Source organism: Schistocerca serialis, chromosome 12 (genome assembly GCF_023864345.2).
Source record: "Schistocerca serialis cubense isolate TAMUIC-IGC-003099 chromosome 12, iqSchSeri2.2, whole genome shotgun sequence".
Classification (NCBI taxonomy): domain Eukaryota; kingdom Metazoa; phylum Arthropoda; class Insecta; order Orthoptera; family Acrididae; genus Schistocerca; species Schistocerca serialis.
In genome coordinates, this window is record NC_064649.1 from 101,691,735 (window position 1) to 102,268,450 (window position 576,716).

Genomic DNA, 576,716 nt, shown 5'->3' on the forward strand with positions numbered 1-576,716 from the left:
TTTTAATCCACCACATAATAGCTTGTTATACAACAAAAGTGCGCCTTTCCCCAGTCTGAAAAAAATTATGCAAAAAATAAATCACACACAATTATTAGTCTGTTTGTGTTCAATCAGTTTATTTTCAGTTTTTTAAGCTGAGTGACACACATCTATAGTGAATTGTAAAATGTATTCAGCTTATCTGCTCTGTCTCGATGGTCCACAAGTGGTTATCTTGGAGGAGAAGGCCGTGAGATGAGTGTGATCTGTGTAAACAGTGAAGTGTTTTCCCCCCATTTGATCTCAGAAACTGTTTTATCACCACATATATAGCTTACAATTCCCTATCAGTGGCATTCCATTTTTATTTTGCTGTCATAGGCAACCGAGAGAAAAATGGTGAAGGCCACCACAGGTCATTGACTAACTGTTGTAGTATGGCTCATAGAGCAACTTGACTTGCCTGTCATTGGGATAGCAGGCGACTTGTGGTGTGAATAAGAGAGTAGTACAGCCCATGGCATGTAGTCTTTGGCAGAGTTGAGTGCCTTCATATGCTTTGGATTCCATTTCACTTTTCTATTCCCAGCTGCAGACTTTCCTTTTAACAACTCTGTGAATGGCACCAGTAGTACCACTGCTTTTGGTAGGTGCCACCTTTAATAATTGCACATACCAAAGAAATACCACAAGTCTCTGTTACGTTTTCAGAAACAGCATATTTCAAACATTATCTACCATTTCTGGCAAAGGGGCAATACCCCTATAGGATGCCTCAAAACCTAGAAATTTGACGCTTCTTTTATCTAATACACAATTCTCCCTATTAATGATTAATCCATGTATGTTTAGGTATTGGAATAGCTGCCAAAGGTGTTTCTCGTGCTGTTCTAGTGACATTGGAAACACCAAAATATCATCCACATAGCAAAAGAAGAAAATCAAGACCCCAGATAACCTGGTGCATAAAATGTTGCCAAGTTTATGCTGCATTTTTGAAAGAATACAGCATGCGATGGTACTCAAACAGGCCGAACAGAGTGATGATGGCAGTCTTTTTTAGTCTTCTGACACAACCGGTATTTGCAAACATGGTGTGGTGCAACTGATGATGTTGAAAACTTATGCCACCATTATGGCATTCTTAAAACCCATCACATGGTAAGGCCTCTGTCAGGTACGATTCTGGCATTCAGTGCTCAGTACTCTCCACTTAAGAGCCAAGTGTTGTTGCTCTTCAACATTGTGTGTAAAGGCAATGCCCATTGGATTCCCAAAGGTGCTACTTCTCCTTCAAGAATTTGTCTATTGATATGTCTTGCCTCAGTGAGTTTTCCAGTTGAAAGTGATGCAAGAAGTCTGCCCACAAAATAGGTTCACTGACACTCATCACAGTGAATATCCGCAGAAACTGTCTGTGCAGTCCCACAGCATCATTTGCCTCGAAATAATGTTCTGGTAGCACACTGAGGTCAGAACCAGTGTCAACCAAAAAATGGGTTCCTAATGTGTTGCCCACCACAAAAAGCCTTTGTGGATTTTTGAATGCTTGCATGAAACCTATTGTCTGTAGCTGTTGACCCAACATGTGTGATTCACCTGAATTCATTTGGAATTCAATGTGCATCTCTTCAAATCTCAGTTCGTCTCAACCTGGCACGAAGTTGATTCAGTGGCATCTTGTTTTTATCAGTTCTGCACCTAGCTTGGGTGCAAACATTGTCAAGTGTTTGTGGGCTATATCTTGCCCAGATAAGAAATTTGATGCTCTTGCTTGTGTTGCATTTAAGTGGGAGACTTCAGGCTGTTGAAGTCAGAGATATGTGTGACCTGAGCTGATTTGCTGCAGTTGTTCCAAAGGAAGGGAGCTTGAGTGATGAGCCAGTCATGGACATTTTCATGAACTGTGCATCCGAGTGCACACTATAGGCATTAATGGTTGCAGGCATCACCTGAAGAACCAGCACCTTAGACACGGCAGGGGAATGAGAGGATGGGCAACAATTATGAGTAGGACAATTGCTGCTAGCACCCATTAGTGATGGTCAAATGCATTTGCTAGGAGCCACGCATTTTTGTGCCTCAACTCCAAAACATTGATGACACCAGCACTCGTAGGATTTATCTGTACTTGCCCTAGCATCCTGTTGCCTGTTAAACATATAACGCTATCTGCTTTGCATTTTGTCATCATAATGTTGCACATTTTGTGGTGTTGCAATCTGCATGCTGAGCACTTTGCTGCTCTCCCCTAGCTAATATGTAGGTCTCAGATGTGTCTATCTGGATGCTTTTCTGGACTGCCAGTTGGCTCCACCTCTAGTGTGTGTGGTTTGGGGCTACCTGCCTTGTTGACCCTAGCTGTGATGCTGCCAGCATTAAATTGAAAGCAACCTGCAATTGCTTCTGTCTTATCTGCTAATGGTGTGAGTGGCAGCTCTTTATCCACAGCCAGAACTAACTTGACATTTGTTGGAAGTGATTTTAGCCACACCATCCATAATAAATTTTCTGGTAATAGATCAGAACCCACCAATGACCAAACCTCTTACAATAATTACTTGGAGGATCTGTTTTCCAATTGATTGTCCATTAGTAATGGCTGCAGCCTTGCCTCAGGTGTAGATGGAAATGTTTGAAGAGGCATGTTCTTAAAGTAACGTGACTGTGCATATGAGAGACTTTCTGCAAACTTCCTCTGAAATGTCTGAGTTGTGTTCATAAGAACATTAACACAGCAAAACTGAAGTGTACTGTTACTCATGCCATGTTAGCTGAAAATGCTTTCAGCTTGAGCAAATCACAAGTCTAGTCACATAATCAAGAACAATGGCAGCTTAACACGATGTGCTGTCCTACCTTTTATTGGATATGCTGACTGTGTGGGACGCTGTACTGTGGAAGTACCTGCTGCTACAAGGGGTAATGGCTATGTTGCCACATAAGGTCCCCTTTGTTGATGCTGTTGCTTGTGTTTAGGTTATCCATACTTCATATTCGTACTCAGGGTCACCACTATAAGAACCTTTTGGTTGGTACAAAATGTAAACAAAACACTAAATGGTTAATCACACACCATTGAGGATATACATTTTTAACCCACTTTCTTTAACATCATGTAATAGCTTGCTACACAACAAAAGTGCACACTTTCCTAATCGAGAAAACACAGTGCAAAAGATATGTCACACACAATTAGTCATTTGTCTGTTCAGGTCCGATCGGTCAATCCTCAGGTTGCTACAATTTCAAACAAGGCACAGTCATTTATTGGTAGCTGTTTTCAATATTGTTGTCAGCACTGGACAATGAACTTCACCAAGAAAGCTGCAATATGCCTTCTTGTGATGTGTATAGGTGTAGCAACAAAAGAAAATATGGAATTATCCTGCTAATTTTTGAAAATTATGCATTGCATCATGAGATCAAACCCACCAAATGCTGATGTAATGTTTTTCAGGGGTAGACTAAGTAGTGTACTTGGTCCTAATGACATTACTATATTTAGTGCCGTTTGTATAGATGTAAATTCAAATAGTATATTAATTATATTAGTTTTATGGGTATTAGGCTGTGGCCCAAGACATAATTCTCCGCGTAAAATTTCATCTTACAATACTGCAGACATCATCAGAAGCTTTAATGACTCAGAAAGCAGTTACTGTCGCTAACAAGCTCAGCAAGCCAAACTGTTCATATCAGGGGTGTCCATCCCATGGGTTGCTAGTGGCTCAAAGCAAGTATAAATGTGACCCAAGAAGTGAGCATCTATAACACGACCAGTGAAAAAAAATTGCATTTATATAAAGTTATGATAAACTGAATATTTCAAATCTGAAACTGCTGCCATATGAGCCTCTCTCTCTCTCTCTCTCTCTCTCTCTCTCTCTCTCTCTCTCTCTCTCTCCCCCCCCCCCTCCCTCCCTCCCTTCCCTCCCCCTTTTTTTTCTTTTTGCTCACCAGTTTTTGATCATTGAATGCAGGCTTTCATTTCTGGTTTTGACGTGTGAAGTGATTTTTGTTTTATGACCATTAGGCCGTGGTCCAAAGCATAATTTTCTGCCTAATATGTTGTCTTCTAACGGTTGAGACATCAACAGGAGCTTTAAGTCTGTTTTCAAATGTTCCTTTACAGGTTATCCCTTCTAACTATAATCTGTTGTAGATCCCTAGAACAGAAAACCACACCCAGTTCTTGGCAAGAGGTTAGGGTCACACTCATCTACAAAAAAAGTAGTAGACTGATCCACAAAACTACCTTCCAATATTCTTAACACTGATTTGTTGTAGAATCTTAGAAAATATTCTGAACTCAAACATAATGAGGTATCTTGAAAAGAATGATCTCCTCAGTGTCAACCAACATGAATTTTGAAAACATCAATCATGAGAAACCCAGCTCACACTTTTCTAACATGACATACTGAAAGCTTTAGATCAAGGCAGTTACCACATGTAGTTTTTCTTGATTTCTGATTTGATTCAATAGCACACCTACACTTATTGTCAAAAGTACAATCATATGGGCTATCAAGTGAAATTTGTGGCTGGACTGAGGACTTTTTGGTCAGGAGGACACAGCATTTTATCTTAGATGGAGAGCCATCAGTAGATGCAGAAGTAACTTTGGGTGTGCACGAGAGAAGTGTGTTGGGACTATTGCTATTCATGTTGTATATTAATGACCTTGCAGACAATATTAATAGTAACCTCAGACTTCTTGCAGATGATGCTGTTATCTAAGTTGAAGTACCATCTGAAAAAAGCTGCATAAATATTTGGTCAGATCTTGCTAAGATTTCAAAGCGGTACAGAGATTGGCAACTTACTTTAGATGTTCATAAATCTAAAGTTGTTTGCTTCAAAAAATGGAGAAACATAATATCCTATGGCTGTAATATGAATGAGCCACTGTTGAAATTGGCCAACTCATACAAATACCTGGGAGTAACACTTTGTCGGGATACGAAATGGAATGCTCACATAGGTTGTCATGGTAAAGCAGGTGGTAGACTTCAGCTTAGTGGTAGAATACATCTGAAGCGCACACAGTCTACAAAGGAGATTGCTTACAAATCAGTCATGCAACCAGTTGAAGAATATTGCTGTACGAAATAGGACTAACAGTGAATACTGAACATGTACAGAGAAGGCAATATGAATGGTCACAGGTTTTTTTTTATCCACCGGAAAGTGTCACAGAGATACTGAAGAAACTGAAATGGAACACTCTATGAGATGAACATTATCACAAGAAAGTCTATTAACAAAGTTTCAAGAACCACCTTTAAATGAGACTCGAGGAATATACTAAACTCTCTACATATTGCTTACATAGGGATCATGAGGATAAAATTAGAATAATTCCAGCGCTAAAAATCCTAATAACTGGTGCAATGGTATGTACCCTCCACCATACACTTGACGAAGGTTTGCGGAGTATAGATGTAGGTGCAGATATGTAGTTTGTTAGTAGTCAGTAGTGTTAAGTATACTATGTGTGGCTCAAAAGTACTTGTCTTCTTCTAGTGTGATCAAGTAAGCTAAAAGGCTGCATACCCATTGTTTATGTCTATCTGTGTCATACACTGACCATTGCATGGATAAATACAAACAGTTCAGCTTGCTAAGCTTTTTTGAGACTAACTGCTTTCTGAGTCATAAACTCTCTGATGATGTCTGCAGTATTGAAAGATAAAATGTCAGGCAGTTAAAACTCCTGATGATGTCTCAAGCCTTGGAAGACAAAATATTGGGCAGAGAATTATGCCTTGGACCATGGCCTAATGCCCATAAAACAAAAATCATTCCACACAGAAATACCGGCAGTGCAAGACTGCATTCAGTTATCAAATAATGTAGTAAACATGAAACTCATGGATGTATCAAACTCGTATGATAATTTAAATATAATAAGTTCTGACATTAGAGTAACGGACACATGCTTCACTAGAGCTGAGTATGCTAAAATTAGTGAAAAATGTTTTAGATAACATAAACTACAGTAGCTTAAATTTTCATTATTCTGAGCACTATTGTCAGTAGTTGAAACTATCTAAATGCAGCTGTGCCAAAAATAGCAAAAATTGTTCTGCTAAAACGAAATGTGAGTGGACAATAATTATGGCACCATCCTATGCCAACCTATTCATGGGCCATCTAGAGGAATCCTTCCTAAAAACCCAGAATCCTAAACCCCTGACCTGGTTCAGATTCATTGATGACATCTTTGCTATCTCGATTGAAGGTGAGGACAATCTATTCACATTCCTCCAGAACCTTAACAACTTCAACCCCATTTGCCTCACCTGGTCCTACTCAACCCAACAAGCCGTCTTCTTAGATGCTGCCCTCCACCTCAGAGATGGCTACAGCAGTACCTCTGTCCATAATAATCCTACTAACCACCAGCAATACCTCCACTTCGGCAGCTGCCACCCATTCCATACCAAGAAGTGGCTTCCGTACAGCCTAGCCACCCATGGTTGTCACATCTGCAGTGACAAGCAGTTGCTCTCAAAATATACCGAGGGTCTCATTGAAGCCTGCAATACATCCTACGTTCCCGTAACCCTCCTGGCCTCAACCTTCATTAGTCACTGTCCTCATCCATCCAGCCCCCTCCCTGTTCCCATTCCAGCACTACACAGCCATCATTTCACCGCCACACCCAGTCTTTTAATTTATTTTTATTTCTCTCCTTTCCGCTACACCCCCTCCGCCCCCCCCCCCCCCCCCCCCGCCGCCGCCACCCTTTCTCTCCTGCCCTTCGTCTAAACTGCAGCACTTCACTGTGCGCCACCCACCCCATACTATCCCTCCCCCTCCCCGCCCAAGCCTCCTCCTTACCCCCACCCAGTCTCCACTCCTATCATGCACTGGTGCTGCTTCTCGCAGTGTGGTTTCAGTTGTCTGAGACTGCAGATGTGTGTGCAAGTTGCGTTTGCGTGAGTGTGTGTGTGTGTGTGTGTGTGTGTGTGTGTGTCTGTGTGTGTGTATGAGTACCAACTTTCCTTCTCTAATATTGTTACTTTCCATCCTGAATGTCTTTAAACACAAATTATCAGGGAGAAAAAATGGGATTCTGTTGCTCTGGTGAGAGCAGCCAGAGGTAGCAACACGTGTGTGTGAGATGTGCTTGCTTGTGTGAATGTATATGTGTTTTCTTTTTTGAAGAAGGCTCTGGCCAAAATCTAGATGTGCAACAGCTATTTGCTTTGTCTCTCTGCAAATCAATGTGTCATTTTTATGGTGAGCAGCATTATATTCTTTTTGTAACTTTCCATTGTTTTAATAAGTAAATAAAGTGTTTCTCTTCATTGCAGGGTTGTCAGTTTAAAACTCACACTCTAGAACTGGAATCAATATGTGATTCAGCTGTTCACAATGTTTTTATAGCACACATAGAGCAAATTGCTGTGGAACCTCCACAGCTAATGTTTCCAGAAAGGATAACATATTTTATCAGCCCAAATGGTAATAAAACTTGCTTTTCTATAACATCTAAGTACAAACAGCCACAATAGAAAACTTTGTCTTATGCGTATTTCTTAAATTTTGCAGAATTTTCCACATGATGCACATATATGTCCTATTTCAGTCATGCTGTTACTCAGAATAATAATTAAACACATTGTTAAAGTGATTAATTGAAATAGTTTGAAGCAATAGAATTTGTTCACTATTATCTATGGAAAGGTATATTGTCTAGTGACTGTAAGGAAGTGCAGAAAGACTTAAGACAAAATTTTCACTTGGTGTAATGAATGACAGCTCTCTTTAAATGTAGATAAATGTAAGATAATGTCTGTAACAAATAGAAAGTATGCGGTAGCACACAATTAGATTAGTGGTGAACATTTGGAGTGTGTCACATCATTTAAGTGAAGTGAAATGGGATGAACACCTAAAATTCAGTATTAGGTAAATGAATGAATTATTTAGGTGTTCTGCAGAAGTGCATTGTATCTGTAAATGAATATGCATACAAGATGCTAGTACAACTTGTGAATGTGTTGTTCTAGTGTTTGGAGTTCTTATCAAGTAGGCATGATGACAGACTAAAAAGAAATCTGAGTTATAGTGCTAGGATTATAAAGGGTCAGTAAAGCCCATATGTAGCTAGAACAGAGATGCTTGGAGAGCTTAATTTGGAATGTTTGGAAGAAAGGCAACTTAATTTTAGCAAAGCCCTGTGTGGCAGATGTAGAGAATCCTTTGTTTGAGAAAGTGTGTGCAACTATTCTGCTTGCATAGGGATCATAAGAAAAACCTCAGAAACTATAAAGCGTGCAGAGGCTTACAAACTGACATTGTTCCTTGCTCAATACACAAATGGAATAGGATGGAAAATCACTGACATTAGAGTGAAGTATTCTCTGACTTGCACTGTGTAGAGGCTTGTGGCATATGCAAATATATTTAGACATAGCTGTATATATAGGATAGCAGCATCTAAATGGTCAAGAGCCAGCAGCAACAAAAGCATAGCATATAGATACAAGGTAAATATGAGAAGTTCTCATCCTGTCAATAAATGTGTTTTTCAGTTAAAAAATGCACTTGCAAGGCTTGTCCAGAAAGCAAGTACTGCTTCAGAGAAAAAACCTCATAAATTTTTTTTTCAAAGCCAGATTTATTTGCATTTCTTGAACTATTTGTCTACATAATTCCCACCATTGTTCAGACATAGCAAGAAAACGACTTTTCTATACCCTTGTCATAGATGCCACCTGTGAAGACAGCCAGTCCTTAACACTATTTTTTTCATTGTCACCACTGTCAAAGCTTCTTTCTCCAAAATCCTGCTTCAAATTCAAGAACAAGTGGTTGTCAGAAGGTTCAAGACTAGAGCTATATGGTGGCTGATCGAACATCTGCCGCCTGAACTGTTGAATAAGGTTTTGAGTGACGTCAGTATAATAGAGACATGCATTGTCATGAAGCAGCACAATACTTTGACTGAACATTACATGCCTTGTGTTTTGAATTGTGTGCCAAAGTCTTCTCACTGTTTCACAGTATTGTACCATATTAATGATTTTACTTCTGGGAAGTAAATTAACAAACGGAAAGCTTTTCTGTTCCAGAACACAGTGCACATTATTTTTTATACTGACAGCATTGTTTTTAATTTTTGTTTATTTGATGGATCATGAGTCCTTCTGTCTGTTGACTGTTGTTTTGATTCTGGAGTGAGACGGCAAACCCAAGTTTCATCCCTGGTCACAATTCACAATTCATCTCCCTCATAACTATATTGGATAAGACATGTCAAAGCACTGCCAAATCACTTCATTTTGTGGACATCTGTAAGTATTTCCAGTGACAAGTCTCATGCAAACCACTTTTTGAAATCTATGGAAACTCATCACGAAGCATTCTTACTGTGAACTGTCTATTGTCATAAGTTTTCTCATTCATTTTCTCAACCAAACCATCGTTGACAACAGAAGGCCGCCCATTCCAAGCTTTGTCATGAATGTTGGTTCATCCACCACTGAACTGTCTCACTCACATTCTCACCAGTCCATCAGTCATTTTCACCATAAATATATACGAGCTGATAATGACTTTCAGTTGGCGTAACACTCTTTGTGTTCAAAAACCATGTTACTGAACGCACTTCACAGTCAATGGGCCCAGATATTGTGTTAAACATTTTGAATGATCACTAACAAATGTAAACACAACACAACTGACTGGAAAGGCAATGAATCAGAGAGACAAGTGAGAATGTGTGAAACTGCAACACTAGCACTGCAGTGGCTGTAGAATGAAATGGTACTTACTCTCCAGACATGCCTTGTATCTTTTAACAAAGTCCCTTTTTCCATGTGATTATATTCCATCCCTCATGTACAATGTTGTGTCTGGAAAATATAAATTTACAGCTCCCACATTCTCTTGTGAAGAGAATTCAAAACGTTTTCTAGGCACAGACTTCCGTCATGACTGGTCTGACACTGTCACTTTTTCCTGTGTTAATTATTTAGTCTTAATTTTGTTAACTTTGTACACAGTTTTGAAATTTTTTCACACTTTATGAATGTATTAGGTTGGTGCATATGTTCGCTGCATTTTTGTTTTGCATGGTGGTATTCCAGTTGCTATGGATTTATTTATTGATTGTCATTTTTTATTCAAAGTTCACTGTTGCTGTTTGAGTTTGCATATTGTCTGTCATCTTGTCATTTGGAGACAGTGAGTGGAGCTGTAGACGCTAGAAAATGGACTGCCAAGTGGAGAAATTGGAACTTTTATGACATTTGCTTCTGTCTGAGTTCAATAGAAGGGTGACAGCAGTGGAGGCAGCCAGAAATATTTGCACCATGTATGAGGATAATGCCACTGGACACAGCAAGGCACGAAAATGGTTTTCTCATTTTAAGCAATATCATTTTGACATTAGAGTCTCTCCACATTCAAGAAGACCTTCAGGATTTGATTCAAGTCGTTCTTACACATTAGTCTGCAATGATGCACATCATTGAACTTGAGAACTGCCAAATATGATGAACTGTGATCATACCACATCTTAACATTTGCATTCATTGGGCAAGGTTAAAAATAGGGTGGATGGGTACCACATGCTCTCAGTCAAAATCACAAAAATCTGTGGGTGATCATATGTGCATCACTGCTTGCTCGTCACCAATCAGCTCATGAACAAAACTGACCATTCCTATCCTGAATAATTACTTGTGATGAGAAATGGTGTCATTATCTTAACATAAGGAAAACATAGGTATGTTTGAGTGCAAGCAAAGCAGCAACTCCCCATACAAAGACCTGCACACATCTACGAAAGATAATGTTACGTATCTGGGGAGCAGTAATGGAGTGGTGTGCTGTGAATTGCTTCCCTGAAACATGACCATCACTACTAACATTTATTGCAACAACTGAAACGTCTTGCAAGTGCAATCCAAGGACAATGACCAGGAAGACTGCGTGAAGTGATGCTACTCCACGATAATGCCCACCCACAATTTTCTAGATTAGCAAAAAACATGATACAAGACTTGAATTGGGAAGTCATTCCATATCACCCTTATTCACCTGACCTTGTGTCCTTACTTTTTCACTTTTTCCACACACTATCAAACAACCTTCAACGAACTTCTTTTCTGGATGAAAAAGTACTCCAGAGAGTTCTTCACCTCAAAACCACATGATTTCTGAAATCAAGGAATCAAATATTTATGACATCATTGGCAGAGTGTTGTAAATAGTGAAGGAAAATATATTATTGACAACTAAAGCCTCTGTTATGGGTATCTGTTGTATTTATTAAACTTATGGAAAAATGCTATGAACTTATGCACCGACCCAATATTTTTCGCATATGTTATTGCATCACATTTATTCTGTATGGGGAAAGAAAGAGTTGTATGCCATTGTTGGCTAGGAGAATCAAAAGGATGGATTCAGTCACCAAATTGAAAATATATTACTTCATCCATGCGCAGTGGCCCCTTTCCTCATAATGTATCAGTTTGTCTCTTAAGTGTATCTGTTGAACTGGAATATTGGGTTTTGATGTCCCATTGACATTGAGTTCATGAAGGATGGAGCACAAGCTCAGATTGTGTGAAGGATGGGGAAGGAAATTGGCCATGCACTTTCAAGGGAACCATCGTGGCATTTGTCTGGAGTGATTTAAGGAAGTTGTGGAAAACCTAAACCTGGATGGCCAGATGCGAGTTGAGTCCGTGGTCCCCCCAAAGGTGAGTTCAGTGTGCTAACCAGTGCGCCACCTCACACAGTGCATCTGATGATTGTAAGTGACTATTATGGATGTGTGTACAGTGTGGTACCATATACACTATGTGATCAAAAGTATCCAGTCACCTGGCTGAAAATGACCTACAAGTTCATGGCGCCCCCCATCAGTAGCTCTGGAATTCAGTTTAGTGTTGGCCTACCCTTAGCCTTGATGACAGCTTCCACTCTCACAGGCATACATTCAGTCAGGTGCTGGAAGGTCCCTTGGGGAATGGTAGCCCATTCTTCATGGAGTGCTGCACTGAGGAGAGGTATCGCTGTCGGTCAGTGAGGCCTGGCATGAAGTCGGCATTCCGAAATATCCCAAAGGTGCTCTAGAGGATTGAGGTCAGGACTTTGTGCAGGCCAGTCCATTACAGGGGTGTAATTGTTGTGTAACCACTCTATCACAGGCCATGCATTATGAACAGGTACTCGATCATGTTGAAAGATACAGTCACCATCCCTGAATTACTCTTCAACAGTGGTAAGCAAGAAGGTGTTTAAAACATCAGTGTAGGCTTATGCTGTGATAGTGCCACACAACACAACAAGGTGTGCAAGCCCCTTCCATGTATGACCACACCATAACACCACCGCCTCCGAATTTTTCTGTTGGCACTACACATGCTAGCAGATGATGTTCACCGGGAATTCGCTGTACCCACGCCCTGCCATCGGATCGCCACATTGTGTACCATGATTTGTCACTCCACACAACGTTTTTCCATTGTTAAATCATCCAATAACGTTTACGCTCCTTACACTAAGCAGTGCATCGTTTGGCATATACTGCCGTGATGTGTGGCGTATGAGCAGCCTCTCGACCAAGTTTTCTCACCTCCACCAAACTGTCATAGTGCTTGCAGTGGATCCTGATGCAGTTTGGAATTCCTGTTTGATGGTCTGGATGGATGTATGCCTATTACACATTATGACCCTCTTCAACTGTGGGTGGTCTCTGTCAGTCAACAGATGAGGTTGGCCTATACGCTTTTGTGCTGTACGTAACCCAGCATATTTCCACTTCACTATCACATAGAAAACAGTGGACCCAGGGATGTTCAGGAGTGCGTAAACCTCGTGTACATATGTAAAATGCAAGTGACACCCAATTTCCTGATCATGTTCGAAGTCCATGAGTTCCGCAGAGTGCCCCATTCTGCTCTCTCACGATGTCCAATAATTACACAGGTTGCTGATATGAGGAACCTGGCACTAGGTGGCAGCACAATGCACCTAATATGAAAAACATATGTTTTTGGGGTGTCCGGATACTTTTGATCACATAGTGTACGTGCTGTATGTTGATCAGAGAGAAGGGAGAGAACGAAACACTGTGCTGTCACATGGTCTACTCCTCTCAAATAGCACCAAAGGAACCACTGAATTTAATGTCCCCATCAACAGTGTCACATGCACTCAGTCCACGAGACTCTGGAATTTAATCCAGGACATTGGGACAGAGTCGGGTGATTACGATGTACTTTATACCACCATCTCTCCTCTCCTTGACAGTCAGAAATGTGGTGAAAATCGGGATTAAACCAGCTACCTCTACATCTAGCACCACCACCGAATCATGCAACACCTACACGAGCAGATTGGATTTGCAAAATTTCTTGCCCTTGACAACCACATTCTGGTCGCACAGATGATGATATTCTAATGTAAAAAACTTGTTACATATTGTCAGAATCAATGCTTCTCTCTTTGGTGGGATGTACATTATTATGAAATTTACTTGCAGATTAAATTGTGTACAACATCAGGACTGAAACCTAAAACCTTGCCTTTAGCGAGCAGTGAGCTCACCAACTGAACAATGCATGAACAACTCACAGTCTTGAATTTTTTTCCTTAAAAATTCATTGATGCCAAACAGACAGAAGATGCCCTCCTATACACCACGATGTGATGGTGACCACTTTAAAAACCCACATCTCCACAGCTACAGCAGCTATGACCAAACAATCACTATCTCCACAGCTGCATCAGCTGCCACAATGTAACCACCATAGTGTAGCATAGGGGAAGGAGAAGACACAAAAGAGGAAGTGAAGCACCCAGAAGAGGAGGAGGAAATTCAGCGATTAAAAAGTCAGATATACAAAGAACTTGGCAGTTATCAGTATTATGTTGCACTCTCTCTGGCCCAGATGCGCATACTGATTTGGTTGAGAAGGATGTGATAAAGCCGTTGTATCCTTTGCTGAGACAAACTGGTCCTCGGTATTCTGGATACTGGCACTTGGATGGAGCTGACATTCGAGCTGGTCCCACATGTGTTCTATCGGGGACAGGTCTGGTGATCTGGCAGACTACAGGCGTATCTCAACATCACACAGGCAGTTCGAGGTAACACACAAGAACACAGAGTGTCCGTGACACACCGTTGTGCTGTCAGAGCTCCCATAATCACTACATGAGCTGAAGTCGTATCTGATGGCTTCCCATGTCATGATTCCAGGAGTAACAATGCTGTGCCTGCCCAGAAAACTGGAAGAATAGGATCTCTCCTCAGAAGTCAGCTGCCATACTTGACAATTTGTTGCACAATGTGATACCATTTGTCAGCAGACCATGCTTTCCGGTCAGAATGCCACTCCAACTCCAGCCATGGTGTTATGGCAGCTTACACATGGAATGGTAATTCCCTAGTCCATCTGCTGCTAGTCTCCAACCAATGCTGCAGGATGAGAAAATCACAGAAGGTTCATTAGTCGCCCTCAGATGCCAGAGGGAGACATGGAGGGATCGCAGTTTGCTTATTCGATAATACGGCAATCTTCCATTGTGGTGGTCGGACGTGGTTGACTGGAACCTTGACAACTAGTGTGACTACTTTCATGTTTCCACGCAGTCCAGCATCCGGCCACTGTCACATTTAAGTATCCCACAAATCTGGACATCTGCATCTACATCTACATCTACGATCTGAAAACTACTTAGAGGTGCATAACAGAGGGTAAGTCCCATTTTGCCAGTTATTAGGATTTCTTCCTGTTCGCATCTACATCTGCAATCTGTAAACTACTTAGAGGTGCATATGTTGTTGTTGTTGTTGTGGTCTTCAGTCCTGAGACTGAGTTGATGCAGTTCTCCATGCTACTCTATCCTGTGCAAACTTCTTCATCTCCCAGAACTTACTGCAACCTACGTCCTTCTGAATCTGCTTAGTGTATTCATCTCTTGGTCTCCCTCTACGATTTTTACCCTCCACACTGCCCTCCAATGCTAAATTTGTGATTTCTTGATGCCTCAGAACATGTCCTACCAACCGGTCCCTTCTTCTTGTCAAGTTGTGCCACAAACTCCTCTTCTCCCCAATTCTGTTCAGTACCTCCCCATTAGTTATGTGATCCACCCATCTAATCTTCAGCATTCTTCTGTAGCACCACATTTCGAAAGCTTCTATTCTCTTGTTGTCCAATCTATTTATCGTCCATGTTTCACTTCCATACATGGCTACACTCCATACAAATACTTTCAGAAACGACTTCCTGACACTTAAATCTATACTCGATGTCAACAAATTTCTCTTCTTCAGAAACGCTTTCCTTGCTATTGCCAGTCTACATTTTATATCCTCTCTACTTCAACCATCATCAGTTATTTTGCTCTACAAATAGCAAAGCTCCTTTACTACTTTAAGTGTCTCATTTCCTAATCTAATTCCCTCAGCATCGCCCGACTTAATTCGACTACATTCCATTATCCTCGTTTTGCTTTTGTTGCTTTTCATCTTATATCCTCCTTTCAAGATACTATCCATTCCGTTCAACTGCTCATCCAAGTCCCTTGCTGTCTCTGACAGAATTACAATGTCATCGGCGAACCTCAAAGTTTTTATTTCTTCTCCATGAATTTTAATACCTACTCTGAATTTTTCTTTTGTTTCCTTTACTGCTTGCTCAATATACAGATTGAATAACATTGGGGATAGGCTACAACCCTGTCTCACTCCCTTCCCAACCGCTGCTTCCCTTTCATGTCCCTCGACTCTTATAACTGCCATCTGGTTTCTGTGCAAATTGTAAATAGCCTTTCGCTCCCTGTATTTTACCCCTGCCACCTTCATAGCAGAGGGTAAATCCCATTGTACCAGTTATTAGGGTTTTTTCCTGTTCCATTCACATATGGATTGCAGGAAGAATGATTGTCTGAATGCCTCTGTGCATACAGTAAGTATTATAATCTTACCCTTACAATATCTATGTGAGCAATACGTAATGTGTTGTAGTATATTCCTAGAGTAATCATATAAAGCCAGTTCTTAATAGGCTTTCACGATAGTTTACATCTACCTTCAAGAGTCTGCAGTTCAGTTCCTTCTATATCTCAGTGACACTCTCCATTGCTTCAAACAAACCTGTGACCGTTTGTGCTGCCGTTCTCTGTATATGTTCAATACACCCTGTTAGTCCTATCTGGTACAGGTCCCACACACTTGAGCAATATTCTAGGATGGATCACATGAGTGATTTGTAAGGAATCTTTTTTAGACTGATTGCACTTCCACAGTATTCTACCAAATAACCGAACTCTACCACCTGCTTTACCCACGACCAGGCGCGGCTCGTAATTAAAGGCTCTGAGGCGGAGCCGCCCCAAAATATATGTTAAAGTAAATTTCGCAAGAACATACACTCCTGGAAATTGAAATAAGAACACCGTGAATTCATTGTCCCAGGAAGGGGAAACTTTATTGACACATTCCTGGGGTCAGATACATCACATGATTACACTGACAGAACCACAGGCACATAGACACAGGCAACAGAGCATGCACAATGTCGGCACTAGTACAGTGTATATCCACCTTTCGCAGCAATGCAGGCTGCTATTCTCCCATGGAGACGATCGTAGAGATGCTGGATGTAGTCCTGTGGAACGGCTTGCCATGCCATTTCCACCTGGCGCCTCAGTTGGACCAGCGTTCGTGCTGGACGTGCAGACCGCGTGAGACGACGCTTCATCCAGTCCCAAACATGCTCAATGGGGGACAGATCCGGAGATCTTGCTGGCCAGGGTAGTTGACTTACACCTTCTAGAGCACGTTTGGTGGCACGGGATACATGCGGACGTGCACTGTCCTGTTGGAACAGCAAGTTCCCTTGCCGGTCTAGGAATGGTAGAACGATGGGTTCGATGACGGTTTGGATGTACCGTGCACTATTCAGTGTCCCCTCGACGATCACCAGTGGTGTACGGCCAGTGAAGGAGATCGCTCCCCACACCATGATGCTGGGTGTTGGCCCTGTGTGCCTCGGTCGTATGCAGTCCTGATTGTGGCGCTCACCTGCACGGCGCCAAACACGCATACGACCATCATTGGCACCAAGGCAGAAGCGACTCTCATCGCTGATGACGACACGTCTCCATTCGTCCCTCCATTCACGCCTGTCGCGACACCACTGGAGGCGGGCTGCACGATGTTGGGGCGTGAGCGGAAGACGGCCTAACGGTGTGCGGGACCGCAGCCCAGCTTCATGCAGACGGTTGCGAATGGTCCTCGTCGATACCCCAGGAGCAACAGTGTCCCTAATTTGCTGGGAAGTGGCGGTGCGGTCCCCTACGGCACTGCGTAGGATCCTACGGTCTTGGCGTGCATCCGTGCGTCGCTGCGGTCCGGTCCCAGGTCTACGGGCACGTGCACCTTCCGCCGACCACTGGCAACAACATCGATGTACTGTGGAGACCTCACGCCCCACGTGTTGAGCAATTCGGCGGTACGTCCACCCGGCCTCCAGCATGCCCACTATACGCCCTCGCTCAAAGTCCGTCAACTGCACATACGGTTCACGTCCACGTTGTCGCGGCATGCTACCAGTGTTAAAGACTGCGATGGAGCTCCGTATGCCACGGCAAACTGGCTGACACTGACGGCGGCGGTGCACAAATGCTGCGCAGCTAGCGCCATTCGACGGCCAACACCGCGGTTCCTGGTGTGTCCGCTGTGCCGTGCGTGTGATCATTGCTTGTACAGCCCTCTCGCAGTGTCCGGAGCAAGTATGGTGGGTCTGACACACCGGTGTCAATGTGTTCTTTTTTCCATTTCCAGGAGTGTATTACAAAATTTAAATTATCAGGAAGAATTTCGCACATTTCCCATTCCGATTAAAATAACGACGGTCAACGTTTTTGGAACTGTTTGTATCGATAGATGTTTTCGGAACGGTTAGTAGTGTTTAGGCTGCGCCTTGGGACTTCCATAAGCTGCATGTAGTAGCGGTTTGGGGGCGTGGCTTCTACATAGTACCGCTCTTTATGGGCGACCCGAAGGCTCAGAGCTTGCAGCCTAAGGGTGTCATACCAACCACCACACGTTTTTCACGTTCCACTATCTATGTAATAAAGGAAATGCAGAGTGGCCGAAACTTCGCTATCCAATCTCTGTCTCTGCACATCCCTACTACGCTTCGATGCGTCATTAATCGACGTTTAGTATTATTGTTTTGATAATGTTTTACATTGTTGTTTTGTTTCTACCATTGGCTATTTTATCCACATTTAGAATAAGTTTGCAAATATCCCGTCAGAGTGCACTAGACTACCGTAACTACAGGCTCTCTAACCGTAACAGCAGTACTGCCATCTAGCGAGAGTTTTATAAGTGATTAGAGGACAAAGCGCGCGAAATTTGTCCCGTGACTTTACTTTCCTTGCTTGCTGATGCTGACTGCTTTTGTTGATATCGTGTGATATTAGCAAGTTTCTTTTTCGGAGTGTATTTTGCAAGATTTTAGTGAGTTTTACTTGCTTGTGAAACCAGCGCAATATGAATTCAGTGTGCAATTCAATAGGTAAAAGCTTGGAACACGGCCATAGGATGCAAGTGAAAGAACTTTGTGCACCCAGACCCGATCTAACGATCAATCAAGAACAGAAACAGTGCAAATCTAGGCAAGGATACAACCGTAGTTTTAATAGAGCAATGTACGATGCAGCCGAGTGGTTGTGTGGTTGTGAAGTGAAAAATGCATTTTTCTGTTTCACCTGTCTTCGTACAAATAGTACTGACAGTGCCTGGACTGAAACTGGTATCACTGACTTAAAGAATTTCCACGCAAAGGTGAAAAAACATAATTCCAGCGAAAAACATTTAACTTCGAGCTTTGGAGGTAAACTACAATAAACGCCTTAAATTTAGAACTGAAAACACCAAAAATATTAAGCAGCCGCAAAGTTAACATTCATCGCATTAAAGATCTCTCCGAAACGCGTCTTTTCATATGATTTGCTGCAAAGTGTCAGAAAATGTAATGATGACGTATAAAAACACTAACCACAGATTTTAACTCGAAGTTAGCCTCTAATGATATTTAATAAATACCTGATTATAGAAGACACAGTACGTAAAATTATGGGTAGAGAGTGATCTGCCCACCCCCCTCCCCCTAAATTCTTAGTTGTTTATGTCAGACTAATCTGTAACGTAACCAGAGGTCTATATTGGCTCCGATTGATAAATGCCGCAGCCTTCCCCAGTATAGAAACCACGAGCCGCGCCTGGGCCACGACTGAACCTATTTGATCATTTCAATTCATATCCCTATAAAGTGTTACACCCAGGTGTTTGTATGAGTTGTGTGATTCCAGCATTGACTTATTTATATGGTCATAGGCTACTACATTTTTTCCTTTTGTGAAGCGCACAATTTCAAATTTCTGAACATTTAGAGCAAGTTGCCAATTGTGCACCATGTCAAAACCTTATTAAAATGTGGCTGGATATTTATGTAGCTTCTCTCAGATAGTACTTATTTATAAATAACTGCATCATTTGCAGAAAGCCTGATTTTACTATTAATATTGTTTGCTAGGTCATTAATATACAACATGAACAGCAAGGGTCCCCACACACTTCCCTGAGGCACACCTGAATTCACTTCTACATCTGATGAAGGCTCTCCATCCAAGATAATATGCTGTGTCCTTCCTACCAAAATGTTCTCAGTCCAGTCATAAATTTCACTTGATACCCTATATGATTGTACTTTTGACAATAAGTGTAGGTGCAGTACTGAGTCAAATGGTTTTCAGAAATCAGGTAGCACTGCATCTACGTGGTTGCATTGATCAATCACTTTCAGTATGTGATTTGAGTGAAATGCAAGTTGGGTTTCACATGACTGATGTTTTCAGAATCCATGCTGACTGGCATTGAGGAGGCCATTCTGTTCAAGATACCTCATTATGTTTCAGATCAGAATATGTTTTAAGATTCTACAACAAATCAATGCCAAAGATATTGTATGGTAGGTAGTTTTGTGGATCACTTCTACAACCCTTCTTGTAGATGGGTGTGACCTGAGTCTACTTCCAAGAACTGGACATGGTTTTTTGTTCGAGGGATCTACAATGGTCCATGATTTGACCAGACAACTGAATGGAAATGTACAGTGAAGCTGCTTTCAAACTCTGTCAGGTAAAGAAAAAGAAAAATTAGAGTTTAATGTCCCATCCACAGCCCAGTCATTATAGACAGAGCACAAGCTCGGATGACAAAAGGATGGAGAAGGAAATCAGCTGTGCACTTTTCAAAAGAGCATTCCAGCATTTGTCTGAATATTGGGAAATCATGGAAAACCTAAATCTTTATGGCCAGGCAGGTATTGGAACCGCTGTCTTTTTGAATGCAAGTCCAGTGTGCTGACCACTGTGACATGTCACTCAAGTGCTGATAATGCTGTCTCACATGAGTATGTTGCATCTCCGTGTCCTTCACAGTGATCACTGAAAATCTGACGCTGTTCACGTTTGTTACATAACCCTACAAGGCCTGGTAACAACACTACTCATAGACAACAATAATATACTCTGGTAGATGTTCTAGTTGTCAGAGAAAATAGCAACCTGTTGAGTTATGTACTTGCCAGTGATGCGTATGTGTATAAAGATACACTGAAATTTGACTATGTGTTCTGTGTGTTTCGTTTTTGTCAGGTAGAATATACTTTGATGTTTTTATATTGGGTCGATTCATGGTTAATAATTTAGGTAATTGTAAATGCTACAGTAATAATTGTGCAATAATTGACTGTGAGACTGTGTTTTCAGATTGCAGTGACCCTAGTCACAGTGGTAACAGGAAAGAATACTGGTGGGAGGGTCTTGAACTGGCCCCTGCACAACCAGCTCCATCCAATTTCCTGTCAAAGTCATGGGTTGCTGAGCTGCTCATAAAGGATGCAGGTAAGTGTGCTAAACAATGTTGTATTGCTTTTTGGTAATATTCTTCATAGATAATTTTGAAGGGGCAAGGGGTGCCTGTCAAAACTAAAAGTGTGTAGGGGGTATTGGCTTGTGGCATCTGAAATTGTTAGCTGCATTATGTTTGGATAAATTTAACATCCACAAAATAAATGCTTTGAGCTTGGGAACAGTTTGGTCAGTCCCAATTGTAATCATGCTGTGTTATTTGCACCTTGTTCTTTGGAACATGTAGCTTTTACAAAGATTTAATTATCATTCAAAACATCAAGATGTGAGTATTATTTATTTATTTTCATATGAACATTACACATTCATTATAAGTGACAGGTAAATAACATATAGAAGAACAGGAAATAGTAAAATATGGATAAAAAGAGAAGTTTAAAATTTAAAAGCTGAATACCAGCATATCACAAGTACAGGCTACAATTCTTCAGCCAGTCCAGTGCTGCTGGTGTAAGGTGATGGATTTCTTGCAGTGAACCTTAAAAGTGAGTATTTGGCCATTCTGAGGCATTCCCATCCCCCACTGAAACAGTGATTTTCTTCATATTCCCTGTGAAGTGCAGATTCTGTTGAGGTTGCATCATAACCTTTTGCTCTGGTCAAAATGAGTAACTTTGATTGTTGTGTCTTTTATGAGGTTACAGTTTTCACTTCTTGTCTCCATTGTGATTCCCCATGGTAGTCTACAGTAAAGTTCCAAAGTTGCAGTGCTGTTCTCACTGGGGGATTTCTTGATTTGGGTGGGATGAGAAGTTCTATGAATGGAGGTGTTGGTCCTTGCAAAGGGCCCGAGGTTTCAAGGAAGGACTGCAGGTCAGTTTGAATCATAGGGATGTGATCTTGATGGCAGAAGCTGCATGTAGAGGTGTCAGACAGCTGGCCTAGACCTTCCCCAACATACTCCTATTGGTCAAGTACCACAGCTTTAGATCCTTTGTCTCCTGGGAGGATAATAAAGGAGTCATCAGCTTTTAGGGGATGAAGAGCCTGGAGTTCTGTAGAGGACAGGTTAGGGACATGTTGTAGGGACCTGAGGAAGGGTTGTGAAGCAGTGCTGGATGTGAGGATTTTTTGGAAGGCTTGTAAGGTATGATTTTGAGGTAGTGAATCAAGTTGGGTTCGTGGTCAGAACTGGTCAAGGCAGGGTTCAATGTCAGGTTTGCTGTTGGGAAGGTTTTGGGATTGGGTTGCGAAGTGATATTTCCAGTTGACACTATGTGTGAAGGAAAGTAGGTCGTTTACCAAAGCAGCACGATAAAATGCGGGTTTAGGGCTGAAAGTGAGACCCTTGGGTAATACAGATAATTCAGGAGAGAAGAGTGCTTTAGACAAGAGGTTGAGAATGCTGTAGTCTTGTGACTGGTTCTTGTGGTTATGAGTTATTATTGGTCTAGGAGGCAATGGTGATGGAAGGAGAATATTAAGGAGGTTGGCCAGGCTCAGTTTGTAGGATAGGAGTGGTGGTTGATGGAGTGGTTGTTTAGGGAGCTGCAGAGGGACAAGAAAGGAAACACCACTGTCAAAGTGGTTTAGGAGAAAGTGGGATAGCCTTTTGAGGTGAAGTCTTGCATGCTGTTGCAGTTTGATGTTGGCTTGGTGGATGATAACATCCAAGGAAACATGAGGGGCAGATAACTGTAGGATTTTGTAGGAGGAGAGAAGTCTGGTGGAGTGGAAATTGGCAGAAGAACATACAGGTCACAGATTAGCCAGGTAAGTGCAAGTGACTGCCATGTTTGAAACTGTAAAAGAGGCTGGTGTAGAGTAGGATTACATTCAGAAACAGGGGCTTTCAATGTTAGACATTTGGGAAGGACTGCAAGGGACAAGCAGGTTTCAATAAATAGAATGTAAGACCTTAGTTTTGATAGTGCAAAAGTATGTTTTCGAAAAGTACAGATGTAATACATGATGGGATTCATGTTAGCAAGAGAGGACGGTTTGGAGTGTTAGAGATCATGGGAGTGGCAAAAAAAGAAAAGCAGATGGTGGAAAAAGGTAGAAAAACCAGAGAAAAGCAAGGAAAAACATTGGAAAAATCAGGAAAAATTTGTACAAAAGTCGTGAGAACAGACAAGGTGAACAAGAGGTAATGAGTGGGCGAGAATTTCTTGCTAGAAAAGTAGTCTGTGTGGCACAAATAAGTTACTGGCAAATGTCAAGATCGATAGGGACAGTCATGAAAAGAACAAAATTTTAAAAACTGGGCAAACAGAAACAGGAAATCACAGGAGAAAATGTAAACTACTGCGGCAATTAAAGTAATGTAGAAGACTGCAGTAAAAGTCAATCAGAGCAGTTTATTGAAAAACATTTTTGAAAAATATAATTTAATTGGATGGATGAAAAACTACTCACCAAGCAGCAGCAGGAGAACACATATATAAAAGGTATTGTTTATGCAAGCTTTTTGAGCCAGTGGCTCCTTCTCATAGAAGAGTTGAAGGGGAAGGAATAAGGGTGAAGGAAAAGGACTGTTGAGATTTAGGAAAAAGGGTAGAGTTTGAAAAAGTCACCCAGAACTCTGGGTCTGCAGAGACTCACCGGACAGGATGAGAAGAAAAGACTAATTGTTGGGGACTGCACCAGGTGAGATTTGAAAACCTGAGAGCTTAAAGGTGGAAGATAAGGTAATACGCTAGATAAAGATTAACATTGCGTGTGAGTTAATATGAGCAAAATGCTAAGTGCATTGTATGTGACAGAGGTTGGAGGGGGATGGCGAAAAATTGACAGGTGCCTGTTTCACCACATGTGCCATATGGATTCTTGCCCCAGACACCAGTTTTTCAGAACTCTTCTGGTGGGAACTGGTACTACAACATGTCCTTGGTTCTCACCATCCACCAGGCCTTAATTTCTTTGGTCTCAACATTTCTTCACAGTAACTGTTCATTTCATCACTCCGTTTTAGTTTACTACATCTTTCATTTTCCGATCTGTCCATTTCTCACTGTCCCCTTCCCACCTCTATCACATACAATGCACTTAGCTTTTTGGAGTAATCTCTGTCTTGTATATTACCCTGTCTTCCACCTTTAAGCTCTCAGGTTTTCAAATCTTTTCTGGTGCAGTTCCCAACAATCAGTCTTTCCTCTCATCCTGTCCAGTAAGTCTCCTGTGACCTGGGGTCCTGGGTGACTTTTCCAAACTCTACCCTTTTTCATAAACCTTAACAGTCCTTTTCCTTCACCCCTCTTCCTTCCACTTCAACCCTTCTCCCAGAAAAGGGAGCCACTGGCTCCAAAAGCTTGCATAAATAATACTTTTTGTATGTGTGTTCCCCTGCTGCCACTGTACATGGTGTGTCATGCTTTGTGCGTATCAATGGAAGGATTTCCACACCCACAGTACAAGGTGGAAGCAGTGTAGTCTGCAATTGACAGAGTTCTCTTTGAGAGATGGCAACACTACTGTTGGACAAGTATGACATGCAGATGGACGTGGCACAGAAGCAGAAAGCGGTTCAACTTTGTGAGCACAATCTGGAGGCTGCTGCTTGAAACTGAGAGGCACCAGGCTAGTGGTTGTGTTCATGCAGTGGTGGCTTTTTGTGGTACTTGTGTACTCTTAAACTTTGTACGCAAGATCTACACTCCAGGGAAATACTTTCAGAAATATTTCCTAACACTTAAATTTATTTTTGATGTTAAAATATTTCTCTTTTTCAGAAAATCTATCCTTGCTACTGTCAGTATATATTTTACATGTGTCCTCTATATATATGTGTTATATGTGTTCAAATATTTTGCCATCCAAATAGCAAAATTCATCTACAACTGATAGTTTCTCTGTCAACTGTGGACTACACTGCTTCCATCTTGTACTGTGGGTATGGAAATCCTTCCATCAACATGCACAAAACATTACACACCATATACATGCACACAGTCCCAAACTTGAAATTAGATGAAACAGTTCAGTGCTTGCAGCCAGCTTAGTACATTACCTGCAATTATGCTACATACACAGTTCTATGAGTTCCATTGGGAAGACGACGTTCTGACTGAGCAGTCACTATTTATGGAGTAATAGGACCATCACAATTATCTCCACAATTACATTCACTTGTAGTGAAAATATCACAGATTGCCAAGAGAATTCCCTCAGCGTGCCCTGATCTAATTGATCACTCTCAATTAATGAACTCCAGAAAAACTCCAATCAGCCAAAATTGGTATTAAAGTATTTATTTAGGTGACTATTTTTGGCAAGACTAATACCATCATTGTGTCACATCACAAATATATGTGTAAGGACCATGGAGCACACTGGATGTTGGCATGCCATAATTAAAATAACTGTATGTACAAAATGTAACATTATTGCACCATCATCCAGTGTACAGTTGTTTTAATTATGACATGCTGACATCCTGTGTGTTCCATGATCCTTACACATACATTTGTGATATGACACGATTCAAAGCACAGATAGTGGAGACTGTATGAATTGTAAAGTTGAAGATCCAAAGATGGTAACACAGTCTTACTGAAATGGTGTCATCTAAATAAATACAGTAGAAGCCTGATAGACCATAGGTTCAGATATACTGCAGTATAAAGTACATCCCCCAAAATAAAATATCATTTATGAATGATTTCTGCACTTGCAGTATATTTTATAAATCTGGAAAAAATCTTATTACAGAATGCATGTAGTTTTTCTGCAATGTAATTTACTGCTGCAACTTACAAGCTCACTAAACAATAACAAAAATAGAGGGATGTAATTAAACACAACCACTGGTTTGTTTTATCAAGCTATCAGGTTGTTGCTGGACAGAAGTCATGAATACACCTCTCACGGTTAACACTGTGGTGTAGTCAGAAAAGTGAATATGCAACAGTGCTTGGCAGTAATTGAAATAAGCACAGCTGTCATGTGGATAATGTGATGGTTACGATGTCACAGAAATGGAAAGTCTATTCATAATGGCGAAATTAAAGCAAATTTATCATGTGAGTGTGGTGTATGTGAAGGAACAATTAGAAGATTGGTGAAGGAAGAGAATAAAGTTAGAAGTTTTGTATACACAGTTGAATGTGATGTGGGAATGGACAGAAAAAGGACTGAACTAGGAAAAGACAGTGAACTCAACCCACCTTTATATATGAAGATAGTACCTGTTCTTTTGGACATATTCGAAAAAACAGATACCATTGGTGATCTTGCAGCTCATAAAGATGGAAATTACAATGAAATCCAGACCATTAGCTGCTTACAGGCATTGATAAATATCAACGGAGACAGTTGAAAATGTGTGCCCCGACCAGGACTCGAACCACGGATCTCCTGCTTACATGGCAGATGTTATATCCAACTGAGCCATCAAGGACACAGAGGATAGTGCGACTACAGGGACTTATTTTTGGCACGTTTCCCGTGAGACCCACACTTCCGACTTACTGTCCACACACTACATTTGTAGTGTCCTTCCCCACTATTCTCATTACCCGCAGCAGTCAATCTACTGATTCCCATAAGAGTTTGAGCAATGTAAGTGCATTTGCACTGAAGAAGATCATTGAGTATAGTGGGCGGGGGCACTACAAATGTAGTGTGTGGACAGTAAGTCGGAAGTGTGGGTCTCACGGGGAGCATGCTAGAGATAAGTCCTTGCAGTCGCACTATCCTCTGTGTCCTGGATGGCTCAGATGGATAGTGTGTGTGCCATGCAAGCAGGAGATCCTGGGTTCGAGTCCCAGTCGGGGCACACATTTTCAATTGTACCCGTTGATATTTATCAACGCCTGTAGACAGCTAATAGTCTGGATTTCGCTGTAATTTCAATACCTTTATGGGTTGTTTTTAAAAAAGTGAAGCGAAGGTGTACCTCTCTTTCTGGACCAGTTATTAAAGCCTAAGCTGAAAAAATTCACTTTGATATGCATAGCAACAAAGATTTTATAGCTTCTGATGGGTGGTTTTCAAGATGGAAATGTCACCATGGAATTTGCCAAACAACCACTGAAGAGAAGCAATGTCTTGGGACAGTGAACCTTCTTCACAGGTTCCTGAAATTCTACACAGAGTAATGGTAGATGGAAATTTAAATGCTCATCAAATATATAATTGTCATGAAAGGCACTTTATTATTGATTGCTTCCAGTCAGAACTCTTGATACAAAAAAAAAAAATAAATAAATAAATAAATAAATAAATACAATTTAAAAAAATAAAAAAATAAAAAAAATTTAAAAAAAATCAAGAAGTAAGAAAGGTTTGAAAATGAATAAAGACAGAATAACCCTTCTCTTTGCCACAAATAAATTGGGCAGCCATGAATTGAAACCTTTTTGTGTAGGTAAAAGTAAAAGCCCAAGATGTTTAAAGCATGTAAACATGTCATCATTACAATTCACTTGCAGGCACTCAAAGAATGCTTGGATGACATGAGGCATTTTCACCAATTGGTTTCAAGAAAATTTTGTTCCATCTGTGAGAAAGCACCTATGACCAGTTAGGCTGAGAGAAGAAGCTCTAATAATCCATGATCACTGTCCAGCTTACCCACCTGCTGAAGTGTTGCAGTAAACAGTAGAATACTGACATACTGTAGCTTGCTGGCAGTGTTGTAAATTGTTGTTGTTGTTGTGGTCTTCAGTCCTGAGACTGGTTTGATGCAGCTCTCCATGCTACTCTATCCTGTGCAAGCTTTTTCATCTCCCAGTACCTACTGCAACCTACATCCTTCTGAATCTGCTTAGTGTATTCATCTCTTGGTCTCCCTCTACGATTTTTACCCTCCACGCTGCCCTCCAATACTAAATTGGTGATCCCTTGATGCCTCAGAACATGTCCTACCAACCGATCCCTTCTTCTGGTCAAGTTGTGCCACAAACTTCTCTTCTCCCCAATCCTATTCAATACTTCCTCATTAGTTATGTGATCTACCCATCTAATCTTCAGCATTCTTCTGTAGCACCACATTTCGAAAGCTTCTATTCTCTTCTTGTCCAAACTATTTATCGTCCATGTTTCACTTCCATACATGGCTACACTCCATACGAATACTTTCAGAAATGACTTCCTGACACTTAAATCTATACTGGATGTTAACAAATTTCTCTTCTTCAGAAACGCTTTCCTTGCCATTGCCAGCCTACATTTTATATCCTCTCTACTTCGACCATCATCAGTTATTTTGCTCCCCAAATAGCAAAACTCCTTTACTACTTTAAGTGCCTCATTTCCTAATCTAACTCCCTCAGCATCACCCGACTTAATTAGACTACATTCCATTATCCTTGTTTTGCTTTTGTTGATGTTCATCTTATATCCTCCTTTCAAGACACTGTCCATTCCATTCAACTGCTCTTCCAAGTCCTTTGCTGTCTCTGACAGAATTACAATGTCATCGGCGAACCTCAAAGTTTTTATTTCTTCTCCATGAATTTTAATACCTACTCCGAATTTTTCTTTTGTTTCCTTTACTGCTTGCTCAATATACAGATTGAACAACATCGGGGAGAGGCTACAACCCTGTCTTACTCCCTTCCCAACCACTGCTTCCCTTTCATGTCCCTCGACTCTTATAACTGCCATCTGGTTTCTGTACAAATTGTAAATAGCCTTTCGCTCCCTGTATTTTACCCCTGCCACCTTTAGAATTTGAAAGAGAGTATTCCAGTCAACATTGTCAAAAGCTTTCTCTAAGTCTACAAATGCTAGAAACGTAGGTTTGCCTTTCCTTAATCTTTCTTCTAAGATAAGTCGTAAGGTCAGTATTGCCTCACGTGTTCCAGTGTTTCTACGGAATCCAAACTGATCTTCCCCGAGGTTGGCTTCTACTAGTTTTTCCATTCGTCTGTAAAGAATTCGTGTTAGTATTTTGCAGCTGTGACTTATTAAGCTGATAGTTCGGTAATTTTCACATCTGTCAACACCTGCTTTCTTTGGGATTGGAATTATTATATTCTTCTTGAAGTCTGAGGGTATTTCGCCTGTTTCATACATCTTGCTCACCAGACGGTGGAGTTTTGTCAGGACTGGCTCTCCCACGGCCGTCAGTAGTTCCAATGGAATATTGTCTACTCCGGGGGCCTTGTTTCGACTCAGGTCTTTCAGTGCTCTGTCAAACTCTTCACGCAGTATCATATCTCCTATTTCATCTTCATCTACATCCTCTTCCATTTCCATAATATTGTCCTCAAGTACATCGCCCTTGTATAGACCCTCTATATACTCCTTCCACCTTTCTGCTTTCCCTCCTTTGCTTAGAACTGGGTTTCCATCTGAGGTCTTGATATTCATACAAGTCGTTCTCTTATCTCCAAAGGTCTCTTTAATTTTCCTGTAGGCGGTATCTATCTTACCCCTAGTGAGATAGGCCTCTACATCCTTACATTTGTCCTCTAGCCATCCCTGCTTAGCCATTTTGCACTTCCTGTCGATCTCATTTTTGAGACGTTTGTATTCCTTTTTGCCTGTTTCACTTACTGCATTTTTATATTTTCTCCTTTCATCAATTAAATTCAATATTTCTTCTGTTACCCAAGGATTTCTACTAGCCCTCGTCTTTTTACCTACTTGATCCTCTGCTGCCTTCACTACTTCATCCCTCAGAGCTACCCATTCTTCTTCTACTGTATTTATTTCCCCCATTCCTGTCAATTGCTCCCTTATGCTCTCCCTGAATCTCTGTACAACCTCTGGTTCTTTTAGTTTATCCAGGTCCCATCTCCTTAAATTCCCACCTTTTTGCAGTTTCTTCAGTTTTAATCTACAGGTCATAACCAATAGATTGTGGTCAGAGTCCACATCTGCCCCTGGAAATGTCTTACAATTTAAAACCTGGTTCCTAAATCTCTGTCTTACCATTATATAATCTATCTGATACCTTTTAGTATCGCCAGGGTTCTTCCATGTATACAACCTTCTTTCATGATTCTTAAACCAAGTGTTAGTTATGATTATGTTGTGCTCTGTGCAAAATTCGACCAGGCGGCTTCCTCTTTCATTTCTGTCCCCCAATCCATATTCACCTACTATGTTTCCTTCTCTCCCTTTTCCTACACTCGAATTCCAGTCACCCATGACTATTAAATTTTCGTCTCCCTTCACAATCTGAATAATTTCTTTTATTTCATCATACATTTCTTCAATTTCTTCGTCATCTGCAGAGCTAGTTGGCATATAAACTTGTACTACTGTAGTAGGCGTGGGCTTCGTATCTATCTTGGCCACAATAATGCGTTCACTATGCTGTTTGTAGTAGCTTACCCGCATTCCTATTTTCCTATTCATTATTAAACCTACTCCTGCATTACCCCTATTTGATTTTGTGTTTATAACCCTGTAGTCACCTGACCAGAAGTCTTGTTCCTCCTGCCACCGAACTTCACTAATTCCCACTATATCTAACTTCAACCTATCCATTTCCCTTTTTAAATTTTCTAACCTACCTGCCCGATTAAGGGATCTGACATTCCACGCTCCGATCCGTAGAACGCCAGTTTTCTTTCTCCTGATAACGACATCCTCTTGAGTAGTCCCCGCCCGGAGATCCGAATGGGGGACTATTTTACCTCCGGAATATTTTACCCAAGAGGACGCCATCATCATGTAATCATACAGTAAAGCTGCATGCCCTCGGGAAGAATTACGGCTGTAGTTTCCCCTTGCTTTCAGCCGTTCGCAGTACCAGCACAGCAAGGCCGTTTTGGTTATTGTTACAAGGCCAGATCAGTCAATCATCCAGACTGTTGCCCTTGCAACTACTGAAAAGGCTGCTGCCCCTCTTCAGGAACCACACGTTTGTCTGGCCTCTCAACAGATACCCCTCCGTTGTGGTTGCACCTACGGTACGGCTATCTGTATCGCTGAGGCACGCAAGCCTCCCCACCAACGGCAAGGTCCATGGTTCATGGGGGGAAGGTTGTAAATTATCGTACTGTATTTGATAGTGTAGTTTATATATACCATATTGAAACTTGTGTGTTGTTTGATTGACATTGGAGTAAAATTTGTCTATTTTCTGTATGCTATTTGTTAAGTTTCTGAAATGCTTTACTTCTAATGTTTTTTAAATTTAAATTCAATATAGTACTGTATGTATAATATTGCATTATGTGTTCTTTGTGACTTTCCGTGAGTAGTTTGTCATTACATGGCTCACTCTTGATATACAGAAGAAATGCTGTAACACAGCAATAAAGCATGTTCCTAGATAACCCCATTGTATTGGGCAGGTACTATATTACTTGTGGTCTTGGCTGTTAGGGGTTTTTCCAGAATTCATTATACTACAGATCGCCCCCATTCTGGCAGTTTCAGGAATATATACTCTCAATTATTCTTGTCTAACATTGCCTGTTAAGTTATTTTTTAAATTTCTTAACAATATCCACATTTCTACATTTCAGTCTCAAATAGTGCCCTAATTAATAAAGCACAGTAGTGTTCACCTGAACTTTGGGATATACAACAGCTTTACCTTACAAGATCATAGAACTGCATTGAATGTGAAACATACAAACACATGGCTGTAACAATTTGTAGGATATGAAATGGAATTAGCACGTAGGCTCAGTCATAGGTAAAGCAGGTTCTAAGGTGCAATACTGCAAAATTGTAACCAGTTTATAAAGGAGATACTTACAAATCATTTATGTGACCCATCTAGAAATACTGCTTAAATGTTTGAGACTCATATCAAATAGGACTAAAAGGAAATATTGAATGTATATGAAGACGGGCAGCAGAAATGGTCACAGGTTTGTTTGACCCACATGATAGTGCCATGGAGATACTTGGAAACCTGAAGAGGGATACCAAATATCCCATGAAAGCCTACTTATAAAGCTTCTAGAGCCAGTGTTAAGTGAGGAATCTAGGAATACACTGTAAACCCATGTGTACTGCTCTCATAAGGACTACAAAAATAACATTAGACCAATTACAGGGTGCAGAGAGATATTTAATATAGTCTTTTTCCCCAGTATCCATATGCAAATGGAATTAGAAGAAATTCTAATACAGGCCTGGCCAAGATTAGCACTCCCAGAATCCGAGATTACCATTCCCAGAGTGCGCTCAGCTCTGCTAGCGCAACCGAGGTTTCTCAGCACTCTGGTTTCCCCCACCATTGCACTACACCGAGCTGGTATATGAGTGAGGAGGCTTTTCACTGAAGGCTGAACACATGGGAAACTTAGGAAGATATGTTTGCAACACAGTGTGATTACTTCTAAGAGATAAATATTGTGTGGTGTTGGGGATGGGTAGCTACTGCTTCACAAGGAGAGGTGTTGGTGCATGAGATAGGCATGTGAGGCACAGATGCTAGGCCGGTGAGATATGGCACATGATGTAGATAACACATAGGAGTGTATTGGGAAGGGATGATAGGGCAGAGGAGGAGGAAGCTCTTAAATGACAGGTGTGGGGACAGTGGGTTAGCTAAGATTGGGGCCAGGAGGGTTACAGGAGTTGAGGATGTGTGCCAAGCATAACACCCACCTACATAGTTCAGAAAATCTGGTAGTGGAGGAAATGATCCAGATGGCGCAATTTGTGAAGCAACCACTGAACTTGAGCATGTTGTGCTCAGTGGCATATTGAGCCATTTTGGTGGTGACCATTTAGTCTGGTGGTAGACAGTTGGTTGGTTGTCATGCTGACCTAAGAGCTGTGCAGTCACTGCAACAGAGTTGGCGTACAATATAGCGCTTTCACAGATGATATTGACTGTTGGGATAGGATAAGCCTCTGACAGGACTGGAGTAGGAAGTGCTGGGTGGGTGAATCAGGCAGGTCTTGCACCTTGGTCTTCCACAGTGATATGATTTCTGTGGCAAGGGGCTGGGAGTGGGTGTGGCATAGGGATGGACCAGTGTGTTGGGTGGGTGACAGAATACCACTTTAGTAGTGTTGGGAAGGTTCTTGAGTAGGATGTCCCTCATTTCTGGACATGATTATCCAGTCTAATGTAATACTGGATGATGAGGAGTTGCTTCTTTGAAACTTATTCTGGGGGGGGGGGGGGGGGGGGGGGGGGAGGAGAGGGGTAGTGGGAAGGTTATGGGTGTGTGAGGATATGGCACAGGAAAACCATTTTCAGACCAGGTTTAGGAATTAGTGCCTGTCAGTGAAGGCCCCCATGAGACAGTACCAGGCAAAGGAATTCTTGCCACTGGAGACACTGTTAGCTGTGAGCCTGACCATCTGTTGGCAGTGTACCTACGGTGATGAGAAATTTCTTGCACAGTATGCTGAAGGTCTCATGAGGGCCTTCACAGACAGGAATTACCCCCAACACCTTGTCTACAAACAGATTTCCCATGTCGTATCCTCCACACACCTAACACTCCCACCAAACCTAAGAATCAGCTACCAAGGGGCACCTGTCACCTTGTCAACCAATATCACCCTGGAAGGGGGCTACTGAGCTGCATCCTTCGCCAGGGTTTTGATTATTTATCATCAAGATCCTTCCCATCCCTCCTAAAGTGGTATTCTGTCAACCAGCTAACCTAGATAACATCCTAATCCATTCCTATGCTACTCCCCCCATGGACCCATTGACACAGGGGTCATATCCCTGTGAAAAGCCCAGATTCAGAACCTGCCAAATTCATCCACCCCACACTCCCTACTCCAGTCCTTCTCAGGCTTATCCTATCCTATCAGAATAGGACCACCCGTGAAAGCTGCTATATCATAACCCACTCTGCTGCAGCCACAGCACAGCTCTTATGTCAGCATGACAACTAACCACCCATCTACCACCAGAATGAATGGCCACCACCAAAATATGGCCAAGAACAAAGTTGACCACTCAATTGCTAAACAAACTGCTGAGTACGACATGCTAGAGTTCTATGGTAGCTTCACAACTCATGCCATCTGGATTGTTTCCTTCAGCAACAGCTTTTCTGAACTATGTAGATGGGAGTTATGCATGTAACACATCCTCCAGTTCCCTAACCCTCCTGGTCTCAATGTCTGCTAACTTACTGTCCTCACACCTCTTATTCAACAGCTTCCTCTTCCTCTGCCATGTCACCCTCTCCCAGTCCACTCCCATGAGTCATCTTCATCATGTGCCTTTCTGATGCACCTGGACCCCTCCTTCTGAAGCACTAGCTACTCATCCCCCACCCTTCTTCCTGGTTCCTGCCTCTTTTTCTCTCTATATACCATACCTGTACCTGACACAACCCCTACTCCATCCTAGTCCACCTGCCAAACTGCAATCCCAACCTTGTGTGTTGAGCTGGCACAGTGTAGTCACACAAGTGTGTGTGTGTGTGTGTGTGTGTGTGTGTGTGTGTGAGAGAGAGAGAGAGAGAGAGAGAGAGAGAGAGAGAGAGAGTAATGAGGGGAAGGAGTGGGGGGGAGGGGGTTACATTCTGCAAGAACTTTCTTTACTGTATTTCTTTAAGTTCTGTACTTTCTGTTTAAATCTTCCATCATCTACATAACAATTTACTTCTGTGTTCCCCCGGCTTTTACTGATATTGCACAGATAATGGTGCTGCGTATTTTAGGCAAGTGAATTCCAGGAAACCATATTTTTCAGGTAATGATCATCTGCGGTTGGGTACAGAGGTTGACAGTGATGAAGATCAGAGCCGCCTGCCAAGGCATTTGCAGCACAGGGTTGTCCCTTCTGGTCAAGTAGTAAACAAGACTCCAACTGGGTAATTACTGTGATTTTCATTGAGGAACTTGATTAATATTTGTACTCAACATAATGCTGAACTGAAGTAATTAGCATGACTTCCCCAGCCCAAGATGCTGGAGTTGGCTGTCATGTGTACATGAAATGTGTTTGCTTGTGTGTGAATGGTGTGTGTCTCTCTTGTACTGTTGAAAGCTGTGGCAAGAAGCTATATTCAACTGTCATTTGATTGTGCCTGTCTGCAACTTGATGTGTCTTCTTTACAGTAAGTAGGACTCTGTCTTTTCCTACGTTGTTTTGGTGAATATAGTCATTCTTTAGTCATAAGTGGTATGTTATGGGTTCGGGACATGTTTGGCAAGCAGGCACCGTACAATTACCATGCATGTATGGTAGGATATCTGATTGAAATTTGTTTCCACAGCCACATTCAGTTATACTTATCTACACACTTTACCAGTTTTGAGGGAAGTGTTTCAATTTCAAGTATAATTTTTTGTAGGGTGTGAAACAAATTACATTAATCACATACACTGCTGGTCATTAAACCTGCAACACCAGAAGGGTTAGCAAGTTTTTAATTCACCCCGTATTTTATCTCTATAGTTTATACCAACATTCCAGACCAATATTTTCATGGCCAATACTTACCTGTTCATTTTTTAGTTATGTTCATGTAGTGCATAATAATGCATATGAGTAACTTGATTCAACACAACCTGTCATGTCTACTGTACCTATAATATCCTATTTCACACACTACATGAGAAAACTCTTCATTTTGAAGTATGTGCCTCATTCACATAACTTCCCTATTATCATATCTAAAATGATAAAATATGTATGACCACATACTAGACACAGTCTGGCATAACTCTTCATTTTGAAGTATGTGCCTCATATTGTGCCACATAACTCCCAATTATCACATCTAAAATCATAAAATATGTATGACCACATACTAGACATGGCCTGGTTTCAGTTGCCACAGACTGTATGTGTATGTATGTGTGTGTGTCACATTTGCATGAGTCTATGTTGCCTATTGTGACTCACACACATACATACATACACATACAGGATGTGGCAACTGAAGCCAGGCCATGCATGAATCTATGTTGCCTATTCTTCCCCCCATTAACCATAGACCTTGCCGTTGGTGGGGAGGCTTGCGTCCCTCAGCGATACAGATAGCCATACCGTAGGTGCAACCACAACGGAGGGGTATCTGTTTAGATGCCAGACAAACGTGAGGTTCCTGAAGAGGGGCAGCAGCCTTTTCAGTAGTTGCAGGTGCAACAGTCTGGATGATTGACTGATCTGGCCTAGTAACACTAACCAAAACGGCCATGCTGTGCTGGTACTGCGAATGGCTGAAAGCAAGGGGAAACTACAGCCGTAATTTTTCCCGAGGGCATGCAGCTTTATTGTATGGATAAATGATGATGGTGTCCTCTTGGGTAAAATATTCCGGAGGTAAAATAGTCCCCCATTCAGATCTCCGGGCAGGGACTACTCAAGAGGATGTCGTTCTCAGGAGAAAGAAAACTGGCGTTCTACGGATCAGAGCGTGGAATGTCAGATCCCTTAATCGGGCAGGTAGGTTAGAAAATTTAAAAAGGGAAATGGATAGGTTAAAGTTAGATACAGTGAGAATTAGCAAAGACTTTTGGTCAGGTGAATACAGGGTCATAAATACAAAATCAAATAGGGGCAATACAGGAGTAGGTTTAATAATGAATAAAAAAATAGGAGGTCAGGTAAACTACTACAAAGAACATAGTGAACGCATTATTGTGGCCAAGATAGACACAAAGCCCACGCCTACGACAGTAGTACAAGTCTATATGCCAACTAACTCTGCAGATGACGAAGAAATTGAAGAAATGTATGATGAGATAAAAGAAATTATTCAGGTAGTGAAGGGAGATGAAAATTTAATAGTCACGGATGACTGGAATTCGATTGTAGGAAAAGGAAGAGAAGGAAACATAGTAGGTGAATATGGATTGGGGGTAAGAAACGAAAGAGGAGGCCACCTGGTAGAATTTTGCACAGAGCACAACTTAATCATAGCTAACACTTGGTTCAAGAATCATAAAAGAAGGTTGTATACATGGAAGAAGCCTGGAGATACTGATAGGTTTCAGATAGATTACATAATGGTAAGACAGAGATTTAGGAACCAGGTTTTAAATTGTAAGACATTTCCAGGGGCAGGTGTGGACTCTGACCACAATCTATTGGTTATGAACTGTAGATTAAAACTGAAGAAACTGCAGAAAGGTGGGAATTTAAGGAGATGGGACCTGGATAAACTGACTAAACCAGATGTACAGAGTTTCAGGGAGAGCATAAGGGAACAATTGTCACAAATGGGGGAAAGAAATACAGTAGAAGAAGAATGGGTAGGTCTGAGGGATGAAGTAGTGAAGGCAGCAGAGGTTCAAGTAAGTAAAAAGACGAGGGCTAGTAGAAATCCTTGGGTGACAGAAGAAATATTGAATTTAATTGATGAAAGGAGAAAATATAAAAATGTAGTTAATGAAGCAGGCAAAAAGGAATACAAATGTCTCAAAAATGAGATCGACAGGAAGTGCAAAATGGCTAAGAAGGCATGGTTAGAGGACAAATGTAAGGATGTAGAGGCTTATCTCACTAGGGGTAAGATAGCTACTGCCTACAGGAAAATTAAAGAGACCTTTGAAGAAAAGAGAACCACTTGTATGAATATCAAGAGCTCAGATGGAAACCCAGTTCTAAGCTAAGAGTTTGATAGAGCACTGAAAGACCTAAGTCGAAACAAGGCCCCGGGAGTAGACAACAGTCCATCAGAACTACTGACAGCCTTGGGAGAGCCAGTCCTGACAAAACTCTACCATCTGGCGAGCAAAATGTATGAAACAGGCGAAATACCCTCAGACTTCAAGAACAATATAATAATTCCAATCCCAAAGAAAGCAGGCGTTGACAGATGTGAAAATTACCAAACTATCAGATTAATAAGTCACAGCTGCAAAATACTAACGTGAATTCTTTACAGACGAATGGAAAAACTGGTAGAAGCCAACCTCAGGGAAGATCAGTTTGGATTCTGTAGAAATATGGGAACACATGAGGCAATACTGATCCTACGACTTATCTTAGAAGCTAGATTAAGAAAAGGCAAACCCACATTTCAAGAATTTGTAGACTTAGAGAAAGCTTTTGACAATGTTGACTGGAATACTCTCTTTCAAATTCTGAAGGTGGCGGGGGTAAAATACAGGGAGCGAAAGGCTATTTACAATTTGTACAGAAACCAGATGGCAGTTATAAGAGTCGAGGAACATGAAAGGGAAGCAGTGGTTGGGAAGGGAGTGGGACAGGGTTTTAGCCTCTCCCCGATGTTATTCAATCTGTATATTGAGCAAGCAGTAAAGGAAACAAAAGAAAAATTCGGAGTAGGTATTAAAATCCATGGAGAAGAAATAAAAACTTTGAGGTTCGCCGATGACATTTTAATTCTGTCAGAGACAGCAAAGGACTTGGAATAGCAGTTGAACGGAATAGACAGTGTCTTGAAAGGAGGATATAAGGTGAACATCAACAGAAGCAAAACGAGGATAATGGAACGTAGTCGAATTAAGTCGGGTGATGGTGAGGGAATCAGATTAGGAAATGAGACACTTAAAGTAGTAAAGGAGTTTTGCTATTTGGGGAGCAAAATAACTGATGATGGTCGAAGTAGAGAGGACATAAAATGTAGACTGGCAATGGCAAGGAAAGCGTTTCTGAAGAAGAGAAATTTGTTAACATCGAGTATAGATTTAAGTGTCAGGAAGTTGTTTCTGAAAGTATTTGTATGGAGTGTAGCCATGTATGGAAGTGAAACATGGACAATAAATAGTTTGGACAAGAAGAGAATAGAAGCTTTCGAAATGTGGTGCTACAGAAGAATGCTGAAGATTAGATGGGTAGATCACATAACTAATGAGGAGGTATTGAATAGGATTGGAGAGAAGAGGAGTTTGTGGCACAACTTGACTAGAAGAAGGGATTGGTTGGTAGAACATGTTCTGAGGCATGATGGGATCACCAATTTAGTATTGGAGGGCAGCGTGGAGGGTAAAAATTGTAGAGGGAGACCAAGAGATGAATACACTAAGCAGATTCAGACGGATGTAGGCTGCAGTACGTACTGGGAGATGAAGAAGCTTGCACGGAATAGAATAGCATGGAGAGCTACATCAAACCAGTCTCAGGACTGAAGACCACAACAACATCAACAACATGTTGTCTATTTTTGAAAAAAGACCTTGTTGGCCAAAAGCTCACTTTTCGACAGTGTTTCTGTTGTGCCTGTCTGCGACAGAATTTCTGCTACATGATGAATAGCAACTATCCTTTTCATAATATTGTTACATTCCAACGTAGATTTTCCATTGTTTGATTTTACTAGACACATTGCCGCATATGAGGCTTTTTTCATGTATTCATTAAAACTCTTTGGTTTTAAATAAGACACAAACTCACCTAGCTGTTGGGTGATGTAAGAGGATATTAACATAAATTTATAGATGTATGTGGATCTACATGCCATAGCATTTTGTTTAAACATATAAATGTATAAATATAATAACATTTACTTTGTGGAGCACAAAAGGATAACTGATAACACTGGTCAACAAAACTGAACCTTTTTCTTTCACAAGAATAAAAATATGAATTCTAGAAGTATTTGTCATGCTGACTAAAAATATCATTTCCGTTTTTTTTTTTCTCATCAGGCAAAAGTTTTTTATGATATTCATTTGAATGTTTAATAATTTGTAATAAAATCAGTAACTAGCTATCTAACTTTGAATAATATACTACTCATTCTGAGTTTCCTAGAAAGTGATGGATAGTGATTTTCAGGCATATTTTGTGTCTAAGACAGCCCTATCCTTGGTCCAGCAGTACTTAGCCAGCATATTAGAACTCCACTTGCCTTTCCATTGAAGAAATTTGCTGATGAAAATGCTCACTATGCTCATTGCTGACAGCCTCAAGATTTTTCAGGAAGAAGTTTAAGTCAGAGTCTAAGAAGTGAATTATTAAGGACATGTTGTATCCCATAGCTTTATAAGAATGCAGAAGATCAGTCACTATGTCACAGTAGTTTTCTGCTTTATGGTTTCCAGGGAAACTGCAACATACATTTTTGAAAGACTGCCGGGCTATTTTATCCAGTGGATTTAACAGTTCTTCAAAATGTTCATCAATCATTAATTGACAATATTTGTGGTCATATAAAAATTTCCTCTTTCAGTTTAGCATCACTGACTTTGGGCGATTTAAATTTCACACACAAGAATCCATTAGAAAGTTTATCCAAAGCTATGACAACATTTTTCATTACTCTCAATTAAATGTGCTGTGGAGGCAAATATATTTTTTCAGTATTTACTAAAGGAACATGACACACTTTTTGTGCCCAGGGATAAGAGATTCATGTTTGGACCATGATTTACCAATGGAGTGAGACTTCTTGTCTCAGCAGTCCCATTCACACAAAAAACAGCAATATGCGGTGATCCCAAGTTGCAAACAATACAATGAAAATGGAAGAGAATGACTGAAGGAAGTTGTACTCAGAAGGTAAAAGATGTGAAAGACAGTGAAAATTTAGTGCAAAAAATCTTCTTTGAAGTGCTTTCTGCAGTGGATTCAGTGAACACGTTGGAAAGGGTTGAAAAGTTGGAAAACAAAGTAGGCAAACCGTTGCTCGTTGTAAGTAGGTCAAACAGTGAAAATACTGCATCAGGAGATATTCTAAAAGCTCTGAAAATAAGTGCGCACACCTACACTACCACAGACTTCAACGCAACAAAGGAAACTACGTTAAAAAACTTATCTCCAGCGAAACTGCAAACTGAAGAACATTTAGAATACGTGCGGCAAAAAAACAACACTGGTCAGGTGAGAAGAAGAATCTTAAATCCTCCGGTTACAAAAAGTGTGAAACACAAAACAATCTGTGTGTTAGGTGATAGTCATGGCCGTGAAATTTCTGCAATGTTGATGAGAACATGTAGTTTCAAGGCATCTGGTTTCATAAAGCCAGGGGCTCCACTGAGTGAAATAACGGACCTAAAAACATCAACTGACGTAGCTAGCTTGAATAAAGACGATTTTGCCATGTTAATAGGAGGATCAAATGACATCTATAGAAACAAGACACACAAGGTGATTACAGAAATGAGAAAATGTTTAAATAATTTAACCCACACAAATGTACTCATTGTGAATATCCCGCATCATCATGATTTACCACCCTGGTCATGTGTGAACCGCGAAATTAATGTTGCAAACGAGTGTATCGCTGAAATATGCACTAACTTTAAGAATGGCGATATTGTAGACATAAACAGATTGTAGCGAAGGTTCCATACAGTCCATGGACTTCATTTAAATACGCCAGGAAAGAAATTACTAGCCAAAAAGATATGTACTCGCATTTCGATGAAGAGTGAAGAAAAAAGTATAAGTGACAAACAAACGGAGATTAAGAAGTGCTTTAGACGAGTTCCAAGCTGTGCCATCGGCCAAACGCAAATTACGAAGTGGTTTAAACCGATTAGGCAAGAAACAATCAATCAAGTCGTCAGCCAAACGAAAATTACGAAATGGTTTAAACCGAAGAGGACAGATGTGGATGAAGCAAAACTTATACAAGCTCCAGAAGTTAACTCACCTGCTGATTGCCACCAGCAAACAGAAGCCACACACAAGAAAGATACAGAAAATTTTTTAGGGTAAGTGCTGTATTGGAAATGCCATTAGATAAAGAATCAGAAACCGTTTCAACTAAAGTTACTAAGTATCCAGATTTTGCTATACTGCACCATAACGTCCAGTCACTCACAAATAAAATTTCCATGTTGGAAGCACTACTCCAGTATGCACTAAACATAGACATTATTTGCATTATTGAACATTGGCTACGAAATGACGAAGTAAAATTAACCTCAATCTCAGGATATAGATTAGCAAGTCATTTTAGCTGAGAGTTTTCCAAACATGGTGGTTATGCTATCTTTGTGAAAGAACAAATAAAGTTCTGTGATGTCAGTAAAAGTTATATTGATACAATTGAAAAAGACTTTGAACTTTCCACTACCAAGCTGCCAGAGCTTAATTTCATAGTTATTAACATATATAGAGTACCAAGTGGAAACCTGTCAGTCTTCATGAATAAACTAGAGGTTCTGCTGAACAAGATCAGTACACTAAATATGAAGATAGTGCTTTGCGGGGATTTCAATATTGATTTTTCAAAAGACAGCAGCAGCAGAGATGCTTTGATAAATATGACCAACACATTCAATATGATCCCCACAATACACTGTCCAACAAGATTAACAGAATGCACAAATTCCATTATTGACCAAATATTCATCTCAGAAACAACTTACAGATTCACAAGCAGAGTACTGAGCATGGGTTATAGTATCATGAGGCACAGCTGCTGTGTATAGAAATGCCAACAAGTAGTAGCAGTTCCGGAAAAGTAGTGGAAAAAAGAACCTTTTCTGAAGATAACATTAGAATTTTTAATCTCTTACTGGCGAAGGAGAACTGGGAAAGCATCGTGACTCAGAACAATGTCGATAGCATGTACACGAGTTTTCAGAGCATCTTTCTTCACTATTTTATTGTAGCATTTCCAAAAGTAGTAAAAACAGTAAAACCTAACAATAATAAGGAATGGGTAACTAAAGGCATAAAAATTTCCAGTGAGAGAAATAGATTTCTGCAGTACTCTTGTAAGAAATATAGAGTAATCCAAGAATTCGCAGATTATTCAAAAGGCTACAAAAGAATATATGGTAGAGTAGTCAAAGAGGCAAAAATTATGTGGAATGACAATTTGATAAGAAACTCATCTAACAAAATGAGATCCACGTGGAGAGTTATAAAGAAAGAAACTTGTAGTTCAGTGCCAAAGAAAAAGAATGTATCATTAACACTAGAAGGCTCAAAAGTCACAGACCCAAGTTCAGTTGTGGAAAAATTCAATGAATACTTCACCTCAGTAGCTGAAGACCTCATTGAAGTACACTGTCAAGGACCAGTCCCAAGTTTCTCCAGCAACCTTCAATGCTTCTATGTATGTGTATGAAACAAACCCCAATGAAATTATAAGTAAAATTAAATCATTAAGCAATAAAATGTCAAGTGGTCTTGATGAAGTACCTGATTTCATATTAAAAGCATGTGCTCACCACATAGCAAACCCCTTGGCAAAAATTTTCAACCTCTCTTTAAAAACTGGTGTATTCCCAGATATTTTTAAAATAGCAAAAGTTTCACCACTGTTAAAAAAAGGTTCTTCTGAAAAAATATCAAATTACCGACCCATGTCACAGTTAAGCTCCTTCTCAAAAATTCTAGAAAAACTCTTCTATAACAGGCTTATAAGTTTCATAAATAAATATGCACCTCTTATAGTACAACAACATGGTTTTAGAAAGTCTAAATCTACACAGACAGCAATTTTCGAATTCTTAGACTGCATTTTAAAATCCCTTGATCAACATAAATTAGCTGCAGGTATTTTTCTAGATCTATCAAAAGCCTTCAACGTCCTGGACCATAACATTCTACTCGAAAAATTAGAAAGACGAGGTGTAGCACATAGCTGGTTGTGTTCCTATCTAAAAAACCGCAGGCAGAAGGTATCACTTTAGTATGAATTCAACAAAATGAATAAAACAAGAAACAACTCCTTTCTTTCTAGGGAATTACCAGTAAAATATGGTGTGCCACAGGGCTCAATCTTAGGTCCACTACTCTTCTTGATTTATGTGGACGACTTAGTTGAATATATGAGTCCTACAAAAACCATCCTGTTTGCCGATGACTCCAGCATATTTTTCACTGGATCCAGTCCAGAAACTTTGCGGTCCACAGCAGAAAGTTCTATGAAAAGACTTTCTGAGTGGTTCACAAAAAACAAACTCGTTATAAATACTGAAAAAAACTGTGTGTGTCGATTTCCATTTAATTCCTCCAACTAATCAAATGTCTATTCAAGCCCAATTAAAAAATGATCCCCTAGAAAATGTATGTGTCACAAAATTCTTGGGTCTTTGGGTTCAGCAACACTTAAAGTGGGACACACATATAAATAACTTGTGTAGAAAACTATCATCTGTGTGCTATGGCCTAAGAATTTTAAAGGCTACAACAAGCAAAACAACAGTACTGCAGGCATACTATGCACAGTTCCACTCACTAATCCAATATGGGATCATTTTCTGGGGATACTCAATTCACAGTGTAAAGGTTTTTAGAATACAAAAAAGAGCTTTAAGAATAATTTGTGGCCCTAAAAAGATGGAGTCCTGTAAATCCCATTTTGCTGAGCTTGGTGTTCTAAATGCTCCAAGTTTATTCATTTTTGAAACTATCTTGTTCACTAGGGACTACCTCCTGAAAACAGGCAAACTGCTACAGAACAAAAGTGTACACAACTATAGTACCAGAAGGGAATCAAATATACATCAAAAATATCACAGAACAACCACCTGTCAGAGGAGCATAATTAACATTGGTGTAATACCACACAATAAGATACCAGAGGAATTAAAAAATACTACTCATCCAATATTTAAAGCTAAACTAAAGGCATTTCTAATAAAGCACTGTTTCTATTCTGTCAGAGAATTTCTGAACAAGTAAGAAAATTAATTGTAGTAGGTACCTAATTTTAATTGCTAATACTATGTATTATTGTAACTTATCTTTGACCTGTCCAATATCAATTGTACAATTTGTGCTATATGATAAAACTGGACCAATAAAAAATCAAATCAAATCAAATATGAATAATTGCCAGTCATCGAGCTGGGGGTTCATGTCCAAGAGTTTCCATAATAGAACAAATATCATTGCAAAGCAATACCTTTTGCTTCAGAGAAGCAGTCTTTGAAATCAGTATGACAGTGGTGATAACTTCGTATTCGTACACCCAGACAATGTTATGAAAACGATAGAGTGCTACTCACAATATAATGGAGATGATGAGTTGCAGACAAGAACAACAAAAAAGACTGTTAAATGAGTAAGCTTTTGGCCAAAAGACCTTCTTTTGAATTAGACAACATTGCACACACATTCACACAAACACACTCAAACACATAACCACTGTCTCCAGCTGCCGAGACCAGATTACTGCACATGATGGGAGAAGTGATCACACTGAAGCTGCTTCTCCCATCATGTGCAGTTGCTTGCAGTCTGGCCTCAGCAGACAAGCAGCCAGAGTCAGTGGTCATGTGTATGTGACTTTCATTTGTGTGAATGTGTGTGTGTGTGTGTGTGTGAGTGTGAGTTTTATCTAATTTGGAAGATGGCCTTTTGGCCAGAAATTACTTGTTTAGCAGTCTGTTTGTTGTGCTTGTCTGCGACTCAACACCTCCGTTAGTTGGTTAGTAGCAATTTAACCCTTTCATAATCCTGTCGTTATGTCCTTTTGACTGGGAAAGTGTAGTTTTGATGAACAGCTACTGCCTTCTTATTTAGGATAATTTTTAATTTCATCTGAATCATTTTCAGTTTGAGGTAGGTCAGAATCAGAATTATAGATTAAGATCGGATCTGCATACAGTGAAATCTTCATTGCGTAAGACAGGCCTTATTGCAGATGGCAAATCAGGATACTTCACTGTATTTTTTTGATTTAGATGTGAATCCTTTAATACCTGTTGAGCAAAAATAATGATCCGTTAGATGATCCATCAGTTCCCTCCAAATCATGCGAATTGCAAATGGCATATGATACATACCATTTTTCCCACCCAATCAACAGTCTAGCACATGAAGTACAGAATATACTTGGGGCCCAGTTCTTATCCAAATCACCCACATGACAGCGAAAGCAAAGTTCATAACACTCATTCACAGGTCATGTGAAATATCACCTTTGGTACTTGAAGGTCAACTCACCACAAATGTAGTAGAAGTTATCTACATGATTCACGCACTTTCTTGGCATGATGAAACAACAAAACACTAAAACACAACATACACAATACACTACACACAAAGGAAGGAATAATATTTCACTAGCAATATTCAAGCCGACATGCTTACTGTCAGCTCAATGCTGACACATCCCAGTGCCAGATTAACAAGTCTGTGCTTGTTTGCACATCTCAAAACATGAATGAATTTGTGCAGCCTTGTCATTTGGTGCCTGAGCATGATATTACAAATCATTTTCTTAAATACAGTGGGAGTAAAATTGCTACGTATGTGGCACAGGTTCCTAAGACAGGTCAAAGAGAATGCTAAAATCAAATTTTAAAAAGTAGCTGTCACAAAAAACTGAGCCTGTTGGAAAAATTCTGACTATGTATCTGTAACAACATGCACTAGAATCACTAATCAGATTTATTGTGATGAAAACCTTCTTGATCAGTGTAATTGTCATTTATTGTCCAAGCTGGCAACACAATCTTCTCTCATAACTTTGATGTAAATTTATTTGTGTAATAAAATGATTGAATCTACTTATAATGATTACACATGGACTTGGTGGAGACTTTTTGCTGATGATCAGTATCAATTATGCATACATCAACCTTATGGTGACTAGTTTTCTTTCATGTGCTATTTTATCTTTGCTATAAAAGAGTGATTTACCATAGTGTGCTGTTTATATCTGCCTTATGCTAAAATGCTTATATGATTGTCTGTGCTAATTGTAATAAAGTATCACAATTTCATTTTCTCATCCACAAGTGTTATTCCGGATAGTGGTACCTGATTGCACTGATTTCCTATGGTGGTGACCCATGACAAACACACTGATTCTTACATCCCAAACACACACCAGAGTTGTCCACAAAGGTTGCTTAAACCATTTTACCAATGATCTCCTTAATGGACCTCAATGTGTAGTGAACGATACATGACAGCCAATGTGCCTAGGGATATCTGAAAGTGACTGTTTCACCTCCTGCACTTGATGATCACATGGAGCAACATTACCACCACAGTGTGGCACAAACTCTTAAGCTCATTGACTTCACAGATGGTACTGAATAGGTTAACGGAATACAAGACAGTGTTTATGTGACCAACTCTGGTTTTTGTTTGATTTCACACCAGCATGACAATGCCTCACATCTAGTACACTGTCCTTCTGTGCCAGGAACAGTACTGTCGAATCCACTTCACCCACAATATGGAACTCACTCAGGTGGGTTACACGAGAACCATTTTGGATTTTCTCCCTCACCATGTATGATCAATGGGATCATGTGTGCTGGCACCCTCTGATCACATAATGTAGCACCATATGAACCCATTTTCCATTATGTCTCAGCATCACAATGACCATCACCAGCATTACTTCCATTTCTAGCAGAACATCTACAGGCTTGGTTTGTTATGAGACTATTCTGGCTAGCCAAAACATCGTAAAGGGTGCATTGAAGTTTTTCACATTATTAAGCAGTGATGATGACTACACATTCCTGATTAGTGACATGAATCAATCACCTCCAGTCTTGGGAAAATTTGATGCAGCAAAGGCTGTCTTACTATTTTGTCCTCATCACCTGAACAACAGAAACAGTGTGTGTTTTATTCTGGGAAAAGCTGTATGGCAGAACATCATCCCAGTTCTGGAGGCATCTCGACAAGTTAACTAATCCAACATTAATGGTGAACAACCCACTGTGGACTATATGGTTTAGTAAACTGCCCAGACACGTACAAGTTTTTACGATTTCTTGTGAAGGCGATATGTGAGAGGACAGATTACTCATGGCTGATCACATTTTTGTGTTTTTGCAACAACACCATTACTACAATGGAGGCAATGACAACTTACTGCAGGGGTAGCCATTAACGTCTCTTGACAAGGAAATGTGGCAGAAGAGAGTTGAGCACATACAGAGGGACACAACATTGTTACAGCAGGTAAACAACGGACTGCTCATGGGAATCCCAGTTATCAGCTGGTCACAGCAGATCAGACCACAGTTGCCAAGCATCATGGTTCTACCTACAGCCAATAGAGGGTATGGTTCCATGCACATTTCAGGAGTAGTACTAGCAAACTTTCTGCACCTTGCTCCCACCAAAACTCTAGAAACAACCTCCATATGTGCCACGGGTCATGGCACATTTCAGGAGCACCTATATTCAAAACGATTGAGGAGCCGAACTAGTTTAGCTTGGAACTCCACATACAGTTGCAGATTATATGTTCCTGACAAAAATATGAATCAGTATTTCCTTATAGAGAGAGGCTTGGAGGTGAGTAAAATCCCCCACACAGTACTTTCAGATATTAGTAGGCACATTGTCTGTTCCGTGTATCAAATTTTGCAATCTTCCTTACAACTATGCGCTGCTATGGTTCTTTGGAATCAAACCTGGCTGATATGAACATGAAATGTGATGACTTGAAGTCGAAGCATACATCTTTGTTTAGAGAAAATGGTGTTCTACACATAACACTGACTAACAAGAGAAAAAAGTTGGAAGCTGCTAAGCAGCAACTGTTACAGTTAAAGACAAATATGACATGCTGTGCAGGATTGTCACCAGTGCTGAACCACCACATCATAGCACTTTTACTGGATGTGGAAAAGCTACAATGTTTGATGAACAATTTTTGTGCTTCCTCGAAGGAGGACAACCATTTTCTTTATTTGGACAAGACACTAACTAGAATTTTGTTGAAGTTAGACATGATGGCAATAAAGGATGTGTAACAAGTGCACATGGATGCTACCCACTGTGTTCAGGATTTTATGCATCAGCTGGAGTCACTAGTAGCCATCATGGGAGAAGAAAAGCTTTCACAAACCTTCTTCTGGCGATGAGAGGCATTAGAGACAGTATCATGCATAAAATCATTACTACATTGCAGCCTGTCTTCCACATGGTCAGGTGGCTGGCACCAGGAAAGTTAATATGCCCTTAAGGCGGCAATCAGTGAATTGTTACCCTTGAAAACAGCACTTGGGCTACCCTGATCCACCAGTTGTTGAAAAACGATGATTCCTACAGATAATGCAGATTAGGCTCTGAACACTCATACAATGCCAGATAGGTACCCCATACCCAGCTTTCATGATTTCCCACACGCATTAGCCAGTGCATCAGTTTCAGTGTCATTGACTAACAGAACACATATCTACAGATTCCTATGGAACTCAAAGACACTCCAAAAACTGTTATTATTACACATTACTGCTCACTTGTTCACACAAAAATTTTGCAAAGTGTTTTTTGATAATTTGCATAACATGTCACACCCCAGCATCAGACCAACCACAAAGCTGACCACAGAACGTTTTGTGTGGCCTAATGTGGAAAACTGCAGGAAGTGGAAATAGTTGTGCGTCATATGCCAGTGCAGCAAGGTCAGATGTTATACATTTCCAAAACATGATAGACATACAAAACCAAAGGGTCAGTTACCAAGCGCACATCTCGATCTAGCAGTATTCCTACCAGAATCCAACTGCTACCATTACATCCTGTTAGCAGTAGACAGTATCACTCACTGGGTAGAGATGGTGCCCTTCATGGGTATGACAACAGAAAGCACAGCTCTGAATTTCCTACAGATGTGGATAGGTGCCCTGCATCAATTACCACAGACTGAGAACACCAATTTGAGCCAAATCTGTACTCTAAACTGTGCAAATTGTGTGGTGTACAACACTTTTGGATAACAGAGCACTGTCTGCAGAGTAACATCCTTGTCGAATGCTGACATTTCCCTAGCAAGGCAGCACTAATGTGCCACACTGACCAGCACTCCCTTGGCTTCTCCCTGGGGTACGTTCGACCTCCAAGGAAGATTTGCAAGCATCCATGGCAAAGATTTTACACAGTGAGTACCTTATTCTTTTGGTCGATTTCATTGCTTCCTGTTTCACCACCAGCTGCACTGAGTTACTGGAACTAGTCAGATGAGTGAAGCAAGATATTGCCTATGTTGGCACATCTCCTCCACAGCGTCACATCGAGCAACAAGTAACAAGTAATTGTTCATAAAACATTGGTGGATTGTGAACATATAATTCATCACAACAACACAACCTGCAACCATGTTATACTGGACCACATAGGGTCTTGCAACACGGTGAACAAACATTCAAAATACTTATAAATGGGAAACTTCCTGTGTTTTCTGTCCACTGTCTGAAACCAGTATGGGTACTAAAAAATCCAGAAGTGTATAATGGACAAATCGCTTCACCTGAAGTGTGACTCTTGCAAGCTGAAACATTCCCTAAAGAGTTTCAAAATCAATTGACATTGAAACGCCTGTGTTCGAACAGGATGATACCAATTACGCCCCTTGGTCTCAATGCAGCTGGGTCTTTAGAGTTCCATTCTATGGAGTGAGTACCTGCAGGAGTAGGTAAATAGGTATACCACCTCGGAGTCAACCACACAGAAATAGTCCGGCCTTACTCTTCTTGGCAGTCTGCTACAGAACAGTTAATTGTGACTCACCTGCTGACTGGAGAGTGCCGCTACTACTGCCAAGCCTGCCCACTGATGCACTGCATTCAAGCAGAAGGCTCTGTGGGGACTTCATACTGATCAATATTGACTGTGCACACATAGACCTTAAAGTGACTAGACTTGTTTGGTGTGATGTTTCATCTTTGCTACACAAAAAGGAACTTAGTTTGTACTTTTCATCTGACTTATACTAACATGTATGTTCAATTGTCTCCACTAATTGCAATACAAGTATCACAGTCACACACTTTCCACCAGACTTAATGCTATTTTATGCTCAGCATACAAAAAAATTTTCAGATTTGAAGTATGTGCCTCTTACGGCAAGATATTCTATCCCTCTTGTAACATGTACAATTAAGAGCATTGCCCCCAGATTTGATCATGGCCCTTTGGTTCTGAGTTTAGTGGAAGGACAGAACCAGAGACTTTGAAGGATCTGTGACAAGCTAGGCTGCAACTTCCTGGACTTGCACCATAAGTTTTAGAACTGTAGTGTCCCCCTACACAACTGAGGCTGCTACCCAGGTAGCTGACTGTGGGTGAGGTGCACACAAGGGATTTTTAGATTAGTTCTCCATCCAATCCAAATAATGACAGCTGTTGGCAACCCAGAAGTATCAGTGTCAGCTCAAAAGAAATGCCTCCCACAGTTGAAAGTATTAAAACCCTAATGGTAAAGTGCTGAAGCATTTGCAACAAAGTGCCAGAGTTTGAAGCACTCATGAAAAGCAGTGAAGCTCACTTAATACTAGGTACAGAAAGCTGGTTGAAACCTGAAATTGATAGCAGTGAGATTTTTGGGGAAAATTTAAGTGTATATCGAAAGGACAGGCAAATGGGAAATGGAGGTGGTATATTTGTAGCAATGGACAAGAAACTCAAATCTACCGAGATAGAAATTAAAGCTGCATGTGAGATTGTTTGAGCAAGGCCCAATATCAAGGGTGGGGATAAAATGATAACTGGATCCTTCTAATGCCCACCAAACTCCTGATGTAACCAGATACTTTAGAGAAAATCTCAGTTCACTTGTACACAAGTTCCCCAATCATACTGTGATGGTCGGGGGAGGCTTTAACCATCCAACAATTAATTAGAAAAATACAGTTTTGTTAGTGGTGGGCTTGATAAGACATCATTTGAAAGATTACTAAATGCCTTCTCTGAAAATTAAATAGAACAAATAGCTAGGAACCCCACTCATTATGGAAATGTATTGGATCCAATAGCAACAAGTAGACACAACCTCTTTGAGGATGTCCACATCAAAACCAAAATCAGCTGCCATGACGTGGTTGTGGCCACAGTGATTACCAAAGTGGAAGTGACAACCAAAACAAGCAGAAAGATATATATGTTCAGTAAATTACATTAAAAAATCAGTAGTGTTGTATCTCAAAGATGAACTTGAAACTTGCAGCACAGGGCACGAGCACATAGAGGAACTATGGCTCAAGTTTAAAAGAATATTTGACCATGGACTGTACAGATATGTACCCAGCAGAACAGTTCATAAGGGGAGGGAACCTCCATTGTATACAGTCACTGTTAAGAAACTTCTAAAGAAACAGAGATTACTGCTTAACAGGTATAAAACAAAGTGTAGGGTTACAGGTAGAGAAATGCTAAATGAAATGTGTTTGGCTGTCAAGATAGCAATGCATGAAGCCTTCTATGACTACAGTTGCAGAATTATGCAAATGATCTTTCACAGAACCAAAAGAAATTCTGGTTGTATGTAAAGGCTGTTAGTGGCACCAAAGTCAGTGTCCAATCCCTAGCAAATGAGAAAGGAACTGGAATTGAGGATAGCAAAGCAAAAGCTGAAATGCTTAACTCTGCTTTAAAATGTTCCTTTGCAAAGGAAAACCCAGGAGAATTGCCCTAATTTAATCCCCATACCACTGAAAAGATGAATGAAATAAGTGTGAGTGTCAGTGATGTTGAGAAACAGCTGAAATCATTAAAATGGAACACAGCTCCAGGGCCCAATGGAATCCCTGTCAGATTCTATAGTGAATTTGCGGCTGAGTTAGCCTATCTCCTAACTATAATCTATAGTAGGTCCCTTAAACAAAAAAATTGTGCCCATGTTTTGGAAAGAAGCACAGGTCACATCTGTCTACAAGAAGGGTAGTAGAAGTGACCCACAAAAGTACCATTCAGTATCCTTAACATTGATTTGTTGTAGAATCTTAGAACATTTTCTGAGCTCAAACATAATGAGGTACCTTGAACAGAGTGACCCCCCAATGCCAAACAGCATGAATTCCGGAAACAGTGATCATGTGAAACCCAACTCGCATTTTTCTCACACAACGCACTGAAAGCTTTGGATCAAACACCAGGTACATGCAGTACCTCTTGATGTCCAAAAAGATTTGACTGAGTACCACACCTATGCTTATTGTCAAAAGTATAATCATATGGGGCATCAAGAGAAATTTGTGACTGGATTGAGGATGCAGCATGTTATCTTAGATGGAGGGTCAACACTCCAACAACAAAGCAATTGTCTATGAGATAATTAGTAATTGAATAAGCAGTTGGCTGGGATCTGATGCAGCTGTGCTGTTTAACTCTTCAAGTGGGTCATTGCTGTGGAGTATCACTTGTACATGATATCTCAGTGAGATAATGAAAGTTTATTTTTTTATTCAGGGTGTGTACGATCCGGGACAACCGGGAGATCCGAGAAAAACTCGAGAATTTTTTAGAATTCTGGGAATTTTTCATTGTTTTGGTTTTTGGTTACACTTTTGTAACTTTGACTACTAAGAACCAATTCTCTAACAAAGAATATTACTGTATCTCGCTACTGCAGAATAATACTCCAGCAATAAAACACGAACGAGAGAAAAAAGAAAATAAATCCTAAGTTGCAAAGAAAATGTGCCATATAGAGGAACAAAACACAGTGGTCATACAAGCGTCTGCCAACAGCAAAATGTGTCAAGGCATTAGGGAGACTGTGCAATGTTTCATAACTACAAATTGCCTCCGATGAGCGTGACTTCACAACTGTTTACATTAGATTCGTTGGGCAGTTGCGGGCGAGTTTATGCGCACGTGCAGTTGAGTCGTGTATGAGTAGTACCTTCTCCTGCTTCTGGCTACAGAAGTGTGGCAGTTAGCTGTATAAGCAATAGCAGCAAGCAGCCAGGGATCGGGGGCAGTACAGGTGGGGGGGGGGAGGGGGGGGGGGAATTTCCGTCGCACCTAGAAAAAAACCTTCCTGCAGGCAAAAGGGGACGGGTCTATATGAGCTGAGCAAATAAAGCCAAAAGCGTGAATGACAATTGCTGTTTTTGTGGTTGACTGGGTTTGCAAATCATCAGCGTTGTTATAATTACTAGCGAATTCCATAGATTCAGGCTACCAGAGTGGAAATAAATGACTAACAGGAATAACAGGCAACTAAGATTACGTGTTGTCTTCTCCATGTATCCAAGAAAATGAAATTTTGGGAGTAGTGCGGAAAACGCGTTTTACGAGCACTTAACAACGCCTAACCGGAGAACAAATGCGGGATACTTAACCGGTGATTGTGGCAGGGTTAGTGAAGTTAACCAGAGAATAAATTTTGAGACTGGCAGGAATAGTTACAGAATTAGTGATGACAAGATCGTTTGTTAGAATGACGAAGGAGAAAAAAGGGACACTGTCACAAATCACGGAAGTATATGACGCTTCCAAATTTATTTAAAAATTACGTACTACTACTTTTCAGTCTCATGCTTCAGAAGCTAGAGAGTATGAATGAAATGTGAAATTATTTCCTAAAATAACTTTTTGCTTGTAGTAGGCCTAATGGGCTTTTGATATTGGTACTTCGTGAATTATATTCTGTCGTGTTATAAAAATGACCATTTGTGCCAAAACAGTCTCGTTTATTTAGTGTGTGTAACAACTGCTGCATTATTAGGCAGGCCTATCTCGTTTTATCTAACAGACAGTGACAAAATACACGTAATCAGATCGAGAAACCACACCAGTCTTATGTAGCTTTGCATTTGCTATGCAAATATTAGCTGGTGCAACAGACATGAATACAAGGAAAATTGCGTACCACAGCTACTTTCAATCAGTTGTAAGGTACGGTATTATTTTTTAGGGAAATTCAAGCAATATATTGCGCATACTAAAGCTACAGAAAAGAATAACAAGGAACATGTGTACTGCCCATCCAAGGACATCATGTCGCCCACTATTTGAAAAACAACAGTTATTAACAGTTTCCTCCTTATACATCTATGACATTATCATCTTTCTACATAGCAATTTAGAGTTATTCGAGAAAAACTGTTTCAGTCACTCATATAACACAAGAAACAAAGACAATTTTATGCTTCCCACTCATCGGTTAAACCTATATGCGCAGTCTCCTCAGTATACGGCAATGAAAATCCATAACAAGCTAAAAGGAAAGAATGTTCTGAGTATGAAGCTAGAGACACTGAAAACAAAGCTATATGATATACTTGTCAAACGCTGCTACTACACTGTTGAGGAGTTCATGAAGGATGAACTGAACATTTGAGCAGGATAAATTTACATATAGTCTTGTGTGTAAATGTAGCTGTCCTTCACAAATAAAAGTTTATATTAATGTTAAAATTCTTTGTATCAATTAGGCCTAAGTTGTGTTATCCATTTTTTGACGTGTCTCCTGTACACTAATCATATGATTAGAAATTGTATGTTATGAGATGAATAAAACACTATTCACTATTCACTACTATTTATATTAACAACTTTTCTGGTATTAGACAACGACATTTCGTTTTTTCATGTAGCAAAACGTTGACGAACTTTGACGGCATAGTAGATTCTTTCCCAGAAAGGAAAGTACGCCATATAAAGCTGTGGCAAGATTAGAGAGAAAAAAAAGCTAGGACTTAAGGATTGAAGAAATGTGTACTATCTTGCTTGTCTCTTGTCTTTACTCGTTTTATGTATCCAATATATAATATTATGTCACACAGAACAGCAAGTTATTAGCAAATAGGCAATAAAGACTGCTAATTTTCTGAAGAGTTCTTGTTCTCCCAGTTACAAATAATCCCATCCACTATTAATAGCGAGATTTTTATTAAGCGGGGCAGGATGTCAGACCGGCCAATTGGGAGCAGGCGCCGGCCGGTGTGGGCGTGCGGTTCTAGGCGCTTCAGTCTGAAACCGCGTGACCGCTACAGTCGCAGGTTCGAATCCTGCCTCGGGCATGGATGTGTGTGATGTCCTTAAGTTAGTTAGGTTTCAGTAGTTCTAAGTTCTAGGGGACTGATGACCACAAATCATAAGTCCCATAGTGCTCAGAGCCATTTGGGAGCAGGAGAGGCACCACAGGACGCTTTAATTTCCACTGGCCTGAATATAGTTTGATAGCACTCATTACAAAATATTACACATTTGAATTCCACAGAGCGAAATACAGAGAAGTGCGATGGAAGAATGCTGTGTGAAGAGGCATGGCACTGCACTTTGGCACACTTAAGACCAAATAACATGTCTTATGTTGCCTCGATAATATATATTTTATGTATCAGACTCTTCAGAAAGATGTGCACTACAAAATGAAGGTATTTTTGAAAAGCCGATTTTTTAAATTTTTGGCGTTCTACCTCTAACGCTTGAAGGGTGGGGAGCGCCACTATCTAATATTGGCCCGGTTCGGAAATATCATAGATCTGGACCTGATGCACAGAGCAGTCTAAGTTGTAGTGGGGAGGTGGTAGCCTCCACGAGACCCGTGTTTACGTTAAGTGATTTTGCTGTTTCCTCTTCGTTTATTACTCTCACGTCAAATAAAAACAAAATGGATTTCTGTGGTCGGGAGCTATCAAGTGAATTAAAATACATACTCATAATTACGGAAGGCTAAAATAAGTTATTAGTTTCAGATTTTATTTTGTTTCTACCTTTCTGACAGTCAAGCGTTAATCGCCTTGCAGAACAATGAAGTTATCTTTGTCGGTTTATTAAAGAAATTTGACTTTTATTAATCTTTTCTGCTGAGGCAGTCAATTTATTTGAAACGAAGTGTTTAATTCCACACTTTTGCCTGGTTTCAACTGTTCGCTACATTTCAAGTTCACATTTTTATTGTCTAGCACGTGTGGCATTATGCCATAATAAAGAACCAAACATGAGATAATGTGGCACTGGTAGCTACTCCAAGAAAATTTACATCTGAATCTGGACATACGAATGTGCACTTTAAGCTGAATTATGCATTTTAGTAGGATTCACAAAATTCCCACACTCTTGGAGTATCCTCTAATGTCTTGGTTCTTTTATGACATAATGTAAGATCTTTTAATGTTTTACACATACGAAAGTATGGGCTTCCTGCGTCATCATAGCTGTGCAAGCACAGTGACGCCTGTCATCTGGTGCAACTGCTGAAACGAATCTATTTCTAACCGGTCGTGGGAAAATATTCTGAATGGCTGTTTGAAAAGCGTTACTTTCAAGTAAAGTAAATTTCCTTTTACAAAAGATGAACTCTGTGCGCGAATGTCCGATGAATTTCTTAAATCACAGAGCATTTGACTCTCATTCAAAATTCAAATATTTAAGAACAACCATTTAGAATATTTTCGAGCCCAGAAGCTCAGACACTTATGTCGTCGTTAAAAAATTTACTAGCACATTTGTGTGATGTATCTTAAAGTGTAACGCGCGCAGAAAAGATCGACATTACGTGTGAAAGCCTAGCTTCTCTTGCAGCTTATTAATCTTAGAGGCCAATATTATAGGGTATATGAAAGCTTTTCTTTTCTTTTAGCAACACTATGTATATTAATTTAAACCATTGCCTTTCCCTATTTGTGTGTTCGCGCTACTTAACAGTGGTGTTACTGTTGGCTGACTACATCACGTGTCCTATGCTCTGAATATCCGCTGTCATCGGCTGGCGAGATTGCTTGACATGAGATACGACCGGCTCAATTTCAATCCTTCGGAAAGTAACATGCGGGGTTTGGTGGAATTCGAATTTATACTTTCGTGGTACGAAATATGCAGTGTACATGTTGCTGTACATCAGGCATCTTTCCAAAATGTATTTTTCCCCATGAGTTTAATCTTCTAAAGTGGCGGGAAATTCTACGCCGGTGTATAAAACCACAACCATTGAAAGGATTGATAAGTTTTACAGTTCTGAGGAAAATTATAGGGTTACTTAACAAGGAAAAAATGTATTTTCATCCAGGAGAAAGCGTATTTTTAACTGGGAAATCCGGGAATTTTATTTTTCCTCGTCTATGTATACACCCTGTTATTGTTTAAGTAAAAAGTGATTTGGCTCATATAATTTAAAATTATTTTATCTTTGCTTAGTTAAACTAAGATTAAACTGTGATTTTGCTCATACATGTTTACATTGGAAACATAAAGACAGCAAATCGTTACATATGTACAAAGTATGCCATGCACCTGATCGAGGGTGTTAATGCTAGTGTGTTGCAGAATTCTTCAGCATATTCTCAAATTTAATATAATAAATTTTCATAGAAATAAAAGCTTCTATCCAGAAAATCAACAAAAAATTTAGAAATCATTTCATGTGCAAACCTCAGTTTACCTTTTTCTCACATGATGCCCTGCTAACCATGGATGACAATAGGAAGATTCCATGTTCCTAGATTTCTGGAAACCATTTGACAGTATTAAGCAGCAGACTGTTAACAAAGATCAGAACACACAGTATAGGTTCTCAGATATCAGTGCCCCTTTAAATAATAAAACTTAGTGTGTGCTGTCCAGGATGGGTAGTGCTCATCACAGACAAGGGTACCGTCATGTTACTGCAAGAAAGTGTTATAGGTTTGCTGTTGATCTCTATATTCATAAATTATTTGAAGGATAGTGTGAGCAGCAATCTGTAACTGTTTGCTGATGTGTAGAGTATGGTATAATATCATCTATATGTGAAAGGAGGATACAGGATGACTTGAACAGAATTTCTATTCAGTATTATGAATAGTGGTTGGCTCTGAATGTCAAAAATGTAAATTAATACAGATGAGTAGAAAAAACAATCCTATAACATTCGAATACAGTGTTAAAGATGTGGAGCAGGATACAGCTGTGATGGTTAAATATCGAGGCATAATGCTGCAAAGCAACATGAAATGGAATGAGCATGTACGATCAATTCTAGGGAAAGCAAACAGTCAATCTCAGTTTATTGGGAGAATTTGAGGAAAGAGTAGGTCACCTATAAAGGTGAATATTTATGGAACACTTGTGCTACTCACTCATGAGTAATACCAGAGTGTTTGGAAGGCCGACCAGATCAGATTGAAGGAAGACATTGAGGCAATTCAGAGGTGTGCTGCTACATTTATTGCCAGTAGGTTTAATCAACACTAAGTATTACTGAGATGCTCCATTAACTGAAATGGGAATTCTTGGAAGTAGAAGAGGTTCTTTTTATGAAACACTTTTGACAGAGTTAGAGAATCACTACTTGTAACAGACTGCAGAAAGATTTTTTTTTATTTTTTTTACTTGCAGTCTTACTTGCTATCGCAATTGTAATGGACAACTGTGTACCAAGAGCTGGCATGGTCATGGGGATATGTGTGAAAAGAAAGGCGATGACTACTGTCATGACAGTGGGAGGAGTCCAGATTTGACTCAATAATTAAAATACAGGGTGTTTCAGAATGTCTTTACTGAGTTTAACAGCTATTATGATTTACTTATGCTGTGTATCCATGATGTCCTGTTTTTAATGTGTTGACGAACTCATTAAGATCAAGTATTCCAACTTCGAATCTGCTACTGAGAGCTCCACTATTGATAGAAGCTCTAGAATATCAGTATCAGCATGTTGTGTGGCTGGGTTTGACAAAATTTCCAGTCATGCTGCAATGAAGGTTCAGATGTGACACCAGATGCCAAGTAACTTCATGCATGGACATATTATTATTATTATTATTATTATTTTAAATACAGGTACACCTGAAAAGAAGAAAAGCAGCAGACAATCTTTCAATACCTGCAAAGACAACTAGACAGTGAGACAAGCACCAAGCCAATTAAAGATACTAAAGACTACAGTGCACAAGATTATTCACAAATGGTTGCTACTGTAAGCTGACAGGAGTCAGAGTTTACAAGAACTGAAACCATGTGATTATGAACAGTGGCAAGAATTTGCTATTTACATGTTATTCCATACTGAAAAGAATGAAAATTTCTTGCAGAAAATAACATCTACAGATGAAGCAACACTTCATCTAAGGGGTGTTGTAAACCGACGTAACATGCGTATTAACTGGCTTAACAAAAACACCAAGGCTTATAACAGAGCACCTAAGGGATGGCTCAAAGATCAATGTGTGGTGTGCATGACAAAGTTGTGAGCTGATTCTTCTTCCACAAAACATTTGATACTAGTACTGTGTACTTGGATGTGTTTCAGAATTGTGCTATATGAACCCCAAGTCCAGGAGGTGCAATTTCATGTAACTTAGATTAGAAGGATTACCGCCTCATTGCGGAATGCGTTAGCAAATCTTTGGATTAAGACTTTCTGAATTGGTGTATTGGAAGGAATTTCCCTACCAAAATAGCTAAACATTACCCAACTTTACAATTGCATGTATGCATGCATCAAATATTGTATCTCTGTCTATGTTAATTATAGAGTTGTGGCCATTTTAAAGTGGGGTAAACATTCTGGCACACTCTTTATACTGTACACGAAAGATTTACGTTTCTATAACCAGAGGAAAAGAGTGCTCTGGTACTGATCATCAGGTTAACAGAGATGTCAGTCTAGAAAAGCATTTATTTTTGATCACACAAAGGAAGAAGGAGCTTTAGAAGTAGATGTAATGAAGTGCACCATTTGCAAGTTGTGAATGAAATTGTAGAACAGAGCAATGATCATTAAATTCAACTTTGTCTGAGATTCATAGATTGAGAGGCAGCTGTTGATTCAGTTGCAACAAACTCTGTACTAAGAGCCATCGCTTTCATCCATAGTTAGGCACATTTACATTGTTGTTTTGGTCATCAGCACTAAGGGTACGCTTATGCTGTGCTGTTGCTGCTCGGTGCTGGTGCGTCATATCTCATTAATCACTGGAGGTCTTATTACATTTACTGTGCAGTCTCCCTGCTCGCTGGTAGTATCTGTTCTGAAGCTAGCAGAGTCAAACACAACACTGACTGAAGTGAAAACAAAGCAGCCACTCATGGTTCAAGTTAAAGTACGTGAAACACAAACAGCTCGATATCGTCACCTGACGAGGATAGTAGTGAGCAGCAGGGTGAGCAGTGATGGTGCAGGTTAAACAGCAGCAGTGATGGTGCAGTTTAAATGGGCCACAAAGACTCATTTCACCATCATCGCCAGCCTGTGCCAGCAAGCAGCAAGGTGTCAGCATAAACGCACCCCACAGCTGGTCTGATGCAGCTCTCCATTCCTCTCACTTGCTCGCTTCGCTCTTCATTTCAGCACAACTGCTGCAATTTATCTACCTTTTACACTCACATTTAGGCCTGCCATTGTGATTCTTTTTCTCTGCCATCCCTTCGACCACTGTTTTTGGTAGTGATTCGTGCCACATATGTGCCAAACCATTTTCTCTGTTTGCTTCATTGTATTCTTTATTAGGCTCATTGACAAAAATTATAATCCCATTATATAAATATAAATGCTAATTAATAAAAGCCTCAAATTAACAGTACAGCATTTAGACAGGGTGAAGGGAAATGGATTATGAAATCAGACACCAAAAATAGTGGACGAGTTTTGCTACTTTATCAGCAAAATAACTTGTTGTGGTGAGGTAATCAGTTTGGAAAATGAGACACTAAAAATAGGAGATAAGTTTTTTTACTTGTGCTCTAAAGTTGGTTGTAGCTGAAGTAAAGGTGATATAACATGCTGCCTGGCAGTAGCTAGAAAATAATTTCTGAAACATGACTTTGTTAACATCAATTATAAATTTAAGTGTTAGGAAATATTTTCTGAGGGTATTTGTCCAGAGGAGTATAACCTTAACAGGGGTGAAATGTGGACAATAAGCAGTTCACGCAAGAAGAGAATAGATGCTTTTGAAAAGTGTTGCTGCAGAAGAATGCTGAAGATTAGGCAGGCAGATTGAGTAAATAATGAGGAGGTGCCAAGTCAAATAAGAGGAAAAGTAAGTTTTGCCAAACCTGACTAAAATAAGGGATCAGTTCAAAGGGCACATCTTAAGGGTATTAAGGAATAGTCCATTTGGTAATGGAAGGAAATTGTTGGGTAAAAATTGTAGAGGGTGACCATGGTTTGATTGAAGTAAGCAGGTTCAAATGGATGTAGGTTGCAATAATTATGCAGAGACAAAGAGGCCTTCACAGCAGACTAGTGTGCAAAGATGTGTCAAAGTAATTTTCAGACTGAGAACTACAACAGAGACACAGAAAAGCGTATAATTCCTACAGATCAGTTTCACAAGATTTTATACATTCCGATTAATGACCTATTACACATACATATACGGAAATGAGTGATCTGATGGTATAAAAACTGTTACATTATTCATCTTCATATCTGTAATGACTAGTAACTGCTCACGCTCACATTCAGCTGGCTTCAGCGCCAGCTTTCCATTACGTTCTTCAGACCTACTCCTCATTATGCTTTGGGGGCGGGGGGGGAGGGGGGGGGGGGACGAGTCTGCACCCATCCAACAGAGTAAGCAGGTAGCAGGAAATTTTGCAATACATTTGAATGCTTGGATCTTTGTTACTAAATGTTTCTTATTTTTTGTAGTAATTTCTTTTGTTAACAGAAAAGTTTTTAATCATCTTATTTAACTGCATACGTATTCTGTACAACCTCATAAAGTAACAGAATTATGAAGGTGGTGCAAAACATACTAATCTAAAGTTCTGACTTGCAGACCACCCCAGTGGATTCCAGGCCTATCGACTCGGCAGAACCAGGACAATCAACGTGAGTATGAAGAGTGTGCCATGCAGCGAATTGCGGCCGTGCTCACACGTCGCATCTGTGGGGAAGCTGGAGCACCTGCTACAATGGTTCGTAGAGGAGGACTGGGACACAGGAAATGGCGCTGGAGTCCCCATGTCACTCCACCAGGTATATGTGACGTGTTTAATATGAGACATTTTTGTGCACTGAAATGATTGAATGTTGAAGAAACTCCTCTCATCTTTTCTGAGGTGTACCTTACATACATGCATGCATGATTAATTTATATATATAATATAGTAATTCAATCCTGGAAAGGAAATGATCTAAGCATCTTCATGTACGAAGTGTGAAAGAGTAGATAGTGCTAAAATGAGGGTTGTTTTTCCAATTAAAAAAAGTGATAGAGTTTAGGGATATTTTTGTTAATGATATACCATATTCAACCATGATATGTTATTTTCCTAGTACAGTTCAACACATTTCAGAGCTGCTACTTAATTTTCAAGGACTATATTGACTTTTTTGGGGTGTTAAGTCTGCTTGAGTTAATCACCTACATATGACCATGAAGTGTTCATCTTCAGCAGGTGATGTAGCAGGTAGAGTGCTAGACTCTGGCCCTATAGGTCACAGGTTCAGTCCCAGATAAGGGTGGGGATTTTTCCTGATTACCTTCAGGATGGCCCCACATCCATTAAGCCTGTCATCACGTGAGTGATGGGGGAAGTAAGGTGTCCCAGGTGATGGGCTCTCCACGTTTCCCTCCTAGTACTGTGGCGAAGAAAGGCTGCTCTCTTGCTGCAGTCAGGCCAATAGCCCGTTCACAGGCTTGTGTAACAAACTTTACCTTTTTTTTTTACAGGTGTTAAGAGGTATTGATAAGAACATTTTTAGGAAATAAATTAAATTTATTTAAATTAAATGAAGTTAATGGGCATGAAATAAATGAAGATGCAATGATGCAAAATGGTGGCAATGAAAACTGTTCCAGTAAAATGAAAACTTTGAAACAGACTGGGCTTGAAACTGGATCTCCTGCTTTTCCCAAGCTGTCACTTTAACTGTGAGGCTATCGGATCACAATTCCAGATCTGACTCAGATTTTCATGGTCACTGACATTTTGTCTAATTTTTTCTGATCGCTATATGCAGAAATTCCCTGAAAGGGATATGTAGGAGCAGCAACACTGGGGAAGGGGGAAGGGGATTGCACTGGTGATCAGGGCTTGCCCTACCATTGGAGTACAAAGCAGTTTAATCAAATTTCAAATTCATTGAAATGAAATGAAATGAATGAAATAACTGTGAGTATAATCAGTGAAACTTAATGACATGGAACGATTCAATGAAATCTCTTCATAGCCAGTATACCTGCAATGTAATGAATACATCTTGTCAGATATTTGTGTTGGTCCTGGAGGCACCCTCCACTGTGCTAAGCTATTAAGGCACCTGCTCATGATAAGTACAATACCTGGGTTCAACTCCAAGTTTGACACAAATTTTTCTTTGTCATGGCAAATTAATAACGTTTTGAAGACTGAGAAATTTACTAGCCTCTGGATAAATTCTTTCTGAGGACTATAGAGTGCACATACACTCATAGAGCTACATTGAACTGGCTGATTACAATGTGCCAGCATGGCATCTCAACTGGGGTGAAGGGTCACGTAAGATGGAGGGAGGGAGAGGAGGAAGAAGGTGGAGAGCCAGAGGGAGTGTTGGGGAAGGGTGGCCAACTTGAGAGGTGAATCAGCAGGAACAGGGAACAGGAATGTGGTGCCAGTGAGCTCATTCCCATTGCAGTCAGAGCACGTTGTGCACAGTGCATGATGATCTGTAGGAGAGGATTGGGACTGGGAGATGAAGAGGGAGACCACAGGGAATAGGATGTGGGATGAGGACAAGTGGACTTAGGGTAGGGTCATCACTTCCTTCATTGACTTTCAACCATCCTCATCTCATTACTAGCTTGATCCCTCCTTGTCTCTGTTGACACCACCTTTCTATGCTCCGACATTCCCCACGCCAATACCCTTGCCACTTGTAAGCACTGCCTCTCATGATGGCATTCCAACTCCAAATCCACCATCTCATTGTGTATATATCTAACAAATTTCATCCTCACACATAGCTACTTCTTCTTTGAGTGGAGGATGTACAAACAAATCTGTGGCAAGGCTATGGGCATGTGCGTGGCATCCTCCTATGCCAATCTGTTTATGGAACTTCTAGAGGAAATCTTCCTAGTCACACAAAACCAGGAAACCCTTGTCTGGTACAGGTTCATGGATGATATCTTCATGATATGAACTCATGACAGAGATTCTGTCCTTATTCCTCCACATCCTCAATGCCTTCTCTCATTTCTGCTTCACGTGGCCCTCCTCTGCCCAATCTGCCACCTTCATGGGTGTTGGCCTCCACCACTGATGAAAGCATACAAACCTCTACCAACATCCAGCACACTAAACATCAACATTACCTTCCACCTCTTAAACTCCAAAATATTACTCTTTTACAGGGTGCTTCAGAAGTGATGGTCAATAACTCACACACGGAAAGTACAGGCTAAAACACACTATAAAGCTGCAATAAACATAGGTCTGCAAATCAACTGCATTAATTCAAGTTGCGAACCACTATAATGCCGCGGGATACCACAGTACTTATGTTGGTATGTCAAGGTTTGGGATTGACTATCTATTTGTGCATGCACAACTACTTCCCTTTCTCCCTCCATGCTCTGTACTGTACCAGCCTCTCAATTAGTTATGAACATGAAGGCACCATGGACAGTGGTTACACCAATGAAGAGTATGGTGACATGCAATTCAGGTATGGCAAAGTAAATGGTAGTGCCCTTGAGGCTGCATGATTGTTTCAAAAAGACTTTCCTCTCTGCAGGCAGCCCAACAGGTGTACATTTAGCTGGTTACATCAGCACCTTAGAGAAACCAGGAGTTTCACAAACTGTGTACGGGAAGCCTGACCCAGATCCATAATACCTGACATTGTGGAAAGGGTGTTACACATTGTACACCAACATCCGAATACTTCAACAAGAAGGATTGCTACCCAAGATTGTGTCCTGAGTCATAGAAGTATGTGGCACATTTTACATCGGCAAGTATTCTATCCATATTTTCTCCAGAGAGTGCAAGCCCTCAATAATGCAGACTTCCCTCCTAGAGAGAATTTCTGCCAATGGGTGTAACAACAGTGTACCCTGAATCCCCTGTTTGTAAACAGTATTCTGTTCACAGACGAGGCTGGATTTACCTGTGATGGTATGTTTAACTACCATAACTGTAACATTTGGGCTAATGTCAATCCTAGTGCAACACATGTATCATGACACCAGCAACATTATTCGTTGAACATCTGGGCAGGACTGCTCGGAGACCACAAAATTTGACCACACTTCCTACTACAGAGATTGACCGGACAGCAATACACGCAGTTTCTGCGGACTGTACTTCCTCATTTATGTGATGATGTCCCACTGGACAAGTACCTGAATATGTGGTTCATGTGTGACAGCGCTCCAGCACATTTTCATTTAAGAGTGTGCTGCCTTCTAACTCAGACGTATGGTCAACATTGGATAGGTAGAGGAGGGTTTGTGCCATGGCCTCCAAGGTCCCTGGATTTAAATCCCATGGATTTCTGTGTGTGGAGTCATGTCAAAAGCCTGGTCTACACTACCCAGATCACCTGTCTTGAGGAATTATGCTTGTGGTTGAAGCAGCCATCCAGCAATTGCATAATTCACCAGGACTGTCTGAGAGGATTCGCAACTCATTTCAGAGATGAGCTTAATCTTGCATTCAGATGCATGGACAACATTTCGAACACCTAGTCTAACGTTTAGAGATGCCATGTGTTCCTAGACACTGATGAACCGCAACAGAAAATGTGTTGTACCTTAACAGTGAGTGATTTGTGGATATATGTTTACTGAAGCTTTTTAACTACTTTTGGCCTGTATTTTCCATGTATGAATTATTGACCACACTTCTAGCAGTAGTGGACACCAAAAGATCCTGGTGAAGATCCCAGCAGAGGCGTCAAACATTTTAGAAGAAACATGACGCAGCCTAATAACCCACTTCTGAACCACTCTGTATAATCAGGCCACCAGTGGATAGTGCATCTGCAGTGACAAGAATTCCCTTGTCCAGTACGCTGAAGGTCTTACTAAGGCTTTCACTGACTGAACATTAGTCCCACAACCTAGTCCACATGCAGATTTCCCGAATCCTCCAATCACTCCCAGAAATGTGCTGCAAAAGCACATCCTCCGTATTAACCCTTACCCAGAAATGAGGAATATTGTATCCAAACTCCTTGCCACCCGTTCCAAAGTGGTATTTTACCATCTACCCAATATCCTAGTCCATTTTCACATCACACATACTCGCAATATTACTGATCTACTGACTGATAAGATGCACACTCATAAGTTGTTTTTTGTAGGGGGGTACCAAGATTAGATATGATGGCCCAGGAAATTTTCTTTTAAACTAGGCTAGTGGGGTAATTACATCCAGTGAAGGCTGCGGCAAGAATGGTGGTGTATTGCTGTGAAGAGTCTGCATTTTAGCAAATATATATGCCTTGGATGCCAAGGCTGTATGGGGGCAATGTTTGGTATGGAAGGAATAACAACTGTCAAAATGTAAGTGCTGTTGTTCGTTAGTATATTTAATGTGAACTGAAATATGTAGCTGACTTCAGTAAGGATGAAGTCAACATCAAGGAAAGTTACATGGAATTCAGAATAGACCATGTGGAATTTAATTGGGAGAAAGTATTTAGAGATTCCAAGAATTCTAACAGGTCAGTCTCACCATGAGTCCATATGGCAAATATGTCATCAGTGTATCTAAACCAAACCAGTTGCTGAAGGCTTATGGATCCCAGGAAAGCTCCCTCCAACTTCATATCACTGTTATTCCATCCTGAACTTTCCATTGTTTGATATTTGACTTCTGCTACACCAAATGTAAAAATTATTTTACACATTGTATCTTTTATATGAATTGTTCTATTACATATCTTTCAAGGTAGGTGATTATTTATGCACTTCTATAAGGACACTATTGTGTTGCTGCAGAAGGAAGTACTCTTTGCTAAATACTGAGAACTCAGGTCTCACATTGTTTACCTCTACGGGGAGGAAATGTATCGGTGTTTACGTGAGTTGGATAAACTTCATAGCTGTCGAGTTAGACTGCAATGTGCTTTGTCATTTTTATTGAGGTGTCGTGATGAAAATCGTGTCCCAACATTTGCTAAGGTTGTGCACCATATTAATTCTCCTGCCACCAATCGTATCAAGCAACATGCTGGCTTGGCTCTTGTTCGTGAAAGGATTCATTTTACTCATCGACGTTTGGATTCAGTTTCCAAAGAATTGTATCGTTTTCATTTAATGGTTGCATCTGAAGTGCCTGATTTCACTTGGGATTGGTTGGACAGTGCCTCATGGACCCAAGCTGACTGGAAATACAACTCCGTCACTGCCCGGCATTTGGCAAAGTTTGAACGTTTTCATCGCGCTGAGTTGGATGTTATATCTCGACGTTCTGTGATAAATCTCACAGAGAAATCTTTTGACGATGCAACCTTATCCGTGCTAGGGAAGGGTTTAAATTTTGCACCCACTCCAAAGAATTTGCCGGTAGTTGATTTTATTAGTTCAATTGAACAGGCAGCTTGCAAACTACCTCCTGACGCTGCAGAGGAGGTTAGGAGGGAGGCATGCCGTGTTTTGACTAGGGCTCGTCCATCCAAGAGTAATGTAACAGCAGCAGAGAGGGCTGCTTTACGCTCTCTCAAAGTTGATCCTAGTATTGTTATTTTACCTGCTGACAAGGGTAATGCCACCGTTGTTTTAAATAAACATGATTATGTACAAAAGAAGCAACGTTTACTATCTGATTCAGCATATCGCAGAATCGATGCTAAACCCCACAAAAACTGTTAAGAGAAAGACCAACAGCCTCCTGAAGAAAAGTGGTTTGTCGCAGGACACTATCAAGAGTCTTAACACCTATAGTGCCGTTCCCCCTAGGTTATATGGCCTTCCGAATGTTCACAAGGAAGGGGTTCCTTTCCATCCTATAGTGAGTAACATTGGCGCTCCGACATATCGCATATCCAAGCATCTTGCTTCTCTGTTGAGTACACAAGTAGGTCAGTGTGAACATCATATCAGGAACTCAGCTGATTTTTTACGTCGTTTGGAGGGACTGAGGTTGAATGACTCTGATATTTTAACGAGTTTCGATGTGGTCTCTCTCTTCACTCGTGTTCCTCTGTCTGATTTGTTGCGGTTAATTGAGGCCAGGTTTGGTGCTGAATTATCTAATCTCTTTCAGCATGTGTTGACATCCACTTACTTTTTATTTAATGGCCAATATTATGAGCAGACAGATGGAGTTGCGATGAGTAGTCCATTGTCTCCTGTGATCGCAAATTTGTTTATGGAAGACTTTGAGAAACGTGCATTGGAGTTGGCGCCTTTGAAACCCACCTGTTTCTTTGGATACATTGACAATACCTTCTTTGTTTGGCCCCATGGTAGGGAGAATTTGAATGTCTTCCTAGAACATCTGAACTCGATCCACCCGAACATTCGTTTTACGATGGAGATGGAAGAGGATGGTTGCCTTCCCTTTCTTGACGTGTTGGTTAGGAGGAAGGATGATGGATCATTGGGACATGCAGTCTACAGGAAACGTACTCACACCGACTTGTACTTACAGGCTAATAGTTGTCACCATCAGGCTCAGTGTGATGGGGTACTTCTTACCTTGGTACACAGGGCACATGTCGTTTCTGACGCTGAGACTTTGCCAGCTGAGCTGTCCCATCTTGAAGTTACTTTTCGTCAAAATGGTTATAGTGATAGACAGATTGAATGTGCATTGCGCTATCGACCAACTGTACATCTGGTGATTGATGATAATTCTGAGTCAACACCTAAGTCTACTGCCTTTTTGCCTTACGTAGGAAACACCTCCAACAATATTGGTTGTGTTTTACAGAAATACAATGTGAAATGTGTTTTCTGACCTCCATCTAAAATTAGAGCACTTTTGAGTTCCGTTTAGGATGATCTTGGACTGCATAAGGCGGGTGTATATCGTATTCCTTGTAGCTGCGGCATGGCATATATTGGTCAAACTATCAGGACCGTGGAGGACAGATGTACTGAGCATAAATGACACACACGATTACAGCAGCCAAATACATCTACTATTGCCGAACATTGCTTGGATACTGGTCACCCTATGTTATATAATAACACCGAGATATTGGCATGCACGTCCAGCTATTGGGACAGTGTTATTAGGGAGGCAGTTGAGATTAAATTAGCAAGCAACCTCATTAACAGGGATGGAGGTTTCTCTTTAAACTCTGGAATCTGGCTCTCTCCTTTGTCAAAAAACAGAGGGACGGAGTCAATGCTACCTCACCTGCGAATTCATAGTCTCACTATCGATAGCTCTGACTTGGTCATCTTTGGTGGCACTAGTGTTCAGTGTGTGTGTGTTATCTTTCCTGCTTCAGTCCGGGAACCGAGGTATTAAATTTGCATGTACGCCGCCTGTCCGTTGCAGTTTGCCTTGAAAATGGCGGGGTGTTCTCCCGCCGAAATATCGGCGGTCACTGAAAGTGCTACCTGGCTGAATTCCCGGAAGTTATTTGAAATATTCATGTTCCATCCGAACATTGAAAATATTTCTGGGGTGTAGGATTTGTCTGTATATCACTACTCCCCTAGGATAGTAAGCTTGCTCTAAAGTTATATTTGCCCACAAAAAGATGAGCTATAACTGCTGACTTGTCTCATACATTTAAAAATTGACATGATGAGTCATTTGTATTGGTTATGAAGTAATGTGGCTGTTCTCCAAATATAAAACTTGCAGCAGCCATGGTGTGTGCCCTTATACAAACTTGATTAACTGTATTTGTCTGATTCGTTATAGCTAGGTGGTAGTATCTGTCCTGTTGCAGTGGTGGTCTGAGAACATATTTCTTCCATACCTTCGACATTTGCTGTATGCAATAACTTTCCTATCAGTTTGTTTTACAGTATAAAATAGAAGACATTTTCATACTGAAAAGAATGTTGTTGCTGCAGAACATACACTGATCAGCCAGAACATTACGACCACCTACCTAATAGCCAGTATGTCCACCTCTGGCAAGAGTAACAGCAGCATTGTGTTATGGCATGGAAGTAATGAGGCCATGGTAGGTCACTGGAAGGAGCTGGCACCACATCTTGACACAAGTCACCTAATTCCCATAAATTCTGTGGAGGGGCCTGAGAAGCCCTCACGCCACATTCCCAGATATGTTCAACACATCAATTGGAATTCACCACTGTGTTCCTCAAACCACTCCATCACATTCCTGGCCTTGTTGAAAACTGCAATTGCTGTCAGGAAACATGATTGTCATGAAGGAGTGTATGTGGTCTGCAAATCGTGAACACTACTCATCTGTTGCCTTACATGAGGTTCACTCGACCTATGGATGCCCATGTGCATGGTCTCCACAGCATAATGGAGCTGCCACCAGCTTGTCTCCATCCCACAGAACAGGTGACCAGGAGACGTTCCCCTGGAAAATGACAGATTCACACCCTCCCATTGGCATGGCGAAGGTATCAGGATTCATCAGGCCATGCAATGCTCTGCCACTGCGCCAATGCCAATGGCCACTTGCCCATTTCAGTCATAGTTGCTGATTTCGTGGTGTTAACATTGGCACATGCACGTGTCTTTGGCTGCAGAGGCCCAGCGTTGAGAGTGTTTGGTGCTCTGTGTGTTCAGACCAACATGTACATTAAAGTCTGATGTTAGTTCCACAACAGTTTGCCGTCTGTCTTGTTTCATCTGTCTGCCCAGCCTGACATCCGAGATCTACAATGGGTGGCGGCCGCCCAACCCCAAGATGCTTGGACATGATTTCACCTCGGTTTCGCCAAGTGTTGAACACGTTCACCACAGCACTCCTCTAACAACTGACAAGTCATGAAATTTCTGAAATGCTCGTGCTGACCCTCTGGCGTCTTCCCCATTATACACATGGACAACACGCTCACTGATACTGCATGCATATATCATGTGTCTGCATAGCAGTCATTTCTCACCAGGTGACACTGCCATCACGTGGATTGGCTTATGTCAATAGTAGGATGGCGGTCATAATGTTCTGGCTGACCAGTGTATCATAGTACAAGAGCAATTTGATGAAGTACAAGTGCTAGAAGTGAAGAAACCATTTATGTCAAAAACAAATTCGTTATTTTTCAACACAGTCACCTTTCAAGGCTATATACTTTTCCCAATATCCTGGCCATTTTAACCCCTCCAAAATACAGGAAATATCAGTCTCTCTGAATACACCTCTGTCTCAATGATGACCACCACATTTGAGAAATCTTTCAACCATGAGCCTTTGCTTTGTTTGGAAAAAACATTAGGGAGCCAGGTCAGCATAATACTGAGGCTGTCACAGTAATTCTAGGAATTTTATGTTGACAGCTACAGATGAATGTACTGTTGCATTACTATTGTGAAACAGCACTTTACTCTTTTTCAGGCAGAACCATGGTTCCTCCAATTACTTGTTGAAGCAATGCAATGTTTCATTTTAGTGTTTTCCAGTGATTAATTTTCCTTTTTCTAAGAAGTCTACTAGTACAAGACATTTGCATCCCAAAAAATCACTGTCACAACTTTTGTATCTGATGGGATTATCTTCACCTTCATCTACATCTACATGATTACTCTGTAATTCACATTTAAGTGCTTGGCAGAGGGTTCATCGAACCACAATCATACTATCTCTCTACCATTCCACTCCCGAACAGAGCGCAGGAAAAACGAACACCTAAACCTTTCTGTTTGAGCTCTGATTTCTCTTATTTTATTTTGATGATCATTCCTACCTATGTAGGTTGGGCTCAACAAAATATTTTCGCATTTGGAAGAGAAAGTTGGTGACTGAAATTTCGTAAATAGATCTCGCCGCGACGAAAAACGTCTTTGCTTGAATGACTTCCATCCCAACTCGCGTATCATACCTGCCACACTCTCTCCCCTATTACGTGATAATACAAAATGAGCTGCCCTTTTTTGCACCCTTTCGATGTCCTCTGTCAATCCCACCTGGTAAGGATCCCACACCGCGCAGCACTATTCTAACAGAGGACAAACGAGTGTAGTGTAAGCTGTCTCTTTAATGGACTTGTTGCATCTTCTAAGTGTCCTGCCAGTGAAACGCAACCTTTGTCTCGCCTTCCCCACAATATTATCTATGTGGTCTTTCCAACTGAAGTAGTTTGTAATTTTAACACCCAGGTACTTAGTTGAATTGACAGCCTTGAGAATTGTACTATTTATCGAGTAATCGAATTCCAAAGGATTTCTTTTGGAACTCATGTGGATCACCTACACTTTTCATTATTTAGTGTCAACTGCTACCTGCCACACCATACAGCAATCTTTTCTAAATCGCTTTGCAACTGATACTGGTCTTCGGATGAGTTTACTAGACGGTAAATTACAGCATCATCTGCGAACAACCTAAGAGAACTGCTCAGATTGTCACCCAGGTCATTTATATAGATCAGGAACAGCAGAGGTCCCAGGACACTTCCCTGGGGAACACCTGATACACTTCAGTTTTACTCGATGATTTGCTGTCTATTACTACGAACTGCGACCTTCCTGACAGGAAATCATGAATCCAGTTGCACAACTGAGATGATACCCCATAGGCCCGCAGCTTGATTAGAAGTCACTTGTGAGGAATGGTGTCAAAAGCTTTCCGGAAATCTAGAAATACGGAATCAACTTGAGATCCTCTGTCGATAGCGGCCATTACTTCGTGCGAATAAAGAGCTAGCTGCATTGCACAACAACTATGTTTTCTAAAACAATTCTGATTATGTATCAATAAATCATTCCCTTCGAGGTGATTCATAAAGTTTGAATACAGTATATGCTCCAAAACCCTACTGCAAACCAGTGTCAATGATATAGGTCTGTAGTTCAATGGATTACTCCTACTACCCTTCTTAAACACTGGTGCGACCTGCGCAATTTTCCAATCTGTAGGTACAGATCTATCGGTGAGCGAGCGGTTGTATATGATTGCTAAGTAGGGAGCTATTGTATCAGCGTAATCTGAAAGGAACCTAATCGGTATACAATCTGGAGCTGAAGACTTGCCCGTATCAAGCGATTTGAGTTGCTTCGCAACCCCTAAGGTATCTACTTCTAAGAAACTCATGCTAGTAGCTGTTCGTGTTTCAAATTCTGGAATATTCCATTCGTCTTCCCTGGTGAAGGAATTTCGGAAAACTGCGTTCAATAACTGCGCTTTAGCGGCACAGTCGTCGGTAACAGTACCATCGGCACTGCGCAGTGAAGGTATTGACTGCGTCTTGCCGCTTGTGTACTTTACATACGACCAGAATTTCTTCAGATTTTCTACCAAATTTCAAGACAATGTTTCATTGTGGAACCTATTAAAGGCATCTCGCATTGAAGTCTGTGCCAAGTTTCGCGCGTCTGTAAATTTTAGCCAATCTTCAGGATTTCGCGTTCTTCTGAACTTCGCATGCTTTTTCCGTTGCCTCTGCAACAGCGTTCGGACCTGTTTTGTGCACCATGGGGGATCAGTTCCATCTCTTGCCAATTTATGAGGTATGAGTCTCTCAATTGCTGTTGCTACTATATCTTTGAATTTGAGCCACATCTTGTCTACATTTGCATAGTCAGTTCGGAAGGAATGGAGATTGTCTCTTAGGAAGGCTTCTAGTGACACTTTATCAGCTTTTTTAAATAAAATTATGTTGCGTTTGTTTCTGGTGGATTTGGAAGAAACGGTATTGAGCCTAGCTACAGTCATGATGCTCTCTATTAGCTCTGGATTGTTTGTGGCTAAGAGGTCAAGTGTGTTTTCGCAACCATTTACAATTCGTGTGGGTTCGTGGACTAACTGCTCGAAATAATTTTCAGAGAAAGCATTTAGGACAATCTCAGAAGATGTTTTCGAACAAGTATTTTTGCCAACATATTGAGGGAAGGTTGAAGTCCCCACCAACTATAACCGTATGAGTGAGGTATTTATTTGTTACGAGACTCAAATTTTCTCTGAACTGTTGAGCAACTATATCATCGGAGTCTGGGGGTCGGTAGAAGGAGCCAATTATTAACTTAGTTCAGCTGTTTTAAGTATAACCTCCACCCATACCAATTCGCACACAGTATCTACTTCGACTTCACTACAAGATAAACCACTACTGACAGACACAAACACTCCACCACCAATTCTGCCTAATCTATCTTTCCTGAACACCGTCTGAGACTTCGTAAAAATTTCTGCAGAACTTATTTCAGGCTTTAGCCAGCTTCCTGTACCTATAACAATTTCAGCTTCTGTGCTCTCTATTAGCGCTTGAAGCTTAGGGACTTTCCCAGCACAACTACAACAATTTACAACTACAATTCCGACTGTTCCTTGATCCAAGCACGTCCTGTATTTGCCATGCACCCTTTGAAATTGCAGCCAATCCCGTGCTTTCCCGAGGTCTTCTAACCTAAAAAACCGCTCAGTCCATGCCAGACAGCCTCTGCTACCCGTGTAGCCGCCAGCTGAGTGTAGTTCTTTGGAGCATGTTAACTATAAGAAACACAATATTTAAACTGTTACTTATTTCTATTCAGATGATGAATCCAGGACTCCTTAAATATGGCAATGCAATGCAAAAAGTCTTTCAGATATCGCTGAAATTGCTCCAAGCATAGCTTTGAAGTTGAAAGCCACAGTTGCTTGTTGTCCATCACAGCAAATGGGGCAGCCACCAGATCAACAAACTTTTTCTCATGAACGTGTCGTGTAAAGCTTAAGTATCGTTTCTTTTGAAGCACCTAAGGCACTATTGCCATACCCACTTTCATTCTCCATCAGCTAGAATCATGCCAAGGACTGTTTCTATAATATCTATCAGCCATCCTAAGCAATCCTTGTTCATATAAAAACAATGAAACACAGAAGAGTGTTTCAGGACAGTACACTAATTTTAAAAATCATTTGAAATGTTATGTAAGATAAAATTAAAATTTCAGTTCTATTCAGATAACCTCACTGCTTCAAGGCCAAATACCAATAAATAAATAAGGCACACAGATGGCAATTCGAAATGAATATAGCAACTTCAAATAGCTATATCTATTTAATGCAGAATGACACACTGATAAGAATTACACAGTATGTTCAGAATTTTGATCTTTGCAAAAATGCAATGAATTGGAAGCCAGCACATGTGTGGTGATACATAAGTGAAAAGTTTCATGTTATAAGTGAAAATGATGGATCCTGTACAGAAGGCATTACATGTGTTAGAATTTAACAACTGTTATTCTGTCATCACTGTCCAGAGACTTCATCAAAAACACAATCAAGCACTTCCAAGTGCCAATATCATTTGCAAATGAGATCAGTTCTTCAAAGAAACAAAGGAAAACATATTGGCCAACTATGTGTATCAGCACAAAACGTTGAAGAAATTCACATTTTGTTTGAAGGTAGTCCTTGGAAATTAACAAACAAAGCAAGCAGGGAGTTACAAATGCCACAAACAAAGGTTGACATGTTCTCAAAACAATGCTGAAAATGGAACCACACATAATTTAATTTTTACAAGAATTTGAAGAGGAAGACTATGTCAAACACACAAATTATGCTACGATAATCCTAGAAGACATGGAGGAAGAAACATTTGCTGAACATCCCATTTTTGGTGGTAAGGCAACCTAACAAATCAAGTGGCATGTTTAAGTAGCACAACATCTAAATATGTGGTACAGAAAAGCCTTTATGTGTAATTGAATACGGGCATAACTGACCAAGAATTGACATGTTTTGTGCAATGACAATACAAAAACTGCACAAACCCTTTTTCATCATTGGGCTGTGTGTTCCAGCAAGCATTTACAGAGTTGAAAAATGGCTGTTGCTACCTTCAATACAGATTATAAGGGTTACATTTTTCAGCAAAATTCTGCATCCCAACATGCTAGGGTATGGAAGTTTTGCACATTTTGAAACCAGTTTCTACTGAACCACTGGATCAGTCGTTCTGGACATGACAATGTCATGTTCTGTTCTTGGACAACTAGATCTCCGGACCTGACATATGGATTTCTTTTTACAGGGTTAAGTGAAAGACCATCTGTGAATGGTTCAAATGTGCATTCCTAAAGCACTTGCATTGGTGACTCCACATGCCATTCAGAACGTATGGTGTGAAATGGATTATTGCTTAGAAATTTTCCATGTGGCCAAAGAGAATCATATAAAAAAACCATAAAAATAAAAAAGTTAACTTACTTTTACGTTGTCTAGCTATGGAAATTCCAGGATGGAATAACAACAGTATGTAAATGGCAGATTACTACTCACCAGATAGAAGCAAGTTAAGGTGCAGATAGCCACAATGAGAAAGAATACTAAAATGTTTATGTTTCCAGGTAAGGTCCTTCCAAAGTAGAAACACACACACACACACACACACACACACACACACACACACACACACACACACACTCTTACAAGCACAACTCTCTCTCTCTCTCTCTCTCTCTCTCTCTCTCTCTGTCTCTCTCTCTCACACACACACACACACACACACGCACGCATGCACGCACAACCTCTGCCATTTTTATTGATGTACCCCTACACATTAAATAGTTATGTCCATTTGTAATCACTATATTCATTTTAAATTTACCCGACAATAATTTTGTGAATGACTGTGTGAGTAAAGTGGTATTCCACAGGCGGTACATACATGCGGCTTGAGCAAGAGTGGAAGGAAGCCCAGATTCTTGAGAAGAGAAGTCAGAACCTCTACTATGGACATCACAGACTAGATGGAAGCCTCACACCCAGCAGCGCAACAGGAATACCTGCGTCGGCTCTCTACCACTCACGTCTGCGCAGCCGTGGGCACCTTTGTACATAGTATCAGCTTTTTGTGCTCTAATCTTGAAGAAATTTGCAGAGACATATTTATTTTATTATCTTCTATGAAAGACATTACAGGGAAAAAAACTGATATTACTGCTAATGTCAGAGGCAGTCATCGCACCTGAAACTGTCTGCAAGAATCTGCTTCTACAAAATATGTCTGGATCCTTTATTTTGCTGTTGTGTTTGGTACATGTCAATAAATGTGTGTTTTGAGGGCATCAAAACTGTTGTCCAAATACAATATCAGAACATGGGTAGTTATAATGGGTGGTGCATATTTTATTTATTTTTACTTTTACTTATATTCTGTCATGCCACTTTTCCTCTGACTAGAAGTGGCAGATGTGTTCTGCTGGTAGAACATCTGAAGAATGACACAAAACCTTTTTCACTCAGTTTATGCAGTGTTAATACACATGGGGAGCCACCATGTATTAATTGCTGTATAATTGCACTAGGATGCATTGTATATCAGAAGTAGTATGCCCATAGCCCTGATTAATGACGGGGGAGACGCAGGGGGAAGACATTGCAACATAGTGTTAGCAACTAATAGCCTAATTTCAAAAATTGCTTTGGATGCTGCCAAGCTTAATATTGCATCTGATGAATGGATGACTAATCAAGAGTGCAGAATTTGCAGTGGTGCCTTCTTCTTCTTCTTCTTCTTCTTCTTCTTCTTCTTCTTTGCCACAGATAGAGACTTTGTTTCCTTCAGTTCTTGCTTGTAGTAAACAAATGATCAGCATTGTCATCTTCACATTCCCCAGTCATTCAAAATAAAATTTCTCTAACACACTTAATCAATCAAAATGTATTTTCCATTATTCTTAATTACGTATCACCAAACGACAACTAGCAGTTTTTCCTCCAGATCCAAACTTCAACTGCCTCTATATCTCCATTCCGTCACCCCTCCTTTGTTTTAAAATTTTTGTTGTTGGCAGATGCCAAGGAATTTGGCACTTTTCTATGCTGGAATGCAGCAATCCACAGAGCTTTTATATACTACTTTTGCAATGTCTGCTAAGAGGCGAAGATGCACTTCGTCCTTAGATGACTTTGGAATACATACAAAAAATACGTGCTTGACAGAATTAATCAGACAACTCATTTCCATCAATAAATCTAAGTTTACTTTACTGTTTCCTTGTCGGGCCAACACCGACTGTCTTTTGGCAGTAAGAAATCATGAGAGATGTGTGGGAGGCATGGATCACTACAAATTTTATCCACAATTTGGGCATACATTATCCATGATCTGAGCATAACCTGTGGTCACTACTAATGAGCAGTCCATCTTCTTCTATCTCTTTACTGACAGAAATGGAAGTTTTCAAAACTTTTATGGGTCCCTGTGATATAAGCTAGTTACCTTGAGGTCAACTATAGCCATCACTAAATTTTTGCTATTCTTGCTGCAGAAGCAAGAATCTGTGGGTTCATTGTATTCTTTACATGCCAGAATTGTGCCATCGGTTTGTCCAAAGGTTGAAAAAATAAGGTGGATACAAACCAATACAGTTTAGTGGCATCCTTGTCATCCAAGCTAATCTTCCTGGGGAACAGTGACTGTATAGTTTGAGGGATAAGCACCACGCTCATGAAAAAACTGTTCCGAGCTGCCAAAGATGGCTATCATTGCGCGTGAGGTGTGTTTACTTGTGTGAATGAATGTTTTTGTGTATATATGTGTATTTTATTTTATGGAGAAGGCTTTGGTCAAAAGCTAAATGTACAACAGTCTTTTTGCTGCACCTGTCTGCAACTCAGCATGTCATCTTTACGGTAAGTAGCACTCTATCTTTTTCTTTATATTGCTGATATTCCAACCTCGAGTTCCCATTGTTTCATGTTGTAAAATGGTGTACTTACATGTTGTGTACTACTAGATGCTATCCAGGCAGCAGTTTACCTTCATAAAAAAGGCATGAGTGTCAACTTAAATACTCAAGTGCCCACCAAAATGAACTGCAGTACAAATTACAGGTTTCCATCATACAGATAGAATGCACTCATGAGGTTGCCCCATCATACGTGACTGTGAATACTTCTGTGGCGGGCACGCAGCACACTTACCCTCCTATCCCCTAATGGACATTGTGGGTGCAACTATCTCCTGATAATATAATAAAACTGCATCTTAAGTTACAGTCAGTAAAGAACACGAGCTCTTTCCCTCTCAACTCCTAAAACACAATAAATCAACAGTTTTTATTTGCTCCCTTTAAGGAAGCAGAGATCTCATTGGCAGTGAATATGGAGATGAAGATCATCAGTAAGGGAGTAATTTCAGACAAGACAGCCCTACTTTTATGGATGATGTAAAAGAAATGTCTAGTGGTAGCAACTGTTCTCCAGGGTAGGGGCGGTTGCCGACAGCATCTGTTCACCACATTAGGGGCAGCTGAGCATTAACTTGTCAACACATCTGGCAAGCATGATGTTTTAAATGTCAATCACCTTCCATAAATCCAAACAATTACTTTGAATTTTCAAATGATACTACCCTACATGAGTAGAGTGAAATTCTCAGAATCTGATGCTGATGATTCATGAGTCTGCCTCAAGGATTCTGGGGGAGGCAAAGAGCAGCCATCTGCAACATATGAACTATGAGACAAGCTGAAGAGCCAGCCAGGGTGGCCGAGCAGTTCTAGGCACTACAGTCTGGAACCACTACGGTCGCAGGTTCGAATCCTGCCTCAGGCATGGATGTGTGTGATATCCTTAGGTTAATTAGGTTTAAGTAGTTCTAAGTTCTAGGGGACTGATGACCTCCAGAAGTTAAGTCCCACAGTGCTCAGAGCCATTTGAACCATTTGAACAAGCCGAAGACCTTGAAAGACTAGAACAACAACTGGAAGACATTGAACAAGATATACTGGATATCTGTGAGACACGTCTATGAGGAGAAAAGGCTGAGACCCTTATATTGATTCACATCATCTTATGACATATTGGGGACGCTTCTGCACATGGAGTTGTTATTCTAGCGAACAGGAATATCAAAGAATTCTTAAGCAAGACAGAATGCATTTCTTCTTATCCTCAAATTGAACAGCAAATTTTCTGTAGAGATTTGTGCTACAACCAGCAATTCTGGTGAAGTCGAGGTTGAGCAACTATACAAAGATCTCATTAAAACATAAATTCCGAGAAGACACAATTGGATACCATCGTGGGACATTCCAGTGCAAAAATAGGGCAAAAGAAAGATAGAGACCCATGGAACATTGGTAATTATGGGTTAGGCTGCAGAAACAATGTAGGTGAATGACTGCTAGAATATCTTAGAGCTGAAAATCTCTATTGTATGAATACCTTCTTTAAGAACACCAACCAACATAAATGGACATGTAAGTGATGGTCAAGTAGACTTTATTCACACTAACAAAAACAGAACTACAAAAATGTGTCTGTATTCAATAGTTTGAGCGATCTTCACATTTGACCTCAAACTTTAATGATCAAAAATGAGAGAAAGCATTTTGTTCCATGAGTGAATGACTTAAGGAAACAGGAAGCATCATTTCAGCAAACTATATCCAGGAAACTTGGCCTAACAGAAGAGCTGAAGTCCTTAGAAGAAAAATGAACTTGAATGAGAAAATTAGAAGCAGCATCCAAATTGCAGCAAATGAGGTCCAATCCAGAAATCTAACAACAACAGCTGTCTTTCAGTTAGTACCCCTCAGCTCACTGAAGAAAGGAAAACAGCAGACAAGGATTCAGTGGGATACACAGCTCTTAATAAGACTATTGGAAAAGAAACAAGAAAAGATCTGAGGAAATTTAACACTACTTTGATCGTGCAGATGAATTTGATCACCCTTGCACTGGAAGATGTATTCAAGTCCCTTGACTGTAGTAACAGAACAACAAAAGTCAATGGTTCATATCTGAACCATCTGTTGTTTGCTGATGATGTTGAACTCATAAGTGAAGACTTGTAAGAATAAGGAGGATGACCGAAGAACTAAAACTTGCCTCTGCAAAGACTGGCTTGGAAATTAATATCAATAAAACAAAAACAAAATTCTTAGTCCACAACCAACTACTTACAGTCAAAACCAGTCTATAGAAGCTGTTGATTAATGCATCTACCTTGCCCACAGAGTTAAACTGGGGAAAAACAAATCAAAATCCTGAAATTCCTTACAGGACTGAGCCGGAAAGCATTTCAGAAACTAAGATTTATCCTGACTAATGAGCATGTCCTGAATATCCTGAAGGCTAATGCTTAGAATGTGTGCATATTACTGGTTACAACCTACAATATGGAAACTATAACCCTGAATAAGACAAGTGCTCATAACCTAAGGCGCACACACAATGAACCAAGGAGCAACAGATGCTCAAAATCAGTTTCAGAGATAGGCTATAAATCTGCTTCAGTGACAGTAGAAGGGAGAACAGGAGTAACAGAGAGAACTACAAGCAGCGGGTTCACTGGAAGCCATGAGACCACAAGAGAGGAAGACCCCATAAGAAGTGGCTTTATGACACGATGCTGGTGGCTGGAACACAATTGTACCAGGTGGCTTGAAATTGAAGACAATGAAAACATATGGAAGAGATCTATATTCAGCAGTGGACTGAGAAGGTTGAAGATGGAAGAGGAGGAGGAGGAATTACAAGGGCAAGGTGTCAGATGTCCACACATCATCACAAAATGTGGAAACTGGAACTGTGGCGGGTCTTATGATAGAGTACATTGGTGGTGCAGACAAGTATTTTGGATCACACAGTTGAACATAGCGCTGCACAGTAAGTGACACCTACACGTTCCCGTGGTGACCCAACAACATTCATCCCTTCATGCTTGATGTCTTCCCTGGCAGCAATGGCATCTTCCATCAGGATAACTATCAATGTCACAACAATACAGTTGTGCACAGTGGTATTAGGAGCAAGATAGTCAACTCACATTGATGTCTTGGCCACCAAATTGACCTGATCCAAATCCGACTGAATACATCTGAGATACTACTGTGCCCCTACACGCACAAACCAATCTGGCCTTTGTCAAAGTCACTTACGTCAGTGTATTTCCCTTTTGTGGCCCATATCTGCACTAGATTGATTCCTCATTGCCTCTGCTCTGCTTATATACCTTCCTTACCATGTCACATGCCCGCAATACCACCATGCAGCATTCAGGCTTGCAGTGGATGGTGGTTATAATGTTTCCTGTGTTTGGGACGTATTGGCAAAATGACTGTCAACCTCTTCAGAGAATCATTGATTAATGTAAGGGTACTGCACATCCATCATAATATGTTGCTTTCATCTTATAGTTGAAACTCACTTCCCAGCCTTATTTTAGGCCTGCAGTGAAATAACTGTGTAGGATTTCTTGGTAAGTGAAGAACACCTGTTCATTTTCACATTGTCCAGGTGGGAAAACTTATTCATCAAGATTTTTGTACTGAGCGAGTTGGCGCAGTGGTTAGCACACTGGAATTGCATTCGGGAGGACGACAATTCAAACCTGCATCCAGCCATCCTGAATTAGGTTTTGCATGATTTCCCTAAATCACTTCAGGCAAATGCTGGGATGTTTCCTTTGAAAAGACATGGCCAATTTCCTTACCCCATCCTTTCCTAATCTGATGGGACTTACGACCTCGCTGTTTGGTCCCCAAAATTAGCCAACCAACCAAACATTGTTGTACATTTGTCTTTCAACTGGAAGAAAAGGAACAGTGTTTGAAAGATAAGCAACATTGTTTCTGGTTACTGAGTCCAAAAACACCTGCACAACATTGTAATTAGTCAAATGTACACATTTTTGTGGAATTTTTTCCTAACAAAAGAGGAAAGTAATCCATATGCTGGTTACTGCCAGGAAAAAATAAGAATTCTCTCAGTTCTAGTAAATGGGAAATGTGTGATTGTTACAGTATCATTTAGTCAGTTTGCCACCTCCATAGCTTCAGATACTGTCAGAAAGCTGGAATTTAAGATCAAAGTATCACCACCACTTTCAGAATGCCCCTACATGCATTGCTGTCAACATTTGACAATATTTCACACCCCCTCTTATAATCCCTACTGGAATGTAACTGTTTGCCATATCTCTTTATCTTGGGTTCCAATGAAACAGGACCAGGTGCTTTCTTCAATTTCTAAGTACCATTATGTCTTAACTAATTGGCACTACGAGGGAACTGCACACATCAGATGGTAAATACAAGGGCGGGATAAAAAGTAATGAGAACTATTATTTCTCTCTGAAATGACTATTGACAGAGGTACTTACAGTTACACACCATCAATATAATTGCCCCCATTATTTACGACCTTTTTCCAAAAGTCCAGAAAGCATCATATACCAACTATGCCTCTATTTTTCTTGATGCCCCATATTGACCGCCCTGTGGCATGGATAATGCCATCTCTGGTGTTGTACTGGATCCCTCACAGTGGTTATTTCACTTTAGCAAAGAGATCGTAATCACGGGGACTCATGTTGGGTGAGTGTGGTGGATATTCCAGACTCTCCCACTGTCAGCAGTGCAAGAGGTCCTCGGCAACAGCAGTGGTGTGACATCGTGCGTTGTCATGCAGAATGGTAGGGTGCTGTTCCGTGAAACATTCTCACTTTCACCTTACGCTGGACGGAGATGGTGTTGCAGGAATTTGCAGTAATAGGCAGTGTCTATTGTCACTCTCGGTGATACAGCGTGACACAGCATTGCCCCATCAGTGCCATATGCCACAACGATTATCATCTTCCCAGCACTTGGTGTGACATACTTTCTGTGGATGGAAGAGAACCAGTCATTGGATTGGAATTTCAAAGTTGGTTTGTGTGAGACTACCCAGGTTTCGTTGACTGTGACGGTGCGTCAAAGAAAGTCGTTATCTTCCCATTGGTATTGGCCCAACAAATCCTGTGCGATAGCATAGCCGTGCCATTGTTGCACCTTGGGCATTTCATGTGGTATCCAACGTTCTGCAATTATGCGTACCCCATAATGTTGTGAAGAATGTGATGTACTCTGCCTTCTGCTGCTTACTTGCACACAGTCCAGCAGTGATCAATGTCCAACAAGGAAGCAAGGAGTTGAACTGTGTTGTCTTCCATGTGGGGTCATCATTCACAGCAACTCTGTCTAGTCTGAACGCTCTAACCCATTGTGTCGCAGTACTGCATCACCATAAGCAGTGTGGAGCCAAGAACGTTACTCTGTCTTTGTAAACATGATGCTGGGGCACTATTGCTATGACGTTCAACAGTCTACACATTGCAGCAGATTTTCACAGTACTGCCCCTGTACAAGCTCATCTCACAGGCCTTCATTGTGTCAACACAAATGCCGACTCACTGGTTTGTTACAGCAGTGTTATCACTACTTTGTATCCAGCCATTGTAAATATCCCTCTGGTGTACTTACAGTGTAGCCACATTTCACACAGAATTGCAGAATGGTACATACTATTGAGAACGCTATTATAAACACACATTCCAAGTATTTGCAATTTCCGTGAAACATTCTCACTTTCACCCTATGCTGGACGGAGATGGTGTTGCAGGAATTTTCAGTTACAGGCATTGTCTATTGTCACCCTCAGTGGTCTTGTTACTTACATTTCCGCTGTCTATGTTTTACTTTCACTAGCAGCAATGTGTACTAAATCATTTTAGATTTCTTTGCACAGCCACTCTTTGGTCATCCTGGTGGTTTGGCTTGTAGTTCATCAGTGTCTTTGGTAGTCTGACATCATTCATTCTTATTATATGTCTCATTTCTTTCTGCATTTTATTATTTTCTCTTTCAGTTAAATATATTTTGTGTAGGCAACACTGTGGGCCACTAAGTCACAATGCAGATAATTCTAAGTATGCACAGGTTTTGGACTGCAATCGCACTTTTGCAAAATTTGGAAGTTTGTATACTGTATTTTTTAATATTGACCAATAATATAATTCCTGTGCAGTAGATTCAGTGACGCACATAAATGGTGCCTGCACCTCTGATTTATTGCCATTGCAAACAAAATGCAATTTAAACAAGAGACAAATGCTCATCTTTGATGGAGAATAAAACTGAAACGTCATCAAATATTTAAAGGTAAAAAATTAAAATAAACTCTAATACAATAAAGGATGCACCATGAAGGGGTTATGCAAATTTATATTCATACAGATATTGATGAAAAAAACGCAAAACTGTGAACTTTGGCAGCCAATAGATGAATGTGTAAACTTTGGCAGTAGATGCAATTTCATCACGCAGCTGGCTAGGATGGTAAACAGGTAACATGTCGATGTCAGAATTTCATTCTGTGTAGACAGCTGGACAGTAATTATACCTCATAGACAGGTGCGTGAAGAGTATTCGCAAATGTCAACATTTTAGAGGGGATGTGTAGTTGAGCTCAAAAAAGCTTGTAGGAGTAAGTGGCGAATGGTTAAACATTTGAAAAGGAGCGATGCCAGTATTCCACGATGTTGGCAAGAATGGGTGAACTTGGTGAATGCACGATCAAGAAGGAAGCGGTTGACCTAGAGAGATGACAGAATGTGGGGACTGAGCAGTTGGCAGAGAGCCAATCATCATTATCCTTGATGTGATGGACAACTGGTGCTTCAGTGAGCACAAGAACCATTAGCAGGCGGACCACAGAAAGGGGGCTGAGCTTATGGCACCCCTTGTGCTGACTACCATTCACCTCTGATACCAACAAGCCCAGTTACAGCAGTGTTGGGCACATTCGGCCTGGGATATCATTGACTGGAGTAGAACTGTCTTCAGCAATGAGTCCTGCTTTGAATCTATCCCCGATGGCCGGCGAAGGTGTGTCTGGAGACACTCTCAGAGAGCGATTGGATACCAACCTGACTGTCGCCCACCACGTGGCCTGACCAACAGGAGTAATGGTCTGGGACATCATTTCATTTCAAGCAGGACCCCTTTGGTTGTCATCCATGGCACCCTTACAGCACATCGACAACAGTCTACGCCCTGTCCACGGCAAGCCATCCTAGCTTACACTTCAGCAACATAATGCCCACCTGCACACAACTAAAGTTTCTACCGCTTCTCTTCAGGCTTGCCAATTCCTACCTTGGCTAGCAAGGTCACTCGATCTCTCTCCAACTAAGAATGTTTGGAGCATTATGGATAGGGCTCTCCAACCAGTTCGGGATTTTGATGATCTAACATGCCAATTGGACAGAATTTGGCACAATATCACTCAGGAGGACACCCAGCAACTCATATCTGTCAGTGTCAAACCAAATAACTGCTTGCATAAGAGCCAGAAGTGGACCAACACTTTACTGACTTCCGCAATTTTTGAAGCTTTTTCTCTTGAGCAAATCACCCATTTTTTTCTGAAATATAATCATTTGTTTGTCTGTACATGTAAATTACATCTACAGATTTCCATCCCATTTGGATAATTCTTTCATCACACATTGTATTTTTTTGACTCGGAATGTATTATATGTTAAAAAGGAACAATTCTTTTTCTATAAAAAGAAAGAATTACTATTATGATATGAAATGTTTGCTTTTCCTCTCAGTTGATACCCACTCCTGCACGTTTTTTGTGAGATATCTTTCTTATATTCCTTGGAATCTCCATTGTCAGAAGCAATCCATTTATTATTTTTATTTTGTGTTCATATAGTACCAAATTATGCCCCAAATATGAGAGTTGAAAAGTAGCAGATCAGTTTTATGAACGAATAGTTTCTTCTATGCCATGAGGTGGTCCTTCATAATAAAATCAGTTCCAATAATACATATATTTGAGAACTGCCACTGATTTTTGATTCTTTGCTAATGTGCTTTTGGCAATCTTAACAATGTATCCCAAAATGTAAGAAACCTTTCTGATGACTCAGCAACTCGTCTGTTCAGTTAGATGTTACCTGTGTTTCTTAAATTATATTCCACCAAGGACTTCCCATGACCATATTCACGAATGTATGATGGACAACATGCAGCTTCTCTTCCAACAAATGAAAAAAATGTCCTTTTCAACAGGACAAGATGTTCCCTGATGCCATATTTATGCTTTTTGAACAGTATATATTTATATATGACAATCTCTCTCCTCCCCCCCCCCCCCCCTCCACAAGTCTCCCTATCTAATACACTTGACACATTCTGTTGTTGAAATAGTTCAGTATCACCTAATTATATGTGCCCCAGCTGAGGTTTTTAGCAAATTTCAGTGGAACTCTGATTTTTTAAGTTCTTCATGACTGTACGCCATAACTTTGTAGCTCCTTTGAAAAATCCATAAGGTCAATGCTAAAAAGTCTCTGATTTTACATTTCTTCCTAGTAAGGTTTACCTTGATTCTAAGTTCTTACTCTACTTTGTCCAGTTTTCTTCCTTTTAACATTGGATGTTGCAAATGGCACAAAAGACAGACGGTTCATACTAAGGGTGGTGGCAGAGTTAAGGGAATATTTTAGGCCATTGCAGAGAGGAGATGCTCACACAATCCATGATTAGCGTTGGAAACACAAATTGCAACATTTAGCTTCACCAGGCAATTATGAAACAACTACTGCTAGGATGCAGGGTTAATGGAAAACCAAGACAGTCGACCCAAAGTTTTCTGGACCAAGCTACTATGTGACGAAGAGTTCCAGCCACCACTTTTTCTTGTGCCACATATAACTCAGTCTCATATTTTTGCATGTAATTCCAATGTACTGTATTCAGCAACATTATCAATCGTTACAGTTTTAAGTTCAAGCACTGAGAGTCTAAGAATATGCTTGGTCATAATTGAGAAAATGCTGCCCATTTTCAGCTAGTGAACTCCTATTGGCTTGGCAAATCACCCAATAGTCAGTGGACATCACACCACACTAACATATGTAAAAAGAGCTCACTTGCTGTGTGGAGAGGGGCAGTGGCCCTTCAATGACAGGAGTGCAGGGAGGGGTGAAAGCATTTTGTGAAGTGCTGAAAATATACTTTTCATGCAGATGATGTGCTACAACACACGGAAGTAGAGCAAGGGTTTTGTGACAGCACATTTTAAAGACTTTCATGTTCAAATATGATACTACAGTTGCAACAACTATGGCATGAAGTGGAGCTCTAGTACCTGAGCTTTCTTTCAAATTTACATTTTAGACAATGTACATAAATTCACTGAGCCTACTTCTGATGAGCTTGTAATGTGAACTGGGAAAGTAAACTCATTTTTTCACATCTCTGTTTCTCTCATCAAGCCTAAAATAACACTTTAACAGTGGTGAGCATATGAAATGCAGCTCTTAAGAAAACCATTAAACAGTGACAGCAGTGGTGCCAAATTTTGTCACTGAGCAGATGTCTGCATTTATGCTTATGGTATAATCACTTAGCTGCTGCAATTTTTTTTTTGTTTAATTCAACATGTTCATCAATTTTCACTTTTTTTTTCTGGATGAGCATACAGAATGATTTCTCAAAAGCATGGGCTTTGATTGTATAATCTGTAGTTGTAGCATGTTGGAAAACACCTTGATTAACTTGTACCCAGATACCAATTTCAATTTTTTGATGAGTTTTAGTTGCTGTTACATGTTTGTGATTTTTTACAAACTGATGAAATTCATTAGCATGAATTATTGCATGAACATTGTATTGCACATTTACTTACTTTCACTTAGACAGATTTTATACAAAGTATTGGAGAGGATTGAGATTTTTAATTGTATATGCCAATCACATGTGTGTTTGCTTGTATTTAAAAATTTTCTTCAATTATGAATTTTTTAAATTTATACCACACGAAAATGTAAAATAAGGGGTCTCACTGTATGAGTCTAAGATGATCATATGTCTGCCTCTGCTCATAATCATAAATATTCCTCGATTTCATATGGTAAATTTTTCTACCAGTAGTCCTCTAAACAGAGGGATTTTACCTTACACATGTTACGAAATTCTCAAACTGACAAGCATTTGTTGCATACGTATGTGCTTCCAGAAACAAATCTTAAATCCATCTTTCATATTTTCACTCAAAAATATATTCACTGTGTTGTACTTTGTTTCAGCATTAAAAATAGGAATGTCATCTGCAATCAGTAGGCTAAAAAAATTGATTGGTGTTTTGCTAGCTGGATGAATATGCAAATATTCTTGATTTGTAGATTATACTGCATGTCACATGGTTCCATACTCTACGCATCTCATGGTTGTTTACTTCAAATATTAGGAATCCTTCCTCATCATCAGTTTCATCACCATCATTCTCTCTCTCTCTCTCTCTCTCTCTCTCTCTCTCTCTCTCTCTCTCTCTCTCTCTCTCTCCCCCTCCTAATTACTGAATGAAACACACATGCAAGTTCTACTTCCATACTTCCATACTATCATCACTATGTCAAGTTTCTGAATTTTCAAGATTCCAGCCATCTTCCTGAGATTCTTTATCTCTGTACTTGGAAACACTGTCTTCTAATACAACCTGTAACTGATTGTCAGTAATTTTATTCTTCCTAATCTTTTTTGCATTAGAACCCTTCCAATGTCAGTTGTTTAGCCACCATATCAAACAATGCACACCACACACAATGAAGGACATTTATTCATGCTCAGATATCTTTTCCTCTATCCTGTATCTTGGTAGTGTCAACAGCAATTAGCCATACAGAAATACTGACACTACAATTATTTCATAAAACTTTAAATTTGTTTCTCACTTGCTGTTTCCAAACCTCCCATTAATTATGCAGCACATACACTGAAATATTTACACTTTTCCAATGTTTTGTTGGATGGACACACACACACAAAACACCACTACCCACTAAGAATTTGTCACCCTATTCAGCTATTTGGCGGTTGTTAACAGAATCACTCTGGACCTGCTCCTTCTCCGAATGTCATAATTTTAGTCTTAAACTGCAACATTTGGTGAATATCACTTCCTCATTTACAGGAAGGATTGTACCCAGATCAAATTTTAAAACATGTTATTTTCATCTAGCATACTGAAACAATTTTACATTTAAAAACATTTTTGTGAATGAAACTGGTTCAGTTAATATTGTACACTACAATAACAACCTGCTGCAGCCTCACACAACACCTAATGGGTCATTTACGTTCCACGAAATAGCAACACAGTAAAATGAAATACACAGATGAGCCAAAAATTCATTACTACCTGCTTAATTGCATCCTAGTCCTCTTTTGGAACACAATACAGTTGCATGGTACAGATTTAAGATGTTCTTGATAGTTGTTGGAGTTATGTGGCGTTATGACTACATGCAGATCACACATTTCCCATTAGTTACAGGCCAGAGTTTTGCTCATTAGCATCCAACATGTGTTCCATTGCATTCAGATCGGACAAATCTGGTGGCCAAGACAACAGTAGTACACTATCATGCTGCTCAAACCAGTCTACCATGATCCTGGCATTGTGACAAACATTTATCCTGCTGGTAGGTGCCCCTGATGTCAGGGAAGACATTTCAGCATGAAGGGATGCAGGTGATCCACAATAATGTTAACAAAGTCCACAGCTATTGTGGTGCCGTTGATTACTACCACAGGCTCCATGGAAGCCTAGGGGAGTGTCCTCCATAGCAAAATACTCCACCCCCTCTAGCCTGTGTCCTTGACACAGTAAACATTTCAAGAAACTGTTTGCCTGGATGGTGGAATTTCCAACCTGGTGTAACAAATGTGATTCATCTGACCAAGTGTCACATTCCTATTGATTTACAGTCTAATCTCCACACTCCCATGTCCATTGCAACCATAACTGACAGTGTCGTTGGAAATGTGGGGCTCATCTGCTGTGGAGTCCTAAATCCAACAATGTGCACTTTTGCATCCATCAGCAATGCACTTTGTAATCATCTGGCATAAATCGCTACCAGTCCTGCTTTACAGGATGAGCAAGCCTCTGACCTCCACATTCTGGAAGAGATATGGACTTCCAACATCTAGTCACCTAATCACAGTTTCTGTTCTTCAACCACTTTCTTTAGATGCTTATGAGTAGCATGTGAACAGCTGACCAGCATTGCTCTTACCAAGATGCTGAGTTCCAGACACTGTGCCATAACAATCTGTCATTTGTCGTTGTCACTTATGTCAGTGGACTTCCCTATTTGCGGCTCTTATTGTCGCTCGAATGGTTCCCCAATCATCTCTGCTCCACTTAAATATTCCTTTCCACACTGTGTGCCCTAAACACCACCAGGTGGCATTAAATATCTTGGTGGGCAGTGGCTGTAATGGTTTGGCTCTTCAATGTACCCTCAGCTGGATCAGAGCTGTGGAATGGCAGTGGTGTAGTAAGGGTAATTTATATGTTGAAGTAAGGGTAGTGTATATATGCTACAGTATTATATGTTTTATTTTACAAGCTGTACCACTATAGTGAGAGTAATACAGATATAAAAGGACATTCTGCTGCACGTCAGTATGGCATTCACCAGCAGATGTCTGCAGATTGCAGCAAGTCATTGCCAAAAAATGTGTGAAGCCAACAATTTAACCTAACAGATCACTTGAGAAACATTTAGTGAAGTAAACTTTTATACGATGGTCTATTCCCTATGTCCACTTCATCAACTGAACATTTTGCATATAATCTCATCTAATACTCACCAGTCACTTTATGATTTACAGGTAAAAGTTTTCCATCTCTGCAGCTGTATTCATGTTATAATCAGCAGTGCCACCTCTTACAGGTTGACACCCAATACATTCCAGAGGAATATGAGTCCTTGTCACAGTTATGGGTCATTGGGAAAAGATGGAGAAGAATTGTCCCTAGCCCATTTAAGAATATATTTCAACATCAGCAATCTGTAGCAGGTTGGTGTCTAAAATTCTGCTGCTCTCAAATACAAGTCACTATCATAAAAACACTGTCTCAGCAATGGAGGGTGAAAGAGAAGCCCAAAACAGTTTTTTAAGACCTTTAATTTGATCTAATATATGGGAAAAACTTTACAAAATACTTACAATAGATAATTTACAAGAAGTCACATAAAAGCAGTTTCTTTACAAACAGCTATTTCATGCAATTACGACTTTGCAATAAGCACTGCATCTAGAAATGCCAAAGAAATAACTACCTCTGTGACACTGGGTCTCGATGGACATACAATGCGAAGAACTATTTTCACATAAAAAAATGTGCGGTGCAAGTAAAAAAATTCTTCACATTATTTTGTTTAAATTGTGCATAGCAAAACATTTCTATGTGAGGCACAGCTGTTTGATGTGAAAATTTTCTATCATTTTATTAAAATGGGAAACATCAGTGCTGATATAATCTACAAAGTTTTCCAATCTATTGCTATAAAAGCCTAACATATATGACACAACGGAAAAATGATAAAGCTATCGGTTTCTTGTAATTCGAGTATGACGTGCATGTCAGAAAATATTATTGTCCCAGCTTCAAAGCTAATTCTCCTCACAACCATTAGTGACTGCTTAAAACATGTTTATGAACAGGAGAAAATGCCAGTTTCTCAAACAATAACAAAGAAATTCTTTTCATTCTTTTTCTGTACGCATTGTATTCAGAAACTTAAAAAATTTACAGGGCTCAAGGCCACCTCAAGCAGCTGAACATTTGCTGTTGCCATATATCATCAAGTGTGAAATTTTATACATACTACAACTATCTGAAGCCTGATAAATTGTGCACATAACATTCACTGTTTAGCACTGAATGGTTCTATGAAGGGTTTTGAAGAAGAAGGAGGGAGTATATCCTAAAATACACAAGAAGGAAATATCGAGTGTTCTGTTTCAAAAAGCAAGGGGGGAAAGAAGAAACAAATAGCTCAACATATCTGTAATTCGTTGACAGGACATTTACAAACTTGGTGCTCCTCTGCACTTTTCACTTTTTCCCTCCCATTTCCAGCTACAAAACTTTCACAGATAGCGAGTAGAGGACAAAAACAGAGCACAGTTTCTATCGTCCACAACAACACCTATGGAGCAGCATAAAGTGACACACTACACACAGAACTTCTGTTGGAGGTAGCCAAATCACTCGTGGATGGACTTCTTGTGGTGTGTGACGAATCCAATGGTGTAGTTGCGCGAAGCTCTGCCTATCCGACGGAGGCGACCTGTTATTTGCGGCCATTAAGTAACCGCGAATGGAGAAAAGAGAAGAACAGAAAGAAAGCAACTATTAAAATGTGTTTTAACAACAACATACAGAATCTCTACAAAAAGTACTATCTTTTCCCTGTTAACAAAATCCACATACAGTAAATTCAGAAATTCTATTAACTTTTTAATTCCCACAGACTCATCACTTTGTAGCACATCAAAACAAATATGACATATGATCATTTTTTCTTATTCAGTAATATATTTAATAATAACAATTTAATACTTTTCAAAAGTTTCAGATCTGGAATGGGGTATTTCACTAAAAGATATACAGCTTCCATCCACGTGATTGTTGCTCTATTTGACACCACTTTCATGACTTGTGTATCAAAACTGTTGGACATTCATTCAAGCAGCTTCTTGTCTGAAGTCCCAAGCATTCACTATAAATAGCCGACACGACTCTGTTCATTTAATTCAGAACCTTCACATAAGTAGCCAGCACAGACAGCCACTAGCCTTTGGAAGTGATCACAGTTTACTTTATTTTTTGGACTGTGACTAGTTTGACACAATTCTCCATCTTTTTTATCCTGGTGATATTTGCCATAGTGTCATGGAGAAACAGAGTGGTCACACTGTAAGCTTAACAGAGCAAACTGGTTGCTTTGGAGTGCTATAGAACTGTAACTACTTGGTGTGTATGTGCCAGCCATTTGTATGAAATTAACACAGTAAGATGGGTTGACTTGAACACATGGCAGAAAGGAACTTTCATGTTTGGACTAATCTATGAATGATGTTACTCGATTTGTGGATGCCCGACATGGCCTTTTGCAACAAGACCACGTAAAAAGACCCTAGGTGACAGGGAACAGGACAAGTGCCAAACTTCTCAATTACAATCACTCTTAAACCTGTGGCCCCCCCATTCAAGTTACTGTGAACATTAAACAAGATGTTTATTTCAATATTCTCAGTGTGCCCTTTCTTCTACACCCTTATGATGAGTATGCTGTGGACACTCAAATCAATCAAGACAGCAGCCCTGTTCATAAAGCTGCACACATACATTCCAGGTTTGATGAACACTCAGTCAGGGACTATCACTGTTGCACCTCGACTGCCAAGCTAATCATTCAAGTAGAAAGTGTGTGGGACTATTTGGAACAAAGGGTGAAATGTAGCAACCAAAATCCCAGCTACTGGGTAACTCTACGGGACATAATCATCAACAAGCTGAATTTGTGGGTAGGGAGATATTGTAGGGTGAAAGGGCACAGGGAAAAGTGGGATGGGCCCAAGTGAACAGGGCCACACAATCTTAACCACTATGCCCAATTCAGTGATGCAGAATTTCACTGTTTAGGTAGGGACAAACACAGATGCTCCAATGAAGGGGTGCCCCTTATTGTTGCAAAATGAATTCTGAAAATCAGCAGTCTGTTGTGAAAACAACCACAACAGCAACATGTCAAGGTAAGAGATACCTGTCACAGTTCTCCCATAAAATAAAAATAGCCCAAACAGCCTTGTTTGTGGAAATGCACAGAAAACATTAACCATGAGCACATCTTTTTCATACGCCACAATTTCGTGGGGATTTTCAGTGCCCCATGCTCTAACATTGTGGTGATTAACCTTTCCAGATAAATAGAAGGTGTTACATATTCCAGTATACAAAAACACTTTTTTTTTGCTTTACAAGACACTGCACTAGCAACATCAACTGGTGGACACAATGAGAACTTTGTGAGTTTACAGCTCTGTTCATGCATCAATCATATTTGTACAGGCAATACTTTGGAAAATATAGAACTTTGAAAATGAATGAATGGTTTATAATAACCATGTATTTCACACTGTCTAATCCCTACATTCCATTTTTTCCAACACCACAAATATTACTAATATTGAAACCATCTGAACACATGGCAAATTGATAAATTATCTGCTAAAAATAGTAATTACAATAATAATAATAATAATAATAATAATAATAATAAAAGAAGCAAGGCTATAGAATGTGTCCTGCCCCCTTACACACAAAAATTTCAAAATCAGTTGAACTGACTCAGTACAGGATCAGATCACCAAACAGTTTGAACACTCCAATTGTCATATGTGATTTAACTCAGTCAGGGAAGAAACAGTACTTCGTGCAAGATCCTGATTCCTTATATTAAATGATCTAGAAGTATTTTACAGTTACTGCTACTCACATAAACCATCAGCTCCTGAATAGATGAATACTTCATTTCGTAAAAATTTTGACTTTTACATGCTGTCCATTCACTGATGTGAAATGAAATGAAATGAAAACCAAACAATGGTAATAAATAGACGCTGAACTGAACACAGCACACTCACAACAGTATTGATACTACTGAGTAATGCAATAGTGACTGTGTGATCCTTAAAAATCTCTAATCATCAAGTGATCCATGTGTGTGTAACATGTCTTAAAACCATCCTTTTTCTAGTTTGAAAAAACTAACAGCTTCACATATCCTTGTTACCCAGCCAGTTGCAATAAGGAATAATGACAAATTTCAGTCCTGAAACCTTCTGTGGCATAGAATTATAATTTTTTGGACAAAGCACAGAAACAAAGGAACATTTAGAGGAAATGAATGTAAATGTGTACATAAAACAAATTATGAAACAAAATATACCTTTTAATGGGCCAGTATGAAATGATCGTATGGCATTTATTGGCCAGGATATCTCCTTCGAGGTTCGGCCGCCGTATTGCAAGTCTCTTTTTAATTGACGCCACTTCGGCAACTTGTGAGTAAATGATGATGAAGGACACACAACACCCAGTCCCCTGCCAGGAATTGAACCCGGGCCCCCTTGCGTGGCAGGCAATAACAGTACCGTTGCACTATGGAGGCGGACATGGGCCAGTATTACACTATGACATTGGCAAGTTTCTGCAAATCTACTGCACTACCATGTACAGTACACCCCGTGACAAAGAGCAACTCGATCTTCGTGGTGTTTCATCTTTCAACTGTGGATACTTTCCTGACCTGTACTAACATTTTAAAATGCTGAGTGCATTGCTTTGCTTAAGAGGCTTCCTTTTTGTGGTTGTGTTGACTAATTAATGCTGTGGTGTCAGTAAATGCTCATTCAACAAATCTGCAAATGGACAACAGTGCCCTAATGAAGAAAAAAGGGGAATAGTAGCACAATGGGTATGAGGAAAATAAAGGAAAGATTATGTGTGTGACTGTACAATGTAAAATCACATTAGGAGATAAAAGTTTTTCTTGTTACATGAGATTAGATCATGCACACACAGTATGAGAAACTTAAACCATGTAAGACACAAGGTGTCATATTTAAATTTAATATCCCACAATAGCAAATTACATCAATCACAGTGGAATCAAATAAAAAAGAAAAAACAGGGGTAAACTCAGTAGAGAGAGGAGGTGCAGTCACGTAAAAAAGTGTGCAGATATTGACTGATGAATGTCCAAAATGAAAAATTTAGAATGTTCACAATGAAAGATTTAAGTAAACAGAATATTTTATGTGCTCTTCTTCTAGTGTACTTTGGTGTCTTGTCACTAGATTGTTTATAATTTGGCCCTCTATTCCATAGTTTCTTGGAAACCAGTATGAACCATTCATTTTCAGCCCTCATGGTCTGCTCTCTACCCTTTTATACGAGTTCTGACCTCAATTACTTTTTATTGTAGCCTTTCTGTGCTGTGTTACAGAAAATATGTAGTCTTTTGTTAAAGACAAAATACTGAGAACAGTTATAGTCTAATTATTTTCCCTGTAGGCCGGGCACAAGGTAGTGACTGATTAAATGATGCACATCAAATTATCAAAAACTACCCAATTTTCTTTTCAGAACTGTTTTACTGTTAGCTCTACATGAAAAACTGAACACTACTTTGTTCAATGAACATTTTATTTACAGCTAAAAGCATACGGTAGAGAGAAAATCACACTGCAACCCTCCCCCTTCCTTTTTTTGAACAGCATCAGTGATTAAATGACATTTGCCTATCAATATACCCAAGGAAGTGATTTTTCTAATTTTTTCTTTCTTTTTACTTTGTTTCCCAAATATCCAGATCTTCTGCTCAAAATTTGTGCATTTTAGTGACTAAGAGCTGTGTAATAGAACACACATTACTATATTATCTGAGTGAAATTGCCTAACTTCTCGCTGAATCATTCTAGTCCTAGATTTAAACTACAGACTGATAACAAGCAGTTTCAAAGGAATATGTTGCGATCAATTTAAATTTTTCCAATAATATTACAACCACTACAAAACAATCAATTCCAGGGTGAAAACCTTCAGCAACAGTATCAGATCATACCCATATTTTCTTGCTATCTTGCTTTTATGCCCAAGTTGGTCTACATGATATATACTGGAGAGAGAGAGAGAGAGAGAGAGAGAGAGAGAGAGAGAGAGAGAGAGGGGGGGGGGGGGTTTAGCACACATCCTTTTTGGTGTAGAATATGCAGTACTCTGCTCTCAGTGACAAGTTAAGACAACATAAAAATTGTTATCATAGGAGACACTTTTGCACAGTATATACCTGTATTTTGAAAACACACACTTGTTCATACACTGCATATCCTCTTGTGAAATCCGTGTACCACTAAGATCTTATGCTGCAACAAGTCTCATGGGTTCAAAACTACACAAAACACATGAAAGAACTCTCTCTCTCTCTCTCTCTCTCTCTCTCTCTCTCTCTCTCTCTCTCTCTCTCTCTCTCTCTCTCCCCCCTCCCCCCCCCCTCCCTCCATCTTTCGCACACACACACACACACACACACACACACACACACACACACACACACACACACACACACACACACACAAAATATAAAGTACAGGAACTGAAATTCTTAATGCCTAAAACATGCCACATTTGAAATTCAGTTGAACGCAATGTTCCATTTGTTAAATACGAATGATATCATTATAGTTTTAAATATTTTTATCACGAACACTTAAGGAATAATAGTCATTAAACACACAGTTACGAATTTTTAAAAATGTTGCAATGTACATGTCAGAGTATATTTCAGATACAATAATAAATATCAGTGATAATTAATTAATTATAAATGAAATATTTTTCTTTACAGGAATTAACAACAAAATAGTGTTCTTTTCTTTTTAAGTCAGAAAGATTTACTTTTAACGTTCCGCAAGTGCATCAGCCTCATCGCTCAAACTGATGATGATTGATAGGTATTATTATGGCCAGAGCTGTGTGAAGTATTTAAATCAGTTTACAAACAATACTTATAACAATACCAAATGTTTAATCATGTTGTTACTGTTTGAGGCTAGAATGTTACAGTTCTATTAGCATTTAAGAAGGAAGTTTGCCAGCTTTCGAAAGATCACTGGTAGTCTTAATTACATTTGTTTAAAAGACAAAAAAGCTGAGATTTCTGTGCACACTGACCCCTAGAATAAACAACAAAATTAAATCGCATATAAATATATATATAATTTAAAAATACAAGTTTTCTGCACATTATTGCTAAAAGAAAAACCACCTATAATTTGGAATATGGTGTTTAAAGTAATTAACAAAACATGTATATGTTTAATTATTTACAAAAGGTTTTTATGCTGTTTGTTTAGTAATGCAAACATATTTGAGATTTTCAGTCTTAAATATATAAAAAGTTATTGGAATTTAGCAACATACTGCAGACTGTTTCACAAAATCATTAGGAAACACAAATGGCAATCACCACACAAAAAAGCAAAACTCAAAATGGGGGAATGCAGTGGTGATGTGCAGACACATACAACACTGGACAGTACAATGCACAAAACACACACACACACACACACACACACACACACACACACACACACACGACATTATTTTTGACAGCCTTGGAATTTTTGTGTGTGTGGGGGGGGGGGGGGGGGGGCGGGGGGGGGGGGGGTGTCGTACGCTTACTGATTCTGTGTGATTAAACAGTTTTGTTAAAATCATTTTAACATATACAAGAGAGACAGAAGGACAAGTGTACTTGTGCTCAACAAACTGGCAGATCCGAACGATTCGAATTCATTTATTTCTCAGATTGACTGTGTCGGGAAGTTTCCTGACAATTTATGACAATTTTAAGGATGCAAATAAGGTGATCCCCTGACCCTAGTGCACACAGCTGAACTCTCAAATTTGTCAACATTTTTCACTAGGTCCAGCCCCCTGATTCTCCACAGCAGTTCAACCTCTAGTAGACACACTTAGATTTCAATGATTTTACATCCATTTTATACAGCACAGCTTCTCATTTTATTAGTACTACTTACTTCCATGTTTACTACCACTTTGTATGGCACATATAAATTATGTGCAACATATCATTTCTTGCAAGCCACGTACTGTCATTTACTGAACCAAAAATGGAAGATATGCCCTGTTTATTCATATTTTACGAAGATACTGACGTAATTATTATAGTGCTCCTTGGAACAGTATCCAAAGTTGTGTACTCTGTGCACACGAAATATAAGTTAAATATGATTCTGTGCCAAGAGGTAATAAATTTCTGCTCTTATGAAGAATATTATATGGTGGCGATTCCTACGTACAGCATTTCTACGAGAAGTAATGAGACTGACTTTGTTTACAACTTTCTTATGTCAAGAAAATTAAGTCACTGAATCTGTCACCTTGAGAATTGCTCCCTTTGAAAGCTACAGTGCCGTAACACGCAATTTCTATCAACCAGCACATGAATTTACGAACTGGAGTAGTCCTGAACTGGTCAGTCCCAAAATAGTGTCCCGTCAAGTGAATTGGAGTTTTAGCAGTATAAGTTTCAGGAGGCAAGGGTTGGAACACAAGGAAGCTGAAATATGGAAACAAAAAAGTAGTATTATTACTCCCAAAAAAATTCATTAACCATCCCTTTCAAAGGCTTGTCAGACACATGCTGGTACAAATGCTGTTTCACCTTGCCACTTTTTCAGTAGATATATGTCCACAATCCTTGTAAGTCTGCTGAGGAAACAGCCACATTAGAGTGTCAACTGCACCAAAGGATCTGTCTGTAGGTATGTGGAAGTGTGCACCAGTAATTGCACATTGTGTGAAGTATTATATAACTGTAGTTCTGGAGAATTACGAGATTCCAAAAATATTCTTTTTCTTTTGTACCAGCAGATGACAATCGTTAGTTTTACTTTTGAAATTACTGGTTTTAGCTGTGATCTGCACAGCCATCTTCAGATCAGTATTCCAACATAAGACCCACCATTACACAGAGAAGCACAGATTGTCATATGAGGCTTCTTACACTGCAATAGTGACCTGTTTATATCTGTAGGCCCTATCTGAAACCAGTAATTGTAAAAGTAGAAACCAGTTATTTTTTGTTATCCAATTCAATGAAGAAAGAAAAAGTTGCAGGTTGGTTCTTGCACTGCTTGAAAATTTCAGATCTGCCCATCATAAACACACATATCAGTTTCATGCAGTTTTATCTACTGAAAATAAAAACTCTCTCTATGCAGTCCTTTTTAATCAAGATTGTATAGACATCAGCTCAAATATCAACTGTCCTTCCTGAAGCGCTGTGTATTATCTTATTCTTCATACATTTTCTGAACAACTTTTACGCTTCCCTACAAACATGGATTTCACTTTTAGTTCATACACACATATGTAAGATGTCCTCCATTTCATAATTTTGGGATTGGAGATTAGTGTTCTATATTTTATGGCCATTGTACTGTTTTTGATGATTGTCAATGGAAGATTACTCTGTCCTGTTGTATTTGACCTACTTTTACAACCTTAAATGTAGTACTTACATAAAAAATGGTTCTATAATTTAACAAAAATCAGTGTGTCAAGTACCATGTTTACCCGATCATAAGAAGTTTTTTCCCCAAATTCATCGTACGAAAAATACAGGGTCGTCTCATATGCACAGATTAAACTACTGTTGCCAAGGTTAAAATGTTTACATTGTTTACGATGATAGTCTTACATTTATAAGGGTCGTCTTACAGTTAGAGATTGAGCTTTTGCTGTTGAGGTCAGATGTAAATTTATTTTGAAGAATTTGGAAAGGCAGGTCTCAGGAAACGACACTTACGTTCCAACAGGCTCAAGATTTCCCGATACACTGAACTGTTTGATGCAGTGTCATCATTGTTTGAACAATCACATGACATTGACTCATTGACTCATGCGGTGCTAGTGCAAGAGAGTGGTAAGAAACTGTGAACTAGCCACAACAACAGTCTATTGCTCTGATTAAAATTTGACAGTTGTGTACTTGAACAGGTTTGCAATAAATGTTTTCATACTTGTATGGATACTGCAAACAAATATTATTTTTAAATAAAGGTAACATTCAAAAACAGAAATGTCTTATTTCAAGAAACATTAGCTGATTCATAACTAAGACCCATATTTTCTTTGGTTACGAGAGATTGTAATGATTCACTGAGCGGGTTGCAAATGAGAAAATCAGTTGCTGTTCACGTATTACATTTACTGGGTAAAAATGTTACCTTAATCACTTTAGAACACAATGGTGACATGCAGTTGAAACAAGACTGAAAATTAATCCAGAATGAAATGTCAACAAATGAAATAAATCATATTAAACTGATGGTGATTGTTATCTTGAGAATAAATTACAGCAGCAACACCCATTGTGGAGATAGCACCAACAGATGTCACCAGATCGTGGGATGAGTGGAAGTTTGAGAATGGGACTGAATCGTAATTATGATCTTTTATTTATGTATTAGTTTATGTTGTTACATGTGACCTGCACACTATAAAATATTGCAGTCAGTTTTTCACAGTTGCTCAAGTTCAGCACTACAGAAGAGTTGGAAGGGGAATAGTGAGAGCTGATTGCAGAGAGGGAAGCGGTAAGTGAGAAGTTACCAACCGCAGGAACCTTTTGGCTTTTTATGGACATCTACTGTGTTTAAGCTGCAGTTTGTTTGAATCCATTTGTGTTCAGAATAGAACTGACTTTAAAATTGGATGATACACACTCAATAATAGTATTGATTTATGCAGGAGATGGTAAAAGTCTAGAGAAGGGCCAGTGGTGTACTTATTTGTTTCTTCTGCAATGTTGTCATTGCTCGTATGATGGGAATGAAAGGAGTGTGTGTCAACTGGTTCAATATGGCCAATGACGGAGCAGCAGTCAGGTAATGTGTTTGAAAGCAAGAGACAGTGTAAACACGTATTCAGGGAGGAGGAAAGGGTGGGGGAAGAAAGAGAGAGAGAGAGAGAGAGAGAGAGAGAGAGAGAGAGAGAGAGAGAAATAAATAGTGATCCCATGGACTACAATGATAGTAAGCTGAAAAGGTAGAAAAGAAAATGGTTTGAAAATTAATGTAAACCATTTCTTTCTGTTTATTTTCTTCCCCTATGTAGTATTAAAATGTAGACAATCAAAAACTGGCTGTTTAAAAGAGGTATAATATTAACTATTTGACACATATTTTATGTCAATAAAACAGTTTGTAATTTTGATTAGTCTGAAAGTGTTAAAAATAAATTTTTATCAAAGAGCCTCTCAAAAAAAAAAAAAAAAAGGGGGGGGGGTCATCTTTTACTCAGGTAAATATGGTACATGTTTAGTAGGTGTAAGCTGAAACTGTTTTTCTTTTTACTCTATGAAGATTTCAGTTACAAGATCAGTACTGTCCACTGTAATGTGGAAAAGCTTTAACATTTTGAGCCCCAGTGGTTTATGCTGCAATCAACCATTTTATTAGCATCTTTCTTTAAAGTACCTCATGGCTTTTGTAGTGTTGATGGTTTCACGCTAAAGCCAATGCAACTTCAAAACAAAATTAATAATTAAGACATAACTTTGCCAGTCTATTTGTATAAGCCACTTCATGATTTGTAAGAAGCGAAAAATAGATAAACAATAATATCCCCTTTCACAGTAATGATTTTTACCTGATTGCTTAAAGTTACACACACAAAAACCACAACATTCTGTGTTAATAATTTCACATCTTGCTACTCTGGTTTTGAAATCAGTAATACAAGTGAGAAACCTACCTTTCCCCAGTGCAGTGGGGTCAGGCTGGGACGTTCATGTGATACGTGTAATGCATGGAAATTCTGAGAATAGTGAAAATTCTGTTACAGGATAATTAACTCGGGATGATAAAGCAGAAACCATTTTGATATCTCACCTGTGTTTTTCTTCTACTACTGAATCTACACTTCAATCATTTAACTATTATTTCTATCCTCAATTTATGACGATTTCAGAAATACCATAAGAAATATCACTCAGTGTGTCAATCATCGTATATCTGTGTTCCAATCAGGTTGATGATGTGAGGAGTATTGAAATTATTGCTCCAGTTATACAAGATTAGCACAGTGCTGACAGCTTGTATCAATGTAACTTCACACTTTTTTTTGTAATTAAATAGCTAATTTTTTAGATAGTATATGTAACAGAAGTTTCAGTATTATGGGCTAATAATCTCTCTAAAAAATTAGTTGTTTATGGATGTCTTTCCCAAATAAAAATTTCTGGAAGTCTCACAGAAGTAACATTAGTTGTACATAATAATCTTACTTTTTATGGCTTCTGATCTTTGGAATTCACACAAAAGCTTGACCTCTATCAGTTCGTAAAGAGTGCGCAGAATTGAAGACAAGTGAGTCATCTGACAGATTAAAACATGTGCAACAGTCAAACAACTCTCTAGCGTACGCACAATGTAAACTTGTGCCCATATATTAAATCTTATGTGGACACCAGTGTTTTGGGAAAGATCATCCAGCTTCTATTAGAGTAAGGTATAGTATTACTACCTATTAGAGACATCATCGCACACTACGAGTTTGTCGCTCCCACACGAGACAGGCGTACTGTAAAACAGAGGAACACACCTTCAGAATTAAACTCCAAAAACAAAAACAAGGAACAACAAAATCTGAGTTTAAAATATACTACTCAAAATGGTGCTACCAACAACCACTATTCAAATCTGGGATGGGAGTGTGTCTGAACAAGAAGCAATAAATATCTTCTTCACAGCCTTCCCAGAGGATAACATACAGATAGCATGATCAAACTGAGAGACAAAAATTTTCAATATTCAGGCTAAAAGGGTCTTTAAGATTTAATGTTAATGAAAATTGTAATTTTTAAAAATTTTAAAATAAAATTAACTAGTTATCAATCCATTATTAGAGAAAAATGCTTCAGATGATTGACCCCTGACAACAGTTTTTGGTAACACCTATGGCAAAAAAAGATTAGTACAGGCATGCAAAATGGTCTCACCACTAGCAGTTGTGTTTCATTATGAAACATTCAACACACAGAGCAGGCAAACAGGTTGGTGGGAAACGGCTTCTTGGATGCTAGTTACAGGGGAAAGCGTGTGGTATGTAACTCCAACCAAACTGCTTTGGGATACAGTAGCAGGGACAGGTAAACGGCAAGGATGGAGACAGGCTTTGTGTCAATCCATTGGGAATTTCATGAAAAAGTCTTTCCATACTGAAAATTAAAAATGGTAAAAAGTCAGAAACTCAAGAAAAGGTGTTTGGATTCCTTCAGATAACTATCATATCCAGAGGGCGGGGGAAAAAAAAAAAAAAAATAAAAATAAAAAAATAAATAAATAAATAAATAAAAATAAATAAATATCAGATGAGACTGTGAAGTTTTTCATAATTTGATGGAAGGCAGGAAACAAAACATGAAGGTCCAAAAAATATATTGGAAAATTTTTCATCATCATCATCATCATTTCAAGGACAAATAAGTGTAGTACTTTAAAAAACTGCTTACAATGACGTCATCACATGCCTCCAAGAGATTGGAATTATGTTAAAGTTTTTATATGTCTATTAAAAGTGTCACAGATATAAATATGGCAAAATATCTAACAATCAACACCAGTTTCAGCTTTATTTTCACTTCTCTCCTGCAATTTCCTCAACCTGTTCATAACTTTCCTGCTCTCTTTACTTCCAATTCCATTTACTTCACTCTACGTAATTTTAAGTCAATTCTTTTGGCCTACTGCGATAATTTATTACGGTCATTCAGTGAAACAAATAATGTACCTAAGTTTCAGGAAGAAAAAGAAAGAGAGAGAGAGAGAGAGAACACGCACGTTCTTTACGCCCAGCCATTTTTTTCTCATTATGTGTATGTTGGTCATAATTGATGGGTAAAAGCCATTTCCCCGCCTGTTTCGCCTGCTTCATGCTCCATGCCTTCAACAGATTTAAAGTTAGTAAACACACCACACAAAAATTACACAACCAAACACACAAAATTACTTGCAAAATACAAATTTAATAGCATTAGCAGAGGTAATTCCCCTACATTAATGCTGTAATATACTTCACATCAAGTGAAGAGATATAAATTGGAACCCTTATCCTCTTTTACTGTGGCTTGATGTTTGCTTTTTTTGTTTGAGTGGTAATACTTCCCACCAGAAACCAAGAGGTGAGACTGTAACTATAAAAAAAGTACTACCAATTATCTCATTAAAAATAGCAAAACCAAAATAAAAATACCAAACAAATGATCACCATGACAAAACAAAACAGACACTATCATCGGGAATATTGGGACAATGTACCCAAGCTGGTCCATAGGAACTGGAATAAGAGTATTGGGACATTGTAATGAGTGAGTCAGTTGTTCAGAGTAATGCAAACAGTAATATGGTAAATTCCATGTTACAGCTCCATCACAAGATATTCTGTAACGTTCTGCGAGCAGCTTTCATGTTTTATGGTTGAAAACATTATTTTACAAAAATCTTTCTAAAAGATGCACTCATTGCCACAAGGATAGGAAACTGAGGAAAACTGATAAAAAGAAATAAAAACTTTAAAAAGTATATCTGTTTCAAAAATTACATGACCTAGTCATCAATTAATGATATAAATGACAAAACTCAAAATTCACATTGGCTGATTCTGTAAAAACCTTAAAACAATGTTGTCACCTTACAAGCAAATGTTAAAAATAGTGAGAAAAAATTGATGAACAAAGACAGTAAGTTACAAATTGTTTGCGTAAAGCCATTTGCAGCAATATCATACACAGCTTTTGTGAAATAGTCTCTAGGTAGTAAACAATCAGTGGCCACTTTTTATGGGTGAAACATTCCTCATTTGCTTGAAGATATTTGTGCTGCTAATCGAAACTTAGAAGTGCCATGAATAAAGTTACTATGAACCACCACCATTCAAAGCACTAAAAATAGTGGAAATATTGTCAGGTGTACCACTCCTTAAATATTTGCCACCAGGGCAAAGTAATAGCTAAAAATGTAATACACTAATTACTCTCACAGTTGTATATGACAACTAAGTGAGGCAGATATGATCATTGGTCAAGAACACAAGATGATAATTTATTGTTTTATAACTAATTTCAACAACTTGAAGGAAATCACTGTCCTGTGTAGTATGATGTTTTATTTTGAAACAAACATTTCACTTCATTATTTAGCAATTATTTAATTTCACCCCCCTCAGATATTATTGAGCTACACACAATAAAAACTGTTATGTTTATAGTGTGATACATATTCCATACATCAGTGAGGAAGCAACGTGTAATGGCATCCCTAATAACAGTTTAGCACAACCATAGTAGTTACATGCACACCTGTCCATACATAAAATGGGAAAAGCGTAACCCTTATAAAAGCTTGTCACTGTGCTGCCATATGTAATACATTAAAATATGTTGGCGTCATTATTAAAGCGAAAACGTACATGCTGTGGTAAGCACCTTAAAATTTCTATCATGTTAGCTAATTGCCAAATAAGGAAATAATTTTTTTTCTTTAAATGAAACAGCAGCCTATGCAAAAAAATGACTTCCTTTGAGAAATTTACAGCAGCTGCGGTACAGATTACTATTAATTACAAGACTATTCCCCTTTACTGGTGGTGGCAGTATCCTTTTCTTTCTTTATTCTTTTTTTAAACCACTGACAATAACACCCTGGAAGATTGCTACAGACCACAAAGATTCAGACTAAATTTCTTGAGATCTAGTAGCTATGTTATTTGAACTGAAACTTGGTAGCTGTTTCATTTGCACTACTCATATTTTAATTGGTTTGAATCTAAGTTAAATCTTTGCCTTTTTTTCCTTGTAACAGAGAGGGGTGGCAGAAATTATGTGAAACTAGTAAGAATGCATATTTTGCAGAACAGGTACAAAAATGAAAAGGAAGGAAAAAATGCTGTGAATGATCTTTCAAATACTGAAATTGAAATAATGAAACGATAAAAAATTAAGGAAAAGGATTTTCGTGACCACTGAATGTTTTCACATGTCACATAACGTAACTGCTCATATCTTCGTGTTCTCTCTTCAACAAAAAACAAAGAATTCTAGGGAATACGAAGGTATAAGCACCAAAAGGGAGAGTATTTATTTTGTATTCTATTACTGATGAAAGAACTCAAATTCCAGCAGCCTGAAATACATTGCTTGCATATTGCATTGCTTTGGCAGTATTTTTGTCATAATAGGTGAGCACCATTCTCCCCTTGCAGTGGTTTGTTTGGAGTGTTGTGTCACATATTTTTCACTTTTATTAACTGTGTCATAACACAATCTACTGATAGTTAATGTAAGCATAAATTTAATGAAACCACCTTTACTCAAAGAAGTGTTATTTCATAACAAGCCAGCTCAGTTAAACAGTGTTAATAATCTGGCTTTGTGATTAATAGTGTGTCACAAATAAAGCCTACAGTAAGAGTAATCAACATAAATGTTGTATTCATCCTGGTATTATCACTGGCAGAGATAAGGAAGACTGCTGATTTCTTAAGTCAGTTTTATGTGTATATTTGGAGTTACTGAGCAGTCCTAGTTCTGTGAAGTATAAATGTCTACCTAACCTGCATAATGGTACATTGATATACGCAGAAGCTGATCAGTCACTATTACTCAGAACCTGGCAGATTTTCCATTGGCTGAAAGCAGGAAGGAATTTAAAGAAACTGGTCTTTTGAAACTTCCTGGCAGATTAAAACTGTGTGCCGGACCGAGACTCGAACTCGGGACCTTTGCCTTTCGCGGGCAAGTGCTCTACCAACTGAGCTACCCAAGCACGACTCATGCCCTGTCCTCACAGCTTTACTTCTGCCAGTACCTCATCTCCTACCTTCCAAACTTTACAGCTGTGAGGACGGGGCGTGAGTCGTGCTCGGGTAGATCAGTTGGTAGAGCACTTGCCCGCAAAAGGCAAAGGTCCCGAGTTCGAGTCTCGGTCTGGCACACAGTTTTAATCTGCCAGGAAGTTTCATATCAGAGCACACACTGCTGTAGAGTGAAAATTTCATTCTATAAACTGGTCTTTTGAAGGACTGGGCAGAAAAGTCACTCAGATTGAGAAAGGCCATTATTATGAGATGTAAAAATCACAATTAAATGACAGCAACAAAATGAACAACAAATTTAGACAACTTGAGCTATGTAAATATGAATGTTTGTATGGTCCCTCACACCTTTAAATGTCTTTACTCATATAAGCATTACTGTAGTTACATGTCATCTTAAATGGGAACTTCAGTGAACACATGAAACATTCACTGAAAAGTTCTTAATCCATGTATATTACATGAGTAACAATGACCATAAATAAGAGAATACTGTTCACTAGCATAATGAATATTTAATGGCAGTAATGGAGCTACAAGACAGAGTAATACTGCTTGTTCGAGAATGTTGAAAGATGGTAAACTATTTTCCTGCTAAAAGATATTTCTTGGTTGATTCAGAGCAGTTATTTGCTATTGTGAGCACTATATAGTAACACAGAATTAAAGTATTCATTACTTTAAAAATCTATAAAGATGTTTTGTTATGCCTAAGAGCCTGCAGTTGTATATTTCATTCTTACATACAGTGACAGATTTCGTTTGAGGACTTACTGTCTTGGTAGTACTGTCCCGATTTTATATTAGTCCACGGCGATAACCAGGACCCTTATATGAGAAAATTTAGGTAAATTTCTTTCTACATCCCAGGCCGAGAACTCTCTATGCATATTTGCAGCAAAACAATTTGCTGTTACAGTAGTTACCATCGACAAGTCTCACCAATATTGCCTATATGATTTGTAATTAAAATAATATAAGAAATATTTCTCCCAGCTCAGTTTTGCTGTGTTGTGGCTCTTACATTTGATAAGACATATTTTATTATTGGCCCAGTTTTCATTCCACCTTATTGCACATCTCCTGCCCCGAGACCATAGAAACACACTTGTGGACTCCTCCAAAAGCCAAGTTTCTTCCATACCTTTGTTTTCTGTCCCTCTTACCTGGGAGGAAGACCAAGTTCCAAACCTTAGTGAATCTGTCAGCTTTTGTGTACATATGTATCAGTCAGCTGCTTTGTTGCAAGCAGACTTTTCCCTTTTTATTTTGGTGTTCTTTTATTATTGAATATTATTTTCTTTTTAATTGTTGTCTTTTTATAATACACCTCAAATGATAAAATTGATTATCTGAACCACTTAAAATTACTCTGACTGGAGAAATAACCAGTTTGCAGAAAATTTACTGTTACCAGTGGATGTGAAATATTTTTGCTTACTGAAGGCTGTGACCTGCAGAAACATTATTTTGTATTTCAAATATATGTGTTACATTGGTTATTGGGCATCTGGCATTACATGCCTGTTAATAAGCTTGACTGTACAGTGTCAAATCTTACTGATCGATTCACTCATGCTCACCTGACCATTACCCACGCAATTTATAAAGCACCCCATTTTACGGGCACACAAGCATACAGCTAGTCGTGTTAAAACAGAAGCCATACTCAGTAGATTGCAAAGTTGCAGCCAAAGAAAATAATATTCCAGGGAGTGAACTGGCATTGCTAAAATGCCTCACCTCCCTTGTGTAGTACCTTTTGAAACCTTTACTTGATCAGACTTTTCCTGCGGATGTTGTTAAAGAACCTGAATTGCAGGCGCAGTGTTAGGTCTTTCCGTACTGTAGGTACAAACAATACACAATGTTGGTGACTTGCTTTCTGTGTTTATAAAAACAATATACTAACACGAACTGCTTCCCTTACACTACATATCCGTAGGTTTCAATTCTTTCTCCCCACAGTTTTCATTACATCTGCACCTACATCAGCTTCTACAGGATAACAGCAGAAGGGGGTGGTGTAGGAGATTTGCTTTTGAAAGTGGTTCTCATTGTAAACACTGTACATGCTCTTAATACAGAGAAGGGAAAATGTTCTTGGATCCCTCCTCATTGACAAGCAATCTTTCCATATATAAAGCCACTCAGAAACCACGAAATCATAAAAAACTATGGTGATTTTTCATGCAGTCCACATGACTAGTCTTTACAGTAGCGACCGACATATGCACAAAACCTTATTGGCTCGCATTTTTTCTGAACCACTTTGCAAAAGTGACAGGAAAGAGAGAGAAAAGGACACAAACAAAGACTAAACAAACACATTCCTGTTCCCCGAGTTGCTTGGGTCCAACTCGTCACGATGCTGGGAACAAAAAGTACAAACAGACAGGGACAAAAACAAATAAAAACACTAAATGCTTAACATTAATGAACCACCACTTATCAATGTAAGTGATGCTGTTACTCACTGTTGCTGAAAAGGGAAGGGACTTTGGCATTGCATCGTCACTTTCTCGAGACGATCTGAAAAGGGGCCTTGCCCGGACCCAGGGATATCTTGAACTGAGCTTTAGCACCCAGCCGACAGACTTCAGTGCCAGAAGAAGTGGGAAGAGGGCCCAGATGGATCAATTGGTGGTGGGAGGGGGCAGAGAGGGACAGATCCCAGAGCGAGCCACGTCACCGGCAAGTTGGCGAAACAGGGTGGATGTCGGGAGAGGGAGAGAAAACAGAGAACATTTGAGTACATTAATTACGCTGAACGGCACGTGAGACAATACAATAAGCTTGAACAAAAGCATAAGCCAGTAACACATGACTAGTCACTGCGGGCACAATCTGTCTTAAAATATGTGCAGAAGATTTCTATTAAACCAAGACTTCCAGTCTCAGACCCTTTACAGTATACTCACATAGTCATTATCATTAATATTAAGTGCTCTACAATTATTCACTATAGAGAAGAGTAACTAATAATGGGACCAATAAGAACTGGCCTTCTTTCATTTCCTTCTTTCTTACAGTAATACAGATGCTTAGTGCCTGGACACAAATTTGCTATAGCAGTGTGAATCCATTGCTCAAAACAGATGAAAAAATTGACTCTGAAGTTTCCTGAACACCTAAGTATGAAAACTGTTGATTTGTAACAGAGCTGCCCTTTAGTTCAGTGCACAGTGTTGTAGTTTTGTTGTCACAAGCTCACTGGTTTGATTCTTGCTGGATGCAACTTGGTTTTAGCATTTCATACCTTAATCAATAAAAATGGAACCCTTATAAATTCACTTTGGCGTCTGTCTGGTTGTCTATTATTGGCCCTTTTTCTCAGAAATGGCTAGAGGTATCAAACTGAAATTTATGTCATATAATAAGATCTACAATCCCTTGGTCTAAGTCAATGCAATCAAAAAATATGGCAAGTTATCACTAATCGCACTTCCCGTTAATGTAGACTCATGAAATTTGGCAAGAGACCAGATTTCACAGTACACGTACCTAAAATACCCAGAAAATTGTTAATTTCTAATTATATAATATAAAAACTATTTCTTGCCATTACAAACAAATTGCATTCATCATCCATCAAGAATCTCAGGAACTACTGCAAGGACTTTGATCCAATTTTCTGTAATAGTTGGAATAATTCCCAGGGAGAGATTTGTGTACATAATTTACAACTGTTTCATGGTAGCTGACTGAGCTACAATGAACTTAACGTCCCTTCCGCTGTGAAAACTGTTGTCTTTACCATCTAGCAGTGACATGCGTAAAGGCCACCCAACTATTGTGCCACGCTGGCACTAGCATTGCAGGTCCTTTAAGAACTGCTCATTCCACTGACAGTCTATGCCTACGACACATACACATATGGGTGCACAGGACCGAAGAAGAGGAAACATCTAAGGACATTTCTAGCAGGAGCAGACTATACATGGAGCACCTGGAACTGACCACAGAGCAGCACGACCATAGGTATAAATAATGGACCCATTCGAATCGACAAGCAGTTTATGGTAGAAAATGAAGGTAATTAGTCACGCTGTCTAAATATCGTGCAAGAATAATCCTGATATCAGGCAGAATACCTGACACCTCAAGACACCTATATACACAATTAAGTTGGTATGGAACCCTCCAAGTGCGAGTCCAGCTCGGGTTTGTCCTGTGTTTTCTACTTTAATTTGAATTCTGTCATCAAACTGACATGTTAATCAACAAATGTTGAATCATAATTTTTAATTAAATTAGTGTCTTTCTTTTTTTAATCACTGATCACACAAGAATTGAGAGTAACAGATTTGTCGACAGATTTCGCACCTCAGATGATAATAATTCTTATTTACTATATTTATAAATAACAATACTTAACTGTACTACAGTTTCACCATTCTGAAAGTAACTGTGAAATGCAAATAGTGAGCAACATCTACTCTCTTTCGACCTACATTTCCGTCCTTTTCCTCATGCAAGACTTCCAATAAAAATAACTTGTAAACTCCAACTAATAGGCTAAAATACAATGTAACATATTAATGATAAAATAACTGAGCAGTATTATTAATAATGTCTGTATTATCAATAAGATATTTCAAGTTTTTGTACCAAATTTTAATGTATTATGAGTATTCGCATTTTCATGTAAACTGCAATTAAAAATAAAAATTATATTGCAATATTTGAATTAAAGTAAAAAAAAAAAAATGCATTTGACGAGAGCCATTGCCCTTCCAACTGGACAGTTACATTAAGCACTCGGGTAAGGATGGATCCGTTACAACTGCAGAAATGTTTTGTATTTAACAGAGCTTGGATATCTTCAAAGTCAATTTTTCAAGATTTCCCGAGAACCACATCTTACTGCTTTGGGAAACTGATGGTTTCCAGACACTGAGCTATGAAGTACACAGGAAATGAAAGAGGACCAGTCTATAAGGTCCGCATGTGCAACGCAGCAGAACACGTTACGCATTTTGCGTACTGAGTAGTGGCACATATAAAGATGCCACAGAAGTGGGATGGCATCTATCAGTTATCACTTACTGTCAAGGAACAGTGCAGGCTGTGTGGACCATAACAGCCACGTCACATATTAATTTCATAAGATAAATTCTGCGACTATGTTTACAAAAATACTTTGCTTGAAAATTGGTTACAAAGTGATTAACCTTCTGAGACTTACATTACCTAAGGGGTTTCAGTAAAGTATTTCAAGTAATCTAAAGGTGCCTCAGCATTGTCTAATCATGTGTCACTGTAAGCTTAAGGAAAGCATTTGAAGCATGAAATCTACGTCTACAATGGATTATTAGCATTTTTTTAAGGAAAATAGTGTTTTTGCTATGTTAAGTTTATTGATACTACTACTTATTTGCTAGTTTCTGAATTCTCCACATAACTGTGACGTCAGGAAGCACCAAAAAGAGTTATACACCAACTTCCTTATAATTAGGAAGTATTCAGAACAAATTAATTCCACACTTTTAGTGTAAAAAAAATAAATAAATAAAATAAGCAATGCAGAAATTAGAGGCCTAGAATTTTTAATAAGCTGTTACTACTAACTAACTTTTGAAAAGATTGATTGCTAAGATGAGCACATCCCTGTTTCAGTTCACACAGTGGTCTCTCCTTATGAAATGAAGTTATCTGGGAATAAAACTCACCTAATTTATTTCAAAATATACAATTTATAGCATACTCAGACGTGGTGTAAAATTTTTGTGGTACTGCTGAAAGTTCGCAATAATCTCGTGTAGCAACTGCTCAACTTCATACATTTGATAAAAATTTCAAGACGGCCCCATTTGACTGTTCTGTGCTGCTTTTCAGCTGATGCCAGTGAGCTCCATTTTTTTTTCATTACATAAACTGTACCATAAAATGTCCTTTTTGTAGCAGCCAACATCATAGAGAATAATGAGCAGATGATTTCAAAATATTGCGTAAGTTCAGCAGTTCCGCTGACAGCTCCCAAGAGCCTCAGTAATACAGATCCGTATTTATAGACGAGTATTCCCATGTATCCATTTTTCTACTAAAACACTGTGGATTTTTCATTTCCCCTCCATGCACAATTAAAGTAATAGTAAAAATAAAAATCTGCATAATTATAATTCCATTACATTTTTGAAATGTTCAGTGTCCAATTTTAACCAAACTTTGCTAAGAATGTAAACTATTTGAGGCATATTAAATAATGTTCAAATTATCACTTCAATAATCTTTGCCAGTGACAAAAAATTTGACCACTGTGTTAACTGTAGAAATGAGAAATGACAATACATGGATGTAATGTTTAAGGCAATGCACAGATAGTTTTACTCAAACATCAGACCACCATAAAATTCAGCACTTGCAGATGTTGACTGCATCAGAAAGGTAAGCCTGCAAAGCAGCGGAAGCATAAATTGACAAAGACATTTACACCCACAGCTCAAAGCTCCTCGATGATCTGAAGTTCCTTTAACATGTTACAAGCGACATCCTTTAATACATTACAAGCGACATTTACACAGAGCTAAAGAGAAGACACAGTCCCTACAGACAGAAAGTATAGATAAAATAATTTTATCTTTTAAATGAAATTGCAACCTTGTACATAACTTAAATATAATGACAGTGAGAAAATTTTCGAGTAAACTAATCTGCACCCAGCACTTTTTCCATGTGGTGTCCATGTTCCTGAAGGAAAGAAAGTAATCTATGTTAATTAAACAGATACTAATTTTTTGCATGACACTGCAATTTCACTGTCCTAAATAAAGAGTGCAAAGGATGTTTGCTGCATAATTATAATGTATACCAAAATGACCAATAATGCTTGGTATAATCAGATACTAAGAATCTATGGAAACACATGTGTTACAAGTGGTCTGAATTGCATATTTCCAAATATTCATGTGCCTGCAAGGGAATAACTACTTGAACTTTAAACTTACTTCACTTAGGCTTTCATCATGTTGTTTTTGAACTTATGGCATAATCTGTGTATTAGCTGTATCAAAAACTCCAATTTATCATTTCTGTCTCAATCCTACAGCTGCTTGTTACCTCATTCCTCTGAGAATCCCATTGCTCACTGCTTGCCATCAATCGCACAGTGTCAAAAGCTTCTATTGGTACAAAAATTCAATTTCAAAAGCACTCTTCTATATGTTTAACACTTGCCTCTAATGATGTTACTGATCTAGACCCATGCCACAAGTCCTCAAAAACAAGACAAACTGTGCTTGGACACTCGTGCACACTGTATAGACCAGTTGTTAGTCAGATGATGTACACAAAACTGTAAAAACTAAACCTGACTAAACTAAACCACAGAAATTTTCAGTTCACCTGCTGCTAGTAGAATAAAATGCTATTCTGAACTATGAGATGACTACGTTGACTTAGAATTCTTGAGAGTGCATTCCTGTACAAAGAAAAGGAGCACAGACAACTTTCTATTAAAAAAATTATGGAAATCTAATCATTTCATGAAATCAGTACAATGAGATACCAGTGACAGGACACTGATAACACAAAGATAATATGAAAACTCTAAACACTGTAAAGCATCTCCTGTAGATGTCTAATAATTCCACTACATTCTTACAAATTTTTGCCATTGCAATGTTTGTGAAATCTGCACATTTCCATATTTGTACACCATGTGTAAACAATTTACAAACTTAACACAACATAAAACCCAAATGCTAAAAAGATAAGCTATAATGTTCTGATCCAGTAAACATCACCTACATATCCAGAATTGCACTGCACAAAAGTCAAGAACGTTTTCTAGAATGCAGGAAGCAGTATTCTGTTTGTGAATGACTGACCACAGCAGGATTCCCTCAAAATATAAAGCATAAAAATTGAGCGGAATTCCAAAAGCAAGAAAACTAGTATTTGTTCTCCTCTCCCCCTCTGTCAATTTGCTTGCAACCAGTTCCTCAAGATGTGCTATAGCAGGAAACATAATGAGACATTTATGGACTTCATTGCACCCTTGCGACGTCAGATGTTGTCATTCTTATCTTGCCAAAACAAATGCTTTTGGGGTTAATAAATTTTGCATCAAAACCACCAGTGGACCACTAGGCTCTTCAGACAGCTAAATTACATCTCATGGAAGAGAACAGTTGCCTTAAATGAAAAGCAATTTAAATACAAGAATTAAATAACAAAATTTTCATTTAAATTATATATTTGTGAAGCATCATGACTGCAGGACGAAAAGTAATTAAAGTCAAAGATTAGTAAGTCACACAATTTTAAGAAAATATTTTCATTTAAATTTGTAGCAACCAGCCAAGCACAAAATGAAGGGGTGGTTATTTAACTTTCAGAATGTACTGAATGGAAGTCTGGTCCCCCAATTCTTATATTCACAGTGTAAAGTACTCAAACTCCATCAACAAAATTTTGGAGGTCATTTTCTGAGTACACTGATATAAGGAACCTGTGCTCTCTGGTGGCTCAATAATGCAATTTCCTTTTCGTTTAATTTCTTACATAGTTTACCTTTGTGTCAGTACTACACGCAAAATATCTATGCAGCACGAAATATGTTGACTGATATGTGCTCAACTTGTTCTGTTCACTTGTGGTACCTGTTTTTGACAATAGCAATGCTCACTTCACTCTTCATCCTCAACTTTGCATTTGGTACTACTCAAGTCTGTCAGCAGCTTTGCTTTTCTGGCAGTGTTAGTTTTACACTAACAGTGATACAGCAGTACAGATAGGTTTACTGATGTATAGCTGGTGAATAGGCACCTTATATATGGGCTCACTGAAACCAACAGGAGAGTAGCACGCCATCACTATGCTCAGTTATCCCCAATCTGATGGTTGTTACATTACTCTACATTTTGTGTCATACATTTTGGTGATTGCATACTACAGGGTTATCCACTGTTGTAAGGACCAGACCATAGACAATAAGGCAGTCAGTTACAGCCAAGGAGTACTTGGCTGAAAACTTGTGGCAGTTTAACCACTTGACGTGCATGTGGCTGTAAGAAGTTGAAGATTTTACTAGGGGAAATAGTGTTCGTCAAATGTTCGCCAGGTCTACACACACCCATACTATTTCCACTTCATAAAATCTTACTTCACTGCCCCTGAGACCAATGACAGCACAGTTCGTATCATCCTAACTGGTAACACACATCAGTTCTTTGGGTGAGTCACCTTTATTGACAGACTACAGGGGGTAGATCAAAAGTTTTAATTATAACCTCAAAAAAATAAAGATACATAATTAATTTACACGCTTCCACAGACCTGGCACACATCAAAATTCCTTGCGCCACAGTACTGCAGCTTGTTGCCAGAGGAGACAAAACAAAATGGAATATCATGCAGTAATCTCTTTGCACCTCAATGGAAATGGAGCTTTGTCAGACTGACCACTACACCAAAAGAAGTCATGTGGGTGGCCTGACACTGCTGGAACCCTCTGCTCCACAAATTACTGCGCAGTATTACATTTTGTTCTGCTCCCCTAGTGGTATGCTACATTTCAATGGTGTGGGGATTTCAAGGTGTACAAGGCCTTTACTTTCAAACAACAAAAACTTAATTATGCGTCTTTATTTTTTATGTGATAATTAAAACTTTATAGTTATCCCTCACAGTTAAAAAATCTTACTTCATTTACCTCTTGATGTATCAGGCTTTTGCTGGCTGCCACACCTCAGCTGTGACTAAAATCTCGTGCAACAGCCAACATGGAAAATTATCTTTTGATTGTTTAGTATAGTATGCTTCTGAGTTTGGATGCCAATAAGTTATTTATTGAGCCAACTGGCACAAGGACCATATCAAGTGTTTCCATGGCATTTCCACTTCACAATCTTATTCCTAACAGTGGACCTGCACAAGAATAATGCCTGACAAATGTGATGCTCTTACTATCATCTCCCATCCAAACTCACTCTATTGACTCAAAGAGAAATAACTTGTCCACCATACTGATAGGTCACGAGAGTAGGTTTACACCATCAACATACTAAGAGCACTCTTGTAGTACGGTGTCCAGAAATCTAACCATAAACTCTGCAGTGTGCGGCAAAACATCCTCGTTAATTTGAGTTGAAATAAAAAACAAATAGATCAAAATAAATAAGCTATATAAACTTGAATGGTATTCACACAATGGGAATTTTGAAGCAATGCACCACACAAGTGATGTCCTCCACTATCAATGCACTGCTGAAAGCACCATGTCAAATTCCACACCATTCTAACAAGCATTTCTTGAGGAATAAGACCAATATCTCCCTGTACTGCATTTCTCAGGCTGGCAAAGTCCTCGGCTGTATTTGAATATCTCAGCCTTAAGGTGGCCGGACACAGGGGAAAGAGTGGGGGCACACAGCTTTTAATGTCTGGTGATCGTACTCACCAAGAGTCATTGTGATGTGAAGAAATTAATCATCAGGGGAACATTTGCCTCTAACCATACTTGGTTACTCTGCAGCGCATTGAGTCTGGATGCAAAAGAAGTACTGATCATGTGAGTGTATCACTGAAACTTTACTGTCACAGTAGCACCATCCGCCCCAAAAAGTAAGGACCAGTTACCCCAAATCTTCTAATTGTACACCATACAGTAACAGTAACACAACCATTACACAGTTGTTTTACATTAAGTTCACGAGGGTTCTGTCCACTCCGAAATCGGCAATTTCGACGAATGGGTACTGCTAAGTACGTGCCAATCATTGTGCTCATCACCACAGCATCTTCACAGATGTTTGCATATGACTTCACACAACTGTGGAAATCACTTAAACAATTGTTGATCAGCACTCTTCTCGTACAGACACATACGCAACTCCTATTGCAAACTTCGATGCACACTCTGATCACATAATTGAAGAGCTCTAGCATCTTTTAGAGCAGATCTCTTTGAACACCGCTAAAATGAATGCCTTACTGCATTAATGTGTTCTGCAATTCAAACACTGCAAGGCCTTCCTCCTCTTTTCTTTTAACCATTTCATCACTTACTTTAAAGTTTGACTATGGCAACACAAGTCAATAAAACTTCCCACTCCATAGGTATAATTCATGTTAATACAGATTCTTTATTCTGATTCATCAATTTTTTATCTGAACCTTAGATTAGGGAGGATGTTGTGCTGCACCACTGATACAGATTTAACAAGACCCTGTAGGAAGAAGTGACAAGAGGAGTACGGTGCAAATACAAATAAAGATGATTGTTTACTATTCATGTTTTGAACAAAGCCAACAAAATGGTAACGATCTTTCGTGATAAGGAAGACAACTACAATTTTGGAGCACTCTGTACTGGCTGGTTGCTGAACGAAGGCCATTTCATATACATAAAAGAAACACTTTCATACCACTGCCGAAGCAGTTGCAATCGGAGCAGTTGCAATCGGAGCAAGGCAGAAAGACGTCTCATTCTAGCATCCTCCTTTTCTGTGTTAAAAGTCAATAAAATTCATTTCTGTCTTTTATATTTATTGTACCAGTGTGTCTGAGAAGTCCCAGTACCATTGCTCGATCAAGTGAGGTGCCAAGAAAATGCCTTCACAAAAAAAGCAGCTAAGCTTCGAATACTGTAGTAAACAATGTAGGACCACATTAGTAAAGATTTTGAAACGGAAACATTTACTCTGATGTTTGTGAATGGGTTATCTCATGATGACACTGAAAAGAGTTGCAGCCTGTTGTGCGCTGTTTTTCCACACACTGTCTCTCTCTCAAAAAAGTTATTTTCTGACATGTGATATATTGCACACAGGAGGGATGTGATTTTATGGTCTAAATCAGATTCCCATTATTTGCATGAATTGGGTAGGTACCTGCCCCACATTATGATATGGGTGGGACGTCATATTATGATATGGGTGGGACGGCATCACGAAAACTGCCTGGACTATCCCCCCTCCCCCTTCCCCCTCTCCCCTCCCTATAATAAAGGGTACATTAATTGTACTTCTTATTTGGACAGAGATTGTGTGTGGTTACAAGAGGATAGAGCTCCAGCATACTTTTGAAGCACAATTCAAATGGTGTCCATACAGATCCATTTATATGTAAGTACTGCAACGTACCCTGTACTGTACTGGGATATGACGACTCCTCAGACACACTGTATATTTATTTCACACAAAATAAAACTAACACTGCAATTCAAACACTCTGGCAGCAAACACTGGATACCAACTCTCTTGTATCTGCTGAAATATGAGTTTCTGCATTGTAGTTGCTGCCACACCTGGAAACTGCATTACAGTACTGAATAAAAACACGTAACAGCTAAAGGAAGTTAACTGCGAGAGCCATACAATTTAACCCGGACACTTACTCCTGTCGATGTTCCTCTGGAGGTGAGCTGCAACGCGGTGGCGTGCGTCATTGTACTCCAGGTGGAGGCCGAGCCGCAGAAGTGTCGGGTTCTGCTCCACCAGGCCCGTTATGTCCATCTCTATCTTGTTGCCCAGCACCTGCGACCTCTGCAAGATAGTAAGTTTGCCTGGCACCACATTACAATATTACGGTCTCTTAAGAAATGCCACAAAAGATACTTATCAATTACAAAACGTTTGTCCAAACACCTGTGATGACCGACCCACGGTTTCAGTTTCAAAATCACGAAAACATTTGCCAGTGTCAGTCCCAATAATAACTGGTTGCGGCGAAGGTTGATGTTTGTAAAGAGAAGGTGACAAACAATGTACTCATTTTTCCTTGTCTCTCCCCTACACAGCTTATGGGGTCATACCTCCAACATCGAGTAGGTTTACTTAAATGTACAGGACATTTTATGTGTGCATTGGTTTCCTGGTGAAATACCACTTGAAAGTGTGTGTAGCATGGAGACAGATGGATCGGTTGTTGAAGGACTTTTTGATAATGTAATGGGCCATTATCTTCAGGGTACCTGTGAAGACTGGCATCTCCAGATAGAGGGCTCGATGTACATACCTGCTGTCTCTCCCTCCCCCACGCTCCCTTCTAAGCAGCAAACAACATGAACAACTCCTGATCATTACACAATGTCAAACTTTAAAATGAGATATGAAGATAGAAAAATTTTGGAACTCTCATCCATTTTTTGGGACTTTGTATACACAGAGGCTATCAGGATTCAGAAAAAAATAACGTAATCTACAAGGAAAATGGGTTTCAGTTCAGCCAGTGGTGGAACCTAGCACAGATGCTGCTCCAAAGGCAGTGAGGTCAGAACACACAGCAGTGCAAATGTGAAGCACAGACTGAGAGCCACCCAGAAACGAGCCACGCTCACCACTGTGGTTCAGTCTGGAGTGGAGGCAGCAGAGACATAATTACATACCACATTCTCAAGCTCAGGACATCGATCAGCAGGAGTAATCTGGTGATTTTGTGTAATGCCATTGAAAATTTGTTCTACAATGACCAATCCAGCCAACCGCATGTCCAAGACACTTTGAAGCAAGTAGTGGTCTCTAGCTGATTTTTCAAACTGTAATTGCATAACACTCACTTTCTATAAGCTGATATGAGCACAAATACGATTCACAAAATCAGCCTGCGACTGCTGAATCTGTTAAAAACTAGCCACAGCGGCTGACAGTTATGCAAAATATGACCCCCCCCCCCACCCCTCCACTCTCTCTCTCTCTCTCTCCCCCCCCCCCTCCCCTCTGTATGCCAACGGGCTTTTAGATACACCTGTCTGGTGCTCAATGGCTCCACTATGTTGTGAGTAACAATCTGTCTTAATACACGTTGTCACAATACATTCTATCACCATAATTGTTGTGTATTATTTATTGTTGAACTTTCTTATAGGATCACTGCATACTTTCCTCAACTTAAGACTCCTATTGATGTGGGTGTGAGTGAGGAGAAACAAAAATATTATAAGTTTCATGTTAATATTACAATGGAGTAGTAAAAGAGTTTACATTATAATTTGTATACTGTACACATACTTTTAAAAATTAAGTCTTATTACATAGCAGGATATAACTTCCCTATCTAATATAAAACTGTGATAAACAATTAACAGAGCAACAGGATAATGGGTTACTTGTGGAGGACACCCACTACGAGATACACAGCTGATGGACTGTCAGTGCAATATCTGTGACTTGACCAGATATTTCAGTTTGACCTTAGTGTCCATGTTGTAAAGTTGTGTGTCATTATCTGTCTATGTATTTGTTCAATAAAGTGCAAGTTCACCTTATCGAGCTGTCCTTCACTTATATCGTACCTGCACTGTACCCGACTTTCACATACCAATTTGATATGATGATGTATCCAAAAGTTCCTGATATATATCAAAATTAACACTCTTTCTCTAGTTCATATACTGCACCACCACCTTCAAAGTAGTAGTCCCGGGAGAAAATACAATCTGAAAACTTCTGCCACTTTTGAATTGCATCCTGGACGTCTTTTATGGTGTTTAGCACCCTCTACCATTCCATTTGCATCTCCTCTGTATCAAAACTTCGCCCCTTTAACTTGATTTGGGGAGGAACTGCTATCTTATTTTTGGTAAAAAATTTCTGATTAATGAAGGCAGTGCGTCGTCCTGCAGTGCCAAGTCGGAATAGGCAGTTATTGCAGTTATTTGAATTCCACTTTTGTGGACATTTTCTTCTCCATTCCTTCCTCAAACGTCTTAAAAGATTATGATAGAACTTTTATTGACCATCTAACTAGGAGGGATAAAATCTTCACGAGCTCTGGCAGTATTTAAAAAAACCTTAGTCTTGAGTTTTATAGATTTTTTTGGCTGACGTGAAGAATGAGAGAGACTAACATTGTGATGAACTGATACTTCGTTTCAGGGTCATGCCATAAATCCAACTTCTGTTGCCATGAGCAGCCTTTGAAAGGAAGTCTGGATCATCTTGAAACAAGTGTTTGTGTTTATGTTCCTGCAGACCTACAAGTGATGCTGCTTCAGATCATATTGAAACTATTGTGTTACAAACCGGCATAATCCTTCTGATGTTCAGTTATTCTGACAGAACGTTCAGGTGTACCAAAACTATTTCCAAAGTTTAACATAGTTCCCGAATGGTCTGTCTACCATCTTGCAGAATCATCACTTTCTGAACATTTTCTGGTCTGATGAAAAATGACAGTTGACCAGAATAGTGGTCATCATCACTCAATTTTTGCCCTTTTTTTTAGAATGCTTATGCCAGTGTTTAAGTCTGTGTTTGACATAAACTGTCGTCTGCAAAAGCTTGGTGCAATTTTTGGTGTCTTTCTGCAACAATTTTCCCAATTTCCAAATGAAATAGACAAATTGCTCTTTCAAGTCAACCCCTGCAAACTTGTGGAAACATTACAATAGAAACATTCTCACCAATAACTAACTAAACCACTCATCATACAGTCACTTGCCACACTGACACAAGAAACAAGTATGACAAGAGCCCTACAGGTATTTCAGTTTGTACTTTAAAAAATTGTGCCGCAAAAAATTCATATATCCGTAACTTTTGGATACCCCAAAATATTTATAATGAAATTCAGCAGCTACATAAACTTACTAATTAAAATTTGTCGTAACACCAACCTGAACAGTGAATTAGAAGTGAAAATGTTTATTGCACATACCTGATTAGAGCATCTGAACTCCTCAATTGTTTTGGTTGCCAAGAGGGATTTAATAAGCTTCACAATAACGGGTGGACTGATGAAGTTTGTTTCCACACTGAAAAATAAAAGTGAGAATTAAAATAAAACTTACTTGGACAATTACTTTCAAAAATTAACAGAAGTAAGAGAAATTAATAGAAAACTAAAGGTAGATGAGAAACTATACTCATGAGAAAAGGTAATAAATACAGCAGGAATAAGAACTCCAACCATTAGCAGGAAATCATTTGTCTTGGTTTCCCCTTTATCCAGCATCAGGCCGCATTGGGACATCTATCGTATTTCTCCCCTTCCTCTCTCCTTCCACTGTTCTTCTTCTGAAACTGTTTTGTTCCAGTCCAGATTCCTTTTTCTTAAAACTCTTCTTTATTGAGTCTATCTTGCTCTAGCTCTCCCTCCTGTCTTCATTTTGGTATTCTTCCATTTCTCTTGACATGTTACAACATATTATTCTCAATTCTCTCATTCTGCTTTTATACTCCAATCCCATTTCTAACATCTTCATTTCTCACACTCTCTCCCCTCATTTACCATGAAAGAATTTAATTTCAGTGGCTTGGATTCTACTACCTACTCGATCACAGCTTCCCTTTCATGCCCTCTGACACTCAGAACTGCAGTCTGGCTTCTGTACACATTTTAAAAAACCATTCACTCCCTGTATTTTGCCCCTACCTACCTTCTGAATTTCGAAGAGAGTATTCTCATCACTTTTTCAAAAGCTTCTACTAAAGATACCAATGCTATAAATACAGGTTTGCCTTTCATCAGTCTGTCTTCTAAGTTAAGTTTTTGGATCAGTATTGGCTTATGTTTGGTTACATTTTGCCATAATCCACACTGATGTTTCCAAGTTCAGTTTCTACTGGTTTTTCCATTCCTCTGCAAGTAAGTCATGCCACTATTTTGCATGCATAACTTTTGAAACTAACTCTTCAGGTATACTCACATCTGATAGCACCTGCCTTCTTTAGAATTGTTGCATTTTTCTTGGAATATAAATATCAGTTGCAAATAAAACTAAGACATGTTTCACTGAGCTAGGGGTATGAAACACTTTTGTTCCAAGATGATAATCAACAACATTGGGTAACAAATAGCTTTTGAGAGTCTGAGATGTTTCAAAATAATTCATTACTCACTTGACGACACGTAAAGTAGTGTTGCGCTCGAGTGCTTCTGCTAACTTGATAGCAGAGTTGTCCGTCATTCCCACATTGCTCAAACTCAGTGTTTCCAAATGGGTGTTCTCAGGCAGGGCATTGAAAAGGTGCTCAAATTTTTCTTCAGAAATATTCTGAAACAAATAAAAACAACAGTACAAATACACAGTCTCATAGGAATTCCATTTAATAGGAACTTACAAGAGTTACTATTATCATATAATGTGACAACCATGGCCAGTTTTTGCAGTAAGTTGGCCACCTTCAGATTGTATACGGCACAGGTGCTGAACAAAGCTTTATTTTATTATAAATGAGATTGTGTCTAAAATAAAAGGAATTTCATAATACATCAGTTAATACACTACATACACAGGCTTTAATTTTTTGGAAAAAAAGTAACTAGTTACACCATCTGAACAATAAAACTGTAAAATTGCTATTCAATCTTATTAATAACAGATACTATCTAATTGGCACAAAAGTTATAAAATTTAATAATGATACTTCTTACACTGCATCTTACACGGAGTTATGTGAGCAGGCAACATAATGTGCTGAAATTGAGGATTGTCTCTGAAACTGAGGATTGTCTGTGGCATGCACTACCTCAGAACCGGGCACTGGAAAGAATATGGGAGAGGGGAGGAAAGGGAGGAAGAGGGAGGGAGAGGGAGAAGGAGAGAGGGAGAGGGAGAGGGGGGGGGGGGAGAGAGAGAGAGAGAGAGAGAGAGAGAGAGAGAGAGAGAGAGAGGGAGAAGGAGAGGGGGGGAGGGAGGGAGACAGAGAGACAGAGAGAGAGAGAGAGAGAGAGAGAGAGAGAGGGGGGGGGGAGGGAGGGAGGGAGACAGAGAGAGAGAGAGAGAGAGAGAGAGAGAGAGAGAGAGAGAGAGAGAGAGGGGGGGGGGGGGGGGGGAGGGCGGGGGGAAGGGATGAATCTGATATGGATATTTGAAAATCCACCAACAGACCTTAATGTTGTTCCAGTTGAGGTCAATAAGAGTGGGGTCATCATCCTTGACTTGCTGAATAGTTGAGTCGGGATCTGTGAGGTTGGGCGGGTCAGCCGGGTACGGCTTCGGCTGCGAAGCCTTCGTGATGCCATCCCAGCCCAGACCGACTGGCTGGTCCTTGTTGAGCAGAGACGCGTGGTACTGCTCCTGATTCATCATCGAGTGGAAGCCCAGGATAGCTGTCAAAGAATTGCTAAAATGTCACCATCTATGTACTTCCAAGCAGTACAGAAAACTTGCAGAACTGCAAGGAAAAGACACTTACACAAAATGTTATGTCTGATAGTAATCTAGAAAATAAAGTTTACAAGCTTCATATTATGATATAACTGTCAATATCGAATAGTATTGTAGAACATGATACACAAAACTAATGTACGGCCAACACATATTTATATTTCATGTTCATAATTTCTCTCTTCAATTTCTGCAGTGGTATTTCTTAATTATGATTATTCTTTAGAGAATTTTTCTTCACTTAAAACTTGTATGAAGATGGCTAAAATAATAATGTCTGATAAAAATACAGATGTAAGATGCAGCTCATTGTTCATGTACAGTGAAAATATAAAAAATCCAAACATTAATTGGAAAAGGCCCAATATTAGCAATATAATCATAACAGCAGAAAAAATGAAGTGATGTAATCAATTTAAAGCTATTTTGTCACGAAAAACAATCGTTAAAATGGGCTGTCAATGATATAGTAAACAATAGAAAATGTGTGTAAAACAGCAGAAGAAATTGCAATTAAGATGAACAACAACAGATTGTAACTATCTGATCATTATATTTTTATAAATAGGCAGGTGGCAGAGTCCATTTGGAAGTAGTAGTTGTGCTCAATATCTTATATTCTGTTTTATGATTGGTATTTACACCATGATACTGATGACATTGATAACTCTGTCTTGCACCTGCAGAAAATAAATGTTGGAATAAAAGTATGTCAGATTATTACAAAATAAGAACTCACCACCTAATAATTCTTCATCCAAAATAAATGTAAGTAACAAATATAAAATGTTTATTACTATTTTAACAACGTCCACTTCATCAGTGGCATGTGGTGATGTGTTTTAATTATCTGGCCAAGAAAATCAGGTTAATTTTTCATGAAAATGTCAAAATTTTATAGCCTTGATGAAGTTGACTGCATTAGGATGTACAATAATTCCCCCTTTCCCCTTTTTCTCCCTCTCTTGATGAATCACCACTACCATTTTGGCTTGTTACACAGTTGTCGGCTCATTGTGGAGCTCAGTCACAACACAGTTTGTACATCTATCCATTTCTTATACATTTATATTATGTTCAACGCAATTACAAATCCTCACAAGTAATATGACTGGAAAAACTCACGCTTCATAAATGTGAAATACAATAGTATCGAATTACGAGATTTAGTAGTTAAAATCTGTAGCTCTTCACATTATGTAAATGAGGTACAAACACATAAAACTTCATTAGGCGAAGTGAATGAAAGACAGATTTGTTTTAGTGCAAATGTAGAAGAAATCACATACAAAATGCTAGTATTCACAGTCCTTACCAAGCAAGTGTGACAGCAGCATAGATCAAATAAATCAGTCATGCGGTCAGGGACCCTACAGCTCAGCAAAACTCACACGTGAGTGTAACAGAGGTGCTAGGGAAATTTAAATGAGAATCTTCAAAGTAAATGTGATTTTGTTCTCTCTAAATCCCATTCAGTAGATTTAGAGAATTCTGTTGTAGCTCATATCTCATGTAGGAACCATGATAGTAAAATGGAAGATACAGAAGGCGGCTGCACATCGAGGTATATAGGCAGTAATTCTTACCTCAATCAGTACGCAAGTGGAATAGGATATAAAGTGGCCAATATATGTACAGAATACCACACGTTGAGCAATGTATACATCTGTATTTGTAGATGAAAAAACCTTTCGGTATTGAAAGTCATGAGCACAGATTGAGAATATTAACAACACAGTGGAAATTTGACGTTACATTCTCCGATTTTAGGTTTTTTGCAATTTTACACCACAAATTCGTAGCCCCTGTGAAAAACCCATAAGATTAATGTTAAAAATTCCCTGATTTTACATTTCTTCCTAGTAAGGTTTACCTCGATTCTAAGTTCTTACTCAACTTCTCGCTTGACTTCCTGTTGACATTTGATGTGACTGAATAAGTTATAAGTGGCTCAAAAGAAAGATGGTTCACATGACGGGTGGTGGTGGAACTAAGGGAATATTTTAGGCCATTGTGGTGAGGGAGATGTGAGAGAGGAAATGCTGACATAATCCATGACCGGTGTTGCCAACACAACTTTTATCATAATTGCATGGTGAAGCTAAATGTTGCAACTACTTATAGGTTGCAGCCATAATGGCAAAAGAAGACAGTCAACGTAAAGTGTTCCGGATCGGGCCAATACGTGACGCAGGAGACCAGCCACCACCTTTCCTTGTGTCACTTATAACTCTGTCTCGTCTTTTTTGCATGTATTTCCGACTTACTGTACTCAGCAACAATATCAACTGTCAACTTTTTAAATTCAAACATTGAATCTCGAAGAACATGCTTGGTCATAATCGAAGAAATGTCACCAATTTCCAGCTGGTGAACTATTATTGGCTGGCGACTTGATAAGTCACCCAAGAGTTAGCGCAGCCACCACACCACACTAACACATGTAAAATGAGCTCACGTACTGGATGTGTGGTAAATGGGAGTGGCCCTTCAGCAGGTAGGGGTGAAAGCATTTTGTGAACTGCTGAAAATATACTTTTCATGCAGCTGATGTGCTATGACAGACATGTCACACAGAAATAGAACAAGGGTTTTGCTATAGCACATTTTAAAGATTTTCGTGTTCAAATCTGACACGATACAGTTGCAACAACCACATAAACTCCTCATGTATATACTTCACACCACACACTGTAGATTGTACAGATTGACAGCAGTGATAGAGTGCATGAAACGAAACTGTAGCACCTGAGCTTTCTTTCAAATATACATTTTACACGATGTACAGATATTCACTGAGTTGACTACTAATAAACTTGTAACATCAATGGGAGAAGTAAAATCATTTTCAATTGGAGAAGTAAACTCATTTTTTCACATCTCTTGTTTCTCTCATCAAGCCTAAAATAACACTTTAATGGTGGTGAGCATATGAAGTGCCTCATAAGAAAAGGATTAATCATAACAGCAATGGTGACAAAGTATGTCATTAAGTAGAAATCCATATTTATGCTTATGGTTTAACCACTCAGCTGCTGTGATGTTTCTGGTTTAATTCAACATGTTCATTAATTTTTGCTTTTTTCTGGGTGAGCACAAAGGATGATCTCTCAAAAACATATTTTGAACATATAATCTGTAGTCACAGCACGTTGGAAAACAGCTCGATTACATTATACCCAGATACAAATTTCAATTTTTTGACGAGTTTTTACTTGCTGTTACACATCTGTGAAAGCATCAATGTTTAGCAGTCTGTTCACTGTGCCTGTCTGCGACTTAATGCTTTCTCTATACAGTGAGTAGTGATCTATCATTTCATGATATTATATAAACCTATCTTGGAGTTTACACTGTTAGAGTGAAAAAATTCATGCAGTCAGTGGAAAGGTTGTGGCCCACTATCCAAAAAGTTGAATTGCAGCGAGAAATATCACTTAGGTATCACCAGCTGTGCAGTTCTTGATGCAGCTAAGAAATTTTTTGCCAAACATATGATTTCAATATGTCATCAACTGGGAAGTATAAGAGCATTTGAACCTATGGTTCCTACAACAATCACTATCTGGCAGACAACAGATGGTAACCGAAGCGTACAGAAAAAATTACAGTTATTTGAAGTAGGACAAACTGTGCTAGAATTTAAGACACACCTGCTTGTAGCAAAACACCACTTTTGCACACACATCCAGACTGATAAACAATTGACAATGTTTCATTTGAAATTGATTTATCACACATGTCTGTTCAGACTGTGTGTATTAGGCATGCACTGCATTATTCTTTACATATCATTCCAAAAGCGCTGTCTCCTGCATGAAGGAAGATCTGATGTTAATAGCAGACCATCCCATAGCCATGGCTTATGCAGCGGAACCGACTAGTTTCTGATAAAGGAGATGGGTGACCAGCAATAAAGTTAGATATCCCACTTCCATGTGCAGATAAAATATATTAACTGAGCAAAGGAAAATCTACTTGAGAAAACAAAGAGACAGAAATGCTGGCCAGTACCTTTGGGAGGTAATATTCTTGTTCTGCCAACACACACATTTAAAAAGTGAAAAACTAATCGTATTAGATCTATCCTCAGAGGAAAGGGGGATAAGTTCCAGAAAGTTAGGAAGGAGCACCAGGACACACTGATCCTACGAGTGAAAGGGACCTGCCTGTCGTTAAAAGGCAAAATTAGTGCTTTCACTCATAAATGTGTGTATCGGCAGTAGTTGAATTTCGCCTCCTGAAGTATGCACTAGCCAGGCATTCTATTTATTTGTATTAATAGGTAAATTAAACAATGGCATATACAGGACAGAATTTAACAATATTACAAAAAGGATAATTGCTACTCACCATACCAGTGAAGGTGGTGAGTCACTGATAGGAACGACAAACAGACTATCAGAAAGTGACCACTCAGCCAACAGGGCCTTCATTGGAAGTAGACAACATAAACTCATGCAGACACAACTCTCACACAAATGACCACAGTCTCTGGCCTCCTGCTGAGGCCAGACTGTAAACAGCAGTGCATGATGGGAGAGGCAACCAGGTGGTGGGGGTAAGGAGGAGGCTGGGGGCGGGGAGGGGTGGCACAGCAGGGATGGAGGATGCTTGTGCGAGCACATAGGGATGAGGTGGAGAGAAGGTAAAGCAGCCAAGTGCAGTCGTGAGGTCAGACGGAGGACGGGCGGGTGGTCGGGCAATTCATCACAGTTTCTGTTCCTCTGCCACATGGTGCCCTGCACATCACTATCGGTGCCACTTCCCTTTGCACTGACATTCCTAATCCCCCTGGCCTTACCGCTATTGGACACTAACTTTCCCAATGCCGAACAGATTCCAAACCTACAACCTCCTTCTTAGTCACCATGGCCAAATATCTCCCCACCCACAAATACTTCTCCTTTGAAACACTACCTACAAACATTTCTGGGAAATGGCAATGGGCACCTACACGGCAGCATCCTGCGCCAACCTATTCGTGGACCGCATATAGGAACCCTTCCTAAACATCCAAAATCCCAAACCTCTCACTTGGTTCAGATTCACTGATGACATCTTTGTGAGGATGAGGATACCCTGTCCACATTCCGTCAGAACCACAATACCTTCTCCCCCATTCGCTTCACCTGGTCCTACTGAACCCAACAAGCCACCTTCCTCAGTGTCGACCACCTCAAAGTGGTTACATCAGTAACTCCGTCCGTATCAAACCTACCAACCATCAGCAATACCTCCACTTTGACAGCTGCCACCCATTCCGTGCCAGGACGTTCCTTCCGTATAGCCCAGCCACCCACGGCCATCGCATCTGTAGTGACGAATGGTTCCTCTCGAAATATACTGAGGGTTTCACTGACACCTTCGTACACCGTAATTACCCTCCCAACCTTGTACAGAAACAGATCTCCTGTGCCTTATCTCTCCAGTCATGCACCACCTCCCAAAGTCCCCCAACTTGCCACAGGAGGTACATTCCCCTCATGACTCAGTACCACTCAGCACCAAACCTACACAATATCCTCCTCCATCCCTACACAACTCCTGCTCCCAATCCCTCACCTCATGACTTACATCCCTGTAACAGACCTAGATGCAACACACATTCTCCCACCAACACCTACTACTACAGTCCGTTCACAAGCGTCACCTAACCCATCAAAAGCAGGGCTACCTGTGAAACGAGCCATCTGATCTACAGGCTAAGTTGCAACCACTGTGCTGCATTCTTTATGGGCACGACAACTGACCAGCCATCTGTCCACACGAATGGCCACCGACGAATGTGGTCAAGAAACAGCTGGAGTAATCTGTTGCTGATCACGCCACCCATCACTACGTTCTTCATTTCAATGACTGATTTGCTGCCAGCGGCATCTGGATCCTTCCCACAAATATCAGCTTTTCTGTACAGGTGGAAACTCCCACTGCAATGTATCCTACATTACCATAACCCTCCTACCCTCAACGATCAATAGTCGTTGTCCTTACCCATCTAGTCCCTTCCCTGTTCCCATTCCAGCACTACACAGCCATTTATTCCACTGATGTTCCCCAAGTCTTTTTTACTTCTCTCCTATTTGTATCATCTCTCCCTCCCCCCCCCCCCCCCCCCCCGCCCTCCGTCTAACCTCCCGACTGCACGTAGCTGCCCTACCCTCTCTCCACTTCATCCCTGTATGCTCCCACAAGCAGCAAGCACTTTACTGTCACCCACCTCCATCCTGCTATCTCCCCCCCTCCCCCCCCCACCACCACCTCCTTCACCCACACCACTCGGTTGCCTTTACCTATTGCCCCTCCCGTCACGCACTGCTGTTTGCAGTCTGGCCACAGCTGCCAGAGACTGTGTGTGTGTGTGTGTGTGTGTGTGTGTGTGTGTGTGTGTGTGTGTGTGTGTGTGTGTTTTGTCTATTTCCGAAGGCCTTGTTGGCCGAAAGCTCTCTTTCTGACAGTCATTTTGTCATCATAACTGTGACTCACCATCTCTGCTGTGTGGTGAGTAGCAACTATCCTTTACATAGTACTAATAAGTCAATTAACTTTAACAAAATAAATGGAAAGCAGTGTGTGTGTGTGTGTGTGTGTGTGTGTGTGGTGGTGGTCGGGGAGGGGGGGGGGGGGGGGGGAGAGGGGAGGTAGGGAAGGGGGTGGCACAGAGTGTTTCTTGAATGAACTGGTATTCATCTGTTAGAAGAGAATACTGTGTGTTTAATAGTCATTCCCTATGGCCAGTAAGACACGCCCACAAAAACAGGCCAAATAACTTTGTTTTACAGCAGACAATGGCCCTGCACATCAGACATTAGTGCTAAAAGTGGCAGTCCTATTACCCAGACTAATGCCTGTTCATTTCTGCTCATTCCTATAGCTCAATATGATAAAGAACATACTATATTTAAAATGATTTGTCACTTTCAGTGAATGAGATGTAAAAGTATCTCAAACAAAGATTGTGCACATTTGTGAATGCGTGGTGATAGTACTTACATTCCAAGTAACTCCTTTATTTTAAAGGATGATTAAAAAACAGTTACCTACAAAACAACCACTGCAATGATCCAAGAGAAGTATCAGACATAATAATTAATATGCGAGGAATAATAATAATAATAATAATAATAATAAAACAATAATAAAACAAACCTTCCACACACACTTTAATGAGACAGCAAATGACATGTTTATACTACCTACTCTCTAAAGTATGTAGTATTAAACTACCAGAAGGTATCACTGAATAAAATACATATTATTATGGAAGTGTCTGGGATACTTTGAAATACCACAGTGGCCATCTTTCAATGACACAATAGCTCACCTGCAAGATCAATGATTTCCTCCTGCGTCGCTTTATCGAGAGCAGTTTCATACTCGTCACCCAGGTCTATGGCAATCTGCTCATCAGCATCTATTTCACGTTGTGGAGGTGGTGGAGGTATCCACTGAGAAAAAAAATAAAAAATCCACCCCATTTGAGAGACAGACACAATCAATCCATTAACCGCAAAATATCAAGTTTCACCATTACCTACTTATATCTTAAAATGCTGGCAGTACCTGCAATCTGTGATTAGAACAATACAGATCTATTAATTTACTTTTCACTGTGATTAAAACAACACACCAAACAATGAAATAAAGAAACAAATTAATACAAACATTAACCAACCTTCTTTTCTGCGCTTATAGACTCTTCTTGTTTCACGGACAAACTGCTCAAAAATGGTGTTTGGTTTGATGATTCAACGGACCGAACTATTATGTCATCAGTCCCTTTTTCCTCAGACAGACAGGTCTACATGACTGTAGATCAGAGAGCCTACCATGCAAAACCAAGGAAGAAAAACCCCAAGGTCTACATAAGGTCAATGAAGGCAAGGTAAGGGACAGCAGAGGAAAGGGAGACAAAGGAAGAAACGCAGCAGGATGCCCCATTTAGGGTGCACAACTGGAGTACAATGAGGGGACATACATCCCTGATTTCCCCCTCCCCCCCTCCGCTAGCTCAAAGTGTCTTGGCAGCATCCACGAAATGAGGAAGAAATTTAAAAACTGTTATTAGAAAGTGATATTGACAAGCTGGATGTAAATCCTAATTTTGTTCCTGAAAGTGACAAACTTTAAAGTGTAATGAGTGAAAAAACAGCTGGACAGTAAAGATAATGTCGTTATTCCTGTCAGAAATATCAAGTGCACTCACTAACATTAACTGAGGTTCTCTATCAACTACTGTGGTTGATTCTGGTCCCTCCTTCACTGAATCACCATCTTACTGCTTGTCGAGAGATGGACAAAGTAATGCATGAAAAGCATTTCCAACCAAATGTCCATACCGTACATACTTCACAATATAATTATGCATTGTAAGATGTAAAAGGGTGCTGTCAAGTACTGCCTGAAGGCCACAGTTGCCTACGTCAGTGGCAACGCTGACGCATCATAATAAAAATGTAAGCAATATAAAATTGCTTTATTTGTTTGGTTGTGGAAGGCATGCAAAGTTGCTGTACTGAGTGTTTTTAACCGTCAGGGATTTTCTTCTGTCCTGTGGACCATAGTGACAACCTTGAACCTCCATTTGCAACTGTTGAGCACACGACACCTCAACTTCCATTATGTGTATTCCAGCCAGGACTCACCTTCTTGCCACGGACGGTGCCAGGTACGTACGGCTTCAGCTCCGGCTTGTCAGGAGTCTCTAGAGCCTGCTTATTGATATGCTCTATCAGCTTCTTGCGGTTCAGTGGGCCTGTTGGACTTTTCTCACAGGAGTAGTTGCAGCGCTGAGAAGGTGGCAGAAACTGATCCTATAGTTGAGGGAAACAAACCGTCAATTATTTCATTCAGAGCAATTAAATTCTGTGCATAAACCATTTTAAGACAAAGAAAAGCATGGATTTCATTCAAGTATGTAGTCACCATATCACTGGACACTGGTACCAGTTTGTAAGGCACACCCAGGAGCAGATATAGACTCTGATCACACTGTAATAATGATGAATGGTAGACTGTACCTCAAGAGAATTGCGAAAAAAATCAGTATGCAAAGGAATGGGATAATGAAGTGCTGAATAATGATGTGAGGTGTCTGAAGTTCTCAGGCTGTAGATACTGTGATAATGAATACTACAGTAGGCAGTTCAGTTTCAGAGGAATATATATCTACAAAAGGGAAAGCACAGAAGTTGCACAGACAAATATAAGTACAAGGAAGAAATACTTTGATGATTGACGGAAGAAGGAAGTACAGATCAAGAAAACAGGAATGTAAGTCACTTAGGAAAGAAAAAGCAAGAAGTGCATCACAGATTTTAGGCTGTTCAGCCCTACAGTTTATTAGGGAGTTTTAGACAGAAGTTTCTCAACGACATTCCTGTATACAATATTCTCGATTTCCTTGTCGCATCAAATCTGGATAATAATAATAATAATAATACACCAACCAGTCACAAGCACGGTGACAACAGCAGCACGACAGTCAGTTGCTCCTGCAGAAGACAACAGAGGATTTTGTTGAATGCCCTTGATATTACTCAGATTTGACACAACAAGTAAACCAAAAATGATTGACACACATTAAGGGATTGGTTCATTCAATTTTGTTCAACTTCATGTGCATTCTATTACACTTTTACGACTGTTAAAGATCACACTGTCTTATGGGAAGCTGAACCTCACTGTCATTTATAGTTGTGAGGAGACAAGGAGATTAAAAATCTAAAAAATAAAACATGAGAGAGAAAGAAATAGAACTTAACCATTACATGTTAAAGAGATTACGCAAGGTGCAGATGGAAATGGCTAGCTTCAGAAAAAGTAATTTTACTACTGAAGTACTTTGAATATTATGTCTAAGTTAATTTTCTGATATGTTAAATGTGACAATAGTCATTTTGAAGAATGCAATGACTGATGCAATGACTTTCTTTTATTTACAGAAGCACACGCCACAATCTTTAGTCATACTGTGATCAAGGTCAAAAGATAACTACAGTAATGAAAAATCAGGGATGGAATAACAACATTGATGTAGTATAGATTGCTACTTGGCACACAGGTGAGGTGTTGAGTGCTGGACAGGCACATTTCAAGTACATTTAAATGTAGACTAAGCTCTCACACAAAATCATTTCTCAGACGTAGAAACACACAGAGACATTCATACAAGTGTAACACATACATACATGCCCGCAGTTATCACTGGGCGATGAGGGCCTCAGTACTCCGAGATCATAGTCAGTCTCTCTCTCTCTCTCTCTCTCTCTCTCTCTCTCTCTCTCTCTCTCTCTCTCTCTCTCTCTCTCTCTCTCTCTCTCTGTGTGTGTGTGTGTGTGTGTGTGTGTGTGTGTGTACACACACACACACACACACACACACACACACACACCTTCTTTCCTACCCTGTCAGAGGAAGAACTTGGCCTGATCTTTATCCCATTTTTAAATGTACTTTACATGCACTTTTCTGCATTCCATCAACTATCTTGTAAAACCTAGCCTGCCTATTGCACAACTACTCTCCCCATTGCCTATGCCAGAAGTGACAAACTTGCCGAAACATATACGTGGTGACCCAAAGGCCCCACCAAGTCTTGTACATAATGTTACACTGATATGGCCATCGGTCGAAACAAACATCCAGATATTTTGATCTACACTAGTATCCTGTTGCTGGGAATGTAATGGGAATATAATGGCAATGACATGGGTATTTATTTCACATCACTCACTTGCATCGTCCTCCTCCTCAAAACGTTTAAATTGTAGAGATGAGAACTAGTTCCTTAACACGTGTCATCACATTCTAGTCCATAGTCAGAGTGTAAAGCTTTTCACTAATATTTTGTCACTGTCTGCAGGGATGCCTTCAGAGATCAAATACTGCGTAGAAAGACTTCTAAAATTCCTTCATCAAAGAAGATGAAGTAAATATCACAGAATTCAAATCAAGAACAACTGCTAACATGAAGTGGCAACATCAAGAGAAGCAACTTATATCACTGAATAAATGCATGTCTTCTGGTTCAGATTGTATACCAATTAGGTTCATTTTAGAATATGACGACGCAATAGCATCATTCTTACAAATCGTATATAACCACTTACTCGACAAAAGGTCTGTATCCAAAGACTGGAAAGTTGCACAGGTCACACCAATATTCAAGAAAAACAACAGGAATAATCCACTAAATTATAGGCCCATACCATTAACGTCAATATGCAGCAAGATTTAGGAGCACATATTGCGTCTGAACTTTATGAATTATCTCGGAGGGAACAGTCTATTGACACACACAGTCAACACAGGTTTAGAAAAAAAAATCGTTCTTGTGAAACACAACTAGATGTTTACTCACATGAAGTGCTGAGTGCTATTGACAAAGGATTTCAAATTGATTCCGTATTTGTGTATTTCCGAAATGCTTGAGAGACCCTGTACTTCACAAGTGGCTTGTAATCAAATCACATGCTTATGGAATATTGTCTCAGTTATGTGACTGGACCCTTGATTTCCTGCCAAAGAGGTCACAGTTCACAGTAAATTACAGAAAAGCGTCGAGCAAAACAGAAGCGATTTCTGGCATTCACAAAGGTAGTGTTATAGACCCTCTGCTGTTTCTTACTTAAATAAATGATTTAGGAGATAATCTGAACACAGCAGCTGTCTTAGGTTTTTTGCAGATAATGTTGTCATTTATTGGCTAGTAAAATCATCAGCAGACGAAAACCAAATGCTACGAGATTTAGATAAAATATCTGTATGGGGCAAAACTTGGCACCTGGCCCTAAATAATGGAATGTCATCCACACGTGTTCTAAAAGGAATCTGTTTAACTTCGGTTACACGGAGGAGATTAATGTGTTAACGTTCCGTCGACGAGGTCATTAAAGATGGAGCACTAGCTCGGATTGGGAAAGGATAGAGAAGGAAATTGGCCATGCCCTTTCAATGCAACCATCCCAGCATTTGCCTTACGCGATTTAGGGGCGTCACGGAAAGCATAAATCAGGATGGCTGGACACTTGTTTGAACCATCGTCCTCCTGAAAGAGAGTCCAATGCTAAATATTGCTCCACCTTGCTTAGTGAGACACTTATCTGATCAGACAATCAAATGGGCAAGCTCCTTTTTTTATGACCACCCTTAAATCTTTCTCTACCTTCTTGTTTACTGTAAGAATGCTGCCATATTCAAATAAGTCGATGGTTGATACACTGATGTAGACATCTGTTTCACACATGCATAAGAATGTTGCAAATAGTGACTGTTAAAAAAAATGTTATGTCAGAAAGTGAATCTTTTGTTTGGGGAATCTTCATGCCTGAGCTGAGTATAGAAATGCATGATAATGAAAACACAAACCACACAGTGTGTTTTGTGCACTCAATCATCATTTTTTATTTATATTTTTTCACTTAACACACTGGCTCTAAGATACTTGGAAATTTTTTGCTCATTCCACTGATTGTACTCCACCCATGAACTTCTATAACTTCTGATCAATTTTACAGAGCTTCTCACAGAGTGGTTTTGCAGAAATGCCATCTTTCAGTACCACCTATCTGTTGCAACTTTTGACCGATGTTTATGTCAAACCAGACTGATTCTACTCAATTAGTATTGGTTACAGCTCAGCTTCTGCCAACTGATTTCCATTTCCCATTGTTTACGTATCATAAGCATTAAAGGCTTCACTGTCACTTATAAAACAGTAGCTTTGTATCTGTTTTGTCAACAATTTATTCATTTCAAAAGCCCAGACGGCTATTTTTTTAGATTTTTTCCCTTACGAATCATTGAAGTTTTGACGACACAGAATTATGGTCACTACCTGACAAACCCGTTTTTCATAACAAAAGACTGCCACAAAGAGTGAGAATATTGTGAGAATCTACTGTGCATTGTTGCAGTTTTAATATTTCTTTGCCCATAAATACAACGGAACTGCCAAGCACAGTACGCAACACTATGACAAACAAAACTCAAAACTACGAAAATGAGACTTGAAAGGTTGTGAGATAGCTTTGTGTCAACAGAGTTGTCATTACCATTATCTTTTCACAGGAAAGAAAACTCTGTTACTACATTCCTCCTTTGCTTATGATTCTTTATTGGGACAAACTGTAAAGACTGGGGTACTATCCAAACAGTTTACACACAAGATTTGTGTGTGCGTGTGGGGGGGGGGGGGGGCGAATAATATGGTTCTGATAGGATCCTAAATCAACTGTAATATCACATAAGTTTCCATTATCTTTATCAGTGCCAACAGATTATATCCCCATTTAAATAATGGAATGGTAACATATTCACGAAAGTATGTATGGTGCAGATAATTTTACTGTAAACTAAATATGCATGGGTTAGAAGGACAATATTACTTTATTTCCAACTTCTGATTGCTTCTCAATATAGAACTTTTACGTGTATACAGAGAACTGCCGTCATTTCCAGGTGCTTAGTTATCTAACTCCATTCCTACGTACTTTGGGCATGTTTGTCTTTCAACACCAACTTTTAACTTTCATGTGTGTTATGGTTTGGTTTCACATGCTGTTTAGTCTCCATTTGCACCGACGGCTTTTTTTTCTAGAACGCTTCCATAATCCATCTTTCTTAAAAAAAAAAAAAAATATATAGGGTACACAACGAGACAATACTTTTATCTATGGTGCTAAATTAGCATTTATGAAGTTCTAACATTACGTCGCGTAACGCATGGGGGCACCGCCTACCTTCGCCGATTCATTGGCGTCGAGTGTTTACTTCAAGAGGTCTTTCATTTAACCACAAAAGAATCTTCTAAAGTTTACAAGATTGCAAGCGATAGCTGTCGCCACTTACATCTGGGTCCACTTCCTTGGCTAGGATGTCTATTTCCTCCGGGGTTAACTGATTGAGCAGCTGATCCACGTCCAGGTGTTCATACTCGCTCACATCCTTCCCGTACAACTTCGCCGCCGTTGTCATGGTAGTCGTCGTAGTAGACGAGGAAGTCTGTAAAAAATTAAGCAAAAAACCACTCGTAAACAAACTAAGCTATAGTAATATTCCACTCACGATAACAACTAATTTCATAAAAACGAACTTAAAGATAAGAGGTTTCAGTATAAAATGCAGCGAAAAATCCTGATGCTTCGGCGGTGTGCTATTAGCGGCAGAAAAAAAATAGTTCTCTGAAACAAGCAGGCCAACACCCTTCGGCTCCGGCAGTAGGTCACGATCAATAGCTCGGTACATTAACCTCCAACGTCTGACTCACGGCTATTGTGACTCAAAGGAGTGTCGAAGATGTTTAGCACTTACAGCCTGTTCCTCCAGGTCCCCCTGAGAGATCTGTCCCTGTTGCAGAATCGTTATCTTCGTGTGGCACACTGAAGCTCGCCTGTTCTCCGGAGCACAACTGAACTCAGCGACACTACGCCCACCCGACCAGCCACCGCACGAGCGTCTAGACGTTTGTTAACAAGTGGAACGCTTTCTCGCAAGCCTCTCGCCATCCGCGAGATCCATTGCGTGGAAAAGGTCAGTGGTGGGGGGCTATCGGTGAAAGGAGCGCCATGTTCAGTCAGCACACAGAGGCAGCGCGAGTTTTTGTCGTAATTGTCGACTGTTAAGGGCGTACCAGAGGTCAGAGTTCACGGCCACTTCTTGACCCGAGAGCTAGAACGCCCGACACACCTTGTAGCAGAAATAAAGCATTTGCTCTTTCAACAGAGCGAGTGGCAGCAAAATTTTGGAAGAATGCTGTGCATCGAACAATGATCAAGTTGCCAGTTCACTCGTACGTGAATAAGCAAGATAAACGTGTGTCATTCATTAATATCAGTACACACTTTGCAGTACGTGTTATCAGTGTAAAATCTCGCAGCTTACAAATATTGACTAGGAAACCGCAGACTTTTTTAACGAAATGCTTTTTGCTTATTTATAATATCTGTAATGGGAAAGGTTTTATTTGCACTTTATGCCTTTCAGAGTGTAAGTTAACATGCAACTACTGATCCGGTAAATTATGTTCACAACAGTAAGGAGAGCTAAAAGTTTCCTATTTTTATCGTTTAAAGGACAATATCTAACTATTCCGCGTTACGCAGTTCTGTGCATACCTATACGTGTAAAAGCAAAACTTTCCGGCTTTGTCACGTAGGTTCGTTTAACGCAGAAATGCAGATATATTTAAAGACGAAACACACAAATAGCGATTGTTTTAGCATTCATTTGTTATGAACTGTTTTTCGTCTTTTGGCGATCATCAGGTAACATGTCAGCTGACTACCTAAAATAGACATGTTACTCTTTGAGTGAAACTCTTGATATTAACAAGTGCTCAGTCTTTGATCATAAAGGTAGGATAGTAATGTGTTATCCAGAGCTTGTGACTATATGTCGCACTGTATTAATAAACTTCAGTTACAATTAGCGGCTGTTCGCTATGGTACATACGTAATAAACATTGAGACTCAAGTAGCCTTATATAAACAACAGTGACTAAGAGTTAACAAGAGAGCAACCTATAATACAGCAAATAAACACGCTTTCGTCACTGTTCCGAAAGAAATTCGAAACACGGTAAGCGTAATGCTTGAAAATGTGTGAAGAACTGAGTGTCTGAAATTCTTTTGAAGGATGAGAAAAACTTTATGAGGCTACACGGAATAGAAGCTAAGGATCTTGGTGCGACAGGTACATTCGAATACACCATACAGGTCAACATGATTTAGCATACCTGCTAGTACTTTTGGACTCAGAAACAGATGAGTCATTACCTTTCTACCAGCCCGTGTAATATAAGAACGCAGACAACACATGTTACACATAGCAGATGATGGAATAAAAAAATTCTACTCCCGACTCTGTCAGCTGCCACAACGCGTGATCATGTATGCTTTAACTTGCAACGCCACGAGTGACGCAAAAAAGTCATCGCGAGTGTGTGTGTGTGTGTGTGTGTGTGTGTGTGTGTGTGTGTGTGATGGGGGAGAGCGGAGGAGGAAGAGAAAGAGAGAGAGAGAGAGAGAGAGAGAGAGAGAGAGAGAGAGAGAGAGATGCTCGTTCCTTACACTGAAGGCCGTAGAAACTTTCTCGTTCACATTGCCCACATTACGAGGAGTGTCGGAGCAATCTGTAGACCATAGAAGACCTTCCCCATGTCGGCTAAACAATGGCAATATGCGGAACCGGCGGAGGTTAGTTGACCGTCATCAAGTGTTGGAGACTTGGCGTGTGTGCAGATTATTATGGACTGTGATTATTATGGACTGGAGACTTCGAAATTTGCGTGTACGTGATACGGTGTGCACGGACAGTCGCATCGCAGTACAGAAATGCACTTTATATCCCCGCAATCGGTTAGTTACAACAAATAAAATTAAATTTTCTCGTAAATTATCAATGGATACCCTGTCCGCCTCGATGGCTAAGTGGTCAAGCGCGACCGGTTCGACTCCCGGCTGGGTCGGAGATTTTCTCCGCTCAGGGACTGGGTGTCGTGTTGTCTTCATCATCATCATCATCATCATCATCATCTCATCCCCATCGATACGCAAGGCGCCGAAGTGGCGTCAACTCAAAAGACTTGCACCAGGCAACCGGTCTACCCGACGGGAGGCCCTAGCCACACGGCATTTCACTTAATTTTTCAATGGATACCTTGAAAAATGGATTGTCACTCAAGTCAGATAAAACACAATACATGCAATAATACGCTGCAACAAGACCTGAACAGACTGTCAGATACAAAACACTGGGAAAAATCAACAAATGAAACAAAGTATTCTAAATTCTTGCATTTTTTTATTAGAGAAGAAACAGATATACAGCGAGAACAGAGCCGAATACCAGATAGTAGCTCGAAGTCCATCAGCTACTGGCTTTTCAATGAATTATAAAATTTTTCCAGAATTTAAAAATACCGCTTCAGTTGTGAGACCGGTTTCGATCTCTCATAAGCCCATCCTCAGATGTCGCACAAGAAAAGCAAGAGGCGGGAGATAATTTTCACACGCCACAACATATTTAAAAAAAAAAAATCATATTAAAGTTTTAAAAAACATTTCGAAACCGCGAGAGCACCTGATATGATTCCTCTGATTTTTTCGTTAATTGTGTCGTATATGTCAGGAAGATTTTTTGGGAAATGTCTGTAGGCCTATAGCTTGGCTTTTTATAGGGAGGTAAAGCTAGTTCTACGAGCCCTGTAAATCCGGTTCTTTCTGCGATAGATAATGGCTCGTTGTCTAATGCAAACAGGTGTGCTAATAATTAATGATTTTTCGGTTTTTGTGTCGTTTATATCCCAAACCAATTTCCTTTCGGACGATTCTGATAAATTGGCTTTCTGTCGATACCGATGACGAACTTGTACTGGGGACAGCTAAAGATAGTGCAGCAACGAGAGTGGCTGTATATTTGTTAATTGATTGAAACTGTCCTGAATGTTACGTTTCAAATTAGCTGAAATATTTGTTACACACGCAATATTTCATTGACTTTAAGGTGGTTCAGTTATGTTCATTAATTTAAATGCTTTTTTGTCACTACGTTTTACAAAAACATGCGTACACCCCAAAGTAGTTTACCTGAATTAAGTATTCGATAAACAATTACCACACAGCTTCTCACTTAACAATATTAGTCATCATATCTATGGGTAGAAAGGGCACATCATTCTCGCGAAAAAACTAAAACAAAATATCTGAACCCATAAGTTCAGGAGATGATACAACTGTGAAAGGCTTGTTGTACAGTGGATCATCGATTAAATTAAACAGCAGCCACTATTTTCACTTATTGTAGACTCAACGCCCCCCCCCCCCCCCCCCCGCCCAACGTATCACGATAAGAGCATTTTAAGGTTGTAAAAATATTCGCACCCAGTTTTAAGCGAATCACGTAGAAAGTAGTTTGAAATAAAAAATCGTTTTTAGTATTCCGTGAGGCACAAGGGCATGATGCGGAGAGATCTGAAAAATAAATAATAACTAATTTACAGAAGATGAACATACAACTGAATAGGCGACCGGATAGGTGCATAGGTCAAGAATACGATGATGCTGACTCTATGAGTGGCAAATACGCACGTCTGTAGTCAAGAATTAAAGCATCGGCCCCAAATCTTGAATTTATACAATGTTCAACACACAATTTAAATTTGGCGCTAAATGATTCCGTCATGAGTACAGTGGAACTACAACAGTTTTATGAGAATTTATGTTTTCTTTAGTGTGTGTGTGTGTGTGTGTGTGTGTGTGTGTGTGTGTGTGTGTGTGTGTGTGTGTGTGTGGTTGGTTCGATGGCAACAAATAAATGAAACTACTGCAACTGGCAAACGTGTTTCAACGACTCTGAAAACTTTGTCTCTAAGAGGACGTTTTCCAAAGTCTGATAATTGTTGGCTATCAAACAGAATTTCATTCAAGTTTTTTAGTGCCTATCCAGCGTCATTTTAAAGACTAAGACGAAATCAGAGGGAGAAGATGCTTCTGATTTGATGAAAAATATGGAAACTTTTGATTTTGCCGTGTCTCTCGTATTTTAAAGTGAGAATTTGGAAAATTTTGGTAAAAATGTAGAACGAATTTGGCAATAAATGATACATGTTGTCAATTAAATATGACGGAAAATTTTTGTTGTTCAAAATATTTTTTCTTGCACGTAGTCTCCTTGATGTAGACACAGCTCTTCAACTGTACTTGACTGTACCAGTTACTTCTGCTACGGCAGAAAGATAATTTTTTAAATTGAAACTAATCAAAATGTTCCATAGAAAATGTCCGAATCCAGATAAAGTGGTTTAGCAATTCTTAGCACTTACCGTGAACCATGTCATTCTCTTAACTTAGATGATGTAGAAAAGTTTCTGAAAGGTATGCTAGGAGAACGGGACAGATTTGTTTGCTTTAGCATATAGCGTCACTTCACAAAACTGAAGATTTGCATCAATAGGTGAATTCATTTCACTTTTAACCTGTATTACGATGTGTGAACGTCTAATAACTTCGTATTTTTTTCTTTGAAGGTTTGTTATTAAACAAGACTCCCAAAATTTACTGGCAACGAGTCTCCCAAGCAGCTGCATTAGAAGTCACTTGTTCTATTTTCTTAAATTTCTAGCATTGAAACTTTTGCATTACAGATAATAGCACATAGGCCTAATTGTGTCTCTAGATGCTGCTAGCCGGCCGAAGTGGCCGTGCGGTTAAAGGCGCTGCAGTCTGGAACCGCAAGACCGCTACGGTCGCAGGTTCGAATCCTGCCTCGGGCATGGATGTTTGTGATGTCCTTAGGTTAGTTAAGTTTAACTAGTTCTAAGTTCTAGGGGACTAATGACCTCAGCAGTTGAGTCCCATAGTGCTCAGAGCCATTTGAACCATTTTTAGATGCTGCTAGCAATGGTAAACACGGCAACTCGCCGTAATACCACAGTACGAGTTCAAAGAAAGACACCTCATTTGTTGTACATTAAAAGCATCTTAAAACTATGGGTTAAACCTTGAACAGTGTTACTTATTATAAAATTGTTTGTGAATGATACGGATTTAAACTTGCTTTTTTATATTCCAGATAAGTTATGTCAAAAAAGACTAGATTTCAGCAGCACTATAACAATGTATCGAGGATCAATATACTCACGGTGCTGTGGACTTCAGTTAACCTTTCGTCTTCACTCATCTGGACGTGTTAATGAGTTGTTGTCTTTAGTCTTTGACAAGATGGCTGAGCCTCAACGATAAACGACTTAAGATACACCCGCTCTTTCTCAGTGACACTCAAGTTATTAATTCCATTGAACTGTGATTTTAAGACAAATAAATTACTCGGTGTAAAGAGAAGTTTTTTGCTCTGAACGGGAGGAACACTTTTTTCTCTGGTGCAGTGGTCGTTAATCAGATGCGACGATTCGATCTAAAAAGCTGTAAGAATTGTTCCAATGAACATCTTTAATAACTAGAGACATTCCTATACTAGATACGATCAATATATCGTACCGGTATCAGACCTGAAATCGAATCGATTCATCGATAAAATCGAAACAGACGCAGCAACATCAAAACTAACTGCGTTCACGGGCTTCCACATAAGATTTTCAGTAAAACTATTTCCCAATACCGCTTCTTGAAATGTGGGATTGGGAAACCGGATTTCCGCTCTTACAATTGGTTTCCGCTTGTACTAAACGTCCTATTACATCTGTGTCCTGATCTGGTTGTCAGGTTGCTTTTTAAAATGTTGGTGAGTGTTTCTTTTTGAATGTTGTTTAATGTGACCGATGTGAATACAAAATTTGTATGTGGTTGTTTTTTCGGAATATTTCGCGATTTACAAGGTGGTGGGACTTACTAGCTCATTTTAAATTGATGCGAGTGGAACACACTACTAGCTAAATCACTTAGGGAGCATAGGAAATTACGAACGAGCGATGTGGTTGGGTACCCGCGTCCGACTCGAGGATCGTCTTGTTTGCTTTCCATCATTCATTACCCGAACTGTCACCAACACCAGCACACAACAGAAAAGCCGCGGACACAGTAATACACATTTACGCCACATTTTACCTTATTAGACAGAAAGAGGCACATAAATGCGGACACAATGTATCCGACGAATTACCAAAATCAAGCCCTGTATCCAGCGTTATTGACTAATTTGTAAACTTGTCCCACGCTACGACGATTGCCCAACAAGAATGGAGCATTGTCAGAAGGGGCTACATGTCCTGGATGTCCTGCAGACTCATTTCTGCTGAGATATAGGAGCATCATAGCGTGCAAGTGAAATGGCAAGGCAACGGGGAACCTACTCCGAAGTTGACGTACCCAGAACAGCAGGCATATTGTGTGCAAATCGTCCAAATTTCACTCAAATTGCCCTTGAAATTCTGGCGGTTTATAGCCCAAATGTAATGGTGCCAAATTAGTGGTGAGGGCTCACATTAATGTCTGGCGGCAAAACATCCGTTACATCAATGCACTGTAATGGCAATGTGCCTTTCCCCGCTAGTGGTCGAGCGGTTCTAGGCGCTACAGTCTGGAGCCGCTGGGGTCGCAGGTTCGAATCCTATCTCGGGCATGGATGTCTGTAATGTCCTTAGGTTAGTTAGGTTTAAGTAGTTCTTAGTTCTAGGGGACTGATGACCTCAGAAGTTAAGTCCCATAGTGCTCAGAGCCATTTTTTTTTTTTTTTTTTTTTTTTTTTTGTGCCTTTCCTCATCAGGACGATTTCTAGTAATTCTAAGGACCGTAATAAAGTTCGACTAATCATCCCACACACTTTTTCCATAACGCCTGTGATCTAAGAGGATGTAATAAGACATTCTGAGCGCATAAATTGGCATGGGTAAGTTATGTAAACACTTTTTCTTGAACGATTTCCTGATCTTCCTTAAGCGTTCTTTGACATCTATAAGGAAATATAGTCTTCCTCTGTCAAAAATATTACGAAGGTTTTGATAACCTCACTTCACCTTGATAAAGAAACCGAAACAGCTGTTTACAGACTCTATACGTATGCAACAATTTGCGCTCGGAAAACCGATACTTGACCATTGTACCAAAACCGATTCAGTCCAAACGCGACTGCGAAGATCTATTTTTCTGTGCACCCCAAGTTTGTAGGATGCATGCAAGCTCAATACCACAAGGGTTGATCGTTGTTTAAATGACTTTTTACGGTTCTGTTTACACCAAAAATACCCATTTTGAGTAAAAGGCATGATTATGTAGTATCTCATGTGTGTACGAGCCAAATATAGTATAAAATCAAATTCCAACTTCAGCAATTAGTAACAAATATTCCAAATACAAATGGTACATGCCGTTAAGATAAGCAATACTATTTTTATAGCGGAAAATAAAGACAACTTCATTGCTTTTATAATACAATGCGTAACATTTTAAATAACTCCGCCGTTGAGTAGCTGTCGTTTTAGCTTTCGAGAAAAGTTGTTACTTCTCTACATGTGGGCAAGCTCCTTACGTACGTATTTTAAAAATCATAGTACCTTCTTCCCCAGATTCACCAGTAATACTTTCTCCAAACGAAAGAGTTTCATAACGCAAGAGGCCCTAATATCGTTCCCGTTTCATTTCATTTCCCCTCCGTCCCCCCGTCGCCCAGGAATTTTCGGTTTCCACAGTTGGTAACAAATGTTTAGTTGCGCGTACATGCAGGACCCCTATTCACTGTATTGTTGAGTGCGTTTGTGTGGAGCACGCGTAGATTCTGTGTACGAAGGAATTCATTTTTTTTATGCTGAGGTAAGCTAGTGTGGTAATCAAATTAACAGCCTGCAATTCCTAGCGTGAGCATTGATTTCTGTTCAAATATTGGGTTGTATTTCAGTCGCGTGTTTTAGTTTCTGGCGTATAATCGTTACAGTCAAGGGTTTCGCGTATGTTGCTCTTGCGGGCAATATAATAAATCTGGGATGTTCGTAATTTCGTCCTCCGTCCCGGGGACGAAATTAGTAACTGTTATTAACCACTGATTTTACTCGATATTTATGTAATGTACTTCATTTTATATGGGAAAAGGCAAGGTGGGATAAACGGATTCGATGCACAAAATGCTAAGTTTGTTAGCATGAAACATGCTGTTCATCTAAATAGACATTCAAATTCATGTGGTACACGTAACTGGAAGGCTGAAAAAACTAGAATAGATTGTTCATTCATGAATTCAAGTGATCCATAGTAGTGAAACTTCCTGGCAATGTTAGAATGGAGAAACGCATTTAAATTAATTGTACCTTAGAAAATTTTTATGAGGGACGAAATTGTGAAAACTTTTTATGTATTTTTGTTTTGGCTGTGTAAACGTTTAACTCAAATACAGGCTTTAATATGTTAACAGTTTAATTGTAACTTGCCTTCAGCGGAGGATAAATTTCGGGAATACATGTAACAATTTGTAGCCTTTTTCGTAACCCACCAAGCCTTATACAGGTGACGAAGTTTCGATCCCTGCCGTAGTCTGCTTCCGGGTATTCTGCCGACCTGTTTTTCTATTTTCCTCACGATATTCCGGTGACCGACACAGCCTGTCTTCTTCTGGTGCTGCCAGTTTTTGCTGTTGTGTGTACTCGTTGCTTGGATTCCAACCAGACTTAACAACTGCTGGTTTCACGCCGCTATTTATAGCCGAGTTCGATTCCCGGACGCCCAATACGCCTGTTGATGCTCTTTCGTTTCTTAGAGCTGGCACTGACATTCCATGAAACGCAAATTGTTTCATCGTCTTACAACTCTGATGGATGCGATAGTCGGAGAGATCCTAATAAATTGAGTGCGAAGAGTTGTTTACTTTATTGGGTACTGGCATCTCTATTTTGATAAACACCCTAATTACGCTGCCCCAGAATCTTTTGCACCACGGTACTGGTCTCATTTCACGATTACATTAGAGGCAGTGCTCGGCGATAGCCGATCTGGTTGATTGTTTTCGTCGAGTGTGTTGCTAATATCCCCTGCGCGTCTTCTGATACTCTGCTCCACAGAAGACATGCCACATTCGCAACGAATGCGATACACAACCGGCTTTCGGAGACTTGGATCGTCTTTAACATCACGAACAATACTCTATCTTACAAGGGGACTGCACGAACTCCACCTATTTCATGCAAACTTATAGTATATGCAGCACTTGGGCAGGAATGAAAGTGACGGGAGCTCCAGATGGCCAGGCTGATCCAGAAAACCAGTACCCTTTGCTAATATATACTGAAGATCCAAAAGAAACTGGTAACCCCCCCCTCCCCCCCCCCTCCCCCCCCCCCTCCCCCCCCCCCCCCCCCCCCCCCCCCCCCCCCCCCCCCCCCCCCCCCCCACGCCGTGAGTATGCAGAAGTGCCGCAAACACGACGTGTGGCATGGACTCGAATAATGTCTGAGGTAGTGCTGGAGGGAACTGACACCATGAATCCTGCAGGGGTGCCCGTAAATCCGTAAGAGTACGAGGGGGTGGAGATCTCTTCTGAACAGCACGTTGCGAGGCATCCCAGATATGTTCAACAGTGTCCATGTCTGGGGAGTTTGGTGGCCAGCGGAAGTGTTTAAACTCGGAAGAATGTTCCTGGAGCCACTCTATAGCAATTCTGGACGTGTGCGGTGTCGCATTGTCCTGCTGAAATTGCCAAGTCCGTTGGAATGCACAATGGACATGAATGGATGCAGGTGATGAGACAGGATGCTGACGTATGTGTCACCTGCCAGAGTCGTATCTAGATGTATCGAAGGTCCCATATCATTCCAACAGCACACGTCTCACAGTGTTATAGAGCCTCCACCAGCTTGAACAGTCTCCTGCCGACGTGCAGGGTCCATGGATTTGTGAGGTTGTCTCCATATCCATACACGTCCATCGGCTCGATACAATTTGAAACGAGATTCATCGGACCAGGCCACATGTTCCAAGTCATCAACAGTCCAATGTCGGTGTTGACGGGCCCAGGCGAGGCGTAAAGCTTTGTGTCGTACAGTAATCAAGGGCACGCGAATGGGCCTTCGGCTCCGAAAGCCCGTATAGATTATGATTCGTGGAATGGTTCGCAGTTCGACACTTGTTGATGGACCTGCGTTGAAATCGGCGGCAATTTGCGGAAGGGTTGCAGCTCTGCCACGTTGAACGATCCTCTTCAGTCGTCGTTGGTCCAGTTCTTGCAGGATCTTTTTCCGGCCGCAGCGATGTCGGAGATTTGATTTTTTACCAGATTCCTGATATTCACGGTACACTCGTGAAATGGTCGTACAGGAAAATCCCCACTTCATCGCTATCTCGGAGATGCTGTGTCCCATCGCTCGTGCGCCCACTGTAACACCACATTCGAACTCAGGTAAATCTAGGTAAATCTTGATAACCTGCCGTTGTAGCAGCAGTAACCGATCTAACAACTGCGCCAGACACTTGTCTTACACAGGGGTTGCCGACCGCAGCACCGTAATCTGCCTGTTTACATATACCTGTATTTGAATACGCATGCCTATACCAGTTTCTTTGGCGCTTCAGTGTATATGGCGCACCTGACAGCACGATGGTCGCCCATCCGCAGTTACATCCTTCAATTCGATAACTACGTGCCTAGCTGGTCTGCCAGATGTGAAATAGAGAGTCGCTATCGAGTATAAATGTGTTACAATGTTTAGCGAAGAGAGGGAAATTTACCACTACGAGTAGCGCAGTGGGTGACCCTCTTTGATCACCGGAGAATTGGTGCGCTGCATCGACATACTTAGTCCAAATAAATGAATAACAGTTACCTTGTCAACGCATTTTCAAAACAATTCACGATCCTTATTATACGTGTCCTGTTCTGTGCCCGATCTCATTCCTCAAGCTCGGTCCACCTTCACCACTCGTCTCTCGCGATTCGGCCCATGCGTATTCTGGCTGCAATAGCGCCGCCGCTCCACGATGGTCGAGCTGACCCAGATGGGAGTGTGACGGTGGCGGCACGGTAATTATTCGCCGTCCTTGGCGTGCGGAAGAAAACCGGGCCTTCCGTTAATGAAAGCACCGCGAGGCGAAAGTCGCCCGCAGCTAGCTCCCCGCAGCATCCGCCGCTTCTTTCACACGGGGCCCCAGAAACTTTCGCTTGTATCTGGCTCGACATTGCGCGCCGCAACAGCATACAGCAGAAGGACCCTCAGTTTCCGGCAATTCTACGCGAAGCACAAACGGCAGCTCCGCGGAGCAGCACCGGGCGTAGTCTATTGCTGGCAGCCGACCGATAAGGAAGCACCTCATTGCCATATAGGACAGCGGTACCCAGCAGAGGGCTGCGGAAAGTAAAAAAAAAATTTAATGTTATCGGAATTGCATTTGCGCGAATGACTTCCATCTACAAATATTCTGAACAAATAATTCATACCATTAACATACATCACGTTACCTTTCTTGTAAAATGTGCGAAGTTATTATTTCAGATGGACATATACTGTGGCCACTCTTTTAGCTCCGCTGCTTAAATGTTCTTATCCGTACATACACTCAGATGACAAAACTCATGGTATAGCATGTATGCAGATGGTGGTAGTATAGCTTACACGAGGTATAAAAGGGCAGTGCGTTAGCGGAGCTGTTATTTCTGCTCAGGTGATTCATGCGAAAAGGTTTCCAACGTGATTATGGCCGCCGCACGACGATAATTAACAAAGCGGAAAGGTAGTACCAGCTAGATTAATGGAAAATGGTTAGGGAATTCAGTACTCCTAGATCCACAGTGTCACGATTGTGCCGAGAATACCAAATTTCAGGCACTACCTCTCGCGTTCTTCGTTTTATCCACTCGACAAACCTGTCTAAGGATATTTGATTATGCTGTTTTCTTTTAATCCCTTGCCTGTTAATATGTCTTCTTAGTGTTGTCCCTTTTAGTTGCTGTTTTAACCTTGTGCCTCGCAGTGCATTCCTAACTTAGTCTGGGCGCTAATGACCATTGTAGTTGTGCACCCTAAAACCGCACACACACAAAAAAGCACAGACAATGTAGTGGCCTATGGCCTTCGCTTAACGACCGAGAGCAGCTGCATTTGCGTAGAGTTGTCAATGTTAACAGACACGCAACACTGCATGAAATATCCGCAGAAATCGATTTGGGACGTATGACGAACACATTCGTTAGGACAGTGGGGCGAAATTTGGCGTTAATGGGCTATGACAGCAGATGACCAACGAGAGTTCCTTTGCTGACAGCATGATACCGCCTGCAGCGCCTCTCCTGGGCTCGTGACCATATCGGTAGAAACCTAGTCTACTGGAAAACCATGACCTGGTCAGATGGGTTCAGCTTTCACTTCGTAAGACCTAATGATAGGGTTTGAGTGCGGCGCAAACCCCATGAAGCCATGGACCCAGGTTGTGAACAAGGCACTGTGGAAGCTTGTGGTGGCTCCATAATGGTGTGGGTTGTGGTTACATGGAGTGGACTGGGTCCTCTGGGCTAACTAAACCCACCATGGACTGGAAAGGATATATTCAGCTACTTGGAGATTTCATGTTCCCAGATAAAGAAGGAATTTTTATGAATGACAGTGCGCCATGTCTGTGGGTCATGATTGATTGACGAACATTCTGGACAGTTAGAGCGAATGATTCGGTCACCCAGATCGCCCGACAGGAACATAAATGTTCCAAGTCCTTTCGATATTTTGTATATTATTTCTAACGCAGTTTCAATTTTCTCCGCTTGTGTGAACATTCTCCAGGAACTGGAAATTAGTATTCATACAAGGAAATATGCGCACGAAATTCTAAATGAACACACAGATTTTAAAACGTTCAAATGTGTGTGAATTCCTAAGGGCCCAAACTGCAACAGACACGCTCATGCCCGAAGGAGAACTCAAAACTCCGGCGGGAGGGGCCGCGCAATCCATGGCATGGCGCGGCCGCAGAGATTTTAAACATAAATAATATCTAAAAAATTTTATTCACATAGCAGAACACGAAAACACATAGTCAAATGGTAAGCCAAATTTACACGGACCACAGATAAAATTCGAAGGAAAATAAGAACAACGATAAGTAACATCATCTCTGATAATCTGTGTATACTTTCTAAACATATTGGATCATAGTAAAGAGCTGTCAAACGTTAAGTGTCAAAATATCTGACAAACTTAATTTTACATTTTGATATTTAGAACAACTATTATACTTACCGAGACATGACATAACTACTTTACTACAGATGCAATATCGTCGTCACTTCCAACTAGACGTAAGCAGTAGCAAAAATGTAAACGAAAACAGTCACAATTTGTGTACAGATAATCTTACTAATGCTATTTCGAAGATCACCTAAAAACGGCAGTAAGCGAAAATAGGAATGTCGTATAAAATATTAAAAAACGTTACCTTATTGCAGCTGGTTTGGAGCATTCATTTCCGTAATGTCTTACGCAGACGTATATTACGCCGTCGGTCCAACAGAACATAAGACGCCCGGATTTTATTCCTCCAGTGTTTCGCAATGACAGATTTAGTGGGTTCCAACAAACTTTCAGCAAAACTTCTAACCTTGTGTAAAATTTCTCTCTCTTATATGCTTAAGGACATATTTAACACGTTAACTCGTTTCCAAGGTACTTTTAAGTCTGAAGCTTTCTTTTTATGCATACGAGTAGGATTCTTTAATGAATGGAGGGGTTTGGTGGTGACTCCCTATTCGTCGCTGCGGGGTTTGATTTCAGGGGTTGGGGGGAGGGGGGGGGGAGGGGGTGGAGGGGTTGGGGAGACAGCTTTGGCAGTACTGCGTGAGGCGCAGTTACTCCTCGGTACGGCTGTGGTTGAGCCAACAACATTTCTGCAGCAGGCAACTTACAAACGAGCTTTGTCCTTTGAATAGTTAACACCAGCTGAACAATTAATTTCCGACCATTGATCACTTATCTCGAAATACTCTGTGAGGTACCTCTACGGACTGCAAAATTTTGACCTTAAGGGTCTGTGTAGTCCAGTACATTCCTCATAAAGAAGATGCTGGTGCCTCCAGCGGAAGATCAGCAACCAGTCGGTTCCAATAAAAGGAAGGAAGGTCATAGTTTAACAGCTCATCAGAGAAGGAACATTAACTCGATTGGCGAAGGCTGGAGAAGGAGGGAGAAGAAAATCGGCCATGGTCTTGTTTTTGAATTAAGCTACATAATTCGAAAGCCCTCATTCCCTTCTTTATTGACAGCTTATCTTTTATGAAAAACTGTGTACTTTAGAGCCGGATTTTTTACATTATCTTTATTCAAAATTATTTATTTCTAGACTGGTCGCCTTTTAGAATGTGATCATTTCAAAATACAAGTGTTATTATCTTACAGCATTTATTTTCCCGTTTCCAAAACAGTATAACTGTCTCAGAATACCTTGTTAGGTTACGAAATATTTCAAATGAGAAATCCGAATTGCTGGATAAACCTTGCCGGCTTTTGGGAGTCCCAGGGCACACTTAAATTTCGGTCTCCATAAAATAGAAGCACCATTTGAAATAATTTAAGGACATGCAGTCAACTGTTAATCAGAACAGTATCTTTGCGTACTATGTTTCTGTTTTCTTTACTTTTCTGTCTTTTACCAGAAAAACATCCGATTTTTAAAGAATCGAACTCCCGTATGTGAAACAGCTTCAGACGGCTGATTAGTTTAGAAATGAGTTAGTGTGTTAAATATTTGGCGTTAAGCATGTATGCAAGAAAAAGTTTGGAAAAGGTTTGAAATTATGTTTAAAGTTTCTTGGATGTCGCAAGTGCTCTAATTATGAACCACTAGTGGAACAGAATCACGGTACTGCGCACTCCATTTTACGGAAAAGCCAGTTCTTCACACATCTCGCTGTTTTACGACGTCATATCTCGTGAACTGTGTGACTTACAAAGACGTAATTTTGCAAATACATTCAGTATCAACTGTCTGCGAAGTGTGTTGCCAATAGGCTTAGAAGTAATAAATTAAATGTCATTCCTGATGCTGAAGTTTTACTTCAAGAACAGCGAAAATTTAGCAAGTGATAAATTTTTCTCGTTTCATTATTTTGCGAAGGATATTAGCAAGCAAAAGTTTATTAAAGGTTTGAAATTACGTTTAAAGTTGGCTGCAAGTCGCTACGTGCTCTCATTCTCAATGATGGATGAATATAGTCTGGCTAACTTGCGCGCTGCAAGTTACGCTGCGTCATCAGTTTCTAACTTCAGTTCTTGACTTACTACTGGGTGGGTGCATACGTTTAATAAACACAGCAGAGACTTTAGTCATCAATAATTTACTGTTCTTCGCTATTTACGACAGTGTGCCTATACTGGAGTAACTTTTCGATTCCGCGACTGTAGAAATAACGTGGTTTTGAGACGAAAAACTCGTCGACAGAGCGCAGTTCACCCGGAAAGGAAGTTCTTTGAAGATTGTTCGATAGCGGAAAAGGTGAAAATCTGAGTGTACAAGATCAGGTGAATAATGTGGGTGTGGAATGACTTCCCAACCCAATCCCTGTATAGTGTTTTCGGTCAGCCTAGTAGAATGCGGGCGGTTGTTAACGCGGAGTATCATCACTTCACGCAGTCATCCTGGCCGTTGTTTTTGGACTATGTCAGTAGTGATGGTTACACCTCGAGAAAGCATTTCGCAGTACGCCACACCGTCACTGTTCCACCAGTGCTTAACATTGGCTTTTTGAATACGCGCATGTCTTTGTACGGTGAATTGCTGCTTTGTTTGGGCTCAACCATCCCTTTCTCTTTCTTACGTTAGCATAAAGACACCATTTCTTGCCGCCAGTAACGATACTGGATAGGAATGGTCGGTGTTGTTCACGCAACTGTGGCCACCCAATGATTTTTGAGACTGTGTGTGACAGCATGCGGTACCCACACACCAGATTTTTAACCTCCCCCATTGCATATAAATGTGACAAGGTGGTGGAATGATCACACTTCATCTCATTTGCAGGTATCGAGTACACTAACGTGGGGCCGGCGGGGGTGGGCTAGCGGTTCTAGGTGCTACAGTCTGGAACCGCGCGACCGCTACGGTCGCAGGTTCGAATCCTGCATCGGGCATGGATGTGTGTGATGTCCTTAGGTTAGTTAGTCTGATGACCTCAGATGTTAAGTCCCATAGTGGTCAGAGCCATTTGAACCATCTGAATACACTAACGTGGATCATTGCGGATTAATGTGTGTAAACGATCTTCAAAACCCGAAGGTCTTCCTGAACTATCTCCTCAAAACGAGAAATCCGTTTTCTTGTCGTGGTCCGTCCAATGGCACTATCCTCATACAAGGAGCAAACGTTTCTGGCTGCGTCTGCTGCTGTCACCTCTCTACTGAACTAAAACAGAAGAATACGTCGGAATGTTCCGATTTCTCAGATTGGCACTCGATTTTCTAGCATCCACAGTTCCACTCACTACATCCAGATGACAAAATGGCACTATGTAAACTCAGAAAGTCACATGTACTACAAATAAAAAATGACTGTCGATAAATAAAGCCATAGGAGTCGGAATACCGGCATGCAAAACGGTACGAATTGACGCACCATCCTAATATATTAAAACTTCACCGTAATAGTACACCTCTTAATGAATAGGTCCAGACAACATTTAAAATTTGTTAAATTTGGTAAATAGCTATATGAAATATTGATATTGTTGTCCCCGGAAACAGATAGCCAACCTGCGACATGGATCCTGAGCCATCAACCGAGAACCAGGTTGTGACAAAAGGAAATACCTACATCCGTTCTTATGATTTTATTTTATTTTGTTGCAACCAGTTTCAGCACTTCAGTGTGCTATCTTGAGGCTGTAGCTGATGCGGAACGGGTTGATATGATCCGTTGCCAGCATAACTGGATACGCGGATAATATGTCAGCACTAACCATCAACTGCCAACTGTTCAGTCAGTTTGCAGTTGAGCTGCGTGTCCAGTTATAGGGGTCATAACAGCCGAACGATCTTAGGCGCTGCAGTCATGGGCTGTTCGTCTGGTCCCGGCGGAGGTTCGAGTCCTCCCGTGTGTGTGTGTGTGTGTGTGTGTGTGTGTGTGTGTGTGTGTGTGTGTGTGTGAGTGTGTGTGCCCTTAGGATAATTTAGGTTAAGTAGTGCGTAAACTTAGTTTCAAATGGCTCTGAGCACTATCGGGCTTAACATCTGTGGTCATCAGTCCCCTAGAACTTAGAACTACTTAAACCTAACTAACCTAAGGACATCACACAACACCCAGCCATCACGAGGTTCCGTGTTCCGTGAAATTTGTTTCAGACCACTTCGACTCCTTTTTCAGTCGGCGAATGAACACTGGTGCGAAGACCAGAGAGCGGCACGAAAGCAGGCCAGCGAGCTGAACGCCGCTAGGAACGCTTCCAGCGCTCTGCCACGGTGGGCTACGTCAGCGGAATATTAGCGATAGGCCGGCGTCCGCGTCTCAGGGGCGAGGGCCGCCATTTCTCTCGTCGGCACTCTCGCCGCGGTCGGTGCGGGCAACGCGCATCTCATCTCGTATTGGGTCAGTCGGTCGCAATTACCATCTCGCTCGGCAAAACCGGATCGGCGCACGGCGGTCCGTGTTGAGCAAGTTCTCCGAGAAAGGCAGATTATTTCGGCTATAAATCTGCTCCCGTATATAGACTTAGTAAGGGCGCTGCTGGATCGTGAAGCTAGCGGCAGTGAGGGAAAACGGGCTGGGAAACATCATTCCTCAATGACTCGGGATAGGAAAATAACCCTGTGGAGCACGCTTAGCGACCCCCGAAAACAGGGAGAACTTACGAAGGTTCAGCTACGTAACAGGAACACAACGGAGTACTCACATCGCTTTCTGAATTGTAGTGGGCTGGTGCGTAAGTTCATAGCGTTTTTCCATAAGTTCAATGAACAGGACAGATACACATAACAGAGACTTTAGTCATAAATAATAAATTCTCCTCCAGTATTTACAACAGTCCCCCAACGCTGGGGTGACTCTTCGATTCCACGACTGTAGAAATCACGTAGAACCTTGTTCGGAGCTCATTTTCATCCGGAAAGGAAGTTCCTCGAAGGTTATTCGACAGAGAGGAGACAAGATGAAAATCTGAGGACGCAAGATCTAGCAAATAAGGTAGGTGCGGAATAACTTCCCAACGCAACTCCTGTATGGTGTCTTACAGTGTATCACAATGCGGGCGGCCGTTATTGTGGAGTAGCACCACTTCACGCAGTCTTCCTGGTCACTGTTCCTGGACTGTTTCTGCAAGACGTCTCACTTCCTGACAATATGTGTCAGCAGTGATGGTTACACGTCGGCAAACGTGTTCCACAACACTTCGTCGCCGTTCCACCAGACGCATAACATTAGCTTTTGTGGATGCGCGCAGTCTTTGTACAGGGAGTCGCAGCTTTGTTTTGGTTCAGCCATGCATTTCTTTTCTTTATGTCAGCATGAAGACAACGTTTCTCGTCACCAGTAACGATGATAGGAATGGGTGGTGGTTTTCGTAAGCCAATGGATGACGAGAAAGCAGAGATGCGCAAAAGACCACAAGCTTGTTTTTGTGATTTTGGTTTAGACCATGCTCTTCCCTATACACCCGATTTTTGAACCTTCTCAACAGCATGTAAATGACGCACACTCTACATCCACACTCCGCAAGCCACCTGACGGTGTGTGGCGGAGGGTATTTTGAGTACCTCTATCGGTTCTCCCTTCTATTCCTGTCTCGTATTGTTCGTGGAAAGAAAGATTGTCGGTATGCCTCTGTGTGCGCTTTAATCTCTCTGATTTTATCCTCATTGCCTCTTCGCGAGATATACGTAGGAGGGAGCAATATACTGCTCGACTCCTCGGTGAAGGTAAGTTGTCGAAACTTCAACAAAAGCCTGTACCGGGCTACTGATCGTCTTTCCTGCAGAGTCTTCCACTGGAGTTTATCTATCATCTGCGTAACGCTTTCGCGATTACTAAATGATGCTGTAACGAAGCGCGGTGCTCTCCGTTGGATCTTCTCTATCTCTTCTATCAACCCTATCTGGTACGGATCCCACACTAGTGAGCAAAAAAATGGTTCAAATGCTCTGAGCACTATGGGACTCAACATCTTAGGTCATAAGTCCCCTAGAACTTAGAACTACTTAAACCTAACCTAACCTAAGGACATCGCACACACCCATGCCCGAGGCAGGATTCGAACCTGCGACCGTAGCAGCCCCGCGGGTCCGGACTGCAGCTCCAGAACCGCACGGCCACCGCGGCCGGCACTAGTGAGCAGTATTCAAGCAGTGGGCGAACAAGTGTACTGTAACCTACTTCCTTTGTTTCCGGACTGCATTTCCTTAGGATTCTTTCAATGAATCTCAGTCTGGCATCTACTTTACCGACGATTAATTTTATATGGTCAATTTAAATCACTCCTAATGCCTACTCCCAGATAATTTATGGTATTAACTGCTTCCAGTTGCTGACCTATTGTAGCTAAATGATAAAGGATATTTCTTTCTGTGTATTCGCAGAACATTACACTTGTCTACATTGGGATTCAATAGCCATTCCCTGCACCATGCGTCAATTCGTCGATGGTGGAATGGTCACGGTTCATGACCTTTGCCAATTCTCCAGTATATTGACATGGACCATTATGGATTAATGCGTTTAAACGATCTTAATGAAACGTCGAAGGTCTTCCTGGACGTCGAGAGTCACCAGTGTCAAAACGATTCTCCTTAACGAGAAAACCATTTACTCGCCGTGCTCCGTCCAATGACATTTATCCCAATACATGGTACAAAGTTTTTAGCTGTTCCCGCTGCTGTCACCTCCCTCATGTACTGAGAGATAGTAACACGCTGAAACTGTTACTATGAGCACTCCATCTTCTAGCGCTGACAGTTCCATTCGCTGTCTTCAAATGACAATGTGTAAACACATATAGCAACAGTGAACTGTAAATAAAAAATGACAATCGATACATAAACCTGTAACAACGCCAATACCAACGTACAAAACTAAAGCTCTGCGATCTTATGCACCAATGTAGTAAGTACAAGGGATGGACAAAATACGGAAACATCGTACCGAAGATTTACAGTATTATCTACCAAGTCACAGACAGACAGACGTGTATGTTGAGTGATCGTGACGGATCGTCAGTGAAGAGGATTGTTATGCAAAATACAAAGGCGACAAATGCAAAAGTCAGTGCAGAACTGAATGTCGCACCCGCGAACTCTGTCAGCAACGATGCAACACGATGGGAGCTGCGTAAGCTGGGAACTGCCGGGCGAGCTAGAATTCCGAAACCAGATGTCAATGACGCAAATCCCCGTAACAGAAAAATATGGTGCCGAAACCATGAGGATCTGGACTATGGAGAAATGGAAGAAAGCCATTTTGTCGGTTTCACGCTGTTTCCAAGTCCTGTTCGGGTTTATGCCCCAAGAGTGAGAAAGGGCGTGGGTCCGGTGACGATTTGGACGGCCAAATCGTGGTGTTCTGTGGGCCCCATGGCCACTCTGCAAGATCGCGTCACTACTGCTGATCATGTCCATCCCATGGTTCAGTGTTTGTTCGCCAGTGCTAATGCTGTGTTTCAAGACGACTCGACCACTGTTGAGGCAGTCGACTGGCTTTGTGAGCACGACCCATCTCCACTGGCCACCACATCACCAGATCCCTTTTTGGCCCTTTGTCGTCTACACTGGAGAGGAAGATCCGTTGCCGTTATCAACTTCCATCGTCGTTACCTGAATTCGCCACTATTTTGCAGGAAGAATGGTATAAGATTACCTTGAAAACTGTACCGGACCTGTTTTTATCCATTAGCAGACAACTGGAAGATGTTTTAAGTGGCAACCATTTTCCTACAGCATGTTAGACATGGTACTGTGTTGTGTTTTTGGTGTGTCCATTTTTTAGTCTTCCGCCTGTAACAAGAAATCTTTTTGGCTCACACTTCTACTGTAACGACTTTGCGAGCTGTTGCTGTTGTTGTGGTTTTCAGTCCGAAGACTTGTTTGATGCAGCTGTCCACGCAACTCTATCCCGTGTGAGCCCCTTCATCTCCGAATAACAACTGCGACCTACACGTATTTTAACCTGTTTGCTGTATCCTCCCTTGGTCTCCCTCTACAATTTTTAGCCTCTACTCCTACCGCCATTACCAAATTGAAGAGTCCTCGATGTCTTAGAATGTGTCCTGTCTCCTGATCCTTTCTTTTAGTCGCGTTGTGCCAAAAATTTCTCTTGTCCACAATTCGACTGAGTACTTTATCAGTCAATCGATCTACCCATCTAATCTTCACCATTTTCTATAGCATCACATTTGAAAAAAAAAAAAAAAACTTTTATTCTGCCCTTGTCTGAACTGTTTACTGTTGGCATTTCACTTCTATACGAGACTAAGCTCCGGGAAGAAAACCTCCAGAAAATATTTCGTAACACATCTGTATTCGATATTAACAAGTTTATCTTCTTCAGAAACTATTTTCTTGCGATTACCAATCTGCTTGACTTTGGCCATCATCAGTTATTTTACTGCCCAAATAGCAAAACTCATCTCCTACATTTAGAGTCTGATCTCCTAATCTAGACTAGTTTCTCAATAACACTTTATTTTAATCGACTGTATTCCAATAACTTTGTTTTACTGTAGTTAATGCTCATTGTTTACTCATTTTTCAAGACACTAACCATTGCACTCAAGTGCTCTTCCGAGTCCTTTGGCGTCTGCGTCGGAATTACAGTGTAATCGCAAACCTTAAAATTTTTATTTTCCTCTCCCTGAACTTTAATTGCCTCCCCAAATTCCTCTTGGTTTACTGCTTACTCATCGTACAGGCTGAATAACATGAGGGCTGTGGTACAACACAGACTCACTCCGTTCTCAACCCCTGCTTACCTTCCATTTAATTCGATTTTAGTGGTTGTAGTCTGGTTTCTGTACAGCTTGTAAACAACCTCTCGCTCTGTATTTTATCTCTGATACCTTGACATCGTCAAAGAATATATTGCGGTCAAAAGTTTTCTCTAAATCAACAAACGCTATAAACGTAGATTTCTCTGGTAGTTTCAAGAGGCGATGAGGAATCTTCCGGAAGTGTAATCCACCCACGAAGCAGGTAGCTTACGAAATCAGCGTTCGACCAATACTTGAATACTCCTCGTCAGTCTGGGATTCGTACCATACAGCACTGATAAAGAAAGCAGATAGCGTTTGCTTAGTAAGCGCGAAATCTTCCTATATGGTTAGCAAACACCAGTGACAGGAGCTACAAGAGAGGCGTTGTGCATAGCAGTGCGGTTTATTGCTAAAATTCCTAGATCCAACGTTCCTAAAACAGTCGACCAATTTATTGCCTTCTCGTACGTATATCTCGCGAAAACATCATTAAGTTGTAATTAGAGATATCCAAGTTCAGACTGAAGCTTGCTAACAATTATTCTCCGCACGGACCACTCACGACTGTCAAATGAAAGGCGGGGAGTGCAGCATTACACAGAGTAGCATTCGCCACGCACCATACGGTGGTTTGCGGAGTGTAAATGCGAATGTAGAACAATTTTGAACACGCAGCGTGCTGTATCGTCTTTTATGGCTAATTACGTGGAACTAGTCGCCTACTTATTTGTCTCAATATTGTATCATACGAGAAAAAAAAAATTTATTTGCACATCAAACTGCCTTTTCCTGCTGCTAGTTATTTTATTTATCCCATACGCGTTTCGCCTTCTCCTGTTCTAAGGCATCACCAGTGCGATCTATAATGATACGGTTTTGTTAGTTATAGATAATCAAACAGTTCACTTAGCGATTTGTTGTAAAAATGTAATTACTTACGATTTGCTGATCTGCGTTTCCTAACATCTGGTCTGGAGGTCGCACTACCACTTTTATCACTGTTCTATATTCACATCATTGTGTTTTCGCCACCCTCACACTGTTCAGCATGTTTCTCACTCTTTTTAGTCTTGGACTGTCGTTCTTCTGTCACTTGATACAACTATTTCGTCGTACACTTCTTTTCACAGCGTAAATATTGCGACTCCATTACGTGTTTCATCGTCTTTGGTATGTTTACCTATTTGTTGCGAACCTATCGAGGTATATGTTCGTTACTAACTTCTGTTTAAGATGTTTATACCGTGTGCGTGCGCGTATGAGAGAGAGAGAGAGAGAGAGAGAGAGAGAGAGAGAGAGAGAGAGAGAGAGGGAGGGAGGGAGGGGGAGGGGATTGAGCCGGTTTTTTTTTTTTGGGGGGGAGGGGGGGGGGGGGGTAGGTGGTGGCGATTGTACTGGCTTTTAGCGAGTGGCTGAAAACTTTGGTGCCAGCTGTTTTGACTTCGTTCCAATATTCTGGGGAGGGGTCATGGATGAGTGAGTGTAAAGATGTTGGGCTCTACTATTATTACATTGGACAGTATTATTGTATTTATCCTTTTTGCGAACATTATTCTATTATTTTATCTATTAGTGTAAATAATGAATTGCTTGGGATGTGTACTTGGTCATTGAACAGGATTTTCCCCTCTGCTTTGGTTTTATGTATGTGGTAATTTTCTTGCATGGTCAGAAGGTGCTTTTTATTGTTGACTCTAATTATTCTCATGTCATCTTCTCTAATGGTTGGTTTGTGGTCATTTTCGGTTAGGTGTTCTGCAAATGTGGAGTGGTTTGTCCAATATTTCCATGCTTTCATGTGTTCCTTCTATCTGACATCAAATGTTCTCCCTGTTTGCCCTATGTATGTGCCTTCACAAGTGTTACACTGTAACTGGCATATACCTGCATTTTCTCTGCCTTGTGATGACTGGGTGTTGTGTGATGTCCTTAGGTTAGTTAGGTTTAAGTAGTTCTAAGTTCTAGGGGACTGATGACCATAGATGTTAAGTCCCATAGTGCTCAGAGCCATTTTAACCACATATACCTGCTTTGTGGTATATGTCTGTTTTTTGTCAGTTTTGGGGTGTATTTTTGTATAGAATTGTCTGTTGTGTATGCTATGTTTATTCCCTGTCTTTTGAAAATGTTGGCGATTTTATGGATGAGTTTGTGTTTGTATGTCATTGTGTACCATCTTGTGTTTTCTTTGATCTTTTTCCGATTATTCTGTGTAGTTGTTATGGGACTGCGTGTTTGTGTTTGGTTATGTTGTTATCTGTGGCTTGGAGCTTTCTGCTTTTATTTTACTTTTAATATTGTTGTTTAGCTTTGTGGCTGTGTTATTATCGTAACCATTATTTTGTGCTATCTGCATTATTATGTCCAGTTTTTTTTTAAAGAAGAAACGGGTATAAATGATTTATATAAAAGGAAGAATGTTAGGTTGGTACGAAAGCTCGTAGCGTATTCCGGTTGCTATGGGTTTATTTATCGATTATTATTTTTAATTTTTGGTTCTGCGTTGCTATTTGAGTTTACACATTCTCATGTTGTCATTTTGAGGCACGGAGTGGAGCTGTGGGCGGTAGAAAATGGAGTTTCACTTCGAGAAACCGGAACGTTTCCGACATGTTCTTCTGTTTGAGACTAATAGAGGGATGGCAGCGCCGGAGGCAGCCAGAAACATTTGCGTTCTCTATGGGGATAATGCCACTGGACAGAGTACAGCAGGAAAATGGTTTTCTCGTTTTAAGAGGATCGCTTTGACATTAGTGACTTTCCACGTTCAGGAAGGCGTTCGGGCTGTGAAGAAGATCTTTTAAACACATTAATCCACAATAATCCACATCAGTGTACTCGAGAACTGGCAAATGTGCTAAACTGGGATCATTGCACCATCCTGCGACAGCTACATGCAGTAAGAAGATTCAAAACTCGGATGTATGGGTACGGCATACTCTAAACCAAAATCACGAAAATCGGCGTCTGAACATATGTGCATCTCTGCTTGCTCGTCATCAAATGACTCGCGAATCTCACCGTCCATTCCTATCCAGAGCCGTTACGTATGACGAGGAATGATGTCTCTATGCCAACACACAGAAAAGACAGGAATCGTTGAGCACAAAGAAAGCAGCAACTTCCCGTGCAAAGACTTGCGCGTATTCACAAAAATAATGTTACACATCTGGTGGAACGGCGGCGGCGTGGTGTACTACACATTGCTTCCGCGAGGTGTAACCTTCACTGCTGAAATTTATTGTCAACAACCGAGCCGTCTTGCAGCAGAGTCCAACGACCAGGAAGGCTGCGTGAAGTGATGCTCCTTCACAAGAACGCCCGCCCGCATTCCGCTAGACTGACAAAAAACACTAGACAGGAGTTGGGTTGGGAAGTCATTCCACACGCGCCTTATTTACTAGATATTGCGCCCTCAGATTTTCAACTTTTCCGCTCTCTATCGAACAACCTTCAAGGAACTTACTTTCCGGATGAAAATGCGCTCCGAACATGTCTCTACGAGTCCTTTGCTTCAAAACCACATAATTTCTACACCTGTGGATCCTAGAAGTTATCCCAGCGTTGGCAGACTATTGTAAGGAGAATATACACTCGTGCTCATAAGTTAAGGATAACTGCAGACTGTGGTGCCACACAACGTGGCACTACACAAAACTGGCGCTAATAGCATAGCCACATAGGGAACACACACGACACAGATCTGTGAGTCTACGGTATTGGTGATAAGTTGAGAAAACCGTCCCGAAACACATGTGCTACAAAACGCCACTGTTCTCTGCGCATGTACCCCGACGTCAGTATGGGATATGATCACCATGCACGCGTACACAGGCCACACAACGGGTTGGCATACTCTGGATCAGGTGGTCGAGCAGCTGCTGGGGTACTGCCTCCCATTCTTGCACCAGTGCCTGTCTGAGCTCCTGAAATGTGGTACGGGTTTGAAGACGTGCAGCGATACGCCGGCCGAGAGCATCCCAGACGTGCTCGATGGGGGTTTAGGTCTGGAGAACAGGCAGGCCACTACATTCGCCTGATATCTTCTGTTTCAAGGTACTCCTCCACGTTGGCAGCTCGGTGGGGCCTTGCGTTATCATCCATCAGGAGGAATGTGAGACCCACTGCACCCCTGAAAAGGCGGACGTCCCGATACACCTGACCTGTTACATTTCCTCTGTCAAAGACATGCAGGGGTCTACGTGCATCAATCATAATCCCACCCCACACCATCAAACCACGACCTCCATACAGGTTCCTTTCAAGGACATAAGGGGTTGGTATCTGGTTCCTGGTTCCTGGTTCACGTCAAATGAAAACGCGGTGAGAATCACTTTTAAGGCTATACCTGGACTCGTTCGTGTACATAACCTGGGACGACTGTTTCAATGCCCATGTACTATGTTCTTGACACCAGACTGTACGGGCTCTCCTGTGACCAGGGGTCAGTGGAATGCACCTCGCAGGTCTCCGGGCGAATAATCCATGTCTGTTCAGTCGTTTGTAGACTGTGCGTCTGGAGACAACTGTTCCAGTGGTTGCGGTAAGGTCCCGAGCAAGGCTACCTGCAGTACTGTGTCGCCGTCTGCGGGCACTGATGGTGAGATATCGGTCTTCTTGTGGTGTTGTACGCTGTGGACGTCCCGTACTGTAGCGCCTGGACACGTTCCCTGTCTGCTGGAATCGTCGCCATAATTTTGAGATCACACTTTGTGGCACACGGAAGGCCCGTGCTACGACCTGCTGTGTTTGACCAGCCTCCAGTCGCCCTAGTATTCTACCCCTCATAACGTCATAAATATGTGTTCTTTGAGCCATTTTCAACACACAGGCAGCATTAGCACGTCTGAAAACGTCTGCACACTCACTCGCTGCACCGTATTCTGACATGGACCAATACACCTCCGCGTATGTGGACTGCTGCCAGCGCCACCGTGCGACGACCGCAGGTCAAATGCAGCGCATGATCATACCCTGAGGTGATTTAAACCCGCAAACCGCCCACCAGAACGTTGTTGCACCATGTATCAGCATTATCCTTAATTCGTGAGCATGAGTGTATTATTGATGACTGTAGTCTCCGTTATATGTACATGGTCTGTTTATTAAACATGGGGAAAAACGCTACGAACTTCTGCACCAACTTGATGAAACAGACTAGAGAAACATTTTAAGCGGCTCTGAATGATGCCGGAAATCTCGCAGAGCAAATGAGACTGCACGAACTACGTAATCCACCAAATATCCTGTAGATGATAAGTTAAACACAGAACTTTAATACTTTTAAGTGGGTTTCCCATTTGCTGGTACAGGTTGACACGACACATTCCGAGGCATCAAGGGATGGTCGCTTTGTTAACGCAGGGAAGCGTAGTGGTTTAAACTGTAGGGGGAGAGCGAGGCATGAGCGCAATAACTGGCTTCCATCGGAACCACGAAGTTGCTGTAGTTATGAAGACACGAACTCGCCTTAGCGTGCTGAACAGCATCAGATTAGTTTTTGTCTAAGAGGGGCGTTCTATAAGTAATGCAACAAATTTTTTCTCCTCCAATTTCGGTTGAAAAATGTGGAATTTGTTGTGGGATACCGTTGAATATTCCAGCATCAGCTCTTGTAGTTTCATGAAGTTCCGACACGTGGCGGCGCTATACGTGGCCCGCGAAACGCCGTTTCTAACAGAGCAGCGTCACAAGCAGAGAGCTGTCATTGAATTTGTTTTGGTGGAAAACCAGAAAAACGCAGATATTCACAGGCGCTTGGTGAATGTCTACGGAGTTCCGCCAGGGAACAAAAGCACGGTGAGTAGTTGGGCGAGGCATCTGTCCTTATGGCAACAAGGCCGCGCAAACCTGTCCGACCTCCCGCGTGGCAGCCGGCCGCACACTGCCGTGACTCCTGCAGTGTTGGAACGTGCGGACACACTCATTCGAGATGATCGAGCGGATCAGAATCAAACACCTCGCTGCTCAGCTGGACGTCCCTGTTGGTAGCGCTCACAAAGCTTCATCGGACTGTTCTTCCTGATCCATTCTACAGTCCAGATCTCACAGCTTCCGACTTCTATCTGTCTCAGTGTTGGATACACTCCGCGGGAGGCAGTACGTGGACGACGGGGAGGTTATTGCTACAGCAAGTCGTTGCTTCCGACGTCGACCAGTAGTGTGGTACCATGCAGGCATACGGGCCTCCCCTGTAAGGTGGCGTAAGGCCTGCGCATTGAACGTAGACCGTGCTCAAAAGTAAGGTTTTGAAGGCAAAAGGGTGGGGAATGATACGGCATATAGGAATTCTGAATGAAACCAACCTGCTTTCAGAAAAAAATATGCTTTATTACTTATTGAAATTCCTTCATACATCTACAAACACGCACCGGAAGCCACCGTACTGTGCGTGGCGAAGGGTACCCCGTCTAACTTCTAATCGCTTCCTTTCCTGTTCCACTCGTAAATGGACTAACAGAAAAGACTGTCTATAAGCCTCCGTACTTGCCCTAATTTCTATTATCTTTATAGCCGTTACGTGAAATATACTTTGGCGGCAGTAGAATCGATCTGCAGTCAGCTTCAAATGACAGTTGTCCAAATTTTCTCAATAGTGCTCCTCTAACGTCGCCTTCCCTTCAGGGATTCCCATGTGAGACCCCGTAGCATCTCCGCAGTACTCTCAAGTTGATCGAACCTGCCTGTTACAAATCTAGCAGCCCGCCTCTGAATTGCTTCGATATCTTTCTTCGATCCGAGCTTGTGCGCGTACCGAACACTCGATCTGTATTCACGAATGCGTCGTACTAGTTTCCTATATGCGGTCTCCTCTACAGATGAACCACACTTTTCTAAAATTCTCCCAATAAACCGGTCGACCATTCGAAGTCCCTAGTGCAATCCTAGTATGTCCGATTTCATATCACTTTGCAGTGTTACGTCTAGATATTTAATCGACGTGACTGCGTCAAAAAAGACAGTATTAACGCTGTATTCGAACATTACGATATTCAGGATGAAGACTACAAGAACAGATACCTACACTGCTCCCAAAAAAAATTACACTCGTTGGTTTAAATACATTGCGATGGAAAGGATGAAGGAAAATTAGGGTTCAATGCACCATCGACAACGAAGTCGTTCGGTAAGGGGCAGAAGCTCGGATTAGGGAAACAAATCAGCCTTAACTTTCCAAAAGAACCATTCCGGCGAGACCCACGAGAAATACAGGCCGTGGCGCGTACGTCACATCACGTGACACTGCAGGTCCTAAAAGTGACAGCAGCCGTCTCCGGCGGGAAGTGAGCAACTGTTTCAGACGAGATTTGATAATTCTCGACCGCGTATTTAAATGCATTGAAGCTCTCGACAGCACACGAAAAAGTTAAGCCTTTTAGTGGATACTACTTCACTGACATTCATTTCCCGTTGTCTCTTCACGCAGCCCTCTAAGTGTGGCGGCCAAGCCGACGAGCGTGTCGTCGCAAATTCGTTGCAGGGCCCGTGTATCTCGCTGCCCCCTATTTTACCGAAATGACGTAAAAGCTACATGAGGATGGGGGAACGCGGATCTGAACCGTCGTCCGCGCGAATGCGAGTTCAATATAGTAGGTATGACGTTTGCTTTAAGCAGTTGTCAAGTAATAGATTACAAGTTGTAGTGCAATACTTAAAGAGAAAGTGATAATTTTTATAGTGAAAGCTTTTGACTGAGAAAATTTTGAATTCTGTCAAATGTGTGGACTGTATCACTAGTTTTCCAATCGTGAAATTACAGTACATTAGCCAGCTGTGGCTATGCCTATGGTATGCATCATAAACGGAAGAAAGAACGTACAATTTCATTAACATATTAAAGTAACAAATACCCATTTCTTTGAGATTTATGTTTTCTACATTATCAGCTTCATGATGTGTTGGCAACCGCACAATATTCTTTTGTCTTTTTTGTGATCTATTCATGTACAGTACGTGACTTCGTCTCCGTCGGGTTGTAGTAAATGAGTTGACAAAACATAACACACTTTGAGTAAACATTAAACTATATTTTTCACTCAGGAAATACACTTAAGACCCCAGCACCATGCTACGCTTTCGGTAAGAAGAAAAGACGAAGACTCCTTACACTGACCTAAGAAATTTATTTTATTTATTTATTGCAAAATTATAGACCTGTTACCTGATGTTTAAAACAGGTCATACATATTATAATTTTATTTTTCATCTTTTTACAGTTTTCTTTTGTTTTATCTACAACATTTATAAAGAATGATACTTTCCAAAATAACAATAATTTAATGTTGAAATATAAATAAAATTTTGTTAAGAAGAATATAAAGATGATAGGATAGAGGAGAGATTTGTTAGTAGCATCACCGAATGTGATTGACGGTGAATACCTCGGAATGGTCTCTTCGAGCCGTTGACCGCCATCGGTTACAGCATTTGGTGATTTCTTGGCTAGATCGCCAGCACCTTATGCTTATTTACTGACCTAATAAATCTGAAAAATGCCTTTTTCCTGTTGTTTTCTCCAAAGAGAGCCTCGTTTGCACTTACAGGCGCGCATACACGTGTGCATTTACCTATGGCACTGTATCTCTAGTGAAATAACTTTATTGTGACGTAGAAAAAGAAATAATAAAAAATACATATGAGGATATACGAGAACATTGTTATCCCTTCTTGCTCTATATTTATTTGTTATAACAAAGTACTGCTCTGGAGTAAGTTTTCGAATCTTAGTCTCGTTAGAGCAGGTTGGTGACTGCATGTCTGCTTCCGATGCTAACTAATAGTACGTCTCGCGCGCAGCGTGGCTACTCGGTGCCTGCCTTACTCTAAAACTGTATGAAATACATGAAATGTACTCAAAGTTACGAATATGAAAAACCATCAGCTGCATATTGGAAAGACGGCAATCAAAATTTGTGCCGCACCGGGACTAGAACCTGCATTTGCAGCTTATCGCGCGCGGTCGCCTTACATTAAGCTATACAACCACACTTCACTGCCAGACCCAAACTTCCATATGTTCTCAACCGTGTGTCTGCAACATGCCCTCTTACATCCGTTATGCATATTCTCGTATAGGGGAGACATTTTTTAATTGACAGTCGCTTGCCCGGTGTCGGGGGTTGAATACGATATTGCAGTGTCTGTATTGTTAAGAGGTGGTTTACTATCTTGGTTCAAAACATGGATTTTTTTAAAATTGCATTTTTGGATCCATAAAAGTGTTTAGAATCCACTCCTGAAACGGTTTTTCCGAATATGGAACGGAAATGTTTGTTACTCGCGGTTGAACAAAAAGATGCACCTGCTTTAAATCGGTCTTTTTCACGCACCAGTTTTTTTCTTTCGGAAGACGAGTTATTGTACTGGTGCTTGCGTGGAATCACACAAAATTCAAATGAAAGTTTGACCGCGTGTGTTTGGAACTTAGCCCCCAAGCATTTGCATTCTGGTGCGACTTTCCTGGCTGTGAGCAGCTTCAGCGAAGGGTATTCAGCAATTCTGCAGACCATGACAACGATGGACGTCACCCTGGGACTCTATTCGACGCAGTTCGCCAACCATCGAGCAGAACGCTCTCTAGGAGGAAGAAGAAGGACCAGTTTATGGAACTGGGACAGCAGATTGAACGTACGGTGCACAATATTGCATTTATATGTAGTCAAAACTTCAAACGCGTTTTTCTCGAAATGACATTTCTTTTATCGCGCGGGATGGTAACTTCAAATCTACTGAACTGATTGGCACGATTCTTTCTTTCCGACGAAGCCAACTAAATTGTCTAGGAGTTGTAACACTTATTCCTATCCATCAACTATAAATATTTTTATTTGGCCGACGAAGTCGAAAAATCCATGAAAAAAGCTCTATTTTTTCAAATGGCCGCCATTTTGTTTCCTATGGTCCAAATAACTTAAGCAAGGTAAAACTCCCAAAGAATCTTATATAATTCGCTAACGTCAACTCAATTTTGATTTCAGACGCGCTGGCTGACCTGTGACATACCGCGCGTGGAGGTCTACATCGAAATTTTCTTTCGTTCCGACGGCACTTCCGCCTTTGCTCTTCGACATTTCCGGTCGAAAATATTCCACTTTGTAGAGGAAATATCAATAAACATTTTGACCAAATTTGACATTGATATGTATAACACATCCCGAGAAAAAAAATCTCAAAGAACTTGCTTTTTCGGGGCAAAGATAGTAAACCTCCCCTTAAGAAGTTTCTTCGGACATACATCCCATATGACAATACACATAACAGATACACGAGTGCAGGTTGTAGAGACATAGCTGACGACGTATCGAGGCTTGGCATTGGCCGTGAAGCATGCTCGGATAGCCTAGTAGGGCAATAATTGGGAAGTCCGGGTTCGAGTCCTGTTGCGCCACAAATTTTGAATGTAATTCCAGTACACAGCTGATGGTTGTCCACATTCGCAACTGCGAATACATTTCGTCTATTTCGTAACGCCTGTAGTCACCGCAGTGCCTGTTCCTTCGGCCCTGCATGCGTTGTACTTCTGAACAAGACACGCACTGCAGTACAATTCCAGAAAGGTCGACGCGCCGTGCGCGAACAGTCCAGGTCTTAACGATTTGTGGGGAGGGCAATTAGGGAGACGCAAGCTGGTGACGTGCGTGCTCGCTCGCGTGCCGATGTGATCTGCCTGTCCGGAGAAGTCCGGCAATTACAGCCGCGGCAGCCTAGCACGGTGAGCCGCGCAGGTTTTCATTCGGCGCCCTTATCTGCAGTGAGACGGCGGCGCGGCACGCTTTCTTTACGCCCGTAACTGCCACGGAGTACTCGCCGAGAGAGTTTCGTACCGAGAGCTGCGTGCGCTTCAGGCACTGAAAGTCTCGGCACCCTACACTGGACACGCCGCGTTGCTGTGGTTCCGAGGGGGTAGCTCAAGTTAGCTCAAGTTAGCTCTGGTTCTGCTCAGGCGTTTGCCCTAGCGACTTTCGTTGGTAGCGTGTCTACGACGTGGCTTCGTCTCTTCCTAGTGCGTTTGTCACGCGTTGGTGCAGGCCTGGAATGTTTGTTAACTAATTCGTCTCAGTTGGTCTAAGGGGTGGGCAGATACACGTTCTGTCACGACCTGTAACGTTCTCTGGCAGCATGCATCCAAAGTGAAAGTTAAAAGAACATTTCGATGTATAATGATCACTGTAACAAATAATTGATATGTATTTCTGTTCATTGAATTTCAAAAGGACACTTAATTTTGTGAGGAAAAAGATAATTATGAATTTTGCTGTTATAAATGGTTATTCAGAGAGTGTGAAATACTATTTGTGGCGGAGGATATGAAAACCGCCACAGAAGAAACGATATGGTAATGACAAAGACTGTGCAAGAATTAGTTAAGATATAAATAGGCAATATATTGTAATAGAATCGCTTGTCTTCTGCACGGACTGAATGGGAGAGGAAGCCGTGACGTTGCATTAGGCTCTTACGTAGTTTTCATTTGTCATAAGTCGATAATTTGTAGCTGGAATTGTAAGAGGTGTGTAAAGATTTTAATTGTTTCTGTCAAAATATATTTATCTAATAAAATCTGTTTGTCACAATTACTGCAAAGTTCGCACCGGAAACTCCAGCATTTTGTTGGGTATCGCTGGCGGTGCGGATCTGCGCCGCGAGCGAGCAGTCTGCAGCAGCGGCAGATTTAAATATACGCTCGCTATAACGACCACATCCAAAAAAGGGTACAGGTAGATGTGAACGAAAATATTAACGTGTTTCTTTTCACAGCATTCCAGACGCTGAATAAAAGGAGACAGTAGATTTTATCTTGTGCATTCACAGGTGGATACAAGCTGCACCTTTTGTAAATTTTCATTCAAAAAGTGATAAATTCTGAACATATCGGGAAGTGTATTTAAAAGTGGATAATTTTACAGGAGAGCTTAGCAATATAAAAAAAACATTTTCATATACTAAAGATAGTCTTATGCTTCGAACTTAGTCGGGGCATATCCAGTTAAAACAAAAATCCACTGCCACGTGAAAATGTTTGCTAAGTTCGATGGACAATAATCTTTTCATTCTGGCACAAACAGCTTTAGTACTTAAATAGAAGTAAAACTTGAATAATTATTTTGGAATATTCAAAGAAATTCATTTTTATTCATCTGCAACAGAATATTTCATACGTAAAGTAATAATAACAGATGAAAAAGTTATTGCAACCTTTCATTTCCATTGTCCATCCATATATATGTTAAGTTCAATCTCAGTGGTTTACCTACCAAATTAAACGCAAAAAGCAAAGAAAGTGTAAAATCAGACGGTCAACTCCCGAATAATTAAAACAGACAGAACCGCATTAAACATCCCGGAATGAATACGTGTACTCCAAGTGCGTGCGTGTAGTTTTAGTCGTATGAAAGAGAGTGAAAGTTTTCTCAATGTTTGCGAATCGTGTAACTGAGACGGGACAGCGAATCTCAAACTGATCCCGTGTTTCTACATTTTCAGTAGGCTTTTGACACCGATCCTCAAAAGACATTTCTAGTTAAATTGTATTCCTGCGGCGTATCGCTTCGGTTGTGCGACTGCATCCATGATTTTCTCTCGGAATGGACCACAGTACGTAGTACACAACGGAAAATCGTTGAGTGCATCAGAAGTGATATGCGACGTTTCCCCAACAATGTGTTATAGGCCCTCTACTCTTCTTGATCTACATGAACGATCTAGGAGATAATCTGATCAGGCCTCTTACACTGAAGCGCCAAAATAACTGGTATAGGCATGCGTTTTCAGAGGTGTGTAAGCGGTCGGCAATGCCCGTATAAAACAAGTTTGTGACGCAGTTGTTAGATCGGTTACTGCCGGTACAATGGCAGTTTATCAAGATGTGAGTGAGTCTGAACGTAGTGTTATGGTCGCCGCACGAGCGATGAGGCACAGCATCTGGTAATTTTCTCGTACAAGCATCTCACGGGTGTACCGTGAATATCAAGAATCCCGTAAAACACCGTATCTCCGACAGCACTGCGGCCAGAAAGAGCGTGCAAGAACGGGACCAACGGACTGAAGCGAATCGTTCAGCATGACGGAAGCTGGTGGAGGCTCTGTAATGGTCATGTTCAGTTGGAGTGATACGGGACTCCTGATACGTTTAGATACGACTGACAGGTGACTTGTACGTAAACATCTTGTCTGATCACCTGCATCCATCCATGTCCATTGTACATTCCGACGGACCTGTGCAATTCCAGCAGGACAATGCGACACTCCACACGTCCAGGCTTGCTACAGAGTGGCTCCAGTTACACTCTCCTGGGTTTACACACTTCCGCATGCCACCAGACTCCTTAGACATGAACATTATTGAGCACATCTGGGATGCCTTGCAACGTAGGATTCAGAAGAGATCTCCATCCCATTGTACGCTTAGGTATTTATGGACAGCCCTGCAGGATACACGGTGTCAATTCCCTACAGTACTACTTCAGACATTAGTCGAGTTCATGCCATGTCGCGGTGCCGCACTTCTGCGTGCTAGCGGGGGCCCTACACGATATCAGGCAGGTGTACGTTTTTTGGCTCCCCAGTGTACATTGTTTGTAGACATTGCTCTCATTCACCGTGTAGTAAAGTCATCAGAAGATTAATTGCCAAATGACTTAGACAGGATATCCGAATGGTCCGAGAAGTGGCTATTGCCTGTCAATAAGGAAAATCTGAGGTCATCTGCATGAGCACAAACAGAATTCCGCTAATACACAATAAAACACACAAAGCTAAAGGCTGTCAATTCGACTTAATGCCTAGGAATTACATTTACGAGTAACTTAAATTGGAACGATTACGTAGAAAATGTTGTGGGGAGACAAACGAAGACTAAGTCCTTCTCGCTAAACACTCAAAACAGGTCTACTAAAGGGACTGCCTACACTGCGCTTGTCAGCTGTGCGGTATGGTGATCCATACCAGATAGCACTGACGGAGAACATCTAAAAAGTTCAAAGACCACAAGCTCCTTTAGTCTTATCACAAAATACGAGAATGTCACAGATATGACAAGCAAACTGGAAAGGCAATCTTTTAAACAATGTCGTTTTCTGTTGCGGCGAGATCGTTTCGAGAAATTTGAATCACGAACTTTCTCCTCTGAATGTGAAAATATTTCACTGTCGCCAACCTATGTAGGGAGAAACGGTCATCGTAATTATACAAGAGAAATCAGAGCTCGTACAGAAAGATTTAAGTGTTCATTTTTCGACTCGCTGTTAGAGAGTGGAATGGCAGAGAGATAATAATCTGAAGATGGTTCGAAGAAGCGTCTGCACTCCGTCTTCAGGCCACAAGTGGCACATCGGGGCCATCCGACCGCCGTGTCATCCTCAGCTGAAGATGCGGACAGGAGGGGCGTGTGGTCAGCACACCGCTCTCCCGGTCGTTATGATGGTCCTCTGTGACCGGAGCCGCTACTATTCGGTCGATTACCTCCTCAATTGGCATCACGAGGCTGAGTGCACCCCGAAAAAACGGCAACAGCGCATCGCGGTCCAGATGGTCACCCATCCAACTGCCGGTCACATCAGATAGCGCTTAACTTGGGTGATCTGACGGGAACCGATGTATCCACTGCCGCAAGGCCGTTGCCTGAAGAAGCATCTGGCAGGCACTTAATTCTGAATCACACAGTAGTCATGTAGATGCAGACTCGGGTACGAGCCCGGTATTCGCCTAGTGGGATGTAGGAAACCGCCTAAAAGCCACATCTAGGCCGTCCAGCAAATTCGGCCTCGTCGTTAATCTGACGGGCGGACTCTTCCTGGGAGCGGCGCTTCAACAAGCCCGTCTATCCGGACGAGTGTGTTTGTTAATACACTAAGGATATTACTATTAAAAATAGCAGTGCTCTTTAACTCACTGACAAAACACACATCTATGACGGCACCGGACTCTCCTTGGGAGTTTCTCGCGTTAGGACGCACCCGGCTGGGGTGAAGTTTAGCGACCGGAAATCGATATCTCGTGACCATACATTATTTTTCTTTTCACCATGCTACGTACTTCGTTTATATGCCTTCGCTGCTGTTTATTTTTGCTGATATCTGATATCGTTGCTATTCAGTTTTATTGGTTTAAAAAACATAAGTCCGAAATTCACGAATGATTCAAACGAAATGCCGTCAAGTGTAAAAATCACAATTCCAAGTTTAAAATTCGAAAAAACCTTTTTGCTGATAGGGGGAAGTTTCATGAAATGAATAAATTTTGAGACTTCGTGCCCTTTTCCAATTTTGTAAATAAATTGTCTGTATTACTGAGTGCCTAACCCAACGCACGGTGCGCGGTCCAATTGTTGGTTGTCTGTCTGTCTAATAGCTTCTAGCAGCAACAAAAATCTGATTTTCAGTATTTGATACGGTTGTTAACTGTTAAAAATTTAAGAGCTGTAATAAACGCTCATTAGGAGCTATAATTTTACGATAGAGGTTAAACATAACAAGTCAAACACTGCAGTTATAAACTTTGCGTATATTTTGAGACAAGATTAAAGCACAGAGAGAATATTACAGGACCTATATTCATCCAACATTTAAGAATGAGAGCACTTAACGACTTTCAACAAACTTTGCACGTAATTTCAAACCTTTTCTCGCTTACATGCTTAACGTTAGCAATACAATAAAGCGCGTTACCAAGCAGGGTAAAAATACTAGGAAAAAAATACTAGGAAAAAAAACCAAAATTCGTTAATTGTTGTTGACTTATGTTAACTCTTTAAAGAGTTTCTGACATGTAAAACGGTTCCAGAACCTTATAGTATCTTTTAGTACGCTTTTAGCAACAGTAAAGCACTTTCGAAAACGTGTACTGTCAGTGGCGGGGTACTTTATGCCGCCACCCCCCCCCTAAAAATTTTTAAAAATTCATATTTCGTTAACTCATGTTGATTTTTACTCACAACGTATTTTTTAAAGAGATACTGATGTCTCAGTAAGGTCCTGAACCTTAAAATATTGAATATATAATTCAATGGAGACCGTAACACGTGCCATAGAGACTTCATTTTTGGACTAAGTTTAAATGAAAAATTCAAAACGTATATGGAATCTATTACAAGAATGTATTAAAGACAATTTTTTAAAATTTTAAGATATAAAATAATTGACAAAATCACAATATTTTCAAAACGTGGGCACAAAGTTAACCCCCCCTGCCCCCACCCTTTGGTATTGCGGTGGTTAACGTCAAATATTTAACTCGTTAACTCTTCTTTCAAGCTCACGAGGAAGGAACGTGTTACATTAACAGATTAGAAGAACACGTCACATGAGTACTAATAAAACGAGATTTTTGTTAATTTTTGTTAAAATTAATTCCATGTCCAAACTGTCATTCCTGCCTCATTTGAGGGGACAATGTACATCTCTGAACAGAATGTGGTAAATATCAGTCATCCACTATCAATTACACTGCATTGTGTTTTAAAAATTACGGAATAATTTAGTCCTCCACTTTCTTATGAGCTGTACCGAGCTGCTACGATCCTAATATCACGTCCGGCATTCGTCCCATGTCTGCTGTCTACTTGGTAAGGACTCCAAACACTGGTACACTGCTCTAGAACCGGTTACACTAGCGTCTTGTATGCTACTTTCTTTACGGACGGACACTAAAACCCTTTCAAGAAATCCAGTCACCTTTCCTGATACCGATTTTACGTGTCCATCACACTTTGTAATACGCTTCTAACTGTTGTTGTTGTTGTGGTCTTCAGTCCTGAGACTGGTTTGATGCAGCTCTCCATGCTACTCTATCCTGTGCAAGCTTCTTCATCTCCCAGTACCTACTGCAGCCTACATCCTTCTGAATCTGCTTAGTGTATTCATCTCTTGGTCTCCCTCTACGATTTTTACCCTTCACGCTGCCCTCCAATACTAAATTGGTGATCCATTGATGCCTCAGAATATGCCCTACCAACCGCTCCCTTCTTCTAGTCAAATTGTGCCTCAAATTTCTCTTCTCTTCAATTCTATTCAATACCCCCTCATTAGTTATGTGATCTACACATCTAATCTTCAGCATTCTTCTGTAGCACCACATTTCGTAAGCTTCTAGTCTCTTCTTGTCCAAACTATTTATCGTCAACGTTTCACTTCGATACATGGCTACACTCCATACAAATACTTTCAGAAACGACTTCCTGACACTTAAATCAATACTCGATGTTAACAAATATCTCTTCTTCAGAAACGCTTTCCTTGCCATTGCCAGTCTACATTTTATATCCTCTCTACTTCGACCATGATGAGTTATTTTGCTCCCCAAATAGCAAAACTCCTTTACTACTTTAAGTGTCTCATTTCCTAATCAACGCTTCTAACTACTACACAAAAATACTTACGCCTTGAGGTGGTCAAAAGTTTTGCCACTAGCTTTTGGGAAATAGCTAACAGTATTTAGTTTGTAGGTGCCGCACCTAGTCAAAGAGAGATAGAGGAGAAGCTATCTGAAATAGTCTACACTTTGTTCTTTAGAGTCTGCCCACACACAGCAGTAAAATTTATGGTGAATCGGCGACTTGAGACACTGAGACACGCGTGCCTGGAGGTCGGCTCTCCCTTGTTTTCGGCGCCTCGCTCCACCTTGACCGCCAGTAGCGTGGGCGGCCGCTCGGACAAGAATAGCGCTGCGGAGTACCGCGGGGGTCAATTCTGGGTCCGGCGCAGCTCGTGCCGAGTAGCCGTGGGCCGCCGGCCTCCTTCAGCACGCCTCTCAACGTCAGCAGCGACAAGCACCTTTCTGCCGGCGCGCTGTGTTTTGTAATTCAGCAAAACTGCGATAAAAAGAGACCAATAAAATTTTATCTTCGTAAAAGAAAGTCTTGTATTAACCTCCCAATGTCTTCTAGTGCAAGCTCTTTGCCACTTCGCGCGACCTACAGAATGCAGTAAAAAAATGAGAACACATTATGAACAGAAGAACTTCCACTTGTGAGCGCCGTCGCTAAAGCAGACGATCCATTTGTAGTAAGCCACGATTCTATCCGACGTCTTAGGGAATCACGCACTCTATGAAACACTCCAGGATGGAAGTGTGCGCTGGCAGGCATTGATGACGCGCTCCTGTAGTGCCTGTATGTCATTAATGGGACGTGTGTACACTATGGATTTCACATGTTCCCACAAACAAAAATACAAGAGATTAAGCTCGGGGGAAGGAGCCAGCCATTGCGTTGACACGATGTAGCATCCCATAGTTTTTTATTTTCGTTTTAAGGACATCCGGTCGTTATATAAGGCATCGTTCTGTGCCTAACATTTCGTCTTCTGATGCTGGGGTTATCTTCAGACGCAAGCTAAGGAAACCGAACCAGAAGAACTCCGACAGGTCATCCAGTCGATTGTGAACAGTAAGGCACCAGGCGAACACATCAATATTCGCTGACGTTTGAAAGCCAATTGCTTAGTTAACCGAAATCATCGGAAATGCTTGTGAAATTTAGAAGCTAAAGAGTAAATAAACATTAGCCCAGTCAACAATTTACGTTTTTTTTTTTTTTCGAAAAGGTTTCAGACTGGTATGCCTAATACGGCGCGGGGTAACAGTTAAAATTCAAAACAGCTTCCATTCGTTTTGGAATGCATAAACCCATGTCGTGTATGGTTGTCAAGGGAATCTTAAACCATACTTCCTGAAAAAATGTGGGACGTTCAGGTAAAGATTACGGAGGTGGGTAGCGATGACGCACCCTTATTTCCAAAGTAAACCACAAAGGCTCCCTAATATTGAGATCTGATGACTGTGGTGGCCAGAAGACATACGCAAATTTATTCTCGTACCCGCAAAACCAGTCCTGGATGATGCGAGCTACTCGAGCCCGTGTGCGTGCGTGTGCGCTGCTGCACTCACACGATCTTAAACAATATTTATAAGAGTTATGTATCTCGAAAACAAGAACGTTTTTAGAATGAATAAATATTTAAATAAATACTGAATTGCACTCGAATCAGGCAATGATGTAGAAAGCAATCTTGCAGTTCTTTGGTCAATATTAGTTCGCAAACTCTAACAAAGTCACTCCAGAGAGAGAGAGAGAGAGAGAGAGAATATTATGAAATAAACTACTATTTTAAATTACTAAGAAAGTCCCAGAACCTTTTAGGAAATGCTAAGGTGAATAAAATTTTTTTTGGGTACAGTGAGATGTGTACAGGACGGGCGTATGGGCAGGCGGTGGGCGTTATGGAATGATTAGGGTTATTTTTAGAGAAAGGCCATTTGTTGGCGAAAGCATGTTGAAAGGGGCTACATAGGCCTAGGGAGGTGAGGGTGAGCCAGAGCTTACAATTTGGCGAACATTGTTCGCGAAGCTACCGAAATTTGTTGTCTGCCAAAACTAAGTCCGCAGTGCCGCAGCACCAGGAGAAGCTGGAGATGTTCAATGCTACATGGCGCGCATCCGACTCGCGGATGAGCAATAATACAAGAGAGCGAGCCCGGCGACGGGCGGCCGGGTATATTCGACGCGCCACGCGGCTTCGTCCGCCCTGATTGGTCAGGACCGAGAAAACCGTGAGGGCAGCATGGAATTTTCTATAGCGTCGCCTGCTAAGCGACGCCTGGGGCGGTGTTACCGCGTAAGCACACGAGAGAGGCGCGTGGCCAAGGTGCCCTTCCTCGGTGCTGACTTCCTGCTACTAGACCGTGGGACGAAAGAATTTACAGGCAGCTAACACTGCCGGCCGTGGTTTGGCCGCAATGGAAAAATGAAGATGCCGTTTGGAAACTCATATAATAAAGTAAAAATCTCCTACTGTCTGGCTCATCCTTCACAAATGTGAAGCAGACACACATTACTTTGTACCTCTGTATGGCTCTGAGCACTATGGGACTCAACTTCTCAGGTCATTAGTCCCCTAGAACTTAGAACTAGTTAAACCTAACTAACCTAAGGACATCACACACATCCATGCCCGAGGCAGGATTCGAACCTGCGACCGTAGCGGTCTCGCGGTTCCAGACTGGAGCGCCTAGAACCGCACGGCCACTTCGACCGGCTACCTCCGTACCTCAGTCCACTACAGTATGATGGATCTCTGTAGCATACGACGTCTTTTACGTTATGTTCTCCCGAAGGCTTTAATCGCTGATGTGTGTTAAATGTATATAATCCGAATGAAAAATGCTGCTATCACAGAACAAAAAAGGCGATATGACTTGAGCAAAGTGGAAAAAGAGAACTAGTTTTTCGACTTATGTGGCAGCTTCAAAGACATTTAAATCAAAACATGTTAACATATTCGCTCTTTTTACTTGTTGGTATTAGTATTGATGTCGTGTAATATAATGAATCGTATCACGTAAAGTAACATGATAGATGATGTCATCTCCCAGCAAACATTCACCCCCAGAAATTTCATCTCTCCAGGAAAACATTTTTAGCTATTACAAGTATGCTCTTCATCCATATGATATTATGTATTGCGTACTATGACTGGAAAATTTTCTAGATATTTGGCATAGGATCAGAGACTTTAGCCTAAAAGTTACAAGATGCATGTTTGCGAACACCTTGAAGCTAACAAAGCACACTGCGTTGGGAAGTAGGGTCGTGTCGTAAAAAAGTGCGAATATAATAACGTGTTTTGATTACAACGTTTTTCGAGCTGCCAGATATGTCGAAAAACTAATTTTCTACTTTCACAGCCCCTTTTTTGTGCTATAATAGGCGCATTTTTCATTCTGGTTTCCAAATGTTACTCAACCAGAATTTTGACTTTGGATCGCCATAGCGTGGCACCCGATGTAGAATTTTTGTTAACTCAGACAACAACAGATTTAGCATACGTTTTTTACTGACCTTTGAATTATATTATTTAGAGCCAACGGATAAAGCTTCCACAAAACATCATGAAGACCATTGATTACAGGTATTGTCTACCTTCTTCCAAAATTTGAACCAGTACGCATACGAAAAAAACTCACAAAAACGTATTTCTTGCACGTAAAATTTGAATGAAGTAAGAATTTTAAAAGCGAGTTTTGAATTTTATAGTCGAAGGAAGGCAATGACAAACCACTTCCACTAGGACCTTGCCTAGTACGGCGGTGCGGGTCTCCCGCATCGTCCCCTACGCTCTGTCGAGAGGTATGGGACTTCATCACAGTAACAATGTATTTTTTAAATGTATTTCAATTCACTTTAATCCCTTTCCGCGCAGTCAGTTCACGCAAGAACGAGTTTTACATGCCACATCTAGCTCCACATTAAACTATCGTATTCTTACAACGGGTCAAGATCAAATGGATAAAAAAAATTTCGTTTTGACTTCACCCATCTATCTATCTTCGTGCAGAGTTTGAACCAATTCGTACCAGTTTGAAGTGTAGCAGTGGCACGCTTCAAAAACATCCCAAAAAAAGTGTTTTTGCGCGCATGTGCACGTAACATCTGTACGGTACACATACAAAACGCGCCATTTGCCGAGCATTATTTCATACCAATTAACATCTTTTGTAAGAGAAATTAATGGATTCGGGCAACGTGCCTGGGCACCAACTCCGGTTCGTCGTTCAAAGTTTGCTTTATGTACTGTAACAGCGCTACAGTAAGATAGCTGTTGGGATAACTGTACAAATGACCGGTGGTCCAGGCCAAACCAAAAACTTTTTACGCCATGTTCCCAACTCAAATAGGAACGATTATAACGAATCGTACAGAGAACAACGCACTTTTGATGAATCTTCACAGTGTCTTTGTTTTGAAGCAGCATATTTCGCCGGCCGCTGTGACCAAGCGGTTCTAGGGGCTTCAGTCCGGAAATGCGCTGCTGCTACGGTCGCAGGTTCGAATCCTCCCTTGGGAATGGATGTGTGTGATGTCCTTAGATTAGTTAGGTTTAAGTAGTTCGAAGTTGTAGGGGACAGATAACCTCAGATGTTAAGTCCCATAGTGCTTAGCGCCATTTGAACCAGAATATTTCGTAACTCGCAATTTACGATGCGTACGAACATAACGAAATACGAAAATTCTTTCACCATCCAGTATGACATTTCCCGTCTTTTTATTACAATATATCGTACCTGTAACGATACGTTTTCTAGAGATCCCCAAACTGCTGGTGCTTTAAAGCGGCATATATTCATAGGACGTAAGATGTAATACAAAACACATCACCTAAAAAAGACGAAATCCAACACGGCTTCTTCCAAGTTCAGGTTCTGACGTAGAGAGAATTCTTACCTCTTAGGAGTTAAATGTTTCATTACACGTTGCCAGAAGGAAGAAGAGACAGCCGGAAGATTGGGTTTAACGCCCCGTCGACACCGGGGTCATTAAAGACCGAGCACAAGCTCGGATTGTGTCAAGGAGGGAACAAAATCGGCTATAGTCTTTGAAATGAACCATCCCGGCATTTGCCTGAAGTGATTTAGGGAAATCACGGAAAACCTAAATCAGGATGGCTGGACACGGGTTTGAACCGCTGTCCTCCCGAGTGCGAGTCCAATGTGCTTACCACTGCACCATCTCGCTCGGTATACGTCAACGAAATATCGCAGAACTTATTTCGTGTTTCACGTGCGGAATTGCTTCCTCGATGCGGAATAACAGTAACTGTAGTCAGAAAACTACACTACTGGCCATTAAAATTGTTACACCACGAAGGTGACGTGCTACAGACGCGAATTAACCGACAGGAAGAAGATGCTGTGACATGCAAAAGATTAACTTTTCAGAGCATTCACATAAATTTGGCGCCGGTGGCGACACCTACAACGTGCTGACATGAGGAAAGTTTAAAGCTGATTTCTCATACACAAACAGCAGTTGACCGGCGTTGCCTGGTGAAACGTTGTTGTGATGCCTCGTGTAAGGAGGAGAAATGCGTACCATCACGTTTCCGACTTTGATAAAGGTCGGATTGTAGCCTATCGCGATTGCGGGTTATCGTATCGCGACATTGCTGCTCGCGTTGGTCGAGATCCAATGACTGTTAGCAGAATGTGGAATCGGTGGGTTCAGGAGGGTAATACGGAACGCCGTGCTGGATCCCAACGGCCTCGTATCACTAACAGTCGAGATGACAGGCACCTTATCCGCATAGCTGTAGCGGATCGTGCAGCCACGTCTCGATCCTTCAGTCAACAGATGGGGACGTTTGCAAGACGACAACCATCTGCACGAACAGTTCGACGACGTCTGCAGCAGCACGGACTATCAGCTCGGAGACCGTGGCTGCGGTTACCCTTGACGCTGCATCATAGACAGGAGCGCCTGCGACGGTGTACTCGACGACGAACCTGGGTGCACGAATGGCAAAACGTCATTTTTTTGGATGAATCCAGGTTGTGTTTACAGCATCACGGTTGTCGCATCCGTGTTTGGCAACATCGCGGTGAACGCACGTTGGAAGCGTGTATTCGTCATCGCCATACTGGCGTATCACCCAGCGTGATGGTATGGGGTGCCACTGGTTACACGTCTCTGTCAGCTCTATTTCGCATTGACGGCACTTTGAACAGTGAACGTTACATTTCAGATGTATTACGGCCCGTGGCTCTACCGTTCATTCGATCCGTGCGAAACCCTACATGTCAGCAGGATAATACACGACCGCATGTTGCAGGTCCTGTACGGGCCTTTCTGGATACAGAAAATGTTCGACTGCTGCCCTGGCCAGCACATTCTCCAGATCTCTCACCAATTGAAAAAGTCTGTTCAATGGTGGTCGAGCAACTGGCTCGTCACAATACGCCAGTTACTACTCTCGATGAACTGTGGTATCGTGTTGAAGCTGCATGGGCAGCTGTACCTGTACACGCCATCCAAGCTCTGTTTGAATCAATGTCCAGGCGTATCAAGGCCGTCATTACTGCCAGAGGTGGTTGTTCTGGGTACTGATTTCGCAGCATCTATGCACCCAAATTGCATGAAAATGTAATCACATGTCAGTTCTAGTATAATACATTTTTCCAATGAATATCCGTTGATCATCTGCATTTATTCTTGGTGTAGCAATTTTAATGGCCAGTAGTGTAGTATCGTTCCACTTCCACCTCAGCTTTTATGTCCTGTGCGAGGACGACATGAAAGTGTACACGTGTTGTGGACGCGACGGCGAGTGGGACTCGGGACTCGGCGCGACGCCGCCACGCCAGCTCAGGGCACGGGGCACGGGGCGGGAGTCGCAGCGCATCATCAGCAGTGCTTCCGTGACTCCAGCAGCGCGCTTCACCTTGAAACCCAGCCACGGGATGCACGGCGCTGCAGCGCGGAGAAAGCGGGCTGTCTGCTGTAAGGGGACCGCGCCAGTACCGGCCGCCCCACTTCCTCCGTAAGAAGGCGACGTCTGTCATTTCCTGTTCGCTTCTCAGCCAAGCTACCAGCGTCGTCGTCGTCGTCCTTGTCGTCTTGCCTCCAAAGTACGCTTCAACCCAACTCTGCACTCTGTATTTGCAGTGGTTGGACAAAAATACGGAAACGCCGCGATAATTGCATGCTCGGACATAAATGCAGATACTAGCCAAGGGCCCGCATCTCGTGGTCGTGCGGTAGCGTTCTCGCTTCCTACGCCCGGGTTCCCGGGTTCGATTCCCGGCGGGGTCAGGGATTTTCTCTGCCTCGTGATGGCTGGGTGTTGTGTGATGTCCTTAGGTTAGTTAGGTTTAAGTAGTTCTAAGTTCTAGGGGACTGATGACCACAGATGTTAAGTCCCATAGTGCTCAGAGCCATTTGAACCATTTTTTACTAGCCAAGGCTGCAGCTCGCGCTGTTGTACAGAACTGGCCATTAAAATTGCTACACCAAGAAGAAATGCAGATGATAAACGGGTATTCATTGGACAAATATATTATACTAGAAATGACACGTGATTACATTATCACGCAATTTGGGTGCATAGGTCCTGAGAAATCAGTACTCAGAACAACCACCTTTGGCCGTAATAACGGCCTTGATACGCCTGGGCATTGAGTCAGAGCTTGGATGGCGTGTACAGGTACATCTGCCCATGCAGCCTCAGCACGATACCACAGTTCATCAAGAGAAGTAACTGGCGTATTGTGACGAGCCAGTTGCTCGGCCACCATTGACCAGACGTTTTCAATTGGTGGGAGATCTGGAGAATGTGCTGGCCAGGGCAGCAGTCCAACATTTTCTGTATCCAGAAAGGCCCGTACAGGACCTGCAACATGCGGTCGTGCATTATCCTGCTGACATGTAGGGTTTCGCAGGGATCGAATGAAGGGTAGAGCCACGGGTCGTGACGGATCTCAAATGTAGCGTCCACTGTTCAAAGTGCCGTCAATGCGAACAAGAGGTGACCGAGACGTGCAGCCAGTTGCACCCCATACGTCACGCCGGGTGATACGCCAGTATGGCGATGACGAATACACGCTTCGAATGTGCGTTCACCGCAATGTTGACAAACAAGGTTGCGACCATCGTGATGCTGTAAACAGAACCTGGATTCATCCAAAAAAATGACGTTTTGCCATTCGTGCACCCAGGTTCCTCGTTGGGTACACTATCGCAGGCGCTCCAGTCTGTGATGCAGTGTGGAGGGTAACCGCAGCCATGGTCTCCGAGCTCATAGTCCATGCTGCTGCAAACATCGCCGAACTGTTCGTGCAGATGGTAGTTGTCTTGCAATCGTCACCATCTGTCTACTCAGGGATCGAGACGTGGCTGCACGATCTGTTACAGCCATGCGGATAAGATGCCTGTCATCTCGACTGCTAGTTATACGTGGCTGTTGGGATCCAGCACGGCGTTCCGTATTACCTTTCTGAAGCCACCGACTCCATATTCTACTAACTGTCATTGGATCTCGATCAATGCGAGCAGCAATGTCGCGATACGATAAACCGTAATCGCCATAGGCTACAATCTGACCTTTATCAAAGTCGGAGACGTGATGGTACGCATTTCTCCTCCTTACACGAGGCATCACAACAACGTTTCACCAGGGAACGCCGGTCAACTGCTGTTTGCGTATAAGAAATCGGTTAGAAACTTTGCTCATGTCAGAAGGTTGCAGGTGTCGCCACCGGCGCCAACCTTGTGTGAATGCTCTGAAAAGCTAATCATTTGCATATCACAGCATCTTCTTCCTGTCGGTTAAATTTCGCGTCTGTAGCACGTCATCTTCGTGGTGTAGCAATTTTAATGGCCAGTAGTGTATTTGATGACGAACGTCAGCTGAACAATGCCCTCAATACGCTGCAAGTTGTAGTCGTGTCAGAACAGTGTTCTGTGTAGCTGTGCGTGCTTTATGTCGGAGCTAAGTCACTTCGAACGTGGGCAAAATGGTGGTCCTCATATGGAGTGTGCTTCCGTAACCAAGTAGCAGAAGTGATTAGTGTTTCAGCAGGCACCGTATCGATGATTTATACCGCATGCAGGGAAAGCCGAAGATCATCATCCACTAAGTCACAACACGGACGAAAGTGTGTGAGGAATGATCGTGACATGTTGTATGCTCAAGGATTATCGAGTATCGGAGTAGAATAGCGACTGGATTCGATACTTCCTTGCAGACAGCACTCAACACATCGCTCTTAAAGGAACAAAATCGTCAGATGTAAAGGTTATTGCCGGTGTGCCCCAACGAAGTATGATAGGACAGTTGCTGTTTACAATATAGCAGAAAGCGTTGGATGCTCTGTAAGGCTGTTCGCAGATGATGCGGTTTTCTATAAGAAAGTAGCAACGCCAGAAGATGTAACGATTTGCAGAGTGACCTCCGGAGAATTGATGAATGGTGCAGGATCTGGCAGTTGACCCTCAACGTAAATAAATGTAACATATTGTGCGCAAATAGGAAAAGAAATCCACTACGGTACAACTATACTGTTGATAACAAACTGCTGAAAACAGCGTCCACCTTAAAATATAACTATCCAAAGCGACATTAAGCGGAATGACCATATAAAACAAATATTAGGAGAAGCAGATACCAGGCTGCGATTCATTGACCCACGAGGGGAGTGGCCTATAACGCGCTTGTTCGACCATTCTTGAGTACTGTTGATCTATCTGGGATCCGTACGAGATAGAACATATAGAGAAGGTCCAACGAAGAGCGGCGCGCTTCGTCACGGGATGTTGAGTCGGCACGAGAGAGTTACGGAGATGCTAAACAAACTCCACTGGCAGACGTTACAAGAGAGGCGTTGTGCATCACGGAGGATTTACTATCGAAACTTCGAGAGAGCACTTTCCGGGTGAATCGGAGAAGATATTATTTCCCCCCTACATATGAGTCGCGTAATGACCAGGAGGAAAAGAATCGATATATTAGAGCCAATACGGAGGATTACCAACAATCACTCTTTCTAAGAGCTATTTGCGAGTGGAACAGGGTTGGAGGGCTCTGTTAGTGGTACAAAAAGTAGCCTCCGGCACACACCATTAGGTGGCTCCGGCGTATGATGTAGATGTAGACAGACGATCATTGAACGGGACTGTGATGTAAAATAAAAGGACAACAGCTGAATGTCTCACCCGCGGACCCTGCCAGCACCAAAACACCACAAAGGGAGCGCGTTAAAAGCGTAATTGCGGAGCGAGCTGGAATTACGAAACCACTAATCTGTGATGCAGATGCCCGTAACAGGAAACCGTGGCTCCTAAGCCACGAAACGTGGACTCTGGAGCAATGCAAGAATGTCATTTAGTCTTCTTTCATGCTGTTTCCAACTTCTGATCGATTTTACGTCCTAAGAGTGAAACATAGCGACGTTTAGGTGATGATTTGCGCAGCCATATCACGGTATTCCAATGCCCCCGTGGGTACTTTGCAAGTTCCCATCACTGACAAGGACCATGTGGCCATTTTGGTTTATCAGAGTACGACCCATGGTGCAATCTTTGTTCCCCACTGGTGATGCTGTGTTCCCAGACGGTGGTACCCCTGCTCACACAACTCGCACCGTTCAGGACTGGTTTTGTAAGCACGACGATCAATTGTCCCATCATCGCTGGCATCATCAAAATGGTTCAAATCGCTCTAAGCACTATGGGACTTAACATCTGAGGTCATCAGTCGCCTAGAACTTAGAACTACTTAAACCTAACTAACCTAAGGACATCACACACATCCATGGCCGAGGCAGGATTCGCATCTGCGACCGTAGCGGTCGCTCGGCTCCAGACTGCAGCGCCTAGAATCGCACGGCCACTCCGACCGGCTGGCATCATCAACTGTTACCGAGACTTTGCCGTCTACTTTGAAGAGAAGGACCTGTATTTATCCACTCCGAGACGACTGGAAGCTGTTTTGAATCCCAGCGGTTTCCCTGCACCGTATTAGGCACGGTAATGCGTTGTGCTCGTCCATCCGCTGCATTCCACAAGCCACCTTACGGCGTGTGGCGGAGGGTAGGTCTGGTATCACTACTTTCCCCCTCTTCTCTGTTCCATTCGCGACTGGTGCGTGAGAACAGATTGTCGGTTAAGCTTTCTTTCTGAGCTCTAACTTGTCTGGGTTTGTGGTCGTGGTCATTTCACGAGATATACGTGGCAGGACGTAGTATGTTGCCTGGCTCTTTCGAACGTATGCTCTCGGATTTTTCAGCCCTAGTCCTCTCCGTTATACGCAACGCCTTTCTTGTAGTATCTGCCACTGGAGTTTGAGTATATCTCTAATTTCTGTGGGCCCTCATCGAATCACTTTGGCACCCACCGCAGGACAGCTGTTCGCCGTTCCGGAATGTCTGCAAAATGATGTCCGCGCAGACGTTTCTTCACAGCTCGGAACAGGTGGTGATTAGGGGAGGCCAAGTCCGAAGACTACAGTGGGTGTGGCAGTACCTGGAACCCCATTTCCACGAGGGCAGCCGTTGTCTTCCTACTCGTTTGGCCACCAGCATTTTCGTGTTGCAAGAGCACTTTTCGTGACGGTGCGGATTGTACACACACTGTCGCCAATCGCCTGCGAATATCTGCTGTGTTTACACCCTCCTTCCACGGAACCCACGTCGTGTAGTGACAGGGTTGCCCTGAGTGAAATTCCCTGACATTTTCCTGATTTCCAGACAAGTTTAAGCATTTTTTCCCTGACAAATTTTGAGATCTCAAAGGTGAGTAAAGACCCAAGTTGACTTCTGCATTTCCAAATGTGTGAGCAAAGAATCTTAAATACTTACATCAACACATTTCGTGATTAACTGTTTCTCGATGGAGATGATGATTGGTTTGCGGAGCGCTCAACTGCGCGGTTATCAGCGCCCGTACAAATTCCCACCCTTTGCTCAGTCCAACCTAACCACTTTCATGAATGATGAGGAAATGATGAGGACAACACAAACACCGAGTGTTACATACTTGTAGCTGTAACGATGACACATATGGCGCATCATGAATGATGGAAAAATTAAAGTTTAAATCGGTGTGGAACTCCTCTCGTGTGTACATCAATTCGCGATCCTTTTTGAAAATGGGAATGACGTGATGATGGTGGTGGTGGTGATGGTGGTGGTGGTGGTGATGGTGGAGGTGGAGGTGATGGTGGAGGTGATGGTGGAGGTGATGATTTTGGTTTGTGTGCACTGAACGGCATGATTATAAGCGCCCTTCCAAATTCCCAATCTTTTCATTATCCAGTCTCGCCATTTTCCCGAATGATGATGAAATGTGATGAGGACAACACAAACATCCAGTCCCCGTGAGGAGAAAATCCCCGACCCGGCCGGGAATTGAACCCAGGAGCCAGTGATCCAGGAATGACGTGAGCTTTTTTCCAATAGCCTGGTTCCCTTTAATAAACTACTGCTAGAAAGTGAGAACAAGTTCGTTCCCATAATATTTGCAAAGTCTCAAACCTATGTCATTCAGTCCAGATCAGTGGGGCGGAGTGGCCGAGCGGTTCTAGGCGCTACAGTCTGGAACCGCGCGACCGCTACGGTCACAGGTTCGAATCCTGCCTTGGACATGGATGTGTGTGATGTCCTTAGAGGTTTAAGTAGTTCTAAGTTCTAGGGGACTGATGACCTCAGTAGTTAAGTCCCAAAGTGCTCAGAGCCATTTGAACCATCAGTCCATATCCCTTCCCGCAGCTGAGCAGTTTTAGCTGTTTAGTATTCCGCGATCGCGTATCTCAATATATATATACGATATTTTTACGTATTTTTACTACTTCAGAGGTCGGGCAACAGCAGCCAATATCCCACAGGGTGAATAAAATCTTCCGCAACGGCTGTTAAAACACATTTATTTAAAAAGTCGCTACGGGTTTCTCATCAGCAGAGTAGCATCTTCAGGTGACATGTTTTATCTTGACATACTATCGGTTTTATCTTGATGAACGATGGGATTTTACCCTTGAACAATCACTTTGCCGCGCCACGAGTGTTTAAAAACCTATCACTTGAAGATGCATCTCTACTAATGCGAAACCGGTAGTGACTTTTTAATGGACGTATTTTAACAGCCAGTGCCGAAGATTGTATTCGCCTTATGGAACGTCGGCGTGCTAGGGCTGAAAGGAGGAACCATGTTATCATGTTCTGCAGAGAAACAATTTCGGAATACTGAATTCAGTACTCAGGTCTCCTTGTTGCCCTCTTCCGTTTCAGTGTCAGTTGGTCGATAAGGGAGCAGATACACGATTTCGATCCGCTTACCGATTTTACGTAAGACCAAAACATACTGGGATGTTTAGTTATTCGTTCGTCAAAATTTAACTTTCTCATTTAATAAACGCTGCTCGCGTTGCTCTGCTTGCGCTCGTTTTTGCTTCGTCAACGTTTTGTATGTCAATTAGACTCTGACTTCGTTTAAAATGGTGATGAAGCTCTGTGCTTTCGAAGTAAGATTCTAATATGGCTGTTGTACCACGTTGGACCTTTACTGTCAGTCACTACTTATTGACGCGACCTCTTCGGAGTAATCTACGTTAATTAATATTTAAATTTAATATGTACGTATTTATTTATTTGCTCTGTGTCACTATAAATAATGACGAGGATATTTGATTAATATTAGAACTCTCCTGAACTTACAAAGACTCGACCGGTTCTGAAACACTTAGGAGGTGGCGCAGTACTGAACATGTTGGATATGGCGTAGTTAGGTTAAGATGGGCAGCAAGCGAGCGGCGGGCCTCAGATCCTTTCTGAAACAACCACGTAACCTGGGAAGTGCGTAGGGTAGAAGCAAAACGGTGACGCATGCATGGGGTTTAGTTACCTTCGTTTGGTTGGTGGTGGGATTATACATCATTCATTTCATCTCATTTTATCGTAGTCGTTATTTTAAACGTTTATTTATTCCCTTCCAATCCTCTTTGCACACACTGAAATTAAAGAGCACAGGCGGCCTTTTCTAGAGGTGATTTTTCCATATGTGATATTATTGGATTTCAGACATTTTGCATATGAGAAAAGGATAGCCACCGAGCTGTAGTTTGTAATAATACTAAGCATGACAACGCGAGAGTAAAGAAACGAAATCTGTTTATAATGTGCGCCTATACCAAGACGCGCGGCCAGCGTTTAAAAGGTACTTTTAAACACTATGACTCGCTGGGCGCGGATATTTAAAATCATTGCCGAAGCGCTTGATAGCAAGAAGCTGCGAAACAGAAGAAAGAACAGTTCATCATTTGTTAGGAAAATTCTAGAGTCTTTATAGTTAGTTGTACTTCTGGTCGCCGATATGTTAACATGTACTTCATTACCTTTGATGCTTGGTCGCTGACTTGTTAAGACGTGTTGTGTAGCACCGCTACAAGTTATATTTCGTTTAGTGTGAAAAACCACGTTATCACCAAGAAAAACAAAAACGCTTTTGTAAACTTTGTGACGATAAAAAATACTTACCCGCACGCCAGGACATTTAATTTTTTACAAAATATCACACATACAAAAGCAGCGATTGTTGGACTGTTCCACGTATGAGAAAAACATAAAAGTTTAAGTTTTGTATTCATTGTAAATTTGTTAACGTTTATAGTTTAACGCCTTTGTTCTTTGAGAATATATTGATGCTTCACTGTACAGAAAATCTACGCTTGTTCTTTTCTTTAAATTAACCACAAATAATGTTTATGTTTAAATGAACTTTGTTACAGGTTCGCTCTTTATTGCGGTGTCTCGATTGTATTTGGGAGACCATTAATGTGTTCAATTTCCGATCTGACAACTTTTTTTACAAAATTTCACTCTTTTGCATTCATTTCCAATTTTTTTTATTATTCAAATAGGTCCCTTAGGTAATTTCATTGAAGAGTCCGATTGCGTGAAAGCAATCCGGGTTAAGAGGTCATTTGAGAAACTATTTTCGCGCAATCAATCTGTACGTCTCCTGAACACAATCGAGAACCGACGCATCGGCGATCATTCATTAATTTTTCTCTCTTTCCAAGTCGTACCAAAAAACGGCCAAGGAGAACTGCCGTGAGTACGCAATCTAGTATTAAAAGGTTGCATTCTCCATCTTGTCGGCAAACATTGCCATAAATTATCATCATCAATGTTATATTTGGTTAAATGTGAAAAGCCAAAAAACCTTTTAACGCTCGACATACCATGGTTATTAATCGTTTTCGTTGTCTTTCGTCCCCCCCCCCTCTCTCTCTCTCTCTCTCTCTCTCTCTCTCTCTCCCTCTCTCTCTCCCTGACACTGGAAGAGCGTGTGTGTGTGTGTGTGTGTGTGTGTGTGTGTGTGTGTGTGTGTGTGTGTGTGTGTGTGTGTGTGTGCGCGCGCGCGCGCGCGTGTTCCTGTGTTAGGTGCTTATCGTCCACTCTTCAGTTCCGTACAAGGCTACACTCCATGCAAATACTGTCAGAAAAGACTTAAATCTTCCCTCAGCAGCTCTTAGGAATGGACCACTTCACTAGCGAATGCTAACAAATATCATCAAGATTTACAAAACCTTGCAACAGTGTTATCTTTATCGTTCTGCCAACGAGCAAGATAAAAATAATGTATGCTATCTCTCCACAAGAAGCAGCGATGAAGCAGTGGGTTAGTTGATCATGAGCTAAAGTTCGGTGAAATAGTTAAACGGAGCCAGGAAGTAACAGAAAAAGGGTAAAGTGTGGCGACACACAATATTTAGAGAGTGTGAAACAGGTTTTCAAACATGGTGGAATGTGGCACATCATGTGGAAATAAAACGATGAGTGCGATACAGGAAGAAACGGAGAACAACACAAAAATCAATCAAAGGATAATTACTAGAGTAAAGATGGCCAAACTGTCGAGAAGATAGCTGACACTATCGCAAATACCGTGAATTGTAAGTGTGGAGATATTACGGAAAAACTTGTACTGCAATACGAGACGGAGGGTCGCTAATAAACTGGATTGTGTTGAAGGGATGGGGAGCTGAAATCATTTCCCCGACGTTCTACATCTACATGTACAATCTGCAAACCACTGTGAAGTGCATGGCGGAGGGTGCGTTCCATTGCATTAGTTATTAGGACTGCTGCTCGTTCCGTTCACGTACGGGAAGATTAATTGTTTAAATGTCTGTGATTGCTGTAATTAATTTAGTCTTGTCCTCACGATCCATATGTGAGTGGTATGTAGGGGTTGTAGTACGTTCCTACCGTCATCATTTGAACTCGGTCCTGAAACTTTGTAAGTAGACTCTCTCGGAATAGTTTCCCTCTATCCTGAAGAGTCTGCCAGTTCAATTCTTTCACCATCTCTGTGACACTCTCCCGCGGGTCAAACAAACGTGCCTTTCACAGTATACCTTCAGTATCCCCCGTTACTCCTATTTGGTTGAGCAAAATTCTGGAACCGGTCGCAGGAGTGTTTGAGAGCAGTCTTCTTTGTAGACTGATTGCACTTCTCCAGTATTCTACCGATAAACCGAAGTCTACCGTCGGCTTTACCCATTTTGACTGATTCTGTGACTCACTGATGATGTAGTCACTGGATTATATGCATTTTTCATTTTGTGAAGTGCACAGTTTCACAGTTTTGAACATTTAAGCCAAGTTGCCAATCTTATCACCAATCTGAAAAAGCTACACATATGTTCAACCGGATCTTGAGAAGATTTCAGACTGCATCACATTATAGATAAGACTATCATCTCCGAGAAGTCCGAGGGTACTGTAATGATTGTGTGCAATATGATTAATACATAACACGAACAGCAAGATTTCCAACATACTTTCATAGAGCACATCCGAACTTACTTCTACATCTTCCGATAACTCTCCGCCGCGCGGGATTAGCCGAGCGGTCTTGTGCGCTGCAGTCATGGACTGTGCGGCTGGTCCCGGCGGAGGTTGACTCCTCGCTCGGGGATGGGTGTTTGTGTTTGTCCTTAGGATAATTTACGTTAAGTAGTGTGTAAGCTTGGGGACTGATGACCTTAGCAGTTAAGTCCCATAAGATTTCACACACATTTGAACGTTTTTTGACGACTCGCCGTCCAAGACAACATGCTGTGTCCTCCCTACCAAAACCTCCTCATTCCAATCACAAATTTAACTCGATACCCTACATGATCGTATTTTGGGCAGTAGGCCTTAGATGTGGCACCTAGCCAATGCTTTCCGACAATCGACAGATATTAGATCTACCTGATTGCCTGGTTCCATGGCTTTTAGGGTGCCATGCGAGAAAAGGGTGAGCTGAGTTTCACAGGACCCATGTGTTCGGAATATATGTTGCGTGGCGCCGAGGTGGTCATTCTAATCGAGATGCCTCAGAATATGTTCTACGGTTCTACAACCGAGTGATGCCAAGGATAATGGACGGTGGTTTTGTGGGTCGCTTGTGCTACCCTTCTTGTATTCGTTTGTAGCCTGTACTTTCTTTTAACGTCTGACCACAGTTACATGTTTGACATACCTCCAACACATTCCAATTAAAATAGGGGCTAAGTCAGTTGTAAATTCGGTGTACAATGTGACTGAGATCACTCCCAATCGCAGTGGTGTGATTTCTACACTGAAGCACCAAAGAAACTGGTATAGGCATGCGTATTCCAATACAGTTGTGTAAACAGGTAGAATACGGCGCTGCGTTCGGCAACTCCAATATAAGACAACACGTGTCTGGCGTAGTTGTTACATCGATTACTGATGCTACAATGGCAGATTATTAATATTTACGTGAGTTTCAACGTGGTGTTATAGTCGGCTCACGAGCGATGGGGCACAGCATCTCCGAGGTAGCGGTGAAGTGAGGATTTTCCCGTTCGACCATTTCACGAGTGTACCGTGAATATCAGGAATCCTGTAAAATATCAAATCTGTGACATCGCTGCGGCCGGAAAAAGATCCTGCAATAACGGGACCAATGACGACAGAAGAGAATTTTTCAACGTGACAGAAGTGCAACCCTTCCGTAAATTGCTGCAGATTTCAAAGCTGAGCCATCTACAAGTGTCAGCGTGCGAACCGGTCAATGAAGCATCATCGATATAGGCTTTCGGAGCCACTTGTGTACCCTTTATGACTGGAGGACACAGAGTTTTACGCCTCACCTGGGCGTCTCGTTTCAAATTGTATCGAGCGGATGGACGTGTAAGGGTATGGACACAACCTCATGAATCCACGGACCCTGCATGTTAGTAGGGGACTGTTAAGCTGGTGGAGGCTCTGTAATGGTGTGGGAGTGCAGTTGGAGCGATATGGGACCCCTGATACGTCTAGATGTGACGCTGGCGGATGAAACGTGCGTAAGCACGTTGTCCGATCACCTATATCCATTCCGAAGGTCCTGGGCAATTCCAGCAAGACAATGGGATGCTCCACACGTCCAGAATTGCTACAGAGTGGCTCTAGGAACTCTCTCTCGAGTTCAAACCTTTCGGAACCGATTTCGTAAAAGACTCGCCCTCGTTCAACATGTTCTTCAGTCACTGTTAGTCGTTCTACATTCTTCCCTTTGCGGGCAGGTACAGAAGCAAAGCTTTTTGAGTTGCTCTTTCATCTGATGTATTATTTATAATCATAAGTTGAATGTAATAAATGCTGCATACCCTTAAAACAATCATATTCAGTTAGAACTGCCCACACGCTCGAATAAGAGCACCCCTTACCTATCTTCTCTCTGGCACTCTGCAGCGGAATGTGCGCTGATTTGAAACTCCCTGACTAACTAAAACTCTGTGGCGGATGGGACTCCAATACGGGGCCTCTGCCTCTGTCGGCTGAGTGCTCTCACGACCCGCAACCGAGCAAGGTGAGAATTGGTTGGCACACTGGATTCGTATTCGGGAGGACCACGGTTCGAACCCGTGGCCGGCCATCCAGATTTAGGTTTTCCGTGATTTCTCTCAATCTTTCCAGGCAAAGGCCGGGAGGGTTCCTTTGAAATGGCACGATCGACTTCCTTCTCCATCCGATGGGCCGATGACCTCGCTGTTTGCTCCCCTTCCTCAAATCGACCAACCAACTCACAGCTACTTCTACCAGTATCTCATTTTCTACCTTCAAATCCCCAGAGAAGGCCTCCTCCGTACCTTCCGGAACTAGTACTCCTCGAAGGAAGCATATTGGGAAGACATGGCTAAGCCACAGCCTGGAGGATTGTTTTCAGAATGAAGCAGAAGCTGCGAATACGACTCTTGAGTAGCGCTTGATGAATTAAATTGGTACATCACTTCCCCGCGAAAGGCAGAGGTCCCAGGTTCGAGTGCCAGTCCGTTACACAATTTTAATCTGCCAGGAAGTTTCAAATCTTTGGCAGCACGCACCAGGAACCAGGCGGCGTCAGTAGCCAGAGAAGTGCAGCACGTCACGAGCAGAGCCTCGTCACGCTACTGCCAAAAAGCTCGCTTCCACCAGAATTTGGTTTGTATCGGAGGAAGTTTCTCAAAGCACTTTACTAGAGGGGAATACTGTTAGCTGCCCCGTTAGGAGCGCTTGTGTGACGAGTGCGCCACGCGGGGTCGCGCTCTGTTCAGAACACGCGGGGGCGACCCTGGCAGCGAACTAAGAGCGGGTTGTGTTCCGTTCTTAAAGCAGCAGATGAGCGCGAGCAATAACTCCGCACAAGACTTTTAAAAAGGCGACAGTAATGGCCGTCCTTGGCTCATAATAAACTGCGGAAACACTCACAGGCGGGAAAAACAGCACGCACGCGCTGGCCGCTATAAGTTCGGGCTCCAATGAGCCCCGAAGCATGGCAGCGTAACGTAAACAAATAACGAGACAAGACGTAAGCACCCTTCTCTCTTTCTCTCTCTCTCTCTCTGTGTGTGTGTGTGTGTGTGTGTGTGTGTGTGTGTGAGAGAGAGAGAGAGAGAGAGAGAGAGAGAGAGAGAGAGAGAGAGAGACAGAGAGAGAGAGAGAGAGAGAGAGAGAGAGGTAGTTCTCGCCGCATGCTGCCTAGGCAGAAGTTACTTGAAAAATGCGGTAGGGAGGGGCGAACGTAGGTTCTGCAAACAGAGAATGTGTGGCACTCATCTTACTCTGGTCATCCACGAGACGCGGAAGGAACCAGATAACGGGGTGTAGGTTGATGTTTCCAAAAGACGTTCGGTACAGTTCCGCATTACCGCCTGGTCAACATAAAACAAGCGTGCACAATATTCTGCTAGAAGTGTCACTCTACTGAAGAGTTTCTAGCGAACAGTACACAGCATTCCATTCTTAAAGGAAAGAATTATTCAGACGTAAAAGTAATATCCCAAGGTAGTTGCTATAGAATGTCCAGCTGGCGTTACCCCGGCTTTTTTTTATTCTCTTAGTCCTTCTCCTCCTCCCCTCCCTCCCCCCCCCCCGCCTCTCTCTCTCTCTCTCTCTCTCTCTCTCTCTCTCTCTCTCTCTCTCCCCCCCCCTCCCCCTCTCTTTACCCATCTCATCATCACCCCTCTCTCTGTCCACCAGGTCCTCTCCTGTTCTCTGTCCATCACCCCGTTATCACTCCCACACCAATGCAACTTTGGTGATTTCTTTACCCTCATAGTGCCTCTTTCCAGATAGTAAGTAATGTATGTACCAATGGTTGAAATCGATCTATGAACTTAGGAGAAGTTGAACATATACATATGTGACGTATATTGCACACGTGTATCTGCTGTTTTCAACAATATGACTCCAGGAAAGATGCTAAATTTATTTATGGTATTCACTCGTGTAGCTGTATCTTAGATCCTCAAGCACCTTGACAAAATGAATGAGTCACTGGAGTGCTCATTCGTGCAACATGGATGACACACGAGACAGCACAAATAAGACACAAATTGCACTTCATACTTTCAAAAATATTCAAAGTCAAGTAAATACAGAAAATAAATACCAACAGGTCGTTTTGGAACATTTTTACTCTGTTTTCTCATCGACGTCCCCACCCCTAAAGGTTGTGGAGAATCTTACTCCCACAATATGTTTATAAAAATAATAAGCCATGAACATAACACATGTGGTTGAAACTGCTCCAAGTATCCCTGGTTTATGCGTCACTCCCTTTACTTCCCATCTCTGTGGGATGTACCCGGCGGGGTCAGGAATTTTCACCTGCCTCGAGATGACTGGGTGTTTGTGTTGTCCTCGTCATTTCATTATTATTCATGAGAGTGGCGAGATCGGACTGAGCAAAGGTTGGGAATTTGTACAGGCGCCGATAACTGTGCAGTTGAGCGCCCCACAAACCAAACATCATCACCATCATCTGTGGAATTTAGGTGATTCTTAACGCTACAGTGCATTTTTCCAGATACTAAGTAACCAGTAACCCTAACCCTCCCCCCCCCCCCCCGATGACTATAGTCTAAGTAATTCGTTCTTACTTTTAAGAGAACGGAGTTTTTCGCACACCTCAGTGTTTGTGACGTCTTATACGTGTCTCATACAGTGATATAATTTGGCAAGAGCATTCAGAAGTATATGTGAATACTGTATGCTAAATGTGTTGGGAATGGGGTCAGTAGCAAAGAAGTAATAAATTAAAAAGTCTGTGGCAGTTTTATTGGATGACAAGCAGAAATTTAGTAAGTGATAAAAAAATTTCCGTCATTTTATGAGAGATTTGAAACTGTCTGTTTTCTGAAAGCCGCATCGTGCTCTCATTCTGAAATACTGAGATTTGGGCGCGGTGCGTTACATGCTTATTTTTCACCCCTACCCCCCACCCTCCATCCTTTTGAGAGGATGGTGTTTTCACCTCGCAGTGCTTCTTTAGAGGTAGCAATTGCTATGTGCACCAAATTCGGTTGAACTCTATCCGGTAGTTTAGGAACAGATGTTGAATGTACACCCATGCATTTTTATATTATTTAGAGATGCAGAGATTACTTTTCACAATATTTGTAAATGACCTAGCGGGTAACATTAGAAGGTCCATGAGACATTTCGCAGAATTCAATGTTTTTTAAGAAAACTGTATGATGAAACGAAGGCAAAGTGGAAGTGCGCCTCAGTAGGCTGTTTCCTGGATCACCTGTTCTAGCCTTCATCCCTCTGTCCCTGTCATGTTCCATTTGTGATTTTACTATTTAACTGAAACAATAATAAAATGATATGAGAACATATAGCTCTCTAGTTGCCTCCATTTACAATGACTGTTGGCATTAACTTTTTGCATTTTTCTGCTTGTTATAATTAAGTTCTCAAGACTAATGTGCTATGAGATCTTCATGAAGTCAGCTAATCGGCTATTTAGTATCCCAGACGCTATTCCATTATATCATTAGCTTTCTATTTACTCAAAATATCGGTTCTGAAATATTGTTCAGTGTGACATGTGTAACACAGGTAAATTATATTACTTTCAATAGAGTCGCGAATTTGCCAACAGTCTTTCTCAACTTTTAAAATTTAGTTATGTATATATTATCAACAAGAAATGTTTATTTGTTAATTAGCAAATACTGAATCATGTTTTTAAATAAAATTATGTCTTCCATTTTTAATTACCAGTCGAACGATACAGAAACGCGAAATGACTCATTATTAAATAAAAAGCTATGAGGGGGCGATCAGTGAGTATTGCAACATTTTTTTCTCTGTCATTCTGGGTTGAAAAAAATGTATAATTTACTGTGGGACATCGTAGGATATTCCTGCTTCAGCCCGTATATTTTCATGAAGTTCTGATAGGTGGTGGCTGTGTACGTAGCCATCAAAATGGCGTCTGTAACGGAAGTGCGTTCCAAGCAGGGAGCTGTCACTGAGTTCCTTTTGGCGGAAAACCAGAGCATCGCAGATATTCACAGGCGATTGAGAGCATCTACAGACACCTGGCAGTGAACAAAAGCACGCCGAGTCGTTGGGCGAGGAATCTGTCATCATTGCTACAATGTCGTGCAAACCTGTTCGATCTCTCGCGAGCCGGCAGGTCGCACAAAGTTGTGACTCCTGCAACGTTAGAACGTGCGGACACACTCATTCGAGGTGATCGACAGATCACGTCAAACACCTCGCTGCACAACTGGACGTCTCTGTTGGTAGTGCTAACACACTCGTCCAACAGTTGGTTAACTCAGAGTGTGCTGTGCTATCTTCTGGAAACTGAAGAAACGATTTCAGCGTGTTCGTCGCCACAAAAATGCAAACGAACTTCTCCTCCTCCGTGACAACGCAAGGCCTCGCCCAAGTCTGCGCGCCATTTTGCAAAATGAATAAATCGCACAACTGCTTAGTACACGACCGGTTTCGGAACACTTAAAGCTATGTCATATGCTGTAAACTGTAAAAATGAAAATATTGTGTGAATGGGAAAGGATCCTCAAGTCCCAAAATATCAGATTATGAACTATGTATCCAATATTTCTAAATTAAAATAAATTGAAAGGAAGAACGGGACGCTACTTATAATTAAAATCGGTTAATCATCTGAGGTCATCCTCATCCCAACGTTGTCATGGAACAAAAGGTTCCGTGTCCAAAGGATGAAAAGGGACCTAAAACAAAAAAAAAAACCGACATAATGACCGGACACCAGAAGTTACCACAATGTTGATGTTATGACGGTTTCTTCTCCCCTCTGCTGTTACTTCCCTTTTTTCCAGTTCAAACAGTTCACGAATCTCATGTCTGTTTCATACCGCGCCTGCGCTATGGGTGGTGTGCGACGTGAGTACTCACGACTGTTATTTAATAGTACAAAGTTTCCCTGTTTGCGTTCCCAAACGCACAGCAGGGGAGGGGAGAACGGTTTCTACCCCCCCTCCCCCTTCTCACATTTTTATTGCATTTTGAAGTTTTGGTATCCGGTCGTGACGTCTATTTTTTCGGGTTGTGTTAGGTCCGTTTTTATCCCTTGGACTTGGAACCTTTGGTTCCATGAAAACATTGGGGGTGAGGATGACCTCAGATAAGTGATTTTAATTGTAAGTAACGCCCTGTTCTCTTTTACATGCGGAAATTTTAGCCGCATAGTTCCTTATCTAATATTTCAGACTTGAGGATCAAATCAAAATGGTTCAAATGGCTCTGAGCACTATGGGACTTAACTTCTGAGGTCATCAATCCCCTAGAACTTAGAATTACTTGAACCTAACTAACGTAAGGACATCACATACAGCCATGCCCGAGGCAGGATTCGAACCTGCGTCCGTAGCGGTCGCGCGGTTCCAGACTGTAGCGCCTGGAACCGCTCGGCCACCCCGGCCGGCGACTTGAGGATCACCACCCATTCTCGTGTACCAGAATATTTTCATTATTACAGTTTACACCAAATGATGGAACTTTAGGTGTGTCGAAACCGGTTGTGTGCACAATAAAAGATTGTGGATTAAGTAACCGTTGTGCGCTTTCTTCATTTTAGAAAATGGACGTATACAGTTGCTGTTGCCCCATAAGATGATCCCTTTGTCACCAAACTTCACTGGACCGTTGTTCCTCATCCCCGCTACAGCGCAGATCAACCACATTCCAACTTCCATCTGTTTGGCCCAAAGAAGGATGCCCTGCGCGGAAAGCAGCACGTGGACGATGGGGAGTTTATTGAAGCAGCAGGACCTTGGCTCCGACGTCAACCAGGGGAGTGGTACCACACACGGATATAGGCCCTCCCAGTAGGGTGGTGTAAGGCCATAGCATTGAACGGAGATTATAATGAAAAATATGGTTTTGTAGCCAAAAGAGTAAGGAACAATATGGTGTACTGGAATCCTGAATAAAACCAACCTACTTTCAGGAAAAAAATGTTTTATTACTCACTGAATGCCCATCGGATTTAAACCATATCAATAACACTGTTCAGTTTGTAGAAGTAACCAAGTATGTTACTTTGTAAGTAATGTTTCGCATATGGCCTGACTATTACGCTGACTGCCACCTTCCGTTCGCCGCTGCACTATGAGTGGGTGGGTGGCGTGCCCACACCGGTGCTCATTATGACAGCAGGCCGACTGGACCTGAGACCTTCCTGTAGGGACTGGAGTGAGGAAAAATTTCCGTCCCTATGCCGGATTCAGGAGCGAGGAAAACTTCCCGTCCCTATCCCAGGTTCACTTGCGGATCTGCAGGCCTAGAGTTTAGGGTTCCACCTACTGGGCCCCTGCAGCCTCATGTGATTACTAATGGAAGTAAAAATATGTTACTTTTATTTAAAAAGTGATGTTTAGTATTTGGTAACCAACATCCTGATTTGGTAATAAACACAGCATCCAAAAAAAAAAATTTTAAAAGTTTCTGCAAGCGAGAATCGAGGCGCAGACTTCACTTGAAATCGTGACAAAAAATAAAAACACGTACAGCCGTCCTTATGATTTTATTTTATTTTGTCGCTACCAGTTTCGACGCTTCATTGCGTCATCTTCAGGCGGTTTTGATGCGGTACAGGTTGATACGATCCTCATGCATAACCCATCAGTTGCCAGCATTACTGGATTCGCAGGTAATGCGTCAGCACTCCAACCATCAACTGGTAGCGACAAAATAAAGTAAAATCATAAGGACGGCTGTAGGTGTTTTTATTTTTTGTCACGATAGTAAACGGCCGTCGTCCCAGAGACAACCTGCTAAAAGGATGGACATACAAAAGCTTCAGCTGAAATGGATTGTACAAAGCTGCCCTTGGAAATGTTTAAATAGTCAAAGTTGATTTCCACGAGTTTTATTGAGAACAGCATCGTGCTGTTTTACCAAAATGATGTTCAGGCACTGTCCGTCAGATCCTGTACCGAACAGAAGAAGGACACTTGTTAGACAGATTCTTGTATTCGTGCGCGTGTTCAAAGGTCCGGATTCTGTCTGTAGATACTTTGTCTTACTTGTCATCTCGTCGAGCTGCCGACGGGAGTTGGCGAGACTCATCTGGAGACTCGTGACCTCTGCGCTGAGCAGAAAGTAGATCAGCAGGTGCAGGAGGGTACTTACCTAGAACAGAAAGAAACAATGGATTAGCATTTGGCGTTAGCTGTCAGTCGCAGCGAACGTAAATTGTAAACTACATTGTGTATCAGGAGGCTAAGATATGGAAGAACAACAGCAGTCCAGTATTCCTTTGTAGTACTCTAGGTTCACATAGCCATCTCGGACACAGACTGGTACATAAATAGCATCTCTAACTGAACAAAGTTTACAGAGAATAGGTACACTCACCGCCTTAACGGATCACAGTGAACTAAAAGCAATCGGTATGCATGCAAAACGCTGCGCATAAAAATGGGCTTTCCAGGTGCTCATACCTCGGGTTCTATTGGCGATAAAAAGGTAGTGTCAAGTGTTTTGGATAGCCCTGGAGCTAGAGACCGTCTATATACCCAACAATAGTGTCACTATATTACAGTACAGGGCCAAAGTATGAATTTTACATACTTCCTCCTGCTCATGTAAATGGAACAAATCAGGTGGTTCTCCTTGAATTTAATGTGGTCTACGGTGCGCTTGATGGCTCATAGGCTCATAGGCGCTTCCTCAGAAACCCCCTCCTCCCCCGCCCCCAAAAAAGGTTTTTTACCATATTTTCGCCTTTACAAGCCGCAAGCGGACCGAAATCACACCGAGGATTCCAAGATGGCTATGCACAACGTATACCTAAAACTTTTATGAAATATTCCTAACATCCCGAATTTTCTTGGTATCTTTATCTGTTTCCAAGACACACAGCTTCGAAGTTACTACTTGTACACGCAAAATACGCACAGATAAATATGCTATCAAGCATCTCTATTATGATCTCTGAACCCCATGTTGTAGTACTCAAACACATGCAAAAATGTTTTGCATATAAAATCCGTTCTGAGGTTATATGCCTTGCTGCAGCAGAGAAAAGAAGGGAACGAGCAGAAAAATGATTCTGTCGGAGAAAAAAAAGACAATGTTCCTGTTTATTTAAAAGACTGTGATTGAAAAGCTTACCAGCTGCCTCATTTTATCTTTCTCAGCAACTTTAAAAATTTTCGCTTTTTGTACTGAGAGAGAAGAAGGCAATAGCAGAAGGGAAACCAACAAATACTGGAAGATAGTGCGTGTGTTACAGAAAGGGCGAAGGAGACAATGGCAGTGTGTGTGTGTGTGTGTGTGTGTGTGTGTGTGTGTGTGTGTGTGTGTGTGTGTGTGAGAGAGAGAGAGAGAGAGAGAGAGAGAGAGAGAAGGAGATTGTGGCAGTGGAACATAGTTGAGAGTGACAGAACAGTGCCAGAAAAAGAGTGAAGGAGACAGTGCCGGGGGAGGGGGAAGGAATAAAGAGCAGCAGAAAGAAAAAGTGGAACTGGATGAGTGTTATAATGAGAGAATAAATGACAATGAGGAAGAGAGATAGATAGTGACAGTGAGAAGAGACAGCAGGAGTAGGAATGAATGAATGAATGATGAATGAGATATTTGCAGAGAGAGAGTGGCAGGGAGAGGGGGGATGGATGGGGACAGTGACAGTTCAAATGGCTCTGAGCACTATGGGACTTAACATCTGAGGTCATCAGTCCCCTAGAACTTAGAACTACTTAAACCTACCTAACCTAAGGACATCACACACATCCATGCCCGAGGCAGGATTCGAACCTGCGACCGTAGCAGTCCCGCAGTTCCGGACTGCAGCGCCTAGAACCGCACGGCCACCGCGGCCGGCCTGTGACAGTTGGATGAGACAGTAGTAGTAGTAGTAGTAGTACAGAACGAAGGGGACTTGGCTATAAGACAAAAGGCTGTGACATGAGGAAAGCCATAAAGAGATAATGACAATCAATTGGGGCTGAATGAGTGAGTGAGAAAGGGCAGCTGTGACTTACAGCAGTGGACTAGTGAGTTTGAGTTACAGTAAGGGAGTTGTCGGAGTTTGAGAAGAAGTGCATGTTCGGATGCTAAAAGTTTTGTGCGAAAATTTTAAAGGTGCTGGGGAAGGTAGAATGAGGCAGCTGGTGCCCGTGTTCTCAGTCGGCGTCTTTTAAGTAAACAGAAATATATCAGCATTTTTTGCGCTCCGGTAGGAGCGATTTCCCGCATGCCTCATAGGGTGCTGTTACTGGACGAACAGGGGGAAGGTAGCAAGCAATAAACATCTTTTATTTCATTTTGTGTGGACTGTCAGCGAGAAAACATTTCGTAAAGGTTTGAATCTTTGTGTAATGTTTGTTGCAAGTATTAAGTGCTCTCATTCTCAAATACAGGATGAAAGATGTCCGTGAGGTCACGCGTCGCAGGCTACTCTTCTCTTTCACGCCCACCCCTTTGACGGGCAAGTGGTTATTAACCCCATAGCGAGTGTGACATGACAGTAAGGTATATGTGTACCAAGTCTGGTTGAATTCTCTCCACTGGTTGGTTGGTTGGTTGGTTGGTTTGGGGAAGACCAGACAGCTTGGTCATCGGTCTCATCGGATTAGGGAAGGATGGGGAAGGAAGTCGGCCGTGCCCTTTCAGAGGAACCATCCCGGCATTTGCCTGGAGTGATTTAGGGAAATCACTCTCTCCTCTGGTTTAGAAGATATGTGGAACATACAAGCACAAGCATACGCAGTCTTCCGCTAAAAACCATGTGATATTTATTGTTTCATATTGGCAACGTCCGCAGTACGCCTTCCTTAGTCTACCGATATCCCTAATCTGTGCCGTCCGCAGCTCGTGGTCGTGTGGTAGCGTTCTCGCTTCCCGCGCCCGGGTTCCCGGGTTCGATTCCCGGCGGGGTCAGGGATTTTCTCTGCCTCGTAATGACTGGGTGTTGTGTGATGTCCTTAGATTAGTTAGGTTTAAGTAGTTCTAAGTTCCAGGGGACTGATGACCATAGCTGTTAAGTCCCATAGTGCTCAGAGCCAGCCTAATCTGTGACAAAAACATACGATAATACTGACATTGGTTGAAAATTCATGATGGCTGCAATCATACAATCCGTCATTGAGTTTGTCTTTGACAATATTGGCTCATCCACAATAAACTGCAACATTCTTTTAGTGAAAGCCAAACGGAAAAAAAACTATTTCAACTTGGATAACACTTCATTAACAATTGTACAGAAAGGTGTGCACTATCCAGCAGATTTCATTTTTAATGGGCTTGCAGCAGAACTGGTAGAAAACTGTGCGATAAACTACAAGTAATAAATCTTCCGTTTGGCAGTGTCCTATTCTGTACATAATTTCCTCGCAGTAGTTCACAACTATCCTCTGTGTCATTTACTGCTATTCCCTTCCAAAATTTTCCTTTCGTTTTTTATTAATTCTTGTAATTATAAATTTTCTCGTCAGTATTCTGTAAACTATGTACCGATTCATTCCACAACAAATTAGCTCTGGTTCGCACGGTCCCACGGAACCTGATAAATACATGATCCACTGTTGTATTGTTTTTGATAACATTTACAGATATGGCTATAAAAACGTTACGTCATTGTGAGTATACTGAATTTACAGTACCCCTTGAGTCTGCCTGGCTGGTGTTGCAACAAAACAGTAAACAGCAACAATGAGACTGCTATAATAGGTTAAGTTAGCATATGTTTTATGTTAGACTCAACCAAATAGGGCGTCGAATATTGGAGAAACGAAACGCCTAGTGCTGTCTCCACGTAAGCGACGAAATTAGTGACATCACACAACACCCAGTCATCACGAGGCAGAGAAAATCCCTGACCCCGCCGGGAATCGAATTAGTGGCTGGCTGAGTTCATAAACAACTGGCTACACACCAAATGTCACGGAATTGTTCAGAAAATAGACCATCCTATCATGCAAACCGATTGTCTTTATGTTTCGGAAGAATGCTACGGCCCAGCTACGCGACAGATTTCCACAGCGAAGAGAGTAGCAGAATATCTGGAAGTCGGCCCAGTAAGCTGAACTGAGGCGGACCGCTGCGATATGGTCGTGCGATCGTGATGCGGGGGCGTGTCCGAGGCCGCAGTAGGTAGAAAGCGGTGGAGCCCGGGGGCATTCGTACCGGCTCCACTGTCACGACCCCGTTCCCGATAAACACAGTCTCTCTCTCTCTCTCTCTCTCTCTCTCTCTCTCTCTCTCTCTCTCTCTCTCTCTCCCCTCTCCCTCCCCCCCTTACCTACCTATCCATCGATCCATCTGTATGTATGTATCCATGCATGTACATTGACGGGAAAAAAAATATCACAATAGCAAGATGGAGTTGCGCGACATAAACGAAAGTTGGTAGGCGTGCTTCTACATCTGAAAGATGATGTCTATTCAGATTTCGCGCCAGTCGTATAAGAGTGGTGCTAGCAGCGCCTCTATGAGGATGGAAATGAAGTTTGCTTTAAATACACGCTGTAGCGGCCGTGAGCGTTACTTATCACCGAGACTGGATGTGGTTAGTTGATGCTGGTCAAGAATGCCTGCAGTGCGATAAAGACGTCATTATCAACAACTCACTGAGTTTGAAAGAGATCGTGTAATATGGCTACAGTAAGCTGGATGTTCCTTCTGCAATATTACAGAAAGGCTTTGCAGTGAGTGTAGCCATTGTACGTGACTGCTGGCAGCTTTGGTCACGATAATGTACGATCGCAAGAAGAGATTGGGCACGTGGGACTATCGAGAGCAAAGACCATCGTGTTCGGCACATGGCTATGGTCTCCCGAACTGCATCTGCAGCAGTTGCCACCACAGTGATACAACGAACTGTTACTTGAAGGACAGCTGCGGGCCAGATGCCCCGTAGCAAGCATTCCACTGGCCACACAATGAAGGCTTTCACGACCGGGTGTGCCAGCTGCCGAGAGTTCTTCCGGGTTGTATGGCAGCACCTCCGAAGATGTCCAACGTAGCCGTGGACAAAACGTCAGGGATAGAAGAGTTCCATGGAGTCTTGCCGACCCAGCACAACCAGGAGCACCTCGGAAGATGTCCAACGTAGCCTTGGACGAAACGTCAGGGATAGAAGAGTTCGATGGATCAAGGCATTGCACTGACCCCAAACCACCGTCATTTGCGACTTCTGTGGTGTCGAGCTGAGAGCTCATTGGAGGGCGGAGCGGAGATCTGTTCGGAGAAAGCCGGTCCTATCTCGGTGCCATTAACGACCCAGTATTAGTTAAGGAGGAGGCTAGTCAAGACCCTGCAACCAACCTGTCTGCAGACCGGACACACTGGACCTGCACCTGCGGGATGCGGTTTCGTATGACAGCGGGAGCACACTCTTTGTTATCTCACACACCCTGACTGTAGATTTGTACTTCACTCTGGTGATTCGACATTTTGTGCTGCCATTCGTGAACAGCATTCCAGCGGGTGTTTTCCAAAAGGGTAACTCTTGGCAACATACCGCTGTTGTAATCGACATGCTCTTCAGAGTGTCAAAATGTTGCCTCGGCCTGCTCGATCACCAGATCTATCTCAGATCGAGTACATATGGGACATCCTCGGATGAAAACTCCAGCGTAATCCCCGAATAGCATTAACCGTGTTTGTATTGACCGACCAACAGACATGGAACTCCATCCCACAAACTTACATCCGGCACCTATACAACACAATTCATCCAAGTTTCTATCCTTGCATTCAATAATCTGGCGGTTACACCGGTTTTTAATGTACCAGCATTCCACATTTGCAATGGCTTATCGCTCGCTTACATTAACCTATGATCTAGCGACGTTAATAACTAAAATATTTTACCTAGACAAATGTATTCACGAAATGAACAAAACTTCAGCCTGGTAAGGGAGTTTAAGCGGATCGGAACGCAGTACGTCCACAGATGATACGTATCTATGAAACATGTTTCCTCCCACAGTTTGCTACAACAGACAATTGAAGACAGTTGGTTCCCTTCCAGAGGGCTAATCTCGACTCTCACGAAATTTGTAATATCTCTGGTGTTGCTTTATGAATATCGTTCTTAGTTCAGTGGAAATATGGGACGACTCACGACTCGAATTTTTATAATGGTGATCAGGAATCTAGTTTTTACAATGAAGAATTCTCCAGGACGCCACATTATTAGCAGAACAATGACAGTTTATTGCCATAGTGCGGGCAGTGGTATTAAAAGACGTGGGGTCGTGTGTGTGAAGAGACCGACTCAGACAGCCAGAGCACAGAACTTTCATGGATCTGAGGACCATGTCCTATTGGCGGTCTCTTTGGGCACAAACTACAAGACACTGGAGGTATGAATCAAAAAACGCCTTCAATCACATTTCCAGTGTATTGAATACAGTCACGTTTGAAGCTGCGAAATATTGGTAAAATTAAAAAGAAACTACAATTATGTTGATACTAGTTCCAGAACGGTCAACGGCATGATTATCGGCGTCGTTGCAGAATATGAACCACATGCTTAAGCAAGAATCAATTTTTTCCTCGCAAGCTTTTTTTATGAGAACAATGGCTCAAGCATGCATATTAGACATTTGAAAGATTGTACAGACAACATTTGCTAAACAATATATTAAAATGGATCGTAAAATATAATGATTGGCAGCGTGCATGTCTACATGCATGCGCTTTCACTTCCATCACGCTTCAATAATACTTTAATATACGCATTATATAAAATACCAGATGAAAAGAAAATTAGCTGAAGAAAATGCTAAAGCTACGTTTGTCCGGGAATTTTGGGAATTTGTGGTAAGGACGAAGGGACCAAACTGCTCAGGTCATCGGTTCCTAGGCTTACACACTAATTAATCTAACTTACGCTACGGACAATACACACACCCACGCCCGAGGGAGGACGCGAACGTCCGACGGGGGGGAACCGAGCAAACCCTGACAAGACGCCTCAAACAGCGCGGCTATCCCGCGCGGCACATTTTTCCTGCCGACCACTTATAAAAATACGGAGCTAGCCATTCACATTCGGAACAAGTAAAAGCTTGTCAATAGTTCTCTATAAGGATCTTAAAATTTCTTTTCTAAAAAAAGAAAACGTGAGTCTCAGAATATTACAAGAGAAAATGATACAGACAGAATTGTAGATGTACAAGTCAGATACTGTGATTGGTTTTCCCACTGACTAAAAATGTATGAGTCAGTAAATCGGACACATTAGATTAACGAACCCAGTAATTGGCGCAGGACTCTGGACAAAAATATAAAATCTTACAACCTTTTCTACATCACTGTTGTTTCAAACAGGGGACAACTAGTTATCAAGGAAAGCTGCTGCCTTATCGTTAGCATATAAGGCGCAATCCATCAGCTACCTACGTGTCTGTCCAGTAGAGATTATGTGCAAAAAGTAGTGAATTAATACCTCTTACTCATTCTTCACGGCACACTACCCGTAACTGAAATGGTGTGACATCTCATACACGCCAGGAATCGCATGGTTTTTATTTTTATTGTCATTTTCATTTTTAGTAGAATTTATTTCGCTATCGTTCAGAGTTATGATGGTAGTGTTTGTGTGTGGAGCCATGAAGCCATGGGCCGAAGTTGTCAACAAGGCACCGTGCAAGCTGGTGGGTGGCCCCATAATGGTGTGGGCTGTGTTTACATTGAATCCTCTGGTTCAACTGAACCGATCGTTGTCTGGAAATGGTTATGTTCGGCTATTTGGAGACCATTTGCAGCCATACATGATGTTCCCAAACAACGCTGTCATGTCACCGGCCACAATTGTTCGCGATTGTTTTGAACAACATTCTGCACAATTCGAGAGAGCGATTTGGCCGCCCAGATCGCCCGACACGAAATCCGTCGAACATTCATAGGACACAATCGAGAGGCAACTTCCTGCACAAGATCCTGCACTGGCAAAGCTTTTGCAACTACCGTCGGCTGTACAGGCTGCATGGGTCAGTGCTTATGCAGGGCCTTCCAACGATCTCGTTGAGTTCATCGACGCAATAATTTACCAACAGCCGTATTTATTGTAGAAATTTATTTTATGAACTTCTATGTGCTACCAGTTTCGGCGTTACATTGATGCCACCTTCAGGCCCCACACGTCATAGTCGTAAAATCGCTATACACGGAAGGAGCCATATAACTGGATCCGTGAATCAAATCGGCATGCCACAGCTATTAGTGGCCAGGCCACGAAGAGCCACGACTACGACGTGTGGGGCCTGAAGATGGCATCAATGTAACGCCGAAACTGGTAGCATATAAGAAGTTCATGAAATAAATTTCTACAGTACATACGGCTGTTGGTAAATTATTACATCAAGAAATACATGCCAGCTGTTGTCCCACAGTGCATAATTTTGTTTGATCATTTTCTGGCAGGTGTCATGGAGAATAAGTTTCATAAAGGCTTGAAATTACGTGTAAAGTTTGTTGGTAGCCGCTAAGTGCTCTCATTGTCAAATACTGGATGAATGTAGTGTGGGTAACTTACGCGCTGAGTACACTTTTTGAAACTGTAATACTTGTCTTTGTGTTAGAAGACTTAGCGTAAGATCATACCTCTTAATCAGTAGGACATCGCAGCATTTTAAACTTTTTAATTCGATCAATATTTATATGAAATATTGAAAATGAAATCTTGTCGCCTCTGGTAGGCGTTAGACATGCATTAGGCAACGGAGCCAGTGCACCGTTAACCGCGTTAAGCGTTTATTACGACAGATGGATGTTCTATGTGTAGAAGTGAGCCACCCCACGCGCCGTGCATCGGTTATGTAAGACGTGTTCCGATGAAAGTGTTATAAAGGGAATAAACTTCGACATGTGCCGTCTGGCCAACATTTTACAGCAATTCGCAAAGTACGGATTTAGGTGGTTTTTACAACGGGTCCGGCTACCAGATTTACTTTATCGTAAGTCGTTGAAGGCGAATTTTCGCATGGTTTCCATTTCCTTACCCGTCCTCCTTCAGTGCGAGCTTGTGCTCCGTCCCTAATGACCGCTTCGTCGACGGGAAACGCTAATCATCCTGACTTCCTTCCTCAGTAACTTTCGAAGGTCTGTGGAGCAGTGACTATTAGAACCAGAGTTATCGTGGCGATAAGCACGTCTGCGCTCTTTCGGCTGTTATCAGCGATGAGAAGGCTTTGGATTACGTGTAGGAGATAAGACGACCTGGGACCATGTGGAGGTACTCTCTTCCGCGCAGAAGACGCTATCGCAAGCAGCAGCTGCCTTGCCTGCTCATGTATACGCGAGGGATGGCGACTATCGCTGAAGCAGACACTTTTCGGTCACATCTTTTTTCCCATGCCAGTTCAACGCGGCTGTTAAAACCGCTCCAAATAACCGGTTTCTGAAATAACCGATTTTCGGTTCTTTATTCCTATTATTTCATGTAAGAGACGTAGCTTCAAAAAGTTTGACTCTCTCAAGTTTAGAGAGACTTAGAATCAAAATGTTATATTAAATAAGCAAATAAAAAGGAATCTCAGTCAGTCTACCGTTCGCTGCTTTTCTCGAAAAGTGATAATTGATTGAATACTACAAAAAAAAAAAAAAAAAAAAAAAAAAAAAAAAAAAAAAAACCAGTGTTCTCCCATTGATTCTAATTTTTTGAAACTCTGCTCAAAGATAATGTTGTAATCGGGGAGCATATCACTACTCGGGCTTTACGAATAGTGATTGCTAAAGGATGACAACTGAGGTCGAAGAACTGTGATTTTAGTGTTGTCAGTCTTCATGGGCTACAAGCAGATAAAAGTATACTATATAGAGACACTTCCCCCCATGAACCATGGACCTTGCCGTTGGTGGGGAGGCTTGCGTGCCTCAGCGATACAGATAGCCGTACCGTAGGTGCAACCACAACGGAGGGGTATCTGTTGAGAGGCCAGGCAAACGTGTGGTTCCTGAAGAGGGGCAGCAGCCTTTTCAGTAGTTGCAAGGGCAACAGTCTGGATGATTGACTGATCTGGCCTTGTAACAATAACCAAAACGGCCTTGCTGTGCTGGTACTGCGAACGGCTGAAAGCAAGGGGAAACTACAGCCGTAATTTTTCCCGAGGGCATGCAGCTTTACTGTACGATTACATGATGATGGCGTCCTCTTGGGTAAAATATTCCGGAGGTAAAATAGTCCCCATTCGGATCTCCGGGCGGGGACTACAGGAGGATGTCGTTATCAGGAGAAAGAAAACTGGCGTTCTACGGATCGGAGCGTGGAATGTCGGATCCCTTAATCGGGCAGGTAGGTTAGAAAATTTAAAAAGGGAAATGGATAGGTTGAAGTTAGATATAGTGGGAATTAAAGAAGTTCGGTGGCAGGAGGAACAAGACTTCTGGTCAGGTGACTACAGGGTTATAAACACAAAATCAAATAGGGGTAATGCAGGAGTAGGTTTAATAATGAATAGGAAAATTGGAATGCGGGTAAGCTACTACAAACAGCATAGTGAACGCATTATTGTGGCCGAGATAGATACGAAGCCCACACCTACTACAGTAGTACAAGTCTATATGCCAACTAGCTCTGCAGATGACGAAGAAATTGAAGAAATGTATGATGAAATAAAAGAAATTATTCAGATTGTGAAGGGAGACAAAAATTTAATAGTCAAGGGTGACTGGAATTCGAGTGTAGGAAAAGGGAGAGAAGAATACATAGTCGGTGAATATGGATTGGGGCTAAGAAATGAAAGACGAAGCCGCCTGGTACAATTTTGCACAGAGCACAACGTAATCATAGCTAACACTTGGTTTAAGAATCATGAAAGAAGGTTGTATACATGGAAGAACCCTGGAGATACTAAAAGGTATCAGATGGATTATATAATGGTAAGACAGAGATTTAGGAACCAGGTTTTAAATTGTAAGACATTTCCAGGGGCAGATGTGGACTCTGACCACAATCTATTGGTTATGACCTGTAGATTAAAACTGAAGAAACTGCAAAAAGGTGGGAATTTAAGGAGATGGGACCTGGATAAACTGAAAGAACCAGAGGTTGTACAGAGTTTCAGGGAGAGCATAAGGGAGCAATTGACAGGAATGGGGGAAAGAAATACAGTAGAAGAAGAATGGGTAGCTTTGAGGGATGAAGTAGTGAAGGCAGCAGAGGATCAAGTAGGTGAAAAGACGAGAGCTGGTAGAAATCCTTGGGTAACAGAAGAAATATTGAATTTTATTGATGAAAGGAGAAAATATAAAAATGCAGTAAATGAAGCAGGCAAAAAGGAATACAAACGTCTCAAAAATAAGATCGACAGGAAGTGCAAAATGGCTAAGCAGGGATGGCTAGAGGACAAATGTAAGGATGTAGAGGCTTATCTCACTAGGGGTAAGATAGATACTGCCTACAGGAAAATTAAAGAGACCTTTGGAGATAAGAGAACGACTTGTATGAAGATCAAGAGCTCAGATGGAAACCCAGTTCTAAGCAAAGAAGGGAAAGCAGAAAGGTGGAAGGAGTATATAGAGGGTCTATACAAGGGCGATGTGCTTGAGGACAATATTATGGAAATGGAAGAGGATGTAGATGAAGGTGAAATGGGAGATACGATACTGCGTGAAGAGTTTGACAGAGCACTGAAAGACCTGAGTCGAAACAAGGCCCCTGGAGTAGACAACATTCCATTAGAACTACTGATGGACTTGGGAGAGCCAGTCCTGACAAAACTCTAACATCTGGTAAGCAAGATGTATGAAACAGGCGAAATACCCTCAGACTTCAAGAAGAATATAATAATTCCAATCCCAAAGAAAGCAGGTGTTGACAGATGTGAAAATTACCGAACTATCAGTTTAGTAAGTCACAGCTGCAAAATACTAACACGAATTCTTTACAGACGAATGGAAAAACTAGTAGAAGCCAACCTCGGGGAAGATCAGTTTGGATTCCGTCGAAACACTGGAACACGTGAGGCAATACTGACCTTACGACTTATCTTAGAAGAAAGATTAAGGAAAGGCAAACCTACGTTTCTAGCATTTGTAGACTTAGAGAAAGCTTTTGACAATGTTGACTGGAATATTCTCTCTCTCTTTCAAATTCTAAAGGTGGCAGGGGTAAAATACAGGGAGCGAAAGGCTATTTACAATTTGTACGGAAACCAGATGGCAGTTATAAGAGTCGAGGGACATGAAAGGGAAGCAGTGGTTGGGAAGGGAGTGGGACAGGGTTGTAGCCTCTCCCCGATGTTGTTCAATCTGTATATTGAGCAAGCAGTAAAGGAAACAAAAGAAAAATTCGGAGTAGGTATTAAAATCCATGGAGAAGAAATAAAAACTTTGAGGTTCGCCGATGACATTGTAATTCTGTCAGAGACAGCAAAGGACTTGGAAGAGCAGTTGAATGGAATGGACAGTGTCTTGAAAGGAGGATATAAGATGAACATCAACAAAAGCAAAACGAGGATAATGGAATGTAGTCGAATTAAGTCGGGTGATGCTGAGGGAATTAGATTAGGAAACGAGACACTTAAAGTAGTAAAGGAGTTTTGCTATTTGGGGAGCAAAATAACTGATGATGGTCGGAGTAGAGAGGATATAAAATGTAGACTGGCAATGGCAAGGGAAGCTTTTCTGAAGAAGAGAAATTTGTTAACATCGTGTATAGATTTAAGTGTCAGGAAGTCATTTCTGAAAGTATTTGTATGGAGTGTAACCATGTATGGAAGTGAAACATGGACGATAAATAGTTTGGACAAGAAGAGAATAGAAGCATTCGAAATGTGGTGCTACAGAAGAATGCTGAAGATTAGATGGGTAGATCACATAACTAATGAGGAAGTATTGAATAGGATTGGGGAGAAGAGAAGTTTGTGGCACAACTTGACCAGAAGACGGGATCGGTTGGTAGGACATGTTCTGAAGCATCAAGGGATCACCAATTTAGTATTGGGGGGCAGCGTCGAGGGTAAAAATCGTAGAGGGAGACCAAGAGATGAATACACTAAGCAGATTCAGAAGGATGTAGATTGCAGTAGGTACTGGGAGATGAAGAAGCTTGCACAGGATAGAGTAGCATGGAGAGCTGCATCAAACCAGTCTCAGGACTGAAGACCACAACAACAACAATATAGACACAGGCAGCATATCACCTACTTTCTATTTTTATTGGATACTGTGAATGAATTGTTGTCTGATTTTCAGTTTATTACTGTTACCATAATTTCCTTCAGAGAAATGGCAGACAAATCTCTTATCTTTTAAAGCGAGTGCAGCAGTGTACTTCATTGCTACGTCACTTCGTAAAAATATTTCCAGACTTCTATTGATGCCATTCGGCAACACAATGGATGTTCGCCGACGTTAGCGAGAAACTACCGTACACATCAGGTGAGGGGGGGGGGGGGGGGTCTTGCACACTGCACGTACACGTATACCGTAAAATACGACACACGGCAACAGGGATAATATTGTCTCGGCGATGCTGTGCTAATTCTGATCACTTTTACCATTCGCCATAACAACACAATATTTCAAACAATTTTACGAATAAAAATTATTCCCTTTTCAAAAATGTCAACGGAAAACGAAAAATTTTAGCACTGCTGCTGTGGCTAATTTATATTTAACTTTATTTACTCGGTTGACAGTAAAAAAAGAAAAATACCTGTTATAACCGAGACAAAAATACCGAATAATGCCAGTTGTTCAGGACTGGAATATCCATATAGGTTTTAACCGTTCGATTTTACCCCTCTTTAGCATCCAGGTCGCGCAGGGGGAGAAAGAAATCGGTACTGGCACGTAACTTCCCACTAGAGGTTAAGGTATGAGAAGCATTTTAACACCTAATATAAATTTAAATGCTAGCAAGTCTTTTCTGAAGTCGTTTGCCGGGAATGTAGCATTACATGGGCGAGTTGAGACAAGAGGAGAACAGCTTTTCAAGTGTCGTGTTAAAGAATAACTCCGTAGATTAGACGAGTAGACAGGATATCATATGAAGAGGTACTTAATGGAATTGGGGAGGAAAGAAATTTAGGGCAAAATTCGACAGAGAGAAGGGACTGTATTACAGGACATACCCTGAGGCATCAAACAATCGTCAATTTGGTAGTGAAGGAAATATGAAACACTGGATACGGGCTGGAGGGTGGAAAGGGGGGGGGGGGGAGAATTGTGAAGTGAGATCAAGGCTTGACAACAGAGTAAGCAGGCTCAAGTGGATAACGTCATCTTGTTCTCTTTACTGCTTGAAGTATGTTTCTTCTAGGTGATTAATAAAAATGTTTCTTAAAATCCTGTGTGCCATTGACGAAAGAGTTATTGGTCAGCAGTTGCTCACATCTTCCGTGCTCCCTTTCTGTATCACTGACTCATTATTTCTTGACTTAATAAAGAGTTCTGTATAAAAACCCGGGAATTTTCTTTGTTCGAACGTTAACGAACCATTATTTATCGTAACAAAAATAGATTTACTGAATGAGGCTGCAATCATTGTGCATATTTTGCGAATAAAACAATCCAAATTGTTAAATATGTTTCTCTGTTTATAACTTCCTTTCGATTGCTCTCGTGATCAGATCAAAACAGAGGACCTGAAGTCTCACACGTAAACACAGCTACCACTGAAACTGATAATGAACGTTCATTTTACAGGTTTTAAGCTTCGCTCTTGATACGCAGTAGCCGAAACCACGTAATAAACAAACACATATATTAACCAATCAAGACGGCTTTATTCACAAACTATGGTTTATCTTTTAACATTTTAATAATAGATTTAATTCTTTATATGAGGTTAAGCTAGGTGCGGTTAACCGTCCAACCACAAGAGGATGTCGGATTGTTCGTTTTTGTTTGCACAGGAAACAGCGCTAGTATGTGTTATGTGCGTAAACAAAATGAACCCGATTTATAACGGAAAACAATTTTTTTTAAGCTAAGTGTCATATACATCAAGGTTATGTGACATGTGTAGTGATATTCCAGTGGCAGGAAGGTTATGTTACATCCAGTAATCTATAATGGAGTAATATCTGAGGAAAATCTGCACAAATATCCGGTCAAGTCTTGATAAGGCATCTAAAATGGTGCAAAGATCGGCAACTTTCTTTCCGTGTACGGGAATGTAAAACTGTGCATGACACAAAATGCAATAAAGTAGCATCCTAGGGTCACAATATGAGTGAGTCGAAGTTAGGGTCAGTCGACTCTCTCAAGTATCTACGTGTCACAGTATGTGGCTATATGATGTGGAAAGATCGCATGAGCTCAGTCTGAAGTACAGCTCTGGACAGACTTGGGATCCTTGGTGTAATATCAGGGAAACGCAGTCAGCCCACAAATCAGTCTCCTTACAAATAATACGCGTGTCTCATCTTACAATATCGCCCAACGGTGTGGAACCCATACCAAGTAAGATTCTGCACGTATACAAGGAAAAGTAGCACAAAGATTTATTTTGAGTCAGGTAAAGGCGTCACGGAAATGCTGAGTGGTATGAAATAGTTAGAGGTTTGGACAGAAGCGCTCATGGGCCCTTGAAAGACTACTTTCGAAGTTTCAAGATCCAGTGTTAACCTCCTCGGTCCTTATGCAGCATATACGCTACATTCATTTTTTTAATTCTGTCTCAGGGCTAAACACACTGTGCCTGAATGCAGCATATAATTCTCACCGCGTGCTTTCTCTCCATCATCTGTTGTCGTTCCTCATGTTACCACTGTGTGGCAGCAACGACTTGAAGAAAACTGTTTATCGCAGTGTGAGAATGACTTCCAGAAATAAAGGCAATTTCTGTTAGTTTTTATTAATTTGGAGTTAGAATGTGTTAATAATATGCTATAAAATTTCAATATACCCTACACTGTCGAGTAACTGATCGTTTATTTCATCACAGGAGTACAGTACTGGGTCTACATTCAGCGAAGACCTAGATTTTTGCATTCGAAAGAGAGAATGCAGGAGGAGGAGGAGGAGGAGGAGGAGGAGGAGGAGGAGGAGGACGTGAAGGAGGAATGTGATGACATGGGTTGGGTTGGGTCGTTTGGGAGAGGAGACCAGACAGCGAGGTCATCGGTCTCAGCGGAGTAGGGAAGGACGAGGAAGGAAGTCGGCCGTGCCCTTTCACAGGAACCATCCCGGCATTTGCCTGGAGCGATTTAGGGAAATCACGGAAAACCTAAATCAGGATGGCCGGACGCGGGATTGAACCGTCGTCCGCCCGAATGCTAGTCCAGTGTGCTAACCACTGCGCCACCTTGCTCGGTCTGTGATGACATGATGCAGTTCCAAAGATGAAGCGCACAGGAACACCAAATCTTGTGGCACCACCAGCAAGTACGCTCCATACCCTGCACATACGGGAGATGATAAGTAAAAATTGTAAAAGTCCTTTAAATTGTAGATTGTCTGGATACAAGTGCCTCACATTTGCGCGGTGCACTAAATGCAATTTTTTTTTTTTTTTTTTTTTTTTTTTTGCAATACCACGAACAGTACTAGAATCATGAAAAACTTCCTGACTGTATATTCACACAAATTGTTCACACACTGATATTCCCACAGGTATCGACGGAAAATGCAAACCTTCAAAACTTTTTCGGCCGATGGATGAATGTGTGACGCTGTAGCGCAGTTTCGCTGTGCAGCTAGCAAGAATAGTAAACAGGTGATAGCAGGGCATAAAGGATTTCGGAATTTGTCAGTTAGACAGTAACCGCCGACTGGCGTGTGGACATCATACGCAGACGCCAGCATTTGAGAGGGGACGCGTAGTTGGGGGTCAAAGTAGCCGGTTGGAATAGTCGTGGAATCGCTCGACATTTGAACAGGAGCGATGCCGCTATTCGACGATGTTGGCGGAAGTAAGTGAATAGTGGCCGCACACAGCATCAAAGATGGAAGCAGTTGACAGAGAGCGACGAGAAAACGTTACGACCCAGCAATCGTCGGAGAGGCACTCGGAACCTCGGATTCATCATTATCATCGATCCGACGTGCAACTGGTGGTTCATTGATCACAAGGACCATTAACAGGCGGCTTACAGAAAGTGGATAAGCTCACGGCACCTCTTGCCCCGAATACCATTGACCTCTGTACACCAGTGTTATCGGGCATATTCGACCTGGAATCTCACTGAATGGAGTTTAATTGTCTTCAGTGATGCGTCCCGCTCCGATATGACCTCCAATGACTAATAGAGAAACGCCCCGGACAGAGGTGGGATATCAACCGGACTACCGCCGCCATTTTGCCTGACAACGAGGAGTGAAGGTCTAGGGCGCTACTTAATTTCATAACAGAACCTCTTTGCTTGTTACCCGCGACACACAAAACAGCGATACGTCGACAATATTATAAAATGTGTGTGAAATCTTATGGGACTTAACTGCTAAGGTCATCAGTCCCTAAGCTTACACCCCACTTAACCTAAATTATCCTAATGACAAACACACACCCACGCGCGAGGGAGGACTCGAACCTCCCCCGGGACCAGCCGCACAGTCCATGACTACAGCGCCTTAGACCGCTCGGACAATATTATACGCCTAGTTTTGCAGCCCCTTATGGGAATCCATCTCGGGCTTACCTTTCATCACTATAATGCCTGACCGGACACTCCGAGAGTTTCTACTGGTTGTCTTCGTGCTTGACAAACCCTACCTTGCCCAAGGTTCCGAATAATCTCCCCAGCTCGGGGTTTTGACGATCTAACGTGTCACTGGGACAGAATTTGGCACCATATCCATGAGGTGAACATTCAGCAACTCTGTCAGTCAATGCCAAGCCGAATAATTGCTTGCAGACGGCCACAGGCGGAGCAACACGTTATTGACTTGCTCAATTTGTGATGCTCCTTCTCTTGAAAGAATGATCCCATTTTTCTGAAATTGCAATTGTTTGTTTGTCTGTATTGTACATCACATCTACTGATTTTCGTCCCATTTGGATAATTCATTCGTGGTGCGCCCTTTTTTTTTTAAGAGTGTATGTTTAAGCATTTCAGTTACAAGCATATCTTGAAAATATTTTATTGCTAAGATTAAAAACGAACTTTAGTCGTCATGTAGCATAAAACGGCCGTCCAGAAAGTTCTGAGACTCGTTTTGTTCCTTCCATATAGAAGGCGCCACTGTAATAACTGCGGAGGTACCTTGAACTAACAGCTGTAAACAACAGGTGTGCGGTCGACCAGTCACTTGTGAGCGGGCAGCATAAAGCGGTGGACGTGTGGGCGTAGCGATTTCATATTGTTGCGTCACAAATCGCAATGCAGGAACTTCTCCAAACCTAGTGTTCAGATTGTTTTGAAGAACAGGAAAGTGTGTATAAAGTTTGTTCCGTACACTGTGATTCCCCAGCAAAGCCAATGACTCGTGGACGATTCCCGCAACTTGACTGAAAAACGCGGACGTTTCATTCCTCGAAAAATATAGTCATCTGTGACGAGATTGTGTAATCAATAGGAACCTACCACAAAACGGCTAAAGTGCAGGAAGTCACATGAAGGACCATTGTCTTGTCAACATAACCTGTTTTCAAGCCAACATGCCACGTGAGTGGAAAGAACAGCCCAAAGACGAATTTTTCTGACAGTTTCACATTGTTTTACGAACGTTCTATGCGTTTTATTCAAGTGTGTATGCGCGTTGCGGGGGAGCTATTTACGAAACCTGAAGCATTAAAACAACCTCCTTAATTATTCTCTAATTTTTATTAACCGTTTCGCAACTTTTTGGTCTGACGGAGTAGGGCATATGCTACACGTCCTACAATTTTAACGTGTCACGCTATTTTTTAATTTAGTATTTCAGTCTTATTTAGCCCCAGAACAACGCATTGGCCACCAATATAAGCTTTCCATTCATAAAATCTAGGGTCAGGACTGAGGAGCTTAAGTGAGGGCTGTCGAAACGTGTTTTAGTACTGCAAACACGAGATTAGTTACAGCATGGTATTTAACAGTCATCCTCGCGCCCACACTTGATTCGAACGAGATGAAACGCTAACACGTGCTAGCCTATCAAGTACCCTACGCCTCTGCCGGCCGAAGTGGCCGTGCGGTTAAAGGCGCTGCAGTCTGGAACCGCAAGACCGCTACGGTCGCAGGTTCGAACCCTGCCTCGGGCGTGGATGTTTGTGATGTCCTTAGGTTAGTTAGGTTTAAGTAGTTCTAAGTTCTAGGGGACTGATGACCTCAGAAGTTGAGTCTCATAGTGCTCAGAGCCATTTGAACCCTACGCCTCTCACTTCAGTCTTCTGCAGAGGTATTAGTTGGTAACTGATACGTTCTCACAAACAGAGCTCTGATGCCGCGGAGTCGCTTTGGGAGATGACTGGTCGCGATACGGAATGCGTGTCGCCGGCAGTAAAGCGATCCGCCCACGGAGCAAACGATCCTGAGCTGCAAACGAAACGTGACATAAGCGCTGGTGGGTCGATGGAGCGCCGCCAGCTTCAGCAGCAGTGGTGGCTGCACTGCGGAGACAAAACACTGCCGCCTGAGTCAGCGGCCGCGTTTAACAGCTGCCGATCGCTCGCCGAGTACCGGTGATTCATGGCCGCCGAAAGAGGACGTGACGTAGCGTGACGTCAGCGCACAGCGAGGGCCATCAGGGATCAGAGAGCACTTGCTATATCGTAGCTCAGTTCCGGGCTTCCAACTGAGAGACTTGCACCAGGGCGGTGAGCCGTACATCTGCATGTACCTCTGTACTCCGCAAGCCAACTGACGGTGTGTGGCAGAGGGTACTTCTAGTACCACTGACCGACCCATCCCCATCACTTTTCCGTGTTCCATTCGCGAACGGCGCGTGGGAGGAATGATCGACGGTAAACCCCTACATTAGCCCTGATTTCTAGAATTTTCTTGTTGTGTTCCTTTCCCAAGAAGAATGTGGGAGGAAGTAATATGTTGTCCGAGTCTTCTCGGAACTCACTCGCTGAGAATTTCAATTGTAAACCTAAACATGATGCACAACCGCTGTCTCGTACCGCCTGCGACTGGTGTTTGTTTGGCATCTTCGTAACTGCCTCCTAGTTAACAACCGCGTGACGAAATACGCCGCTCTTCGGTTGGATCTTCTGTATCTCTTTTATTAGTCCTAACCCGTAAGGATACCGAAAGAATCTATGAGTAGATCGGGATTCACTAGGCATGGCCTGCACCTCAGTAAGTGTGGGAAAGGGAGGCTGGCAAAGCTTGTAGGCGGCAGTGTAGAGGGTCGTCGTGGTGGTGGGATCACTTATCGAAAAATTCCTGTAATAGCTGATACTTATACGTGCTTAAAGCAAGTCCCTCTAACTAAGGGCTCACCTTCTGAGGATGTAATTGTTTCCAAGCAGAGAAGGAATCAGCATATTTCATCAAAAAGAAGCGGTATTACAGATAAAGTTAGTGAACTGCTTATAGATGTTCACTCTGAAATTATTGGTATATCAGAGCACCACTTAAATAGGAATGAGATTTTCACTCTGCAGCGGAGTGTGCGCTCATATGAAACTTCCTGGCAGATTGTGTGCCGGACCGAGACTCGAACTCGTGACCTTTGCCTTCCGCGGGCAAGTGCTCTACCATCTGAGCTACCCAAGCACGACTCGCGCCCCCTCCTCACAGGTTAGCAGGAGAGCTTCTGTAAAGTTTGGAAGGTAGGAGACGAGGTACTGGCAGAAGTAAAGCTGTGAGGACGGGGCGTGAGTCGTGCTTGGGTAGCTCTGATGGTAGAGCACTTGCCCGAGAAAGGCAACGGTCCCGAGTTCGAGTGTCGGTCTAACACACAGTTTTAATTTGCCAGGAAGTTTCACCACTTAAATAATTTGTCAATTCAGAAGCTTCCTTTACCAGGATACAGATTAGCTCGTTCAGATATTTCCTATGAATATCAGGCTCGCATGAACTTCTCGTACAATTTCTTTTGTGTGGTTATTCCGCCTTACGTCGCTCCAGATGGTTACTCGCAGGTCTTTTACGGTAGTTACTGTTTTCAGTAATGTGCAGTACTGCATACCTTCTCCTGTGTATGCGCATTATGCTACGTTTATTTAGTCCCAGGTGAAGCCACCAGTCCCTACAGAAACCGTAGATCCTTTTGAACGTCTTCCTGAAAATCGGTGCGGTCTTCTGCCGTTGCTACCGTCTTACAGACAACCGCATCATCTGCGAACAACGTTATGGAGCTTCCGACGTTATGTATTAGAGCATTTATACTCATTATAAACAGTGTTGGCCCTATCACACTTCAGTGACGTACGGTATTCCTGAAACTACCTTCACTTTATTAATATTATTAACGAACGCAATTGCTAAGTATGTAGGGGAATCGTTTATACGCCCTAATCTCCACCCCCCCCCCTCCCTGTCGATCCCTTCCTGCCTCTCTTTCTGACTTTGCCTTCTTTATTGTCGTTGCGAACGAAACCTCGACTGGGAAGTGAAAACACAGCCATTTAAAGTGAATGGGCAAATCGTTTGGGATCATTAACGTAACAGGTACAGGAGAGACGTCTGCAGCTGCTAGATCTGTGAGGATAGCAACTTTAATGACAGAATTTCTCGGTGATTTAACCTGCTAACGGGCAGAATTGCAACGTTCCGGATGATTATGATTCCATAGTAGTATCCTACTTATAAGTTGATAAGCCATAAAAAAACAACTTTCCTCTTAGCTGATTGTGAGGAAGAACACAATAAACACGCTGTTGTGTAAACAATTTTTTGTTTAAATTCAAATGGTTCAAATGGCTCTAAGAACTATGGGACTTAACATCTGAGGTCATCAGTCCCATAGACTTAGAACTACTTAAACCTAACGATATCACACATATCCATGCCCGAGGTAGGATTCGAACCTGCGACCGTAGCACCAGCGCCGTTCCGGACTGAAGCGCCTAGAACCGCTCTTCCACCGCGGCCGACTTTTTGTTTAAAATTATATACAAGAAAAAAGACTATATGTGATAGTAATAACATCTCTAACGGTAAATGCCCTGATACCCAAGTTAAAACTGACTGCGAGGGAGAAACTGAAACCGCACATTGTACAAGCACTACATTTTCTTAATGGCAGTCTGGTTTAACAGCAAATCTATACATTGTTGTTTTGAAAAATATATAGCCTATGTCCGCCCGAATGTTAGAAGAGTATCGTGTAACAATTTGACATAAAACCGTCAAGGACTTTTCGAGAATTTTCCTAATAAGGTTTCCCGTTTATAAATTGAATATGTAGTTATATACAGGGTGATTCAAATAGAATACCACAACTTTAGGAATTTAAAACTCTGCAACGACAAAAGGCAGAGCTAAGCACTATCTGTCGGCGAATTAAGGGAGCTATAAAGTTTCATTTAGTTGTACATTTGTTCGCCATTTCAGCCAATAAAGTTTTTGGTCCCTTTTTCTTCGAAGGTGCTACTGTAACTGGACTACAGTATCTGGAGATGTTAGAGAATTGGCTGTTCCCTCAGCTCGAACAAGAAGCACAACAATTCATATTTCAGCAGGATGGAGCGTCACCACAATGGCACTTATCTGTCTGTAACTACCTGAACGTCAACTACCCGAGGCGATGGATCGGCCGCCAGGCAGCCCGTGACAGAGCACTTCATCACTGGCCTCCAAGAAGCCCTGATCTTACCCCCTGCGATTTTTTCTTATGGGGGTATGTTAAGGATATGGTGTTTCGGCCACCTCTCCCAGCCACCATTGATGATTTGAAACGAGAAATAACAGCAGCTATCCAAACTGTTACGCCTGATATGCTACAGAGAGTGTGGAACGAGTTGGAGTATCGGGTTGATATTGCTCGTGTGTCTGGAGGGGGCCATATTGAACATCTCTGAACTTGTTTTTGAGTGAAAAAAAACCTTTTTAAATACTCTTTGTAATGATGTATAACAGAAGGTTATATTATGTTTCTTTCATTAAATACACATTTTTAAAGTCGTGGTATTCTTTTTGAATCACCCTGTATTACATATTTTGAAACAGGCAATGTCGGTCCAAATGTTTATTAAAGCATTGTGTAAAAATTTGAAATAAATTAGTCAAGAATTTTCGGGATATTTGCTAACAACAAACAAAAGGTTCAAATGGCTCTGAGCAGTATGGGACTTAACAGCTATGGTCATCAGTCCCCTAGAACTTAGAACTACTTAAACCTAACTAACCTAAGGACAGCACACAACACCCAGCCATTACGAGGCAGAGAAAATCCCTGACCCCGCCGGGAAACGAACCCGGGAACCCGGGCGTGGGAAGCGAGAACGCTACCGCACGACCACGAGATGCGGGCTGCTAACAACATTTCCCCTTTATGTATTAGATATATATTTATATATCTTCGGGAAGTATGTAGCCTATGTCCGTCCGAATGTTTATGGGAGTAAGGTGTAAAAATAGGAAACACATCGCTCAAGGACTTTTCGAGATCTTTAGTAACAACGTTTCCCCTTCATGCGTTACATGTGTGTTTATGTACCATATACATTACGAATTATGCAGCCTATATCTATCCGAACGTTTATTAGAGTACCGTGTAAAAATCTGAAGCAAATCGGTCACGAACTTTCCGAGATTTTTTTATAACAACGTTAAACTACAACTCGTGTTTATGCGGTAGTATAGATTATCATCTCGCAATACACTAAACATCTCTTCCACACATAGTCGACCCACCGCGGAGCGTCGCTACTGTCAAAATTGACCCTTATGCAGAATGCTTTGTGGTCGGAGGCTGTATATCGATGTGGGAGCGGATCCAACGGGGTGGGTGTGGTGGTAGTGGATTGTGGCACGAACGTCACATATTGGGTTGGGTTGTTTGAGGGAAGGGACCAAACAGCGAGGTCATCGGCCTCATCGGATTAGGGAAGGAAGTCGGCCTTACCAAGGAACCATCCCGGCATTTGCTTGGAGCGATTGAGGGAAATCACGGAAAACCTAAATCAGGATGGCCAGACGCGGGACTGAACCGTCGTCCTCCCGAATGCGAGTCCAGTGAGCTAGCCACTGCGCCATATTGCTATGCGACATTGATTCATGTCAGGGTCAGCATATTTTCCATTTTTGCTCTGATGGTCTGTTGGGCTGTATATGTGGAAGGAGAAAGCTTCGCATCGAGCAGAGGGTGGTTTCGCAGCGCTTGAGGAGCCCACTGGTAGTTCTTGCTGTGCTAACAGCGCCTCCATGGTGGGTGCCAGAGCCTCTGGCGTCCATTTGAACGCCCCATTGTCCCCCCCCCCCCCCCCCCCTTGTGTGTTTTGGTGACTGGCGCCATGAGGGGGCGGTTGGCGTATGCCCGCCCCCCCCCCATCTCCTGCTGTTATGTAAATATGGTAAATGGTAATAAGGCTGCTCCGTGCTGCCGTCTTCAGGATCGACGCCGTGGCCACAGAGAATGTTGGAGCAGCGCCTCTGTTTCGCTCCAAGATTATGATTCATCCAATGAGATTGTGCCGGTTTGGATAGAGTACAGCGCGGATGAGCCGGGTAATCGAAGGTAACTTTGTTTCAGTCCAGTATGAACTTCGTACAGGAAACTTTGCATGGTGAACACAGAAAGAAGAAAACATTCTGTGGTACAGGAAATTTTGTACTATTTCTCGGCCGTCATGTTGAGAGTAGTATATGGGATTAGCCCCTCCACCTCTGATTCTTGAGAGGTACGAAGGCATTTTATCGTCGTGTCGATGACAGAGGTTCGAGTGGCGCAGACGCGGGGAGAGAGAGAGAGAGAGAGAGAGAGAGAGAGAGAGAGAGAGAGAGAGAGAGAGAAGGTGCTGACCATTTGTGGCGGGTTGCGGCATTCTGCTGTCTTGTAGCAGAGATGTGTTATTTAGGAGCAAAATCAGATTATGCGAAAATAACATTAAATGTAACTTTCATTGTCAACGTTGGTTAAATATTTGCTCAATTTCAGAGAAAAACAAATTATGCCGGGAGTAAAGTTACGGTAACCAAAGTAAAACTAAAAAGTGCTGTTAAACATAAATAACTTTGTGGCTCTTCTTGTCCAGTTGTAGAATAAATAGCGATTTTGTTACAAGCAGATCCGACTTCCTTTACAAGACCCTCAAATTGTTCCATAGCTTCCCGGGTAGATCGGATAAAGACAGCATGGTGTACAAGAAAGTAGTGCTTTGTTGTGTACGAGCTAGGTGTCGTTCCGTGTATACAGTGGCCAGATTTAACGTTAGGACATAGTTATTTGACTAGCTGTAGCAGAAGCAAATTCGGTTAGGTGCTCTACGGAAAATTTAGATGTGTAAATTAAAGACGTTCCTTTTTAGGGTAATGGGAGCTACAACACCTCTTCTCTCAAAGAAAACGTTTTAGTAAATGCGTTCATATTTCTACATACAAAAATTTGGAAATTTCTCAGCTAACTTTTGTAGAATCGAGTTGAATGAAAAGTATGACTTTCAAAAATCCAAGGAATTGTACAAATTGCAAGCTATGTTACACACACGGGATCCTTTTCATCTGGATGTTCGAGGACAACCCCGCGTGGGTGGGCTCGGAGGAAATATTGCAGCCGCCTGTTCATAGGCTGTCAAGTTCGACAAGACCCGCGAATCCACAGATAAGAGTGCAAAATGACAGGGTGAGGGCGAAAGGTCGCATTACTTATTCAAAAAATGATTCAAATGGCTCTGAGCACTATGGGACTTAACATCTGACGTCATCAGTCCCCTAGAACTTAGAACTACTTAGACCTAACTAACCTAAGGACATCACACACATCCATGCCCGAGGCAGGATTCGAACATGCGACCGTAGCAGCGGCACGGTTCCGGACTGAAGCGCCTAGAACCGCATGGCCACCGCGGCCGGCATTTCATATTCAAGAGAAAGCTTTACAAACTGACCAAGTCAATAACACGTTGCTTCATATTTGGCCCTTTTGCAAGCAGTTATTCGGCTTGGCATTGGTTGACAGTGCTGTTGGATGTCTTCCTGAGGGATATGGTGCCAAATTCTATCGAATTGGTGCATTAGGTTGTCCCGAGCCGTTTGGAGGGCGCCACCCGTAATACTGCCAACGCTCTCAATTTGGGGAGAGATTCGACGACCTCGCTTGGCAAGGTAATGCTTGGCAAGCACTAAGACAACCAGTAGAACTCTCGCCGTGTACGGGCGGTCATAAGATAATGTAAGCGCACGAAGGGCAACAAAACGGGTTGTGGAATATCGTCGACGTACCGCTGTGCCGTAAAAGGCTGCCGCGGATGACAACCAAAGGGGTCCTGCTATGAGATGAAATGGCATCCACACCACCACTCCTGGTTGTCGGGCTGTATGGTGGGCGACAGTGACGTTGGTATACCACCACCGTCCGGGGCTTCTCCAGACACGTCTTCGGTCCGGAATCTCATTGAGTAGAATTTTATTCAGTGACGAGTCTCGTTTCGGATTCAACCACCATGACTGCTTGTCTTCGTATTTGCTAGACCCTGCGTTGTCCAGCCAAGGTAGAAACTAGCATTCCACCCATTTACATGCTAGCACAGGTATCACCTGCATTCGCAGTCTTAGTGCTAAGTGAAAAACTGATAGTGGTGAGTGGCAAGCACTAAGACAACCAGTACAACTCTCGCCGTGTACGAGCGGGCATTATCTTGCTGAAATGTAAGCGCACGATGGGTTGCCATGAATGTTTTATACTGTGTAAATTACGACTTCGTCTAATATTGGAGTTTGTTGCTATTATAGTTATTATATCGGTTGCGTGACAAATACTTCTCAAATTTTCATCCAGACTGTTACTGTTTTCAGGTGGTTATTACTGTTTGTAGTTAGTGACCAGCAGTCGTGCAGTTGGTCGGTAACAGGTCTTTCCGTTTTTTTAAGGGCAACATTTATGTATGATCAAGATGAGGTGGCTGTCCGAGCGCGAAACGCCGATACTCGGCAGAACTTCCAGTATTTCGCTCATTTTTTGCCTTTGCCAATTTGCTGCAAAAAAAAAAAAAAAAAAAGAAAAAAATCATTCACAAACAGCCGAGTGGAACTTCCGACGTAAGCAACTAGAGTGAAAATGAAATGATCGTATGGAACTGATGGCCGGGAGTCCCCACGAGGGAGGTCGGCTACCGAGTCTCAAGTCTCTTCAATTGACGCCACACTGGATGACTTGCATGTTGATGATGATGAACTGATGACGAGGACAAAGCAACACGCAGTCCGGGAGTGCAGAAAATCTCCGAGGGGCAGGGAAAGGAACCCCGGCCTCCTGTATGTGAGTCAGACGTGCCATCACTCAACAGAGGGGACGAACTTCAGCTAGAGTGTTAGGTCATTTATAAATATCGTAGGCAATACCGGCGGTATAACAGTTATTGAGTACACTCTCAAAGTTGCTTTTACAAAGGACAGCTCCGCTCAGTGAAGAATGACCTGCTGACTTGTATCTGGTGACGAAGAGAAGGCCATGATACTAAACTATTTCTTCCAAAGCTGTTTTCACTAAGGAAGATCGTAATGGAGTTCCTCCTTTACATCGCAGTGCGCACGTCAAAATGACCCGTGCCGAAATAAATGACCACGGGACAGAAGTTTAACTGCAACAGGTCAACGGAGCAAAGAGGACTGGATATTATTCGAGACAGCGTATGCGAAAGAACTGGCTCCTCCTCTGACAGCAGTGTATCGTAGGTCGTTGGAGGACCGAAGCGTTCCTAACGATTGGAAAAATTCCCGTTTTTATGAACCGTCGTCGAACAGACGCATAAAACTATACGGATGTTGGTGTGTTGTAGAATTTTAGAACACGTTTTACGCTCACATATTATGATGTTTCTGGAGGCAGAAAGTCTCCTCTGTAGGCACTTGACCCTCGACAGATTTATATGTTACGTGTTGTTGTTGTTAATTTGAGGACAGAACCATTATCGTATGACTACAATCCCTGCTCGCAGTGATATCCATTACGTACATGAGAGTATGAATACGCAGTAATTTAAAGTGGAATGACCACGATAGTAATCCTAAGGTAGACAGATACTGAAGAGATTCATTAACACAATTCCCAGGAAGTATAAACCATAGACAAGGGAGGTAGCTTACGTAAGCCTCGTTCGGCCGATACTTAATAATGCTCATCAGTGTGGGATCCGTATCAGTAAGGAGCGATACAGAAAATACGGAAGATCCAAAGAAGAGCAGCATGTTTCGTTACAGGTTCATTTAGTAATCACGGAAGCGTGATGGAGACGCTCATCTGAATCGTAGTGCCAGTCGCAACAACAGAGGCGTTACGCAGCATTATGTGGTTTACTGTTAACTCCGAGAGCGTAGATTCCTAGAATAGTCGAATAACGAAGGGTTTTGCGGTCAAGAAATGGAATCCACGGTGACAATCGAAAATGTTTTATTTGCAACACTTGCTACGCCTTCCAGCTAGTTCTCTATGTAGTCGCCGCTCCAACTTCAGTATTTGTCGTAGTCTTGTACGAACCTCCCAACAAGCCGGCCGGAGTGGTCGTGCGGTTCTCGGCGCTACAGTCTGGAACCGAGCGACCGCTACGGTCGCAGGTTCGAATCCTGCCTCGGGCATGGATGTGTGTGATGTCCTTAGGTTAGTTAGGTTTAATTAGTTCTAAGTTCTAGGCGACTGATGACCTCAGAAGTTGTCGCATAGTGCTCAGAGCCATTTGAAACATTTTGAACCTCCCAACACACTCGTCATAGAAGACCCGCCACTTCCAAGTTGGTTTGCAGCTCGTTGTTTGTGCCAAAATGTTGTTTTCATGGACAGCAGTTCATGTGGGCAGAGATGAACATCAGAGGGAGAGAAGTCCAAATTGTAAGGTGGGTATCAAACTCTTCAATCGAAAACGCTGCAGCGGATCCTCATTGCCCTTGCAGTGTGCGGCCGAGAATATTCTCACGAAGAAGGAAGAGCATAAGAGTTTACGTAGTGTGGGCTGCACGAAATAAGGCGAAATCTTTCACAGGCACTCATACATGGCGGGAGACACTATTATTCCAGGCATCTTTACGCGCTCACTATGTGCTCAGAACTGAAAAGAGTGACATGACCCTATCAACAGGCATACTAGAGGCACTGCCCAACACATTTGTGCAGAGCTTAATCGGACTTTAAATGTGGCTTCCATTTCGCCACAGATCGGACCTTACTTTCCGAATAGCCCCTCATATGCTGTTTCCTGATACGCATATCTCGCGGATAGACCCTGAAGATAAAAGCAGAAAGATGTGAGGTCACACGGAGACTTACAGATATTTATTCTGGCGGACCATTCGTGACTAGAACAGAAAACTCCGAAAGTGGCAATAGTACAGAAAGTACCCTCCGCCACACACACCATTAAGGAGGCTTGCAGAATATAGATGTGTCCGATAGGAAGTCCTGAGTGTAGTCATAATTTGGCCGGGTAGTCCGTAAGTTGGTACTGCATTTACTAAGCGACACTGCAGACCTGCATCGCACGTGCGTAGTAGGAATAGCTCGACAACAGCGGCGCCGTCTCCCGTTTTGCTGCTCACACTCTTTTTAACTCGCGCGCCAGTGACAGCTAGACAGTCAGCGGGTGGCGCGGTACGGAGGTAGAGCCGGCGCTTTGCTGGGTCCTGCGCGGAAGGAACGGCAGCGGCGGCCTCAATGAAGTGTTGGGCAAGCCGCGGTTACGTAAGCGCGGCCCGGCCTTGGGCACCACAGACTCCCGCGGTCCCGAAACGGCGCTTCGTCACACATTCCTCTGCTACTCGCAGCGCCTCGCGACTCCTGCATCTGTATTCTGCGAACAGCAGGACTTCATGGCACGGCGCAATTCCCATTGAACCACGTATTAGGGTCTCCTCCTGTTTCATTCACGCGTGGAGCGCGGGAAGAAGAAGTGCTTGTACCCTCTGTGCGCGATATAGTTAGCCTAGTCTTCTCAGTCGCTACGCGAAACATACGTACGGGCCTATAGCATGACCCTAGATAGTGGTTGTAGAAACTTTGGAAGCAATACTTCGCAGAATAGTTTGTGTCTGTCTTCTAGTGTGTGGCAGTGTCATGTTTTTCAGCATCTAAGTGACGGTCTGCCACTTCGATTATATATATATATATATATATATATATATATATATATATATATATATATAAAGCATTTGTGACAATTCGTACCCGCTCAGTATCCACTGCCGGCCGAAGTGGCCGAGCGGTTCTAGGCGCTACAGTCTGCTACCGCGCGACCGCTACGGACGCAGGTTCGAATCCTGCCTCGGGCATGGATGTGTGTGATGTCCTTAGGTTAGCTAGGTTGAAGTAGTTCTAGGTTCTAGGGGACTAATGACCTCAGCAGTTAAGTCCCATAGTGCTCAGAGCCATTTGAATCAGTATCCACTGTTAGTCCTATTTGGTACGAGTCCCACAAATTCGAGCACTGTTGAACTATGGGTCGACGGCCGCTTCAAATGGTTCAAATGGTTCTGAGCACTATGCGACTTAACTTCTGAGGTCATCAGTCGCCTAGAACTTAGAACTAATTAAACCTAACTAACCTAAGGACATCACACACATCCATGCCCGAGGCAGGATTCGAACCTGCGAGCGTAGCGGTCGCTCGGCTCCAAACTGCAGCGCCCAGAACCGCACGGCCACTCCGGCCGGCGACGGCCGCTTCGAGAACGTTTCTCCACACAAGCAACCTTATCCCCCCCCCCCTTTTCCCCTTTTCATTATTTCCCACAAGCGACGTATCACTTCCCGTCCCCCTTCCACTGCGCCCTCACACATTAGTTTCCGTTACTTTTAAAAATAAAACCAAATGTAACGACTGTAGAAACTGTTTGCCTTCGCTGTAGCGCCCCTCTCTACTCGGGGCTCCAAGCGGCCACTTGTGCCTTTAACCGAACTAACATGTGTCACACAAGTGTTCTTTCTCCGTATGTGGTGTCTGCCACCTGTCTTCTGTATACGACTGAGCCTACGTAATCGTTCTACTTTATACCCCTACAAATGCTTTCATTCTGGTTCTTATATGGTTCAAATGGCTCTGAGCACTATGGGACTTAACGTGTGAGGTCATCAGTCCCTTAGAACTTAGAAAAACCTAACTAACCTAAGAACATCACACACATCCATGCCTGAGGCAGGATTCGAACCTGCGTCCGTAGCGGTCGCGCGGTTCCAGACTGTAGCGCCTAGAACCGCTAGACCACAACGGCCGGCTTATATGAATGAAGTGATTCAGTTTCTCATTTATATTTTAGTCATTTTCTGCTTTTTATAAAATGCATAATTTTTCCATTTCTGTACATTTACATCTCCATTTACATTGACTTGGCTACTCTGCAATTCACAATAAAGTGCATCGAAGAGGTTTCATCGAGCCACCTTCACGCTTTTTCTCTACCTTCCCGCTCTGCAGCAGTGTACGGAAAAAATGAACACTTTGAACTTCCTATCTGATTTCTCTTACTTTATTTCACTATCATTTCTCCTTTGTACGTGGGCGGCAACAACATATTTTCACCCTCCCGAGGAGAAAGTTTGCGACTGAAATTTTTAACGAGAATATCCTGCCGCAGCAAAAAACGCTTTGTTTTAATGATTATCACCCGAATTGACTTATCATGTCCATGACACTCACTCTCCTTGTAAGGTGTCAGCCAAATCCAACACCTTCAATGAAAGCCCTGACATGATAAGCAAATCCAGTAGTATGTCACATAGCTCCGAATAAATTGTGACATTAAATTAACCAAAGTAATACGAGTGAGCAAATGGAATACCACAGACTAACACAAGAATGCCTAAATGCATGTCATACCTTCCCACCGTGAGACAGACGCAGTTCCGAGGGGAGAAACGAGAACAGAAGCCGAGAGCAGAACCGTGTTAAGCTAGGAGGCCCTACGATAAGGGACGGACACCCACGTCACCAGCTAACCGACAGGACCACCCCCCAGCCCATGTTAAAAGATAGAGCCCTCCAGAAGAACAGTATAGATCTTACGATAACACTGAAAGGGCCACACCAGCTGCAAGTTTAAGCGTGAGACTTTTTCGCGTCTCTGTTACGTTGCAAACTTTAAAAACATTGCCCTACCACGAAAAGTATAACGTTTCTCATTGGATAGACAGAATTTTTGTAGGTGGAGCTTAAGGTTAACGTTGAGACCCTGATTGGTCAGATGAAAACACAGCCAGATAGTTTTTTTTTAAAACAAACTTCGGTTAATTGTAGTAAGGAGAAGTTAGGAGAGAGCTGCTTCCGAGACGGCGAGGTGAGCGGAGCTATGCTGTCCGCCGCCCCCTGACGAACACCGACAAGGTAATGAACGGACGCGATGCCGCATAACGGCGCATAAAGCTTCACTCAGAACTGCAGAAGTCTCATCTGTCACATCCCCTTCTTGCGTAATACTAGTGTCGATCGTCAATTAAAGCTCATGGTGTTCACATTTGCCACTTGAAGTAAAAATCTGAAACGCGATGATTTTTCTGTTATATAATTATTGAGAAGCCACATCAGCCACTGTAATTTACGACAAGTTAGGTAAGTAATTAAAGATAATTGAGGGTCACTGTAGTCCATTTTGATAGTTTTCTCTTTTGTGAAACTTAATTTAAACCTAGATTATAGATGTGATATGGCATAGGTCATCCTTCGATCCATTGTAGAACTTGGAAACCCACTCAGGGAATATTCGTTCACATTTTTGTTGAACGCAGATGGTTTTTACCATCCTGTATTAAAACATTTCCTTTTATCAATAGTGCAATTTATAAACAGTGTTTTGTGAGTAGAATAAAATTTTTAATGGTAAACTTAACTGCTGCTTCGACGTTATTTTACCAGCTAACTAAAAATAGGAAAGCCTTGAACCCCTTCCATTAAATTTAGTTAGTATTAAGATTCTTTTACAGGGAGTGCAGTGGAGCTGACGCTGAAATAATTAAGTATTTGGTTATATCATCGCTAGTCTCACTGAACTCTTCTGAACTCTGCATGTCATGTGTGGTCTGGCGTCTCCTTACCAGCAACAGGTCCCAGGTTCAAATTAGTCAATTCCCTAAAAAACACGCTCAGAGCGTCGTTGCGCGAAAGTGGTAGGGAGACATGACTTAGAACAAACAGACACCACGCAGAATATTAGATCCTATTTCGTGATAACACAAAACGAGCTGCCGTTCTTAGAAAAACTTCAGTGTCCTCCATCAATCATATCTGACATGGATCCTCCACCGCACAACTGTATTCCAGAAGAGGGCACACAAGCGTATGGTACACAGTCTCTCCAGTAGACTTCTCGCATTTTCTGTGTGTTCTGGCAATAAATCCCAGTCTTTGGTTTGCTGTCGTCACAACATTATCTATGTTACTCGTAATCGAAATCACTAGGTATTGACTTCGATTTATAGCTTTTAGATTTGTGTAACTTATTGTGTAACCAAAATTTAGCTGATTTCTTTTAGTAGTCATGTGGAAACTTCACACTTTTCATTATGTTGAGGCAACTGTCACTTCGCTACACGGAGGATACTTAAATCTAAGTTACTCATATTAGCAGTTGTTTCTGATTTCAATTCTGCAATATTAACTTCGTCATTCTTTGGGATTTTGAGTTCTTTTAAATTTGGCCTGCATTTTTTTTTTTTTTTTTTTGTTTCGCTTGTACAACAACAGTTTTGCGTAGCATGGGAGGGGGGGGGGGGGGGAGAGGATCAGTGCCATCTCATGTTAATTTATTTGGTATATATCTCCCAATTGCCGACGATACTATCGTTTTGAATTTACACTACATCTGGTCTATGCTTACATGGTCAGATTGGAAGGACTGGGGACTGTCTCTTAGGAATGCGTCAAGCGAATTTTTATCTGATTTTTTAAATAAATGTGTTTTGCATTTATTTTTAATGGGTTTCGATCTTACAATAGACAGTCTATAGCTACAACCACCTTGGGGTCAATACCTCTATCTCCCATGATCCTCCCTGTTTCCTCAGGATTAATTGTTGTAAAGAGGTCAAGTATGTTGTCACAACCATTAACCCTTCGAGTATACTCTTGAACTAACTGTTCAAAATAATTTTCGGAGGAAGCATTCAATAAGAAATCGGTTGACGCCTACCACCGAGTTTAAACATGTATTGTAGCCAACATATCGCGTCTAGATTGAAGTCACCACCAACTATAACTGTATGAGTGGGGGTAGCTATTTGAAATGAGACTCACATCTTCTTTGAACTGTTCAGTACCTATATCATCTAAGTGGGGGGGGGGGGGGGAGGGGGGGGGGAGTCGGTAAAAGAAGCCAGTTGTTAATTTATTCCGGTTGTCAAGTATAACCTCTACCCATACGAACACACACAACTTCAAGCAAACTACTACTGACTGCAATAAACACTCCAGCACAGTCTTTATTTAATCTGTTCTTTCTGACAAAGGTAAACTCCTTTGCAAAAATTTCGGTTGAACTTATTTGTGGCTTTAGCCAGCTTTTCATACATATAACAGTTTGAGAGTTAGTGCTTTGAAATAGTGCTTCGATGTCTGGTTCTTTACCAACATAGCTGCGGCAGTTTATAACTACAGTACCGATTGCTGTGTTTGCTCTTTCTGTAAATTCCCGAGACCCTGTAACCTAAAAAAACCTCCCAGTACTACGGAGACTGTCTCTGCTCCCGTGTAACCGCTTTAAAAATGTTGGCAGATTGTGCCTCACTTCGAAATGCTATCAAGAACTGAATTAGGGTTTACAGGTCTTTATTCCAGATCCTACATTATTGTAGATTACAGCGTTACTGTATCATAAGCAGGAAGTCTGACATTAATAGTAATGTCCTCTCTCAGGTCAACGACATAACAACGGGAGTCTAACACACTTCCCTGTGGCAAATATTACATTAGAATGAAATCCCCGCAGCAAATAAATACACACACTGAGCTCAGACATAAGGAGATACCTCAAGCGGAATGGTCTCTTTCATGACAAGCCCGTACGGATTCCGAAAACAGTTGACGTCCTGAAAGCCATGGAACGAGGGAATCAGGTACATTCAGTGTTTACTGGCTTGTGCAAAGCATTGGACTATGTGGCACAACAACCCTTATTTACGGAAGTTCTATCATATGGGGAATTGAAGAAAATTTAGACTGGACTGAGGATATGTTGCTAGGAAGGACTCAGAATATTATCTTGCATGGGGACCCATTTGTTGTGACCCTTCCTGTCCTTGTTGTGTATCAGTGGTCTGGTAGACAATATTAACAGTAACGTAGAGAATAGTGCACAAACATCGAGTGAGGCACTGCTATGATTTCAAAGTGCTGGAAGACTGCAACCTCGCTTTAGCGCTTTATTTACTGGCGGGACTTTAGAGTCTCGGCAGATTCTGTGTAGAATTACATAATTCAGCCGCCTGTTACACCTGTAGGGATCCAATGGTCCCATTCCACTCAGGCTGTGCTTCCTACGCTGGATACAGCCTGGACGCCATTCCGAAGCCTATATATCAGCCTGAAATGTGAACAGCTGTGATGCAAATGGCGCTTGTTGTGTGTGATACAACACTGCGAGGATACACAAAAAAGTAATAAGGTTCATATGTGAAATGAGGTGAGTAATAATTTCAATGTTTTTATCTTTATATATTCTAATGTCAATTTGGATAAAATTTGCAGTATTCAATTACAACGTAAAATGTGATTGGGACTTAGCAAAGTCATCGATCCAGGGCTGTGATTTCAGAAGTTGAGGTTACATTGATTTTTGGCTGCTTTTCTTTTATGTTTACACTTTTTTCTGCTCTCAGGACATTTTGTAAAAAGTATACCCTTCCTAAGGGCCACATGGCATTTCATTTTATAAACAATACTACAAATACCGCGTGACTTGTAAAACTTAAGTGTCTCGTTTCAGGTTGTGGCTACCTATTACAGAAGAGGCCTTACAGACGAAAAAATTCGTTCTGAACTAGAAAATTTTTCAAGATACTATTGATACACCACCTGATGTAGTGTGACAGGGTAGATGAAATTATGCGTAGTATTCGAGCTAGTAATTCACAAAATATTACAAAACGTGAGGTAAGTACCAATAAGGAAGAGGCAGACGATGAAGAAAATGTTCAAACTTTATCTCTTCAGGTATGTGGCACTACGTCTCAATTGTGCAGTTCATTTTCCTTCAAATCATCATGGAAATAAAGCACGCAGTGTATCGAGAAACCAAAAATATGGAAAAAAGATTGAAGTGGAGCACTGACAGTCGTACAAGATTATAATGAGTACGTGGATGGAGCAGATAAAGGTGATGTGGCAACTTCTCGTTATGAAATAGAGAGGAAGTCAAAAAATTATTCATACAGATTTTTTTATGCAATGGTGGAAATGAACCTTCCTGTATTTCATACTGTAAAGTAAAAGGGACTCTTACTTCCAGCTATTGATTCTAAACATAAAGCTACACTTGGTTTACTGGCCAACATTTGTCAGTTAAACAGGCAGATGTGAACTTTTCTCATCTACGAAGTTGGAATCTACACGACATTCAAAGTAGTCGCAGCATAATCTTTTTGTGTGTATTAATGAAATGAAGAACTGTCTTTATTAGTATCACCAAAAGCAGTAATACTAGCTGTATGATTCTTTTGGGACTTCTCAGTCCCTTATTGCACTTCGCCTACATAATTCTGTCGGCACTTGCAAGTCCTCTGAACATTTCATGCATTTCAATGACTTTATGATTTTTTGGAATAAAATAATTTCATATTAATTCAGTAAGAATTCATCAAGTGTTAAAGTAAAAAATTTTGAATTCTGATTTTACACTTTTTGCTCTTACAGTAAATACGGGGTTAAATGTTCAGATATGTAAAATAACACACTTTGGAAAATTCAGGAGAGTAATATCCTTTCACTACAATGTCAGTAAATCACAAATCAGTCATCGCATATAAACAGGGTGTAACAGTTTGTAGAAACATGTACTGGAAATATGTACAGACTCAGTCGTAGGTACAGTAGGTGGCAGACATCTGTTCACTGGGAGGATACAGGAAGAACGCAGTTGGCGTACAAAGGAGACTGCTTTTTAGCTGCTTGCGTGACCCATCCTAGAACATAGATAAATTTGGGACCAGTACCAAATGGGATGAACATGGGATATTGAATGTATACGTAGAAGGGCAGTACGAATGGTCACATGTCTGTGTGGTTCACGGGACAGCACAACCGAACACATGGAAAGCCTGAATTGGCACGCTCTTGGAGACAGACGGCAACTATCCCGCTAAAGCGTGCCTATAAAAAGCTACCTGTAAACATTGAGCGAAGAATACAGAGATATTCTTCAGCCCCCCCCCCCCCCCCTACTAAGGTTGCCAGGTTTTCTAATTGAAAATGAGGCAGATTCTGAAAATTACTAATACCTTACACAACATAGCACTGTCGATGTTTCCTATAGTACTTCAAGTTTTAGCTTCGATGAGTGGAATGGAGTTTTTACTCTCATAAGTATACTTAAAACACTTGAATGCACAAACATGAATACAAATATTTACAATCTGATGCGCATCTATTTGATTTGCAAACTTAACATCTTCTTTCGCATATTTCAAAAGTTCGTTACAGGTTAAAATGAATTTTGTTACAATTTGCAGTTAAACTTTATTAAGTTCAGCAGAACTTCTATTTTTCACATCTGTCCAGTTACTGTTCGTAATTGAAAACACACTTTCCGTGTGTCCATTAGATCCTGGGATACTCATAACAAAACACAGGATTTTATTTTTCAAATTCTGTACACTAATTCCTTTGTATTTAGAATCACAAAATAGAGATACCAGTATCTCTCAAGCATTACCAGCAACATGGACTTTATCATTGAAAATTTCCCCAGCACTACACAACTCATCGTACAATTTACATCACTCGCATCAAATTCAGAATATTTTAAAAATCCTGTAGCTCACTGAAACTAATTTCTTTGTTAGGAAAAGAGGAAGAAGATCATTAACCTGTATATTCTATGAAATATTAGTAATGCTTGGGGAAGTAGGAATGTCACGTGTAATAGAAACCACTGAAATTACGCTTGTTGGTTTTTTAGACATTTGTGTCTAACAAATTCAACGCTTTGTGTGTCGTAATTAAAAAAGTTATCACGCTCTCTCTGTTATATTCTCTAAAGAAGTCCCTTTACGGCAGTGTAAGTTCCCGTGACGGATTTGCATTTTTCATTTACGCTGAACTCTTGATAAGAATATTGCCAAAGTGAGAAAAAACATTACCATTTCCGTATTTTTCATCTTCAAATGTCAAGCTTATGCGGCTCAATAAGCTTGTTCCCCGTAGCAGTTCTAGAACCAAATACCAACACGAACTTACATACATGCGCATTCGAGTATATGGTTCTAAAACTAATGTGTTGTTGGCAGTGACACCGATGCACTGCATAGTAGGTTTATTACTGCTTCAGAAGAAACCTAGCTGGCCAATGTACAGCTCGATATATCGCTCCGAATACTTCGATAATCGAAGCTGAATCGTTAAAAACAAGAAAAACATTGCACTTGAACCACACAATATTATAAGAGTATTAGAATGAAATACGTGAGTAATGTTCTTAAGTACGTGGGATTGAAGAAAAAGGTCAAAGTGTGTGATAATCCAGTAAACACGAGAGACCTGGCAACCCTGCGCCGTATTTATTACTCCCGCAGGTATCGCGAAGACAAGAGTAAGCTAACAGCAGCAGGCACGAAGTGATTTAAGCAGTCATTCTTCCGGTGCCAGTAGATGCGCGATGGAACGGGAAGACGCCCTGCCATGTTGAGCAGTGTTAAGTACCCTCTGTTACCCTCAGACCAGAGTGTCTCGCCGTGCAGCCCGTGGACTCCCCGCGGCGCTGTCTCCGCCAGTATATCGTACCTCGCCGTGCAGCCCGGGGATTCCCCGCGCCGCTGTCTCCGCGAGTAGCGGCGTGGTGCGCGGAGACTCACTTCCTTCCCTGCGGCATTCTGTCGCGCCCGCCGGGCCGTGCCGTAGCGTGGTGTGGCGCCATTGTGTTCAGCCACGCACGGAAACCTCGCGCAGCCGAACAATCGGGAGACACCCGATTGTCTGGCGTGACGACATCCCTCTCCAGTCTAAGGCGACCCGTTATACTGTGTGTCCCGAGGTAAAAGCTCTCCGCATCAACAACGCAGTGTAATTTTCGAAGAGAAATTTCGTGTAATACGAGACACAGTTTGCCGAGTTTTGCTTTGCGCATAAATATTGGGTTGGTGTAAAAGTTCATAGGGTTTTACATGAGCTTTAGGCCTATAAGCACAACAGTTACAAGTAACAGAGACTTTAGTCATCAATAAAATATACCTCATCACTATTTACAACATGTCTCCGCAGTATCCTTTCTTCCAGGAGTGCTAGTTCTGCAAGGTACGCAGGAAAGCTTCTGCGAAGTTTGGATAGCAGGAGACAAGGTACTGGCGGAATTTAAAGCTGTGAGGACGGGGCGTGAATCGTGCTTGGGTAGTTCAGTTGGTAGAGCACTTGCCCGCGAAAGGCAAAGGTCCCGAGTTCGAGTCTCGGTCCGGCACACAGTTTTAATCTGCCAGGAAGTTTCATATCAGCACACACTCCTGTGCAGAGTAAAAATTTCCTTCTGGCGACTATTTACAACAGTTTACGAACGCTGGAGTAACTTTTTGATTCCAGCCCATAATCAGAGTTCATTTTCATCCGGGAAGTGGAGCAGCATCACTTCCCCGCAGGCTTCCTTGTTGTTGTTCTTATATTCCGTCTGTAAGAGTCTAAGTTGTTGACAATAAATGTCAGCTGTGATGGTTACACTTCGGAGAAGCACCAAATGCATAATACTATTTCTGGATGTGTGCAGGTCTTTGTATGGGGAGTTGTTGCTTTGTTTGACTGCAACCGTTCCTTTCTTTTCCTTGTGTTAGCATAAAGACACCATTTCTCCTCACCAGTAATGATACAGATTAAGAATGGTCGGTGTTGCTCAGGAGCCAGTTGACAAGAGCAAGGAGAGATGCACGTATGTCCAACCGCTGATTTTTGTGATTTTGGGTTAGAGCTTGCAGCACCCATACTGAACTTCTCCCATTGCATGAAAATGCTGCACGATGTTGGAATGATCACTGTTAATCCCGTGTGCCAGTTCACGAGTACACTGACGTGGATTATTACGCATTTAAACGACTTTCATCAAACCCTGAAGATCATCCTGAACCTGCAGAGTTACTAATGTCAAAAAGATCCTTCTCAAAACAAGGAAAGTATTTTCTCGCCCTGGTCTGTCCAGTGGCATTATTGCCATATCCAGCGCAAATGGTTCCCGCTGCCTTCACTTCTGTCTCCCTGTACTGAACTCGCACAGGAGAATACGTCGAAAATGTTCCAATTACTCCACTTAGCATTCCATTTTCTTGCGTCCATAGCTCCACCCATTACTCCAAATGACAAAAAGACAGCATGTAAAGTCAAATAGTAACAGTGAACTATGAATAAAAATGACAATCGATAAATAAATAAAATAAAAAGAACGCCGTGAACTTACGCACTAACCAACTATACGGGAATCCCGATTAATGTGTGATTACAAGCAGTGGTTCGCCATTTGTGTACCCAGACATAACCATTAAATATTTGCGAGTATGGGATTTAAAGTGGAAGGATAAAATGAAATTAATGGTAATAACGCAGGTCCCACACACAGAGTCATTGCAAGAATCCTCAGGAAGTGTAATACACCCACATAGGAGGTAGCGTACAGAACTGTCATTCGACCAATGCTTGAATATTACTCGTCAATCGGTGATCCGTACCAGATAGGATTGATGGAGGACATAACGAATATCCAAAGAAGAGCAGCACTTTTCGTTACACGTTCATTTAGTAACAGCGAAAGTGGGGTTGCTCGGTCAACAACAGTGGTACACGCAACAAGAGCGGCTTCCTCCATCACTACACGGTTTACTATTAAAAATCCGAGAGCGTATGTTCCCAGGAGAGCTTATTCCTCTGTATATGCCGCGAAAAAAACATGAGGGTAAAATTAGAGCGATACCAGCTGACACGAAGGCTTATAAACAATAATTCTGGACTGGAACAGGAAAGGCGAAGTGGCATTGTTACACACTGTAAATTCGCTCGCTGAGTGTAGATGTGGATGTATGAGGGCTATTCGGAAAGTAAGGTCCTATGTGTCGCGAAATGGAATGAAAATCAAAGAGGTTTGATTTACAACAGTTGGCTACACTCTCCAGCTCCTTTTCTACATAGGCGCCGGCCTGACGTAGGAATCTGTCGTGGCGTTTTACCAACTTCCGAATACGCTCATGATAGAAGGTAGCGTCCGGTGCTTTCCGCCACTTTCCTAGGCTGGTGTGCAGTTTGCTGTGTGCCAGAATGTTGTCTTCATGGCCAACGATTCATGTGGGCAGAGGTGGAAATCAGAGGGAGCCAAGTTTGGGTTGTATGATGGGTGATCAAGCACTTCTCACTGCAGGGGCGCTACCATTGCCCCTCCAGTGTGGTGCCGAGAACTAATGTGACGTAGGAGACTCATGACAGCTATGTTGTGTTGGCTGCATGCCATCAGGCGAAACGTCTCGGCGGGCACCCATACTGGGCGGGAGACATATTGCAGACATCTGTACGCGCTCAGTGCAACGTGATGAGTTCGATGGGCACACTAGAAAATTCTGGAAATTTCTGGTAAGATCTATGGTACCGAACTGCTGATGTCATCAGTCCCTAGGCTTACACACTAATTAATGTAACTTAAAGTAACATATGCTAAGGACAACATACACATGCATGATCGAGGGAGGACTTGAACCTCCGACGGGGAGAGCTGCGCAAACCGTGACAAGGCGCCCTAGACCGAACGGTAGGGTATACTGGAGACACTGCCGAACACATCGATGCAAGACGTCATCGAATTTTCGGTTTGGCTTCCATTTCGCAACCAGTCAGGCCTTAACTTTCCGAACAGCCCTCGCAGAAGCAGTTCGTTTACTGTAATCTCAAACATGTTCCTGCACTTTCCGTGCTACATTCAATAGTTTCTTTTATTATTGTGGCTCTCATCATGTTGGCAATTATTTTTGCTGCTAGTTTTGTGTGTACCATACATTATACAGCCTGCCATGCATTCATGGTTTCTTGTCTCGTGATATTCTAGTCTCTCCGCTGCTCTTTCGACGATGTAAGCCGGCCGCAGTGACCGAGCGGTTCTAGGCGCTTCAGTCTGGAACCGCACGACCGCTACGGTCGCAGGTTCGAATCCTGCCTCGGGCGTGGATGTGTGTGATGTCCTTAGGTTACTTAGGTTTAACTAGTTCTAGGGGACTGATGACCTCAGATGTTAAGTCCCATAGTGCTCAGAGCCATTTGAACCACTTGACGATGTAAAAGTACGTATTTCCTTTACTGTTGCTGTTTTTAACCGAAACAAAACTGATATTGCAGCCAGAACAACATGTGAATTGACGACAAAAACGCTGTTTTCTGATTAAAAGAATAGAATGCGTGTATATCGGTTAAAAAAGCGACAGTGAAGTGTTTTGACACATCTAAAAACATCGGGAAACAGAACTACAATATGCCGCGCGGTATTAGCCGACAGGCCTAGGGCGCTGCAGTCATGGACTGTGCGGCTGGTTCCGGCGGAGGTTCGAGTCCTCCCTCTGGCATGGGTGTGTGCGCTTGTCCTTAGGATAATTTAGGTTAAGTAGTATGTAAGCTTAGGGACTGATGACCTTACCAGTTAAGTCCCGTAAGATTTCACACACACACACACACACACACACACACACACACACACACACACACACACACACAGAACTACAATAACAGAAATCATGGAATAATGACAGGTTTTATATTGCAAAGTACATTTAAAGCTAGCAGCACAGAATAACATACCATCATGTGAGACACAGTAAGAATAATAAAACTGACCATATGCGAGAAGAACTCGCATACTGAGGATTCTTTATAAACTTAACTGTGTGTATTGTTCGATGCCTGTTATTGACAATGATGCTGGCAAGATAACGGTCCTGGCAATTCCAACATTTTCAAGAACGCTTTAATTTGAGTGATACAAATGTGACAAACTCATTCAGGAGGCAGGCGATCATTATTAAAATAATCAGTACATTCAGGTTGACAGCGTCGCAATGGTAAAAGTCGAACAGGACTTTATTGCTCATACGACACATTTCGAAATTTATCCATCATAAGGATATCCAAGAGCGATTACTGCACATATATATGGCGTATCAAGTTGGACGTGAAACAAAAATTTGCAGAATAGTCCCCTGTTAGTACTGTGAAACCTTGCTTCTTGCCAAATTGCTTGATTTTAGACCAGGTGGAACAGCCTATAGATTTGGACAATTGAGTTTGCGAGCATTACAATTTGTCACATAAAACGCCGTTCCTTCTGATTTCATTGATTTAGAAGCTTACAATTTTTACGCCGCCAAGGGACCGTAGACCTCAGTATGCGACGTAAATTTCAGCGTGACACGTCTACCCGTTCCTGAGAAAAAGGAATTTCAATAGTCGGACAGACATATGGAGGAACAACAAAGCGACGCTATAAAGGTTCCGTTTTTACCGATTGAGGCACGGAACTGTAAGAAACTGAATTTGCAGACGCTTGAAGCAGACGTTGTCCTGTGAAAGTGTACTTAAAATGTTTCGAAAATCAGCTTTAAGTCAAGAACCTGGGAATTCACTACAACCACCTTACGCATCGTTACCGTACGGATCGGGAAGACATTACACGCGCTCCAAATGTGGATGCAACGAGAGCTAGCGAGCCAGTGGGTGTGTTGGACCTTCCATCGAGCTACAGACCCCCTTGAAGATGTCCTCCGCAGACGGGGGCGAAACGTTGGGAATTGACAGAGAATTCATAAACCGACCACGGCATAACAGCCCGGATAATTATAATGGACATGGCACTTCCGGCCGTGAAAGTCTACATTTTAGTATCAGTAACGGGATAGAGTGGCCTGCAGTGCTGGATCGGAAGTGTCTTCAGACTGAAGACAACGCCAACAACAACAACAACAACAACAACAACAACAAAGGGAGTGATGCGAGGAGTGTGAGAAGCGGGTAAGCGGTGGAGCTGGAGACTCCGGGACTCAGAGAGGGCAGTGGGACGGCCAGTGCGGCAGGAGCGCGCTCACGCCAGCTGGTCTGGGCGCGGAGTTTTCCCGTTAGCGACGTCTGGCGTCTGGAGGAACCGGTCCCGCAGAAGGCTCATCCTTTTTGTCCGCCTCGGAGCGTGCCCCTGCCCCTGCCTGGCCGACGTGACTCAGCCGGCGGCACTCCGGAATTCGGGGACCGGCCGAGCTGGCGTCTACACGGGCACAGCAACAGCAACAGCACGTGGTACTCTACACTAGCTGACCCACTTCGATGTCAGGGACAACGTTCGAGACCAGAACCAGCACCTGGTACTATAAGGCAGCTGGCCCAACGCAAAGACAACTCCTACGTCTACAAACGGGGGGAGGACAAGAATATGGAAAAACCAAAAACAGAACCCATTAGCACGCCTAATATGTGTAGAATACTTGTTGGCCATTCGAAATAGCTTTTAGTTGTTTCGATATGGAGAAGTAAAGGTCCTGGATGATTTCCAAGGGACTCTTACACCATTATTCCTGCAAAATATTGGCAGCTGCAGGTAACGATGATGTAGATAGTGACCATCCATCCTTCTCTCCAGAGTAGACCTCAAAGGCTCGATAATGTTGAGATCTAGTCACTGTGGCAGCCAGGGGAGATGCGACAATTTATCCTTGCACTCACAAAACCAGTCCTGGAAGCTGCGAACCGTGTGAACGGGGTCCCTGTCGTCTTGGAACACAGCATCACCATACGACGGATGTGATCAGCCAAAATGATGACATGATCCTCGACGGAAATGCGACCTTTCAGAGCACTTGTGGGGCTCTTGGAGTACCAAGATAATCGTCATCGAGCCCGCACCATGTTTCACTCTCTGTCAGAAGTTGCAATCTTTGCAATAAGACTTATCCGACCAAATGACTTTTTTCTACTGCTCCGCATCCAGGTTTTGTGGCTTCATCACCGTGTTTTCCTGTTACGGGCATTTGCGTTACTTTTGAGTGGTTTTGGAATTCCAGCTCACCATACAGTTCTCTGCTTGTTGAGCTCCATTGATGATGTTCTGGTGCTGACAGGGTTCGCGAATGCGACGTTCAGTTGTGCAGTGAGTTTTGCCGCTGTCGTCACCTTATTTTTTGTCCTAATCCTCTTCAATGACCGTCCGACGCGACCACTCGTCACACAATTTCGCCAGCGTTGTGGCTTGGTGGATGATGTTTGCCCGGGTTCCCGGGTTCGATTCTCGGCGGGGTCAGGGATTTTCTCTGCCTCGTGATGGCTGGGTGTTGTGTGCTGTCCTTAGGTTAGTTAGGTTTAAGTAGTTCTAAGTTCTAGGGGACTGATGACCATAGATGTTAAGTCCCATAGTGCTCAGAGCCATTTGAACCATTTTTTTGGATGTTTTTCCGCTTTCCCTCTATACGGTATATATCTTTGATACAGTGCCTCCTGCAACACCAGACATTCGTCGAACTTGGTTACGGAAGCACCGACCTTACGAGCACCAGCAATTTGGCCACGTTCGTATTCGCCTAGTTCCGACATAACACGAACACAACTACACGGAACGCTGTCCTGACAACGACTGAAACGCACATCGTACTGAGCACATTGCACAGCAACTATTTGCACAACCTGCAGGCTTGGCCAGCATCTGCGTTTATGTCCAAGAATTCATTCCTCACTGTGTTTCCATATTTTTGTCTAGCCCCTGTACATATTCCGCAAACCAAGGGTGAAATGCGTCGCAGAGACTGCTCAGCATGTAACCAGATGTTACGGTTTTCTTCCGAACCAGTCGCGTATGGAGCACAAGACTGCTCAAGCAGCTCTCTACGTGTAGTAATTTACGGATACTGGGTGCTTATAAATAGTGGAGAAATCGAAATTTTTCATGACTTTATTAAATTCTGTAGCCTTTCCTGATCACATAGATATATACATTATAGAGTTTCAAACGAGGATTGACCTATCAATACCAAATTCCAAAGTTGCGGTCATGTATGCCGCCACCCCCCTATTGCGGAGGTTGGAAATCCTGAGAAACTTAGGCATAAAATGTGGCTCTAATACGTAATATCACTTGATTGCGTGTGACAGGAAACGGGTGCATGAAGCTGAAAGATTCTTTCAAGTGCTAAAAGGAATGCCAAGAGGAAGCTTGAAGATGAACTGCTGCAGGATGAAGAGTATGCTTCTGGATTGTTCTGAGGCACAGTTTAATTGGACTCATTTCTTCCTTCGCAATTTGCCACAAGTTGTATTTTTTCAGAATTCGGGCACAAATATTTCCTGACGTTTATAAAGCATTGTTCTAATTTTTTTCTGTAACTTGCTAAGCGTTATCGCAGAAACAACTAAATTATAGAAAAAATAAAATTTCATTAGGAAAAAAAATTATAAAAATTAAAATGTGAGATGTGATATTTTTTATCCTTGTAATATACATAATAGGTGGAATTAAATAGGTCTAGTGCCTCAACCATCATGTCATGCATATCTGGTAAAATTTTGGTCTCCTTCAAATGTACAACACTGGATTAAATGGTACCTCAATTTGTGGAAGCATTTTGGAAAAAAATTGCATCAATTTTTTTGTAATTTCTTTAATAACCGTTAGAAAGTTCAAAAATATTCAATATACTTAAAATTTGTTTAGAAAGTGTGCTGCATTACTTGATATGAACAAAAATCTGTAAAACATATACATTATAAACAGTGCCTGAAAGAAATGTGTGTTGATTTTTACATAATATTGAGCCGGAAAAGTGCCCTGTATCATAACGGATCTCATATTCACAGTCTGTACGGGAGCTATACATAGGGGTCTGTAATAGAGTCCTATATGGAAGCCATTCAGGCTTTTCAACATTTCGTGACAGTCTCCCGGGAGTCGCAGTTCCAGTGACATTGCGACCCTGCGGACGTGGTGTGAGTTGGAACGAAAAACGGGCGATACTTAAAAAAAGCAGAATAAGCTCTGTCTGCAGATGACAGAGACGAACAGAGAACCATCATAAGAGAAAATAGAAAACGACATTTTTATGAACATTACTGTGTGGTTTTGCTCAAATGACTTAGACTTATACTTTGGAAACGCACATCTTATGCAGGTTTTGGTAGTCAAAAGTAGTGTCCATCGTATTGACGTAGTTCACCATCAAGAAACATTAAACAGTGTAGAAAGTTCTAAGGTCCTACGTGTGCACATTGAAGAAAACGTGAACTGGCAAAAGAATGTAATAACCCAATGAAACCATTAGCTTCGGCTGCTTTTGCAGTAAGAATTATTTCCAAATTTGGTGTTAAAGAAGTCAGTAAGTTAACATATTCTGCGTATTTTCATTTGCTGATATCTTACGAGATAATTTTTGGGCGTAACTCCACACTTGAGTAAAAAGAAGCCATTGTCCGAAAGAAAGTATTAGAGCTGCGTGTACGTCTCGCAGGCTACTCTTTCGGCCGGTGGGAATGTTAACCACAGCTTCAAGTATATTTATTCACATATGTAATATGCTATTTACAATCCATCTTAGTTTGAGATTAACAGAGTCATTCACAGGTTCAACACTGGAACGAAATAATTATTTAAATAAAAATGAATTTTTAATAGCACTAAAAAGTGTAAAATAATTTCTTCTAGCCCTATACAGATTCCTTATCCTATACAGACAGTGCTGAAAATGAGTGAGTGTGCATTCTCAATAGTTTTGAAAATAGTTACAAGATTTAAACCAAAAATGGTTGGGTGCATTATGCATCAGTTAGTAACTAGCATAATACTAGGATCGTCTACAGAGTAAGTTCTGATGGGACGCGAAATGCAAACCACTTTGAAAATAAAATATGTTTTATCTGGAGCAGGTTGTTTCACCTCCCAGCTACTCCTCTACATAGGTGCCGCTCCAACGTAGACATTTGTTATAACGTTGTACGAACTTCCCAATACCCTCATTATAGAAGGCAGCCTCCGGTGCTTTTCGCCACTTCCCTAGGCTGGTCTACAGTTCGTTATCTGTAACAGAATTGTGTTCGTAGCCAGCGATTTATGTGAGCAGAGATGGAATTTAGAGGGAGCAAAGTCCAGGCTATATGGCGAGTGATTAGACACTTACCATTGTTGCAGGATCGTCCTCACTGACCGTGTAGTCTGTGGCCGAGAACTAGCATGAAGTAGAAAGTGCATGACACTTATGTTATGTTGGCTGCATGACATTAGGCGAAATCTCTCGTCAGGCACCCATACTTGGCGGGAGACACTATTTTGTAGGCATCTTTACGTGCTCACTCTGCGTTCAGAACCACAAAGTGGAACGTGAGGCGGTCGACGGGTATATTAGAGACACTGCGCAACACCTCTGTACAAAGCTTTCTCGGATTTTCACTGTTTTCCATTTCGCGATCGATCGGGACTTTCTGGACACTCCTCGCAGCAAGGAAGTGGGCTATTCACCTGTCAATTATCTGTTGCCTGCACCCCACTGTGGTGGAACGCCACATAACGTGATAAATATTATATCAAATACCTTCGCAAATATACCAAAACTGAAGTCGTAATGAAATGTGTTATTATGTGAACTTCCAAACATATAAATATTCCCTCTTCTTAGAAAAATAGCAAAGAGTCTGTAATCAACTAATATGATATGCGAATGGCCGGCTGGCCGGAGTGGCCGTGCGGTTCTAGGCGCTACAGTCTGGAGCCGAGCGACAGCTACGGTCGCAGGTTCGAATCCTGCCTCGGGCATGGATGACCTCAGAAGTTAAGTCGCATAGTGCTCAGAGCCATTTGAACCATTTTGATCTGCGAATGTAATTGCAATCTCTCTCTCTCTCTCTCTCTCTCTCTCTCTCTCTCTCTCTCTCTCTCTCTGTGTGTGTGTGTGTGTGTGTGTGTGTGTGTGTGTGTGTGTGTGTGTGTGTGTTTTTTCGATGTTAACTTTTGCATATTTATTTATTGTTAAACTTAAAATCCTCACTTACGTTACCACTGCATGTCAAAAATGTACCGCATTCTCTGCATGTAACATCCTTTTCAACGTTCTGCAGCAGTATTGTACACCTGGATCTCTATGTGAATATGACGCGTAGAAATATTCGGTATATTCTGTTAATATGTTGTAAATATTTTGTAAATTTGTAAATAACTGCAATGTACTGTCCAGGATAGGATAAAAATAAAGACGAAAATAGTAATATAATAATAATAATAATAATAAAACCGAACAAACGCCAGGTAATCAGCTGGCGTGTGAATAAATCTATGACCTCTGTGAGCAATGGCGACTGGCGCTAGTTATGCTCCACTTGCGTCGCTGATATCGACACACGCCTGGTCTTGTATCTCTGACTGTTCCGCCTTTGGTTTTCCGGCTTGGCGTGTGGCCGGGGTCTTTCTTTATGGTGGCATGTTGTATCTGCCGGAGATCAGTTAAGGGTGATTTTGAATAAGAGAATGTTATACGGAACTTACGAAGTCTAAGGCTTCGAAGTGTTGTTTCCGCGCAGCAAATGCAAAATGCAAAATGAAATAGAGTCTTACTGCTTGTTTTAAAGGTTCCTTGCAGTGTTTATTTGGTGTAGTGTGTTAATTAGTGTGCTCTTCGCCCACTTTTGGTTTTAGACTTTCTTTTAATATGAAGGGCAGACATTTGATAAGTCGGTGTAATTTTAGTTGTTCTTTTATTCGGTAAATGTCTCAGTTTTGTTTTCAGTTATGTTACATATAGTCACGTAGTTAGTAAACCTTGCATGGTCTTGAAAAAGGTGAATCACGAGTTGAATTTGTATGCCGCGTGAATTATTTGCTGTTGCAGAAATGGTCTGGTATGTGGGGCAGATGAGGTTTGTCGCCTTGGCGGGCAGACTGAGACCGTATGTGTGTTCGGCTTCGAAATTGCTTGGCGGTTGCTTTCCACCCGTTTGTTCCCAGTACCATCGTGTACAAGCCGCGCTTCCATCCTTTAGTTAAATATCCGGCCTGTCCGCCGGGACGGACGAGATCTTTTCGTAAGTAACTCAAAGTGAATCATTAGTATTGAGTAAATTTTGGTTACGTATGCAATGAACTTGATAGTATGCTTATGGTGGTGACTGTCTGTGATCATTTTGCAATCGGATCTAAATATTATCTTTAAAACAATCTTTGTTATATTAATTCATGATCTAATCGCATAGTTTTTCTAAGTTTGGTGAAGGACAAGCGTCAGAAATTTAAAGACTTGATCTTTGGTGATTCCATTTGTAATTTTTTTTTTTTTAAGCGGCAGACGGTTAAAGTCAGTTGTATATTTTTTTAAGAGGACAGAGGTCCGAATTAAATTTTTATATTGATATTCTGATTCTGTAATTCTGTACCAATGATATTTGATCTTTAGTTAAAATTAAAATTATGTACCAACCACAATTTTTCCCATGAGCAAAGATCCTAGTTTCGTATCTGCTTTGAGTAACCGTGGTTAAATTGCAATTTTGGTTTCTCTAGCACGTAACTTGAGCAGTAACACAGCTCACTCAGCCACAAACCGGATTTTGTTGCTCGGAGTGGAGGTTTTTTTTTTTTTTTTTTTTTTTTTCAGACGCGCAGTCGGCGAGGTTTCAACAGGCGGGGATTCTGCGGATGGTACGATCCCGGAAGCCGATAACGATTGCGCAGCCGCGCTAAGTTGCCAGCCATCCATTAATTCTCGAGAGAAACCTTACAACCGAGTGCAATAGCAGGGCCAAGTCCGCGACCCGTAACTACTGCAGGATACTACTCCTAAGCTGCACTCTCTTTGCAGTTTATTAGAAGAAGATACAGAGTTGGCTAAAAATGTGGAAACGCTACGAGAAATGCATGTGGTAAATGCCGTGAAGATGCCAATCAAGCCTGCACGCGGCGCTGTTGTGTTTGACCACGAACGGGACCTGTGCAATGTCCTCAGTACGTTGCGAGTGCCAGACGGGTCTAGACAATGTTCTGTTTAGTTGTGAATGCATTATGTCGGAGCGAAGTGCGTTGGAACTTGGACAAATTACAGGAGTTCGTATGGTGGACGCTTCTGTAACCAAGGAAGCAAAGTGTTTGCTGTTTCAAGAGGCATCATATCGAAGGTTTATACCGTATACAGGAAAAGCGAAAAAAATATCATCCGCTGAGTCACAACGTGGCGGGAAATGTGTGTTGAGTTATTGTGACGAACGGTCATTGAGCAGGATTCTGACGAATAGTAACGAGACCACAGCTGCAAGAGTCACTGCAGAACTGAATGTCGCCCTCGCGAACACTTTAAGCACCAAACACGAAGGGAGGCCGTAAGCAAGGAACTGCAGCCACGCTGGAATTCCGAAACCACTCAATAGTGATGCGAATGCCTGCAACAGGAAAACTTGATACCCAAGCCAAAAAATGGAAAAAAAGCCATTTCGTTGGCTGAGTCTAGTTGGACACTGTTTCCAACTTGTAACCGGCTTTACGTACGAAGCGTGAAACATGGCGGTAGTTCGGTAATGCCATATCTTAGTATTTAAAGAGCCCCAAGGTTACTGTGCACGGTGGCATTGCTGCCAAGGATTGTGTGACCATCTTGGCTCATCAGGTCCATCCCATGGTGCAGTGCTTGTTCCCCAGTGGAGATACTGTGTTCCAGGATAGCAGGACTCCTGGTCAGACAGCTACCATCATCCGGGACTGGTTTTGTGGGTACAAGGATGGATTTTGCATCTTTTCTGGCCACCAGAGTGACCTCATCTCAGTTTACTGATCCTTTGTGGTCTACTTTGGAGAGAAGGATGTGTGGTCGTTACCCACCTTCATCGTTGTTATATGAACGTGCCATAATTTTGCAGGAAGAATGGTGTACGACTGTCTTGAAAACACCAGAGGACCTGTATTCAGCCGTTCCGAGGCGAGTGGAAGCTGTTTTGAATGCCAGTGGTTTTGCTGCTCCTTATTAGTCATGGTAATGTGTTGTGTCTTTGGTGTTTACATATTTGTGTCCACCACTGTACACACTCGTTATTGGCACGGTGAGTGTGCTAAAACAGGCCACACCAGGTATATCGACGATGTTTGGTTTGTGGGGCGCTCAGCTGCGGTTATCAGTGCCCATACAAATTCCCAATCTTTCCTCAGCCCAATCTCGCCACTTTGAGAATAATGATGAAATGATGAGGATAACGCGAACACCCAGTCATCTCGAGGCAGGTGGAAATCCCTGACCCCGCCGGGAATCGAACCCGGGACCCCAGGTATATCGAGAACGAATAAAAATACGAGGGTTATTCGGAAATTAAGGAACGATAGGTCGCGAATTGGAAACCACAGTGAAAAATCTGATTAAGCTTAGCACACGTGTGTTGGGCAGTGTCTCTAGTATGACCGTCGATCGCGTTACTTCGTTCTTTTTAGTTCTGAGCACACAGGGAGCACGTAAAGATACCTAGAACAGTAGTGTCTCCCGCCAAGTACGAGGGCCTGGTGAGAAATTTCGCCTGAAGCTATGCAGCCAACGTTACACAACTGTCGTGCAGTTTCTTCTTCAAGACAATTCTCAGCCGCATTCTGCAGAGGCAATGAAGATGCTGCTGCATCGTTTTCAATTGTAGGTGTTTGATTACCCACAATACAGCCCGTAATTGTCTCCCTAAGAGTTTCATCTCTGCTCACATGAACCGCTGGCTATCAAGACAACATTTTGGCACAGACAACGAGCTGTAGGCCAGGGCAGAGAATTGTCGGAAAGCACTGGCGACTGCCTTCTATAACGAGGGTATTGGTACAACGCTACGACAAACGCCTAAGTCGGATCAGCGACTATGGAGATAAGTAGCTGGAAGTTGTAGCTAACTGTTGCAAATAAAACAGTTTTGATTTTCACTGTGGTTTCCATTTCGCGACCTATCGTTACTTACTTTCCGAATAGCCCTCGTATATAGGTGCGGGTCTCACTTTGTTGAAGCTGACAATGTGGCGAGTTTTATGACGTGCGTGAATAACATTTAATGATTACAGCTGCAGAACTGTGATACTGATTTTCTTTTAGAATTGGGGAGCTCGATGAAACAGTAACAGGATAATACCCCGGAAACTGTTGTTGCGCCATGCAGTATCACATGTAAAATAAACACGTGACTCAGATATGGTCTGTGTGTTTGTTATAACAACTGTCACACCAAGTGCTCAAAATACTGGCCCTAAGCACTGATGGAGTCTGTAAAGCGATTCCAAGCAGACAACACAGCCCTTTGTATCTGATCTGGAGTCGTCGCAGCAGAAGCCCGTGTTATTTGGAATTTCGTGTCCTCAGGGGTAATCGGTGTTTCCTTGTAGTCCTCTTATTTAATTTTTTCTCCTAGTTTAAAGTCCAAGGCTGTGAACGTGGAGGTCATTTTGTGTTTGCAACGTCCATCAAATGTTATGTTAAAATGGCCAATAATTATCTGTGCGGAATGGGACATTCGCCATTTTGGAACGTATCATCAGAGACACTGAGAGGGGAGATTATTCCCATTGCCACAGCAACTTGCATTAGTTTCTTATCGAAAATTTTAGAACGCGGACATAAAACATCTGTAAATGACCAGATCACGTGGTTGTGACGTTTCCAGTGTTCTGTTGTGTGATAAATAGAAGTTGTTGTTAAGGGAGGAAAATAAGGTATTGACGTCCTGTCAACGTCGAGATCACTAAGGGCGGAGTACAGAGGGAGAGGTTGGCTGGGGCGGGGGGAGGGGGGGGAGGAAGAGATCAGGAACTGGCCTTGTCCTCAAAGGCAGCATCCTGGCATTTGTCTCAAACAGTTTAGGGAAAGCGCACAATAGCTTAATCTGCAATGGCCGGACGGGGCCTCCAACCGCCACCCTCCCGGACGCGAGTGCATTGGCTCACCCATTGCAAGCACCAGTCAGCAGATCAATCCACTCGTCCCTGGGGAAGTGGCGGCATGAATAACGTAAATGCTGCTGGGCTGTGTTATTGATCTGCTTGCGTTGCGAAACACGTTGCGTGCTGCGTCGCTGGTCAGGGAGGTCAGCCAGGTGGAATCGATCACGGGCACCGTTGCTCTGGTATACCTTCACAAAAGGGTTCTGAAATTTCTAAAAGATAACTGCAATATGTAGTGTGCCGTACTTTTCGGTGCACTTCGTTTCTCAACGGATGGGTGACGTTAAGTCAGTTCGTGTTATTTCTAAGTAATTCCTTCGATGTATTACAGTCAAAGCAGTAGTCGAAACTATGTAGTCGTCTTAGTTTCGTCCACTAAATGTCAGCTAGCGAGACTCCTGTCGTATGCCTCCTTTGTGACATGTCTGAATAGCGCCGGTCGAGGAAAACCTAGCAGCCAATGGCCAGTCAATAGAAAATGATGTCGCTGCGTCACTGATATTTCATTACTCCACATTGTTAAAGAAAAAGAAAAGGTATTCTTTCGTAGGGATGAAATATTCTAGGATTGTGAGTGAGTTATCCTCTAGCCATTTGCCAAGCTATTAACGGCAATGAAAGCATCAGTTTTGATTAAGGCAAAAAGTTTTATTTTATATCGTGAGAGATTACTGCTGAAGAATTGAATAAAGTTGATACCCAACCTTTCTTTTATGTATATGTCGAGACAAAGATGTGTTCGACACATTAAAAATTTATTAAATGGATGTACGTGTGTGTGTATGTGTGTGTGTGTGTGTGTGTGTGTGTGTGTGTGTGTGTGTGCGTGCGTGCGTGTGTGTATACGCACACTATGTTTCCCACCGAAACCCCACACCTGGTTTCCCGCCGCTGCTACCTGCAGTACCTTCTGCCACATCCAGTTTCCCACCACCACCACCACCACCACCACCACCACCACCACCACCACAGTTTCCCATTTGCCATCCCCAATTTCACAACTGTCGTCCTCAGTTCCCAGCCACCAACCCCAGTTTCCTGCTGCCACCCTCAGTTTCTTTCCACCACTCCGAATTTCCATCCCCAGTTTCCAATCACCACCCATACTTTCTTGCCGCCAGCCCCAATTTCTTGCCGCCAACTCAGTTTCCCACCGCCACCCACACTTTCCACTTTCCCACTGCCACCAACAGTTTTCAACCTCCACCCCCAGTTTTTCTCCGCCACCTCCAGTTTCCTGGAGCCAACGCGCCAGTTTCCGCCAGCCATGTATCTCATAAGATGCCAGTAACCGTGTTATTGCTATTCACGATTAGACATTGCCAATTTACTTTATCTTACACGCAATGTAGATAAGGAGAGTAGGAAATGAAGCCAGCAGGACTGTATTTTGCTGACCAGGGTCCCTCAGCTGTGCGGCGTCGGCCGCTGCCTTGGCAGCGCGTCCCGCACAGAGGCCAACGTGCGGGACTTCCTGTCATTTGTGCCGCAAATAACGCGACATCCCAGGAAGCGGCGCCAGATAACATGTGTTGCGAGAGGCGCCGGACCACAATGGCTATTGTGGCCGGGATCCGGACCTACCGGTAACTACCTACCTGCCGCACGGCCTCCACACACTTCCTGCCGTCGCCTCCTCGTTACCGTAGCTTCTGCTTGTCACACAACCGCGTTATTATTATTTTCTCGTCCAAAATCTTTTATGCGATTTACTGAGGTGAGTCGCGGAAGGGAAATTCGTTCCACTTAAGACTATTACGAGCTGTTGTTCTGCATTTCGAGTACATTTTTCTTTCGAAAGGTTAACTACATTTTTGGATTAAATTCGGTTTGGTTTTGTTTTGCTTTAGGGCGAAAAAAAAAACTGGAGTCTTACGCGCCGAAGTCAAAACTATAGAACACTAAGACAAAGAGGAGTTAAAAAACGACTATATGTCAGTCCCAACTGACATTAGAGAACACAGCTAAAACGAGGCACGAGGGGAAAGGAAAAAAAAAAAGACACCGTGCAGAAATGGTCCAAAATTAAAAATTAAATGGCCTTCGCCATATTGCGTTGGCGGATACAAAGTAAAACGCAGTCGACAGCCCTCGCGTCATTTGCTAAAACGTCCGATAACTCAGACGGCAAACCCAAGCGGGAACGTGAACAGTTAAGAAAAATGGGCATTCCGTCAGGAAGTGGTGGAGAGTTAAAACTTAGGCGCAATGTGTACAAAGTGGTGGGGTAGGGGCACTTAGCAAATGACGATGGCTAAAAAAGGCAGCGAACAATATGCAACCGAATTCCCTTGCTCCGGGCGGAAGGGCAGAGAGGAGGTCGTCCAAGCCGTTGGGACAGGCTTAACAAGCCCGAGCTTATTCCCGTGAAGGGAAGAGCATTGGCGATGCCAAAGGGAAACCACCAACTGACAGACGGCAACACAGAGATCATCGGAGGGTAGATAGGAACTCGTGGTCTGAGGTACGAGGACTGCAGCCTTGGCAGCAGCGTCAGCAGCCTCGTTTCCTGGTAGACCGACATGATCAGGAACCCACAGAAATTTTATACTGCCTCCACGAAGAGTGAGCAAGTGACAGTTTTCCTGGACCCGCTGCACTAAGGGATGGACAGTGTACAGCGCACAGGGACTTTGAAGGGTGCTAAGTGAGTCTGAGCAGAGGACACAATTGAAAAGGCTGTGCCGCCGGATGTACTCAGTGGTCTGATACAGGGCGAAGAGCTCGGCTGTAAATACTGAGCAGTGTGGCGGAAGCCAACACTGAAAATCGTCTGCGCCAATGACGAAGGCACACCCGACCCCAAGGTCAGTCCGAGAGCTATCAGTGTACACAAAGGTACTATCGCGAAGTTCCATGCGAAGGTCGTGAAGCTGAAGGCAATAGACCGAGGCTTGAGTAATGTCCTTAGAGTGAGAACGAAGGCCAAGATTAACAGGGGTCGCTTCACGAAGCCAAGGTGGTGAAGGGGTTCACACCCACTGGGAAAGTTGCAGGTAGCGTGAAGTTAAGCCCCCTTAGGAAGTGCCGAAAGCGGACTCCAGGAGGTAGCAGAAGAGGGACGAGCCCCATACTGATGATCTAAGGAATCATCAAAGAAGGAGGCATAGGAGGGGTGGCCACGCATGGCAGACAAATGGCATGTATATCTGCTGAGGAGGAAGCCATGGTGGTAGGAAAGTGGTAGTTCAGAAGCTTCAGTATACAGACTCTCAATCGGGCTAATGTAAAAGGTGCCAGTGGCCAAATGGATACCACGATGGTGGATAGTGTTGAGATGGCGTAAGAGGTATGGACGTGCAGATGCATAAACAAAGCACCCATAGTCGAGTTTCGAACGGAAAAGGGACCGGTAGAAACGGAGGAGGGTGGTTCGATCAACACTCCAGGAAGTGCCATTGAGGGCACATAGGACATTGAGGAAATGCGTATAGTGGGCTGCCAGGTAAGGTACAGGGTAAGGCCAAGAGTGAGGGAATGTCGTAGTTGCAACGAACAGCAGGGCAACAGGTACAAGATGGAAAAATGGTGGGAGAAACCATTTGCGCCACCAGAAATTCATACAGACGGTTTTGTCAGCGGAAAAACGAAAGCCATTGTCGATTCTCCAGGAGTAAAGTCGATCAAGACATCGCTGAAGACGCCGCTCAGTGAGACAGGTCCGTGGAGAACTTCGATAGATGGAAAAATCGTCAACAAAAAGGGAGCCGGAGATGGCCGGAGTGAGACAGGCCATTGTAAGGTTAATGGGGATAGCAAAAAAGAGGACGACGCTCTGGACGGAACTCTGAGGCACACCGTTTTCCTCGATAAAGGTGGCCGACAAGGCAGAACCCACATGCACTTTGAAAACTCGGTCTTTTAAAATTTCCTGAAGGAAACAGGGCTGGCGGCCATGGGAGCCCCATGTGTAAAAGGTACGGAGGATGCCAGTTCTCCAGTAAGTGTCGTAGGCCTTCTCGAAATCTAAAAACACGACCACAGTCTGGGATTTCCGCAGAAAACGATTCATGACACGGGGGGACAAAGTAATGAGATGGTCAACTGCAGAGCCCCGCGCTCGAAATCCACACTGTGCATTTGTCAGTAAATTGCGAGAGTGTAGCTACCGTACCAGCTGGCCAGGAATCATACGTTCCATTACATTGCAAACGCAGCTGGTGAGAGAGATGGGGCGGAAGCTAGAAGGAAGGTTTTTGTACTTACTGGGCTTCGGGATGGGTATGACGGTGGCTTCACGCCAACGTCCGGAAATGTGTCCTCTGCACAGATGCGGTTGTACGTGTTAAGCAGAAAGCGCTTGCCTGCAAGAGAAAGGTGCTGCAACATCTGAATGTTCCCGGCGGGGTCAGGGATTTTCTCTGCCTCCTGATGACTGGGTGTTGTGTGATGTCCTTAGGTTAGTTCTAAGTTCTAGGGGACTGATGACCATATATGTTAAGTCCCATAGTGCTCAGAGCCATTTGAACCATTTTGAACATCTGAATGTTGAAGCGTCTGGCCCTGGGGCGTAGGATCCGGATGAACTGAGAGCGTGATCTCGCTCCCTCATAGTAAAGCTCGTTTCCGATGGAGGAGGCAAAGCGATAGTGGGAAGAGCTCGAAATGTCCGCAAAATGGCGGCCCAAGGTGTTGGAGATAGCAACGGAGTCCTCAATGACATTGTCTGCTACTGTCAGGATGAAAATTGGGGAATGGACCTTGGTCCCAGAGAGCCGTCAGAGGTTGATCCACACGACAGAAGAAGGGGTGGAGATTGTAAAAACAACTAGTGAATGAAATACAGTTAGCTCTTTTGCTATACCGAAGAGCGATTTCTCCATCTGGCTACGCGACTTCTGCGTCGAGTAACTGTGTTCTTGACTTCCAAACAATTTAATTTCACGATTTCTTAATAGGGAGGACGCAGAATATTGCCTTGTATGGAGAATTATCGACGGATGTGGAAGTAGTTTTAGAGAAGCTGATTGGGACCCTTGTTATTAATATTGAATATTAATGATTTTGTGTAAAATTTAAATAGTGACCTGAGACTATTCGCAGGTGATGCAGTTACCTAAAGCAGTTAGTTAGATCGTGATGAGATTTGGAAGTGATAAGGATTGGTAACTTGTTTTAAACGTTCATAAACAGCAAACAGTACAGCTCACAAAAAAAAAAAATCTTATTTTACAGTGATCTCAATACCAGTGAGTCTCCACTGGAACTGGTCAAGTCATAAAAAAAGCTGAGTGTAACAAGTTATTTGGACACGAAGACCAACGATCACAAAAGCTCATTGGTAGGTAAAGCTGGTGGCGGATTTCGGTTTATCATTATAATACTGGGAAAATGCAACCAGTCTAGAGAGGAGAAAATTTGTAAATTTGTGTTAAGTTCCTATGGGGCGAAACTGCTGAGGCCATCGGTCCCTAGGCTTACACAGTACTTAATCTAACAAACTAATTACGGTAAGGACAACACACACACACACACACACACACACACACACACACACACACACACACACACACACGTACAAGTACACACACACACACACGCACACGTACAAGTACAAGTACACACACACACACGTACACGTACAAACAAAAACACACACACGTACAAAAAAACACACACACACACACACGTACACGTACAAGTACACACACACGTACACGTACAAGTACACACACACACACATACACGTACAAGTACACACACACACACATACACGTACAAGTACACACACACACACACACACACACACACACACACACACACACACACACACACACACACACACACGTATGAGGGAGGAGCAGCGCGAACGGTGGCAAGGCGCCCGAGACCACTGCTACCTCGCGCGCCGCCTAGAGGAGATTGCTAGCCTAGTGTCGTTCGACCCACCCTATAGTGTTGCTCAGATTCGTTGGACCCATAACAGATACGTCGAACACGAGCTGCTGAAGGTAGAGAGATGGCGCGCCTTCCACACGAACAGCACGCTCACTACGTGCTCCCTGAGTGGGGCTGACTAGCACTCATTCCTCGCCAAGCGATGCTGCTATCGCCTGGATGCGCTCATGTCGATACTAGGTCATTATGTTCTGCTTGATGAGTGTAGTTATATCACAAGTATGGCTTCAGTAGCGATCGCGAATAGAACGCACTAATTGCAGCACGCACCTGGCATTTTAGCCAACATTCTTCCCTCGCGCCGAACATGACCAGATCCGGAAGGAACCTTGAGATGTTCTAAAATGGGAAGTACATTCTGCCATGCAATTCACAGTGCTTTGTGAAACGTGGATGTGAACCAAAAAGCTGTACGTGTGTGCTCGCTCGGCTTTAGGCACGGACTGGGAGGAAGGCAGCTCGCACGCGCGGTGTGGGACACCGCTTCCTGCGCAAACAGCGGGCGCCAAGTGCCTGCATCCGGCTAGCAGTGACTGGGGCACACACACACACACACACACACACACACACACACACACACGTCCCGCTGTTGCCACAGGACGGCCCGTAGGGCGCCGTGCGAACAGCGTGTTTACAGTGAAACGTGCTTCTCGACCACGATATCACACATTTGTCACTGATCGCTACGCTGTCTTCCAACCAGTATGCATTGTTGTGTAACGATTAAATAGCCAGATACCACATTATGCAGTCTAAAACCAGACGATAACGAGCTTACAAGTAGACCTGGGATCAAACTGTCGAACTCTAGAATCCTAGTGCAAAACTCTAGCCAGTGCACTAACACGGCAGTAGAGCTATACAGAACTGAATGAAGACAGCTGCAGACAAATACCTTCATAAACGACTTCCTAACGCATAAATTTGCGTGTTTTAAATGGAATGTAGTCGAGTTAACTCGGGTGATGCTGAGGGAATTAGATGATGATGATGATGATGTTTGGTTTCTGGGGCGCTCAACTGCGTGGTTATCAGCGCCCGTACAATTATCCAATCTTTGCTCAGTCCAATTTCGCCACTTTCCTGGATGATGATGAAATGATGAGGACAACACAAACACCCAGTCATCTCGAGGCAGGTGAAAATCCCTGACCCCGCCGGGAACCGAACCCGGGACCCCGTGCTCGGGAAGCGAGAACGCTACCGCGAGACCACGAGCGGCGGACACGGAATTAGATTAGGGAATGAGACACCTAAAGTAGTAAACGAGTCTTGCTATCTGGGGAGCAAAATAACTGATGATGGTCGAAATAGAGGGGATATAAAAGGTATACTGGCAATGCCAAGGAAAGCGTTTCCGAAGAAGAGGAATTTTTTAACATCGAGTACAGATTTAAGTGTCAGGAAGTCGTTTCTGAAAGTATTTGTATGGAGTGTAGCCATGTATGGAAGTGAAACATGGACGATAACTAGTTTGGACAAGAAGAGAATAGAAGCTTTCGAAATGTGGTGCTACAGAAGATTGCTGAAGATAAGGTGGGTAGATCACGTAACTAATGAGGAGGTATTGAATAGGATTGGGGAGAAGAGACGTTTATGGCACAGCTTCACTAGAAGAAGGGATCGGTTGGTAGGACATGTTCTGAGGCATCAAGGGATCACCAATTTAGTATTGGAGGGCAGCGTGGAAGGTAAAAATCGTAGAGGGAGACCAAGAGATGAATACACCAAACATATACAGAAGGATGTAGGTTGCAGTAGGCACTGGGAGATGAAGAAGCTTGCACAGGATAGAGCAGCATGGAGAGCTGCATCAAACCAGTCTCAGGACTGAAGACGACAACAACAACAAATTTATATTCCATGTTTTTTTTTCTAGGCTTCCGCGTCTCAATCCGTAAAAACGGAAACCTCACCGGATCGCTTGGTTGTCTGTCTGTCGAGTCTTAAGAACCATTTTTCTCAGGTACGGATAGACGTGTCAGGTTTCAATTTATGTCACGTGTTAAGGTCTATCGTCCCTTGGCAGTGTAGAAAATTTAAGCTTCTAAGTCTATGCGATGAAATGGTTCGGTTATTTGCGACATATTTCGATACTCGAAAATTCACTCATGAAAACCAATAGGGTAGTTCCCGTTGACCTAGAATCATAAAATTAGGCAAGAAACAAGGTTTCACAATACGAATAAAAACATTGTAATTACATCACATAAAAAAATCTTTTGTCATTTGAACATACATTGCACTCATCACGCGTCAAAAACATAATAGACGAACATTACTGCATGCAAATACAAAATGTAACAAGCACTCATGTTCAGTTTAATAAATAAAAAATGGTTTATTAAATCTTCTCTCCTTTATACACACACACACACACACACACACACACACACACACACACACACACAGTGAAGTCCCCAGCTCGCTACCTTTTGTGTGTCCGGGCTAGCTAATCTCAGGAAGTACGAACTACTGTAGAGATTTTGATACGGTCATGTAATTCCCGGGCCCGATATCGACAACAGGCAAAAATCGCTGAGATTCTCGTTTCCCAGGATGGATGGACTATATAAATACATACATAATTAAGTTTATACGGAATGCTCAGTGCGCGAGTCCAACTCGCAGTTGGCCAATTATCTTTTTCCTTGCCATTGTTAGTCTACATTTTACATTTAAGCACCAAAGAAACTGGTATAGGCATGCGTATTCAAATACAAAGATATGCAAACAGGTAGAATACGGCGCTGCAGTCGACACCACCTATAGAAGACCAACAAGTGTCTGGCGCAGTTCTTACATCGATTACTGCTGCTACAATGGCAGATTATCAAGATTTACGTGAGTCTGAACGTGGTCTTACAGCCGGCGCACGAGCGATGGGCCACAGCATCTGCAAGGTACCGATGAAGTTGCGATTTCCACTTACGACCATTTCACGAGTGTACAGGAATCTGGTAAAACAAAAAATTTCCGACATCGTTACGGCCGGAAGAAGATCCTGCAACAACAGGACGAACTACGACTGAAGAGAATTGTTCAACCTGACATAAGTGCAACCCTTCCGCAAATTGCTGCAGGTTTCAATGCGGGGGCCATCAACAAGTGACAGCGTGCGAACTATTCAACGAAAAATCATCGATTTCGGCTTTCGGAGCTGTAGGCCCACTCGTTACCCTTGATGACTGCACGACACAAATCTTTACGCCTCGCCTGGGCCTGTCAAAACCGACATTGGACTGTTGAGGGCTGGAAACATGTTGCCTGGTCGGACGAGTCTCGGTTCAAATCGCATCGAGCGGATAGACGTGCACACAGCCTCATGAATCCACGGATCCTGCATGTTAGTAGGGGACTGTTAAGCTGGTGGAGGCTCTGTAATGGTGTGGGGCGTGTGCAGTTTGAGTGATATGAGACCCCTGATACGCCTAGATACGACTCTGACAGGTGAAACATACGTAAGCATCCTGTCTGATCACCTGTATCCGTCTATGTCCACTATGCATTCCGACGGAATTGGGCAATTCCAGCAGAACAATGAAACACACCACATGGCCAGAATTGCTACACAGTGGCTCCACTTCCGCTGCCCACCAAACTCCCCAGACATGAACATTACTGAGCATATCTGGGATGCCTTGCAACGTGCTGTTCAGAAGAAATCTCCACCCCATCATACTCTTACAGATTTATAGACAACTTGCAGGATTCATAGAGTCAGTGCCTTCCAGAACTACTTCAGGCACTACTAGAGTCCATGCCACGTCGTGTTGCGGCACTTCTGCGTGTTCGGGGGGGCCCTACAGTATATTAGGCAGGTGTACCAGTTTCTTTAGCTCTTCAGTGTGTATCCTCTCTACTTCGGCCATCGTTAAATATTTTATTGCCAAAATAGGAAAAATGACCAAGTACTTTTAATGTCTCACTTTCTAATCTAATTGCCTCAGCCTCACCTGGTTTAATTCGACTACGTTCATTTATCCATGTTTTGATTTTTGTTAATGCTCAACTTATAACCTGTTTTGGAGACACCATCCTTTCCGTTCACCCACTGTTCAAAGGCGTTCGCTGATTCTGTTAAAATTACGATGTCATCAACAAACTTTAATGTTGTTATTTTTTCTCCTTGAACTTTAATTCCCTTTCAAAAGTTTCTCCTTTATTTGCTTTTATTGCTCGTTCAGTGAACAGATTGAAGAATAAGCAAATGGAATAGGACATAAAGTCGATAACACTAGTACGAAGTACCTTCCACGTTGTGCTATAATGTGTGCAGTATGTACGTTGATGGAGACGTAGATGTATCACAACTCGACTATCGTACGTCCGCGAATAAAGGCTCGGCGTCTGCATCAGACGGACGGATCTCTTCTACCTCAGCGTCACTCGGACACAAGCTGCCGACAGGTCTGCGGGAACAGAACAAATACAGCACGAACCTGAACGCGAACGACGACTGCCTTCTGTCAGGTAAGAGGACGTGTGAGGACGTGCCCGAGGGGAGTAGAGATTCGACACGATCAGCGCTTGATAACTCAGCTAGTGATGAGCTGCTTGCGTTTCGATACGGAGCTACCGCGAACTGAAGCTAGACTGGTCTGCAAAACTGAAGACCAAAGTAACTAATCATGTGCCGCTGCCAAGTAACATAGCTCGATGAAACTTAGACCATACACAAAAGGAACTGCTACAGTACAGTACAGTACAGAAGACAACTGAAAGAGTAGGCAATGAGGCGAACAGAAATGACATTTCTGTTTAAAAAGAGTAATTACACTAAAGTCAGAGCGATTTATGAGGGTCCCTTGGACGTTACAAAACCATGGAGATGGTTCTTACCATTCCTGGGCCAACGAGCCTCACAACTGCTGGATGGTCTGTGTGCTGCAGTATGTTTCCCTAATGCTCGCTGGGAGAACGGCCAGGACAACCCATTCACCAAATACCCTCTCGTTCCGAGGGCTCCTCCAACTGCGCAATCCTATGCGGTCGCGTACTTTCATCAAAAAATAAAAAAAATGGACAAGTGCGAGTAGGACTTACCCTCAGATGATTCTGTAAAAAGTATGTTTATATAGAGGTCACCCATCCTGGGAATGGAGAATCTCAACGGTTTTCCCCTGTTATCGGCATCGATACTGGGAAAATATTGGTCCTGGAAATTCTAAATGGTTCAAATGGCTCTGAGCACTATGGGACTCAACTGCTGAGGTCATTAGTCCCCTAGAACTTAGAACTAGTTAAACCTAACTAACCTAAAGACATCACAAACATCCATGCCCGAGGCAGGATTCGAACCTGCGACCGTAGCGGTCTTGCGGTTCCAGACTGCAGCGCCTTTAACCGCACGGCCACTTCGGCCGGCTAGAAATTCTAAGACAGCATCAAAATCTCTATAGTTGTTCCTCAGACTAGCCCGGACACACAAACATAAGCGAGCGGTGAACTTTAGGTTTTATATCTAGAGAGAGAGAGAGAGAGAGAGAGAGAGAGAGAGAGAGAGAAGAAGATTTCGTAAAACAATTTTTATTTGCTTACTAAAACACGAAAATAAATTAATTTCACGCTTTCGTGCAGTAATGTTCGTCTGTTACGCTTTTGACGGATGATGAAAGCATAGCAAAGAGGTATTTTATACGTGATATAATTACAGCTTAACAAGTTTCAGGTTTTTCAATTTACTTCCTCTGTGAAACCTTACACCTTGGCCAATTTTATACGTGTAAGTTGACGGGAAGTACGCTATAGGATATGATGATTGAGTTTGCGAGTATCAAGATATGGAACATAAATAGTCGTATCTTTTGACTGATCATATGCGCAATGGAAGCAGAAAAGAGACGAAAGCCTTAATTTTGGATTTAAAATTTTCGAAAGAATGGTTGGAAGACACACACAATATATTTCGTAAGCCTTCGACAATTCAACGTAACAATTTACAACCAGAGATCCCAACCGAGGACACATGAACTTACATGTTTTCGCGCTACGATTGGTATATTTGTCAGCCCACCTCTGAAAAAGGAGAAAAAAAATTCAACAGGAACTAAACATTCTCCGAAACGGGGCTGAAAATAATGGTCTTTCAATGGACATGGACGGTACATTACTTAAGACGAAAACCTATAAAAGACGCCCCCACTACGAAGAAGAAATGTCTTTAAATAATGACACATGACAACAGAAAAAAAACAAGAATCTTGAATGATCATATTTATGTCCTGTTTGCGACGAAATAGCTAGCTGCTGTACGAATACAAAAATGAGAACGAATTACAGGAACAACGACTATTGTGACGTATGTCACGTAAATCGGAGATTGTTCCACAGTCAGACAGATATAAAATTGTGGAAAAACTTTGATAAAGGTCAAACGGGAAGGAAAACCAGCACCCGGTATTGAAAAGAACACATCCTTATATAACATTAACCCCTCCACCTTCGCTACATATTTAGAGGATTCGAAACGCAAAGTACTTAGGATTACGGGGCTGTTAGAGGTTTTTGCATGAGCCACACGACTGCAAAGTAATGGGCGTGATGGAGGGGACAGAAATCTATAACAATCCGACAGAGTTCCGAATGAACAGAAGGACTTTAGGAACGGAAAATTTCTGGAGGATTTTTCCCTTTTCCAAAAAGTGACGACGAAGTGTTTCGCTCTGGTGACAGACCTAAGGGTGGGAGAGGGGCGGGGGAAACCATGTAGGCATACAATGATAAGCCGTTGTGATTTTATTTTGTTGTATAGTTGCAAGAGTAACAATTTACTGCATTTCATTTTACTCGACTCGTAACTTGTACACCTTATTGAAACTATACCATTACTCCTAACTCTTAGTTAAGTAAGTTGATAGACATAGACTTCTCAGCACTTCTGTATGTCTGTTTTTTACATTTGCAGAAGCTGTTTCTAACAGCATTTTCCTTAGTGCCATACCCACATTAACTATATGCGATCACAATGCGCAGTTCGAGTGCGATGGTACGTAGAAATACATATTATTTAAAATGTGTGACGTGCACCCGTATTAACGGGCCAAGTGTTACTTGTTTGATGACAACTACGACAGTCGTCAAATGTAGAGACTACTATGGTGTCAACTATCACCACTGATGTTTTTACAGTAAGTTATTATTAATCCTACCACACTATTAAATCCTAGCATTCCTGTCACTGGAATCTGTTGAACATTTCCGTAACGTCCTCGCACTGACTAAACGATTCCGCGACGAAACGCGCCGCTTTTCGTTGGATCTTTTTTAACTAATCTATTTACAGTATTTGGCAACGCTCCCAAAGTAATGAGCAGTACTCATCAATCGGTCGAATGTGTGTTTTTTAAGCCATCTCTTCCATCGATAAACTGCATTTGCTTAAGATTCTTCCAGTGAATCTCGGCCTCCCTGCCTTTCCTGCTGTTTGTTTTATTTGGTTATCCCTTTTTAGGTCCCTCCTGATGGTTACTCTTAGATATTTGACGGCAGTTACTGTTTCTAATGATTTGTCACCAACAGTGTAATGGAAGAGTAGTGGAGATGTTATTTAGTTGTCTAGTTCAGAGCGGGAAGTTGTTCCGAGGTCGGGTTCCTGCTGCTGACAAGAACTTCGAGAAGATGGCTGGAGTGGGACGGAAATGATTTTGCTCTGATGGGAACGGATGTTTCTGCTTTGTTGTTCAGACAAGAGCGTTAAGGTCAAGGAGAGATGTGAGGGGACAATGAACGTTGAGAAGACAATAGAGAAGACACAAGGTATGAAAATCCCTGCGCTTTTCTGCACGCGGCCAGGATAGCTGAGTATACGATGGTGAAATATGATCAAAGACTCGAACATCTCAGAACTAACGAACGCAGACATTCATAACCAGTTCGAGGTGCCGTGAGCTTTCCTGAGAAAAGCTTGCAGGATAACATTCAATAATTGGAAGTTTAAGCGTACCGTACAAGTTTCTTTCTTGGGTCAAGAGGGAACAGCTTCTTATATTTTTGTAGGGCATCGAAATTTGTTGACGGCTTCTAAGTTACGTGGTCATTCCAATTTGGATTTTCATCTACTATTACTCCTAGACACTTCGCAGGAGAGAAGTTGATATTTGTGCCATTTAGGGTTAAAAAGGGTAGGGATTTCCGACATTTCGGGCTAATGAACCAAGAATAACTAACCAGTACCGCTTAAGTTTTGGGCAGATTGAGCTTCAACCGTATAACGTGCGCCCATTTTGAAAGTGCATATTGTAATTCACGATAGTTGTCCTCACGTTTATATGTTTTGCACTGAGATACAGTTGGAGGTCGTCAGAGTACATGTGGTATTCGCAGTACGACAATTACGTAGAATGAAAAGAGCATGAGACCTAATACCGAACTCTGGGGGACAAGTGGTACTACCTGCCTTCACTGTGTGGTGCCGGACATTACGCACTGCTGGCAAGACGAAGTATGAGTGAAACCATTACACTGCACTTGGCGAGAAATTTAGGCTGCCAAGTTTGACAAGCAAAGCGTGGAAGTGGACAATGTCAAACACTTTGCTGAAAAGTTTACGGAGCGCACGATAGTCGCTCCTTGTGCATTTATGGCATGCTTCAGGCTAGGACGGATCCAAAGGGATGGTCCAGAGGTTCCAGAAACCCTTCCCCCCCCCCCCTCACACAAATGAAATTACACACGACCTAGTTGCCGTGAAGTGAAATTGAAAGATGTTTTGATCTTCAATCATACGACGAAACAGGGATACGCACTATGGATAGTAATCGAGGCCAACAATACATTTAAACTGTCTCCACATCCATAGCACTAACGGGTATTGCCCATCCCTATTTCAGCCAAGACCAGTTGTTGGCCCTGCTTGAGTTCAGTTGTTGTTTTGTAAATTAGCTCGGTTCTTATTTGCAGTTGAACTGAATGTAAATGCTACCGTTCATTGTTTTTGAGCCGTCTGCTGTTATGAATTATGGATAAGTTTGTAATATGAAAGTAGAGCATAACTGCTTTTGATTCGTCCGTTAGCGTTACGGCAAGTTAAAAATATGTACGCACTACTATAACAGCCTAATTACCTGGAGTAGTTACTTTGAGGCTAGTAGAACTGTGGGGTTGCAATATTTCAGTATTTCACAATGCGATGGAGCGGTAAATATCAGTGTATAAAATCAGTGTATAAAAATACACTTGCATTTATCTGTGCCGCCCAAAAGTCGCGTTGATCAGTGAAAATACAGCCCAAGTGGCGATGGTTTAATTTCTTTAAAAAAATTTGCCCACTATTCCATCATTAGTAGAACTGGCAAAATATCACCCCAGCTGTACTCACTTACGAAAATCAGATCCAATACGGAACGATGGGGAGAGGCTTGTGAAGATAGGAATGCGTATGTGATGACAGCACATTCTATAGTTCTTTAGTTTCTAAAAGACTGTTTCAGCGGGCTGCTCGAATTGGTCCGAGCCGACTGCGCCCTGCATCCCTTCCTCCGCCTCCCCCTTTCGTCCAAAATCTATTTACGTTCTTGCAATACTACAATGACTGAATTGAAGTTAGAATCCGTGCAAAAGTAAGTCTTAAAATATGCATGCATTCAAGCACTAGCAAATGAGTGAACATGCACAGTCAAAGGAAAAACATGCAATGACACAGTTCTATCTTTTGTTGTGATGTATTTTCTTTTGTTTTAAAACAATGTACAATAATCAGTTTTTCCAAATTCCCCAACGACTCTCTGTGTTGAGCAGCTGAGCTAGCAGTCCCTGGGTTCGGGAGGCGAGGTTGTTCGAATCCATCCGCCGGAAAATAGTTTTCTGTTGTTTCCCATATTCAATTATGGCAAATTCCAGGGTTGGTCTCTTACTGCAAGCCACAGCAAACTCCTTCCGAATACCATTCCTTCCTGACAGACTCGAGTTCCGTTAAATATGCAGCGCCTCTGCTGATAAGAAAAAAGCTGCATCAAAGGCGAGTCTTCGGAGTCTCCCAGCAGTAAATGGCATATAATAATTAAATCATAATCGGAATTGTCCTCATGCACATGTCTGCCAGGACAATCTCTTATCCAGAAAATGATGTTTCTTACATATAAAGAAGTGACAGATGCGTTCTTAAATAAGGTAATTTGGCAACTGTGCCTTTTCGTCGCCAAAAATTATCCAGCAGAAATCTCGTTATTCGAAAAGCCCTGTCGCTAATAATCACGTTGTCCAAAAAAATTAGCCCTACTGCATTCGTGATCACTTCCTCAGCCAAAATACAGGCTGAAAGAAGAAGAGTATAAAATGAACTTGGAGGGTGAAGGGAGATTGGATCATGACTGCTTGTTAGTGGTTTGCCAAGATACAACACTCCTAAGTAACGAGATTGATCTCGGCTTGGTGGAAACACCCAGATCATTTCAGACTTAAATCGTTGATCGTTCGTTACGGATATTTTCAGAATAAATGAAAAACTTGTTTCTCTTTAAGGTTTTCTTTAATAAATCGGACCCCACCCTTTGACAAAACTCTGGTTACCCATTGCTACAGGTCACCTGTTACTTTTGTTAAGGCAGATGTGCTGCGACGTTTACGTAGGCGCGGTACTCGTCTATTAAACTGTTTGTAGTTAGTTCTGTCAAGAACAATGTGTTCACTTCTATCTGCAAGGTAGTGTCGTATCCTGTCCAAAAATCTGGCCCGGCACTCGATAAGGCCGGTACGCCGCACTAATTTATCGTACAGCCTCTTGAAGATCGAAACTCTCGACTCTTAACTGGTGAGCTCGCGAGGCACCAGAAAAATTGTGCACTGGTCATGTAGCAACGAGAAACATTTATTTATGGTTGACACGAAACGTTTAAATAAACAAACTGTTATACTGTGTGCAACAGAGAACGCAAAAATATTAATTATCTCACTGTGATGTATATGAAAAGCAGTATCGATGTTGCAGGATAATCTATGTTTGCAGAAAAATGAAAACAACAGAAATATATTTTCATAATTATTTTACTCTGCTTCGAATCTTCATATGATAGAGACAAGGATGGAGATATATGTACCTTGTAACGCATTTCTGGCAAATATATGCTGTTATTTATAATCGAACCACTTATTTTAGTAGCGGTAGCGTTCCTGCATGTGTGAAAATTTAATTGGACGTTTTTTGAGAGATTAATAATGTGCGGTACAGCGCGAGTTGTAATTTGTATTGTCAGCCGCCATTTGCAAGACGGCAGATTCTTGTACATATTACTCCAATATTAAGTGATATATAGCAAAATGGGGAGGGTTTACAGTTAATTTTTGAGTAAACATACGAAAGTCGAGTTAATTTCATTCATTTTGCAAAAAGCTGGGCATTCTTGTGGTTGCCGCTGCAAGGCTATCTTTTATTCAAGTGACGAGATTTTCACAGTTAAAGTTCTCAGCTTTCAGTTGGTTAGCTGGTTGGTTGTTTCAGGAGGGGACCAAATAGCGAGGTCTTCGGTCCCATCGGATTGGGAGGGAAGTTGGCCGTCCCCTTTCAATTAGCCTGAAACGATACAGGGAAATCACAGACGGCTTAACTGAGAATGGCCGGACGCGGTTTGTAACCGCCGTCTTCCCGAATGCGACTCCAGTCTGCTAACCACTGCGACACCTCTCGTGTTCGCTTTGAATTAATAATAAGTGTACCACGCAAATGGTGTTTGTCCACGCGAATCCACCGAAGCATAATTAGATTAGATTTGCTTTCATTCCAGTTGATCCGTAGTGAGGTGGTCATCCAGGATGTAGAATATGTCAGAAAAACAATAATACATGACAAATATTTGCAACTACAACAAATTAGCTGATGTACCTTCCACAGCTCCCAAGTGGAATCATCATTTTTTTTAATGAACACTATATGAAAGGATCATTTTACAACACTCATTTCCTAAGATCGCATTAATGCACTGAATTTAAAATTTTTAAAAAATGTTTATTTATTTATAAAGTAATAAACATATAATAGAACTACTACAATAGATTACACACACACACACACACACACACACACACACACACACACACACACACACACACACACAGAAAATATATATGTTGGTTCTATTGAGAAATTAATCAATGGAGTTGAAGGAGTTGGCCAACAATAAATCTTTTTTCTCTTAGACTGAAATTCATTGGTTGTTAAGCTTTGTATGGCTGCTGGCAAGTTATTGAACATGTGTGTTCCTGAATAATGAGCGCCATTTTGTACAAGAGTAAGTGACTTTAAATCCTCTTGAAGATTATTCTTATATTTAGTATTTATTCCATGAACTGAGCTGTTGGTCTGAAAAAGCGATATAATTTTAGTGACTAATTTCATTAAGGAATAGATATATTGGTAAGCAGTAGTTAGTAGCCCTAGTCCAGGCTCTGTAGGATGTTTTTGACTTCACACCACATATAACTCTTAATGCACGTTTTTGTGCCCGGAGAACTTTAGCTTGGCTTGATAAATTACCCCAAAAAATAATCCCATATGACATTATGGAGTGAAAGTAAGAATAGTATGCCAGATTTTTCATTTTTATATCCCCTGTGTCCGAAAGAATTTGCATAGCAAATAGAGATTTGTTTAGACGCTTCAGCAGTTCTGTGCTGTGCTCCTTCCAGTTGAATTTATTAGCAAGCTGGAACCCCAAGAACTTAACACTACCCACTTCTTTCTGCTTGTCATCATATGTCTGGTATATATTCGTGGGACACCCATTACGAGTTCTGAACTGCATGTAGTGTGTTTTTTCAAAGTTCAGTGACAAAGAATTGGCTAGGAACCAGTGATAACGTACACAAATATTTTATTAGCCGATCTTTCTGAGACTACACTTGATTTGCTATTTATTGCAATGTTACTGATGAAAGGAAAACTAAGGGCCTTAACATGGGACCTTGTGGGACGCCAGATGTAATTAGTTCTCAGTTTGTGATGCCTGATAGCTTAATACATGTCTCTTTCCTAATGACACCCTTTGTTTCCTGCCAGAGTGATAATATTTGAACCATTTTGCAGCATTTCCTGTTACACCATAATATTCTAATTTACTTGAAAGGATATTGCGATTTACACAGTGAAATGCCTTTGACAGATCACAAAATATATCAGTTGCCTACAATTTTTAGTCTAATGACTAGAGTACATTTTGACTAAGTGTAGATGGCCTTCCCAGAATCAGAACCCTTTAGAAAACTGAACTGCGACTTTGACATTATGTTATTTGTGATAAGATGGTTATAAAGCAGGTTGTACATTACCTTTTCTAAAATGTTTGAGAATGCTGTAAAAGTGAAATTTTACAGAAATTTGATGCTATTTCATTATCTCCCTTCTTAAACAGTGGCTCAACTTCAGCATAAATCATTATTGATGTGATAGGACATTCGATTACAAAGCCGAGGCATTTCTAAATGTGAAGGATTAAGGTGCTTCACATCTAGCTGTTCCTAATTTATTTTAACTCTATGCTCACATTCCGATGTGATTTAATAATCGGGCACTTGAATACAGCAAGGCTTAACAATATAAAAAATAATAATACTCGCGCCTGATAAGAAGTCATAGTGAACACGTTGCCTATATCATTAGGTGATGCTAGGATGTACCGGGTGATCAAAAAAGTCAGTATAAATTTGAAAACTTAATAAACCACGGAATAATGTAGATAGAGGGGTAAAAATTGACACACATGCTTGGAAAGACATGGGGTTTTATTAGAACAAAAAAAAAAAAAAAAAGTTCACAATATGTCCGACAGATGGCGCTGGACAGAAAACGTCAGTGACTGCGCAGGACAATCGTGTATAAAAAGAGCTGTTATGAGAGAGAGAATCAGATGCGCGAGCAGTCGCAGCATGTTGACGTTACCTGAAAAGTCTCTTTTAGTGAAGCTGTATTATCAGAATGGGGAATGTGCTAGTTCAGCGTTACGATCCTATCGCCATAGGACGGGGATTCGAATGGGTAAAGGTTGCGTTGACAAATGCAGCTGTGGCGAGAATGATTTCGAAGTTCGAATCCACGGGTTGTTTAGACGATAGACCCCGTAGTGGCCGACCGAGCACAAGGCGTAATGCTTCTGGACAGTTCAGGAAGAAATGGAGACTGTAGCGAGTTGTTCTATGCACGGGGAAGTCAGCGCTCGTGCAGTCGCACGTCGCACCGGCATTCCATTCACTACTGTTTGGATGGCACTTAGGCGTACCCTGCGATGCTATCCGTACAAAATCCATCGGCATCATGAACTGTTACCTGGCGATTTAGTGAAGCAGAGGGCATTTGCGGTGTGGGCGTTTCAAAAGATGGCGGAAGATGACGATTGATTGAGTAACGTGTTGTGGACCGACGAAGCTCATTTCACGCTCCGAGGGTCTGTCAACGCCCACAACTGCAGAATTTGGGCTACCGAAAATCCTAGAACTGTGGTGGATACTCCATTGTACGACAAGAAAGTCACAGTATGGGTTGGGTTTACCACAGCTATCGTTATCGGGCCTTTTTTCTTCGAGGAAATGCGTGATTCTGGTTTTGTAACTGCTACCGTGGCGGGTGAGAAGTACGCCGATATGTTACAGAATCGCATCATCCCCAGCTTGGCTGATAAACACCTGCTGGAACGTACGATGTTTATGCAGGATGGCGCTCCACCCCATATTGCTAGACGCGTGAAAGATCTCTCGCGCGCGTCGTTTCGTGTTTATCGTGTGCTCAGCCGCCACTTTTGTCATGCTTGGCCTCCCAGGTCCGTGCGATTATTGGCTTTGGGGTTACCTGAAGTCGCAAATGTATCGTGATCGACCGACATCTCTAGGATGCTGGAAGACAACATTCGACGCCGATGCCTCACTGTAACTCCGGACATGCTTTACAGTGCTGTTCACGACATTATTCCTCGACTACAGCTATTGTTGAGGAATGATGGTGGAAATATTGAGTATTTCCTGTAAAGAACATCATCTTTGCTTTGTCTTACTTTGTTATGCTAATTATTGCTATTCTGATCAGATGAAGCGCCGTCTGTCGGACATTTTTTGAACTTTTGTATTTTTTTTTGGTTCTAATAAAACCCCATGTCATTCCAAGCGTGTGTGTCAATTTGTACGCGTCTATCTACATTATTCCGTGATTTATTCAGGTTTCAAATTTATACTGACTTTTTGATCACCCGGTATTATTACCAGCACTAGTACACAGTCACCACACCCTAATACTAAAATTATTACGGCTGAGAAGTCGTCCAAGTTCGCTCCGCAGGTAAGGTAGGCGGAACACGGATGACGCACAGAGCGCGCCGAAACCGCGCGGAACGGCGCGACCGCGACCGTCAGGAAATTACAAAAGTGGATTTCCTTGTGCGGACCACTGGTGGCTACCGGAGCGCGGCGGCGCGGCCGGGCGTTCTAGCGGAGCGCCGGCACAGGTTCAACGCCCCACCGCAGACGCCGACCGCACAATGGCGGCTCTGAGCGCCCACGCGCTGCCGTCTCCCTGTTTGTGTGTGTGTGTGTGTGTGTGTGTGTGTGTGTGGAGACCACAGCTGGAACCAGCCAGCAGCTGGCCGGCCGAAGGCAATTTTCCGCTCTCTAGTCACACGTGACGAACGCTCGCTCCGGTCAACGGTCACGCGCTTTATAACCGCGACTGCGCCTGTCTACGGAAATTAGTCGACTGTGTAGCTCGCGATATTAATAGCGAAACGTTTCTGTTGTATAAACGACGTCAATTTCAGGATACATAAACATGGTTTCCGGAAACAACGATCGTGTGAGACGCAGCTCGCTCTGTTTGTCCACGAGGCCCAGAAAGCAGTAGGTACCGGCGCCCTTGACTTCCGGCAAACGTTAGATACAGTTCCGCGCTGCCGCCTCAGGAAAACAGTAAGATCGTACGGAGTAGCAGGTCAATTGTCTGACTGGACTGAAGAATTTCTGGCAAACAGAACGCAGCAAGTCATTGTGAACGGAGAGACGTCTGCGAACGCAAAAAATAGCGTCGGGTGTACCCAGTAGGGTTGGAACTTTAATAGTGGCAACTATTTACTTACAGCTCGCACAAAATAGGTAAGTTCAAATGTTTGTGATATCTTATGGGACTTAACTGCTAAGGTCATCAGTCTCTAAGCTTACACACTACTTAACCTAAATTATCCTAAGGATAAACACACACACCCATGCCCGAGGGAGTAATCGAACCTCCGCCACGACCAACCGCACAGTCCATGACTGCAGCGCCGTAGACCGCTCGCCTAATCCCACGCGGCAATATAGGTAAGTGTTTCAAAGTTTTACTGACCTTCAAAGTAGTCACCAGCATTGCGTATAACCCGTTGCCAGCGATGTGGAAGTCGTAGGATACTCTTAGCAGGGCCAGTTGTGTTGACAGTTCGAACGGGGCGGTGTATTGCCCGACGAATTTGTAGCAGTTCTGAAGCGAGTGACGTGAAGTGTTTCCTTTAGAAATCGAGTTGAACTCACGGACGCAATCGAACCGCGCTTCGAAATGGTTCAAATGGCTCTAAGCACTATGGGACTTAACATCTGACGTCATTAGTCCCCTAGAACTTAGAACTACTTAAACCTAACTCACCTAAGGACATCACACCCATCCATGCCCGAGGCAGGATTCGTACCTGCGACCGTAGCAGCAGGAGCGCAGTTCCGGATGGAAGCGCCTAGAACCGCTCAGTCACAGCCGCCGGCTCGAACCGCGGTATTGACCTTGTAGGCATGGTTGAACTAGAGACAACACGAGCCGTGTATCTTCTTCCAGGTGGAATGACTGGAACTGATCGGCTGTCGGACCCCCTCCGTCTAACAAGCGCTGCTCATGTGTGGTTGTTTACATCTTTGGGCAGATTTAGACACATCTCTGAACAGTCAAAGGGACTGTGTCTGTGATACAACATCCGCAGTCGTCTGTCTTCAGGAGTTCTAGGTACCGGGGTGATGCAGAACTTTTTCTGATGCGTGTATTACATATTAGAGTCTATTCATGAGAACACTGAAAAGCAAGATTACAAAAACTCTGCACAAACTCAAAGAAATTCAGCAAATCACAGATATGTTAGTTGACCCCCAATGTCTATCATTCAGGATATGCGTGAAAGACAAACATATATTTTAGAATAAGATACTCTGAATACCTAAAACACTGCACACACACACACACACACACACACACACACACACACACACACACACCACCTCCTTTAAGAGAACCATCGCCACCCTGCTGGCATGAAAACACGAGTAAGCAGTAGTAACTCGTAGGCAGCTCATATTCATCTACCACGAGCCACTACAGTCACTTCAGGCGTAAGATACGCCACGCGTCTCACACGAAGAATTTTTTTTTTTTTTTTACCTTATAACTGATGCCTAAGATCTCCGTTAAAAATTTTGCCATTTTGTGGTTTGCAATAAACCTGCGATTTCAGTCCACAAATTATGACATTTTTCAGGATTGGTTCAAATGGCTCTGAGCACTATGGGACTCAACATAGGTCATCAGTCCCCTAGAACTTAGAACTACTTAAACCTAACTAACCTAAGGACATCACACAACACCCAGCCATCACGAGGCAGAGACAATCCCTGACCCCGCCGGGAATCGAACCCGGGAACCCGGGCGTGGGAAGCGAGAACGCTACCGCATGACCACGAGATGCGAGCTTTCAGGATTCCACGAACTCCTTTCTTGCACTAAAGCTATCAGTTTATGACAGTCCTTATTTCGTGTGTGAGAACGTCGGCCGATTCGATCCAAGTTGGTTAGCTGGCTCGTCGGTAAGTGGGGCTGGGGAGGGGACCAGACCGCTAGGTCATCGGTTCCATCGCATAAGGGAAGGACGGGGAAAGCAGTGCCGTTTCAAAGGAACCATCGCGACATCTGCCTGAAGTGATTTAGGGATATCACGGAAAACCTAAATCAGGATGGCCGGACGCGGGTTTGAACCGTCGTCCTCCCGAATGCGAGTCCAGTGTGATAACCACTGCGCCACCTTCCTCGGTCGATCGAAGTAAACTAATTCCAGCGATTGTCGTCCGAGGACTGTAAGTTTGGGAGTTGTCATCGGCTGCACAGTGTCCGCGCACGTACAGACGTAATGGTTTGAAAGGATGGAGCGTCTTAGGCGCCGCCGGTCGTCGGCGGTATCCGGCGATGTCGGCGCCAGTGCTACCGCAGCCTCATCGAACTTCACTAGTAGACTCAGCCGTGGCTGGCTCGTGTTATGCTTTGCATTAAACTTTGCTTTGCGGTATCGCGATTATGCTGTTATCCTCTCTCTCCGCGAGTCGAAGCAGCGGCGTATATCGATATTTGCACCCTTGCACTATATTTGGCCTCGCGCTTATAGTTTTCGGCTGAGCCGTGTGCGGGCAGATGGTCGGTTGGCGTGGAGCAGCGAGGACGTCTCCGTGGCGCGTATCTGGCCGCGGCAGCTGGCGGGGTCGGAGTGCGAGGGGCTGTTCCCATTGCTACGAGCTTCGTGGCTCACCGATACCGGACACGAAAGTTGAGCCTTTACTTAATCTACCAGCCAGCCCCAACTGTTCACACTGTGTCGTTTGAATTTCGTTGTCGGCTGTTGGGACATTCCTGCAAGCAACAACGTGTGTTTTCAAGTTGGCGAAATTCTAGCCGCCCTCCGGTGGAGTTTCACTTAACTTTATTACTTTTTAAGTGAAGTGCACCGGCGGAATCTTCTGCCTTGCGGCCGTTAATATTCCGGTTACCTTCCCGGGCCGTTGACGTCAATTCAGGCAGTGTATTTTCCTCGTCGTGTTGTGGCTGTCTAACACGGCATGTAGTTTGACAGCTGAACGTGTAATTCGTTGTGGGCGCCGATATCTTCTGTGTTGTTCCATTGAACTCCCTGTTGTGTGCTGGTCGGGTGGAGCGGAAGTTATCCTGTCGCTTGGTCCGTTGACTGACTGTCGGTGGGGTTGCCGTCGGATTGAAAATTATTGGGGCGACTGCCTGTGTCAGCTAATAGAGCGCTCGTTTGAATTCCAGGCCGACCCTTGGATACTGCTGAGCGTCGTTTGATGTGCTGCCTTATTTCTCCTTGTTGTTTGTTTATGTATGACTTCTAGCCAATTTTAAATTAAAGTTGTTTTGCCCCTACGTTGAGAGATTGTTTGGGCCTCCAGCCTAATTTAGAGAAATGTTTTAAGACGTGACCTTCTGCCTTTTAAAATTCAAATGCTTGTTTTTTGAGTCTTAAGTGACTGGCCTTCGGCCGGTTTTAAATTAAAGTTGTTTTGCCCTTGAGGCGTGAGACTGAATGGCGCATTTAGCCGGGAATTAAGTTCTAAAATTAATGTTTGCCTTGCTCTGTTTTTAATGTTTTCTTTACTCTTGCAATGTTTGTCAAATGAATAAAGTAGTATGTTCGAGTGGAACTGACAGCCACTCATTTTGGCCCCTTTCCACAAATTAAACTATCTGTCCTGTCCTGCGGGTATAGTAGGGCATCTCACAGACGCTGCAACAGAGGCGTTGTGCACCACGGACATATTTACTATTTATACGAAGACACTTGTTCTCGAAAGAACAGTTAGTGTTGATGACCGTGCAGCTTTTCCCTGGAATAAATGATGACTAACTGAAAACCTCAGCTGCCGACAGGTGTTGTTGATTTACTATTGAAATTCCGAGGCAGTGCGTTACAAGACGAGAGAACCACTTATTACTTCCTTCCAAACACGTCTCGCGAAATAATCGCGACGAGAAAATCCGAGAAATTAGAGCTAATGTCATTGTTTACCGACAATCGTCCCTCCTACGCGCCGATGGGTAAATGGGACAAGGTAATCATCCGCCACATACCGCAAGGTGTCTTATGGCGTACAAATAGAGATGCAGAACTGATGTCTAGACAGATGTTAGGCAGAGTTGTACGGCCACAGGGAAGAGGAGCGTGGCGGCCGGAAGTGTTCTCCTGGTGGCTTCAGCGCACGGGCAGAGGGACGGGAATACCCGCTGGCCAGACAGAACGGAAGTACGGCTTCGCGTTTTATTTCAGACGGCGATCGATGTGGCCAGTGCAGCGCGGAAATCCTCCCCACCAACTGCTGTCCACTGCCACCTCTCACACAATCCACTACTGCCCTGCGAAGCTGCTTCACCGCAGATCGCAACGCACTTCCCAAATTCGACCGCCGGACGCCTGCGAGACTGATATATGTGAATATCAGTGCGCTGACTTCAGAAACAGATGGCTCGATACAGGAAAGGCCACTAACGTGATGTGGTTTTATACGGTACAGTCAAATTAAAGCGACCACTGCCGATGTTCGACGTCAGCGTGCCATGACCGTTCACACACTACTGGCCATTACAATTGCTACACCAAGAAGAAATGCACATGATCAACGGGTATTCATTAGACAAATATATTATACTAGAACTTACATGTGATTACATTTTCATGCAATTTGGGTGCATAGATCCTGAGAAATCAGCACCCAGAACAACCACCTCTGGCCGTAATAACGCCCTTGATACGCCTGGGCATTGAGCCAAATACAGCTTGGATGGCGTGTACAGGTACAGCTGCCCATGCAGCTTCAACACGATACCACAGTTCATCAAGAGTAGTGTCTGGCGTATTGTGTCGAGCCAGTTGCTCGGCCACCATTGACCAGACGTTTTCAGAGATCTAGAGAATGTGCTGGCCAGGGCAGCAGTCGAACATTTTCTGTATCCAGAAACTCCCGTACAGGACCTGTGACATGCGGTCGTGCATTATCCTGCTGAAATGTAGCGTTTCGCAGGAATCGAATGAAGGGTAGAGCCACATCCGAAACGTAACGTCGACTGTCCAAAGTCCCGTCAATACGAACAAGAGATGATCGAGACATGTAACCAATGGCACCCCATACCATCACGCCGGGTGGTGATACGCCAGTATGGTGATGACGAATACATGCTTCCAATGTGCGTTCACCGTGATGTCGCCAAACACGCATGCGACCATCACGATGGTGTAAACAGATCCTGTATTCATCCGAAAAAATGACGTTTTGCCATTCGTGCACCCAGGTTCGTCGTCGAGTTCACCATCCCAGGCGCTCCTGTCAGTGGTGCAGCGTCAAGGGTAACCGCAGCCACGGTCTCCGAGCTGATAGTCCGTGCTGCTGGAAACGTCGTCGAACTGTTCGTGCAGATGGTTGTTGTCCTGCAAACGTCCCCGTCTGTTGACTCAGGGATCGAGACGTGGCTGCACGATCTGTTACAGCCATGCGGATAAGATGCCTGTCATCTCGACTGCTAGTGATACGAGGCCGTTGGGATCCAGCACGGCGTTCCGTATTACCCTCCCGAACCCACCGATTCCATATTGTGCTATCAGTCATTGGATCTCGACCAACGCGAGCAGCAATGTCGCGATACGATAAACCGCAATGGCGATAGGCTACAATCCGACTTTTATCAAAGTCGGAAATGTTACGGTACGCATTTCTCCTCCTTACACGAGGCATCACAACAACGTTTCACTAGGCAACGCCGGTCAAATGCTGTTTGTGTATGAGAAATCGGTTGGACGAATTACGAGTTGACGTCGGTGGCATCTGAATAGGCGACCACACAGAGTGACGCATAGTTTAAACAACGTCATTCCATAAAAGGATGTTGAATATTAGGTGGACTATACGATAAATGAGAAGGTTCTCTACAGTATCGAGGAGGACAGGAACATGTGGAGAATATTAACAAGAAGGAAGGACAGGACGATACGATATGTGTTGAGACGTTATGAAATGATGCTAGAGGGAGTTACACAGGGTAAGAAAACTGTAGAGAAAGACAGAGACTGGAACAAATCCAACAAGTCACAGAGGACGTTGGGTGCAACTGCTGCTCTGAAATGAAGGGCTTGGCACAGGATAGGTAGTGATGGCGGGCCGCATAAAACCAGTCAGAAGACTGACTGCAACTATAAATTACATAACTGGACATAATGTCTAAGAGAAACGTGACAACTTATAACTATAACGAAGAGAGACGCTGCATGGGTCACTGCAGTTTTAACTATATATCCACCCCGCTGCCAAGCTGCGCTCCGCAGTAATAAATTTTTCAACCGGACCCAGTTATCTTCGTAAAACGTACCAATTCATCCATACGAAATCTTTCTTCAGTGTGCTGAGTCTTTATTTTTGTTCAGTGTACTGAAACTTCTCGTACTTTTGAGTTTCATTTGATACTAATATGCGTCTACTATTAAATAAATGTTCCTCCTTTAAATTGCAGATCAGCAAGTTCTTATTCTGGATGTACCCCAATGAACACGTATTCTAATATATTGAGTTGTGTGTAATTTTCGTAGCGTAGTTCCGTAAGGCCGCGCGGGATTAGCCGAGCGGTCCGAGGCGCTGCAGTCATGGACTGTGCGGCTGGTCAGGGCGGAGGTTCGAGTCCTGGCTTGGGCATGGGTGTGTGTGTTTGTCCTTAGGATAATTTAGGTTAAGTAGTGTGTAAGCTTAGGGACTGACGACCTTAGCAGTTAAGTCCCATAAGATTTCACACAAATTTGAACATTTTTTTTGAACTTCCGTAAGTTTAATAAACAAAACATATACACAAAACAAAGACTGCATTCGTTAATAATACAGTCTCCATCACTATTTACAACAGTCTGTCAACGCTGAGGTGACTTTTCGATTCCGCAGTAGTGGAAGTCATGTGGTTTGGAACCGAAGAACTCGTCGAGCCATGGTCGGAGCGTATTTCCGCCGGAAAGGAAATTCCTTGGAGGATGTTCGACAGAAAGCAGAAAAAAAGCCAAAATCTGAGGGCGCAAGATCAAGTGTATAAGGTGGGTGCGGAATGACTTCCCAAGCCAACCCCTATAAAGGGTTCAGAATGAGATTTTCACTCTGCAGCGGAGTGTGCGCTGATATGAAACTTCCTGGCAGATTAAAACTGTGTGCCCGACCGAGACTCGAACTCGGGAACTTTGCCTTTCGCGGGCAAGTGCTCTACCATCTGAACTGCAGAAGCACGACTCTCGCCCGGTCCTCACAGCTTTACTTCTGCCAGTACCTCGTCTCCTACCTTCCAAACTTTACAGAAGCTCTCCTGCGAACCTTGCAGAACTAGCACTCCTGAAAGAAAGGATATTGCGGAGACATGGCTTAGCCACAGCCTGGGGGAGAGCTTCTGTAAAGTTTGGAAGGTAGGAGACGAGGTACTGGCAGAAGTAAAGGTGTGAGTACCGGGCGTGAGTCGTGCTTCAGTAGCTCAGTTGGTAGAGCACTTGCCTGCGAAAGGCAATAGTCCCGAGTTCGAGTCTCGGTCGGGCACACAGTTTTAATCTGCCAGGAAGTTTCCTATAAAGGGTTCTCTGTCAGTCTAGCACGGCCCTTCCGCCGGAGGTTCGCAGTCCTCCCTCGGGCATGGGTGTGTCTGTATTGTCCTTAGCATAAGTTAGTTTAAAGTAGTGTGTTACTGTAGGGACCGATGACCTCAGTAGTTTGGTCCCTTAGAAATTCACACTCACAACATCAGTCTAGCAAAATGCGGGCCAGCGTCATCGTGGAGTAGCATCACTTCAGTTTTCCTGTTCTTGGACTGCATTTACAAGACGCCTCAGTTGTTGTTGACAATAAATGTCCGCAGTGATGGTTATACCTCGGGGAAGCAATCCGTAGTAGACTAAACCGTCTCTCTTCCACCAGATGAACAACATTATCTTTTGTGGATGCGCGCAGGTCTTTGAACTGGGAGTTACTGCTTTGTTTGGGCTCCACCATTCCTTCCTTTCCATTATGTCAGGATAAAAACACCATTTCTTGTCACCAGTAACTGTACAGGATGGGAATGGTTGCTCTTGTTCATGAGTCAATTGATGAGGAGTAAGCAGATATGCCCATGTGGTCACCCACTGACTTTTGCGATTCGGCATAGAGCTTGCGGTACCCATACACCAGGTTTCTGAACCTTTCCCGCTGTATGCAAATATCGCACGATGGTGGAATGATAGCAGCTGATGACATTTGGCAGTTCACGAGTACACTGACGAGGCTCATCATGGATTAACGCGTCTAAACCATCTCCGCCATACCACGAAGGTCTTTCTGAACGTGGAGAGTCACTAACGTTACTAACACAAGGAAACAATGTTTTCACCGTGCCCTGTCTAGTGACATTATCCCCATAGACGGTGCAAATGTTTCTGGTTGCCGCCGCTGCAGTGACTCCTTATAAAATGACTTCTTTTATAATATGAATATTTATATATGTGTTTGGAGAGAGAGAGAGAGAGAGAGAGAGAGAGAGAGAGAGAGAGAGAGAGAGATATTGATTTTTGATTGAGATTTTTACTTTATGTCGTAACTGGTACCTGAATTTTGGTTGCTGCCTCCTTGAATGATAAGCTTCTGGACCAGTTGGTGACGTATTACAATTTGTAGGAAGCTACTGTTCTTTAAAGTTTAAAATACAACTCTGTTACTTACTTGGCCGTATTGCGGATAGCTATGAGCCCAAGTTTTCGTAGCTTTTCATGCCTAAGGGACCACTGTTGTAAGTAAATAAGACAAAACAGCAATTTCCTTTTCGTGAGAAAAGGAGATTGCTTGGCACACAAAGTTCCTTCAAACTACACGTACTGCTACCTCCAAATTTGTCAGTGGAGTTCAGCACCATACTATTGTACAATAACACAATCCAATTACTGTAATTAAGAAATTATGAGAGGTTGTTACTTATTGAATGAAAACTATAGAGAATGCATTTCTTTTCCTGTATTTTAGTGAACTTTGTACACTTACAATTCTGCCGATTGATAGACGGCAACGACAATGAAGTTTACCTCCTTTTCCAAAAACGAGATATTTCGATTCTTCACTTCCAGAAAATTTGTATACATAAATGTTTGGCAGCTCTTACACATACTTTACTCGGTTTTATCACTAAAATATCAATTTTCATTAAATGTAACAATACGTTCTGAGCGACGGCCTAGCAGCACGTCCTCTTTCCACAAGATCCAGATTAACAGTCTTTTTTTTTTTTTTTAATAAATCGTATTTTTTATTTTAGAGCCCATACTCACAGATTCACAACTACTATCGTTGTGGGGACTGCGCGCTAAAGAGTTTCTTGCTGTCCAGGTGCGCTTCACTTCACTTCAAGTACTTTTTGAATCACATTTGCCGGCCGCGGTGGTCTAGCGGTTCTGGCGCTGCAGTACGGAACCGCGGGACTGCTACGGTCGCAGGTTCGAATCCTGCCTCGGGCATGGGTGTGTGTGATGTCCTTAGGTTAGTTAGGTTTAAGTAGTTCTAAGTTCTAGGGGACTTATGACCTAAGATGTTGAGTCCCATAGTGCTCAGAGCCATTTGAACAATTTTTTTTGAATTACATTTACATTTTCGGTAGTTACATACATTACTGAGCTTCTCAGAATGATACCAGGCACAAATTAGCTACAGAGGGAAAAAAAAAAAAAAAAAAAAAAAAAAAAAAAAAAAAAAACAGTGAGGCACACATAACATTACACCCTCTATTGAACCGAAATAGTAGCATACGTCGGAAATGTTCCGATCTCTCCATTTGGCACTCCATATTCTAGCGTCCACAGATCCAGTCGCTATCACGAAATGAGAAAATGACAATATGTAAACTCATTTAGCAACAGGGATCTACAAATAACAAATGACAATTGAGAAATAAATCCAGAGCAAGCGGGATACCAATCGGAAAGCAAAACAAAAATGGCTCGATCTTATGCACCAAGCTAATAAATTCACTCTGCAGAGTGACATTTCTCCTCGCTATTGCGGTTGCCGCTAGCAGCAGGTCTGTTGCGACTCCCAAAAACCGCCTGTACCCATGAAAAGTCTTGTGTAAATAGACTAATTCTGTGCAGAACTCTGAGTTGTAATTGGTTATCTGATTTTTTCTTCGAGTTAAGCGGACCACAACAATGCGGCTTAAATTTATGACGCCTCATTTTGGCAGATATAACTGAGAAAGAAGCGTGTTCGTTGTTGCAGAGCGGTAGAGAGATGTGAAGGGCGGGAGGGGGGGGGGGGGGGGATGGAGACAATAGAAGCCGCGAACCGGCGGGCAGACTTCCCCGTCTCGCCGAATTAGACTCATCCGAGCGGTCGGCGAGCCAAGTGCTGTTCGCAAAATAGCAGAGGCGCCGCGGCGCGCCCGCCTGCCGTCTCCCGGGAAACGGCAGCGGGAGCGACACAGCTGCGGGCCGCGCGCAGCACCCACACCACAGCCGCAAGTCCCGTACTGTTTACAGTTTATTTTTAGTGATCTGGAGTACAACGTCGCAGGCTCCGTGAGTCCATTCGTCGACGATGCCGTTGTGTACGGTAAGGTTGGAAAGCCACAAGAAAGTAGCGAAATGCGGGAAGATACGCATAGGATCAGTGATAATAGATTTGCATTTAAATGAGGTATTGAAGTATGCGATACCCTTTACCTTAGATGCAAATGCTATTGCAGTTTGCCCTCACGCGGGGCCAGGGCAATCTTACCAGTGATCAAAACTAGAGATGATTGTCTTAATGGGATTTCCGCGATCGTTTTTTAAATAAAAATATGGCATTTCAGTTTTTTATCGCTATTTTTATTTTCAATGACCGGTTTCAGGCTAGCTGCTGAAGATGGGCAGCTAGCCTGAAACCGGTCATTGAAAATAAAAATATCGATCAAAAACTGAAATGCCATATTTTTATTTATCAGTTACCACCACCACCACCACTATTGGCAAACGTCGTTCCTGCAAGTAGACAACACGCACTGGTGGTTTGCACTGCAAGTCAGCGACATACCATACTTAATACCTCATTTGGTCTAGAACACACGCAGCACTCTTACTAGTGATTGTCTCAGGGCCTGGATGTTGATCCTGAAGATAAAAAAATCGTATAATGCGCGTAAATAGGCGAAGGAATGCATTAGAGTACGATTACAGAATAGACGACAAATCAATGGAACCGGTACCTACCGTGAAATACCTACGAATAACCACTCTTAACGTTCTAAAGTGCATTGACCACGAAAAACAAACTGTACGAAAAGCAGGTGCTTGGCTGGGATTCATTCGGAGATCTTAAGGAAGTGTAATTTACCCACGAAAGAAGTGGCTTATGTAATGCTTGTTCGGCCGATTCACGAGTATTGTTCATGAATTTGGGTGCCTTACCTAGCACGAATAAAAGAACAGATAGAGAAGATCAAACAAAGAGCGGCGCCTTTCGTTTACTCTGCGCGACAGCGTTACAGAGATACTCAACAAGAGATGTTTGCAATGAAAATTCCGCCATAGCACGTTCTGGAAGGAGCCTCACAGCGTATTGTTTCCTCCCACATACGTCTCGCGAAATAATCACGACGAGAAGACCACAGGAATCAGAGTTAATACGGAATTTTATCGAAAATCGTTCTTTCCGCGTGCCATTCATGAATGCCACAGGAAAAGGAGAAAAGATTAGAAGAATCAGAATTACCCTCTGCCACACACTGCCAAGTGGTTCGTGATGTTTGCAGACGCAGATGTAGATGTACGAGGGGGGTACAAAAAAGGGCATAATTTTTTAACAGCTATACATTTTCAAATAGTTTACAAAACAATCTTGTCACCTCTAAACTACTCTCCATTACAACTAATACGTTTGTCCCACCGGTACTTCCTCTGTTCAAAACATTTTCTGAAGTCATCTTTAGACCTTGCTGACAGCTCCTCCATCGGTTTTTTTCTTTTCTTCTTCAGTGTTGTAAAATCTGTGTCGTTTCATGGCACTTTTCATGCGTGGAGGTAAGAAAATGTCGCACGGAGCCGGGTCATGCGCGTTGGGCAGCGGAACCGTGCCATTTTTAGCCAAAAACTGTCTGACAGAGATAGCTTTGCGTGCAGGTGAGTTGTCGTGATGGAGGAACCAGTCTCCTGTCTGTCACAAATCCGGTCTTTTTTCACGAACATCGTCGCGCAATCTTTTTAAAACTTCCAAATAAAAGCCTTGATACACAGTCTGATCTGGGGGAACAAACTCTGAATGAACTACGCCCTTGGCATGATAAAAAGCAAATCAGCATTGATTTGATGTTTGATCTGACTTTACGACACTTTTTTTGGATGGTGTGATGACAACGTCTTCCATTGGCTTGACTGATGCTTTGCATCTGGGTCGTAGCCATAGCACCATGACTCACCACCTTTGACAGAAAATCTGGGTCAGCTCTAAGCTGTCGTTTCAAAGAACGACACGTTTCAATTCTGCGTTCCTTTTGATTGCCAGTTAGAACCAAAGGAACAAACTTCCAGCAACCCTTTTCATTCCGTTAAAACTCGCTGAACCGAGCTCCAAGATAACCCACTAACCTCTAACAGCTCATCAATTAAAACTTCCTGGCAGATTAAAACTGTGTGCCGGACCGAGACTCGAACTCGGGACTTTTGCCCTTCGCGGGCAAGTGCTCTACCATCTAAGCTACCCAAGCACGACTCGCTACCCGTCCTCACAGCTTCAATTCTGCCACTACCTCGTCTCCTACTTCCCAAACTTCAGAGAAGCTCTTCTGGGAAACTAGCAGAATTACCACTCCTGGAAGAAAGTGGGAGACGAGGTACTTGTAGAATTGAAGCTATGAGGACGGGGCGTGAGTCGTGCTTGGGTAGCTCAGTTGGTAGAGCACTTGCCCGCGAAAGGCAAAGGTCCCGAGTTAGAGCCGCGATCCGGCACACAGTTTTAATCTGCCAGGAAGTTTCATATCAGCGCACACTCCGCTGCAGACTGAAAATCTCATTCTGAGTTCATCAATTGTCTGGCGGGTCTGTGAGCAAAAGCTCTCGAATTTTTTCAATATTTTCGTCAATTCGGGCAATTCATGGACGTCTAGAACGAGGTTTGTCATCAAACGACATGTCGCCATTTTTACATCGAGAAAACTATCCGTACACTCGAGGTTTTCCCATTGCGTCGTCTCGGTAAGCTGTTTTCAACATTTTTCACAGGTGCACGTAGTTCACTTGAACTTGCCAACATAAACACCCGAAACAACAACAACAAAACAGCGCTAGCAAAAACGACCACTACATATGGACAGGACAAGCTAGACAGAGCCAGGCCAACAACACGGGCGGCACTGAACAGGCAATTAGTTGCGCTATACCCGCCCAGCGGCAGTTCAAAATGGTTCAAATGATTCTGAGCACTATGGGACTTAACATCTGAGGTCATCAGTCCCCTAGAGCTTAGAACTACTTAAACCTAACTAACCTAAGGACTTCACACATCCATGCCCGAGGCAGGATTCGAACCTGCGACCTTAGCGGTCGCGTGGTTCCAGACTGAAGCGCTCAGAATCGCTCGGCCACACCAGCCGGCCTAGCGGCAGTAATGCGTACTACACAAGCTCCGCCAAAGGCAATGTTATTCCAGCTTTTTCTTGGTTACCTCCTCGAAAGTAGTCTCTCTGCAACCACGTCCTCTTATGTCCCCACGAATTTATACCTCTGCTGCTCAGCTTATGGGGAACACTACTTTGTCCGAGATGACGGAACTTGTTAAGCAATGGCCACTGCTCAGCTTACTGTAGGTTTGAGTTTAATGAATTAAAGGGAAAAATCCGGCACACTGTAGTGTGACAGGATTTGCAGTAAAAGCTCTCGCCGTGTGTGGACGGGCATTATCTTGCAGAGATGTAAGCCCTGGATACCTTGCCATGATGGGTAACAAAAAGGGGCGTACAATATCGTCGATGTACTGCAGGGCTGTAAGGTTGCCGCGGATGACAACCAAAATAAATGGCACCTCAGACCAACGCCCGCCGGCCGCTGTGGCCGAGCGGTTCTAGGCGCTAGTCTGGAACCGCACGACCGCTACGGTCGCAGGTTCGAATCCTGCCTCGGGCATGGATGTGTGTGATGTCCTTAGATTAGTTAGGTTTAAGTAGTTCTAAGTTCTAGGCGACTGATGACCTCAGATGTTAAGTCCCACAGTGCTTAGAGCCATTTTTTGCACCAACGCTCGTGGTTGTCGGGCGACAGTTAGGCTGGTACCCCACCGCTGTCTGGGGCGCCTCCAGACACGTATTCTGCCTGGAATCTCATTGACTGGACGTCGATTGTCTTCAATGATGAGTCCTGCTTCGAATTGAGCCCCGCAAGGTCGCTGAATCTCTCCCCAATTGAGAAAGTTTGGAACATTATGGGCAGGGCCCACCAATCAGCTCGGGATTTTCAGGCTCTAAGGCACCAGCTGGACATAATTTGGGACTCTTGTCTCTCAGGAGCATAACTATCAATCAAAACGAAGCCGAATAACTGCTTGCACAGGGGCCAGAGGTTGGCAAACGCGTTATTGACTTGCTCAATTTGTGAAGCTCTCTCTCTTGAGTAAATCGTACAATTTTTTAAAATTTTAATCATCTGTTTGTCTGTACGTGACGTCACATCTACCGGTTTCCGTCCCATTCGGATAACTCCTCCGTGATGAGTCTTTATTTCTTTGTGATCGCGCGCGTGCCGACACACACACACACACACACACACACACACACACACACACACACACACACACACACAGAGAGAGAGAGAGAGAGAGAGAGAGAGAGAGAGAGAGAGAGAGAGAGAAGAACAAGAAGATAGGAACCTTCAAAGATGCTAAGAAGGGCAGCATGAGAGCTGTTAATCACAGATTTTGATGACTATCGGGTATCCTGTAGAGGAATATGCGCAGGATACATGGCTATCATGTGACAGCCCCTAGTTTACGAGAAAAAAATCGATGTTTAAGTTTTATGCACACCTCAGATATGCGTAACGTTAATCTGCTCCGATCGAGCGAGCGTATTGCAGCGGATAAGGTTCACGGCTACAGCGCTGGCGGTGCCGGTGCAAACCTTACCCATGTATCTTTTTTTCTTCAATTTCACCGTAGAGAAGGTCTTTAAATACTATACATAGTGTAAAATTATTGATGGTTCAAAATGGTTCAAATGGCTCTGAGCACTATCGGACTTAACCGCTGTGGTCATCAGTCCCCTAGAACTTAGAACTACTTGAACCTAACTAACCTAAGGACATCACACACATCCATGCCCGAGGCAGGATTCGAACCTGCGACCGTAGCAGTCGCGCGGTTCCGGACTGAGCGCCTTAATAAAATTATCGAAAAATAATCATTTCTGTCGCAATAAATTCGTTAGTAAACCAATAATTACAGCAAACTGTCTTCCATTTGTTACGGTAGGGATTGCAAAATCCTTTTACCCTCTATCACTGTGGAACGGATGAACTGTCCGAGAGAGGTCTGTTACTCGGGTGACTACTCTAAGTAAGTTCGAAGTTTCTGAGCTCTCCTGGACTATCCACAGGTAGGCGTGTCCGGATGCAGTCTCTCTCTCTCTCTCTCTCTCTCTCTATTTCCCCCTCCACACGCGCACACTCACTTGCAGAAGTCCTCTGCCGTGTGGGTAGCAGCGCGTCTCTCCGTATGAGGACAACCAGGAAGACGACGACCACAAGCCTACGCGGAGAATGCAGTCTGCGCAGCAGCTTAACAGCCTAAGAGCTGTGTTGGCACGCACTGCCTACTTCCTTTACCTTCGTCCCTGTTCTACGTGTCAACAACAACCGCACAAATGCAGCGGCCATACTCTATTACGCTATTGAGTAAAGCATCAATCTAACGGCTGTCGCGTCTTCATCCGTCACGTGGCACCACTCGCATATGCTGCAGGCCTTAGCAAGGTTTTGAAGACTTGCAACATGTAAGGCGGAAGACGTATCTAACAGGCCTACAGGCCAAAGAACTTTTTAGCTAATACAGAATCCGTGAGTCTCGGGACATACCATCAAGCGTTCGGAAAAATCTCAGGCGCACAATCCCAAAGATATAAAGGAAGCTAGGTGTACGAGCGATCGCAAAATCAGCTTAACAGCTCATCCATCCAAGCTGCTGGCGAGAATAATATGCACGAGAATGGAAAAGAAAATTGAGGACCTGTTACGTGATGACCCATTTGGCTTTAGGAAGGGTGAAGGTTGAACCCGGTCCTCCGTATAGCCGTCGGACGCTCTGAGCACTCGGCTGGGGAGGTGGATGAATGACCATTCTCTCTCTCTCTCTCTCTCTCTCTCTCTCTCTCTCTCTCTCTCTCTCTCAAAATACGGAATGTTCACTATGGAGGCAATAGCCACCATGAAACAGTCCCAGTTGGTCAAGGCTCAAGGAATGAACAAGATACTGATCACATTTGAGAACTGTACTACCAGCTCTCATCGCACCAGCAATGTGTAGGAGTAACAACGTTTATCTTCCACACGTAATGCATGCCGTGTTTGAGCTAGAGCGGTTTGGAACTTTTATCACCTTCGGGCTTAAGTGAAGTCTTTCGTTCCGTCTATCACCTTTAAACCTAATGTAGACCTCGGGCTACGCTACCGATCATTTTCTCAGCTCATTCAACATTTTAAAAATAACACAGGCGCAAAACAACATTGTCAGTAGTTTCACAGACTTTTTCTAGGTGACATTACTGGTACACTTCCCGGCATACAGCCGAGTTGTACACCCGGAAGTACACCACTAACATTGCCAACATACTGTTATGTTTCTGTTTAAGCACTTAAGACTTTACACGCCACATCTTTAACTCACGTGTCATGCCACTGCCCGGTATCGGTAGGTATAATTGACCGATCGTTTTCTGGATATATGTCTTCTCCACGTGTCCCTCCAGCTAAATAAGGAAGCAGCGCTCAACGGGCACTTGCTAATCTATAGTTAATTCAACTCATCCTACTACATCCCTGATCTTATATATAGGGCACATAATTCATCGATGGAAACTTAACGGCAGAGGGGCAGCTAGCCCTATAATGTCCAACCCGCTCGCTCCAAAATATCGTTTTTTTTAAGGTATTAGATAATAGCTGAAGTTCAGCTTTTTTAGGGTTCCGTACCTCAGTCGGCATGGGCGGAACACTCATAGGATCACTTTGTTGTCCGTCCGTCCGTTAAGACACTTTATCTCAAGAAACGGAAAAGGTATCGAACTGACATTTATGTCGAACGCTACGGTACCCTAGTGGTGTAAAAACTGTTAGCTGGTAAGTCGGTGTAAACAGAAGATACGACCACTGATGCTCACAACCTCACTCATCAAAGCCCGAATCATGAAATTTGGCAGAAAGCAAGGTTTCACAGTACAAGTACAGGAAAAAGTTAGAAAATTGTTGATCTGTAGTTATACTGCATAATATGCAGTATATTATAAAATAATATACAATATTAAAACATTATATAATATCATAATAAGATATAATATTATATTATATACTCGTTTTATGATATATTATAATGTAATACTGTAGTCATGCTACATAATTCGAAAATTGTTATACCACAGTTACGTAGTTATACTACATAATATAAGCATTTTCTGCAACGTTTAACAGCAAATGCACACTAGAAAATCTCAAGTGTTAATTTGTAATAATATCAAACGAAAAAAATGTGTCTTTCGTCGTTTGTTGTCCGTCTGTCTGTGTGTCCGACTGTCTCTTAAGACCCTTTTTTTCTCAGGGACGGGTACACGTATCAGGTTAAATTTTATGTCAAATACAAAGGTCTACGGCCCCTTGGCGGAGAAAAATATTTAATCCTCTAAGTAAGTGCAACCAAAAGATGCGGCTATTTATGTCACATATTTTGATACATTTGCAAACTTAGTCGTCAGAACCCACAGATGAATTATCTGTATACACATAGCTATGTTTGTACGGAACCCTGAGAGAGCGAGTCGTCCTCTCAGTTGTCCGGTATCTTTTTTTTTTTTTTTTTTTTTTTTTTTTTTTTTTTTTTTTTTTTTTTTTTTTTTTTGTCCTCCAGTCCTCTAACTGGTTTGACGCGACCGCCTCTGCCACACTCTCAACGCGTCTCAACATGCGTGCTATCACGCTGTCCCTTCTTCTTGTCAATGTTTTCACATGTTCCTCTCCTCATCCCCTACCACATCAGTTTACCTAATTTTCAACATTCTTCTACACTTCCACATCTCAAACGATTCGATTCTCTTCTGTTCCCACAGCCCATGATTCACTATCATACAATGCTGTTTTAGAGACATACATACTTAGAAATTTGTTCCTCAAATTAAGGCCGATGTTTGTTACTAGCAGACTTGTTTCGGTCAGGAATTTCCTCCTAGCCTGTGCAAGTCTGCTTTTTATGTCTTCCTTGCTCTGTCCCTCATGCCTAGGTAACAGAGTTCCTTAACTTCATGTGCTTCGTGATCACCAGTCCTGATGTTAAGTTTCTCGCTGTCCTCATTTCTGCTATTTCTCATTACTTCCATCTTTCTCCGATTTACTTTTAATCCATATTCTGTACTCTTTAGAATGTTCATTTCATTCGACTCATCCCGTAATTTTTCTTTACTTTCAGGACAGCAATGGCGTCAGCGAATCCTGCCATTGATATCCTTTCCACCTTGAATTTTGATCCTACCCTTCAACCTCGCTTTCATTTCCGTCATTTGTCTTTTGATGAATAAATTGAACAGCATGGATGAAAGGTTAATCTCTGTCTACTGTAAGCACTTCGCTTTTTATCTTCCACTCTCACGTATGTGTCTTGGTATATTTCTCTTCTTCTTTCCCTATAGTATGCATCTATTTTTCTAAGAATATGGAACCTAACCTCTTATAGCATGTTAAATTGTCGAACGCATTTTCTATGTCGATAAAACCTATGAAAATCATTTAACTTTTTTTAAAGTCTTGCTTCCATTACTAAACTCAAAGTCAGAACTGCCTCTCTGATGGCATTACCTTTCCTAAAGCCAAATTGATGATCATCTAACAGATTCTCAATTTTCTTTTCTATTTTTCTGTAAATTATTCTTGTAAGCAACTTGAATGTATGAGCTGTTAATCCCATCGTGAGACAGTTCACGTACCTGTATGCACTTACTATTATCGGGATTGTGTTGTTGATGATTTTCCGAAAATCTGATGGTACGTCACTACACTCAAACATTCTACAAACCTACTTGAATAGCTGTTTGTTTACCACTTCCCCCAATGAAAAATTCGGAAGATTTTTTTTATCTCTCCCTTCTGCCTTAATTGATGGCTAGGCCTAACGAAGGTCTGTAGAGTTGAACAGAATTGAATTGTGCATCATAGGGAATTACTTCTATCGCGGAAAGTTTCCCAATCTCGTCAACAGGATAGGCCTCATACGCTACACAACACCGAGAACACATTTTCGCTATGCAGTGGAGGGCCCCACAATGATGATCATTGCTCAATAACTGGCCGCACCAGGGTTTTGTACGCCATTTCTTTCGTGTGAATCGCTTTGCTCGAGTTGGAAGATCCGGTTGACGTTTTTCCCGTATTTGCGAATTCGATTTATTTTAATCCGCTTAATGGTAAACACATTGCATTTGTTTTCTTATTTATCCAGACATGTTTCGGCACATGTGTGGTCCTGTGGAGGTCTGGACTTTATTTAAAATATCATACAAAATTCACGGTTGTTTTTCTATTGCAGGCTACAAACTATAACGTGCTCCCAGTGTAATTTCTTTCGACCGCTCAACTTTAATTACATTGCTAGTGAACACGGATTTTTATAGGACTTTTTTGCTCTTTTTAATCTTTTGACAGCATTTCGCCTGCTAAGTAATCAGGAAGAATCTTGCTTATTTTTAAAGTATTTTTTGTGAGCTGTGTCTGTGCATGTCACAGTACTTACATTTCCCGTCCAGTTGTGAATGTCTGGAGGATTTCTCTTTCTATTGGTATTGTACACAAAGTTTTCCACTTTTTTTTTATACACTTCAAGACAAAAAAGAACGCACCAAGATGAAATTATCCGAATGGAACGGAAATCGGTAAATGTGGTGTTTGTTTGTTAGTTAGTTACTTTCATGTTCCGTCGATAACTTGAACGATTCTTTGATCCAAAAGATGTGGAACGAGTCGGTTTATAGTTTACAGGATATGTACAAGGAACACATCATTTTATTCCTACTCATGCAAATACACTTGAAAGTGAATTTTTGTCACTGACTGTCAGTTTTTTTAAGCAAAAATTCGTCAATGGAATAGAAGAAGTTGCGCAGGAGAAATTACTTTAAATTGCACTTAAACTTGATTCGCTACCTGCTAAACATTTTATGTTACTGGGCAAATGATAAAAATTTTTTATTGCTGCGTCCTGAACTCCTGTCTCAGCCAATGATAGTTTTAACAATGGGTAATACATGTCATTGTACCGTCTAGTGGTGTTGGTATGTACATCACTATTCTAGAATTGTGATTCATTATTTATGGCGAAGAATTGGTACAGACAAACAAATCATTATAATTTCAGAAAAAATGGACAGTTTAAAAGAAAGAGCTTCAAAACTTGATCAAGTCAGTAACGCGTTGGTCGACCTCGGCCCTTATGGAAGCTAATATTCGACTAGGCATTGATTGACGAAGGTATTGGATTTCCTCCTCAGAGATGTGCCAAATTCAGTCAAATTGGCGCATTGGATCGTCAAAATGACTAGCTGCTTGGAGGGTCGTGCCCACAATGCTCTGAACGTTCTCAACTGGGGAAAGATCCGGCGACCTTGCTGGCCAAGATAGGGTTTTCCAAGCACAAAGGCAGTAGAAACTCTCACTGTGTGCGGGTGAGCATTAACTTGATGAAATGTAAGCCCAGTATGCCTTGCCATAAAGGGCAACAAACCGGACGTTAACATACAGCTGTGCTGTAAGGTGCCACGGATGACAAAGGGGTTGTGTTATGAAATGAAATGGCACACCAAACCATCTTACTTACTTACTCCTCGGCTCTACAGCCCTTGAAGGACCTTGGCTTGCATCGCAATATCCTGCCATTCTATCCAATCCATGGCTTTCCTTCTCCATCCTCTGACACCCAGGTTGTTCATGTCTTCTTTAACTCCATCCATCCATCTTTTTCTGGGGCGTCCCATCTTTGCCATCAAAAACTCTCTTACATGCTCTGTCTTCTTCCATTCTGACCACGTGCCCTGCCCACCGCAGTCTTCTTATTTTAATGGTAGAAACAATGTCAGGTTCTTCAAAAAGGTGTTGTAGTTCTGCATTCGTACGAATGCGCCAACCTTCTTGCTCATGTACTGGGCCATATATTTTACGTAGCACCTTTCTCTCCCATATGCTAAGGATCCTTTCCTCATTTACAGTCATGGTCCACGTTTCGGCACCATACATAACAACTGGTCTTATGATTGTTTTGTAAATGAGGATTTCGGATTTTCGTGATAGAAGCGAACTCCTAAGCATGGGTAATGCGGCAAAGTAGCATCTGTTATCTGCTGCTATTCTGGCTTTCATCTCACTGCCAATGTCGTTTGTCTCTGTGATAGTCGACCCAAGGTACTTGAAGTCTCTCACCCTTTCAAACTCCCCGTCGGCTATCTTGAGATTTGGAAGGTTTTGTATTGCTATATACTTGGTCTTTTCGATGTTGACTGTCAGGCCAAGTTCGCTTGCATTTTTCTCCAGTTGATAGGCTTCGCCTAGCACAGCAGTGTTTCGTACGAGTAATGCCACATCGTCAGCGTAGGCTAGGTGCTGTAGTGAACGGTTTAAGGAGGTTCCTCCTTTATTTAACTCTGACTTATGACTTTTCCTAGGCAAAGGTTGAATCACTCCTTGTTGCATGGCGGGTGACGGCCAGATCCCACCGCTGACCAGGGCGTCTCCAGACACGTCCACGCTGGTCATCGGAGCTCAGTTCGAAGCGGGACTCGTCACTGATGACAATTCTACTCCAGTCAGTGAGATACCGGGCCGAAGACGTTCTGGAGGTGCAGTGGAATCTTGCTTCCAGTCATGTCACTCAGCAAAATATCCTGAAGGTTCCTGAAAAATCCTCTTGGTCACTGTCAAGTGGCGGCTTGACAGTGGCCGAGGAGCACTCGTCCGAAAGGTCGTGCATATTTGACGTGACCGTAAGCCCCAGATATTTGGTTTGTGTTACTGCGAGACTAATCAATTCGCAGAAAGCGTCCCAGTAGAATGCAAGTTTCTGAGTGGTTCCACATTTCAGAGTTTGTGAACACTGACAGTGCTCCCGGTGGTTGCCGGGGTTGGTGGTTTTAAATTTGCAGCGTTTGCCGCCGGGCGTCGCGGCGCTGGCATCGGCCCGCCGGCCGGCGCCCGGCGCCAGCAGCGCCGCTCTCTCCCTCTCTCTCGCACGACCGCCACCGCCGTCTGCTCCTCTCGCTCTCCCTCTGGCGGTGCTTCCGTCTCTGTCGGCCGTTATTTATAGCGTGCCGCCGATGTCCAAGTATAGGCCGTTGGCAGCGCTCCCGGTGCCGCAGACGCCGGAGTAGCGCGGCGCGGGAACCAACTACTGACTCTCAAGGGGCGCCGCGCACTTGTGGCCGCACGAGGGACGCGAACAGTTGACTACTCGTAACTCTGTTAATCTCGCTCAACACGTAGGTGGCGGTAACGTCCGCTGGTCTAATACGACGCGCTTCTCCAGCGTTTCCAAAGTCAAAATTTTACGAACCTGTTGAATACCACACGGGGACGGCACAACCTGGCCAAACGACAAGGAGTCTTCTGAGAAAAAAAGGCATCATTCATTTCTTACCCAGCTAACGGACATTATCGATCATCCTTAACATCGATGACATTGGCCACCATACGGAAGCATGCGGGCATATACAGAGAGATAGGGAGGAATCCATACAAACTATAAAAGCATATGTATGTGTATGTATGTATGTATGTATGTATGTTCCACATCTCCTCCTTGTGGTATCGACAGCTACGATGCCACGGTGTAGGTGCCAGTTCGTAGGTTGGCACTACGACACCGACGACAGCTCCCTCTAGTCGGCGCTGTGCAGCTCTACGAGCGCCGCTCCGGATTCAGCCCATTTGATTCCGAGTAGACGACCAAGCAACATTCTCTCTATTTCATAGTGGGCGAGCCACTACGGTTTTGGCCTTTGTACCTTCTAGCCGATGTTTGTTTGATGTGCAGCTTAGCACCTACGTGCTCACCTTCAGTGCAAAGTTACGTATGTCATTCGCTAATATTCTCTATTCTCTATTAAATGTTCTGTTAAGTTAAACGCAGTACCGAAGCATTTCACCTTCACCTGCTCCTACTCGCTTCGTAAATTCGGTCTACCCTTCAGTTTTCAGGAGCAGACCCACTCGCCGCCTTTCCAGGCGCGATATAAAACTCTTAAACCCTGAATCGATTTTAATCAAACTTGGCACACATATCATACTGTTTCGAAAAAATGAGTGTGGGACTAAGAACCACCCACCTTCCAAAGTGGTGAGGATGGAGCTGAAACAGCAGTGTGGCCCATGACACGAGACTACCCTATTTTAGTCATCCAGTATTTCCGAATGAGAGCACTAAAAGACCTCCAACAAATTTTACCCATAATGTTAAGCCTTTAAGAGGCTTTTCCTCGCTCACTATCCCCACAAAATGATGAAAGGAAAAAGTCGCTTGTCAAGCAGTAAAACAGCCTCTGACGCCTGACGTTGTAATTTATATACTTCTTTACTACTAACTGAATTCTGCAGACAGTATTCGCATATACCACTGAATGTACCAGAAAAAAATTGCATCCTCATACGATATTTACTTCAGGACGTACGGTAACAACAACATTGAATGCCCGGAAAACTACAGTATCATGTTAGACGTTTAAATTTATTACTTTTCTGCTTCTAATTCTCTTCGCAGACAGCATCGACATCTGCCGCTGAATACAAAAATGTATCATTGTACAACATATAGTTCAGAGAATATGACGTCATAAATATTAAGCTGCGTCAAAATGAAACTGCAGGACGAAATTCGCTAGACGCTGAGGTGAAATGTGTGTACATATACACGTGAAATTTGTCAAAAATGTGTAAAATTATTTGAAGCGTGCGTATGCGAGCAAAGCGACGGGTAAAAAGCTCATCCATAGGCCTGGAACGATTTCAATAAATTTTGATACTCGTATTCGTTACAATCTGGAAAGTAGTACTGTAGTCGTCTACTGAGATGAGTGTGATAACGTGCAGGCGGAATGGAGAAACGATGAGGGTGGAGGAGACAGGCAGAGATATGTGGAGGATGAGACGGATACACACAGATGAGGGGGAAATGGACAGAGAGGAGAGAAAGGAGAGGAGATGAGAGGAAGAGATGGACAGAGAAAGAAAAGAACAGTAGATGCACAGAGACGGAGGAAGAAACAGGCAGAGACGTGGGAGAGGAGAACAGTCAGAGAGCGAGGAGGAAACGGATACGTAAAGTGAAAGTGAAGGCGAGGAGATGGACAGAGAGAGGGGTTGGAGCAGATCGACAGAGGCAGGGGGTGGTGGAAATGAACAGAGAGATGGGGAAGGAGGGGATGGGCTAATGGGAGATTGGAATAAAGACATACCAGGGCAACGCCGGGTACTCAGTTGGGAGTGAATATGTAGTAAACATTGTAGGAGGTAGCAGCAATGGCTGATTTGAATCGAAAGGTCCATATAAAGTGTGTCCAGTTTTTATTAGTTACAGACTTATAGCTGGCTATGGAGGTGGTAAGTTTCCATTTCGCATCGTGCTACCTCAGCAGCTAGCCGTTTCTCGATTGTCATTTTTATTTTGAAATTGAAGGTGTAAAGTTGTGAATTATTTTGCATAATTGAATTTTTCTACCGTGACTGTCACCTGTTGCCCAGTTCTATTGTGTTACTTTAACATGCCACATTTCCAGCACGACGGTACGCCCTGGAATCGTCAGGTGACACGTCATCCAAACCTACAGTTCCCCAGAAGATAAATCCGCACCTTATCGCTCGAAATTTCTGTCTGTGAGGATGGGTTGAAACGAGACGTCTACAATAAGGAACTAAGTACTACAGACGAATTGGTAGTTCGGATTATGAATAGTGCTTCCTCCTTAAAAGTATAAAAGAAGACGTCAGATTAGCAATACATGCTTTTGTCACGTGAGAACAAGAGAACACTGAAGTCGGAAGTGTAATGTATCAAAATCATCCCTGAAGACAACATCAGATTGCTTCCCATCCTGTCCGCCAAATCATTTATGTATATAAGGAATAAGAACGGTCCTATCACACCTCCTGGCGATGTCCTAGTCTCTGATGAACACTCGCCGTAGAGGATAACGTACTGCGTCCTATTACTTGAGCAGTCTTCAACACACATATCTGGGAACCTATTCCATACGCTCAGACCTTTATTAACAGCCTGCAGTGGGACAGCAGTCGTTGCTGCGTTGTACAGACTTTTCTTACTCGTTATCCAAGTTCAAATGAGGAGTTTCAATAAAGCGACTGAAGCCCAGCGGAATACAGCAACAACGTCAGCAAGTGGACACGCCACATCGTTTGCGTACATCTGCGCTCCAGTAGTCCGACATCAAAAGCCACAGTCGTCACACCGTCTTCTGCACTCACTGGATTCGTTAACCTTGAAACGTAAATTGTTCAGAATGCAGAGTTTTACACATGAATGACCCTGATGGTTCGGGGAGCAGGCATATCTCCTTATCTTAAGGCCATTTTATTCCGTGTTAGCAATTTCATGTGGACTACTTCTCTTGTTGTCATGTGCCACGGCTTGCTTTCAGTTGTGACAGGTAAATATAAAGCTGTTTCATTTGCCAATCACACGATCACAGATTGTGTAAGTTCAGACTAGGAACTGAACAATATTGCGAAACCACATCCTAGAAAGAAGCAAATCGTAATACTTAGTTCGAATGAGCCTACTCGATCATGCATAGGCCAACCTGACGTCGGCGTAGAATACAGCAAAACGAAAGGTGAAGTTTTATACTTCGCGTTTAAAGAATCATTGAGGCAGGAGAACTGTACAGACACACAATCGACTGACAACCACACAAACTTCCTTATGAAGAATATAGAGACGGGCATCCCTGACGCTGAAAAGCAGCTGAATGCTTTGGAAAGAAATGACTTACCAAGTGCAGATGCAATCGCAGTATAGTTTTACTGAGAGTATTCTTTAGCATGGGTCACTTTCTTAACCTGCATTTATCCCAACCACCTCGGGCAGGGGAAGTCCCACGCGACCGTAAAGAGGGCAGGAGACGCCTGTATACAAGAGAATTACACACCAATATCCTTAACATCGGGTTGCTGCGGAATTTTTGGAAACCTAATTTCGAATGTAACAAATTTCCTTGAGAGAGAAAAGCTTATATCAAGAAATCAACACGGATTGGGAAAGTATCGCTCGTTCGAAACTCAGCTTGCCCTTTTCTAACATGATTTACTGCGAACCATGTATGAAGATTAACAGGCAGGTTCCATATTCTTAGATTTTCGCAAAGAGTTGGACACAGGACTACACTGAAGACTGTTAACGAGGGTTCAAGCAATCGCAATATGCTCCCAGGTATGTGGGTGGCTCGAAGACTTCTTAAGTAATAGAACCCCGTGTGTTGTTCTCGACGGCGAGTGTTCAATCACAGAGAAGGGTATGCCGCGCGGGGTAGCCGAGCCGTCTTGGGCGCCTTGTCACAGTCCATGTGTGGCTCCCCGCTGTGGAGGTTCGAGTCCTCCCTCGGGCATATATATATATATGTGTGTTGTCCTTAGCGTAGGTTGTTAGATTAAGTAGAGAGTAAGCTTAGGGGCCGATGACCTCAGCAGTTCGGTCCCGTAAGAGCATACAGGAAAGTGTCGTCATTGAGCGAATGTAGCAGGATACAAGATGACTTGGACAGAATTTATAGTTAATGACATGAACGACAGCTTACTTTAAATGCAGAAAAGTGTAAGTTAATGGAGATGAATAGGAAGACATACTCGTAATGTTCGGATACAGCCTTAATAGTGTGCTTCTTCACACAGTCACGTCGATTAATTATCTAAACGAAACATCTCAAAGCGATATGATATGGGACGGCCAAGTAAGGAATGTAGTAGAGAATACGAATGGTTGACTTCGTTTTGTTGGGAGAGTTTGAAGAAAGTGTGGTTCATCTGTAAACAAGACCTATGTAGAACACTTGAACAATCCATTGTACTGTCAGTGTGTTTGAGATTCCCAACAGGTCTGATTAAAGGAAGACATCGAAGCAGTTTAGAGGGGTGCTGCTGGATTTATTATCGATAGGTTCTATCAACATGCAATCTCCATGAACTCAAGTGCGGATCTCTTGATGGAAGAAGAGACGTTTACAGAACCGGCATTTGGGACAGACTGTTCTATCAAACATAATCAGTTTGTACAGGGCTGGGCATAATTCTGGTGTGGTATATGCATTGTTTTGCACGCACAAAGATTTTTCGCTGATTTTAGCCCCTGGTGAATAAAATGTTTCACCTATAAACAACAAACGATATCACCTACAATAATCCCCTTTTTTAATTTTATCTAGATGCAGCGTTTAAAATGCAAAGCATTTCCGCGAAACACAGTTTCATGTGCAAATGACTAACTTTTCGCATGTAAAAGACGAACGCTGAAAGATTTTTGCAAGCGCTTCTTATAATTGCAGTACGAATATATTTTTTATCATCATCTGTATCGCTTTAAACTTTCTCAGCACAAGCGATTCGCGTAAAATTGCATTTGCCATGCATTTTATGTTCAATTCTAGACCGCTATATCACGGCAACGGCTTTCACAGGAGCTTTCACAAAACAACGTTAATTACACGTATATATCTACATTCTTACGGAATTTGAACCGATTTTCACAAGTTTGAAACATAGAAGTGGCATGCATCAAAAAACTCCAAGAAAAACTTGTTTCTTTGCACTTAAAATCCGAACGGTGCAAATTTTAATGGTGTCAATAGCTTAGCATTAATTTCAGCCCAGTTAACATCTTTGCAAAAGGAATTAATCGATTAGCACAATCTGCTTGGACACCAGTTCCAGTTTGTCGTTCAAACCTTGCTTAATATACTGTAACATTAAGACAGATGTTCGAACAGTTATAAAAATGGCTACTGGTCCGGGCTAAAGCAAAAACTTTTACTTCATGTTCCTGGCTCAAATAGAAACCTAGCAGCATGACTCCCCTCCCTCCTACCGCCTGCCCCCTCCTTTTCCCCAAACCACAATTCTGCGCGCGGCGTTTTCATACATATTTGTTACAGGACTTCCGCGCTGCAAGGACACTGTCACAGATCCTGGTGGGTCTCCTCCACGAATGTTCGAGGATTAATACCTCCCACACGTGCAAAATTTGGTAATTTACTATGCCGTCTCTTGTGAACCCAGCCTCATCTGCCTTCGCCGCCGAATACTACAGATTACGCTTCACAAGTTAAATGGCCACTACCTCAAAAAGTATTGGTTTACAGACATACCATCATAGGAAATTTTGTTCTAGTTTTGTCCAATAGCCGGGCGATGTGGCCGAGCGGTTCTAGGCGCTTCAGTCCAGAACCGCGCTACTGCTACGGTCGCAGGTTCGAATCCTGCCTCGGGCATCGATGTGTATGATGTCGTTAGGTTAGTTAGGTTTAAGTAGTTCTACGTCTAGGGGACTGATGACCTCAGATGTTAAGTCCCTTAGTGCTCAGAGCCATTTGCACCATTTTTTGAAATAATTGATTCACTGACGTAGAGAAATACAAAATTAATGTGTCGTTGCCCGTATTTCCCAGATATACAGGGTGATTATAATTAAAGCTAAACTTTCAAAACGCTGTAGGAACAACAGCACTGATCAGAACGACGTCAAATCGCAACGGATTATTGTCGGAGAAGGCGGAAAACATATGGCAGAAGAAAAAAAAATAGTGAGAAAATTAATCAATAGATGGGTCTGGATGTGTCATAATACGTAAATGAAAACACCTGTCATGTTCATGACCCACTGAAATTGGTATAAACGCGCCGGGTACACAGGTTTTCCTCCTTTCGCGTGTGCAACGTTCGCCGTGACTGTCTCAATGCAGGATCGCGCTCTGCTTGTAAAGCTGTATTACAAGAATGAGGACTGTGCACACGTCACTCTGCAGAAGTTCCGGACACCGAAGGTTTGAAAAAAGGCCTTGGTCCGATGACTGCCATGGGGATGGAGAAAATTATTCGGAAATTCGAAAAGACCGGTTCTGTTGGTGTGCAACTTGGTATAGGGAGGAAACGAATTGGTTCATCGTCAGTGGAAGCAGTGGCCACAGCAATACAGGAGGAGACGAGTGGTGGTTCAAAATGGTTCAAATGGCTCTGAGCACTATGCGACTCAACTTCTGAGGTCATCAGTCGCCTAGAACTTAGAACTAATTAAACCTAAGTAACCTAAGGACATCACACACATCCATGCCTGAGGCAGGATTCGAACCTGCGACCGTAGCGGTCACGCGGTTCCAGACTGAAGCGCCTTTAACCGCACGGCCACACCGGTCGGCCCGAGTGGTGGTGTGCAAACGTGTAGTGCACGGAGAATTGCCCGAACATTCGACATACTCGTGAGCACGGCGCGTAAAATCCTGCGAAACACACTTTTTTGCTGTCCATTCAAAATTACTCCCGTGCACGAGGTGCTTCCTGTTGACCTGCCAGCAAGAGAGACCTTTGCTTTAGAATTTCTTGCTCGCATGGAAGTGGACAATGATTGGCCGTGGAAGATTTTGTGGACAGACGTTCCATCTGACAGGGTGTATCGACACACAGACTTGTCGAATATGAGCAATGGAAAATCCACAAAATCCACACGCAAATCAGCCAGTATCACTTCATCCTGAAAATTTCACTGTGTGGTGCGGGTTTACGACTTAATTAATCATGGAGCCATATTTTTTCGAAGAGACGGGTGTTCCCGGTGCTGTTACCTGTACCGTCACTAGTAAGTGCTGAGTGCTAAGTGACTTTCGTGCAACTCTCCAACAGCGTGGATGTGTGGATGGGATCATTTTTATGCAAGGTGGCGCACCTCCGCACATTGCTGATCTAGTTAAGCAGCTGTTGAAGCGCCATTTCGGAAATGCTAGAATTATCAGCCTGGCCGCCCCGATCACCTTACCTTAGTCCGTGTGATTTCTGGCTGTGGGGCTATCTGAAAGATGTTGTGTTCAGTGTTGGATAGCACCATTTTGTCAAACTTAGCTGCACTGAAGGCACGCATTGCGCAACACGTTCTGAACGTGACACCGGAAACACTTCGATCAGTTGTGGAACATGCTGTTTCTCGATTTCAACTTATTGCACATAATGGTGGACAGCATATTGAACATGTTTTGCGCAAGTCACACTGCAAATTAATTATCCGATTTGATTTTGACTGATGCTTTTTATGCCGTTTTTGGCACTAGGACAATTAAAAACCTATTTTTCCCGTCCGATGTGATATGACGTTGCCGTGGTAGATGGGCTTATGTAACTAACAGTATCACGCCTGTACATCCATGCACACCGAGTAGTACAGTTTGTTTAACGTCAAACGACCGCCTTTGCATTTGTAATTTGTAGTCGACCACTATTAAATTACGACGCTTACAGCGCCGTCTATTGCTACATTTTGTAACTATTTGTTTGTCGTCTAACGTACGTTTTCCCCTCCGCCGATAATATTCCGTTGCAATTTGACGTCATTCTGACCAGTGGTGTTATTCCTACAGTGGTTTTAAAGATAAACTATCCCTGTAAATTCTAACTATTCGTTTTTATTGCCTTGTGTTGAACAAAAATGCTTTAATAGCAATTTTCCTAACATATAGAAGCTGTTCAATTATTATGAATTCAAATTTTTGAGGTACCAACATCAGACTGGAAGTAATGTTTCCAGAATCTCATTCCATGCGTGCAAGTAATGCATGTGTGTTAGAGGCGAATATTTTGAGGAAAGGTGAAACGATTTGTACCAACAACTGCTGTTCTTTCATTGTTTTTGTTAAAACTTGACAAGCGACCCTCGTACAATAAGTAATGCAACACTTATTTTTTTTTACAATTTTCGGTTGAAAAAATGTGAAATTTGCTGTGGGACATAGTGGAATATTCCCGCTTCAGATTTATGGTTTCATGAAGATCTGATAAGTGGCAGCATCATACGTAACCATCAAAATGGCGTAAGTAACGTTCCAAGCACAGAGCTGTCACTGAGTTTCTTTTGGCGGAAAACCTGAGCATCGCATATGTTCGTAGGCAGTGGCAGAACGTCTACGGCGACCTGACTGAACAAAAACACGGCGAAACGTTGGGTGATGCGTCTGTCATCAACGCAATAAGGTCGCACAAAAACCCGTCCGATCTCACACATTCCGGCCGGCGGCACACAGCTGTGACTACAGCAGTGTTGGAGCGTGCGGACACACACATTTAGCGGGATCTACGGATCACAGTCTGACACCTCAGTGCTAAACTGGACGTCTTTGTTAGCAGTGCCGACACACTCGTCCACCAGTTGGGATACCCAAAAGTGAATTCCCTCACTGCCTATCAGAAACTGTGCGGAATTCATTGCGGGTTACGAGGCTGATAGTGTTGTCAACATCGACACAGTCGATGAAACATGAGTTGATCACTTAGAATCGGAAACAAAACGGCAGTCCATGGATTGATCCCACACCACACACCACTTCTCCTCCAAAGCACCTTCAGCCGGTAAAGTCATGGCAGTGGTCTTCTAGGACTCTAAAGGGATTGATATCCTCCCTCATGGTGCAACGATCGACTGTGAAGTGTACTGTGCTACACTCAGGCAACTGAAGGAAAAACATCAGCGTGCACGTCGCTACAAAAATGTAAACTAACCTTCTTCTTCTTCTTCTCCTCCTCCTCCTCCTCCTCCTCCTCCACGACAACAAAACCCTGCACCCAAGTCTGTGCACCACAAAACTTCATGGGACCGTTTTTCCTCAGCTACCGTTCAGCCTGGACCTAAGGCCTTCTCTTTGGCACAATGAGGAGTGCACTGCACTGGAGGTCATTGACACAGCAAGACGTTGTCTCTGATGTCGACCTGTATAGTGGTACCATGCAGGGATATAGGCCCTCCCAGTATGGTGGTGTAAGACGTTCACATTGAATGGAGACGATGTAGAAAAATGGAGTTTTGTGCTGGCCGGAGTGGCCAAACGGTTCAATAAATTATTCGATACCGACCATCGGCTGACTCGTTTCGTCGTTCCAGTGCACATCTAATTTGATGTGAATATTTTCAATGATACTCGCATTTCTGATGTAGAGAGGACAATTTGAATTTTTATTTCATTGTCAAAATCGTCGTTTTAGACTGTCATTACTGGTGCTCCACATGTATCAGCGACAGCAGCGAATTCATCCAGTGACATTGTAGGATACTCTAGTAATGTAGCCATACACCGATTTCTCTCACAATGCGCGTAAAAAATATACTGTAACTGTGCTTAAAAACAGAAAAGAAGCGATTTTGACACAAAATTCATTGACTTGAACAGACAAATCACGGACCTCGACACACCCATCACCGAATTCGAAAACTCACTGCAGATGATGATGATGATGATGATGATGTCCCATACTCCGAGGAGCGTAGGGGACGATGCGAGAGACCCGCACCGCTATACTAGGCAAGGTCCTAGTGGAGGTGGTTTGCCATTGCCTTCCGCTACGGTCGCAGGTTCGAATCCTGCATCGGGAACGGATGTGTGTGATGTCCTTAGGTTAGCTACGTTTAAGTAGTTCTAAGTTCTAGGGGAGAGATGACCACTGCAGTTTAGTCCCATAGTACTCAGAGCCATTTGAACCATTTTTGAAATTTTGTAGTCAAAAGAGTGGGGAGTAATGTGGTATACTGGAATCCTGAATAAAGCCAACCTGCTTTCAGAAAAAATATGTTGCATTGCTTATTGAACGCCCCTCATATATTCCACTGGATGAGTGTTAACAGTACGGGGCAGTGTCAGTGACCCCAGCGGCTGTTGGCTGCGTGTCTTAATTTTAGAAAAGGCGCCGCCAGGTAATGGGGCAGAGACAGGAGGGAGTACTGATGGCGAGTGGGGGGGGGGGGGGGGGGGTGGAGGGAGGGTGAGAGGAGAGGGGTGCTGCAGCACACTGGCCAGGCGCCAGGAGGACACACACACACACACACACACACACACACACACACACACAGTATTCAGAATGTCGGATATCGTTGTGATAATACCGCAGCGTTTCGCTGGCGCAACTGACGGACGTCTTCAGGTGCAGCGAACACACTTCTCAGGCTGTGACAGAAGCCTCCTATTTATGACAGAGAAGAAACTGCGCAAACGTGAACGCGCCAGATTTCGTTGACCAACAGCGCAGATGCATATCGGTAGCGAGAGAGACAGCTACGCAACTTGTCGGCCCTGCAGAGGCTGTCAGTCATACTGTGCGTTGTATTTCAGTGCATGTCCGAAAGAACAGACGCCACGCATCTATATAATTTGATTGACCTAGCCAGGCAATGGATCAACCTCCTTCAGCATAACGTACATGGAGGAAATGGACACAGACTGCAGATAGGTGGAGCTCGATGGGAATATGAATCGACCGTGAAGCGTGCCGACATAGTCCGCGCTGCTGCGATAACACTGTGTCCCGGGTGCCGTAGCGGTTGTCGCGCCTGCCTGGTAAGCAGGAGATCCCGGGTTCGAATCCCGGTCCGATACACATTTTTAACTCCTCGCCTCTGATTCCGCATAATGTCCCGCTGCAGCTGACGGCAATGATCCTCTCCCTTTTCTTTCTTCCCCTCTTGACATTCAACTTACATATCACATACAGTGCGCTGCCGTCGGCCGTCCCGACGCCCTCTGTGGGGAGCCTGTCTGCCGAAATACATATCCGCGCTGACGTCTTTCGATTGTGAACCGAATATCGATTTCCCCAGTTCTTTCTTGTGTTCACTGTGATTTTAACATGGCCAGCGCTGAATCCCTTGCCGTAACCTGTGTCTCTGATAAGCAGTGTAGTCGAGATGCGAATTTCCACTGCTTTTTTAATAGTGCCGTCCCAGTACAAAGGCGTCGACGACATAATTTCGGTGTTTTTGTCTTCCATGTACTGTATTGAGGCAATGCTCAGCCACTGCAGAGAAATTTCTCTGGATGGGCTAGACGTCTATCGATGTTCTTCGCATCTGTCCTCCATGATGTGACAAGTTTGTTCAGTGTATGGCATAACGCAGCGACAGGGAATCTTATAGACACCAGGTCTTCTTAAAGCAGTATCATCTTTCACGGATCGCAAGAGCCCCGAGTTACATTGGCGCACGGAAGACGATTTTAACTTTATGTTTCTCCAGTACTCTTCCCATTTTCGAAGAAACACCGACGGCGTATGGCAAAAGACCATTCCTCTTTGTTCATCACTTTCTTCCAGCTCCTCACTTTTTCCAGGCACGGCGAATTCCCCTTTCAGAGAATTCATTCCCTAAAAACTACGGTACGGAGGTGGCGCAGCTCATCAGATAAGCTGTCAGAATCGATATGGCTCGCACACTGTCGTCCAACGTTCCAAGTACGCCACTTCGTTGCGCAGGAAGGTGACAGCTGGTGAGCCTAAGTGTAAATCAGTGTGTGGAGGTTTACCCAGGTTGCAATCATCTTTTGTTCGCACCAACACGTCCAGGCACGGCACTTCGACTTTTTTTCGTCTCCATTGAATGAAGAAAGTGCAAAACAGACTCTACGCATTCATATAGAGAGCACAGTATGACTGACAGCCTCTGCACCTGCGTTCATCGTCCGACAGGTGGCGTAGCTGTCTCTCTCTTGCTAACGATCTGCATACCTGCGCTGTTGGTCCGCGAAATTTGGCGCGTTCACGCCTGCGTAGGCTCCGGTCACAGCCTTAGTAGTCTGTTCGCTGCACCTGAAGATGTCTGTCAGTTGCGCCGACGAAATATTGCGGAATTTTCAAAACGACATCCGACGTATCGCCCGAGACCCATCACCAATGGTATCTGTACAGCAGATCCCAGCTTCATATTCATATATTTACAACTCAGCCGTCGGGAAAGCCTCAAGCGCTTCACAGAGCGAGATGATAAACTGGGAGGTCAGCGGTTCAAATCCCCGTCCGGCAGTCCAAATTTTGGTCTTCCGTGATTCCACTAAATCTCTTAGGGCTTCGTTTGAAAAGGTGCTGGCGATCTCCTTCCCCAATTTGAGTTCATGTCCCGTCTGTAATGACGTCGTCATCAAAGGGGACTTTATTTAATTCCGCGAAAACGCTTCCCTATGATCAGTTAAGGATTGCGTGTTTTAGATCAGCAAAGTGCTTACTTTTCGTCGTAGCTATCTTTATATAGTCGACATAATCGTCTTGAGAGAAATCAGTAAATGTATACGAGTAGATATTTAAGACAATTCTCATTTATTGTTCCGTCTCAGCTGCGCATTTTTTAATTAGATTAAATGTTTCGATCACTCTGGATCATCTTCAGATCTAAGTAATTGCATCAGCAACCCGTCTTGTTTACTCAGAACAACATATGAGTACTTTAATTACTTAGATCTGAAAATGATCCAGAGTGATCGAAACATGTAATCGAATTAAAAAAAGCGAACAGCTGAGACGGAACAATAAATGAGAATTATCTTAAATATCTAGCTACCATTTATACTTAAATGAATTTAGCCGAACTTTTTCCTGTCTACATCTCCGAAGAGCGCCCTGGAAAATAGCTGCGGACTGCCTGTTGGAACCCTTTCAGTGAGCTCCAAATGTCTTCTAGGTACAAAATTTTTGTATGGATGTCGAAGGGTGACCGATCTGACGTATTTCTATTGCCTGACTCAACAGACTCCTAACACTGTACTGCGTTGGCATTATTATTGTATTTCACTTAAATGATTTTGGGGCATCCTTTCCCGTCGTCATATCCGCTTGAAAGCTGAAGCTTGCGTCTGGTGAAGTCTGTCAGTAATGACGAGGTATGTACACTGATTCCCATACTCGAGACCATGTCGCCGATTCGTTAGTGTGGAATAAAATGATGTATATGTAACGGAAGTCTGTGTGCAATTTCACGTACTGGTTTTGCGGGTACAAACCGTAACTGTGTCACTGAGTCTACACGATACTACACACTGAGGTGACGAAAGAATTGGAATAGCTATATCCACATATGCAGATGACGATTATATCGCGTACAGAAAGTATAAAAGGGCAGTGCATTAGCAGATCTATCTTTTGTACTCACCTAATTCATGTGTAAAGGTGTCCGACTGATTATGGCAAGACGACAAGAATTAACAGACATTGAACGCGGGATGGTGGTTAGAGACGCCTGGGAGATTCAGTTTCGGAAATCGTTAGGGAATTTCATGTTCCGAGGTCCACAGCGTCAACACTGTGCCGAGAATATCAAATTTCAAGCATTTTCTCTCACTAAGGACGACGCAGTGGCAGACATCCTTTACTTAACGGCTGAGACCAGCGGCGTTTGTCACAGCTAACAGACAAGCTACACTGCCTGAAGTAACCGCAGAAATCAATGTGGGACGTACGCCGAGCCTATCTTGTACGACAATGAAGCGAAATTTGGCGGTAATTGGCTATGGCAGCAGACGACCGACGCGAGTGCCTTTGCTAATAGCACGGCGTCTGCCGAGTTCGTGACCATATCGGTTGAACCGTGGCCTCGCCAGATGAGCCCCATTTCAACTGTTAAGAGCTGATGTCGCAGAATCCACGGTGACATGGACCCAAATTGTCAACAATGATCAGTGGAAGGTGGTGGTGGCTCCAGAATGGTGTTGGCTGTGTTTACATAGAATGCCCTGGGTGCTCTGGTCCACCTGAACCGGTAATTGACTGGTTATGGTTATGTTTCATCTATATCTACGTGATTATTCTGCTATTCACAATAAAGTCCTGGCAGAGGGTTCAATGAACCACCTTCAAGCTGTCTCTCTACCGTTCCACTCTCGAATGGCGCGCGGGAAAAACGAGCACTTAAATTTTTCTGCGCGAGCCCTGATTTCTCTTATTTTATCGTGATGATCATTTCTACCTATGTAGGTGGGTGCCATCAGAATGTTTTTCCAATCGGAGGAGAAAACTACTGATTGAAATTTCGTGAGAAGATCCCGTCGCAACGAAAAACGCCTTTGTTTTAATGACTGCCACTCCACTTCACGCATCATGTCTGTGACACTATCTCCCCTATTTCGCGATAATACAAAACGAGCTGCCCTTCTTTGTCGTTTTTCGATGTCGTATGTGAGTCCCACCTGATGCGGGTCCACACCGCACAGCAATACTCCAGAACAGGGCGGACAAGCGTGGTGTAAGCAGTCTTTTCAATAGACCTATTGCACCTTCTAAGTGTTCTACCAATGAATCGCAGTCTTCGGTTTGCTCTACCCACAACATTATCTACGTGATCGTTCCAATTTAGGTTATTTTTAATTGTAATCCCTAAGTATTTAGTTGAATTTACAACCTTCAGATTTGTGAGAGCGCGTAATCGAAATTTAGGGGATTTATTTTTGTAAGTTGACAGTTTTCTTTATTCAGGGTCCATTGCCACTTTTCGCACCAAACAGATGTCTTATATAAATCATTTTGCAATCCGTTTTGGTCATCTGATGACTTTACAAGACGGTACACGACAGCATCATCTGCAAACAATCTAAGACGACTACTGAGAACTTCTCCTATGTCGTAACTGTACCCTTTCGGTGTACTACTACGAGCTGTGACCTTTCCGACAGGAAATCACGAATCCAGTCGCACAACAGAGGCGATAATCCATAGGCACGCAGTTTGGTTAGAAGACGCTTCTCAGGAACGGTGTCAAAAGCCTTCTGATAATGTAAAAATGTGGAATCAATTTGACATCCACTGTCGATAGCACTCATTACTTCATGTGTATAAAGAGCTAGTTGTGTTGCACAAGAACAATATTTTCTCAATCCGTGCTATGAGTCAATAAATCGTTTCCTTCGAGGTACTTCAAATGTTCGAATACATTATGTGTTCCAAAACCCTACTGCAAACTGACGTTAGAGATATGGTGCTGTAATTCAGCGAATTACTCCTACTTCCCTTTTTGGGTATTGGTGTGACTTGAGCAATTTTCCAGTCTTTAGGAACGGATCTTTCTGTGAGCGAGCGGTTGGCTCAAATGGCTCTGAGCACTATGGGACATTTAACATCTGAGGTCATCAGTCCCCTAGAACTTAGAACTACTTAAACCTAACTAACCTAAGGACATCACACACATCCATGCCTGAGGCAGGATTCGAACCTGCGATCGTAGCAGCAGAGCGGTTCCAGACTGAAGCGCCTAGAACCGCTCGGCCACAGCGGCCGGCGAGCGAGCGGTTGTATGTAATTGTTCGGCTACTTTGAGATCATCTGCAGCCATTCATGGACTCCACGTCCCCGAACAACGATATCATCTTTATTTGTATATTCAAGTAATATTTTGATTCTATATATCCTGAACGTGTGGGAGCCAAAATTTTTCAATATTTTTGTTCGATTTCTACTTTTATTACACGGGAACGAAAACCGAAAATCGGTTATTTGAGAAACTGGTTATTTTGAGCTTTTTTTGCTAGTCCGGTTAAAGTGGCGTTGAAGATATAACCGAAAGTCGGTTGTTTCAGCGATAACCGCCCTCCGCCTCTGTGTGCTAATCGGACGGCGCCTGCCGCCGCTACACCCGCAACACAAGCCGCGCCGCCGCCCAGTGTGTAACACACGGGTCAGGCAGGAATTCATCTCTGCTTTCGGTGTCTCGCTTGCAGGAGAACACGGCAAGTGCCATAATTCTTTTTCCAGAAACTTTTCTCAGTGGAAGAAGAATCAAAATAACCCAACACACGTCTGGGCAGATTCGAAGATAGTCGGCCGTTTCTGGGAAATTGACGTTCCAAGTTTTCGACGTCATTTTGATGCCTTTTAGTGCGCGATAATCTTATCTGAAATCGTGGCAGAGTGGCTAGCGTCGCAATCTCGTACTTTCGCGCCTTGTGTTCGAAACCCGATTAGTGTGTGTGTTTTAATGTTATTTTATTTTTTCATCTGTCTAATGTCCATAGAAGGTTACTACACGAACGTTTCTTATCGAGTTTGAGGATACAACGGCGTTGTAATAATTGTAAAATTACGTCTGGGTTTCACAAAAAGTGAGATACATTTATTATACAGGGTCGGGGGATGCCTAAGTAAATAAAATAAAAATAGAATACATCTAAAAATGATAAAGTACGAAATTTAAATACAAGTATGCTACCTAAATGGCGTAGGTAAATATCAGAACCACAATATAAAAATGGTTGAGCCTAAGTCCTAAATTATTTACTCAGAAAAATTCACAGTTTAAACGCAACCGTCAAGGACGCGAGCTCTCACGCTACCGCCCGTTCGTGGTTTAACGAAGCGGGAGTTAGTACGCTATCACCAGACCACTGCAGGATATAGGGCTTCTAACATAGAAACTAAGTTCGTATTTAATTACGTAAAAACATGATTTTTTAAAATTTATTTAGTGGGTCCCGACACTACGATGCTCGGATCAAAATATTACTGCTTATATTGAACTAAATGGTGAAATACATGTTATTCTGTTTACTTTTTACTTCTTTTGTGCCAGTTGTTTTAAATTTTTAATTTAAGTTAATTATTGAGTACAGACCTGAACCAAGACCCTACAATGCTCATACTTATTATTACAAATTTAATCACGCCGCCGGCCGCGGTGGTCTAGCGGTTCAGGCGCTCAGTCCGGAACCGCGCGACTGCTACGGTCGCAGGTTCGAATCCTGCCTCGGGCATGGATGTGTGTGATGTCCTTAGGTTAGTTAGGTTTAAGTAGTTCTAAGTTCTAGGGGACTGATGACCATAGATGTTAAGTCCCATAGTGCTCAGAGCCATTTGAGCCATTTTTTTTTTACGCGCAATGGGAGAGAAATCGGGATATGGCTACATTACTTGAGTATCCTACAATGTCACTGGATGAATTCGCTGCTGTCGCTGATACATGTGGAGCACCAGTAATGACAGACCAAAACGACGATTTTGACAATGAAATAAAAATTCAAATTGTCCTTGCTACATCAGAAATGCGAGCATCAGTAAGAATATTCACAGCAAATTAGATGTGCACTGGAACTACGAAACGAGTCAGGCGATGGTCGATATCGAACAATTCACTGAACATTTCATGTTCCTCCTCCCGCCGCCTTCCGCACCCCACCCCCAAATATGCTACCTATAGAATTTCAGTATACAATAGGTACTTGCAAGATTAAATTTTTGAAGGAAATGGGATCATGGTACTGTAATAAGGTTTGACGATATTGACAATTTCTTTTTTTTCTGCATGTCTCGGTGGAAATTACGCTGTCGTCGAATATCGAAACTCAGAGCAAGCGGTCAACAATCGCAAAGATGCCGTAAAGCCAGCGCAGCGTCGGGGCCAGTCCGAGCGAGCCTCGGGCCACGCCCCTCAGAGTTCCCGGGCGTCACCGCTGCGCGGCATTGTCCTAAGAACGTTCGCAGCACACGAGAAAATCTCTAGTACGCTGCGAGTCGCTCGCCATGGTACTGTGGAATGGAGCTGTAAGCGAAGGAGTAAAGCAAAGGGTTACAGGGGAATATGGGCTTGGTACTAGCAATGAGAGAGGAGAAAGACTGAATTCTGTAATAAATTTCAGCTAGTAATAGCGATTACTCTGTTCAAGGACCACAAGAGGAGGAGGAATACTTGGAAAAGGCCGCGAGTTCCATGCGGCTTTTCGCGGATGATGCTGTAGTATACACAGAAGTTGCAGCATTAGAAAATTGTAGAGAAATGCAGGAAGATCTGCAGCGGATAGGCACTTGGTGCAGGGAGTGGCAACTGACCCTTAACATAGACAAATGTAATGTGTTGCGAATACATAGAAAGAAGGATCCTTTATTGTATGATTACATGATAGCGGAACAAACACTGGTAGCAGTTACTTTGTAATACTCGCCATTGTAGTGTTAGGCAGCTGGCTGTGAACAGCGCGTAGCGTTGCGCAGTTGGAGGTGAGCCGCCAGCAGTGGTGGATGTGGGGAGAGAGATGGCGGAGATTTGTAATTTGTCATGAACTGCTATATTTATATATGATGATATCAAGGTAAATACATTGTTTGTTCTCTACTAATATCTTTCATTTGCTAACTATCCCTATCAGTAGTTAGTGCCTTCCATAGTTTGAATCTTTTATTTAGCTGGCAGTAGTGGCGCTCGCTGTATTGCAGTAGCTTGAGCAGCGAAGATTTTTGTGAGGTAAGTGATTTGTGAAAGGTATAGTTTAATGTTACTCAGGGCCATTCTTTTGTAGGGATTTTTGAAAGTCAGATTGCGTTGCGCCAAAAAAATATTGTGTATCAGTTTAAGGACAGTCGTGTATAATTGTTCAAAGGGGACGTTTCAACTTCTGTAAAATATCTGGGAGTATGCGTGCGGAACGATTTGAAGTGGAATGATCATATAAAATCAATTGTTGGTAAGGCTGGTACCAGGTTGAGATTCATTGGGAGAGTCCTTAGAAAATGTAGTCCATCAACAAAGGAAGTGGCTTACAAAACACTCGTTCGACCTATACTTGAGTATTGCTCATCAGTGTGGGATCCGTACCAGATCGGGTTGACGGAAGAGAGAGAGAAGATCCAAAGAAGAGCGGCGCGTTTCGTCACAGGGTTATTTGGTAACCGTGATAGCGTTAGGGAGATGTTTAACAAACTCAAGTGGCAGACTCTGCAGGAGAGGCGCTCTGCATCGCGGTGTAGCTTGCTCGCCAGGTTTCGAGAGGGTGCGTTTCTGGATGAGGTATCGAATATATTGCTTCCCACTACTTATAGCTCCAGAGGAGATCACGAATGTAAAATTAGAGAGATTCGAGCGCGCACGGAGGCTTTCAGCCAGTCGTTCTTCCCGCGAACCATACGCGACTGGAACAGAAAAGGGAGGTAATGACAGTGGCACGTAAAGTGCCCTCCGCTACACACCGTTGGGTGGCTTGCGGAGTATAAATGTAGAATGTAGATGTAGATACGGGAAGATTTCAGTTACATCACACCATTGTAAGGAAGATTGCAGTGACTCGCTGTCGTTCGTTCTGTTTACGAGCTCAACCGTCCTCACGCTGTGGCTTCGGGCTGGTGGTATTCTGGCCATTACCTTATTAGCGGCATTTGGATTAATATTGTTAAAGGTGAGCTGTTAATTTGGTGCATCTTCATCTGGTGGAGTTACAGCGAGACTTCTTTCTGTCGTATTCTGGCTTGCGCTGCTGAGCAGTAAGTGTTCTCACGTCGCGTGTCGAAATACTGACTTGTGCCCTGGTTGATTTACGTATGAACCGGAGTGCCTATGTGGGCGTGTTTGCTTAAATTTTTGATGAAGTATTTCACAATGCCCTTACTTGAGTGTCTTTAAATTGCAGTTCTGTTTGTTACTGAACTTATGTCCGTTAAGGGACGCCCAAATTGTAACGCCAGTCAAGCAAGGTTTAAGTCTACTGTGACACCACTGTTTACCTGTTGGATTAAAATTAATTCAATCTTAACCACAGCTAGGAATAATTCAAGGCTAATCGTAAGTGCCGTGTGTGTTTGTTTTTGGTCCTTTTCTCTTACTCACTACTATTGAGTGTTAAACTGTTTTAGAAACCCCTTGACGTCATTATTTCCTGTAAGCCAATAGGCCCATTAGGTTATGTAAGGCTTAAATACAGTGACCAGTTTGGTAATTTTCTGTGTTTCGTAATAATATTTTACAAGCATTAAAATTTTGGGAAAGGTTTAAATCTCATATTTGCAGATTGTTTGATGTTAGACAACTTGTCGATGATTCATGTTAAATCAGCTGCTGTACATTTAAATTGACCAAGTTATATGCCAATATGTTGTTACCAGTACCTTGCATGAATTTTCTTGCGTAATAAATTAAATTTTATATTCTATCCTCAATTTGTTGCTCAGCCTTCCACTCCAGCAGCCCCTGTATCCTGCTCTCAACCATATCAAAGATACTCTGAAATTAAATACTGGACTGTAAGTCGAACCCAGGAGCAGACATAGATCACAATTTGGTAGTGATGGAGAGTGGGCTGAAGTTTAAGAGAATAGTCAGGACGAATCAGTGCGCAAAGAAGTGGGATAAGGAAGTACTAAGGAATGAAGAAAGACAAAGTTCTCTCAAGCTACAGATACTCCGATAATGAATACCTCAGTAGGCAGTTCAGGAGGAATGGACATCTCTAAAAGGGGCGGTCAAAGAAGTTGGAGAAAAAATCATAGGTACAATAACATGGGTAACAGAAGACATACTTCAGACGTTCGACGAAAGAAGGAAGTACAAAAAAATTCAGGAATACAGAAATACAAGTTAATTAGGAATAAAATAAATAAGAAGTGTGGGGAAGCTAAGCCGAAGTGGCTACGTGAAAAGTTTGAAGAAATCGAAAAAGAAATGACTGTCGGTTGCATGCAGAAAAGTCAAAACTACCATCGGCGAAATTAAAAGCAAGGGTTGTAACATTGTGTGTGCAACGAGAATTCCACTGTTAATTGCAAGGTACAGAGCACATGGGTGGGAAGAGTACACTGAAGGGCTCTATGAGGGGGATGACATGTCTGATGTGATGGAGGAAGATACAGGAGTCGACAGGGAAGATATAGAGGATCCAGTATTAAAATCACAATCTGTAACAGCTCTGACACACCTAATATCAGGTAAGGCAGAAAGGATAGATAATATTCCATCAGAATTTGTAAAATCATTGGAGGAAATGGCAACAGAACGACTATTCACGTTGATGTGTAGAATGTACGAGTCTTGCGATGTACCATCTGACTTCCAGAAAAATATCATCCACACAATTCCGAAGACTGAAAGAACTGACAAGTGCGAGAATTATCGCACAATCAGCTTAACAGCTCATGCATCCAAGTTGCTGACAAGAATAGTATACAAAAGAATGGAAAACAAAATTGAGGATGTGTTGAATGAAGATCAGTTTGGCTTTAGGAAATGTAAAGGCAGTTGCGACGGTGTGTTTCAAAATGGAAGCAAGATTGAAGGAAAATCGAGACACTTTCATAGGATTTTTCAACCTGGAAAAACGTTCGACAATGTAGAATAGTGCAAAATGTTCGAAATTTTGACGAAAATAGAGGTAAGCCATAGGGAAAGACGGCTAATATACCATACGTACAGGAACCAAGAGGGAACAATAAGACTGGAAGAGCAAGAAAGAAGTACTAAGACTGAAAAGGGTCTAAGGCAGCGATGTAGTTTTCCGACCCGGCTGTTCAGATGTGCATCGAAGAAGCAATGAAGAAAATAAAAGAAAGTTGCAAGAGTGGAATTAAAATTCAAGGTCGAAGGATATCAATGAGAAGATTCGCTGATGACATTGCTATCCTCAGTGAAAATGAAGAAGATTTACAGGGTCTGTTGAATGGAATGAACAGTCTAATGACTACCGAATTGAAGAAAGACGAAAGTAATGAGAAAGTAGCATAAATGAGATGACATATGACATCAGAATTGGCGATCACGAAGTAGGCAAAGTCAAGGAATTCTGCTACCTAGGAAGCAAAATAACCCACGATGGACGAAGCAAGAACATAAAAAATAGGCTAGCACTGGCAAAGAGGATACTTCTCGCCAAGAGAATTCTACTACTATCGTGCATAGGCTTTAATTTCAGGATAGAATTTATGAGAATGTACATTTGGAGAAGTTAAACATGGACTGTGGGAAAACCGGAACAGATGTGAATAGAACTGTAGTGCTACAAACGAATGTTAAAAGTTAGTTGGCCTGATAAGATAAGGCATGAGGAGATGCTGCGCAGAATCGCGGAGGAAAAGAATAGATGGAAAATACTGAAAAGAAGAAGGGGCTGGATGATAGGTATCTGTTAAGACATCAGGGAATTTCCATGGTACTAGAGGGAGCTGTAGAGGGTAAAAACTTTAGAAGAGGATAGAGATGGAATACGTCCAGCAAATAATTGTGGATGTAGGTTGCAAGAGCTACTCTGGGATGAAAAGATTGGCACATTAATACCGTCAGAAGACACCCAACTTAAATAAATAAATAAACCTATGATACAGATTGTTGCTGTGCATCGAACACACAGTTCTTAGAAGTTTTCACTGTATTAATGTACGTTTCAGTCTTCTCTTCAAGGTACTCGCTGGTACTGCGTCTGGAGTGTGTACCTACTCATCCGCAGCAGTAGGGTGGACCTGTCAAACCGCAACACAGTTGCTGTTCGGCTGCTATATGCTTGGAACAGTTAGATCATCGCCGGCCCGAATGGCCGAGCGGTTCTAGGCGCTTCAGTCCGGAACCGCGCGACTGCTACGGTCGCAGGTTCGAATCCTGCCTCGGGCATGGATGTGTTTGATGTCCTTAGGTTAGTTAGGTTTAAGTAGTTCTAGGTGACTGATGACCTCAGAAGTTAAGTCCCATAGTGCTGATAGCCATTTGAACCATTTTGAAATGAGCTGTTGGTCTGAAAAAGCGATATAATTTTAGTGTCAAATTTAATTAAGTTAGATCATCAAGTGCCAGCGAACCACGCACTATTATAAACAACCACAGCCGGGGTTATTAATCAAGAGTTTAGATGTTCCCTAATTAATAAAGTGTTTGAGCTTTGCTTGTTAGTTGTGTACACTGATTTCTTTCCTCATAGCTCCTACACAAAAGGAAAGAAATTTTTCTGAGCTGAAAATTTCGGTGTCAACAGTTTCGTGTGAATCGTCCTTGACTGTGTTGGCTCTGGTAATTTGCAAATGTAAGTAGGGTAATTGTATCACAGCCTAGAAGTACGTAATCGTGTCGTGGTTGCTTGCCCAAAGCAGAATGAACCTGTTGAAGGAGGGGGCGTGGCGGGTTTGGGAGTTTTTGCGGCTGTGGGCAGAGAGGCGCTTCGGCCGTATTCCGCAACAGGTGTTGCGCCAGGCGGTCCTTGGCGTGCCGTGGGAACGCGATGCCAAGCGGCCGCGGTATTTATACCGAGCTGTGTACACGGCGGGAGGCGGTGCCTTGTGTCGCGACAGCCGCGACGTTTTGTCGCCATTTCCGGTGCTGTCTGCGAACCACGCCCCCGCGTTAGATGGTCTGGAACCTGCACGCACATGTGTGCCAAAAAGTTCAAACTGCGGACTTTTTTCCACCCGTTCTGACTTGATGAACTTGATGACAGCCTAACTTTTCGTTCTGCACAATGTAGTTTGACATTATAGTATACATGGGCGTACCCAGCGAGGGGCAGGGGGGGGGGCAGCTGCCCCCCCCCCCCCCTAGAAGATATTCGCAGATTTTCAGTAGTTTACTGTTTTATTTAATAAGAAATGCTGCATGTTTTCTCGGATTGTACAAGTGCATTCTCGTATTTAAAATGTTTATTAAAAGCAGTTTTTCACTAGTTTACTGTTTTATTTAATAAGAAGTGCTGTATGTTGTCTGGAGTCCTTGTTTCCTGAGACTAGTATGACAGGCACTGCAACATCGTACTTACCCACCGACACCGGGCGGCAACTTTCAATTAAAATATCCTCCCCTGTACAGGAATTACGTAATGTGTGGACGAGTACAGGTAGTGACGCAGGCAAGACGACGTATCTCTGGGGCCTGACCCGAGTTGTGCACTAATAGTGAAAGCAGTTAAAGACGCCCGTCGCGTAAAGCGGCAACTCAGTCTTGAGTCCAGGTCCGGCACAAATTTTCATCATCGTCGTCCCCTTACACAACGGATGGCTGTTCGTGTTTGCAACTGCGAATACATTTCATGTACGTACAGAGTAGTTTTGTAGTAGTTGCGCTAATGCAAGAGAGCTCGACGGCTGTAATAGTAGTTCTAGCATGTCATTCCAGAGCCTGTAAACGCGAAATGTGTGAGGAAGAACACCTAGTTCGAAGTGAGGCAGGAATTTTTCGCCCATCTGGGTCTTGAGAAATGATGGTGACTGTCAACGAAGCGAATTCCAGAGTGGGGTCCAGTCTATAGGCCCCATAGGTTAGGGACACTCAATGGTGACTGCAGCCAGGAAGTGGCGGCTGTGTTTTCCGCAATTCGCAATTTTTCTTATTTTTTAATTTTATTTATTTATTTATTTATTTATTTATTTATTTATTTATTTTTTTTTTTTTTGGAGACTCACACTGAAGTTCTGAAGACCCCAGCTTTTCACCCAATGCCATTGATAAAGGACCTTACAATCTGGCGCTATTCAATTTGCGTCATAGTTACAGAATTCGAAGGTCAGAATCTGAACATCAGTTTACTAAGACAGTAGGACACAATCCCCATAAAAACTAGAAAAAATAGCTTTTAAAGATCAGAAACTTCTCTAGTAGTAGAGTGCGTAACACACGTCTTAAATCGCATAGTCGCTGGTACGATTCTTGTTAGTAGCAGCTTTATTCGCTTCTATTTAAATTCTATACTAATCATCAACTGATACTGTTAATTAACGAATACTGGATCACATTTTTTAATAGAAATAACATCTTTTAATTTTTAACCAGTTGAAAATAAACTGAAATTTGATAGATACAGGCAAATACCTCGTTGTTTAATGAAAGAATTATATAAATCAATAATACATTAGGCATGTGAAGAAAAAAGTATTTTATTTTCTATCTTGTGTTTCGCATTTTTTGACAATTCTGATTTATTCTGAATATGCACATTTTCATATGATTAGTGATTAAAAATAAAGATGTCACTTTTATAAAAGATTGTTAACATTTCACGTTGGTAATAAACATAGCATTTACTCGTAGGTAGAAGTAAAAAGAGTGCTGCTACCAAGACCTGAACTAGTGACCTCGGGATTACGTGACAGCGCTGCGCAATCACGTACTACTGTGCACTATGAACCACGAACGGGTTATAGATGTATGTACGGATATCTTCCAGTCTTAGAAGTCGATGTATTTGAGTTGTTTTGAAAAATGCATCGTACAGCTTTAGGGAATTGATGTCCGAAAATAGGTCAATGACTTTCGAATTGCCTACGTACGAAGAAAATCGCACAGGGGAGAGCAGTCGGTAATGTGCCCTTGTAGATGGGAAACGGAAATGCGAGAATTCTTGGCGGAGACAGAACTTTTCAGAGGAGTGCTTTTACTGCAGGACGGTAATGACCAATCAGAATGCCCGAATTTAAGTCAAGTCAACTGTTCTGCACATCTAATCTGCTTGACGGGTAGACGTAAGTGTTTAAACAGTTTATAATTGAAACATGTGCAATAAAGAGAATGAGGTTACTAATATAAAATTTTCCTGGGATGTCTTTTAAAGAATTTAAAAGTATTAAACCGACAAGTTCACAACTATGAAACTAGAATTCGAGCAGATTGGACAGTCATTTCCAACACTAAATGTGAACTTTTTCCATCCCGTTTCGGCGGTGTTTTTGGGCGGATTGCATGATTTCCGAAATGTTAGTCTGTCAATCACACGGCCACTGTCATTTAATCGATCAGGGCGTAGCAGTCGTATAGGAGGACGTGTGTTAAGAAATGAAAGAGTGACTCCTGTGCTACGAAGGGGAGCCATGGAGGGGACAAAACTGTCGGCAAAGATGGGTACTGGAATACATTAAGCAAACTATTGATGAATTTGTGTGTAAGTGCTACTTTGAGATGAAGACACTGCCACTGGAGAGGAAGCTGTGGTAAATCGCATCAGACCAGTGAAATCATTGATGGGAAGGACAATAAAGTGGGTAGCATTAAGTTCCTAAATATCACCTAGAGAAAAATCAACCTGCGCCAACTTGGTGTTGGTGGTGCACTACATATTCAGGCCTTCAATGCAACACTTTCTTTCCATCTATGATTAACTTAGTGAATAACTTAGTGAATAACAGTCGTAGAAGCTGTAGCTTTTCCTTTTTGGAGCAGGTGCGGAAGACTGCAGCTGCCATCCTCTCTTGACACACGTAGCTTAAATACAATATAAAAGTTGTTATGGTATTCTTCTTCTGTGGCGCTGCAGTCCAGGATGAACCTTGGCCTTGCCAACGAGCTTCCGCCATCCATCAGGTCACCTCCTACCCTCCTCCAGTTTCCGCATCCGAGCTTCCGTAGGTCTTCTTCCACTCCATCCAGTCATCTTGCTCGAGGTCGACCTCGCCCTCTTTGTCATCCCGGATTACCAGAGAGAATCTTCTTTATCACCTCAGACTCCTCCATTCTTGCCACATGACCTATCCATCTTATCCTCCCTGATCGTATGATTTTTGTTACAGGAACATCGGCATATAAAGTGTACAATTCTGCATTGTACCTTTTCATCCACTGTTCTCTCTCATACGCAAGGCCAATTATTGTCCTCAAAGAGCCTTGTTTCCGAAGCATAAGTGATAACTGGTCTAACAAGGGTTTTATAAATAGTGAGTTTTGTTGGGCGGCTGAAGTGTCTTGACCGAAATAAATTACTCAAGAGAAACTATGCCTTATTTGCTAATATTAGCCTAATCTTAAATTCAGTTGTCATTAAAACAAGTGAGTGTGGAACCAAGGTGCTTGAAGATATCAACTCTTTCAAATGGGTATTCATTCACACTGAAAGTTGACGGCATATTCGGTTGATATGCTTTCCCACAGTTTTATCTTCATTTATCGTAAGACCCACCTTCTTACCTGCTTGACTTAAGGCTGTAAAAGCTTCTTTCAGTGCTGGTACTGTCCGTGCTATGATGTCTACGTCATCTGCATATGCTACAATTTGCTGTGACTTGTAGAGGATGGTGCCCCAGGTCTGTAGGCCTGCTTCCCTAATCACCTCCTCGACTGCTACATTAAATAATGAACAAGCTAATGCATTTCCTTGACGTAGCCCATTTTTTATTTCCAGGGGGTCTGAGTAATTTCTTCGAATTCGAAAGCAGCTTCTTACGCCAGACATCATCATTTTAACCATTCTCAGGAGTTTTCCATGTATCAAGAGTGCTCCATGTATCCCCATCTCCTGTAAGGCATGGTACTGCCAACTGGAAATGTTAGTGATATATGGCCAATACGTTCATGGGGAAAAATTAGTTAAAAATGATTTATTTTGGCAATAGCAAACTTTAATCGCTGAATCCATATACAGTGTGTTACAAAAAGGTACGGCCAAACTTTCAGGAAACATTCCTCACACACAAAGAAAGAAAATATGTTATGTGGACATGTGTCCGGAAACGCTTACTTTCCATGTTAGAGCTCATTTTATTACTTCTCTTCAAATCACATCAATCATGGAATGGAAACACACAGCAACAGAACGTACCAGCGTGGCTTCGAACACTTTGTAAACAGGAAATTTTCTAAATGTCCTCCGTTAGCGAGGATACATGCATTCACCCTCCGTCGCATGGAATCCCTGATGCACTGATGCAGCCCTGGAGAATGGCGTATTGTATCACAGCCGTCCACAATACGAGCACGAAGAGTCTCTACATTTGGTACCGGGGTTGCGTAGAGAAGAGGTTTCAAATGCCTCATAAATGAACGTCAAGAGGGTTGAGGACAGGAGAGCGTGGAGGACATGGAATTCGTCTGCCTCTACCAATCCGTCGGTCACCGAATCTGTTGTTGAGAAGCGTACGAACACTTCGACTGAAATGTGCAGGAGCTCCATCGTGCATGAACCACATGTTGTGTCGTACTTGTAAAGGCACATGTTCTAGCAGCACAGGTAGAGTATCCCGTATGAAATCATGATAACGTGCTCCATTGAGTGTAGGTGGACGAAACTAAAATGAGCTCTAACATGGAAATTAAGCGTTTCCGGACACATGTCCACATAACATCTTTTCTTTCTTTGTGTGTGAGCAATGTGTCCTGAAAGTTTGGCCGTACCTTTTTGTAACACCCTGTGTATACTGACCAGCCAGAACATTATGACCACCGACCTACTATTGATAAAAACCCGTCCAGGAGGTAGCAGCGTCACCAGCCGAGGAACGGCCGCTGGTCACTCACACGCACGATGCATGTAGTGTCAGTGAGCGTGCTGTCCGTGTGTAGAATGGGGAAGGCGCGCGATCTACCTGTTTGACCGAGGGCAGAGTGTAATGGCCCGGAGGCTCGCCACGAGCGTTTCGGAAACTGCGTGAGAAGTGCTGTGGTGAGTGTCTTCAACACATGGCGAAACCACGTCCACACGTCTTGGGGTCCGGCGGCCACCCCTCATTACAGATGTCGTGGGCAGGGCAGACTGGTAAAACAGGGCAGGCTGCAAACTGTGGCGGAACTAAACCTGGGCAAAGTGTGGCTGTACACACGGCGCACCGAACTCTCCTAACAATGGGCCTTTGCAGCCGACGACCTATTGATGTGCCAATGTTAACCTACGATATCGCAACTACGAATGAAATGGGCACGTGACCAGCGGCAACAGACGTTGGCGTAGTGGCAAAGCGTTGCATGGTCGGATGAAAACAGATACATTTTTCACGATGGCGATGGGAGGGCGCGAACCCATCGTCTTCCAGGGGAACCGCTCCCTAACACTTCTACTACGGGGCGGAGACAAGCTGGCGGCGGCGCCATTGTGCTCTGGGGAACATGCACGTGGGCATCCATAGGTGCAGTGCGTGCAAGACGCCATGACGGCTAAGGAGTATCGTATACTGGTTGCAGCCCACGTACACCCCTTCATGATGATCACGTTTCTCGACGACAGTGGCTTTTTTCAATAAGATAACGCTCTATGTCAGAAGACCAGGAGTGTGATGGAGTGATTCGAGAAACACAGTGCCGACTTCCAATCACTGTCTGGAAAGAAACGCTCTGGGGACAAGAACCTCTACACATCAAAAGTATGGGGGTAGGGGGAAAAAGAAGTGTACGCCACAACATTCGAATACCTATAATTTAATCACCAGCTATTTGAGAATGAGAGAACTTAGTGACTTGCAACAAACAATGCACATAATTTACAACTTGTAGGAAACTTTCTCTTGCTGACAATACTCACAATACGATAAAAGGAAAGAAGTTTATCGCTTACTACATTTTCGCTGTTCATGCAGTAAAACTGTCCCATGAAGCATAAACTTTTAATTTATTACTTCTTTACTACTAAATCTATTTCGAACACAATATGCAGACACTAGCCACATGTAACATTGGACGTAGCTCCAAAATTACATTACTGTACGACAACAGTTCTGGAGGTATTAAGTTATAAACATTGCGCAGTTTGAAAATGAAACTATAGGGCGAAACTCGCTATAGATTCAGGTGAAAAATATGTACAAACACGCGTGGAAGATGTTAAAAATGTGAGAAATATATTTGAAATTTGCGTACGCAGGTAAGGTAACGTCTAAAAAGCTCATCCTAAAACTCTGGAACGACTTTAGCCAAATTTGATACGCAGGTGCGATCTGGAGAGAAATATTGTTGGGCAGTGAACTAACAGTCTCTTATTGGGATGAGTGTGAGAACGTGGAGAGACAAGTGGGGTGGAGGAAATGGACATAGGGAGGGGATGGAAGAGGTAAACAGAGAGGGAGGAGGAAGAAATGATCAGACAAACAGCGAGAATGATGTGGAGGAGTTGTACAGATAGAAGGGGAGGGGAGTTGTGCAGAGAGAGGCGCAGGAGGAGATGGAGTGACAGGGAGAGGCGGTTGAGGTGATGGATATAGGAGAGGGACATATAGTGGGTGAAGGATGAGATAGAGAGGGGGGGATTAGAATAAATACATACGCGGGCAATGCTGCATACTCAGCTAGTATTATTATATTGAAAGCAGTTCACATTCAGTAACAAACGGTTAAGGGAGGTCAAAAATATTAATGAGGAGAGTATGCGAGACTATGGAAATCAATAATACGTACAGTCACAGTAATAAGTAGAAATCCCATTCTAACTCAGACTTTTTTCCTTAGGTTTCTCCACCTACTATTTTCTCTCTGCACGGTGACACAGAAGCGCCTGTCCTGTAGTACACACTGCTGAAATCTTGAAAAACCAAAATCCTGTCTCCCGTTAAACCCTATATATACAGGGTGTTACAAAAAGTTACGGCCAAACTTTCAGGAAACATTCCTCACACACAAATAAGGAAAAGATGTTATGTGAGCATGTGTCCGGAAACGCTTAATTTCCATGTTAGAGCTCATTTTAGTTTCGTCAGTATGTACTGTACTTCCTCGATTCACCACCAGTTGGCCCAATTAAAGGAAGGTAATGTTGACTTCGGTGCTTGTGTTGACATGCGTCTCATTGCTCCACAGTACTAGTATCAAGCACATCAGTACGTAGCATCAACAGGTTAGTGTTCATCGCGAACGTGGTTTTGCAGTCAGTGCGATGTTTACAAATGCGGAGTTGGCAGATGCCCATTTGATGTACCGATTAGCACGGGGCAATAGCCGTAGCGCGGTACGTTTGTATCGAGACATTTCCAGAACGAAGGTATCCCAACAGGAAGACGTTCGAAGCAATTGATCGGCAGTTTAGGGAGCACGGAACATTCCAGCCTATGACTCGCGACTGGGGAAGACCTAGAACGACGAGGACACCTGCAATGGACGAGGCAATTCTTCGTGCAATTGACGATAACCCTAATGTCAGCGTCAGAGAAGTTGCTGCTGTACAAGGTAACGTTGACCAAGTCACTGTATGGAGAGTGCTACGGGAGAACCAGTTGTTTCCGTACCATGTACAGCGTGTGCAGGAACTATCGGCAGCTGATTGGCCTCCACGGGTACACTTCTGCAAATGGTTCATCCAACAATCTGTCATTCCTCATTTCAGTGCAAATGTTCTCTTTACGGATGAGGCTTCATTCCAACGTGACCAAATTGTAAATTTTCACAATCAACGTGTGTGGGCTGACGAGAATCCGCACGCAGTTGTGCAATCACGTCAACAACACAGATTTTCTGTGAACGTTTGGGCAGTCATTGTTGGTGATGTCTTGATTGGGCACCATGTTCTTCCACCTACGCTCAATGGAGCACGTTATCACGATTTCATACGGGATACCCTACCTGTGCTGCTAGAACATGTGCCTTTACAAGTACGACACAGCATGTGGTTCATGCCCGATGGAGCTCCTGCACATTTCAGTCGTAGTGTTCGTACGCTTCTCAACAACAGATTCGGACCAATTCCATGGCCTCCACGCTCTCCTGACCTCAACCCTCTTGACTTTCATTTATAGGGGCATTTGAAAGCTCTTGTCTACGCAACCCCGGTACCAAATGTAGAGACTCTTCGTGCTCGTACAGTGGACGGCTGTTATACAATACGCCATTCTCCAGGGCTGCAACAGCGCATCAGGGATTCCATGCGACGGAGGGTGGATGCATGTATCCTCGCTAACGGAGGACATTTTGAACATTTCCTGTAACAAAGTGTTTGAAGCCACGCTGGTACGTTCTGTTGCTGTGTGTTTCCATTCCATGATTAATGTGATTTGAAGAGAAGTAATAAAATGAGCTCTGACATGGAAAGTTAGCGTTTCTGGACACATGTCCACACCGGCCGCGGTGGTCTAGCGGTTCTAGGCCCTCAGTCCGGAACCGCGCGACTGCTACGGTAGCAGATTCGAATCCTGCCTCGGACATGGATGTGTGTGATGTCCTTAGGTTAGTTAGGTTTAAGTAGTTCTAAGTTCTAGGGGACTGATGACCACAGATGTTAAGTCCCATAGTGCTCGGAGCTATTTGAACACATGTCCACATAACATATTTTCTTTCTTTGTGTGTGAGGAATGTTTCCTGAAAGTTTGGCCGTACCTTTTTGTAACACCCTGTATATATATATATCAATTTACAGATCAATGAAAGCCATACCAGCCCCCTCTTCCTTTCATATCCATCTTGAGTTTCCACAAGGCATGAACGTCCTAGTCTAAAGCCGGCTTGTTCAGCACCATTCTGTCGAGGGGCTTCGACAGCTGCCACAGCAGAGATACTGGACGAAAGTTCGTAGCATCTGTTGGATCCTTGCCTGGTTTTAATAGGACTACCAGTATTGCTTTGCTCCAGACCTTTTGCTGCAGTTGTTCAGTAGGTCTGTTAGTCAATTAATAGTTTTTGGCCCGAAGTGTTTAATTTGTTCGATCCTTAAACCGTCTTGGCGGGCTGCCTTGTTATTTTTCTTTTCGTCAGTTACCGTCTGCAACTCCCCAACTGTGAAAGGTGTCTGAAGTGAATAGTAGTCACTTGCCAGGTCTCTTACGACAGAAAGCCGTGGCAATCTGTGAGTGGTTTCCTCACTGACGAGTAGAACACGGCAAGTGCCATAACCCGATTTCCCACGAACGTCTCTCAGCGGAAGAGCATTCATAACAAGCAAACACGAGTCTCGGCTTACCGTTCATGAAAAAAATTACGGCCAATATTATCGAGGTGCTTTATGTGCCTTTTACAGCGCGATATCCTCAGATGAAATAGTGGCTCAGTGGCCAGTGTCATGACCTCATATTTTTGCATCCCGTGTTCGAAACTGGTTTATTGTTTTCACTTTTTTTTTTGTTTTCGTTTATCTACCCACATCCGTAGAAACTTACTACACGAATATTCCTTATTAAATACAAAGACGCTAAATTGTAAAATTGCAACTGGATTTAACAGTAAGTGTCACACACTTTTTATGTTCTCATATTCTGATATATCGTGCTCATATTAAATCTTATATTATTTGTATTCACATTTTACTATTCGCGAAGATTTGGTAGATTTCCTTGGATGATACCGATCGTAGAGGCATTCGAAACGCGAGGAGCATCGCGTGAAGGCAAGTTTGCCACACTCACATTTCTCCGTACTAATCTCACTCGGGAAGGAAACATCGTTAACAATGGTGAAGATTTCGAGCGTTGGAAGTAATTTCGCGGGAAACCATACATAACGGATCACTTTTCCGAAAACTGGGACTTGCAATTGATTATGAATCAAGTTGTACCATAGGAATTTCACCGAAAACTATTTCAAAATAATTTCTGTTTTCTTTCAATTCATTCATTTGACATACGATTAGTAGAGGAATAAGGATATCATATCAATACGCACTGGAAAACACTCATGTAGTAGTCTTCTACAGACACTGACGTACACACGAAAAACAATAAATCAAGTACTAATCTGGTTCTGAACACTGAGCGCGACGGTAATAAGCCGCGACGCTAACGACTGTACCACGATGTCTGAGAATATAGCGCGGTAAAGGGCACAAAGTACCTCGAAAACTTTGACCGATTTTCGACAGTCGGTCGAGTATCAGCGGATTAGCCGAGACAAGTGTTCTCTTATTTTGGCTCCTCTACTGCAAGTTCCTAGGAAGTCAAGTGATGGCACTTGCCGTGTTCTCCTCGTGAAAAGAAAATAATGGGAAATTTAGTTTGGTGCCTGGCGAATGAGAAGTAAAGTAGCGTCATTTGCGGACATTGCGTTAAGGACTGGTAGGTTATGATACCTAGAGAACCTACAATGAGGGTAGTCAACAGGACGCATTAGGCACAGCGTCCATTGAAGGATCTGAATAGGCACTACACGTACGTCTAACGGCGCCAACCGGTAAGAAGTGAGGTGTTGAGAGACAGACGGCTGTTGGACTGATTTGTACGGAGGGAGAGAGAGAGAGAGAGAGAGAGAGAGAGAGAGAGAGAGAGAGAGAGAGAGAGACCCTGCCGCGGGCACGTAGCCAGGCGCCGTCCGAGACGACACGCGTGACCCGGTGCTGCTACTGCCAGTGGCAGAGACACGGATGCCTGAGGCGACCCCGAGCTCTGACACGGAGCCAGGGCGCACCGGTCCAGACTAATAGCCAGCCGGCCGCACTCGCCGGGTTCAACGCCCGATCGCGCCGCCGCTGATAGCCTATTTCGGGACAATTGGCGCGCCTGCCGATGGCCAAACACTGCACTGGCCTGCGACCAGTTCAGTCGAGCGCGTACCTGCCTGTAGAAGGTCGTGGCTTGCTGAATGGACGTGTGGCACAGGCCACCTAACGTCCACCAAAAGGATCAGAATAGGGAACTGAGATTATAACACGTGGTTGTAAGTGAAGTGCAGCTACTGAACAGAGGTCAGCGAAACTTGGTACATATTCTATTTACGCGGAAAAAAATTTGTCCCAATTTTGACACCAGGTGCAGATCTGGCGCTGTACGGCATCTGGCCGACATCTGCAGTGCTCGTGTTAAACAAATTGTATAATCGGTGGTTAATAATAAAATCAATATCTTGGTTTCCTCAGTTGCTTGACCTTTTCTTCCCTAATCCATTACATATGGAAACATTTTTATACGTCTTTCGTACATTCATAGAGCCAGATTTGCACTGGGTGGCCAAAATTGGAACAATTTTTGTTTTCGAGCAGCATAAGCCAATTCCACATTAACGTATTAGAATAACTGCCAAGTTTCACTGCCATTCGACAATTACAGCATACATTGGACCCCTGTCAGTAGCTGCACTTTAGCGTAACCTCCCAATATACAGGGAGATTCAGCCACCCCTACTGCTGGGTTTTATGCAATGCCTTCAAATACGACATGCAAGAGTTTCATATTCTTTCTTTCTTTCTTTCTTTCTTTGTGCCTTGTTTCCCACGGATACGCAGGGTCGGCATGGTTAATCGGGTGTGGCAATGTAAGTGGAAGGGGTGGCCAGATGCCCTTCCTGCCGCCACCCCGTACCCCCCGGGATGGAATTAGTGTACCCCAACTGTCTGCCACTAGTGTAAACCATGGAATAGTGCGAAAATGTTCAGATGTCTGCGAGCCGTGTAACTGAGGCGGGACGTGGGACCAGCCCGTTATTCACCTAGGGGGATGTGGAAAACCGCCTAAAAACCACATCCAGCCTGGCCGGCACACCCTCTGTCGTCGTCGTTAATCCGCCGGGTGGATTCGATCCGGTGCCAGCGCGCCTACCCGAGTCCAGGAAGCAGCGCGTAAGCGCTCTCGCCTAACCTGGCGGGTCGCAAGAATTTCCTATTCTCTCGCTCATTATGTGCAAACTACTAGTCCTACAGAAAAAATGGACAGTACGTTCTTGTACAAAACAATCAACTTCAATTTTGTACTGGAATACGTATTCGATTGGGGCCATAGCTTTCGAGTTAATCAAGAAAAACGCATTTGAAAGTCACTTTCGTACATTTTTCTTGAATAATTCGACAACTACGGTCTCTACCGAAAACGCATCCAAGTACAAAATTTAACTACATAAAATTTGCTACAAAAAGAGCACTATCCTTTTTCTAGAGGACTAATAATTTGAACAATTTGTATATACAGAGGCTGGAGCAGCTGAATCGCCCTGGAATATAAATGTATACTCTGCAAACCGTTGAACCGTGGATCGTAAAGGGAACACCTGACCAATATAATCGGTATTAACAAATTCTTCCTTTTCAGAAACGGTTTTTTCCTATTTACAGCCTGAATTGTATATTGTCTCTGCTCCATCCATCGCCAATTATTGCTGTCCATAGAGCGAATTTCATCTACACCTTTCGGGGTCTCATTAACGTCATTTCCTAGTTTAATTTTTTTTACCCTCCACGGATTTAGTTTTACAACATTCCGTTGCATTTGTTCTGCTTTTATTGCGTTCATCTTAGAACTTCTTTTCAAGCCACTATCCACTCTGTTCAACTACTCTTCCAATTCCTTTTCAGTCTGTAACAGAAGTACATAATCACTGGCAAAAACTTTAATTCCCTTTCTAGATCTAATCCTGGTTTCCTCTACTGAGTAACATCGCGAACATGTCTCACTACCTTCTCAACTACCACGCGTCTTTCATGTCCTTCGACTTATCGCTATTGTGTGGTTTCTGCACAAGGTCTAGCCAGTCTTTTTTGCCTACGGGTGCACGTCGGCTTTCCGAAAGTTATTTTCCTTGGTAGGCTGTTCATTATTTAGCAATTACGTGACTTCGCCTCGTTGAGCATTATGGAGTATATTACAATAAAGATTCTTATGCTCACAGCATGTTTCCCTCCACACAGCACTCCACGACAACTTACTGAGAACTTCAAACATGTTGCACCGTTGTACGTGCCCGGACGATGTTTATAGGTACACTTTCGTATACGCCGTGTTGACTGCAAACATGGCAAACTCATCTAGGTTTGACTTGAAAGGCGAGAAACAGCAATTCCATGTGCGTTACATGAGGGTATCCGATGCTTGCACTCACATTCACAGCTTTAAATTTATTCATCGTAATGGAATTCAAAGATTTGAGGATGCTTTCAAAATACCACGTAATGCTTGCCATGAACAATATAGGACATCTTTTTCACAAAGTTACTGTTTCTAAATTGCTGCTACGTTATGTGCAATTATAATAATCACAGAAGTTAATAATATCACGTGCCCAAAAACGTCTTTCGCAGGTAACCCTTTGTGTTAGCGTACCCTGAAACGTCTCGCAACTTTATTGTCGCACATACTGCACTCTACATCACACAAATTCAACACTCCAAGCACGAGCCACCAACAAACTGTAAGGCTTTATAACATTTACTATCACAATATTTCGCTATTTGTTTTTACTCTGTGACACTTAAGCCTCAGCAATTCTCAAGATTTGCGTCTATCCGCTCGGCATTAAGAATCTCGCGTTATTTTTCCAAGTTTTTTTTTATTTTTTATTTTATTTTTTTAAAACTATAAAACCACATGGCATGCGTCTTACTGGACACACATAGTGTATCTGGTTTATATACAGATAGCGGCGGAAGTATCGTGAAGACAAGGTGTAATAGGGCAGTGCATTGGCGGAGCTGTCATTTTTCCTTAGGTGATTCATGTGAAAAGGTTTCCGATGTGATTATCGCCGCACGACGGGAATTAACAGGCTTTGAACGCGGGATGGTAACTGCAGCTAGATGCATGTGTCATTCCAGATCCTTCAGGTTAGCCGAGAGCGCTCATGCGCTGCTTCCTGGACTCGGGTAGGCGCGCCGGCCCCGAATCGAATCCGCCCGGCGGCTTAACGACGGAGGCCGGTGTGCCGGCCAGCCTGGATATGGTTATTAGGCGGTTTTCCACACGCCACTAGGTGAATACCGGGCTTGTCCCCACGTCCCGCCTCAGTTACACGGCTCGCAGACATCTGAACACATTCGCACTATTCCATGGATTACAGTAGACACAGACAGTTGGGGTACACTACTTCTGTCCCGGGGGCTACGGGGTGGCGGCAGGAAGGGCATCTGGCCACCCCTTCAATTAACCTTGCCAAATCCGATTAACCATGCCGACCCTGCGTCGTTGCGGGAAAAAAGGCACAAGCAAAAGAAGAAGAAGAAGAAGAAGAAGAAGAAGAAGAAGAAGCATGTGTCATTCCACTTTGGAAATAGTTAGGGAGTTCAACATTCAGAGATCCACAGTGTCAACAGTGTGCCGAAATACCAAATTTCAAGCATTACCTCTCACCACAGACAATGCAGTGGGCGACGGCCTTCACTTAACGACCGAGAGCAGCGGCGTTTGCGTAGAGTTGTCAGTGCTAACAAACAAACACTGCGTGAAATAACAGCAGAAATCAATGTTGGACATACGACGAACGTATCCGTTAGGACAGTGCGGCGAAATTTGGCATTAACGTGCTGTGGCAGCAGACGACCGACGCGAATGCCTTTGATAAAAGCACGACATCGCCTGCAGCGCCTCTCCTGGTCTCGTGATCATATCGGTTGGACCCTTGACGACTGGAAAAACGTGGTCTAGTCAGAGGAGCCCGATTTCAGTTGGTAAGAGCTCATCGGTAGGGTTCGAGAGGGCGCAGACCCCACGACGTCATGAACCCAGTTGCCAACAGGGCATTGTGAAAGCTGGTGGTGGTTCCATAATGGTGGGGTTGTGTTTATGTGGAATGGACTGGGTCCTGTGGTCACACTGAACCGGGCATTGACTGGAAATGGTTCAAAATGGCTCAAATGGCTCTGAGTACTATGGGATTTAACATCTGAGGTCATCAGTCCCCTAGAACATAGAACTACTTAAACCTAAGGACACGACACACATCCATGCCCGAGGCAGGATTCGAACCTGCGACCGTAGCGTTCGCGCCGTTCCAGACTATAGCGTCTAGAACCGCTGGGCCACCCCGGCCGGCTGGAAATGGTCATGTTCGGCTACATTGAGACTATTTGCACCCATTCATGGATGACAATGCGACATGTCACCGGGCTACAGTTCGTTCGCGATTGGTTTGAAGAACATTCTGAACAATTCGAGTGAATGTTTTGGCCACCCAGATCGCCCGACAGGAATCCCATCGAGCATTTATGAGACACAATCAAGAGGTCAGTTCGTGCCGTGCACAAAATCCTCCACTGGCAACACTTTCGCAATTATGGTTGGCTGTAGAGGCAGCATGGTTCCGTATTTCAGCAGGAGACTTCCAAGCACTTTTTGAGTCGATGCGGCGCTACGCCGGGCAAAAGGAGGTCCCACACAATATTGAGATGTATCCCACGACTTTCATCACCTCAGAGTATCTAATCTACTTCATGCTTGAGTGTTGTCTTACATGTGTACGTCTGCTTTACAGCTCGGTAAAAATGTCTCTCAGAAATCCTTTGACAAGACGTAACTATATCAATTCTCTGGTATTACAAACCTTAGACTAACTGCGAGAGCACAGTTCCGACACTGGTGGTTACAATTCACGTTTCTTCATACGACGGCAAACTCAGCCGAATGCAGAATTTTGGAGGGCAAAATTACGCCGCGAGTTTGATTTGCGTTGCCAACGCAACTGTAAGTTCAGGCATCACCAACCGATAAGTAAAGTGGCGGCCTTTAATGCGATCGAACAGCTGGCCGTGACCCCTGCGGCAATCTGTGTGCGCTCTGCAGTATCGATCCATCGCGCTGTCTCGCCGCATCGATCGAGTGCCGGCGGACGCGTAGGCGGCTGCGCCTGTACGCACCACTGCGTCTAGACACGCGGGCGCCCGCTGTTCGTGACGTCAGCCAGCCGCAGTGCGTAGGCGGGAAGACCCGATGGTCGCTACCGCTTCGACCCGAGACGAGACCTCTAGTGTCACCGTGCACAGACCAGCGTTCTGATGCCTCTATCTCATGAGAATGTATGATGATGATGATGATGATGTTTGGTTTGTGGGGCGCTCAACTGCGTGGTTATCAGCGCCCGTACAATGATCCAATCTTTGCTCAGTCCAATTTCGCCACTTTCCTGGATGATGATGAAATGATGAGGACAACACAAACACCCAGTCATCTCGAGGCAGGTGAAAATCCCTGACCCCGCCGGGAATCGAACCCGGGACCCCGGGCTCATGAGAATGTACACTGATCGCGCGTAAGACTGGAACACCATCAAGTCAGCATCCTCCAAGGCGTGAAGTGTACTGCACGATGGTGCAAAATAGGTGTTAGAGAGTTCTTGTTTGCTACAACGTAATATAGTGCGGCATTCTTGTGATCTGCTACAGCAGACAACCTGGAATTTAATACAGTAGGTTCTCGAAGTGCCGACGACCTTGCCGCAATGGTAACACTGGTTCCCGTCAGATCACCGAAGTTAAGCGCTGTTGGGACTGACTAGCACTTGAATGGGTGACCGTCCAGTCTGCTGAGCGCCGCTGGCAAACTAGGTGCACTCAGAGGCAAATAGAGGAGCTACTTGACTGAGAAGTAGATGCTCCAGTCGCGAAAACTGACAACCGCCGAAGGCGCAGTGTGCTGACCAAACGTCCCTCCATATCCGTATCCACTGACGGTGATAGGGTGAGGATGACACAGCGATATAGCAGTACGAGTTCGGGAAGGGGAGGGAGGAAGGAGGGAGGGAGATTTTCAAAGTCTTGTCCTTCTGCAGCAATGATAGTGTAGAGAATTCAACAGAATTACGTAATGATTTTCTGGAGAACATCAGTTTAGGCTGCTCGAATCTCTCTTGCAAACTGCAGAACCAACATCCTGTAATGTTGAAGGTGGATCCTTGAAGAGTCCCTCTTTCAGATAACCCCATAACAAATATTAACACGGGCTGAGATCGGGATTATAAGGGAGACATTCCACACGAGATCCAGTGAATTCTGAGGTGTCCAGGGCAAAGATATGATCTTTGAATGTCACCTGAAAGAAACCGAAGACGCCCACAGCACGATGTGGACTCACTCCATCCAGTATGAACCAGTAGTTCGGGAGCATTCGGCCACATCGATGCATGCTGTACAAATTCATGTTCCAGTGCCTGTATGTATTAGTCTACTGTGACAGGTTCGTCAATAAAATGGGGCCCAGTAATAAATTATGCACCGACTGCGCACCAAACGGTGACCTTTTGTTGACTGCGTGGACCAGCAGCTTGAGCCTGTGGGGCCGGCCGCGGTGGCCGTGCGGTTCTAGGCTCTCCAGTCCGGAGCCGCGCTGTTGCTACGGTCGGAGGTTCGAATCCTGCCTCGGCCATGGGTGTATGTGATTTCCTTAGGTTAGTTAGGTTTAAGTAGTTCTAAGTTCTAGGGGACTGATGACCACAGCAGTTGAGTCCCATAGTGCTCAGAACCATTTGAACCATTTGAACCTGTGGATCCCCAGGAGTCCAGTGGCGACAGCTCTATTTGTTGACGTATCCATGGAAATGGAACTGTGCCTCGTCACTAAACCAAACCTGATCCTTATCGACGCTTCTATTTTCAAAGGCCTCAGTAATCACATTTCCAAAAAAAAATACCGCCGCTCCACATCCCTGTCCTTCGAAAGTTGACACCGTTGAATTTCTTGAGGGAAAAGGTTACGTTTCCCTTTCATTACCCACTGGAGAGACCGTCGTGACATTCTGGGTTGCTGTGTTGCACGTCTTGTTTGGACTCGCCATTGAATAAGGTTCGCGCTCGTTCCACATTCTTCAGGGTTTCAGCTGAGGCTGGTCGTCCTGACTGGCCCTTCCTGGTCTTTCCGAAACATTCCATCAACATGTTAAAAAAAAACGGAAAACATTAAACAAAATCTGTGTCAGAGTATTCTTAAATTTTGTCATCACAATTTTACTTCAGTTCTGTACCGCGATCTCTCCGAGAAATGGTCAACTCGGATGGTGCTGGACCAAATGCGATGTTGACTGCGCATCTCACCATAACGACACGTCCAGCACTTGCGTAAAATGCATTAACGGTCAACAACGCTGTTCCAGTATTACTGCTTCCATTCTGAAATGTGAACTGAGACACCTATGAGTGAGCTACAGAATTTTCACAGCTACAATGCAGAAATATCACAAGGAGTATCAATTACAGCACACAAATAAAGCACACTAAATACTTTCGATTTTGCGCCACAATATGTGTATTTCGAGATGCAAATGATTAGCATTTCAGCGCAACCACACAAAGTGAGCACCAGTGTCGACATAGAAATCGCATCTGAATGTTTGTCTGCGAGAGCACCGAGCTGTGCCCCGCGCAAGAAGGACAAATGTCTGCCAGCACATCTCAGGACTGTCAAGCGCATCATCGCGCCCTTTCAAGACTGTAGTTTATCGTTCCGCGATGATGCTGCTCGCGTTGCTTGGGATCCCATCCCCGTCACACGAATAGATGGGTTCAGGAGGGGCGTGCTGAATTCCATGCACGATCTCAGCGCCCCCACACGATTAGCGCCCGAGAGGACGGACATATTGTTCGTTAGTCCGTGAACGATCGGACAGCCACATCACGTTCCGTAAGTCTGGAAATGGCTTAGTTTACAGTGTATAAGTATCCGCAGGAACACTGCCTTTACAGTTATACTGCACAGTCGTAAAGCCCACTATTTAGATATAATGAAGTGGGCAGTATTGCTACACAATGGGACTGAATTACTCGATTAACAAATTAGAGACAGTAAATGTTTATAATATGATGGGATACAGTGCATGGCGCCTTAGCCGCTCTGGGCTAGCCCCAGGATGTTACCAGTCAAGCACTATGGGACTTAACTGCTGAGGTGACCAGTCCCCTAGAACTTAGAACTAGTTAAACCTAATTAACCTAAGGACATCACACACGTCCATGTCCAAAGCAGGATTCGAACCTGCGACCGTAGCGGTCGCGCGGTTCCAGACTGAAGCGCCTAGAACCGCTCGGCCACCCCGGCCGGCCTGTTACCAGTCCCTAACCGGCTTGGAGGTGGGCCACTACTATCTGTTTACGCTACTGTCGTTATTTAACAATTATGCCCCTCCCTCCGCCATCCCTTTTTTACATACAAGTAAGTGAAAAGAAACAGCAATTACAAAACAATAGAGAATGAAGATCTTAGCACTATTTGCGCTTAATAAAACAAAAACAAACATGACTGATTAATAATTTTCCCATATAAATATTTTAGTTGGTTACATTATTGTCACAATTAGGGTTATTTAAATATGGACAATTGCGCAAGTGACCCCGAGACAGTAGGTAGGGGTGCATCTTTACCTCCTTGCCCCCTACACTGCCCTGCCATATCCTTTTCCACGGCTCCAACTAGTCAGTAGCGGCCAGGTCGTGTGCTCGCCAATCCCCGATGATTGTGAGCCGGTTCATATGGCAGCGGCCCCACAACCGACGTGCCCTTCCACCGACGACAATTGCCTTATTATTGTTTCTCGTCACATAACTTCACACCAGTATCGTGGATCAAATTCCGAACATCGGAGTTTGTCATGCAGTATAGTCATATAACACTACTCATCGTGATTCGTCCGTCAGATGAGGACATTAAGCTTGGGGGCCCCCCTTGTTGCTATTCCTTCCTCCGCTTCCTCTGAAGCAGGGAAAGTTTTCAGAGGCCATTCAGTTGAATTAAACTACATATATGTAACAGATGCAGTGGACAACCGGCACGAAAGGACGACACTTTATTTCATGACGGCAACATCTGAGCATGTCACATCGTCATAGTACAGGATGCCCACAATGAGACTCCAACATTTTAATGTCCAAAATCTTTCTCGTTTCAGATGGGGACCTGTGACTCCTGAAGGGGCGGACAGAGCAACTCAACAAGTTTGTGGTGTGCAAATTTGACACGCCAAGTGGCCGTAGTGGAGATGCAATCAATCGTTTTAGCAAAATGGAGGATATGAAGGAGCGTGCACAGTTGGTCTGGTGGTATGCAAGGACAAAATCGGCGACCCAAGTGCAAACAAACTTCCGTCGAGTTAACATCAAAGCGCCCCCGTCGTTCAAGACTATAAAGAAGTGGTGTGATCGGTTTTTGGCTACTGAGAGTGTTGCGAAAGAGCACGGTGGTGGTAAGCCTGGGGATCAGCGAACATCGTGTGGAACAAGTGCGGCGGTCATTCGAACAAAGTCCACAGAAGTCAGTGCGATAGGCAGCACGAGAACTTCCTATGAAACGTTCAACAGTGCACAAAGTGCTTCATCAGCGATTACGTTTGTACGCATATAAAGTGTAGGTTGTGCAAGAAATCAAGCCTGATGATCGACCAAAGCGATAAGACTTTGCATGTGTCATGTTAGATCGCATTGCCGCGGACGAGACATTTTTAACACGCGTGATGTTTACTGACGAGGCAACCTTTCACGTGTCTGGGTCTGTCAATCGACGCAATGTGCGCATCTGGGGGTCCGAAAATCCGCATGCACCTAGGGAACACATGCGCGGCAGTCCGAAAGTTAATGTGTGGTGTGGCTTGATGATAAATAGCATTGTTGGGCTGTTTTTCTTTCAGGAGCTGACTGTGGATGGAGCCATCTACCTGGACATGTTACATCAATTCGCCGTGCCACAGATAACAGACCCGCAACCAAATGTGATGTTTCAACAGGACGGTGCACCCTCCCATTGGAGCCTTGCTGTCCGAAAATGTTTAAATGACGCATTCCCGCAACGATGGATTGGCCGTGGAGGTCCAATTCCTCGCCGCCACGTTCGCCCGACATAACCCCGCTCGATTTTTTCTTGTGGGGTTATGTGAAAGAAAGATCGCGTATACGCTACACCAGTAAAGGACCTGCAAGACTTGGAACAGCACATAAGAATTGTCATCAACTCTGTCACAGAACAGATGCTCCGCAACACATGGCACGAAATCGATTATAGACTTGATATTCTTCGCGCTACCCGTGGCGCCCATGTTCAAGTGTACTGAACCGTCCACCTGTGTGTGAAAGCTTGATGAGCTGCTGTATGATTTCCCTGTATTTGTTCGTCAGTAAATTGTGTTTCCTCTCAGATTTTATGAGTTCAAATGTTGGAGTCTCATTGTGGACTCCCTGTATTTAGGGGTAATACTACTAGCGATGTGAAATGAGACGATGATCCAAAATGAGTATGAGGGAAGCCGACTGGAACGTTCTGGGAAAGTGCGGTCTGTCTGTAAAGGATGTCGAACAAGACGCTGGTAAGACCAGTTCTAGAGCACTGCTTCAGTATATGAGACGTGCGCGGCTAGGATCGCAACAGACCGGTATAGCCCATCGAAAGTCTAACAGAAAAGTTAGAAGAGAAGAAATGGGAAGTCTTGGAAGAAAGGCGATGAAGCTGTCGCGAAACGCGGTCTCATAAATTTAGAGAACCTGTATTCGATTACGAGTGTGCGACCAGTCTGCTGCTACCTTGATATATCTCTTCGTAAGAGGGGGGCGATCAAAAAGGTTCAGTTCGAAGCAGCACAGTCCGGAATCCACTGACCCTAAGCCAACGCTATTTGCGACTTCAGTGGTGTCAAGCGAGAGCTCCCTGGAGGGCAGGGTAGGACCTGTCGTATTTTGTTCTGCCTCGGTGCCAGTGATGGCCGTGTGTTGCTAAGGAGGAGGCCAGTTAAGGGCCTGCAGCCATCCTGTCAGGGTGCTTGATACAATGGACCTATGACAGCACCAGCACTCTCGTTGTTATCCCATTTACCTTGACTGCAAGTCTGAACGTCAATCTGGTGATTGTTCTACTGCCATTCATGAATAGCATTTCAGGTGGTGTTTTCCAACAGGATAACGCTCGCCCACATACCGATGTTTTAACTCAACATGCTCTACTGAGGGACGATGTGTTCCTTTGGTCTGCTCGATCATCAGATCTGTCTCCAATCGAGCACATAAGGGACATCATTGGACGACAACTCCAGAGTCGTCCACAAACAGAATTAAACGTTTATGGACTGACATCCGGCATCGATACAACACAATGAAGGCACCTTTACATGCTTGTATTCAACACTCTGTACGTTACACAGACTATCAATGTGCCAGCATTCCACATTTGCAATAGCTTATCTCGCACTCACACTACTGGCCATTAAAAGTGCTACACCAAGAAGAAATGCAGATGATAAACTGGTATTCATTGGACAAACATATTATACTGGAACTGACATGTGATTACATTTTCACGCAATTTGGGTGCATAGATCCTGAAAAATCAGTACCCAGAACAACCACCTCTGGCCGTAATAACGGCCTTGATACACCTGGGCATTGAGTCAAACAGAGCTTGGATGGCGTGTGCAGGTACAGCTGCCCATGCAGCTTCAACACGATGCCACAGTTCAGTGTGACGAGCCAGTTGCTCGGCCACCATTGACCAGACGTTATCAGTTGGTGAGAGATCTGGCGAATGTGCTGGTCAGGGCAGCAGTCGAACATTTTCTGTATCCAGAAAGGTCCGTACAGGATCTGCAAGATGCGGTCGTGTATTATGATGCTGAAATGTAGGGTTTCGCAGGGGTCGAATGAAGGTTAGAGCCACGAATCGTAACACATCTGAAATGTAACGTCCACTGTTCAAAGTGCCGTCAATGCAAACAAGAGGTGACCGAGACGTGTAACCAATGGCACCCTATATCATCACGCCGGGTGATACGCCAGTATGGTGATGACAAATACGTGTTTCTAATGTGCGTTCACCGCGATGTCGCCAAACACGGATGCGACCATCATGATGCTGGAAACAGAACTTGGACTCATCTGAAAAAATGACTTTTGCCATTCGTGCATCCAGGTTCGTCGTCGAGTGCACCATCGCAGGCGCTCCTGTCTGTGATGCAGCGTCAAGGGTAACCACAGCCATGGTCTCCGAGCTGATAGCCATGCTGCTGCAAACGTCGTCGAGCTGTTTGTGCAGATGGTGGTTGTGTCTTGCTAACGTCCTCGTATGTTAGGGATCGAGTCGTGGCTGCACGATCCGTTGGAGTCGTGTGGATTAGATGCCTGTCATCTCCATTGCTAGTGATAAGAGTCCATTGGGATCCAGCACGGCGTTCCGTATTACCCTCCTGAACCCACCGATTCCATATTCTGCTGACAGTCATTGGATCTCGACCAACGCGAACAGTAACGTCGCAACACGATAAACCGCAATCGCGATAGGCTACAATCTGACCTTTATCAAAGTCGGAAACATGATGGTACGCATTTCTCCTCCTTACACGAGGCACCACAACAACGTGTCACCAGGCAACGCCGGTCAACTGTTGTTTGTGTATGAGAAATCGGTTGGAAACTTTCCTCATGTCAGCACGTTGTAGGTGTCGCCACCGGCGCCAACCTTGTATGAATGCTCTGAAAAGCTAATGATTTGCATATCACAGCATCTTCTCCCTGTCGGTTAAATTTCGCGTCTGTAGCACGTCATCTTCGTGGTGGAGCAATTTTAATGGCCAGTAGCGTACATTAAACTGTGATCATGCAATTGTAATCACTTAAATTTTTACCTAGACATAACACTACATTAATTATTTTTTGAGGTGGCAATTATTTTTCCGTCAGCGTATTTACAGCATTCAGCTTGTCATGAACAGTCACAAAAGTTTCAAACGTGCATTTTTATTTCGTTTATCGACGACTGCTGTGCACATTTTCCAAAACTGCCTGGTTGCGGGTGAGCAAATAGTAACCCGCGGAAGCCACAGATGTCGAGCGCTAGCGTATCCATTTCCTGCTCAGCATTAAATTCAGGACACTTGGAGACGCGCGTAGGTCGGTAACCCCTGCAATGTCAGCGGCTGGGTTCCCGCCCGACAGGTGCGCCCAGCGGGCAGCCTACACGCACATCTGTCAGGCGCAGACAGCGAATTAAGCGCCGGCGAGTTGAGACGCGAGGCCCTTGGCCGCAGAACAATCGCTCCACTGTCTGCTCTCGCGCTTTACAAATGCACGCGCCACATTTCTGTGTCTTCCCTCCAATGCCAAGAAGCGTTCTGCGAGACGGCCAAATAGGATAAGAAATGCGGAGCACCCAACATCAAAACAGCACTCGCCGTCCCTCACCCACACACGTATTGCATAACGTACGAGATGTGCCAGAAGCAATAACGAGCAGTGTTACAGTCTTAGCCTTGAGATTGTTGTAACGCTTCTGTAAGCACACTGTAACTTCCAGAAAGAAGCATAGGATGATTTTTTATCTTTTCTCCTTCTGGAATGTAATTCTAGGAAAAAAATTGTGCCTATTTTATTTTAGTGACTAATCAAATAATTGCTCCTTCTTTCTTCACTTTACAGCACAAGAAAAAAATTTGTTTAGGCTAGGTGTGGGGATACTAGCTGCTCCAGGTAACGCGTTGCTATGGTTCAGTCTGATTGAATGAAAAAGAACGAAAGAAGAAAGGACACGTTTCTAATACGTTTGGGGACTGGACTTACGTGTTTGTCTCCTACTCTTCCCTCTCTGTCCATCACTTCTTCCCCCTGCCCATTTTCTGATCCTCTATCTCTCCATCTTCTCCTGCCCATACCTATCCCCGTCTCTATCACTCCATCCCCCTTTCTCTGTCGATCTTCTTTTCACCCCCTCTTTGTCGATCTCCTCTTCCGTGTTTTCTTTGTCCATTTACTCCCACCCCTCTGTCCATCTCCTCCTTCCCCCTTTCTCTCACCTTAAGCCTTGTTTGTTGTTAATGTATATTCAGATTCGGTAGTAGTATTCCAATCCTAAGCCGACAAGCTATAAATACAACTCCCTTGTTTACTGAAGATGTCTCATTACTATACATTTTGTAAAAATCCGTCCGAATATTCATTAGATTCTGACCATACAAACATTTACATTTTTATTTATATACGTGTATATGTTCGTTTATACAAAATCGTATATCTCCGAAAGTTCGTCAACGAATGCTTTGATAATTTGACACAATGTTACATTCGAATACTCGCGTGTCTTTATACAGTGTGGTCCATTGATAGTGACCGGGCCAAATATCTCACCAAATAAGCATCAAACGAAAAACTACAAAGAACGAAACTCGTCTAGCTTGAAGGGGGAAACCAGATGGCGCTATGGTTGGCCCGCTAGATGGCGCTGCCATAGGTCAAACGGATATCAACTGCGTTTTCTAAATAGGGACCCCCATTTTTATTAAATATTAGTGTAGTACGTAAAGAAATATGAATGTTTTAGTTGGACCACTTTTTTCGCTTTGTGATAGATCGCGCTGTAATAGTCACAAAAATATGGCTGACAATTTTAGACGAACAATTGTTAACAGGTAGGTTTATTAAATTAAAATACAGAACGTAGGTACGTTTGAACATTTTATTTCGGTTGTTCCAATCTGATACATGTACCTTTGTGAACTTATCATTTCTGAGAACGCATGCTGTCACAGCATGATTAACTGTAAATACCACATTAATGCAATAAATGCTCAAAATGATGTCCGTCGACCTCAGTGCATTTGGCAATACGTGTAACGACATTCCTCTCAACAGCGAGTAGTTCGCCTTCCGTAATGTTCGCACATGCATTGACAATGCGCTGACGCATGTTGTCAGGCGTTGTCGGAGGATCGCGATAGCAAATATCCTTCAACTTTCCCCACAGAAAGATATCCGATGAAAGTGCGGGCCATAATATAGTGCTTCGACGACCAATCGACCTGTCATGAAATATGCTATTCGATATCTCTTCAACCGCACGCGAGCTATGTGCCGGACATCCATCATGTTCGAAGTACATCGCCATTCTGTCATGCACTGAAACATCTTGTAGTAACATCGGTAGAATATTATGTAGGAAATCAGCACACATTGCACCATTTAGATTGCCAACGATAAAATTTTCCTTCCTCCCATAATACCGCACCGTACATTAACTCGCCTAGGACGCTGATGTTCCATTTGCCGCAGCCATCGTGGATTTTACGGTGGGCAATAGTGCATATTATGCCGGTTTACGTTACCGCTGTTGGTGAATGACGCCTCGTCGCTTAATAGAACGCGAGCAAAAAATCTGTCATCGTCCCGTAATTTCTCTTGTGCCTATTGGCAGAACTGTACACGACGTTCAAAGTCGTCGCCATGCAATTCCTGACGCATAGAAATATAGGACGGGTGCAATCGATGTTAATGTAGCATTCTCAACACCGACGTTTTTGAGATTCCCGATTCTCGAGCAATTTGTTTGCTACTGATGTGCGGATTAGCCGCGACAGCAGCGAAAACACCTTCTTGGGCATCATCATTTGTTGCAGGTTGTGGTTGACGTTTCAACTGTGGCTGAACACTTCCTGTTTTCTTAAATAACGTAACTATCCGGCGAACGGTCCGGACACTTGGATGATGTCCAGGATACCGAGCAGCATACAAAGCACACGCCCGTTGGGCATTTTGATCACAATAGCCATACATCAACACGATATCGACCTTTTCCGCAATTGGTAAACGGTTCATTTTAACACGGGTAATGTATCACGAAGCAAATAACGTCCGCACTGGCGGAATGTTACGTGATACCACGTACTTATACGTTTGTGACTATTACAGTGCCATCTATCACAAAGCGAAAAATGTGATCCAACCAAAACATTCATATTTCTTTACGTACTACACGAGTATGTAATAAAAATGGGGTTCCTATTTAAAAAACGCAGCTTATCCGTTTGACATATGGCAGCGCCATCTAGCGGGCCAACCATAGCGCTATCTGGTTTCCTCCTTCAAGCTAGACGAGTTTCGATCTTTGTAGTTTTTTCGTTCGATGCTTATGTCGTGAGATATTTTTGGCCCGGTCACTATCAATGGACCACGCTGTATACGTACCGATGCGCTATGTACGTTGTTAGCCAAAATTCCATCTTCTTTGTTCAAAAGCTTACCTTCACAGGTACCTATAAATTTGGCACATTGCTGCAATCGAATACGCGCGTTTTTATATATCTACGGGAGCATAATATGGTAATGGTGGAAATAAGGTCCTATGAACATGTGTGCAGAAATGGACAGTGTGCGCGTGAAACGAGACTCTGGAACACATTACAGAGCTACATCGCATCCACGTCACAACAAATGTTCAAAGTGGCCTCCATGGAATGCAATGTACGCGTTCACATGTCACATCACGGATTGCCGCGCTCTTATGACGTTCCGGCCTCTCTCCTAATAGCGTAACATGCGTCGTGAACACACTGTTGAAGCGTCTACATATCAGGAACTGCTTCAGCGTACACAACGCTTTCCAGATTCCGCCACAGGTAAAAATCCAAGGGGTTTAAGTCGAGTGATCTAATCTGCTATCCAATGTCCGGGGAAGATGATGATGAGGTGTCGCGAACTGTATAGCGGAAGTGCGGTGGTGCTCCGTCGTACTGCCAAAGCCACATTGTCAAGCAACTCAGGCAGAGTATTCTACAGGAATTCCAGGTACATTCCTCGGTCGAGGCGTTGTGGAATAATAACCGAGCCAAGTTTGTGGTCGCCAAGAATCCCTTTCCAAACAATGAGGCTGAGCGGATGCTGATGAGACACTTCAACCGTCCCCTCAGAATTATCAGTAACCCACAAATAACGATTGTGTAAGACTGATAATGCCAGTTCTGGTAAAGGTCGCTTCGTCAGTAAAGAGACCTGATAACAGAAATTCCCTAATTGTGATGGCAAAAACCACCGGCAAAATCCTTCCCGCAGACAGAAATCCGCTGCTGATAATCCATGCGCTCGTTGCAGGTGACAGGGGTAGTAGCAGCTGTTGTGCAGGATTCACGTAATCGTATTTTGGCTTATGCGGTGTTGGCAGCCCTTGAGCGTGTGCTTTATCTCAATATCCTGTAGAACCCGGTCCTCCAGATCTTGTGTGCGCACAATCCGCTGCGGCAGTGCACGTCCGTCCGCCTGAAAGTATCCATGATCATACAAACGCCCAAAAAGGACTTGAAATGTTGTGTGATGCGGTTGGTGTCTGTGAGTGTACATATTTTGGTATAGCCGTTCAATATGCTTTGTCGTATAAACTATCTCGTTCCTGCCATTAATACCGGACCATTTCTCTGCTTCCAGTACGCTGCGTCAATCACACAGCCTGTAACACACAAGGAACAGATGGCACATATATACCCTGGCAGCGATGCATTTCCGGACACATATACAAAGAACCTTTTCTGCTCCACTTTCAGTCAGGAATCCGTCCCTGCAGTTTGTCGGTTTCATTAATGTTCACCGTGTATACACACCATATGACGTTCGTGTAACCATATACAGACACGCGCTTATTCGAATGCAACGCTGTGTCAAAATCTCAAAGCAGTCGGTGAAAATCTGTCGGAGATAAACGATTCTGAACAAACAAACATCTACATTTTTATTCCTATAGATGAAACAATTTCTCTCTCTCTAACCCCCCCCCCCCCCCCCCTCAATCTCTGTATGATTTATGATGTGGCCATTCCTCGTTATTTTCTTCTGTCTTCGGTCGTTTTAATCGTGTAAATGTGTCGTAATTACTTACTCCATTTCCACCTACCAAATCACCCGTCTTATTCCGGCCATTTGGATGCTACTGAACTCGTTGTGAAAGGTGACACAGATGAAACTAAAAACTGCTGAGGCGGCCTTACACATCTACATATTCTGTATATCGCTCCTCTAGGGACAGCCAAAACAAAATGAGCCAATCACAAGGGGGCACAGAAGTTTTTAAGTATTTTTCCAGCACTTCGCACTCAGACGGATGGGGAGAGCAACAATGTGCGACCGTTCGTTGATGAGGCTGTGGTGTACGGGAAAGTGTTTGCTAACAGCAGCTTACTTTAAATGTAGAAATAACGTTGCAGAGGAACACGAAATGGGCAAGCACGTAAGGCAGGCGAATGTTCGACTTCGATTTATTGGGAAATCGTAGGAAAGTGTAGCTCATATACAAACCTCACCGCACATAAAACACTTGTGCGACACATTCTTGAGTATTGCTCGAGTGTCTGGGATCCCATTAGGCAGGATGAAGAGAGAACATCGAAGCAATCTGGAGGCGAGCCACTTGATTTGTTACCGGTAGGTTCGATGCAATAGAAGACACGTGTTTCACAGTAGCGAAGGGGAACAAGTGCTCATAGCTCTTTAAGTATGCACTTTTCAGCCCATTTTCACTGGACATTTCTTTCTTGTTTCGGTCGATTCTACCACATCGTACAATATGGAATACTTTTTTAACACCAAGTATTTAAACAACTGCATCATTGAACCAATAAAGGCTGCTGTAATATACGTTTAATTCACAGACGAGCTGGTTTGGTTAATTCCTCATCTCCGCTTTCGGTGTGACAATGCATCACATTAAAGGAACGTTCCTTCGCGTCCAATACGTAATGTTTTGTCAGTTGCAACACATGTCACGAAGACGTGCATCTGTTACAACGGGGACCGCTGAGATCCTGCATGGCGTTGAGGTCGAATTTCCTGAACCCACCGATTCCACTTGTTCTTCATACACGATGCACGAAACTCTTGTCACGAACAATGTTTTCATGGATTTCTGAATGAAGGACCCGCTGTGTAATCTTTTCTTATCTGCAGAGTGCTGGAATCACTTGACATTTTGTGTGGTTGAGCAGAAATGCTAATTATTTGCATATACGAGAGTTGGAACTTTAAATAGTTGCCACTATTATTTGCAGCTCGTACAAAATAGATACTTGTTTCAAAGTTTTACTGACCTTCATAGTAGTCACCAGTATTGTGTATAACCCGTTGCAAGCGATGTGGAAGTCGTAGGAAACTCTTAGAAGTGCCATTTGTGTTGACAGTTCGAGCGGCGCGTTCTATTGCCCGACGAATTTGTAGCAGCTCTGAAGCAAATGTTGTGAAGTGTTTCCTTCAGTTTGGAAATCGAGTTGAACTCACGAGGGCTTAAGTCAGGGGAGTGCAGTAGGTGGTACAGCACGTAAGAGACCCACCAGTCAAACAAATTAGCAACAGCTTGCACTGTACGTGCTTAAGCATTATCCTGCAAAATGATGGTCAGGTCCTGCAGAATGTGGCATCACTTCTGTCTCTATCCTGTTCATTTTTGGAACACAACCTACGAGACAGAAGTGATGAAGCCCTCGTGAGTTGAACTCGATTTCTAAACTGAAGGGAACACTTCACGGCATTCGCTTCAGAACTGCTACAAACTCGTCGGGCAATAGACCGCGCAGTGGTGTCAACACAACTGGCACCGCTAAGAGTATCTTGCGACTTCCATAACGATGGCAACGGGTTATACTCAATGCTGGTGACTACTTCGAAGGTCAGTAAAACTTTGAAACACGTATCTATTTTGTACGAGCTGTAAATAAATAGTTGTCACTATTAAAGTTCCAACCCCAGTACAGAGGTTGTGCAAAAACAAGGAAACACATGCTTGAATGTAAATGCAGATGCTAGCTAAACCTGCAGGTTACGCTGTTGTATTCGACGACGAGCGGCAGCTGTTCAACGTACTCAGTACGATGAAAGTGTCGGTCGTCGTCAGAACACTGTGCATTATGTCGGAGCTAAGTGAATTCGACCGGGAGCAAAATTGTTGGTGCTCGTTTGGTGCGTGCTTCCCTAACCAATGGCACCGAACTGTCTGGTATTTCAAGAGGCTCCGTATCGAAGATTTACACCGCATACAGGAAAAGCAGAATAACATAATCCGCTAAGTCACAACACAGATGGAAGTGCGTATGTTGAGTGATCGCGACGGACGGTGACTGAGGAGAATTGTGACGAAAAATAAGAAGATGACAGCTGCAAAAGTCGGTCCAAAACTGAATGTTGCACTTGTGAACGCTGTCAGCACCAAGACAACACAAATGAAGCTCCGTAATAGCAAGGCCAGTACGGATTCCAAAACCAATCACCTCTGAAATGTCTGTAACAGCGAAAGGTGGTGCAGAAGCCATAGAGCCTGGGCTATGAGCAATGGAAAAAAAAGTCCTTTGTACGATGAGTCTTGTTTCACACTGTTTCCAACTTCTGGCCGAGATTACGTCACAGGAGTGAAACATGGTGGGCATTCGGTGACGATTTCGTCCGCTGCTTCTTGCTATTCCATGGGGCCGCTGGTTACACTGCAATGTCGCATTACTGCCACGGATTATGTGACTATTTCGGCTGATCAGGTCCATCCTGTGATACATTATTTGTTCCCCAATGGCGACGCTATGTTCCAAGACGGCAGGGCCCCTGTTCACACAGCACGCACCGTCCAGGACCTGTTTTGTGAGCAGGATGAAGTATCGCATCTCCTCTGGACACCACAGTCACTAAATCTCAATATTATTGAGCTTTTGTAATCTACTTTGGAGAGAAACGAGCGTGGCAGGTGTAATACCGCAGCCACTTTCACCAAGTCGCTGCGAGCGGCAGTGGAGAAGGAAGGGACGAGCCCCCGGGTGCAGTAATTCTTCAAGCACACAGAGGGAAGACGGGCCGACGTCCTCGCCTCACTCAAGAAGGGACACGATGCGAAGGCCCCGTCTGACAACGAAAAGCGTGCTGAGAGCTAGTGAACAGGTGCGGCATTAGGAGGGAACGCCAAGAATGTACCTACAAAATCATCTAAGTTGTTCTGGCCTTGCGGCAGTCATTTTACCTGCCTTAGAAAACAGGGATGTGCCGACAATTCCAGCACCCCACGGCCACAGGGAGCAGCGTGAAAAAAGCTCGAGGAATTGATGCAGGAAGGGGTGTGAGAGAAGCCAGCATTCTTAAGATGATGTTTTTCTGGACAGTGAGGACATTCCTTGTAAGTGACGGACGCCAGCGATTTTGAGACGGAGCCCAAACATGAGTCCGTCCAGGGCTCACACAGAGAGAGCCGTTATAAAGAAGTGTTCTGTAGCTGCTCTCCCGACAACTTCGGAATGCAGGAAAACATCTTTAGAATGTAAAATCGAGAAAAAGATGCCGATTCACGGGCCCCACACCACATAGAAAATTTCCACTTCACACAGAGAGGCGTATTTATGAAACGGCGATCTGTCATTGGGCTACGTTGAAAATTTCATCCGCCAACAACGCCGAAAGGGAGAATATTTCGAAGAGGAGCTGGGAGACTGATGAGAAGCGAGGGGGGAATCGAGGAATCACCGCGGAAGCGAGAAGACACGGGCGCACTTCCACCCGTGGGCAACATCCGCCTTCCGACGCCGTGAGAGCACAGCTTCGGCCACGCAACCGACAAAGGGCGGACTACTCGGGGATCGTACCTGGGACCCGCCGCCACGCCGCGATTACTGATGAGGGCGGCCAACTCGCGCTGCGCAGCTCCGAGGCGACGCGCCGTACCGACGCAGCGCCTCCCTTCGACAACACTACAGGACGAACGATGACGAAGAATGGTGAGACGATTCCTTCTCTCCTCCTTCCCCTTAATAACTGAGTCGTGTCCACGCCCAGTCAAATCGGCCCTGAGATTCATAATTTTGTTTTGGTTTGTATAAACAGCACAAAAAATAAACATTTCTTTCATGTTTTGATCATATATGCAATCTTTTACATTCATACATGAACCCCTTAATTGTCAACCATTTGTGTTTTATTTCATTTAACTTCTCGACTTCACTATATTTTTGGCGCCCAACGTGGGGCCACCTGATTGGTAATTTTCATGGAATGTGATGTCACAAAATAATTTCTCGAGTTCACTACACTATACAGCTCGATGGTTACCTGAACGTGCCACTGTAACGTAAGATCTCCTTGAAAAAACACGCAGGACCTGTATTTATCCATTTCGATACGACAAGAAGCTGTTTTGAGTGGCAACGTGTTTCCTACACCCTGTTAGTCATGGTAATTTTTTTTTGTGGCATTTCCACCCTTTGGCCACCCCGTGTACGTCGTCCTCGTCTCGCCCTGCAAAAATGGCTGCCAAGCCTAGTTGTCTGCATCATGGCTACCAGGGTGCACTATGTAACGATGCGTCGTTACTAAACACACCAAAACAAAGGCGTTTATGGTAGTGACCCCTGTGCACGAGGAAATGATATTTTATTTTTTCGGTTACACTGGATATGTCGCAAACATTGCTTTACTAGAGCAAAGAACATGTAATACTGAATGAAATACAGCGCTTTGCCAACAATCATCAGTGGAACCGGGAAAAAGTCTCATCATTTGCTCAGTTGTCGCCGGGTACGGAGGACATCCAAATAATCGACAATTTGGAGGAGAAAAGCACGCAGGTAATGTCTCAGTGGCGATATTCACCTGGTTTATCACAGAACGGCTTCTTCTTCTGCTATATCTCCGACACACTGTCGGTTGAAATGACGACCACAATTCTTTACTCGAAGTGTTATTTTTCCAAACGAGATCAAGATTCGGTAACAAGTATCACCACCAGGCTATCCCCTGTCGCAGAGCTGTCGAGTTCCAGCACTCCAGGTGTGGCACACCCACTCGATTACATGAGCAGTCGGTCTCAGGGTAATACTTCGCAGCGAAACCTGTAATCATTTGATAAAATTAAATTGCTACTACAGCTAAAGCAGATGAAAGTTTTCATTCTCGTCTCTTATGCCACACGAAAGAAAAAAAAATTACTGCACAGAAATTTTCGTCACCTCAGGAAGCTGTTGAATCCTTTCACAATCCATGATGCCATTTTTGATCCGTCGTTGCAAGTACAAAAATGCACGACTTTTTCACCAGACGCGAATCGCTTTATTGAGGTAAGCATCATTAGTGGTCTATAATTACGTTTATTACAGCAGCAACATAACCGCAGAAGAAATGTTTCCAGAATTGCTATGTACAGATTCAGAAGAGGATATAAATTTTGAAAGGTAAATATTCTGGTAAGGAATAGAAGCACTGGAAAAAGTTTATTTACGGTTTCTGCTGCTTTTCCGTTGTGTGCTGCTATTGATAACTGTTTGCCTGCTGAATGACGGGAAGTGGACAGGACGAATCACGACTCGCTGTTGTTGCGTCACGGACGAACTTCACAAATTTTTCCCGGAAATTTATTAATTTAAATATGTGTAAACAAACACTGTAAAGTGTGCAAACGAAAAGTGTAAAACTTAAGGGATAGATGAACTGTAATCAAAATGTAATCTCTAAATGGACGAAGATCGTCGACGAACTTGCAACGTGCTGCAAAATGAAAAATAGGCCCGAAACTTGTCTCACAACTGAAATAAATGTATGTAGCTTCGTCTTAAGTTTCTTTGAGAAGTACGTATTTCTTATGTTTTGATGGTGACTAGTTTCGAACACCTGTGTCCATTTTCAAACCATGCGTACTGTAAATCCGACAAATACAGGCGATAGTCCATGTACAGAAACTGCCCTGCAATAATCAGAGCCTTGATTACTGCAGGAGCAGTTTCTGTACATGGACTATCGCCTGTACTTGTCACACTCAACACGGATGGTATAAAACTGGACACAAGTGACCGAAACCAGTCGCCATCAAAAAATAAAAAATAGATAGTTTTCAATGCAGTTTAAGACGAAGTTACAACTATTTATTTCAAAGATGGTCGCCATAAGTGATTATATAAACCACTGTACAAGGGTCTTCTATCACCCTTTTGATCATTTTTTGCCGATTATTCTCTATCTCGCTTGGTTAGCTCGCTTTGATCTGATGTTAATTTAGCTGGGTGCTAGCTTTAATTCTCTTCTGGAGAGTAAATGTTTAATCAGATTTCAGGGAATAATTAAATGTAAAGAAATCGTAAAAGTATTATGTTTACAGAAAACTTCTTTTTTCATCGTAACTATCGATTAGTCGCTATGATGACAAAATTTAAGTTGCTTGTGTTAAATTCATTGAAAAGATATTGCTAAAATCGTTTTTTATTTAATTTAAAATACAATTTCTTTCCTTACAAGATAATAATTTTTACGTTACGAAGTCCGATTAGAAATTACATATCTTTTCCAGAAGGAAACAGCATAAAATTTCGACATCAGATGATTGATTACCTAAGGAATGGCCTTCCAAGCTAACTGTGGGCCGTAAGTATTTTAAAGTTGTTACTGAAATTCCTTAGTAATTTACGTAGAAGCACTAACAATAGAATCAAAGAAACTTATATTTCATGAAAATAGGACCCAATTTTCTTTACCATTGCCGTTATTGTTAATTATTTCAAGTCAGAATTTACAGAACGTTAATATTTTTACTTTTCAGTAATTTTACGTAACGTCAAATAACATAAAGAGAGGCGGTGACATTTGTGTGCTGCTGCCACTGGTAACGGTTTGCGTGGTGAATGACGGCAAGAGGGCTGGATGAATCACGACTCGCCTGCATGTAGCCAATCACATGGCAGGTGAGCAGTTTCTCGTGCTTCGTCAATGAAGTTGTCTCGGATTTTGTTTCACTCACAACAATTTAAGGTGTGCTCCCACCCCAGACTCCACGTTGGAAATCGTGAGATATTCTGAAGAAAACCAAATGTTTGTGACAACATTAGAAATAATTACAAATCGCAGTAGTTTACAATAAAACGCCTTTAGCACGCTGCACATCAATTTTTTTTTATTTTACTTATGCACCCAGACGCGTTTCACGTTTTCCACAAGGCGTTTAAGTGGGAAACCTGAAATAATACACGATTCTTTTAAATTGTCGCATATAGGATATAGATTTGAAACAGTTAATGGAATTTTTTACAATAATAAAAGGGAGAGGTACTTACAGATCACCATCTAGTTCACTATTTGAAACACAGCAGCTTCCCTTCATGTAGAAAACTGACTGAAAGTTTGCAGTTTTCTTATGGTCACTGTTACCAAAACACAATGTTTTAACTGCCATTTTCACATTTTCTGTGTCTAGAGACTCATTTATTACATTAAGCGTTGATAACTTTCCAATTTTTTGCTTTCAATTGCTTTTTTCTTTGTAATTATACTGTTTTAGTCATATACTTTGCGAAGGAATGCGATTTGAGATCATGAATTGAAATTTTTGTCTGTGATCAGTTAACGTATGCAGTGAGTGGTTAGTTACATTCACTTGGTTATTTAATAGTAGCTTCTTTTCTGTATTTGTTTTGTGTATGTGATAGTTTTCTTATAAAACGTTTCAAGAAAATTATCACACACACAAAACAAAGACAGAAAAGGACCTACTACTAAACAACCAAATAAATATAATTAACACTCAGTGTTGACATTACTCGATCACAACAGACAAAGACCCCAGTATGTTATCTCAATCCCATTTTCTAAAGTGTCTTTAAACACACACACACACACACACACACACACACACACACACACACACACACAAAACTTCTAACGATAAACATACACAAAAAATTTGGAGCAAAAAGTTAGAAAATTGGAAACATTTAACATAATGAATCTCTAGACACAGAAAATTGAAAAATGACAAAGTGTTATGTTTCAGAAACAGAGTAACGACTTAAAACAATACAAGCTTTCAACCAGTTTTCTAGATGAGAGAAAGCTGCCCGATTAAAAATAATAAATTAGACAATGATCTGTACTGACCTTTGCATTTTATTATAAAAAAAGTATTATAGGCTGTTTAAAATCCTTAACCTGCAAGTGATATCGAAAAACCCATGAGAAAAAAAAATTATTTAATATTTCAGGAGCCCCACCGAAAATGCCTTGTAAAAAAACAAGCAAGAAACCTCTGGGCCCATAAGCAAAATTTAAAAAGGATTAATGTGGAGTATGGAAAAGGCGTTTTTCATGTAAAGTAGTGCAATTTATATACAGTTGCTGCGAAAATTGTAACCATAAGGTACTTGATGTAGCTCATTACACTGAGCGGTTCTCATCAGCTATCACATGCTCTCACCCAATCAGGTAAGACCAATAATAACGAACTGCCAACAGCAGCACACAATCGAGGAGCCGTTGACACTGTAGGTTCGCTTTAGCTGAAGTATTTACGCCAGCAGAGTGTTATCCTTTCAGCGTTTCTGTAGAAACTTGAGGAAGGCAGTCGCCTCGGCTCGCTCGCCGCCCACGGGGTCCCTTCGGCTGTCGAGCACCGCCGCTTCCGCGTTGGCACCGCTGCCCCATTTGACTTCGTGTCCCATTCGACTGTGTGTCCGCCCGTCCGCCCGCCTGTTTGTTTGTTTGCTTGCTTGCTCTGCTCCGCACCTCCCACTCGTCTTCCGCCTCCCTGGAGTTTCCACAGCACGGCTCCAAAATTAGACGGCCTGGCCACTCCGTCTCTGTCCAGTGCGGCTGCGACGCCACCAGCTGACCGCCTCTCTCTACCTCTGCGGCTGCTTCCGCTCCTTCGAGCCGCGCCGTCGCGGCGGCAGCTTGCGTGCTGCGAGCAGACACCAACAGGAAGCTGGTACTTAGACTTACTAAGGAGCCATACGAAGCTGCTGCGGGTAATGTCATACTGAACCATTCGTTTGTGCAGTTGCTTCCCCCACTGCTCACAACTGATTCTAAACGGTCATTTCAAAACTACAGAGAGCTGCTGATGGAACATATTTTCACTACCAGCATCAATCGACTGACCGTCATCAAGGGACATCTTTAGGAGTTCTGGAGTATCTGTACGACTTGGGATGGGTCATTTACTATGACCCAATAGGTTTCTTTTTTGCTGTCGTATAATGTTTATTTTTTTCATTTTCTAAAGGTCAAATAAGGAAAGGACAGGTGCTTTATTTCAGTTTCTAGAACAATGCGTGACATCACCAAGAACTTTAATCTTTGCACAATTCAGTGCACCTTTAACCCATACGGACACAGACTCTGATTCATTTACTTTACGACGATTCCTCGTCCTAAGAACCAACGGCATTGTAGACATACATTAAGATGTACCACGATCTCTGTTATACACCTCACATATCTGAAATTTGCGATAAGCAATAACTTCACGGCTGTTACAAGGCTCCAGCCCTGACACAGTCTTCACTTTACCACCACGTACTAGAGCCACAGTAACCAAACCATTACCAAGTGCACTAGCATCCGTATTACTGAGTATAAAATTCAGTACGCATCCACAAAACACTGAAGGACCATGCAGAATAACTTGCGCACCTACTCCGCTCTTCGTAGTAGAAGCTACATTATCAATATCTTTATACACTGTACGGCGCAAAAGCCTTCTCCTCCTAAAATAACGCGGCATAACTATATGTAGATGTTTGACCCTCTGCTGCCTTCGTGAAGTAAGTACAAAGACGAGGGCTAGTAGAAATCCTTGGGAAACAGAAACGATGTTAAATTTAACTGACGAAAGTAGGAAATATAAAAACCCATTAAATGAAGAAGGCAAACATCTCAAAAATGAGTTTGACAGAAAGTTCAAAATGGCCAAGCAGGGATGGCTAGAGGACAAACGTAAAGATATAGAGACATATATCACTAGGAGTAAAATAGATACTACCTACAGGAAAATTAGAGAGACATTTGGAGAAAAGAGAACCACTTGTATGAATATCAAGAGCTCAGATGAAAAACCAGTTCTAAGCAAAGAAGGGAAAGTAGAAATGTGGAAGGAGTATGTAGACGGTCTGTACAAGGGCGATCTACTTGAGGACAATATTATGGAAATGGAAGGGGATATAGATGAAGATAAAATGGGAGATATGATACTGCGTGAAGAGTTTCACAGAACACGGAAAGACCTAAGTCGAAACAAGCCCCCGAGAGTAGACAACATTCCATTAGAACTACTGACAGCCTTGGGAGAGCCAGCCCTGACAAAACTCTACCACCTGGTGAGCAAGATGTATGAGACAGGCGAAATACCCTCAAGACTTCAAGAAGAATATAATAAATCCAATCCCAAAAAAAAGCAGGTGTTGAGATATGTGAAAATTACCGAACGATCAGTTTAATAAGTCACGGCTGCAAAATACTAATGCGAATTCTTTACAGACGAATGGAAAAACTGGTAGAAGCCGACCTCGGGGAAGATCAGTTTGGATTCCGTAGAAATGTTGGAACACGTGAGGCAATACTGATCCTACGACTTATTTTAGAAAATAGATTAAGGAAAGGCAAACTTACGTTTCTAGCATTTGTAAACTTAGAGAAAGCTTTTGACAGTGTTGATTGGAATACCCTCTTTCAAATTCTTAAGGTGGCAGGCGTAAAATACAGGGAGCGAAAGGCTATTTACAATTTGTACAGAAACCAGATGGCAGTTATAAGAGTCGAGGGGCATGAAAGGGAAGCAGTGGTTGGGAAGGGAGTGAGACAGGGATGTAGCCTCTCCACGATGTTGTTCAGTCTGTATATTGAGCAAGCAGTAAAGAAACAAGAGAGAAATTTGGAGTAGGAATTAAAATCCACGGAGAAGAAATAAAAACTTTGAGGTTTGCCAATGACATTGTGATTTTGTCAGAGATAGCAAAGGACCTGGAAGAGCAGTTGAATGGAATGGTTGGTTGGTTTGGGGTATAAAGGGACCATACTACAGGGTCATCAGTCCCTTTTTCCTGTCGCAAGCAAGGCTAAAGGTACAAAAACACGCAACACCATACCTGAAAAGAAAACGAATGGAATGAAATAAAAATGGGGAAAAAATACACCACAAGGGAAAGTAGAAGAATGTATTAAAACGATAGAGCATATGGTCTGGGCTGCCTGATCACAATAATAAAATAGGATGAGCCAGCCATTCTTCAACACGTTAAAATGTTGCACCCCAAAAAGACAAGGCGAGATAAACACATGCAGGGAAAAGACGACGACCAAGTCAAACAAATGCAAAGAAAGTGTGACAGAGTTAAAATGGAAGGAGGGTGGCGACCTCAGAGAGAAGACTAAATGCCCACCCTTAGATGATACGATAAAAAAAAATCTCACTAATAAAACGTAAAACTAAATCTGCTGTTGAGGCATTGTCGCCCAACACCGAAGGTAGGGTGCTGGGAAGCTTAAAAGTCCGCCTCAGAGCGGCTAAAAGTGGGCAGTCCAGCAAGATGTGGACGACAGTCATATGTGAACCACAGTGGCACCGAGGTGGGTCCTCACGACGGAGGAGGTAGCCATGTGTTAGCCACGTATGGCCAATAACCACAGATAACCACAGATTCCCTGCGAGAGGCCCTCATGGAGGTCTTCCACACATTCGTAATCGCCTTAAGGGCATGCAGTTTGTTGTGCTTACTGAGATTATGCCATTCCTTCTCCCAAAGCTGAAAAACCTTGCGGAGTAAGACACATGATTGATACTCAAGTGTTTTTGTCGACAATGTAAGATGTTTGTTGTCATAACCTCTTGTGCGTAACTTTCCGAAAATGCTGCCAGCCTTTCATATTCTTGCATTTATCTCGTCATCCAGGGAGAGGTGATCTATCATTATTGAACCAAGATAGCGGAATTTATCAACTACCTTCAGCCAGGAGCCGTCCAGTTTGATGACAGGCGGACCTGTGTATCCTTGGGACATGACAACCGTCTTCTCGAAGTTTATAGACATGGAGAAGAGCTTGAGATACGTATGACGTAGATAAAATATGTACTCCTCATGTGTGTATTGTGCTGCTCGAAGTGAAGAGCCCACGAAGCATAATGACATTTACAACATGCAGGTGCCCAAAATCCCAAGTGAGGACCACTTTCTCGTGACTGTGACAATCCTCTTGATGGAAACGATAAAACAGTAGCCATACAGTCATATACTGTGGTGTCACCGCCAGACACCACACTTGCTAGGTGGTAGCCTTTAAATCGGCCGTGGTCCGTTAGTATACGTCGGACCCGTGTGTCGCCATTGTCAGTGATTGCAGACCGAGCGCCGCCACACGGCAGGTCTAGAGAGACGTCCTAGCACTCGCCCCAGTTGTACAGCCGACTTTGCTAGCGATGGTTCACTGACAAAATACGCTCTCATTTGCCGAGACGATAGTTAGCATAGCCTTCAGCTACGTCATTTACTACGACCTAGCAAGGCGTCATAGTCAATTGCTATTTATCTTGTGATGCATGTACCGTCAGACCGATGTTCACCAATTATGGATTAAAGTTAAGTATTCCAGCAGCTACGTACTTTTCTTGCTAGTATAATTACTTTACCTGTTCCAGACCTCACGCCATCCTGCGAGAGCTTAACGCGTGCCTTTCGGCTACCCGTCAGTGTGGATTGGCTGTCTTGCCAGTCCACAACATATACCATAAATCCACATTTTGGAGCTAATGTTAAACTGTTGAAGCAATTCTGTAATAACTCTGCTCTGCTTTTCTGAACAAAAGGAAAAGTGCTCTACGAATACCAGACCATTCTTATCGTACACCTCTCCAGTTTCAGACCCATAGATCAACATTATACAGACTGTAGGGAATGTTGAACTGATTGAGATCAGGAACTAAGTGACCTAGCCGGCCAGTGTGGCCGAGCGGTTCTAGGCGCTCTAGTCTGGAACCGCGCTACCGCGACGGTCGCAGGTTCGAATCCTGCCTCGGGCATGGATGTGTGTGATGTTCTTAGGTTAGTTAGGTTTAAGTAGTTCGAAGTCTAGGGGACTGATGACCTCAGATGTTAAGTCCCATAGTGCTCAGAGCCATTTTTGAACTAAGTGACCTGGTATGAATATTTAGTCTTTTGCCAACTCTCACAATATAGCAGCAAAAACTGATCACCCACTATTCTCAATGAATGCTTTACAACATAATGCATTGGCAGAATTTCTGTCTAATTGTTGCCTTTGAAAAAAATATGTTTTTGTTTAATTGCGTGTTTGTTTCAGCTATCTTGTATATCTTAATCGCTTTTAGAGATTCTTGTATAATAATCCCGAGAATGGTGACCTGCTGCTTAGAAAGAGGTGAATTTTCGTGTTTCTACGCTGTGAAACATAGCTGATCCGAAAATGAGCATTTGACACAGTTGGCCGGGAGGCCCCACCCGGGGATTTTCGGCCGCCAAGTGCAAGTCTTAGTCCAGCGGAGCCACATTGAGCGACTGGCATGCCGGTGGTGAGGATGAAATGATGACGAGGACAACACAACACCCAGTCCACGAGCGGAGAAAATCCCCAACCCGGGCGGGAATCGAACTTGGGCCCACTGCACGGGAGGCAAGAACATTACCAGCCAGCTAAGCAGGCGGACATGGCTGAGCTGAAATTTTATATAGACTGTAATTATCACTACCTCGTAACCATTACAGATAAAAATAAATTTCAGAAAAATCACGGTACACAAGGCAGCTGAAGATGCTGAGACGAAAGCTCAGAAACTATGTATTTCCAGACGACGAATCAAATATCTGACACTTCGCAGTCCAGAATGAGTAGATACTCAAGACCAGGGCAGAATGTCAGGAGGTCGTTATGTTGCGGCATGTAGCGCGGCTAGGTTTCGAGGGCGGGAACTTGCGCGCCTGTCTAAACCCCGGCGTTTGCGGGACGTCAGACGAGTGGAAGGCACATCAATCACACACGTACAATGTAGCAACCTGCGTGCGCTCTCGTTAACAAGTGGGCAAGGCCGCGCAGGAGAGTCAACATGGCCGGCGGCGGAGATGGGCGGTATTATACATAGCTCGGCGTTTGTGTTTTGTCCGAGGCCTATTTTAAGGCAGCGACGAGCGAGTGGTGACGCAAAGTGTTCGCCGATCTCCAGGGGAAGGCTGTACCACTGTAAACACAGGCGGCCTGTGGTATCGTCCAAAGGTCGCGGTACCGTAACGGAGTCGGAACCTCGCTACGATACCAGATAAGATAGCGACGCCTCGATGCGTACTGCAACTACGAATGGGAGGTGATGGGGAAGCCACACTCCCTCTCCCTGCTGTGCAGTGCCGTCACAGTGAGACCCTTATACGCTGAGATCGGATAGTGATATGCACATATACAGATGGCGGTAGTGTAGCGTTCGCAAGAAACAAAAGGGCAGTGCTGCGATTTGTACTTAGGTGATTCATGTGAAAAGGTTTCGAACGCGATTGTGGCCGCATGACAGGAATAAACAGACTTTGAACGCGGAATGGTAGTTGGACAAGGAATTCAATATTCCGCAATAGACAGTATCAAGAGTGTGCCAAAGGCACATAATTTCAGGCAATACATCTCAGAACGGACAGTGCAGTGGGCGACGGCCTTCACTTAGCGACCAAGAGCAGCGGCGTTTGCATAGATTTGTCAGTGCTAACAGACAAGCAACACTGACAGGCAAAAATCAATGTGATGGCGTACGACAACGTATCCGTTAGGACAGTATGGCGTAATTTGCTGTTAATTAGCTATGGCAGCAGACAACCAACACGAGTGGCCTTACTAACAGCACGTCATCACCTATCTCAAAAATGGTTCAAATGGCTCTGAGCACTATGGGACTTGACTTCCAAGGTCATTAGTCCCCTAGAACTTGGAACTACGTAAACTTAACTAACCTAAGGACATCACACACATCCATGCCCGAGGCAGGATTCGAACCTGCGACCGTAGCGGTCCCGCGGTTCCAGACTAGCGCCTAGAACCGCTCGGCCACCCCGGCCGGCTACAGTCTCTCTCCTGGGATCATGATCACATCGGTTGGGCCCTAGACGACTGGAAAACCGTGACCTGGTCAGATCAGTCCCGATTTCAGTTGGTAAGAGCTGATGGCAGGTTCAAGCGTGGAACAGACCGCACGACGCCATGGACCGAAGTCGTCAACAAGGCAATGTGCAAGCTGGTGGTGGTTCCATAATGTTGAAGACTGTTTACATGGAATGAACTGGGTCATATGGCCCAGCTGATCTGGCCATTGACTGAAAATGGTTATGTTCGCCTACTTGGCGGATCATTTGCAGCCTTTCATCGACTAGTCGTATGTAGAAGAAGTAGCCTTGAGAAATGGCATGGATGTGTATGAAACCCCATGTACATTTCTTCAAACTGTTTTGTGGAGTATTAGACGCCGAAGTTCACCCTAAACATTTCTATGCGACACAACATGTGTGATCAACGCCCTAACTCTAGGCCAACCTGTAGCGTCCGCTTAAAGCAGAGCGTGTACATCGTATCGAACTCTACGATCTGGAAAAGTTAACATGTTTCTCTTCTGTGTTTCCATCGCTTTTCTGCGCGGACAGCTGGCTATTTCTTTCGAGACCGATTTCCGAGACTCCTGCCTTCTAGGAGTTAACATGAATCCTTGCATCAAGTCCTATGTTCTCATAAGCATTCAGTCAAATATAGTTGAAACAGTTAAAAGCCGAGTTTAACTACAAAGACGAATGTCAGTTTCCTGGTTAAAAGAACTGTTTATTCTAATCCGCAAATGGATCGGCGGCTGGAACATCAACCCAAGTGCTCTAACTCTTGCACCTGTCACAGGAGTACATTGGCTACCGGCAAATGAGCAACGGATATTTTTGCGAAGCAATCCTCCAGTACGTCTTAATGGTTTACAATTATAATTAAAAAATTGGAAAAATCGGTGTAATGTTAGTGAAGTGATTTGACTAGAAGTAAGAGGTAAAATAGATTACACTAATATTTGACAGACCTGTAAATTATACTCGAAATCATATACTGCAAATGTTGTGCCGATTGAGTATTTGACGTTCAGCTTAGAATTTTAAAGATTACTACATGACATTTGTCTCGTGCGTAATGTAGATAGTGCAGGCTGCTGCTGTGTGGCCTTGACATCCTATGTGAAGTCAAGCTATAAGAGCCTCCATGAATAAAGAGTGATTATAGAATAATGAAACTTGTGGAAAATTTTGTAAGGACATGCGGAAAAGAAGTAACTAATAGACCTATGAAAAAAGGACCATTTTAATTACAACACGAGGGGTAACATTTGTTAATTGCGTACCATGCTTACATTCCAGGTTACGAAAGTTGCTTACTGTGACGACCGTCTGCATCCACGACAGCTTGGAGCCGCACTAGAGATACCACATCACAATTGTTCGCTACACTTTTCTAACGGTGGGCCATGGAATGTTGACACAGGTCGTACACTGCTTGAAGGTCTTACATTGCGTCCAGCATTCTCAGCCATAGGAACAGTTCTCCCAGCGGCAGTTCACAAATCGCCAGTTGTTTAAAACTTCTGAATACGATGTTCAACCCCAGTACGGACAGAGGACCTGTCCGTATTCCTTTAACGCGTCGATACTCGCGAAAAGCACCTGCAATCTTGGTGTTGTTTCGGTAAAACAGCTTTACGAGTAAAGCCCTGCTCATCGTGTCCAGACCCATCTTGACTGTCGGCAGCTGTAATGCACGCTGGTGCTTGTATTTTAATCACTCGTCGCCGTACCGGTACCGGGCTAAAAGCCGTGACACTAACGCTGCCAACAACGCAAATCTTGCAGCGCACAGTCAGAACATTATTCTTATGAAGTTCGGTTCCCATATGGCAAATAGTTTTCCAGCTACACTGGCTCTAATAGCTGACGTTTAATTATAACAACCCTGCATTTTATCAGTAAAGATCCTGTTGCTACCAAAGTCAAGCGGTTGAACATGTTACCCATGGAATTACTATTAACATGCAAATGATTAGCCCGCGGCAGCTGAGAAGCTCACACGTTAGTGACGTAAGGAGACCACTGACAAGCGAAATTCTCCAAAGATCCTCTAATACCGTTTAAATTTCTAAGATTTTAAGCTACACATAGAGCTAATTTCTTTAAATGGCAACTAATTTGCTGTACTTTGAGCAAAATTCAAAAATGCATCGAATGTTCCTGTAATCTCTTATGTCTTACTTTCAGACAAATCATTTCACGAAACATTGACTCTTCTTCATTTTTCTTTGATTTTCAAGTTTTGCTTATTAGGTATGAAATATAATATATCTAAATATTGATCGATATTCTATTATTATTAAGACTATTTACATCAAGAGAATCCAGGGACGTTTAAATTTATGCTATGTTTTGATGTTTTTTGCCACTCCATTTACACAGCTGTTCGTGAAATATTTTCCTGCAAATCACTAAGATTTTCCTGGTCGCCCTGACTACTTTCAAGCAATTAAACATTCCATTTGCAAAACTAGAGCTCACGCTGTTCGGTTTGACAGCGCATTCGACCACTTTGTACTCCGTCTTGCTATGGAAATTCGGAAACAGAACTCTATTGTGTAATTTCTAGGGAGTCTTCTTTCACTCTGTTCAAAATTTCGGAATTAAGACAAAGACCTTGGCATAATCGTGGACGAGCATCTAAACTGAGAAGAGCAAATTGTTGACGTATGCAAGAAATCTCTCCCCTCTCAACGCATAATTCACAAATTCATACAGATATTTCGACCCAAAAATAAACAAAAATTAGTTCAATCTTGACTAACCTTTATTATTGTGATGCAGTTCAAGACTGCAGAAATAATGAAGGCTCCAGACGACAGGAACGCTTGTGAACGGTACATGAATAACGTTGCCTTCTTTCATCAGTCACGACGACGCTATGAGTGTAGGTGCGCCATCCTTCCAACGATGCCGTATGTTTAGGTATGAGTTGCCCTGGACCACATGTCTGATGAAAACTGCAGTCACTACAGAGTAGAATCCATCATACCGTCGATAGGTTTACGGCCAATACGCACATTACAGATAACTTAGACGAACCATCAATCTTTTACTGCGTTAAAAAGAAGTCGAAATCTCTCTACGAGGAGGCTTCCAGTTCGACCAATCATCTCTTTCACCACTTACATGCTCACTGCCCAAACGCTTCAGACAAGAGACCTTTTCCCACACTTAAAAGACTGTTTAGTCAGTAACAGTATACAGACAACACTCACTCATAAAAACGAACTGTTATCCAGATTTATAACAACCGCCATTTTCTACCATCATTTCAGCCTTGCTAGAGGTCAGACGGACGCAGCCCTTTGGAGCTTCCGAGGCAAACAACACAGACGAAGTTTTTACTCCTGACGACGATGCCAGAGATAGTCATCGAAATCTCTAATGCTTTATTCGAAATGACGCGGCTTGAAAACAGAGAAGGTTTTATTCAGGTATGCTGCTACGGAAGTCTCCGAAAACACACACACACACACACACACACACACACACACACACACACACACACACACACGAGCGACGGAACGAAGCAATCTGTCCACAGGCAGCACGTGTATGGAAGGCAGATCGCCGATCACAGAGGTCGATCGCCATTTCCATATGAATCACATGCGATGCGTGGCACTATGGCTGTGAATCGTTTGCAGTTTTTAAGAGTGGTAGTATAATTTTGTTTCGTTTCGCGATGCCCACGTCTGTTGTAACACTACATTAGTATTTGTAGTTCCGAAGGACACGAAACACTCCAGGAAGCTACCACCTGTGTTAAGAAAGCATACAGAGCTAGAAACCTAGACACCCTCAGATTTCGTAGTGAGGAGCATTTTGGAGCTTGTGCCGAGGAACTAGAAATTCATGATCAGTTCATAACAGAGAACACCATACAGTGGATTCGTGCTGGTGATTTCGAGTTGCTGTTAGTAGAATTAGGTAATACTCAGCGGAAATTTTAATTTAAAAATTTAGGGAGGACGTATTCAATAGCCATACTTAAGTCACTGATCGTTTTGTATAATCTAACTCTTCTTCATACAATCTGCAACAAGAATTTCGTGAACCCGCATTCTGCGTTTTAGAACAATTCTATGGATGTACCGACATTGCAAAACCATAATGTAAGTACTTACAGTTAAACTACAAGACTAATAAATGAAAAACGGATTCGTGAGTTTGAGGCGTATTTGCGAAATATGGACTTGAAAGCTGCATATAACGTAGGAGGCTTCAGCTAAAAATGATATATATACAACTGTTCCCAAGTTAAGCGTTTCATAAGAAATCGAATGAACGATAGTTCCCATTTTCTTTTATTTATTTAAGTATTGGTAGCCAAATTGAGATCAACTGCAACTGCTGCTAAGCCCAGCACTTCATTTCGCATAGCGGAACGTCAGTAGCTATTGCAGTCTATTGTAAACCCATAGTGGAACAATACTGGAAATTACACGAGAATCTTTGCAAGAACGAGTAGGTACGAGAATCTCTTCGTCTCTCAGGATTGGTGTACAACGAGGACGAAGACCAGTGTTTCTGGCCGTGGCCCTCCTCCATTTGAAGATGTGGATACAGAAAGTGGTGGAGGAGAAATGGCAGAGGATTGACAGCTTTCAGTCAGCCACAAAGGCCAACACTACACTGCGATCCAAGCACCATTAGAAGCTCCCCCTTGGTTTCGAAAATAACAGGCGAACTGAAAATTGACAACTATCTTTGTAAGAATGGGGACCAACACTCGTTCAGCTTCTTCCCACTTACATCGCAGAGACGTCAAAGATTGCAGACATCTTGCTGTTATCCTGCAGTTGCTTCGAAGCACAGCATGAAAGTTTACTGCAAAACGTGAAATTGAAGGTGCTCTGCCCAACAAGTGCTCCTGTTTTATTCTGTCCTAATGGAAAGTACAAAGATCGTTTTTATTTTGTGTGAAATAGCGACGTGTGTACATGAAAACTGGTGTACAATCTCTGCTTTCATAAATATTGCAATCTCCAGGCATATGTACTGCGGTCTCCGTTGCGTTCTTTGTTATGTTGTATTTTTGTTACGGTTGATATCATGTCAAGATTCGTTACACGCACGTATTGTTCTTGTGTGGACACCGACCAATGATTTAAAATTACTCTACAAATTATTCATGTTGTGATTTCTCTGTATACGTGGTGATTCAGCTGCCCCTACCGATGTAGTTTTATGCAACCCCACATGACAGAACGATGTTGTTCACTAGTTTGCTCTGGAGATGCACATTGTCAAAATGTCACAGAATAACTGGTGATGTATACGAAGGTATCATGGACCTACTATACAAATTATGTTTATAAAACTACTTTGACACATTAATGCAGCGAGTGATACATTTATCTTTTCATTGGGTTATATAGCAGAAAGCTGTTACTTGCACGCTTCCCATTTTGAGGAGTTTGGTTGTTTGAGGGAAGAGACCAGCGAGGTCATTGGTGTAATCAGATCAGGTAAGGAAGTCGGCCGTCATTTGCCTGGAACGATTTAGGGGAAATCACGGAAAACCTAATCAGGATGGCCGGACGCGGGATTGAAACGTCGTCTTCCTGAACGCGAGTCCTGTGTGCTAACTACTGCGTCACCTAGCTCGGTTCCCATTTTGATATCTCCAGTTGATTCCTTTGTTTATGATGCCGAAACACACTTTGTGAGTCATCGTTTCTGAACCATTTACGAAAGATTAGGTACTATAAACGGTATAAATTTACGGAGACACCCAAAATCTGCGTGAGTCCACCGCTAACTGCAGAGAGAAAGATTGGAGACTCTTCGATAAATATGGCAGAGGTAAGGTATATTTTGGTCCAAAAATACCCTCAACTCATGGCCAATCGTCACCTGTATTTTTTACCATATAATTCCGTTTCCTAAGAATAGCCCAAAGTTCTGAGGACGCTTATATCTGTTATGTGGCTCTCGCCTCTCTTGACACCGTATGTGGTAGTGCATATTCCATAAAATGTGTCAGTAGGGTAGTTGAATCACCCTGGGAACGATTTCTCATTTGTACCAACCAGTTGGCAGTATAGCTCATTAAATCAAAACCAAATAAAAAAAGATACCCAGTGGTTTGAAACTTCCTGGCTTATTCAAACTGTGTGCCGAGATAGAACTGGAATCTTTGCAGGCAAGAGCTCCAACGACTTTTTTTGTCTTCTTCCTTTAGTCTGTTTCTTCGCCGTTTATTCGTCAATGGTTCTACGGGAGTGACATGTCATCAATGAAAATTTCTCGATGAGAACTTCAGTCTTTTTTTTTTTTTTCGTTATAGGTGTTGGCCAGTCACTTGTCCAAAGATGCTGAGCTATCGAGCCGGCTAGTCCTTTTGAAAGGAATTAGACTCAATCATGCTGTGGTATCGTTATCCAAGCACGACTCACGACCCGCCTCCATAGCTTTACTTGCGCCAGTACCTCATTTCCTATCTTCGAAACTTCACAGAAGTCCTCCTGCATACCTTGTCGGACCTGCACTTCTCAAAGAAAGGATATTGCGGAGACACGAAAGGCAGGAGGCGAAGTACTGACCGAAGCTGTAAGGGCGGGTCAGGAATCGTTCTTGGATAGCTCAGTCGATAGAGCACTTGCCCGCAGAAGGCACAGGTACCAGGTTCGACCTTCGTTCCAGCATACGGTTTTCTTTATCCTGGAAGTTTCAAATCAGTGCACAACCAGCTGCTGAGTGAAAATTCATTGTGATGACTCAGTGGTGTCCGAAATAGTAGCTAACTTGCTTCCGGAATGCCAGGTGTGTGTGGTTCCTTCAGAAGTTGTATCTCAGACCGAAATAATCAGGGCGAATCAGGGCGACGTGCAAGTGGAAAGCGATTTATACAGGAGCCGGTCGGCAGACGGAAGCGAGAACGTGGCGGGCTATATTGGGAGGGCCGCAGCAGAAATACGGCAGAGCGGGCGTCGACGTTCGCTCCTCGACGCCACAGAGGCCGGCGTAAACACTGCCTCTGCTGGGTCGCTCTGAGCTGACCTGAGCTGAGCTGGCTCCAGACACAACAAACGGGCCTACCCGGTGAGTCACAGACAGGCAGGCGGACCTCTCTGAGAGGGGGAAAGCAAGCGGTAGTCAAAAAACCTAGCAGCCAGACACCGGTACCACTGGCTGGAGCATTCTACTTTCCGGTGTACACTATATTTGCTACTGACGTAACCAGAGCGTTACAGGAAGATGGAGACAGTGAAATTTCTGCCGAGGAGACGTCAACTAATTCCCAAGTCTGAACTCCACAACTCCTGGCATGTAGCACAGCCGAGCGATCTTATGAACTGTGCTTATGAAGAACACTGGAAATGAATAGGAACGTCATCCCTCCTCTCTGTGACCAACTCTTCCACCGTCTGTCCTCTGTCTATCCACTTCATCTTTCACCTTTACCTGCCTATCTCCTCCTTCCCACTGTCACTTGCTCTCATCATCTTCTCCATCCCCTCTCTAACCATATCTTCTTCCCCTTCCTTCTGACCATAGCCTCCTCCCCCTCTCTCTTTGCATCTCCACCACCACCTGCTCCTTATCTACTACCTGTCCGCACCTTCCAACAGCCTCACACACCTCCCCCTCCTCCCCTCTCTGTGCCCATTTCCTCTCCCTCCTCCCTTGGTCGGCTTATGTAGCCCATGCAGTACAGTTTAATGAAGCAGATCAATAGTACTCCCATAACATGCCTGTCATGAAGGGCAGGCTACATATCATGGTACGGAATATCCTTTCTTGTCCCTAACAATCAGGCTGTCCTGAACAGCAGGTTGTTTTGGCAGGCTCCTGCTGTTCCCACACAACATTCCTGTTGTGCGGGGTAGCCTATGCACCAGGGAGTGGGAACAACGCATTTTTGCCCGTATATCCGATCCTATTGGCGCTAGGAGGTTCCAAAACCTCACGATGCTCATACTCATGAGGCCTGCTGTTTCTGTGCAAAATTTGGTTGAAATCGATCCATGAGATTCGGAGACAAACCCAGATACATACACACACCCACACTCCTTGATACATATACAGGGTGTTACAAAAAGGTACTGCCAAACATTCAGGAAACATTCCTCACTCACAAATAAAGAAAATATGTTATGGGGGACATGTGTCCGGAAACGCTTGATTTCCATGTTAGAGCTCATTTTAGTTTCGTCAGTATGTACTGTACTACTTCGATGCTCCGCCAGTTGGCCCAATTGAAGGAAGGTAATGTTGACTTCGTTGCTTGAGTTGACATGCAACTCATTGATCTACAGTACTAGCATCAAGCACATCAGTACGTAGCATCAACAGGTTAGTGTTCATCACGAACGTGGTTTTGCAGTCAGTGCAATGTTTACAAATGCGGAGTTGGCAGATGCCCATTCGATGTATGGATTAGCACGGGGCAATAGCCGTGGCGCGGTACGTTTGTATCGAGACAGATTTCCAGAACGAAGGTGTCCCGACAGGAAGACGTTCGAAGCAATTGATCGGCGTCTTAGGGAGCACGGAACATTCCAGCCTATGACTCGCGACTGGGAAGACCTAGAACGACGAGGACACCTGCAATGGACGAGGCAATTCTTCGTGCAGTTGACGATAACCCTAATGTCAGCGTCAGAGAAGTTGCTGCTGTACAAGGTAACGTTGACCACATCACTGTATGGATAGTGCTACGGGAGAACCAGTTGTTTCCGTACCATGTACAGCGTGTGCAGGCACTATCAGCAGCTGATTGGCCTCCACGGGTACACTTCTGCGAATGGTTTATCCAACAATGTGTCATTCCTCATTTCAGTGCAAATGTTCTCTTTACGGATGAGGCTTCATTCCAACGTGATCAAATTGTAAATTTTCTCAATGAATATGTGTGGGCTGACGAGAATCCGCACGCAATTGTGCAATCACGTCATCAACACAGATTTTCTGTGAACGTTTGGACAGGCATTGTTGGTGATGTCTTGATTGGGCCCCATGTTCTTCCACCTACGCTCAATGAAGCACGTTATCATGATTATGGAGCTCCTGCACATTTCAGTCGAAGTGTTCGTACGCTTCTCAACAACAGATTCGGTGACCGATGGATTGATAGAGGCGGACCAATTCCATGGCCTCCACGCTCTCCTGACCTCAACCCTCTTGACTTTCATTTATTGGGGCATTTGAAAGCTTGTCTACGCAACCCCGGTACCAAATGTAGAGACTCTTCGTGCTCGTATTGTGGACGGCTGTGATACAATACGCCATTCTCCAGGGCTGCATCAGCGTATCAGGGATTCCATGCGACGGAGGGTGGTTGCATGTATCCTCGCTAACGGAGGACATTTTGAACATTTCCTGTAACAAAGTGTTTGAAATCACGCTGGTACGTTCTGTTGTTGTGTGTTTCCATTCCATGATTAATGTGATTTGAAGAGAAGTAATAAAATGAACTCTAACATGGAAAGTAAGCGTTTCCGGACACATGTCCACATAACATATAACATATTTTCTTTCTTTGTGTGTGAGGAATGTTTCCTGAAAGTTTGGCCGTACCTTTTTGTAACACCCTGTATAACAAGATTATTTCTGATTGTTGCGAGATACATGAACATTATGACTTATGTAATAACAAAGTTTTTAAGGTGACAATGCGTAAAGTTTTTTCGTACTAGGACGGAGTATGCACTGTAAAAGAAGGAATAGCAGGTTATACACCTTAAGACAACCAGAAGCAGTATAATGTGTGTATGGAACAGGACATGTCATAGTCGGCCAATGCTATTCTTCCTGCAGCTGGATGTTTCCTTACATTGTTGGTCATATACAAGGCAGTATCGATGCGGCTCAGACAGGGCGTGACTGACGGCATATGGAGCATCACTGGTGGGTGAGGCCTCACATGGTGTAGGTGCACCTTGTGGTAGGGGGAGGAATTTAAATTATACAGATTTCTGTATCGGTGAAAATTCTACCAGGCACAGTATTCATACAACCATGGAGACACCAAGACACCGTACTAGAGGGACAGCAGCGGGACAGTGCGAGGGTGGCGTGCAGTTCCCGTCAGGAGTGTGCATAGGAATGACAAAAATATTAGTGATTGTAGAAAATACATCTGAGGTTGCAAGAAAGGGGTGATAACCACGAGTGAGTAATAGGTGACATATGCTTGGCGTTATAAAAATTGCAAACCACTTCCGGAAGTTTGGAACTCTACCTCAGCCTGCAAGTAAAACTAGACAGGCTGGAGCTGGTATATACATGAAGTACACTATTATGACGCAGAAGGCTATGCAGTTCCATGTGTAACTCACAGAACACATCAACAGAATGCCCCTGCCATCTACAGCAGCAAGGACAATCGCTTCTCGGCTTTCGGCAAAATCAATATGTTCTCTTGTTGGTGGGAAATGGATCTTTATTTATGATAATAAAAAGTCAAATCACCAACAAAATTTATCACACACCATACATAAACAACTTCATCCTCATCCACCTTATGATGAGCACGTGTGCTACCAACGAAAATCTCTAATGTGATTGACAAAGCTGGTGCAACCAGTAAGACCTCTGTACATTAATAATACTACAGAGAATCTGACTGATCAATAATAATATGTAATTCAAAATGTCAGGCTTGGTGATCTAGTGGTAAAGCGCGTGCGAGAGGTTGTGGGATCGAACCCTGGTCGGACCACGGATTATTTCAGTCTGCATTTGACCTAAGCTTTACATCTCCGTGATCTGAAGCTTCACCAGAAACGATACGTGGTTGGGATTTGTAACGTTCCCTGACAAACTCACACTATTAATAAACTAAAATTTAATTGTACCATATACGCCGCTATGAAGCAATTTGTATATACTGTAATTATTTAACAAAAAATTATTATTTAATTTTGTGTAAAGGACATTCGTTATTATTGTAATATTTTCTGTAGTAATATTCTCGATGTATTTAGGATGGTAATAATTCTATACTCACAATGTAATTGCGAAATGTGTCAATATCTGCGATAACAAAAATGTAAAATTCAGCCACAGAGGAAAATAATGTTGTAAGATTACAAAGAGATGTTAATGGTCAGCAGTAGTATAAAAGCACCACGTAGTGTGTATTCTTTGCGTCTCGCTGTAGAGCTGAAAGTGAGAGGAACCTGTGACGTAGCATTTTATGAATGGGTAGACTTCTTTTGTCTGTATCTAGATTTAGCCGCCATTAGAGGAGAAATTACAAAGTAATGTAAGTTGAATTATTGTTGTGGTCTAAATACATTATAATTTAACAAAAGTGTGTATTACTAATGTAAATTAGCTTGCCCATGTCATCTATAATATTTCTTTAAAGAATTTTCAGCATTTTTAGCGGTGTTGCTAGGCTGTGCCGCGACCGAACGATTTGCAGCGGCGGTACATTTAAAAAATTGTTCCGCTAAGAAAAATTAACCAAACCCGTAAATCGGGAGCAGATAAAAATTAGCAGTGAATTAAAAAAATGTTTTTCTTTTACAGCGATCCTGAGACTGACGGAATTTATTACTAGTTTCATAGGCGGATAGTTAACGTTGAAATTTAACAATTTTGGTTCTTTCAAATAACTTAAATGTATTGTGAAGTGTGTTTTATCAATGATAATTAAACGTCGGCTTGGCAATATTTAACCATTTTCTGCTAATAGAGACAGTCTTGTGTTCCATAGCTAACGCCGGGAAAGAATTCAGTAAATATATAAAAAAACCACTGCATTTAGAAAATGTGTGCCAAGGCCGAATTATATAAAGGATTTAATTCTCAACTAAATATTCTTAATCAGTTAATATGAATTCACGTAATTTTAAATGTAGTTAATTCTGTGTAAATGAATTTTTATTACTATGGTGTCACCGCTAGACACCACACTTGCTAGGTGGTAGCCTTTAAAGCGGCCGCGGTCCGTTAGTATACGTCTGACCCGCGTGTCGCCACTGTCAGTGATAGCAGACCGAGCGCCACCACACGGCAGGTCTAGAGAGACGTACTAGCACTCGCCCCAGTTGTACAGCCGACGTTGCTAGCCATGGTTCACTGACAATCACGCTCTCATTTGCCGAGACGATAGTTAGCATAGCCTTCAGCTAAGTCATTTGCTACGACCTAGCAAGGCGCCATCACCAAGTATACTGAAATGGAGATTATATCTGTACAAGAGCGATGTTATAAATTATGGATTAAAGTTAAGTATTCCAGAAGCTACGTACTTTTCTTTATAGCATTCATTACGTATCCTGTTTCAGACCTCACGCCAGCCTGCGTGAGTTTAAGCGCGTGCCTTTCGGCTTGCTCTCATTGTGTCTAGGCTGTCTTGTCTAGACACAACAATTACCACACGTAAATAAGAGGTTCTACAACAAAGTTCATACGTACAGAAGGAAAGAAAGGTAAATTGACTAAAAACAAATTTAAAAAGGGTAATTGGTTATTCTTTAATGTAATTTTATTAAAGATTCCACGTAAGACTGTAGTTTCGCCAAGTTAGACACATGAAGTGGGTTACGGACACCCAAGTCACCGAAGTCGAAAGACTTGCAACAACTAATAATAATTATTATTACTGTAACTAAAAAGGGAATACAGTTGTCAGCTTCTTGTTTAATATTACCACCTTCCCACGGATAATACCAGCCAGGATTCGCTGCGGTGATACAGATAAAACAAAGCACGGTACGGGTACGCTCCGGAAGCCATCATTTTGGTGCAGAGGACAGATGGAGGCACACTTTCAACGGTTGAACAATGTGATTCACTGTTCAAGACTTGACACCGGATGTCGCAAAACCTCTTGTTGGGATACGGACGTCACCTATCGAACGTTGTCCTCACCCACCTCTGTTGCGCCGCGGCTCAGAGGTGGTGCACGAATGCTCAACCATATGGCAGAATGCGACTGGCAGCAGTATGGCGGCTGTCGACATGGCGCGCGGCGTTTTGTCTGACGAGGTGTGCAGAAGGCGTCGCAGACGAGACGGAGAGCCTAGTCACGCGTCGGAGCGCGCAAAGTGGGTGCGAGCATCAACAACTGTTTCCAGAATGAGATTTTCACTCTGATATTAAACTTCCTGGCAGATTAAAACTGTGTGCCCGACCGAGACTCGAACTTGTGTAGAGAGCTTCTGTAAAGTTTCGAAGGTAGGAGACGAGATACTGGCAGAAGTAAAGCTGTGAGGGCCGGGCGAGAGTCGTGCTCAGCTCAGATGGTAGAGCACTTGCCCGCGAAAGGCAAAGGTCCCGAGTTCGAGTCTCGGTCGGGCACACAGTTTTAATCTGCCAGGAAGTTTCATCAACAACTGTTGATCGACGTTAGTTTTGTTTGAATGAAACAAATTGTAAGATTTTACGGCCACTGGACAGAACTAGGAAAGCAATGGCTTCCTCCAGTACGGTTGTAGAACCGCGAGCCTGTTAATGTAGGTGTCGTACCGACCTTTTTGTGAACCCAAATGACAACAAATACAGGGTCTAGTAAAAACTGTTCTGATTGCGAGAGGCCTTTTTCACCGTTTTCTTTTGTGTGTTACTGGCTGAGTTGTGTGGAATACCGAGAGTGGAGGTTTGATAGGGGAGGCGCTACCAAGGCACGTGTCAGGAACTTTGCAATACACGTATCTTGGCAGTCAAGCTGCACGGCGAAGCTGTCAGGATCGAGAGTCCGATGTCAGAGCAATACGACAGCAAAAAAAAAAAAAAAAAAAAAAAAAAAAAAAAAAAAAAAAAAAAATAATGGCTCTGAGCACTATGGGACTCAACTGCTGAGGTCATTAGTCCCCTAGAACTTAGAACTAGTTAAACCTAACTAACCTAAGAACATCACAAACATCCATGCCCGAGGCAGGATTCGAACCTGCGACCGTAGCGGTCTTGCGGTTCCAGACTGCAGCGCCTTTAACCGCACGGCCACTTCGGCCGGCTACGACAGCAAACTGAAGAAGCCAGTACTGAAGAACAAACACTAATTTGGAACTAATATTTCACAATGAAACTGAAACAAAAATGACTGTATCTACGGCAGAGGTGTACAAATTCACCCTCCAGCCTGCCCGCATCCATTAAAGCAGCTCAATCTGCCGCAATGAAGACAAGTGTGCGTGTGTACTGAAGCTCAGCGGTTAAAGCAGGCCAGCCTGGGTTTCCATAAACCTAGCAAGCTTCACGGGACCCGTTCAGCCTGCTGCGCCTGACAACAGGTTGCGCTGCAAGTCCAGTGTGACTACAGAATAGCTCGGTATATGTCTGCGAAGGCAATTTCACTGCAATCATTTGTCATATCGGTGGGAGCAGCAAAGTGAACAAATCAAACTTAAAGGAGTCTGAGGGGAAATTAACAACTGCCACGAAACAGAGCCCAAGCCCAGTAGGGGAAAAGTTGTAGTGTGTCTGAGGCAGCTTCCGATAAATCGATAGGTGTCTCGCAATGCAAACTGTGTAACATGTTACTCAACACTCATTTCGGGAATATGGAGTAGGTTAAGGCATGCTAAACTTGACAGCAGTTTCCTAACTATATTTTTTTTCTTTTTAAAGAGAACAAAGACTTAGTGGCTGACGTGTGTGAAAATGTAAACTAACGACTTGAGGTCATTTAGCAGTATTCGACCTCTGTAAATTTGGAACAAACATTGATCGAAATAGGAAAAATATATTGCGCAATGGATATTAAAAACGACATTCTGCTGGTGTGCAATGTGGTGCGAAGATCAAGTAGTATGAAAGAAAAGCTGCTTCTTTCAGACATGTACTTTTTACATCAACATAATAGTTATCAGGAGAAACAAAACTGGCGTTCTACGGATCGGAGTGTGGAAGCAGGTTCAGAAGGATGTAGGATGCAGTAGTTACTCGGAGATAAAAAGGCTTGCACAGGATAGAGTAGCATGGAGAGCTGCACCAAACCAGTCTATGAACTGAAGACCACAACAACAATATAAAGAACTAACTTGGCGTTTGCTAAAATACATTTGGGGAATTTAGAATGAATTCTGCGAACCCGCAATACACATCCTGGAAAAAAGTAATTAAAATTTTTATAACTGGATTCATAGTCGGCTGGATCACACTAAGGTTAGAGAAACCACACCTCCAAAGTTTTACTTTAGTTGGAGCTCCAATACAACACATACCCCAGGCTCTTGTGTGCAAGGGATCTCGACTTCAGGGAGATCTTTTTCATTATTACAGAAAACATGTATCATGAGAATAGCCAGTACCGGTGGAAAGAGAGTGAAGTTTGAGAGAAAACCGTTCATATCGAGGTAAATAAATATGAGGGAAAGGGAGAGAAGGACAAACAAAAACCATCATTTTCTGTCCTACAACGAACCAAAACGAATATACATTCCATTGAGTCTCGCCCTGTGATATTCGGGTATTTTCATCAGGTTTAGAACGCCACTCATAATACTACATCAGACGCGTGCAGAATAAACTGCTACGTAACGTAGCACAGCGGGAAGACGGGCACGCCAGCGAAACTCCTGTAGCCTGCTTGGGTTGGTCACAGCTTGACTTGGAGTACATGGCCGTAAACAGTGAAAAACACAGCTTCACACTTCAGACTTAACATGTAGTAGTATTGCACTTAATTTATGCTTGGCTTTCGGTGCCAGGATAGAGCTTACAGTCTTATTTCATTAGTATTGTACACGGCTTTCCGTGTTGACTACAAATTCAGTAAAACTAGTCGAAATATTAGGTAGACCCGTATTAGAGAATCTAGGTAAAAAAACTGTACAACGTTTGAGGAAGGCCAGTTATAGTATGTCATTAATATCCATTCAGGCGCTGTTTTCACTAGTTTTCGACGCCAGTTCAGTGGTTACGTACCAAAAGTACACAAAAATGCCCTAGACAAGTAGATACACAGCTGTTAAATAACAAAGCGTCAATGAATCGCTGTATACTGAGAAATGAATTTTTGAAATAATTAATTTGGCAATAAATGGTTGATATTTTGTCATGTAAGACGCATTGTGCGTGGTATGGTATTGTCTGTTTATCCCTTCTGCTCGCCTGCTACTATTTCGTCCTTTCGCGTGATCTACAAGGTTCCAGAAAGTTACGAGGGGACCCAGGAGAACAGCAAATAATATGTAGCTTATTGTTACATAAAAAGTATGGCACACTGATTGAATGAACTAGGTAAGAAACTACAATTTTTCAGAGAAGAAAAATAAATTGAGGAAACAATAACTTTATTTCAGTTATTGTGGTTCCACTCGCCCTATAATTTTGCTTTGTATAATTACAATTGTGTCACCAGTTTAGCTTCATCTTGTGTCCCATTTCTAATACACAAAAATTGAATGACGCACCACGAAGGAATTAATCGAATGGGACGGAAATCGGTAGATGTGCTGTAGATGTAGAGACAAACAAATGATTACAGTTTCAAAAAAAATTGATGATTTATTCAAGAGAAAGAGCTTCACAAGTTGAGCAAGTTAGTAACGCGCTGGTCCACCTGTGGCCTTGTACAAACACTTATTCGGCTTGGCATCGATTGGCAGAATCGCCCGCATCTCGTGGTCGTGCGGTAGCGTTCTTGCTTCCCACGCCCGGGTTCCCGGGTTCGATTCCCGGCGGGGTCAGGGATTTTCTCTGCCTCGTGATGGCTGGGTGTTGTGTGCTGTCCTTAGGTTAGTTAGGTTTAAGTAGTTCTAAGTTCTAGGGGACTGATGACCATAGATGTTAAGTCCCATAGTGCTCAGAGCCATTTTTTGATTGGCAGAATTGTTGGACGACTTCCTGAGGGATATCGTGCCAAATTCTGTTCAACTGGCGCGTTAGATCCTCAAAATGCCGAGCTGGTTGGAGGACCCTGCCCGTAATGCTACAAAAATTCTCAATTGGGGAGGAACCTGTCTACAATGTTCGGTTTGGCAAGCACAAAGACAAGCAGTAGAAACCCCCGCCATGTGAGGGCGGCCCTTATCTTCCTGAAATGTAAGCACAGGACGGCCTGCCATGGAGGGCAACAAAACGGGTCACAGAATCTCATCGGTGTACCACTGTGCTGTTAGGGTGCGGCGGATGACAACCAAAGATGGCACTCCCAGACCTTTACTCCTGGATGTCTGTCCGTACGACAGGTGACGGTCATGTTGGTATCACTGTCCGGGGCTTCTCCAGGCACGTCTTGGCTGGTCATCGGGGCTTAAGTATCTCCAGCCAACGAGACTACATTGCCCATCAAGGTTGCCACATCTCTCCCCAAATAAGAACATATGGCGCATTTGTGGGCAGGGCCCTCGAAATATCTATTTTGACAATCTACTGCGACAGAATCTGGCACGATATCCCTCAGGACGACTTCCAAAGACTGTCCCAGTCAATGCCGAGTCGAATAACTGCTTGCATGAAGGTCAGAGAGGGATCAACACATTATTGACTTGATCAAACTGTGAAGCTACTTCTCTTGAATAAACCACCCACTGAAATCATTTATTGTCCTGTACATGTACATAACATCTACCGATTTCCGCCGCATTCGGGTAATTCTTTCGTGGTGCGTCGTTTATTTTTTATCTTAGAGTGTACTACAACTGAGACACATGAGGTGGCTAAATTGGTAAGACAAGCAATTCTAATTATACAATGTAAAATTATAGGGCAAATGAAACCACAATAATGGAAAAAAATTATTGTTATTTGCCATGTACTTCAGTAACTAAATGTGTCATATACTTTATGTAAGATAAATACCATTTACTTCAGATTTTATGGCAATAGTTCCTCTCCTTTAGTTTTATATCGGACGTTAACTACTTAAGTATGACAACCAACTGAGAGTCTCTTTGGATGCACCTATTCTAAAATCTTTGGTTTCACAAAATTCACACATACTTATCTTTATACCGGAGGATGCTCTGACAGCTAAAACCAGTTCGCTAGATAATAAATTGCGTAGAATGTTACAAATGTGTCGTGCGCGATTCGTTCATAATTTATATTTTTTGGTGAACGGTAGAATAAATAATCGGAGCGACAATGGATAACGGAATATCCCTGTTGGTGAGGAAAGGAGAAGCTTTCAAAATAGCACTCAACTACTCATTTTTTCCTAAGAATTTCAGCCTGTACTTTTCCTTTTTACGACGAATATAGATGCATTCCGAGACGGCTTCAATAACATGATGGTAAAATTTAACTGGCTGCATTGGTCAGCACTCAGAACCGCAATGTGTAAAGTAAAACACTGTTACGTGCTTTCCACGAGTGGGATGGAATGCTTCGCCACTTAACGTCACTAAATCTGTATACACTTTGTCTTACTTGTCGTCCCAAATTTTCAACGCCGCGCTGCAGACAGGCTACGGTGGGCCTGGTCGACTGAAGAAGACCAGTTCCAGGGTTGCGCTGCTTGTATGTCAGCAACTGCGACAAGGTACTTACCTGCAACAAAAGAAAAGAACGACATATGAACATGGCAGTAAGTTCAGACACGAGATCACCAGCACTGAAAACACTGATGAGACAAAATACTGCGAGCACAGCACACTGCGAGACAGGATATCAGCTGGTGATGTTAGGCCTTGTGCACACTAGACAGTACCTAGACAGTGTCTATAGGCAATCGAGCGATTTTGTATATATACGAGTGAGAAACATTTCTTTTCTATAGACACACTTTTGCAACAATATCGCAGAACTTTTGACTCCCGTTCGAAATGGGAGACATGAGACAGTTCTTAGACAATGTTGCGCGACGTTTCGTAGAGTGGACGTATTGTTATACATGGCTTCCACTTATGCTCCTAGCGACGTGGAAAAAGCTCCGTCGGTTATTTTATAATTATTGTTTTTCTTATTGCTATAAGTCACTTATCAAGATATGGCCAATGGAGAAAGTGTGAAAGTGGTGCAGCAGACTGAAGATTTTCACGCAGCACTAAATTTGGGGGAAGTTAGAAATTCCGAAGATAAAAATCTAAACAAGATGTTGGTTATCCAAGAGCTGGACAAAGAATAACAAGTATCAGTGACCGATGTGTTTTTTTTTAAAGAAAAAAGAAAAAAACCGTTGTCTTCTTCTGTAGCAAATATCGAAAATATCGAGGAACAAGGCATTCGAAGTGCATACACGACACAGTGTATCTAGATTGTCTGTATACATTGTTTAGCCACTTGTATATAGATAGTCCCTCTACAATATCCGTCAACAATCGCTCGATTTTGTATGCAAGTATGTACTGACCTTTACAGATTAAGGGAAGTTTGTAAGCGGAGCAGAGACGAACGAGAAATCATTCTAACGACGGTAAGGGCCGCAAACTAGGTATCCACTGACGTAAGCAACCTTGAGCATCCGCTAAACAGTCAAGCTGTTTGGCTGTTCCCGTGGTACTGTGGGGACCATGTGTGGGAGGTGACTGAAGGACGGCGAAACCGTGAGCAGGCGTCGAGGTGTTGGACGTCCGTTCCTCATCAAGTCGTCACAGAACGATCACGTCAGAAGTTTGCTCGCTCTCGAAAGTACGACATCTGTGGCAAATCTGACGAAGAGTACAATGCTAGTTGTGCCACAAGTGTTTCGGAGCACACCGTTCAAAGCACATTATCGAGCTTAGGGCTGTGCAGCAGCGACTTCTACGCGTTCCTGTGTTGACCCAACGCGATAACAGTTATGTCGATATGTTGACGAGCCTAGAAGAGGCGCTGCAGGCGATGTCGTGCTGTTAGCTAAGGATCTTGCGTCGGTCCTCTGCTGCCACACCCCTTTAACGTTAAATTTCGCAGTACTCTCCTGTCGTACGTCCCACATTTATTTCTGCATTTCAGGCAATGCTGCTTGTCTGTTAGCACCAGTGTGCGATTTGCAGGGGGGGATGGAGGGGATTTCCCCCCCTCTGCATCAGACCATCCCCCCCTCTGGTTTTAGTTTATGCATCCCAACCTGGGATGTTTATTTCCCAAGCACTGGAGTAAACCTTTACATATAATTTAAATTTGTGGAGCCGAACACTGAAAGTTTTTAATAAGTCTTACTATTAATGTGTTTCAGTTTTCTATCATCAGAATAATTACAACTTTCCACAAATGTGCCTCTACTTTTTGAATTCCCCTCGTATATCCGTACCCGTATGTAGATGTTTTTGCAAATGAGCTTTACCTATAATGTACTTTTAAAGATATAACGAGGGATGGCTTTTCTGATAGTGCATACGCGTCAATAGTGAGTTTCAGCATTAACATCTATTTATAAATAGCTGTTTAACAATGCGTAACGCCACGGTCCAAGCTAGTAACATATATAATTCTACTAAACCCCTAAGACATCCCCCCCACTGGCAAAAGCACAAATCGCACCCTGGTTAGCACTGACAACCCTACACAAATGCCGCTGCTGTCGGATGTTAAGTGAAGCCCGTTTGTCACTGCGTTGTCCGTGGTGAGAGGCAATGGCTGAAATTTGGTATCTTGGTACACTCTTCACACTGCGCATCTTGTTATATTGAACTCCTTTACGCTTCCCGAAATGGAATGTCCCATGCGTCTAGCTCCAACTACCACTCCGCGTTCAGAGTCTGTTAATTCTCGTCTTGCGGCCATAATCACATGGGAAATCTTTTCACTTGTATCGTCTAAGGACAAATGACAGCTCCGCCAATGCAGTGTCCTATTTGTATACTCTATACCACCGTCATCTGTATATGTACATATCGCTATCCCTTAACTTTTGCCGGCCAGAGTGGCCGAGCTGTTCTAGGCGCTACAGTCTGGAACCGCGCGACCGCTGCGGTAGCAGGTTGGAATCCTGCCTCGGGCATGGATGTATGTGATGTCCTTAGGTTAGTTAGGTTTCAGTAGTTCTAAGTGACTGATGACCTTGGATGTTAAGTCCCATAGTGCTCAGAGCCATTCGAACCAACCTTAACTCTTTTCACCTCAGTTGAAAATGACTTAGCACGGAGAAACATGCTGCAAAGTCTCTCCGTTGCTGAAACATCCTGGCAGATTAAAACTGTGTGCCGGACCGAGACCCGAACTCGGGACCTTTGCCTTATGCGGGCAACCGCTCTACCAACTGAACTGCCCAAGCACGATCACGACCCGCCCTCACAGCTTCAATTCTACCAGTACCTCGTCCCCTACCTTCTAAACTTCACAGAAGCTCTCCTGCGAACCTTGCAGAACTAGCACTCCTGAAAGAAGGTATATTGCGGAGACATGGCTTTGCCACAGCCTGGAGGAGGTTTCCAGAGTGAGACTTTCGCTCTGCAGAGGAGTGTGCGCTGATATGAAACTTCGCGCTTGGTAGCTCAGTTTGCCCGCGAAAGGCAAAGGTGCCGAGTTCGAGTCTCGGTCCGGCACACAGTTTTCATCTGCCAGGAAGTTTCACATCAGCGCACACTCCGCTGCAGAGTGAAAATCTCATTCTCTCCTTTGTTATTTGGGAACGTCATGCCGTGGTACTGGAGTACTTTTTTGCACTTAAAATTCAATCTGAGCTATAAAATTAGTTTTGCGTTATAACAATTTCACGTAAATGAACTATCTAAATTTTAATGAAAAATAAAATTGTTTTGATGTGAGTTACATGCTCTGCCGCGGCAAGGAAAAGAAGGTGACCAGCGGAAACACGCTCCTGCTGCTGTTGAAAATACTGAAGTGGGCTACGTGTCTGGAGATGTTCTAGACTGGGATACTAACCTGACTGTCGCTCGCCGCTCGCCATACGGCCCGACAACTAGGAGTGGAGGCCTGGGATGCCGTTTTATTTCATAGCAGGACCTCTTTGGTTGTCATCTGAGGCACCCTTATAGCACTGCGGTACTCTGCGACATTCCACTCCCCGTTTTGTTGCTCTTCACGGCAAACCCACCAGCTCTTACATTTCAGCAAGCTAATGCCCGCCTGCTCGTGTTCGTTTTTTTTTTCCCAGACACTACGTTGGGCAGCAAGGTCGCCGGATTACTCCCTAATTCAGAACGTTTGGAGCATTATGGGACCTTTGCCTTATGCGGGCAACCGCTCTACCAACTGAACTACCAGCTCGGCATTTTGAGGATCTAAAGCACCAGTTGGACAGAATTTGGCACGATATCCCCCAGAGAGAAATTTAGCAACTCTACCAATTATGGACAAGCCGAATAACTGCTTGCGTAAGTGCCAGAGGTTAACCAATAACACGTTACTGACTTGCTCAGTTTGTGAAGCTCTTTCTCTTCGATAAACCATCTCATTTTCCTGAAATTGTAATCACATTTACGTCACATCAACCTATCACCGTCCAATTCGGATTATTTCTTCGCGGTACGTCGTCTTTTTTTTCCCTTTATCTTAGTAAATATCAGCAGTTACGGCGATTACTTTTGAAATAATAAGCAATTTACTTATCTCTTTTCCTTGTGTCTAGCTTTCATTTGAGAATCCCATTACATATTTAGAGCTACCCGTGTGAATCTGTGGCGGATCGCTAGTATTCTATATTACCCGTCTTTGACTGTCGCTTCTTTCCCGAGAATTTCGAGCATCTTGCACCATTTAATTTATAGATCGACAAACCCTGTGGAGGTACCTCCACTTATCTTAGATCTTGCTTCCATTACGAAGTACAACGTCAGAACTACTTCTGTGGTGGCTTTCCCATTCTTAAATGGTTCAAATGGCTCTGAGCACTATGGGACTCAACATCTTAGGTCATAAGTCCCCTAGAACTTAGAACTACTTAAACCTAACTAACCTAAGGACATCACACACACCCATGCCCGAGGCAGGATTCGAACCTGCGACCGCAGCAGTCCCGCGGTTCCGGACTGTAGCGCCAGAACCGCACGGCCACCGCGGCCGGCTCCCATTCTTAAAACCAACGATTGTGCATTTATGTGAACTCGGAATGGGGGGGGGGGGTGTAGGAGGGGTAGGGAGCAACAAAATCTCACCAAATCTCATTTAAAGGGAACGGGGTCAGGGGTCAATGAAAATCTCAGGTCCGATTTTTAATTTACGTTATTACTATAAAGTAGGCCTTTTGTTTTACATAATTAATCCCGAGCACAGCCACTACTGTAGTTCCCATCGATCTTTATGACGTCTCTGAACTGAACTGAACACGTGTGCGTGCCCGGAATTCGCCAATATGAAACAAGTGCCGCACACGTGTTCGGAGAGCTCTCCACCATGACGGTCGCAATCGCCGCATGTCAGTCAGTGAGCCATTCGTGATATTTTTTGCAACGCATATGAAGTCGATGTTACTGTGTTAAACATGAATTTGTACCAAACCTTTACAATGCATATGTTAAGCGGTGGACAAGTCGAGACACATGTTGGGCAAGACGTTAGAGGTTTGCGGAAGGAAGCTAAGCTGAAGTTTACCCCCAAGGATTCTCTTAGTGATCATATAAACCAAGAGACAGGAAATCCACATAAGCATACAGTTCAAAGGGAACTACAAACAATGTTGTCATTCAACTGTAAGTAAGAAAGATTCAATAACATTTAAAAAAAACTAAAATAATTGACGCTTTATTGATATGTTGTACACATTAAGACAACATAGTTGTGTGGAGATAACAGCGATTAATTTACTTATAATCAATTATTCAAAATGACAGTCACAATCGCATTATTTATTTTGCCGCCAACCGGTCTCAACTCGCGATGCGCTGATCTTCAGGCCAATTTACACTACAGGGTGGTTCAAAAAGAATACCACAACTTTAGGAATTTAAAACTCTGCAACGACAAAAGGCAGAGCTAAGCACTATCTGTCGGCGAATTAAGGGAGCTATAAAGTTTCGTTTAGTTGTACAGTTGTTCGCTTGAGGCGCTGTTGACTAGGCGTCAGCGTCAGTTGATGCTACGATGGCGACCGCTCAACAGAAAGCTTTTTGTGTTATTGAGTACGGCAGAAGTGAATCGACGACAGTTGTTCAGCGTGCATTTCGAACGAAGTATGGTGTTAAACCTCCTGATAGGTGGTGTATTAAACGTTGGTATAAACAGTTTACAGAGAATGGGTGTTTGTGCAAAGGGAAAAGTTCTGGACGGCCGAGAACGAGTGATGAAAATGTAACACGCATCCAGCAAGCATTTGTTCGCAGCCCAGGAAAATCGACTCGCAGAGCTAGGAGAGAGCTGCAAATTCCACAATCAACTGTATGGAGAGTCCTACGAAAAAGGTTAGTTATGAAACCTTATCGTCTGAAATTGGTTCAAGCACTGTTTGCAGCTGATAAGATTAAAAGAATCGATTTCTGTGATTTCATCGTTGCTCAAATGGAAACAGATGAATCTTTCGTTTCAAAGATTGTGTTTAGTGATGAAGCAACTTTCCACACTGACGGGAAAGTCATCCGTCACAATGTCTGTATATGGGGCACTGAGAATCCGCGGGAAACAACTCAGTATGAATGTGACTCGCCTAAGGTGAACGTTTTCTGTGCCATTTCAGCCAATAAAGTTTTTGATCCCTTTTTCTTCGAAGGTGCTACTGTAACTGGACTACAGTATCTGGAGATGTTAGAGAATTGGCTGTTCCCTCAGCTCGAACAAGAAGCACAATAATTCATATTTCAGCAGGATGGAGCGCCACCACATTGGCACTTATCTGTCTGTAACTACCTGAACGTCAACTACCCGAGGCGATGGATCGGCCGCCAGGCAGCCCGTGACAGAGCACTTCATCACTGGCCTCCAAGAAGCCCTGATCTTACCCCCTGCGATTTTTTCTTATGGGGGTATGTTAAGGATATGGTGTTTCGGCCACCTCTCCCAGCCACCATTGATGATTTGAAACGAGAAATAACAGCAGCTATCCAAACTGTTACGCCTGATATGCTACAGAGAGTGTGGAACGAGTTGGAGTATCGGGTTGATATTACTCGAGTGTCTGGAGGGGGCCATATTGAACATCTCTGAACTTGTTTTTGAGTGAAAAAAAACCTTTTTAAATACTCTTTGTAATGATGTATAACAGAAGGTTATATTATGTTTCTTTCATTAAATACACATTTTTAAAGTTGTGGTATTCTTTTTGAATCACCCTGTATTTGGTCGCTCGCTGGAGTCGTTACCGTGCCTGTGCACGGTTGGTAACTATCTCATAAATAATGCGATTGTGACTGTCATTTTGAATAATTGAAAAAAATTAGAGAGGACTGTGCAAAACTTTTTGGTGGTGGTGGTGGTGGTTAGTGTTTAACGTCCCGCCGACAACGAGGTCACTAGAGACGGAGCGCAAGCTCGGGTTAGGGAAGGAGTGGGAAGGAAATCGGCCGTGCCCTTTCAAAGGAACCATCCCGGCATTTGCCTGAAACGATTTAGGGAAATCACGGAAAACCTTAATCAGGATGGCCGGAGACGGAATTGAACCGTCGTCCTCCCGAATGAGAAAACTTTTTGAACGCCCTTTGTAAGTACAAAAGAAAAGTAATCCATTGCCTGTCCACGGGCAAGGTGACGACTCCAGCGAGCGACCAGATGGTGTAAATTGCCTTGAAGATGACCCCATCGCGCGTTGAAACCGGTTGGCGCCGTCCGGGGTGGCCGAGCGGTTCTAGGCGCTACAGTCAGGAGCCGCGCGACTGCTACGGTCGCAGGTTCGAATCCTGCCTCGGGCATGGATGTGTGTGATGTCCTTAGGTTAGTTAGGTTTAAGAAGTTCTAAGTTCTAGGGGACTGATGACCTCAGAAGTTAAGTCCCATAGTGCTCAGAGGCATTTGAACCATTTTTTGAAACCGGTTGGCGGCAAAATAAATAGTGCGATTGTGACTGTCGTTTTGAATAATTGATTATAATTATTTTAGGCATCTTTCAAAAAGGTTAATACTATTTTCTTGCAGTTTGTCAGTCCATCCAGTCGAATGCTACCCAAGGTTGGCGCCTTTGTAATAAAGTGTTTTGAATCGCATGTTGAAGACACTGTTTAACACGTTTTATAAATAGAACATGGTTTTATTAAAGTGTTTGAATCAATGTTTTGCACATCAGCAGTGTGTGGTATAAAGTGAGAATTTCGCTCTGATGGGAAACGTGCTAGGGTTGTCGGTGAGGTTGTGGTGTCCACTGTGTCCCGATGGTGTAGTGGTGAGTGCATCTGCCTGCCAGCAGGAGACCCGTATTCAAGTACCACACAGGCACAAATTTTCAACTCGCCACAATGATATTAATCAATGCCCACTGGCTGCTAATGTCTTTAATTCCTTTGTGACTTAAAAAAAATCTATTTTTACGTATTTTCATCCCACTATTTCCGAAATCAGATAATGGTTTGTATGGCGTACCCAGGAGCAGATATAGATTCAGATCACAATATAGTAGTGACGAGTAGTAGTCCGAACTTTAAGACATTAGTCAGGAAGAATCAATACACAAAGAAGTGGGACACGGAAGTACTAAGGAATGACAAGATACGGTTCAAGTTCTCTAAGGCTGTAGATACAGCAACAAGGAATAGCTCAGCAGGCAGTACAGTTGAAGAGGAACGGACATCGTTAAAACGGGCCATCACAGATTGGGAAGGAAAACGTAGTTACAAAGAAGATAACTGCAAGGAAACCATGGGTAACAGAAGAAATACTTCAATTGATAGACGAAAGGAGGAAGTACAAAAATGTTCCGAAAACTCAGGAATACAGAAATACAAGTCGCTGAGTAATGAAATAAACAGCAAGTGCAGCGAAGCTAAGACGAAATGGTTGCATGAAAAAGTGAAGAAATCGAAAAAGAAATGATTGTCAGTAGGACAGTCTCAGCATACAGGAAAGTCAAAACAACCTTCGATGTTATTGAAAGCAAGGGCGATAACATTAAGAATGCAACAGGAATTCCACTGTTAAATTCAAAGGAGAGAGCGGATATGTGGAAAGCCTACATTGAAAGCCTCTAGAGGGGGAAGATTTGATGTGATAGAAGAAGCTTTCCCTAAACGTAGATAAATGTAATATAATGCGCATACATAGGGGCAGAAATCCATTCCAGTACGATTATGCCATAGGTGGTAAATCATTGGAAGCGGTAACGACCGTAAAATACTTAGGAGTTACTATCCGGAGCGATCTGAAGTGGAATGATCACATAAAACAAATAGTGGGAAAAGCAGGCGCCAGGTTGAGATTCATAGGAAGAATTCTAAGAAAATGTGACTCATCGACGAAAGAAGTAGCTTACAAAACGCTTGTTCGTCCGATTCTTGAGTATTGCTCATCAGTATGGGACCCTTACCAGGTTGGATTAATAGAAGAGATAGACATGATCCAGCGAAAAGCAGCGCGATTCGTCATGGGGACATTTAGTCAGCGCGAGAGCGTTACGGAGATGCTGAACAAGCTCCAGTGGCGGACACTTCAAGAAAGGCGTTACGCAATACGGAGAGGTTTATTATCGAAATTACGAGAGAGCACATTCCGGGAAAAGATGGGCAACATATTACTACCGCCCACATATATCTCGCGTAATGATCACAACGAAAAGATCCGAGAAATTAGAGCAAATACGGAGACTTACAAGCAGTCGTTCTTCCCACGCACAATTCGTGAATGGAACAGGGAAGGGGGGATCAGATAGTGGTACAATAAGTACCCTCCGCCACACACCGTAAGGTGGCTCGCGGAGTATAGATGTAGATGTAGATGTAGAAACAGGAATCGATTTAGAATAAATAGGTAATCCAGTATTGGAATCAGAATTTAAACGAGCTTTGGAGCACATAAGATCAAATAAGGCAGAAGGGATAGATAATATTCCAGCTATTCACGTTGGTGTGTAGAATGTATGAGTCTGGTGACATACCATCTGACTTTCAGAAAAACATCACCCACACAGTTCTGAAGACGGCAAGAGCTGAGAAGTGCGATAATTATCGCACAATCAGCATAACAGCTCATGCATCCAAATTGCTGACAACAATGGAAAAGAAAATCGAGTGGTCGCTAGATGACGATCAGTTTGGCTTCAGGATAGGTAAAGGCAAGCGAGAGGCAATTCTGACATTGCGGTTAACAATGGAAGCAAGACTAAAGAAAAATCAAGACATGTCCACATGATTTGTCGAGCTGGAAAAAGTTTTCGAGAGTATAAAATGGTGTAACATGTTCGAAATTCTGAAAAAAGAAGGTGTAAGCTATAGGGAGAGATGGGTCATATACAATATGTACAACAGCCAAGAGGCAATAATAAGAGTGAACGACCAAGAATGAATTGCTCGTATTAAAAAGGGTGTAAGACAAGGATGTAGTCTTTCGCCCCTACTGTTCAATCTATACATAGAGGAAGCAGTGATGGAAATATATATAAGATTCAGGAGTGAAATTAAAATTCAAGGTGAAAGGATATCAGTGATACGATTCGCTGATGACTTCGCTATCCTGAGTGAAAGTGAAAATAATTACATGATCTGCTGAATGGAATGAACATCTAATGAGTACAGAGTACATCGAAGAAAGACGAAGGTAATGAGAAGTAGTAGAAATGAGAACAGCGAGAAACTTAATATTAGGATCTGTGGTCACGAAGTAGATGAAGTTAAGGAATTCTGCTAGCTAAGTAGTAAAATAACAAATGACGGACGGAGCAAGGAGAACATCAAAAGCAGACTAACACTGGCAAAACGGGCATTCATGGCCAAGAAAAGTCTACTGATGTCAAATATCGGCCTTAATTTGAGGAAGAAATTTCTGAGAATGTACGTCTGGATTACAGCACTGTATGGTAGTGAAACATGGACTATGATAAAACTGGAACAGAAGAGAATCGAAGCATTTGAGATGTGGTGCTACAGACAGATGTGCTACGATGTTGAAAATTAGATGGACTGATAAGGCAATGCATGAAGAGGTTCTGTGCGGAATTGGAGAGGAAATGAATATGCAGGAAAAACTGATAAGGAGAAGGAACAGGATGATAGGACGTCTGTTAAGACACGAGGGAATGACGTCCATGGTGCTAGAGGGAGCTGTAGAATGTAAGAACTATAGAGGAAGACAGATATTGGAATACATCCAGCAAATAATAGAGGACGTAGGTTGCGAGTGCTACTGTGAGATGAAGAGGTTAGCACAGGAGAGGAATTCGTGGCGGGCTGCATCATACCAGTCAGAAGAGTGATTGAGAGGAGAAAAAAAAAACGGATTGAAGTTCACGCGAGGGGAATGGAGGGGTCCCATACATATCATATCTCAGCAAATCTCTCTCCAAGGGGCGAGAGGGGTTCCAAATTTGGAGGAAAACCTCTCAGGTAATTACTGGACTTCCTCTAAATAAGTTTTAATAGTGCAAATTCGGTTACTTATTTCCCAAAAGAGCGCCTGTGTCCCATGCTCTGTGAACACCAGTACTAGTTGACTTAGCAGCGACGCAGAAGAGTAAGTTGGCGACCGCGCCAGGACCGCTGCAGTGCCAGCGCCGTGGCGAGCGTAGCGCGACAGCGCAGCAAACAGCGGCGGCGCACGTGCTGGGAGGTCGGGTTTCTGGGCGCCGACCACGTGCTGGGCTGGCAGCGGGACGGGAATAGCCGCACCTGTCCAGCCCCGCTGGCCGCGCGAGGCGCACTATCTGATAGCGCGCTCTCTCTTGACGAGTGGCGCTTACTTGTGACAGTAACATAGTCATCTTCCCGATGCATTAAAGACCAAATCTATCATCGATATGCACTGATGCATCAAAATATCACGGCCACCTCTTTAACAGCGTGTCGGTCCTGTTTTCTAACGCAGTAGAGCAGTGATTCTGCATGTCATGGATTCGGCCTCGGTAGTGGTCCAGAGGTATGTGGCACCAGAAGCCGGCCGGAGTGGCCGAGCGGTTCTAGGCGCTTCAGTCTGGAACCGCGTGACCGCTAAGGTCGCAGGTTCGAATCCTGCCTCGGGCAGTGTGTGTGATATCCTTAGGAGGAACTGATTGCCTCAGATGTTAAGTCCCATAGTGCTCATAGCCATTTGATCCATTTTTGTGGCACCAGATATCTGTGCACAGGTCACGCGATTAAGTTGTTGCCCGGTTGTTTGTGGCCACGAATGGCTCGCGTCCGATAGCGCCCGAGGTGTGTTCCATAGCGTTCAGATCAGGCTGATTTCGTGGCCAAGACACCAACGTGACTTAACTATGTCCTGAAACCAGTGTGGCACAATTCTGATCTGTAACATTGGCAGTTATACCACTGCAAGCTACCATAATAACCAGAAAAGGCATCAAGCATAAAGAATGGACAATAATATCCACGTATTTCAGAGCTAGGGTGGTACCCTTGATTGCTACCAAATGTCCAATGGAAGCCAAGGTGAACGTCTCCCTCCCCCCCTCCCCCACCCTATAGCACAACACGAACCCCACTGGCCATCACCTGTGGAGCAATGAGTTTCGAGCAGCCATTCACCTGGATGGAGGTTTATCCAGACGCGACCATCGACCTGCTGTAGCAAGTGACTTGACCCTACCAGGCGACACTTTTTCTTGGTCCACGGTCCTGTATCTGTGATCCCACGCACAAACGCAGTCGTAATTGACGATATCGTCGTGACAACATGGCAACACGTTGCACCCGTATGCTGTGGAGCCCCACATTGGGCAATATGAGCTGAACGGCGTGCTCCAAAACACTTGCGCCTTCGCAACGTCGTCAGACCTGCCACAGATCGGTACCTACACTGCTTTAAACAGCCGGCGTGTCTCTGACCTCCACGTTCTGTGATGATACGTGGACATTCTACACTTCGTCACCTACTCGTGGTTTCACCGTCCTTCAACCAATGTACGTGCACACTCACGACAGTAGCACGCGAACAACCGACCAGCTTCACTATTTCAAAGATTTTCGTCAACAAGCGCCACGCCGTAACAATCTGTCCTTTATAGTGTGTAGAGTAATAACCGCTACCAGTCACAACAGAAGGTGATTTTATTTAATGCACGACCGGCTTCGGTCTTGCATTCGTCTGCGGGTGATATTACATTTAATTATATATCACAATGCTCAATGTTTGAGATCAGCGTTTAAATAAAAACAAACAATGTGCTGACTAAGTAACTCTGTCGGAGCAGGTCTCGGAAGGCCGAACGGTACCGACCGACCGCCGTTTCATCCTCAGGCGATACGCGTCCCTGGACATGGATACCGCAGGGCATGTGATCAGTACACTGCTCTCCCGGCCATTGTCAGTTTTCGGGACTGGAGCCGCAACTTCTTAGTCAAGCAGCTCCTCAGTTGGCCTCCCAAGGGCTGAGTGCATCCCACTTGACAGCAGCTCCAGGCAGACCTGGACGGTCATCCATCCGACAGGATAAGGACCAGTGTTACCACTGCGGCAAGGCTGTTAGTATTACTAAACAGATCCAACTCAAAGAAACGGAAGTTGCTAAGCGACATGTGTAGTAAAGGATTATAGTACTTACATACAGCTTGAGTATCCATGTCGTTTGCACATTACATCCATCCATTTTTCACAAAAATACAAGGGTCGGAACTTTAATAGTGGCAACTACTTATTTACAGTTCGTACAAAATAGATAGGCGTTTCGAAGTTTTACTGGCCTTCAGAGTAGTCACCAGCATTGTGTATAACCCGCTGCCAGCGATGTGGAAGTCGTAGGATAGTGTTAGCAGTGCCAGTTGTGTTGACAGTTCGAGCGACGTACTTGTGGCAGTTCTGAAGAGAATGCCGTGATGTGTTTCCTTCAGTTTAGAAATCGAGTTGAACTCACGATGGATTAAGTCAGGAGAGTGCCGTAGGTGGTATAGCACTTAGCAGTCCCATCAGTCAAACAAATCAGTAACAGCTTGCACTGTACGTGCCTAAACATTGTCCTGCAAATAAGGTGTGGTAAGCTGGAGGTATGGATGTAAATTTTCTAGCTCTTTAAGAAGATTCATTTTCGTAATACTTTGTCTGGCCATGTTCTTTAAGATGTATTGGAAAAGTGGACTGAGATTGGTAGCGGTTATTATTCTACGGCCTATAAAGGAGCAGTCATGGAGTGCAACTGCATCCATTATGGACGTAATTCACTTCATCTGCCCTTTGTCACACTATCTTGTGTAATTGGATTTTCCCCCTTTGTGACATATCGCCGCTGGGATGGTACCCTATTCGCTTCTTCTCCACCCACATACTTTCCTTTACACGTCGCGGTAGCCGCAACACCATTCGGCCGCATTTTTGTTATTATTACTATTGTTGCCTTCGGACTCTATCCACTCAGCCAGCCTGCAATATGCTAAATATTGGTACTTCCGTGTTGTGCCTTTATATGCCAAAATATGATGCATTACATTTTTAAAGGTACATCCAATAACGTTCATAACGCATTTGTAGCCAATACTCTCAGAATATTTACGCTGGTTTATACAGAAGAGTTCGGATGCCCAAGAAGGAAACACACTGAAGGAAAAAGTCGTAACACCAAAAATAATTAACGTGGAGCAATGACATTAGGGGAATATACACTCCTGGAAATGGAAAAAAGAACACATTGACACCGGTGTGTCAGACCCACCATACTTGCTCCGGACACTGCGAGAGGGCTGTACAAGCAATGATCACACGCACGGCACAGCGGACACACCAGGAACCGCGGTGTTGGCCGTCGAATGGCGCTAGCTGCGCAGCATTTGTGCACCGCCGCCGTCAGTGTCAGCCAGTTTGCCGTGGCATACGGAGCTCCATCGCAGTCTTTAACACTGGTAGCATGCCGCGACAGCGTGGACGTGAACCGTATGTGCAGTTGACGGACTTTGAGCGAGGGCGTATAGTGGGCATGCGGGAGGCCGGGTGGACGTACCGCCGAATTGCTCAACACGTGCGGCGTGAGGTCTCCACAGTACATCGATGTTGTCGCCAGTGGTCGGCGGAAGGTGCACGTGCCCGTCGACCTGGGACCGGACCGCAGCGACGCACGGATGCACTCCAAGACCGTAGGATCCTACGCAGTGCCGTAGGGGACCGCACCGCCACTTCCCAGCAAATTAGGGACACTGTTGCTCCTGGGGTATCGGCGAGGACCATTCGCAACCGTCTCCATGAAGCTGGGCTACGGTCCCGCACACCGTTAAGCCGTCTTCCGCTCACGCCCCAACATCGTGCAGCCCGCCTCCAGTGGTGTCGTGACAGGCGTGAATGGAGGGACGAATGGAGACGTGTCGTCTTCAGCGATGAGAGTCGCTTCTGCCTTGGTGCCAATGATGGTCGTATGCATGTTTGGCGCCGTGCAGGTGAGCGCCACAATCAGGACTGCATACGACCGAGGCACACAGCGCCAACACCTGGCATCATGGTGTGGGGAGCGATCTCCTACACTGGCCGTACACCACTGGTGATCGTCGAGGGGACACTGAATAGTGCACGGTACATCGAACCCATCGTTCTACCATTCCTAGACCGTCACGGGAACTTGCTGTTCCAACAGGACAATGCACGTCCGCATGTATCCCGTGCCACCCAACGTGCTCTAGAAGGTGTAAGTCAACTACCCTGGCCAGCAAGATCTCCGGATCTGTCCCCCATTGAGCATGTTTGGGACTGGATGAAGCGTCGTCTCACGCGGTCTGCACGTCCAGCACGAACGCTGGTCCAACTGAGGCGCCAGGTGGAAATGGCATGGCAAGCCGTTCCACAGGACTACATCCAGCATCTCTACGATCGTCTCCATGGGAGAATAGGAGCCTGCATTGCTGCGAAAGGTGGATATACACTGTACTAGTGCCGACATTGAGCATGCTCTGTTGCCTGTGTCTATGTGCCTGTGGTTCTGTCAGTGTGATCATGTGATGTATCTGACCCCAGGAATGTGTCAATAAAGTTTCCCCTTCCTGGGACAATGAATTCACGGTGTTCTTATTTCAATTTCCAGGAGTGTATTTGTGTAGGTGACATATTTAAGTGATTAACACTGCAAATCACAGGTTAATGTAAGCGCAGGGTAAGCAATTGCAAAAGGAAAATGCTGATGCAATAATGATCGGTGTAACCGTCAAAATGTTCAATGCAAGCATGAGAACGTGCATGCCGTGTGTTTCACACTTGCCGTGTGTCAGTTTGTGGTATGGAGTTCCATGCCTGTTGCACTTTGTCGGTCAATACTTCGACGGTAAAGCTGGTTGTTAATGATCCTGGAGTTGTCTTCCGATGATGTCCCATATGTGCTCGATTGGAGAAAGACTACAACAGCGGTATGTGGACGAGCATTATCCCGTTAGATAAAACCCTCTGAATTGCTGTTCATGAATGACTTCACAACAGGTACAAATATTCAGTCTGGGTGCGTGGGATAGCCAAGAGAGCGCTCCTGCTGCCATACGAAACCGCACCCCAGATCATAAGTTAGGGTGTACGTCCAGTGTGTCAAGCCCGCCGACAGGCTCGTCGCAGGCGCTCAGCTGACCTGCTCCTAACCAACACACGGCCATCACTGGCACCGAGGTACTTCCACACCTACATCTACATCTACATACATACTCCGCAATCCACCATACGGTGCGTGGCGGAGGGTACCTCGCACCACAACTAGCATCTTCTCTCCCTGTTTCACTCCCAAACAGAACGAGGGAAAAATGATGCCTATATGCCTCTGTACGAGGCCGAATCTCTCTTATCTTTGTAGTCTTTCCGCGAAATATAAGTTGGCGGCAGTAAAGTTGTACTGCAGTCAGCCTCAAATGCAGGTTCTCTAAATTTCCTCAGTAGCGATTCACGAAAAGAACGCTTCCTTTCCTCTAGAGACTCCCACCCGAGTTCCTGATGATCAAACCTACCAGTAACAAATCTTGCAGCCCGCCTCTGAATTGCTTCTATGTCCTCCCTCAATCCGACCTGATAGGGATCCCAAACGCTCGAGCAGTACTCAAGAATAAGTCGTATTAGTGTTTTATAAGAAGAGGCCTTCATGAGAAGAAGCAACAGACCATCATGCTGACCTCCAATGAGCTGTCGTTTGACATCTCTGAAGTCTCAAATGGGAGTGGTTTGGGGTCAGTGGAATGCACGCTACGGGGCACCTGGCTCGGAGCTCTCCTCGAAGTGTCTGATTTGTAACATCTCGTTGTGCCATTGTGGTGCCGACTGCTGCTGTAACTGCTGCTGCAGATGCAGTACGGTGCACCAGAGCCATGCGCCGAACACGATGGCCTTCCCTCTCCGTAGTGCCACGTCTAGTACATTCTCGTGGCCACTGCTGCCAGCAGTCATGTACAGTGGCAACATTCCTGTCAAGTCTTTCTGCAGTATCGCAGAAGGTACCTCGTAGCCCTGTTACACGACCTCGTTCAATTACAGTTGAGATTTTATGGCGTCTTTGTAGCTTTCCATTATTGGTCGTAACATCAACTCGTTCAATCTTAAAGGCAACTGCCGGCCGGCGTGGCCGAGCGGTTCTAGGAGCTTCAGTCTGGAACCACGCGACCGCTACGGTCGCAGGTTCGAATCCTGCCTCGGGCATGGATGTGTGTGAGGTCCTTAGGTTAGTTAGATTTAAGTAGTTCTACGTTCTAGGGGACTGATGACCTCAGATGTCCCATAGTGCTCAGAGCCATTTGAAACATTTTAAAGGCAACTAACGCTGACGGCCGTTTTACCATGTACTTAAAGGAAACCTGGTTTGTATCCTCATAGTGGGCGCTACTAGCGCCACTCATATGCGACTGGTACGGAATTTGAATAGAATGATCTTTCAGATGTAAAAACACGCCTGCCAACTTCGATTATGTCGCACAACTACTCCTTGGTGTTGCAATTTTTTTCTGCCAGTGTATATGTCTACAAAATGATAGCTCATGTGTTGCGAGTAGTGGCTTCACATTGGTAGTGTTCTCAAGCACGAAGCACTGCAGCAGTTCGGTTGCCGCGTGCTATCTGTGGCATGACAGTGGCCAGCCGAAATTTATGTGGTCGCCATAGGAGTGAATGAATGAGACGTAGCCGGTTGAGGAGCTGTCCGCGGTTGCAGTGGAGGCGGGACGGCGTTCAACCTCACGGCGACTCTGCCATAATAGGCTGCCTGCTGATACTGAAAGCCACAACTGACTATGCAGTTGTACAAAGTTGTCAACTTTTAAATCGCAAATTTATTAGGAATATTCGCAAGATATTCACTGTACTATAATCTTATTCAAAGAGAAATCTAGTAAAAACTGCGTGCTTGGTCATCTTTGTCGCTGTATACAAAGCGACAGTCATTCATCATCATCCTTATTCTCTAGATTTGGCACCGGCAGACTCCTTTTTGTCTCGCCACCTTAATCCACCCCTAAATGGTTTACTCTTTGCAGGCCTTGAGGATATCTAGCAACAGGTGACCACGATGCTTCGAGCGATTCGGCAAGAAGCGTTTGCTGACAGATTCCAATAATTTACAACTGATGTCAGAAGTGTTTCGTAGCTAACAGTGGACACTCTGAATGCCAGTAAAGAGCGAGGAGGTGCAGTGGTCAGCACACTGCAGTAGCGTTCGGGAGGAAGACGGTTCAAACCCGAGTCCGGCCATCCTGGTTTAGTTAGATTTCTGAGATTTCCCTAAATCGATTCAGGGAAATTCCGGAGGTTCCCGTGGAAAGATCACTTCCTTCCTCCATCCTTTCCTAATCCGATGGGACTGATGGCCTCGCTGTTTGGTCCCCTCCCCCAAATCAACCAATCAACCAACCAGAAGCAGCTGTTTTCTGTACACTTGCGACTGCTGCTTCTAGTTTCCCACTCGCGGATCGTGTCTTTCAGTGCACGTCTACCTTTCCTATCCCAGTAATTACGTAATTTTTTACTTTTCACTTTGAGAAGTCTTTCTCTCACAGTTAGGTTTACATTCTCAATATTTTAAATCTCGAGGTAGCAAGTTAATACTGCTACGTAGTTTACGGTCACTTTCAGTTCCAACAGTCAGACCGCTTCTAGTAGCATACGTTCACCCTGTTTCTTTCATTTTAAAGAGATCACCTCATGACACGATAACAAGTCTAGACCGATAGTGGAACTATTTATGTAACCCGAGAGTGAAAATGCAATAAAAGAATTACAGGCGAAGTTGTTTCCAACAACGCCTTCATTACTTACGCGAAAAATGGTTCATGGCATGATGTCACTTCGAAACATAGGTCTAGTTTTACGGAAAACTTTGGATTAAATCATGAGTCAGTTGAGACCTTTCGAAAAGGTATTTGAGGACTTTCCCCAAGTACGAGTATAATAAAACAATAAAAAGTAGATACTAATTTTTTCTACTATACGAGCGCAGCTGAAATTACTATCCTTATTTGTTTCGCGGACGCCTCCACGATATAGCGCTTAGCATTGATAGGTACCAATGTGGAAGTCCTGGGTTCGATTCCCGATGACCATAACCGATTTTTCTGAGGGGAAATGTTTGAAACGGCGCCCACCCAGGCTGGTGAGGTGAAATGAGGAGCTGCTTACATAAATAAGCAGCTAAACTGACTCAGCAGCTGTCGCAATGGCGTCTAACTGATATCCTTGCAGCACGCTGGGACTCGCCATACAGTTATGTTTATCGGCTCGAAAAACGTTAGTTACAGAATGTTGCAAACAACGTCATTTACATGTGCGTGGGTGGGAAAAAAGTGTTTTATGGAGTAACGCTATTCAGAAACTCGAATCTGTGACATTGACAAACACACTGATTTACTCTTATTCAATACACAATGCAACAAGTGAAAAAGTTGGGAACCTTTCTGAGCCGCGTCAGAGTCTACTAGAGTCCAGAATTGCATACGATGGTTTAACCAGAATTTAGAGGGACCCAAAGCGAAATCGTAGTATGCAGCCACGAAATCCTCCAGTGTGCTTAGCAGGTAAGTGTGGACGTCCACAGGCAATAGAAGGTCTCCTCGATAGGTTGAGCCGATTTCACTACCCGATTTACCTGCACAGATGTCACTGATAGTCATCGCCTCATGCGGAAATTTTGATTGTGAACGTAAGCTATTGTCACTACCATTGTCTACACGAGAGTTTGAAGTTCAGACGCTTTAACACCACTTCTATGTTGTCTAAACTACTGTTTATGGCGAGTCCCATTGCAGAAACCGCGGCGTGTGTCAGCGATTGCCCTGTGTCGATATCGATGTCAATGGCTTGACAAGAGAATACTCAGACTTGTCACGTCGAACCCAGTCGTGAATTTTGTCACTCATAGTTAACGTCATTGAAAATCCACAAACAAAATTTCACCTGCCGACATGAAATGAAAGTTACTGAGAAACAATTACTAAGGATGACTTTTTCGCAGGCTTTTCGCGCTTGAAGCTGCCTGATGTAAAATCCTGAATTCTGCAGCTGCGCTATGCAGTGCTCTTTTGTCAGCATAAAAATGGTTCAAATGGCTCTGAGCATATCTGAGGTCATCAGTCCCCTAGAACGTAGAACTACTTAAACCTAACTAACCTAAGGACATCACACCCATCTATAGCGGGCGCGCGGTTCCAGACTGAAGCGCCTAGAACCGCTCGGCCACAACGGCCGGCTTTTGTCAGCATACAGTGCCTTGTGAGGCAGCTGGTGAATCGCTGCTTTAACGTAGATAAATTTTGTTCTGGGTTACGTTTTCACAAGAGGCCGCTGTTTCCACTTTGTCAAGAAAAACGCGTTTGAAGGTCACTTCTGGACGCTTTTATGAATGATTCGGAAAGAACAGCCTCTAGCGAAAACGTACCCCAGTACAAAATATATGCGCCTTAAACTTACGACATAAAGGTCCTATTCATTTTTTCTGTATGACTAATTGTTTGTGCGTAGAGAACAAGAGAATACGAAAATCTAGCGCGTGGTACTTGAAGGCGCGCCAGATTGCATAAAACCCATAGGTAGGGGCAGCCGAATCACCCTCAGACTCATGCTACGTTGCATATATGGTGCACCAGCGCCCTCAGACGGTAACTTCTTGATTAGAAGAACTGTAAAAAGACCACAGCAGATCTCGGCAGATCTGATCATTCCCTTGGTACGTAAGAATCTGTACCGTCGTGAGCCCAGGAAACAGGAGTGCCGACCGTTGTGACCGAGCGGTTCTAGGCGCTTCGGTCCGGAACCGCGTTGCTGCTACGGTCGCAGGTTCGAATCCTGCTTCGGGCATGGATGTGTGTGATGTCCTTAGTTAGGTTTAAGTAGTTCTAAGTCTAGGGGTCTGATGTACTCAGATGTAAAGTCCATTAGTACTTAGAGCCATTTGAACCCTTTTTGAAACAGGCGTCTTAATTTTGTGTGGTCGGAGTGCCAGAGTATAGATCAGAAAATCTCGGATTCGGAACCAGGGCTATCGTAAGATTTTCACCTGTTACTTACTACTTCTTTGAGCTCTGGCAGTGAAGTGTTAATGCGGGAGATGCTGAGTTTCATTGCAGCTAGGAGTGCACGTTAAATCAAAGGACACCTGTAACTAGCTAGTGTCTGTTAATTTTAAAGATCGGAGGGCGTCAAGGATATGCTTTTTCACTAGGAGCATGGCAAGTAAAGCGCTGTGTTGTTAAACCAGCCTTCGGGTGGATGACAGTTTTACGTTAATCTTAGGTGTACACAGAGATGAAAAAAGCTGCAAGATACCTCTTAATATCGTGTCGTACCTCCTTTTGTCCGCCACAGTGCAGCAACTCTACGTGGGATGGACTCAACAAGTCGTTGGAAGTCCCGTGCAGAAATATTGAGGCATGATGCCTCTACAGCGATTCGTAATTTGCTAAAGTGTTGCCGGTGTGTGATTTTGTGCACGAACTGACCTCATTATATTCCACGGATGTCCGACGTGGGGTTCATGTCGCGCGATCTGGGTGGCCAAATGACTCGCTTGAACTGTCCAGAATGTTCTTCAAACCAATCGTCAACAATTGTGACCCGGTGACATGGCGCATGTTATTCATGCGAATTGCGTGATTGTTTCGGAACAGTAAGTTCATGACTTGCTACAAATGGTCTCCAAGAAGCCGAACATAATCATTTCCAGTCAATAACCGGTTCCATTGGACCAGAGGACCCAGTCCATTCCACGTAAACACCACCGACACCATGATGACCCAGTACAGTGGTATACTGCCCACACCATTAAGGAGGGACCGATGGCCTATGTAGTCTGGTCCCTTCAACACCAACCAACCAACCAACCAACCAACCAACCAACCAACCAACCAACCATTACGGAGCCACCACCATTTGCACAGTGCGTTGTTGACAAGGTGGGTCCATGGCTTCGTGGGGTCTGCGCTAGACTAACCCTACTACGAGCTCTGGCCAACTGGAATCGGGAATCATCTGACCAGGCCACGTGTGTCCAGTCGTCTAGGATTCAACCGATTTGGCCAAGAGTCCAGGAGAAGCGCTGCAGGCGATGTTGTGCTGTTAGCAAAGGCACTCACGTCGTTCGTCTGCTGCCATATCCCAGAAACGCCAAATATCACCGCACTGGCCCAACGGATACTTTCGTCTGTCTCATACGGATTTCTGCTGTTATTTCACGACGTGTTGCTTATCTGTTAGCACTGACAACTCTGCGCAGACACCGCTGCTCTCGGTGGTTAAGTGAAGGTCGTATGCGACTGCGTTGTCCGTGATGACAGGTAACGGCTGGTATTCTCGATGTGGTGTCACCGCCAGACACCACACTTGCTAGGTGGTAGCCTTTAAATCGGCCGCGGTCCATTAGTATATGTCGGACCCGCGTGTCGCCACTGTCAGTGATTGCAGACCGAGCGCCACCACACGGCAGGTCTAGAGAGACGTACGAGCACTCGCCCCAGTTGTACAGCCGACTTTTACTAGCGAAGCTACACTGACCGATACGCTCTCATTTGCCGAGACGATAGTTAGCATAGCCTTCAGCTACATTTGCTACGACCTAGTAAGGCGCCGTATTCAATTGATATTTATTATGTGAAGCATGTATCATCAAGAGAGATGTTCTAGAATTGTGGATTAAAGTTAAGTATTATATCAACTACGTACTTTATTTGCAGTTCTCAAGATATTGTCCTGTTCCAGACATCACGCCAGTCAGCGTGTAATTAAACGCGTGCACTTCGGCCTCCTCTAGAAAAACAGTGTTGGCTCTTCTGCCAACACTACACTCGACACACTCTGAATATTGAATTTTCCAACGATTTCCAAATTGGAATAACCCATGCTACCATTCCGCGTTCACAGTATCAGTTTCCGTTGTGCGCCCATAATCACGGTGGAAACATTTTCACATGAAGCATCTGAGTAGAAAAGCACTGCTCTTTAAATATCTTCAACATTTCGCGGCTCTGTCAGCAACTGTAATAAAGATTAATTTTAATTTTAATAACCAACAGCCTCAGTTGCACCGTTTACCTAGAATTTACCTAGGTTTCAGTCGGGATAACCCAATCTTCTGCAGAATAAAAGTAACTATCATTTGTCCATATGATGATAACCACTATGGATAGACGGTAGTTACTTTTATTCTGAAGAAGGTTGGGTTATCCCAACTGAAACCTAGGTAAATTCTAGGTAAACGGTGCAACTGAGGCTGTTGGTTATTAAAATTAATTAGCACTGCTCTTTTTACCTCGTGAATGCTATTCTACCTCCACCACTACATGTGTATATCGCTATCCCTCGACTTTTGTTACCTCAGTGTACTTTTTTGGTGAACTGGTCATTCCATTCACTCTTGGCGCTAAATAACAAGTCAAACGAAAGCTTTAGAAGAAGTGGCTGAGGATTTTCGTTAAATTGTTGCTGACTTTGGTCTGTTGATATTATTATGCGCAGCTAGTTTTGAAACCGTACCACGCTACGGAGCCAGGCGTTTGCTACCTCTCACAGATGTAATGTGCAGGAATAAAGAGGAATCACGGGGTACTGGGAACCGGCTGGGAGTCCGCACACGACAACAGCCGTGTTACAGTTGGCACCATCCACCTGCAGCGCTGCCAGGGACAAAAGAAAGCCGGCTGGTGGTAGCCGGCCGGCGAGGCGTGGGCGTTACTCGGGGTGGCGCGAGCCACTCCCGTTATGGCTAAAGCACGCAGCCGATCGCTGCGTATCCAGCAGCGAGACGGCGTACTTGACGCGGGTAATTAACGCCACTTTCCCACGCTGTACATTCAGCTCTACAGCAAATCCTGTTACGGCAAATACTGCTGTACCACGTCGGCAGGTGTCAGTTGTTGCATTTCTGGATGTTGCAGCCAATACACCTGGCGAGCAGAACACGGTAAGTGCCATAATCGCATTACACAGAAACTTCGCTCAGTGGAGGAGGGGTGAAAATAAGCGAACAAGCGAATCATCTTATTCGTAGATACTTGATCGGAGAAAACGACGATCAAAGTTTTCGAGGTACTTTACGAGTCTTTCAGCGAATCTGCAGTTTACCCGAAGCGGGCATGCAGTGGCTAGCTCGCTGATTCACATTTTTGCTTCTTGTGTCCGAAACCTCATTATTTTTATTTGTGTTTTTCATTTATCTACTGATGTATGTAGAAGATTACCACAACAATTTTTTTTTCACTGTATACTGAAATGACGTTTCCCTTATTCGTCTGTTAATTGTATGTCTGATCAATGAATTTAAAAAATTAAAGCAATAAATTAATGGAAGAATTGTTTGAAATTGTTTTCGGTCACATTTCCGTAGTATATCTTGCTTCATAATGTACTGCAAGAACAAATTTCCGGAAAAGTTATCCCTTGACGTCGTTTGTCGCGAAATTACTGCCAAGGCGTGAAATCTCCAGCTATGTTAACAACGTTTCTTTCTCGAGTGAGATTCTTTTGAGCAAACCTCTTACGGAAGATGTTCCTGTTAAACTGAAATTCTGTGTTTAGAATGTTTGTACTATCGGTATCATCCAAGGGAATGCACCAAATATTCCTGAAGAATAAACATAAGAATGAAATACAAGAATTGATATAAAAATGAAGTAAAAGAATATGAGAATTGAAAAATATTGTAACCCCTGAAAATATCATACACACGCTTGTTAAATGAAAGAGGTATGAAACTTATTGTGATACCTATTTGTAATTTTGCAATTAATATAATGCCCTTGTATCCCCTAATATGATAAAAAATTGGTGTAGTAACCTCCTACGGACATGGGCAGATAAATGAAAAAATAAATAGGAACAATGATCGGGTTTCAAACACGGGACGCGGAAGCGAAAAGCGGTGACGCTAGTCACTGTACAATCAGTTGGGTTGAGCTAATTGCGTGCTGAAAGGCTTCCGAATGACGGTCGTTTTCTGGGAACCGGTCGAGTGTCTGCGAATAAGCCGAGACACGTGTTCGCTTGTTTTGGCTCCTCTTCCACTGAATGAAGATTCTGGGAAATGGAGTTATGGCACTTGCCGTATTTCCCTCGTGAGTAGAGCTAGACTGTAACGGCTGGCATGCGTGGGGGGAGGGGGGTGGTGGTAGGACGTTCAGTAAGTAATGCAACATATTTTTTGAAAGCAGATTGATTTTATTCAAGATTAGAGTACGTCATATCTTTGCCGACTCTTGACTACAAAACCCCATTTTTCGACATACTCTCCGATGAATAGGACTGCCTTACGTCACCTTACTCGGAGGTCCTGCCACTAGTCGACGTCTTGCTGCATAAATAACCTCCCCGTCACCCACACACTGCTTTCTGCGCCATTCCCTGGGCGAAACAGACGTAATTCGCAAGGTGCGAGATCCGGTGTTTAGGCTGTATGAGGAGGAACAGTCCAACGAAGTTTTGTTAACTACTCCCGGATGCGCAAGCTTGTGAGAGACCATGCATTGCTATCGTGAAGGAGAAGTCCGTTTGCTTTTTTTTTTTTTTTTTTTTTTGTGGCGACGAACACGCTGGTGTTTCTTCAATTTCCTGAGGATAGCATAATATGCTGCCAACTTGGTCGTTGCACCATCAGGGAGGGCATCCAACAGATTAACCCCTTACGAGTCCCAGAAGACAGTCTCCATGAAGCGTTTAATTGTGATCCGTCGATCGCCTCGAATGAGAGTGTCCGCACGTTCCAACAATGCTGGATTCACAGCTGTGTGTGGGCGGCCGGCACGCGGGAGATCGGACAGGTGTGCGCGACCGTGATGCAATAATGACAGACTCCACGCACGACGACTCCTCGTGCATTTGTTCGCCGCCAGATCTTTGTAGACATTCTATAAGCGCCTATGAATACCTGCGTTGCTCTGGTTTTCCTCCAAAAGAAACTTAATAACAGCTCTCTGCTTGAAACACACCTTCGTTACAGACGCCATTTTGAAGATGAGATATAGGGCCACCACCTATCGAAACTTCATGATACTGTAGGGGCTGAAGGGGGAATATTACACGATGTCTTAGAACAAATTTTCAACCAGAACTGGCCGAGAAAAAAGTGTTGCATTACTTACTGAACACCCCTCCTATGACGCCATGCGATAGGTCAAAAGATTTTATGGTATTTGGCGCCACCGTAATTTTATCAGCTTAACTTGATGGCCCAGGACATAGATGTAAATTGTTACTGATATGGTGGTGTTCAGATATATGGTATAGAACAAAATGAGCGAGTGTCACTGCCAAAAAACAGTCGCATATAGATTGACAAACAGATAACATCTCGCACTGCAAAAGCATAAGAGTATGAGGTAGCTGGCCACTGCAAGATGAACAGATGGCCATCCTCCTTATTGTACAAACTGTCAATAGGGTCGGTAGCGCTGCTCATTTGTTTTTTTTAATGCTTACAAAATGTGTTGATATGGGACTTATGGCAGCTGCAATTGAGCTTCGGGTGCTGACAGGGCCAGAATCGGTACTGACCACATACAGGCTGTTTCAGCTACCCCTACCTGTAGGTTTTACGGAACCTGCAACGCCTTCAAAGACCATGCGCGAGATTTTCATATTCTCTCACTCACTATGTGCAGTCTGTAAGTCCTACACAACAAAATGAACAGGGCGTCACTGTAGGAAATTTCACGATATTAAATTCCGTACTGGGATACTTACGCTAGAGGCCATAGTTTTTGAAGTAATCAGGAAAGACTTAGAGAAGTGACTTTCGAACACGTTTTTCTTGAATAACTTGAAAACTGCGGCCTCCAGTAAAAACATACCACAGTAAAAAATTTAACTACATTACATTTCCTGCACAATGTCCAGGTTTTCTTTTTATTTTGTTATTTTGGGAGGACTAACAGTTTGCGCATAGCGAGCGAGAGAATACGAAAATCTCGTGTGCGGTTTCTGATGGTGTTGCAGGTTGCATAAAATTCATAAGTAGGGCAGCTGAATCATTCTGTATACCCGGGAGTCCAGACATAGTCGGTAGGAAACTTACAGGAGTTGTAGGTCAACTACAGAATGATTTCCTGGAAACTTCGTAGCTCCTAGACTTTTCTGCCTATTAAATACAAAAGAGCCGGCTCCAATTATCATTGTTCTGGTTTTAAATGCGTGATAGAATTGATAATACGGAATATTATGAAATAACAATAAAAAGGGTGGGCGTACATGAATTGTTACATTATTGCAGCATTCTACTTGTGGAGCTGTATCTTGATCAATCTAGCGTTCGTCTAATAGTAGTATGGTATGAGGATCTGTTGAGATCTGGCTGTGATCCGATTTGTTCCGTACCTTGTGGCTAACGGATCTGTTCGGCGCCCTCTAATGTTTTATTTGTGTTTGGTTTGGTGATTTGGACTGAACGACTTTTTGACTCAATTGCTGGATATTTTGTTTAACAGGCATTAGAGATTTTAAAATAGAACTTCGCTGTGGTCATACAGCGCGCATCGCTTGAAAATTTTTTAAGATTTTTCTCTGAAATGTTAAGGCACTGAATCCTAAAGCAATCATTAATGTGGGCTTTGTACAGATTTGTTATCCACATAAAGACTTACTGTGACAAGTGCTCATTCATTTAGGAAACGTTAGTGAGACACTTTGCCAACACGCGAAGCGAAGAGGTAGAATTTTGATCCGTTTGTTTAACTTCAAGGCCTACTAAATTGGTGGTAGCGCTTACGTTTTTTGTTTTCATTTTTTAATTATTCACTATTGTTGTTGGTCTGGGGAACCAGCTTTGCTCGCACTCGTTCATATTCGGCGATAAATTGTTGTGAAGATAAAATAGATTCAATAAATATTTGATTGGTGAAAAATTAAAAATCAACTCTCAATTTCTCATTTGACTTAAATAGATTTTCCCCTAATCAATTCTGAGTCTCAAAAAAGGAAAGAAATATTTAAAAAAGTGGGCAAAGATCATAATAGTAATGTGTTACCTGCGGTAGAAAGCAACCGTCCAAAGACGTATGTTAGATGTTTCATGTCTGTCTAGATGGAGATGATCACTTGAATATTATTCCACGTAGGTAAAGAAAGGAAGTAATTGGCTCTGAGCACTATGGGACTTAACAGCTGAGGTCATCAGTCCCCTAGAACTTAGAACTACTTAAACCTAACTAAACTAAGGACATCACACACATCCATGACCGAGGCAGGATTCGAACCTGCGACCGTAGCGGTCGCGCGGTTCTAGACTGTAGCGCCTAGAACCGCTCGGCCACCCAGGCCGGCTCTCGGCCGCCTTGTCAAGGTTCGCGCGGCTCACCCGACGGAGGTTCGAGTCATCCCTCGGGCGAATATAAACAGGGTGTTACAAAAAGCTACGGCCAAACTTCAGGAAACATTCCTCACACACAAAGAAAGAAAATACGTTATATGGACATGTGTCCGGAAACGCTTACTTTCCATGTTAGAGCTCATTTTATTACTTCTCTTCAAATCACATTAATCATGGAATGGAAACACACGGCAACAGAACGTACCAGCGTGACTTCGAACACTTTGTTACAGGAAATGTTCAAAATGTCCTCCGTTATCGAGGATACATGCATCCACCCTCCGTCGCATGAAATCCCTGATACGCTGATGCAGCCCTGAAGAATGGCGTATTGTATCACAGCCGTCCACAATAGGAGCACGGAGAGTCTCTACATTTGGTACCGGGGTAAACAAGAGTTTTCAAACGCCCCACACAAATGAAAGTCAAGAGGGTTGAAGTCAGGAGAGCGTGGAGGCCATGGAATTGGTCCGCCTCTACCAATCCATCGGTCACCGAATCTGTTGTTGAGAAGCATACGAACACTTCAACTGAAATGTGCAGGAGCTCCATCGTGCATGAACCACATGTTGTGTCATACTTGTAAAGGCACATGTTCTAGCAGCACAGGTAGAGTATCCCGTATGAAATCATGATAACGTGCTCCATTGAGCGTAGGTGGAAGAAACTAAAATGAGCTCTAACACGGAAATTAAGCGTTTCCGGACACATGTCCACATAACATCTTTTCTTTATTTGTGTGTGAGGAATGTTTCCTGAAAGTTTGGCCGTACCTTTCTGTAACACCATTTATATATATATGTGTGTGTTAATTTATGTTCGATTAGGTAGGGTTTAAGCGTAGGGACCGATGACCTCAGCAGTTTGGTCCTACAGGAACTTACCACTACCAATTGGTTTCAAGAACACTGTGGACAGGTCGAGCGAGTGATTTGCCCATCCAGATTGTCCGACGTGAATTCCATACAACATTCGTGGGACGAAATCGAGAGGTCAATTTGTGTATAAAATCCTGCACCGGCAACGATTTCGCAATTGTGGACGGCTGTAGAGGCAGCACGGCTCAAGGTATGTTTACACGCGTGCGACTTGCGCCTAGTTGCCGTGCAGCAGTGCTTGTCCCAAGCGCAAAGAAATGCACACCTGTGGGTTGCATGTCCTTTCCACAACATGTGCGCACGAATGGTTCCTTCGACACCTGTGTCCACACTGGACGCCTCTGCTGGTGTTTGGGGCAAGGGCAGACGCACGGTGACTTGTCGCAAGGTGCACAGTATTTCTGCACGGGAGTTCCACCGTCTTGTTGAGTCAATGCCACATCTAGTTGCTGGACTACGCCAGCTCAAAGGAGACGCGATACGATATTAGGAGGTATCTCATGACTTTCGGCATCTCAGTGTATGAGAAATATACCCTCCACCTCTGTTGCTGGTACCTGGCATCTGTGAGTGGTTATTGCACACTGACGCCGAACATAGCCGGTATTGTATTGTATTGTATTGTATTGTATGTTAACTGTGGAGCTAGAAACGACGAAGAGGCTCCGTCCCCACCGCAGCCGCAATGGTCCACAACCCCACGACGACTACCGTAGTCCACTTCACCCCTTCGCCGCCCAACACCGAACCCAGGGTTATCGTGCGGTTTGGTCACCGGTGGAATCCCCTCCCAACCCCGCCCTCACCCTCCCCCGCCCCCGCCCCCACCCCACAGGGAACGCCTCACACCAGACGAGTAACCCCTATGCTCGTGTGGTGTACGCGTACATGGAGAACTTGTTTGCGCAGCAATCGCCGACATAGTGTAACTGAGGCGGAATAAGGGGAACCAGCCCGCATTCGCCAAGGCAGATGGAAAACCGCTTAAAAACCATCCACAGATAGGTCGGTTCACCGGAACGCGACACAAATCCGCCGGGTGGATTCGTGCCGGCTCCTTCCCGCCGGGAAAGCCGTGCGTTGGACCGCACGGCCAACCGGGCGGGCCAACATAGGCGGTGGCCACACTAAAGTCATTGGACGGTGTATGAGTACGAAGAAAACTGGAGGCCACTGCGTGGGTTGCCCTTCGCGCGAACTGCGTTTCTTTTGTGGAGGTCAACTGCGCGGCGGAAGGGCTGGCATGCAGAGTGAGCAGCCGGAGAGCAGCTATGCGGCGGTTAACCGGTGGTCCCACCGTGTTTATGGCGGTCGTTAACGGCCGGCCAGACAGAGGCCTGTGTGTGTGCGTTGGCACCGGCCAGGCTGCCCGGAGTGCCGTGCCGGGCGGGCCGCTGCCACTGCAGCGCCGCCGCTACACCCCCGCCGCCTCCGCCGCCGTCACAGAGTGTAACGACCTACCCGCGACACGCTTCTGCCGTGTTCGCACGTGCCACTATTTATAGCGCGCCACAGCCGAAACGCGTGCTCTCGTTTTAATGCGATCGCGGAAGCGGCGCGCAACGGCTGCAATATCTGTCGGGTCGGGGCCCCGCCAGTATCTTTGGAGCAGCGCCCCCCCGCCGCCGTCGGTATATTTGTCTGGACCCACTCGCAGACTCCTCTGACGAGTCGCAGCTCGCCCTGCTGGGAAGGACATTTATGTGCGTGCGTGCATCGCGCGCGCGGAGCAAATTTCTCCGCTCTAGCGCTGCAGCCGCTGCCAAATGTTTCCGTCTGTTTATCACCTGCAGGCTGCGACTTGGCTGGATGCTGGCATTTTGCCCGCGCGAAAAATAAAAGTTCACTCTGCATCAAGTCCGCAGAATGCTCTCTGTTGCTGCCGTGGTGTTCACTCTGAAGACTGATGTGATGCGGCTGGTCCGTCCCCCACAAATTACTTCAACTCTGCATAGCTGCTGGAACCCACATCCACACAATCCCGCTTAATCAGTCCTCGCTTTCTCTCTACAATTTTTACCACCCACACTCCCCTCTATTACCAAATTAATAATTACTTGACACCTCAATCAATAGTTGTCATTCACTACTTCCTCATTTGTTATTTGACCTACCCATATAATTATCGTTCTCCCTTAGAACCCTATCTCAAAACTTTCCAGTGTCTTCTTTCTGAGCTGTTTATCCTCTACACACGAAACAAATTTTTCGCGAAACATTCCTAAAACTAGAACTTCTGCTGGATGTCAAGAAATCTCTCTTTTTCAGATATCCTTTTCTTGCTGTTACCATTCGGAACAGTATATTCTTTCTACTTTGGGCACTGTTAATGTTGCACGAATAGCAAAATTCGCCAACTGTTTTTAGTGTTTTATTGTCTACTCTGAGCCGGCCGCGGTGGCCGTGCGGTTCTAGCGCTGCAGTCCGGAACCGCGGGCTGCTATGGTCGCAGGTTAGAATCCTGCCTCGGGCATGGATGTGTGTGATGTTTTTAGGTCAGTTAGGTTTAAGTAGTTCGAAGTTCTAGGCGACTGATGACCTAAGATGTTAAGTCGCATAGTGCTCAGAGCCATTTGAACCATTTGATTTGTCTACTCTGATTCCCTCAGCATTACATTTTATTAGGTTGGTGCGTAAGTTTAATAAACGCTACAAACACACACAATAGGCACTATACGGATAAATAACAGATTGTCCTTTACTATTCAGAAGAGTCTGCTGATGATGAGGTAACTTTTATATTCCGCTACTGTTCAAATCACGCGGTTTTTGAGGCGAAGAACTCATCGAGTCATGTTCGCAGCTTATTTTCACCCGGAAATGAACTTCTTTAAAGATTATCTCATAGAGAGCGGAAAACGTGAAAATGTGAAGGGCCAAGATCAGGTGAACTTCCAATCCACCTCCTGTATAGTGTTTTTTGTCAGTGGAGCACAGTGGTTCCCAACCTGGGGTAATTGCCCCCTGGGGGGTAAAATGAAGTTTTCGGAGGGGTAAAAAACTAAACGATTCGATTCTGTTTCACTCAGGAAGCTAAATTATTTTCAAAAGATGATTACTGTTACCACAGCTTTGTAAGCCTATAATACTGGCCATATAAGTTATAAATAATTACTTTCTTCAATTAGTAGCATTAATGTGGTGGAGGTTACAGGTTCCTCACATAGTCCACACATAACACAAGCATGTTGTGCCGTGTCCTGTACATCGCTGATGATAAAACTGAGACATACAAGTAACAAATGGTAAATATCTCGAGAAAATTTCTTCTCCAAGTTGTAGATATTATCTGCAGTAGTTCAGAAATTGCATCATTACTTGCTTCGAAACAGACAAACGAATTAACTGATAGCACGACACATCAGTAATTACATAAGGGCTGCTACAGTACTGTACACAAGATTATTATTATTATTATTATCTTCACTTTCTCAGACGTTAAGTCCGGTTAAAAATGGAGTGACGCGGACCTTGATCAAGCGTCACTTCCTTTTAACTGTACGGTATGTGTTATATTGCATTTAGGAACTTTCGGGTAATTGAACATGTATCAATAATTACGGATTTCTGTAGTTGTATATATATGTTTGGATGTAGCTGTATTGCATTGATGTACTGGTGGATATTGTGTGGTATGACTCCTGTAGTTGATAGTATAATTGGTATAATGTCAACTTTATCCTGATGCCACATGTCTTTGACTTCCTCAGCCAGTTGGATGTATTTTTCAAGTTTTTCTCCTGTTTTCTTTTGTATATTTGTTGTATTGGGTATGGATATTTCGATTAGTTGTGTTAATTTCTTCTTTTTATTGGTGAGTATGATGTCAGGTTTGTTATGTGGCGTTGTTTTATCTGTTATAATGGTTCTGTTCCAGTATAATTTGTATTCATCATTCTCCAGTATATTTTGTGGTGTATACTTGTATGTAGGAACGTGTTGTTTTAAAAGTTTATGTTGTAAGGCAAGCTGTTGATGTATTATTTTTGCGACATTGTCATGTCTTCTGGGGTATTCTGTATTTGCTAGTATTGTACATCCGCTTGTGATGTGATCTACTGTTTCTATTTGTTGTTTACAAAGTCTGCATTTATCGGTTGTGGTATTGGGATCTTTAATAATATGCTTGCTGTAATACCTGGTGTTTATTGTTTGATCATGTATTGAAATCATGAATCCTTCTGTCTCACTGTATATATTGCCTTTTCTTAGCCATGTGTTGGATGCGTTTTGATCGATGTGTGGCTGTGTTAGATGATACGGGTGCTTGCCATGAAGTGTTTTCTTTTTCCAATTTACTTTCTTCGTATCTGTTGATGTTATGTGATCTAAAGGGTTGTAGAAGTGGTTATGAAATTGCAGTGGTGTAGCCGAGGTATTTATATGAGTGATTGCCTTGTGTATTTTGCTTGTTTCTGCTCGTTCTAGAAAGAATTTTCTTAAATTGTCTACCTGTCCATAATGTAGGTTTTTCATGTCGATAAATCCCCTTCCTCCTTCCTTTCTGCTTAATGTGAATCTTTCTGTTGCTGAATGTATGTGATGTATTCTATATTTGTGGCATTGTGATCGTGTAAGTGTATTGAGTGCTTCTAGGTCTGTGTTACTCCATTTCACTACTCCAAATGAGTAGGTCAATATTGGTATGGCATAAGTATTTATAGCTTTTGTCTTGTTTCTTGCTGTCAATTCTGTTTTCAGTATTTTTGTTAGTCTTTGTCTATATTTTTCTTTTAGTTCTTCTTTAATATTTGTATTATCTATTCCTATTTTTTGTCTGTATCCTAGATATTTATAGGCATCCGTTTTTTCCATCGCTTCTATGCAGTCGCTGTGGTTATCCAATATGTAATCTTCTTGTTTAGTGTGTTTTCCCTTGACTATGCTATTTTTCTTACATTTGTCTGTTCCAAAAGCCATACTTATATCATTGCTGAATCCTTCTGTTATCTTTAGTAATTGGTTGAGTTGTTGATTTGTTGCTGCCAGTAGTTTTAGATCATCCATGTATAGCAAATGTGTGATTTTGTGTGGGTATGTTCCAGTAATATTGTATCCATAATTTGTATTATTTAGCATGTTGGATAGTGGGTTCAGAGCAAGGCAGAACCAGAAAGGACTTAATGAGTCTCCTTGGTATATTCCACGCTTAATCTGTATTGGCTGTGATGTGATATTATTTGAATTTGTTTGGATATTAAGTGTGGTTTTCCAATTTTTCATTACTATGTTTAGGAACTGTATCAATTTACGATCTACTTTGTATATTTCCAATATTTGTAGTAACCATGAGTGGGGTACACTATCAAAAGCTTTTTGGTAATCAATGTATGCGTAGTGTAGCGACCTTTGTTTAGTTTTAGCTTGATATGTCACCTCTGCATCTATTATCAGTTGCTCTTTACATCCTCGTGCTCCTTTGCAACAGCCTTTTTGTTCTTCATTTATAATTTTGTTCTGTGTTGTATGTGTCATTAATTTCTGTTTAATGACTGAAGTTAGTATTTTGTATATTGTTGGTAGGCATGTTATGGGGCGATATTTAGCTGGGTTCGCTGTGTCTGCTTGATCTTTAGGTTTCAGATATGTTATTCCGTGTGTAAGTGTATCAGGGAATGTGTATGGGTCTGCAATGTAACTGTTAAATAATTTAGTTAGATGTGAATGTGTTGAGGTGAACTTCTTTAACCAGAAATTTGCTATTTTATCATTTCCAGGGCTTTCCAATTGTGAGTAGAATTAATTGCTTGGGCGACTTCATGTTGCAAAATTATCACTTCAGGCATTTGTGGTATCATCTTGTATGTGTCTGTTTCTGCTTGTATCCATCGTGCATGCCTGTTATGTTGTACCGGGTTTGACCATATGTTGCTCCAGAAGTGTTCCATGTCTGTTATGTTTGGTGGATTGTCTATTTTAATGTGTGTGTTATCTATTGTCTGGTAAAATTTCTTTTGGTTTGTGTTGAATGTTTGGTTTTGTTTCCTTCTATTTTCACTTTTTGTGTATCTTCTGAGTCGTTTGGCTAATGCTTGTAATTTCTGCTTCTTTTCGTCTAATTGCTCTGTGGCATCTTGTTGTGAGATTTTACCTAACCTTTTTCGTTTTTTTTCCGAGATTTCATTTCTTATAAATTGTGTTAGCTGTCCGATGTCTTTTCTCAGTTTTTCTATTTTGATCTGTAGGCTGTGTTGCCATGCTGGTTTTGTGGGTTTCTTCTGTGTGTTGGTTGGTTCTGATCTCTGCCTAGTGTGTATATTTAGTGTAGTGAGTGCTCCTATATAAACCAGTAGTTGTAACTCTTCCATAGTTGTGTTTTCATTTATTTTGTTGTGTATGATTGTGTTGATAGTTTTTATTGTTGTTTGGACTTGTGGGTTATTTGGTGGTCTATGCAAGAATGGTCTAATGTCTGTATTTGTGTCTTTGTATTCTATATATGTTAGCTGAAATTTTTCTTCTATATCTAACATCTGTGTCACTTCGTGTTCTATTTGTGCTTGTTCTGGTGGCTGTCTTAAGATTTCGTTTTCCTCTGATTGTTTAATTGGTGCGTGTTGTTCTTTGTTTGTTTGCTCTGGGATGTTTGAGTCCATTACTGTATTTTCTTCTTCTTCTGATTGCACATTATTTTGTTCCAGTATTTGTTGTACTTGTTGTTTGATGTTTTCTAATTCTGACTGGGGTATCCTGTTATTTTTTATTATTACACGGATCTGATCAGCTAGTCGTTGTTCTGTTAAAAATTTTAATTCTGGGTATCTGGTAATAAATGTTGTGTATACTTGTGATCTGTATCCAGTTGTGTTGGTTCCTAGGTTTGTTGCTTGGTAATAACAGAACATGAGGTGTCGATTAACTTCATCTGACCATCTCATCCTCTGTCTTTGTTTTCCTTCTAGGGTGGTTGCAGGAAGCATATCCTGCAAAACACCTCTACTTGGATTTAAATCATTTTCCAGTTGGCTAGCAGTGTCGTTACTATTGTGGGCGGGCATAGGGTTCAAGCATCGTCCCCGACCATGACGGCGCTTGTCCGAGGCTTCATTAGTTCTGTCCTGAACCAACTAATCACACTAAAAGGGGGGGGTTAGCCCTATTAGTGGTTTGTTCTTTTCGTCGCCTTTTACGACTGGCAGAACATACCGGAGGCCTATTCTTTTCCCGGGCCTTCACAGGGATTATTATTATTATTATTATTATTATTATTATTATTATTATTAGTAGTAGTAGTAGTAGTAGTAGTATTGGCTGTCGTCAGACAAAAAGCATTAACAGCCTGAAGTTCAAATGGCTCTGAACACTATGCGACTTAACTTCTGAGGTCATCAGTCGCCTAGAACTTAGAACTACTTAAACCTAACTAACATAAGGACATCACACACATCCATGCCCGAGGCAGGATTCGAACCTGCGACCGTAGCGGTCACGCGGTTCCAGACTGAAGCGCCTAGACCCGCACTGCCACACCGGCCGGCGCGGTCGCTCTATTCCAGGCTGTAGCGCCTAGAACCTCACGGCCACTCCGGCCGGCCAGCCTGAATTCTTCCAATTACTGCCAGTTTAGAAGTAAACAGCGCAGCAATCAAGTGATTTACGAACACTAAGTATAGTGCACATATTTTAACTTTGTTGGTTTTAACTGGCGTTGCAGTGTGGCGGACAAGCAAGTACCTCAATGGAGAGGAGTAATGCAGGGAAGGTATATTCTGTAACAAATGTGTACCCTCACTGTGGATAGTTAGCTTTCTTATCTGAGAAGGAGTTGCGATGCACCATGAATTTCTTCCTCATTCAAAACACAAACACAAACACACACACACACACACACACACACACACACACACACACACACACACACACACAAACAAACTGAAAATCATTCATCTTCCATCATTTTAAAAATAGAAGTATTCCAGGGAAGAGGGGGGGGGGGCAAACAGACGGCGGGGGTGAGAGGGGGGGGATTGTTGAGGGCGGGGCTAATATAATAGCTAATGTCTAACAGCTGTCAGGGGTAATGGTCTAAGAAAAGGTTGGGAACCACTAGTCTAGCAGAACGCGGCCGGGCGTTATCGCAGAGTAACATGACAGTCTTCCTGCTCGCTGTTCTTGGATTGCGTCTGCAAGACGTCTCAGTTGTTGATGCTAAATGTCAGCCATTACACCTCGGGAGACCAATTTTCAGTTCCACCAGATGCATAACAGTATCTTTCGTGGATGCGCGAAGTTTTTTATATGGGGAGTTTCTGCTTTGTTTCGGTTCAACCATTCCTTTTTTTCCTTATCCTAGCCTAAAGACACCATTTCTTGGCACCAGTAGGGATGCGGGATAGAAATGGTCGGTGTTGTTCACGAGCCAATTGATTACGAGCAAGCAGAGATGCTCATATTTTTTTGTGATTTTGGCTTTGCTGTTCCCATACATCCAATCTCTGAACCTTTCCCGCTGTCTGGAAATGTCGCACGATGGTGGAATGATCTCAGCTCATCACAAATGCCAGTTCTCGATTACAGCGAGGTTGATCATTGCGGATTAATGCGTTTAAACGATCTCGTCATACCACGAAGGTCTTGCTGGACGTGGAGAGTCACTGGTAACAAAACTATCGTCCTTAAAACGAGAACACAATTTTCTCACAGTGCTCTGTGCAGTAACATTATCCCCATACGTGGTGAAAATGTTTCTGACTTCGTCCACTGCTGTCACCGTCCATAAACAGAAGAATACGTCGAAAATGTTCCGATTCGTCCATTTGGCACTCCATTTTCCAAATGACAAAATGAGAATATGTAAACTCAGATAGCAACAGTGAGCTACTAATAAAAAATGGCAGTCAATGAATAAGCCCATAGAAACCGGAGTAACAACAAGCAAAACAAAAACAGAACGCCGGCCGCGGTGGTCTCGCGGTTAAGGCGCTCAGTCCGGAACCGCGCGGCTGCTACGGTCGCAGGTTCGAATCCTGCCTCGGGCATGGATGTGTGTGATGTCCTTAGGTTAGTTAGGTTTAAGTAGTTCTAAGTTCTAGGGGACTGATGACCACAGATGTTAAGCCCCACAGTGCTCAGAGCCATTGAACCATTTTTGAACTGCTCTTTCTAGTGCTTTTCCGTCTGTGACAAATTACAATGTCATCAAGAAACATCAAAGCTTGTATTTATTTTCCCTGAACTTCAATTCCCCTCTTTGGTTTTTTTACTGGTTGCTCAATATGCAGATTGAATAACACGGGGGATACGCTGCAAGCCAGTCTCACTCCCTTCTCAATTCATGCCTCCTTTTCATGCCAGTCTACTCTGATAACAACAGACGGTTTTAACTTCTCGATCCTTGCATTTTTCCTACGTTTTCTCCAGAATTTCAGTGCGTATATTCCAATTAGTACCGCCGGAAGCATTATCTAAATCCACAAGTGCTACGAACTTACGTTCACCTTTCTTCAGCCTACTTTCTAACTAATGACTCAAGGTCAGTACCGGCTCGACATACCGGTGTGTATGCTAGAGCAGCAACAATGCTGCTCTCTAAAAGAATTTATTGTCCTGGCGAAAACAAACTTTCCTCAGGAATCAACACGAATTCAGGGAAAAGCTGATCCTGTGAAACACGGCTCCCTCTAAGCGTACCTCTACACCACCTATCCAAAAAAAACAGATGGATGCGAACAGTTACACTGCGCAACAGAATTAAAGGATCAGTTTTTCGAAGCCTCGTACTTGTCATCCATTGCGACACTGAAGTTCGAAATTTGTCTGAAAGGTCCCTACAATCTGTCCCTGCAATGTGGCGCCTTGCGACATTACCCTCGGCCTTGACGATGCTTCCAACAGCAAGGTGTCGACACATGCAGAAGAAAGGTCAGAGCTCAGAAGTTCATGCAACGTATGAAGTGGGATAACGATGACACATTGGCACCAAAATTCACCATAATTTTTCCCAATGGCATCGTTGACGTGCTATATGAACGGAAGATCGTCACATCCCCTTTTAGTCACATCTCACCGCTTCTTTTGACGGCTCCGCCATGGAAGCCAGAATAACGACACCCAGCGTTGAAATCAGGCTGTTTTCTTGTGGATGGCCGAGGGAAACACACCATCGCATATAAATGACAAATTCCTCAGTGGGTGGCATAAAGAGCGTCAATAAATCCACTTCTTACCTTGGGGCATTGATTTCATCATATATCGCAGTGCGATGAGGAATAGGAGGGCGTTCACACTACTGAAGCTGCCCGTGCCGCACCCAGTCAATTCAACACTTATCGGAGGATACTGTGGCCCACCGACCCCACTGAACATGATCACACCCATTTGGAGTGCAGTGTTACGGCAGTTTTTGCTTTTGTGTACAGGGCGGAACCACTACGCAACTGTTCGACACCATTGGACGAAATGTGAACGTGATGCAAAGCAGAAAAGGGTGCTTATTGTTTTTCAGTGGACCTGGTTCAAATGGCTCTGAGCACTATGCAACTTAACTTCTGATGTCATCAGTCACCTAGAACTTAGAACTACTTGAACCTAACTAACCTAAGGATATCACACACATCCATGCCCGAGGCAGGATTCGAACCCGCGACTGTAGCGGCCGCGCGGTTCCAGACTGTAGCGCCTAGAACCGCACGGCCACTCCGGCCGGCTCAGTGGTCCTGTTTCGCGACCTCCTGCGGCGTGATCACGGAGGGGTGAGAAATTGACAAATGAGTGAAAAAATGACAAATGGTCCTTGTAAGACCCCAGTTCAGTAACAGCGACAGCGAAAGCCTCCATCCTATGCTGAGAATAGGACACTACGGTGTTCTTACTGAAGCGTTGAAACATCCGGTGGTGTCAGCGGTGTCTACATCGTCGTCCTGTCACTCACGGCACTGCGGCTGTCGTTTTCGACCGCGAAATGTGTGAGAATGGGCGCCCCGAGGAAAGGGACGCTTTTATTGGCAGGCTTTATGCCACCTCCTGAGGTCTTTTTGTATCGATACTGAGAGGTGGTGTATATGAAATGTTTCCGTCGGCCACCACCTAGAAAACCGAGTTATTTCAACGCTGGGTGTCGCGGTTTCGACTGCAATCGTAGAGGCGCCAAAGGAAGGGTCAAATGTGGCTAAGAGCGGCTGTGACGACGTTTCCATCGTGTGACATCCACGATGGCACTGGGCAGAATTTTGGTGAAGTTTGGTGCCAATGTGACGTCACTAATGCTTCTTATACCTCACATGAACTTTTGAGCTGACATGTGTCGACATCTTGCTATTTGTGGTGTCGGTTATCCTGAGGGTGATGACGCAAGTTTATATGCTTTTGCACCATTACCCAGGCAGACTGTAGGTACCTTTGAGTCAAATTTCATACACCTAAGTCGCAATGGGAGACAGTTACGAGATTTCGAAAAAGTGGTTATTTAATTGTATTGTGCGGTGTAGATTTCTTCTTCCTAGATTTCCGAAAGATGTTTGACAAGATCATCGTCAACTACTAACTAATGGGAGACTGATTGCACTGATGTCTAATATAGCCCGCATCGGTATAACGAACTGCGAACCTTGTATAAAAACGGAAGTAACAAAGCGTCACAGGACAATGTTTTTAATACACAATAACGGTTTATCAAATGGGGTCGATAACACACTGAGTATTCACTGACGATGCTGTCCTCTACAGGAAAGTATTCTCGTTGCATGATCGAAAGGAAATGCACAAGGGTTTCTACAAAATTTCCACATATTGTAATTAATGGCACCTCTCTATTATTACGGGTGAAATACAATGCCTTTAACTGAGAGGATCAGACAATCCGGTTACGAAATTAGCGATGAAGATATTCACCACATCACATCGTGTATTTAGGACCAATACTGTGAAGTGTTTGGGATGATCATGGTTCAAATGGCTATAAACACTATGGCACTTAACATCTGAGATCATCAATCCCCTAGACTTAGAATTACTTAAACCTAACTAACCTAAGGACATCACACACATCCATGCCCGAGGCAGGATTCGAACCTGCGACAGTAGCAGCAGCGCGGTTCCGGACTGAAGCGCGTAGAACCACTCGGCCACAGCGTCCGGCGGGATGGTCATGTAAAATCAGTATGAAGTAAGGCGAATGGAAGCCTGGAATTTGTTGCAAGGCTGCTAGGAGAGTGCACTGCGTCTGTAAATAGAATCGCATACAAGCGCTGGTGCGACCAATTGGCGAGCCCTGTTGTACCATTTGGTGTCTTCGGCTAGCAAACGTAATAGCATACGTCTGACGAATTGCGAAACGCTCTGCTAGGTCCCTAAAACTATCGTAAGAATAGTACACTCCCGGAAAAAATTAGTACATCTGGGAAGACTACCTTGATTTTGATGCGGTGACGGCATATGACGCCTGAGGGATAGTAGATGTACTGATAATGATTTCAACGTCTTCCGCCAACACAGTGCGTAGTGGCATAGCTATCATTGGGCCGTCTGTGTCTACCCTTTAATGGAAGGTCAGTGCGGTGCAAAACTGTGAAGCGAGAAGGCAACCGTGCCACGTACACGCACTCATGCTTGCTACAACCAACTGAGCGAGTTTGAAAGGGGTCAAATTGCGGCCTTCCGAGTGGCGGAATGGTCCTTCCGGAGAATTGCCGCACAAGTTGGACGTGCTGGTATCCGTGATTCTCACACACATAAAAGAGGTTCTGGACATCCACGCAGCTCAGACGCCCGTCAGGATCGTCGTATTGTTGGGGTGGCAGTGGCAGCTCGTACAGCTGCTACTGCACAGGTAACAGGGCTTGTTAGCTCAGACGTGTCAGCACGAACTGCTATGAACCGGTTATTGGGAGTGGGACTGCAGGCACGCACACCTCTAGCCCGTCTTCCACTCACTCCACGGCATCTACATCTACATCCATACTCCGCAAGCCACCTGACGGTGTGTGGCGGAGGGTACCTTGAGTACCTCTATCCGTTCTCCCTTCTATTCCAGTCTCGTATTGTTCGTGGAAAGAAGGATTGTCCGTATGCCTCTGTGTGGGCTCTAATCTCTCTGATTTTATCCTCATGGTCTCTTCGCGAGATATACGTAGGAGGGAGCAATATACTGCTTGACTCTTCGTTGAAGGTATGTTCTCGAAACTTTAACAAAAGCCCGTACCGAGCTACTGAGCGTCTCTCCTGCAGAGTCTTCCACTGGAGTTTATCTATCATCTCCGTAACGCTTTCGCGATTACTAAATGATCCTGTAACGAAGCGCGCTGCTCTCCCTTGGATCTTCTCTATATCTTCTATCAACCCTATCTGGTACGGATCCCACGCTGCTGAGCAGTATTCAAGCAGTTGGCGAACAAGTGTACTGTAACCTACTTCCTTTCTTTTCGGATTGCATTTCCTTAGGATTCTTCCAATGAATCTCAGTCTGGCATCTGCTTTACCAACGATCAACATTATATGATCATTCCATTTTAAATCACTCCTAATGCGTACTTGCAGATAATGTATGGGATTAACTGCTTCCAGTTGATGACCTGCTATACTGTAGCTAAATGATAAGGGATCTACCTTTCTGTGTATTCGCAGCACATTACACTTGTCTACATTGAGATTCAATTGCCATTCCCTGCACCATGCGTCAATTCCCTGCAGATCCTCCTGCATTTCAGTACAATTTTCCATTGTTACAACCTCTCGATACACCACAGCATCATCCGCAAAAAGCCTCAGTGAACTTCCGATGTCATCTACAAGGTCATTTATGTATATTGTGAATAGCAACGGTCCTATGACACTCCCCTGCGGCACACCTGAAATCACTCTTACTTCGGAAGACTTCTCTCCATTCAGAATGACACGCTGCGTCCTGTTATCTAGGAACTCTTCAATCCAATCACACAATTGGTCTGATAGTCCATATGCTCTTACTTTGTTCATTAAACGACTGTGGTGAACTGTATCGAACGCCTTGTGGAAGTCAAGAAACACGGCATCTACCTGTGAACCCGTGTCTATGGCCCGGCTCGACTGGCGCCGTCAGAGGATCTCTTGGAAGAAGAAACGGCGCTCCGTGACCGTCAGCGATGAAAGCATATTCTGCCTGCACGCAAATGATGGTCATTTGCAAGTACGACGTAGAACCTGGGGAGCGACGCCTCATAGAGTGCGTTCGCCCAAGACGCACTGCCCCATCTCAGGCCTTATGCTGTGGCTTGTGATAAACTACAACTCTTATTCACCTTTCGTTTTTCTGGAGGAGACGCTAATCACCGCTCAGTACGTGCAGAATGTTGTTAGACCTGTTCTATTGCCGTTATTGCAGCGGGACGATGATGTGTTGTTCCAACATCACAAGTGTCTCCCATGCACTACCAGTGAAACTCAACGTGCTCTTCAAGACGTGCAGCCGTGTCCCCGGCCAGCACGACTTCCAGATTTGTATCCAGTCTAACATGTATGGGATATATGGGACGACAAATGACTCGTGGGCCTCGTCAACCAACAACTCTTACAGAACGACGTGAACAGGTGGAGCAGGCGTGGCATAAAGGTGTATCCCAGGACAGTATTCCCCCGTCTGTACGATCGACTGGATTGCCGCGCGGGGAGGCTACACCACGTACTGATATGAGTGCTTCAACATGGGTCGATACCTGGTATCTTAGGACCGCGTGTGCTATTGGTATGTAAATGTAATCATTTCATGTACTCCATGTGCGCTGTTGCAACAGTAAGTACTGACAAGGGAACATCCCCATCACACCCCCCTCAGATTTAGTTATAAGTTGGCACAGTGGATAGGCCTTGAAAAACTGAACACAGATCAATGGAGAAAACAGGAAGAAGTTGTGTGGAACTATGAAAAAATAAGCAAAATATACAAACTGGGTCGTCCATGCGTAAGATAAGCAATATTAAGGGCCATGTGAGGCGAGGAGCGCCGTGGTCCCGTGGTTAGCGTGGACAGCTGCGGAACGAGAGGTCCTTGGTTCGAATCTGACCTCGACTGAAAATTTTGCTTTCTTTATTTTCGCAAAGTTATGATCTGTCCGTTCGTTCATTGACGTCTCTGTTCACTGTAATAAGTTTAGTGTCTGTGTTTTGCGACAGCACCGCAAAACCGTGTGATTAGTTGACGAAAGGACGTGCCTCTCCAATGGGAACCGAAAACATTTGATCGCAAGGTCATAGGTCAACCGATTCCTCCACAGGAAAACACGTCTGATATATTCTATACGACACTGGTGACAGCATGTGCGTCACATGACAGGAATATGTTGTCGACCCACCTAACTAGTACACTTGGCGAATGGGTAAAAAGATTCTTCTACCTTGCCCGATTTAGGTTTTCTTGTGGATGTAATAATCACTCCAAAAAAAGTGATGAAAACATAAGGGTTTGTCACATAAACTGAAAATAAAAAGTTAAAATTTTCGGTCGAGGGAAGATTTGAACTGAAGACCTCTCGTTCTGCACCTGTTCATACTAACCACGGGACCACGGCGCTCCTAGTCTCATACTGCCCTTAATAGTGCCTATATTACACATTGGCGACCCAGTTTGTATATTTTGCTTATTTTTTCATAGTTCCACACAACTTCTTCCTGTTTTCTCGATCGATATGTGTTCAGTTTTTCAAGGCCTATCCACTGTGCCAACTTGTAACTAAATCTGAGGGGGGTGCGATGGGGATGTTCCCTTGTGACTGATCAGAAACGTCTAAAAGGATGTGCTATTTTTTTTTCCCGGCAGTATAGGAATCGATGGAAGAAAACCGACGTCGTTTCCGCGTATCGCCGAAAGGTAAACCAATGATAGAGGAACACTTTGAAAGACCTGCATCTACCTTGCACTTCTTTCACTTATTTACCATTTACGATATTGTAGTCACATTATTATCATTACTAATACGGCAATATTGATTGTTTTTCAGTATTGGCAGCATAATGAAACTGGAAAGAGGATTGGAGCAAGGTACATTTATTTTATTTCCATATTCAGCAGTCTCCATCAGCTGGCGATGTTGGCTTTCCTTTTCCCGCGCTGACCTTTTAGGTTGGAAGTCTTCCAAGTAATAGTACCAACCTAAAACGCAGTTTCTCCTGTGCGTTTGGCTCTGTAAAGAGACCTTTCTGACGACTCCCTGACTAAATTCTATCCAATCATGAGTCACTCAGCCAAGTCAGGAATGTCTGCTTGAACGGCAGCTAGTTCGGCGACAGATCTGTGCCCCCTGATTGCCCAGCGTAGTGTAGGAACTCGACGTGGCATGGACTCAAGTCACTGGAAGTCCGCTGTACAAATACTGAGCTATCCTGCCTCTATAGCAGTCAATAGATGCTAAAGTAATGCCAGTGCAGAATTTAGCGTACGAGCTAACCTATCGATTAGGTCCCACCAATTTTCGATGGAATTCATCTCGGGCGATCTGGGTAGCTAAATCACTCGCCCGAATTGTCCAAATGTTCTTTAAACCATGGCTCATTGTCATCCGTAAGAATTCCATCGTTGTTTCGGAACATGAAGTCCACGAGTGGCTGTAAATGGTCCGCAAGTAGCTGAACATAACCATTTCCAGTCAATAATCGGATCAGCTGGACCAGAGAACCCAGTTCATTTCAAGTAAACACAGCCCACTCCATTATGGAGCCAGCACCAAGTGCCACAGCGCCTTATTGACGACTTTGGTTCATGGCTTCGGGTCTGCGCCACACTCGAACCCCATCATCAGCTCTTACCACTGAAATCATCTCACCTGACTGGGCCACAGTTTTCCAGTCGTCTAGGGTCCAGTCGATATGGTCACGAGCCCAGGAGAGAGACTGAAGGCGATATCGTGCTGTTAGCAAAGGCACTCACGTCTGTTGTCTGCTTCCACAGCCCAAATTTCGTCGCACTGCCCTTACGGATACGTTCTACGTACGTGGTTATTTCACGCAGTGTTGCTTGTCTACTTGCACTGACAACTCTTGGCGTACACCGCTGCTCTCGGTCGTTAAGTGAAGGCCCATTGCGTTGTCCATGGTGAGAGAGAACGCCTGAAATTTGGTGATCTCGGCACACTCTTGACGCTATGCATGTCGGAATATTCAATTTCCGAAATGGCTGTCGTTCGGCCATTATCACATCTGAATCCTTTTCACATGAGTCACTTGAGTACAAATGCCAGCTCTTCCAATGTATTGCCCTTTTACTCCTTGTATAGGCGATACGACCGTCATATATATATATATATATATAACTTTTGTCGTATCAGTGTGTGTCTCCTCTTTAACATAGCAATTTTCACAAACTATACAGGGTGAGTTACCTAACATTACCGCCGGATATATTCCGTAAACCACATCAAATACTGATGAATCGATTCCACAGACCGAACGTGAGGAGAGGGGCTAGTGTAATTGGTTAATACAAACCATAAAAAAATGCACGGAAGTATGTTTTTTAACACAAACCTACGTTTTTTTTAAATCGAACCACGTCAGTTTTGTTAACACCCCTGAACATATAAACAAATACGTAATCAATGCCGTTTGTTGCATTGTAAAATGTTAATTACATCCGGAGATATTGTAACCTAAAGTTGACGCTTGAGTATCACTCCTCCGCTGTTCGATCGTGTGTATCGGAGAGCACCGAATTACGTAGGGATCCAAAGGGAACGGTGATGGACCTTAGGTACAGAAGAGACTGGAACAGCACATTACGTCCACATGCTAACACCTTTTTATTGGTCTTTTTCACTGACGCACACGTACATTACCATGAGGGGTGAGGTACACGTACACACGTGGTTTCCGTTTTCAATTACGGAGTGGAATAGAGTGTGTCCCGACATGTCAGGCCAATAGATGTTCAATGTGGTGGCCATCATTTGCTGCACACAATTGCAATCTCTGGCGTAATGAATGTCGTACACGCCGCAGTACATCTGGTGTAATGTCGCCGCAGGCTGCCACAATACGTTGTTTCATATCCTCTGGGGTTGTAGGCACATCACGGTACCCATTCTCCTTTAATGTACCCCACCAGAGGTGTAAGATCAGGAGAAACAGGTCGTCATCGTAAACATGTCCCTGCAGATGCTGCTCGCCGACCGTGGCCCGTGTTTGTTACAACACGCAACTGAACGTCGGAGGTTTCAAGCGTCAACTTTAGGTTACAATATCTACGGATGTAATTAACATTTTACAATGCAACAAACGGCACTGATTACGTATTAGTTTATATGTTCAGATGTGCTAACAAAACTAACGTGGTTCGATTTAAAAAAAAGGTAGGTTTGTGTTAAAAAACATACTTCCGTGCATTTTTGTATGGATTGTATTAAACAATTACACTAGCCCCTCTCCTCACGTTCGGTCTGTGGAATCGGTTCGTCAGTATTTGATGTGGTTTACGAAATATATCCAGCGGTAACGTTAGGTGACTCACCATGTACTGTATGATGAAACACGATGAAAGGTTTTAAGCCACTTCTTTACTTAATCCGTGAATAACTAACGTTACACACAGTAGGCATAAAAGAAAACACTGTGTCTATATTGTAACGAAAGACTTTCATTTTGTTTCTCAGCCTCTAGTCCGACCGAGACACAGAAATGCAATAAGAGAAATACAATCGGAAGACAGTAAACCGGCCGATTTTTTATCGTACTTCTGAGTTCAGTATTGCAGCATGATGCATACTATCTCACAACTAAAGTCGACATTTCGCATGCGCAATTTGCTCCAATTAATCTTTTAAATTGCTGTCGTGAGTTGTAGCGGAACGTTTCTTCAGCGAACGGGGAACGAGCCATTCTCTTTAGCGCAATGATGTGAGGGGGTGATTGATGTGACACCCCAGAGGCGTCCAGTATTTACGTTGTTTACTCCACAGAGCTGCCAAACTGTTTCGACACAGAACCGCCGTTGTGTCGGCGCGGAGGCTGAGGCAACGTCGCGGCTAGCGTTCCCCACTCCACGAGGTGGCGAGTTCCAGTGTCGGTGAAACCATCTTTTCCTTCGGGCCGACAGATGTGAAGTCAAGTGACGTAGCATCACAATTCCCGCTGGTACCGTGTCATCATGCTAGCCAGCTGAACGTGTCACATTGTGACACCCAGGAAGCGAACACAAAGAAAGAGCATCGTCAGCGTTGCAAATAATTGGTACATGTTTACCGCAGGGTCGATACTGCGTCCAATAATTTTGTTTTATTTATATATTTATGCATGGTATGTCAGCCTCAAAATACTAACGCGAATTCTTTACAGACGAATTGAAAAACTGGTAGAAGCGGACCTCGGGGAATATCAGTTTGGATTCCGTAGAAATGTTGGAACACGTGAGGCAATACTAACCTTACGACTTATCTTAGAAGAAAGATTAAGAAAAGGCAAACCTACATTTCTAGCATTTGTAGACTTCGAGAAAGCTTTTGACAATGTTGACTGGAATACTCTCTTTCAAATTCTGAAGGTGGCAGGGGTAAAATACAGGGAGCGAAAGGCTATTTACAATTTGTACAGAAACCAGATGGCAGTTATAAGAGTCGAGGGGCATGAAAGGGAAGCAGTAGTTGGGAAGGGAGTGAGACAGGGTCGTAGCCTGTCCCCGATGTAATTCAATCTGTATATTGAGCAAGCAGTAAAGGAAACAAAAGAAAAATTCGGAGTAGGTATTAAAATTCATGGAGAAGAAGTAAAATCTTTGAGGTTCGCCGATGACATTGTAATTCTGACAGAGACAGCAAAGGACTTGGAAGAGCTGTTGAACGGAATGGACAGTGTCTTGAAAGGAGGATATAAGATGAACATCAACAAAAGCAAAACGAGGGTAATGGAATGTAGTCAAATTAAATCGGGTGATGCTGAGGGAATTAGATTAGGAAATGAGACACTTAAAGTAGTAAAGGAGTTTTGCTATTTAGGGAGTAAAATAACTGATGATGGTCGAAGTAGAGAGGATATAAAATGTAGACTGGCAATGGGAAGGAAAGCGTTTCTGAAGAAGAGAAATTTGTTAACATCGAGTATAGATTTAAGTGTCAGGAAGTCGTTTCTGAAAGTATTTGTATGGAGTGTAGCCATGTATGGAAGTGAAACATGGACGATAAATAGTTTAGACAAGAAGAGAATAGAAGCTTTCGAAATGTGGTGCTACAGAAGAATGCTGAAGATTAGATGGGTAGATCACGTAACTAATGAGGAGGTATTGAATAGGATTGGGGAGAAGAGAAGTTTGTGGCACAACTTGAGTAGAAGAAGGGATCGGTTGGTAGGACATGTTTTGAGGCATCAAGGAATCACAAATTTAGCATTGGAGGGCAGCGTGGAGGGTAAAAATCGTAGAGGGAGACCAAGAGATGAATACACTAAGCAGATTCAGAGGGATGTAGGTTGCAGTAAGTACTGGGAGATGAAGAAGCTTGCACAGGATAGAGTAGCATGGAGAGCTGCATCAAACCAGTCTCAGGACTGAAGACCACAACAACAACAACAACATGTCATTATATATCCTAGAAGCTAAATTAGTTCTCTTTGCTAGTGATTCCAGTATTATAACAAAAATTAATGAATAACTTGGACGCTTGAAAATATAAATAAATTTTTCTTCATGATTACGGACTGATGCTGAGCAAATGGACTGTCGATCAACTTCAGTAGAACAGAATTCATTGCAATTCCGCATTGCAGAGGGCTGTGACCACACCATTAGAAATTTTGTCAGAGAGGAAAAAGAAATCTCTAAATGAAACGAAACATTCTTAATTCCTTGGGATACTAGCAATAACCTGATCTGCCAGTCACATGTTAGAGGTCTTCATAATTCATAAACATGCAAGCTCTACAAATTTTGCATTACACATAATACTAGACGTTAGACATGCATACGTCAAAAATTTTGACTTGCTTTCCCGTCTTTGATTCATTACTGTCTCTTGGCATCACATTCCGAGGTAACACGACACCGAAGAAAATATTATTTGTTACATAGAAGGGTGTAAGAAGAATATTACGTGCCGATCACTCTATAACCTCTTAAAGACATCTCGTTAAGAAGCTGAGCACACTGACAACGGCCTCAAAATACTATTACTTTCTCACCAAGTTTTTTGTTAACAGTCATTCACAATTGGAAATCAACAATAACATTCGTAAACACGATACTGAAATGAGAAAGGACACTCAGTGCTAATGAGGTACAGAATAGAGTGAGGTACTCAGTCAAAAAGGTATCTGACTACCCACTGACTACCCATCCGAGAACTGTCCGTTTTTTACAAAATCTTAAGTTACGTTGCTCGATGCAGTTCCTGTCAGTACGAACATCAGTTAACTTACACGATGACATCTGCCTGAATAGCGTATATTCTGTTTAGTGTATGTTACATGTGCTTTTTAGGTGAGTGTGTTGTATTTCTGAGGCAGAGATGGCGAAACGGCAATCGCGAACGTTTGCCGAGAGGAGTGTCGAAAACTGCCTGAAGAGCACACGCAGCACTACTAAAGTACCAGGCGAAGGGTCGTTTGTTCTACACGCCGATTCAAGCGATGTGTGACTCTCTCAATTGTCTGAAAAGACAGCGTGGCGTTACAGTGAACAAGCGGGCCTTTCTGTTGATGTAGTACTAGGAAGAAGCAGCAGGGAGACTCCATGAAGACCATTGCGATGTTTATTTGGTCGTTATTATGCGTCAGTCCTTAGTATCGTTGGGCAGTAGTTTGTTTGAGTAATGCCAGCCCTCCCCGTACGGACGCAGACAGAACCTCTACCTGCTCACAAACACACTATACTGCGTGCTGGACACTATTCCGAAACATTGTTTGTCCTGTCCCTTCTGCAATCACGGCACTCTGTCTTTCTCTGGATGATGCTCGCATCTCTGTTCTCTTGTGTTCACGGTGGGGATTTTTGGAGCTATGAATAATCCACTAGATATCGCGCGAGCGACCACAAATCCTTCTTCATCTAAAGCGGTTGCATGCTAGAAATCTAACGGATCGGTGAATCTTTTATCTTGACTTTCCCAATGAGAAACCGAACCGAGAATAACACCTATCCTTAAATTCTTGTCACTCTCTGTCTCTCTTGTAAATACAGGGTGCCTCCAAGTCTTTGCATCAAACGGGTGACAGATCACATAATGGGAAACAACTTTTGTTGGAGGCAAAATGTTCGCTGACGTCCCTGGAAAATGATAGCTGGAACTGTTTCCACAGAAACACAAAACGGCCTGCTGCTGAAGTCATTAAATTTATTGACGAGGAGAAGACAAAAGGAGTGATCGTGCTGATAAAAAGAAGTGACGAACATGCAAACAAAATGTAAAATGTTGAGCGAGTAGGTGGTGTGCAAGTATACTGCAGGACTGAGCGGAGAAGGATTTAAGTGTCTACTAAGAAGAAGAAGAAGAAGAAGAAGAAGAAGAAGAAGAAGAGAGGAGGAACGTACGCACAATAAACGTACGCAGCATATCGAGCTCAGCCAGATCGGCTATTCTCACCATGAAGAAAGAGGGAACTGTTGTCCACAAATAATTCGAGTTGGAGGAAGGGTCCATATACGGTCCTGGAATTGCATACTAAACGTAAGAAACGAAAACGCCTTTTTTGGTCAAATTGGGGTGAAAACGTAACTTTTGATCCGCCCTATTGGATTACCCATTTCAAATTTTGAAAATCTAACTTCAGATTCGTGTTCAGCGACATCAAAAATGTGTAACAACAAGTAGTTTACACAAACTGAACTAATAATACATATGAAACTTTCGCTCAAACTTTAAACAGTTCTGGTCCCGGAGGAGGTTCGAGTCCTCCCTCGGGCATGGGTGTACGTGTTCGTCCTTAGGATAATTTAGGTTAAGTAGTGTGTAAGCTTAGGGACTGATGACCTCAGCAATTAAGTCCCTTAAGATTTCACACACATTTGAACATTTTTTTAAAGTTTTTATGGAGAAACGATTTTTCAAAACTGCGTGCAGCATGAAATAAAAACGGTTCAAGATTTAACTTCTATCTTTGACCGCGAAAAGTCAACATAATACATGGAATTTGTTAATACTGACTATTTTGTGTAAAGCCATAAAGAGTGAAACAAATCTCCAAAAACAGAGTTCAAGTTAGCACTATATCATTAAATTTAAGCGAATTTCAATGTTGTTATGTATATCCTCCCATAAAATTAATGTATCGATTGATGTTACACATTTTTTATTTCCGAAAACTCCTGAGGGGCTACACTGCAAGCATAACGATATATCTCGACATAACGATATATCTGGTTTTCAGGACAATGACGAAAAAACTGTTGATGTAATTCAGGCTTCACCTGGAACAACCAATGTGACTCTTGTTGAATTTCTTTTTTCGACTGTGGAAATTATTTTTGCAGAAATTGACGGACAATATAATTTGCGATAGCTACACGGCGTTTGCGGTTTATCAGAGAAAAGTATGCTAAAATTTCATTGATTTGTGCATTATCAGTTTGCATCGGCAAATTTTACAAATTGCTTGGCTTATGCTCGGTACGCAGCACAAAAAGCACAGCAACGGCCAGGACTATTTCTTGACCCACGGCAACTATGTCAAAATGGAATTAGAAATTAGTGTGATATGCCTGAAAGCATTGATTTTCATTTCGTCAGGGGTGCTGGCGTAAGAGAACTGTTTGTTTTCATCATTGAGAGGGCACTTCGCTTCATTGTGACGACAACGGGCAGCAGACAAGGAACTATTTCAGTGCTAATACATTATTCAACAACTAACATAAAACTGTGTTAGTGGAGTTGTTATAAAATTATGTGCGTGTAGGAAATAATTCATTTTAATTAATTAAAATCACAATCTAGAAATAGTCTGTATCAGGCACTGCCATAAATTATATTCCTCTGCTGGTCACCTTTGTAGGACTTACATATGCAACAGTTTAGCTATCTATACGAACTGCCTGTTATTGAAAACTTTAATGATACGCGACATTTTTTGTATGGTTTACGTGCTTCAAATTCGCTTGTGTCACTCTGCATATTTGGACTACGTCGCTCTGCGGTCAGCCGGTCGCGCACTAGGAAGGAAGCGCTGTACGAACCGCTGTCACAAGCGTTTCTCTGTGCGACAAAAAACCAGTGACTTCGAAGATTTTCAAAAAAAAATACTTGCAATGCGTCTTATCAGCTAAAATTTTGACAAGGCCTTTCTTTCGGGGTATATTCCGGCCTAAAAAAAAATTCAGTGTACAGGGTGATCAAAAAGTCAGTATAAATTTGAAAACTTAATAAACCACGGAATAATGTAGATAGAGAGGTAAAAATTGACACACATGCTTGGAATGACATGGGGTTTTATTAGAACAGAAAAAAAGTTTACAAAATGTCCGAGAGATGGCGCGTGAAAGATCTCTTGCGCGCGTCGTTTTGTGATGATCGTGTGCTCAACCACCACTTTCGTCATGCTTGGCCTCCCAGGTCCCCAGACCTCAGTCCGTGCGATTATTGGCTTTGGGGTTACCTGAAGTCTCAAGTGTATCGTGATCGACCGACATCTCTAGGGATGCTGAAATACAACATCCGACGTCAATGCCTCACCATAACTCCGGACATGCTTAACAGTGCTGTTCACAACATTATTTCTCAACTACAGCTATTGTTGAGGAATGATGGTGGACATATTGAGCATTTCCTGTAAAGATCATCATCTTTGCTTTGTCTTACTTTGTTATGCTAATTATTGCTATTCTGATCAGATGAAGCGCCATCTGTCGGACATTTTTTTAACTTTGGTATTTTTTCGGTTCTGATAAAACCCCATGTCATTTCAAGCATGTATGTCAATCTGTACCTCTCCATCTACATTATTCCCTGATTTATTCAGTTTTCAAATTTATACTGACTTTTTGATCACCCGGCATATTTCCGTATGTCGGACTGGACCATTCCCTTATAATAGATCAAATGTATTAGTAGTTGCGAATATGGATAACCATCAGCTGTATAATGCAATGACGACAATCAAAATCTGTGCGGAACCGGGACTCGAACGAGGTTTTTCCAATTATCGCGAGCGGTCGCCTTACCATTTGGCTATCCGAGCCCGACATATGGCCACACCCAAGGTACTTTACGCCGTCAACCATGTGTCTACAACATGAACTCGTCCATCCATTATGTATACTCCCGCACAGGGGAGTCATTTTACTTGGACGTCCCTGGCCCGCTGTCGGCGGATGAATACGATATTGCGGTGCCTGTGTTATTCCGAATTACGGTGCAGTGTTTCATTGAACACACTTGCGTGTGTGTGGTGTGGTGTGGCTACTACTGGGCGGCGAGTGCAGCGCCCGCCGCTCGGCGGTGGACGGGACAGCCGCGGCAACAACAGGTGTCCGCGCCGGCTCCACCGCCCTCTATGGAGTCGTTATTTATAGCGCGCGGCCGGCTGCCAGCAAAACACAGCCGCCGCCGCCGCCGCCGCCGCCACCACCGCCACCGCCGCCTTCTTTTTAGTTCCGTGCCCGCGCATTTATATTTCCTTCTTTTAGGACTCTTTCTCTTTTGCTCTAAGACGCATGTCTGGAATAGAACGGGAACGCTGCCCAAGGTCGTGGGAAACGAAACAAGCCCTCACTCGCGCTTTGTCAAATGCTATGATCTTATCGACGCTATTTCATTACTTATTACGTGAAAATACATTGACAGAAAAAAATTACAAGACCGAGAAATACACTACTGGCCATTAAAATTGCTACACCAAGAAGAAATGCAAATGACAACAAGTATTCATTGGACTAGAACTGACATGTGGTTACATTTTCACGCAATCTGGGTGCAGAGATCCTGAGAACTCAGTACCCAGAACAACCACCTCTGGCCGTAATAGCGGCCTTGACACGCCTAGGCATTGAGTCAAACAAAGCTTGGATGGCGTGTACATGTACAGCCCCCATGCAGCTTTAACACGATACCACAGTTCATCACAAGTAGTGACTGGCGTATTGTGACGAGCCAGTTGCTCGGCCACCATTGACCAGACGTTTTCAATTGGTGAGAGATCTGGAGAACGTGCTGGCCAGAACAGTAGTCGAACATTTTCTGTATCCAGAAATTGTAACACATCTGAAACGTAACGTCCACTGTTCAAAGTGCCGTCAATGCGAGCAAGAGGTGACCGAGACGTGTAACTAATTGCACCCCATAACATCACGCCGGGTGATACGCCAGTATGGCGATGACGAATACACGCTTCCAATGTGCGTTCACCTCGATGTCGCCAAACAAGGATGCTGTAAAGAGAACCTGGATTCATCAGAAAAAATGACGTTTTGCCATTCGTGCACCCAGGTTCGTCGCTGAGTACACCATCGCAGGCGCTGCTGTCTGTGATAATGGTAAACGCAGTCACGGTCTCCGAGCTGATAGTCCGTGCTGCTGCAAACGTCTTCGAACCGTTAGTGCAGATGGTTGTTGACCTGCAAACGTCCCCATCTGTTGACTCAGGGATCGAGACGTGGCTGCACGTCCGTTACAGCTATGCGGATAAGATGCGTGTCATCTCGACTGCTGGTGATACGAGGCGGTTGGGATCAAGCACGGCGTTCCGTATTACCCTCCCGAACCCACCGATTCCATATTCTGCTAACAGTCATTGGATCTCGACCAACGCGAGCAGCAACGTCGCGATACGATTAACCGCAATCGCGATAGGCTACAATCCGACCTTTATCAAAGTCGGAAACGTTATGGTACGCATTTCTCCTCCTTACACGAGGCATGACAACAACGTTTCACCAGACAACGCTGGTCAACTGTTATTTGTGTATGAGAAATCGGTTGGAAACTTTCCTCATGTCAGCACGTTGTAGGTGTCGTCACCGGCGCCAACCTTGTGTGAATGGTCTGAAAAGCTAATCATTTGCATATCACAGGATCTTCTTCCTGTCGGTTAAATTTCGCGTCTGTAGCACGCCATCTTCATGGTGTAGCAATTCTAATGGCCAGTAGTGTAATTAATGTAGAGTAACGAAATTTCAGTAATACATTGATCTAGTAATATATTTAATTGATTAACATTGCAAGATCACAGGTTGGTGTAAGCACGAGGTAAGCCATTGCAAATGTGAAGTGCTTGTACATAATGACCGGTGTAACCGCCAGAATGTTGGATGCAAGAGTGCGAACGTGCACGCCTTGTGTTGCAAAAGTGTTGGATTGACTTTCATGCCTCCTGTACTTAATACAGGGGCGGTTAACGTAATTTATGGATGACGCTGTAGTTGTCGTTCGATGATGTCCCGAGTGTGTTCGTAGATTTTCCCAGCGAATGAGATGCTTGAAGGTCTCTCGGGCATTCAGCTGGGTTGACTGGTCGTTGTAGAACTACAACTACCAGTCAACCCGGCTGCATGCCCGAGAGACCTTCACCCACGATGTCCCGTGTGTTCTCGATTGTAGACTGATATGGTGATCGAGCAGGCCAAGGCAAAATGTCTATACTCTGTCGAGCATTTGGGTTACAACAGCGCTATGCGAGCGAGCGTTATCCTGTTGGAAAACACCCCCTGGAATACTGTTCATTACTGGCAACACAACAACAGGTCGTATCACTAGAGTGACGTGTAAATTGCCAGTCTGTGTGAGATAACAACGAGAGTGCTCCCGCTGTCATACGAAATCGCACCCCAGACTATCATAGCTTCAGGTTGAGGTCCAGTATGCGGACAGGTTGGTTGCAGGGCCTATACTGGCCGCCTCGTAACCAACACACTGCCATCACTGGCATCAAGGCAAAATCGGCTTTCATCACAATGTACAACTGTAAGATGGCAAGAACTATGCCCCTTACATGAAGTCATTAAAGATCACCTAACTCACGTTGAGCGAACAGTAGGGCTGAACAAAATGACTGACAAGGCACAATGCATCTTGTAGAGGGTATAGTATGGACGTAGTGGAATAATTAATGTCGGGTGATGGTTTTAAAGTAATTCACACGATATGAAAACTTTGTGGAAACGAGTCGCTTTACTGGACACTAGTTTACCCCTGGGAAGTATTTGACTGTGAGCAGGGGGAGCGGCTAAGGGAAGCGACAATAGGCAGCTTAGTGTGGCTCAAGCTCTGAGAAAGCGGTAACGGTGCACGGCCTGCAGCCGCCTTAAGATGAGTAACAGTGAGTGGGTGGTTGACCCTGACTCCATGCCAATGTACCGGGAAACAGACAGAGAACTTGTACGCCTGTTGATAAATGTCCGTTGTCCCATTTTATGTGAAACATGCGACAAAGCCACGCAAAGCTACAGTGGAGTGGTCAACAGAGGTCAAAATATGCGTGTTCGTGACTATAGCAACTTCATGCTGAATTCACGGTCAGCAGAGCCTGAAGTAAATCGGGTGAAGAGCGACAGCACGAAATACGCCAGCCTCTGATGGGAACATAGGACCAAGGAATTTGAAGTACTCTCCTGGGAGTCAGAATTCCGGAAAACTTGGTGTTTGTGCAGACGCTAACCTTGATGGGTGGCCTGGGGGGAGCTAAACAGAAGAAGTTGAGAGGAAGGGAAATTGTTCACTTTGCAGAGCAGGCATTGGTCGGCAGTGGGAAGCGACGCATAATTAACGAGGCTTGTGCTGCAATTGGCGTAAGTGATTTTGCTGGACGGGAAACGGAGGCGAAGTGCAGACTGGCAGAAGTCTCAGTAGAGGTCTTCTGTTCCCAGCTTGCCGAGAGTGCGGACATGGCATTCTTTACTCAGCTTGCCTGGGAAAGAGTGAGCATCTCTGCAGTTTAGAACTTAGCAAATGGAACGATTGAGCTTGGAGATAGGAAGGTTTGGTTCAGCTATGTACTGACCAAGATAGCTAGGAGTGAATAGACAAGCGCAGCCCTGCAGCACCACGAGGTCGGCCGACGTCCGCACAATGACACCCCTCCGCCACGCTGTATTTGGTGATATTGCGCCCACTCCAGCCACTGATTAATTTGTTGGATCACGTCGGCAAAGTTTCCACGAGGGTTTCATGGGCCGTGTATTGGTGTATGTAAAATTCTTCTCACACTTCGCATTACACCTGGGTCAGTTGATAGGAATTACTTTTGAGTTATCGCACTTTACTCCATGCAAACGCAATTTATTACCACTGCCTGAAAGGAGAGTCTTGTAATGTGATGATTGAAGGCCTTGAGTTAATATAAATTGGTGCTAATCGACTGCATCTGTTTTCAATCAAGTAGTTGAAATCCCAAGTCACTTTCTTAATTTTATGTTCAACATTTGCATTTGGTGTTCAATAGCTGAATATAAAATCAATGTGCACCCCTCTTTAATTAAAAGTGATCAATTCTGAATCAATTAATGTCAACACTGTCACCGCAGTTCAATCAGGAGTCACAGAGCCTTATTACTTTCTTTGTGTTATCCGACATTGCGGCAGTTTTGCACTCTCTGTTGATGACCTGTTAGTCAATTAGTTGGGGTGAACACACGCCAAAACCAGGTAAGTGACGGGTGGGGTGTTACACAACAAATTCTACGCAGCCCTCCAATAAGCTCTCGCTTGACACCAGTGAAGTCGCAAGTGGCAGTGTTTTGGGGGTCAGTGGAATGCACGCTACAGGGCGTCTGTATGGGAGCTGCCGTTGAAGTAAGCTGTTTGAAAAAGTTAGTTGTGCCAGTGCTGGACATGTTACTGCTGCAGATGCAGTACGGAGCGCCAAAGCCATACGCCGAATACGATAGTCCTCCCTCTCGGTAGTGCCATGTGGCCGTCTGGAGCCCGGTCTTCTTGCGGTCGTACATTCTTGTGGCCGCCGCTGCCAGCAGTCATGTACAGCGGCTACACTCCTGCCAAGTCGTTCTGCAATATCGCAGAAGCTACATACAGCTTCTCATAGCCCTATTACTAGATCTCATTCACTCTCAGTGAGGTACGATAGTGGCGTATTTATCGCCTTAAAAGGCATTACTGACCAACCAACTCATCACCTCCAATCTCAAAGGTAACTAATGATTGAATTTCCAAAAATACTAAAAGAAGTATTTTTTTTAATTTCTGACCTAGAAACCAAGTACGAATTTTCGTAGGTCTAGCTTCAAAATTACTTTAATAGCGGCATATTTTCAAAAACCTTTCATCCTCTATTTCACACTCTCAGGGATGCAATTTTGAAAATCTCTCGTTAGACGACGCCTAAGTATAGGATCAACATTCTCTGGAAATTTCGTGTGTGTATTATGAGTCACCCAGTCAGGACATGGCATTTCATATACGTAATAAGGATTAACGCAGGTCCGGCCGGTGTGGCTGTGCGGTTCTAGGCGCTTCAGTCTGGAACCGCGTGACCGCTATGGTCGCAGGTTCGAATCCTGCCTCGGGCATGGATGTTTGTGATGTCCTTAGGTTAGTTAGGTTTAAGTAGTTCTAAGTTCTAGGGGACTGATGACCACAGATGTTAAGTCCCATAGGTGCTCAGAGCCATTTGAACCATTTTTGATTAACGCAGGTGGAGGGCGTGCTTGACTTATTCGCTCGAGATCAGATGTCTTTCTTTGACTTAAGATTCACCACTCACTATATTCTCTGAAGAGGCCAAAATGCATAATCGAGGCACGTTGCCTAGTAACGTAGCTGTAACTGGCATGTGGGCATTAAATTGGTCTACGTAAAGAACAGAAAATTAGAGACCAGCATGTGGACAGAGATCGTAACACGTCATTTCCGGGCGTCGTAACAGGGTTTGGGAGAAGAAAGTGATGGGCTGATCTTTTTCTAACCATCCTAAATTGGTTGTGGCTGGAAACAAAACGGTTAGCTTACAGGTTTGAGCTGGATGAGGTTGTCTCCATACCCGTGTACGTCCATCGTCTCGATGCGATTTGAAATCAGACTCGTCCGCCGGCCGGAGTGGCCGAGCGGTTCTAGGCGCTACAGCCTGGAGCCGCGCGACCGCTGCGGTCGCAGGTTCGAATCCTGCCTCGGGCATGGATGTTTGTGATGTCCTTAGGTTAGTTAGGTTTAAGTAGTTCTAAGTTCTAGGGGACTGATGACCACAGAAGTGCTCATAGTGCTCAGAGCCATTTGAACCATTTTTGAGACTCGTCCGATCAGGCAACATGTTTCCAGTCATTAACAGTCCAATGTTGGTGATGGTGGGTCAGGTGAGACGTAAAGCTGTGTGTCCTGCAGTCATCAATGGTACACGAGTGGACCTTCGGCTCCGAATGCCTCCATCGATGATGTTTTATTGAATGGTTCGCACGCTGACACTTGTTGATGGCCCAGCACTGAAACCTGCAGCAATTTGGAGAAGGGTTGCACGTCTGTCACATTGAACGATTCTCTTCAGTCGTCGTTGGTCCCATTCTTGCACGATCTTTTTCCGTCCGCAGCGCTGTCTGAGATTTGATGTTTTTATCGGATTCCCTGATATTCACGGTACACTAGTGAAATGGTCGTACGGGAAAATCCCCACTTCATCGCTACCTTGGAGATGCTGTGTCCCCGTGCACCGACTGTAACACCACGTTCAACCTCACTTACATCTTGTTAACTTGACATTGTAGCTGCAATAACCGATCTAACTGCGCCAGACACTTGTTGGTCTTCTATAGGCGTTGCCGACCGCAGCGCCGTATTCTGCCTGTTTACATAGCTCTGTATCTGAATGTGCATGCCTATACCCGTTTCTTTGGCGCTTCAGTGTATGTCTGACAAGTTCTACTCTAACCTGTTGCTTTTATTTCTCAGTGATAGAACTGGATCTCCAGGCGTCCATATGACTGCCAAATTAATTTGGTATGGAATGATTGAGCATATCATACACTGCATGCATAGATGATATATGGTGCAGGCCAACTTGTGTGGATGTAATTAAGACATTACTAACATGTATATTGAAGTCAAGATAAATTCGTTCATCTGAAAAGCGACATTGTCACAAAGCATGAAAATGATATCAAGAAGTCACTACAAAAAGCTGCACTGAGGCCGAGGTATGTATGCCTGTTGCCGTGATGTGTTGTTATGACCTATTACCAGCTATTACCTATTTTTCATGTGTTGTTTGATGCAGCTCTCCACGCTAATCTACGCTGTAAAGCCTTTTGATCTCTGCAGAGTTATGGGCTACTGGTATCTACAGTCATCTGAAGCTGCTTACTGTATCAAGTACTTGGTCTCGCTCTACAACTTACCCCATTACTAACCTGTCTATTCCTTTATGCCACAAACTTTGTTTTATCAACCGAGCCCTTCTTCTAGACAATCTTTTAGATAAATTCCCCCCCCCCCCCTCCCAACTCCCCCATTTCCATTCACTGCTTCCTGCTTAGTTACCCAATCTCAATCTACCTACACAATCTTAAGTATTCGCCTCTGGGACAACATTTCAGAAGGTATTCTGTTCATGTCTATACATTTATCGACGACGTTTCACTTCCATGTAAGGCTATATATTACAGAAAAATACTTTTACATAGACTTCGTAACACACAAATTTGGTCAGATGCAAACAATTTTCTGTTTTTCAGAAACTGTTTTGTCGCTATTGGCAATCTGCTTTTTATATCCTGCATACTTCGGGTGTCGTTAGTTACTTTATTGCCCAATTAACAAAACGCACGTACTACTTTTAGGTCTCGTTTCGCAATCTAGTTCGCTCAGTATCGTCTGATTGTATTAGACATTCCATTACCCTTGTTTTACTGTTGTTGATATTCACTTAACATTTTCTTTTCACGACACTACCGATTCCGTTCAGCCACTCTTTCACGTCCTTCATTGTGTTTGACACAATTACAATGTCAAATGAAACTATAAAGTCTTACTCCTTCTCCATAAACTTTAGTTCTTTGCACAAGGGGCGTTCAATAAGTACTGCAACATTTTTTTTCTGAAAGCAGCTTAGTTTTATTTGGAATTACCGTAGGCCATATTATTCCCACTCTTTTGCCTACAAAACTATTTTTCAGCGATCTCCGTTCAATGGGACGGACTTTGGCCACCTTAACGGGAGGTCCAACATGCCCACATGGTGCCACTGCACTAGTCGACGTCGGAGCCAACGTATTTCTGTATCAGTAACCTCCCCATCGTCCTCGTACTGCTTCCCATGGAGTGCATCCTTGATTGGGCCAAATAGAAAGTCCTTTGTTGCTCTTTATGGTCTTCTGTCAGGCAATGTGAAACCCGGCAGGCACACACCATTCAGTACCCCACCTGGGTGGGTCAGTGTGACGAGCAGTACCAAATGAAATGTCCAGTTGAGCAGTGAGGTGTGTGTTTGTGATCGGTTGATCACCTCAAATGAGAGTTGGGTTGGGTTGTTTGGGGGAGGAAACCAGACAGGGTCACCGGTTTGATCGGATTAGGGAAGGGCGGGGAAGGAAGTCGGCCGTGCCCTTTCAAAGGAACCATCCCGGCATTTGCCTGGAGCGATTTAGGGAAATCACGGAAAACCTAAATCAGGATGGCCGGACGCGGGATTGAACCGTCGTCCTCCCGGATGAGAGTCCAGTGTGCTAACCACTGCGCCACCTCGCTCGGTCAAATGAGAGTGTCCGCAAGTTCCAACACTGCGATAGTCACGGCTGAGTGCTGCCAGCCAGCGCACGGGAGATCGGACAGTTTTGCGCGACGTTGCTGTAATGATGGCAGACGCTTCGCCTAATGACTGTGTTTTTCACTGCCATTTTCAAGGCTATGTATAGTGCCGACACCTATCGGAACTTTACAAAACTATAGGGGCTCCAACGTGGAATACATCCCACAACAAGTTCCGCAGTTTTTCAGTTGATATTGGCCGACGAAGAAAATATGCGCATTACTTATCGAACGCCACCCTGATATAATTTGTTTTAATCGTCAGATATACCATTTATGTAACATGACTGACTGCAGGATAGCCGGCCGCGGTGGCGGAGCGTTTCTAGGTGCTTCAGTCCGGAACCGCGTTGCTGCTACGTTCGCGGGTTCGAATCCTGGCTCGGTCATGGATGTATGTGATGTCTTTAGGTTAGTTAAGTTTAAGTAGTTCTAAGTGACTGATGACCTCAGACGTTAAGTCCCATAGTACTCAGAGCCATTTGAACCATTTGACTGCAGGGTATCTAGGTCGCACGCTATTGGGCACTTTCGTACTAACTTTTTCGCTTTCTTTATTGAACAACTTGCAGCCCATAGCTTCCTTAGGAGCGTGGGCGACTAGGACAGACAGCAGGGCAGCGTGCACCTCTCGCTGGTGCAGCGTACGGTGGCAGACGAGTGGCGAGTAGAGGGCGCCCAGGAATAGCCCGGGCGCCGTCTGTGTGTCCCCAGCATTAGCGGCAAAACACGGCTGGGCGGGAAGAAGGCCCACCGGCGCCAGTGCAGGCGGCGCCAGGCTCAAACAAAGGCTGGCCGAAGACCGTCTGAAGCGCAGCAGGCGCTTCACTTAGAGCTCTGTTGGGGTTCGGTACCTGCGAACCCTCAATCATGGGCAAACGGAATTTTTAGACATTCTTGCGAACGAAACTTTTTCCATCTCCTTGAAGATGCTGGAAAAAACAATACTGCCATAACACTGAAATAGTAATGCGAACCCACCCTGCCGGCCGGTGTGGCCGTGCGGTTAAAGGCGCTACAGTCTGGAGCCGCGTGACCGCTACGGTCGCAGGTTCGAATCCTGCCTCAGGCATGGGTGTGTGTGATGTCCTTAGGTTAGTTAGGTTTAAGTAGTTCTAAGTTCTAGGGGACTGATGACCACAGCTGGTAAGTCCCATAGTGCTCAGAGCCATTTGAACCATTTTGAACCCACCCTATCGCTACCTCATCCTATCACCTAGCCACAGTATTGCCAGCGTGACCAGCTGATAAGCATGATCATTCGATCAGTCTAGCCATGATCTACGGATACTTTAGTGGATGTCTATCAATTACGTGAGTTCAAGATAGGAGGTGGAGGGGTTCGGGAAAATCTCAGCAAATCTCTCAAACTTTTGAATTCAAATATATTATAATGGATAATGTGTTGAATATAATTAATCCCGAGCACAGACAGTATCAAAGTGCCCCTCAATCTTTATAAACGTGTGCCTGTCTGGGATTCCCCGTTTTGAAATAAGTGGCATAGAAATGTTATATTTCGTGGTGTCGCCGCCAGATACCACACTTGCTAGGTGGTAGCCTTTAAATCGGCCGCGGTCCGCTAGTATACGTCGGACCTGCGTGTCGCCACTATCAGTGATTGCAGACCGAGCGCCGCCACACGGCAGGTCTAGAGAGACGTCCTAGCACTCGCCCCAGTTGTACAGCCGACTTTGCTAGCGATGGTTCACTGACAAAATCCGCTCTCATTTACAGAGACGACAGTTTAGCATTGCCTTCAGCTACGTCATTTGCTACGACCTAGCAAGGCGCCATCATCATTTGCTATTTATCCTGTGATGCATGTACCGTCAGACCGATGTTCACCAATTGTGGATTAAAGTTAAGTATTCCAGCAGCTACGTACGTTATTGGCTATATTAATTACCGTGTCCAGTTCCAGACCTCACGCCACCCTGCGTGAGCTTAAACGCATGCCTTTCGGCTACCCGTCACTGTGGATTGGCTGTCTTGCCAGTCCACAACATATTTCATTGGTAGAGATTTTTCTTGCACCAGTCGAAATCATTGTGTGACAGTGAGACACGTATAAAGCTGATGTTACTGTGTTCAATCTGCATCTGCTTCAAAACTTTTACAATGCTTGTGTTAAGTGACATGAAGCTAAGCTGAAATTCACACACAAGAATTCTCTTGGTAACCATGTTAATCAAGAGACTGAAAGGCTATCTTATCATATGGTTCTATGGAAGATACGAACAACCTCGGAGACTGCGCAAACCGTGGAAACACGTGGCTACACGGCGTGGCACTACATAGGGTTCGTGTGTTTAAAATAAAGTGTTTTTAATCATGTGTTGAACACACTGTTTAGTATACTTTAGCAATAAACATGGTTTTATTAAACTGTTTAATTGGTGTTTAGAACAAAGTTTAAAAAGTCATTTTTACGTATTTTTACTCTACTACAGCGTAAACGTCAAGTTGGGGAGGGGCACAGAAGAAAAACCCTCGCATAGTTATTGGACATCCACTTATGCTTTAGGCTTGCATTTCTATTCAAATACGTATATTCAAATACAAAAATTTATGTTCAAATGAGTTCAAGTAATGAATATTTTTTTATTATCGATTTAATTCAACATTGTAACTGCATTTGAAATTATTGAGATTGTTGCTATTTCTACAATTTATTCTGGGTAATAACTGGAAAGCATTTGTAAGAGAAATATTTAATCATGTATAAATTTCTCTGGCTATAAAAATCGATATGCTTTAAGATCGATGCGCTGCGAGTTTTAGTGTCTTTTGTCTTCTTGACCTAACATGATCAATCGAGCGAGGTGGCGCAGTGATTAGACACTGGACTCGCATTCGGGAGGACGACGGTTCAATCCCGCGTCCTGCCATCCTGATTTAGGTTTTCTGTGATCCCCCTAAATTGCTGCAGGGAAATGCCGGGATGGTTCCTTTCAAAGGGCACGGCCGACTTCCTTCCCCGTCCTTCCCTAATCCGATGACCTCGCTGTCTGGTCTCGTTCCCCAAAACAATTTATTCTAACCTAACATGATGGATCTACGACATTCCCTCATCTTCGGCCATGGGTTAAATTTGCAAAAAGTTTTGTCAATGTAATCACAGAAGATTGATATTGTGATATTTAGTATAAATTTACTGTCAAAGGACGCCGTAAAGGTCATTATATTCGATTGATATGCAGATCAGTGATACGAAACCTAGAGCTCAGTGGGTTTTAAATAGGTTAAACGGTCGCTGTTCTAGGTATCGCACTCTGGCGGCGAAATCTGATGGAGGTGGCATAGCGGTTAAGGCACTCAACATTAACAGCGATACAAGAATCATTTACCAGACTGGTCATCGAAATTTAGGTCTTTTACAGTTTTCGTCTTTTTTAATTTCTGAATTGTACCTGCTAACTTTGTAAGTATTGAAAAGTTTCACTTTACATTTTGGAGTTAAGTAGTGTGTTGTACATTTTGTCTGGTTTTCTTACGACTGACAGTTTTGTACTTATCTGTAACTCTTATTGACTAAGACAAGAAGCATCCTGTTTATGTGCTTTCTCTGACCCAGTATCTAGAGTAACGTTATCAATGAATGTTATGCAGTGCATTGGTCAGCCATTTACGTTTATTCCTTTGGTTTTCTATTTCTTCGCTTTTATCTTTTGCCTTTGGATTTCAAATGTAAGGCCTTCACTTATTCGTCAATAAATATATTAAATAAGTGTAGTGGAGGGGGGGGGGGGGACAACTCACAGTGGCTTATCAAGTTTGCTGTTCGTTCAGTCCAGTTTACAGTTATCTGTGTGTACCGATGCCAATACTACTTAAGAATCAGTCGTTTGCCGTTCAATCCGCACCATGTACTTCGAATAGGAAATGAGTGGGAACCAAAAGAAGTTATTAGGTACCAGCTGAGCGGCAAAAGATAATCAAGAATAAATGATAAACCATGCGACGACCCTCCTCTCTATTATTGCAAAAAATCATTGAAAAGTTAGAATTTTTAAAAATGCCAAATCACGTGCACTTTTCTAGCAGTGGCAACGCTAGTGTAGTGCTGCTAGTAAATGTCTGATAAGGAACATCGTGCAATATTAGATTATGTTACTCGTGATGCTAAACGAAAACGTGACTCGCTGAAAAACATGGCTCGCTGTAGGAATAATTTGCGTCAAGAAGTACAACCGACATTTTTACCTTTCAGATAAGAAACGCAGTGATGACATTACGGCTGTCCAACAAGGCAGTATGCACCGACAACAGCCATACCGATCACTGGCCAAGTATGTAGTTCCACTCTTACAACAGACTCCGACTCCTTCCTCAACACGGCCACACCTCGCTGATGAGAGACGCCGTGCAAGGCGCTTTACGGTCCAAGCTGGACACGTCGAGCACGGCCTGTACACTGTTCTCCGAGATCGCCTCGCTTCAACCCTCTGGATTTCTCTGCTTGGGCTCACCTCAGAAGTGAAGTGTGTAGCACTGCCTTTGATGCCGTTTAAGAACTGCAGCAGCGAATTGTGCAGACTTACCAACATTTACGAGATAATCGGGGGCTGTTTGAAAGAATCCGTAACTCGCTGTAGGATGTATGCAGCGCTGCATGCAGATGAGAGCAAGACAAGTTATTTGTAACATATAGCGGACTTTATCGGTATTGTACTTCTTGTTGAGGTAGGCCACGACTGAAATTTTAGCCTAATTAGCTGTGTACTTAATCGAGAAGTTCACACTTCAAGTATATTTGTATGTTTTATGCATCCTATATTTTGACTAAAGTTCAGTCTTGATCACATCATGTATGTTTTAATCATACAGGTAACCGGTTTCGGTTCTTTCTACAAAACCATCATCAGACCCATGGCTCCCTTAGGATGGTAGGCGGAGCTCTCCTCGCTGCTACGCAGTCAACTGATATATCATTAAAACATACATGATGTGATCAAGACTGAACTTTAGTCAAAATATAACAACTAATTGATCACTGCTTTCCAAAAATGTTTACCAAAATTTTATGCATCCTGTTTTTTATACCACATAAATTACTTTGTTTAATACATCTAAATATCTGTCATACTTATTATTATAACAGTTGCGTGTTTATGCGGTTGAGCGTTTGTCACGTAACTAGTGCCCTGTAAGTGGCGTGCTCTACACTATGTTTACGTGGCACCTAACTAGTTGTCACGCATCGAGTCCAATGTCTGCTCCTAAGAAGCTAACAATTTTTACTATTTCCTTAGAGGACTTTTTCCATATTTTCTACTGTCTGAGCTACGGAGCTCATCATGTATGTTTACTGTACTTACGTAAATTGGAAGACGTTAAAATTCTAGAGTCCCGTTACTCCGAACTAATTGGGACTGGACCTTGTTCGGATTACCAGTTTGTTCGTATTAGCCGGAATTACGGTGAAGAATTTCTAGAATGAAGTATACCAGTCAGATAAGTAGGTACACCATGGTACGCTGTTGGTAATCACAAGCTGCCTTTAATGCTGATCGGAAAATCTGCTTGGCCCAGAGCTTTTAAAAACTGCAACATGAAGTACCTGCCCGTATATTATCGCAACTAGAAAAAAGCGTCGATGGATGGTAAGCTGTTCAAAAGAATGGTTTCACGGCCAGTTTGTTTCCTCTGTTCGATGTTTTTATAAGGAAAATCATTTGTCTCCCCATGCAATCCTTTTGATTCATAACGCGCCATCTCACCCCAGCACTGAGGAATAATGTGATGGAGATACTGTGGCGAAGTTTTTGCCGCCGAATGTTACACCACTTCTACAGCTGATGAACCATGGCGTACTGCAAACAGTAAAACTGATTTACAGAAAACAATTTTAAGAATGCTGATCCAAGATGATAGCATTCCTTTACTGAACAAAATAAAAAAAAACAATGTGAAGGATGTTGTTTACTGGTCCGCTGAGGCATGGCAGAATATTTCAGAAAATACTGTGACAAATTCGTGCATAAAACTGTGGACATCTCTTGAATTTCAGGAAAATCTACTGCAAATGATACAGACAATCCCGGGTTGGGAAGAAGCTATTTAAGAAGACGTAGACGAGTGGATGGCAGCGGACGGGGCATGTGTGGAGAACCTTACTGACGCTGATTCAGTTGCTGCTGTGACTCAAGACCAGGAGGAAGTGGACTGCTGTGACGCAAGTGACAATAAGCCTGAGGGCGACAGAGGACAGCTGGTGCCACACAGTGACGCAGCAGAAGCCCTTGACCTCGCTCTACGTTATTTGGAGCAACAGCCCACTGCTACACCTGCTGATTTGATGTTTATGAGACGATGGCGGAACTATGCGTCTTATAACAGACTGTCTTCATTATGCCAAAAAGCAATAACTGAGTTTTTGTCATCTCAAAATTAGGGATAAAATGTCTGCTGTATTTTAGTAAGTTTGACAGCTTTTCTTTCATTGTTATGCATTGTTTAAACCTAATGCTTTGTTGCCAGTTTTTCTCATAAATGTTTGCTGTACTGTTAAATTAAAATAGTGTGTATATACAGCTATTTTCTGCACAGTTTTCCATACTTAGACTAATATTTTTCATGCTCGGATTTACCGAACGTTCGGATTACAGGGGTTCGGATCAGCGGGACTCTGCTGTACCACTTTTACTGCATGTTCTCCTTTTCAGTGTTATCAAGTGTTAAAAATTTTAGACGTTTATTTTATAATATGTTTAAAACGTTATAGGTGAGTTCCTTCTGAAGAAAATATCAGTGGTATTCACACCTCCTCACGGTTTTTGCATTGAACTTACGCAACCCGCTGGCTGTATACTTTGTGTGTTGGACACTTGTACTAAATAGGGAAATAATTCGTACGATAGTCCGTGGCCGCTTGTAACCACGCATCCGTAAGTGCCTCACAAGCGGGTCGTTTGTGGATTTACGTTTATTTGACTCTTTTCACCTGTCTTACGAGGTGCATTCAAGTTCTAAGGCCTCCGATTCTTTTTCTCCGGACTGGAAAGAGAGAGAAACATGCGCATTGTTTTAAAATCAGGCCGCGTTCATTGTCAATACGTCCCAGAGATGGCAGCACTGTACGGCAGATGGAATTTTACCTCCAGCGGCGAGAATGAGAACTGTTTTAAATACTTAAAATGGCGACAGTTTCCTTACTTGAACAGCGTGCAATCATTCGTTTTTTGAATTTGTGTGGTGTGAAACCAATTGAAATTCATCGACAGTTGAAGGAGACATGTGGTGACGGAGTTACGGATGTGTCGAAAGTGCGTTCGTGGGTGTGACAGTTTAATGAAGGCAGAACATCGTGTGACAACAAACCGAAACAACCTTGGGCTCGCACAAGCCGGTCTGACGACATGATCGAGAAAGTGGAGAGAATTGTTTTGGAGGATCGCTGAATGACTGTTGAACAGATCGCCTCCAGAGTTGGCATTTCTGTGGGTTCTGTGCACACAATCCTGCATGACGACCTGAAAATGCGAAAAGTGTCATCCAGGTGGGTGCCACGAATGCTGACGAACGACCACATGGCTGCCCATGTGGCATGTTGCCGAGTAATGTTGACGCGCAACGACAGCACGAATGGGACTTTCTTTTCGTCGGTTGTGACAATGGATGAGACGTGGATGCCATTTTTCAATCCAGAAACAAAGCGCCAGTCAGCTCAATGGAAGCACACAGATTCACCGCAACCAAAAAAAATTCAGGTAACCGCCAGTGCTGAAAAAATGGTGTCCATGTTCTGGGACAGCGAGGGCGTAATCCTTACCCATTGCGTTCCAAAGGGCACTACGGTAACAGGTGCATCCTACGAAAATGTTTTGAAGAACAAATTCCTTCCTTCACTGCAAGAAAAACGTCCGGGAAGGGCTGCGCGTGTGCTGTTTCACCAAGACAACGCACCCGCACATCGAGCTAACGTTACGCAACAGTTTCTTCGTGATAACAACTTTGAAGTGATTCCTCATACTCCCTACTCACCTGACCTGGCTCCTAGTGACTTTTGGCTTTTTCCAACAATGAAAGACACTCTCCGTGGCCGCACATTCACCAGCCGTGCTGCTATTGCCTCAGCGATTTTCCAGTGGTCAAAACAGACTCCTAAAGGAGCCTTCGCCGCTTCCATGGAATCATGGCGTCAGCGTTGTGAAAAATGTGTACGTCTGCAGGGCGATTACGTCGACAAGTAACGCCAGTTTCATCGATTTCGGGTGAGTAGTTAATTAGAAGAAAAATCGGAGGCCTTAGAACTTGAGAATGCACCTCGTAGTTTAACTATTACTTGTGATACACCCTATATTTACTTAATCAGCAGCCACTGTGTGATTAATGTTTTCACTTTCAGCTTCGTGTTCAGAAATTACTCTCAACATCAGTAAAATTAATTGAAGTCAGTGACATCATAGGAATTGAGGAGGATGCCAACAATGGACTAATCCCGCCAAGCCACGAACAACAGCGCTCCTCTGATTATTTTCTGTAGTTTACTTTAAAAAGCGTTTTGAAGTAAGAGAGGTACTTGAGCCTAGTTCAAAGTGAAAATACCTTGCTTGAGGTGACCAGTTTCATATAAAAGATGAAATTTTAACGAAGATAATGTAATTGAAGTACCGACAAACAGCATCGATAACTTTCAAAATAGTTTGTCTTCAAATTCAAAGTTCAAATTTGTACTACTCTATCCGTCCGCCTCTGTACCTGAGTAGTCAGTGGCTGCCTGCCGTACACAGGACCCGTGTTTGGCTCCCGGTACTGCCAGGGAGCACTCAGGCCCGTGAGTGCCAGCTGAGGAGCGTCTGGATCGAGTGGTAGCGGTTACACTCACTGTACTGACAGCGCGCCTCTCCGTGCTGCATCCGATGACGCCACTGACAGAGGGTCACACGGCGGTCGGTCGGGCCCGATTCGCCCGCCCAGGGCCACAGCGCAGACTTCTACCTACTACCATCCTAACCGCAATGGACCACTTGATATACCTAATGATAACGCTCTGTTATACGTAATAATAACGATCTTATCAGTTTTTCTGTTGGTGTTTTAAATGCTTCTTTTTATATGTATGTTTACTGCATAGCCTTGCCGTTCCCATATGGAGTCAGTTAACACATTACATATATGACATCTATGCGAACAGAACCGGCGACATTCAATTAACTTCCGTTTTTATCTTAATGGACTGAATCTTAAGTTGAAATGCTTTCAGCATCTTTTGAAACTATATGAAAGATAATATAAAAGAAATGTCAGTTTGTACTTGTAACGTTGGTGCCACAAGCATACATACTGCGAGACAAAAGGTGTAGACCGTGTGCAGGCAGAGAAGACAGTACTGGCAGGCTGTGCCTCTTGAGATCTCACTGCATTTATGTTCTTGAACATTAATATGGTGGCAACACTGTCGCAGCCACATCATACTCGATACTACTATTTTTTCGCGGTGTTTACTGCTATCGCTTGAAGTTTCTGTCTGTTATTCAAACCTGACCTCTGACTACATTTTAAGTCGTGGGTCCTTAACCCTGGGCGAAAGTACGTTCGCTAATATAAGTACATCCACCCGAGATGTGGATTTTGGTGTCAATTAATGGGGGCTCGACTAAATTTCCTGCCCTCAGAACTTCCTGTTCTTGTCAGGTTCTGCGTGATACATACTGAAGTCCTGGACCTACTGTACCTGATTCACCCGCTGAAAATTCGAGTGAGAAGTGCATAATGCTGGACCAGAAGGAAGGTGTTGTCAGGAGGCAGACCGCCACTGACCAGTGGAGTACTTGCTCTGATGGTCGCGCAGCGCATCCCGCCGGCTATTCCTGGCGGCCCGCCCCCCGCCTCCCACGCGCCGGCGTTGGTAATTCGGGAGAGCGGCCCCCCGCCCCCCTGCCGCAGACTTACGCACGCAGCGCCCAGCCGGTGGCCCTGCACTTCTCAACGGCGCACACACCGCAGTCCTTCCAATCTACTACAATGTCACAGCCTTACCCAGCCAGCTGCTCGTCAGTAAAGACTTATCCATTGGAGTTTCATTTTGGTCTGGTACAACCTTGACCACCCTAACGGCTTCAACTCTCCCGGCCAACCAAGTGACTGGTGCGAGCACTCCAGAGCAACAACCACAAACAAGTGAAATTACGCAAGGCGTGGAATTTACCTGTTCTCTAACAACGAGTTAACATACCAGTGCACTTTAAACAAAAATGAAAAATCTGTTTTCGATAGATTTTCCTTGAGAAAAAGCAATTATTCCTTCCTTTTACACAGGCATGTTCCACTGAAGTTACAGGATCATCAGGTGGTTGTTTTATTTTCTTTACATTAAATGACAGGGAAATTGCTCTCTACATCTACATCGCTACTCTGTAATTCACACTTAAGTGTCTCGCAGAGGGTTCATCGAACCATTTTCATACTACTTCTCTACCACTCCATTCTTGAATGGCGCGTGGGAAAAAGGAACACCTAAATCTTTCCGCTCGAGCTCCGATTTCTCTTATTTAATTATGATGATCATTTCTCCCTACGTAGGTGAGTGTCAACAAAATATTTACGCATTCGGAAGAGAAAGTTGGTGATTGAAATTTCGTAAATAGATCTCGCCGCAAAGAAAACCGCCTTTGTTTCAGTGACTGCCACCCCAGCTCGCGTTTCTTATCAGTGACACTCTCACCCCTATTTCGCGATAACACGAAACGGGCTGCCCTTCTTTGCACTTTCTCGATGTCCTCTGGTAAGGATCCCATACAGCGCAGCAATATTTCAGCAGAGGACGGACAAGTGTAATGTAGGCTGTCTCTTTAGTGGGTTTGTCGCATCTTATAAGTGTTCTGCCAACAAAGCGCAGTCTTTGTTTCGCCTTCCCCACAATATTATCTATGTGGTCTTTCCAATTCAAGTTGCTCGTAATTGTATTTCCTAGGTATATAGTCGAATTGACAGCCCGTAGATTTGTGCGATTTATCGTATACCCAAAATTTATCGGATTTCTTTTAGTACCCATGTGGATGTCCCCGCACTTCTCTTTGTTTTGTGCCAGTTGCCACTTTCGCATCGTCTCTCTAGATTGGTAATTGGAATAGATCGTCTGATGATTTTACTAGACGGTAAATTACAGCGTCATCTGCAAACAATCTAAGGGGGTGCTCCGATTATCATTTACATCATTTATATAAATTAGGAACAGCAGAGGGCCTATGACAGTGCTACCTTGCGGAACGCCAGGTATCACTTCTGTTCTACTCGATGATTTGCCGTTTATTGCTACGAACTGTGACCTCTCTGAGAGGAAATCACGAGTCCAGTCACACAACTGAGACGATACTCCATATGCACGCAATTTGATTAATAGTCGCTTGTGAGGAACGGTGTCAAAAGCCTTGTGGAAATCTAGGAATATGGAATCGATCTGAGATACCTTGTCGACAGCACTCATTACTTCATGGGAATAAGGAGCTAGCTGTGTTGCACAAGAACGATATTTTCTGAATCCGTGTTGGTCATGTATCAATAAGTCATTTTCTTCAACGTGATTCGTAATGTTCGAGTACAGTATACGCTCCAAAATCCTACTGCAATTTGAGGTCAGTGATATGGGTCTGTAATTCAATGGGTTACTCCTATTTCCTTTCTTGAATATTAGTGTGACCTGTGCTACTTTCCAGTCTTTACTACTTGTACATATAGAAATAACAGGATTTAAGAAACATATTCACAAGAAACTGACTTTCCAAGACGAGCACCAACGATCTTCCGTTTGGAAAGCGAGACAAATGAGGATGCACGGGTGAACACACACAAGAAATTTATAATAATGGATGACACTGAACGCAGGAAACTTTTCCGGTTTCGACCCTTAAAATGAGAATGGGGCTAAAAAGAATATGTAAAAATGTATTTGGATACAGACCGATAAACAGAAGGCGCAGTGGAAGGCCGCGACTTAAATCCATTCAAGGGATAGAAAGGAAAAGAAGACTCAGATATCGGGCTATTACGGACGCTGAGGTTCGGGACGTGGCATTTTGTGGTTTCCTGTCTTTTTCATTACAGCTGTCTTTCTTTCACAGTATGTCATATGCAACCATATGAGACTTACTGGGGAAAACTTATTTACATCGAAAATTTACGAGTGAAAATATTGAGGTTAACATTATTTTATTCTATGCGGAAGATTGTCTTTCCATATAGAATAATAATAACATTGTTTTATCAGGTTACCTTCCATTCAGATGGCTGTTGTACTCAGCGGATGTTATATTGAGCCGGCTGCGGTGGTCTAGTGGTTCTAGGCGCGCAGTCCGGAACCGCGGGACTGCTACGGTCGCAGGTTCGAATCCTGCCTCGGGCATGGATGTGTGTGATGTCCTTAGGTTAGTTAGGTTTAAGTAGTTCTAAGTTCTAGGGGACTGGTGACCTCAGATGTTAAGTCCCATAGTGCTCAGAGCCATTTGAACCATTTTGTTATATTGACCTGTAAATAATAGATTTGAGCTATCAGTTGTCCTTTTTAAATTTCATTGGCAGACCTAGATTGAATATTCAATGAACTGTGGATGAAGCCCGACCAACAGACATTGCATGCATTGATCAAAAATGATAGCGCATTAATAATGGCTAGTTTCTAGCTGAAATCTAGATCTGCCAATAAAATTTAAAAAGGACGACTGATAGCTGAAATCTATTATTTGCAAGATTGTTTTACCACACACAATAAAATAAGCAAGTTTTCGATGTACGTAACCTTTCTACATTAACTTCTCTATGGCTGCAATGAAAGTGTGAAAGAAAAACAGCTATACTGTAAAACACAAGAAACAATAAAAACCATAACGTGTGACAGTTGACGAGGCACATGCAGTTTTTTGGTATGTTTCCAGATCTGTGAGTACTATTCCTAAAAACTGAAATTTCAGTGTGTACATTTAGTAAAGAGCAATTTCCCTGTAATTTAGTAAAAAGACAGTAAAAACCCACTGATGTTACTGTAAATTCAGCGAAACAATTCTTGGTAAAAAGAAGAAACAAAATGATTTTGCTCGAGATGTCTCCCTGTCTCCGCGGTGGTGAGGCTAGCTGATATCAGAGAGAGCACTTCATGCTCTCCATTATTTTTTCACGATCCATATATGCTGCATCAGTGGCCATGGTTGGTTGGTTGGTTTGGGGAAGGAGACCAGATAGCGAGGTCATCGGTCTCATCGGATTAGGGAAGGACGGGGAAGGAAGTCGGCCGTGCCCTTTGAAAGGAACCATCCCGGCATTTGCCTGGAGCGATTTAGGGAAATCACGGAAAACCTAAATCAGAATGGCCGGACGCGGGATTGAACCGTCGTCCTCCCGAATGAGAGTCCAGTGTCTAACCACTGCGCCACCTCGCTCGGTTCAGTGGCCAAGATAATTGGTTTAAGCAAATCATCTTTAGCTGTGACGTCAGCACTCCAACCACCAACTTTTGGCAGTTGATGGTTGGAGTGCTGACATCACAGTTACAGATGATCTGCGAAAACCACTTATGTTGGCCACTGATGCGTATACATGGATCTTGAAAACCCCTTCAGCATTAACTAAGGCTTCAAGATCATAAGGATGGCTGTGGGCGTTACATTTTCTTACAATAGTGGACGGCCGTAGTCCCCAAAAGGATGGGCATATAAACACTGCAGTGGTACTGCAGGCACAGGTGTTTCAGATCACGCCGCTCGGCGCACGTTGTTGATCATAGTGCTACGCAGCAGGCGACCCATACGTGTTCCTATCTCGAATTACCACGGGCACACAGACATCGGAGCTTGAATCAGCGGCAACGTCTCGTCCGGTGGGATGAATCTAGTTACTTGTTGCAGCAGGTCGAAGGTCGTGTCCAAATGCGCCACCATCCAGGCGAACGGATGCTCGAAACACGCACCGCGCAACGGACGGAGGTCGGTGGGGGCGGCATTGTGCTACACTGGACACTCACTTGGGACCTCAGTGGGACTTGCGGTAGTAATTGAAAGCACCAGGATAGCTCAGGACTACGTGACTATTATTTTGGGCCACCTACATCCTAAGCATGCTCGATGTCTTCCCCAACGGCGATGCCATCCTGTAGTAGGATAGCTCTGTCACAAGACCAGAATTGTACTACACTGGTTGGGGTGCCATGATCGTCTCACGTTGATCTGTTGGCCGCCAAATTCGGCAGATCTGAACCCGAAATAAAATATTTCCGACGCTAGCGGGTATCATGTCACTGAGCCGTAATTTACGGGGTAGTACTTGACCAATCAGCACACATGCGGTGCGACATATCTGTGGAAAGCTACCAAGGGCCCGCAGAATCCATACCACGCACAATCGTTAGTTTATTCCGTTCCAAAGGAGGACTGCCACACCATTATGGACGTAGTCATGTTTTAATTTTAATTAACAACAGCCTCAGTTGCAATGTTTACCTGAATTTACCTAGGTTCAAATGGCTCTGAGCACTATGGGACTTAACTGCTGTGGTCATCAGTCCCCTAGAACTTAGAACTACTTAAACCTAACTAACCTAAGGACATCACACACATCCATGCCAGAGGCAGGATTCGAACCTGCGACCGTAGCAGTCGCGCGGTCCCGGACTGAGCGTCTCAACCGCGAGACCGACGGGAATTAACAGACTTTGAAAGAGCAATGGTGGTTGGAGCTGGATGCATTGGACATTCCGTTTCGGTAATCGTCAGGGACTTCAATATTTAGAGATCCACAGTGTCAAGCCTGTGCCGAGAATAATAAATTTCAGGCATTACCTCTCACCACGGATAACGCAGTGGCCGACGGCTTTCAATTTCTGACCGAGAACAGCGGTGTTTGCGTACAGTTGTCAGTGCTAACGGAGAAGCGATACTGCGCGATATAACCACAGAAGTCAATATGGCCGGCCGCTGTGCTCGAGCGGTTCTCGGCGCATCAGTCCAGAAGCACGCGGCTGCTACGGTCGCAGGTTCGAATCCTGCCTCGGACATGGGTGTGTGTAATGTCCTTAGGTTAGTTAGGTTTAAGTAGTTCTAAGTTCTAGGGGACTGATGGCCTGAGATGTTAAGTCCCATAGCCATTTGAACCATTTTGAAATCAGTATGTGACGTTGGACGAACGTATTCGTTAGGACAGTGCCGCGAAATTTGGCGTTAATGGGCTGTGGCAGCAGACGACAAACGGGCCTGCCTTTGCTAGCAGCACGACGTCGCCTGCAGAGCCTCTGCTGGGCTCGTGGCCGTGTCGGTTGGACCCTCGTCCACTGGGAAACCGTGACCTGGTCAGATGAGACCCGATTTCAGCTGGCAAGTGATGACGGTAGCGTTAGAGTGTGACGCAGACCCCAATGCACTATGTAAGCTGGTGGTGGCTGTGTTTATGTGGAATGGACTGGGTCTTCTGGTGCAAAGGAACTGATCACAAATGTGAATGGTTATGTTCGGCTACCTGCAACCTTCCACGAACTTCATGTTTCCATCAGCGGTGTGATGTCACTGGGTCACCATTGTTCGCGACTGGTTTTAAGAACATTCTGGACAATTCGAGCGAATTTCTGGGCAATTCGAGCGAATGATTTGGCCACTCAAATCACCCAACATCCCCATCGTACATTTATGGGACGTAAGCGAGACATTAGTTCGTGCACAAGAAATCCTGCACCGGCAACATTTTCACAATTATGGACAGCTATAGAGGCAGTAGGGTTCAATATTTCTGCAGGGGAACTTCCAACGACTCCTTGTGTCCATGCCACGTGGACTTGCTCCACAAAGCCTGGCAAAAGGACGTCCTACATGACATTAGCAGGTACCCCATGACTTTTGTCACCTCAGTGTTTAATCAGAAATCCACTATACAGCATGTTATAATAAGCACACGGTATGGAGTATTGGTCACCCTAAAAAACTATTACGCTGTTATCGTGTAACGCCCAGCGCCTCTATCCTTGGTAATAGCCTGAAACCACTCACTCACGAGTGGATTCCACAGAGCTACCAAATTGCCCGGATGCAACACTTCTGCGTTTTGTCTCGTGTTCAAACTACTGCTGTAAGTTTCCTAAGCGATTAGGACCGGGTGACTTAGTACGCATACCCGGAAGTATGACATGATGCCACAGTGTTCGGGAAATTTGGAACACGTGTGCAGCCCTATGAGGACGGGCGCTGACGTCTTCGAAGACAGGACCGTCCACAGTATACCCAAAATGATCACGTAAAACGCAGAACAAAACTTGATCAGGCAGAACATTGCAATAAACATCCTGAGTTACGTTGGTGATGAACTGATTGTGTGTTCCCAACGTGCTCTCAATTTTCGGTAATTCAAGTGCTCGGTGACAATGCCATACAAAACATTACGAGAAACATTAGGAAAGTCATCCCGCAAGGAGGAAATCGTAAAGAGTCTGTTTTTTTCACATTATTGTCCATTTCCTGCACTTTTTCATTAACGACCGAAGGACGCCCACTCCATTGTTCATCATGCACATTTATGCGGCCATCTTTCAATGCTCTCACCAACTTTCTTACCATTCCATCACTCACAATGTTTTCTCCGTAAACTGCACAGATCTCATGATGAATATCGATCGCTTTTAGGCCTTTAGCACTAAGAAATCTTATAACAGCCCGTACTTCACAGTCGGCGGGACTCACGATTATCGGAGGCATTGTAAACATTCAGTACACAACGTAAACAAGGAAGAATCAGACTGTAATGGCGTCAGTTCGTGGATTAAGATACAGGCTTTCATGTAAAAATAAAATTGAGATATCTTAGCGCGTCTTTTTTTTAATTTCAAAACGGTATTTACTTAAAAAACACGCCTCGTATATGGTAACTGTGTCTCCATTTGCTAACACTTCCTGTCTCTCCTTTTCTTAAAGAGTGTACTTTTGGTTTACTGGTATGCCCAATGGCTTCTCCGTGATGTAAGCAACGTAATAGTATATCCTGATACAGTCTTGATGCTCAGCCAACTGCTGAACTTCTCAAGCTTTCCCAGCATGTTGGCTACAACATTAATATATCGCGGGTGCTTTGTGTTGCTTAAAAACATCATAGAGTAATACCCAAGCCTTCTTCGTAGTTACAGTAATTTTTGATTCACAGCTGGACACGAACATTCTTCCATGACAGGTAGAACAAACACGCCTTCTTCTCCTCATGTCGCACCTGACACGTAAGGGGATTTTTCGCATATACACTTCAAAAATTCATCATAATTTGTAAAAGCTTACTTGAACTGCTTCGTTAGGGACAACTTAATATGCAGAGATGATGATAGTAATTTTAGGGTTCCGTGTCTCAATCTGCAAAACTGAAACTGTTATAGGATTGCTTCGTTATTTGTCTGTCTGTCTGTCTGTCTGTCCGACTGTTAAGAACAGTTTGTCCCTGGAACGAATAGACGCATGAAGTTCAGTATTGTGAGACATATTACGGTCTATGGTCTCTTGGAGCTATAAAAATTTCAAGCTTTTAAGTCAATTCAATCGAATGATACGGTCATTTATGTCACGTATTTTGATACTCTAAAACTTATAGGGTGCTTCCCGTTGACACAGAATCACGAAATTCAGCGAGAAGCAAGGTTTCACAGTACACGTGAGGTAAATAATCTGAAACTTATTAAATTGTCATTATATCACGTAAAAATATCTTTTGCCATTTGAAGGTAGATTGCATTAACCATCCCTCAAAAGCATAATAGGCGAACATTACTGCAAGCAAACATAAATTGTTAGTTGAAGTCATGTTTTAGTAACTCAAAAATGTTTTGTCGAATTTTCTCTCCCCATAAATGTAACATGAGGTTACTTGCATGTTCGGACTAGTCAGATTTTGATATGGTCTCGGAATTTCCAGGACCAGTGTCTATATCAGTAACAGGCAGAAATCGTCGAGATTCTCGATTTCCGAGATGTGTGAACTGTCTGTAGACATAATTAAGTTCGCGCGGAACTCTCAGTGTGTGACTTCTGCTCGCAATTGGCCATTTTTTCTAATGCTCTCACTTTTATTTACATATCCCGCACCTAGCGAACAAAAGTGTAGTCAGCAAAGAGATACGATTTACTGTCATTATCAACAGTTGGGAAGTTGATCGAATGATTACACGCAGCTTTGCTTGAGTGGGGACATGAAATCCTGAATAAACCACTGGTTTCGTTTTATCAGCTATCACGGGTCCTTATGGAAATAGTCCACTCATAATTTACCATCAGCAACGATTGTTAACAAATAATTTTAACTTTTTTTTAGGGTCAACGAGGTTCTTAGCCAAAATGTTCTCCTCGCTACTCTTGAGAGATATTCTCGGTGGCTAGTTTATTCTGGACCAATTTTGATCCTTTGTCCTATCACATTGACACAAGAAAAAGGGTACTTTGCAATGCGACAGAAATGATGCATGAAACACATATCACAAAATTACCTAAAATGCAATTCTTAAATATCGAGAGTTAATTGCAAAAAAAAAAGAGTGATATCTTTTTTCTTGGAGTATTAGGACTGAACAGCAACGTTCATTAAAAACTGTTTAATCGTTGCCCTGTGTAATCAAAAACCTGCACGTCGTTTATAACAAAAAGTTTTGTTACACTGACTGTTCTCGTAGGTGGGTAACAAACTACTTTAAAAAAATACATCACCACGCACCCAGTACTGTTTAAGGTAAGATAATCCACAGCCACGAAGCTCAGAAGCCTGTAAAATGGATAATTTAATGTCAATAGAAAATTATTTGCATTAGCAGTTTTATTTGGTGAGCAGACGTGTGGTCGTTGCTCGCTTTTCAGAAGCTCGACCTCCGGCTAATAATATCGGTTCCCACCCTTGGCGTACATCTTCACGCCACTTAGACCGTAGACCTCGCACGACAACATTTTTAAAATAAAAAATGTACTCTGAGATATACGGTCTTTGATGGACTGAGAAAAAGCTTTTGGAGAAAAATGAAAAAAATAAGAAGCCTTTTAACTGTCCAGATAAAGAGAAATAGACTGAAAGTACATCACACTGACCTGGGATGTGTTTTTTCATACCCCACGCACCAGCTACAATTTTCTATTTTCTACTGTGTCTGTATTATCATCACATCCATGTCTTTTCACACTATCAACTGATTTAGATATTATCAACTGAAGGCAAAGTGATTTAGATGTGCCATTTTAAATGGCTTACTCTGAAACCGACGTGTAACACACATTATATACATCGCACAGTGCTGTGTTATTAGAAGTTTATAGGCCAGTCCGTATTACGTATTACATTACAGCGGTAGTGTTATTCAAATCAACTTTGATTCTATCACGAACCGTTGTGATCATAGATTATACGAAAAGAGAGCAACATAGCAGATTTCCATCAGCTTTTCTTACTCTCGCAAATCTAGATTTCGGCTGTAAATAGCCATCTTCAGTGCATTTTCGTTACAATTCAACAGACTCGCGGCAGTTCATATCACCACATGTTCTTGCAGGTGTACACGCAGACGGTCCTTGGGAACTCTTGACTTTTCATAACAGAGTCATATCCGTAGACCTAAGTTTCATCTCCAATTACAATTTTTGGACATAAAGTTCCGACATGAATGAAAACTATCCTTCAGCTCTGTGCAAACTGACACACGATTTTCCTTCTGTTCAGCACTCAAAAGATTGGGAACAAATTTTGCATTCTCATGTGTAAATTACCGGTTAAAATTCTACGCATAAACCTGTATGAGATGCTAAATTTTTCTGTAAGCTCTCCAATAGTTATTCGCCTGTTTGAAAGAACAATTTTGGCCATTTTTTGCACGTTTTATTCTGTTTTAGAGGTCAATGGATGTCCCATACGTTGCACGTCTTCTACCGACTCATTGCAGCTTTTAAATCGTCCGTATCACTTGTAAGCAGTCTTCAGAGTTACACCATTGTCATCACAGACCAATTTCAAAATTTCGAGAGTTTCTTTGGCACCTATTTCTAACTAGAAACAGAAATAAACGTTCACGCGTTGGTCGAAATCCACGATGCGCCACAGACACCATAAACACACCCTCACTCTAGCGTCTCTGGACGCTGACTGACAAGTCAGAGCGTGTTCCGTCTTGACACTGCCTGTCTCATCGGATCAGCTTGTTAGGCAAATTATGAGGAATGGTTGCAGAGTCACCAGTTGCTGCTAGAAAGTATAATTAGTCATATTTCTTTTTGTCACACCTCGAATATCACGGGTTCACATATTAAAATATTGTAGTTTTCTAAACTGAGACCAAACAAATTTGTCTATTACAATGCAATTCGTGTGGGTCGGTGGCTCAATGGTGAAACGCCAGACAATAAACTCAAAAACCTGGTGTTTGACCCCTGATCATTCCTACGATTTTGATCTGTAACTTATCACTTCTTTGTTGATGTGAAAAATGTCGAATTACACTTTGGTTCGCAACTGACGTTAAGACTGTAGCTAGCTCGGTAAGTCAGTTCGAAGGTCGAAGGAAGACAACGGCGTGTACCAACTCCAACAGCGCCGCGTCTTGTACAGCACTGTGGTGTTCAAAACTATCTTCGGAATCATGACTGCTTTACTATAGTAATTTCGTCCCATAATCACGCCAGTTATACAGGGTTTGTTTCCGCTTTTATTAGGTACCTCTATTACCGAAGTTCATATTCTCATTGATTATTTATTCTCTGCCTCGTGATGACTGGGTGTTGTGTGATGTCCTTAGGTAAGTTAGGTTTAAGTAGTTCTAAGTTCTAGGGGACTGATGACCATAGATGTTCAGTCCCATAGTGCTCAGAGCCATTTGAACCATTTTTGATTATTTATTACTGCTAATGAACACGAAGACTCTAACATAACTCTGCCTCTTGTAGACTCGGCTGGCGTTAAATGTACTTTATTCTGGTTCGCCTAAATCTCGCTCACCTTTTAAGAGCATTAACGACGTTCCAGGTGACGTATATTCCTTACGACTCGTTAGTATGACAATAACAACGGTATAGGATTGTTTTCTCTCCCTCCTTTCCTGTTAACTTCTAACTATATGGCCTGATAATGAAAGTCTGTCGTCATGTTTTTTGACCCTTCTGTCACGTTTACTGATCTGAAGCTGTCTGCAACAAGTTGCAAAACTGGATGTTAAGGTTTTTGTTAATTGTTTTAAAGACGAAATGAAAATTTTTTTATCTATATCTTCCAACATCCATATTGCAGCACTCCGTTCCTATCCTGTATCAAGCTCCGTAAAAATGTCTAATATTCCATACAAAATACTTCCTGATATTTTGAAAAATTGGGTCACGAATCAGCTTTCAACTTCTTAGGCCAGCTTTCGGTGACACCATTAAGTTTTCCTACTGAAGGGTCTCTGTATGAGCCTCCTCTTAAGATTTTATTGAAGTTCACCACATCTCTATGTCTGTCAGCCCAGTTTACTGTGCAATTAGTATAAGGGCTATTCAGAAAGTACGGAACGATCGCTTGCGAAATGAAAATCATAGTGAAAACACGACGAAGCTTTGCACAGAGGTATTAGGCATGTCGATCGCGTCACGTCAGTCTTTCCAGCTCTGAGCACACAGCGAGCATATAAAGATGCCTACAACAACAGAGTCTCCAGCCAAGTATGGGTGGCTGCCGGCAGATTTCGCCTGAGGCCATGCAGTCCACATAACATACCTGTCGTATGGTTCCGTCTTCATGACAGTTCTCGGCCGCACACACTGCAGGGGCAATGGGGAAGCTCCTGCAGCGTTTTTGATGGGAAGTCTTTGATCACCCATCATACAGCCCATACTTGGCTCACAGGAACCGCTGACTACGACGACAACTTTCTGGCAGAGACTATAAGCTTCAATCCAGGGTAGAAAGTTGTAGGAAAGAACAGGAAGCTACCCTCTGTGATAAGGATATTGGAAAGTTGGTACCACGTAACGACGGATTTCTAAGTTGGAGCGTCCACTATGTAAGACGTAGCTGGAAGGTGTAGCTAACTGTTGCAAATAAAACAGATTTGATTTTCACTGTGCTTTCCATTTCGCAGCCGATGTTTTCGTATAGCCCTCACAAATTTCCTCTTCCATAAAAAGAGTGAGCAGCTGAGTTCGTTCATAAAAGCCGCATTTTTTCGTATTTTATACTAAGCTTGTATGCTAACTGGATACTTCAGATGCGCTTGTGCACAGACGATTAACTTTTGCTACTTCTCTGAGTCCCACAGTATGTTTACTAAGCCTCAGTTTCGTATTCTACTGTACCCATCCTTTCTTTTACCTCGTGGAAATAATAAATGAGAGTGTGTGTGTGTGTGTGTGTGTGTGTGTGTGTGTGTGTGTGTGTGTGTGTGTGTGTGTGTATGTCTGTGGGTGTGTATGTGTGGGTGTGTGTGTGTGTGTGTGTGGGTGGGTGTGTGGGGTAGTAGTAGTAGTAGTAGTAGTAGTAGTATGCTGCTACAACAGTATTGCCAACTAGTAAAAGCTTTGTTGGTAACAGGTTACTGTTTATTTTCGTCGAACCCATTGTGTAGGCTGGCTCTCTAGTCACTTCCATTGGCGGGATATACCCTGGTTTCGTCAGGGGAGCCCATCACTGACCGCTGGGAGCTTGGCAAGATCGGTTGCTTATAAGAGCTTCTCCTAGGTAGTTAAGTTATTCTGTGTAAGTTTTCGCTCTAACTAAAGCTCCTAACGCTTTTCTCTGTTAGATTTATTGTCAATTACTTTGTGTGACTCGTTTTATTTGTAATATCGCGAGTGTAGAATACTCTGAAATTTAAGTTATTTCGTAGGTTGCTGTTTGATCCTACTACTCACTTGGACACTTGGAGGTGTGATGAATGGGTAACGATTCAGTGCAGTCAGCTACTCACTTTTATAACAGTGGATGCGTGTGCAATTTAGTAATGCCACTGCAGGTTTGTCATTGAATTTTCAAGCCGTCTTATTCCGTACCTTCAATTGTCCGATTCTTACTTTGTTCATTACCACCACTTACTGGTGTTCATGTTTGAGAGCCTTCAGCTTACTCGTCTTGTTACCATTCTGATAAATTCGGTGCAGTGCTGATCCGTTTATTCTGAAATTCCTGTTTGTACAATACTTACTTCCGTTTCGTTACCCCCCACGGCCTCGTGCTCTGGTTTAAGACCTTTCCGTGCTGTAGCTCCCAAATCTTCCTCTTACACTGTATATTTATGTTAAATGTGTTTCTTAGCTCATGTTTTGATCTCCGTTCGTGTAGCTCAGCGAAAACTTTACAAATTCATTCCGTGCGTTAAAATCGAGCGAGCAGCATCTCTTTGCTAGCCACGTGTAGTCACGGTGCAGGGTCTTTGTTCTTTTCGTTTCTCCACTGTGTAAACCTCGGTGTTAAGTGCGTGTGTGGTTAACCCATCCTTTGATTATTCCCGTTCCATAAACGGAGAGTTTAGTAGCGGGCTCAGAACCAAAGTTTACGATTAATCAAGTATGAGACTTAATACAAAGGGTGGTCCATTGATAGTGACCGGGCCAAATATATCACGAAATAAGCATCAAACGAAAAAACTACAAAGAACGAAACGCGTCTAGCTTGAAGTGGGAAACCGGATGGCGCTATGGTTGGCCCGGTAGATGGCACTGCCATAGGCCAAACGGGTATCAACTGCGTTTTTATAAATAGGATCCCCCACTTTTTATTAAGTATTCGTGCAGTACGTAAAGAAATATGAATGTTTTAGTTGGACCACATTTTTCGCTTTGTGATAGATGGCACTGTAATAGTCACAAACGTATAAGTACGTGGTATCACGTAACATTCCGCCAGTGCGGACGTTATTTGCTTCGTGATACATTACCCGTGTTAAAATGAACCGTTTACCAATTGCGGAAAAGGTCGATATCGTGTTGATGTATGGCTATTGTGATCAAAATGCCCAACGGGCGTGTGCTATGTATGCTGCTCGGTATCCTGGACGATATCATCCATGTGCCCTCACCGTTCGACGGATAGTTACGTTACTTACGGAAACAGGAAGTGTTCAGCCTTATGTGAAACGTCAACCACGACCTGCAACAAATGATGATGCCCTCGTAGGTATTTTAGCTGCTGTCGCGGCTAATCCGCAAATCAGTACCAGACAAATTGCGCGAGCATCGGGAATCCAAAAAACGTCGGTGTTGAGAATGCTACATCAACATCGATTGCACTCGTACCATATTTCTATGCACGAGGAATTGCATGACGACGTCTTTAAACGTCGTGTACAGTTCTGCCACTGGGCACAAGAGAAATTACGGGACGATGACAGATTTTTTGCTCGCGTTCTATTTAGCGACGAAGCGTGATTCACCAACAGCGGTAACGTAAACCGGCATAATATGCACTATTGCGCAACGGAAAATCCACGATGGCTGCGACAAGTGGAACATCAGCGACCTTGGCGGGTTAATGTATGGTGCGGCATTATGTGAGGAAGGATAATTGGCCCCCGTTTTACCGATGGCAATCTAAATGGTGCAATGTATGCCGATTTCCTACATAATGTTCTACCGATGTTACCACAAGATGTTTCACTGCATGACAGAATGGCGATGTACTTCCAACATGATGGATGTGCGGCACATAGCTCGCGTGCGGTTGAAGCGGTATTGAATAGCATATTTCATGACAGGTGGATTGGTCGTCGAAGCACCATACCGTGGTCCCCACGTTCACCGGATCTGACGTCCCGGGATTTATTTCTGTGGGGAAAGTCGAAGGATATTTGCTATCGTGATCCACCGACAACGCCTGACAACATGCGTTAGCGCATTGTCAACGCATGTGCGAACATTACGGAAGGCGAACTACTCACTGTTGAGAGGAATGTCGTTACACGTATTGCCAAGTGCATTGCGGTTGACGGGACACATTTTGAGCATTTATTGCATTAATGTGGTATTTACAGGTAATCAGGCTGTAACAGCATGTGTTCTCAGAAATGATAAGTTCACTCAGGTACATGTATCACATTGGAGCAACCGAAAAAAATGTTCAAACGTACCTACGGTTCTGTATTTTAATTTAAGAAACCTACCTGTTACCAACTGTTCGTCTAAAATTGTGAGCCATATGTTGGTGACTATTACAGCGCCATCTATCACAAAGCGGAAAAAGTGGTCCAACTCATATTTCTTCACGTACTACACGAATATACAATATAAAATAGGGGCTCCTATTTTAAAAAACGCAGTTGACCCATGGTAGCGCCATCTGGTTTCCCCTTTCAAGCTAGACAAGTTTTGTTCTTTGTATTTTTTTTCGTTTGACGCTTATTTCTTGAGATATTTGACACGATTACGATCAATGGACCACCCTGTATATCTGGCACCAGCAATGGTGACATTTTGTTATGTTCACGAGTGTTTTAGTTAAATATCGAAGTCAGTAATTGTTCATTCTCAGCCAGAAATATGGTGAGGCTTCCCACAACTGAAATTCATCCCACACCTCATCCACCTCTGATACAGGCCGCATCCTACAGCACTTCATTGCGCAGGGAATGAATACAGGTCATTGTTTTTCCATCAGTCATGAATTATTGAATTGGCTCAAGGTTAGACAGATTGAATCTTACATTCTTAAATGTTTGCCCTTAACCACAAAACCGTAGCCAAGACTATTCTCAGGCTGCAGCCTTAGAACCAGTACAGCAACCTTTTACTAAGAGGCCGAAAGCTGGTAATTTAACAGAACATTAAGATGTTTTTCCTATTTAATATTATCATGTTCTGCGGAGCACCGACGGAAAATCCAGTTAATGGTATAATATTTCGCCAATGGATGTAGATGTAAATGATGGGCACATGGCGGTAAGCCGGGATTCGAACATATAAACACATGCTGGACAGAGTACCGAAATTCGAACTGCATTAAGTTAGTGAGGCAACTGACAGCGGTAACGGACTGCGGTGAAACAATACTGCGAGAGAAGCAACGAGTCTCCAACTAATCAGAGACCACAAAACCGCCATTTGCAAGATAGCTGCCAGTGAGTGGCTACGAACTGCCAGCCACTTCGGTATTAAGTATTGTCCTACTTTTGTGCTAGGTAGTATAAATCTATTTGAAATGTAAAACTTCCGATTAGTCACCGTTTATAAATGGGCTTCTAGGCCTGTTCAAGCATATTCGACTGCGCAGTGTTGGGGTATGTGGTATACGCTATGATGGTCTTGATGATTTAAGACGTGATTCTGATGCACCAGTATGGTCCAAGATGGACAGGTCGATCACAACCTGTATCTCGGGCGCCAGGATCACCTGACTTCAGTCCTCTGATTTTTTTATTTTTTTTTTTGTCTCAGGACATCTCAGCTGTATAGTGCACAACACTCACGTTGATGGAGTTGAAGTAGAGCAGCGAATTGTAGAGTCGTGTAAAGCTTAACGAGATGGTCCGGCGGCTCTGAAAGAATACGTGGCTCACCGCACAGACGGGTGTAGTACTTCATCCAAATGTGACCACGGCAATTGGAATGCCTCCTTCAACATGTTCGAGTGTACAGTAAACTGTAATATGCAACCAGCTGAAGCAGTATTTTATTCCTCGTTAAGACAGGCCATTAGATGGGGTCGTAGTCGGAAAGTTCGCATCTCGGACACATTCACAGTAATTAGGACAATGCGGAGTGAGTGCAAATAGTTATTTTTAAGTAACTACGCTAGATATAACTGTACGGTTTGTTGCAAATGATAGCGTAACTCGCAGAATTTTATCTTCTAGATGTGCTCTGACAGCTCAGATACAAGGATTACAACCACAGCTAGTGTTTCAGCAAGACAGTCCGCTGCCGCACCGGAGGTTATTTGTTAGTCATTTCTTGGATGGAACCGCTGAGAACACACAGATCGGTAGAGACGACCCAACACGTTCACCAAACGTAACTTCTCTTCATTTGTATTGTGGGACTACGTTAAGGATAAAATGTTCAGTTCACCGGTTTCTGATGTATTCGTGCCGTAGGAGTTTGCACGAGCTGCCGTAGACACGGTCGCCGGAGATTGGTTGGTTGGTTTGTGGGATTAAAGGGACCAGGTCGCCGGAGACATGTTGACAAAGACGTGGAGAGAATTTGAGTATCGTCCAAACGTTTCACAGGCAACAAACCGAGCACGTGTGGAAGTGTATACATAAAAAAAAACTTTATGAGTCAACCAACCATTTACAACAAGCCACACAGCTGTATCCAGCATAGTTCTTTAGAAATAATAACTCTAAATCAAGTAAAGCTCTTAGGCGCACCCAGTATTTCATAACGAAGTCAGTCACGGGTCATAAAAACAGATTGCCGGATATCCCGCAAACGGCGGACTCTTGTTTACTGCTTCTATCATCCTGTCATCCGTGTCAGTTTTCGCTGTTGCTTATGGCATACCGTGAGTTACGGTGGAACCGTCGTTGTAATTTTAATTATACGTACACACAATGACACAAATTATTCGTCGTTTCGCCTATCAGTATCACTTTATGAGAACTGTCGTTTTAGATATGTTCGACCGTAGTTGACAGCTGAAAAAGCGGTCGCACTTGTACCGTTCGACGGCGTCACTTTGTTCGCACAGGAGTTTTATTGTCGCCGCTTTCAGAGGAGACGTTTCTGCAGGTGAGCGCGCATCCTCAGTCAGTGTTAGTGGCAGGGGCGGCCCGCTGACCTTGACCTCCCGGGACCACTCCTGGAAATACTCCATCCCCATGGCTGGCTGCGGTGACGGAGAGGTGGCTCCTATCCCACTGGCGAGTGTTCCGGTGCCCAGCGACGGCGAGGAACTGAGGCGTCGCGCCGGCGTCGCGACGCGGGGCGTCCAGCGCCCCTCCCCCCCTCCAGAGGGGGGGCTAGGGGGGGCTCGCCCCCGCGATATGCGCCCCGCTCGCGGATTCTTCGGCGCTATGAGCGCCTGGCAGCGGCACAGAGGAGCACCTCGGCAGCCGGCCCATTTATTCTGGTGTGCAAAGCGACTGTCCGCCACTTTGTCTCCGTCCGTGGCCGAGTACCGCCACATCTGGCCCACACCGCTGTCCCCTGCACACAGCGCCAGCCGGCACCTGACATGCCGTGACGCGGCGAGCTGACCAGAACTACACTACTGGCCATTAAAATTGCTACATCAAGAATAAATGCAGATGATAAACGGATATTCATTGGACAAATATATTACACTAGAACTGACATGTCATATCACGCAATTTGGGTGTACAGATCCTGAGAAATCAGTACCCAGAACAACCACCTCCGGCCGTAATAACGGCCTTGATACGCCTGGCCATTGAGTCAAACAGAGCTTGGGTGGCGTGTACAGGTACAGCTGCCCATGCAGCTTCAATATGATACCACAGTTCATCAGGAGTAGTGACTGCCGTATTGTGACGATCCAGTTGCTCGGGCACCCTTGACCAGACGTTTTCAGTTGGTGAGAGATCTGAAGAATGTTCTGGCCAGGGCAGCAGTCGAACATTTTCTGTATCCAGAAAGGCCCGTACAGGACCTGCGACATGCGGTCGTGTATTATCATGCTGAAATGTAGGGTTTCGAGGGATCGAATGAAGAGTAGATCGCCGGCCGCGGTGGTCTCGCGGTTCTAGGCGCGCAGTCCGGAACCGTGCGACTGCTACGGTCGCAGGTTCGAATCCTGCCTTGGGCATGGATGTGTGTGATGTCCTTAGGTTAGTTAGGTTTAAGTAGTTCTAAGTTCTAGGGGACTGATGACCACAGCAGTTGAGTCCCATAGCGCTCAGAGCCATTTGAACCATTTTGAAGAGTAGATCCACGGGTCGTAACACATCTGAAATGTAACGTCCACTGTTCAAAGTGTCGTCAATCCGAACAAGAGGTGACCGAGACGTGTAACCAATGGCACCCCATACCATCACGCCTGTTGATACGCCAGTATGGCGATGACGAATACAGGCTTCCGATGTACGTTCACCGCGATGTCGCCAAACACGGATGCGACCATCACGATGCTGTAAACAGAACCTAGATTCATCCGAAAAACTGACGTTCTGCCATTCGTGCACCCAGGTTCGTCGTTGAGTACACCATCGCAGGCGCTCATGTCTGTGATGCAGCGTCAAGGGTAACCACAGCCACGGTCTCCGAGCTGATAGTCCGTGCTGCTGCAAACGTCGTCTAGCTGTTCGTGCAGATGGTTGTTGACCTGCTTACGTCCCCATCTGTTGACTCAGGGATCGAGACATGGCTGCACGATCCGTTACAGCCGTGCGGATAAGATGCCTGTCATCTCGACTGCTAGTGATACGAGGCCGTTGGGATCCAGCACGCCGTTCCGTATTACCCTCCTGAACCCACCGATTCTATATTCTGCTAACAGTCGTTGGATCTCGACCAACGTGAGCAGCAATGTCGCGATACGATAAACCGCAATCGCGATAGGCTACAATCCGACCTTTATCAAAGTCGGAAACGTGATGGTACGCATATCTCCTCCTTACGCGAGGCATCGCAACATCGTTTCACCAGGCAACGCCAGTCAACTGCTGTTTGTGTATGAGAAATCGGTTGGAAACTTTCCTCATGTCAGCACGTTGTAGGTATCGCCACCGGCGCCAAACTTGTGTGAATGCTCTGAAATGCTAATCATTTGCATATCACAGGATCTTCATCCTGTCGGTTAAATTTCGCGTCTGTACCACGTCATCTCCGTGGTGTAGCAAGTTTAAGGGCCAGTAGTGTACAACAAACGTCGCTTCGCGCCAGGCGTCAGCTGGACGAAAGACGACATCACCTTCCAACGGAACTCTGTTCATACTAGAAGTAGTGTAAAGTCAGTACTCAATGGTGATAGTGATGTTATAGATTGCAGAATAATGTACACACTTTTTGAAGAATAATTGGAAGAATCATTGGTGCTACCTGTCCTTGAAAGAAGCATTGGTGCTACCTGTACACTGACCGCAGGGACATCAGATCTATTCTCCTACCGCAATTGTTTCAATTGCCACAAATAATTAAGAAATCAATGAATGAACGGGGAAAGCTGTAGACATGTGAAAGACAGCAGTTTTCAAACAATCCAACTACATTCTAGGACAAAAAAGAAGGCGGTGCGCCCTGAACGAATTAGGCGAATGGTAGGTGTGACGTACATGTACAGACAAACAAATGATCACCATTTCCGAAAACTTGTGTGATTTATTCAAGAAAAAGGGATTCAGAAACTGAACAAATCACTACATCTACATCCATACTCCGCAAGCTACGTGACGGTGTGTGGCGGAGGGTACCTTGAGTACCTCTACCTGTTCTCCCTTCTATTCCAGTCTCGTACTGTTCGTGGAAAGAAAGATTGTCGGTATGCCTCTGTGTGGGCTCTACCCTCTCTTATTTTATCCTCATGGCCTCTTCGCGGTGAAGGTATGTTCTCGAAACTTCAACAAAAGCCCTTACAGAGCTACTGAGCGTCTCTACTGCAGAGTCTTCCACTGGAGTTTAACTACCATCTCCGCAACGCTTTCGCGATTACTAAATGATCCTGTAACGTAGCGCGCTGCTATCCGTAGGATTTTCTCTATCTCTTCTATCAACCCTATCTGGTACGGATCCCACACTGCTGAGCAGTAATCAAGCAGTGGGCGAACGAGTGCACTGTAAGCTACTTCCTTTGTTTTCGGATTGCATTTCCTTAGGATTCTTCCAATGAATCTCAGTCTGTCATCTGCTTTACCGACGATTAATTTTATATGGTCATTCCATTTTAAATCACTCCTAATGCCTACTCCCAGATAATTTATGGAATTAACTGCCTCCAATTGCTGACCTGCTATATTGTAGCTAAATGATAAAGGATCTTTCTTTCTATGTGTTCGCAGCACATTACGCTTGTCTACATTGAGATTCAACTGCCATTCCCTGCACCATGCCTCAATTCGTTACAGATCCTACTGCATTTCAGTACAATTTTCCGTTGTTACAACCTCTCGATATACCACAGCATCATCCGCAAAAAGCCTCAGTGAACTTCCGATGTCATCCACAAGGTCATTTATGTATATTGTGAATAGCAACGGTCCTACGACACTCCCCTGCGGCTCACCTGAAATCACTCTTACTTCGGAAGACTTCTCTCCGTTGAGAATGACATGCTGCTTTCTGTTATCTAGGAACTCTTCAATCCAATCACACAATTGGTCTGATAGTCTGTTCATTAAACGACTGTGGGAACTGTATCCAACGCCTTGCGGAAGTCGAGAAACACGGCATCTACCTGGGAACCCGTGTCTATGGCCCTCCGAGTCTCGTGGACGAATAGCGCGAGTTTTCGTTCACCTGTGACTCTTACGTAAGCAGTTATTCGGCTTGGCACTGATTAACAAACATGATGCATGTCCTCCTGAGTGATACCGTGCCGCATTATTTCCAATTGGAGCGTTAGATCTTCGACATCCGGAGCTGGTTGGACGGCCCTGCCCACAATGCTCCAAACGTTCTCAGTTCGGTAGAGATCCGGTGACCTTGCTGGTTCAAATGTTTCAAATGTCTCTGAGCTCTATGGGACTTAACATCTGAGGTCATCAGTCCCCTATAACTTAGAACTACTTAAACCTAACTAACCTAAGGACATCACACACACCCATGCCCGAGGCAGGGTTCGAACCTGCGACCGTAGCAGTCGCGCGGTTCCAGACTGAAGCGCCTATAACCGCTCGGCCACTCCGGCCGCTGACCTTGCTGGCCACGGTAGGGTTTTCCGAGCACGGAGACATGCAGTAGAAACCCTCACCGTGTGCTAGCGGGCGTTACCGTACTGAAATATAAGCCCATGGTTTGCCATGGGTGGCAACGAAACGGGGCACACATTAGACGACGGTGCCGTATCCGGAGGCGCGTTAAGAGTACTTCCCCCTGCTGCAGCGGGCACGAGGAGCAGCGCCACGGCCGTGTCGTTTATGTCACAGCTAGGTGTTCCGCAACTCTGACCATCCCTCCTCCCACAGACACACAATCCTGTGCCGCAGCGGCGAGGTAGCTGCAGGTACACGGACGGGCAGCACATTCGGAAATTGCATTTTCTAACCAATTTTTCTTAGGTGCTGCTTCATTACCCCTGAATGCCCACGTGGCCTGGTACTCAGCAGCGTAATACCTCGTTCCCCTACCTCTGTAACTGGAAAACGTGTCGCGGATCATCTGACCGTAAGTACTTTCCTGCTGGATACATGTGAGGCAAAGCCTGAAGGGCACTTAGGGAGTCGTTGCAGGTGAAGAATTTTGTAGCAGCTACAGCAGCTTCCAGATCGTATACAATTCAGCGTCAAACGCTGTGAAGGTATGAAGTGAGCGAAACTTTAGAGTTTGTACTCTTATCGGACCGCTGCATCATATATGTTATATAAGGACATTGTATATGATGTTATGAGACCAAAATACTGCTTTGTTTGATTATGTTTTTTATTACAATTGGCCTATTCCGGCGTCATTGCCATCTTCAGGTTATCTGGGAGTAGTATATAGTTTAGTACAATATTTAAAATTTTGAAGTAGATAATCTGACGAATTATTGAATTGTGGTTTGCTACCAACATCACGTGGTCATGGTATCCATACGATATCGATGTTTCAGTTGCTGCCACATTATTGTATGAGTTTGGTCCTTGTAGTTGTCGAATTAAGAAAGTTTATTTCATAATAACGTTCCGTGACAGTTGAGGCAGCATGAACAGTTCTATAAAAACAAGATTAAATTACATAATAATGTAGAACCACATAGACACGAATCACACAAACAATATAATCTAGAACAATAATATGATTTGCAGAATACTTTAGAGGCAAACAGCCTAGAACCATATATCATCGCTGACTCGACTGTCAATATAGCTGTAACGAAACGTCGTTATGAAATAAAGTTTCATAATTCGAAAACTTCACAAATAAGTGCTCCAACAACATCGAAGGGGCAAACTTAAAAATAGTGTGACAGCAACTGAGACAAGGATGTCGTATGGATATCAAGACCACCAGATATACGTAACGAACCATAATTCTACAATGTGTTAAATTATTTGCTTAAAAATTTGAAATATTGTACCAAATTATGTAATTTTCATAGATAACCTGAAGATGCCAGTAACACAGAGATTGGTCTATTGTAATAAGAAACATAATCAAACATAGCAGTCTTGATCTCATAACGTAATACAGGATCTTGAGACCATATTCTGTACATAATGCAAAGCAGCTGGTGGAATTCCGCTACTGAAACCCATTAGCGTAACTAAAACGCAGTCGCAGTGCATGCAGTATGATTCGTTTTGGATACTGATAAGTCTAAAATAATCCTAGGTATCCTTACTAACAAGCGCGATGAATTACTCCAACCTCGACGAAGCACATAACTATGGTCTGCATTAAAGGGCACTAGGTGCACCACTACGATTTCACCGTGCCCTGTTCCATGTGCGAATGGAAGGCGGGAGGAATGATATACTCAGTACCAAAGTCCGTCACCCAGCGTGCTATACGGCCGAACGATGGTTCAAATGGCTCTAAGCACTATGGGACTTGACATCTGAGGTCATCAGTCCCCTAGACTTACAACTACTTAAACCTAACTGAGGACATCACACACATCCAGGCCCGAGGCAGGATCCGAACGTACCACCGTAGCAGCGCGGTTCTGGGCTGAAGCGCCTAGAACCGCTCAGCCACAGCGACCGGCCCCATACGATGGGAATTAACAGACTTTGACGCGGAATTGTAGATCTAGACAGAATATACATTTTGGAAATCGTTACGGAATTCAATAATCCAATATCCACAGTGTCGAGTGTGGGAAGAGAGTACCAGATTTCAGCCATTACCTCTCACCACGGACACCGCACTGGCCGGCGCCGTTAAGCGTGAGAGCGGTGGCGTCTTGATAAAAGACCAGCAACATTGAGTGAAATTTCTGCAGAAGTCAATGTGAAACGAACCACAAACGCATCCGTTGGGACAATGAGGCAAAATTTGGCGTTAATTGGCGACGGCAGCAGACGACCGGCGCGAGTGCCTCTGCTAACAGCACGACGTTACCAGCAGCGCCTCTCCTCGGATCCTGACTCCATCGCTTGGACCCTGGACGACTGGAAAACTACGGTCTGGTCAGACGAGTTCAGATTTCAGTTGCTTAGAGCTGATGGTAGGCTTATAGTGTGGCACAGGCCCCACTAAGCCTTGGACCCAAGTTATCAACCAGGCACCGTGTAAACTTCTGGCGGCTCCATAATGTTGTGGGCTAAGTTTACATGGAATGGTGGTCCAACTACGAGGGGCGTTTCAAAAGTCCGTGCAAAAATAAAAACTACTTACGTGTTTGGGGTGAACCTTTTTTATTTTTCGACATAGTCTCCTTTTAGACTTATACACTTCGTCCAACGCTGTTCTGATTTGTTGATCCCTTCCGAATAATAGGAATTGTTCAAGTCTGCGAAACAGCTGTTAGTGCAATCACCACCTCGTTTGAATAAAATCTTTGTCCCACCAGCCATTTCTTCAAATTGGGGAACAAATAGTAGTCCGAGGGAGCTAAGTCTGGACAATAGGGGGTATGTGAAACGAACTGCAATCCTATTGCCATTAATTTTTGCGACCACAACTGCTGAGAGGTGTGTACTGGTGCATTGTCGTGGTGGAAAAGGACTCTTTTGCGGTCAAATCGCCGGCGCTTTTCTTGCAGCTCGGTTTTCAAACGGTGCAATAACGATGAATAGTATGTGCCTGTAATGGTTTTACCCTTTTCCAGATAGTCGACGAAGATTATCCCTTGCGAATCCCAAAAGACAGTCGCCATAACCTTTCCGGTCGAAGGAATGGCCTTCGCCCTTTTTGGTGCAGATTCTCTCTTGGTAACCCATTGCTTACATTGTTCTTTGGTCTCAGGAGTATAGTAATGTATCCATGTTTCATCCACAGTGACCAAACGACGCTTAAAGTCCTGCGGATTCTTCCTGAAGAGCTGGAAACCATCCTTACAACACTTCGCACGATTCCGTTTTTGGTGAACTGTGAGCAATCGGGGAACCCTTCTTGCGGATAGCTTTCTCACGTCCAAATGTTTATGCAAAATATCATGTACCCGTTCATTCGAGATGCCCACAGCACTAGCAATCTCACGCACCTTAACTCTGTCATCCACCACCATATCATGGATTTTATCAATCATTTCTGGAGTCGTAACCTCCACAGGGCATCCAGAACGTTCAGCATCACTTGCACCCATATGTCCACTCCGAAAATTTGGAAACCACCTATAAAATGTTCTAATCGACGGTGCAGAGTCACTGTAATGTTTATCAAGCTTCTCTTTAGTCTCCTGAGCCGTTCTGCCTTTCATACAGTAATGTTTGGCATTTGTCTGAAAGAATTTCGTGTGGTGATCAAACACAAAGAAATAGATCAATATGGCTTCCAAAGAAGCTACTAACTAAACATGACCTTGATACGCGCCGGTGGTGCCATCTCTCGGACTTCGCACGAACTTTTCAAACGCCCCTCGTATTTCTGCATTGACTAAAAATGGGCGTGTTCGGCTACTTGGAGAGCATTTGTAGCAAAGACCGATGGAATTTTTATGAATGGCAGAGCAGCATGTGACCAGGCCACAGTTATTCGGGATTGGTTTGAAGAACTTTCTGGACAATCCAGCCTAATGATTTGGCTACCCAAATCGCCCGACTTTAATACCATCAAACATTTATGGGACATAATCGAGACGTTGGTTGGTGCACAAAATACTCCAACGCAAGACTTTCGCATTTATGGACAGCTATACAGATTGCAAGGCTCAGTATTTCTGCAGGGGAATTCAAATGACTTATTGAGCCCACAGCACGTCGAGTTGCTGCACCACGCCGGGCGAAATGAGTTCCGACACGATAGCCGGCCGCTGTGGCCGAGCGGTTCCAGGCGCTTCAGTCCGGAACCGCGCGACTGCTACGGTCGCAGCTTCGCATCCTGCCTCGGGCGTGGATGTTTGTGATGTCCTTAGGTTAGTTAGGTTTAAGTAGTTCTAAGTCTAGGGGACTAATGATCACAGATGTTAAGTCCCACAGTGCTCACAAGGGAACCTCCCCATCGCACCCCCCTCAGATTTACTTATAAGTTGGCACAGTGGATAGGCCTTGAAAAACTGAACACAGATCAATCGAGAAAACAGGAAGAAGTTGTGTGGAACTATGAAAAAAATAAGCAAAATATACAAACTGAGTATTCCATGGGCAAGGTAGGCAACATCAAGGAGAGTGTCAGCTTACGAGCGCCGTGGTCCCGTGGTTAGCGCGAGCAGCTGCGGAACAAGAGGTCCTTGGTTCAAATCTTCTCTCGAGTGAAAAGTTCAATTTTTTTATTTTCAGATAATTATCGAAGTTCAGGAGCTCACACATAATCAACTTCGCTCTCCAAAATTCCAGGACATGTTTAGATTTGCTTGGATATATGCAGGATTTGACGGTCTACGCATGGAAACATTTGAAAACGTAAAAAAACATATGTTTTGACAGAGCACAGGGAAAACTGTGCGATTGTGAAACTGTTGCATTCATTTGTTGCAGTTTATGTGACAAACTCTTATGTTTTGATCACTTTTCTGGGAGTGATTATCACATCCACAAGAAAACCTAAATCGGGCAAGGTAGAAGAATCTTTTTACCCATTCGCCAAGTGTACAAGTTAGGTGGGTCGACAACATATTCCTGTCATGTGACGCACATGCCGTCGCCAGTGTCGTAAAGAATATATCACACGTGTTTTCCTGTGTAGGAATCGGTTGACCTATGACCTTGCGATCAAATGTTTTCGGTTCCTATTGGAGAGGCACGTCCTTTCGTCGACTAATCGCACGGTTTTGCGCTGCGGTCGCAAAACACAGACACTAAACTTATTACAGTGAACAGAGACGTCAATGAATGAACGGACAGATCGTAACTCTGAGAAAATAAAGAAATTAAAATTTTCACTTGAGGGAGTACTCGAACCAATGACCTCTCGTTCCGCAGCTGCTCACTTTAACCACGGGACCACTGCGCTCATATGCTAACATTGTCCTTGATGTTGCATACGTTGCACATGGACTACTCAGTTTGTATATTTTGCTTATTTTTTCATAGTTCCACGCAACTTCTTCCTGTTTTCTCGATTGATCTGTGTTCAGTTTTTCAAGGCCTATCCACTGTGTCAATTTATAACTAAATTTGAGGGGGGTGCGATGGGGAGGTTCCCTTGTCAGAGCCGTTTGAACCGACACGATAATAGCAGGTCTCCCACGACTTTTTGTCACCACAGTGTGTATTTCCAAGTCTAGGAATTTTAATTGCTTCCCGCTTGGTGCTTGGAAAGTGTCTTCCAATATCCGTAAAACCCGCGTAGTTACAGAGTCAGGCGATATAGGGAGCCAGCTACTGACTCCCCGATCGACCGGCGATGCGCTGCAGGAAGACAGCTAGAAAGCGGCCCACTGCAGCGGAGTCGCGGTGCTGTTGAGGCCAGGAATAGCCGGTGAGGCGCCGACCGCCGCCCGCGTCCGACAGCCGCGCGCTCGCTCTCGCAAACACGTGCAGCGCTGCTGGCTTCTGACCGCATGACGCGGTCGCTCCAATCGCCCGTGCGTAGCCTGCCGATTAGTCAGCTGCGCTCGACTCGTCTCGCCGTAATAAATGTGCCCGTACGGACAACACGGCGCGTCTCGTCTTCCCGCCTCGCCGTCGTTAAGATGATACGCGGACATAATCAACAGAACAGGAGTTTAATAAATTAAGTGCTTCGAAACTACATTTTGCCAAAAGCCTGCACACTCTCGCCTGAAATAGATCCTGTGTAATGTCTGGCTAGCGCTGTTGCGCTGTAATTGCAAGCACAAATTGGCGATGTCACTGACGTGCTTAGTGACGAACACTTTCTTTTAGCCATTGTTGTTGTTGTGGTCTTCAGTCCTGAGACTGGTTTGATGCAGCTCTCCATGCTACTCTATGCCGTGCAAGCTTCTTCATCTCCCAGTACCTACTGCAACCTACATCCTTCTGAATCTGCTTAGTGTATTCATCTCTTGGTCTCCCCCTACGATTTTTACCCTCCACGCTGCCCTCCAATACTAAATTGGTGATCCCTTGATGCCTCAGAACATGTCCTACCAACCGATCCCTTCTTCTGGTCAAGTTGTGCCACAAACTCCTCTTCTCCCCAATCCTATTCAGTACCTCCACATTAGTTATGTGATCTACCCATCTAATCTTCAGCATTCTTCTGTAGCACCACATTTCAAAAGCTTCTATTCTCTTCTTGTCCAAACTAGTTATCGTCCACGTTTCACATCCATACATGGCTACACTCCATACAAATACTTTCAGAAACGACTTCCTGACAAATCTATACTCGATGTTAACAAATATCTCTTCTTCAGAAACGCTTTCCTCGCCATTGCCAGTCTACATTTTATATCCTCTCTACTTCGACCATCATCAGTTATTTTGCTCCCCAAATAGCAAACCTCCTTTACTACTTTAAGTGTCATTTCCTAATCTAATTCCCTCAACATCACCCGACTTAATTCGACTACATTCCATTATCCTCGTTTTGCTTTTGTTGATGTTCATCTTATATCCTCCCTTCAAGACACCATCCATTCCGTTCAACTGCTCTTCCAGGTCCTTTGCTGTCTCTGACAGAATTACAATGTCATCGGCGAACCTCAAAGTTTTTATTTCTTCTCCATGGATTTTAGCCATTATATTCGATAAAAAACCAAATAATGAAGATTTAAGCGCAATGAAAACACTATTAAACAACACAAGACCTAAGAAGTTAAAATCTTCTGGGTTATTAGGCCGCGTCACGTTTCTTCTAAAATGATCGACGTTTCGACTGGGATCTTCCTCAGTATCTTCTTGTGTCCACTACTGCTAGAACACTGTTAGAGACGAGTGTCGCGTTCGTGCTGGAAAAGTGATAGTGTTGGTTGAAATTCATATGGCTACCATTGGTGGGTCATAGTCATACGCTAATATTATTCCCGCTCTAATGCGGAAGAAGAGGCGTTGTTAGCTACTCTCCTGTGGATAACATTGGCGGCCCATCGTCATTGGATAGAAAGGCACTATTCAACACGTACGCTGGAGAAGGGTTATTGGTTGAAATTCCTGCTACCGCTATTGGTTGGTCGTCAACATTGGCTAAATCCGAAACGGATAGAGCAAGAGAGGGGGAACGTTTACCCAAAATATTGTTGTCCGCCGAGGTGGCTTGCAGCGCGTTGTTTACACCGCGGCCGCTTATTTACTTCCTTGATGGCGGTGAGCCACGATGCCGGAAGCCTATAGCCGTCCTCTCTATTGAAATTAGATGCATTCTTAGAAATTTAAACCGCTTCTCTGACCTTTGTTCTGTAAATGTATGTTCCCCTAGCCAGTACACGTACGTTATTAAAATCGATGTCAGAGCCACAGTTCTCGTGATGTTGCGCTACCGCCAATTTTGCACTTTGTTTTAGCCGCATGTGTCGTTCGTGTTCCTTAATGCGTTCTTCAACAGTTCTTCCCGTTTCGCCTATATACACTTTGCCGCAGCAACGTGTCACTTGATAGACGCCTGCATTGTGGAGGCAATCAGATGCATCGGTTTTCGCGTCGGAAAAAAATCTTTTATTTTGTTTCGACTAAAGAAAGATGTCTGAATACCATTATTCTTCAAAATTCTGCTTATGCGGTCAGTGACCCCAGAAACGAACGGTAACCTGAAGGAGTGAGAAGGCGGTTCCTCGTCATTCTTATAAGCGGTATAAATATTCCACCTAAAAGCCCTGTCGATTGAATAACTATCATACCCATTTGCCTTCAATGTCCTCTTCAAAAAATTCAACTCCTATTCCAAGTTGTCGTCATCGCATATACGGAAGGCAAGTGCTTATGGGCTGGGTGGTTGTGCTTCTGGGCTGGGTGGTGGTGCGAAGTGGCATCTAAATACCTGTTTGTGTTAGTAGGCTTTCTGTACACTCTGTGACGTAGAGTGTTATCGGATCTTCTGTATACAAACACATCTTGGAACGGGAGACCGACGTCACTCTCAACCTGCAACGTGAATTTGATTTTCGGGTGAATTCCATTTAAGAAATTGTGGAACGCATGAAGTTGTTCTTTGCCGTGTGACCATATAACGAATGTATCGTCCACATAGCTGAGCCAGCAAGAAGGCTTCAAAGGAGCACTACTGAACGCTGGTTCCTCGAAATGTTCCATAAAAACGTCAGCTGCAACTGGCGAAACGGGTGAGCCCATAGCAAGGCCGTCAGCCTGTTCATAGAATTCAACATTGTACTTAAAATAGCTTGAACGAAGACATAGTTCAATTAAGTCACAAACATCTGGAGCAACATTCTCTCTTATGATCTCCATTGTATCTGATACTGGGACGTTAGTAAATAACGATGTCACATCGAAGCTAACAATAATGTCACCTGCAGATATCCTCAGTGCGAGTATAATTTCTAAAAAATGTTTCGAATCTTTCATAAAAGTGTTTGTTTTACCAACTAGATGTCTCAGTTTGCCAGATAAATGACGTGCTAAAAAATAAGTCGCCTAGTTAATCGCACTGACTATAGCCCTCAAAGGAACCGATTCTTTATCTAATTTCGGTAGTCCGTACATTCTGGTGAGACAAGTATACGAGGTGTTAGATTCTTTGGAATAGAGCTGTCCAGTCTGGTATCAGGTTTTTCACTTTTCGAACGATTCTGTTCGTCGGATCGCTTTTTAACTTGCGATGCACAGGATCAGCTAGTAGTTGTTCCATCTTCCTGTGATGATCCACAGCGTCCAAAACAACAGTATCATTCCCCTTATCCGATTTTGTTACAACGATGCTTTCGTTTCTCACGAGTTCAATAAGAGATAGCCTTTCCTGCGCCGATAAGTTGCTTTTCGGAGGTTTCGATTTCCGTAGAACTCTCGACCTATCTTGTCTTACTTCTTCTGCCTGCACCTTCGGAAGACGAAACAAGGATGCTTCGACGGCACTTACAATTTCTTCAACGTATTCTCTTCGGTGTAGTTGCGAAATTCACACCTTTGCGCAGAACTCGCTTCGGATCCACATTAGCGACTTCCTTCTGAACTTTAACCGCTAGCTTCTCGAATTTATCTTGTTGTTTCATAGGACTGAAATCCTAAAACCTTGTTGAATGGTCAAACGTTATTCTGTCCACTTTATCCCAGTCCTGGGGTGGGAGAGTTACCGCCAGTGAAAAATGCACATCAGTTAAAACGGATCTAACATAATGCAAGTCCCTGCGTATTTTCTAGATTCTTTCACGGAGAAGTGCTTGGCTGGGCCTTTGGTAGATTCTCCTGGCTTTCACTGTCTGCGCAGGGTGACTACTACTGGCGAATCTAGTAATAACATCATTATCACGGCACCGGGATACAAATGCCAAATCGCTTGGTAATTTACCTCTTCTTCTGCGAAGGCTGTCCAGTCTTCTGATGGTGGTGCAAACCTCTTGCCTATAAAAGAATATTTTAACTTCAGTGACAACGGCCACGAAAGCCTGTAGACTTACAAGACCTATGGCTCGGTAATTGTCATCACCACCACCACAACAACAACAACAACAACAACAACAACACAGAGAGAGAGAGAGAGAGAGAGAGAGAGAGAGAGAAAAACCAAAGGCAACGCGTTGCTACTGCAGCCATCATCATAGCTTTCGCCATCTTTACCGTTTTGAAGCACAGAATGCACTAAAAACAGACAACGAATTGCATTCACCGAACCATACTGTATATTATTAAAGGAACGTATGATTGCTGGGATAACGTTAAAAAAGAAGCGATCAACACAAAAATTTCAGGCAACACTGTCTGAAAAGACGACGGTGTGCATTTAAGCAAAGCTTGGGATAGAAACGAATTAATTGACACAAGTGAACAGTAACTGTAAAATGGCCACCATATTGCTGCAGGGTCTGCACACTATTATTATTATTATTATTATTATTATTATTTTGTGATAAGACGCGAAGCGTTTTCAGGGTGCAGTCTACCAATTTATGCCAGTTCAGATGTAAGGAGTTCAGCAATCAAGTGGGTCAAGTACACTAATTACAGTGCAAATGTTTTAAGCCCTTTGACTTTAAATGGGGGTGCAGATTGTGAGTGAAGTAAATGCAGCTAGGAGGCATGTTTTCTAACTAGTGTCTAGCCTCAGTGTGGTTGTAGCACTCACGATGCCTTGAGAATGGCTTCATCATTCCATAAAACGAAGTTTGGTATAGATAAGCAGTACTTATTGTCTCACTGAGTCATTAGTTAGTAGTCTAGTAAAACACCTGCAACATCTTTCGTCACATTAAAAATGCAATGGTCAAAGAAAATTCTTATTCACCGTATAGTCATACACTAATGGTGGGGTGGGAGGGTACGTGGGTGGGTGGAAGGAGAGTGGTTCCAGCTAATGTCTAATTGCAAGCCGTTGTAGATGGGGGTGGGAGCCGCTGATGTGTGGGAAGAGCGGCTGGGGACCGCTCGGCAGCGCCTGTCGCCTAGGCCACCCGCCCGGCAGGCGGGCGGCGGCAGCGCGAACCGCAACGGCGCGTCGTCGACTGCACATTCCGCGAAGCGCGCTCGCCCGTATAAATACCCGGGCCGGGCGCAGCCAACAGAATTGCGCCTGCGAGCCGGGCAGGCCAACCAAAACACGGGCCCATCACTCGTCACAGTAGACGCTGCGGCGTGCTAAGTGCTCAACTACTGTGACTGCACGGGCAGCATTCAACAGAATGTAATGTCCCCACAGGAAATACCCTCTACCACGCACCAATTAACCATTTTCAATCAAACCATCCACATTCATTCACTTTGGAAAAGTTATCTGATCTGATTTTCTCGTCATATACGCGGCGACAGCTGGTCGACGCCAAAGTATTTTCTAGTGCATTTATTCTTTGAAATAACAGAGATGCATGTATGCATTCTCCATGGTTGTTGGAGTGGTAACTAGGACAGCTTCTGGAGTATATGTTGAGGGATTGACGTGTTTCTGAGAGATACGTATTCTGCTTTTCTTCTCGCTAAAGCGAGCCAATTAACATTTGTGCCGCTAGTGGTTTGTCTTGAAGAGAAAGAGATTGTAAAAGGAAAAAAAATAAGACGTGGAATCACCGGAGATCTGGACATGTAATGGAGATAGATTTAATACACGATTTCCTCCATAAATAAGGTTTGTGACTTTTTTTATTCTGGAGTGAATGAACGAATGAGTTTTTTTTTTCTGAATCATTTGTTGATCACGTTGGCCCTGTAATTAGTGGGGAAGTTTCAGCTGTGTCGAAGAGAGCCTGCAATTACTGAGTCTGTGTTAAATCGTCCAAAAAGGATTCGTACACATCTGGAATTCGCAATCTTTCGTAAAAGGAACAAATCGTCCAAACGATTGATTCTCCCGACTGATTGCAGTGTTTAACAGTAATAATAAATGTAAAGCTCTCTTACAGCACGCCAGCCGCTGATTACCAAGACGAAGGATTCCACCAAAGATTATATTTGGCTGATTCTTTTTGTCACGTAATGAAATCTTACATTAAAAACTATACATAGATAAAGGAGGCAAAGAGAGAGAGCGAATGAAAATAGAGATAATGCTAAGAATCCTCCATTAGTCTAAAATTTTCGCCTGTCTTATCACGGATCAGGCAAGAACTGGGAGGGCCTTACTTTACTCTATAGACTTGTGTGTGAAGGTGAAGGGATCTTGAAGACAACAGATACACGTCTATACAGACAAGACATTACACAGAGATAGCGGCTAGCTGCATTGATCATCTATTCTTAGATTAAAGAGATGGCAGCTTATTATCCGAACATTAAAATGTTAAAAGAAGTTTAACAGAACCGTGAAGGCACACCAGCAACATATTGTGAAGCTACGCGGAGGAGGCGAGATTGGGATTTAATGTCCCTTATATGAATGCGTGATGTCTGTTCAGTGCAGATGCACATTTGACTTCCCGCTGGAACCACAAACCAGCGAGCATGAAAGGCACGGCAAGGGAGCGTGCCGAGATAGTCCGCGTATTTGCGATAAACGCTGCATCTAGTTGCAAAAACGGTTAACGCAACTGCCTAGTAGCCAGGAGATCCCGGGATCGTGTTCTGGTAAGATACACATTTTCAATCGTCGCCGCTGATTCAGCATGAAGTCCCGATGCAGGTGATATCGTTCGTTCCCTTTCCTTTCCTCTCTCCGGTCTACACCTTCACGCCTGCAGACCAGAGTGGACAGCGCATCTGACTGCAGGAGACCCGCGACCAGTTGCCAGTGCTAGCAGAGGTGTTGCCACTGTGGGAGCATTCGAACAGTTCGTTTACGAGCGTCGATCGGGAAGGTCTGATCTTACGGTCTTTTTCCATGTGATTTCGCACTGATGTCCTCGGTACATCGAGTTTCGAAACACGTTCATGCATCGACTTCATAGGAGATTGTTCAGTCGAACCAGAAAATCCCTAATGTGTTTCTTCTCGAATATTCTTCCTTCCACTCCACGGCCTCTCTTTAACACTGCGAAAAGCAAAAGCAAGTATTTCCTAATCCAGAAGTGCTGCCTTTCCCAGGGGAGCCTTATCAAATCTTTCCTGCAAAGCTCCCATAATCTTTGTCTGCCTGTGTGGTGGTGTTCGTGTAGCCACACACTTGTCAGTAAGCGCTCCTCAGTAGTGTAACTTCAGGGGCTATTCAGAAGGTATGGTCCGATCCGTCTCGCAATGGAAACCACTGCGAAAGTCAGAAATATTATACTTGCAACAGTAGCTACACCTTCCAGCTACTTCTTATATAGCCGCCACTCCAACTAAAAAAATCCATCGTCCCATTGTACCAAGTTCCCAGTACTATCGTCGTAGAAGGGAGCCACCTGTGCTTTCCGCCAATTCTCTACACTGGTCTGCAGTTTACTGCCTGTGCCAAAAGATTTTTTTTTTTTCATAGCCAGCGGTTCATGTGAGCAGAGACTAAGAACTCAGGGGGAGGCCATTACGGGCTGCACTTCCCAGTCAAAATGCTACAGAAGCATCTTCATTGCCCCTGCAGAGTGCGGACGAGCATATTGTCATGAAGAAGGAAACGCGTGAGAGTTATGTTATGTGGGCTACCAGACATAAGGCGAAATCTCTTAACAGGCGCTAATACTTGGCGGGAGACACTACTATTCTAGGCATATTTACGTGCTCGCCGAGCGCTCAGAACTGAAAAGAGGGACATACTAGAGAAACTATCGAACACATCTGTGTAAATCTTCATCGGATTTTCAATGTGGTTTCCCTTTAGCGCCCGATCAGGCCATACTTTCCAGACAGCCCTCGTATGACCACTCATATCTGCCTTGGGAACACGTTAAAACTCGACTGAGACTGCGAAAACGCGAAAATATGAATTCCAATTTCCAAGCAGTAACATAGCTACCAACCTGGAAACTAGCAGCTGATGCTAAACAGGGGTTTGAGATATACAGGGTGTTCTCACCGATCCAGTATCTTCTTTATCAAAGATTGCTACTAACCGTCCTACCAGGGGTTTCCATACTTTATCAAAGTGTCATAGACAATATGGCACTATCTCAGTGACGCCACACCGGTTCTAGTGACCCTTTTTTGTGTATAGCACTTATATTTTGTAGTGAAATTATCATACGAGAGTGATCAATGTAATAAACCTAAACAATAATAAAAATCAATGTACACGTGACTGAACGACGGATGATCTTTGTTTTTGACATTCAAAACCGATAACGTTATCAATGTTGAGCTCACTCTGTCCCTGAAGCTGATTAGAGTGCCGTATTGTCTTGGGTGTCATTCTTTGTGTAAGAGATTAGTATATCGAAATAATCGTTTTTTTAAAATATGTGTCGTGTTACTTGTTTAAGGTTACCCTCCGCATCAGTACAATAAAAGCAAATGTGGCCGACTTTTGTAAACGGTGTCCATTCGTAATGTTAAGGAAGTCATTGTTGAGCGCCATTTTCAGTTTCTTAGTGTTTCCGAGGTAGAACCTGTCATATTCTGTAAAAGAAAGCCGATTGTATTTCAGATTAAATTAATTCCCACAGACTATTATTCAGTAATCGCGTTTGTGCAAAATTTCAAAACGAATCGATACTAAACAGATGATGAGCCTAGCTATAAACATGAATATTAACTAAAAAGAATTTAAAGTAAATAAAGGCTTTATTAAAATAATGAAAATCACGTACAAGCCAGATTCAATTCCAAGACTGTTGACCACTTCAAGTACGTAGGAAGTCTTTTTAGCAATAACAACAGAACAGATATAGAAATAGATGGCCATTTAGCAACAGCAAACAAGACACTTCCCAGGTTCATCAAAATTCTAAGAAAAAGATCACTTAGCAGTAACTTCAAAATCCGCTTATATCAATCGCCCATTATACCTGTGATATTATATGGACGTGAAACATGAATGTTTAGAAAGAAAGATGAGGAAGAACTGTTAATATTCGAAAGAAAAGTACTAAGGAAAATTTTTGGACCTGTATACGACGAAAATAACATGAAATGGAAAATAAGAAGAAATGAAGAATTAAGAGGGCTGTACAAACACCGTAACATCGTCGAAGTTGGTTGGTTCGTTGTTCTGGAGAAGGAGACCCTTTCAAAGGAACCATCCCAGCATTTGCCTGGAGCGATTTAGGGAAATCACGGAAAACCTAAATCAGGAAGGCCGGACCCGGGATTGAACCGTCGTCCTCCCGAATGCGAGTCCAGTGTGCTACCCACTGTGCCACCTCGCTCGGTCATCGTCGAAGTACTGAACAGGAGAAGGTTGAATTGGGCAGGCCATGTAGCAAGAATGACAGAGAATAGACTACCTAGAATGGCATTCACCTGAACAATATATGGAACGAGAGGAAGAGGAAGACCGAGAATAAGATGACCTTATGGATGACATCGGAAGTTCACTGACGCTTTTTGCGGATGATGCTGTGGTATATCGAGAGGTTGTAACAATGGAAAATTGTACTGAAATGCAAGAGGGTCTGCATCGAATTGACGCATGGTGCAGGAATTGGCAATTGAATCTCAATGCAGACAAGTGTAATGTGCTGCGAATACATAGGAAGAAAGATCGCTTATCATTTAGCTACAATATAGCAGGTCAGCAACTGGAAGCAGTTAATTCCATAAATTATCTTGGAGTAGGCATTAGGAGTGATTTAAAATGGAGTGATCATATAAAGTTGATCGTCGGTAAAGCAGATGCCAGACTGAGATTCATTGGATGACTCCTAAGGAAATGCAATCGGAAAACAAAGGAAGTGGGTTACAGTACACTTGTTCGCCAACTGCTTGAATACTGCTCACCAGTGTGGGATCCGTACCAGACAGGGTTGATAGAAGAGAGAGAGAAGATCCAACGGAGAGCAGCGCGCTTCGTTACAGGATCATTTAGTAATCGCGAAAGCGTTACGGAGATGATATATAAACTCGAGTGGAAGACTCTGCAAGAGAGGCACTCAGTAGCTCGGTACGGGCTTTTGTTTCGAGAAGATACCTTGACCGAGGAGCCAAGCAGTATATTGCTCCCTCCTACGTGTATCTCGCGAAGAGACCGTGAGGATAAAGAGAGAGATTGGAGCCCACACAGAGGCATACCGACAATCCTCCTTTCCACGAACAATACGAGAAGGGAGAACCGATAGAGATACTCAAGGTACCCTCCGCCACACACCGTCAGGTGGCTTGCGGAGTATGGATGTAGATGTAGAAGATGGTGGCAGAACATTCGGGGGGACACAACTTGGATGAACAGCAACAGCAACTGGACAAACAGCGCATTGGACAGGAAGTGGTTCATAGAGCAGGCCTATGGCTGATAAGGTCCTTGCCACATGTAAAGTAAAGTATGTGCATGCCGTTGCACATTGACTTGTAGCAGAATCAGAGGGGATTATTATTTTTTTACCTATTGTTGGCTAATCAGCTAACGCGATTTTCAATTAGGAAAGCACGAGAACCACAAATCTTGTGGCATACGGTTGTGAGCTCTGCAAGATCGATGAGCTATTTTATATTAACGTGACAAACCCTAATTTTAGGGCTATATTTTATTTTTGACACATGGATCTATGCCTACAATCTGTGTAAAAACGGCGATGGTACATTAGTCGTCCGCAGCTCGTGGTCGTGCGGTAGTGTTCTCGCTTCCCACGCCCGGGTTCCCAGGTTCGATTCCCGGTGGGATCAGGGATTTTCTCTGCCTCGTGATGACTGGGTGTTGTGTGCCGTCCTTATGTTAGTTAGGTTTAAGTAGTTCTAAGTTCTAGGGGACTGATGACCATAGATGTTAAGTCCCATAGTACTCAGAGCCATTTTTTTTACATTAGTCCTTACTTATGTAAAATTGTTACCTTCTGAAGAGGACACATTTATATTTGTCGCAACCTAGATAAAGAATTTCTTTATCCACCGCAACTGGTCGGCTGTTTATAATTTTAAGACGGCCTATACTTTCTTTGAATTACGTACCTGTACACTCGATACACGCATGAAAACAATCGATATGTAAGTGTTCATTTCATCACGGTTTCTTACTATACCTCTATTTTTTTGTCGCCAGAAACGTACTGGTCATCGTCGTCGCCGCTGTCATGATGATTTCTAAAATGGATGTAAGAACTATTGGACTTAACATCTGAAGTAATCAGTCCCCTAGAACTTAGAACTACTGAAACCTAACTAACTAAAGGATATCACACACAGAGATGACCGAGGCAGGATTCGAACCTGCGACAGTAGCAGCCGCGCGGTTCTAGACTGAAGCACCTAGAACCTCTTGGCCACAGCGGCCGGGCATGATGATTCCATTCCGAAGAAATATGATCCGTTATAGTGATGTAGTTTTTTTGGTGGAAGACGAGGGGTAAAAAGGGGGACTGGGGACAGCCCGGCCAGATCTCTCAGTCTTCCGCTCCAGCCGGTCGCGGTAGCGTCGCTACTGCACTGTTGGCGCTTCCGTTGTGGCATTACCAGGCACTATGAAGCTCAGTTTTTCGGAAACGGTTGAGAAGCGCACCTTACGTGCGAGCATTGTGTTCCACGTACGTGTATGCGAGGGAACGGTGAGCAGAACTGGTGACCCGCCGTGTGTACGCGTCGCCAGCTGCAGCATCACGGCGTGCGCCGCTGCTAGGAGAGGAGTTCGTCTTTAGACGCGGTGAGAGCGGCGGGCGCCACTTGAGGCTATTACGGCGGCTATCGGGCCGCGGCTTTGATGTCGCCGGCTGGCCGCCAGCCAGCCTGAGACTCGAGGAGCGGCCTGATCGCCGCTAACCCGCCTCTGCTACTTTCCTTTTTCACTGCGGTGCGCAGACGCTGCATTGCGTAACACGCAAGAGGACGCTCCCATCGACTCCAACTTCCAGATCCTCTTCAGAGATGCTGACTACATACTTTATTTAGACGTAGAGTTCCGTAGGACCAAATTGAGGAGCAAATCTTCAAGTTCATGGAACATGTCAGTACGTGAAATTACAACATCAAAGAATAGGCAGAAATAAAATGTTTTTAAAATAAAATGGGACTGCAACATGGGGCTTTTCGGTTCCCCATATGCGCCAGTTCTGTTTATTGACGAAGCCGTCCAGGTAAAAATAAGCTTCGTCAATAAACCAAATGCTGCCCACATGCATATCGCCGTCATCAATCCTGTGCACTATATCGTTAGCGAATATCCCTCGTGCAGCAATGGTAGCGGCGCTGAGGGGTTGCCGCGTTTAAATTTTGTATGGATAGAGGTGTAAACTCTGGCGCATGAGACGATACGTGGACGTTGGCGTCATTTGGACCACAGCTGCAACACGGCGAAAGAAACCCGAGGCCGCTGTTGGATCACCTGCTGCACTAGCTGCGCGTTGCCCTCTGTGGTTGACGTACGCGGTCGCCCTACCTTTCCACCACGTTCATCCGTCACGTTCCCAGTCCGTTGAAATTTTTCAAACAGATCCTTTATTGTATCGCTTTTCGGTCCTTTGGTTACATTAAACCTCCGTTGAAAACTTCGTCTTGTTGCAACAACACTGTGTTCTAGGCGGTGGAATTCCAACACCAGAAAAATCCTCTGTTCTAAGGAATAAACCATGTTGTCTACAGCACACTTGCACGTTGTGAACAGCACACGCTTACAGCAGAAAGACGACGTACAGAATGGCGCATCCACAGACTGCGTTGTCTTCTATATCTTTCACATCACTTGCAGCGCCATCTGTTGTTGAAAATTGTAACTACTGTAATTTCGAAAGTTTGTCCGCCTGAAAATGTACTGTTGTCCCAAGCATATTGCAACAAACGGTGTATTTATATCGCTGCTCGTTTAGTTTTTATTGCCGTTTCAAATATACCGGTCATTTTTGAAACACGCTTTATATATATTTATTTATTGAGAGGCCAATGTCAAAATACCCAGACTCGTGAACAGGGGTCGACAAGAGGTTCGTGACCTTACACCACTTATTGCCCGAACCACCCGTTTCTGAGCCAAAAATATCCTTATGGAACTGGAAGAGTTACCCCAAAATATAATACTATACGACATAAGCGAATGAAAATAAGCAAAGTAGAGTAATTTTCGTGTCGAACGATCACTCACTTCAGATACCGCTCGAGTAGTAAAAATGGCAGCACTAAGTCTCTGAACAAGATCCTGAACGCGGGCTTCCCACTTCAGTTTACTATCTACCTGAACGCCTACAAATTTGAACTGTTCAGTTTCACTAATTATATGCCCATTCTAAGAAAATTAAAACGTTATGTTTTGCTGAATTGTCTGTTAGAAACTGTAAAAACTTTTTTTTGAGACCACGAACGATAATCCGAATGGGACGGAAATCTGTAGATGTGATGTAAATGCAATGACAAAACAAGTGGTTATAATTTCAGAAAAATTGGATGATTTCTTCTTTACAAATTGAGCAAGATAGTAACGACTTGGTCCACCACTGGACATTTTGCAAGTAGTTATCAGACTTGGCATTGATCGACAGACCTGACGGATATCGTGCCAAATTGTGTCGAATTGGCGCGTTAGATCGTCAGAATACTGAGCTGATTGGAAAGGCCCACCCTCCACCAGAATGTTTCAGACGTTGTCACTGTGGAGGCATCCGGCGATCTCGCTGGCCAAAGTAGGGTTTGGCTAGCAGGAAGACAAACAGTAGCAAGTATTCCCGCGTGCGGGTGAGCACGATATAGCTGAAAGTAAGCCCAGGACGGCTTGCCACGAAGGGCAACAAAACGGAGTGCAGAATATCGTCATCGTACCGAAGTACAACTGTGCTAGAATGGTGCAGCAGATGACAACCAAAGCGGTGCTGCTATGAAGAGAAATGGTACCCCAGACTGTTGTGTTGGCAGAAGAGCCAACACCGTGTTGCTCAAAAATGGTTCAAATGGCTCTGAGCACTATGGGACTTAACATCTGAGGTCTTCTGTCCCCTAGAACTTAGAACTACTTAAACCTAACTAACCTAAGGACATCACACAACACCCAGTCATCACGAGGCAGAGAAAATCCCTGACCCCGCCGGGAATCGAACCCGGGAACCCGGGCGTGGGAAGCGAGAACGCTACCGCACGACCACGAGCTGCGGACACACCGTGTTGCTAGAGGAGGCCGAAATGCACGCGTTTAATATCACGCAGACTGGCGTGAGGTCTGGAACAGTTAAAGGAGTTGAGTTTACTAAATAAAGTACGAAATTCTTGGAATACTTAGCTTTAATCCATAATTGGAGAACATCGCTCTTGTTGATACATTAATAACAATCTCAATATAAACTGATAATGGCGCCTTGCTAGGTCGTAGCAAATGACGTAGCTGAAGGCTATGCTAACTATCGTCTCGGCAAATGAGAGCGTATTTGTCAGTGTAGCATCGCTAGCAAAGTCGGCTGTACAACTGGGGCGAGTGCTAGGACGTCTCTCTAGACCTGCCGTGTGGAGGCGCTCGGTCTGCAATCACTGACAGTGGCGACACGCGGGTCCGACGTATACTAGCGGACCGCGGCCGATTTAAAGGCTACCACCTAGCAAGTGTGGTGTCTGGCGGTGACAACACACAGACCGTCGCTCCTGGTTATCGGGTCAAATGGCGGGCGGAAGTCCGGTTGGTATGGCACTGTGGTCCAGGGCATCTCCAAGCTCGTCTTTGGCCTGGAATCTGATTGACTGGAGTAATGAGTACATTCGAACTAAGCCCCTATGACCATCGAAGACGTGTCTGGAGAAGCCCGGGCAGCGGTGAGACACCAACCTGACTTTCGCTCGCCATTTGACCCGACAACCAGGAGTGATAGTCTGGGGTACCATTTCTTTTCATAGTGGCACCCTCTTGGCTGTCATCCGAGGCACCATTAGAGCACACCGGTACGTCGACGACATTCTGTGCCCTGTTTTGTTGCCCTTCATGGCAAGCCGTCCTGGGCTTGCGACATCGTGCCCACCCACACACGGAAATACTTCCTACTGTTTATGAAATTATAATCATTTGGTTTGTCTGTACATGTTCGTCACATCTTCCGATTTCTGTCCCATTCGGATTATTCGTCACGGTGCGTCTGGTTTAGTTTTAGCGTGTATATAATCTTATTTCGTAAGTACCTCTGTTCTTTAAGGACATTGTCTGGGTCATCCGTGAAGTGAATGTATGTCTCTACTTCTGAGATATTCCGTAATCTATGTTTTCCTGCCTTCTGACCAATGGTGATGTTTGATGTCATTAGCAGAGTGACTCTTAAATGATGCAACAGCTAATTCACTAACATAAAACGATCCCTAAGCCTGATTTTGAAGTTCCTCCTTATTTGCCCAACATGAAACTTATCATAGTCACTATATATTGTTCTATATACTACGGACATGTTACGTACCTGAGTCTTATCTACGTTGTATATAATAAGGATTAGGCCTACAGTGTTCTCTGACCTGAGGCCATTTACCTGTGCTCAGCAATTTTCCTTCCTAGCTCAGTCTTAACGCTGCATATATCTCCACTGCGGTGTACGGAGACCCAGTGCTTAGTGTGTCGTATGTATGACTTACCACACCCACTAGATCTTCGATGCACCCCAGATAACCGACGTCACCTTTCATGTACCACAAAGACGTCTTATTTGATTTGTTAATTACATTATTACTGCGAAAATAACTACATTTGAATAATTTTATGTGACATATACCATTTAATGATATTTTATACAATGAAATTGAAAAGAAAGATATCTGGGCAGCGTTTGAACTCTTACAATCAGCGTAATAACCATGAACTTTAACCACTGCACAACGGTCGCTCGTTCGAAAAATATGTAACGTTATACGTATGGACGGTATGCATAAAACTTCCAACACCAATTCTCTCACAAACTAGGAGCCATCGCACGAAAAGTCGCTAATCGGGTACTCAGGACACGTGCACTTACAACACACCGAAAACTCACTGAAATTCGTGGCTAACAAGTCTGGTGGTCTCCTTATCAGAATCTGATACTTTATCACCTGAGTTAAACCACCTCGAAGTCATCTTTCGTCAGAATAGTTGTAGCGAAAGACAGATCAAACGTTCGTTGCGCTGTCAACCAACAGTGAATCGCGTGACTCATGAAAATAACCAGAAATCGGACTTAACAAAGAGAAGCGGAGGTGTTCGCTTAAATTCTGCTTGGAATTCTCCTCCCTCCCTGGTCAAACAACAGAGGGACGAAGTTTTTACTCGTAGGTAATTAATTTTAACTATCGATAAATTGCGCCGTTGGCCATGTTTCGTTGTGTGGTGGCGTTAGATGGGTATATCTTTTACTTCGTACACACTATTACGGCTCTTATTCGTCTTACTGTGGCTCTAAATGTCATTGCACAGAGCAATTTCGCTGCATTTGTGCCTTGAAAATGATGATGTGTACACCTGTCGAAATATCGGCAGTTGCCAAACACGTCACCCGGTTGCATTTCCGTAAGTTGAAGAAATACTGCGCCGGAAGAAAGTCAAGTTTCACAGTCTTGTGTAGTTTATCTTAACTGTTGCAATAATTGGCCACGTTATTAGATGTTGCAGATGATTATTCTGTCACAATTTTTAGCCTCACTGTTATGGACACGTTATTGTGGGAGACAAGGATATATTTCAATAGTTTACGAGTTTTCAGAGAACTGTGTAACGAGAGGATCATCTCACCATCACGCCTGGCCTTGGAGCTGAGGACGCACCTTAATTACAGTCAATTTCAAGGTTTTCCTCTTAACGACACGTAAAAAGAAGCTGACGTGTGCGTTTTAAGGAGAGAGTCACTGGTTCTACTGGGTTGCAACGCGTCTTAAAGAGAGATACAAGTAAATTTATGGCTGTTTAAGATTCTCAGTCAGATAGTCTTTTCAAGGGTTTCATCTTCGCGGTGCCACAGCCATGTCTATGATGTATGAAATAACTACTCCATCTCGGCTCTTTAAAGCTCCTATGGAATTCCGTAAAGTGCGTCATATTTCGAGCTTGGTAGAATATTGGAAGGGCATCAAATAGCTGATGCGGAGTCATCTCAATAACTTTTTCGTCATTAGTGTTCTGACCTGTTTGACGCGGTTCGCTACGACTTCCTCCTCGGCGGCAAACACTCCATCGCAAAGCCTGTGCAATGTTTTCCCTCTACGTCTCCTCCTATTACATCGAAAGTTATTCCCAACGTCTGCTGCAAGCATAATCGTATTCCTTTTCCTACGAGTGTTTTCCACATATTCCTTTCCTAAGTGATGCTGAGGGGAATGTGTCTGTCCGACTCTTAGAAACCCCGTTCTCAGGAACGAATAGACGTATCAAATTGAAATTTATGCCACAAATTAGGGTCTACAGTTCCCTGGCGATGTAAAACAGTGAAGGTTTTATGACAGTTCAGTCAAAAGATACGGCCATTTGTGACACACAGACTCACTCACCAAAGCGTATACGGTATATCCCGCTGGCAGAATCGTGACATTTGGCAAGATGCAAGGTTTCACAGTAAAAATAAAGGAAAAATCTGAGAACTTTAAATTTGTAATTATGTTGCTGTTGTGGTCTTCAGTCCTGAGACTGGTTTGATGCAGCTCTCCATGCTACTCCATCCTGTGCAAGCTTCATCTCCCAGTACCAACTGAAACCTTTATCCTTCTGAATCTGCTTAGTGTATTCATCTCTTGGTCTCCCTCTACGATTTTTACCATCCACGCTGCCCTCCAATACTAAATTGGTGATCCCCCGATGCCTCAGAACATGTCCTACCAACCGATCCCTTCTTCTAGTCAAGTTGTGCCACAAACTCCTCTTCTCCCCACTACTGTTCAATACCTCCTCATTAGTTATGTGATCTACCCATCCAATCTTCAGCATTCTTCTGTTGCACCACATTTCGAAAGCTTCTATTCTCTTCTTGTCCAAACTATTTATCGTCCATGTTTAACCTTCATACATGGCTACACTCCATACAAATAATTTCAGAAACGACTTCCTGACACTTAAATCTATACTCGATGTTATCAATTTTCCTTTTTTTCAGAAACGCTTTCCTTGCCATTGCCAGTCTACATTTTATATCCTCTCTACTTCGACCATCATCAGCTATTTTGCTCCCCAAATACCAAACCTCATTTACTACTTTCAGCGTCTCATTTCCTAATCTGATTCCCTCAGCATCACCCGATTTAGTTCTACTACATTCCAGTACTCTCGTTTTGCTTTTGTTGATATTCATCTTATACCCTCCTTTCAAGAAACTGTTCACTCCGTTCAGCTGCTCTTCCAGGTCCTTTGCTGTCTCTGACAGAATTTGTCATCGCCGAACCTCAACATTTTTATTTCTTATCCATGGATTTTAATTCCTAATCCGAATTTTTCTTTCGTCTCCTTTACTGCTTGCTCAATACACAGATTGAATAACATCGGGCATAGGCTACAACTCTTTCGCTGCCTTCTCAAGCACTGCTTCCCGTTCCTGCCTGTCGACTCTCATAACTGCTATCAGGTTTTTGTACAAACTGTAAATAGCCCTTCGCTTCCTGTATTTCACAGCTGCCACCTTCAGAATTGAGATGAGAGTATTCCAGTCAACGTTGTCAAATGGTTTTTCTAAGCCTGCAAATGCTAGAAACGTAGGTTTCTCTTTCCTTAACCTATCTTCTAAGACAGGTCATAAGGTCGGTTGTATGGAATCAGTGCAGTGGCATGGGTCGGTGTGGAGAGATGACAATAGTATAGGTCAGTTACCATGTTTGGGCGTGTCCATGACCACACTGTTAATGAAGTTACCCGATTTGTTTGCGTATCAACGCGAACCCTCCGGTGAGTCTACAAGGAATGGTATACAGCTCTCAGCTACGTAATCCGGCGTCACAACAGTGGTCGTCAGATGATTCCAACGGACAGGGATCCAAGGCCAGTGTCACACCTTGTCAGTGACAGTCGGTTTCGTACAAGACGCGAGCTGCTGCTCACAATGAACACAGATCCATTATGACCGCCGGCCGGAGTGGCTGAGCGGTTCTAGGCGCTTCAGTCCGGAACCGCGCTGCTGCTACAGTCGCAGGCTCGAATCCTGCCTCTGACATGGATGTGTGTGATGTCCTTAGGTTAGTTAGGTTTAAGTAGTTCTAACCTCTAGGGGCTTATGACCTCAGCTGTTAAGTCCCATAGTGCTCAGAGCCATTTGAACCATCATGACCAATTTCCGAATGATCCTTGCGATGGTAATTCCACACAAGTGAAATATGATGTACAGTGGGAGCCAATACTGAATGGATTTAATACTGTAAAATTTCATTTTTATTTTTCACTTCATGATCGCCAGTGCCTTCTGCCTGGCGTCTAGTTCCAGCATATCAGTCACGTTGCACAAAACCGGACAGAACCACTTTGAAACTCACGTATTGAAACATCAGCAGTTAAACTGACGTATTGCTCACGAGGTAACGCTACCTAACTGCGGGTTTACACTTGACTGCCCAATAGGGTGGTGGTGGGGGGGGGGGGTGGAGGCGGTCATGTGGGGGTTGAGCCGCGGCCAGCCGCTCTCTTCTGCTGACAGCTTCCGACCAGACCAGACGCTCTCCTCTCCTGCTCTCTTGGGCAGCAGCCCATTCAGTTTCGGCGGCTTCTCTGGGTCTGCCTTTCCTTTTTACAGCATTAAACATCCATTGAATTAAAATATGTCTGAATTTTCACCTCAACGGGTGCCCAATGCTGTCGCTTCCTCGCCATTCCTGACACATTAACAATGAAGTTGGGTACTGCAGAAAAGGTCACACCCCAGGGCAATACATAAAGATGCACGTCTTCAGCGGCAAACAGTCTAGGAACTCGAGGATTTTAGTGTGGTCTGACGAGTCAGGAATATTCTCTTCTTTCCCGTGATGCTAAACAGAGTCCACCGATGGCACAATGAGGAGTTAAATTAGCCGTGGGTGGAGGCTTGAGTTCAGATCAGATGTAGTTGGTATCTGATGATTTGCAGGTGTGTTTGGTGCTATGACTTGCTAGCTATTAACGTCCTCGTATCCTACGGGAACTACGCATCAACGAGTGGGTTCTCTCCCTCTCCTAATTGACATCAATACGAAGGCGTGTGTGTGTGTGTGTGTTTTCTGACATCTCGTCCTAAACTATTTGACCTATTTCAGCCAAACTAGTTACGTTGCCACACATGATGTCCCTTGCTGTCAGACAATCGATGTGAGGTTAAGGACCACCTACCTATACAAGGGATGGAAGTGGAAAAGCAGAATAGCCTGCAACGAGTGAATTCTCAGACTTTGTTCATCCAGTAATCGAGAATGACAGTACACAGCGATTTGCAACGAACTTTACATATAATTTTAAACCTTGAGGAAATTTCTTCTCTCCGACAACCCGTACAAAATGATTAAGGGAAAAATTATATCGCTTACTGCTTTTCCGCTGTTCATGCACTGAAAGTTCCGCATGAGGCATGACGTTACAATTTATTATTTCTCTGCTACTACTTGTATTCGCAACACCTTTTGCATGCAGTATCCACATATCGCGCTGACTGTAGCAGACAAATTGTATCATTGTAGGACCGAGGGTTTAGGAGGTATGACGTCATAAACATTAAGCTCAAGTCCTGAGGCTGCGTGGTAAGGGCGCGGATGCAAATAAATTCCTGGGCAACGCAGGATTTCTACGCTAGTGGATAAATAAATAACCAAACCAACCAACCATAGCTGGGGATGATTCGTTTCATGATATAGTATCACCAGCTACGAACACAGAAAAAAATTTCTGTAAAATAATGGAGGTCATTAATATAAGTTCGATGCAGTTTCCCTATTTTTCGTCGATTAACACACAGTGAACACCTCCTGCAGTGCCTAGCTCCCTTCAGAACCACTTTGGTTCCTACGCGATCCCCCTCAGCTGCACTGCCACGGCGCAGCCCTGATCACGGCGGCCCTAGGGCAGGGCCCCTGTGGGCGCACGCCCTTTCGTCGGATGCCAGGGCCCGGCCACTGTGCCAGCGCCGTTCGCTCGCCGCCTGCGCCCGACTCGCTCGGATTCATTGTCTGCGCTCCTGACAAACGGCCGCTCGGCACTTAACAATACATTTACCGCGCGCGCGCTTATCGCCAACTCTTATGACCGTCGGAAAGCCACAAGTTTTGGATGTCAGCCCACAGGCAAAGAAGATGCCAAAAGACCTCAATCACGGATGCAGTTTTCTACCCGGAACGCAGGAGCTGAAACTAAGAGATGGCGGCTATCACTGAAATAAGCGCTTTCGGTTATATCGGTTTTTTTTCAACGCCAGTTCAACTGGGCTGATGAAACCACTCAAAATAACCGGATTATGAAATAACCGATTTTAGATTTTTTTATTCCCATTATTTCCTGCAGTAAACGCAGAAATTTAGGAAAGACTCAAAAATTTTGACTCTTTCAATATCAAGATACATAAAATCAAAATATTAAATTAAATATTGAAATAAAAGGAAACATAGTTCGTCCACTGTTCACTCTCGAAAAGTGATAACTGGTTGACTACTACGAAAATCATCAGTATTCTGCTATTCTTTACATTCCGCTTTCGACACTAACAATAGTCAGTGCTACAAAACTGACGTTGAAGAACTGTTTTTAGTGTTAATTTGTCCGTTTTCAAGGGCTTGAAGCAAATAGGGGCTGAACGAAAGGTTTCCTTTTACAGGGTGATTCAAAAAGAATAGCACAGCTTTAGGAACTTAAAACTCTGCAACGACAAAAGGCAGAGCTAAGCACTATCTGTCGGCGAATTAAGGGAGCTATAAAGTTTCATTTAGTTGTACATTTGTTCGCCATTTCAGCCAATAAAGTTTTTGGTCCCTTTTTCTTCGAAGGTGCTACTGTAACTGGACTACTGTAACTGGAGATGTTAGAGAATTGGCTGTTCCCTCAGCTCGAACAAGAAGCACAGCAATTCATATTTCAGCAGGATGGAGCGCCACCACATGGGCACTTATCTGTCCGTAACTATCTGAACGTCAACTACCCGAGGCGATGGATCGGCCGCCAGGCAGCCCGTGACAGAGCACTTCATCACTGGCCTCCAAGAAGCCCTGATCTTACTCCCTGCGATTTTTTCTTATGGCGGTATGTTAAGGATATGGTGTTTCGGCCACCTCTCCCAGCCAACATTGATGATTTGAAACGAGAAATAACAGCAGCTATCCAAACTGTTACGCCTGATATGCTACAGAGAGTGTGGAACGAGTTGGAGTATCGGGTTGATATTGCTCGTGTGTCTGGAGGGGGCCATATTGAACATCTCTGAACTTGTTTTTGAGTGAAAAAAACCTTTTTAAATACTCTTTGTAATGATGTATAACAGAAGGTTATATTATGTTTCTTTCATTAAATACACATTTTTAAAGTTGTGGTATTCTTTTTAAATCACCCTGTATTATTGTCCAATTTGCTAACCTGAATAATGCTCCAAATTCAACCTGAGTATTATTTTGATGTGCTCTTGAAATATGCCTAAATGGCACCGAAGTGGAGCAACGTAATCTAGAACAGGGAGAGAAATTTTACGGAGTGTACTTCTAAAACAAGAGCACGTAGCATGCGAGACACACGGCGCGTAGGAGCGTGACACTGGTGAACTAACTGTGGGGAGACACGGACATGTCGGCAAACTGCTCCCTCTGAGAGACGTTTCTTCTGGGATTGTAGCGGCTGCATAACGAGGATGCAATACGGCCTCTAAGATGACGCATATCTCACCTCGCGCTCCCTCGCCCCCGGCTGACCTTGAGTCTGTATGCTCCGTGGAAACGTGACTCCAGAACGTGCGGCAGAAGAGGCAAGAGCACGTCATGTGTGGCTGCGTGCGCGTCCTTGCGGATATCCAGAGAGAGAGAGAGAGAGAGAGAGAGAGAGAGAGAGAGAGAGACCGACCTTGTGTACATAATTTAATTTTTACCTGCTGACTTGATAAAATCCCGTCCCCGCACAAAGTCTCTTGCATCAGTACAGCCACATGCCAAGACTGACTTTCCCATCCGGCTATAAAACAGTAAAATATTCAAGGTTCTACTACAGGTAAGTCCTCAGATAAGTTCCGGAAGCCATGACTGTAAAAGGTCCATGGTACAAAAGTCAGCCAGTTACTATTGTAATCCATTCACATATGGGGCGAGGAAAAGATGACACTCTACAGAGTGCCCATAACTAAAGTTCCAGTTTCAAAATGCCGTAGAAAGAGACCCACTGCTCATAATGACGTCAATATGCACATCATAAAACGCGCGGCACACGGCTGTTCCTCAGTTTGCATGCGAGACGACCGAGGTGATCCACTGGTAAACGCTATGACACTTTTGCGCACCAACGTCATTCCAACCCTTCAACAGTATGGAACTGTGGGTGGCATAATTTTTATGCGAGATGGCGCTCCTTCGCATTTTGCGCAGTCAGTGAAGCGGCTGCTGCAGAGGCATTTCGGAATTGCTAGAATTATCAGCCGGCCGGCCGAAGTGGCCGTGCGGTTAAAGGCGCTGCAGTCTGGAACCGCAAGACCGCTACGGTTGCAGGTTCGAATCCTGCCTCGGGCATGGATGTTTGTGATGTCCTTAGGTTAGTTAGGTTTAACTAGTTCTAAGTTCTAGGGGACTAATGACCTCAGCAGTTGAGTCCCATAGTGCTCAGAGCCATTTGAACCAATTATCAGCCGTCATTTCCCTACAGCCTTATCTTCTGGCTGTGGTGTTATGTGAAAGATGATCTGTTCAGTACTTCAATTGCGAACGTAGTTGAAATGAAAGCAAGCATTGAGCAACGAATTCTGAACGTGACACCCGAGACACTCCGATCTTTTGTGGTACATACTGTTCCTCGAATCCAACTTTTAGCAGAAAACACTGGACAGCACATTGAACATATCTTGCGCCAGTCTCACGAAAATTAAAAACCGATGCGATTTTTCCATTTAACCGATTTTTGGCCCAAAAACAACCAAACACCGATGCCATTTTGCTGTTTAATGCGGTTTTCGAACTCAACACAATTAAACACCGACTTTTGCCATCCGCTGTGGCACGACCTTGCCGCGTGCATGGCCTTATCTAGGCTAGGCGCAAATTGAGACGCGTATAGCGCGTGTGGCGCGACGCAGCGCAGCGCGTGTTTTTGTAACATCACAGGTTCAAATGGGACCGCGGAAACTGCGACGCGACGCGACTGGGACGCGACACGCGCCTGCGCCAGGCCGCGCGGCGTTGTGGTTGAGGCACAGTTTCTCGCGCCGCACGTCGCGCTTGCCTCGCTAGCATCGTGGGAAACTTGAGGAGGGGAGCGGAAAAGTAGCCCGGCCATATACTCACATCGGAACGGCGCATATCAGCAGTGGTAGTATTGCCAATACGATAATTTTTGCCTTACTGTGTACTGAATTTTATTGCCTTTGGGTAGTGTTCCGTTTTTCGCCATTTAAACGCTCCAGCTTTCTTCGTTAGCACGTCATACTTTTCTGTTATTTATATCTGCACAGTTTTTTTTTGTTTTCTTCTGTCAAGAAAAACGTATACTTCAGTAACTGATGAGCCATTGGCCGCCGGAATTGCACTATATGCCTCCGTGATGTTTTCAGATCGCAAGAAGGGGCAGAGGGTAGTGAATAAGGAAGCAAGGAATATTATAAAATCATGTGGTTAAGAATCAAGGCAGGAAAGTAAAGCAAGGTTATATTCTCGCTGCCTAGTAAGCTAGCGTATCTGAACGATCTGTTACAAAAATTTAGAAAGGGATAATCTCCATAAGTGTGATCCCATTTTCTTCATTTGTGTAGCCTGTTGTTGTATAATTAGTTTATTAATGCTGATAAGTCCATGCAACAATTGAAATGCTTTTTCTCATCACGGCAAACCAATTAAAACATTGTCATTTGTGACTGATTTTCAACTGTTTCTAGCTTGCAGTGGAAATGCGTTGTTCACAAGCATGTAGTACAGTGTGTCGTATTACATTATTACATACATATCAGAGTAATCACAGTGAAACTTCTATACTTCAGATCTTGGACGCTTTTTACCACAAGAACAAAGGGATCACACCTGTGGAGATTATCCCTTTCTAAATTTTTGTAACAGATCGTACAGATATGCTAGCTTACTAGGCAGCGAGAATATAACCTTGCTTTACTTTCCTGCCTTGATTCTTAATCACATGATTTTATAATATTCCTTGCTTCCTTATTCACTACCCTCTATCCCTTCTTGCGATCTGAAAACATCACGGAGGCATATGGTGCAAATTCCAGCGGCCAATGGCTCATCAGTTACTGAAGTATACATTTTTCTTGACAGAAGAAAAACAGAACAAAACTATGCAGATATAAATAACAGGAAAGTATAACGTGCTAACGAAGAAAGCTGGAGCGTTTAAATGGCGAGAAACGAAACACTATCCAAAGGCAATAAAATTCAGTATACAGTAAGGCAAAATTTATCGTATTGGCAATACTACCACTGCCGATATGCGCCGTTCCGATGTGAGCATATGGCCGGGCTACTTTTCCGCTCCCCTCCTCAAATTTCCCACGATGCTAGCGAGGCAAGCGTGACGCGCGGCGCGAGAAACTGTGCCTCAACCACAACGCCGCGCGACCTGGCGCAGGCGCGTGTCGCGTCCCAGTCGCGTCGCGTCGCAGTTTGTGCGGTGGTCCCATTTGAACCTGTGATGTTACAAAAACGCGCTCTGCGCTGCGTCGCGCTATACGCGTCTCAATTTGCGCCTAGCCTAACAGTGCCACAGCTGGTGACTACCGGACTTCGTGCAGTCGTGCACACTGAACAGTGCGCTGGTGTAGTGTTCAACCCAAACCACAGCCGTCGTACTGTACTTCATCTGCCTTTTGCAGCCCACCCAATTTACGTTAACAAACTTACAGCGGCATCTAGCGGTAAAATTTTTGTTAATTGTTTTTGTTCCATGACGTTTCCCCCTGTTTAATAATATGCTATTCAAATTTAACGTCATTCTGAGCAATGGTTCTCTTTCTACAGAGTAGTGAAACTGTAATTTTAAATGTACGAGGGTAATCCCAAAAGTAAGGCCTATTTTTTTAAGTACATAGACCTGTTTATATCTACAATGGTTTACATCAGTTTACAGCTGAATCGCTTTCCAGCCAAATGTTCTTTTAACCGAGGGAACAGGTGATAGTCACTAGGCGCCAAGTCACGACTATAGGGTGGGTGGGTGATTATGTTCCACTGAAACTGTTGCAGGAGACCAATGGTTTGCCGAGCGATGTGTGGGGAAGCGTTGTCATAGAGAATGTGTATGGCCTTGCTCAACAATCCTCTCCTCTGGTTCTGAATTGCCCGTTTGAGTTTTTTCAGAGTCTCACAGTACCTGTCAGCGTTAATTGTGGTCCCAGCGATTCAGCTCCTGCGACGAGGTGAAAGAAGAGGTTCATAACTTTCTGAACAGCATGGCGGCGTGCTGGTATGACATGGGCATAAAAAAATTGCCACAGCGTCTCCAAAAATGCATCGACTGAAACGGTGACTATGTCGAAAAATAGCTAAATGTTCAAGCTGTAAACTGATGCAAACCATTGTAGAAATAAACAGGTCTATGTACTTACAAAAAAATAGGAGACCTTACTTTTGGGATTATCCTCGTAAACATTTTATAGGTTGCTGGGCATTAAAGCTGCAACACCAGGAAGTATACCGGATACAGAAATTTTAATTATTGTACGTGTACTGTACAGTAGGAAGATTGCATGATTAAATTAGGAAGTGATTAGTGGATACAAATATTGCGAAACTTTGAGGTGCCACCTCTGATAGCTGGGGGTCGATTCCAACAGAGCTTGGATCAGTGATACGGGTTATTCCGGGCTGCTTTTATGCGACAGAATAACTAAGAGAATGTGAGAGTAAAACTCTTTCAAAGTTCCAACAGCCGGCGTTACGGAACTGTCGCCAGCTGCCAACCAGCAAGTATAAACATGTCAACATCGTTACTCGGTCATGAAGACAGCTCCCTCGACACTCTTTAAGAGAGACTGCAAGTAACGCAGGAGGGAATGGTTAGAACAGTGCAAACAGAACGCCTTCTTTACTCCCGTAATATTACACAGGAAACACTTGGTAGGACGTAGTAACTAAGCAGTAGAGACCCTGTCAACAATTAGTCGAGCATGTGTAGCTGAAATGAAGACTGCTGACGCCCCGGGAAGAGCAGAATAAATTCGGTCATTGCGAATGACGACGCAGAGCAGAGCCTCTCCTCGGCGACATAAATATTATATCCCCACTAGCTTAAGAGCATTTAATCAGTAGGATCGATGGCGTTCAGTTGGCCGGTGTGGCCGTGCGGTTCTAGGCGCTTCAGTAAGGAACTGCGTGACCGCAGCGGTCGCAGGTTCGAATCCTGCCTCGGGCATGGGTGTGTATGATGTCCTTAGGTTAGTTAGGTTTAAGTAGTTCTGTTCTAGGGGACTGATGACCTCAGCAGTTAAGTCCCATAGTGCTCAGAGCCATTTGAACCATTTGAACCCATAGTGCTCAGACCCATTTTTTTGATGGCGTTCATGTCGATCGCACTCGATTCGCTGGTTATGGGATGCTAACATCTTGTGTGTGAGAATGTTCCAGTGTTGGTCTTGCACTTGCTGCTCTACGAGAGGATCAGCGATCCGAAACCATGGCTGTCGGAATCGAGCGTCCATTACTGACGTCAGCACAGCAGTCAGCATTGACTTGTGGAAAAAAAAGGGGGGGGGGCAAGGTGGTGCAATGGTTAGCACACTGGACCCGCATTCGGGAGGAAACCTGCGTCCGGTCATCCTGATTTAGGTTTCCGTTATGTGCATGAATCTCTTCAGGAAAATGTCGGGATGCTTCCTTTGAAAGGGCACGGCCGACTTCCATCCACATCCTTCCCTAACCCGATGGGACCTATGACCTCGCTGTTTGGTCCAACAAACCAAAGTGCACACCGAAGGTCTACCAACTCAACTCCAGTTCCGGGTGGAAGCTGCCCTCAACTCCCAGCATTGCACGGGTATGAAGGCCTACTATACCGGCAGCCCAGGTTCAGCATTCATCACTACACAATATCCGACATCGCGGTCCACCTGAGGTGATAACTTGGGCAGTGATCTGGGAGGGATCGAGGACCTCCTGAAACGGCGTGCGAATCAAAACACACAAGTCGTACTTCCTGTTATCTCTGAACCGAGCTACGGAGAGGGCGTGCCTACCTCGCCAGCGGATGGCAAAACCATCGCATCAGGGTGTCATCGAATTCCACTCCTAGCTGACGCAGCGTCGTCGGCAGATGCGAGTCCGCTATTGGACTCAGCGTATTTTTCTCCGGGTTGCGTAGCCGCCAGTCGATGCAGAAGAAGCAGCAATGACTCGTATTTTGAGTAATTAACGGAATAATTTTGAATACTGTTTTGTTACATCTAACGACACCGGACAGGCCCTCGGTCTGCATTGTGACGAATTAGTAGACGTTTCGAGCCTGGCAGAGAGTGGCCCCTATACTGCATCAGCTGTATGTCAGAATTCATTAACTGCTGCGTCTGAGGAGTGGTGATGCGCCGGTCTCTGTCCAGCCCATGATCACGTTTTCCAGTGGCTGAGGTCAGGAGAACGTGTTGTCCAGGCCAATAGTCGAGTGTCCTCTGTATCGAGGTAAGTCACGACAGCAGGAGCAAAGTGCCTATTGCGTTATCTTGTTGAAAGATAACACAGAGATCTCTCAGACAGCCACTACCAGTTAGACGCCAGAAATTCTTTGGCTGCAGACCAACGTGCAACTTTATACATAACTGGAACTCTTCCTGAAAAACTGGCATAGTGTTATCTTCGGGCACACCGCTGGTGGCGCCCCTCTCTGTGCTGCCGTGTGCAGGGAAGCCGGAACAATGGTTTCCGTCCGGACAGCCCGTGGTGCTGCAACCACCGTCGGACTGTCTGATGGGTGCATGTGTTGCTTCAAATACATTCCTTGCCTCAAGGCATGTTAAACGGCTATATAATACTGCATGGATAAGCAAACAATATCGTTGTTCTATCAGATGCTAGTCACGTGGGACTGTTGAGAAACTGCATAGCGTTCACTACAGCTCTCCTGCACCCATCGCGTCCACTTTCTAATGACAGTCGTGGGATTCCAACACATGCTGATGCATGTTTCCCCTTGTTACACAATATTTTCATAAACAACCAACACTGAAATGCTATCTCCCAATGAGAAATTCACTAGAGAGTACGACTATAAACTGTATCAATATAAGATATGCATAATTTTTTCCTGCCCAGGCCACTGATCCATGCTGCCCACAAACCGCTTGACATCATCTACAATGAATTTGCCTAAGGAAGATCTGAAGTATATGAGGAGACCAGCACTCAGAAATTCGAACAGGTCGCCGAGAGTTTGTGAGTTAATAAATACGGCGGCAATACTGTCTTTTGCTATTTGGGGAGCAAAATAAATAATGATGGTCGAAGCAGAGAGGATATAAAATTTAGACTGGCAGTGGTAAGAATAGAAATTTGTTAACATCGAGTATAGATTTAAGTGTCAGGAATTCGTTTCTGAAAGTATTTGTATGGAGTGTAGCCATGTATGGAAGTGAAACGTGGACGATAAATAGTTTAGACAAAAAGAGAGTAGAAGCTTTCGAAATGTGGTGCTACAGAAGAATGCTGAAGATTACGTGGGTAGATCACATAACTAATGAGGAGGTATTGAATAGGATTGGGGGGAAGAGAAATTTGTGGCACAACTTGACTAGAAGAAAAATGGTTCAAATGGCTCTGAGCACTATGCGACTCAACTTCTGAGGTCATCAGTCGCCTAGAACTTAGAACTAATTAAACCTAAGGACATCACACACATCCATGCCCGAGGCAGGATTCGAACCTGCGACCGTAGCGGTCACGCGGTTCCAGACTGAAGCGCCTTTAACCGCACGGCCACACCGGCCGGCGACTAGAAGAAGGGATCTGTTGGTAATATATGTTTTGAGGCATCAAGAGATCACCAATTTAGTATTGGAGGGCAGTGTGGAGGGTAAAAATCGTAGCGGGAGACCAAGAGATGAATACACTAAGCAGATTCAGAAGGATGTAGGTTGTACTAGGTACTTGAAGCTTGCACAGGATAGAGCTGCATGGAGAGCTGCATCAAACCAGTCTCAGGACTGAAGACCAGAACAACAAATACAGTGGAAAGTTGCTGTTGATAGGTAGAATATATCCTGTATTTAATTGGTCTTTGGTGGCACAGTAAGATCTTGTCAAGAAAGAACACGTGTAAATCAAATTGTGTGGAGTGAGAGGACAGTGATTAGCTGTTTTTGCTTGTCTAGATCTCAAGAACAACGCCACGTACAAGGCAAGAGAGAGAGGATCTCAGTGGCCCTCCCTGTTTTCCATCCATAATGCAGTCGGTTACCTCCCTCTGGCACGACAGGAGTGCCGGTACCACAGGAGGGGGCTTTCTGTGTCGGGCTGGCCGCCCCTTTGACTCCCTGGCACCGCTCCACACCTGGTCCCGTTAATTATGAGTCCCTCCCGGTGTGGGTCAGTGGGGAGCACATTGCCAGCGAAGCAGGTGCGCACCATTCGTCACGAAAAAGACTCAGACTGACACACGGAAGTCTGAAGGAGTTTTTTTGAAACACTTCTCCATTTGTAAATAGACACTACATTACCTACTGTTACCTGTCAAAAAGAACTGAAGACTGTCAGCATGGCTCAACAGTCACATTTGTGCCGTACAGGAACACTCCAGTATTCATACAGGTGGAATACAGTCACGTCATCATCATATGAAAATGCCCTGCATACTACCGACCTGCCTATTGCTGTAAGCACAGAATTCACTTATTAAAAAAATCAAATGTCTATTAAAAATAAGATCAGAAATAAGACACGCAGTATATTTATCTGGCCTTAGCGACATAACTGTGGTCGGTAGTTTTATGGATATAGCGTGCTATTTTCTTCATAATATCCCATAATCATATTAATTATGTTTTAAAACAATCGTATGCCGGCCGGGGTGGCCCAGCGGTTCTAGGCGCTATAGTCTGGAACCGCGCGACCGCTACGGTCGCAGGTTCGAATCCTGCCTCGGGTATGGATGTTTGTGATGTCCTTAGGTTAGTTAGGTTTAATTAATTCTAAGTACTAGGGGACTGATGACCACTGACGTTAAGTCCCACAGTGCTCAGAGCCATTTGAACCATTTGAACCATTTTTGAAAACAATCGTATGAGCCAGGCAGATAACAGGAGAGGGGGAGGAGGTCGGTGTTTAAAGTCTCGTTGTCTTTAGTGACGGAGCACACGCTCGTATTAGAAAAGGATGGGGAATGAAATCGGCTGTGTTCTTTCAAAGGAACCCTCCCGGCGTTTTCCTAAAGCGCTTTACAGAAATTGCAGAAAACCTAAATCAGGATCACCCGAATAAGAGTCCAGTGTGATAACCACTGTGCCACCTCACTCGGTGATAAAAGAGGAACAGTATAGTGCAACATCTAAGGAGACACTACTCTTGTGTCCGAGTTGGCAGAAATTTCCACAATGTCCACTTCTTGGGACAGAGAGGATGAGACCATTGTATTCAACTCAATAAAGAAGACAAAGATGCTACTCAATGGAGTCATGCAGAAACTGCGTTATAAGAAAGCTAAACACAAACAAATTATTCTGTTCTGGAGTAAATAGTACCACTAAAATAACAGACTATTTTTATCCTGTTTACCTGACATCACCCTGTACACAGCCTACATCGCGCTCCTGTATCTATTCAAAGGATGTGGATGAGGAAGACACAGACAATGAGGAGAACATTGCTTAGACATTCAAAACTGTCACTCAGTATCTGTGAGTTAACATACCCTGAAGACAGCGTTCTGGTATAAGATATCTGATGTAAGATACAGTATGTCCGCCCTTCGGCCGCTTTTTAATCATACAATACAGTCTTCTCACAAGACGACAATATGTTTTTCCTCTCGGGCGCTAGTCACATAGGACCACTGAGACACTGCACAGCGTTGAGAATGGAATCAAAAGGCATAGGGTTGACAGTCCATTGATCACTTGTTTCAGCTCAGCTAGTCTAGAATGAAGCCACGTACAAGGCAGGACAAAGTGGCTGTTAGTGCTCCTCTGAGTTTTCCATCGACAAACAGAGGGTTTTCTGTGTCGTTGACACTCTGGCAGCGATCCACACCTGGTCCCATTAATTCCGAGTCCCTACCGGTGCGGACACACTGCACATAGCAGGTGCGCATCACCTGTCCCACAAAACTCAGTCCGGACATAACTCAAACCGACACACGTAAGTCTGCAACGTAGTACAACAGCTGGGTCGGATTTTTTGAAAATCTCGTCATATGTAAATAAACACTCATTTACTTACTAGTCGTACACGTGGGGATGCGAGGGTTACGAACAACATGTATAAGAACTTGATGGGAACAACAACTGAAGACAGAGAGAGAAGTGCTCGGATTAAAAAGTGTTTAAGGCACGCATGCGGTCTTTGACTCCTACTGTTGAAAATTGTATGCTGAAGAACCCGTTAATCGAAAAGAAGGAAGGTTCAACAGCGCGGTTACAAGATATGAGTAAGATTCACTGATAACACAGCTATTCTCAGCGAAATCGAGGAAGAGTTACACGACCTACTGATTGATGGAACAGTCTAATCAGGACAGAATATTCTTAGAGAGTAAACTAAAGAAAGGAGAAAGCATTAAAGTGGAGCAGGAATGAAACAAGAGACGCATCAAACTTCCAATCAGAAGGTAGACAACAAAATTCTACCGTCTTGGAAGTGAAGTAACTCAGACAACGGAAATAAGAAAGGCGAATAGAGTTTTACTGGTTGTAAGAACTTAACTAGTATCAAACATCTGAGCATTTGAGCAAGAAATACACATTAAGATACAAAAAAAGGATGTACCACGAACGAATTATCCCATTGAGACGGAAATCGGTGATGTATACGTAGAGTCAAACAAACGATTACAATTTGAAAAAAAAATGCATGTTTTATTTAAGATGGAGAGGTTCATAAACTGAGCAAGTGAACAGTGCATTGGTCCATCTCTGGTCCTTATGCATGCGGTTATTCGGCTTGGTATTGATAGAGTTGTTGGATGTAGTGGTTCTAGGCGCTACAGTCTGGAACCGCGCGACCGCTACGTCGCAAGTTCGAATCCTGCCTCGGGCATGGATGTGAATGATGTCCTTACGTTGGATTGGTTTAAGTAGTTCTAAGTTCTAGAGGACTGATGACCTTAGAAGTTAAGTCCCATATTGCTCAGAGCCATTTTTATTTTTGATGTCGTCTTGAGGGCTATCGAGCCAAATTCTGTCCAATTAGTGAGCTAGACTGTGGAAGTCCCGAGCTGGTTGGAGGACTCTGTCCATAATGTTCCAAACGTTCTCAACTGCGGCAACCCTGCTGGCCAAGGGAGGGTTTAGCAAGCACGAAGACAAGGAATAGAAACTCTCGTCTTGTCCAGGTGGACATTATCTTGTTCAAATGTACTGGACGTCTTGCCATGAAGGGCAACAAATCGGGCAGATAATATCGTGGATGTACTGCAGCGGTGTAAGGGAACCGCGGAGGACAACCTGATGCGTTCTGCTACGAAAAGAAATTGCACCCCAGACAATCACTGCTGGCTGTCGGGCAGACTGGCGAACGACTGTCAAGTTGGTATCCAACCGCTGTCTAGTACGACCCCAGACACGTCTTTGGCTTCGAATCACATTGACTGGAGTAGATTTCAGAATGAAATTTTCATCTTGCAACCGAGTGTGCGCTGATACGAAACTTCCTGGCAGCTTAAAACTGTGTGCCAGACCGAGACTCGAACTCGGGACCTTTGCCTTTCGCGGGCAAGTGCTCTACCAACTGAGATATCCAAGCACGACTCACAACCCGTCCTCAAAGCTTTACTTCTGCCAGTATCTCGTCTCCTACCTTCCAAACTTTACAGAAGCTCTCCTACGAACCTTGCAGAACTAGCACTCCTGAAAGAAAGGATATTGCGGAGACATGGCTTAGCCACAGCCTGGGGGATGTTTCCAGAATGAAATTTTCACTCTGCAGCGGAGTGTGCGCTGATATGAAACATCCTGGCAGATTGAAACTGTGTGCCAGACCGAGACTCGAACTCGGGACCTTTGCCTTTCGCGGGCAAGTGCTCTACCAGCTGAGCTACCCAAGCACCACCCGAGTTCGAGTCTCGGTCCGGCACACAGTTTTAATCTGCCTGGAGTAGAATTGTCTTCAGCCTTGAGTTCCGCTTCCAACAGAGCCCCGCTGACTGGCGAATGGTGAACGGCCTACGTTTTCTATTATTTACCTATTTAATTTAGTATTTTGATACTACGTAGCCCGAAACACAGAGTGTGGAAGTTTTTCGATGTTGTTGGATTTCTAAATTTCTTACAGCAAATATCAGGAATAAATAACCGAAAATCGGTTATTTCATAAACCGGTTATTTTGAATGGTTTCAACAGTTAGGTTAGAAACTGACATAACCGAAAACCGATTGTTTGAGCGATAACCGCCACCCCTGCGGCCGCATCGCGTTTGGCCGCCGTCCAGACGAGATGGCGGCGCAGCTCCCCCGTCTAATTGGGGAGCTGCGGCGCCGCATGACAGAGTGCCCGGCCAGCTGTCGTGTTCGCGGCACGGCCATTGTCAGCAGAGCGCGCGAGCCCGCCACGCCGCGACAAAGCCGGCGCTAATTGGCACATTTAGGGGGCGTGACGGACGCCGCTAGCAGCTGTCACCGACTGGGTGGGTGGCGGCGTCGACCTCGCGGAACCGACCGCGCTTCGTCGCTACGGGTCCTCGGGAGGCAAACACCGTGTTATTATTAGGCTTGTTTCGCTTATTTGGATCAGCACCTCATAATAATAAACACTTTTAATACACACACACACACACACACACACACACACACACACACACAGTCAGTCGAAACATTACGATCAATTACATCAAGGCCGACCATGGCCTACGAAACAGCCCACGAGCACGACGTCCAAGTCGCGTGCGGGTCCAAGCTCGGCTTTCTTCGGTCCTTCCCGCCAGTACTTCGTACAGCACTACATTCCATTTATTCGGTTAGTGCATAAGTCCGCAACGTTGCTCCGTAAATTTGTAGACATAACATAGACTTTGGTGGTCAATAATCACGATAATTCCGTACTTTTACTCTATCATACGTTTTTAGTCATAATTCTGTGACTATGTTATAGAATATAGACCAATATAGACCATTCTTTGATTTAAATTCTGAGGAAGACACTCCCAGCAGTGTCGGAACCAGGTTAATTCGTTTAAATATAGTGACCGATGGCTGTTATTCTTTCAGTTGTAATCAATAATATATTCTTCTTCACTACTTACAATAGTCTGCCAACGCTGGGGTAACTATCGATTCCGGCGACTGCAGAAATTATGTGATTTTCATCCGGAAAGGGATCTCCTTGAATGTTGGCCGGTAGAGAGCAGGAAACGAGAAAATATAAGGGCGCTACCCTCAGGTGAATAAAGAATGTCACATCAAACACCTTTCAGCCGTCTAAATTTACAGATTATTATTTAATTGGGCCACCGGTTTCGGCGATATATTACGCCATCTTCAGGCCCCCTGACTGACATGTAGGAAGAGTCACACCTTTGGTGCAGCCAAAACAGTGGTCAGCATTCGAAGATTGCTATTCGTAGATTATCGAGACACATCCATGTTTGAATGTATCACTGCCTCAATAATTTACGGAAACCAGTTTTGGGATGCTGGCCTCTATTTTGACTAGATAATAGGTGGAATCTTTCCACACATCGGTAGGGGCCTGAAAATGGCGTAATATCTCGCCACAATTGAGGCCGAAATCCATGAATGGCTGCAAATGGTATTCAAGTAGCCGAACATAACCATTTCCAGTCAGTGATCTCCACGTAAACACCATTATGCAGCCACCACCAGCTTGCACAGCGTCTTGTTGACAATTTGGGTCCATGGTTTCAAATGGCTCTGAGCACTATGGGACTCAACTGCTGAGGTCATTAGTCCCCTAGAACTTAGAACTAGTTAAACCTAACCAACCTAAGGACATCACAAACATCCATGCCCGAGGCAGGATTCGAACCTGCGACCGTAGCGGTCTTGCGGTTCCAGACTGCAGCGCCTTTAACCGCACGGCCACTTCGGCCGGCGGTCCATGGTTTGGTGAGGTCTGCGACACACTGGTACCCCACCATCAGTTCTTACCAACTCCAGTCGGTACTCATCTGACCGTGTCACAGTTTTCCAGAGTTCAACGGATACGGTCAAGAGCCCCGGAGAGGCGCTGCAGGCCATGCCGTGCTCTCAGGAAAGGCACTCGCTACGGTCACCTGCGGTCACAAGCCATTAACGCCAAATTTCGCCGCACTCTCCTAACGGATACATTCGTCGTACGCTCCATAGTCTGCGGTTATTTCACGCAGTGTTGCTTGTCTGTTAGCACTGACAACACTAACGCTGCTATTCCCGGTCGTTACATGAAGGCTGTCTGCCACTGCCTTGTCAATGGTGAGACGTTATACCTGCAAGTTGGTGTTTACAGCACACTCTAGACACTGTGGATCTCGGAATTCACTGACTATATCCGTCATGGAATGTCCCATGCATCTTGCTCTAAGTAGCTAATTCCCATCGTGCGACCATAATCACGTCGGAAATCTTTTCACATGACTCACCTGAGTACAAATGAGCTCCACCAATGCACTGGCTGCCCCCGTCGGAGGTTCGAATCCTCCCTCAGCCATCGCTGTGTGTGTGTGTGTGTGTGTGTGTGTGTGTGTGTGTGTGTGTGTGTGTGTGTTCTTAGTGTAAGTTAGTTTTATATTAAGTAGGACCCTACCACAAACTGCCAAAATTTCCAATGCACTGGCATTTTATACCTTGTGTACGCGATACTACTATGTGCATATCGCTACCGCATGACCTGTGTCACCTCGGAGCATCAAACCATGCGGTACGCAACAGGAGTGCGCTGCCGATTTAAATACGGAGCATTCGCTGTTTATGCCTCTTCCCCCTGTCGCCGCCCAGACAGCCTGCCACGAGGGTGGGAAAAATGCGCAGTCCAAGTGCTGGCTGTGTCATGCCGTCGAGGATACGGCTCGCGAGTCGAATTCTTAGCGATCGCTGATTTGTTTAAAAGCATGTTAGTGTACCTTTGCAGCGCAATACAGCACTGATTTTGCATCCCATGGATTTGACAAGAGCCGGTCGCTGTTCTAGGCGCTTCAGTCCGGAACCGCGCTGCTGCTACGGTCGCAGGTTCGAATCCTGCCTCGGGCACGGATGTGTGTGATGTCCTTAGGTTAGTTAGGTTTAAGTAGTTCTAAGTCTAGAGGACTGATGACCTCAGATGTTAAGTCCCATAGTGCTCAAAGTCGTTTGAACCATTTTTTTATTTGACAAGTCTGAACACGTGTCTGGAGATACGTGGCACCGTATACTTACGCACAGGTCACACAACTACCTAGTTTAGTGAAAAAAATACGAGCTTACGGAATATCGGACCAGGTTTGTGATTGGATTCAGGATTTCCTAGAAGAAAGAACACAACATGTCATTCTTAACGGTTCAAAATCTGCAGATGTAGAGGTAATTTCGGGAGTACCGCAGGGAAGCGTGATAGGACCTTTATTGTTTACAATATACATAAATGACTTAGTTGACAACATCGGTAGCTCCGTGAGGCTATTTGCAGATGACACGGTTGTCTACAAGAAAGTAGCAACATCAGAAGACTCGTACGTACTCCAGGAGGACCTGCAGAGGATTAATGCATGGTGCGACAGCTGGCAGCTTTCCCTAAACGTAGATAAATGTAATATAATGCGCATACATAGGGGCAGAAATCCATTCCAGTACGATTATGCCATAGGTGGTAAATCATTGGACGCGGTAACGACCGTAAAATACTTAGGAGTTACTATCCGGAGCGATCTGAAGTGGAATGATCACATAAAACAAATAGTGGGAAAAGCAGGCGCCAGGTTGAGATTCATAGGAAGAATTCTAAGAAAATGTGACTCATCGACGAAAGAAGTAGCTTACAAAACGCTTGTTCGTCCGATTCTTGAGTATTGCTCATCAGTATGGGACCCTTACCAGGTTGGATTAATAGAAGAGATAGACATGATCCAGCGAAAAGCAGCGCGATTCGTCATGGGGACATTTAGTCAGCGCGAGAGCGTTACGGAGATGCTGAACAAGCTCCAGTGGCGGACACTTCAAGAAAGGCGTTACGCAATACGCAGAGGTTTATTATCGAAATTACGAGAGAGCACATTCCGGGAAGAGATGGGCAACATATTACTACCGCCCACATATATCTCGCGTAATGATCACAACGAAAAGATCCGAGAAATTAGAGCAAATACGGAGACTTACAAGCAGTCGTTCTTTCCACGCACAATTCGTGAATGGAACAGGGAAGGGGGGGATCAGATAGTGGTACAATAAGTACCCTCCGCCACACACCGTAAGGTGGCTCGCGGAGTATAGATGTAGATGTAGAACTGATGTGAATGATGGGCCAGTGCTGTGCGTTGAAAGCTGTCGTCCAATAGATGTGTTCCATACGGCTCAAATAAGACAAATTTGGTGAGCAAGGCATCAATGTGAGTTCACTATCATTCCCCTCACACCACAGCATCACCACTCTTGCCTTGTGATAATGCTGCTGTAAGATAAATAATCAGCATTGGCGGCCGAAGACTTCCGGCATAAGAAGTCAGCCTCATTCTGCCAACGGCCTTGTCAAAGAGGGCGGAGGAGCGGATAGAGGTTCAGGGCACTCTCTTGTCCTAGGAGTGGGAAATTGCCCCTAAAGCCGGAAGAATCAGCAATGATCAACGACATGAGGATGCAGAAGGCAATGAAAACCACTGCATTAAAGACAGGACATGTGGCCTGTAATTGAAGAAGTGTCATAATGATCTCTCCATTGGCAAAAGATTCCGGAATAGTCCCCCATTCGGATCTCCGGGAGGGGACTGCCAAGGGGGAGATTACCATGAGAAAAAGATTGAATAATCAACGAAAGGATAACGTTCTACGAGTCGGGGCTGGAATGTCAGAAGCTTGAACGTGGTAGGGAAACTAGAAAATCTGAAAAGGGAAATGCAAAGGCTCAATCTAGATATAGTAGGGGTCAGTGAAGTGAAGTGGAAGGAAGACAAAGATTTCTGGTCAGATGAGTATCGGGTAATATCAACAGCAGCAGAAAATGGTATAACAGGTGTAGGATTCGTTATGAATAGGAAGGTGGGGCAGAGGGTGTGTTACTGTGAACAGTTCAGTGACCGGGTTGTCCTAATCCGAATCGACAGCAGACCAACACCGACAACGATAGTTCAGGTATACATGCCGACGTCGCAAGCTGAAGATGAACAGAAAGTGTATGAGGATATTGAAAGGGTAATGCAGTATGTAAAGGGGGACGAAAATAGTCATGGGCGACTGGAATGTAGTTGTAGGGGAAGGAGTAGAAGAAAAAGTTATAGGAGAATATGGGCTTGGGACAAGGAATGAAAGAGGAGAAAGACTATGATCTGTAACAAGTTTCAGCTAGTAATAGCGAATACCCTGTTCAAGAATCACAAGAGGAGCAGGTATACTTGGAAAAGGCCGGGAGATACGGGAAGATTCCAATTAGATTACATCATGGTCAGACAGAGATTCCGAAATCAGATACTGGACTGTAAGGCGTGCCCAGGAGCAGATATAGACTCAGATCACAATATACACTCCTGGAAATTGAAATAAGAACACCGTGAATTCATTGTCCCAGGAAGGGGAAACTTTATTGACACATTCCTGGGGTCAGATACATCACATGATCACACTGACAGAACCACAGGCACATACACACAGGCAACAGGGCATGCACAATGTCGGCACTAGTACAGTGTATATCCACCTTTCGCAGCAATGCAGGCTGCTATTCTCCCATGGAGACGATCGTAGAGATGCTGGATGTAGTCCTGTGGAACGGCTTGCCATGCCATTTCCACCTGGCGCCTCAGTTGGACCAGCGTTCGTGCTGGACGTGCAGACCGCGTGAGACGACGCTTCATCCAGTCCCAAACATGCTCAATGGGGGACAGATCCGGAGATCTTGCTGGCCAGGGTAGTTGACTTACACCTTCTAGAGCACGTTGGGTGGCACTGGATACATGCCGACGTGCATTGTCCTGTTGGAACAGCAAGTTCTCTTGCCGGTCTAGGATGTACCGTGAACTATTCAGTGTCCCCTCGACGATCACCAGTGGTGTACGGCCAGTGTAGGAGATCGCTCCCCACACCATGAAACCGGGTGTTGGCCCTGTGTGCCTCGGTCGTATGCAGTCCTGATTGTGGCGCTCACCTGCACGGCGCCAAACACGCATACGACCATCATTGGCACCAAGGCAGAAGCGACTCTCATCGCTGAAGACGACACGTCTCCATTCGTCCCTCCATTCACGCCTGTCGCGACACCACTGGAGGCGGGCTGCACGATGTTGGGGCGTGAGCGGAAGACGGCCTAACGGTGTGCGGGACCGTAGCCCAGCTTCATGGAGACGGTTGCGAATGGTCCTCGCCGATACCCCAGGAGCAACAGTGTCCCTAATTTGCTGGGAAGTGGCGGTGCGGTCCCCTACGGCACTGCGTAGGATCCTACGGTCTTGGCGTGCATCCGTGCGTCGCTGCGGTCCGGTCCCAGGTCGACGGGCACGTGCACCTTCCGCCGACCACTGGCGACAACATCGATGTACTGTGGAGACCTCACGCCCCACGTGTTGAGCAATTCGGCGGTACGTCCACCCGGCCTCCCGCATGCCCACTATACGCCCTCGCTCAAAGTCCGTCAACTGCACATACGGTTCACGTCCACGCTGTCGCGGCATGCTACCAGTGTTAAAGACTGCGATGGAGCTCCGTATGCCACGGCAAACTGGCTGACACTGACGGCGGCGGTGCACAAATGCTGCGCAGCTAGCGCCATTCGACGGCCAACACCGCGGTCCCTGGTGTGTCCGCTGTGCCGTGCGTGTGATCATTGCTTGTACAGCCCTCTCGCAGTGTCCGGAGCAAGTATGGTGGGTCTGACACACCGGTGTCAATGTGTTCTTTTTTCATTTCCAGGAGTGTAGTAGTGATGAAGAGTAGGCTGAAGTTCAAGACATTAGTCAGGACGAATCAATACGCAAAGAAGTGGGATACGGAAGTACTAAGGAATGACGAGATACGTTTGAAGTTCTCTAACGCTATAGATACAGCAATAAGGAGTAGCGCAGTAGGCAGTACAGTTGAAGAGGAATGGACATCTCTAAAAAGGGCCATCACAGAAGTTGGGAAGGAAAGCATAGGTACAAAGAAGGTAGCTGCGAAGAAACCATGGGTGACAGAAGAAATACTTCAGTTGATTGATGAAAGGAGGAAGTACAAACATGTTCCGGGAAAATCAGGAATACAGAAATACAAGTCGCTGAGGAATGAACTAAATAGGAAGTGCAGGGAAGCTAAGACGAAATGGCTGCAGGAAAAATGTGAAGACATCGAAAAAGATATGATTGTCGGAAGGACAGGTTCACCATACAGGAAAGTCAAAACAAACTTTGGTGACATTAAAAGCAACGGTGGTAACATTAAGAGTGCAACGGGAATTCCAGTGTTAAATGCAGAGGAGAGAGCAGATAGGTGGAAAGGATACATTGAAAGCCTCTATGAGGGTGAAGATTTGTCTGATGTGATAGAAGAAGAAACAGGAGTCGATTTAGAAGAGATAGGGGATCCAGTATTAAAATCGGAATTTGAAAGAGCTTTGGAGGACTTACGGTCAAATAAGGCAGAAGGTATAGATAACATTCCATCAGAATTTCTAAAATCATTGGGGGAAGTGGCAACAAAACGACTATTCACGTTGGTGTGTAGAATGTATGAGTCTGGCGATATACCATCTGACTTTCGGAAAAGCATCACCCACACAATTCTGAAGACGGCAAGAGCTGACAAGTGCGAGAATTATCGCACAATCAGCTTAACAGCTCATGCATCGAAGCTGCTTACAAGAATAATATACAGAAGAATGGAAAAGAAAATTGAGAATGCGCTAGGTGACGATCAGTTTGGCTTTAGGAAAAGTAAAGGGACGAGAGAGGCAATTCTGACATTACGGCTAATAATGGAAGCAAGGCTAAAGAAAAATCAAGACACTTTCATAGGATTTGTCGACCTGGAAAAAGCGTTCGACAATATAAAATGGTGCAAAGCTGTTCGAGATTCTGAAAAAAGTAGGGGTAAGCTATAGGGAGAGACGGGTCATATACAATATGTAAAACAACCAAGAGGGAATAATGAGAGTGGACGATCAGGAACGAAGTGCTCGTATTAAGAAGGGTGTAAGACAAGGCTGTAGCCTTTCGCCCCTACTCTTCAATCTGTACATCGAGGAAGCAATGATGGAAATAAAAGAAAGGTTCAGGAGTGGAATTAAAACACAAGGAGAAAGGATATCAATGATACGATTCGCTGATGACATTGCTATCCTGAGTGAAAGTGAAGAAGAATTAAATGATCTGCTGAACGGAATGAACAGTCTAATGAGTACACAGTATGGTTTGAGAGTAAATCGGAGAAAGACGAAGGTAATGAGAAGTAGCAGAAATGAGAACAGCGAGAAACTTAACATCAGGATTTATGGTCACGAAGTCAATGAAGTTAAGGAATTCTGTTACCTAGGCAGTAAAATAACCAATGACTGACGGAGCAAGGAGGACATCAAAAGCAGACTCGCTATGCAAAAAAGCCATTTCTGGCGAAGAGAAGTCTACTAATATCAAGTACCGGCCTTAATTTGAGGAAAAAATTTCTGAGGATGTACGTCTGGAGTACAGCATTGTATGGTAGCGAAACATGGATTGTGGGAAAACCGGAACAGAAGAGAATCGAAGCATTTGAGATGTGGTGCTGTAGACGAATGTTGAAAATTGGGTGGACTGATAAGGTAAGGAGGGAGGAGGTTCTATGCAGAATCGGAGAGGAAAGGAATATGTGGAAAACACTGTTAAGGAGAAGGGACAGGATGATAGGACATCTGCTAAGACATGAGGGAATGACTTCCACGGTACTAGAGGGAGCTGTAGAGGGCAAAAACTGCAGAGGAAGACAGAGATTGGAATACGTCAAGCAAATAATTGAGGACGTAGGTTGCAAGTGCTACTCTGAGATGAAGAGGTTAGCACAGGAAAGGAATTCGTGGCGGGCCGCATGAAACCAGTCAGTAGACTGATGGAAAAAAAAAATCCATCGCTGTCAGGGAGGACATGAACCACAAGGGTGTGAAGGTGGTCCGAATAACATTCGTGAGCTCTAGTTGTCATGATGCTTTCCATTACTACTACAGGTCCCACGGAAGCGCTGCTGAGTGTCTGTCGTACATTAATACTACCGTCATCGGCGTCCATCCGTGGCGTAGTGTATGTTTCCAACAGCTGTACAACTGGATGGCACTGTATCCAGACACAACCAACCACCTTCTGTAACAATAAATGTGACTCATCCGACAAGGCGACACCTTTTCATTCACCCACTGTCCAATGTCTATGATCCCACGCTCACTGCATCTGTAACTGGCGGTTTCATTGTATCAACACAGGAACACTTTGTGGTCACTTGGTGTGGACTCTCACTATCAGCAATGTCCTCTGAATGGTGCGCTCTGAAACACTTTGCCTGCACCAACTGTTCCCTGTCGTCGAATCTGCCACAGACCTATGCCCATCCACCTCCACAGGATGGGTAAGTCTCCGACCTCCACGTTTTGTGATCAGGTGTCGACATCCAAACAACTCACGGTTTCACTGTCCTTTCAACCACTCTCGATAGCAGTTGACAACAGTAGCAAGCGAACAGCGGACGTGCTTCGCCCTTTACGAGATGATCGTACCCAGGCGCAGGGCCAAATATAGTAATATGCCGTTTGTTTAAGTCAGTCACGTCAGTGGATTTCCGTGATTGCTGTCGATATCGTCGCGAGAATGATTCCTCATTTGTCTTTGCTCCAAAAGCTGGAAGAATGTAAACATGAAATTTTCTAAATGGGCCATGGATAGATAATTTCAGCAACACTTTACAAAACTTAATTGCCAACAATTATCTGTGGAACACTGTGATTACAATAAGAAAACAATAAGGTGTCTCTTACATGAACGCAAATACCGGGGTAGCGTACCCTAGGCATCATTTGTTACATTGAGGCAGACGGAACACGTATCAGGACCACCTTGATGACATTGATTAATTCCAGGTCATTTACTCGGCTGTGTGAGGCGGAGATACGACACTGTGAGGTCCGCGCTGGCATGCGCCCGACGTAGCATTCCAAGCGGATGGTTCCCGTTCGTTCGTCGCCCATGAGGTTCCTGACCTCCTGGAATAACCACAGTACCTACCTACCACTGACAGTCATTCCTCACGCACACAAGTACAGTCTTGCACGCCCGCTCAGCAGACGTTAGCGTGCCAGCGAAACTTTTTCTCCCACAGCCCTACATCCAAGTCTTTCACACTAGGAGGCTCTCTCCCCTACCATTCTGCGAAGTATTTTATAGCCGTGTCCGTACATGTAATTTGACTGGCCCAAACTCAACGCTTTGCAAGTCTAGCTGTTCCGGAACACCTAGTTCTATTGGACTATAGTGCCTTCTTTACAATCTCTGCACAAACCATCTAGAATATAAAGTACGTCCTGTTTCCACCGCACTGTACACACCACTTGCAAATCGAATTGAAAGAGTATATATATATATATATATATATATATATATATATATATGTGTGTGTGTGTGTGTGTGTGTGTGTGTGTGTGTGTGTGTGTGTGTGTGTGTGTGTGTGTGTGTGTGTGTGACCGCTACAGTCGCAGGTTCGAATCCTGCCTCGGGCATGGATGTGTGTGATGTCCTTAGGTTAGTTAGGTTTAATTAGTTCTAAGTTCTAGGCGACTGATGACCTCAGAAGTTAAGTCGCATGGTGCTCAGAGCCATTTGAACCATTGGTGTGTGTGTGTGTGTGTGTGTGTGTGTGTGTGTGTGTGTGGAGGGAAACTTAAAACTTAAATAGTGCCAACTATTCACAACCGATACAAAAGAGTTGCACGTTTTCACCTGTAACTGTCCTTCGAAGTAGTCACCAGCATTGTGTAGAACTCGTTGCCAGCGATGAGGAAGGCGTAGTATACCATTAGCAGAGCCCGTTCTGTTGATGGTGCGAATGGAGCGGTCTACTGCCTGTCGAATCTCCGTAACAGTTCTGAAGCGGATGCCACAAAGTCGTTCCTTAATCTCCGGAACAAAATCAAAGTCACAAGGACTTGAGTCCGCGGAGTATGGTGGAAGGTACGGTACTTCCCAGTCCCATCGACCGAACAGAGCAGCCACAGCTTGCGCTGTATACGCCCGCGCATTGTCGTGCAAAATGATGGGTGGGTTGCGCAGAAAGTGTCGCCGCTTCTTTCGCAAAGCTGGTCGCAGGTGATGCTGCAAAAACGAACAGTAATACGACTTAAGTATTTGTGACTTTCATTTGATTCCGAGGATCAAGGAACCACTTCGTGGCGTTCGCTTCAAAACTGTTCCATAGACTTACACACTACTTAAACTAATTTATGCTGAACCTCCGGCGCGAGGGTATGTAACATTTCGTGGGTAGTATTATTACTAATATTTTTCAACTAATACACTAACTTTTATCACTACTGTGACAGAATTTCGTTTTAGTTCTTTGTTAATATAAATACAGGTTAGAAAATAAAAAACAAAGATTGGAAAACATAAATAAATAATGATTAAACAGAATGCAAATAAAAAAGAAAGGTTTGAGGGAAGTTAGTGAAAAAGAAAATTTGTCGCTGAAATGGTAGCTGCTTCAGTGAAGAGGGCTCAGGGAAACTTCGAGTCTGTCGTCACTGAAACAGCTTTACAAGTATTTGTTTCGTTAGTAGTGTTATGAATCAATCCTAATGTAATGTTAATTACGCAGTGCGTTATACTATTTTGTGTGTTATGTTGTTAGCTTCTGTTATATCACATTGTTTTTTTGACCTGTTCGTTTTTGGAACACAACCTACGACTAGCTTAGAGACAGATGTGATGACGCTTTCTGCAGGACCTGACCATTATTTTACGGGACAATGCTCAGGTACGTGCAGTGAAAGCTGTTGCTGATTTGTTTGACCGATGGGGCTGCTAAGTGCTATACCACCTACTGCACTCCCCTGACTTAAGCCCTCGTAAGCTCAACTTTATTTCTAAACTGAAGGAAACACTTCACGGCATTTTCTTCAGAACTGCTACAAATTTGTTGGGCAATAGACCACGCCGCTCGAACTGTCAACACAACTGGCACTGCTAAGAGTATCCTACAACTTGCTCATCGCTGGCAACGGGCTGTACACAATGCAGGTGACTACTTTGAAGGTCAGTAAAACTTTGAAAGACGTATCTACTTTGTACGATCTGTAAATAAATAGTTGCCACTATTGAAGTTCCAACCCTTGTATATTCATACTTTAATGTCGCGTTCCCTTTCTGTACCTGTTGTTTCGTCTATTTCAGTGTCAGAGTGTGTGTCTGCTTCGTGCCACGTGTTTTGCTGTCGTGCTTGTGATGCGTTTTGTAGTGTTCTTAAGAATGGTCTATATTGTCTGTAAGCTTCATGAAGGGTTGGAGACACGTAATCTGCTAATTTGTTCAGATTGTCATCTCTTATTGTGTTTACAACGTCTTTAAATTCTACATTCGGTCTTTAAACATGGAAACAGAAAAGATTGTAACAACTACAGAGGTATCTCTGTAATCAGCGTTGTGGGTAAAATCTTCTCAGGTATTGTTGAAAGGAAAGGGCGAGCATTAGTTGAGGACCAATTGGATGAAAATCAGTGTGGGTTTAGGCCTCTTAGAGGTTGTCAGGACCAGATCTTTAGCTTACAGCAAATAATGGAGAAGTGTTACGAGTGGAATAGGGAATTTTATCTATGTTTTATAGATCTAGAAAAGGCATATGACCGGGTTCCTAGGAGGAAGTTATTGTCTGTTCTACGTGATTATGGAATAGGAGGCGAACTTTTGCAAGCAATTAAAGGTCTTTACATAGATAGTCAGGCAGCAGTTAGAGTTGACGGTAAATTGAGTTCATGGAGAGTAGTTTCAGGGGTAAGACAAGGCTGCAACCTGTCTCCACTGTTGTTCATATTATTTATGGATCATATGTTGAAAACAATAGACTGGCTGGGTGAGATTAAGATATGTGAACACAAAATAAGCAGTCTTGCATATGCGGATGACTTAGTTGTGATGGCAGATTCGATTGAAAGTTTGCAAAGTAATATTTCAGAGCTAGATCAGAAATGTAAGGACTATGGTATGAAGATTAGCATCTCCAAAACGAAAGTAATGTCAGTGGGAAAGAGATATAAACGGATTGAGTGCCAAATAGGAGGAACAAAGTTAGAACAGGTGGTCGGTTTCAAGTACTTAGGATGCATATTCTCACAGGATGGCAACATAGTGAAACAACTCGAAGCGAGGTGTAGCAAAGCTAATGCAGTGAGCGCTCAGCTACGATCTACTCTCTTCTGCAAGAAGGAAGTCAGTACCAAGACTAAGTTATCTGTGCACCGTTCAATCTTTCGACCAACTTTGTTGTATGGGAGCGAAAGCTGGATGGATTCAGGTTACCTTATCAATAAAGGATGAGGTTACGGATATGAAAGTAGCTAACATGATTGCAGGTACTAGCAGATGGGAACAATGTCAGGAGGGTGTCCACAATGAGGAAATCAAAGAAAAACTGGGAATGAACTCTATAGATGTAGCAGTCAGGGCGAACAGGCTTAGATGGTGGGGTCATGTTACACGCATGGGAGAAGCAAGGTTACCCAAGAGACTCATGGGTTCAGCAATAGAGGGTAGGAGGAGTCAGGGTAGACAAAGGAGAAGGCACCTGGATTCGGTTAAGAATGATTTTGAAGTAACAGGCTTAAGATCAGAAGAGGCACCAATGTTAGCACTGAATAGGAGATCATGGAGGAATTTTGTAAGGGGGACTATGCTCCAGACTGAACGCTGAAAGCCATAATCAGTCTTAAATGATGATGACGATGATGATGATTCGGTCTTAGGCGTGTTAACGTGCTGCAGTGGAGAACTACACGTTCAGCGGTGCCATGCTGTCCACATTCACAAATGTCAGTTTATTGTAGACCTCCACTACGGAGATGGGCAGCATATGGGCCATGTCCCGTCAGGAAATGGGTCATTCGTGGGTTGAATGTATTTTAGTCTTGTTGAGTGTCTGGTCCCATTCCTCCTAACATTTCTCAGTTCGCCATATGTTAAGTTGTCTTCGGTCTGTTATATTGCCTCCAGTTATGTTATGTATTTTGTCTGGTCTACTTTTCTTTAATGAACCTGTCACTGCTCGGTGACAAATAATGATATCAATGGGGCACACACCAATGACCGCACACAGTGCCTCTATGGATGCTGTTCTAAAAGCTCCGGATATTCTGATGAGCATGTTCCGTTGTCCACGTCTTAACAATGTGAGCACTTACTATGTACCTACACGTTTAGTTTGACGTTGATACTACATAAGAATATTTTATGATCTGAAGATGGCAGTAGCCTAAACTTGTCATAGTGAAATATTAAAAATTATGTGATCAAGCCGGACCTGTAAAAAATATGATCACGGACTCATTTTCGGAGTTTATGTCTTCAATGTATGTGGTCGGTCTGAGGCGGTGTGCCCGGTTGCTCGCAATAAAACAACTGTTCACTCTAAGTGTCCATTGAGATAGGTCCGTGTAGTCTGTAGTGGAAGTCTGAATTGGGTCGCAGTAATGTAAAGGTAGGCTTCCGCGGCCGTTGTCAGTTGGCAGTAGACCCTGAGGAAGGCGTCTTGCATCATTCGTCGAAACGTCGGAATTTTATAGTTGACAATGCAGCTTCAAACGCAGAAGAAATTTATTGACTGGGTCGAAGTAAGTCTAGCTAGTTTATGTAGTATTCTCATTGCTTTGTCAGTAGTTTTGCAAGCTCACTGAAGTTTAGTTTGTTTGAGCCGTAGTTGTGTCCAGCTCTTCGAAAAGCGCGCCAGGCGTACTGCTTTCGCTTCGCGTCTAGTGTTTGCGGTGGCGCTTTCGTTTTGGCGCGCTGTTTGGATCGCTACCGCCCTCCGGCGGGAGGTGGAGCAAGTGTATGGTCGAGTGACGATGGAGGAGTACGTACTGGGCGGTGACCGAGGGAGGTTGTGGCGCGAGCGGGGCCCTGTTGTTTGGGGTCGTCAACTGCTTGCCACGTGGTTTGGCCGACCTCTTGGCTGTCAGGGGCTGAGTCGGCCTCACCCACATGCACGTGGCTTACGAAGCTTAGAAGCCGTGGTGCAGGAGACCAGCGTGTGGGATCGCATGTCTTCTTACCTGACGTTGAAACCATTGGCAGCGGTTGGCTCTGACGAGCGTAAGTGCAACGTGTTCCCGGCGCTGTGGTGGAGTGTGAGAAGTTGAGTACCGGTTTTATGTAACAGAGTATATATATATATATAAGAGAAGGTTTTCTAGTGAAGTGTATGAGTTTCTTCACCAGTAATTTTGTTGGGGGACTTCCCACTATAGGTTTGCCTGTCCACGGAAAGGTGGTAATTGGTTCTTGGTTGGGCCGTTTCATTCACACATCGATGGTGTGATTTAGGGTCGGTGTCGTGTGTCTCTGTGTTTCAGAGTCTGTGCAGGCTACATCATTTGGTTTTGGGTAACTCGGGGAGGTGGTGGCTTGTAATGCTTGTTTTGGGGCTGATCTGCTGTGGCCCTGTAGACCACCAGTAACTATTCCTACTATAGTGATCTGGGCCCCTTTAGACGTGTCACTCCCTCACCGAGCTAAGGAAATTTTTTTTTGGGAACTGCCTTTAAAGTGAAGGTTTGTGTGCTGGCTTATTCACATTTATCTTGTAACAACTGACAGGTGTAATATAAGTTATTTAATTAGTACAAACTAGCCACTTTTTTGTAAGGAATTGTTCTCTTTATATATATATATATATATTATATATTATATATTATATATTATATATATAATGATAAGTTTAAAATCTTATTATTGGGAAGTTGTTAACGTCATACCTTGCAATCTCCTTTTCATACAGAAAATTTGTCAGCTATTGGAAATTGTTTTTCAAATTTTTTTTTTTAAAAAAAAACGCCAGCCTTAAAAATTTATTATTGAGGAGGTTTTTAAAATAGAGAGGTGTCTTTAGCAGTGTGTGTTATTTCTCCAGCACCTCCCGGCCCCTACTCCCACGATAACGTTTTGGAATAACATGTGTCCTTGAGTAGTTGTTTGTGAACCGCCCTAATTGATGGTTCAGTTGTCCAGATGTATTCAAAGAAATCTATTTACTTTCGTGTTCGTAACTGAGATATTATTATAGGTTTCTTTGTAAGGGTCCCCTTTAATAACAGGTACACTGTTTTTTGCTATAATATCTGCTGTTACTTGCTAGAAGTACAGTATTACATAAAATAAGGCTGAGAACCGAAGCCGCATGAAAAGTTGATTCGGGCCGCCGACCGCCGGATCGCGGCAGGCCGGCCTAATGACCACGTTCACGCCTCAGCCGGTGCGTGGCAGCGTGGCGACGCATCGGCTCCTGCAGAGCGCCGGTGGTCTGGCGGCGCACAGAGTGAGGGAGAGATGCCCGCGGCTCTCACGGCGACCTTGGCCGCGGGCCAGCAGCTGTTCCGTGTAATGGCCGGATTTGTTCCACGTCCACGTCGCGGGACGCACTGCTCGCTCTCTGCCTGCGCAGTTGCTGCGCACCTGCCGCCGTCGATGCTCTACTCTCTCTCGAAATACAGGGTGGTGTCCAATCGGTGGCTACAAACGTTACCCGTGGAAGATACATTACGACAGATACTAAAAGTCTTACTACCTGACCACAATCTCAGATACGGGAGAAAGTAAATCTGTGAGGAGGGTCGTGTATCGTACTTGCACAGCTCTGTTGGCAGAGCACTTGCCCGCAATAGGCACAGGTCCCGAGTTCGAGTCACGGTGCGGCACACTACTGGCCATTAAAATTGCTGCACCACAAAGATGACGTGCTACAGACGCGAAATTTAACCGACAGGAAGAAGATCCTGCGATATGCAAATGATTAGCTTTTCAGAGCATTCACACAAGGTTGCCGACGGTGGCGACACCTACAACGTGCTGACATGAGGAAAGTTTCCAGCCGATTTCTCATAGACAAACAGCAGTTGACCGGCGTTGCCTGGTGAAACGTTATTGTGATACCTCGTTTAAGGAGAAATGCGTACCATCACGTTTCCGACTTTGATAAAGGTCGGATTGTAGCCTATCGCGATTGCGGTTTATCGTATCGCGACATTGCTGCTCGCGTTGGTCGAGATCCAATGACTATTACCAGAATATGGAATCAGTGGGTTCAGGAGGGTAATACGGAACCCCGTGCTGGATCCCAACAGCCTCGTATCTCTAGCAGTCGAGGTGACAGGCATCTTATCCGCACGGCTATAACGGATCGTGCAGGCATGTCTCGATCCCTGAGCAGCAGATGGGGACGTTTGCAAGACAACAACCATCTGCACGAACAGTTCGACGACGTTTTCAGCGGCATGGACTATCAGCTCGGAGACCACGGCTGCGGTTACCCTTGACGCTGCATCACAGACAGGAGCGCCTGCGATGGTGTACTCTACGACGCACCTGGGTGCACGAATGGCAAAACGTCATTTTTTCGGATGAATCCAGGTTTTTTCTACGGCACCATGATGTTCGCATCCGTGTTTGGCGACATCGCGGTGAACGCACATTGGAAGCGTGTATTCGTCATTTCCATACTGGCGTATCACACGGCTTGATGGTATGGGGTGCCATTGGTTACACGTCACGGTCACCTCTTGTTCGCATTGACGGCACTTTGAACAGTGGACGTTACATTTCAGATGTGTTACGACCCGTGGCTCTACCCTTCACTCGATCCCTGCGAAACCCTCCATTTCAGCAGGATAATGCACGACGGCATGTTGCAGGTCCTGTACGGGCCTTTCTGGATGCAGGAAATGTTCGATTGCCCTGGTCAGCACATTCTCCAGATCTCTCACTAATTGAAAACGTCTGGTCGATGGTGGCCGAGCAACTGGCTCGTCACAATACGCCAATCACTACTCTTCATGAAATGTGGTATCGTGTTGAAGCTGCATGGGCAGCTGTACCTGTACACGGCATCCAAGCTCTGTTTGACTCAATGCCTAGGCGTATCAAGGTCGTTATTACGGCCAGAGGTGGTTGTTCTGGGTGCAGATTTCTCAGGATCTATGCACCCAAATCGCGTGAAAATGTAATCACATGTCAGTTCTAGTATAACATATTTGTCCAATGAATAACCGTTTATCATCTGCATTCTTCTTGGTGTAGCAATTTTAATTGCCAGCAGTGTATATCTCAGTATTTTACACAGCAGTGCAAACTCCGCTGCAGAGTGAAAAGGACATTGTTCGTCCTTTCTGCGTTTCCTTCAGGCTAAAGGAAGCTTTGCAAGTAGAATAATAACGGAGGTCTCACCGGAGAACGTGCCAAGCGCTCTGCAGGCAAGCAGCCTAGAAGTCACCTAAAGTTAACAGCACATCGTGCTGTGTGTGGTACGGGGTTTATTCGCGGCTGCCTGTCACAGCAACACCGCCACCCCCTAATCTCTCTCTCATATATATATCTACACACACACACACACACACACACACACACACACACACGGGCCCCGGAGCACTGAACAGGCACACGGGTGGCCCACCGGCCGTGGCATTGCAGCGAGCGCTGGTAAAATGTGGCAGTGGGCCCGTCCACTGTCCAAGCCTCTTCTAGCTGCACAGACGGCGCTGAAAGCCCGCCATTAAATCGCAGACCACGTTTTTCGACGCCGGCATTCTTTTTCGCTTCCTACGACTGAGCAGCGCTCCTGCATGGCGGCAGCAGTCAGCAGCGCGTGGCAGGGCGGTGCTGTCGCTGATGGAGTACTGGTTAGCCTTCCCCGGTAGTACACACAAATCTTTTTGCTTGTAACGAGGAACAGACCGACGATTTCCACCGATGCTGGACGTCGTATGGAAGACGTGACGAGCCATATTGGTTGGGTTGATTCCAGCTACACGCTGCAAAACCGAATTTGCTAATAACAAAGAAAATGCGCCTCACGACCCATGCGCCAGACACCATATACCAGGCTGTTCCAACCGAGCTCCAGGGAGCCGGAGCGCTCACTGCGGCAGCTCGGAGCCCGCGTGGAGGGGGAAAGCGAACTCACTGCCCCCTGGCCGCATGCAGCCGCAATAATCCGTGCTCAATGACAGCTATGACTAGCCGCGGGAGCTCTGTACCTCTATTGGAGGATACCTTTCTATTCATTGAGAGGGATGGTCGTCCGCAGTGTTTTGTATGTCATAAAGTATTTAATTCTGCGAAGAGGTACAATATACAGAATTAAATACAGTCAGGTAGAAGGCGTTGCACGCAGAGAACTGGTAGCCAGCCTTAAGAACGACACACCGAGCGAGGTGGCGCAGTGGTTAGACACTGGACTCGCATTCGGGAGGACGACGGTTCAATCCCGCGTCCGGGCATCCTGATTTAGGTTTTCCGTGATTTCCCTAAATCACTCCAGGCAAATGCCGGGATGGTTCCTTTCAAAGGGCACGGCCGACTTCCTTCCCCGTCCTTCCCTAATCCGATGAGACCGATGACCTCGCTGTCTGGTCTCCTTCCCCAAAACACCCAACCAACTTAAGAACGACATACCAGTAGACGTATGTTTAAAAACGGATTCGTAATACGGAGGGTATCAAAACATGCAACATAGTTCGTGTTCTGTAATGCACCAAGAGGCACTGTGTGCTGAAACAGTAGAGCTAGGTGGCGTAATGAAAGATGTCGTGAAGTGTGTGGATTTTGTGCGGCGTCAAAGGATTCCTGAAAGATGTGGAAGCGGAGTATGGGGATATATCTTACCACAGTACAGTTCGTTGGCTGAGTCGTGGAAAAGTTCTTGATGTTTTCTTTGCCATTAGTGAGGAAATACCCCTTTTCTAGAAATGAAAAGGGAAGAAATGCGTTGTCTGAAAGATATAAAATGGATATCAGACCTGGCGTTCCTAGCTGACAAAACTATGCATCTGAATAATTTAAATCTGTCATTGCAGGACAAAGGGCAGCTAATCGTTGACATGCACGACCAGATCAAAGTGTTCATGGAAAAGTTACGTTTATTTGAGATTTGAGAGGCAGATGAGTAATGGACATCTAACGTTCTTCAATCATATTGCTTCTTTAAAACTACCTGAAGGTACTACTTTCGGCGATTACCAAGCAAACATAAAGCAGCTCATCACGTCGTTTGAAACACGATTCCGAGACCTCATTAGTTTGGAAATGGAAATTAAGGTGTTCAGCACTCCTTTTTCAGTTTCCACAGATGACTTGTCATCGTCACTTCAATTGGAGATTATTGATTTGCAAAATTCAACTTTGTTGAAAGAGAGGTACTATAACACGTTGTATTTGTCACGATGGTAGTGTTCATTACAGAAAAAACATTTCCCAAACTTCACAATGCCGCTCAGATCATGTGCATGTTCGGATCTACGTTTTGATGTGAGCAGCTTTTCTGAGCAATGAAAACTGTTATAAAGTAAGGAACGATCGCTTCTTCAGGATGCAACAATGAAGGCCATCCTCCGCATTAACGCTGCGAACACTTTGACGCCTGATATTTCCGATCTTGCAATAAAAGAAAATTTCAAACTACAGAGGCCCAATAAATTTAGTATGCAATTTCTTGTAAAACATTTGTTTCTTATTTATTTCCTGAAGATCGTATTTCCTGGTGTAGCACGTCACCACGTCTTAGCAGCTAAGAGTATGAGGTTGTCGATCTTGTAAGACGCAGCTTGCACATCAAAACGCTTGCATTGCCGCCTGCCTCAGCCAGCCGTGCCACGTGCCGGCCCACTTGACTGGTCACAGCTAGCGACACGGCTCCCTGGAGCAGGGAGCGCTCCGCGGCTCACAACGGAGCCCACGAGCTGGAACAGCCTGCCATATACCCTACGACACAGAGATTTCTGAAGGATGTTTGCAGAGGAAATCCGAGGACACACACCACAGAACCACTACTTCAGGAAAAGAGATGAAAAATTGGCACTGAAAAATAAGGATAACTGCAAGCTGCTGGCACAGTGTTTCTGAACTGCCCAGAACCCACACAGAGATTCATAGAGGAAAAACCGATGTAGAAGAACACACATTCAGCAGCCCCCACCACAAGAAGTAGTCCCCACAGACACATCCTGAAACTCAAATACAGCAGAACACTTGGTGAAGACGGTACAGTGGCCGAACTACTGAAAAACCTCGGACCAAACTCACTTAGGGAATCCACACACATTATCACAGACATCTGGACATCAGAAAAGCTGCCAGATGACTGGAAACGCGCCCTGATTCATCCATTACATAAAAAAAGGCGACCGCAAGGACCTAAACAATTACAGGGGTATTTCTCTACTGCAAGTCACATACGAGATCCTTTCAGCATCCCTACTCGAAAGGACACATGACCAGCTGGAACACAAGAACGACAAGTACCAGGCGGACTTCCAACCTGGTCGCCCCTGCTCGGAATAAGTCTTCAATTTGAAAACTACGCTGAAAATCAAAGCCTTCAGAAATACGCCATATGCACATTCGCTGACTTTAAGAAAGCCAGTCATTGTTCAACACCCTATGCGAATAAGGTTTGGACTACAAGACACTGCGACTGATCAGTGAGACGCTGACAAACACGGCATCAAAAGTGAAATTTGGAGGGGAAATCTCTGGAAGGCATGCTTCAAGGTGATGATCTCTCACCACACCTCTTCAACCTAGTGTTGGGCAAAGTCATTCAGAAATTGGAGAGAGAGCTGAAATTACAACGATACTGCAAGCCAGTGCGACTAGAACGACCTAAGGATGAACTAGAAGTTGGCTCTTTAGCCTTCGTGGGTGACCTGACAGTACTTGCAAATAAAGCAACCACAGCAATCAGGCACGTAGAAGTACTCTAACAGTGCGCAGAAAAAGTAGGGCTACAGATCGCCTTCCAAAAAAAACAGAGTTCTTCTGCCGAAATTCAACATACTGAATTTAAACACAAAATATAGCAAGACCAACAAGGTAACAGATTTTAAATGCCTAGGGGAAGAGCTCGAACCGACAGGGAAGCAGAAAATCACGCAGAATACCAGGTTACTGCAGATGAAAAGAGCCTTACATTAATCACAGGATATCTACAACAAAAAATGTTCACCTCCATCAGAATTTGTCACTACAATACTGTAATAAAACCTGAGGCGCTATACGCCTGCGAGGCACTGACTACACACACAGGGCAACCTCGAGAAGATCCTCACATAAAAATGAAAAATTATCAGGAAAATTATTGGACCAAAACTGACAGACGAAGGATAGAGGCTTGACTCCAGAGACACCACACAGAAGTTGTCCAACCTCGCAGCGGACATCAGGAAAAGGCGATTAAAATTCTACAGCCACATCAGCAGGCCCCCCACAGACCGGACTCACTAACAAAATACTCAGATACATACAGAGGCTCAACACCACTACACATTGGATGGCACAAGTTAAGACTGATCTGGGAAAAGCACAGGTAAATTCAGCGGACATCAGAGACAAAAGCGTCTGTAGACACATAGTACACTGTGGTGTCACCGCCAGACACCACACTTGCTAGGTGGTAGCCTTTAAATCGGCCGCGGTCCGTTAGTATATATCGGACCCGCGTGTCGCCACTGTCAGTGATTGCAGACCGAGCGCCGCCACACGGCAGGTCTAGAGAGACTTCCTAGCACTCGCCCCAGTTGTACAGCCGACTTTGCTAGCGATGGTTCACTGACAAATTACGCTCTCATTTGCCGAGACGATAGTTAGCATAGCCTTCAGCTACGTCATTTGCTACGACCTAGCAGGGCGCCATTATCAGTTGCTATTGATCTTGTGATGCATGTACCGTCAGACCGATGTTCACCAATTATGGATTAAAGTTAAGTATTCCACCAGCTACGTACTTTTCTTGCTAGTATAATTACTTTACCTGTTCCAGACCTCACGCCATCCTGCGTGAGCTTAACGCGTGCCTTTCGGCTACCCGTCACTGTGGATTGGCTGTCTTGCCAAGTCACAACAGTACACAAGGGGGAAGTAGTGTCAGAAGACAGTACCTAAAGCCCAAAGTGTACCGAAAAGAGGAAAAGGGTCTTTAGCGAACGAATGAAAGAGTACTGGAAGAAGAACAAGTAGTCAAATGCTTCGCGTGGTCTGTAACGCGTGCAGGGTAAGTCAAGAGGAAAGGTACGTGTTTTGACGGGTGATAGCATTACTGATCTGAACAAAAAGCTTGATGTGCCCATACGCCCTATTCCGAATGGTTTCCGAGATAGAACACTTTTACTGTACATTTCTATTTATTTTCTGTATTATTGTTTACAACGTACCACAGTAGTATACACGAAGCTAAGACGAACATTTTGATACAGGACGCTTGTTGCTTACAAGTTTGGAAAACTGCCTCAAACTGGTCTACAAAAAGTAACTAAGCTACATCGCGGATTTTCAATATTCTCGCGATATCTCCGCGCAAACTGTTAGTCCTGGACAAAAATATAAATAGGACCTTTTTGTAGCAAATTTAATTTAGTTTAATTGTTTACAGAGACACGTTTTCGTTGGAGGGCGTGCTTTTCGAGTTATTAAAGAAAAAAGTACAAAAGTGATATTAAACGTGCTCTATCCCGGAAACCATTCGCAATAGGGCACATATCCATATGAAGTTCTTTTGTTCAGAATCACTAACACTATCGCGTCTCAAAGCATGTACCTTTCCTCCTGACTCGCCCCTTACATATATATAAACTAAGCGCCGAAAAGCATTCCTTCCAAGATTCCATCCCCCACACGTTTATGCCAAAGCGCGCCTGAAAGCCACGTTCAAGGGTCACATCGTTGTATACCGACCAATAATGGTTGTTGTGGAGTGAAGCTAGAAGTCAGTTCATATCACATAATATTCGTTATTTTCCACTTGATGCAAAAGTCACTCACAAAACCATACTCTTCGAATGCTGTCTTCGGCCGCTGGTGTTGAGTTGACGTGTAATCATATGGATGTAGTTCTTCATCGTGCAATACTTCAACAACCAGTCTTTGAGATATCTGGAACTGCCTTAGAATACCACGGGTAACTTCGCTGAGGTGACTACCGAACACTTACAAGAATCGCGTCCTTTCTTTGTGGAGTACGCCTAGCTCTTGGACGACATCTGTCCATTAGTTGTGGATGAAGATTACCAGTTTCCAGAAAGCGTTACTCCAGGCGACGAAAAACATTCCCACCGGGATGGCGATTTTGAGGGTACCATGCAGCTAACGCACGAGCAGCAGTAGCTTGTGTATCGGAAACATCCAGCACAAAAAAGCATATCTAAGTATTCATTGTTTATTTCATAATGTACTCCATTGGAAAGCTGCCCTACATAAAATTGAAAGGACGAGTTATGGTTGTTCACTGGGTAGACACATGCCTATAACAGACTTATGTGAGGAGATGATGTCCTCTCTATAAATGACAATAACTAGGGAGCGAACGTCTAAAAAAAAAAAAAAAGAGGAACCTGACGAGGATTCGTACCATAGCTTCATGGTTGAGATGGATTTGGGGTCCTTGCAGTCTACTCAGTAAGCTACGACAGCAGGCCCGGTACTACGAGGTGACTTACTGGTAATGTTTCATGAGTAACGAATGCTGGTTTTCTACGCCAGTGCAAGTGAAAATATGTACTTGGCTCAGCGGAGTAGGACTCGTACTTACATGCTTGCCGACTGTGTAATAACAATTAGATGTCCTCGATGCTACTTGGATTCATACAACTTACATTTATCGATTTGTCTATTTGAAAAGCCGGTACAGCCGAACATGGATTTCATAAAATCCTTAAAATCCACGTATTCCAGTAGCTGTGATAACATATCAACGAAGTTAATCAAACAGTGCTCATGCGAGTTGCGTTCTATCTTAAGTTGTTTGTGTAACCAATCTCTTAGCAGCGGAACATTTCCAGATTGGCTAAAAATGCAGACGTTAAGTCTCATTACAAGAAGGGGGATAAAGAGATACCACCGAAATATCGACCAATTTCACTGTCGCCGGCTTTCTCAGATATATCTGAAAATGTTGTGTTCAAGCGTCTCCTTAAGCATCTGACTGCAAATAATATATTGTCGAAGTAACAGTTTGGATTTCGTAAGGGTTCTGATATAGAGAAATCTATTTACACTTACAGTGAGAATGTACTTAATTCATTACATAATAAATTAGAGGCTACTGGCATTTTCTGTGATCTGTCAAAAGGCTTCGACTATGTGAACCACAGCATTCTCTTAAGTAAATTAGAATTTGTGGTGTCACCGGCAATGCTGCGAAATGGTTGGAGTCTTATCTTTGTAACAGGAAACCAAGGGTGTCGTTGGGAAATACCTGTGCAGTAAGCAGTCAGTCTTCATCTGACTGGGAATTAATTACATGTGGTGTTCCACAGGGTTCCATCTTGGGTCCATTGCTTTTTCTTGTGTACATTAACGACCTCTCATCTGCTACAAAAAAATGGTTCAAATGGCTCTGACCACTATGGGACTTAACAACTGAGGTCATCAGTCCCCTAGAACTTAGAACTACTTAAACCTAACTAACCTAAGGACATCACACACATCCATGCCCGAGGCAGGATTCGAACCTGCAACCATAGCGGTCGCACGGTTCCAGACTGTAGCGCCTAGAACCGCTTGGCCACCCAGGCCAGCCTTCTGTTACAGTGCCAGATGCTAAGTTTCTTTTGTTTGCAGATGAAACAAACATTGCAATAAGTAGCAAGTCAAGTACAGATTTAGAAGTAGCTGATAATCAAATTTACACTGACATTAATAAGTTGTTTAAATTCTAATTCACTGTCATTAAACTTTGAGAAGACCCACTATATGCATTTCAGAACCTGTAAGAGATTTCTTTCCAGCATGTGTATAACATTTGAAGACATACAGATCGAAGACTTTGACAGTGTTAATCGATAATAAATTCAATTGGAAAGGGCATACCACAGAATTGCTTATGCGCCTAAACAAGTCTGTATTTCTCGTGAGAATGATGTCAGATGTAGGAGATATAAATATAAAAAAAAACTTGCATACTTTGCTTACTTTCATTCCATTATGTCGTATGGATTCATATTCTGGGGCAACTCATCAAAACGAGCAAAAGTTTTAGGGTGCGAATGCGTGTGATAAGAATCATTTGTGGTGTAAATTCAAGAACATCTTGTAGAAACCTGTTCAACGAACTTTGTATTCTAGCCGCTGCTTCTCAGTACTTTAATTCCTTAAAGAAATTTGTTGCAAGTAATACATCTCTATTCCCAACCAATAGCTCAGTACACAGTATCAATACTACGAGTAAGAAGAATCTACATAAAGGTCTAAAATCACTTACCTTAGTCCAAAAAGAGGTCCAATATTCAGGAACACACATTTTCAATAAATTGTCAGCTACCATTAAAAACTTGGTTTCAGATAAAGCACGGTTTAAACAGAGTTTGAAAGACTTTTTGATAGGCAACTCTTTCTATTGTATAGATGAATATCTTAACAGAGACTGCTAAGCCAGCTTAAGTAAAAATGTCTGTTAGATTTCAGTTTTGACGGAACTTTGTCACAGCAGTCAAGATTAGGTATTCTGTGTATGATAAATTTATTAATAGTGCATAATAATGTTTCATTCTGACGGCATGATAATTCTGCAAATATTAGCTGTTCCACTGTATTCAACTATTTCGACAAAGTATGATATTCGAATGTTTTGTGTTTTTACGTTACATTTCCTGACATGTTCCATACGCACGAGAATCATCTTATTTTTTGGGTCTATGGAACGAAAACAGAATCTAATCTAAGTGAATGAAATAAGACTGTTCTACGTTGATATAATTACGTTATCTTTCAAGAAATTTCGAAGGACTGTGGAACCAAACGTCAACCAAAAACTGACTATAACGCGCATGTATCTCCACAACGTGACTCCGCGTAAGTAACATTAGTAGGGGTCTGTAGAATGAAATTTCAGAAATCCTTAGTGTCTGATGTTAACTTTGTTGACAACGTTTTTCTGGTATTGGGCACTTCTCCGAAAATCTCATACGCTCACAAACGTTTACGTTTTCGCGGTACTTCATTCAAGGTGAGTACCAGACTGCCACAGTTTTCGTATCATAGGCAGCCTGAATGAAAAGAGCTTGCTCCCAGTTAGCGTGCGAGGTAAATATATATAGCAAATAACTTTATGGGTCGGGCAACCACAGCCAAAGAACTTGTACAAAATGTGAAACGCAATCAAACAATTTAAAATAAGCCTGTATTAAACTGAGTGATAGTACAAATGCGCAATAGCTGTTTATTGTGTTTTTACTGTACGACGACCGGTTTCATGCCCTGGACGTTTATCTTCAGATCATATAAATCTAATACTTCATGTGCCACGATTTCCAAGGTGCCAGTGCGCATGAAAACATGTCGCAAGCGCTGTAACGTGCAGTTCTACGATATATGTTAGTATGTTGAAGATTCTCAAGGATTTTGAGTATTAATTCTTCGTTTTTCCCGCGGATTTTGACAATGGTTTCATCTTATCATACGTGGATTGTCATGTGCAGTCCGGGCCCAGTCTTTGACAGTTTTTGAGATGTTTTACTGATCATGCATGGTACGGATCGAATGCCCATTGCCGTTTCACCGAAGCTTTACCGAGGAGTGACATGTTTTTATGCGCAATTGTGTCTTGGAAGTCGTAGCGTATGAAGTATTAGTTTTATTTGACCTGAACATATACCTGCAAGGCGTGAAATCGGTCATCATATAGTGAAAACACAAACAGCTGTTGCGGATTTGGATGTCTTTTATTTGGAGCACAAATAAAAGATTTGGAAAGCAGCAAAAAGGGGTGTATTATGAAAGTAGGACAGAGCAACACATACTCTTAAACGCGGGCAGCGTCCACTGACGGACGCATTGGTTCAAATGGCTCTGAGCACTATGGGACTTAACATCTATGGTCATCAGTCCCCTAGAACTTAGAACTACTTAAACCTAACTAACCTAAGGACAGCACACAACACCCAGCCATCACGAGGCAGAGAAAATCCCTGACCCCGCCGGGAATCGAACCCGGGAACCCGGGCGTGGGAAGCGAGAACGCTACCGCACGACCACGAGATGCGGGCACGGACGCATTGACAGCAGGACATTTAGATATAACATTCGCCTAAAACTGACGAAGTTTAACTCGAGAACAGTAACAAGAGAGAACACTGGAGCGTGGGAACTAGGTTTCGGCTACAGAAAGTGGGTGGGGCAGATTTCGCTGGACCTTACCGCATGGCCGGCGCCGCCGTTCTCCCATAGTATCGTGAAATACTCACGATCGGCAAACGATCGAAAAAGCGGTTGAATCCTAGCATTATTGTTAGAATGTGCCCGAAGTGACGGGCTGTTAATCTTCCCGTGTCTTGGCGGAGCGTTTCTACAGACAATAGGAGGTCGCGGGCGAAACGGCAGTTGGTGGGCCTTCCAAGAAGACATTCCAGAATGTGGGCCGGAGCGGCGATGCTCAGGTGTTTTGTCTGCTGGTCAGCACTCCTCACTAGTGGTGCTACGGCTGAAAGAAAGTAGTTCCGGTGCCAAATTGTTGGGTGGTGAAGCGGCTAGCTGTCCCCTGCTGGGCCATACAACTCGTCGCTTCTTTTTTGCACCAGAGGTTTCCTAACCTGGCGCAGCCTCTGCGATTAGAACGCCGGCCTTTCTGTGTTCGCGCGCCTCAAGACCAGGAAGACGCTCGGTTTGAAGTTGGATCATTTAAGCGGTCGCCGTCATACTGAACAATTTATTAATTTCCCTCAAAATGGCGGCAGCCGACATCTGTTTACAGAATTCGGTTCCTCTGTATGTAGGGAATTATTGTTGCCAGTTCTTCTGTTCTGCAATTATTTAGACGCTTTACTTAGTGGTTGAATCTTTAGATACTTCGAAATGAAACTGTTATTGAAATGAAGCTTATCCATTACGGATGTTTTAGAACCCTTGACTATGTTCAATGTAAGTGCATAGGACTGCAACCAGTCACTGTTTTTGAAATAGTTATTATTGCATGAACCGGTTTCCGAATCTTTTAAGGCTCATGTTCAGATGGCTTTCCGGAAATTACCTTTCTGTTTCAAGGGTAATGCTGGGGGCTGGCTTGCGACAGTACGGATGGTTTCTTTTTGTTTGTTTGTTAGTATCCATCTGTAGCCTTCCACTGCGATGGCCACTTGGCACCTCATCACACAATTTTACACAATAGGTATGCCTATACAGGGTGAAAAGTATTTAAACCGACAAACTCTGGGAAGTTGTAGGGAACATCAAAACGTATTTTTCTCTAATGTCATTTTTTCCTATGAGGATTATTTAAACCGGTGGAGGCCGTATTACGCAATTATTAGAGGCCGTATTAGGGTCTTTAATTGTTAGAGGCCGTATTACGCTCTTCAGTTGTAGGCAACTGCTGTCCACCAGTGTAGTAGTGCATTGTCACTGTTTACTAATGGAGCGATACACCTGGAGTGAGTACACTGATATGGTTGGTGCCTACTACGTAGCGCACCACAAGGGACGAGCTGCACAGCAGGTTTATCAACAGCAATATCTTAATCGCCGTTCCCCCACATCATACGACCTTTGATGCTGTGCACCAACGTCTGCGTGAGACCGGGTCATTTAGCGGATTACCTGGACGGGGACGCCGTCGCACGGTAAGAACGCTGCAATTTGAGGAAGCTGTCTTGCAGCATGTGGAGCGGGATCCTTCAATCAGCACTCGTCCAATTTCACGTAACATGGGAACGAATCAGACGAATGTAAGAACAGACCTTCGAGAGCAATTGTTACGTCCATTTCACTTACAGCGTGTCCACAACCTGGAGACAGTTGATTATCCAGCCAGAGCACAGTTTTCGCAGTGGTACCTGGAAGTGTTAAATGCATCCTACATTTCCATCCTCTGTGATGTTTACCGGGGAAGCAACGTTCGGGCGTGATGGAGTCTTCAACATGCACAATTCGCATGTTTGGAGTGAGGATAACCCACATGCCACAGTTACTAGCACTCATCAAGTGCGGTTCTTCGTTAATGTGTGGGGCAGTGCTGTTGGGGACTGTTTAACTGGGCCGTATCTGCTACCTAGGCCATTAAATGGCAGGCACTATTACAATTTTCTCGCCAGAGCATTGCCAGAATTGCTGGAAGACGTCCCGCTCCCTAGAAGTCAACGCATGTGGTTCCGACATGACGCGGCGCCGGCACATGTACGTCGTCGTGTGCGTCGATTCCTGGACCGACGGTTCCCAGAAACGTGGATTGGCAGAGGCAGAGTGTTTGTTGGTTTAATTAATTTGCCGCCAGAGAAATCTTCCTCTGCCGGTTTAAATACTCTTCATAGGAAAAAATGACGTTAGGGAAAAATATTTGTTTTGATGTCCCCTACAACCTCCCAGAGTTTGTCGGTTTAAATACTTTTCACCTTGTATACACTGTGATAACGAAACTTTGCCAGCTTGTGCTAGACAAAAAGAATGGTGCAAATGGCTCTGAGCTCTATGGGACTCAACTGCTGTGGTCATCAGTACCCTAGAACTTAGAACTACTTAAACCTAACTAACCTAAGGACATTACATACACCCATGCCCGAGGCAGGATTCGAACCTGCGACCGTAGCAGCAGCGCGGCTCCGGACTGGAGCGCCTAGAACCACACGGCCACCGCGGCCGGCCTTGTGCTAGACAGCTCTTATTTGTTGCAAATATGTTGACACTAATCTTTGTGCAAAAGTTGTATAGCACATAGTAGATGGTGGCAAAGTTTCGTTGTCACAGTGTACGTGCCTACCTATTGCGTAAAAGTGTGCGATGTGGTGTGGTGCCAAATGGCCTCTCAATGGAAGAACAGACACATGGATACCACCACCACCACTACTACTACTACTACTAATAACCACCACCACCACCACCACCACCACTACTACTAATAACCACCACCACCACCACCACCACCACCACCACCACCACTAATACTACTACTAATAACCACCACCACCACCACTACCACCACCACCACTAATACTACTACTAATAACCACCACCACCACCACTACCACCACCACCACTAATACTACTACTAATAACCACCACCACCACCACCACCACCACCACCACCACCACCACTACTACTACTACTACTACTACTACTACTACTACTACTAATAATAATAATAATAATAATAATAATAATAATAATCATAAACTGCTTGACATCTAACTTACGAAAAACTATCTGAGGATGGCCTGAAAAGGTTCGAAAAATGGTTCATGATATAGTAAACAACCATTTCGAAAAATGTGACGAATTGCAGTTTTATGCACTTACATTGTTATTCAAATTGCGGAGAGAGCAGAGGTTTGTTCCTCATCAAAAGGTCCGGTATCTGTCAGCTGATTTCATATTCGTTAGCTACTCTCGACTCACCCTTCGTTTCCGTCCTTTCGCGGCTGCCCTTGGGCTCTCGGCTGCGCGTGGCGTTCTTGGGAGGGCTCGTAACACGATGTGTTATACCACGAAGCACAAACAATCGCAAGTGTGGATGCTCGACACAGACGATAGAATAGGCCGAGCACAGAACCGGTCTACACAATGGATCGAGCACACCGTCAGGCTAGAGACCTATTCGAAACACGGCGCCTACAGACGTAGTGCCTAAATGCAAACTGCGCAAGTGTCTAGCAGCTTGTACTAGGCTTACCCAGTGAGACGGCTGAGTGTGATACTAGCGCTGTAAACCTCGACGACCACCCTTGAGGAGCGGCCAGACACATTGTTGCCGTGACGGACGTCAGAATGCCTCTGGAGGTGGTTCCCAGAATTTCGCTGACTGGTTTTCTGTGGTGCGGCGCCAGTTTAACGTGATGACAGCAGATTTTCAAGACTTCTAGGAATAACTGCTGGTACCGGCGCTCGCGTACCTCAGCTTTGTTTTTCTTGGAAGACACACGGGCACATTTCTCAAAAAATGACGTCTGTCTGCATACCAGGTCCATCGTCTGCCCTGTGAAACGGACTAACACTTTTCCTCTTTACATACTGTCAACATTTAGCTACACACTATCTGAACTTACGAAGTCGCTATGAGAAATTTTTATGTGACTAAGGTGATCAAATAATGCTGTTACGAAAGCTATGATGACATCTATTCTTAACCAACCCACTGCTTACCCCAAGTTAGAAGGTTAATCCAGTCAACTATTAATCATGTAAAGAAAACAATTTTATGTATAGTGAGATACCTTAAGGATAATGTTGAAGAATATCCATCACCAGTCACTTTTGAAGGCGGTTTATTTAAAAAGATGAATTTCGATGTTATGCACATTCTCAGGTGATTACATTCAGTTTCGTCTTTACACCTTGAATGTTCGAGTTCATCTACATCTACATCTACATTTATACTCCGCAAGCCACCCAACGGTGTGTGGCGGAGGGCACTTTGCGTGCCACTGTCATTATCTCCCTTTCCTGTTCCAGTCGCGTATGGTTCGCGGGAAGAACGACTGTCTGGAAGCCTCCGTGCGCTCTAATCTCTCTAATTTTACATTCGTGATCTCCTCTGGAGGTATAAGTAGGGGGAAGCAATATATTCGATACCTCATCCAGAAACGCACCCTCTCGAAACCTACACCGCAATGCAGAGCGCCTCTCTTGCAGAGATTTTGTTAAAGATCTCCGTAACGCTATCACGGTTACCAAATAACCCTGTGACGAAACGCGCCGCTCTTCTTTGGATCTTCTCTATCTCCTCCGTCAACCCGATCTGGTACGGATCCCACACTGATGAGCAATACTCAAGTATAGGTCGAACGAGTGTTTTGTAAGCCACCTCCTTTGTTGATGGACTACATTTTCTAAGCACTCTCCCAATGAATCTCAACCTGGTACCCGCCTTACCAACAATTAATTTTATATGATCATTCCACTTCAAATCGTTCCGCACGCATACTCCCAGATATTTTACAGAAGTAACTGCTACCAGTGTTTGTTCCGCTATCATATAATCATACAATAAAGGATCCTTCTTTCTATGTATTCGCAATACATTACATTTGTCTATGTTAAGGGACAGTTGCCACCCCCTGCACCAAGTGCCTATCCGCTGCAGATCTTCCTGCATTTCGCTACAATTTTCTAATGCTGCAACTTCTCTGTATACTACAGCATCATCCGCGAAAAGCCGCATGGAACTTCCGACACTATCTACTAGGTCATTTATATATATTGTGAAAAGCAATGGTCCCATAACACTCCCAGAGGTGACTTTAACGTCTGTAGACGTCTCTCCATTGAGAGCAACATGCTGTGATCTGTTGGCTAAAAACTCTTCAATCCAGCCACACAGCTGGTCTGATATTCCGTAGGCTCTTCTCTGTTTATCAGGCGACAGTGCGGAACTGTATCGAACGCCTTCCGGAAGTCAAGAAAAATAGTATCTACCTGGGAGCCTGTATCTAATATTTTCTGGGTCTCATGAACAAATAAAGCGAGTTGGGTCTCACACGATCGCTGTTTCCGGAATCCATGTTGATCCCTACATAGTAAATTCTGGGTTTCCAAAAACGACATGATACTCGAGCAAAAAACATGTTCTAAAATTTTACAACAGATCGACGTCAGAGATATAGGTCTATAGTTTTGCGCATCTGCTCGACGACCCTTCTTGAAGACTGGGACTACCTGTGCTCTTTTCCAATCATTTGGAACCTTCCGTTCCTTTAGAGACTTGCGGTACACGGCTGTTAGAAGGGGGGCAAGTTCTTTCGCGTACTCTGTGTAGAATCGAATTGGTATCCCGTCAGGTCCAGTGGACTTTCCTCTGTTGAGTGATTCCAGTTGCTTTTCTATTCCTTGGACACTTATTTCGATGTCAGCCATTTTTTCGTTTGTGCGAGGATTTAGAGAAGGAACTGCAGTGCGGTCTTCCTATGTGAAACAGCTTTGGAAAAAGTGTTTAGTATTTCAGCTTTACTCGTGTCATCCTCTGTTTCAATGTTAAACAGTTCACTGTTTAACACAAAAGCTAAATTATGTGAAGTTGGCCAGAGAGACGTACGGCTACGTGAAAACGCTGAAAGTGGCAAAGTGACAATATTGGAATATATTAAGGCACTTACATACAGATCGAGTTTCGAAATTGTAATCGCAGGTTTGACTCCAGTGTAGCCATTTGAAGCATCACATACGAATACAGAAACATGGTGCTTAAAATAAGTGCCGGGGTCAAATATGCAGTTACCATTTGTAACTTCGATGCCTTCATACATTCCGACTTTGTTACTTTGCCGCTTTCAATGTTTGCACGTAACCGTACATCTCTTTCGCCAACTTCGTATAATTCGCCTTTTATATGAAACAGTGAATTAAGGCAGTGAATTCATTACAACGAAGCTGAATGTAATCATCAGAGAGCGGCAAGAGCCTGAAACGGATCGTGTTTGAAATAAACCGCTATCAAAAGTGACTGCCAGTTGATTTTGGTCAACATCTACACATACCGTGTGTGTATATATATATATATATATATATATATATATATATATATATATATATATATATAAAATGCGTGTGTGTGTGTGTGTGTGTGTGTGTGTGTGTGTGTGTGTGTGTGTGTTCCATATCCCCTCCTAAACCACTCAACTGATTTCAACCAAACGTGGTATACTTATATCTTACTGTCAGTCGACAATCGCTGCGGTGATAAAAACCACCTACCTCTGAAAGGGGTGAAGGTGGGTGTGAAAAACACACGTAGCCAACGACACGTGAATTCACAGACTTCGTTCAGTCTGTATTTGAGAATGAGAGACTTAGCGACTTTCAACGAACTTTGAAATCATGTATGAACTTTTACGAAATTTTTTATCGGTAACAACCCGTACAAAATGATGAAATGAAAGGGGTTTATCGCTCACAACTTTTCCACTGTTCGTGCAGTTAAAGTAGCGCATGAGACATTTAAAATTTGTTTCTTCTTTACCAGCGACTGTAGTCGCAAAGCAATTTTGACACACTATGCACACGTAGCACTGAACGCGCCTGCAAAGTTATATCATTGTACGACACGCAGTTCGGAGATATGACGTCATAACATTAAGCACAAGGCCAGACACCGCCTGGTACAGGCGTGGAAGAAGTGCTATAAATGAAAACCTGAGCAATGACGCCGGGTTTCTCCGCTAGTTAGCCTTTGAACGAACTGTCAGCCATGTCAACAGCATGCATTATTGCTAAAAGGTAAAGCAGTTGGCAGACTTTGGTTCACTGCTAGGATACTGAGAAAATTTAATCTTTCTAGAAAGGAGACTCCTAACACAATACTTGTGTGAGCTAATCTACAATACTGCTTACGTGTATGCGACCCACACCAAATACGACTACCGGGGCTACTGAACGTGTACAGAGAAGGGTGACACGAATGGTCACAGGTTTCGTCGACCAACGGGAGATCCTCATGCAAATGGTGAGAAACTTGAACCCGCTGATGCTTTAAGACAGATTATAACTGTCCCGAAAAATTCTGGTCTCAAAAAATGGCTCTGAGCACTATGGGACTCAACTTCTGAGGTCATTAGTGCCCTAGAACTTAGAACTAGTTAAACCTAACTAACATAAGGACATCATACACATCCATGCCCGAGGCAGGATTCGAACCTGCGACCGTAGCAGCAGCGCAATCCCGCTTGAGTTGTGAATTTCTTTTATTATCACGACGGGTTTCGGACACTCAGAAGCCCATCCTCAGGTGTCGCACTGGAAATAACATGAGGTGGGAGATAATTTTCACACGCCGCAACACATATAAAAAAAATTCATAAAAAAAGTTTAAGAAAAAAACTTTTAAAGAACATTTCGAAACCGCCGGTCGGGCTAGATGCTGTGAAACCTATGTCAATACGAAAGTGACACCAGACAGTGCTACGGACGACTGACTGGGTAGGGAAATGTACAAATAATAGCAGCACACTTATACTGTGTGGTGTGGCCCCCGAGCGCCGCAGTTGACGTGTACTTGGCGCGGTGTACTATATCCCTACTAAATTTAAAACTTGCTTGCCACTCATGTAGAAGAAAAGTTTGACCGCCCTTTACACCGGCCGGGGTGGCCGAGCGGTTCTAGGCGCTACAGTTTGGAACGACGCGACCACTACGGTCGCAGGTTTGAATCCTGCCTCGGGAATGGATGTGTGTGATGTCCTTAGGTCTCTTAGGTTTAAGTAGTTGTAAGTTCTAGGGGACTGATGACTTAAGTCTCATAGTGCTCAGAGCCATTTGACGATTTTTTGCCCTTTTACGGTTTATATAATAAGCTTATATCGCAGCTTCCACTCAGTTTTACCACAGTTTTGTACCGACCTGTTCAATGTGTACCTTTACTACGCCTAATGCACTTTTAACTTATTTCGTGTATTTTTATGTAATTTTTTGTTGTTTCTTCGTTTTAAATGTAAACCACTAATTCAAAGTGTGAACAGCCGGGCTAGTGGCCCCACGTTCTTCTCTCAGTTAACAGATGGCAGCACTTTTGCCGCTCTGGTTTACCAATTTGGTTCCTCGTTCGCATCCGCTGCTTCCTGTTTTGCGCTCACAGGAAGCACACCGAGCCTAGTACACGTCCACCCACGCAGTCGCCCGTAGTACTGTCTGGTGTCACTTTCACATTGACATAGGTCTTACAGCACCTAGCCCTAACGGTGGTTTCGTTGTTTTTTGTGTGTTGCGGCGTGTGAAAATTATCTCCCGCCTCTTGCTGTTTCCAGTGACACACCTAAGGAAGGGGTTATGAGAGCCCGAAACCGTCCGTGATAATAAATGAAATTTACAACTGGTTCAAATGGATCTGAGCACTATGGGACTTAACATCTCAGGTCATCAGTCCCCTAGACTTGGGACTACTTAAACCTAACCAACCTAAGGACATCACACACATGAATTCCCGAGGCGGGATTCGAACCTGCGACCGTAGTAGCAGCGCAGTTCCGGACTGAAGCGCCTAGAACCGCTCGGCCACAACGGCCGGCGATATTTAAGACTGAAGCGATATTTCCAACCTCTGCTATAATGCTCAGTTGCGGACGTTCTTCCAACAGGGTTGTTTGCTTTACACGGTCGTTTGTAGACTACATAAAGTCACGAGAAAAATATTGTGACCACTGTCCATCACGTGATCGGAAGCTGACCTGCGTTGCGGGCCCCGAAACTGAACTTCTGACGTCAAACCAGTCGCCTTGCCCGCCGTATTCCCCGAACGCTCGACTCAAAAAAAAAAAATGGTTCAAATGGCTCTGAGCACTATGGGACTCAACATCTCAGGTCATAAGTCCCCTAGAACTTAGAACTACTTAAACCTAACTAACCTAAGGACATCACACACACCCATGCCCGAGGCAGGATTCGAACCTGCGACCGTAGCAGTCCCGCGGTTCCGGACTGCAGCGCCAGAACCGCTAGACCAACGCGGCCGGCGAACGCTCGACTCCGTGCAGCGCTAACGGGAAATCAATATGTCAGCGAAAATGTACTCAGTGGATGTCTTAAATTCGTCGTGTGTTATCGAGAGCTTGTATGCATTTAAAGGCGCGGTTAAGGATTATTATACCTGGTCGGAAACAGTTATTCGCTTCACGCCGGAGACGGCTGCTGGCACTCTTAGGACTAGCAATGTTACGTGCTGTGACCGCGCGCCACGGCCTGTCTGTCTCGTGGGCCTAGCGTTGCGGGCACGTGCCGCGGCAAGCAAAGTAAATAACTTGAGCGGAGACCGATGAAGAGCAAGTGTTGCAACGATACGCGTCGCAGTTGAGCATATCCACTGGCATAAACGACTGTGACCAAGGTGGTGAGTAGTAGTGGTCCGAGACCTGGGAACGAACATCTCACTTATCGCGAAGATGGTGGGCTGTTCGTGTGCAAAGTGGTGAAAGTACCATGAAACCACACGTAGAGGACAAGGTACTGCACGTCCAGGCCTCATCACAGAAGTCAGAAGTCGAAGGTTTGTCCGCTGTGTATAGCAGGATAGCCGATGTATGGTACACGTGACAACAGAGTAGAACGCTGCTACAGGCACAAGAGTGTCGGAGTACAGCGTTCAGCGTGCAGCGTGCACTGTTGAGCAAGTTTTGCATTCGGGTTCCCACCTCCATCCAACGACATCTTCAATTAATACTACAGTGGGCACAGGATCATCGAGATTTGAGCGGGGACCAATGGAAATGTGTCGCTTGATCGAATGAGTCACACTTTTTGCAACACCAGAACGATGATGGTTTCCGGATATGATGTCACGCATGCGAGCGTATGTTGGAAACGTGCTTAACGTCACGGTGCTGGCAATACTATGCTGCTGGTGATATTCGCCTGGGCTTACATAGACCTGTGTTTGTAAGCTAAGGCACCATGGCAGCCGTGGACTATGTGCACATCATAGCGGACCACATTATCCCTTCATGATGATGATGATGATTGGGTTGTGGGGGCGCTCAACTGCGCGGTTATCAGCGCCCGTACAAATTCCCAATGTTTGCTCAGTCCAATCGCACCACTTTCATGAATGATGATGAAACGATGAGGACAACACAAACACCCAGTCATCTCGAGGCAGGTGAAAACCCGGACCCCGCCGGGAATCGAACGGGGCCCCTGTATCCCTTCATGCTTCACGTCTTTCCTGACGGGGATGGCATGTTCGGGCAGTGTCGCAAGGTCAGATTCATGCTATAGTGATTTTGGGAGTACTGTAGAGAATTCACGTTGACGTTTTGGCCACCACATTGGGTTGATGGTGCATGACACCTGTGATGCCATCGAACGCCATCTCTGAGTCCACAAAACACTATCACCTAACTTATAGGAATTAGCTGACCCATGTGCCGACATCCAGTGCCACATTCCTTCGAAAACCTAAGGATTTCTTGAATCTATGTTACGGAGAATAACTGCTGTAATGCGTTACAAAGGTGGACCAACACGATGTGAAACAACTGACACGTTTTCGCTCTTCATGGTATGCATTAGGTTGATGCGCAAGTTCGTAGCGTTTTTGTTTTGCATGTTGGTTCAAATGTCTCTAAACACTATGCGACTTAACATCCGAGGTCATCAGTCCCCTAGACTTGGAATTACTTAAACCTGAAGAACCTAAGGACATCACACACATCCATGCCCGAGGCAGGATTAGAACCTCCGACCGTAGCAGCAGCGCGGTTCCGGACTGAAGCGCCTAGAACCGCTCGGTCGCAAGGGCCGGCCTTGCATGTTGGTATTCCGGTTGCTATGGACTTATTTATCGATTGTCATTTTTTATTTGTAGTTCACTGTTGCTATTTGAGTTCACATATTGTCATTTGGAGATAGTGAGTGGAGGTGACGGAGCTAGAGAATGGAGTGCCAAGTGGAGTAATCGGAACATTCTTGGGTGTAACTTCAATAGAGGCATGGCAGCAGTGGAAACATTTGCGTCGTGTATAGGGATAATGCCACTGCATAGAGCAGGTAACAAAACGGTTCTCACGTTTTGAGGAGGATTGTTTTGACATTAGTGACTCTCCATGACCAGGAACACCTTCGGGATTTGATGAAGATCGTTTAAGGGCATTAATTGGGTTGGATTGTTTGGGAAGAGACCACACAGCGAGGTCATCGGTCTCATCGGATTAGGGAAAGACGGGGAAGGAAGTCGGCCGTGCTAAGGGCATTAATTCACAATGATCCACGTCAGTGTGCTGTAGAACGGGAAAATATGAGGAACTGTGGTCATTCTATATTGTGTGATATTTGGATGCAGTGGGAAAGGCTAAAAAATCGGGTGCGTGGGTACCACATGCTCTAAGAACAAATTAAAAAGATCAGTAAGTGGTCATATGTGTATCTTTGCTTGCTCGTCATCAACTGAATGGTGAACTACATCGATTTTCCCTAACTGCATACTTACTGGTGACGAGAAATGGTGTCTTCATGCTAACGTATGGAAAAGAAAGCAATGGCTGAGCCGAAACAAAGCAGCAACTTTCCGTAGACACCTGCGCGCATCCACATAAGATACTGTTACGCATCATGCGTAACAGCTACGAATTGTTTCCGCGAGGTGTGAGCGTCACTTGACATTTACTGTCAACAACCGAGGTCCCGCAGACGCATTCCAAGAACAACGACCAGGAAGACTGAAGCGACGCTACTGCTCTATGACGCAGGCCCATCTTCTGTCAAACTGACAAAAAACACTGTACGGGAGTCTTTCCGCACTCACGCTATTCACTTCATCTTGCACACTCAGATTTTCACGTTTTCCGTTCTTCAAGGAACTTGCGTTCCGAATATGGGGCGGCGAGTTCTCCGTCTCAAAACCACGAGGTTTCTACAATTGCGAAATCGAGAAATTCCGCAATTGCTGGCAGACTCTTGCAAATAGTAAAGGAGGATATGTTATTGATGACTAAAGTCTATGTGTATCTGTTGTGTCTATTTTATGCAAAAAGGCTACGAAGTCATGCACCACCTAACACCTACAGATGTCGGTGTAGAGATCGTCAGTTGCTGGATTAAGCTAATATATAGAGAACACAAATCAACATTTTATGGAAAAAGAACTCACTACAAACAAAAGACGTAACGTCACCACGTGTTGCTGTGCTGTACTACAGCTCCGAAGCTGAAGTTGTTGGTCCAACTCAAACCGCTACGATTTAAAAACGATATTGCAGTATCTGTGTTACTCTAAATTACGATGCAAAGTTCCTTTGCGGACGCATCTATGTCCTACGAAACGTTGCATCGTAATTCGGAATAACACACGCACTGAAATATCGTATTTATCCTTCGACCCGAGCAAGCAACTATCAATAAAAATGTCTCACCAGTACGGGAATATACACAATGGAAGTACGAGTTCATGTTCTAGACGCATGGTTGACGTCTTATGGAGGTTTGGAACTGGCCGTGAGTCGTGCACGCAAAGCAAATGGTAAGGCTGCCGGTGGGAATAAGCGCGAAGTCCGTGTTCGAATCTCTGTCCGGCACAAGTTTTCCGTGTCGTCCTATCTGTAGCTGTTGGTGGTTAATAACGCAACTGCGTATGCATTTAATGTACACGATTTAAATCGTTAGGTGATGGATTTTTGAAGCCCCTCTTCTCATAAAGATTTGAAAAAGAGTAACTTCCATCTTTCCGTCTTTTGCTGAACAAGCGGCAACGTTTGCCGCTGAAGTTCCGGTTGTGCGGCACTTGATAGCTGTTGTGGACGTGTGTCTGCGGTAGGCGGTCTCGCGACTGCACAAGGGCCCTGTTCCTCTGTGGCTGGCACAGTTCCGACGCGGGGACATCAAGAGGAATCCGAAAATATTTCGCTGGCACCCGGCGAGTGCGGCAGCAGATATAGCGGCAGGCGGCGGTTTCGAGGGACCCCAAACGGCCGTTTCGGTAGGTAGGCTCCGGGAAGCGTGTTAAAAGGTCCTGCCTCGCTCGCATCGGACATTCGATGGAGGATGCCAGAACAACATATTTATGGGACGCCATTATTAAAGAAATGCGTCGAAATGCGCGTGGCGGAGAATTCTGTGAAGTGTGATAGGGAGTACCAGTTGGGTAACGCATGGAAGCCTATCTGAGCCGTGGTAAAAATTGCTGTTTCGAAGAGCGCGCCGCAGCGCGTAGTGTGAAGCACTCGCCCTCCGTTTCTGGCGGTGGCGCCGCTGTGGCAATCGCAGCTTTGGTGTCTGTCTCTGGTGGGAAAGGGGAAAGATTGCCTGTTCACGTGCATTTAAGGGGCGCTATGAGCTCGCTAGGCGGCGAGTCGAGTCAGTTGGTCAACCGGGTCAGTGTGGGGCAGTCAGTGACTGTCCGTTTCGGAGTGCTAGTATGTGTTAGGCTGCCAGTCTGCTCGAATTTGTTCAGGAAATGGTCATTGGCGGTTGGATCGACTGGTTGGTCGGTCGCGCACTGACAAGGGGAGGCCGCCAATTGTGAAATTCAGATTGGATTCATACTGCGCATAATAAAAGCTCATGGCCAGAAGTGTAGTGTGGCAAAGCACCAAGATGCACTTCTCAGCCGTTGTCGAGAAAATCGACAGTTAAAAGAAACCGTTGCGGTGAAATACTCTCTACGATTAATAGATTTCTAGAGCGTCGTGGCGCAGCGGTAAGCGCTCGGGTTCGTAATCCGAAGGTCGCCGGATCGAATCTCGCACCATGCAATTTTTTTTTTTAGTATTTGTTTTTTGTAATTCAAATGTGTCTGTATATATATAATTCCCGGCAATCAGTTGCTATAATTATGCACATAATAAGTTGTTGAAAGTCGTTTGTCGTGGAAAAACTGGCGACTTCGAACATCATTATTTTTTCCGCAAACAAAGTTGTATTTCACAAATGTTATTAATTGTCTTCGTAATGTTAACCACGTATAGTTAACGGAAGACGTAGAAACGATATTCCGAAACGAATACGTATAGCGTAAGTCAAACGTTCGAATTAGAATAGAGACCCCACGAACACAAATTCGCTGTGGCAGGTATGAAATATAAACTCCGTTACTGGCTCGTTACACTTGAAGGACGGATGTTGAATGGGCCGAGACGAGCCGCCGCATAACAGCGTAATTGCCTGCTACCTTCAAAAGAAGGTAGATGCGGTCCCTAGCGCAACTTATAACATCGTCGAAAATCAGTGGGCACGGGAGAGCTTTGGTACACCCTGTTAAAAAAACGGACAAATGGAGGCGGTACAATTGGAGAGCGATCCGCCTTCACCAGCATGCATAAGCAATTCATTAATAGTTTATATATATATATACTTGAATTACAAAAACTAATAATGAAAAAACTGCATGGCGCGAGATTCGATCCGGCGACCTTCGGATTACGAACCCGAGCGCTTACCGCTGCGCCACGACGCTCTAGAAATCTATTAATCGTAGAGAGTATTTCACCGCAACGGTTTCTTTTAACTGTCGATTTTCTCGACAACGGCTGAGAAGTGCATCTTGGTGCTTTGCCACATTACACCTCTGGCAATGAGCTTTTATTATGCGCAGTATGAATCCAATCTGAATTTCACAATTGGCGGCCTCCCCTTGTGAGACACGAGATGACTTGTCCGCCTTGAGCGTCGGCGCATGTGAGGTCTCCACGTGAGTCCAGTGGGCCGCGCCGTATAGCGAGGGGTAGTGGCTTCGCGGCAGACACGAGAGCAACAAGGGTCAACCCACATCAGTCTGGCCGGTGCGAGCTGCGACGCCGTGAGACGGGAGATCGGCGCGCCTTCCTGCGTCCGTTGAAGCGGCTGGCAGCGGACGGTTCGGGAGAGCGATTTGGGGGTGCTGCGCCAGGTCTTCGCCAGGCATCGCAGTTTATTAGAAGTGATTCCTGATATGTTGTTTCATTTACTTGTTAAATTCTACTTGTTTTCTTGGTCAGTCTCTCGTTCCCAGCTTGCTCGTGTGTCTACCGTCTGCATTTGTTAGGCAGTTAGTGTCTGTCTGTCGGTCGGTCTGCCGTACGTCTGCCTCTGTCGTGTTTGTCGGAATCGGTGTTAACGAATTTATTGCTTGAAGTGTAACGTCCGAATTCCTGAAATATGTTTTTATCTTGCCTATCATCTTGAGAGGCGGTATATGTGTAATGTAGAGCATGTTTGTACATTTTATGAGAGATTGCATTTCATGGGTTTTTATTTAAATGGTCATTTTAGTATATAAAGTTGCCACCCTTCCACCGTAAGAGGAGGAGGAGGAGGAGGAGATTAGTGTTTAACGGCCCGTGACAACGAGGTCATTAGAGACGGAGCGCAAGCTCGGGTTAGGGAAGGATGGGGAAGGAATTCGGCCGTGCCCTTTCAAAGGAACCATCCTGACATTTGCCTGAAACGATTTAGGGAAATCACGGAAAACCTAAATCAGGATGGCTGAAGACGGGATTGAACCATCGTCCTCCCGAATGCGAGTCCACTATGCTAACCACTGCGCCACCTCGCTCGGTCTTCCACCGTAAGAGTTTTCTTTTAAGAACAAGTTGCGCTTTCGGTAGCAAGTAATTTTTTTTAATGTGTGCGGTACCATTTCCATCCCTCCTACGGGATGGATACTTTCTGTGTTTATGTGAGTTGATAAAATTTTTAGTTTAAAGTAATCTGGTGTGCTGCAGATTTGCACCAGTGTAGTCTTTCAGAGGTGGTTGTGAGCGGTCGTGACTACGGCCGTGTTAAAAGGGAGCGGCAAGGTTCTTAGCCCAAAAGCTCGTACTGTCAAAAAAAAAAAAAAAAGAAAGAAAATCTTTCTGCCTCTGAATAGATTGTAACTTTGATATTTAGGGGGGCTTTCTGATTATAATTTTTTAAATATGTTTTTTTAAAAAAGTGAAGGGTTTTTAGGTATAAAATTTCCATTTGTTCAAAGAAATTTGTTTTCATCAGTTACCCACTGGCAACTACTTCCACGCTCACATAGTGTGATTAAATGTGTTAATGTTCTTGATGAATCGCTAGTAAGGTAAATTCTTTATGAAAAGATTTTGAAAGTAAATCTACGGTTCACTATCGTCTTCACGATTTGCTCTCAACAAAGACGACGCCCGATGACTACGGTGAGTGGCTACTCCGAGGAAAGCTGAGATCCGGAGTTTTTTTTTATTTCGGTAGATACCCTTTTAGCCAGCCCAACTGTGTAACGTCGATACAAACGTATGCCAACACAATTCCCAATCTCAGAGCGGAGAAAATCTCCGACTCAACCGGGAGTCGAACCCGGGCCGCTTCGCTTGGCAATCCGGTGCACTGGCCGCGCTCACCAAGCAGCCACCGAGGCGGACGAGTTCCACAGTTCCAACAGCAAGGGCGATGTCCACTGGGTCCGTCTCTCACCATGACCTTGGCGCACGCACGGAAGACGTCTAGAGCTTTTATACAGGGTCGTTACAGGTAGGCTATCGTCACATGAGAGGGCCACAGTGAAAAACCAATGATCGTAACACCACGAAACTTCTTGGAAGCATTTGGAAGGCTGGCATAGTTTACCTGGTATAGTTACGGTTGTCGTCTTCTTCTAGTGTTAATTGTCGCCACTTCGTTTGCAAGCGTTGTCTGTCCGCTAGAGGCAGCAGTGGCGGTTATCGATATCTAGAAACGGTGGTACTATATTTGGGGCGACGTTGTGGTGTTTCCGTGTGTTGTGTGTCGGCAGTTCAAATTGGGACTGACGAACAGCCAGGTCCGCGCAGCGCGAGAACATGCAGGGACCACTGGCGGCACGCATGCACTGCTGGAAGGAAGGGCTGTAGTCGTGAAGGGTACAACCTCGTTGTCAACCGGACCCAGGAAGTTTAAATTGAGTGGACCTTAATTCAAGTAGTGAAATCTCCACCGTTGTGAGATCTTGCCATTTGCTTGCGTGTTGCTGCTCGCAGTGTCGCCGAGACGAAGAGCAGCGAGTGGATCGTTTGGGGAAGGCGAACCTAATTAGCGTTCCTGCACTTATTATTAATTGTTGCCTACTATGTGTTATTATTTGTGAAGTACAACCAGTGGTATTTTTCTTGCCTAGTGTCCGCTAACGCCCCAGTTACCTGCCCTGGAGCTTCGTGTATGTTACGGCAGTGTACTTTTCTTCGCCTTGCCGTTGCTGTCCGGTAAGGTGTGTAGTTCGACAGCTTCCTTGATTTGTGGACCGGGTGGTATTTTTTTTCCTACTCTGGTAGTAGTGGTTCGTTCCTTGCTGCTTTCGGATGCTCTAAACACCGGCCTCAAAACGTAGTACTGACCGCCGGTTCCGGCTTGGGTGTGTCATTCCATCGTTTCATTGGTCATCGGACGTTAGGTAGATTCGGCAAACGATTATTGGTCACGCGTTTGAACTGCCATTAGCCTGAGTTACCATCTCGTGAAGTGCATGTAACTCTTGGCTCCCTGCTAATCACCTGCGAAGTTTTGAGGGACTTTCCGAGGTCGATCCTTGGAGCAACGTCTGCGGCTCTCCCGCCTCTCCTTGGTTTGGTCAGATTTGATGATTGTTTTTTTTTTAAATATTTTAATAACTGTAATTTCAAGTTTGAAGATGTTTAATTGGTTCTTAAAGGGTTGCTGGTCAGTTCAGCCGTGTAATAGTTTTTAAATTATTACTAATGGGGTCTTCAGCCGACAAATAGTTTTGAATTTGCTGTCATTAAGGCCTTCAGCCGTGGAACACTTCTTAATTTATCACCTTTTATTTGTTGTTGTTGTTTCCAAATAAAGTGTACGTGATTGAATAATAAACTAACCAACAGCAATTGATTACGGCCCCGTCCACAATCTTAACCCAGTCCTGCCTTCCTTGGTACCAGGTCTCATGCAATAACGTATAAACAACGACACAAACACATTTACTTCCACATCTGTTAATTACGTACCATGTTTACATTTCAGGTCGCAAACTTTGCTCAATGTGAAGATCACCTGCATTTCCGACAGCCTGAAACCGCAGTAGAGATGCCATTTCACAATCGTTCGCAGCACTTTTCACACAGTGGAGCGTGGAATATTCGGCTGTCGTGACAGCTCGTGCACTGCATGAAAATCGCACGTTGCGTCCAGCATTCTCAGCCATGGCAACAGCAAATTCTTCGACATGAAACTTCCTAGCAGATTACAACTGTGTGCAGGACCGAGACTCGAACTCGGGACCTTGGCCTTTCGCGGGCAAGTGCTCTACCATCTGAGCTACCCAAGCACGACTCACGACCTGTTCTCACAGCTTTAATTCCGCCAGTACCTCGTCTCCACCTTACAAATTTCACAGAAGCTCTCCTGCGTACCTTGGAGAACTAGCATTTCTGGAAGAAAAGATATTGCAGAGACATAGCTTAGTCACAGCCTGGGGGATGTTTCCAGAATGAAATTTTCACTCTGCAGCAGAGTGTGTGTCCTGATATGAAACTTCCTGGCAGATTAAAACTGTGTGTCTTTCGCGGGCAAGTGCTCTACCATCTGTGAAGTTTCGAAGGTAGGAGACGAGGTACTGGCGGAATTAAAGCTGTGAGGACGGGTCGTGAGTCATGTTTGGGTAGCTCAGATGGTAGAGCACTTTTCCGCGAAAGGTAATGGTCCCGAGTTCGAGTCTCGGTCCGGCACACAGTTTTAATCTGCCAGTACGTTTCATATCAGCGCACACTCCGCTGCAGAGTGAAAATTTCATTCTGGAAACTTCTTCGACAGTTTGTGGCACAATTGGCCGTTGCCTTTTCTCCAAAGACGAGTTTCGAAAACGCCATTTAATTCCGAATGGTGTTTTTTAACCCCAGTGCGAAAAGAGGACCTCTAAGCATTCCTTTAATGCGCAGACATTCGGAAAAAACCGCAGCACTACTGCTGTTGTTGTTTTGATAAAACAGGTGTAGGACTAAAGCCCTGTTCATCTTGTCCAGACCCATGCTAACTGTCAGCAACTGAAGTGCATACTGATGCTTTTGTTTCAAGCGTATGTCGTCGTACTGGCTCCTAAGGTCAAGGGACGGCAACAACACTACTAACAACGCAAATCCTGCAGCGGACTGTCTGAACATCTTAAATAGGAGAGGTGGGTACCCTCACGGTAAATAGCTTTCCGTCTACAATGACTGAAGCAGCAGAAGTTTAATTATAACCGCTCTACAGATTGCGAGACAGGGAAGTCGTCGCCAGTATTCGATGGCTCGTCTCAGAGTGACTGGCAGCTGCCCAGTAGAAATAAGAGTATCTTGCAGTGGAGTGAACTGAAAAACGATAGACAGCGAGCCCGAAAGTTCTTTGAATGGCTGATACCAATAAACACCCCACCCGCATAATGATTCTTTAAAGAATCAACTGCCATCTAAAACTACTTCAAACGTCTGATTACCTTGTAAATGAGTTAATGCATTAAAAATTTAGTGCTAAACATGTGAAACCTTTATGGTTCAAGATGCAAAACTATAATTAAGTTGGTTTTATTAGTGTCAGGATATTAGCTTCTGCCATCGACTAAAGAAATGTTGTGTACATAGTTCCGCGTAGTCAGTGCGTACACAACTTTCCCACTAGAGCGCGCCCCGCTAAGCACAACAGCGCAGGCGCAGCGCTCGTCCGTCTCCGCACTACGAGATGGCGCTGTCTCAGAGACGGACCAAATTCTGCTTCCGCAGATCCGCGTATTAATATGTAACGCAGCCAATGAGATTGCTGCTAACGTAGAACCTTTTCTCCTCGCGGATCACACTCTCGCAGTAATACATTAACGCGCGAGGTATTATAACGAGTGTACAGGCCTCCAATCAGCCAGTCTGCATTAGTCTGCATTTATCTGTACCTGTCTGTACCAGTCTGCATTTGTCTGTACCAGTCTATAGTCAAGTTTCAGTCTGCACCTAATAAGATCATCATATTCCTGTACATACCCATGAAGATAAATGAACAGACACTTTGTCAACTATCAGAGATATGTGAGAATAAGATTAACATACCAAGACCAAAGGAACTTCAGATTGTCAATTGTAAATAGCATCCAGAATCAAGTTAAGTAATTTTATGCTTGTTATTATTTTAATAAATGTGTGTGAAAATTAATCAATTTCTGTTTAAAATTTGTCACCGTCAATCTGCTACTCTAAGCGTGCAAGTGGCATTTCTATCTTCTGAACTAATGGCAGAAGATAAGCACGCCACGATAAGACCACGAGACATATTGCTGACACTCGCCTACTTCGTTAGAGCGACAAGTCAAATAATCTGATGGTGTGTGTACTGAAGGTCTTACAGTACGCACACCACAAGACGAAACGACGTTCTCCAACAAATCCCGCTTCACGGCGACAAGTGATTTTGGCCATCAAGTTGTGCAAAGAGGGAAAAGAACATTACACGCCACACAATGTTCACGAACGTCATCGATATGGCCAAGGCGCTATGGCATGGGTAGGCATTCTGAACGATGGTCCAACAGCACTGAATGTCTTTGCGGGAGGTACTGTTGGAGCACAACGGTATTGCAGGGGGGTTATTCTGGACATTCCGTCTGTTCAGGGATGCGATAGGTCCCAACTTTCTGTTAATGGAGGACAGTGCCCGCCTACGCAGGCCCACTGAGGGGTCGGACACACTGGAAAGTGAAGACATTGAATGTATGCAATGGCCTGTGTACTCCCCTGACCTAAATCCATAGTGCATGTCCGGGATGAGCTTGGCAGATGTGTTTCTCAATGAACAACCCTTCCCTGAACAGTGCGAGAACTGAAGACCACCTTGAGAGAGGAGTGGGACAATATCTCCCTCTTCGCCTGCCCTCCCCCCTCCTCCAATGACTCCTCAACAGTTTTGAAGCCAGCATGAGTATCAAGAGTAAAATGGGCATTAGTCCTCGGGGACAGCACATTCCTCATTGAGAAGCATATATCGACCTTTATGTTCGGAGTCTGAGCAGTGCCGAGCATGGACGTTATTTATGTCTGCTATACTGTATTCCCATGTGGTGAAATCTGTACCATTTTTTTTTTATAAATATACCACTTCACCCTTATTACCTATGTACCATGTTTCATGTTGTCCACGATTGCCTGCGATTATTTCTGTCCAACAATGTCCGTGTTCTTTAGTAGTTGTCAAGCATTGGAACATTGGAAGGTCGCTAGGCCGAGCAGGAGCGGCAGAAACGCGAGGTTGCCCCACAGCAATATCTGCTACATTCCTGAGTCGGGTGGCGCAAGGTAAACAGCTGCACACGCCAACATGTGGTCGCACTTAAGGTGCCAACGCGCCCTCTGGTATCATTTTTCCGCTCCGTCCGACCTTCCACGTCGGCAGTACATAATCTTTTGTTTTGCTGCCTGCGGGGCTATCTATATCTGCCTTTCGTGAAGCACCTATTACCGCCTATTTTTCGCACTCATCTGGATGCCTGTTTCGCAATTCTTGGGTGTCCTCCAGGAGAGTTGAAAGAATTCGCTCTTGAATGAAACTGTCTGTTACATTGGAATGCTCAGGAGTATCGTGGATGGGGAAACTGCCTTACCACAAAAATGATTACCTACCGCTATTTTGTACCAACCTAAACTGAAATAGACTGTGGTGTAATGCACCTATTGTACACCACGTGGGGTAGTCGAAGTATTAATAATCTCTAGTTTGTCACTGCGTGGTGCCATTTTGTTTTGACTGCTCTAGTGGCGAGCTGCGGTACTAAGGGGCGGGCGTAACAGTGAGTGCCAGGACGTGCAACCAGCCAAAAATTAATTACGTTTCTACACTAGGCAACAGAATTAGAACATCACATTATCGAAATTTTCACCCATAGCGACGAAGATTCAAATTTGGTTCAAAGGCGCCTATAAAGTTCCTCTGTACTGATGCAAAAGAGTGGCGCTCTGCGACGCAACACTTGAACTCTATGATGCTTCAGACAGCTAGATGTCGACAGATGCGAAAATAAGGCCAGGGCTCTGAAAGTTTATGTGAAGTGTAACATGGCTTAACGAGGTCTCATTGGCACCAGATTTCACTCCAATTCTGCCCACTGCCGTCATACATGTGATTCTGCCGAATGCCGCCACTGATGTGTCGCACAGTCGAAAGGTCATCACACCCTCTCTTACTCACCTTCTTTTAACGCGTCTGACATGGAGGTTAGAAACGCGGCGCAAACGGTTGAAATTACACGGTTTTCGTATGAGTGGCCGAGGAAAACATTTCAGGCACACCAACGCTCACAATCTGCATGAAAAGACCGCAAGGAATTGCGTAAGTAACCTCAATGAAACTACCCCTTTCTCTGGGGCGCTGCTTCCCACACATTTTGCAACAGGAAGATTTTATTCAGAACCTTTGGCGCTGCTGACACCCCTCTGACGTTTCAACTCTTCTGTAAGGACACAGTGTGGTTGCACGCCCATAGACTGATCACATATGTTTGGAGCACAGCATGATGGCTGTTTTTGGCCTAATGTACAATTGGAACCACCAGGCACCGTTCAAACAAATTTGTATATCATCCGTAGCAGCTAAGGGTGCTTAGTGCTTATGGTCTTTCAGCAATCCTATAATCCTATTTTGTGTCCTCCTCTGGGATAGTTACAGGGGGGGGGGGGTGCGACATTGACACATGCTGAATTAAATAAATGGCGAAGTGTCCTAAGTCCCTCCAGTTCTGTAAAACCCTGAGTGTTACACACTCGTCCTTCTTGAGCACCTTAAAAATGTGTCTGTGCAGACAAACCCTTGATGACGTCCTAGACACATGCAGATCGGCATACCCTTCGACACACACTGATTCCAGATGGCCTGCTATCAGGCGCAATAGTAGTAGTCGAGCGCCGAAAGAGTAGCAGTGTAGCCTACCTGCAGGCGCCTAGTACTCTCGGCCCGAGTTCTGTCTGTGCAGATACATTTTCAAGGTGCTCAAGAGAGGTGTGTGTGTGTGTGTGTGTGTGTGTGTGTGTGTGGCACCAAGGGTTTTGCCGAACTAGGGGGGGGGGGGTCTTAAAACGACTCACTCTTCCTCGTTTTACTCATGCGCATATTAACCATGCACCCCTGCATGATCACGCCACAGGAGCGGGATGGCAGAGACAGGAGGGCTGGAAAAGCCCTTTGCTGCTTCTGATCACGTTCAAACTTTGTTGAATCTTTTGAACAGTCTCTAGTGGATCCAACCCGTACACGAGAGCCAAAACTGCGGTCGCACTGCGTTCCAAACGATTGCGATCACGTTGAATGTGGGTGAAACCCCACAATATAGAGGGGTGAAACGTCAGAGTGTATTAGCGGTGTCCAAGGTTGTCAAGGATGTCGTACTGTTGCTCACTTTCGGCTGAGAAATATGCGAAAATCAACGCCCCAGAGAAAGGGATGGTTTCATTGATACCCATTATGCCACCCCTTTGAGCCTTCTCGTGCCGATTCTGAGCCGTAGGGCGTCAGAAATGTTTTCGTCGGCCATTCATAATAAAGCCACGCTATTTCAATCCTGGGTGTCACGGTTCTGACCTCCATTGCAGAAGGGGTAAAATGTGGGTAAGGGGGGCTGTGACAACCTTCACATCCTTTGACACTTTCCACCGTGGCATTGGGGGGAATTGTGGTGAAATCGTGATGAAATTTGGTACCAACGTGACATGGTTAACCCACCTTAGCCACCACATAAACTTGTGAGCTGTGGTCTTTTTTTCACATGTGTCGACGCCTTCATATTTGAAGCGTCATCTATCCCGAAGGTGACGTCACAGGGCGCCACGTTTTTGCACCACTACAAAGGAAGATTTTATGCACCTTTTACAAAAATTTCGAAAATGGTCGCAACTGGCCGAATTACGGGGTTTCGCAAAACTGGATTTTTAATTCCGTAGCGGAGTGTGTATTTTTTCAAGATGATAGTACTTTATGAACAGCCGTCGTAGATGAGGTGTGCAGCCACTAGTGCTTAAAAACAAAGGAACATGTGAGCGTACAAGCTGTG

General features: G+C 43.3%; 2 protein-coding genes across 7 annotated transcripts; one reads left to right on the forward strand and one right to left on the reverse strand.

Annotated features, from left to right (window-relative positions):
- Nucleotides 1-7,329: 7,329 nt before the first annotated feature.
- LOC126428431 (uncharacterized) lies at nucleotides 7,330-77,210 on the forward strand. Its single transcript, XM_050090357.1, has 5 exons — nucleotides 7,330-7,458; nucleotides 20,812-20,946; nucleotides 34,499-34,619; nucleotides 62,041-62,240; nucleotides 76,952-77,210. Exons 1-5 carry the CDS (start codon nucleotides 7,419-7,421, stop codon nucleotides 77,134-77,136), a joined length of 681 nt encoding a protein of 226 aa, XP_049946314.1. The 5' UTR covers nucleotides 7,330-7,418; the 3' UTR covers nucleotides 77,137-77,210.
- Nucleotides 77,211-92,041: 14,831 nt separating this feature from the next.
- LOC126428283 (tropomodulin) lies at nucleotides 92,042-480,109 on the reverse strand. 6 transcript variants are annotated; one of them, XR_007576810.1, is made up of 11 exons: nucleotides 479,957-480,109; nucleotides 140,314-140,466; nucleotides 135,108-135,275; nucleotides 133,787-133,910; nucleotides 126,184-126,404; nucleotides 125,192-125,346; nucleotides 124,008-124,104; nucleotides 120,748-120,895; nucleotides 110,167-110,252; nucleotides 104,061-104,117; nucleotides 93,148-93,228 (listed from the first exon to the last, which is right to left on the reverse strand). XR_007576810.1 is itself a non-coding variant. In XM_050090199.1 (10 exons), exons 1-9 carry the CDS (start codon nucleotides 479,996-479,998, stop codon nucleotides 104,083-104,085), a joined length of 1,143 nt encoding a protein of 380 aa, XP_049946156.1. In that variant the 5' UTR covers nucleotides 479,999-480,109; the 3' UTR covers nucleotides 92,042-93,228; nucleotides 104,061-104,082. The 6 variants fall into 6 exon arrangements, 4 of the variants coding, with proteins under 4 accessions (XP_049946156.1, XP_049946155.1, XP_049946154.1 ...); XR_007576809.1 differs by lacking the exon at nucleotides 110,167-110,252 and adding an exon at nucleotides 110,885-111,004 and having other exon boundaries at nucleotides 93,149-93,228; XM_050090199.1 differs by lacking the exon at nucleotides 110,167-110,252 and having other exon boundaries at nucleotides 92,042-93,228.
- Nucleotides 480,110-576,716: the final 96,607 nt, after the last annotated feature.

What these genes read in the sequence shown, in the direction of transcription:
- LOC126428431 (XM_050090357.1), top strand. Translation starts at nt 7,419, where the DNA reads ATGTTTCCAGAAAGGATAACATATTTTATCAGCCCAAATG. An exon ending in GCTGCTCATAAAGGATGCAG is followed by an intron (nt 20,947 to 34,498) that starts GTAAGTGTGCTA and finishes CATATTTTTCAG; the next exon opens with GTAATGATCATCTGCGGTTG. An exon ending in GTAAACAAGACTCCAACTGG is followed by an intron (nt 34,620 to 62,040) that starts GTAATTACTGTG and finishes TCTGACTTGCAG; the next exon opens with ACCACCCCAGTGGATTCCAG.
- LOC126428283 (XM_050090197.1), bottom strand. Translation starts at nt 479,998, where the DNA reads ATGGGGATGGAGTATTTCCAGGAGTGGTCCCGGGAGGTCAAG. An exon ending in GCACCGTCCGTGGCAAGAAG is followed by an intron (nt 133,911 to 135,107) that starts GTGAGTCCTGGC and finishes TTTTTTTCTCAG; the next exon opens with TGGATACCTCCACCACCTCC. An exon ending in ACTACTTTACGTGTCGTCAA is followed by an intron (nt 124,105 to 125,191) that starts GTGAGTAATGAA and finishes TTTATTTTTCAG; the next exon opens with TGTGGAAACAAACTTCATCA.